Below are 576,716 nucleotides of genomic sequence, written 5' to 3' on the forward strand. Positions count from 1 at the left end.
AAAGAGATACATGTAAGGTCTGAATCTACAGGTAATCCTGTTCAGATAGGCTGGGTCTTACTGTGCCAGGACTCAGCTGAATTCTCTCTGCCTCACTTTGCTGCATATAAAATGAAAACAATGCATTTCCCTCCTAAGATAAAGGCTTGGCATGGGACTGGCAGAAAGTATGCTCAGAGCATTGCAGACACTACTTTTCTTGACGTTTAAGATAGGATCCAAGCTTTGCTGCTTCTGCGGTATTTGAACTTGGGCAAAGTATTTATATTTTAGGCATTTCAAAATGGGAGGAAATAGAACTTACCCATAGGTTGTCAGGAGGGTTGATTGAAAGCATGCACTAGACACTCTCTGTGAGGTGCCCAGCACTTGATGGGTTCCTGATGAACGTTACCAACTATACTGGATGTTAGTGTAACTTCCAGATCATTTTGGTATTAAAGTTTTTGAGCATAGAACTAACATCTGGAGATGAGTGGTACTGTTTCTTTGCTACTGTTCTACAGACTAATCTGACATAAAAATATCAGTTTAAATCTAAGCTTCAAGAGCAATTTTGGAAAATTTCATGATCGCACAACATGAAATCATGGAAGAATAATGTTATCTCAGACAAAAGACTATGAAGATTATCAAGATTTTGGCGATTTGGAAGATGTTCTTATGCTGCGAGCTGCCCAAAGACAGGATGGCTGCATCTGAGGATCTTGGCTTCTTGATGACTGGATTACTTATTCGTTTATTTATTTAACTGTAAAGTCATCTGAGGAAGAGATTTAGAGGTGATGGAGAGGAGCCGGGAATTTGAGCTAGGAATTTGTCTTAGTGAACTTTAAAAGCTAACTCTCCAAGGTTTCTGGTTTTGTGGGTATGGACTTTCCTATAGTGATTAAAGTTTAAAACCATTTTTAGAACTCTTGTCCAGTTACCCAGCCTTCACAGTTAAAATATATTTCTCTCATTGTTCTTACCTGAGACATCTGGGGAAATGAGATGGAAAAATGTACATGCCAATCACACTTGCATTTCTCTTAAAATAGGGAAGTTGAAAAATGACTTAAAAACTCTGTCACATAAATTTTATTTTTCCCATTTTTAACTCTGACAGTTTCATACATGTATATAATAAAATTTTGTTCTATAACTGCTTTAACATCTTATAATACTCCTACCCATAGCAAGGTCAATATTAGTTAATAGATATGCAAACATTGAGATATGCTTCACAATGGACCTTGTTACTGCCCTTTGAATAATGTGTCTCACGGGAATAATTGTGTCAGCATTTACTGTCTCATTTAGTGGAACATTCTGCTTATAAGTGATTTAATTTTTCCTTGCCTTTTGGTTCATTATTCTTAGCCTTAAATTATTTTTATTTTTAAACTTAAGGGCCAACTTTAAAAATAAGCCCTGTGGGACAGTGGAGAAAGGGCAGTCCAGTAATGCATATAACTTGGTATATATTACCTGGATGATGGTGTGATCAAATATCTACAGTTCATAGGTATGGAGAGGTTTGGCTACGTAGGGGAAAAGATGGCAGACAACAAGATCAGAAGGCTGGTGGTAAGGAAGATTGGAGAATAATGGTGAATGAACCATTTGAGAACCATTTGTTTTAAACAAAGGGACTATGATCACATGAGTCAGTTGACCCATCATGTTGATGTCAGTCAATTGTCAATGAAGTCATACACAACGAAGGGCCTACCACCATAGTAATGAAGATCACACACGTCTCAATAAAGAACTGATAGCTGGCGACCACCACAGGCTAATGATCAATTGAAAAATTGTTACATTGACTTTTCTTCTGCGGATTGCACCACATTTCTTCCAGTGTAGAACAAGCTTTTGTTCTTGCTGGAACAACAATCTGGATAGTTTGGAGGCCACCATGCTGCTTCTGTTAACTTAGTGGATGCCATGACTAGATGTCATCTCACCAGTGTTGCTTTTGGTCAATAAAATCTTTTTATAGAAAAATGATTAAGGCCGCTGTTCTTGGAGTTGGGTACTATATCCACAAAAACTATCATTATGAAGTGTCTGTCTTATGACAGTTTAAAGAAGAGTTAGGACTCTGAGTGGATAGAGAATTCCTTTAACATTGGAGATGTATCCTTCAGGATAAAATATGATCTCTGAACAAATAACTAACCCAAAATGCTATTTCCTCCAACTGGGTAATGAGTATAGGGAGGACATTTCTCATGGTTATATTTAATGATCAAGAAACAAAACTTTTGTATCCTGAATCCATTATTTTGGCCTCTGCTAGCTTAAAAGTCTTAGTATTCATTTGCAGAATATTCCTCCAGGGGACAAAATTGATCTGGAGCTTGAAATTACCCTGTGTTATTTTGGGACTTTCCTTTGCAGTGGACTGAGAAGTTAAAAATATTAGGATGATATTTCCCATGAATTTCTAAGACAAAGTCCAGAGGTTCCTCTGGAGTGCCTCTTAGTACTGTGTTATCTAGTGATAAAAGTTAGTGAAAGACTACAGCAACTCTGTATACGTAAGATCATGAGGCTAATTATTCAGTAGCTAAAATTTCAGTGACCTCAATAAAGATGAGATGAGATAGTGGCGGAGCACAGAGGAAACAAAGAGGAAGGAATGCCAGAGGACCCCAAGTGTAATAACAAAATTGATTTTTTTCATGTATGGATCCATAAATTTTAATACCTATAGTAGCTACTTCTAAAATTAAGATACAAAATAGATTCACCATATCTACATGCCACTTCAGCCATCAAGAATCAGAAACTTTGGGGCTGGTGAGATGGCTCAGTGGGTAAGAGCACTGATTGCTCTTCCGAAGGTCCTGGGTTCAAATCCCAACAACCGATATGGTGGCTCACAACCACCCATAATGAGATGGCTCACAATCACCCATAATGAGATCTGACATCCTCTTCTGGTGTGTCTGAAGACAGCAACAGTGTACCTTAGTAATAATAAATACATCTTTTTTAAAAAAGAAGAACAACAACAATAAGAAAAAGCCTCAAGCAGCTGTGAGAAGCTTTAACTTGTTGTTACACTTGGGATTTTCTGGCCTTGATGTTCTTCCTCCAGACTCCCTTGTGGCCAGATTCTACATTGAAAGTAAGGTAAAGAAACGTGCAGGAGACAGGGAGCAACACGCAGAAGATGCATGATCGGTCGCAGTTAAGTTCTCAGGGCCAAGAGGACCCTAGTGGCATGTGCTTCCTTTGCACTAGCAGTCACAGAGGATTGAGTGTGATAAGAAGCCCACACCAGAATTCGTACCAAAGCTGTCTGGTTGCCTGTTAGGCTTCCTTGTTTCACTCTGTTTGACAGATCCACTTTTTGTTCATTTTCTCCCTACAAAATTTTGCAAGGCCCTGTGTACCACATGGTATAATGTAATAAATATGTACTAGATTTTTCTTTACAAACCATAATGTGCAGTTAAATTTTTTCGTTTTTTTGTTTGTTTTTGTTTTATTTTATTTTATTTTGTTTTGTTTTGGTTTGGTTTTTTGAGACAGGGTTTCTCTGTGTAGCCCTGGCCGTCCTGGAACTCACTTTGTAGACCAGGCTGGCCTTGAGCTCAGAAATTCGCCTGCCTCTGCCTCCTGAGTGCTAGGATCAAAGGCGTGCGCCACCACGCCCAGCTTGTTTTATTTTTTAAACTGAGAATTGAGGATTCATCTCAAATTTATTGTTGGATAAGTTTTACAAACTACTAAATTAATTACAGTATGTATGTGATGATTCATACTAGTGATCAAAATACTAAGTGCCCTCATTGATGGTGCTGGATAAAATTTGGAAACTTTAATTAATTGCAGTGTGTCTGAAGTAGTTCATATTATTAATATAAAAATCAACTTCTCTCACTTACGGTACTCATGTCACACATTGATTCATGTCACACATATTTATTGATGCTTGTATATTAGATCTGGGAATATAGGAATTAGAGCAAACAAAATCCTGTTTTCATGGAGCTTAGAGTTCAGGTAGGAGAAGCAGTCAATAAGCAAATATGCTTTGCAAGATGGCAATAGTCCTAGGCAGAAATGGAAAGCACAGAAAGGGACATGAGGACCTATAGGAATTTTAGGGAAAATAAAAGAAAAAACAAAACAAAACAAAACAAAACAAAACAAAACAAAACAAAACAGGAAAGGACATTTGAGTAAAGACTTGCCAAGGAGCTCTGTGGGCAGAAGGAAGTGAACACTCCAGGATTTCCAGGCGAAAGGGAAGCCCCAATTCATCCTGTTAGCTGAGGAACAACCAGAAGTTCAGAGTTGCAGACACTGTAGGAAATGAAGTAGCCTTCAGAGCACTCACTCAAGCACAAAGGCACAAAACATCTGTACTGAAGATGAGCACATAGCAGAGCATGCACTTGCTTCTTTTATCTGTACTGGAGATGAGCACATAGCTAGAGCATTCACTTGCTTCTTTTATCTGTACTGGAGATGAGCACATAGCAGAGCATGCACATGCTTCTTTTATCTGTACTGGAGATGAGCACACAGCTAGAGCATGCACTTGCTTCTTTTATCTGTACTGAAGATGAGCACATAGCAGAGCATGCACATGCTTCTTTTATCTGTACTGAAGATGAGCACATAGCAGAGCATTCACATGCTTCTTTTGGTCACTGTGATGTCTATTCTTGGTTTTCAACTTATCTAAGTCTGGAATAACTAAACCTCAAAAATGGAGGGGCACACCTGTGAGGGAATTTATTTTATTTTTTTACTTAATTTGAAATAGGAAGCTCTACTCCTAATCGGATCTTTCAGGTAGGAACACAGCCCTTAAATCTGGATCTTGAGGTAGAAAGGCACCTTTTATCCAGAATGTTTGAGTTGGGAAGATCCACCTCTAATCTGGGCCATGCCTTCTTCTGGAAGCCTGTACATGAAAGAAGGAAGCCATCACGCTTTGCCTGCTTGCTCTCACCTTGCCAGCAAGTCCATTCCTCCTTTCCTGGAGCTACAGCCTGCTTCTCAGGAATTCCAGTAATACTGAAGACCAGTTGAAACATCCAGCCTTAATGACTGAAAAATTACTAGATTCTAGGGCCTTTGGTCCATAGACAGCCATTGTTGGATTAGTTAGACCACAACCTGTAAGCCATTCTATGAAATCTCCTTTCTCTCTCTGTAGAAAGATTCTTCCTAAAAGTTCTGTTACTCTAGAGAACCCTGACTAATATAATTATCAACAAGATGCAGAACTTTTGACTTAAGGACATTGGGGACATGTCTTTTTGTGGGAACTTTTAGACTGCAGGTTAGTACAGCACACGTAATGTTAGGGAAGGGATATTTACAACAAACTCTAACTCCTGATAACAGTGTAGACACTTCAGGTGCATGCGCTCATTAGATAGATTAATTTATTGCATACCAACCCTACTATGTCAAGCACTTCTAGCTCTGATTTTCAGATGAAAAAATTAAAACTGAGCTTCAGGTAATGCTCTTTCACATAGCCAGTAAGGAGGAAAGCCTCCATTTACTATAGCTTTGTCTACTTTCATGTTTGAGATAATCAGTGCTTTGTGTCAACATGACTGGACTATGGGACACCCATGGATAATCATTAGAACGTTATGTCTGGTGTTTATGAGGGTGTCTCTGAAAGAAATGAGTGATTTGACCAATAGTAAGTAGATCTGCTTACCATTTGGACAGTCAACATTTGGTCTGTCTTGTCATGAGTGGAAAGAATGTGGTGAATTTGCTGTCTTTGAGCTGAGGCATACAACTTCTCTTGCTCTCAAAAATCTGAGCTCTCAAGCTCTTGGCCCTGGGCTGAGCTCAAGTGTCCTATATCTCTAGTTGGTATAGGGCAGATCAGGGTTGTCTTACCTTCCATAATCACTTAGCCAGTTCTGACATCTTTGCATGCGTATCTCTGTGTAATATTGTTTTATCTCTCTGAAGAGTTCTAATGTATTATTCTTGAGTGTTTCCACAACCTCTCACAGTAGGTTAAACTTTCTATCCAAGAAAACAAATTTTGGGGGTGGGGGTTCGTGACCTGGAACTTGCTCTGTGGACCAGGGAACTGCCCACTACTGTCTCCTGAATGCTGGGATTAAAGTCATGCACCTCCATGTCTGGTCTGAATCCTTTGTTCTTTAACTACATATAGTTTCATTTTGATCTTTTAAAGAAGTCTAAAGAGTTCAAGAGAAATGTTTCATTGGTAAATGGGCTTAGAGAAGTAAATCAAGGAAATATTTTTTTCTCTCTCTTTTATTTATTTTTTTTGATTTAGGTTTTATTGAATTATGATGAGAAAAGATACATAATTTCAATTTATCTAAATTTATTAACATTTAAAAACATACTTTGAGTAAATAGACTTATATCATATTCTTCTTTCCCTTTTGTACCCCAGCTCCTCCAGAAGACCCCCCTTCAAAACCTGCAATCCCTTTCATTTTTTATCATATTCTTTAAAATTTTTTAAATATTGTAACAATAAAAATGAGTATTATAAAAGTTGTTTGATATAAAACAACAATCAGTTGAAGAGTCTTATGTAGATGCTTATCTACAGCAATACTGAAAATACATGTTTTTCTCAATATAAATTTTAAATAACTCCAAATATATTAACTGCATGATATTTTAAAATAATATTTCACTATTAGTTTTTTAAATGAACATAAATAGATAAAGTTTTTTTGTTTGTTTGTTTTGTTTTTAGTAGAGCTTAGAATCTTGGCTCTACCGTGGTACAAACACAAAATAAGAACAATTTTTGGACATTGGAGTTCATTGTAGTAAGGCTGAACTTCAATGTCCCTCATATCACCAAAGGATTTTACCTCCATAGTAGCTAAGCTAAGAGTTGACAGTTCTGCAGCACCAAGGAATGAATTGTACACACAATTTTTGGGTACAGATTTCCTGCTATGGTCAAAGCTATTTGACTTGAGTGATTGTCGTCATTCTCAGCCTGCAGGGAACAGGTTACATTCATTTAAGAAATGGTGTGTGTATTAAGATGGTCTATCCATGACGTCATCCATCAACTGTTTCAAAGAAAAATGGCTCTGCTTGGAGGGTGGCACAGACGTTAGGTGAGGGGAGGATTCTGATTGCTTGGCTGTGAGGATTTTGTAGGGATCATTCTTGGTATTGTACGTTCTGTGAATCTGAGCAAGCCTACAATGACATCTAGCTACTACTACAGTTTCTTATAGAATAGTTTCATTGCCTTAAAGAAATCTGAGATGCTTTTTCTATGCAGCTTCCCTTCCTGTTCATACATGGCTCCTGTGGTCTTACAATGTGCCTGGCTTTGCCTTACCCAGGATGTCATATATGAGAAACCTACTGTGTGCACTGTCTCAGGCTGGCTTCTTTCTCTTGGTTTGCATTTTGTTTTGGTCTTTCCCTTATTTTTCCACAACTCATTTCTTTATAGTGTTCCTTATTGTCCCACTGAGTGGATGCACATAGTCAATTTATCCAGTCTCCTTCTGAAGACTAGCTTGGTTACCTGCTTCCTTGGCTGTGATGATTTTGAAAAGCATTCATCTCAGAATAAGAGTAACTTATAAAGTCCTCTTCTTCAAAAGTAATACAATTTTGCCTCTGGGTGTTGTGGGACTGGCTGTGGAGTTTGCACCCAAGGTCTGCTCAGGGTACCAGCCCAGACTCAGGAATTCTTTTTTTTTTTTTTTTTTTACACTTTTTTAAAATTAGGTATTTTCCTCATTTACATTTCCAATGCTATCCCAAAAGTCCCCCATACCCTCCCACCCACCCACCCCCACTTTTTGGCCCTGGCATTCCCCTGTACTGGGGCATATAAAGTTTGCAAGTCCAATGGGCCTCTCTTTCCAGGGATGGCCGACTATCTTTAAAAATAAAACAAACCAACCAAACAGCCAAACAAACAACAAACAAATCAGGACCTTCAAAGTTAGTTTTTATTCAAGTGACCTTCTTCATAAACAAACAAACAAAACAAAAAACAGCATGGACTTCTTTGTCCCTCTTAGAAATCCCTCCAACTTGTCCAGTGACTTTGGAAATCAATCTGGTGGTTTCTCAGAAATTTGGGAATAGTTCTACCTGAAGACCCAGCTATACCACTCTGGGCATATACCCAAAAGATGCTCCACCATACCACAAGGACACTTGCTCAACTATATTTATAGCAGCTTTATGCATAGTAGCCAGAAATTAGAAACAACCCAGATGTCACTTAACTGAAGAACAGATAAAGAAAATGTGGTATATTTATACAATGGAGTACTATTCAGTTATTAAAAACAAAGACATAATGAAATTTGCAAATGGATAGAACTAGAAAATATAATCCTGTGAGATAACCCAGACCCAGAAGGGTACACATGGTATGTACTCACTTATAAGTGGATATTAGCCATAAAGTTCAGGACAACCATGCTACAGTACAGAGACTCAAAGAAGCTAAGGCCCAAGGGCAGATGCTTGAATCTCATGCAGAAGGGGAAATAAAATAGACATCAGAAGTGGATGGAGAAAGGGAACTGTGGGGGATGGGGTAGAGGAGGAGTGGGGCCAGATTTATGGAGTGGAGGTGAGGTGGGGAGAGGGCTGGGAGAGAAAAATGAAATTGTCTTTGGGACAAGCTGGAGACCTGGGATGGGGGATGTTCCTGGGAGATGATAGGGGTAACCCTAGCTGAGACTCCTAGCATTGAGGGCTATGGAGCCTGAAGTGACCACTTCCTGTAAGCCAGGCAGGACTTTGGGTGGCGGGAGGGGGACACTAAGGGACCCATAAAATCTTCAATTCAAAATTTACCCAGCCTACAAGAGGTGCAGGGATAGAGATTGAGGGCCAACCAATAACTGGCCCCAGCTTGAGACTTGCCTCATGGGAGAGAGCCAATTCCTGACACTGTTAATGATACTCTGCTATGCTTACAAACAAGCACCTAGCATAACTCTCTCCTGAAAGACTTCATCCAGGGGTAGACAGAAACAGAGGCAAAAACCCACATCCAAACATCAGGTGGAGCTTGGGAGTCTTGTGGAAGAGTGGGGGATAGAAATGAGCAAGCTGGAGGGGTCAAGGGACACCACAAGAAGACCTACAGAGTCAGCTAGCCTGGGCCAATGGGGACTCATTGAGACTGAACCACCATCTAAAGGGCATGCATGGACTGGACCTGGGTCCTTTACACATATGTAGCAGATGTGCAGCTTGGTCTTCATGTGGGACCTTAACTTCATGTGGGAGCAGGAGCTGTCTCCAACCCTGTTGCCTGTCATTGGATCTCCTTCCCCTGCTTGGAATGCCTTGTTGGGCCTCTGGGAGAGAGGATATATGCTTAGTCCTCCTTTGACTTGATATACCAGGGTACATTGGTACCCAACGGGGTGCTCCATTTTCTCTGAAAAGAAGGGAAGGGGGATATGTGGGAGGAATGTGTGAGAGTAGGACTGGGAGGATAGGGGTCAACGATCAAGATGTAAAGTGAATAAAAATAAATAAGTTAAGAAATTACAAAAGAGGAAAAAAGTAAATTTCTCTATTTTTCTGGAATCTTTATTCCTCCTTTCCTACATGTTAAATAATAACTAAATTATATGTAAAATACAAAATATGATACAGAAAAGGAGCTGAAGAACTATGATGGTTGAATGGGAATTGCCTGCATATGCTCACTTATTTTAATGTTTGGCTTCTAGTTAGTGGAAATGTTTGAGAAGGGTTAGGAGGTGTGGCCTTGTTACAGGTGTGCCATTGGGTATGGATTTTGAGCTGTCAAAAGCCCAAATCAGGCTCAGACTCAAGCTTTCTGTCTGTCTGTCTCTCTGTTGGATTGTGGATCAGATGTAAGATCTCAGCTACTGTTCCAGCACCATCCCTAGCTATAAATTGCCTTGGTTATGGTGTCTCTTCAGAGCAATAGAAAAGTAATTAAGACAAGAACCATAATATTTTTGTACACCTCAGTTTTGTTCTTATAAAACTGAATTAATGTATATTTTATGTAAAATAAACAACTGACAACAACAAATGTGGGGGAAGGGGAGCCCTAATTCACTGCTGGTGCAGCAACTATGGAAATTGGGATGAAGAATCCTCAAGAAGCTATACACAGAGCTACCATATGAGCAAATCTCCCACTCCTCAGCATATGCCTAAAGGACTTGATGTTATCCTTGATAGAATATACACTCGCTCAGCTATGTTCATTGCTCTCTATCCTCAGTTGTCAGAAAATGGAAGCAACTTAAATGTCCTTCAGCTGATAGATGGATAATGGAAATTTGTGGTATGTATACATAATTAAATAATATTTGGCTTGAAGAAGAATTATTAAATTTGCAGGTAATTTTGTGGAACTAGAAAATATTGCATTGAGTGAGGGAACTCATAAAGACAAATGTTTCTTTTTACTTGTGGGTCTTAACCTTCTACCATTAGATATGATCACATTACCTGGAGAAACTCCAGATACCTGGGAGGTAGAAAACAGATCCAGATAGGGTGGAGGCTAAAAAGAACTCTAGAGAGGAACTAACAGGACACAGGACCTAAATAAAGGGTAATGGGAAGTAACAGGGGGACCTACTGGGAAGGGGAGGAGGGAAACACAGAAGGAGGGATAAATAACTTTAGAGATATCTGAAAAAGGAATAACAAAATTATGTTTTCTCATAATTACACATTTACATGCAGATATGCATACATCATACATCCTATATATATTTTATACCATGTGTGTAGTTTAAATGAAAGAATAGCAAATCATTTATGATTACTCATAATTATATGCTTATATGCATATATGCATATACACACAATATATATGCAAGGTATTCAGAAAGGTTCAGTAGTGATACATCCTGATGTCAACATCAGGTCTTGTTGGACTGAAGACCTATTCAATAGGAGGAATAATGAAGGTTCAGGGAACATCACAGAAGAGGAGGCAAAAATATTCTAAGAGAATCTGCTGCAAGACAGTGTCTTCTATATACAGCAGGAATGCTGTACATGTCAACAATATGGCTGCCTTAGCAAAACCTGAAAAATTACAACACCTATTGATTTGCCAGTGTAAATGGGGGAACCTCACATAGCCCTACGCCTAATGAAGACTTGTAGACAATAACTTGCCCAGAGAGGGAAAATCAGTCTTCTCTAAGGACAAGCCGCCAAAAGGTTATCTGTTGAGAGAGTGTATATCTCAATAAACACATATATTTAAGCAGCACTAAATAAACCTAGCAGGTTGTATTTGTAAATTTTGTATACATAGCACTAATACAATATAAGGGGCCATGAATTTGAGGAGTGAGGGAGCGGTGGAGGTGGTGCAGGTCAGGAATTGGAGGGAAAATGATGTAAATACAATGTTTATATACAAGATTCTCATAAAATAAATAAGGGCAAAAAACTTCACATCAAAACAAAACTTAATTTGCAAACTATTGTTTTTGTTCAACTAGTAAAATGAATCCCCAAAGTCAAAAGCTTAGTTTAATCAGATGGAATAATCCAGAAAACACCCTTATTATTTTCCTCTCAATCTTTTTGGTTTTTAAAGGATGAGGCTAAACATGAAACCCAAGGGCTAAAATAGCAGCATGCAGATTATTATTAAGCTTCATCTCCTTCCTCTTTCATGATTCTTTTTTTTTTTTTTTTTTTTTTTTTTTAGCTGCTCCAAAGGCTGTATCCTAGCTTTATTTTTAAAGGGCCTGCGCCGCAGAGTCAATATAAAAACACAAAAAGTCCCGTCAGTTTAATAACAATAAAAAACCCCAAAAGTGGAAAACTGAGGGCAAGGGAAATGACCCCTAGGCAGGGGCACGGGGATCCCTGCTCATGGCACCAGGCCTGGCTGCAGGGTCCCCGGTATTGCTGTTGCTACGAGGTTGGGGGGCAGCGATTGTCCTGTGGGAGCCACGGCCATCTGAGTCAGGACCCTCACTTCTTCTGGGGTGTGCTCAGCTTCTGCATGCCCGGGATCTTGTCCAGCAGGCCAGAGATGAAGGCCTCAGTGGGTTTGTAACAGTCAACTAACAGCTCCTTGACCCTAGCAGCCCGGGTATCATCACTCTCCATGTCTAAAAGTTCATCCACATCTATCTCGAGCTCCGGGATCTCCTCCTCCTGGCAGTCGTAGAGTCGCGTGAGCTGTTCTAAAATCCACTCCTCCAGGTTGAGGCGCTTCCGTAGCTCCTTGCGGTCGTACTTGACGGTGACCTTCCCTTGCCGTCTCACCGGGCCATCGTCATCAGCGCCCCCCGGGCCTTCGCCTGCGGCCCCAGGGGGACTCTGGAAGTAGACTCGGGGCCCTGTGCTGCCACTGCCCGGCCCGGGGGCCGGGGCAGCTAACGCCGCGCCCCCCGCGGGGCCGCTGTCCGCCATGGTGGCCCCTCTTTCATGATTCTTAATGTGGAATTTTAAACCTAACTAAGATGGATTCCACACAGTAATTTCAATTATTAGGTATTTCAAAAGCATGGAAATGTACAGAGAATAACAAAGCTAACTCTCTAAGCAGTGAAACAAATCTGCCAGTGTCTGAAATCCTGCGCTGTTTCCTGCTGAGAAAACTATGGTTTTCTTTCTTTATCTATAAAATAGGGTAGGGTGACTTATATCACAGGATATTCAGGACTAAACAAAGTACTTGATCTTAGAATACTCCTAAGTATTTATTTACTAAATGTCCAGTAAATGCTAGTTATTATCATAACTGCCACCCAATACAACAAAACATTACCTTTATATTTGCTTCATACATTTTCTTTCTCCTCTATCCCTCTTTGAGCCATCTTTCATTTGAAAAATAAAATACTGGGGCTGGAGAGATGACTCAGCAATGCTCCTGCAGAGGACCTGAGTTGGGTTGATGGGTGGCCCAGAGCCAGCTTTAACTTTATCTACACAGGATTCAAAACCCACTTCTGGCTTCTGTGGGCATCTGCACACACACACAGCATGCACATATAGAGCACATAATACACATAAATAAAATAGACCTTAGAAACTAAACAAAAACTAAGAATAATATGGGAAGAGTCGAGTGCTTGGGGGAAAGCTCAGTAGGTAAAGTGCTTTCTGTGCATGCAAAAGAACCTGAATTTAGATTCACAAAATCCAGATAGAAGCTGGGCATGTTGGGATGTGTCTGGGAACTGGAAGAAGATGGAGAAGGGACAGGAAGATCCAAGGCATTTCTTGTAGAGCTGGCCAAGATGAATCCTGAGCTCTAGGTTTAGTGATAGACCTTGTCTCAAAAAACATGGTGGAGAGTGACAGAGGAACATACCCAGAGTTGACCATTAATCTTTATGTAGGCACACTCACACACACACACACACACACACACACACACACACATACACACACACACACTTGTGAGTGTGCGCATGCACGCACCCCCTGCACAAAATTAGGAGTTCAGGTGAAGCCCTCTTTATATGCCCTCCTAATTTTTCACTCCTTTTAATTAAATGAAATCTGCCCGTGTTTTAATACATAAAATATATTGATAAATAAATTTAATACATAAAATATCCTGCACATAACAATTGCTTTGCATGATTGTCTTCCTCACTGAGTGGAAAAAGTTCCCAAGTGTTTCCTGTGTCAGGTACCTTTCTTTGTAGTTGGGTAAAATGCCATAAACATGTCAAATGAGATTATGTTGAAGGTGCCTCCACCTGCAGCTGACTTCAACCCAAGTTAGTGTAACAGGGAACTGTGATCTAACTGAAGAGCATATTCTTTTAACAGCTATCTGAGATTGGCTGCCTTTCCAGCCAATCACAGGTTGTAAGCTAAATTTGGCAAATGCTGTGACCAATTACACTCGCTTTCTCTCTCTCTCTCTCTCTCTCTCTCTCTCTCTCTCTCTCTCTCTCTCTCTCCTCTCTCTCTCTCCCCTCTCTCCTCTCTCTCCTCTCTCTCCTCTCTCTCCTCTCTCTCTACACTCGCTTTCTCTCTCTCTCTCTCCTCTTTCTCTCTCTCCTCTCTCTCTCTCCTCTCTCTCCTCTCTCTTCTCTCTTCTCTCTCTCTCCTCTCTCTCTCTCTCTCTCTCTCTCTCTCTCTCTCTCTCTCTCTCTCTCTTTGAGTTTTACAGCTACACAGCATTAGTACAACTATATGCAACAGAAACCAATCAGAATATTGGCATATTATGGAAAATGGGTCATTTTGACATGATATTTATACCAATGAATTCATAGCTTATGTGTTTTTGATAAGTTATCCCTGTAAAAGGGCTGAGGATACAGTGTTTGCAATTAGGTTATTCCTCTATGTCATAGTCTCCAAATGAAGTCTCTCTGATGCTGTGAGGTGGAGCTCTCTGGTTTATGGTGCTATTTGGTTCATGAATATTTACATCCCTCAAATTCCACTAAACTTAATTTGTATAAAGAGTTTCTTTTACATATAACATTATTTGTTTCATTTTCCCTTAGTTTTAGATATTTAAGTTTCATTTACCTTTTTTTTTTTTGTTTTACAAATAACATTGATGAAGTGTTGGTCTTGACATTTTTATGTGCGCATTTGATCCCTCTCCCATGGCTGAATTGTTTGACAAAAAAAGAACACAGAGAATGCAAATGATACATAATGGCTATAATAAGACTACAATAATTATGGAGAATGTGAAAACAAATACTGTAAAAAAAAAAGAAGAAGAAAGGAAAGCAAACAGCTGTCTTGCTATTAGTTTATTAGAAAACCTCTGCCAACAGCTTTGGTTTTGTTTTAACCAGGCTTCTTCAATAAACCCACCCCAACTGCACACCCTACTCTCTCCTGCCACACCTGGAGACCAGCTACTTAAGGTGAGTCTCCAGGTTTTAAACATTGATAAAGTATCATTGCACTTCCTTAAGTCTCTTAGTATTCTCTGAAAATACAACTTTAATATCAGTATAGTTTTACCACAGGAAGGAGCATAACTTACTTAACTATCCCCCTTTTGGGGGCACTTAGGCTATTTAATTTTTAATTAAACAACAGTGAATGTAAAATCTTGCTCTCCTTAATCACTAGTTCTTAGATGGCTAGAATTAAAAATGACCAGAAAGACAGAAAGAACATGAAGTTGGGTGGGTAGTGAGGTGGGGAGGATCTGGAAGGAGTTAGGGAAGGGAAAAATATCAATATATAGTGTATGAAAAAATTAAATAAAAATTTAAAAAGCTAAAGGCGTACTCATACTTTGATAACTCTAATTAAGTTTATTCTTTGGCAATTTCAAATATGTTTATAATGTGCTGTGGTGCCTCCCACTTTTCCCTCCCTTATCTTCCTCCCATTCCTGTTTTCCCGGACAGGTCCCTTTCTACACTCAATGCTTGCTTTTTTGTTCTGTCTTGTCACCACCTGAGCATAACCAGGGACATCTGTGTGAATGTGGGTTGGTAGCTCACACATTCACCTGGTGGGCTCACTTCTGGGGACACAAGTGAACGCAATAACTGTCCCTCCTCCAGAATTCATCAGTAGTCAATAGTTCATGAAGGAGAGCTACAGTCCCCTGGGACCCATGATTTCCTGTTAACAGCCCAGTGCACTGGGCGTGGCTGATGTGAATTCAGGACTGTGAAGGCTATGTGGTACTTAGAGATAGCCTGAGGCAGCCCTCCTCTTTATCTTCCTTCTGGCTCTTATATTTGTTTGGTCTCCTCTTCCATCATGTTCCCTGACTGAGTAAAAATATTTTAGTATGCTGTCAAATTGTTTTCAAGAATATCCGTGTTCCGGAGTGCATAATCCACACGCACATTTTCTAGAATTGTTCTCATTCCGAGGTTCATATAGAAACACTTTTATAATATTTCATTCCGCTTACATAAAATTTATGTTTCAAACATTCGCTACTTGAATTCATACTTACTAACATTTTTGTGCTTAGAGGATTTAAATTTTTTGGTCATTTAATATTGCAATCTGGTTTACTTGCAAGAAGAAAAATCTATGTAGAACGTATGCCTGTAGCTGTGGTGCTGTTGATGTAGTTCTGTGACTGTTGTGTGTTACTGAAGTTCACCTCTGATGTACCCTGCACAAAAGAAAAGCAATGTATACTTAGTAACTCTAAGCTGTTTAATCCTTTAAGAGGAAATTATTAATTGAGAGTTACAAAGAATGCTATTTAGGCAAATCTGTACTTTAATCTACTTATGTTGAATAAAATGGGCTTTGTTTTAATAAAGAAAGTGTTTTTAATTCATAGACATATGGTTAATTGTTGACAAAGATAATATAAATTTGGCTCACATAAATTCTTGGTGGATTAAAGAATAAAAAAACAAACAAAGGAAATAAAAACCGAAGCGATAACAGAGCCACCTACCTGTTTGGCTACTCCTAAACTGTAAGTGGAAGAAAACCGAAAGGAAATGTATATATATTTGAGTGAACGTAGCTGCTGCAGACATATTCAGGTCCATTTATATTTAGTGTGTCAGTTGGGTCAGAGGATCCTTGAGCTCCTCCCATTGACATATCACCCTTCACTGCCTAGTGTGTGCGTGTGGGTCACATAAAATAGACCACCACTGCAGCTTTTGTACAGGATAAATGCTTTCCCAGAAGCAAAAAGGTTTGTTCGCCAAAAGCTACACATCTGTATGAAATAATACCTAAATCAGCAGGAAGTAGGTTTGGTACCACCACTTTTTTCCCATCTACTGTGAGGCAGGCACCCTTCCAAGAGCTTTGTGCACATCAACTTAATTAACCCGCATGGCGACCTCACGTGGTGGCTACTGTTATCATTTTCATTAAATAGATGAGATAACCGAGCTCAATACTACAAACCTCAGGCCTCTTTCCTCTCTGCCATTTCAGCAAACCCTAATCTTGTAGAAATTCATTCTGAGGCGTGGATCCTTATAAGAGATATCCCTAGGGTGTCGACAGGGGTCTAGAGAGGAGCGACACTCCGGAGTCTCTGGTCTCTCTGAATCCCTCAATCTTGTCACAAGGCTCCTGCGCGGTTGGCAGCGCCACCGCTCCACGCGTGCTGGGCTGGGCCTCAGCCGCAGCCCGCGCCACCTGCTCCCGGCTCCCGCGTCCCCGCCCCACGTCCCGCCCCCGCGCCGCGCCCGCGTCCCACGGTCCCTCCCTCTGGCGTGACGGGAGCTCGGGCGCCGGCTGCCCGCGCTGCGAGCGGCCGAGCTGTAAGCGTGCAGATCAGCCCAGTTGAGCTGAGCCCAGAGGAGGCAAGAGCACGGTCCTCGCTTCCCAGACTCCTCGCCGGAGTCCATTCAGTGCCGGGATGCTGCTGCTCACCCTGCGGCGGGCGAAAGGCAGGGATCGGGGGCGACCGGCCGGGGGTCCCCGCCGCGCGCTCTCGCTGCCCTGGAGCCCCGCCTGGATTTGCTGCTGGGCGCTCGCAGGCTGCCAGGCAGTTTGGGCTGGAGACTCGTCCTCCTCTGGCCGCCCGCTTCCTGCGTGCCAAGAGGTGAGCAGCACCGGGTCCCCACTTGGAGTTTGAGGCGGGGTGTGGGGTGGGGCGATCTCGGGGACCTGGGCTCAGAGTGACCATCACCTTTTTCGGGTTTGGAGGACAGGGGCGTTCGTTTTGCCCAGGGATGAAGTTGCTCGCCCCTGCTAGCTGGCTAGGAGCGGGTGTAGAGGCTTTCTGTCTTTCTGGTGGTGTATTTCTCTCCGTGCTGGTGTTTGGGGGTTTCTGAAGGACTTTGCTGCGCCCCCTTTGGAGAGCCAGGTCTCAGGACCTGGGTTTGAGAAAGAAATTTCAGGAAGGGGAGGAGACTGGGGAAGCCCTGCCCCATAGGATTTAGAAAACTAAGGCTTTATAGCTTTTGAGAGACCTAGATACTCACCCTCCCTCTCCTGATTTCTCTGCTCCCCAGTCTCCACAAATGCTTTCATCCAATTCTCAAGCTCTCAGCTTTCAAATACAGAACAGTGTGGTCTCTTGACATTCTGGCAAGACATGGATGTGAAGAAGGCAGAGAAGAAAGTACTTAGGAAAGAGGCGGGTTGGTGATGTAGAAAATTAGAATGGGCAAAGCAAATATGTTCCTTTGGGGAGGTTCTTCACCTGGTTGAAGTCCTGTAGCTGAGTACTTTACAGTTTAAGATCACTGCTGCTTTATAGCCAAGAAGGGTACATTCTGGGTGATTAGATCTTTCTCCTGCTTTTGGGAAAAACGAGACTTACTGTGCCAACAATTTCTAGAGGGTGTCACTGGAAGTTGCTTTGTGTGTTTACCTTTGCCTTTCATGCTCCAGAAAGTGCCTTCTTTTAATGAAAATCAATGAGGGGAAGGAAGTAACATTTCTGACCTACTTTGAGTGATTCTGTTGGAGAAGAGGTGAGGCACACACGCTGTTTTAAGGAAGATTGCTAGGAATCAGGGTGACAGGTTCTTTATAGGTATCCAGCAAAAATAGGTTAGCCATTAGCTTCTTTTGAGAAGAACGGCAAGATTCTGTTTCTGTGCTTGCTGGAACCACTTCGGAATGAGAGTATCCTCCTTTTAGACACCATCCATCATCCCTGGGTTTTCATCTTCTTCTCTTACAATACATGCCCCAGGGCAGCCCACAATGATGGAAAGTCAGATGGCAAGCTTGGGTGTGAATATGCAGCTGTACTGTAGCTAGTGAATCGGGGCAAAGTCTTGGCAAACAAACAGCTGTGCATAATTTCAGCTTGTGCTAGTATTGGTTCGATATGTATCCTGCCACTTGTCACCTGGGAATAAACCAGTGTATGGGGTTCTATAGAATTCAACTTTTTGGACATCCACAACTGTTGTGGCAAGATAAGCTTTATTGTCCAGTTGCCCAGACACAGTTTATAGCACACGTTTCTTTAACGAAGTGAAGTTCCAAGTTCCTTGCAACACTAATTCTTAGTAGTGAAGAATTGAAGACTATTTTTGAAGTAGAAAGGTCAAGGCCACTAGAAGAGATGCATATATATATATATATATACATATACGTATATATATGTATATATATTTATACATACATATATATATACATATATACATATATATATATATATATATATATATATATATTCATTCTCTTAACCCAAGCTGGGTTCAAACTCCTTATGTAGCTGGTGATGGGTAATGAGTTTCTTATCCTCCTGCCTCCATACCCCAGTTGCTAGGATTACAGATAGAGGTCACCACATCCAGTTTATATAGTGGTGTGGATGAAACCTAGGGCCCCTTTTATTCTAAGCAAGCACTCTACCAACTGAGCTACATCCCTATTTCTAGACTATAATCATACAGAACTGAGGCATGGGGGTGACAGAATGTACAAGAAGGCGATGCTCATCCCAATTCCAGCCTTTCATCGACTTGGTTTTAGAAATTGTATGTGATCCACGCTTTTAGATCTTAATTTTGATTTTTTTCCCTTTAAAAATGAAAGAAGATAAAATCTATAGGAGGATGCTCCTGAGTCAGCCTCTGGCTAGTTTGTTTCTAGAACCAGTAATACACAGATCTACGTATGTTCTCCCTGCAGACTGTAGGCACTGTGGGTTAGAGACTCCACTGGAAAGAGAAGAGGCCTCCCACGGGCATAAGCATAAGCTGATTGTCCATACCCAGGCTAGTCAGCTGAGCTAATTTGTATTCTTGATCATTGTTTCAATCTACCATTATTTTGAAGAGGAAAATGAGGGGGTAAATGATTCTCAGGCTTTGCGGGTAAGGACTTCCTGTTCTGGGCATGTGAGGATATAGGGGATCCATCTTGAGCTTAGCAAGTTCCTCTGAGAGATAGCTATTGGACTATGATAATAAGGAGAATAAAGCAGCCATTTCTTGTCTATTATGATGGTTTAACCACTTGTTTTCATGTCCATATTACAGAGGGACTGGTACTTGCCTCCTTAGTGCTTGGAGTCACGATGGTCTACTCAGTCCTGGGTTTTCTTAACATTAAAGGGAGTCATTGCTGAACACAAGGACAGCAGCCCTGTGAGGTTCAGAGAGATCAAGAACAGCTAAGATCCGGGCCTTTAAGGCTGAAAACTAAAGCCAGGTCTTAATAACATGAATGTTATTAAGAGGGTATGGAAAAATTTGCAGGGTACTCTAAATCTCAACCTTCTATCAACATTTTTATAAAATAAGCCATGTTGTTACAAAGACTGATTTCTTTCCTTGCTTACTTGAAAAAGGAAAGAAAAGACCATGTAGAAAATTGGCCTGGGAGGCACCTTATAATGATTGCCTGAGATGAGACAGAGGGCCCTCCAAAAATATAATTGGGCTGTGGGTAGAAGTTTCACCTTAGATTTGTGGCAAATTGGACTCTGGAGTGAGGCTCTAAGAACAGGGCTATTAGAGTTTTTGGATGATGGAGGGGAGGTGAAATGATTGCTTTTGGAAGTTCAGCTGGGGACCAAATCAGCGGGTGGAAGTGCAAGCACAAACAGGAAGGGGCAGTCTGGGAGAGGGAAATAAAAATCAAGTCCATGAGCCATAGATACAGGGCGAGGATAGGATGCGATGGATGTTCCTAAGTGGAATCTGGACACTAGACCTGTATGGTGTTATTTGGGGTTTTGTATGGGGAAGGAAACACTTTCTGGGGTTTCATGTGTTTGTTTTGCACTTGTCAACTGACTCTAATCAATAACCTATTTCAGTATTAGGACATGTAATGTAGTACAGGAAAAATTGTATCAGTGTGAGAATTGTTTATTGCTAGATTAGTGCAGCTCAATGCTAATATTTCAGGAAGAATCTAGGGGGAGACTTCAAAGGCTCAGGCTCATAGCCTAGGCCAGCACCTGTGAATTTGAGTGGGATTTTTGACTAATTGACTAATTGGACCTATTAGGACAGCCAGAGGAAAAAAGTATCCAGGCCAACAGATGACTCAGAGTTGCAATGGAGATATTAAAAGGGAGCTCGTGAGAACAGAAAAAGAACAGAACTAAGTGGATTATGTATATGTTATTTAATTTGATAATTGCAACCAGAAGATCCTTGCTTGAGTGCTCTAAAAGCTGCACAATGTGATTCTACTGGTCTCCGAATTTTTAGTGAACGATGACTTTGGCTAACAGTTTTTATTCTACCAACATTTAGTGAGTTTATATTAGTTGCAGGCACAATATCATGATAAATATTACAAAATAAATATAAAGATATATGTAAGTAAGGATCAGGCAGATATGTAAAAAAGCAGTTGTAAGTAAGAGCTTTGTTGCCAAAAGAGAGACAAATGGCCCCTGAGCCCACAGGGAGGATTGGAAAAAGCACTGCCAAAGAGGTGAAGGGGGCTTGAAAGGTGAGCAGGAATTTGCCAAGATGGTAAGAGTCAGACGTGACCTCACCATGGCTCCCTTGAGGGAAAGGCATTTCAGGTGTAGAGCACAGATAATCACCCTTAAATGCTAAAACTAACTATAATTACAAATTTCAATTAGTGACTTTTTGTATTAGAATGACTTCATAAACAGTTTTTAGCAGAAGATGGCCTAGTCGGCCATCACTGGGAAGAGAGGCCCCTTGGTCTTGCAAACTTTATATGCCCCAGTATAGGGGAATGCCAGGGCCAAGAAGCAGGAGTGGGTAGGTAGGGGAGCAGGGCGGAGGGAGGGTATAGGGAACTTTTGGGATAGCATTTGAAATGTATATAAAGAAAATATCTAATAAAAAAATTTTAAAAAGACATTAAAAAAAAAGAACAAGGATTGTGTATATTAGTAAAAAAAAAGTGGTGGGAATGTAAAGCTGTATTGTGTCATAATTGGGTACAGCTGAAATACAGTGAGCAGCAAGATGCTTAATGGGAAGTGGATCTGAGAGGCACAGGAGCCTGGTCATGAAGGGTCTTAGGTCATGCTATCATGGTCTTCATTTAATAGGCAGCCAGGAGCAAGAGAAGAATTTAAATATTTATTTGGCAGTAAGGTGGAGGCCAGATTGGAAGAGTGCGACATGGAAAGAGGTGAGACCTCCCTGGAGGGGGGCAGTAACAGTTGTGGAGAAGGAAGGCATCAGGTCAGGGGTAGCTATGGAAGTGGAAAAAACAGGTGATTATGTTCTGGTGGCTGTGCCAGGGTAAGTCTACCAGAATCACGTGGGTTGGGTTGATATTAACTAGCAGGTGAGGTAGGAGTTATAGGATAGGATAGTGATAAGCCTTCCAGGATTTGGGAAGTGCTTGACATGTCCAAGCTTATGTAACCCAGAAAACAAGTAAATGAGGCTCTGGTCAAGTGCCCTGGGGGATGTCACATTGTCACCGAAGGAGATAGGACAGCTGTGTTTTCACACAGTTATCATAATGACTCCTGCTCGTTGTGCCTCTGGAGGTGAATTTTCCACTTCAAGTTCTCATGCTCAGAACCATTTTCCATGTTTTAGGCAAATGTCAGCAAGTATTCACACCGTCAATATTTACAATGTAAAACCCAGTGTTGATAGATCTGTGAAGTGTCATGTTTTAGCACAGGATGAAAATAGCAACACTCATTGCAGATAGTGGCACACTTTCCTAGTGTGGCTTTCTTTAGCAATGTCTTAGGGCTTACATTGCTGTGAAGAAGCACCATGACCAAGGCAACTCTTATAAAGGCAAACATTAATTTGGGGCTGGCCTACAGTTTCAGAGGTTCAGTCCATTATCATCATGGTGGGAAGGACGGCAGCGTGCAGGCAGACATAGAGCAGGAGGAACTGATCTAAAGGCTGTCAGGAGGAGACTATTGTCTTTAGGTAGCCAGGAGCAAAGTCTCTTCTGCACTGGGCAGAGCTTGAGCATAGGAGCCTCTAAAGCCCACCTACACAGTGACACACTTCCTCCAACAAGGCCACACCTATTCCCAAAAGTTCTCATCTCCTAGTAGTGCCACATACTGTGGGCCAAGTGTATTCAAACCACCACAAGCAGTGTTTGGGATTCTTGCTTTTGATTGTCAGAAACCTCTCAAGGTCTGTTTGTATTTTATTTTCCATGGAATGAACCACCTATACCTATTTCTTTATTGCCTTTGTTAATATAATATTTTAGTTTTAATATGTATACATGTGTGTGTATGTGCCTGTAATACACACACACACACACACACACACACATATATATATATATATATATATATATATATATATATATATTACTTTATGGCCTCTTCTCATACTGAGCTTTATAATCTTGAGGAGCAAATCCCAAACAAGCCCACACATCAGATAATTACATTTTCTATAAGTAATGTGATGGAAAATAGCATGTACAATGAGAACATACACCGTGTTAGATAACATTTTGTCACTGTGACAAAAATACACGTGAGGGACAGGTTAGAAGAACAGACTTACTTTGGCTCGTGGTTTCAGACTATAGTTATCTGTCTCTACTGCTTTGGACCTAAGGCAAGACAAAGAAAAATGTGTGTGTGGAGGTGGATGGCAGAGGAGGCTCCTGACCTCAAGGTGGGGGGAGGGGCATGGAGTGGGGGAGAAGGGAGTGGGAAAGAGGGAGGACGCAATGGAAGGAAGGGTTTAGGAACAAAGCACCTTTCATTTATTTACTCTGAGTAGGCCCCAACTCTTGCTAGCCCATTTAGGTATGAGCTCATCAATAGACAAATCTATCAATAAGGTTAGTGCCCCTAGGATTCAGTCAGCCTTCAATATCCCCTCTTAGTGATCAAACATTCAACCCATGACTCTTGGAAGAACACTTCATATCCCAACCATAGCATAGCACTAGTCTCATAAGGGGTTAGAGGTAAGCTAAATATTATAGTAGGAGTCTGTTGGCTGATGGACCTAGGTACTGGTGACAGAACATCTCAGACACACAAAGCTTCCTGTCCTAGATCAGTTCCCAGACCTTCACTTAGCTCTTCCTGGACCACAAAGGACAATGCGCCTTTTCTCGATTCTGAGTTCTAGCTTTAGTATCTCCTTTACTTTTAGGCAGCTATAGATTTTCCCACGAGCATTGTTTGCAGGGTAAGTGAGCTGTGTTCTGTAAATAGGGCACCAATCTGAGGTGCAAGAAAGAGCTAGAATCCACCTAGAGCCCAGCATGATAAGGCCATGCTCTGACACAGGTCTGCATACCTTCCCCCAAATCATATGTCCAGAAGGGGCCATATGATTTTCTACATTGCACAAGGACAGCATACACTTTAACAAAGACTTTGAGCACACATTGCTCTCCAAGTACATAGTACACTCACCGAGGCAGGGAATTACATAATCTTACTCAGCAAACAACGATTGAAGGTATTTTTGTCGAAAGCACTTTAGGGATTATAAAAATAAGTAAGGCATAGTTCTTCTTTGGAAGCACTAATCACTGCCTTCAAAAGAGTAAGTAGCTAGCTTTGCTTTTTCAATTATATGAAGAAATTGATTTTTATGGTGCAATTAGTTATAATTGACATCTTCTTTCAGTTGTACCTGATTTAAAACAGAAATAAACACTCAGTGATCATGATATACTGGCCTTCAGTTTAAAATTTTGGGGCAAAAGAAACTATTTAATCTTTTTATTTAAAGCTTTCCTACTAAAGACTTGTTTTTTTTCCCTCTAGATCAGTGGTCCTCAGAGTGATTCTAAGACCAGCAATATTTAGCATTACCCTGGAACTTGCTAGACACACAGCATCTTGGGCCCTGGTCTCATGCACAGCAATCTCTGTTGTTGTCAGCCCTTTGGGCAAATTTAGTGCACTCTGAAGTGTAAGGGCCACTGACCTTGGAATAAAGAAGAATTTCAGTTTTTGGTCTGAAACATCGGGACAAGTTTTGTTGCAAAAAGTCCTTGACCTTATATCCTCACTGACTTCCTGCTTCATCAGGACATCTTAGAACATTATTAACTACAATGAATGGACCCTGAGATCCTCCATTTTCAGGAAGTGCCTTTGCAAACATTGCTTAGTTATATACTTACACACTAAGACTCAGGCACATGCTGGGGAAAACACAGGATGCAGAAGACAGGGCAGCACTGTCTAAAAGTTCACACCTGACAGATAAACAATATGGAAATTATTAGGTACTTGGGCTTGTTGATGCCCAAGATCGGCATTATAATAAAAACAGCTGTAATACTAAGGGGCAGGAGATGGTCAGTCTTCCCGGTTAATGTCTTCCAGTTTTTGCTACTTATCCGAGGAGATGTTTGCTCTAACTCAGAGTATCTTTTTGAATATTCAAGACAAGAAACTACTTGAAATCTGTTTGTGCCCCTGGTTGGTGCCATCTCGAACAGTCTTTGAGTGCCTGTTTGGAAATGGAGATAGTAAATCCCGCCTTATCTGCATTTGCAGGGACTCTGTAAATTTGAATGTAACGAGTGACATCAGTTATTATTCTCAAATAACTAAAGAACAGGGTTGTTGAGGGCTGGAGGAAGAATTGGAATTCACAAACTCAATTTTCTTACTGGAATATTCTATACTTCTTTTTTTCTTTTCTTTTTAAAACAATAGGAGTTTAGGGTGATCATTTTTGTCATTACAGAAATTTTACCACACTACTGGATTTTATCTTAACCCACTGTAATCCCCAGTCTTTGCTGGTACTCGAGTCTTCCTGGCTGACTCATACTGCTATGCTCATGGGTTTACTCTCTATCCTTCCATCTTTCCTGCCACTCTCATATTCTTGGTGATGCCGTCCATGATTTAGTATTTAAATTACACATCCGTGATGATAGCTGTGAAATTTATACCTTTGTTCAGCTCAGCTCCTGAATTCTTTTTTTTTAATATTTTTTATTACATATTTTCCTCAATTACATTTCCAATGCTATCCCAAAAGTCCCCCATATTCCCCCCCCCACTTCACTACCCACCCACTCCCATTTTTTGGGCCCTGGCATTTCCCTGTACTGGGGCATATACAGTTTGCGTGTCCAATGGGCCTCTCTTTCCAGTGATGGCCAACTAGGCCATCTTTTGATACATATGCAGCTAGAGTCAAGAGCTCCGGGGTACTGGTTAGTTCATAATGTTGTTCCACCTATAGGGTTGCAGATCCCTTTAGCTCATTGGGTACTTTCTCTAGCTCCTCCATTGGGGGCCCTGTGACCCATCCAATAGCTGACTGTGAGCATCCACTTCTGTGTTTGCTAGGCCCCGGCATAGTCTCACAAGAGACAGCTACATCTGGGTCCTTTCGATAAAATCTTGCTAGTGTATGCAATGGTGTCAGCGTTTGGAAGCTGATTATGGGGTGGATCCCTGGATATGGCAGTCTCTACATGGTCCATCCTTTCGTCTCAGCTCCAAACTTTGTCTCTGTAACTCCTTCCATGGGTGTTTTATTCCCAATTCTAAGGAGGGGCATAGTGTCCACAATTCAGTCTTCGTTCTTCTTGAGTTTCATGTGTTTAGCAAATTGTGTCTTATATCTTGGGTATCCTAGGTTTTGGGCTAATATCCACTTATCAGTGAGTACATATTGTGTGAGTTCCTTTGTGAATGTGTTACCTCACTCAGAATGATGCCCTCCAGGTCCAACCATTTGGCTAGGAATTTCATAAATTCATTCTTTTTAATAGCTGAGTAGTACTCCATTGTGTAAATGTACCACATTTTCTGTATCCATTCCTCTGTTGAGGGGCATTTGGGTTCTTTCCAGCTTCTGGCTATTATAAATAAGGCTGCTATGAACATAGTGGAGCATGTGTCCTTCTTACCGGTTGGGACATCTTCTGGATATATGCCCAGGAGAGGTATTGCTGAATCCTCCGGTAGTACTATGTCCAATTTTCTGAGGAACCGCCAGACTGATTTCCAGAGTGGTTGTACAAGCCTGCAATCCCACCAACAATGGAGGAGTGTTCCTCTTTCTCCACATCCTCGCCAGCATCTGCTGTCACCTGAATTTTTGATCTTAGCCATTCTGACTGGTGTGAGGTGGAATCTCAGGGTTGTTTTGATTTGCATTTCCCTGATGATTAAGGATGTTGAACATTTTTTCAGGTGCTTCTCTGCCATTCGGATTTCCTCAGGTGAGAATTCTTTGTTCAGCTCTGAGCCCCATTTTTTAATGGGGTTATTTGATTTTCTGAAGTCCACCTTCTTGAGTTCTTTATATATGTTGGATATTAGTCCCCTATCTGATTTAGGATAGGTAAAGATCCTTTCCCAATCTGTTGGTGGTCTTTTTGTCTTATTGACGGTGTCATTTGCCTTGCAGAAGCTTTGGAGTTTCATGAGGTCCCATTTGTCAATTCTCAATCTTACAGCACAAGCCATTGCTGTTCTATTCAGGAATTTCCCCCCTGTGCCCATATCTTCAAGGCTTTTCCCCACTTTCTCCTCTATAAGTTTCAGTGTCTCTGGTTTTATGTGGAGTTCCTTGGTCCACTTAGATTTGACCTTAGTACAAGGAGATAAGTATGGATCGATTCACATTCTTCTACATGATAACAACCAGTTGTGCCAGCACCATTTGTTGAAAATGCTGTCTTTCTTCCACTGGATGGTTTTAGCTCCCTTGTCGAAGATCAAGTGACCATAGGTGTGTGGGTTCATTTCTGGGTCTTCAATTCTATTCCATTGGTCTACTTGTCTGTCAGTATACCAGTACCATGCAGTTTTTATCACAATTGCTCTTTAGTACAGCTTTAGGTCAGTCATGGTGATTCCACCAGAGGTTCTTTTATCCTTGAGAAGATTTTTTGCTATCCTAGGTTTTTTGTTATTCCAGATGAATTTGAAGATTGCTTCTTCTAATTCGTTGAAGAATTGAGTTGGAATTTTGATGGGGATTGCATTGAATATGTAGATTGCTGTTGGCAAGATAGCCATTTTTACAATGTTGATCCTGCCAATCCATGAGCATGGGAGATCTTTCCATCTTCTGAGATCTTCTTTAATTTCTTTCTTCAGAGACTTGAAGTTTTTATCATACAGATCTTTTACTTTCTTAGTTAGAGTCATGCCAAGATATTTTATATTATTTGTGACTATTGAGAAGGGTGTTGTTTCCATAATTTCTTTCTCAGCCTGTTTATTCTTTGTATAGAGAAATGCCATTGACTTGTTTGAGTTAATTTTATATCCAGCTACTTCACTGAAGCTGTTCATCAGGTTTAAGAGTTCTCTGGTGGAATTTTTAGGGTCACTTATATATACTATCATATCATCTGCAAAAAGTGATATTTTGACTTCATCTTTTCCAATTTGTATCCCCTTGGTCTCCTTTTGTTGTCGAATTGCTCTGGCTAATACTTCAAGTACTATGTTGAAGAGGTAGGGAGAAAGTGGGCAGCCTTGTCTAGTCCCTGATTTTAGTGGGATTGCTTCCAGCTTCTCTCCATTTACTTTGATGTTGGCTACTGGTTTGTTGTAGATTGCTTTTATCATGTTTTGGTACAGGCCTTGAATTCCTGATCTTTCCAAGACTTTTATCATGGATGGGTGTTGGATCTTGTCAAATGCTTTTTCTGCATCTAACGAGATGATCATGTGGTTTTTGTCTTTGAGTTTGTTTATAAAATGGATTACATTGATGGATTTTTGTATATTAAACCATGCCTGCATCCCTGGAATAAAACCTACTTGGTCAGGATGGATGATTGCTTTAATGTGTTCTTGGATTCGGTTAGCGAGAATTTTATTGAGTATTTTTGCATCGATATTCATAAGAGAAATTGGTCTGAAGTTCTCTATCTTTGTTGGATCTTTCTATGGTTTAGGTATCAGAGTAATTGTGGCCTCATAAAATGAGTTGGGTAGAGTACCTTCTACTTCTATTTTGTGAAATAGTTTGTGCAGAACTGGAATTAGATCTTCTTTGAAGGTCTGATAGAACTCTGCACTAAACCCGTCTGGTCCTGGGCTTTTTTTTTGGCTGGGAGACTATTAATAACTGCTTCTATTTCTTTAGGGGATATGGGACTGTTTATATGGTCAACTTGATCCTGATTCAACTTTGGTACCTGGTATCTGTCCAGAAATTTGTCCATTTCGTCCAGGTTTTCCAGTTTTGTTGAGTATAGCCTTTTGTAGAAGGATCTGATGGTGTTTTGGATTTCTTCAGGATCTGTTGTTATGTCTCCCTTTTCATTTCTGATTTTGTTAATTAGGATTTTGTCCCTGTGCCCTCTAGTGAGTCTAGCTAAGGGTTTATCTATCTTGTTGATTTTCTCAAAGAACCAACTCCTCGTTTGGTTAATTCTTTGAATAGTTCTTCTTGTTTCCACTTGGTTGATTTCGCCCCTGAGTTTGATTATTTCCTGCCGTCTACTCCTCTTGGGTGAATTTACTTCCTTTTTTTCTAGAGCTTTTAGATGTGTTGCCAAGCAGCTAGTGTGTGCTCTATCCAGTTTCTTCTTGGAGGCACTCAGAGCTATGACTTTCCCTCTTAGAAATGCTTTCATTGTGTCCCATAGGTTTGGGTATGTTGTGGCTTCATTTTCATTAAATGCTAAAAAGTCTTTAATTTCTTTCTTTATTCCTTCCTTGACCAAGGTATCATTGAGAAGAGTGTTATTCAGTTTCCATGTGAAAGTTGGCTTTCTGTTATTTTTTTTGTTATTGAAGATCAGCCTTAGTCCATGGTGGTTTGATAGGATGCATGGGACAATTTCAATATTTTTGTATCTGTTGAGGCCTGTTTTATAACCAATTATATGGTCAATTTTGGAGAAGGTCCCGTGAGGTGCTGAGAAGAAGGTATATCCTTTTGTTTTAGGATAAAATATTCTGTAGATATCTGTTAAGTCCATTTGTTTCATAATTTCTGTTAGTTTCACTGTGTCCCTGTTTAGTTTGTTTTTTCACGGTCTGTCTATTGATGAAAGTGGTGTGTTGAAGTCTCCCACTATTACTGTGTGAGGTGCAATGTGTGCTTTGTCAGCTCCTGAATTCTAAGTGAACAATGAGTCTGTGTCTCTACTTGGCTTGATAACTCCAATGCCAGATCCCAATCAAAACTCTTTTTTTTTAAATTGGGTATTTATTTCTTTTACATTTCCAATGCTATTCCAAAAGTCCCCCACATGCTCCCCACCCCCACCTACCCACTCCCACTTCTATGCCCTGGCATTCCCCTGTACTGAGGTATATAATGTTTGTACGACCAATGGGCCTCTCTTTCCACTGATGGCCCACTAGGCCATCTTCTGATTCATATGCAGCTAGAGACACGAGCTTGAGCTGTTGTCATAACTTCCCATCAGGACTTCATAGCACAATCTAGGAATAACATTCAGGCATAAATTAATTTTTTAAAATAAAAAAGATTTCATTTTGACACTCAGAAGACTTTAGATCAAGAAATGCTATACATCCCAGGTATAAACTTTCATGTACATGCCAAGTATTGACTTATTTCTAAAATGTTATCATCTTTGTTAGAATCACCCCCAAGGGAAACATACTATTTCAATATTGTGGAAATTCAAGTACCATAAAATATTGAATTAAATATGTAACTTACTAGACCATTTAAAAGACACTCATGGCATTGACATTTGAAATATAATCATGAAAAGTGAATGCTTTGGTTATCTTTGATGGGAAAGCATACCAGTTGGTTTGCTGGTTCTGAAGTCTTCTAATAAAATTGATAGGAATTTGTGTATGCTTAGAGAAAGAAATATTGACCAAGTAACTTCTTCTGGGATGGTTTTACATCTTAATTTTCCAATCCCATTTTATCCACTCTTTCATCAAACAAAATAACAAAGTTTTTTTTCAATGTTTTATTAGCTATTTTCTTCATTTATATTTCAAATGCTATCCCAAAAGTCCCCCATACCCTCCCCCTGCCCTGCTCCCCTACCCACCCACTCCCACTTCTTGGCCCTGGCATTCCCCTGTACTGGGGCATATAAAGTTTACAAGACCAAGGGGCCTCTCTTCCCAGTGATGGCCCGACTAGGCCATCTTCTGCTACATATGCAGCTAGAGACACGAGCTCGGGGGTACTGGTTAGCTCATATTGTTGTTCCACCTATAGGGTTGCAGACCCCTTTAGCTCCTTGGGTACTTTCTCTAGCTCCTCCATTGGGGGCCCTCTGTTCCATCTTATAGATGACTGTGAGCATCCACTTTTGTATTTGCCAGGCACTGGCAATCGCCTCACAGGAGACAGCTATATCAGGGTCCTTTCAGCAAAATCTTGCTGGCATATGAAATAGTGTCTAGGTTTGGTGGCTGATTATGGGATGGATCCCCGGGTGGGATAGTCTCTGAATGGTCCATCCTTTCATCTCAACTCCAAACTTTTTCTCTGTAACTCCTTTCCTGGGTATTCTGTTCCCTATTCTAAGAAGGAATGAAGTATCCACACGTTGGTCTTCCTTCTTCTTGATTTTCTTGTGTTTTGCAAATTGTATATTGGTTATTCTAAGTTTCTGGGCTAATATCCACTTACCAGTGAGTGCATATCAAGTGACTTCTTTTGTGATTGGGATATCGTCCTCACTCAGGATGATATCCCCCAGATACATCCATTTGCCTAGGAATTTCATAAATTCATTGTTTTTAATAGCTGAATAGTACTCCATTGTGTAAATGTACCACATTTTCTGTATCCATTCCTCTGTTGAGGGACATTTGGGTTCTTTCCAGCTTCTGGCTATTATAAAAATGGCTGAATAGCAACGTTTTTAAGCTTCAAATTAAAAGAATCCTATAAACTAAAGCAAGAAAACCTTGCTTTTCTATGTTAAGCATTTTAAGGCACTCATTCAGTACCAAAACCGTGATGCTAGCCTGTAAGTCAGCTGTCCATCAAAGTTCTTGAGGAAATCATCATGAATGAGAGAGGGTTTATTTTGACTGATGATTTTACGGAATTTGGTCCATGGTCAGTGCAGCTGGGGTTGGGATATGGCATAGAACTCATAATTTCACCTCTTAGTGTTCTCCTCTTAAGCCTATTTTGTGCTGCTCAGACCATATATACAGACTGGGTAGTTTAATAACAACAGGTATTTGTTGTTATTAAAGACAGTTCCGGAAGCTGAGAAGAAGCGTAGGGGGCTCTCCAGTGAGATCCTTGTTACAGAGGCATCCCCTAGTGAATGGGAGGAGGAGGAAGAAGAAGCTTGAACCTGCCGTTTTATAAAGAGCTCACGTTTGTAACAGTGGCATAAATACTCCCATAGAGTGAAACCCTCACAACCCGTTCACCTCCCACTTTTCAGATATCCGCATGTTAGGGATTATGTTTCCCACACAGAAACGTTGCAGAAGACATTTAAATGCACACTCTGCTTTCCGCCCTGGTTCAGGCACTTTCTGGAGAGTTCTGTTTCCCAGGCTTTCTGCAGTGTTTCCTCGTCCTGGAAATGTCTCTTAGATATTCACTTGGGTTTCTTCCTCATGGCCTCCATGTTTCTATGCAATTAGTTTCTTGGTCAGGCTTTCCTGGGAGACATGTATAAAGTTAGAACCCCTTTTGTTTCTAGGTTATGGTATGTGTAAATTTACTTTGAGATAAGTAGTTTATTTTTAATTCCTTTTTTATTGGGTATTTTCTTTTTTTACATTTCAAATGTTATCCCCTTTCCTGGTTGCCCCCTCGAACCCCCCTATACCACCCCTCCCCCAGCTTCTATGAGGGTGTTCCCACACCCGTCCACCCACTCCTGCCTTCCCTCCCTGGCATTCCCCTACACTGAGGCATTGAGCCTTCAGAGGACTGAAAGCCTCTCCTCCCATTGATGCCTGACAAGGCTATATCTACTACATATGTAGCTGGAGCCATGGGTCCTTCCATGTGTACTCTTTGGTTGGTTGTCTAGTCCCTTGGAGATCTGCGGGGCAGGGGTGGGGGTTCGGTTGGTTGATATTGTTCTTCCTATGGGGTTGCAGAACCCTTTAGCTCCTCCAGTCCTTTCTCTAACTCCTCCATTGGGGACTCCATGCTTACTCTAATGGTTGGCTGTGGGCATTCACTTCTGTATTTGTCAGGCACTGGCAGAGCCTCTCAGAAGACAGCTATATCAGGCTCCTGTCACAAGCATTTCTTGGCATCAGCAACAGTGTCTGGGTTTGGTGACTGTATATGGGATGGATCCCCAGGTGAGACAGACTCTGAATGGCCTTTCCTTCAGTCTCTGCTCCACACTTTGTCTCCATATTTCCTCCTGTGAGTATTTTGTTCTCCCATCTAAGAAGGACCAAAGCATTTACACTTTGGTCTTGAGCTTCATGTGGTCTGTGTATCTTGGGTATTTTGAGCCTTTGGGCTAATATCCACATATCAGTGGGTATATACCATGTGTGTTCTTTTGTGATTGGGTTGCCTCACTATGGATGATATCCTCCAGATACATCCATTTGCCTAAGAATTTCATAAATTCATTGTTTTTAATTGCTGAGTAGTACTCCATTGTATAAATGTACCTCATTTTCTGTATCCATTCCTCTGCTGAAGGACATCTGTGATCTTTCCAGCTTCTGGCTATTAAAAATAAGGGTGCTATGAACATAGTGAAGCATGTTTCTTTGTTATATGTTAGAGCATCTTTTGGGCATATGCCCATATAAAAACTTTATAATTAGTGATATGGAATTATGTAAATTTCTAATGACCAAAGAAATATAATTTACAGTAGAAATATTAGTTTGGAAGATCAGAATATTTTTTTACAAATTTGATGATAAAAAAGTATCTTGCTGCTATGATTTATATTTTTATTTATTTATTTTAAAGGTTTATTTATTTAATGTATGTAAGAACATTGTTGCTGACTTCAGAAGAGGGCATTGGATCCTATTACAGATGGTTGTGAGCAACCATGTGGTTGCTGGGAATTGAACTTAAGATCTCTGATAGAGCAGTCAGTGCTCTTAACCACTGAGTCATCTCTCCAGCCCCATTTATATTTTTAGTTAATCAGTAATGACAGCAATATTCCTATGCCACTTATATTTTTGTATTTTGTCTCTTGTGGAACTTCTGTTTTTTGTTTTTTTCCCCATGTATGTGAATTGTTATAATAAGGAAAATATATATTACCAATATTTTTGGCCTGTCTAGATGTTTTGAGATATATAACACCTAAAGAAAGTAATTATTCCAAATACATATACATAAAGTATATGTAATTTTTCCTTTAATATTTCAGGTAAGAATAATTTTATTTCTAAAAAAAAAATCAATGGAGCATAATGTTTTACCAAATTTCCACAATAATAGAGTTGTTTATGTGTATTTTTCAGAAGAAATACTGAAACAGCTGCAAAGTGGCTAAAACACTTCAGGTTTGTATTGCCATTCAGAGTATTTTTGAAAATTTTATTTTGCTTTGTTTTTCTCTATAGGTTTTTCTGTAGCAGGGATGTCCTGGAACTCACTTTGTAGATCAGGCTGGCCTCAAATTCAGAGATCTGCCTGCCTCTGCCTCCCAAGTGCTGCTGTTAAAGGTGTGTTCCAGTGTGCCCAGCTAGGATTTTTGAAAATTTGTCAGCAATTTCCTTCTCTGCTACTTCTTTTACGGTGTTCATCCATCTGTTTATTCACTTAGTACATGAGTAGCATATAGTCCTCTCATTTTTGATGGTAGGGCAGGTGGGATAAGTGCTTTCACAGAGCCATGCACAGGGCTGAGTAAGCACCAGGAAGGGTCCACTAAGCTTGGGCTTAGAGCAGGTGATGATGTTTCAGCTGAAATTTGGGAGTACTGTATTAGATGCAGGGAGGCTAACATATCGCTGGGAAAGAAAATAGCAGGTTCTATGTAAGTTAACAATAGGCATTATAATGGCCAACATGAAAAACACATGGAGCGAATGGCAGGAGATGCTTATGCTTTGAGAAAGGCCCAGAGACTGAATGGACAGGGGGCTAGTAGCACCAAGTTAGAAAGTTTCTTCTCTCTGCAAGTGGGGGAAGCTAAAGGGGGAAATCACACTGCAGATAGGAAGATCATTTAGGGGACTTCTGCCTCTGTAGTGAGAAGATAAATATTAGACAAAACCTGAACATCTAAGAAATGACAGGATTGGAAGAAGAGAGGGAAGGGGAGAGATAAATTTACTACCTATGGAAAGGATCCCATTTTCAGGCGAGTACTAGCTCAGTTCCTCCATGTTCTATGACTCATGTTTGGTGTCTTCAGCAATGGGGTCTTACTGTCAAGGTAACTGAGAGATAATCTGTAATGTTTGAAGGTCTATGCTATAGGGACTCACTTGCCAAGAACTCCAAAGGAGGTAACCTGTACCGGGCACCAAACTTTTGTTTGATATCTTGTGGTGTCTAGTAGAGGTGTTGTTATCATAGGGTAAATCCATCCAAATTATCTATCTAATTATCTGTCTGTGTCTGTCTCCCACCCCTCTACATAATTACTCAGACACACACACATACATTTTAGGAAGCTTATATGGTAATAAGTTTTCATATGATTTCTTTTCAGAGTGTCTTCTTGTTTGATTTCTTGAGACAGGGTTCCACCCCTAGCTAAGTACCCATTGGCAGTTGGTATCTGCTAGGAGACAAGAGTCAGTTCTATTTTAAGGGTTTGGCCCTTGCAGTGAATGCCACACATCCATGACTATACATGACTATATGGGCAGCACAAACCTAACTTGACAGATTAGAGAAAAGGACATAAAGTTGTATTAAGGAAAACAGACACAAAATTGGGTGGGTGGCGAGGAGAAGATGGATCTGGGAGGAGTCAGGGAGGGAGCGAATATGGTCTAAATTCATTGTACAAAATTCACAAAGAACTAATGAAACTAAGAAAAAGGTCCCATTTTTCTAGAATCTACAGCTGAATTTCTGTCCTTTTTATAAAGAACTCACTTCTGTGCTAATAGCATGAGTCCCTTCATAGAATAGAACCCTCCGGACTCAAACATCTCCTGAGTTTTTGCTCTAGTAGATGCCATTACTGCCTTTCACTGAGACTGAATAGTAAGGAGAGAAAGGAGGAGGAGGAGGAGTTCAGCTTGTACATCCTATATTTAAAGTGCCCAAGAGATGTCCAAATGCTGTTCTCTTGAAATCTGGTTCATCTAAGGGAACAGTGCTTATAGAGTAAGGTTTTGAGTACATAAGCCATAGTTGAAATCACTGGTGTTGGTGAGATCATTGGGGTTCTGAGCACACAGCAAGAGCAGCAAATGACAAGTGCTCAGGAAAATGCTGCACCTGAAGAAGAAGCAGAAGGAGAAGGCACAGCCAACAGAGATGAATAGTATAGAAGCTATCTGGAGGTTGCTGGGGGAAGATACCACCAGATCTAGAGTATGGCGTAGATACGGCGATTCTCAATATCCAGCAAGGCACTTAGGTTGTTGTGGAATTGTGAACAAGATACAAAGGTATATGATGGATTGAAGGCATGCTAAACAGGTTCTTGATTGGTCATACAAACATACTCTAAAGTTATAATTTTAACAATTGATGCTAACTGGATGAAGATAACCAATGTAGTTGAAAAGTTAGAGTAATGAGTAAGCAAACATGACTGAGATGTAGACTGTTACGTTTGCTCTTGAAATTACATGTTTAAGCATAGGAATGGTGAAATCTTTTTTTTAAAGTTCTATTTATTTTTATGTATATGAGTACACTGTAGCTGTAGCGATGCTTGTGAGTCTTCTTGTGATTTTTGGGAATTGTATTTAGGACCTCTGCTCACTCCAGTTGGCCCTGCTCACTCAGTCCCTGTTTGCTCCAGCCCAAAGATTTATTTATTATTATACATAAGTACACTGTAGCTGTCTTCAGATGCACCAGAAGAGGGCATCAGAACTTGTTACAGGTAGTTGTGAGCCACTATGTGGTTGCTGGGATTTGAACTCAGGACCTTCAGAAGAGCAGTCAGAGCTCTTACTCACTGAGCCATCTTGCCAGCCCGATTGGTGAAATCTTAAGGTGACTTTTGTGGCCCTGTCTGTCACATGGCTGCAAAAGCAATGACTGAGCAGATCTGTCTTAGGATCTATGTGCCTGAACAGAATAACTTAGGCCATCAATTCAACTTACAGGCAATACTTAAAGGGGAGCAAAGATGTGGGTTGTGTTGGAAAGTGAATTATTTGGCAAGTTTTCCCTATGAGAACTATGCAAAGGAATCAAGGGTGATCTTCAATAACAAAATAAATAATAGAAAGCCAACATTCACGTGGAAACTGAACAACACTCTTCTCTTGGAAGATTTTACCTTTGATGAGTATGAAGTGCCCCTCCTTGTCTTTTTTGATGACTTTGGGTTGGAAGTCGATTTTATTAGATATTAGAATGGCTACTCCAGCTTGTTTCTTCATACCATTTGCTTGGAAAATTGTTACCTTTCATTCTGAGGTAGTGTCTATCTTTTTCTCTGAGACGAGTTTCCTGTAAGCAGCAAAATGTTGGGTCCTGTTTGTGTAGCCAGTCTGTTAGTCTATGTCTTTTTATTGGGGAATTGAGTCCATTGATATTAAGAGATATTAAGGAAAAGTAATTGTTGCTTCCTATTATTTTTGTTGCTAAAGTTGGCATTCTGTTCTTGTGGCTGTCTTCTTTTAGGTTTGTTGAGGGATTACCTTCTTGCTTTTTCTAGGATGTGGTTTCCGTCCTTGTATTTTTTTTTTTCTGTTATTATCCTTTGAATGGATTCGTGGAAAGATAATGTGTGAATTTGGTTTTCTCATGGAATACTTTGGTTTCTCCATCTATGGCAATTGTGAGTTTAGCTGAGTATAGTAGCCTGGGCTGGCATTTGTGTTCTCTTAGTGTCTGTATAACATCTGTCCAGGATCTTCTGGCTTTCATAGTCTCAGGTGAAAAGTCTGGTGCAGTTCTGATAAGCCTGCCTTTGTATGTTACTTGACCTTTTTCCCTTACTGCTTTTAATATTTTATCTTTATTTAGTGCATTTGTTGTTCTGATTATTATGTGTCGGGAGGAATTTCTTTTCTGGTCCAGTCTATTTGGAGTTCTGTAGGCTTCTTGTATGATCATGGGCATCTCTTTCTTTAGGCTTGGGAAGTTTTCTTCTATAACGAAATGAGAATATTTCCTATATTAGTTTTAACAGCTTATTTCCTTACCAGACAATATGCTATAGCATCCCCACATTTGAACGCATATTATTTAGTGTTTGGTATCGCTGATTGGGGACTTTTTAAACCTTGGGTTCCCTTTATTAACAATATATTTTAGCATGGTATTTGAGACAGTGTTGGTTGGCTGAGCCCTACAAGGCTGTTGAAAAATGGCATCTGTGTTGTCAGGTATCCTTTTTAACCTCTTGGGAAGGCTGTCAGAGGAAGGCAAGCAGGGCTAAACAGCAGAGTCAGAGGGGTGGCCACATGTCAAGGAAATAAGAGCAAAATACCTATATAAACAATCTCATAAATATATTTTGAGTAATCTATAATCCATTTTATTCTATTGTTTTTTGTACTATGTATTGTATAATTGGTTATGTAGTTTTTATAATCTATTTATACAATATGTGAAAGGTATGTACACACATTTATTTGATATTTTGGGGATTGTGTTTCTATTTATTTCTTCCTTTATTTTGTTGTATTTTTTGAATAGAGTATCATGCAGTCTAAACTAACCTTGAACTCCTGGCCCTCCTGCCTCCATTTCCCCAGGTTGGGATTACAGGCACTCAGCACCTTGTCATCCCTTACTTTTCTATGCTCTGCTTCTTTTTTTCTGTACCAAGGGTTCATATAGAATTTTAACTCACAATTTTATATACTACTTGATTTTCTTTCAAAGATTTATCAGCTATTCTCACTCATCTATTTTTTTCTATTCCAGCCCAGAATAAATTTAAAAGGGTTCACCATTTCTTTTGGCTTCTGTTAAATCCATTAAAAATGGCATCTTTATAGTATTGTCTTTTTTACATTTAAGGACTTTGTCTGCTTTAGCTTTTATTGAAACTAACTACTAACTAACTAACTATTCTGTATTCTTCAGTGTCTGCATTCCTACTTTTTTCTTTACAATTTTACTTCTAATTGATTTTCCCCTGATGGGTTGAAGAGCCATTTGTGTTTGGAAATTAATTATCTAGATTCTTACGGGCTGTCTTGTTAATTCTAACAGTTTGTTAGACACCCCGATTCTGTTGATAATGAGAACCACTATTGAGCATTAACCCTGTAGTGCATTGCTTCCGTTAGCCCCGATTCTCACGCACTCCATGTCTGCCTTTAGAGATGTGGACAGAGGTGCTCAATTGCAATTAGTAACTTTCATGAGATGACAAAGCCACACAGCCATAAATCTGGGACACGGCTTTCTCCAAAGTCTGCCATTTCTATGGAACCCATCACCTGCCCTCTGCCTAAACAGAACTGGTCTATGTTTGTAGTTCAGTGTGGCCGATTCTTAGAGGTTTTGTATTTTTAGTTTTCCACCTAGTAATCAACCGTTTTTAGATTGTTCCTCTTTTTCAAGGGTGATCTTTACTTCAGGCGTTTTAGAAGTCTCTAGGATGGGCACTGCTTCCAAAGAGATGCTCAACACTGAGGGCTCCATGTCCTGTTGTGTTTTCCATATACAAGCTGTGTAGGTGGCCATTGGCCCTCCTTGCTAGGTAGTTTGTCTGTGCAGACACCTTAGCCTAATTTTACCTGTTTGGGCAAGTGTCTGCCTCACAGTACCACGGATGGACTGAGGAGCTATCTATGATCAAGGTGGTAGTAGATTCTTGATTGAAAGAGTTTGGTTTTTGGAACCAAGGCTGTTTTTGGTTCACTTATGGTAAGTATCACATAAAGGTATTGACCCCAGGGCAGCTTCTGCTGTTGTTCTGGGAATGCAAGAGAGGTGAAAGGGGTTATCAGAATATGCTGTCTCAAAGCAGAAGCTAAAAATGTCTGAAAGTGGAAGTCAGAAAACATAATAAAGAAAAATATGAATAAAAGTTGATGGTTCATAATTCTGTTATCTTGTTTCACTGTTTTTGTTTCTTTCATATCCCTTTCTATTAAACTCATAGACATTACTGGCCATTATTCTAAGTGCTTTAGAGATTTTAAGTCTTTTAATGGTTAGTCCATTCATTGTTCTTATGTGCATGGTAGCATCACTGTAAAGTGCTGTCTAGATATAAGGTGCGAAAAGGTGTTTCCGTTTCTTTTATGGTGTCAAACGCAACTTAAGAGAGAAAGGGTTTGTTCTGGCTTAGAGTTAAAGGTACAGTTCTTCATGGTAGAGAGGGCAAGGCAGCAGGAGCTGACATGCTCACCATACCTGGGAAGCAGAATGAAGGGGTACATACTGTGCTCACTTCCTTTGTCCACTTATCTACCGGAGGGTCCTAGGCAGGGAACGGTGCCAGCCAGAGTGGGTGGGTGCTCCCACCTCAATTAACATAATTAAAATGATCACCTATTCATCTGCCCAGAGGCCTTTATGCCAGATGATTGTAGAATCTGTTGGATTGCCAACACTAGTAATCAGAGAATGTTAAATTATTGCATCTATTTTTCTTCACTGAAAATTATTTATGCACACTGAACTATGATTATTTGAAGTGTGCCATTTCATCAGTTCATAACATATTAAATGAGTGAAACTATCATCATGTGATAATTGTTTCCCATATTACAAAAATAATTCATATTTTTTTTCAGCCTAGCTTTTGGACCCTCTTCCCAGGCAGGTATTTGTCTGCTTTCGGTAATTACAGACTCAGTTTTCCAGAATTAAAACTGGCTGCCTTCACATTCATTAAAGACACTTTAGTAAAGCTCAAAGCACACATTGCACCTCACACAATAATAGTGGGAGACTTCAACACACCACTTTCATCAATGGACAGATCATGGAAACAGAAACTAAACAGGGACACAGTGAAACTAACAGAAGTTATGAAACAAATGGATCTGACAGATATCTACAGAACATTTTATCCTAAAACAAAAGGATATACCTTCTTCTCAGCACCTCACGGGACCTTCTCCAAAATTGACCATATAATTGGCCACAAAACAGGCCTCAACAGATACAAAAATATTGAAATTGTCCCATGTATCCTATCTGACCACCATGGCCTAAGGCTGATCTTCAATAACAACATAAATAATGGAAAGCCAACATTCACGTGGAAACTGAACAACACTCTTCTCAATGATACCTTGGTCAAGGAAGGAATAAAGAAAGAAATTAAAGATTTTTTAGAGTTTAATGAAAATGAAGCCACAACGTACCCAAACCTATGGGACACAATGAAGCATTTCTAAGAGGGAAACTCATAGCTCTGAGTGCCTCCAAGAAGAAACGGGAGAGAGCACATACTAGCAGCTTGACAACACATCTAAAAGCTCTAGAAAACAAGGAAGCAAATTCACCCAAGAGGAGTAGACGGCAGGAAATAATCAAACTCAGGGCTGAAATCAACCAAGTGGAAACAAGAAGAACTATTCAAAGAATTAACCAAACGAGGAGTTGGTTCTTTGAGAAAATCAACAAGATAGATAAACCCTTAGCTAGACTCACTAGAGGGCACAGGGACAACACCCTAATTAACAAAATCAGAAATGAAAAGGGAGACATAACAACAGATCCTGAAGAAATCCAAAACACCATCAGATCCTTCTACAAAAGGCTATACTCAACAAAACTGGAAAACCTGGATGAAATGGACAAATTTCTAGACAGATACCAGGTACCAAAGTTAAATCAGGATCAAGTTAATGATCTAAACAGTCCCATATCCCCTAAGGAAATAGAAGCAGTCATTAATAGTCTCCCAACCAAAAAAAAGCCCAGGACCAGAGGGGTTTAGTGCAGAGTTCTATCAGACCTTCAAAGAAGATCTAATTCCAGTTCTGCACAAACTATTCCACAAAATAGAAGTAGAGGGAACTCTACCCAACTCATCCTATGAAGCCAAAATTCCTCTGATACCTAAACCACAGAAAGATCCAACAAAGATAGAGAACTTCAGACCAATTTCCCTTATGAATATCGATGCAAAAATCCTCAATAAAGTTCTTGCTAACCGAATCCAAGAACACATTAAAGCAATCATCCATCCTGACCAAGTAGGTTTTATTCCAGGGATGCAGGGATGGTTTAATATATGAAAATCCATCAATGTAATCCATTATATAAACAAACTCAAAGACAAAAACCACATGATCATCTCGTTAGATGCGGAAAAAACATTTGACAAGATCCAACACCCATTCATGATAAAAGTCTTGGAAAGATCAGGAATTCAAGGCCCATACCTAACCATGATAAAAGCAATCTACAGCAAACCAGTAGCCAACATCAAAGTAAATGGTGAGAAGCTGGAAGCAATCCTACTAAAATCAGGGACTAGACAAGGCTGCCCACTTTCTCCCTACCTCTTCAACATAGTACTTGAAGTCCTAGCCAGAGCAATTCGACAACATAAGGAGATCAAGGGGATACAAATTGGAAAAGATGAAGTCAAAATATCACTTTTTGCAGATGATATGATAGAATATATAAGTGACCTTAAAAATTCCACCAGAGAACTCCTAAGCCTGATAAACAGCTTCGGTGAAGTAGCTGGATATAAAATTAACTCAAACAAGTCAATGGCCTTTCTCTACACAAAGAATAAACAGGCTGAGAAAGAAATTATGGAAACAACACCCTTCTCAATAGTCACAAATAATATAAAATATCTTGGCGTGACTCTAACTAAGGAAGTGAAAGATCTGTATGATAAAAACTTCAAGTCCCTGAAGAAAGAAATTAAAGAAGATCTCAGAAGATGGAAAGATCTCTCATGCTCATGGATTGGCAGGATCAACATTGTAAAAATAGCTATCTTGCCAAAAGCAATCTACAGATTCAATGCAATCCCCATGAAAATTCCAACTCAGTTCTTCAACGAATTAGAAAGAGCAATCTGCCAATTCATCTGGAATAACAAAAAAACCTAGTATAGCAAAAGCTCTTCTCAAGGATAAAAGAACCTCTGGTGGAATCACCATGCCTGACCTAAAGCTTTACTACAGAGCAATTGTGATAAAAACTGCGTGGTACTGGTATACTGACAGACAAGTAGACCAATGGAAAAAACCTCTCTCCTTGTACTAAGGTCAAATCTAAGTGGATCAAGGAACTCCACATAAAACCAGAGACACTGAAACTTATAGAGGAGAAAGTGGGGAAAAGTCTCGAAGATATGGGCACAGGGAAAAAATTCCTGAATAGAACAGCAATGGCTTGTGCTTTAAGATCGAGGATTGACAAATGGGACCTCATGAAACTGCAAAGCTTCTGCAAGGCAAAAGACACCGTCAATAAGACAAAAAGACCACCAACAGATTGGGAAAGGATCTTTACCTATCTTAAATCAGATAGGGGAGTAATATCCAATATATATAAAGAACTCAAGAAGGTGGACTCCAGAAAATCAAATAGCCCCCTTAAAAGGTGGGGCTCAGAGCTGAACAAAGAATTCTCACCCGAGGAATACCGAAAGGCTGAGAAACACCTGAAAAAATGTTCAACATCCTTAATCATCAGGGAAATGCAAATCAAAACAACCCTGAGATTCCACCTCACACCAGTCAGAATGGCTAAGATCAAAAATTCAGGTGACAGCAGATGCTGGCGTGGATGTGGAGAAAGAGGAACACTCCTCCATTGTTGGTGGGATTGCAGGCTTGTACAACCACTCTGGAAATCAGTCTGGCGGTTCCTCAGAAAATTGGACATAGTACTACCGGAAGATCCCGCAATACCTCTCCTGGGCATATATCCCGAAGATGCCCCAACGGGTAAGAAGGACACATGCTCCACTATGTTCATAGCAGCCTTATTTATAATAGCCAGAAGCTGGAAAGAACCCAGATATCCCTCAACAGAGGAATGGATACAAAAATGTGGTACATTTACACAATGGAGTACTACTCAGCTATTAAAAAGAATGAATTCACAAAATTCCTAGGCAAATGGTTGGACCTGGAGGGCATCATCCTGATTGAGGTAACACATTCACAAAGGAACTCAAATGAAATGTACTCACTGATAAGTGGATATTAACCCAGAAACTTAGTATAGCGAGATATAAGGTACAATATGTAAAATATATGAAACTGAAGAAGAACGAAGACCAAAATATGGACACTTTGCTCATTCTTAGAATTGGAAACAGTCACCCATGGAAGGAGTTACAGAGACAAAGTTTGGAGCTGAGACAAAAGGATGGCCCATCTAGAGACTGCCATATCCAGGGATCCATCCCATAATTAGCCTCCAAGCAATGACACCATTGCATACACTAGCAAGCCTTTGTTGCAAGGACGGTGATATAGCTGTCCCTTGTGAGACTAGGCCGGGGCCTAGCAAACACAGAAGTGGATACTCACAGTCAACTATTGGATGGATCACAGGGCCCCCAATGGAGGAGCTAGAGAAAGTATCCAAGGAGCTAAAGGGATCTGCAACCCTATAGGAGGAACAACATTATGAACTAACCAGTACCCCAGAGCTCTTGACTCTAGCTGCATATGTATCAAAAGATGGCCTAGTCAGCCATCACTGGAAAGAGAGGCCCATTGGTCAGGCAAACTTTATATGCCCCAGTACAGGGGAACGCCAGGGCCAAAAAATGGGAATGGGTGGGTAGGGGAGTGGTGGGGGGGGGACTTTTGGGATAGCATTGGAAATGTAATTGAAGAAAATACGTAAAAAATCAAAAGAAAAAATATTGTTACAAAGAAAAAAAAACTGGCTGCCTTCTTGTGCTCGGTGAAATGATTTTGAAGTTTGCTGACACTGTGGTGTGCATCATTTGTTTCTTTTCATTACTGAATGGTATTCTATAATTTGATCACATTCATTTATTATTTCATATATGTGTTTTTGGCATGCTGCAGTTCCAATTATACAACTTCACATTATTGAACTGCAATAAAATAAGCTAATCTGTGAATATTGAAAGCTAATTGTGTTTTGGCCAACTAGATTTTTTATAGTATTCAAAAGCACAGTCTCTAATGTACTAACAAACCACAGGGAAGTTGAAATTCTGAGATAATCTTGGAGTTATTTTATGATTTATCAGTGGTTAGTGCTATTCAGATAAATTTGATTTTGAAAGGCTAACTATTCCATAAGTCAATTGAATATGCCTGTTATTGGGTTTGGTACCTATCTGTCTATGATTGTTGATGTTTTTCAGAATGTGAGTCAAGTTTTTCTTTGTTTATTTCTTGCATTTGATATAATTTATGACATCAGTCCGATCTTTGCCATGGTCTTTTACCATTAGCTGTACAATTGCAGCTAGCCTTACCATTTCACTCTTTCTATGAGTTTTGCAGAAACTCTTGCATTCTATTAGTCACTTTTGTTTCCAACTTTAATGAGGCTGATCTGCTGCTCAGCCTAAAGTCGTCCACTAATTCGACATACTTAGCCTCATCACAATGTCATGAAAGTACACAAAGGTGGGCTTGACTAAGGCTTTGACTCTTTTGCCATTTCCATAGGCTGGACTATTACAGAGGTTTTCAGCATCTGCTTTAAAACAGGATTACTGTCTTCAAGCAACAACGCCTTGCATAGCCATAGTGGTGGGTTATGAATAGAGCCTAATAATTTCAACCCCCCCCTCTCTCTGTGTGTGTGTGTATGCAAGCGTGCACATGTTGGCATGCATGTACACTCGAGAGGGAGCGGGGGAAAAGGAAGAAAAGTACCAGAGGTTGATGTTGGATCTCTTCCTCAAGTATGAAGTCCAATATGATTTAACTGAAAGGGAGAAGTATCGTAGCCTTGACCTCTGCCATTGGGCCAGTAGGCTCGAAAGAAAAGGAGCTGTTACTTTGAATTAATGAATCAATGTCTTCCAGAATACAGGTGGGAATAGTAGCTCTCACGTCATTAGTTTAGAGGTTTTAAAAATTTGCTTTAGGTTCTGGTAATGGACACATAAACACTCTGGATGACAAGAGTAGATGGTGTTCAACCGAAAGGACAAATACAGGTATACGTTATTAATTAAAATTGTTTTACTCTAACTACAATAAGATGGTTAGGTTTGACTGTAATTTCTCACCTGGTGGTAAGTATTAGGAATTTGGCTGACTAACGTGTTTATATTTTTAATCCAATTGTTTATATTTCCTGTAGTCATCATATCTATCCTCCCCGAGTGATCAGATCTGTATCTTCTTAGATTCCTAGTTTTCTATAGATGGAATCAACACGTGCTTCTTTTTTTTTTTTTTTTGAGACAGGGTTTCTCTGTTTAGCCCTGGCTGTCCTGGAACTCACTCTGTATCTGTAGACCAGGCTGGCCTCCAACTCAGAAATCCGCCTGTCTCTGCCTCCCCAAATGCTGGGATTAAAGGCGTGAGCCACCACGCCCGGCAACACATGCTTCTTAAACAGTTGCTAGATCCAACCTTGTCTGTCATGTCCTAAAAGCTCCCTGAATTATAAGTCATCATGAAAAAGGACAACTGTTCTCTTTTAGGAGAAAAGGAAGAAGCAAGTATCAGTATGAAGTATGTTTTAAAGAAGCTGGTGTCAAAGCAGCAGCATGATCACACACTTCAATTGTAGACCAGTAAGTTATTTCTAGTTTAGTAATCTCGGATGATAGGACCCAGGGCCTGGGCCCCAGTTTGCAGGCCTGGTTAAGAATCAGTTGTTTCCACAGGACCAAGGGCCTCTCCTCCCACTGATGCCAGCTAAGGCAATCCTCTACTATATATGTATCTGGAGCCATGGATCCCTCCATGTGTGCTCTTTGGTTGGTGGTTTAGCCCTGGGAGCTCTGGTTGGTCAGGTTAGTTGATATTGTTGTTCTTCCTATGGGGTTGCCATCACCTTCATCTCCTTCAGTTCTTCCCCTAGCTCTTTCATTGGAGTCCATGAACTTAGTCTGATGGTTGGCTGTGAGTATCTGCATCTGCATTAGTCAGGTGTTGGCAGACCTGTCAGGGGACAGCCATACCAGGCTTCTGTCAGCAAGCACTTATTGGCATCAGCAATAGTGTCTGGGTTTAGTGTCTGCAGATGGGATGGATCCCTGTGGAGTGGTCTCTGGATGTGGAGTCTTGATGCCCCAGTGTAGGGGGATGCTAGAGTGGTGAGGCTGGAGTGGGTGGGTGGGTGGAGGAGCACCCTCATAGAGGCCAAGGGGAGGGGGATGGGATAGGGGGCTGCAGATGGGAAACTAGGAAGGGGGACAACATTTGAAATATAAATGAATAAATAAACTAATTATAAATAAGAACCAGTTGCTTAAGTTCAGCAAGGTAAAAATGTTTGCCACCAAGCCTCTCTGACACCCACATGATGGAAGGAGAGAACGGACTCCAGCAAATTGTCCCCTGATCTTCATAGGAGTACAGTGTGTGTGTGTGTGTGTGTGTGTGTGTGTGTGTCCCTTCCCCGCATAATAAATCACTTGTCTAATGTCTGTTTCAAAGTTCATTCATTTAATGCTGACTCTCTGCCAGGCCATATGGTGTTCATTCATTCTTCCAACAAATATTGATTCAACCCTCTTTTGTGTTTGTCACTGGCCTGGATACTAGGAACATAGCAGAGAATAACAACAACAGAGTTTCTGTTCTAGTGCAGTTTGGATTGAGAAACTGACAGAGGGATTGTGCTGATTCATGACAGGAGGGAGGTCTTGGTCTCAGGAAGGCACAGGAAGGTGGGGATGTCTGAGAAATCAGGGAAGGGCTTTGCATGCAGTGCCCAAGAAAAGGGAGGAAACAAGGTATGCAGGCACCTGGGAGGGAGATCCTGTGCTCAGGGAACCCTGAGAGGAAGGGCCCTATGGGTAGCACACATGTGACTTATTCCAAGGAGAGTGACTCACTGGGCTTGAGTGGTGTGGGTGAGGAGCACACAGCAGAGGTGGGGGTGGGGTGAGGGGGTGAGGACACTCATTGGGTAGATGGACTGAGGCAGATTACATTGTGCCTTAGGCATAGGGACATTTTTTTTTCCCTTTTATTCAGAGTGAAATGGAAGCCATGGTGAGCTCTTGCTGCAGAAGCTATCCAACTTTTCTGGAGAAAGACCATTTTAGCTGATATGGGCTGCTGAGGGGCATGGCTGGGAGCAGGTGAGGCAGGTTATTGCATGATCTTAATGAAGCATTATAGCAGCTTAGATAAAGCTTTTAGGATCCGACAGATAAGAAACTGCCAGATTTCATATTATTTTTTGTATATTACACTTATTTAGTCTATCTTGAAGGAAAGAATAGGCTTTACAAAGATCTGTTTGGGGGAGATATTAGCTAGAGAAAGAAGGGTTCGAAAATGAAGCATAGGGAGTGCACTGAGAGAGTTAGGAGACTGACAGGGATTGGTGACCCAGTGGCCAGCTGTAGAGTGTGCTGGAGAGCAATGGCTGAAGTGACTCAGGCATTATCAGACCCAATGAGAGGAATGCTGAGTGAGGAGCCCCTCCAGGATCTTCAGGAGTTTGGAGTCAGTGATTGAGCTGACTAGTTAACCTATGTCAACTTGGCACAACCAAGAGCCATCTAGGAAGAGGGAACCTTATTTGAGAACATAACCCCCACTCCACCATATTGACCTGTGGGCAAGCCTATGGTGCATTTTCTTGGTTAATGATTGATTTAGGAGGGCCCAGCTCACTGTATTCCTGGGTGCTATATAGAAATCAAGCTGATCCAGTAAACAGCACCCGTTCCTCCACGGCCCCTGCATCAGCTCCTGCCTCCAGGTTGCAGCCCTGCTTAGATTCTTGCCCTCACCTCCTTTGGTGATGGGCTGTGGTGTGGGAGTGTAAATGGAAACAAACTATCACATTTTGGTCATGGTGTTTTGTCACAGCAATAGAAATCCTAATGAAGGCACTGATTGAGGAGAAAGCTGAGTACAGTGGGCTTGGCGGAGCCTGGAGAGAGTAGAAAGGAGAGGGACCCTGACCCCACGCAGCAGCTCTGCAGGAGCTTTGCTACTTGGTGGCTGAGACAGTAGTGAAGGGGGAACAGCAGATAGAGTGAGTTGCAGTGACATCACAGTGATATACAGAGTATACTTCTGTGTTCCTCCCAAATGCAAGGTCTTTTTATTTTATTTTTTCTTCCTTTTTTTTCCATCAATTTATTCAGTTTACATCCTGATCACAGCCACTCCCCCCAATCTCCTCCCAGTCTGACCCTCCCACTTCCTCCCACTTCCCTCTTCCCCTTTTTCCCAGAGAAGGTAAGATCCCCCTTCCCATGGGAACCACCATCACCCCCAGGTCTTTTCCTAAGAGGAACAACTCCAGTTTTTCATTTTATTCAAGATCTCTTGTTTACGAATCTCTTAAAGTGAGCTAGACACACAATTGTGAGTATTTTAAGAGCCTTTAAAGTCAGTATGAGCCACTTCTGTTCTGTGATAGTTCCTTTCCTTTCTAGGTAAAGGTACAATGTTGTATTATTTGGCTAGTGCGGCTATAGCAGAGTGTCGTGCATGTGGCTTAATGGAAGGCTAGAAGTTTGAAGCAAGGCCTCTGCAGGATGGTTCTTCCTGAGGGCTGGAAGCAGGATCAGGGCCAGCCTCCCTTTCAGACCCCGATGGCCATTTTCCCCCCTGTAGCTTTTCAAGTCTGTTTCCTTCTATGCTCATCTCTTTGACCAGAATATAGTGGACTGAAGATCATCCTAATAGCTTCATTTTAACTTAACTAGTTCTCTGTCGTCCCCATCTTAACATAAAGCCATATCCCGAGGCACTAGGTGTTTGGACATCAGCTTTCGATTAAGCTCAGGACAGCCTTCCTCTCCCAGAAGCTCATTTCTGAAGCACTATTCCAATAACAGTTTTGAGCTTTCTGCTGAGTGATATTTAGATCTACTCACTAGCTGTTTAGTTCCAGCTTGGTTATGCTGTGTTCTATTTTGGATTTTTAAGAAGATTTTAAAATATGTTTTTATTAATAGTGTGAATGCTTTGCCTGTATGTACGTATGTACGTGCATCTCGTGTGTGCTTGGTGCCTGTGGAGGCCAGAAGATGGCATTATATTCCCTAGAAATGGAGTTATTGATGGTTATGATCTACCATGTGTGTTCTGGGAATAGAACCAGAGTCCTCTGCAAGGTATGTACTCTTAACAGCTCAGCCATCTCTTTAGCCCCTTACTTTGTATGTTTTGAAGGAGGAGATAGGTGGCTGTCCTGCTGTAAAATAAATACTCGCTGGAGTGGAAAAGAAATTTCTCTCAGAAAAGAAACATGAAATGAATTCGAGAGGTGGTATTTCAATACGATGAGCAGAAAGTCACATTTTCTAGAACTTCTCTCTCTAATATTTTACATGCATTCAAGTTTTGCCTGCATGTATGTCTGCATGAAGGTTTCAGATCCCCTGAAACTGGAGTCATAGGCAGTTAAGAGTTGCCATGTGGAGGCTGGGAATTGAACCCAAGTCCTCTAGAAGAGCAGCCAGTGCTTTTAACCACTGAGCCACCTATCCAGCTCCCCTGGGCTTCTCTTTGAATCCTACATTTAGAAAGAATTAGCAAGCTAATGGACGGAAACTTCAACTGTGGAAAGAAAAAGAAAAGTTTTCCTTCTCTGGAAAACTCTTGGGTGGAACTGTGTTTCTACCTTTGCTGCTTCTTTTTTACAAACATCTGTATGATAGCTGAGTTTAGTTTCATCTGACCTGGAAGTAAATCGCCCTTATAATGGAGACAAATTTCACTTGTGTCTTAGTCAGGGTTTCTATTCCTGGACAAAACATCATGACCAAGAGGCAAGTTGGTGAGGCAAGGGTTTATTTAGCTTACACCTCCAAACCGCTGTTCATCACTAAAGGAAGTCAGGACTGGAACTCAAGCAGGTCAGGAAGCAGGAGCTGATGCAGAGGCCATGGAGGGATGTTCTTTACTGGCTTGCTTCCCTTGCCTTACTCAGCCTGCTCTCTTATAGAACCAAGACTACCAGCCCAGAGATGGCACCACCCACAAGGGGCCCTTCCCACTTGATCACTACTTGAGAAACTGCCTCACAGCTGGATCTCATGGAGGCATTTCCTCAACTGAAGCTCCTTTCTCTGTGATAACTCCAGTTGTGTCAAGTTGACACACAAAACCAGCCAGTATAGCTTGTTATAAGATTTTTTACTGTCTTACCAAGAAAAGCATTATAGAAATTACCTCATCTTTCGATAGTCACACGTGTGGTCTACAGAGAACTTTCCTGTTGGTTTCTGGCTCTCCTGCTCTCTGCGAGAAGTAACTTCGTTCTCTACAGTGCTGGTTCTAGTTGGAATTTTGCCATTAGCCTGCATTCTCATAGCACAGTCATAATTAACAAGGGAGGGGGATACCCCAAAAGCTGTTGCCTGTATGTGAGGTATGTTCTACTAGTTGGGCTGCTTTGTCTGGCCTCAGTCAGAAGTCCCTAGCCTCTCAGAGACTTGAAGTGCCAGGAGAGGGAGATATGCCCAGGGGGTCCCCACAGCTCAGAGAAGAAGGAGAGTGGGGATGGTTGAAGGAGTGTAGGAGGGGATGAGGGGGAGGAAATAGTGAGTGGGATATAAAGTGATTAAGTAAAAAAAATAGAATTAAAAAATTAAAGGTGGCAGCACACGAGACTCATGTGGTACAACATGCGAAATGGATCTTGAGTTGTGGAATTCTTCCAATTTTTCTGCACATGTTATTTCCTTATATTTTCTAGGCTGAATATAATAACTAAAATGAATAGAATATCTGTGGTTGAAAATAGATGTAAAATAGGCTCCTCACTGTATGGCTTTTAAATTTCTAAATTACTTTCTGGCTTTGAATTGTACTCTGTACTAGCCATGGAATACATTTCTTGGGAGAGGCTTTTTTTTTTTTTTAAACTTTGTAAACTTGGCTAAATCATCAAAACTTTTATTAAATGTAATCTCTGTTTAAATGGGCAGAGAATGAATCAAGAGACCAAATGTTCTCAGAGTAATAAAGCAACAAACGTCATCTATCAGTTGGCCCCCGCAAGTGGAATGGGAATAAATCAGTTCATAATAATTGCTAACAAACTTTTGTCCTGCCACCACATCAGTGACCACGACGCAGTGACATGAATTTGGCCTCTGCATTCATAAAATCACACCTTCTAGCCTTTCCGGGCCCTTTCATTCAGAGACCCTGATAGGCAGCTTTCCCAGTGAGTGTACCCAGGGAAAGAGGACAGATGGAAGCGGATGCTGCGTAGGTCTAGACTTGTGTTTTGCTAGGCTGCTTTATTCAAGCAGATACTACAGGAGAACATCTTTGTTTTAAGGGGTTTTTTTTGGTTGTTTGTTTGTTTTAATTTGTACCAGCTGCTATTTTTTCTCTTTCCTGGCCTGGCTTGCCATAAATGACCACCTTTATTTCTAGGCACTTCCATGGAGACTTTCAGTTAAAAAGTTTTTGCCATGAATCAGACAGCATGTATGTATGTATGTATGTATGCATGTGTATATGTGAGTATGTATAGTCACCTGACTTATTGGGCTCTTATATCTACCACTCTTCTCCACCCTATCCTCCTCCAACCCTGGGAAAGAGAGTTAATGTACAGTTGACCGTCTGTGCATCAGAGTGATGGGATGTGGTAACCTATGACCTGGCGACTCTCTGTCCATTGTGTGACCCCGAGTTGCTTGCTTTTCCTTGGGCTTCATCTTTCTATTTAGAAAAGAGATTGGTTTAGTTCATCCTTGAATTCCTTGATATCTTAGCACTATTTCTCTCTGTGTCTCTAAAGAACCAGGAATTCTGCCTTGGTACTTGAATGAATGGGAGCTTTCCTTTTCATTGTGAGAATAATGGGCAGAGGATCTGGCTTGAGAGTTTCAAGGGTAAACACACCAGTAGTTGATAAAATGCAAAATGACCTTAAGAATCTGGTTTGTGACAGTTTTCTTTTTCTTTCTTTGTATATACATATCTTTTATTGAAAATCATTATTACCTTAACAAAATGCTATTCATTTTGTGTATATACATCCATATATATATATATATATGGATGTATATATATGTATATATATATATATATTTATATATATACTTATGTACACACACAGACACACACACACACACACACACACACACAGAGAGAGAGAGAGAGAGAGAGAGAGAGAGAGAGAGAGAGAGAGAGAGAGTTACCTTCTTGTAAAGTATACATTTAAAATAACCCTCCCTAATCCCAATGGTACCAAGGCTTGGAAGGTAGACTACATTCTAAGCTTAGCTGGCAATCTTCTAAACATATTTGAGATGTGGCAGAGAGGGGTACTTCTGTACTCGACAGTGAAGAGTATAAGCTATTAACTTTTTAAATAACAATTGGGAAATATCAAGAGCCGTAAAGTATAGTATATTTACGAAGAATTTTGCATCTCTTTGTGTGGTTACCTCATGGAAATGGGACGGAAGTATAAAAAAGTACATTTATTTTGGAGATATCCATAAACAGCCTCCCCACTGAATAGGCGATTGATAAGGTACAGCTCCCTCTGTTAGATGCGTATCATGGGTCATCAATGTGATGATGTAGCAGCATATTTACACGAGAGAGACATTATGAAACACCTTATGGCTACATTGGTGGGTATCCGTATGTGTACATATCTCTCTGGGGAGGTGTTCATCCGTATGTGTACATATCTCTATGGGGAGGTGCTCAGCAAAGTGGTGACTTTGGCTGATCTCTGCGTCACAAGATTAGGGAGTCTTTCCCCTTTTCACCTACTCACTTCTATCTCTAGTTTTTCTACACCAATCGTAAATGCTTTGAAATTAGTGTATAATAGTTGAAGCACGTGAGAGGAATGGACTGGAGTTAGCCAGTGCAGAGGTAAAATTTTACCAACTAGCTTTACTTTATTTCTCTGCCTTTCCCTTATTTATGGAGATAATATTAAAAATTTTACTGCCAGCCCTAATACCTGCCTTGCAAAATTGTCTTCTGATGTTAACATACTTTATATATTTGGACCCTGTAGTAATTCCTCAGGTATCGTACTAGCATTATTGTTTCTGTAGCACAAATAGCAAGACCCAGTGATGGAATAGTGTATGTACCACTTGCTGACAGAGAAAATATTCTTGTACATTTTCAACTGTGTGGAACAATGGGGTAAACCTTAAAGAGAAATGCAATACTCAGATGCTTGCTATCTCTTTTAATAGTTTTACATTTTTAAATATTTTTTGAGGTGGAGGTCACACATTATAAAACTGTTTTAAAGTGAGAAGTCCAGGGACATTTATTATACCATATTTCTACTGTTGGACAACCATCTTCTTTATCTTATTCTAAAACAATCCCATCTTTCCACCATGAAGTCTGTACTGAGCAGGCACTGTCTCTCTGTTCTCCATGGCACCTGGAACCACTGGCCTGCATTACATCTTCACGAGTGTATTGTTTCAGCTATTTTAGGGGAATCTTACAATTCATGGCCTTCTGTGCTGTGCTTTTTTGACTTGCCATGAAGTTTTGGGACTTTATGCTGAAAGGGAAGTTTCTTGGTACTGTAAGAGACTACAATTCATTTTCCACCCACCCTCTAGCATACTCTGTTTTTTTTCTTACTCTTTTTCTTCCTATCAATAATAGTGCTATGAATATGTCTTGACTTTTTTCAGATAATTTATCCTGAAACAAAGTGATTTACTTATAGAAATTTAAGACAGAAATATTACTTATCCACATTTATAGTTTGATATATAACTGTGAATAACTTTTTCTCTGAAAAAAGAGAAACTGGGAGTATATTGTCTGTTCCACTTTGTTTTTTTGTTTTTTTTTTTTTTTTTTTTTGATCTTCAGCCTCCAGAGTGCAGAGGCCTGTGGAGGCCGGGTCCTGTGGCCTTTTCAAAGGCTGCTTGCTTACTATGCATGGCTGACAAGTCTGGACCTTGTTTCCCATCTCTCCAGTTTCATGGCCTGCCAGTCTTCCGTTCATATCAGAGATGTGATGCTATTCATACTTGAGAGAGATCAGACTCTCTGGATTCTAACATGTTCCTGCCGTTTTTTTGCCTCCAGACACAAAGTGCGATGTTTTTCTTCACCGGGCTAACCTACAGGAGTGTTTTAGATTTCAGCTGGAGTGGAGTGTCCCTCCTGGGGAAGCATTCTTTACTATTCTTTCCCAGCTCCCCAAACTAGGGTAAGAACCCCTTTCTCCTTCAGTTACAGCATGCACACCAAATTCCAGGCCTTAAGAATACCGTGTTTTAATGTGTGCACCTTTTATGACTTATGCTTTAACACAACACTAGGTGCTTATTGCTTCTTGAATCAATGACTGCATGACTACGCCAAACAGAAGGCGTGCAGTATGTCAGTGTGGCTGGTGAATCTTGGTTGTCAAGTTGATATACCTGGGAAGAAGGAAACTCACTGAGGAATTGCCTTCATCCACATGGCCTGGGGGATTTCCTTGAATGTTGTTTGATTCAGGAGAGACCCATCCTGCTGCACAGCCCTGGGCAGGAGGTCCCGGGCTGAGTAAGGAAGGTCGCTGACTAAGGCAGGAAGCAGGGCTTCTCCATGCTCTCTGCTTCAGTTTCTGCCTCCAGGTTCCTGCAGGACTCAAGCTCCTGTCCTGACTTCCCAGAAGTCGACCTTCTCCTCCACAGGGTGGTTTTGCTCTGTGTTTTTATCACAGTGGCAGAAAACAAGCTAAAATAGTCACTAGCCTGTGACTCTCAGGCATGGGTTTGCCAGGGAGTTACCATCTTGTTCCTGAATACATTTTCCTCAGTAAGATCTTTTAAGTCTGTTGATTTAGGGCAAAAAGAAAGCCTGATTTCTGTTGTGTGTAATTATTTTTTTTTTCCTGGTGTCTTTTTTTTTTTTTTTCCATTTTTTATTAGGTATTTAACTCATTTACATTTCCAATGCTATACCAAAAGTCCCCCATATCCACCCACCCCCACTCCCCTGCCCACCCACTCCCCCTTTTTGGCCCTGGTATTCCCCTGTACTGGGGCATATAAAGTTTGCAAGTCCAATGGGCCTCTCTTTCCAGTGATGGCCGACTAGGCCATCCCTTGATATATATGCAGCTAGAGTCAAGAGCTCCGGGGTACTGGTTAGCTCATAATGTTGCTCCACCTATAGGGTTGCAGATCCCTTTAGCTCCTTGGCTACTTTCTCTAGCTCCTCCATTGGGAGCCCTATGATCCATCCATTAGCTGACTGTGAGCATCCACTTCTGTGTTTGCTGGGCCCCGGCATAGTCTCACAAGAGACAGCTACATCTGCGTCCTTTCAATAAAATCTTGCTAGTGTATGCAATGGTGTCAGCGTTTGGATGCTGATTATGGGGTGGATCCCTGGCTATGGCAGTCTCTACATGGTCCATCCTTTCATCTCAGCTCCAAACTCCGTCTCTGTAACTCCTTCCATGGGTGTTTTGTTCCCAAATCTAAGGAGGGGCATAGTGTCCACACTTCAGTCTTCATTCTCCTTGAGTTTCATGTGTTTAGCAAATTATATCTTATATCTTGGGTATCCTAGGTTTGGGGCTAATATCCACTTATCAGTGAATACATATTGTGTGAGTTTCTTTGTGAATGTGTTACCTCACTCAGGATGATGCCCTCCAGGTCCATCCATTTGGCTAGGAATTTCATAAATTCATTCTTTTTAATAGCTGAGTAGTACTCCATTGTGTAGATGTACCACATTTTCTGTATCCATTCCTCTGTTGAGGGGCATCTAGGTTCTTTCCAGCTTCTGGCTATTATAAATAAGGCTGCTATGAACATAGTGGAGCATGTGTCCTTCTTACCTGTTGGGGCATCTTCTGGATATATGCCCAGGAGAGGTATTGCTGGATCCTCCGGTAGTACTATGTCCAGTTTTCTGAGGAACCGCCAGACTGATTTCCAGAGTGGTTGTACAAGCCTGCACTCCCACCAACAATGGAGGAGTGTTCCTCTTTCTCCACATCCTCGCCAGCATCTGCTGTCACCTGAATTTTTGATCTTAGCCATTCTGACTGGTGTGAGGTGGAATCTCAGGGTTGTTTTGATTTGCATTTCCCTGATGATTAAGGATGTTGAACATTTTTTCAAGTGCTTCTCTGCCATTCGGTATTCCTCAGGTGAGAATTCTTTGTTCAGTTCTGAGCCCCATTTTTTAATGGGGTTATTTGATTTTCTGAAGTCCACCTTCTTGAGTTCTTTATATATGTTGGATATTAGTCCCCTATCTGATTTAGGATAGGTAAAGATCCTTTCCCAATCTGTTGGTGGTCTTTTTGTCTTATTGACGGTGTCTTTTGCCTTGCAGAAACTTTGGAGTTTCATTAGGTCCCATTTGTCGATTCTCGATCTTACAGCACAAGCCATTGCTGTTCTGTTCAGGAATTTTTCCCCTGTGCCCATATCTTCAAGGCTTTTCCCCACTTTCTCCTCTATAAGTTTCAGTGTCTCTGGTTTTATGTGAAGTTCCTTGATCCACTTAGATTTGACCTTAGTACAAGGAGATAAGTATGGATCGATTCGCATTCTTCTACACGATAACAACCAGTTGTGCCAGCACCAATTGTTGAAAATGCTGTCTTTCTTCCACTGGATGGTTTTAGCTCCCTTGTCGAAGATCAAGTGACCATAGGTGTGTGGGTTCATTTCTGGATCTTCAATTCTATTCCATTGGTCTACTTGTCTGTCTCTATACCAGTACCATGCAGTTTTTATCACAATTGCTCTGTAGTAAAGCTTTAGGTCTGGCATGGTGATTCCGCCAGAAGTTCTTTTATCCTTGAGAAGACTTTTTGCTATCCTAGGTTTTTTGTTATTCCAGACAAATTTGCAAATTGCTCCTTCCAATTCGTTGAAGAATTGAGTTGGAATTTTGATGGGGATTGCATTGAATCTGTAGATTGCTTTTGGCAAGATAGCCATTTTTACAATGTTGATCCTGCCAATCCATGAGCATGGGAGATCTTTCCATCTTCTGAGATCTTCTTTAATTTCTTTCTTCAGAGATTTGAAGTTTTTATCATACAGATCTTTCACCTCCTTAGTTAGAGTCACGCCAAGATATTTTATATTATTTGTGACTATTGAGAAGGGTGTTGTTTCCCTAATTTCTTTCTCAGCCTGTTTATTCTTTGTATAGAGAAAGGCCATTGACTTGTTTGAGTTTATTTTATATCCAGCTACTTCACCGAAGCTGTTTATCAGGTTTAGGAGTTCTCTGGTAGAATTTTTAGGGTCACTTATATATACTATCATATCATCTGCAAAAAGTGATATTTTGACTTCCTCTTTTCCAATTTGTATCCCCTTGATCTCCTTTTGTTGTCGAATTGCTCTGGCTAATACTTCAAGTACTATGTTGAAAAGGTAGGGAGAAAGTGGGCAGCCTTGTCTAGTCCCTGATTTTAGTGGGATTGCTTCCAGCTTCTCTCCATTTACTTTGATGTTGGCTACTGGTTTGCTGTAGATTGCTTTTATCATGTTTAGGTATGGGTCTTGAATTCCTGATCTTTCCAAAACTTTTATCATGAATGGGTGTTGGATCTTGTCAAATGCTTTTTCTGCATCTAACGAGATGATCATGTGGTTTTTGTCTTTGAGTTTGTTTATATAATGGATTACATTGATGGATTTTCGTATATTAAACCATCCCTGCATCCCTGGAATAAAACCTACTTGGTCAGGATGGATGATTGCTTTAATGTGTTCTTGGATTCGGTTAGCGAGAATTTTATTGAGGATTTTTGCATCGATATTCATAAGAGAAATTGGTCTGAAGTTCTCTATCTTTGTTGGATCTTTCTGTGGTTTAGGTATCAGAGTAATAGTGGCTTCATAAAATGAGTTGGGTAGAGTACCTTCTACTTCTATTTTGTGAAATAGTTTGTGCAGAATTGGAATTAGATCTTCTTTGAAGGTCTGATAGAACTCTGCACTAAACCCATCTGGTCCTGGGCTTTTTTTGGTTGGGAGACTATTAATAACTGCTTCTATTTCTTTAGGTGATATGGGACTGTTTAGATGGTCAACTTGATCCTGATTCAACTTTGGTACCTGGTATCTGTCCAGAAATTTGTCCATTTCGTCCAGGTTTTCCAGTTTTGTTGAGTATAGCCTTTTGTAGAAGGATCTGATGGTGTTTTGGATTTCTTCAGGATCTGTTGTTATGTCTCCCTTTTTATTTCTGATTTTGTTAATTAGGATTTTGTCCCTGTGCCCTTTAGTGAGTCTAGCTAAGGGTTTATCTATCTTGTTGATTTTCTCAAAGAACCAACTCCTCGTTTGGTTAATTCTTTGAATAGTTCTTCTTGTTTCCACTTGGTTGATTTCACCCCTGAGTTTGATTATTTCCTGCCGTCTACTCCTCTTGGGTGAATTTGCTTCCTTTTTTTCTAGGGCTTTTAGATGTGTTGTCAAGCTGCTAGTATGTGCTGTCTCCCGTTTCTTCTTGGAGGCACTCAGCGCTATGAGTTTCCCTCTTAGAAATGCTTTCATTGTGTTCCATAGGTTTGGGTACGTTGTGGCTTCATTTTCATTAAACTCTAAAAAGTCTTTAATTTCTTTCTTTATTCCTTCCTTGACCAAGGTATCATTGAGAAGAGTGTTATTCAGTTTCCACGTGAATGTTGGCTTTCCATTATTTATGTTGTTATTGAAGATCAGTCTTAGGCCATGGTGGTCTGATAGGATACATGGTACAATTTCAATATTTTTGTATCTATTGAGGCCTGTTTTGTGACCAATTATATGGTCAATTTTGGAGAAGGTCCCGTGAGGTGCTGAGAAGAAGGTATATCCTTTTGTTTTAGGATAAAATGTTCTGTAGATATCTGTCAGGTCCATTTGTTTCATAACTTCTGTTAGTTTCACTGTGTCCCTGTTTAGTTTCTGTTTCCACGATCTGTCCTTTGAAGAAAGTGGTGTGTTGAAGTCTCCCACTATTATTGTGTGAGGTGCAATGTATGCTTTGAGCTTTACTAAAGTGTCTCTAATGAATGTGGCTGCCCTTGCATTTGGTGCGTAGATATTCAGAATTGAGAGTTCCTCTTGGAGGATTTTACCTTTGATGAGTATGAAGTGTCCCTCCTTGTCTTTTTTGATAACTTTGGGTTGGAAGTCGATTTTATCCGATATTAAAATGGCTACTCCAGCTTGTTTCTTCAGTCCATTTGCTTGGAAAATTGTTTTCCAGCCTTTCACTCTGAGGTAGTGTCTGTCTTTTTCCCTGAGATGGGTTTCCTGTAAGCAGCAGAATGTTGGGTCCTGTTTGTGTAGCCAGTCTGTTAGTCTATGTCTTTTTATTGGGGAATTGAGTCCATTGATATTAAGAGATATTAAGGAAAAGTAATTGTTGCTCCCTTTTATTTTTGTTGTTAGAGTTGGCATTCTGTTCTTGTGGCTGTCTTCTTTTTGGTTTGTTGAATGATTACTTTCTTGGTTGTTCTAGGGCGTGATTTCCGTCCTTGTATTGCTTCTTTTCTGTTATTATCCTTTGAAGGGCTGGATTCGTGGAAAGATATTGTGTGAACTTGGTTTTGTCGTGGAATACTTTGGTTTCTCCATCTATGGTAATTGAGAGTTTGGCCGGGTATAGTAGCCTGGGCTGGCATTTGTGTTCTCTTAGTGTCTGTATAACATCTGTCCAGGCTCTTCTGGCTTTCATAGTCTCTGGTGAAAAGTCTGGTGTAATTCTGATAGGCCTTCCTTTATATGTTACTTGACCTTTCTCCCTTACTGCTTTTAATATTCTATCTTTATTTAGTGCATTTGTTGTTCTGATTATTATGTGTCGGGAGGAATTTCTTTTCTGGTCCAGTCTATTTGGAGTTCTGTATGCTTCTTGTATGATCATGGGCATCTCTTTTTTTATGTTTGGGAAGTTTTCTTCTATTATTTTGTTGAAGATATTAGCTGGCCCTTTAAGTTGAAAATCTTCATTCTCATCAATTCCTATTATCCGTAGGTTTGGTCTTCTCATTGTGTCCTGGATTACCTGGATGTTTTGAGTTAGGATCCTTTTGCATTTTGTATTTTCTTTGACTGTTGTGTCGATGTTCTCTATGGAATCTTCTGCACCTGAGATTCTCTCTTCCATTTCTTGTATTCTGTTGCTGATGCTCACATCTATGGTTCCAGATCTCTTTCCTAGTGTTTCTATCTTCAGCGTTGCCTCGCTTTGGGTTTTCTTTATTGTGTCTACTTCCCCTTTTAGTTCTAGTATGGCTTTGTTCATTTCCATCACCTGTTTGGCTGTGTTTTCCTGCTTTTCTTTAAGAGCCTGTAACTCTTTAGCAGTGCTCTCCTGTAAATCTTTAAGTGACTTATGAAAGTCCTTCTTGATGTCCTCTATCATCATCATGAGAAATGTTTTTAAATCTGGGTCTAGATTTTCGGTTGTGTTGGGGTGCCCAGGACTAGGTGGGGTGGGAGTGCTGCGTTCTGATGATGGTGAGTGGTCTTGATTTCTGTTAGTAGGATTCTTACGTTTGCCTTTCGCCATCTGGTAATCTCTGAAGCTAGCTGTTTTAGTTGTCACTGTTAAGAGCTTGTTCTTCAGGTGACTCTGTTAGCCTCTATGAGCAGACCTGGAGGGTAGCACTCTCCTTAGTTTCAGTGGGCAGAGTATTCTCTGCAGGCAAGCTCTCTTCTTGCAAGGCAGGTACCCAGATATCTGGTGTTCGAACCAGACTCCTGGCAGAAGTTGTGTTCCACTCACTAGAGGTCTTAGGATCACGTGTGGAATCCTGTGTGGGCCCTTGCGGGTGTCAGGCGACTCAGCTGGCAAGGTAGCCGGGGCTCGAGTGGAGTGGAAGGGGTTTGTGCCCTAGATCAAGCCCGGGTAGCCTGCTTCCCTATGTATGGCAGTCTCAAGTTCCACGCGATTGGATTGGGGTAGGCGCTGTGTTCCACTCACCAGAGGTCTTAGGGTCCCGTGGGGAGTCCCGTGTGGGCCCTTGCGGGTGTTGGGCAAGACTCTGCTGGCAAGGTAGCCCGGGGCTCGAGTCTCGAGTCGAGCGGAAGGGACTTGTGCCCCAGATCAGGCCCGGGTAGCCTGCTTCCCTATGTACCGCAGTCTCAAGTTCCGCGCGATTGGATTGGGGCAGGCACTGTGATCCACTCACCAGAGGTCTTAGGGTCCCGTGGGGAGTCGTGTGTGGTCCCTTGCGGGTGTTGGGCAAGACTCTCCTGTTCCACTTTGTAAGTGTTACCATGTAACAGTTTTGAACATTCCCTAACATCTGTAAGCTTTTTGTATAATTACGTTTTTCATGCACTTATAAATTTTATCATGTTTTTGCTAATAAACATGTAGTTTTAGACCCCCTATTTTATGCAATGCTGTGATGGATAATTTTATAGAGAGCACTACTTAATTATTTTCTGCAGCTAGAGTCCTAGGCATGGACTATTTTTGCCCGTGAGTTTATCTTTTTAAGGCTTTGACTCACAGCTAGATTTCCCCGTGGATATGCTATGCTGATTTATATTCTGGCCAGCAATACTTGAGGACCTGCCTGTTCTTTTGTCTGCTCATGTCCTTTGATTTCAAAATGATCATCACTTTTAACATAATGGTATTCATTTGTATTCTTAAATCTCAATTCATATAAGACATTTTTGTTAGATGTTACTGTTTCCCTTTTTTGTGTGGGAGTGTGTGCTTCATGGTCTTCAGAGAGCATTTTCTTTGTCTTAATGACCAGGAGAGATTTCGAATGATATAATGAAGATATAAGTCTTGATGGGTTTGCTATAATTACTTTTGAGCCTACTCATGTTTTCTCATTCTGGCTGTGATATTATGGTATTACAGGATTTATAAATCTTACTACCTTTTTTGTTGTTTGTTTGTTTGTTTGCTCTTTGTCATTCTTGCCTCTGTGCATGGTTCTGCAAGTGTTTCTTAGGCGACCGATGTATATGTTTGTCAACAGGAAAGAAATCTCACATTGTGCTGTTGGAAGATGGAGTTCATCTGAGTAATGACTTTGCTGTGAAGTACTTCCTTAGTGACTGAGTGGCGAACCCCCTGGGAGTTACTTGCATGGTACCTTACAATTCTCTGTGTTAGGATAAACACATATATTCCTGGAAAATAAGGGCACAATGGGGCTGATTCAGGGAGCCATGATGTGCTCTGGAGTCAGGACATAACTTGATCCTCTCTGGACTTTGCTTCCAGAGGCCAATCAATTACATGGGCTTTTCAGGGAATCAGATCTACATTCATTCAGAAAAGATTTAATTTCATTCAACATTTTCTACTAAGATTTAGAAGGGATTCTATTTTTGATAAAACCATTTTCACCCTTTGCATGCTATTTAATTAGAACACATCATTTTTAGGCATTTCCATTTTTTTGACTGTATTATACAGAATAAAATATTCCTATACGCTAGCAAAACAAGTTATGTGAATGAACCCAGCATGGGTAAGTAGCCACCTTTTTAAACTTCTCATTAAATAGCAGAATTGGGGATGGCATTTCTTGGTGTTGTTGTCTTTGTTGTTGTCGTTATTTAATTTTATTTTTATGTATTCACTTTGCATCCTGCCACTGTCTTCCTCCCACTGTCCCCCCACTTCTCTGAGTAGGTGGGCTCCCCCTGGGTATTGCCCTACAACAGCCAGTGTATGTTCTTTGGTTGGTGGTTCAGCTCTGAGGGCTCCAAGGTAACTTTTCTTGTGGTGTGGAATTAAACAGCTGCTTACTTTAGGGCACTGATGGTAATGACAACCTGCTTGTTTTCTGCTTCTGAATGATGCTTGTCTTTGTGTGAACATCATATCCGTTCACATCCCTTTTCATACATCAGTTTGTCATTCACACATTTTATGCAAATGCAGTCATAGTGTACTCCTTGTGAGCCTCTTGCCACAAGGGGAGATGCTACAACTTGAAATAATTACCCAGAATGCCATGATGGGGACATAGCAGCATAGATTGCAGTGTTCTACTGGTGACCACCTAGAATGATTTTTACTCGACAATAAATATTGCCATGGTGAAGATTTTGCTATATTTAGGTACTATTTTTAGACATTTTTGTAGATAAAGTCTTCACTATGAAATGAAGACAATTTTGAATGTTATCAGTGTCTTAGGGCAGAAATGAGCTTGTCAGAGATGTAAAGGCTTCATCTTTGTAAAGGCTGGGTATAGCTCAAATTTAATACATAAAATTAAAATATTCTCTTTGGTTTAAAGATATAATTTTTATGTGTTTCTTACTTAGTGGAGTTCTTCTTTTACTCTTTTTTTCATTCCTGAAAAACAATTTTGAGACAGTAAGGGAAGGATTTTTGTTTGCTTGCTTTCATTTTATTATTGGATATATATATATATACATATATATATATACACACATAATACACACATATATACATATATATACACACATACACACACACACACACACATATATATATATATACACACACACACACACAATAATATATATCCAATTATACACACACACACACACACACACACACACACACACACGCATATCACACAGACACACATTAACAAGAAGCTCTTGGAGTAGACTGCATTCTTCTGACCATCTCTAAGCTGTTTCTCTCTTTAAAAATTATTCGCTACCACTGCTGCATCTCTCTGTCTCTCTCTCTCTGTCTCTCTCTGTGTCTCTCTCTCTGTCTCTGTTTCTCTCTCTCTGTGTCTCTGTTTCTCTCTCTCTGTATCTCTCTGTCTCTGTCTGTCTGTCTGTCTGTCTCTGTCTCTCTCTGTCTCTCTCTCTCTCTCTCTCTCTCTCTGTCTCTGTGTATGTGCGCGCGTGTGTACCTATGTGCCATGGGCATGTAACAATGCTGGAGACCCAGTTCTTTCTCTCCTGTTACCTTGTCAGACCTGGGCATTGAACTCAGGTCCTCAGGTTCAGTGGCAAGTGCTTTCATGCTCTCAGATAGTTCCCTGGCTTCTAATCTGTTTCTTTTGATGCTTAGAGAACCTTTTCCTACAGCTGCTATTGCTTGCTGATTACCCAACTGCCAATTCTTACCTTGTGTAGCTGCTGGGTAGGATTATGGGGATAGAGAAAAGATAGGCCCCTTGTCTTGGGATTGTCACATAATCTGCTATAACAAATATTTCAACAGCCAGTTCTGTCTAAAGTATACCTTTATTTATTTTTTGATTATAGCGTCTCAACTACTCCCAGGCCCCCTCCATGTTCTATTCCCATCCCCACGTATTCCCCTCTCCATGTCTCCCCCCACACAATTAGTCAAATTAGCACTGCCTGAATCTATACAGATGCAGAGGCATCCACTGAAAGAGGGGTCATGCTCCTGAAGAGGACCAATCAATCATTTCTTATATAATTGATAGAAGCAAGTTCAATACTCTTGTAAGTGATTCCAGGGAGCCTTGAAACATTCCAGTGTACTTCATAATTTTCAGGGATGGATGATCTCATTTTTAAAGAGAGTGTAGTTTGGTGCTAAACTGTACCAATGCTCAGAACATGGACATGTAGAGCACTTTCATTTCCATACAAATCCTTGCAAAAGAATGACCTGGCTCTTTCCTTGAAAGCTAAGCAGGACTTTTCTTCCTTTTGCTTTCAGATGGCTAGGTCTCAGGTTTCCGTTTGTGGTGACTCTTTTAAGGACAGAAGAGAACACAGCACTAATTTTGGAAGGCAAAGTTATGAAGGTACACACAGTCTTGTAGAGAGTTTGTGAACAACAAATGAATTTGCCTTAATAAAATGACCTGCCAGCATAGTTCATGCTGAGATAAGTGGGACAAGTCCAATTTGAAACAAAATGTAGAAGGATCTTAGATCTTGATTACCCTCAGAAAATATTTTTTAGTTGTGTGTGATTTGAAATGGGAAGTGTTTCAGTAAAGCTTTAGTATTTCTCTGTGTGTGCCCATGCATGTGTCCCAGGTGGGCTCATGTATGTGTGGGTGCACATGTAGTTATGTGTCTTTGCATGTGCCTGTCTATAGCCAAAGGATGATGGCGGATAGCATGCCTCAGGAATAATTTTGTTTTCTTTCTTTTATTTTGTGAGAGAGTGTCTCTCCCTGGTCTGGAGCTCACCGTAGGTTACGGTGGAAGGCCATCTGTCTTAGTTAGGGTTTTACTGCTGTGAACAGACACCATGACCAAAGCAAGTCTTATAAAAACAACATTTAATTGGGGCTGGCTTACAGGTTCAGTCCATTATCATCAAGGTGGGAGCATGGCAGTATCCAGGCAGGCATGGTGCAGGAGGAGCTGAGAGTTCTATGTCTTCATCCAAAGGCTGCTAGTGGAAGACTGACTTCCAGGCAACTAGGGTGAGGATCTTATGCCCACACCCACAGTGATACACCCTTTCCAACCAGGTCACACCTATTCCAACAAGGCCACACCTTCACATGGTGCCACTCCCTGGTCCAAGGATATACAAACCATCACACCATCGATCTGCCTATGTCTCCCAAGCACCAAGAGTATAGATACTCTATTGTGACTTAAAACTCAGGCCCTCTTGCTGTATGACAGGTACTTTACTGACTGAACAATTTCCCCAGCTCCAAGATTTATAATTTCTTTAGTGAGAAATTAGAAAGCCTGTATTTGTTAAGGCAGAGTAGAGGAAAGGGCTGGGGTTAAAATTGGTGTCAGGTAACTTCTAAACCAGATAATCTAGAGAATCTATTTCTGTCTTCTAGATATTAAAATGAATCATTGCAGTTGACTCTGTACTTTACTATTTTGTGGTTGCATATATTGATAAGAGAATATTGATAGGTGTTTTTGATAAAAGGTTATGACTAAAAGGCATTTTGTGAGTAAAGCCCCAAATTTTTCTTTTGAAAATTGGGAGCTGGAGAGATGGCTCAGCAATTTAAGAGCACTGACTGCTCTTCCAGAGGTCCTGAGTTCAATTCCCTGCAATCACATAGTTGCTCACAACCATCCATAATGGGATCCAATGCCCTCTTCTGGTGTGTCTGAAGACAGCAACAGTGGATTCACATATATAAAATAAATAGATCTTAAACAACAACAACAAAAAAAGAAAATCGGATTTCCTAGTATTAAATGGTCAGTTTCAGCTAACAGAAGCCTGTCATTTCTGTGAACAGATACAAATATACCTAGCCTATGATTATTTATAGTCATAGCAATTGCTTCTTACTACACAACACTGCCTTTTTCCCTTTTTAAAAAAATCTGGAAGCTTTAATGCTATAAGTAGATAAGTTATTGTTTTATAGCAAATGGGGCACATTTAGTGTGTACAGTTCTCTAAGTTTGGACCAATGCTTGCATCATGTACTCATTATTTATTCTAATTAATTAGCACAGTCATTGCCTTTGCAAGCTTCTTCCCGTGGTAGGTGCTTTCTGAAGTGGATCTAAGAGTGTTGTTTTAGGGTTTCCTGATATAAACATACTTTTATATGGAATGATATAAACATTACAGGATTAAATGGTTCTCCAATTACATTAAAAGAAAAGCCTGAGTAATTTATTACATTAAATGGTTAGTTTTTAATCCATCAAAATCTCAAATTTAAAACACATTGCTGCTTGTTTTTGCTTCCTCCAGCAAGCTTGCTGTTATATGTTTCTGAACCTCCACACAGTTTGTGAATCACATTATTGCCATTTTACTAACGAGTGAACTAGATGAGATGTCTACATCAGTAAGCCTCAATCTAGAACATTTCTGGTTTGACCCTAACCTTCAGCTTCTTATTTCAGTTATGTCTGAATGAAATGCAGATTATTAAGCAGCCATTGGGAATTTCAGTCAGTTTAGCACTGATCCCTTTACCATAGTTAATTTTTACTGTGGCTTGTGAAGTTGTTATGATACCTGAATTTGCCAATACTACACAATTTCTCTGAGTGGAAATACAGGGGCAGCTGTCTATATTACTGTTGTGGGTTGAAGCATAATCTTGTTTAATATATGTTTCTGCCTAAATGGTTCCTATTGGATTTATAGCTGACCTTTGAACCCAAGGCCACTGCTCAAGTCACAAAGAAAAGAAATTTATCTAATACAGGCATTTCCTCTATAAGATACATCACAGCCTTCTAGAAACAGTAGACATTCTGGTTTAAATGCCAGAGTCACCACTTAGAAAGAAAGAAAGAAAGAAAGAAAGAAAGAAAGAAAGAAAGAAAGAAAGGAAGGAAGAAAGAAAGAGAAGAGGAGGAGGAGGAAGAGGAGAGAGAGAGAGAGAGAGAGAGAGAGAGAGAGAGAGAGAGAGAGAGAGAGAGAGAGAGAGAGAACAAAATGAACTTTGAACCATTAGTATTAGCACCTCTCTTGTTCTGCCCTTTTTTCAAATGGAAGCTTCTAGACATCTGACTTAACAGTCCTCTTCCCTTTCCTAACTTGAGGAATCCCATTATTGAGAAAAACCTGGGGATTTTAGAAGAACTCAGAAAACAAATTTGTCATATGATTAATAATTGCTTTGGAATATGTTTTAGAATTAGAGATGGTTTTAGTATGCACTGAGAGGGGAATTTAGAACTTTGAATAGCTAATGCATTTGCATAAATTTGTGCTTTTCTCCTGTCTATTCAGGACAGCTTTAAAACTTTATGGCCAGTTTTCTAGAGGATTTTTATAGTCATCACATTCCTTAGATTTTAGTTTGGTGCCTTGCTTGAAGGTCTGTTTGACAGTACTAATGTGTGAACTTAATCCTCTTAGAGTAGCCACATCTTTAAAACTACTTTCTGCCAAAGAACCCATTGCCAATAGGACGTTTGTTATGCTTTGTTCATGCTTGTTGAAATAGTCCTATATGTCTGGACTACATGCATTAATCCTTTGTCTTATGTGTGTTGCTCTATGGTCATCCTCGATGAGAGTGATACACATATTCTAAGCGAAAAGATATTTATTAGCTGAGGATATAAAGAAATAATTGAATAAATATTGGCTGACTGAAAGCATAGATCGACTTAGTAACCATGTGTGGCTGTTGATTACTTGAAATGTAGCTAGTACAAATGAGATGCTTTCTATATGTGATATATATACACTGTATTTAGGTGATTTAATATGGCAAACAATTGTCATTTCTTACTAATATGTTTAAGCTAAAAGAGGTTTATCTGTTTTATAATTCTAATGTATTACTAAGAAAATTAAAGTTAAATGCGCATATTGTATTGGTTGTTTCTATTTCTGTTTATGATATATAATATGTAGATCATGTGGATGTTATGATATATTAAAATGCACAGAGATTGTATTGTTTCCTTCTCTCATCTTTTTTATACTTCTATAAATATACCTATAGTATAATCCTGTTGCTTAGAATAAAAGGAAATATGAAATATGGACAATTCCTATGAACCCACTGGCATGCCCCTCATTATATATAGGTAGCTGTGGTACACTTTTATGAAAGGTGCCAAGACTCAGACTTAGTGCATTCTGGATAATATTGTGACATTTATACATCAAGGTAAAGCCATCTAACAAATTTGAAACTGAAAAAAATAGGTTGAGCCTTTGTACTACAATGTTTAAAACTTTTTCTACAATCTCTCCTCAATTTTAAGTTATCTTAGTATTTGTTGTTTTGCATAAGGACTGGATATCACTTGAGAGTTCAGCAGTCCTATGTGCTTTAGCTCAGCATGAGGGCACAGGTTTCTGTCCCCAGCTCTTAGAGGCTAGGGGTAGATTGTGAGCTTGAGGTCTGTCTGGACTAGAGCTTTGCAGCTCTGGCTACTATTTACAGAGGCTAATTCAGTCTAGGAAAGATGCTGTCTGGTGGTGTTTATTATATCATCATGACTAGCTTCAGGTACATTGTTAGTTTGTGCAGTTTTTTCCTATTTTTATTATTTAAATGCATATTATACGTCAAACACATTAATAATATTGACCAGTTTGAGGATCAAATAATACATAAAAATTTTGTTCAACTTTTATGATCCTATCCTTTCATACCCTAAAATATCATTAATGAATATTTAATACTATCCAGAACTTAGGATCCTATATCTAATGTTGAATACTAAACTGTTTCAAAACATACAATATATTCTTTGGGAGTTAAGCATAGTAAAATAGCATAAAATAATAAAAATGAATCATTAAGAAATATATTCAAAAGCCGTTATACCACCTGAAATAGTGAGAGAGTATTTAGAATTCATTATATATCTGTGTATATTGTCAAACAATCAGTTTACTTTAAAAAGATTATCAGTGTTTCTAGGAGATAAATTATTTCATCAGTAAGTATATCTTAAAAATTTCAAAATAGCAAAAACTCTTTGAAGTTACACATTAAGAATATGCTAATTTCAAGAACAGTGAGAAAAATTATCAATAATATTTCCATGATGTTTGTGGAACATGATTTTAATATTTTCAACTGTTGATATTCAACAAGCAGAATAGTTATTTTAAGATATACTTCTTTGTTATGTCTCCCTGTTCATTTCTGATTTTATTAATTTGGATACTCTCTCTGTGCCCTCTGATTAGTCTGGCTAAGGGTTTATCTATCTTGTTGATTTTCTCAAAGAACCAGCTCCTGGTTTTGTTGATTTTTTTGTATAGTTCTTTTTGTTTCTATTTGGTTTGATTATTTCCTGAAGTTTACTCCTCTTGGGTGTATTTGCTTCTTTTTGTTCTAGAGCATCCAGGTGTGCTGTCAAGCTGCTAGTGTATGCTCTTTCTGGTTTCTTTTTGGAGGCACTCAGAGCTATGAGTTTTGCCTCCTACCACTGCTTTCATTGTGTCCCATAAGTTTTGGTATGATGTGGCTTTATTTTCATTAAATTCTAGAAGCTCGCTCTCTCTCTCTCTCTCTCTCTCTCTCTCTCTCTCTCTCACCCTTCCTTCCTTTCTTCCTTCCTTCCTTGACCAAATTATCATTGAGTAGAGCATTGTTCAGCTTCCATGTGTATGTGTGCTTTCCATTGTTTTTGTTGTTATTTAAGACCAGCCTTAGCCTGTGGTGATCTGATAGGATGCATGGGATTATTTCAGTCTTCTTGTATCTGTTGAGGGCTGTTTTGTGACCAAGTGTATGGCCAGTTTTGGAGAAGGTACCATGAGGTTCTGAGAAGAAGGTATATTCTTTTGCTTTAGGATAAAATGTTCTATAAACATCTGTTATATCCATTTGGTTCATAACTTCTCTTAATTTTACTCTGTCTTTGTTTAGCTTCTGTTTCCAAGATCTGTCCAATGCTGAGAGTGGGGTGTTGAATTCTCCCACTATTATTGTGTGGGGTGCAACATGTGCTTTGCGCTTTAGTAGAGTTCCTTCTATGAATATGGGTGCCCTTGCATTTGGGGCATAGATGTTCAGAATTGAGAGTTCATCTTGGTAGGTTTTTCCTTTGACCTGTATGAAGTGTCCTTCCTTATCCTTTTTGATAACTTTTGGTTGAGAGTTGATTTTACTTGCTATTAGAATGGCCACTCCAGCTTGTTTCTTGGGACCATTTGCTTGGAAAATTGTTTTTCAACTTTTTACTCGGAGGTAGTGTCTGCCTTCGTCACTGAGGTGAGTTTCCTGTGTGCAGCAAAATGCTGGGTCCTGTTTACGTATTCAGTCTATTAGTCTATGTCTTTTTATTGGGGAATTGAGTCCATTGATATTAAAAGATATTAAAGAAAAGTGATTGTTACTTCCTGTTATTTTTGTTGTTAGAGATGGAATTATGTTTGTATGGCTATCTTCTTTTGGGTTTGTTGAAAGATTACTTTCTTGTTTTTTCTGGGGTATAGTTTCCCTTCTTGTGTTGGTGTTTTCCATCTATTATCCTTTGTAGGGCTGGATTTATGGAAAGATACTGTGAAAAATTGGTTTTATCATGGAATATCTTAGTTTCTTCATCTATTGTAATTGAGAGTTTAGATCGGTATAGTAGCCTGGGCTGGCATTTGTGTTCTCTTAGGGTCTGTATGACATTTGCCCAGGATCTTCTGGCTTTCATAGTCTATGGTGAGAAGTCTGGTGTAATTCTGGTAAGTCTACCTTTATATGTTACTTGACCTTTTTCCTTTACTGCTTTTAATATTCTTTCTTTATTTAGTGCATTTGTTGTTTTGATTATTATGTGATGGGAGGAATTTCTTTTCTGGTGAAGTCTATTTGGAAGTCTGTAGGCTTCTTGTATGTTCATGGGCACCTCTTTCTTTAGGTTAGGGAAGTTTTCTATGATATTGTTGAAGATATTTACTGGCCCTTCGAGTTGGGAATTTTTGCTCTCTTCTATACCTAATATCCTTAGGTTTGGTCTTCTCATTGTGTCCTGGATTTCTTGGATGTTTTGGGTTAGGAGCTTTTTGCTTTTAGCATTTTCTTTGACTGTTGTGCCAATGTTTTCTATGGTATCTTCTGCACCTGAGATTCTCTCTTCTATCTCTTTTATTCTGTTGGTGATGCTTACATCTATGGTTCCTGATTTCTTTTCTAGGTTTTCTATCTCTAGAATTGTCTACCTTTGTGATTTCTTTATTGTTTTTATTTCCATTTTTAGGTCTTGAATGGTTTTGTTCATTTCCTTCGCCTAATTGTGTTTTCCTGTAATTCTTCAAGGGATTTTTGTGTCTCCTTTTTAAGGGCTTCTAGTTGTTTACCTGTGTTCTCCTGTATTTCCTTAAGGGAGTTATTTATATTCTTCTTAAAGTCCTCTATCACCATCATGAGAAGTGATTTTTGAATCAAGTCTTGCTTTTTCAGTGTGATCGTGTATCCAGGATTTGCTATGGTGGATGAATTGGGTTCTGATTATGCCAAGTAATCTTGGTTTCTGTTGCTTATGTTCTTAAACTTGCCTCCCGCCATCTGATCTATCTCTAGTGCTACTTGCCCATGCTATATCTGACTGGAGCCTGTCCTTCTGTGATCCTGGTTATGTCAGAACTCCTTAGAGATCAGCTGTCTCTGTGATCCTGTGATCCTGAGATCCTGGGTGCATCAGAGCGCCTGGGAATCAAGCTGCCTCTGGGATCCTGAGATCCTGGTGTGACCAAGCTCTTGGGATCCTGGGATCCTGGGTGTGTTAGAGTGGCTGGGAGTGGAGCTTCCTCTGAGTGTTGTGGGATTGGCTTCGGAGTTAGTGCCCAATGTCTGCTCAGGGCACAGGCTCAGTGTGGAAGGAACCTGTGCCACTGGTTGGGCAGAGTTCCTGGGTGCCCGAGTCCAGCTGGTCCCAGTTACTTCCGGTGTTGGGGCAGATGTTATGTCCTCCTCTCCTCCGATCCTATGATCCGTTTGTGCAGTTGTTTTTCTGTGCTTTGTCCATGTCCTTTATCCAGTGAATGTGCTGTAGTGGAAGGTGGTCGTTAACTGCATGTGCTCTTGTAACCTTTTCTTAGAAGGCGGAAAAACACAAAGAGGAAAAAGGAAACCAAAACCATGTTTTGCCATTTTTTTTTTTTAAATTAGGCTTAGAAACTTCACTTCATTTGTGCATCATTGCTGATTCCTGCCTGTTCCCAGGAATTTAAAAGCCTGAGTAATTGTGTTGGTTAAGTAAGAAAATTTGTTTATTTTGGCATTAGTGAAAAAACCAACTATAAGTATAGGAAACTCCCTTTAAATCTTTAGTGTACAAATAGTACTCATTTTTAATGAATTACATTGATGAGTTTGGACATACATTTATATATAGTTGAGACATCATTGCCATCAAAGGACAAAATGTATCCAACATCTCCAAAAAGTTTCGTTTGTATTTGTTCTTATTGATAAGAACATTCCATCTGAGATCTATCCTCAATACATTTTATTTTTAAGGTACCAGGAGTTGAATGCAGAGACTTGTGCATATTATCAGGTGCTCTGTCACTGAGTGATATCATCACCCCATTAACATATTTTAAAGATCATAAGTCTTGCTGTTATCTTTCTGTGTATATGTTGGGGGAAGTATATGCATATACCTTAGAGTTCTGTCTAATAGATATATTTTCATGTACATTTCTTTGGTTAATGGTCTGGTACACTCTTTCATATACATTGTGGTCATTTGTATATTATCCTTGCAGATTATCTACCTACCTACCTACCTACCTACCTACCTATTTATCTACCTATCTAACATCTATCTATAGCTATTCAAGTCCTTTGCCCATTTTTGAGCTTGTTTGCATTTGTTATTGAGCTGTTGGAGTTTCTGAGTTCTGAAGGTCCTAACCACTACTTTATTTTTCAGCTAACACACAGTGAACACTCATTTCTGACCAAAGCTAAAAGTACTGTGCCATGCCTTTGTACAAACTAAAATAGAGGAGAAAGTGCTTTCTTTGTAGGTATAGTTTTCTGTAGACTATGTGGCTTACCTACTCAGTACAGTGTGGGTTGAATGATGAACCCCACTGGGCCCACTCAGGAGGGTGTATCCATGCAGTGTGCAGATTGTGTAGCAGCATAAAGATTCCCTATGTTTATGATATGCTAAATACTGTAAGGAACATCTTAAGTTGTCTAACTTAATTTTTCAAACACCTTCATTCATCTGAATATTAAATCTAAGTGCAATCACTTTGCCGGGAATGCTTATTTTATTGCTACTTGTAATTTTACATTTTAGTAGATGAGAAAACTGATTATGAGACATGTTACACGCACTGTTTTATGGATCAAGTCTGCTTTCATCTAGCACCACCTTATTTCTATAGTACTTTTATGACATGTTTTGAAGATCAGTGATAGGCATTGGCAGTTATGCACTAGGTACTTTTGGGGTTCTGACTTCATAGAGTCCAATAAAATCAATGAAAGTTTTGTGATTTGTGGTGGTTTGAATATGCTTGGCTCATGGGAAGTGACACTATTAGAAGTTGTGGCCTCATCAGAGGAGGTGTGGCCTTGTTAAAGGAAGTGTGTCACTATGGAGGTGGGGCTTTGAGGTTTCATATATATGCTCAAGTCTGGCCAGTGGAAAGAGAGCCTCCTCTCGGCTGCCTGATCAAGATGTAGAACTCTCAGCTCCGCCATCTCCAAATTTGCCTGCACACTGTCATGCTTCCCACCATGACGAAAATAAATTCAATCCCTGAAAATGTAATCCAGCCCCATCTAAATGTTTGTCTTTATAAGAGTTTCCTTGGTCATGGTGTCTCTTCACAGCCATGAAAAGCCTAGCTAAGACAGGGTTGCCATTTTTTTTGGTAGGTAACTATTTTGCCTTATGTAGACTCTTCACTGGCCCTACCTTTGTGAACTGTGACAGTAGCTGCTATGAACGTGTAGCTGGTGCAGTGATAATATGACAGTGTCACCATCAGACAAGCACTGAAGATGGCTGCAGAACAAGGCTGTTGTCTCTCCTCTGAATAGTCACCTTTCTGATGTTCCAAAACAAAACAAACCCGGAGAAATCTTTGGTGAAACTCAAAATATAAAACAACTTGATGGACCTTTATTAGCAGTGATATAGAAATGTATAATCATGTATTACTTGTGTTGTCACAAACAAATGTCAGGGGATTCTTAGTCTTTCCCTGAACAGGCTGAAATTCAGTTCTTTGTTAATTGGAACACTGCACAGAGACAGAGGCACTACTTTGGGTAGCATGTTTCCACTTCTTGTACTGGAAACTTATTGATTCCATTCATATCTGTTAAGCCATCTGGGTACCACTTGAGTTCTAGTCTCATAGGTTTCCTCCTCAAAACCTGACAAAAATATTTGTAAAAGTTGCAAACACCAAGAGTTTTACTTCCAGTTCTTTCCTTTCATAAAGAATGTGTTTATTTATAGTAACCAAAACTATTCGTGGAAGCTGGGTATCGTGGCACATGTCTGTAACCCCAGCTCTCAGATGGCTGAGGCAGGAGGGTTTCTATGAGATTGAGGCCAGTCTGACATACATAGTAAGTTCTGTGCCAGTCTGTGTGACAGAGTAAAATCCTGTCTGAAAAAAACACAGACCAGTTAAACAAGTGATGATCTGGAAGAAATGTAAGGTGGGAATTTCTTCTTAAAGTTTGACAGTAGCTCTGGGTACCTATTTCATTTCTGCACTGGAAGAAAGCAACTTTGGGGGGAATAAAATGCTTTGACATTTGGATATTTTTCTTGTTGAAATGAGTTTACCTGCAAAGAAGCTTTACTGGTGATGTTTATTAATAAGATTTTTACACACTTAAAATTTAAAGGCTGTTCTTTAAATCTTTCCTAAATTTACTGGAGGAAAAAACAAAGAAGCTAGCAAGCTGTACAAATCAACATAGAGATATGTTAATAAGGCTATATGTTCTCAGCATAGAGAAATGTTAATAACGATGAGCTGATAAATATGCTGTTTGACCCACTTAGTGCTTATTAGCTCTCTCCACAAGTGGTCTTATGATAGGACCTTTATAGATGTTTTCCTTATCTAGGGAAATCTGGACTAGCCTCTTGTCTTTTGGTGTGAAGTAGGGATTTCTCCTACGGCCAAAGCGTTCAATCATTCTGGAGATAGACGTTTGGAACTCAAAGCTCTGAAATGATCTGGCCTTTACCCGTATGGTTTCTTCTCGTGTTGTCTACCTTTAACCACAACTGTTTCCCCAATTCCTACAAATGTTCCAATTTGCTTCTCAGTGCCTTGCTTCACAGTGTTCCATCTGCAGAGCACCTCTATGCTTTTTTTCTTTAGTCAGTCTGCCCATCTACCTGTCTATCCATTTGTCTGCTTGACCCTCTGCCCCTTCTTCCCTCACTCCCTCCTTCCCTCCCTGCCTTCCTCCTTCTCTTTTGTGGGATTGACTCCAGGGCACCCTGCATGCACAAGAAGCACTTTACTAGAGTTAGATCCCTAGTCTATTTTGTTCTGTGTGATTGTAGAGGTCCAGCCCACAGATGAAATCTCTCTTTTCATGAAGGCATCATATGATCTCTCTGGCTAAGGGAAATACCCTTTTGCTTTTCCTAATAAACTTTGTGTCTTTATCTTGTTGATTATAATAATTCTCTCTGCATGCTGCTTATTCTAATTCTTGTCATATCTATGATATGATTAAAAGAAATGCCTGTGTGTTACAGTTTTTTAACCCAGGATTGCTTAATGAAAAGTAAAACCCAATTTACTTTTATTATTTTCATTAATTTAAAGTTAAGAAACTTCCCAGACACATGATTCCTATTTAACCAGCATCTACATTTAGGCAATACCAGGAGTTTGAATGATGAGAATTATAGTTATATTTCCCCAGTCCAAACACAACTTAGAAACATTGCCGGGCCTCTTTACCCTCGTCACTCTGGGATGATTCCTTGGTCCTATCTTTTTTTGTGTGTTCATGTGAACATATTTGTGAATGTGCATGTGTGTTCATGCAGGTGTAGGTAAACGTGTGCAAATCATGTGGACACCACAGAGTCAGGTGTCTTCCTTGATTGTGGTCCTCTCTACTTTTTGAGGTGGGGTATCACTGAACCTGAGCTACCGGTGGCCTGGATGGGCTGGCCATCCAATGAGCTCCTCGAAAGTCCCTGTTTGTTTTCCACCCTCAATACTGGGCTGTGATAAAGCTACTTTCCTAGCTTTTATATGGGTTCCAGGGATCTGAAATCATGTCTTTATGCTTCAGTGGGATGTACTTTATTGACTGAGCTCCCTCAGTCCCCATTCTGTCTTTCTTTATCTTACCTTTCTTAGGAGTTTGTTGTCTTTCCGAGTGCATCATAAGAAGCTTTCACCTTGTACCTGTATAGGTGACTGTTGGTCATTTCGGGTCTGCTAGGATTTTTCACCAAAATAGTATAAAATCAGTTATCAGTGTGTCTAGTGATATATTCAGACTGTATAAATATCCTTGTCTTCATTTGACTTTCACTGAATAGTTGTAGCAATCATTAGTAGTTTTCTAACCTCGCCATTCCTTCTGTTTAATCTCTTAACCTTTTGTTGAAAGCAGGTCTTCTCTATCTTCCCCTTTTGTTTGTATCATACTGTTAGATTCTCTCCTGGTTTCTTTTTCTGTTGTTGGCAATAAATACTATAACAAAAAGAAACTAAAAGGTAGAAGAGATTTTATTTTTATTTTTGTCTTAAAATTGCAGGTCCTATTTCATGATTGATGGAAGTGAGGACAGGCACTAAAGCAGGAACTGAAGTGGACCACAGAGGAATGGGGGCTGGCTCCTATGCATCTGCTCATCTGGGTTTCCTGTAGAGTATTTACACCCCTTCCTAGGGATGGTACGACCCATAGTACATACACCAGGCACTCCTGACTCAATTAGCAATTAAGCAAATGCTCTGAGGACAGACCCTACAGCTCAATAAGATCTGGGCTCAACTGAGACTCCTTCTGGTATTTCTAGTCTGTATCAAGCTAATAGTTAAAGCTAACTAGAAGTGACTCCTTGTTTAGTCATTAATGCTGACTTTTATTTTGATGCAGATATAGCCCAGGGAGTCTCACTTTGGCTGCTGTACTGTCCTTTCTGTTGCCATTCATTCTCTGAGTATTTGTTTCCTCACCACTGTGGCTGTGTAGAAGCTGCTCTGGGTTCCTTGTATTCTCTGTGCCCTGGCTCTTCAGTTAGCTTTTCCTCTAGGGTTCCTTGATTTTTTTTTTTTTTTTTTTTTGATAGAGGATGATATTTTGAAACTGAGATCTGGGATCCATACATGCTGAGTATTTGTTCTGTATACTCTGAGGTTATAATTGCAATTCGAGCTGATAACTTGTAAGCACTGGGTACATTGAGTACATTGGGTACATTCCTGTATGTTTCTTTTCGATATTTGTAACCCCATTTCTCAACAGCTAGAATCCTGGGTTCCTTTAAGTTTATTTTGCTTATATCCATGTCTTGGTTACTTTCCCACTGTCATGACAAGACACTGTGAATTATTAAGGAAAGCATTTAAGTGGGGAGCCATCTTTCCAGATGGGCAGTCCACTGTGGCAGACAGCATGGTGCTGAATTTGTAGCTGAGTAGTAGTGCATCTGATTCAAAGCCATGAGGCAGAGAGAAAGAACTGACTTGGAATGGTTTCAACTTTTGGAGCCTCAAAACCCACCCCCTAGTGGCACATTTGCTTTAAGCCACACCCCCTAATCTTTCCCAAGCATTTTAACCAACTGGAGATTAAATATTCAAATAAGAGCCTAGGGGAGCCATTGCCATTTAAACCATTACAGGCTACAACACACAATTGTTTTCAGAGTCCTTGGTTCATGTTCCTAAAAACTCTAACTCATGAAACAGAATAATATTTAAACGTTTTTGAGGTTCTATACACACAGTGAAATGCACAGATCCTAAGTAGCCAATTTGATTTTTGCCAGACATTCCTCTGTTGAAACAATATTTTCATCAGCCAGAAACTTGCCTTGTTTTCTTTCTTTGTCCCCAATGTCCTATCTAAGCCTGGAGCCAGGATGCAACTGCTGGTTTTTTAGCTTTTCTCATTTCATTGGTCCCTGACCTTTCTGGAAATGGGGTGATGTAGGTGTATGATTCCTGCACTGGCATGAGGTTTCGGAGATTCGTTCATACTGTGTGCCAACTGTGAGAGAGAAATTGCACATTTACTTAAGCCTGCCCGTGTTGACAGATACTTGTTGTCTTCCCAGTTTCAACTATGATGAATAAAATAAATGGCAATCGATATTTTCATACAGGTATTCTTTGTGAGTAGTTTGATTTGATATCTTCTAGATAAAATACTTTAAAGAGAATGGTTGAGACATTTATACCTATTTACTGAACACCCTGAAAAATGGCCAAATATGTGTTCTAAAGTGATAGACCTGTGCTTTCAATTCCATCTAAAAAAATAGGGGTGTTGGTGGGATTGCAAGCTTGTACAACCACTCTGGAAATCAGTCTGGCGGAGTACTACTCAGCTATTAAAAACAATGGTTGGACCTGGAGGGCATCATCCTGAGTGAGGTAACCCAGTCACAAAAGAACTCACATGATATGTACTCACTGATAAGTGGATATTAGCCCAGAAACTTAGGATACCCAAGATATAAGATACAATTTGCAAAACACATGAAACTCAAGAAGAACGAAAACCAAAAAAGTATGGACACTTTGCCCCTTCTTAGAATTGGGAACAAAACACCCATGGAAGGAGTTACAGAGACAAAGTTTGGAGCTGAGACAAAAGGATGGACCATCTACAGACGGCCATACCCGGGGATCCATCCCATAATCAGCCTCCAAACACTGACACCATTGCATACACCAGCAAGATTTTTCTGAAAGGACCCTGATATAGCTGTCTCTTGTGAGGCTATGCCAGGGCCTGGCAAACACAGAAGTGGATGCTCACAGTCAGCTATTGGATGGAACACAGGGCCCCCAATAGAGGAGCTAGAGAAAGTACCCAAGGAGCTAAAGGGGTCTGCAATCCTATAGGTGGAACAAGAATGTGAACTAACCAGTACCCCCCAGAGTTCCTGTCTCTAGCTGCATATGTATCAGAAGATGGCCTAGTCGGCCATCATTGGGAAGAGAGGCCCCTTGGTCTTGCAAACTTTATATGCCTCAGTACAGGGGAATGCCAGGGCCAAGAATTGGGAGTGGGTGTGTAGGGGAGTTGGGGGGGGGGCGGGAGGGTATGGGGGACTTTTGGGATAGCATTTGAAATATAAATGAGGAAAATACCTAATTAAAAAAAAATTCATATTGGGGAAATAGGCAGCCACGTTAAACTCGACAGTTGTTAACTGAAGTCTTCAGTAAGAGATGGCAGTATGGTATGATCATAGTTGAGCTAAACCTGGGTTATTTGCAGCATTTTGCTTCATTAATGTCCTGAAGTCTAAATATGGTCCAAACAGATTAAAAGATGCTGTTAGAAAAAAATAGGGGTTTTGTTGTTAACTTATCTTTTGGCCCATTTAGTTTAAGTCATTCTGTTGGATGTGTAATAGTACGCCACTGTGGTTTTAAACTGGCAATTACTTGCTTACCAAAGCGGAAAGGACTTTAAATAAAGGTCTTATTATTGTTATGATTATATGATGATCTGTGGTGTTGCGTGTACATGGCACACATGTGGGAGTCAGAGAATAACTCTGTAGAGTCAGCTCTCTCCCTCTGCCCTTACTGTCGATCTCAGGATTTGAACTCAGGCTGTTGTCAAGCTTGCATGGCCAGCAACTTTACCCACTGAATACCTGGCCCATTTTCAAATTTTTTTGTCTAAGTTGAACATGCCCCTCTCCTCCAATTAATACCCTTTGTTCCACTGCATACTTTTGCACTAAATTCATGGTATATACACATGCACAGTTTTATTTATCTACATAAAATCTAGGAAGTGTAAATTAGGGAAAGTATATTTGTCTTTCCAAGACTGGATTAATGCTCTTAATGTTATTATCTCTGTATTTGCCTTCCTGTGATGATGAAGTAGTGGACACATATGTCATTTGCATAGCTTTGTGAACTTCTGATATAGAAATTTGGTTTTATTGAGTTGTTAGCGTTCTTTAAACATGATTGTTTTGGTTAGGTTATTATTATTATTATTTTGCTGTTGTTAACTTAACACAAGCCAAGGTCATTTGGGAAGAGGAAACTTCAGTTGAAAAAGCACCTTCGAGAGAACCGGACAGCTTCTGGGACGGGCAGAAGCACAGAGCCGCTGAGGCAGCAGCCTGGGCGGGCCACAGACAACCGGCCACCATCCGGACCATAGGACAGGTGTCCGCCTGGCTTGGGAGGCGGCCTCAGCCTCAGCAGCAGCGGTCGCCATCTGGGTTCCGGGACTCCTCGGGACCTAGGAAATTAGTCTGAACAGGTTAGAGGGTGCGCCAGAGAACTGGACAGCTTCTGGGACGGGCGGAAGCACAGAGCCGCTGAGGCAGCAGCCTGGGCGGGCCGCAGACAACCGGCCACCATCCGGACCAGAGGACAGGTGTCCGCCTGGCTCGGGAGACGGCCTCAGCCTCAGGAGCAGCGGTCACCATCTTGGTTCCAGGACTCCCTGGAACTTAGGATTTTAGTCTGCACAGCTGAGAGTCTGCACCACAGAAGCTGACAGCTTCTGGGAACTGCCAAAGCAACACAGCTTCTGAGAGAGGCCCTGTTTTGGGCCTTCTTCTTCGACCAGGAGGAGGTCCAAAAACAAGATATCTGCGCACCTTCCCTGTAAGAGAGCTTGCCAGCAGAGAGTGCTCTGAGCACTGAAACTCAGAGGAGAGAATCTGTCTCCCAGGTCTGCTGAGAGATGGTAACAGAATCACCAGAAGAACAATCTCTAAACAGAGTCAACTATAACTACTAACTCCAGAGATTACCAGATGGCGAAAGGTAAACGTAGGAATCCTACTAACAGGAACCAAGACCACTCACCATCATCAGAACCCAGCACTCCCACTTCGCCCAGTCCAGGGCACCCCAACACACCCGAAAACCTAGACCTAGATTTAAAAGCATATCTCATGATGATGGTAGAGGACATCAAGAAGGACTTTAATAAATCACTTAAAGAAATACAGGAGAACACTGCTAAAGAGTTACAAGTCCTTAAAGAAAAACAGGAAAACACAATCAAACAGGTAGAAGTCCTTACAGAAAAAGAGGAAAAAACATACAAACAGGTGATGGAAATGAACAAAACCATACTAGACCTAAAAAGGGAAGTAGACACAATAAAGAAAACTCAAAGTGAGGCAACACTGGAGATAGAAACCCTAGGAAAGAAATCTGGAACCATAGATTTGAGCATCAGCAACAGAATACAAGAGATGGAAGAGAGAATCTCAGGTGCAGAAGATTCCATAGAGAACATCGGCACAACAATCAAAGAAAATGGAAAATGCAAAAAGATCCTAACTCAAAATATCCAGGAAATCCAGGACACAATGAGAAGACCAAACCTACGGATAATAGGAGTGGATGAGAATGAAGATTTTCAACTCAAAGGACCAGCAAACATCTTCAACAAAATTATTGAAGAAAACTTCCCAAATATAAAGAAAGAGATACCTATGAACATACAAGAAGCCTACAGAACTCCAAATACACTGGACCAGAAAAGAAATTCCTCCCGACACATAATAATCAGAACAACAAATGCACTAAATAAAGATAGAATACTAAAAGTGGTAAGGGAAAAAGGTCAAGTAACATACAAAGGCAAGCCTATCAGAATTACACCAGATTTTTCACCAGAGACTATGAAAGCCAGAAGAGCCTGGACAGATGTTATACAGACACTAAGAGAACACAAATTCCAGCCCAGGCTACTATACCCAGCCAAACTCTCAATTACCATAGATGGAGAAACCAAAGTATTCCACGACAAAAACAAATTCTCACATTATCTCTCCACGAATCCAGCCCTTCAAAGGATAATAACAGAAAAAAACCAATACAAGGACGGGAACCACGCCCTAGAAAAAACAAGAAGATAATCCCTCAAAAAACCTAAAAGAAGACAGCCACAAGAACAGAATGCCAACTTTAACAACAAAAATAACAGGAAGCAACAATTACTTTTCCTTAATATCTCTTAACATCAATGGTCTCAACTCCCCAATAAAAAGACATAGACTAACAAACTGGCTACACAAACAAGACCCAACATTTTGCTGTTTACAGGAGACACATCTCAGAGAAAAAGATAGACACTACCTCAGAATAAAAGGCTGGAAAACAATTTTCCAAGCAAATGGTATGAAGAAACAAGCTGGAGTAGCCATCCTAATATCTGATAAGATTGACTTCGAACCCAAAGTCATCAAAAAAGACAAGGAGGGGCACTTTGTTCTCATCAAAGGTAAAATCCTCCAAGAGGAACTCTCAATTCTGAATATCTATGTGCCAAATACAAGGGCAGCCACATTCATTAAAGAAACTTTAGTAAAGCTCAAAGCACACATTGCACCTCACACAATAATAGTGGGAGACTTCAACACACCACTTTCACCAATGGACAGATCATGGAAACAGAAACTAAACAGGGACACACTGAAACTAACAGAAGTGATGAAACAAATGGATCTGACAGATATCTACAGAACATTTTATCCTAAAACAAAAGGATATACCTTTTTCTCAGCACCTCATGGTACCTTCTCCAAAATTGACCACATAATAGGTCACAAAACAGGCCTCAACAGATTCAAAAATATTGAAATTGTCCCATGTATCCTATCAGATCACCATGCACTAAGGCTGATCTTCAATAACAAAAAAAAATAACAGAAAGCCAACACTCACGTGGAAACTGAACAACACTCTTCTCAATGATACCTTGGTCAAGGAAGGAATAAAGAAAGAAATTAAAGACTTTTTAGAGTTTAATGAAAATGAAGCCACAACGTACCCAAACCTTTAGGACACAATGAAAGCATTTCTAAGAGGGAAACTCATAGCTCTGAGTGCCTCCATGAAGAAACGGGAGAGAGCACATACTAGCAGCTTGACAACACATCTAAAAGCTCTAGAAAAAAAGGAAGCAAATTCACCCAAGAGGAGTAGACGGCAGGAAATAATCAAACTCAGGGGTGAAATCAACCAAGTGGAAACAAGAAGAACTATTCAAAGAATTAACCAAACGAGGAGTTGGTTCTTTGAGAAAATCAACAAGATAGATAAACCCTTAGCTAGACTCACTAGAGGGCACAGAGACAAAATCCTAATCAACAAAATCAGAAATGAAAAGGGAGACATAATAACAGATCCTGAAGAAATCCAAAACACCAACTGATCCTTCTACAAAAGGCTATACTCAACAAAACTGGAAAACCTGGACGAAATGGACAAATTTCTGGACAGATACCAGGTACCAAAGTTGAATCAGGATCAAGTTGACCTTCTAAACAGTCCCATATCCCCTAAAGAAATAGAAGCAGTTATAAATAGTCTCCCAGCCAAAAAAAGCCCAGGACCAGACGGGTTTAGTGCAGAGTTCTATCAGACCTTCAAAGAAGATCTAATTCCAGTTCTGCACAAACTTTTTCACAAGATAGAAGTAGAAAGTACTCTACCCAACTCATTTTATGAGGCCACTATTACTCTGATACCTAAACCACAGAAAGATCCAACAAAGATAGAGAACTTCAGACCAATTTCTCTTATGAATATCGATGCAAAAATCCTCAATAAAATTCTCGCTAACCGAATCCAAGAACACATTAAAGCAATCATCCATCCTGACCAAGTAGGTTTTATTCCAGGAATTCAGGGATGGTTTAATATACGAAAATCCATCAATGTAATCCACTATATAAACAAACTCAAAGACAAAAACCACATGATCATCTCGTTGGATGCAGAAAAAGCATTTGACAAGATCCAACACCCATTCATGATAAAAGTTCTGGAAAGATCAGGAATTCAAGGCCCATACCTAAACATGATAAAAGCAATCTACAGCAAACCAGTAGCCAACATCAAAGTAAATGGAGAGAAGCTGGAAGCAATCCCACTAAAATCAGGGACTAGACAAGGCTGCCCACTTTCTCCCTACCTTTTCAACATAGTACTTGAAGTATTAGCCAGAGCAATTCGACAACAAAAGGAGATCAAGGGGATACAAATTGGAAAGGAGGAAGTCAAAATATCACTTTTTGCAGATGATATGATAGTATATATAAGTGACCCTAAAAATTCCACCAGAGAACTCTTAAACCTGATAAACAGCTTCGGTGAAGTAGCTGGATATAAAATTAACTCAAACAAGTCAATGGCCTTTCTCTACACAAAGAATAAACAGGCTGAGAAAGAAATTATGGAAACAACACCCTTCTCAATAGTCACAAATAATATAAAATATCTCGGCGTGACTCTAACTAAGGAAGTGAAAGATCTGTATGATAAAAACTTCAAGTCTCTGAAGAAAGAAATTAAAGAAGATCTCAGAAGATGGAAAGATCTCCCATGCTCATGGATTGGCAGGATCAATATTGTAAAAATGGCTATCTTGCCAAAAGCAATCTACAGATTCAATGCAATCCCCATCAAAATTCCAACTCAATTCTTCAACGAATTAGAAGGAGCAATTTGCAAATTCATCTGGAATAACAAAAAACCTAGGATAGCAAAAACTCTTCTCAAGGATAAAAGAACCTCTGGTGGAATCACCATGCCTGACCTAAAGCTTTACTACAGAGCAATTGTGGTAAAAACTGCATGGTACTGGTATAGAGATAGACAAGTAGACCAATGGAATAGAATTGAAGACCCAGAAATGAACCCACACACCTATGGTCACTTGATCTTCGACAAGGGAGCTAAAACCATCCAGTGGAAGAAAGACAGCATTTTCAACAAATGGTGCTGGCACAACTGGTTGTTATCATGTAGAAGAATGCGAATCGATCCATACTTATCTCCTTGTACTAAGGTCAAATCTAAATGGATCAAAGAACTTCACATAAAACCAGAGACACTGAAACTTATAGAGGAGAAAGTGGGGAAAAGCCTTGAAGATATGGGCACAGGGGAAAAATTCCTGAACAGAACAGCAATGGCTTGTGCTGTAAGATCGAGAATTGACAAATGGGACCTAATGAAACTCCAAAGTTTCTGCAAGGCAAAAGACACCGTCAATAAGACAAAGAGACCACCAACAGATTGGGAAAGGATCTTTACCTATCCTAAATCAGATAGGGGACTAATATCCAACATATATAAAGAACTCAAGAAGGTGGACTTCAGAAAATCAAACAACCCCATTAAAAAATGGGGCTCAGAACTGAACAAAGAATTCTCACCTGAGGAATACCGAATGGCAGAGAAGCACCTGAAAAAATGTTCAACATCCTTAATCATCAGGGAAATGCAAATCAAAACAACCCTGAGATTCCACCTCACACCAGTCAGAATGTCTAAGATCAAAAATTCAGGTGACAGCAGATGCTGGCGAGGATGTGGAGAAAGAGGAACACTCCTCCATTGTTGGTGGGATTGCACACTTGTACAACCACTCTGGAAATCCGTCTGGCGGTTCCTCAGAAAATTGGACATAGTACTACCGGAGGATCCAGCAATACCTCTCCTGGGCATATATCCAGAAGATGCCCCAACTGGTAAGAAGGACACATGCTCCACTATGTTCATAGCAGCCTTATTTATAATAGCCAGAAGCTGGAAAGAACCCAGATGCCCCTCAACAGAGGAATGGATACAGAAAATGTGGTACATCTACACAATGGAGTACTACTCAGCTATTAAAAAGAATGAATTTATGAAATTCCTAGCCAAATGGATGGACCTGGAGGGCATCATCCTGAGTGAGGTAACACATTCACAAAGGAACTCACACAATATGTACTCACTGATAAGTGGATATTAGCCCAAAACCTAGGATACCCAAGATATAAGATACAATTTGCTAAACACATGAAACTCAAGAAAAATGAAGACTGAAGTGTGGACACTATGCCCCTCCTTAGAAGTGGGAACAAAACACCCTTGGAAGGAGTTACAGAGACAAAGTTTGGAGCTGAGATGAAAGGATGGACCATGTAGAGATTGCCTTATCCAGGGATCCACCCCGTAATCAGCATCCAAACGCTGACACCATTGCATACACTAGCAAGATTTTATCGAAAGGACCCAGATGTAGCTGTCTCTTGTGAGACTATGCCGGGGCCTAGCAAACACAGAAGTGGATGCCCACAGTCAGCTAATAGATGGATTACAGGGCTCCCAATGGAGGAGCTAGAGAAAGTACCCAAGGAGCTAAAGGGATCTGCAACCCTATAGGTGGATCAACATTATGAACTAACCAGTACCCCGGAGCTCTTGACTCTAGCTGCATATGTATCAAAAGATGGCCTAGTCGGCCATCACTGGAAAGAGAGGCCCATTGGACACACAAACTTTATATGCCCCAGAACAGGGGAACGCCAGGGCCAAAAAGGGGGAGTGGGCGGGTAGGGGAGTGGGGGTGGGTGGGTATGGGGGACTTTTGGTATAGCATTGGAAATGTAAATGAGCTAAATACCTAATAAAAAATGGAAAGAAAAAAAAAAAAAGAAAAAGCACCTTCATCAGTTTGGCTGTAGGGCAGTCTGTAGGACATTTTTTTGTTGTTGTGTTGATGATTGATGTGGCAGGGCCTCGATCATTGTGGGAGTAATGGCAAGAACATTAATAAGCATCGTTCCTGCATGGCTTCTGCTTCAGTTCCTGCCTCCAGCTTCCTACTTGAGTTTCTGTCCCAACTTTCGTTGAGAATGGATTACACCTGTTAGGTAAATAAACTTCTCTCTAAGTTGCTTTTGGTTGTGGTTTCTTATCACAGCAATAGAAATCAAACAAAGACAAGGAAGACCCAATTCTTTGATAGAAATGTGTTGCAGAATATTCTCTCCTGTTAGTTGCATCTTTCACTTTCCCTTCCTCCCCTCCCTTCCTTCCTATCTCTCATTCCCTTTCTCCCTCCCTCCTGCCCTCCTGTCTGTGGATTTTTCCTTGTTGGGATCAAATTCAGAGCTCTGCACGTAATAATGTGACTCAGAATACTACTGACTCATTTTCCAGCCTATATTCCTGTTCTGTATGATTGTATTTTTAAATAATAACATTATGATTATTGTATCCTACATCTTATCAAAGATGGTTTTACTTATGTATAAGCACTAAGGTATCCTCTTGTTTTCTTCTAAAAGTTTGTTGTCTTGGCTTCAGCACTTAGGCTTGTGGTACACCGTATTAAGTTTTACGTATGGATGCTGGTGAAGCTTATTTTCCATATGGATATTCCTCTTCTAACACACTTTGTGAACATTTTCCCATCCTCGTTGGATTTCATTGGCATCACTTTGGAAAATCAGTTGCTTATATGAGTGTGAGTTCTCAGAAATCATTTGTTCATTTATTGATTGATTTATTATTTTTGAGACAAGATACCATCAAGACCAGGTTGGCCTTGAATGGACTATGTAGTTCAGGATGTTCTTGAACTCATGGTCTTCTACCTAGCTTCCCTTGTGCTGGGATTACAGACATGTTCATTGTACCCAGCTCTGAACCATTTAAATGACCGACATGGCTTTGATTTTCATTGAGCCATTACTCTCCATTTCAAGCAGCATTCATAGAAACTTAAATTCATCTCTACCAGTGGCCCATTTGTCACAGTGCTTTGACTACCCATCTTCACAAACGCTAGGGGAAAATGGGTCATACTTTGCTGTGGGATGACATCTGTCATCAAGTTTTAGCACATGTTTAACTTGCTTTTTGGTATTTTCCTTTGCTAATATTGAAGCTAACACTGAAAGTTCCTTTAAACCATATTTGTAAAATAAGACTTCAGTAATGTAGCAAACCAGTTTTTCATTTCTTTCATGTACTATGATGCTTGGAGTGAATGTAATAAAATCAGTGGCTGAGCTTTTGTCTTCTCTATTGTTTATTCCTTTACTCCATGTTTCTGTACTTTGCTTTTTGAGATTTATTTTATTTTGTGTGTATGAACGTTTTGCCTGCATGTAAGTATGTGCGCGCTCTCTCTCCCTCTCCCTCCCCCCCTCTCCCTCCCTCCCTCCCTCCCTCCCTCCCTCCCTCCCTCTCTCCCTCCCTGTGTGTGTGTGTGTGTGTGTGTGTGTGTGTCTCCTTGGAGGTCAGAAGAGTACATCAGATAGCTTGGAACTTACAAATGGAGTAACAAATAATTGTGAGCTACCATGTGGGTACTTGTCCCTCTGAAAGAGCAACAAGTGTTTTAACTGCTGAGCCACCTCTCCAGTTCTTTGAGTTTCTATTTTAAGTTTCTTCACTATAAGCCAATAGATTGAATGGTAATTGCTATTTTAATGGTGAAAATTCTATGTGTGTACCTGTATGTACACATATGTGTATATGAGCGTTTCTGTGTGTATACGCATGTGTATATATGCATGCATATGTGTGTGCTGAAAGTTAGGTCAGCATTAGGTGTCACTTCCTCAATCTCTACCCTTTTTTTTGAGACAGAGTTTTTCTGGAGCCTAGAGCTCACTAGGGCTCACTGGCGAGTGAGCTTGGAGGTCTGCTTGTCTTTGTTCACATCCCCCCAGCGCTGGGGTTGTGGACATGTGCCACCATAACTAGCTTTTACATGAGTAATACAGACCCTAACTCAAGTGCCACAGGCACACTGCCAACGGTGCCAATTCCCTAGCCCCCAGTGACTGACTCACTGTGATTATATTTTACAAACCATTGCTAATCTTTCTGCACACAGACAGGGCTGAAATTTACCATAATGGTACCTGCACTCCAGCCCGAACAATGTGCACAGCCATATACTCCTCTACTCCAGTCAAGCATTCATAAGCTGCTATGGAGATCTCATTATTAGTAGCTCTGGGCTATTGTAAAGAGGGGTCATAGCTCTCCTGCCTGCTCATTATAGGATTCATTTTCACAAGGTTAGCAATTTCCTTTGGGGTTTAGTATTTATTATTTGGCAGAGGATATTTATTTAAAGTTGTTCTATTTTCTCTTCTCTCTCTTTCATACCTAGCAGCTTAGGCTTACTCCATTGTTAGGTGTGCCCATGGCTTTCACAGTGAGAACCCGTTATCTGTAATTAGGCGTGCAATTGATGACATGCCTCAGCAGCCATCAGTCTATGACTATGACAGCATGCAAAGGGTGATTAAATATCTCGGGCAGCTGCTGTCATCTCCAGTCCACCACTGCTGAACAAGAGGTATAGTAGATGGCAGGGCAGGTAGGCTCAAGGCTCCTAGAGAGAGCTGATTTCTGCAGCATCTTGTGTGCAACGGTCTGTCATAAAGTTTGAGGTGCTAATGCCAGGTGGCTTGCAAGGCAGCAGCATCATATTTGGATTGTGGATCTGTACTGAATGTATATGACCTTCCTTTGTAAGACAGAGGGAAAACGTACACAGTGAAGTATGTGTGTGATGTGTACAGAAGCACGGAGCCCTTTGTTTCATGCTGGAGCACAGACGTCAGACCTGTTCGCGGTTCCAGTGTCTGAAGGGAAGTCGATCTTTACCCTGCAGCTATTTTGCCTTCATTTTGGGAACAAATGCAACCTTCCTTTGTTATTCCCATCTATCCAAGAGAGAGGGGCATCTGTTGTCATATCCATTATTTATCTGTGAGAAACAGTTTAACTTAATTATCTTTTCTGCTGCTGGAGGCTGGCTTGGCTCTCTCCTTAGAAAGGATAATAGGATGCGATGCTGCAAATATGTTTTAATTAGTGAGCTTATGGTGCAGGCAGCAGCTCACTTAGCTCTTAAGATGGCTTTGTAGATGAGAATCTCTACAGCAAAAACCCCAGAAGCCTGGGAGTGTGTGCTCTGTCTTAGATCCCAGCTCACATCTCATACAGCTCAGCAAAGTGCTGGCTTTCTTAGGGTCAGCATTCCTGTGTATACACACACACACACACACACACACACACTTTATTCCAGCATAGCTCATAGTCTTGGATAATGCTGTATTTTTTTAAGAATTAATTTTTTTATTAGGTATTTTCATCATTTACATTTCCAATGATATCCAAAAAGTCCCCAATACACTCCCCCCACCCCACTCCCCTACCCACCCACTCCCACTTTTTGGCCCTGGCGTTCCCCTGTACTGAGGCATATAAAGTTTGCAAGTCCAATGGGCCTCTCTTTGCAGTGATGGCCGACTAGGCCATCTTATGATACATATGCAGCTAGAGTCAAGAGCTCTGGGGTACTGGTTAGTTCATATTGTTGTTCCACCTATATGGTTGCAGATCCCTTTAGCTCCTTGGGTACTTTCTCTAGCTCCTCCATTGGGGGCCCTGTGATCCATCCAATAGCTGACTGTGAGCATCCACTTCTGTGTTTGCCAGGCCCTGGCATAGTCTCACAAGAGACAGCTATATCTGGGTCCTTTCAGCAAAATCTTGCTAGTGTATGCAATGGTGTCAGCGTTTGGAGACTGATTATGGGATGGATCCCTGGATATGGCAGTCTTTAGATGGTCCATCCTTTCGTCACAGCTCCAAACTTTGTCTCTGTAACTCTTTCCATGGGTGTTTTCTTCCCAATTCTAAGAAGGGGCAAAGTGTCCACACTTTGGTCTTCGTTCTTCTTGAGTTTCATGCGTTTAACAAATTGTATCTTATATCTTGGGTATCCTAAGTTTTTGGGCTAATATCCACTTATCAGTGAGTACATATTGTGTGAGTTCCTTTGTGATTGTGTTACCTCACTCAGGATGATGCCCTCCAGGCTCAACCATTTGCAGAGGAATTTCATAAATTCATTCTTTTTAATAGCTGAGTAGTACTCCATTGTGTAAATGTACCACATTTTCTGTATCCATTCCTCTGTTGAGGGGCATCTGGGTTCTTTCCAGCTTCTGGCTATTATAAATAAGACTGCTATGAACATAGTGGAGGATGTGTCCTTCTTATCGGTTGGAACATCTTCTGGATATATGCCCAGGAGAGGTATTGCAGGATCCTCTGGTAGTACTATGTCCAATTTTCTGAGGAACCGCCAGACTGATTTCCAGAGTGGTTGTACAAGTGTGCAATCCCACCAACAATGGAGGAGTGTTCCTCTTTCTCCACATCCACGCCAGCATCTGCTGTCACTTGAATTTTTGATCTTAGCCATTCTGACTGGTGTGAGGTGGAATCTCAGGGTTGTTTTGATTTGCATTTCTCTGATGATTAAGGATGTTGAACATTTTTTCAGGTATAATGCTCTATTCTTAGGACCCCTAGGCCTTTATTTCCAAACAAAAATCTTTGAACTATGAGAGGCTGTGGGCTTGTATCAGCTCTGACTTTATAACTCACCATGATTATTAAGGTACGAGACATTTGTAGCCCACAACATCTGAAGCTTTAGGACCTAAGGAAGGGAGCCTCTGGCTGGTTCCACACAGGTCACTGCAGTAGAAACATTATAGATCCAGTGGGGTCCTGGCAATGCCAGTCTGCATTTGTCCATGAGAAAATGAATCCACTGTCCGTTGTTCCTTGAACTTCCCCTCTTGGTGGGATTTTGTAACCTTTGGCTTTAAAATGCCTTGACTGGTCTTAAGAAGCCCTAGGAGACTCGCTGGTCAGATGGCATCACTTTTGAGGAAAGTAAGCGCAGTCTCTGAAAGGACCGGGTCAAGGAAATTCACCTTGCTGGGAGGTGCTTATGTTGAGAAAGAACCTCAGTGTCAGCTGCTGAATCTACATGATGGTGTAGACTGTGACCAAGGGATGCTACTCCTGATTTTCCTTTACTTTGAAGATAGCTCACAGTTGAAAGCACAAAGAAATACATTTCTTCTACTATAGATTGGAGACAATACTTTGTCTTAGTACAATTAAATCCAATCTTGTTTTATAAGAGAGGGCAGAGGTGCAGAATTCCTGGCACACCTGAGGAGGAAGAAAAAATTCTCTAGGGATAGGACAGTTAGGACACCAGAAGTACCTTTGGAGGGATATCGATCATATTCCTCTTCTCAAAACCAGCCCTAAATCCAGGAGAATATCTGGCTTGTATCTGTTATGGGAGGTCTTGAAATAATTTGCTCTAACAACCTACTGCCTAGCTAGCCACTCAAGTAAGTACTCTAAGCTATGCTGGGATGAAGAGCCATCACAAAATTCTAGAAGACTTGAGATAGTGGGGACTCTAGTTTCTTTGTCTTTTGTATGCACAATGTAGAAATTGAGTGGGGAACAGGCATTGTGCCCAGAGAAGTATCTCCCAGCCAAGTGAGAAGACACAGACCTCTTAAGGAGGTAGCCTGTTTACCCTTGGCAGGCCCTAGAAAGTATCTGAATCTCCCTTCTCAGAATGTCTCATGCCTTCAGGCAGCTATGAAACCAGCATGGTTGGCCTATGGTGGCAGAAAGCATCAATAGTTAGCACTTATATATGTCACCCATGCTGATGGCAACAAAAGTCATTGATATCAAGAGAGCAGGGGGGCTATTGCTGCGCAGCCCTTTCGTTTCTCCTGGTGATCAGTGTATGTGTTTCATTCTGTCTCAGGGAACAAGTGGTAATAAGCTGAACAAGTGAATCTGTTGGAAAGGTGTCCTGACTTTGGGCTGGATTGGGATACATTTTAAGTGGGAAGTGGTTAAAAATATTAGTGGTCTGGATAGACACTGGTGCCTTGACTGAAGACGGTGAAATGTTATGAAAAATGCACCGATCTATGTGTGAAACTCTTTAGAAAAGCCTGACATAGCAGCAAATCAGCATGGACGTGGAGCTCAGGCAGATCATAGTTTATCGTATTAAGTTTAGATGTGCACAGATAATACATTCAGTTCATTTTCCATGACCTCCCTTAAGAGGTCTCCAGCCTGCTGAGTGCAAAGGGACAGGGCACTAAGTTTAGACCATCTAGGCAAACCTAGTCTCAAGTGCAACTTTAGCAGCTCGGCTTTGGGATGGGTGATCTTCTGGATGTAAGCCCATGGTGTTCTCTGCAGTGGCATGTGCACAAAATGGGATGGAACTGGGTTTAGATGAGCTCACAGTGAAAGGAAAAGAGACATCTGAATGTATGGGGTTACTTCTTGTACTATTCTGCGGCTCCTCAGAGCACCTACTTGGAATATACAACTGAAGGCTGGGGTCAGGTAACAGGGTCCCTTTTCTTTGCTGTCTGAAGGCTTTGTGGTTCCATTGGCTGGACTGGCGCCACCTTCCCCTGGCATGGAGGTAAATTTTAGAGCTATGGTTCTGAGTCCTCCCACTTTATATCCTGTGGGCAGGCTCTACCAAGGTTTTAGCCAGCTGCTGATCTCTTTCTTTATTTGTCCACAGGGCACACAATATCTAGGACTCTCACTCACAGAACAAAGGTGGGCTGGTACATTTTTCTTATTGACTTCAGTGCTGCTGTAGATTATCATAGGAGCCCCCTGATTTTAGTTGGCAGTTCTAAGCAGGAAGCTCGGTTTGATGCTTTTCTGCTTCTGGCTTTTCCTTTGTCTTGTCTAACACCATTTCTAGCTTCTCTGGGACTTTGGTTAATACAAGGAGAGCAGACATACAGAATATGTCACACAGGTGTCTGACTGCTGGCTTGTGAGCCTCTGGACTGCCTAACAGTCAGTAGAGCATCTAACAGTGAGTTTTTACTTCTGTGGGGTCCAGGTAATGGTATTCCTGGTAGGATGGTTTCTCTTGGGGCCCGCCTGCCTGCCTGCCTGCCTGCCTGCCTGCCTGCCTGCCTGCCTGCCTGCCTGCCTCCCTGCCTCCCTCCCTCCCTCCCTCCCTCCCTCCCTCCCTCCCTCTGTCCCTCCCTCCTCCTCCTCCTCCTCCTCCTCCTCCTCCTCTTCCTCCTCCTCCTTCTTCTTCTTCTTCTTGGTTTTTTGAGACAGGGTTTCCCTGCGTAGCCCTGGCTGTCCTGGAACTCACTCTGTAGACCAGGCTGGCCTTGAACTCAGAAATCTGCCTGCCTCTGCTTCCCAAGTGCTGGGATTAAAGGCATGTGCCACCTCTGTCTAGCGTATGAAACCAACATGCACCATCCTGTTTCAGTGTCTCTGTAGTTTTAGCAAAATATTTCCACTTAGAAATATAAAAGCAATTTTAGATGAAATTTGGAGAAGTAACGGAAATCCTCCTGGGCACTCAAGTCCAGCCTGGGGTAGAGCTGAGGTTTCGCTCCCCGACTCCATCATGGCTTCCCTCTTCTTTGCAGAATGCGCAGCCATTCTCCCTTTACAGGGTTTGCTGAGGTTGCGGGGAGTTTCAGCAAGACAGTTACTTTTATACTGGTCAGTGGCTTAGGTTTTTTCCCATGTGATTGAAAACACTGAAAAGATAGTGCTTTTCCTATGTTTTTAATTAGCCGAGGCAAAACTTCTGATGTGCAACTGATGGTCCGGGTTCAGCGTCTGTTTTATATTCAGTTCAATATGTGGAATGGTGTTGGCACTTGCTGAGGTTAATAGCAAAGGCAGAGTAATGAAAACAGCAGCAGCAAAAATAAACGGTTGGCTCAGAATCCTCAGCAAGTGAGTGACATTGCAGGGCTGAGCAGGGCTGAGCAGGGCTGAGCAGGTGCATGCTGTACCACTGTGCAAAGCCAGGCTGTTCTTCTCCATGCCGTCAAGCACATCTGCCAGGAATTGTATTTACATGACACTTTCATATTTACTGGGAAAGGGGTCAGGAGTTTTCATTCTTGGCAGAGAAAGCTATCCAAAGGAAGGATTTAAGCCTTTGTGCCTATGGCTTGTGGGCGGGGGTGGGGTGGGGGGGTGGGGGGCGTTTTGTAATTATGCTCCTATTAAGGATGTGATTATTATGCATATACTTTCACCATATAAATTTATGCTGTACGTGTGTGTGTGCATGCATGTGTGTGTGCATGTGTGTATGAGTGTGTATGTATGAGTGTTTAAAAAATGTTTCCTAAATGAGCAATGGTGACTATTAACCTGGACAGTCTTGCAAGGGGTCCGATGGCTTGCAGAGACGCCATCAAATGCTGCCTTTAGCTCTGTATGGTTTGGGCAGTACTTCGGCTTGCATATGGACGGTAATGGGTTTCTCTGTGAGGTTAATGTGACTCTTTTGGATGTGTTTTCCAGTTCAGGAAGCTCCATATGGCGCTGTTTTTATTCTTGCATCATCTTTACTGGGTGTTGACCTTTAGGCCTGAGATTGGTCTGCTCTGAAAACAGATGAAATATGAATGAGAATCATCTCTCTCTCGTGTGTGTGTGGCGTAGCTGAAGCTCTGTGAATTGCTCCTACTGACAGAGCTTGTTACTGCTTGGTTTTCCCTGGGCAGGTTTGTAGCTTTATTAAATATCATGGTGAAGTCTCTCCAGAGACTGTTGCGTAATCCTAACGCACAGGAGCAGAAACAAGACCCAGACTGTCTAGTGATGAGAATGAGTCTGGCTTTCTACTCCAAGCCACAATTCCAAATCATTTATTTTCTTTACTCTGTGTTTTATATACTCAATAGATCTTATAGTTGAATAGCCAAGATAGTAATAGATAAGAATGTTTTATTACTGAAACTAGTGAAAATTCAGTCTACAGGGCTTACTGATATAAACATATACTTCTCTTTTTTTTCACGATTTTCCCCCCTGTGGTTTTTGTTGCCAGGAGCTCTTCATATTTGTAGCAAAGCTGTGCACAGAACCTGATTCTGTGCACAGAAGCAGATTAACACAAGCTCTGCTTTTTAAAAAGTGCTAGAAAAATAAAAAATCCTCTAATAACCTGTGCGAATTGAGTTGGATGTACTCAGTGTTCTTGTGTGGCCTAGTGGGTGAGGCTTTCGGAACCTGAGTGTGCCTCTGCCAGCTCTTGCCTCCCTTCACGGCTGATACCTAAGGAGAATTTCTCAGACACTGTTTTATTTCTACAACTGCAAAATATGGATAGGAAGGGGGAAGAGAAGTTGTGGAGAAAAAACCAATTTGATATATATTTTTTAAAAACAATCAGACTAGTATATAAATAAATGGTTTTCATGTTTTTAGCAAACCTTGAATTCACAGAAAACTCTGTGTTAGCATTTTCCAGCATGTAGAGTTTGGGGCTTCTGCTGGTCATAAGGAATTATGGTTCTCTCTGGTTTCCTGAAGTGGGCATGGGATCACAGGATAGATGTCATTTTTTTTTACACTGAGTTTATGGAAAACAAATCAGCTTCTAAGTTAGAATTACCTTATATTATAAATGCAGAACTTCTATTAACCTTAGTAGAGTCTTACAGTGATCCTCAGTTGGTGAAGGATGCAGATTTCTCTCCAGGGGAAGAGTTGAAAATTTCTGAAGATGCTCTCAATGACATGCTCAGGATGATGTGCCTGGTAGTAGAGGTATCTGGTGAACAGAAGCAGGATGCTGCAGCCTCCACACCAGGACAGGGCGCCTGCTGAAGTACTGGGCTCAAAACCCTTGGGTTTCAATTCCACTTCCAGTGCTCTCTGAATTTCAGTTATTTCCCAAGCTGCTGTCACTCTCCCAGTTTCTCTTTCTTCTCGGTAGACGTGCAGATGGTGCTTTGTCATGCACCTTTCATTAGCCCAGCTGTGGAGATGAGTAAGCGCTAATGATTATCAAAATACCCAGTAAACTAAAAGGAAGGTCATATGTAAATTGTGTACTGGAAACACATTTGTTTCTTCATTTTTATGAAGCCAGAATACTTTCTGATTAATGAATGATCTTAAGATCGCATTTCTGTGTATTGTCAAGTACAATGTTGTGCTTCTGCAGAGACCTGGTGTTTTTGTGAAACATGTCATGGCTACTTGCAGAACACCCTCTGTTAGCCGTAATTCCAGTTTTTAACTGCCTGCTCTGCCACATCATTGTTTAATTCTTTCCATTCCAGTCAGGAGATGTAGCTGCATGCCCATCCCATGCCTTGTATTTCCTACATTAGTACATAGCTGGGAGCCTGTTCGTGTGTAGAGAGAAACTGGGGAAAAGTGTCTCTGATCACAAGAAAGAAAAATTGAAAAAAACAATTCTTGATTCTGTCCCTGGATATTGTCTTGCCTGGAGGTGGTATTTGGAGCTGCTACAAGCTCTTATTGCCAATTTAAAGATGGAGCCAACCTTCCTAAGAGAAGTGAAATCTCAGCCCCCGAGGACATGTAGAGTCATTGAGTCAGTCAATGCTGAAAAGTGTCCTTCATTGGCGACCTCATGTAATAGGACAAAATTCAATTTTCTTATTTGAACTAGTTGAATACTTTTTTTTGTTGTTACTTGTAGCCCAAGGTGTTCTAGCAGATATCTTGATAGTTAACCTGCTCACTGGGCTATGACCACTTCACTTTGGTCATAGATGGAGAGGCATGGGGGTGGTTTGTAGGACTAGAAAACTCACACTTATTTTTAGTACCAACTAAAGAGCAAGTTATCTTTTCTCACCACTATTTCCCCACTGGTTTCCAAGAAGCCAGTTTATTTAATTTATTATTTAATTTCCTTTTTGCATTGGCAGTGAAACTGGCTCCCTCACCTCTATTACCCAGCCTTTCTCCCTCTCATTCTCCTGTGACTAGGGAAGTTTCTTAGAAGTGACTTTCTTATTATGATGTATTAGGAAACTCTAACAGAAGGCAATGTTATAGACAATAGACAAGAATTGTGGCCAATCAGCTCTTAACAGGCAAATGCGTTAGTAGGGCTGCTCTTCAGGCTTGTATATATTATTCAGACTTTAACACACTGTTGAATATATAAGGTGATTGAAAAGAAACCTGTACTAATTTGATTGCTATAATTTGAAAATTTCAAAACACTTGACTAATGACATATTTATTCATCATTATACCTTCTACTTCAACAGTGTTTGCATTTGTCTTTCCAATTCTGTATTTGAAAAGAAAGAAAATACAATGTACTTTCTTCATTTCACAGATGATATCTTATTTTTAATCTATTCTTTTGCTCTTCCCTCTGTAAATAAAGTATAGGGATATGATTGATAATTGCCACAATTATTTATATTCAACATCTCTGCTGTTGGATTCAGTTGAGACAAATATATGAAAATTTCAATTTCTAAAGAGATTAAAATTTAGTTGTCCAGGGATGAAACAGGAAGCAAATCTGAGGATTCACTTCTGGCATAGACAAAAACCTCCCACTGAAATCAAGGGGACTCTGAGACTTTTAATGGATGGCATTGAAAGAAACACTGAATGGATTTGTAAAGAAGAAAATTTAGTTGCATGGTGTGTGCTCTTGACACAGTTTGTCTTGTCTGCAGGTTTGGTCCCCAGGGTGGTGGGTGGTATTAGGAGGTTGGTAACACTTTGAACAGGTGAGTCCTGGTGGGAGGCCCTTAAGTCACTTGATATATATATTACAAGTCCCTTGCCATAGTCCCTTCCCTCTTACCCCCTTCTTCTCTGAGTGGGTGGGGGCCTCCTGGATATCTCTCCACTCCCTTTCCCACTGAGGCCAGACAAAGCAGCCCAACTAGAAGACCATATCCTACATACAGGTAACAGCTTTTGGGATAGCCTCTGCTCCAGTTGTTCACATCTTCACGAAGACCAACTGCACACCTGCTATATATGTGTGGGGTCCTAGGTTTGCCCATGCATGCTCTTTGGTTAGTGATCCAGACTCTGAGAGTTCCAAGGGTCCAGGTTAGTTGACTCTGTTGGACTTTCTGTGGAGTTCCTATCTCTTTCGGGGCCACAATCCTTCCGTCTATGAATTTGGCAGGCAAGTGGATGGGACTAAAAAAGATCGTTCTGAGTGAGGTAACTCAGTCCCAAAAGAACTTTATGAAATGTACTTACTTATTAAGTACATATTAACCTTAAAATACAGGATACCCATGCTACACTCCACAGACCCAAAAAGCTAAACAAGAAGGGAGGCCCAATCAAGGAAGCTTGAATCTCACCTAGAAGTGGGAGTAAAATATTCATAGGAGGCAGACAGGGGGTCGGGGTGTGTGGGGGAACTGGGAGGGAGATGGGATGGGGAGGGGAACAGGGAAAGGTTTCAGGATCAGGTGTGGACAGGGACAGGAGAGGTGTCCATATGGACATTAGAATGAATGGAAATCTGTAACTGACAGGAGGGGGTAGGCGAGAGGCATCCCGAGGACAAGGCAGGGACCTGGTATAAGGGAGGAACCCAAGAATCAATGGGGGTGACCTTATCTGTGACTCACCGCATTGGAGATATGGAACCTGAAGAGGCCATGTCCTGTAGTCAGGCAGGAACCCCAGAGGAGCAATAGAGACACCGATCAATACATAATACTTTCAGCCCCAAATTTATCCTGTATGTAAGAAATGCAGGCATGGGGAATGTAGCAGAAAGTGAGGGAATGGCCAACCACCAGCCCATCTTGAGACCCATCCCATGAGCAAGCATCAATCCCTGGTACTATTAATAATACTCTGATATCTTGCAGACCGGAGCCTAGCATGGCTGTCCTCCGAGAGGCTCCACTGTTTATTTTCTTGATGGGAGAGTGGTAGGATCCTGGGTCCTCTTTCTCTTTCTTGCTTCCTGGCTGTCAGATGAGCAGTTTTGCTCTACTGTGTTCTCCTGTCATGATCAGCTGCCGTATCACATGAACAAAGTGGAGGGGCCCAGTGCACATGGACCAGAGCCTATGAAATCGTGAGCCCAAATAACTTCTTGGTCTTTATAAACTTGATTATTTAGACATTTGTGATAGTGTTCTAAAGATGGCAGAGAGTACATGTATAAAGAGGGGACACATCGTTCATAAAGTCAGAGGTGGATGGCCACTGGGACATTTTAGGTTGCTGGAAACATCTCTGTAGTGGGACTGTAAAGATTTCACAGAGGCTGGATTTTGTGATGGTTTGATAACAAGATTACAGAGGACTTGACTGAGGGTGAGTGGTTTGGACCCTCTTAAGTTCATGATTGCTTCTGGTAAATGAAAATGAGAGACACTAGTTCTAATTTAATGTAAACATATTAGAATTGGAGCTATATCATCACCAGGAACTACTAATTATCCCTCAAATATTGGTAAGATTTCCCTCATTTTAGTATGGTGAGGTTATACCCTCTTCTCTTTTCTGAGCTTCTGGTCTTAGTAGTTAGTATGCCTTACTGGGAAAGTTCATATTTCCAGTTCTTGAGAGCATGCCAAGTCCCTTCCAATGCTGCATTGACAATGCTCACGGCGTCCTGCAGAATCACCTTGTGATGGTTCAGTGAGCATCGACTCAAAGTCTTCATTTTATAAGACTTTATGAATGGTCACAGTGAGTCTGTCATCTTTTTGTTGTGGCATTTAAATAAAAATATGTATCTCCTTATTTGTGTGTGATGTGAGTGAGGGACACAGGTGTGCCACCGTGTGTGTTTGTGTGTGTGTGTGTGTGTGTGTGTGTGTGTGTGTGTGTGAGAGAGAGAGGGGGGGGGAGCTGTTCTTACCTTCCATTTGTGGAGGCAAGGCCTCTTAAGGTCAGTTTTGTTTTGTGTGATTGCATATTCTGGGTTAGCTGGCCCCTAGTTTCAGGGTGAGCATCCTGTTTTTGCCTCCTGCCTGACCAGGAAGGATGCTCGAGTTCCACCTATGCAGCACTGATTCTTGTTTTTATGTGGACTCAGCAATCAAAATCCAGTCTCAGGCTTTCACTGTAAGTGCATCTACCTGCAGAGTCCAGTTTAAAGGGTGAGAGCTCTCACTCACAGCTTTGTTCTTCGTATCCTTATGTCTTGATGATACTCACCAAATGCCTGGGGCTTTAGCAGCCATCTTGGACGAAGAGCAGCCTTGGAAGGTGGAAGCCAAGCGAGTTGAGACTGGGAAAGAGAAGGCCAAAGGAGCCTCACAATGTCATGGTGCCCCCACAACAGTTCTAAGCTGCCTTTTCTTGCTTCCTTTTATGGAAGACAAACTCTGGAACAAAAGAGCTGAGGCAATTTTTTCCCATTTGTCAGCAGTAACTGAGGAATTTGCTTTTATAGGCAGGAAATCTCACATGGATTTAAACTGAAATAAGGCTGTTGGCTCCTTATTGGTTTCTCCATTTGGCTGTTGATTCTCTATGCTCTGCTGTGCTGTAGGAAACAAGGAATCTTTAGGCAGTTGCTAACTTTCTGAGGAGAGTAACTGTGCTTCCAGCGTTTTGAATAATAATTCTAATAATACAATCATATTCATTACAATCATATTATTAATATTTATATTAATTTATATAGATACAATATTCATACTTATATTAATTCTTAATATATTAGCAATATATTAATATAATTAATATATTTCTTGTGTGTATGTGTATATGTGTGTGTGTGTGAGAGAGAGACAGAGAGAATCTCTTCATGTATGTATTTTTTAAAAAGATTTATTTATTTTATTTATATGAGTACACTGTAGCTGTCTTCAGACACATCAGAAGAGGCCACTGGATCCCATTACAGACGGTTGTGAGCCACCATGTGGTTGCTGAAATTTGAACTCAGGACTTCTGGAAGAGCAGTCAGTGTTCTTAACTGCTGAGCCATCTCTCCAGCACACCCCCTCCCCCTTTTTCAAGATAGTTTTTTTTTTTTTTCTGGTGGTCCAGAAAACTAGCTCTGTAGACCAGGCTGGCTTCAAACTCAAAGAGTTGCCTCTCTGCCTCTCTGCCTCTCTGCCTCTCTGCCTCTCTGCCCCTCTCTGCCCCTCTCTGCCCCTCTCTGCCCCTCTCTGCCCCTCTCTGCCCCTCTCTGCCCCTCTCTGCCCCTCTCTGCCCCTCTCTGCCCCTCTCTGCCCCTCTCTGCCCTTGCCCCTCTGTGCTGTGTTTAAGGGCATGTGCCACCACTACACTTTGAAATCTTCAGAGAGAAGATTGTTTCTTCATGGGCAACACTTACGGTACTTTTGGACCATAAATCTCAACCTTTAACTTTTCCCAAGGCTTAATAAGAATGTTTATACTTTTGAAATTTAGGGACATCTAATTTTGCTTTTTACAAATTATAAACAATTTCATTTATACTGATGATCCTTACAGTATGGTTATTTCCAAGGGACCTCATTGTCCATTGAAACTTGTGTGTTAAAGGTTTAGTGCACAGAGCCTATCAAGTAAACATTCTAGCTTCGCCACATGCAACACATTTGCTTATGCTCGTGATTTCACAGTGTACTGGCAACTGTGGCTTTCGGCAGCTGACTTACACTGTGTATCACTAGCCAGGGAAAAGATCATAATTTTAAATATAGTTTGTATTGAATACATATTGCATTTGTATTTGTCTTGAAGTCAAGAAGTGAGGCGTCATCCCGCCTGTGGCCTACATTTCATTACTTGCTCATTTCCATTTTCCTGGAGATCTTGGTTTTGAGACTAGACCTCAGTCTTGAAAGGGCATTGCACCTCAGAGCAGAGCAGAGGGGCCATGGGTGTCAGGCATCTGACTGAGATAAGGTATGGCTACAAATGATAGAAAGTTCTGGCTCCTGTGTCTTTTTCAGTGGCTTATGACTATGTGCTGGTAAGTCACATTGGCAGTGGCATGCTCGTTTTCTTTAGCTATAAGGGGCAAGGGAATGTTACTTTTGAAATGGGCTGACTATTCTAGTCTGCATTATAATTCTTCAAAAGGCTTTGAAATGCAGGAATAGCCTAGAGCCCACTGGCCTTCTCATCAAACTTACTGATGCATGACCAGCTTCAGGGTCTCCTGGATTAGGACTTAGGCAGCCAAAAGCCAGTGTAAAAGAATCCCCAAACTCCAAATATGCACATAATTTGAATGTGCATATTTTACTTCCTTCATTATAGCTAAACAGAAAGATATTTGGAGCCCAGAGCATATAGCCTACATAATTTAAAAGGGAAATTATGTCAACATTGATTAAAATTACATCTTTAAAAAAATATCTACAATCTGGCAGCTTGCAAATTATGGAGCTTACAAAAAATGATTGGGTAGCTTTATGTGTTCAGTTTATTTTAATAACACAAGAGTATTTCATTATTTATGAGAAGCCTTTGCAATTTTTACTTGTAGTTATTTATGTTTTTTTGTGAACTGTGAATTAGACTGGGTCATTTTCTACCTAAGTTGCTTAGATACATAAAATAAAAGAAATATATAAGAGAAAAAAGTGGGAGAAAGAGACTTACTTGCATTTGTTTTCTTTACATTCTAGGGTAAATGAAATGTATTTTAGCTTGCTGTCCTACATCACAAAACACGGATTGTGAGCCAGGATGTGCAGGGGAAGTCTCTGGGATAGGTTTGTTAGATTTAGGAAGTGATGGCCTGTTTTTTTGTCTTGGTTGCTTGAGTTCTCTTGGGGAAGGGACACACATACACCATATATGTAATGATAGCCTTCTAATGTTCTTTGATACTGACTTGCTTTTTAAAAAAACCAATTATTTATTTTAAGATTTATTTATTTATCTTATGTATAAATCTTAGTACACTGTAGCTGTATAAATGGTTGTGAGCCTTCATGTGGTTGTTGGGAATTGTATTTAGGGCCTCTGCTTGCTCTGGCCGGTCCCACTCACTCAGTCCCTGCTCGCTCTGACCCAAAGATTTAGGGCGCCATTGTGGGGCTTTGAGAGTTCTGAATTCCTATGGGTTGGTGAAGAGTCCATATATAATTTTTTTGAGGTTATCCTCATTGATCCATTCCATAAAGCTATCAGAAGAAATCCTGACTCCAAGTGGATCACCAAACCGTCCACAACCACAGAGATCTGCTGGACAAAAGAGCCGTGGCCTTGTGGTTCCTGCTGTGCAGCCTGGAGAAGGCACAATACTCTCCAGCTCCACCATTACAGCTAATACACGTGATATTTGTAAAATTCATGTCCAATAAACAATTAGGACAGTCTAAATAAATAAGCTGTCTTCAGGCGCACCAGAAGAGGGCGTCAAATCTCATTGTGGGTGGTTGTGAGCCACTGTGTGGTTGCTCGCATTTGAACTCAGGACCTTCGGAAGGGAAGTTAGTGCTCTTACCCACTGAGCCATCTTACCAGCCCCTGACTTGCTTTTTGATCGTTATGTTTAAACCCATAAGCTGCTGTGTGGTAGTAATGTTTATGTGGTTCATGTAGTTACAGTGGCAATACTTACACAGCAGCTACTCTAATGTAGGCACCATTTCAACTGCACTTATATGTGTGTTAACTAATTTAACTTCCACAACCTTGTGAGGCTAATGCATTGTTAATCCCTTAGAAGAGGAAAAAAGAGAACTGAGCTGCTTTGTCATACTGGATCTAATTTCAACATCCTGTCCTTATGTATGTGCGTGCATGTACAGTGTTGAGGTGAGGAGGCTCATGGCTAAGCTTGGATCATTCTCAGAGGCCTTGTATTTTGAGACACAGATTGTTAGTGACCTGGAACCCACTGAGCTGAGATGGCTGACCAGTGAGCCCTAGGGATACTCTGTGTTCACTTCTCCAGTGCTGGCATTACAAGCATGCATCAATACAGCTGACTTTTTTTTTTTTTTTTAATGAGAAATATAGAGACCAAATGTAGGTAGGTCCTCATGGTTATGCAGCAAACACTTAACTGACAGGACTATCTTACCAGTCCCTCAGTGTTCTCTCCTTTGATTAGAAGTTGATAATGAGCTGGGCATGGTGGCGCATGCCTTTAATCCCAGCACTCGGGAGGCAGAGGCAGAGGCAGGCGGATTTCTGAGTTCGAGGCCAGCCTGGTCTACAGAATGAGTTCCAGGACAGCCAGAGCTACACAGAGAAACCCTGCCTTGAAAAAAAAAAAAGTTGATAATGGTGGAGATAATAGAGTCTCCTTAGGAATTTATAGAGGAACCTTTGGGACTCTTAAGACGTAGTCTCTTCCTTCTAGTAGAATGGAGCCAGCACTGTCAGAGAGGGGGAGTGTCCATCCCAAATTCACACAATTATGCCTCAGTCTTAGCATTTGGAGATGGGGGCCTTTGATGCATAATTAGGGTGAGATAGGGCTAAAGCAGAAGGCCTCTTACATTGGCATTGGTGACCTTATGATACTATCTACTCTCTGCTGTGTGTACATTGTAGCAAAGCCACATCAAGAAATCCAAAAAAGCAAATGTCTGTAAGCCAGGAAAAGAGTAATCAGGCACCAAATGGGTAATATCTTGAATTTGGACAGCCTGTGTTCCAAACTGTGAGATATGAGTTACTGTTGTTTAAGTTGCACCACACCCTTGAGGGGATTCTGAAATCTCCTGGTGAACAGTTGCATGGTGCACCAGTGCCTTAGGTGGGACCATGCTGCAGCTAACTCTAAGTCCTGTGAGTCTTTGCAATACAAAACTTTTAAGTAAGGAATCCAAGTACTGCCAACAGGCTCAGTGTTTCCTGCTACTTCCTTTTCAGACAGACAGAATCTTCACACTCAAAGCTAAAATGCTCTGTGTCCCAGCCACCGTTTCCCAGTCATCTGTGTGGGACCATCCTCTGTGTCACAAAGCTGTCATATTATAACTACATACTGGATTAGGATAAGCACCTTAGATGCCTCCATTTCTTCGAGAAGTGAACAGCACTGTCTGTGTCCATGGCTGTGTGACTGGGTTCTGATGCTGGATAGCTCAAGTGTCTGTAAGGAGGGTCCATCTAATTATGAACTGAGAAGGGTGCTTGGGACTCTTCTGTAATGGCAGACCAGTGGATTGCATGTTGTTTTAATAAAGCCTTCCAATATTTCAGTAACAGCCTATATTTACATTTATTATCAGGTATTTGACTCATAGATGATTGTGGAAAACATCAGAAATCAAACTCTGAAGTAAATCTTTCCTGTAGCGTTTATGTTAAAACCTCTTTCCTTAAATATTTGCTTTGATTGCCCTTGTACTGAATTTTTCAGTCTGTGCTGGAAAAAGAAGCCGTGGATATTTACAGCTGTAAGCCTTGGTTGTGAACATCACTTGCATTTATATTTTTACCCATGATTAGTAAGGATTCTGATAGACCTGATGGTGTCTGAATCTAAGGTTGTAGACGTAGGCCTTAATGCTGAAATGGCTGTTGATTCTAATTTGTTTGCCTAGTTTGAGAAAAGGTCATTTTGATAAAAAATAGTTTTAGGCTTAGTATTTATTTTCGTTCTTTATGCAGATTGTCCCAAAGTTATCAGCAGAGTGATAATTTGGGGATTACTAAAGTGTAAGTGTTGTAAATCTAGGTCTTTAGTGGGTAGGAGGAGCCATACGTGTGACTAAGGATATAATATTGGAAACTTTTAGTTTTTACAAAAAATGGTTATATTGGTTTCAGATATGAGCACTTGATTATTGCTTTTAGAAGAACCTTTAGAATTTCATCTCAAAAGATTCCTACGAGTTATTTAATCCTGTAACATCACTGCTACCACAAATAATTTTGGTTGAATGGCAAAAGACACCTCTTATTTATTAACTATAAAATTAATCTTGATTGTTTAGGTGGAGGCAGTCATTAACAGGGAGGATGGCCCCATACAGATAACTGAGAAACAGTGGCTGGGACACAGAGGGTCTGTGCTTTGGGTGTGAAGGTTTTGCCCTTCTGAAAAGGAAGGAGCAGGAAAACCTGATACCTGTTTACAGTGCTTGGACTCCTTCCTTGTAAGTTGTGTATTGCAAAGACTCACAAGTCTTAGGTTAGCCGCAGCATGGCCCCACCTAAGACACTGGTGCAGCATGCGTCTGCTCACTTGGAGAGCCCAGAGCTCCCTCAGTGGATGTTCCTCATCAGGTGAAGGTGTACATTCCCCCTCCTCTAATAAGTTTGTAAGTGTTCACTAAGTGCTTATGATTATCGTAAGAAGTGTTCTGGGTTCTCAAGACAGGCACAGTTGATGGGTCATCTCAGAACCGTGTGCTTCTCTTGTCTGACTTCTGCTACCTCTTACATTTGCAGTGCTCAACGCTGCAGGCACAATCCTATGTTTGCTTTAATGATGAACCCAATAGCACCTTCCCACCCATGCCACATTTGTAGGATTTTCTCTTGATACCAGCACTATGGCTCAGGGCTGTTCAGCAACTGTGTTCCTATCTTGTAAATTTAGGGAATGGAGAAGGCAACATCCTCTGAAAGTTGTGAGACTCAAAATACAATTTCTGTGTCAACCATAATGACAAAAACATGCCAAGAGGTTTGGAAAGCAGGACTGTGTTTTGCCTAATAACAACTAATCTCAAAGGACTGCCAGAACCACACATTTTCACAAAGATTGCCACAAAAGTCTTTTCACAAAGATTGTGCTTTATGCACAAACACTTCTGTACTGATGTCTGCCTAACTGGTTAATCTTATACTGGTTAATCTTATATGTCATTTGTTGTAACTTCTGTGGCTAAAGATTGTTATGTCCCAACATTCTAGATAATACTCCTCATGTTTTCCTTTAAAGGTGTCCTCATGCCTTAGTTGTAGTTTTTATTATGGCATGCATTTTCCTATTGTGGTGCTCTGCTATTCCCAAGTTAAAACAATTATTCCTTGGGAAGTCTTTCTCTAATTACCATTAGATTAATCATTTGATGTGAACACACTTTGAACAAGGAGAAGGGACTGTTTAGTGGCTAAATTGTTCCATTTTCCTATTTTTCAAAATGGCAATTTGAGGAACAAGTAGCTTTAAAGCACTTCTCTGACATCTTTGAAGCTGTGGGCCGTTTGTTGACGTACTCTATGAGGATTAATCTTCCCTTTTCAGCCTCACTCTGCTTCCTTAGAATTGTACTTCTAGTATCCAATGATCAAGCTTTTGTCCCCAGATTTGTTTTCTGCAGATCTGGTATTATCATGCTATGAAAGAGAATTGTTTGGCAGGACTGTGATATAAATCTCATCAATAGTGTAAGGTGATGTATGGAAGAGTTACCTTCAGCAGCTGAGGGTAAATGAGGAATAATTGTTTCTGGTTGGTAGAGGAGAGGAGAGTGGGGGGAGTGGTCTCAAGAGAGTAAGCTTCCTGAGCTGAAGCTGCACAAGGAGCTCAGCAGCTGTCAGCAGCGAGGATTACTTAGGTAGAAGGATCCAAGCAGCTAGAAACACATGGTTTAATGGCACAGGGAAGGAGGCAGAGCTGGAAGCTAGTCAGAGTCAAATTATAATACATGTTTCAAAAGAAGCCATTGGAAAGAGCCCCTCATTAGCTCTGTGCAAGGACAGAAGCCAGAGTACAGTGACGTAGGGTGTAATTTCATCATGATAATGACATGACTTTAGGGAACATAGCTGGAAAAAAAGGGACATGAGCCAAGCAGAGCCATGAGCTGGCCTTGGTGCTTTGGCTAGAAGGAAATTACTTACACTGGAAGTTCTGTTTCATACAGTGTGGGCTAATGTCAGCAATCCAGGGAAGGGAGCACCAAAACTATCAGGAGCAGATGAGGATATTGTTAGCATGCATAGACCTAAAGGGACAGGGGGTGGGGGGAGTGGAGTTCTGGAATTTTGGTGGCCATGGAAGGTAAAAGGGAAATGTACTCCTTACTCCACTTTGTTACTGGTGCCTCCCTTTGGAGTTATTCAACCAGAATCCAGAAAGCAAAAAGCCACAATCCAGGGAGGTCAACTGTCTCACTCAGAACAAATGAGATTGGAGATGGATGTGTTGAATTGCTAATGCACAGGGTCAATGGATTTAATTTTTCTTTTGCTAATGGGAGAGACATTAATCATTCATTTGTTAGGGGAAAGCCAGAAAAGAGAGAAGGATTAAAGTGGCAAGGGAGAAGTATAGTAGTTTGTGGAATAATTGTGATGATAGGATATTTGAAGAACACAGAGAGATGCACATCTAGAAGCACATATAGTAGACACACAGAGGCAGAAACACATACAGAAGAGAGACCACTTGAACAACGTGTTGGTAGAAATTTCATTTTCCTGTCAATGTTAGATGTAACCTGCAAAGCTCTTCGTTGAAAAGAAAAAGTAAAGGGACTGGACTTAAACATCTAGCTTGAAACTACTGTTAACTTGAGACTTCCTTTGGTGAGAATGAGAAAGTGAGTTGATACGGGAAGATGCAGGCTCAGATCAAGGAGGGTTTACCTAAGGCAAACCTGATTATTAGAAGCCAGGAATCACACTGTGAAATACTCATTCCATGCATTAATATGCCATTATTGGGGATAAGGTGGAGACAGAATTATACACATGCTAGTTTTCCTTTTTAGCTGCCTCACCCATGCCACACATGCCGGCAGAGCTCAGGAACCTTAGCCCCAGACTGCTCACAGTACTGCCTTTCCTCTGTTACAGAGGCACCGTTTGTTATGAAACATGGCAAACTTTTACTGCTCTTTTGTAGGATGGGAGAAATAACCATTGTGTTAAGTGTACAGCAATTTTTTTGCACTGAATTAGATGCATCCACATTAATTTTACACAATTTCTTTCTTAACATCTCTGTGAAAGACCAACTGTTTGCCTTTACACGAACCATCAAGATTTTTCTAAGTTTTCTGTCTCAGTCTGCACCTTGCTAAGGAGAGAATATTCTACATCCCCTCTCCTTGCTCTTTAGAGGCACACCATAAATCATGGTGACCTGTGGTCACCTGACTGCACTGTGGAACATATTCCTATTGGCTGCAGACTGTTCCCACTGACTAACCATTTCCCGAAGTCCGATCTGGGTTTGTCCTTGCGGCATCCAGTAATTTAGCATCTGGCCATGCTTTCACAAATCCTATGGTTTGTGAATTTGAGTTCTAATATCTATATAAGTGATTTGAGTTCTAATTTATAAATATCTATATATGCTTCTTTTTTGCCCACCAGGTTGCACTTGTGATTTCTGTCCCCTGTGATTAAATCTTGTTTCTTGAGGTTATGTAGAAGTGATTGGCTGACAGTTGCTGGTTGATAGTCTTCCCAAGTGCACCACATGGATTTGTTCCAGTTCTGAAATCTGTGGTACATGCTGACCGAGTTGCAGTTTCAGCCCTTTCTGTTAGCGTTGCCTTGTGTAGCGGGGTGGCCTGTGAGTACACTAACTCTTGGGTTCTTTGCTGCATTATTGAGTCAATCTTTTTTCCCTCAGGTACTATGAGCAACACAGTGAAGATAATGGTCAATTCTCACGATTCAAGCAAGTCAACTGAAATGAAAGCAAGAGACCATAAAGTTGGCCTGTTGTTAAGCCCATTGTCCAACTGTCATGCTGTTCTGTATACATCATGACAAGGTTGTTGTTGTTGTTTTTTTAAATGTACATTGCAGAGGTATAGTTACATCTGTGCTTCACAAGTTGAATCAAATAAATCACACGAGAATCAAATCACAAAATATATGTGAAATGTGCTCACAGACTGCAGTGTCATTATTGATCAGAGTGTCACATAGTGCATAGCCAAGGATATAACAGTTGGTTGGCACACAGTCCTAAATATTGCTATATTTGTATAGGACTAGCCATTTCATGTTTGAATAGTGAGTCAGTTAGTTTAACTATTGTTACAGCCCTGTACGAGTGATAGAGATGGTTTTATAATTATATTCATTATAGATAATGACAACAGCAGCAGCAGCGACAACGAAACCCCATAAATGTGGGAGACATCAGGTGTATCAGGTAACTTTCCCCAGGTACCTGACAGTGGGAATAAGGATACTGACTCTGGTGTCAGGCACACTCTTCCATAAATCTGTATGCTTAATGTTACTGAATGGATCTTGTGGACCGTGTGAGAACACTGAAACCTTTTTCATTTGTCTCACAAAGGGAAGGCATCCTTAACTGTAAGCAGAAGACTCTGGCAAACAGTCATTATAGTTTCCTACATTCTGAAGTACACATAGCTGTGTTACCTTGTGGGAAGTGTTTGCTTAATTTTCTTATGAAGTATGGCCATGCCCTGTATTGCTTAGAAAATATGGATCATAACAAAGCTGAGAAAGGGAAGCCATCTTTATCTGTGTTTTCTTATTTATCTAGAGCAAACAGATATTACTAGCACAATAAAGGCTTGACATAGAAAACATCTAATTTTCTAAAATAAATATGCTTTGAGAAATGAAGTGCTAACTGGTTATTTTGGGTTGGCTGGATTATGATAGAGATTTAGTTTATTTGTATGTCCCCTTATTTTCCAAATTCTTCATACTGAGCAACTATTGTTTTGCAATTGAAAGGCAAACATTAAGGGTTACTTTGAAACCAACATTTCAGGAAAAGAGACAAAGCTGAGTAATTAGGGTGCTGTGGAAGAAAATAAAGCTGTTTTGACATACAACTCATGGTTTCCTTTTACATTCACTTTGAGCTTATTTATTCCTTAGGAACGAGGGCATAGGGTGCGGAGAGGAAGTATGGGGAGAGATTAGGTAGAGTGGGCTATTGCTGGCCAAACTCTGCTCTTGTGAGGTTAAGGGGAGGAGGAAGAGGAGGAGGAGGAGGAAGAGGAAGAGGAAGAGGAGGAAGAAGAGGAGGAGGAAGAGGAGGAAGAAGAGGAGGAGGAGGAGGAGGAAGAGGAGGAGGAGGAGGAGGAAGAGGAGGAGGAAGAAGAGGAGGAGGAGGAAGAGGAGGAGGAGGAAGAGGAGGAGGAGGACGCTTCTGATTATATTCTGACTTTGGGTTATAGAGTTTTAAGAGCTAGCTTTAGTTCTTGAATGTAGCAAAGTGACTGAGTGGTGATGAGAATGTGCTTTGCAGACAGACAGAAAGACAGATAGATATAGGTTCTAGTCCTAGATGCGCTGTGGATCACACCAGTACTTGGGAAACTGTTGGAATTTTTTCTCATTTCTTGATCTATAAAATCTCTGCCTCACAGAAGTGGTGAACCAGCATGGAGATTCTTTGAAGATATTAGCATTCTGCCTGGTGATTGTGAAGAGTGGGCAGCAGCTGTTCTCGTTCAGTGCTATTATACTTGGCATGGAGTCCGAGAAGTTCAGGAAGGGAGAATTGGCTTTATAGAATTCGTGTGCACCTGGTGGAGCCCTCAGTTGCAGGTGACTCCAGCTCAAAAGCATCCTACTCATTGGATAGCTCAGAGTGGGCTGAGATACGGAGCAGTCCTGAGACCTCAGGTACTAGGATACCTTGCCTCATGGGGGTAATTATAATAGTTGGTTGAAGCACTTCCTTTGAGAATTCTAATGCCCATGCTATTTTGATGGTGTTAGATGTTGGTCATGTTTTCTCTTGAGTCCAATTGTGTTTGTTCTTTGTCTTTCAGATAATTTAGGATTGTGTACTGGGCATATTAAATGCTACCTAGTGAGGCTGAATACTGTACTGTTCCTTGTAATGTTGACTTGCTTGTTTTGTTTTGTTTCTGTTCCCAGGAAGTGGACGTGGTCAGGTTCTAACCACATGTTCTATGACTTCTGTGCTGATAATTCCAGTGTCAGTCAGTTTTCAAAATGTGGGTTGTTTGTTTATTTGTGGACATGGATGGTTTGTCTGTTTTTTCCGTGTACACCCTCAGAATTTGGGTCACACGTGGTTGTTCACTTCTCTACATGTTAGCTATGCTATTTTGTCAGCAGGCTGGAAAGTGAGCCTGTGCTTTAGCTACTCTTTCTATCATTGTGAAAAGACCCTGTGGCCAAGGCAACTGATTGAAGGGTTCATTTGAGGTTTATTCTAGTTTCAGAGGGTGTGTTCATGACCATCATGGCAGAGAGCATGGTGGCAGGCAAGCATGCAGACCAAGAGCTGTAGCAGTAGTCAAGAGTTTATGACTTGATCTTCAAACTGGAAGGATGGAGAGGGAGAGGGGGGAGGGGAAAGGAGGAGGGAGAGAGAGAGGGTAGGGGAGAGTGAGGGGAGGGAGAGCAAGGGGCAAGGGGGCAGGGAGTGGGAGGGAGAGAGGGAGAAACAGAGAGAGGCTGGGAATGGTGTGAACTTTTGAAAGCTCAAAATCCATTTCCAGCGATACACCTCTTAATTCTTTCCAAACAGTTGCACTGACTGGAGACCAAGTACTGAAGCATAGGCGCCTCTGGGTCCATCCTCATCCAAATCACTAGGGCCTGGGACTTGTGTTTGTTCTGTACATAGTAGGGAGATTTCTCTCGCATATGTCTTTTCGCAGTTTTCTTTTCTCCAGTGATTCCTTTTTGCTTTCCCACTGTTCAGAGAATAGAGGGCTATAGTTCCAGCCTGCTGACTGTGGTATGATTTTACCAGACTGGATCTAAGTGTAAGGGAATGAAGGGAGGAAAACGAACAAGGCTTTGCTCCCACAGCCTGCATCCAGCATGCACAGTTCTAGTTTCTTCATCCCTTTAGACAAGATTTCTCTCTGGATCTCAGGTGTTTCCATTTCCTGGGTGGCACAGATGTCCTTCCCTAACTGGTGCTGGCCTTGGGGCCGGGTTGGAAGAGAACGAAAACAGGAAAAATGTACATGGGCATCTTATCCCACAAATACTGCTCTCTATCCCAAAAGGGCTCCTTTCCCTGATCTTCTGGCTAGGTAGGGTGGGCTTCTCTGGGGGGTTCCAGCCTGCACTGAGCTTGGATTCCAGACCTGGTCACCTTCAGCTGCTGAAAGTCAGAAAAGCCAACTCACAGTCACTTTAGTTGTTTCAAAGCTCTGACTTCCTTCGCTGCTTTTCTGTTGTTTGTTTTGTGCTCTTGTGTTAGCATTTTGGACTGAAAGTGTCCTGGGCTTCCTTCAACTGGACTGGTGACGAATTCATTATAATTGGTCAGGGAACATGTTCACTTGGCCAAGGGTTTCATTTCTGTGATTAATTGTCCAGTCAGAATTGTATGGAATCTTAAAATAAAACCCAACGTGTAATGAGATCAGGAGACACACTTATGTGAAGAAATGCAAAGGAGGTGCCAAGCACACATAATAACAAGCATTTACTAATTAGTATGATGCCTTTTAATGGATCTTTTGAGTCTTTCTCCCCCCCCCAGGAAGTGGTTTTGAGAGATACTAGATAGATTGTACTCTTCTTTAAAAACAAAAACAAAATTCCATTGACTTGGGAGATTCTGCTTGGGCTAGTAAAATGGAAAAGAACATAAATATTCCATATGTTTTTATTTAGATCACAAAATCTGCTAACATGGACATAATCTGGTTTATCATGCCAAGCTCTTCAGAGCCTTTTTATCATGTATGCTATTACCATATGAGCTCTTGATAAGTGAAGCTAAATTTCAAGTTGGTAGCACTGACAAGAATTAGCTTTGGAATTTAAATTGCATTTTTATAAATCCTTTCCATCTGAGTTCTGCCAGTGCTTGGATGAATTCAAATGTGCAGTTGTTCCTTTGGGAGCCAGACTGTGAAGTCAGCAAAACATCTTGTCCAAGCTCCTTTACTTCCTTTCCTCTTTCTTCCCATTCTATTATCCCAACATTTATCTACTTGTAGCAGAATCCTTGTAGCTGGGTGCCTGGGCACAACTTAAATTCATTGGTTTCCACAGAACTTGCTGACCTGTGTCCTATGACCTAGCCTAGCTAGATGATTTACACCCATCAGAGAAACCAATTTAAGCTGAGGCGTTAATGAATGGCAGTGCGGGGATCATTTTTCAGTAGTGTCCTTGCATCTCCTACCATGAGCAATAGGAGCAATAGGAATAGTTCATATGTTTTTCCCACACGAACTCAGGGAAAGTACATTTGAAAACACAGCATCCTATGAAAGACACTAACATCATCATATTTATTGCTCAGTAACTTGTTTCAATCTTAAGAGCTTGTTTGGAAGTTCCAGTAGGGGAGCTCAGCTCCTACTACAAAAGAGTCCTTCTCTATTAGGGAAAGTTTCTTATGTGACCAAATGCCATGCCAACCAGATCAGCTTCATCACACCTGGTAGTCAGTGGGGTGACAGATGTTGTAGCCAGATTGTCCTCATATCCCTCATTAATCTTTCAGCATGCATTTCTTTGCTCGTTTACACATACTTATTGCACACACAGACACAGGCACACAGAGGTATACATACACAGGCACACACACATGCACCCACACACAGGCAACACAGAGGCATACATACACAGGCACACATACACATGCACAGGCACACACACACAGGTACACACACATACACCCACACACAGGCACACAGAGGCATACATACACAGGCACACATACACAGGCACACACACACAGGTACACTTGCACAGGCCCTTATGCACACACACACACACACACACACACACACACAGTTTTAAAAGAGTTCAACTCATACTTTATAGCCTTAGTTTCGCACTTAAATATGTTATATTTTGTCTTTAAACATTTCTTGATATTATTGTTCTAAAATAGATTGTATAAGTTTTTATACCTGATCACCATAGTTTAGTAGCTTGTTCTCTTGTTGCTGATTAAAATTGTTTCAAAGATTGTACCATTTGAATTAGTGGTATAAAGCAAAATTTCATAGGTTTCTTTGAGCTGTATGTCTATAGGTAGAATTGCTATATCATGTGCTATATCCTAGGAAGCTTTCAGGCACCTTTTTTTGGTGGTTATTAAATAGTTCACACTTGCTCAATTTTTTTTTCCCCGAAACAAAGATGGCTTTTCCATTTTAGCCTGGTCAATGTAGAAGATTTCTGTTTACATTGTGTGTAGATAAGCTTGCAACTGAGTGTAAATAGACATAAAAAGAATTTGTGCTTTTATACACTGTTGTATAATTTCTATTTTGGCTAGTCAAAGCAACCACCCCCATAAAGTCCCACCTTCATTCAGCAATCCTTCAATAGGAAGATGGACCCTCTCACCCTCCAGGAAATTGTCTTATAAGGGATTTGGTGCATTTCTTGTCACTTTGGGGGATGTTGTCATATAATACAGATTAGCATCACCCCCCTGAAGCTGAAGAAGAGGGGCCCTGCAGAGGCTCCACTGTAGGCTGCTGCACTTAGATCTTTCTCTGTAGGGATCCCCTCTTCTGCCCTTGTAGTCTGTGTTGCCTCTCTCATGTCATGATCCTCTTAATACCATGTTTTGGAGAATGAGACTTTGGAATTACAAATTTAAGTAGCCTGATATTTGCACCATGCTCTAACTAACTGAGCTAATTGGCCTTGTTAAGCTGTGTTTGGTTCATAACCCAGATCAGCCTGCTTCTTTCTGAATGGAAACAGAGGAGGAGTGGATCTAGGGGAGAAGGGAGTTGGTGTTGGGGAACTGGGAGATTGGAGGGAGAGGAAACTGAATTGTATGAGAGATGAATTTTTATTAGATATTTTCTTTATTTAAATTTCAAATGTTATCCCCTTTCTTGGTTTCCCCTCCGAAAATCCCCTATCCCTTCCCCCCTCCCCCTGCTCACCAACCCACCCACTCCTGCTTCCTGGTCCTGGCATTCCCCTACACTGGGGCATCAAGCCTTCCAGGACCAAGGGCCTCTCTTTCCACTGATGACCTACAAGGCCATCCTCTGCTACATATGCAGCTGGAGCCATGGGTTCCTCCATGTGTGTTCTTTGGTTGGTAGTTTAGTCCCTGGGAGTTCTAGGGGTACTGGTTGGTTTATATAGTTGTTCCTCCTATGGGGCTGCAAACCCCTTCAGCTCCTTGGGTCCTTTCTCTAGCTCCTCCATTAGGGATCCTGTGCTCAGTCCAATGGTGGGCTGAGAGCATCTACCTCTGTATTTGTTAGGCACTGGCAGAGCCTCTCAGGAGACAGTTGTATCATGCTCCTGTCAGTAAGCTCTTGTTGGCATCCACAATAGTATCTGGGTTTGGTGACTGTATATGGGATGGATTCCCAGGTGGGGCAGTCTCTGGATGACCTGTCCTTCAGTCTCTGCTCCACACTTTGTCTCTGTATCTCCTCCCATGGGCATTTTGTTCCACCTTCTAAGAAGGACTGAAGTATCCACACTTTGGTAATCCTTCTTCTTGAGCTTCATGTGGTCTGTGAATTGTATCTTGGGTATTCCAAGTTAATAACCACTTATCAGTGAGTGCATGCCATGTGTGTTCTTCTGTGACTGGGTTATGTTACTCAGGATGAAAACTCAGGTGACAGCAGATGCTCGAGAGGATGTAGAGAAAGAGGAACACTCCTCCATTGCTGGTGGGATTGCAAGCTGGTACAACCACTCTAGAAATCAGTCTGGCGGTTCCCCAGAATATTAGACATAGTACTACCAGAGGATCCCGCAATACCACTCCTGGGCATATACCCAGAAGATGATCCAACTTGTAATAAGGACACATGCTCCACTATGTTTATAGCAGCCTTACTTATAATAGCCAGAAGCTGGAAAGAACCCAGATGTCCAACAACAGAGGAATGGATACAGAAAATGTGGTACATTTATACAACGGAGTACTACTCTGCTATTGAAAACAACGAATTTATAAAATGTTTAGGCAAATGGAGAGAATTTATTTAAAGAACCCAGAAATTGCCACCAAGGCCTCTATGGACGTTTCCAAGTTTCATTCTCTTGAATATAGACATTGTGGACAGGACAATTATAAGGAATATATGCACAGGCTAGTGTTGCTATTTGCAATGGTTTCTTGAGCTACGGGGTAGGAATAGAGTAGGAAGGAGCAGGGACTGAGGGACCAGCTTAGTGGTAGAACACTTAACAAGTGTGTGTGGGTTTGATCTCCAGCACAGGAAGGGAGAGAAGCAGAGAGGAAAGGACAGAAAAGACGAGGTGGAGCTCCTCAGCTTATACTCGTGTCCTTGGTCCTATTAATGACAGGAGTAGATCCTGTTACACAGCAATTTGCTCTTATATAGATTCCCATGTGCTAATGTAGGTTATAGGCAGAGAAAAAAATCTCATGCTTGAACCTGCAGGCAAGGAGTGTAAAGCAGTCTCCTGCAGTTTTAGTGCTTCATATGTAAAAACGGCTTAGAAAGAAAGTTTGGAGCCCATAGAAAATGAAGAAGAAAATGCCCACTGTGTCATGCTGAGTATGAGATTTAGCCTCAGGCCAATGGAAAATCATTTGCTGGATTTGAGCACAGGTGATATACATAATGAGACGACAGCTGTGCGTCTGAGTGTGGAGTGTGGCGGTTTGGAGAGCTGAAGCAGGGAGGCCACTTAAGCTGCTGGTGATGGTCGTCCAGGTGGCAGAAAGGGTGACTGACATGATGCAGTGGCACGGAGGATGCCCTCGCTTGCGTGCAGGACTATTGAGTGAATAATTTCTACTGGGAAAAGTATGAAAATGTTGTCAATGTTATTATCATTGATAATGCTCTTTAACTTGTAGGTAAAGTTATACTTCAGCCAATCTCAATCAAGACAAGCAGGTGTGCTGATCAACTGCACTGTGGGGAAAGCCAGTCTGGGGTGTAAGGACTCAGAAGGTACACAGAGCTGAGAGGTGGCTCTCTCTCAGGCAGGCTCTGTGGTGGTGACTTGTGGAGAAGCCACACTGATGCTGCAGTTATCTGGACTTGTCCATCAGGGAGGGGAACGTGGCCCTGTGGCGGAACACAGGTTCAGGATGATGCCTTCCCCTTCTGTTATACTATAGTCTGCATCTAACCTTCCTAGTGCTGTATCTTGCGTGGAATATCTCCTCCCTCCTTGCCTGGCTGTGGAGTGAACACTGGGGAGCCATGTTCTTACGCAGGTTTCCAGTCTGCTTTTCTGGTTTTAGGTGTATTACTCACATCTGACTCCTGTGGCATTTGATGCTCTGCATACTGAGTATCCAGCACTCTGTCCTTATACCCCAGTGTTATCTCTAGCGTTTAGACTTCCTTGCTTTGATGGAGTTAATTAAGGTTCCCTAATGCTTCTTCCACAGCATTTGTTAACACCTTTGTCTAATGTCATTTCCACAGTTTTTTTTTCTTACAGTATTTCTGTTCATTTATTCGATTGAATTCCCTTTAGAAATGTGTTTATTCTATAGGTTTGTGGGGGAATAGACACAAATAAATTAAGTTAATCAACAGCAATTAGATAGCATAGTTTAAGGGCATTTCTTAAACTAAAGTTTTATTTATTTTTATTTTATGTAAGTATCTGGTTACATTTATAGATGTTTGCCATGTGCATGCACACAGAGACCAGAAAAGGGCATCAGATCTGCTGGAATTGGAATTACAAGTGACTCTGAGCCACTATATGGGTGTTGGAGACCAAAACGGTGTCTCCTGCAAGAACAGCATACTCTTAACTGCAGAGCCATTTGCCCAGTTCTTAGGTTATAGGTTTATTTTCTTTATCGTCTACTATGAAAGTTATTCATATTATACATAATCTAGCTACCAACTTCTTGAAATTGAGCAAACCCATGGCTAGACACAGCTTAAAATAACTCTGTTAGGCTTACGTTTCCTCATGGGTGGTCTTGTTTTCAAATATTCATCTTTTGATAATTTCCCTGGTGGCACACAGTTACTGGAAATGGTTGGTTTCCCTTCATCGGGACCGGTGAAATGGAGGATAAGGCCTGTGACAGGTGAAGCATAGCTTTTGCTTCCCGTGGCTTAAGGGGAGCCTAGGTTTGTTAGGTCATTTAGGATCTTACAGTTAGTGGTTTAAGAAACAAGAGAGACTGGAATTGAGATCTCTCCCCCTCCACTGCCCAGCCTCCTCCCTAAATGGCCGAAGGAGCAAAACCATGCAAGCTGGGTCTTGCTGAGAAAGGAGCCTCATGCATTTCCCTTCACATTAAAATATGAGCCCCGTAGAACAGGTGTTTGACAATCTTGTTTCTGATTGTATCTCCCTCATCTACACAGGGCACACGTGAGATGCTCAATAAAACTGTATTGAATTAAAAGAAAAATAATTGTGTACTTAATAGAGACTTGTTTAAAAAGGCAGACATCAGAGTCAGTTTTCAAACTTGAACTTTTGAAAATACTTTCTAAAAAATGCAGTATCCACAAATGAAAAGGATGTGTCCTAAATAGATCAGATATATGTTACTTTACTTAGCAGTGGGTTTCTATGGTAACATCATGTTCCTTTTATAAAAGAAAAATCTGAAAATAAATATTTCTGAATAGTACAACTGAACTCATCTTCTTGATAGTGCAGACGAATGCAGCTCCTCTCACTGTGTGAGCACTAAGTGCTGGCCTGCCTTTAGCCTTTTTGCCTGGTCCCCTGAGGTCTGCTCACTCATCCGAGCTGGGCTTGAAGAGATACTTGAGCTGGGTACCATAGTTTCAGATTTTCTCCTTTTTACTGTCTCACCCAGGTGCTGGCTGAATACTTCCACCCAGGGGTTCTTTGGAACTAGCATCAAGCTCAGGCAACGAAGCTCCCAATGCTTTGCATAGAAATTCAGATAGTGAGCTTTATATGAAGAAAGAGTAGAGAAAATGGATTACACTCATTTCCTTTTTTCCTATCTCTTGTGTTTCTGTAAGTATTGATTTTGTTGTTGTTGTTTATTTTGTCTTGGAAGCCTGAGAATTTCCTCTGCTTGCTATCTCTCCCTGCCCCCCCCTCTATCTCTATCTCTGCAAATATAAGTATATGGTGTGTTCATACTTACCAGTGTGTGTGTGTGTGTGTGTGTGTGTGTGTGTGTGTGTATGTGAGTGAGTGTGCACTTGTGTGCTTACATCAGAGGCTGGCACCAGGGGACTTTCTTGATTGTTCTTCACTTTGTTTTACTGGGACAAGATCTCTCTGAAGTGGGAGCTTGAAAATTTGGCTAGTCTAGCTACCTAGCTTTCCCCCCAAGTCCTAGGGATCCTGTCTCATAGCTGAGTGACAGGATCCCTGTCAAGTGACAAGCCCTGGCTGTCCTGGAACTCACTCTCTAGACCAGGCTGGCCTCGAACTCAGAGATCCACCTGCCTCTGCCTCCCAATGTTTTGTTCTGGGGACAGTGTCTCCATGCTACAGTATCCTGTGGTTTGCAGACATGTGTAAGGAATGCTGGTCCTTAGGCATGCATCACCACTGCCCAGTGGTTACTGGGAATCTTAACTCTGTTCCTTATGCTGTGTGGCAAGTATCTTGAACCCTTGCCATGACCTCTTTGCTGTTTTTTGACTACGAATTATAAAGTATGGTCTCTGCATTATATTTATCCTTTATAGGTAATTCTGAAATTGCTTACAGAGACTAGACAGAGACGCCAAGAAGCAAAGTACCTCAGTGTGGCTTATTAATAGGAACAAATTTCATAGTACCCGCTATGTTCAGTCATTTGTGGTCCACCCCCTCACTTGTTAATCTGTTGTAAGCTAGTGCATTTTGCAGCATAAGGTCTGACATCCTGCTCATATACCCTGCCAAGCTAGGCACTCATGAATGAATGAGTGTTTGTACCCTTTCCTGTGAGGCCCTCTTCTCCACACTTTTTCAGCTTCTCCAGCTCATAGGAATGTTCTCTGCCTCTGAAATCATGGTTACATGGAGTCAACATTGTCTTGTCTTGTCTTGTTTTTTTCTTTTCTTTTCTTTTCTTTTCTTTTCTTTTCTTTCCTTTTCTTTTCTTTTCTTTTCTTCTTTATTTTGTGGCAAACTCAGCCAACATACTCTGTCGAATGCAGTTCTAAACATTAAAAATTCTTATCTTTCTAGAAAAGTTGGCTTCTAAAATGAAGTTATCTGAGTTCTAAGGAATGGGTGTTTGGTGGAATACTTAAGGAAAACTTGGCTTCTGTGAATTTCTTGAGCAGTGGTACAACATTGTAGCTTCTGGGAAGTTAAGGAATTTTTCACAGGCACTTCTGACCAGATAGAGTATTTACCTGCATACCGATCTACAGCACTGCAGTTGCACTTTGAACCTTTATTCACATGCATTCATGTGTGCATGTGTGTGTGTGCAAGTATATGTGCATGTGTGTGTATGTATGTATCTAGCATACTGACAAAATTATAATCTCATTGAAGAGAAAAAAATTAAATATCCCATATAGCCTTTAAGATTATAGTACTCATTTAAGAATTAAATATCGATAGTAAAAAATGTACATGTATATAATATATATGCAATATATAACATATATTAAAATGACATCGACTGTTGTATAAAGCATTATATGTAACAAGGGTTCTCAGCCTGTGACTTGTGACCCCTCTGGGGTTTGTATATTAGATAGCCTGCATATCAGATACGTACAATTCATAATCTTAGCAAAATTGCAGTTCTGAAATAACAGTGAGATAATTTTGTAGGTAGGGATCACTGCAACTTGAGGGACTGTATTAAAGGGTCACAGCATTAGGAAGGTTGGGAACTCTGATATTTAAGATATGTGTTGATGTCTGCTTGAGTTTAGATCTTAGAGTCTCTTCAAGGATCACCTGTATTAAAAGCTTGGTCACTAAGATGGTACCGTTGAAAAGTGGAACAGCCTTTAGGAAGTGGAGCTGGGAGGGTGGTTCTTAGTTATTGGAGCTATAACTTTGAAGGCAATGGTGGAGTCTTGACACTTCTTTCTCTATTGCTTCCTGCTGCTGTGGTGTGCCACCATATACTTCTACTCTGACATGTCATTTTACCCTGAAGTCCAAGACAATAGTGCCAATTGATCACAGACCCAACAGTACAATGGGCCAAAGTGAATTTTTTCCTTATCAGTCAGTAGGGATAGGCAAACGGCTCAGTGGGTAAGATATTTGTAGTGAAAGCAAGAGCACCTGGGATAAAGGGCTTACATGACTGCATATTTGATTCTTCAGCACTGGTGGAGGGAGAGAGGTGAATCCCAGTAGTTCACTGGCTAGCTAGCCTATCCAAAGGGCAAAGCCATTCAGGTTTAGTGATTGACCCTGTTTCCAATAATGAGGTAGAGAGTGAGAGAAGATGTCAGAGTATTCCAACGGCTTAAGGATGTGGATGCACATACTTGTGTGCACATATCACACACAAATAAGTTAATTACCTCACACTTCATTATGGCACTGAAGGCTGGATTCATGTGGTTTCAAAATAATGCATCCTTGTTATCAATATGTAAACATCCTTTTATATGAGATTTATTTGAAATCACATATGTAGCCTATGTGTAAACTGTAAATGTTATAACTAGTCAGAACAATGACTCCCAAAGATTACAGTGAGGAGCATGAGACTTCTTAGTGATGATTTTGTTTGGGGAGATGTGGTGGGAAGAAAATGTCCATTGAGTATATCCTGACATTTTGTGTTTTCCACGTAACATGACACAATTTGCTCTTATTTGAGGGTCTAAGCCTATATACCTTGATTTGTGACACATGGAAGGTATGTGTGTGTAGAAAGTCCCAATTTCTATGAAAGGATTATTTTCCTTTAAGTGTTCTGTGGCCAGGAATAAGTCTATGTTCTATTTTTGGAGGGTTGTTGCCTGGTTTCTGTGCAGTTGCAACGTAAGATTTCCCAGGGATCCCAGTGGGGACAGTGTCTCCATGCCACAGTATCCCGTGGTTTGCAGACATGTGTAAGGAATGCCCGTCCTTTGCATTGGAGTGGGCCTCTATTCTTGTTCCAGGTTTTAGTTTGCAGACTGGCTCATGAGCAGACACTATGACTCATATAAGCGTGGTGACAAACTATCAGGAGCTCTAAAGGGTTGGAAAAATTGTCAAGAAACTTCTCCTTGTCAGGTAAAATTATGAAAAATGTTGAAATATGCAGGCAGATTAGCAAGCACACCTTGATCAGGTTATTCAGAGGCCGGTGTCTTCCTGCTGTCATTGAAAGGTTTTATAATGCTACGTTATAAGGAACTAGCAGGAATATGAATGCATCTTCTCCCCAGAACTGAAAACACATTTGTATTTAGAATATAATTGACTGTTACCCTCTGGATATTTACCATACTTGCATAAGCAAATGCCCTTTGCTTTCTTGTTTGACTCTTGAATTCTCCTTTGACTGGTAGCAATATTTTACTGATTTTACTTGCTAGTTAGTCATGAATATTTTTCATGCATTAGTTTTGTATTTGCATGAAAATGATTTTATCTCTTTTAAAAATTGCCATTTTGCACTAGGACACTTGTTTTTATTTTTTAATATTTATATATGTTTTATTCTATGTGTACCTATGAGAGTATATATATGTGTGTGTGTGTGTATACACACACACACGCACACACACACACACACACACACACACACACATGCTACATGCCTGTCTCATGCCCATGGAGGCTGGAAGAGAATGTTGGATCTGTTAGAACTTGACTATGACTATAGACATGGTTGTGAGCTGACATGAGTGTGCTAGGAACCAAATTCTGGTCCTCTGGAAGTACACCCTATACCTAAATCTCAGAGCTATTTTCCAGTTCCCAGAAGTGCTCAGTGTGTATTAAGTGATTAGTGATATGGGGGTTTTCTATAAATCTGAACATTCATGTACTAGGATTCTCATTATTCAGTACTCTGCATAGAGTTTAGGTGGGTATATATCATATTTTCAATAATGCTACTACACCACACTATCTTTTTAAATCATTTGATGGATGTGAGGAATGGAGTCTTAAAATTGTTATGAGTTCATATGAAATGATGAATTTGAAACAAAATCCATCTGGTTTAGGCTGCAGTTGAAATCCTTGAGCATTAAGTATAGCCCTGTGCGCGAAATAGATTTGAATTTCAGTATTTTAAAGTTGTAAAGAAACACATTATAGCTTCCTGCTGGCATCCTCAGAATTTGGTGACAATGGCATTGATAGCTCTTTGGAATTGTTGTGTATCATAGAGGTGGGAGATAGGATAAAATAATCTTAGGAAAATTAATTAGCATATGACATTCATGTTTAGAGTTGAAAAACAAAACCCTGCTTTTATGTACTTAGTTCTGTTCTCATCTCACTGGCAACCTGAATCAGTCAGAGGCCTACCTATTTTATTCAAAGGCCGTGCTGCATTTGAAATTCATGTCATACTTCATAGCATCATTATTTTGCTAGGATGATAAGAAATAACTTAAATTTTACATATAGAGGCCAGGATATTCTCAGTGGGATATGGAAAAAAGAAAGTCCTCTGAATACAAATAGCTGGGAACCAGAGAAACATGAAAGTCATTATGCAAATACTTGACCAGCCTGGCCTGTCCCCACAGAGACTGCAGAGATACTTTCTCAAGTAAAGCACAAACACAGAAAAGGATTCACAGACTGTAATTCTTAGAACAGTAAATGTTGACTTCCATGGCAAAATATACACACACACATATATACACTATATATTTATATAGTATATATATATATATATATATATATATATATATATACACACACATACACTATATATGTATATGTGTGTATATATGTATATATGTATATATGTGTATATATATACATATATATATGTATATATATATATATATATATATATGCAAATTGAAACTTTGGAGCTAGAGCAGCCATAGGAGAAGGCAGTGTCACCACAAAGCAGGACTGGAGTGATCCAGACACAAGCCAAGAATGCTGACTGTCAAAGATAGGAATGGATTCCCCCACCCCACCCCCTGCTTCCTCAGGCAGTATGACCAGGTAACACTGTCACAGTGTGACAGGAGAGTCCTTTGTTCTATCTACATAAAAGTGGTAGAGAGGCAAGAAGAAAGCAGTAACTTGGGTATTGATGGCCACCCTGAGTTCCAGAGATTCACAAGACAAGTTTCTAGGTCCAGAGGCTTATAGCTCTAAGCCTTGGATGAAAGAGGCTTATGGCTTCAAGCTTTCGGAGCTGGAGACTTACTGCTCTTCGTGGTCAAGCTGAAACTTTCTGTTCTAAGTTCAGAGTACTAGCACCTACCAGCCAGGGTTGCAGTCACTTAACTCTCACTGTGCCTGAGTGTAGGCATATATCTTTTACAACCTACTTTCATAAGGGTTCAACCTCCTCTCTACCCCATGATCTACTAGTGGTAGTTGAAAAGAAAGATTATTAGGATATGAGGGAAGTAGACCTGTTTAGAAATAGTTCTTTGGGGAGATTCCAGTCTTCATTGTTCTCAGTCTAGTCCACTAGCAAACACCAAACATGAATCAGCAGCTGTAGTCCGGTCCACTTGGCAGACACCACATGTGAAATCATCAGGGGCAGTTCAATTCAGAAGAAACCGTGAGGCCCCCAATTGGTCAGAGTCTGAGGTAGTGGCAAGAAGCTGCAGGAATCTCATGAGAAGTCCTTTAGTGAGTTTCTCTCTATGAAGTGACCTCAAGCAAAGATCAGCAATTCAGTGTAAGGTGAACCAATATATGTGTCTCATCAGTGAAGGCTAATGAGGCAAAGAAAATTGAACCACTGCTTGAGCTCCTACTGTTGTGGGATATATATATATATATATATATATATATATATATATATATATATATATATATATATATATAATTTCTAAACATCATGCATCCTTTCACATGTGTCAGCTTCAGCAAAACATTCTTTTACATGTCTGCTTTAGCAAAACATTCATTCATCTGTCTGCCTGAGCAAAACATCATTATGACCTAACTGAGTCCAAAGAAACCAGAAAATGTCTACTTTACCTGACGCTTCAACCCACCAGGACCTCTAATATTCATGGCTTCCATTCCAGTCTTTGGTTCTTAGTGACTTCTTGCCTCTTGTAGACTTAGCTGCTCATGGTTTCTGACTTTTGGTTGTTTCCTGTAGTTCTCCAGGGCTCTCTGGAGCTCTTGGGTTATCTCCAAGTTATAGCTTAGAGCTATGGGTATACTGACACTTAGCTCTTTTTGACTCTGGAATTCTTCATGGTCTCCTCACTCTTCAGTATTGTTGCCTGGGATGGAAACCCCAGGGTATTGTCTGCTTCTTGAATAATTACCCAGCATTTTCTGCCCATTATAAAGACAATATGCAAAGAGGCCACTTGGGAAGAAACTTTTATTGGCCTAATACTGAATGCCAGCATATAGTGTATAGTGTATAGGAGAAAAGGCTCCCTGACAAACCCCAAAAGTATGGGAAACAGCCTTCTTACTCAGCCAGAAGAAAGGCTCCACAGAACTAGTGTTCAGCTATAATTCTACCCAGTTAAAGCCATATATAAAGTCAGACCATACAAACCTTGAATCAGGGTGATCAGTCAGAAACCTCAGATAGGTACAGCCCCCTTTGTGTCAATCATAGAGGTTTTTGCTCAATCTTTACTAGAGGTGGTTCCCAACTTTCATAGGACCATGAGTGAGAGAACATTCCAGAATAATTGTCAATGAATACTCTGAAACACTTGTAGCAGGGTCATGTGGTGCTCACTGAAGTTTGTAAAGTTGAAGTCATCAATACAAGAACACAGCTTTCAGAGGATATGAGATAGTATTTTCTGGAGGAAAGTGTGAGTGACAATGTCCTGGGAATACATATTAGGTCACACCAAGTTCCATGTTCCAATGTGTTAACAGTTTGTTGGAGCTTTTATAATATCAGAACAGAGGAAGTTATAAAACAGGGCACTTTCAAGATTTATTGCTTTAGGTAGTCAGGCTACAGCAAAGCTGAATAAATGCTGCTATAGGCTTTGAATGCTGTATCACAGCATTTTTAGCTCTTTGGTTGGCTGGAAACTTAAGAGTCTGTCCATACATTCCAAAGGATTTACGCAACGATTACCTAGGTATTGGGTCAGATACAGAGGAAGATGATATTAAGGGGGTAGAGATATCTTAAGAAAATTTGGTTCTTGAGTTGCAAGATACTCTACCTTCCCAAATCCTTGAATACTTTACCTTCCCAAATCCTTGAAGTTCCTACCAGCTTGGAGAGGTTCAGTGAAAGGTGTGGTTCTTTTCAGGAATTTTCATTCACAAATTTTCTGTGAGCAGTTGTGATTAGAGCAAGACCTCCTGAAGCGGAAGCCACAACTCCAGCTGTGCTTTCAGAGTTTTTGCTGTTGGAGTGAGGTTTCCTCATGGAGAGCTTGGAGCATTGATCCAAAGATGGGCTGCCTAGCTGGCAGCCTCCTGCTTCCGACAGCTTCCACAGGGAACAATTTGGCAGTTTTCCTTCAAGGTCTGAGTCAACAAGACAAGAAAGATTTTTCATCCACTAAAGAGAAAACTCTACCATGTTAAAGGCTGCTTTTGATATTTAGAAAGTCAACACTCTTAAGAGAACTTAGAAGTATACAACCCATGGTCAAGGCAGAACTATGTCTACCCGATGTGTCTGACTTTGGTCAGAACCATGATACTGCCTTCAGAGTTAATACCTACAGAGCTGTGGGAAAATACATGGTTGCTGTGGTGCTCTGTTCCTGTTGCCATGGAAACTACTGACATCTGGACCTGAGAAGTTCTGCTAAGCAAAAACCTGAATGTAAGGAGTTGACTTTGGAATTGTGTGATGGAGAAATTTTGAATAATAATAATAATAAAAAGCCTAGATTGTCTTAAGATTATTGGTAGAAATGGCATGTAAAATACTCTCAGTGAATGCTCAGTAAAATTACAAGTAATATAGCAGAAAATGACTGCATTGCCTTATACTATTTGTAAATTGCATAGGTAGGATATTAGGTAGGATATTGTTGTTATTAGAGATAACAACAGCAATTTTGGTGTCTTAGGATTTCTCTTGCTGTGAAGAGGCACAATGACCATGGCAACTCTTATAAAGGAGAACATGTGATTGGGACTGACCTACAGTTCATTAGCATCATGGTGGGAAGCATGGCAGCACGCAGGCAGACCTGGTGCTGGAAGAGGTAGCTGAGAGTGTTACAAATCAGTGAGCCACCAGGTCTGACGTGGGCTTCTGAAACCTCAAAGCTCACCCTCGAGTGATGGCTACACTTCCTTCGACAAAGCCACGCCTACTTCAACAAAGCAATACCTCCTAACAGTTCCGCTACCCTTTCAGACCGTTTTCCTTCAGACCACCACAGTTGGTGAGGGCTTAAAAGGAAATTAGGAACATTCTGTTGGAATTTGGGGTGGGAGACTGTCAAAAGTAGGCCTGGCTTACTCCTTATTCTTACTGCTTACAATAAAAAAAGGAAGAAGGAAGGAAGGAAGGAATAAAGAAAGAAAAAGAAAGAAAGAAACAAAGGGAGATAAATAGAGAAATTAAAAGAACTATTAGCATAGGAACTTAGAACTGGATGATTTGGGGGAATTTTTAGCACATTCAGATTGAAGCAGATTCTAGAAGAGGGGATTGGCTATTAAGAGAGAGTGAGAAAAAGCCTAGCAGCTGTGATCTTCCAGTCCCAGTTTCTCTGTGATGATGGTACTTGAGGGTTCTATTCTTGCCTGTCTTTAATATACTGTGGTAGGTATATAAGCAGTGGGGAAAGCAGACAGTTAACACTCATAACACCGACTTGTGTCAACAGCGTAAGGACAGGGATATAGCTCAGGTACAGAGTGCTTGCCTTGTAGGTATGAGGTTCCAGGCCCAGTCCCTAAGCTTAGGCTACTGAAATGAAACTTCGAATTTCTCTAATTGTCGAAATGCCCCTGTAACACTTGGTTCTTATTCCCCAGTTCAAACTTTCCATATATATATGAAGTTACCATGAGAAGAGACAAGTGGATCATTCATATATATATATATATATATATATATATATATATATATATATATATATATGAAGTCACCATGAGAAGAGACAAGTGGATCATATATATATATATATATATATATATATATATATATATATATGAAGTCACCATGAGAAGAGACAAGTGGATCTTATTTGGGCAGTTGTAATAAGTGATCTGTTTTAATATCTTGAAGGATAGCATTTTGCTGAGGTGGGTGTGAATTAAGCCTCAGAGAACGGCTTTAAAAAGTCCAGGCAGTTTAGTGGTGTTTGAATGATTGCACCTTCTGTTAAGTTTCAAGCTGAGTGAGATGAGGTCAGTGGAAATGATTGCTGGCTTGGAAGCACTTGAGTGGCAGCAGTTAACTTCCTCAAGTCATTTATTCCCTTATATCTGTCAGCTACTTAGATCCCAAGCCCCACAAAGGAGATATGGGAAGTGTGCTGTAGTGTTTCAGAAGATAGACAGTGTTGGGTGCTTTTTTCTGACCAGTCCTTCTTACCCACTCTGCTTTACATGGATCCGTTCTGGGATTAAGGAAATGCTGCTATGGGCAGGGTGGGAGAGGGATAAGACTCCAGGACAGGATGCAGTTTGGAAACAGGCCATTTGGGATGATAGAGACAACTCAGCTTACCAGTTAGAACTGGCTCTAACAAAGGCTTATTTTTGTGATTGTTTGCAGAAAGATTACCACTTTGAATATACAGAATGTGATAGCACTGGCTCCAGGTGGAGGGTCGCCATTCCGAATTCTGCAGTGGATTGCTCTGGCCTGCCTGACCCAGTGAAAGGCAAAGAATGCAGTATGTTGTGATTTTTTTTTTGATTATTTGTTTGCCTGATTAAACCATAAACTCATCATGTTAGTTTTAGATGCCATTATAATAAGCACAAGAGACCTGGCGACAGTGTATATGTAGTGTTGATATCTAGCAAAATAATAGAGCCTTTCCTGAAAATAAAAATTGGTACATTTTTCTTTATTTTGTTTGTATGCATCTATCTATGTATGCAAGGATGTGTGTAGGTTCAGGTGTGCTATAGTGTGTGTATGGAGGTCCGAGAACAACTTGGGAGACTCGGCTCTCTACTTAGACCGTGTAGCTCCTGGGGATTGAACTTGGGCTGTCAGGCTTGGCACTAGGTTCCTTTACGCCCTGGGTCTTTCTCAGGACCTTGTGTCCTTCTGTCTAAAATGCTTAATGAGACACGAGCAATATTAAAGGTTATTTCTTTAAAAAAATCTATTCTCTTATTTGAAATTATGGAGAGAAGAGGAACAGAATCTATCTCTGAGTTGTAAAACAATACTTTTTAATTGTATTAAAAACATGCATCACTTAGAATTCCTCTTAGAGATAACCTGTTGTTGGGTATGGTAGCACATTCTTTTAATCCCAGCACTTGGGAGGCAGAGGCAGGCAGATCTCTCTGAGTTAAAGGGCCAGGCCGCTCTATAGAGTGAGTTTCAGGACTACCAGGGCTACAAAGAAACCCTGTCTTAGTAAAAAACAAAATGGAGGAGAGAGAGAGAGAGAGAGAGAGAGAGAGAGAGGATAGAGGAGAGAGAGGCAGAGACAGAGAGACAGACACAGAGAGAGGCAGAGACAGAGAGACAGACACAGAGAGAGACAGAGAGAGAGACAGAGAGACACAGAGAGAGACAGACACAGAGAGAGACAGAGAGAGAGAGACAGAGAGAGAGACAGACACAGAGAGAGATAGAGACAGAGAGACAGACAGAGAGAGACAGAGAGAGAGACAGAGAGACAGAGAGAGAGACAGACACAGAGAGAGAGAGAGAGGGAGAGAGAAGAGAGGAGAGAGAGGCAGAGACAGAGAGACAGACACAGAGAGAGGCAGAGACAGAGAGACAGACACAGAGAGAGACAGAGAGAGAGACAGAGAGACAGAGAGAGACAGACACAGAGAGAGATAGAAACAGAGAGACAGACACAGAGAGAGACAGAGAGAGAGAGACAGAGAGACAGAGAGAGAGACAGACACACACACAGAGAGAGATAGAGAGAGAGACAGACACAGAGAGAGAGAGACAGAGAGAGAGAGAGATAGAGAGAGAGAACCTCTGAGTTGCTATGAAGTTTATTTCCTTTTTTGCCTGTCATCACTACCACTGCCTGCAGATCTCTTCTTGGAATGATTCCTTTTTATTAGCCATAGAAATAGTTTAATTATTTTAATATAGAATGTACCTTATAGAATGACTATGGGATTGTTTGCTAATATTACACCCATTTTCTTGTTTTCCAGCAATTATTCAGAGTTCATAATAAACACAGAGAGATGGCATCAAATCTATTTTTATTTATAAACTACCTTCCAAAACACCATTTTGTCAGTTGGAAGTTTATGCAGTGAAATAGACCAATTTTGGCCCTGGCTTCTAGAGCTGGCAGAGAAACTATTTTGATTTTTCTGTGGTCTTCCAAAAGCTTTTGTAGACAGGTTCAGTTTCCAAATGAATGCAAAGGGTAAGTAAGTTATTAAGTGGGTGGCTGACTCCTTATCCAAACAGTGTGTATGTTACTCATTGGAAAAGTTGAACATCAGCAGTAGGTATTGTGGAGACTAGTAGTAGTTTGACAGGTGAAGAAATCAGAAAAAAATAACCATTCTTTCTTGGTGACTGATTTTATATAAATGCAGAAAAAACCTGAGAGTCCCCATGGTCAGGTGATCTAACAGGAGTCAGAAGATACAGTGGGGTTGATACCGAAGTAGGTGCAGCCAGGCTGGGTCTTGGCTGTCACTGGCACACAGGACAGTCAAGATCTGTTCTTAGTGGGAGCACAATGTGCTTAAAGGCAACTGGAGCCTGGGTAACAGTGATGTAGTTGGCTTATTGCAAATTTGTTTCCTAGAAAATCTGTATTGTATTTGCCAGTCTTCTGTACTCTTGGGATTGATTTTTTTGGCTCCTGTAACCAGCCTTATTTGGAGACACTATTCTAAATGTTTACTCTGTGGATAGGAGGTGCGTTGGTGTTGGACTAGTTCTAGCTGCCCTCTTTAAAGAGGACTATAGTGGAAGATGGTACCCATGGGGATTGGTAGGCATTCCAAATCAGGGCCTCACTCTCCAGAAGTCATAATTTAGTACTTATCAGTATGCTGTGAATTGCACACATTAACCAAGGATTCCTAATGTTGTTATAAGATGGATACCTAAATAAGAATGACTTCTATTTGAAGGCTGCAGAGACCTTTTCCAGTCAATATTTTCATAACATCCATAAGTAAATTTGTGAATTTGCTTCTTCAACAAGAAAGGATTTTCTAAAACTCTAATAGTGAGGTTTCTTTTAATTATAATATACTTTGAAATGATGCTTATTTTAAAAATAGTACATGATAACTGGGACACTTTTTATATCAGCTTTTTGTCTAAAATCTGAAGTTGTCTCTGTCCCTGTATGATATATATATCATATATATTATTATATCATATATATATATATTATATATATTCCTTCTTCAGACAGCTATTGGTGTCTGGCCTTAGAATTTTGCCTTTTTCTTTGTTATGGTAAAAGGAGGTTATTTTAAAGTTCACAAGTCAATTAGTAGATCTAACTAACTTAGAAACACAGTCACATCATATTATACACATTGCTTTCATATCCCCAGTGTTGCACCTTAGATTTCTATTGTTGACCATAACCACCATTTCTTACTCTGACATCGAGACAGACATGGTGCTTAGAGCTGGATTCTGTCCTTGGTTATCTCTGGAATATTTGCATATGCATAATGACATATCTTGGGGATGGTATTCAAGTCTAAACACATAATCCATTCGTATTTCATTATATATAAATATATCTCACATACTTCATCTACAATTAGTTTTATGTAATAGTAGAAACTATTTATTACAGGAAACAACACTGTAGAATTTGGCATACACAGAAAACTCAGATTTGGAGGAATTTGAGCTTTTCGGATTAGGAGTATGTATAAGCTATAACAGTCCGTGTACTGTTTTACAGGCTTGAAGCGGGCCAGTAGCTGCCCCCAGGTCTGCATGTGGCAGATCTAAGACTCCACCGCAGATATAGTTGACTGCAGAGCCAGCCTCTCTTTACTGAGGATGTGGCCAAGGTGCTTTCGGCTCTCTTGGTACTTAGCGGTTGGCTCAGACGGAAGAAGACAGATTAAAAAGAACATGGCGACTTGAAATACGTCAAAGGGAGGTAGGCCGGTGGCTGTGCAGGATGGGACTTCCTCAGATTTAACGCTTCTGAATGTTGGCAACCCCAGATGTTGGCCTTTGTTGAAAGTACTATACGTTCTTTGAAGTATACTTACATCAATCTTTTTAAAAAGGGGACCAATAGAGGTCTTTTCTGAGGTATAATTATGGAATCAGATTTCCAGATAATTGGGTGAACTCTACTATAAACTTGTTTTTCTTTTTTCTTTTTTTGTAAAACTTTATTTTTTTATTAGATATTTTCTTTATATACATTTCAAATGCTATCCCGAAAGTTCCCTATACCTTCTCTCCTCCCTGCTCCTCTACCCACCCACTCCCACTTCTTGGCCCTGGCATCCCCCTGTACTGGGGCATATAAAGTTTGCTAGACCAAGGGGCCTCTCTTCCCAGTGATGTCTGACTAGGCCATCTTGTGCTACATATGCAGCTAGAGACACAAGCTCTGGGGGTACTGGTTAGTTCATATTGTTGTTCCACCAATAGGGTTGCAGACCCCTTCAGCTCCTTGGGTGCTTTCTCTAGCTTCTCCATTGGGGGCCCTGTGTTCCATCTTATAGATGACTGTGAGCATCCACTTCTGTATTTGCCAGGCACTGACATAGCCTCATACGAGACAGCTATAACAGGGTCCCTTCAGCAAAATCTTTCTGGCATATGCAATAGTGTCTGGGTTTGGTGGCTGATTATGGGATGGATCCCCAGGTGGGGTAGTCTCTGGATAGTCCATCCTTTCGTCTTAGCTCAAAACTTTTTCTCTGTAACTCCTTTCATGGGTATTTTGTTCCCTATTCTGAGGAGGAATGAAGTATCCACCCATTGGTCTTCCCTCTTCTTGATTTTCTTGTGTTTTTCAAATTGTATCTTGGGTGTTCTATGTTTCTGGACTAATATCCACTTATCAGTGAGTGCATATCTAATGACTTCTTTTGTGATTGGGTTACGTCACTAAGGATGATATCCTCCAGATACATCCATTTGTCCAAGAATTTCATAAATCCATTGCTTTTAATAGCTGAGTAGTACTCCATTGTGTAAATGTACCACATTTTCTGTATCCATTCTTCTGTTGAAGGACATCTGGGTTCTTTCCATAGCTCCACTATGTTCATAGCAGCCTTATTTATAATAGCCAGAAGCTGGAAACTTGTTTTTTCAAAACCATCTATAATCTAGTTGCAAATCTCCTCAAAGAGGTAAGGAGAAGTCATATTAGCTTTTGTTATGTTGAGTCCCTGGATATATGTGATTCCAGAGCTTGTATGGCTCTGGAGAGGCAGGGAGAGGCCTCTGTTAATGACACTGGTCTCTCTTGTTTGTTCTGCTGGGGAGAGCTGGTCAGTTTCCTAGTGCTGCCCTGGACACTGAGATGCCCTCATGGCTCTGCATTTCTTTGCTAGCTTCAGCACTGGGAACTTGGCTGCTTCTTCCAAGGCCCTGGTGCCAAGTCTATTATCTGTAAGTGTTTAGAATCTACTATTAGGGTCTTGCAGGTAGCATGCCTATTACCTATAGGGTCTTACAGATAGCGTGGCTATTATCTATAGGGTCTTGCAGATAGCATGCCCCCTGAACCACTGTCCTGTTCATCCCAATCTTCGAACAAGAGCCTGTACCCTCTTTAAACGCCACTGCTGGCTCACTATCCTCTTTTCTCCTTGCAGCAGAAGAGTTTCTAAAGTACTTCTTTTTTTTTAATTTATTTTTTATTATTTTATTTTATTTTTTCTATTTTATTTTTTATTAGATATTTTCTTTATGTACATTTCAAATGCTTACCCTCCCTGCCCCCCCCCCCCGCCCTGCTCCCCTACCTACCCACTCCTGCTTGGCTTGGAGTTCCTTTGTTGCTTTTAGATTGTCAAAAATGGCTGTCATCTTTGAGCAATTTCCTACTGCAATCACACACCCCAGAGAAAGGGGTCTTTTGGCTTCAAATCAAGCCTTAGAAGTGAAAGGTGAGGCCCTGGCTCTCTTGGGAGATATGACGGTGAAGAGAGTTCCTCTTTACCTTTATGCATTTCTAGAGAGGTCTAAACCACTGAAGAAGAAACAAATGCATCTGTTCCTTTTATATTCTCATGCTTTTTGGTAGAGAGGGCATACATTATTTATTGCTCACTCCTTCAAAAATTTTCTAAAACCATAATATCAAGAACAGCTTTAAATACAGGATTTTCTCCTTGAGGATAATTCTTCAAGATACTCCATTTAGAAAGCAACCACCAAACCAATTTTGTCTTGTGAACTTTCCTTAATAGTGTGCTTCAGTATTGTTGTTATATAAGTCAATCAATGATACCCAGGACATATGTAATCAAAATATACACAAATGTGTATAGAAAGATGCATTAGATAAGCAGTAAACTTGTGTGTATGGTTTACTTTTGTAATTCTCATATAGAAGCTAAGGGATTAATGTGGTTTTCATGAAATACAACTTTATATAGCTATGAATGCATACATTTACATTTTGATCTTTCAGTGATTGGTTTTAAATTAATACTTCATTACTTGGATCAATAAGTGCCATGCTCAGAATAGTTTTTAACAAGTCTTTGGGTAACAACTTTTCTCATGTTTTTTTCCCCCAAATCTTTTTTTATGACCTATATCTAATGGTTTCTGAGAAATGAGCAGTTAATAAATGTACAGCTATATTAGACAAATATTCACTTACTTGTAGAGGCAAAGGAAAAATTGTGTTTGCATGTGTGAGAAAAAACATAGAGATAGATGTATGAGCCAATACAACAGCAAGATGGAAAAACTATAAATATACTGAACATCAGAGCACCTAATTATGTAAAGCAAACATTGATAACTTTGAGATAAACACAAGCAATACAATAATAGGTGGAGAATTCTGTATTTCACTTATAGTAATGAAAGACTTCTCTAGAAGGAAGCTGCTACCAAAAAGTAGATTTGAAGAGTCCTTAGGCTAGAGGGGCTTAACAGATATTGTATCCAGTTATGTCATGATACATATTCTTCTCAGATATATGTTGAATATTCTGAAGGAATGCTCACATGCTAAATTGCAAAACATATTTTTTAAATTTTATAAATTTTATTGTAAAAATTTGTAAATAAATAAAAACTTCACACACTAAAACTAACCCGATTATTTAACTCAATTTACTTCTGTATAGTTAGGATAGGCATTTGGAATCAAATCTGTTCAAACAGTTGAAATCTTTTCAAGTATCTTTTCTAACTGTAGTGAAATGAAATCAATACCCAAAGGAAGGAAGATGTGTAAACACAGGAAACCTGGAAGGTTCTGCAGTTCAGATCAGATCCCTTGGTAGACAGAATCCAAGCAACCACCAGGTGAGGCTTTGGGTAAGAGTGTTAAGAGTCATAAAGAATCCCTGGTGGTCTGACCCTCCAGAGTGGGGACCTGGGAAGATGCAAACGACACTATGGCTGAAGGCCTCGGGGCCTCTTCATGTTCAGGATGAAGACAACTGATGAGATGGGTCACTTGGTTCAAGAGAGTGTCCTAGGCAAAGATGTTTGAACTTACTGGAAGAGGATCCACTACTATTCATTTATCCTCTGCTGCTAAGAACTGGGCTCCAAATTGTACCTTGGGACCCGTGAGTGCCAAAAATACACTATAAGGAAGGGCAGTCTTACCAATAAAGTATTAGAAAAGAGAGTATCCACATGCAAAAGAATAAAAAAGGACCTTTAAATACAACATATTCAGAGCGGATGAAGGATTTAAACTTAAGACTTGGAAATGAACTACAAGAAGAACATAGAGGAAAGAGTATGTATTCTTGGGATGAACTGGTATTATTCTGCATTTGATTCCAAAGCTCATAGGTAAACTCAAAAACATAACAAACTAAAGAACAGCACAGTGCGGGACATATTGGGTCGGAGGCAACCTACAGAATTGGAAAAAATATTTTCAAGGCTAATGGAGGGCTTATCATATCAAATAAACAGGAGATTAAAACATTCAATATCAAACAAGCACAAAAGTTAAAAATATTAGAAAATGGCCTGAATGTATATAATTATATTTCTCAAAAAGGATATAAATGGTTGACAACTATATGTGGAGTTAGTTGTCTATCATCTCTAGGATTAGAGAAATGCAGTAGAAGCCATAGAGAAAATGTTATTCATATCTTTCATGAGAGCTATTAACCAATAAAAGATAAATGCAGAAGCTATAGAGAAAAATAGACCCTTGGTAGAAAATAGGCTGTTGGTACAAATGTAAATTAATAATACTTAATTACTGTAATTAATACAGTAATTAAGGAAAGTAATATTGGGTGGTTTCTTACTCAACTATAAAGAAGGAAAATTGATGGAATTGGATAGAATCATGTTAAATAATACAACCCTTAGTAAGAGAAAATGGGGACCATGGATTTTCTCTTAGATGTGGAGCATTAAAGGGAGAAGAAGTAAGGAGCAGGCAAGTGTTAGTAGTGGGGAAATACACATGAGTATCTTATATGTTGTTATGAAAATGTCACAAAGAAACCTACTATTTTGTGTAATTAGTATACACTAATAACATTTTTAAATTCCTGAAGGCAGAATTATCATGCAATCCAGCAATCCCACTTCTGGGAACATGTCCTAAGATTTTGAAACCATTATGTCAAAGAGTACCTGACTAGTGGTGTTTATTGTGTCACTATTCATGATTGCTGATGAGTCAGCTTAATTTTTAAAACATTAATGGAAGGGCAAGCAAGACTGCTTAATCAGGAAGGACCTGTTGTTCTGTGGTCATGATGACTGGAGTTTAGATATCATCACCTACAAGACAAACCAATGTCCAGGTCCTCGTCGGGCAGAGGCATGAGGAGCTCAGCACCTAACTGAGAAAACACTAGTCCCAGATCCAGAGAGATGCCTGCTTCAAAGGAGCAAAGCAGAAACTGAAAGAGGACACCTCATGCCATTGTCTGGCCTCCATGCATGGATAAAGACATATATATATCCACACACATATGTGTACATTCATTCACACAGAAACATGTACACTTATACATGCATATATACACACATACCTCTTTTAAGAAATGAATGTGTGTGTGTGTGTGTGTGTGTGTATGTGTGTGTGTGTGATTCATGTATGTGATATACCTGTACTTGGAAGGTGAAAGTAGGAAGATCTCCTTGGATTTGGAGCCAATCTGGACTACATAAACATTCCAGAGCAGCCTAGGGTACCAAGTATTATTGTTTCAAAAAATAAATAAAACAAAAATTGATAAAGAAAATATAGACTGTGTTTTATATTTATTTATAGAATTGTATACTGTCCTCAGAAAGTTCCGAGTTATATCATTTTTAAAAGTGTGGGTGATGCTGGAAGTCATTATGCTCAGTAAATCATGAAAGACACTACAGAAGCAGAAAGACAAACACCGCACTCTCACTTACGTATGAAATTTAAACCAGCTGAAGTCACAGAAGCAGGGAGTAGAATGGGGAAGTGTTAGTAAGACACATAATGTTCCATTTAGTCAGGAGGAATAAACACCAATTATTCAGGGTAAGAGATATGTTAATTAGCTCAATTCAAATTTTACCTAGAACATGTACATCAGAACATCACTTTATGTACCATATATATGCAATTGTATTTTGCCGCCATCTATTGTCATGCTTGACTAACATAGTAAATGTTATGGGAAGTTAGTAATGCTATGATTTAAAGCATGTTGTGTAATTTCTTTGTAGTTTTCCATTGCAACATTTCTACAGTGGTGTCTTGTTAATGGCTTTTAGTGGTGTCTGATAGCCTAACCTCAGTTCTAACTCATTTGTCTCTGAGAAAAATATTCCATAATTTTGAAGAAGCATTTATTAAATGTCCCTTATGGTTACTGACAAGAAGGATAGAAAATCATGAACATTTCCGTGTTTTCAGAGATTTTCATGTCAGCCAGGGAGAAGTAAATAAAGCCACTGCAGAAAAGGTGTGAAGGGTGGGGCACCGTAGTATCCAGGATGATCTCAGCAAGGACAGAAGGTACTCAGATGGCATCAAATGCCTCACAGTGAAGCAGATGTGAGCTTCAAGCTCAGAGTCATCAATTACCAGCTGGGCAACCTTGGAAAACTATTAATCTCTCGTTGGTTCATGTGGGAAAAACACGTATCCTGATTTAGGGCTATAAAGGGATTTAAGCTCCATACATTTGGTACCAGCCACGTTAATTCACCGAGAACAACCCCCCGCCCCAAGTGGATCCTAAAGCTCTTCCTCTTGGTAACATAAAGGTGCTTGCTGGGCATAGGCACCCCCGCTGACTGCAGTGGGTCTGGGTTTTCCTGAGTCCTCTGTGAGGACTGCATGGCTAGCTTCCAAGGGAAGTGTGGGTGAGTCAGGGATTCTGGTAAATGTCCCAGTCTTCTCCTGGGTCACGCCAAGGACAATGAATGGCTTTCAACCTGAAGATACCCACGGGTTCTAAGGTTGTGAGCAAAAAAATGCAATTCATTTGTCTGGAGTCATAAATACACAGTACAGTTTAGTAGGAATGGTAGTTGAAGTACTAAAAGTAAATAATCTTTGCTGTGTGGCAGACACACATTTAAATGCTAGATGTGCATGACTTAAATTATTTAGTTATCACAGCAGCCATAAAACCATCTTCTACTGCATCTTCTGGAATGTTTTAAACAGAAGAACTGAAGTAAAGCATGGAAACACAGGTCACAGTCAGAACTAAATTTGGACACCAGACAGATGAGGACGTGGACCACTTTTATTAAAATTTATTTTGATCATATTCTTTCATATCCTCCCAACTCTTTTAAGATCTTCCCCATCTCCCTGCCCACTCAACTTCATGTTTATTCTCTCTTTCTCTCGCCCATAAAAGAAAAAAAAATGAAAAAGAAAATTTGTAAGACAAAATACCAAACAAAACTCACTGTTTTCTTCCTTTCTCCCCCGCCCCCCATCTCTCTTACCACCCCCCGCCCACACACACACATACACACCCACACACACCCCACACTCACACACACGCTCACGTGTACACATATGGAGGCCATTTTGTGTTGGCCAACCCCTGGAATGTGATTTGTCTTTATCATACCCCTCCCCTCAAGGCTCAGGGAGCTATGTGGGAAGGTAGAGGTAAACAGAGTGTACAAGTAAAGGCTGGTGGATAAAGACAAGAAAATGGCATCTTCCAGACGCAACATGACTGATAGACACATGAACTCACAGAGGTTGACAGCATGCACAAAACCTGCACAGGTTCACACCAGACAAAGTCCCAGCATTGAAAGCAGCTTTTTGTTTGTTTTTCAAGACAGGGTTTTTTTGTGTAGCCTTGGTTGTCCTTAAACTCACTTTGTAGACTAGGCTGACCTTGAACTCACAGTGATACACCTGGCTCTGCCTTCTGAGTGCTGGGATTAAAGGTGTGCACCGCCATCACCCAGTTGAAATAATCTCCTAATCCCAGGCTCCTTAACTGTGCTTTGGAACATGGCACAGTGCACAGCAGACCAGTATTCCTCCCTCCTCCAGGAGTATGTGCTTTCCCAATATCTTACTCTTGGAAAAATTGATGTATATAGGATAGCTAAAAGGGAATTTTGAAAAGATTAGATCCAAAGGCTCAGATATATTTTTGTGGGTTATTTAAGTTGGCTAAACATCTCTGTAGACTTTATTTTTATTTGTATTCATTTTCTAGAAAGAGTAGAGTCTAGCATGTAGAACATTGAGAAAGTTTATAGTAATGTCCTTATATACAGAGTTAGTTTGGCTAATTTGTGCCTAGCATTTAAATGCTTTATATGTAGTATATGTTTTCCTTACTTAACAAATATCAAAAATAGGCAGAATTTTTACCTACAAAAATTCTTCATTTAGAATTTCAGGGTTGTTTTTTGTTTGTTTTTGTTTTGCAACATAGAATAAGCTGTTGAAAGACAGCTGGAATCCTCTAATGACGCCTGGGAAGGTTCTAGAATTCTACAGGACTCTGTCACCTGAATCACTCCGGGGTTCCTAACTCACAGTCTCATAGGGTATCAGTTTTTGTTGGTAAAACACAAATACCTAATAAGACTTGTAAGAACTCATTCTGTGTGGACCAAGACAGGATCACTTTGTTCTCAGGAAGTTTGGTATAGGAATGCTGGTGTTCATTTCTAGGAGGGACCTTGAGTGTACTCAGGGTCCCATAAGTGGCAGGTGAGAGGCTGGAGTGGAAGATAGCCTTAAGAGATGAGATTAAAAAAAAACCCACAAAACTATTGAGAACAGCCAGAACCAGGCCTATGGCAACAGTAATGTGTGATGGGGGCTGTGGTTAAGGGAACTTATCTGAATAAAATGTTTCCCAAGGAAGGGAGGGAACTCAGCTCTCAAAACTGCAGTAAGGTTGGAGAGGCTCTCAGGAGGGAGAAGATGACAGGTACGTTCTCAGGACAGAAGTGCTAAGAGCTAGAGTGTTGGGGGCATAACCAGAGCTGAGAAAAAACAATTTCACAGATGTGTTGCTTTGCCTCCTTTGGTGAGTCACCAAGTACTCTACACACTTTCCTTCCTGTAACCTTTGCTATTATTGCTCTTTTTCCTCCCTCCTTCTCTTCCTCCCCTCTCCCTCCTTTTCTGTCTCTTTCTCTTCTTCTGAACCTTAGGTTATCTTGTTCTCAATGAACTGAGACTTGTCCCCTTCATGATAAAATATTGAAGTCAGTGAGAGTAGTATACATTTGTATTTTTCATTGTTTTTTAAAGATGAAAACTACCCTTGCTTACCTTAAAAAGAATGGAGTCTTTTTAGGTCTTCTGCTAATTTAATGAGGATTGTCTGTTGTTTTATACTGTTCTGTTTCCCTGGATGATCAGGCTTGTAGTTCAGGAATTCTACCGGATTTGACCATATGAGGATGTGTGTGAAGGGAGATGTACTTTGAGAATCAGCGTTCAGATAGGAGAGGCAGCACTTTCATTAAATACTCCTTAGAATGGCAGTTAAAAAGTGTGCAAGAATTGGTTTTATTAATGTACCTTTGTGGATCTCTTGACTAGCTTTCATTTTGTACAGTGAGAGGTGAAAATCTGTATTCTTAAGGCATTCCCAAATAAAAACTTAGAAATTCCAGCTTCATGAGCCACACTTTCTATAAATGGGAAGTTAGAAATCATTATTGGTAAGATTTGACTTAGAAAGTTCAGTTCTGATCATTTAGCCATTTAGCTTCTGCTTGCATGGTAATCACACACAAGGACCTTTGGGGCCATGCTAGACCTAGAATTCATGTCTTTTGACTTCCAGGGCAAGGCTTTTCCTAATGCTACCCTTTTTGTTTTAAGTGGAAGCAGTGAGTTTCTTAGTTTCAGTGTAGTAAACTCTTCTAGCATCATAGTCCCAAGTGCTTCACACTTGTGAAGCAGGAGACAGATTGTGTTGGATGGAGTCTGCTGTGAGCGTCTGTAAAGATGTTCACAGAGGTGGACAGTGCCATGCAGGTACAGATGCAAAGGCTCCTAAAATAGCCACAAGATCTCAAAAGTCCTTTAACCATCCTGATAGAAGATGATTGATTAGCTATCATGGATTCATTTTTATATGTGATCAAATCAGGCCTTAAAACCAATAACTTATAAATTATAGTGGAACACTAGTATAGCTTGTTAATGCTTTTTGTGCAAAACAAATTCTATTCACAGAATCTGGATAAGTTGTCTTCTATGATTCTCATACTGCTTTAGATTGAACATGACAGGCAATTGACAGCTCACTGCCAGCTCTCCTTAGAGGAAAATGTCTTCTTAAGATAAGTGGACTGTCATTAGTTAAAAGGGACAAGCTTTCCCTTTAAGCCAAAGGAAGCTGGCCTCCTGTGAATCAGAGGAATGGCAGGAAATCGCCTGTTTCAATGTGATGACTTGGCTTGCTTCTTATTTTTTCAGAACGAAAGAGAGAGTGAGAGCATATTTTTTTCTCCTTAGGAATTTCACAGATAAGACCTTGAAGGGAGAGTATAGAAGTACTGTCCTCATTGCTGGTTCTGAGGTCAGCGAGATGCAAGGCACTATGGGCTGAGAATGCAGTTCATTTTCTCCCAGACACCTCTTTCTCTTTTCATTTCCCTAGGAACATTATGATTACAAGCCTAGTAGACAACTAAGTATTATTATTTGATGACTATAATAAGTTGATTAAATTAGAGATAGAAGTAAGTATTCTTTCTGGTCTTGTAACTAGTCACTCTGTCCCTGCTTCAGGCCTTTATCTATTATTGTGACTATTATTAACAGTCACAAAGGTCTCCTTGTACAGGAAAAATGGTGACTATGGCTCTAACTGCATGTATTTTACTAAACAAGACGAATCAGTTGCAGGACAGTTGTTATGCAAATGCCTCTTGATTCTAGATTTAACATTTCCCCACAAATATATAATTATATATGTTTAGATATGAACTTGTCTTCACAAAGGAGATGGGCTTATGAGGAAGACCAGGATATTGTAGCAACTTTGTAAGCATAGAGACAGAATTAATCCTGTCTTCTTATTTGCTACCATATCCCTAGTGCCTAATTTGCGTCTGTCAAATGCTAAATACTAAAAAGTCCTTGCTGCTTAAATTAAGCTTATTATTGTGATACCTATAATACGATTATATATGCTCACTGTGTATTGTCAACATCTCACTAAACAAGAAAATTGAAAATTCTTTTATGGCTACTCTTACTAATGTTTATGGTGTAGAAATCATATTTTAGTAATGAATTAATTGGAATGAAAATAGCAAAAATAAATGATTTATGAATGCAGGTAATTTATGGCCATAGTCCTTTAAAACACAAGGTCTCTAGATGGAGAAAAAACTAAAACCAAGAGTGTCTGTGATAAAAAGATTAAAAATAGACTTTTATTGAAGGATATAAATCACAGAGCATAGTCAGCTTATAAACAATTCAATTGAATAACTGTTTCTTGGCACATTTTACTTGCATAATCAATGCAACATCTTGACTTTTTAATATCACAGTCTATTTTCCACAGAGACTTTAGTGTTCATAGTCTTTTACTGATTCCCCATAAGCAGACCCATGGAGAGGAAGAGGCTCCCAATGGAATGTAAGGAAATAGAAACTTGCAGGGTCAAGAAAGCTGCCGATGGCTTTGTCCTTTGGTGATGGACTAATACAGTGTTTTCCATATCTGGGTCTTTGCACATGTGTTTGAGCCCTCTCAGAGTCACTGTTACAGAAATAGATGTCTGGAAAGCAGAAGCCAAGGAAAAGAACAGTGAGTGAGTGCATGGCCTTTTGGGTAAGCACGGACTTTAGAGGGTTGAGTTAAATATTGCTCTTCCTGTTGCTGCTATGGTAAAATACTCTGAAATCCCAGACCAAGGCCACTGATATAGTGGCAACCTTGGACAAAAATGTCCCTACTTCTCTGTCTTTGTGTCAGTCTGTCTGTCTGTCTGTGTCTCTGATCTTTGTGTCTGTCACTGTCTTTGTTTCTATCTCTCCTCCATCCAACCTCCGTTCCCCTTGCCATCCCGCTTTCTGTTCTTCTAAGTGTGATTAATTAGGAAGTTCCTAGCAGATTATCCAAGTGCAGCTCTGGATGAGACTGATAATATTTCCAAAGTGAATTGAGAGAAGAGAGAAGACATCCCTAGTGTGGGTAGCATCATTCCAGAGAGGGCTACCCAGTAGCGGTTATGGTTATTGGCCACCAAGATGTGATGAAATCTGTTCTGTCATGCTCTCCCTACCATGATGGACTAAAACCTGTGGAAGTAAGCCAAAATCAATCCAAGCTTCTTTAATTTGCTAGGTATTTTGTCCAAGCAATGAAAACTAACATATTCCTTCTTCAAAAATTTCAGAGTTTGCTAATTGTCAATTTGACTCAGCTATTGCAGGATTTCACAGTTGTTGCAAAAGCTCGTTTTTAACTTTAGAAATGAACAATTAATTAAAATGAAACATAGCCAAACCATACAGTAGCTAATATCTAGAGAAATCTGCATCGCCATGCCTAATTTAATTATCCTGATAAAGAACAGATAAACAAAACAAAACAAAATAACAAAACAAAGCATGCAATCACTGAGATTGTGTGCCATAGAGTCCAATTAAAGTCTGAATGCCAAGACCAGTACTGAAAGAGAAAATGAATGATGCTTTGAGAGTATCAGAAAAGCAAATGCAATGAGGGCTAACAGAGGTAGGCATTGCTAGCTCTCAGTGTCATCTCATGAAGTTAATTACGTGTTAATCAGGATGTGTAGTTCCTCCTTGACATGTGCCTAAACAAGGATTAAAAGGAAAGACTCAATAGAAACAAGTGATTAAAAGATTTTAATCTTTTAAGATTTTCATCTTTCACTTGAGGACATTTTACTTCTCCTGTCAAGGCCATTGAACCCATTGAACTTAGACTTCATAGTGCTCTGTAGAGCTCAGGGACCATCAGCCTAATGGCAGTGTTATTATTTATAGGTTCCTGGTATGAGTAGTATCTAACAAATTATTTGTAATATATGCCAGGCACATTGAGCAATGCCCCATTTACCTATTTCCATATTTTTTGAGGCAGATATTACTCTTATCTTCCATTCTTTTTTTTTTATGAAGCAAAGGGTTTATTTAGTTAACAGTTCTTATATATATATGTATATTTATATTTATTACATATTTTCCTCAATTACATTTCCAATACTATCCCAAAAGTCCCCCATACCCTCCCCCACCCCACTCCCCTACCCACCCATTCCCATTTTTTGGCCCTGGCGTTCCCCTGTACTGGGGCATATAAAGTTTGCAAGTCCAATGGGCCTCTCTTTCCAGTGATGGCCGAGTAGGCCATTTTTTGATACATATGCAGCTAGAGACACGAGCTCCGGGGTACTGGTTAGTTCATAATGTTGTTGCACCTGTAGGGTTGCAGACCCCTTTAGCTCCTTGGGTACTTTCTCTAGCTCCTCCATTGGGGGCCCTGTGATCCATCCAATAGCTGACTGTGAGCATCCACTTCTGTGTTTCCTAGGCCCTGGCATTGTCTCACAAGAGACAGCTATATCTGGGTCCTTTCAGCAAAATCTTGCTAGTGTATGCAATGGTGTCAGCGTTTGGACGCTGATTATGGGATGGATCCCTGGAGGACCAAGTAAGCTAGAGTGAACAGTATTTGTGCTGTCTGTTGACTGGGTAGCTGGATAATCTGAGTACTTAAATATACTGTGGCTCAGTTTTCTTACTTGGCTTATGTACATAATAGCTTCTCCCTTTATGAGTTTATTGCAAATACAGTCAATACTCATGATTTATGGGTTCTGTTTTTGCATAATTTATTCATAACCCTCAAATCCATACACTTAGCACTTTCACAATAATTTACAGGCCTGATGTACTAGTTAGCTTTTTGTTAGCTTGGAACAAGCTAGGGTCATTTGGGAAGAGGAAACCTCAAATAAGGAATTGCTTCCATCAGATTGGATTATAGGCATGCCTATAGGACATTTTTTTTATTATTATTCCTGATGGATGTAGAAGAATACAACCCATTGTGGGTCGTGCCATCCCTGGGCTGGTGATCCTGGGCTCTTTAAGAACACCATGGAGAATAAGCCTGTGAACAGTGGCCCTCCACGGATTCCGCTCCAGTTCTTACCACCATGGGTCTGCATTGGTTCCTTCCCTAACTTCCCTCATGGTGAATTATAGACTGAAGTGAAATTAAACATCTTTATTAGTTGCTAATCAATTTAAAAGGTCGATTTTTTATTTCAGAATAAACTGTCTTCCAAGACAATTTTTCATGTTGCTTTGTTGTTTCTGACATTAGTTGTCATATTAGAGAACTGTTCCTAGAATCCGAGTTTACTAGAAGATTCCAACTCATTGAAACTAAAAGAAATTGCTTTCCATTTCTTTGCTGGTTGTTCTCATCTTGAAAGTAGCAGCCTGTGTGAGCACGTGTTGTATAACAGTGTGGTTATGCTCACTATTTTGTGTGGTATTTTATCTTTCTTAATCCTGTGAGGCAGCTACTATGGTAGCTATCTCAGAAAAAAAAACAAAAAACAAAACAAAACAAACAAACAAGAAAACACCCGATGGGACCATGAATACATCAGGTGTTACAAGTTTAAGAAAAGATATAACATTTTTGTTCCAAGATGGTCTACCTTCCTTGTCTTCAGGATAATTTTGATCTCTTCCTGACCTTTGCTGATACTGTTTTACTGGTTTCAGGATATTGATTTAATGTAAAAAGTTCACTGAGCAGCACTGTTAAGCTTTTCTAAAGAGAATCATTGTATTAGTTTAGTGGATGAGTAGGTGGGTGAGTGTGTGGGTTTGAGCTCTAATTCTTTAATTAGTTTTTTTTTTTTTCAAAAACAGCTTGTTTTTATTTCTGACTAAGTCCTCCACTGTATTAAAAGAGGACTGTGCCTGCCTGTGAGGCTTTGCTGCCTTCCTGGGATGGGAGATTTCTTTTCATCAGCTAATTTGGACATTTTATTTTGTTCTTATTTCTTTAATGTCCTGATTAAGGGATTAGATAGCCCCTATCCAGGCTCCAGCTCTAATCCACCCCGCACAGGGCCATGTACTTTGGGAACATTGATTTGTGTTTGTTTAATGAATAATCACTTAGCAGCAGAGCCACTGGCTTAATCCAACTCCTAAAAAGTCAGAGAACTTGGCATTAGACGTGGATGGGGTTGGTATAAATGGGTCAGGTTGCCACTGTGAGTATTGCAAAGGTGGAAGATGTTTAAGAGGATTCGGAATGGGGATAAGTTGCTCAGCTACTGTATGACCTTTTGTTTTTCTCTTCACTGAATTAGCATCTCATCTTGGCTTAGCATATGCTACCTATAACTAGGAATCCCCAAATATTGACACGTGTTTCTGTGGAGAAGCAGCACTTCCCTTCTTTAGTAGTCTCTCTATGAACCTCAGTGTACTGTGCTGCCGAGAGGGTACTGTTAGACCATGCAATATGACTTGGATGAGTGGGGTGAGTGTGCTGGGGTAATCTTTCATGAAGACTGTCATTTTCACATAAGAACTAGTGTTGTCCACATAGAGAAGGTCATTTGTCCAACATCCCTGGGAAGACAAGAGGTAGAAGAAGAGAGGATTAATAGGCATTTTGTTTTGATCAAAAGGTGAGTAGAATAAAATAGGTTGAGGCAGAATGTAGAATACAAAAAAATCAATAATGCAAACATTGGAAGAATTTATTTAGGGTCTGATGTGATCAGAGTTTTATAGAAATAATTCTGCTGACAACATGAAGGAGAGACAGTTAATGGAAGACACCAGTCATAATGGTTTTATCTTCTTCTGCTTTCCAGCTTTCTCCTGTGCTTCTGGAGAGTATCTAGAAATGAAGAACCAGGTATGCAGTAAATGTGTGGAAGGCACCTACTCCTTGGGCAGTGGCATCAAATTTGATGAATGGGATGAATTGCCGGCAGGATTTTCCAACGTTGCAACATTCATGGACACTGTGGTGGGCCCTTCTGACAGCAGGCCAGATGGCTGTAACAAGTAAGACCCCAAAGGAACCTTTGGATTTTGGAGACTTGGCAAAGGTGTAGTTGTTCTTTCTTAGAAAAGTTGAGGATAGTTTTAGTTCTGATGAAGATCTTAGATGAGCTCAGGACAAAGGGTTGTAGGGCTTTTTGGGGAAGGATTTAATAAAGGAATTCTGTATTTACATAATTTCCACACCCCTATCCTCCCTCTAATTCTACCTGTGTTCCTCCAACCCCTTTATACATGTACTCTTCTTTAATTATTATAGACATATAAATTCATATATATACATGTATATATATACATATATATACACACATACATACATACATACATACATACATACATACTTGGTGCTGAGTCCCTTTAGCATTGTTACAATGTGTATGTGTTTAGGACTGACTATTTGGGATTGGATTGTCTAATGGGGGTTCATCTTTGAGAAAGAATGGCTTTCTTTCTTTGAGCAGTCATTAATTTGTAGGAATGGGACTTTGAGAGATTTCTTTCATCCACATTATCAGGTTAACTCATGTTGCCATGGTGCAGATATTGTATAGGCAACCATATTGTTGAGACTTTATGGGTACAGCTTACCTTTTGTATACTGAAGATGCTACTGTATGGCAGATGTCTTGGTCCTCTGGCTCTTACAATCTTTTCACTTCCTCTTCAGTAATAACTGTTTACTTAAAACATGTGCACGTGTGCGTGCATGCATGCACACACACACACACACACACACACACACACACACACACACACACTTAATGAAGTTACATCACTTGGGTTATAATGCTCCCTTCCTCCAAAGAGCCATCAATAACTAATAAAAACCCAGGTACGGAAATCTGCCCTGTACATTTTACTTCTATTTTATTTTCTATTTTTGGTCAGGAGAGTCTAAGAGACCCTTCCCCATTACATACAGGCTATTACTATTGCCCTTGGTTGCCTCTCAGAACTTGAAGTTCAGATCCAATTGCTGAAGACACCACATAATGTTCGACTTAGAGGAATTGAGCTGGAACTGACCTGGAAACTTGCTCTGCTTGCTCTGCAAGGCCAAGCTTTCATAGACTCTGAAGGCGCTGTGGAAGCTGCCAGTAGAGGAAAGCAATCAGTAGTCTTACCCAGCTGTAGAACCTATGAACTACAATGACTAGCATGGCAAGACAGTCCAAGAACATCATAGTGGCACTTATATTGGCAGTAGCCAATAACTGTCTAATTGGACTCAGGCCCTGCTCAATAGAAGGGAATTCGTGCCTCATATTGTAAATGGCACTATTTAACTAGCAACTAGTAACTAGCAGTAGGAACTATTTATGTTTGAGGAGATCATGGTTCTTAGAGGAGAACCTATTATCCCCATTTTCCCAAACCAGTATAATTGCTAATTGTATGTATGTGTGTGTGTGTGTGTATTTCAGTTTTTCAAAAGACAGGGTTTCTCTGTGTAGCCCTGGCTGTCCTGGAACTCACTCTGTACACCAGGCTGGCCTGGAACTCAGAAATCCGCCTGCCTCTGCCTACCAAGTGCTAGGATTAAAGGCGTGCGCCACCACTGCTCAGCTTTCTACCTATATTTTAAATTCGTATGTTTATATCCACAGACAGTTTAGCCTCTGCCCCTCAGAGAACAACGGATTGTTGCACAAGCAGCCTCGGTTGATACAGTTCTAACACAGCCCTGCCCTAAGGCCAGGGAGCATCTCAGGAGAAGGGTTTTGGGTTGTTTTTTGTTTCTTTGTTTTGGACATTCATTACAAAGAACATAGCTAAACTTTTAATGAGAAATTAATTGGCCTCATAATATAATAAATAATGTGTGCAGAATGCAATAGAAAAATTAGTTAGAAATTTAGTCTAAAAATTATTATATTTATAATCAAACTTAGGTAGTAGGGTTTCTACTAATCTTTATTGTTTCAAGAAAAAAATAATGTTTTTTTCTTTTCTTTGAATGTTTGACCTTCATTTAGACCTTGATTATTTTCTGGGAGAGTGGGTTAAGGATCCAAGACAGAAAGGTCCTTTGCTTAACTGCTAAGCACTTAACTGCCACCGGCTTTGCATATGACCACACTGCAAGAATGCTAAATTGTCTTGGAAAAAAATAATTTATTGTATTTTTTAAAGATGTAATGTGCTCTCTTCTGCTCTGTGCATTGACTATTCAACATTTCCTGTAATGTCAATGAGTTTAAGAAAATCAAACTTGAGGTAGCAAAGTAGGTAAACTCTGGCTGCTTTCCGACAAGAACACTCCCTCCAGCACCCAAAGTCTTCATCATTATTTAGCTGAGCTAATAGATGTGTTTCTTGGCTTCTCCCTCCTCTCCTTCTTCCTGCACATAATATCCTTACATTCCTCTAGTCATCTCCTGTTCTCTCTCAGCTGAGTGGCAATGATTTATTTTCTGAGGTGTGTGCGTGTGTGTTTCTTAGTCTATGAATTTTTATTTTTAGAACAACCAAGACTGGGGAGTTTTTTTTTTTTTGTTTTGTTTTTTTTTTTTTTCCATTTTTTTATTAGGTATTTAACTCATTTACATTTCCAATGCTATACCAAAAGTCCCCCATATCCACCCACCCCCACTCCCCTGCCCACCCACTCCCCCTTTTTGGCCCTGGTATTCCCCTGTACTGGGGCATATAAAGTTTGCAAGTCCAATGGGCCTCTCTTTCCAGTGATGGCCGACTAGGCCATCTTTTGATATATATGCAGCTAGAGTCAAGAGCTCCGGGGTACTGGTTAGCTCATAATGTTGTTCCACCTATAGGGTTGCAGATCCCTTTAGCTCCTTGGCTACTTTCTCTAGCTCCTCCATTGGGAGCCCTATGATCCATCCATTAGCTGACTGTGAGCATCCACTTCTGTGTTTGCTGGGCCCCGGCATAGTCTCACAAGAGACAGCTACATCTGCGTCCTTTCAATAAAATCTTGCTAGTGTATGCAATGGTGTCAGCGTTTGGATGCTGATTATGGGGTGGATCCCTGGCTATGGCAGTCTCTACATGGTCCATCCTTTCATCTCAGCTCCAAACTCCGTCTCTGTAACTCCTTCCATGGGTGTTTTGTTCCCAAATCTAAGGAGGGGCATAGTGTCCACACTTCAGTCTTCATTCTCCTTGAGTTTCATGTGTTTAGCAAATTATATCTTATATCTTGGGTATCCTAGGTTTGGGGCTAATATCCACTTATCAGTGAATACATATTGTGTGAGTTTCTTTGTGAATGTGTTACCTCACTCAGGATGATGCCCTCCAGGTCCATCCATTTGGCTAGGAATTTCATAAATTCATTCTTTTTAATAGCTGAGTAGTACTCCATTGTGTAGATGTACCACATTTTCTGTATCCATTCCTCTGTTGAGGGGCATCTAGGTTCTTTCCAGCTTCTGGCTATTATAAATAAGGCTGCTATGAACATAGTGGAGCATGTGTCCTTCTTACCAGTTGGGGCATCTTCTGGATATATGCCCAGGAGAGGTATTGCTGGATCCTCCGGTAGTACTATGTCCAGTTTTCTGAGGAACCGCCAGACTGATTTCCAGAGTGGTTGTACAAGCCTGCACTCCCACCAACAATGGAGGAGTGTTCCTCTTTCTCCACATCCTCGCCAGCATCTGCTGTCACCTGAATTTTTGATCTTAGCCATTCTGACTGGTGTGAGGTGGAATCTCAGGGTTGTTTTGATTTGCATTTCCCTGATGATTAAGGATGTTGAACATTTTTTCAAGTGCTTCTCTGCCATTCGGTATTCCTCAGGTGAGAATTCTTTGTTCAGTTCTGAGCCCCATTTTTTAATGGGGTTATTTGATTTTCTGAAGTCCACCTTCTTGAGTTCTTTATATATGTTGGATATTAGTCCCCTATCTGATTTAGGATAGGTAAAGATCCTTTCCCAATCTGTTGGTGGTCTTTTTGTCTTATTGACGGTGTCTTTTGCCTTGCAGAAACTTTGGAGTTTCATTAGGTCCCATTTGTCGATTCTCGATCTTACAGCACAAGCCATTGCTGTTCTGTTCAGGAATTTTTCCCCTGTGCCCATATCTTCAAGGCTTTTCCCCACTTTCTCCTCTATAAGTTTCAGTGTCTCTGGTTTTATGTGAAGTTCCTTGATCCACTTAGATTTGACCTTAGTACAAGGAGATAAGTATGGATCGATTCGCATTCTTCTACACGATAACAACCAGTTGTGCCAGCACCAATTGTTGAAAATGCTGTCTTTCTTCCACTGGATGGTTTTAGCTCCCTTGTCGAAGATCAAGTGACCATAGGTGTGTGGGTTCATTTCTGGATCTTCAATTCTATTCCATTGGTCTACTTGTCTGTCTCTATACCAGTACCATGCAGTTTTTATCACAATTGCTCTGTAGTAAAGCTTTAGGTCTGGCATGGTGATTCCGCCAGAAGTTCTTTTATCCTTGAGAAGACTTTTTGCTATCCTAGGTTTTTTGTTATTCCAGACAAATTTGCAAATTGCTCCTTCCAATTCGTTGAAGAATTGAGTTGGAATTTTGATGGGGATTGCATTGAATCTGTAGATTGCTTTTGGCAAGATAGCCATTTTTACAATGTTGATCCTGCCAATCCATGAGCATGGGAGATCTTTCCATCTTCTGAGATCTTCTTTAATTTCTTTCTTCAGAGATTTGAAGTTTTTATCATACAGATCTTTCACCTCCTTAGTTAGAGTCACGCCAAGATATTTTATATTATTTGTGACTATTGAGAAGGGTGTTGTTTCCCTAATTTCTTTCTCAGCCTGTTTATTCTTTGTATAGAGAAAGGCCATTGACTTGTTTGAGTTTATTTTATATCCAGCTACTTCACCGAAGCTGTTTATCAGGTTTAGGAGTTCTCTGGTAGAATTTTTAGGGTCACTTATATATACTATCATATCATCTGCAAAAAGTGATATTTTGACTTCCTCTTTTCCAATTTGTATCCCCTTGATCTCCTTTTGTTGTCGAATTGCTCTGGCTAATACTTCAAGTACTATGTTGAAAAGCTAGGGAGAAAGTGGGCAGCCTTGTCTAGTCCCTGATTTTAGTGGGATTGCTTCCAGCTTCTCTCCATTTACTTTGATGTTGGCTACTGGTTTGCTGTAGATTGCTTTTATCATGTTTAGGTATGGGCCTTGAATTCCTGATCTTTCCAAAACTTTTATCATGAATGGGTGTTGGATCTTGTCAAATGCTTTTTCTGCATCTAACGAGATGATCATGTGGTTTTTGTCTTTGAGTTTGTTTATATAATGGATTACATTGATGGATTTTCGTATATTAAACCATCCCTGCATCCCTGGAATAAAACCTACTTGGTCAGGATGGATGATTGCTTTAATGTGTTCTTGGATTCGGTTAGCGAGAATTTTATTGAGGATTTTTGCATCGATATTCATAAGAGAAATTGGTCTGAAGTTCTCTATCTTTGTTGGATCTTTCTGTGGTTTAGGTATCAGAGTAATAGTGGCTTCATAAAATGAGTTGGGTAGAGTACCTTCTACTTCTATTTTGTGAAATAGTTTGTGCAGAATTGGAATTAGATCTTCTTTGAAGGTCTGATAGAACTCTGCACTAAACCCATCTGGTCCTGGGCTTTTTTTGGTTGGGAGACTATTAATAACTGCTTCTATTTCTTTAGGTGATATGGGACTGTTTAGATGGTCAACTTGATCCTGATTCAACTTTGGTACCTGGTATCTGTCCAGAAATTTGTCCATTTAGTCCAGGTTTTCCAGTTTTGTTGAGTATAGCCTTTTGTAGAAGGATCTGATGGTGTTTTGGATTTCTTCAGGATCTGTTGTTATGTCTCCCTTTTCATTTCTGATTTTGTTAATTAGGATTTTGTCCCTGTGCCCTTTAGTGAGTCTAGCTAAGGGTTTATCTATCTTGTTGATTTTCTCAAAGAACCAACTCCTCGTTTGGTTAATTCTTTGAATAGTTCTTCTTGTTTCCACTTGGTTGATTTCACCCCTGAGTTTGATTATTTCCTGCCGTCTACTCCTCTTGGGTGAATTTGCTTCCTTTTTTTCTAGGGCTTTTAGATGTGTTGTCAAGCTGCTAGTATGTGCTGTCTCCCGTTTCTTCTTGGAGGCACTCAGCGCTATGAGTTTCCCTCTTAGAAATGCTTTCATTGTGTCCCATAGGTTTGGGTACGTTGTGGCTTCATTTTCATTAAACTCTAAAAAGTCTTTAATTTCTTTCTTTATTCCTTCCTTGACCAAGGTATCATTGAGAAGAGTGTTATTCAGTTTCCACGTGAATGTTGGCTTTCCATTATTTATGTTGTTATTGAAGATCAGTCTTAGGCCATGGTGGTCTGATAGGATACATGGGACAATTTCAATATTTTTGTATCTATTGAGGCCTGTTTTGTGACCAATTATATGGTCAATTTTGGAGAAGGTCCCGTGAGGTGCTGAGAAGAAGGTATATCCTTTTGTTTTAGGATAAAATGTTCTGTAGATATCTGTCAGGTCCATTTGTTTCATAACTTCTGTTAGTTTCACTGTGTCCCTGTTTAGTTTCTGTTTCCACGATCTGTCCTTTGAAGAAAGTGGTGTGTTGAAGTCTCCCACTATTATTGTGTGAGGTGCAATGTATGCTTTGAGCTTTACTAAAGTGTCTCTAATGAATGTGGCTGCCCTTGCATTTGGTGCGTAGATATTCAGAATTGAGAGTTCCTCTTGGAGGATTTTACCTTTGATGAGTATGAAGTGTCCCTCCTTGTCTTTTTTGATAACTTTGGGTTGGAAGTCGATTTTATCCGATATTAAAATGGCTACTCCAGCTTGTTTCTTCAGTCCATTTGCTTGGAAAATTGTTTTCCAGCCTTTCACTCTGAGGTAGTGTCTGTCTTTTTCCCTGAGATGGGTTTCCTGTAAGCAGCAGAATGTTGGGTCCTGTTTGTGTAGCCAGTCTGTTAGTCTATGTCTTTTTATTGGGGAATTGAGTCCATTGATATTAAGAGATATTAAGGAAAAGTAATTGTTGCTCCCTTTTATTTTTGTTGTTAGAGTTGGCATTCTGTTCTTGTGGCTGTCTTCTTTTTGGTTTGTTGAATGATTACTTTCTTGGTTGTTCTAGGGCGTGATTTCCGTCCTTGTATTGCTTCTTTTCTGTTATTATCCTTTGAAGGGCTGGATTCGTGGAAAGATATTGTGTGAACTTGGTTTTGTCGTGGAATACTTTGGTTTCTCCATCTATGGTAATTGAGAGTTTGGCCGGGTATAGTAGCCTGGGCTGGCATTTGTGTTCTCTTAGTGTCTGTATAACATCTGTCCAGGCTCTTCTGGCTTTCATAGTCTCTGGTGAAAAATCTGGTGTAATTCTGATAGGCCTTCCTTTATATGTTACTTGACCTTTCTCCCTTACTGCTTTTAATATTCTATCTTTATTTAGTGCATTTGTTGTTCTGATTATTATGTGTCGGGAGGAATTTCTTTTCTGGTCCAGTCTATTTGGAGTTCTGTATGCTTCTTGTATGATCATGGGCATCTCTTTTTTTATGTTTGGGAAGTTTTCTTCTATTATTTTGTTGAAGATATTAGCTGGCCCTTTAAGTTGAAAATCTTCATTCTCATCAATTCCTATTATCCGTAGGTTTGGTCTTCTCATTGTGTCCTGGATTACCTGGATGTTTTGAGTTAGGATCCTTTTGCATTTTGTATTTTCTTTGACTGTTGTGTCGATGTTCTCTATGGAATCTTCTGCACCTGAGATTCTCTCTTCCATTTCTTGTATTCTGTTGCTGATGCTCGCATCTATGGTTCCAGATCTCTTTCCTAGGGTTTCTATCTCCAGCGTTGCCTCGCTTTGGGTTTTCTTTATTGTGTCTACTTCCCCTTTTAGTTCTAGTATGGTTTTGTTCATTTCCATCACCTGTTTGGCTGTGTTTTCCTGCTTTTCTTTAAGAGCCTGTAACTCTTTAGCAGTGCTCTCCTGTAAATCTTTAAGTGACTTATGAAAGTCCTTCTTGATGTCCTCTATCATCATCATGAGAAATGTTTTTAAATCTGGGTCTAGATTTTCGGTTGTGTTGGGGTGCCCAGGACTAGGTGGGGTGGGAGTGCTGCGTTCTGATGATGGTGAGTGGTCTTGATTTCTGTTAGTAGGATTCTTACGTTTGCCTTTCGCCATCTGGTAATCTCTGGAGCTAGCTGTTTTAGTTGTCACTGTTAAGAGCTTGTTCTTCAGGTGACTCTGTTAGCCTCTATGAGCAGACCTGGAGGGTAGCACTCTCCTTAGTTTCAGTGGGCAGAGTATTCTCTGCAGGCAAGCTCTCTTCTTGCAAGGCAGGTACCCAGATATCTGGTGTTCGAACCAGACTCCTGGCAGAAGTTGTGTTCCACTCACTAGAGGTCTTAGGATCACGTGTGGAATCCTGTGTGGGCCCTTGCGGGTGTCAGGCGACTCAGCTGGCAAGGTAGCCGGGGCTCGAGTGGAGTGGAAGGGGTTTGTGCCCCAGATCAAGTCCGGGTAGCCTGCTTCCCTATGTACCGCAGTCTCAAGTTCCACGCGATTGGATTGGGGTAGGCGCTGTGTTCCACTCACCAGAGGTCTTAGGGTCCCGTGGGGAGTCCCGTGTGGGCCCTTGCGGGTGTTGGGCAAGACTCTGCTGGCAAGGTAGCCCGGGGCTCGAGTCTCGAGTCGAGCGGAAGGGACTTGTGCCCCAGATCAGGCCCGGGTAGCCTGCTTCCCTATGTACCGCAGTCTCAAGTTCCGCGCGATTGGATTGGGGCAGGCACTGTGGTCCACTCACCAGAGGTCTTAGGGTCCCGTGGGGAGTCCCGTGTGGGCCCTTGCGGGTGTTGGGCAAGACTCTGCTGGCAAGGTAGCCCGGGGCTCGAGTCTCGACCGGAAGGGACTTGTGCCCCAGATCAGGCCCGGGTAGCCTGCTTCCCTATCGACTGGGGAGTTTTTAATGAGATTTATTTAGTTTAATTTTGCAGGCCCAAGAGCATGGTGTTGACATCTGGTAAGGGCTTCATATATCTTTAAACCATAGTCCCAATGAAGGTACAGGCTGACATGTGTGAAGAGAGAAATGTTTAGTGAGAAAAGTATTAATCCCTTCCTGAGGTCTCATCTCCCCAGACTCTACACAGCATCAAGGCTGCATTAATTACTTTTCTTGAAAAGATACTTAGAAACAACAAAAGGGAGCAAAGACTTGTTTTGCTAAGGTCATGCTGTGAAGGTTAGGGGCAGGAAAGCACAGCTGCTCAACACTAAGCAAACAGCATGCAGAACAACAGGTCAGTAACAAATAGGAATCAGGACAAGATACAGCATCCAAGAACATGCCCTAAGTGATCACGAACTACCACGGTCTCCCTTCCAGCCTTTCCTACCTGTGATACCTCTCAATGGTCTATTCAGAATTGAAATCCATTCATGAATTTTTTTTAGGTCAAAAAGCCTAATTCTTGACTAGTCTCTGATAAAGCTTGCACAGACACACCTAGAGCCACATGCTTTAGGCTTTTGATGAATAATCACATTGACAAACAAAAGTAACCATTACAGAGCCACCACCAATGTTCTGTCCTCTTAAACTGATAGTTTATTTCAATGTGGGCTTGGCAAAGCTTAGCAGCATGCATATGCCTTAGAGTAAGGCACTAGCCGCATGTGATGCGACACCAGGTTCTTTTTTTGGGGAACTTGAATAGTCACAATTTTTTTTCTAGTTCGACTAGCTTATTCATCAAGAGCAATCTACAGTAAGCAGCCCTTTTTAAGTATAGGTTCTTTAATATAATAATTTTCTGGACACAAATTTCAGTTGAATATAGTATTCTTCTGCTCCTCACCCATCTGACACTACGTTTTCTTTCTTTCTTTTTAATCATTTGGGACATAGTGATGACTTAATTACTGAGCTCAAGAAGTTTTTTTTATACGTTATGGACATGAAACTTATATGTGTATATCTATGCAATATTTACTGTACATCATATACACATATGTGTGTGTTTATAATATATCTCCTTCAAGTCTGTGGCTTTTGACTTTTTTATTGTCTGAATGATATTTGATAGTTAGAAATGTAAAATTTGAAAAAGTGTGATTTATCATGTTTTGTTTTTTGTTTTTTGTTTTTCCTTCTCTGCTTGGTGATTTGTTGTGTTAGGATATCTTGGCTAAGCCTAGGTTTTGAAGACTGCAGATTACAGTGTGGATTGTTATTTTTAGAACAGCAATGAATCTCTGCATCTTTTTTGGTACCTCTGCTAGAAAGTGTGAAGAATTCTGTGAACCCCGACACACACCAGTGTCCTGCTTGTAGCAGCCATTGATTCCAAGAAACTCAGGGGCTATAGGGGATCCAGTGTTAGCTCAGAGGATGAAAAGGCTTTGCCTTCTATCAAATGACTTCAACGATTTAAGAGGCTAACTATAGTATAGCTTTATATATTAATCTAAGTATTTAGCATTAATAGCACTTTCCCCCCATAGATCTCGTGTGTGTGTGTGTGTGTGTGTGTGTGTGTGTGTGTGAGTCTATAAGTCAAACCCAGATGTTATTTGAAAGAATAATTCTACTTGAGGCTATGAATCTTAATATTAGTGGTTTTGATAAACAAAAAACAAGATTTATACCAAATTGATCATATAGCCTTACAAAAATTTAATATGTCATATGCTATAAAATAAGCATTTTTCTATAGTTACTATACACACACGAACACACGCATACACATATAACGATATAAATACAACCTTCTGAATCCATGAATTGTTTTTGTATGTGTATGATTTCAGGGCTGACTACTCAGTAAGGGATAACCAATTAGGGGTTCATCCCCGGAGAAGCCTAGGTCTCAGAAGTAGCCAGTTGACTGTACTTTTTTGCACATGAACCTCTTCCATGTCTATTGGTGTTGTTATTGTTCTGAGGGCAATTTGAGAAGGATTAAGGAGGTGTCCATGGGAGGTGCTGGAGGGGATGACCTAGGAAGAGTTGGAAGGAGGAAAGGAAAGGGAAAAATGTCATAATCATTTTAATTAAAATAAAAAATAAATTTAGTACAAAACAAAGTTCTCAATAGTGGAGTTGAACCCTTGAATCCCAGCAAAGCTTGTGTTATCCACTTTGTTTGGCCCACGGGATCTATTCCTGATTAAATCACTTGGTTGGAGGAGTGTGGCTAGAAGAGGTTTCTGAGCTTGTACCTAATACCTTTGGTTCTGTTTCCACAGCTCTTCTTGGCTTCCTCGTGGGAACTATATAGAGTCTAACCGTGATGACTGCACTGTGTCTTTGATCTACGCTGTGCACCTGAAGAAGTCTGGCTACGTCTTCTTTGAGTACCAGTACGTGGACAACAACATCTTCTTTGAGTTCTTTGTAAGGCTTTTCATATTCTAGAATTTGATTTTTAAGGAACATTCATGTAATTATTTATACTCCTGGTTCACTCCACTTTATGCCTCCTCCTAACTTTTTGGAGGGTGTTGACTGCATCTTTCAATGTTAAAAGAAAGCCTCCTCTGATGGTACTTTGTATTCAATTTAATATTATTTTTTAACTTTTCACAGTTTTCTTGTGGAATAATGTTGGCTTACTACATTTCTGCTTATGCTTATCAGGTGGCTATTTGGCTTAGACTATATATTACAAATAATTTTTCCAACACTTATTTTCTTCATTCTTTAGCTACAAAGGTATTACTCTTCTACACATTGTGTATATAGAGGAATATCAATGTTTATGTGTTCATATGTGTATTTATATGTGGAAGAACATACATGTGTATATGAGGAGGACAGAACTTGATGGTGGGTGTTCTCCTCTATCACCCTCCACTTTACTTTTTTGAAACAGAGTGTCTCATTGTGCCTGAGCTCATGGATTGGGCTGTGCTGGCTGGCCAGCTAGCTCTGGGCATCTGCCTTTCTCTGGTCCACCAGTACTAGGTTAGAGCTATGTGCCACCACAGCTGTGTTGTACACATGGTAGGGATCTAAGCATATTCTCGTTATGGTTGTATAGCAAGTACATTACCCATTGAGTCATAATAACAGTTTCTTTTATGTTAAAATTATATTAAAGTATTTTGAATTTGCTTAAATATTTTCTTGAAAGTCAGTAAATATTTCCTGCTTACTATAATTATTTGCTTATTCATAATTATTTTAAAAATAAAATGGCTGTATGTTCTGATTCTATGAATTTTAGACTGTTGAAAGGTCTCCTTGGATATGACATATTTTGATATGTCTGTCACGAGCTTAAGTAGAATTATAGAATCTAAGATATAGTCCTATAATAGCAGACTAACTACTGAGGCTATTTAACGAATGCAAGCTGAACCTGATTTCATACAATTTATTATAACAGTGACTTTAATTCTTTTTTTTAATATTTTATTTTATTTTAATTAGGTATTTCTTCATTTATGTTTCCAATGCTATCCCAAAAGTCGCCCATGCCCTCGCCCACAACTCCCCTACGCACCCACTCCCACTTCTTGGCCCTGGCGTTCCCCTGTACTGAGGCATAGAGAGTTTGCAAGACCAAGGGGCCTCTTTTTCCACTGATGGCTGCCTAGCCATCTTCTGATACATATACAGCTAGAGACACAAGCTCCGGGGGGTACTGGTTAGTTCATATTGTTGTTCCACCTATAGGGTTGCAGATCCCTTTAGCTCCTTGGGTACTTTCTCTAGCTCCTCCATTGGGGGCCCTGTGTTCCATCCAATAGCTGACTGTGAGCATCCACTTCTGTGTTTGCTAGGCCCCGGCATAGCCTCACAAAAGACAGCTATATCAGGGTCCTTTCAGCAAAATATTGCTAGTGTGTGCAATGGTGTCAGCGTTTGGAGGTTGATTATGGGATGGATCCCCGGGTATGGCAGTCTCTAGATGATCTATCCTTTCGTCTCAACTCCAAACTTTGTCTCTGTAACTCCTTCCATGGGTGTTTTGTTCCCATTTCTAAGAAGGGGTAAAGTATCTACACTTTGGTCTTCATTCTTCTTGAGTTTCATGTGTTTTGCAAATTTTATCTTATATCTTGGGTATTCTAAGTTTCTGGGCTAATATCCACTTATCAGTGAGTACATATTGTGTGAGTTCCTTTGTGATTGGGTTACCTCACTCAGGATGATGCCCTGCATGTCCATCCATTTGGCTATGAATTTCATAAATTCATTCTTTTTAATAGCTGAGTAGTACTCCACTGTGTAAATGTACCACATTTTTCTGTATCCATTCCTCTGTTGAGGGACATCTGGGTTCTTTCCAGCTTCTGGCTATTATAAATAAGGCTGCTATGAACATAATGGAGCATGTGTCCTTCTTACTGGTTGGAACATCTTCTGGACGTATGCCCAAGAGAGGTAGTGTGGGATCCTCTGGTAGTACTATGTCCAATTTTCTGCAGAACCGCCAGACTGATTTCCAGAGTGGTTGTACAAGCCTGCAATCCCACCAACAATGGAGGAGTGTTCCTCTTTCTCCACATCCTCTCCAGCATCTGCTGTCACCTGAATTTTTGATCTTAGCCATTCTGACTGGTGTGAGGTGGAATCTCAGGGTTGTTTTTATTTGCATTTCCCTAATGATTAAGGATGCTGAACATTTTTTGATTTCTTTCTTCAGAGACTTGAAGTTCTTATCATACAGATCTTTTACTTCCTTAGTTAGAGTCACACCAAGGTATTTTATATTATTTGTGACTATTGAGAAGGGTGTTGTTTCCCTAATTTCTTTCTCAGCCCGTTTATTCTTTGTGTAGAGAAAGTCCATTGACTTGAGTTAATTTTATATCCACCTACTTCACTGAAGCTGTTTATCAGGTTTAGGATTTCTCTGGTGGAATTTTTGGGGTCACTTCTATATACTGTCGTATCATCTGCAAATAGTGATATTTTGACTTCTTCCTTTCCAATTTGTATCCCCTTGATCTGCTTTTGTTGTCAAATTGCTCTCGCTAGGACTTCAAGTACTATATTGAATAGGTAGGGAGAAAGTGAGCAGCCTTGCCTAGTCCCTGATTTTAGTGGGATTGCATCTAGCTTCTATAAATTCGTTGTTTTTAATAGCTGAGTAGTTCTCCATTGTGAAAATGTACCACATTTTCTGTATTCATTCCTCTGTTGAGGGACATCTGGGTTCTTTCCAGCTTCTGGATATTATAAATAAGGCTGCTATGAATGTAGTAGAACATGTGTACTTATTAAATATTAGAGCATCTTCTGGGTACATGTCTAGGAGTGGTATAGTTGGGTCCTTAGATATGTCGAATTTTCTGAGGAACTGACAAACTGATTTCCAGAGTGGTTGTACAAGCTTGCAATCCCACCAAAAATGGAGGAGTGTTCCTCTTTCTCCACATCCTCTCCAGCATCTGCTGTCACCTGAATTTTTGATCTTAGCGTGATCAGTATTTCTAAATCAGTAATCGTAGTTCCAATATCAAAAGTTTGATGGTAAGAAATATTTCCCATTGTACTTCCCTTTGAAGTAAAGAGGTTCAGGCTCTGGTTGTAACTCTAATTATTAGCTGTATGTTCTTGGCAGTTAGACTAAGTTTCCAGCCCTCACTGCTTCCTTCAGTGAGGTAGATTGCTTGATATGGCCTTTTGGGGGAGCTTCTAATATGGATAGCCTTTGATGGTTTAGAATGTTAAGCAACATTTAGACAGATTTGCTTTTTAAAGTGTATCTTGTTTGCAAAAAAGCTTGTGAGAATGAATGAGTATTTCTTGGGACATTTCAACAGTATTGCAGAAAATGAATAAACTCAGGATGTGTTTAGACAAGGGCCTAATTGTTGTAAATAGCAGTTCCTTTATATTTCTCAACAAGTCCCTTGAGAACAGTCAATAAAGGTGTTTTTAAGGCATGGCACTCCATTACCTCCTGTCAGTGATGCCTGTGTTCTTTGGTTTAGAGTCTGACAGGGGTGGCAAGCTCATGAATGTCCTTTCTATATCATGTTGATAGGTTGTGAATGACTGAGAAGGATCAGCCCTCCTCAGTCATCATTAATCAGTGGTGAAAGGAAATGTTTTTTTTTCTTTTTATTGGATAATTTCTTTATTTACATTCCAAATATTTTCCCTTTTCCAGGTCTTCCTTTCGGAAACCCCCTATGCCATCCACAACCTGCTTCTATGAGGGTGCTCCTCCCCCACCCCCCGCTCCCATCTTCCCACCCTGGCATTCCCCTATACTGGGGCATCGAACCTCCTCAGGCCCAAGGGCCACTCCTTCCACTGATGTCCAACAAGGCCACCCTCTGCCACATATGCAGCCATGGGTCACTCTATGTGTACTCTTTGTTTGGTGGTTTAGTCCCTGGGAGCTCCCGGGGGCTTGGTCTATTGACACTGTTGCTCCCCCCATGGGGATACAAAAGAAAAGGAAGCGTTTGAATAAGAAAGATATAGGTGGATGGAGAAAAACATACATAAGTAGTGTATAGTGTAAAGTACTGAAGTGCTAAGTTTGAGCATCAAGTGTGACTTTACCTCAGAACTACCGTTTCTTTTCAAAATATGAAGCTGAAACCTAGAGGAGTTATTGGTCCATGATTATACTTTAACTAGTTTCAAAATGAGTAATAAAATTCACTTCTCCACAGTGGCGAGGAATGTCACAATCACATGATAATCTATTGTGTGTATAAAAATGTCTTTAGCATGTATATTAGTTACTCACTAAAGGTCAGAGCCTGTAGCTTCTAGGGAATGGCTTAATGCTGGTGTCATATTGCTCATGATGGTCAGAGGAGAAACACTCCACACATTCAATTAAAGGAAATATTAATTGGATAGTTTCTTGATATTGGAATCACCAGTGGGACTGTTTTCTAGTTAATAAGTCTTTAGAAAATTCTTTTAGTGAAAACACTCTGAGCTTTGTGACAGGAAAATAAGGACGGCATCAAGAATAATTTACAAAAGAGAAAGATAGACTTGGCAGCTGATAAATACATTGGTGATATCTGACTCCACCCTGCTGCTAACTGTATTGCTATACCAGCATAATGGTCTGCCTTTTAGCTATTGAGCTCTATACCTATGCGCATACCTAAAAACGTAGTCTCCTAACCTCTAAGCATCTTTGAAGCTTACTCAGAGAGTTCAAGATGGTTTTTTATTACTTATTTATTATTATTTAATTGATTATTATTTATTCATTTATTCTGCATCCTGATCACTGCCTTCCTCCTGGTACCGCCTCGCACAGTTTCCCCCTTTCTCCTCTGAGAGGGTGGAAGCTCACAGTGCTTATCCACAACCCTAGCACATCAAGTTTCTGCAGGTTAGACACATCTTCAGGCCAGACAAGCAGCACAGGTAGGGGAATGGGATTTATACGCAGACAACAGATTTAGGGACAAGCTCTCACTCCAGTTGTTGGAAGACCTAATGAAGATGGAGCTACACATCTGCTACATATGTGGGGGGCCTAGGTCCAGCCAGTATATTTTCTGTGGTTGAAGGTTCAGTCTCTGAGAGCCCCCAAAAGTACAGGTTAGTTGACTGTTGATCTTCCTGTAGAGTTCCTATCCCCAAGTCTCCCAATCACTCTTCTGTAAGACTCCCTGAGCTTCGACCAATGTTTGGCTGTGGATCTGTTTCAGTCAGCTGCTGGGTGGAGCCCCTCAGAGCACATTTATGTGAAGCTCCTGTCTGAATGCATAACATAGTGTCAGGGGTTGGTGCTTGTCCATGGGATGGGTCTCAAATTGGGCCAGTCATTCCCATAGTCTATTCCATCTTTGTTCCTGCATTTCTTTTAGACAGGATAGATTTTGTGCTGAATATTTTGTGGGCAGGTTGGTGTTCTTATCCTTCCACTGGGGGTCCTGCCTGGCTACAAGAAGTTGCCACTGCATATTCTATAACCCCACTGCTAGGAGTGTCAGAAAAGTTATCACAAAGACTCACGGGAGTCTTCCCCTTCTCTGGTATGTCCTGGAGATGTTCCCTAATCCCCATCCTTTGCCAGCTGCCGATTTCCCACAATTGACCCTGAACCTCCCATCCTCCTCCCCATCCCCTCTCCCACCCTGTCTCCTCCCTCCCTCTGCCTCCTATAACTATTTTATTTCCCCTTCTAAGTGAGATTCAAGCATCCTCACTTGGGCCTTCCATCTTGTTTAGTTTCTTTGGGTCTGTGGAATATAATGATAGTGTGTGTATCCTGTACTTTGTGGCTGATATCCACTTATAAGAGAGTATATATTATGCATGCCATTTTGGGTCTGGGTTACTTCATTCACGATGATATTTTCTAGTTCCATCCATTTGTCTGCAAAATTGATGATATTCTTGTTTTTGATAGTTGAGTAGTGTTCCATTATGTAAATGAACCACATTTTCTTTGTCCATTCTTTGGTTGAAGGACATAGAGGTTGTTTCCAGTTTGTGGCTATAATGAATAAAGCTGCTATGATGTTCAATGTATTATCTCTAGTCATTTTAATTAGCGTGGTAAATAATTAATATTTACTCCACTACAAAAGGTTAGGACTTAGATTTTGTTTATAACCATGTAGCTACACATTTAGATTACATCCTGGGAAACAAATAACCAAAGCAGACTTTATTTGCTAATTTAAGATTTTACTGTCATCAATGACATTTGCAGATAAATGTAGCTCTCACTCCTTATCAAAGAAGTTTCTTTTTGCAGCAGATGGAGGTTAATACAGAGATCTACAACTAGTGAAAAAGGCAGAGAATAAGTTCCTGTAGGATGCTCATCCCCAGTTAACAATCCAACTCCCAGTCCTAAGTCTCCGGGAACATCGCAGAAGATGAAGCAGAAAGATCCAAGAGCCCAAATTTCAGACACCTGCTGTGACATAGTGACATCTCGACATGACGGAAAAGTTGCACCAATAGAGTCTTACCAGTGTGGTTGCCAAATAGGAACTGGCTAATGACCACACTAGCCAGCAAGGAAAGGAGGAAGCTCACAAAGCCCCACCCCTCGAGGAAAGTCTTCATGCAGTCGGTGGCTGCTGAGTAAGGCGGAGAATCAGTTTTCCCTGGGTGTAACCCCTAATAGGTCACCCTGATAGGTCACCAAATTCCAAGTATTCATCCTTAAACATGTGTACATATGAGTGACACTGTGGGCTCTGTAAGTGTTTACCTATGTATAATACATGCAAAAGAAGAGGACAGGAATCCTGGAATGGGTGGGGATGTGTGGGAGGGGCTTTAAGGGGGAGAAGGACGGGTGGAAATGATTTAAATACAGAATACTCATGTATGAAATTCTCAAAAGGAGAAGAATTTAAATAATGAAAATAGCTTTTAAGCTCCAGCTTGCATGTGAATGTGAGTTAGAACATTCGGGCAAGTTAGGCAGAGGGTTTGTAATGAGTTCCCAGTGTTGATTACTCTCACTGTCCTTACTGTCCAGGCTACAGCAGGTTACAGCAATGACGTGGGTCAGTCAGAACCACTTCCTCACATGCAGTTGTAGTGTCGTCTTCAGTGGTCTTGGCGTGTTGGAGATTGCTTACTTTGCTGTTTAAAGGGGACTCAAGGGTGTTCTTGCAGCATGTGGACGGACAGAACGAATGAAAGCTATTACCCCGCGAGCTTCACTGACCGCTTTGTTTGACTCATAGATTCAGAATGACCAGTGCCAGGAGATGGATGCCACCACAGACAAGTGGGTGAAGCTCACAGACAATGGAGAATGGGGCTCCCATTCTGTAAGTCCCTTTCTTCCCTTTCCTTTTGATACCAACCCCATTCTGCTCCTCCCTAACTATTTACAAGCATTCAATCTACGAAAATAAAACGCATAACATGGTGGGGTACTTTTGATAAGCTTCATTTAGTGAAGAAACTGCCTTTGCGGTTCATAGACTGACATTTACAATTTTGGCTTATTTTTCTGTTTCCCTTTTTCCTTAGAATGTTTCCTATCCCTTTCTCGTCTCAATGGCACTCAGCGATTTAGAAGGTTAGATAAAACTGATATAAAACATTACAAAGTTTGAGCATGCAAGTTTTCAAATACATCTGCCACATGAGATAGACTAGTTCCTCTGATCATTAGTTAGACCATGAATTAACTTGATTCCATGTTTTCTGCTTTTAGAAAGTGATTTTTCAGGTTTGTTTGCATTTTGGACCTAGCACTGGATACATCTGATTGTTACAAAATATACCCACTTTTGGAATCTCAACCTACTTTCTACACATTTGCTACCTGTTGGTAAAAGTTTTATTCTTTCTGGTCAAGCAGTATAAATTTTACTTCTGCCCCGCATGTCTCTTTCAGAGCTTGAGTCCAAGAGGCAGTGATGACATGTTTAATACAGCTTGTATTATTTGTGACACTGTCCCTTTAGAGTGAGGCGTGGTTTTAAAATGTGGCTCTGAACCAGAGCTGCATTTGTGTAGACGGTTTGTTTAGTGTCTTTGTGGCTGCTCTTTCTTTCATTTTAGAAACGAGAACAGTCTTCCTGTATCACATAAGATGAAGGCAGAAAGGGCCTAGATGGAGCCTCCAGTGTGAAACCTGAGTTCTCTTTAAATAACCAACTCTCATTCCAATCTTTGTGTTTATACAAATGCCTCATCCGTGAGTCTACACAATGTAGACTTTCAGGAGGATTTTTCACCTCTGTGCTTGAAAGCAATATTAGTATTACTTAAGGTCCATTCTCCTCACCACCCAGTGGGTGGGGCTTTGGCAGCAAATGGGCGTTCTTACCTTTATAGAAGGAACACAAGAGAACGTGCAGAATGCATTCATTCTTCTCGTCCCTGGCAGGAAGATGTAGTCAGGCAGATTTTAACATTGTGGAGCTTGAGTTTTATCATCCAGGGTATGTAGAAGAATAAAGGTATCACATGAAAAAGCAAAGACCTAACTTTGGGTTGGTCACCTGCATCAGCAAGCAATGTATTAGAAAATTCACTTGATTTGTATGTAGGAAATGTCCCAGTGGCAAAGGAATCAAATGCTAATATCCTTTAACTTCTCAAGCCAGAGTTAAATCATGCTACCCATAAAAAGTGCCTTTTCTCTTGTTCCCACCACCCTGTGGCTCACTGAATGGTTTTAAGAAGCCACGAAGCTATGGTAGGCCATTTTCTATCATTGAACAAAATACCCAGGGTTGGATATTTTCTAAATTCAAAGGGCTGATTTAATTCAGTTTTGGAGGTTTAAAGTCGTACACCTGCATCTTCCCAGCTCTGGTGATGGTGGCATCAGCATGGTGGGAGTGTGTACAAGGGGCTCATGGTGAAACAGAAAGGCATGGAAATCAGGCTTGCTCTTTAATTACAGGCATTCTTGTGGGAGCTTGCTTTGTGAGGGCAGATTAGCCACTTCTTTTTTTTTTTTTTTAATTTATTAGGTATTTTCCTCATTTACATTTCCAATGCTATCCCAAAAGTCTCCCATACCCTCCCCCCCACTCCCCTACCCACCCACTCCCACTTCTTGGCCCTGGCGTTCCCCTGTACTGGGGCATATAAAGTTTGTGTGTCCAATGGGCCTCTCTTTCCACTGATGGCCGGCTAGGCCATCTTTGGATACATATGCAGCTAGAGACACGAGCTCCGGGGTACTGGTTAATTCATAATGTTCCACCTATAGGGTTGCAGACCCCTTTAGCTCCTTGGGTACTTTCTCTAGCTCCTCCATTGGAGGCCCTGTGATCCATCCATTAGCTGACTGTGAGCATCCACTTCTGTGTAGCCACTTCTAAGGCAATGGTCTCAAATGGATTCCCACCAGTCTCTCCTCAGAAAAGTTCACTACTGCCACACTGTGGCCCAGGATTTCAGCACATGGATCTTTAGGGACCACATTATGGTGCCTGACTGCCTGCCTTCTTCCCTCCCTCCTTCCCCTGCGCCCTCTCTCTTTCCAGTTCAGAGATACACCTTAAGAATATAGCATTACTGTCAAAGTATATGCTTGTGTGCAAACTTATTTACCCTTTCTGATAAAGCCCTTCTGGTTATAAGCTACAACCTTAAAGTTTAAAACAAGTTTATCTTTTGTTTTGACTTAGCTTCCTTCTTAGTATATTAGTATGGATTGTCTCACTGTTGTATTTTTAATTTTAAATTAACTTCATTAAAGCTCAGGCTGAAATTAAGAGTATTTAAATGTGTTAATTCTATTTTTAATGGTGTTTATATAAGGAATTGAAGGAGGTTATACGGGAGTAGTTTCTAGCTGTGGTTAGAAATAGCTCGTCTGACCTAAGTGTCTTGTGTTTCTTTCTGTAGGTAATGCTGAAATCAGGCACAAATATTCTGTACTGGAGAACGACAGGCATCCTTATGGGTTCTAAGGCAGTCAAGCCCGTGCTAGTAAAGAATATCACCATCGAAGGTATTTCATAGCTCTGTGCCTCAGGACTCGCTAGTCCAATTTTATTGTTAAAATATTTGTTAGACTGTTGGGTTAACTGACCTAAGTGTTTATAATAAAGACAAATGTCAGACATAATGCATGTCTAAAGATCTTAGTTTCATGTCCACCAAATTGATTAATCAGTTTTCTCTGTCCTGCCCTCAAACTGAATTATCTAATAGCTGTAAAGCAGAAAAGACAATAAATGACAGTCTTCAGTGTTTTTTTTAAAAATAAAATGGAAGTGGACTTGTGTACAAAAGCCCATTACTCATTAGAGGTATGCATATTATGCTAGTTAATCTGATCATTACTATATACATAAGAATAATAAGAATCTGGCTGTTTCCTAAACCTCTTGTGCCTTTCTGAGCCAGATGGGTCACTTTTGGTGCAGCTGAGCTACTAATAAACCCTATCATGGCTCCTTCTCAAGTAGGCTGTGTCTAGTCAAAGCAGCAATTCTTCTTCATTAAACTTTGGTATGTTTTGCTTATCCCATATGCCTGCTCCAGAGATGTTAACTCATTAGTCATTGGGACATCTGCTGGACCAAGCTGGGATTTCCATCCAGGAGCCATTACTAGGGTCATTCCTACTTGCTCACACACCATCAATCTTTCCTTGTTCCAAGTAGATAAGGACTGTGGGCTCAAGTTACTATTGTTCTTTCTGTCTTCTCTGCAGAAGCAACAAGTAGGTGCTAATGTGCTTATTGTGCTGGGTTCTCCCCTCTAAACCCTGTTTTCCTTTCCATACAGGGGTGGCATACACCTCAGAGTGCTTTCCATGTAAGCCAGGCACTTTCAGCAACAAACCAGGCTCATTTAACTGCCAGATGTGTCCCAGAAACACCTATTCTGAGAAGGGTGCTAAAGAATGTATTAGGTGTAAGGAGGACTCCCAGTTTTCAGGTAAGGCTAATTAACACTTTTTATTCCTCTTTTCCCATGATAACTGCTGACTAGGTGCCATTTCCCATGGTTGAATGAGTATGGTAAAAAAAAAAAAACAAAAAAAACGGTGGATCAGAAAAAAAATGGTGGATCACACACCAATGGGATGACGTGAATACATGTTGAATTGAGGACAATGACAAAATGACATCCCAGTGTCCTTCTCTGCATGACTCTCTCCCTTTATGATTTTCCTTTATGCCATACTCCATTGATAAATGGTGTTTGTATCAGTCCAGCCAACTTTTTAATTTCACACAGTTTGTTACCATAAAGGCTGTAGCAATATAATTAGAAAGTTTTAGTTTGTTCTACACTTCCAGTGTTCATTGACAAAATAGGAGGAATCTAATGTCGTCTGGAAAACAGTCACCACAAAGCAAATGTATCATAGAAACATTGTTATCCTCCTTTCAGAGAGACTGAAAATACAAACCTTTATTTGCTTAAGGCGTGGCTAGCTCTACCGGAACTACGCTAGCACAGTGACTTTTTTTTTTTTTTTTTAAACATGTTTGCTTGCTTTTGTATTTTGATGTTCCTATTCTTTTATGGTCACAAAGGTCCATTTCTGAAGTGCTTTGTGTGCATATGTGTTACAGAGGAAGGAGCCAGTGAGTGTGTGGATCGCCCACCCTGCACTACCAAAGACTATTTCCAGATCCATACCCCCTGTGACGAAGAAGGGAAGGTATAATACGTAGTGTTTCACTCACCCCGTGTTTATAAGCCTCTCTTCCCGGTGTGGGCACACCGTGGTTTGTAACGTGTGTGCAGGCTGTATAGAGGAAATCCAAGAGTGTAGGTGCTGCAAACTGCCCTTGCTTTTACCTCCCAATTAGTTCTCTGGACGCTGTATGTAGCTCGTTGGTAATCTTTAGAATACTTTGGGAAAACTTCTCTGTTTCGAGGGTATTTGTTTCATAAAAACATTTTGTGTCTGTCTCCATTTTTTTTCATCTTTAAAGTAAGGTTGATATTACTCCCTATCTTGTGAAGCTTCAATGGGAAGATGTAAAATGCTCAAAGTAAGGTTTCTCGCCTTTTCTATGATGAGAACCCCATACATTATTACTATTTTTTTAAATAAATACATTCTTTCAGATTACTATTTTTAAACAAAATACATTTTTTCAGAGGTCAAATGATCCAGAAGAGGATAGTTTGAAGTATGTACTATGGCTCACAAGATAAAGATGTCTTGTAGCTTGTATTGATCTGTAAGATACTCAGATCTTATCAGAGACGCTGTCCAGGCACAGAGTGATTCGGCCATGGTAGACTACTGTGTACTTGCACTTAGAAAACACAAAGTAATTACCACATGTCCAATGTCTAACTGGGGGGTGGAGTGGGTGGGCAGAGTGCACAGATAAATTCTGCTGTTGATCCATCATTGTCTCAAAGACTCAGCCAGTACCAGGCCTGCCAATGAGAAGCTGAGGATGAGAAGGCATTGGTTCAAAGTGTCCTTCAGATATGTTTACAGCCCTAGTCAGGGCATTTAGTTTTTGGAGATATCAGCAAATATTATTTTTCCTTTCCTAATTTTGTATCTGTGAGTGGTAATCTGTACTTTTCATATTTATGTGAATATGAAACTTCCTTTTTGCCTTTAAAAACTTTGAAGGAATTTTGAGTTGAGTTAAAGTAAGTATATACTAATTTAAAGTGATTAGAAGAAATTTTTAATAAGAAATACCACTATTATTTTTAATAAGAATGTTAACTCAAGTTAACAGCATTAACTAATGAAGGGTTGTAGAGTGAGGTTGTCAGTGGCCCTACGATAATGCCATGTGAGGCTACTTTAATTTAGAACATACACATAGAGAGTTGCCGCTAAAAGTGCAATAAAAAGTATTGTGTAATACCTTTAACATAAACCTTTCTTAGCTAAACTTGCCTAACTTATTGTTAAAAGTGAATTTAATTTATTCTATGTAATCACAATTAATTCAGTATTACTGAAGAATGAATGAATGAGATCTATTAATGCATTATATCTGAACAACATGAAAATATATTAAAATCATATTTGTTACATTGCTGAGTGATTTAGTGTATCAGTGAGTATAATGCCAGTGACCAGTTTGATAATATCTGGCTGACATGGCCTAATAGAATTAAGGTCATTCATATTCAAATATAATTTAGAATACACACACACACACACATACACACACAGCACTCACTTACAAGCATGCTGAATGCATATATATATATACATGAAATGTTTTTCATATAAGTCAGAGAATCTTTCATATAAGTCAAGAATAGATTCTTGGTATAGAAGAAAATAATGTGTCCATGTTTCATAAATTCAGTTCACTCCTTTTTAAAATTATTGACTATTTTATTTATTTACATTTCAAATGTTATCTCCCTTCCTGTTTTCCCTGCAAACCCCATCCTACCCTTCTTCCCCTGCTTCTATGAGGGTGCTTACCCACATACCCAGCCACCCACTCCCGACTCACTGCCCTAGAATTCCCCTATGCTTGGGCATTGATCCTTTGCAAGACCAAGGGTCTCCCCTCCCACTGATAACAGATAAGGCAATCCTCTGCTACATATGCGGTTGGAGCCACGGGTCCCTTGATGTGTACTTTTTAGTTGGTGGTTTAGTCCCCTGGGAGCTTGGGGGTGGGGGTGGGGCAGGTCCTGATTGGTTGATAGTGTTGTTCTTAAAGACAAAGTCTCACTACATAGCTTGGGCTGGCCTAGAACTCTGTGTAGAGCATGCTGGCCTTGAGCTCACAGAGATCCACTTTTAATGTTTAACCTAAATGATCATGAATATTGTAGCTCTTCTGTAATCTTTACACTAGTCTGGTAAAACTCTGTTGAGAGGGGTTTGGTTTCATAAAACCATTTCATGTTTGCATCTCACTTTCTGCAGAATGAGCTGGTTGTTGGTGTCTCACCTGCACTGTGAGCCATCTGGTTCTAAGCATCATTAATATTAATTAGCATCTTTCCCTGTCAGCTACACTAGGAAACATATGTCTCTGTTGGAAAGACAGAGAAGCAGTTTGCCGTGTGTGGCAGGAAGGTTTGTAAGGAACATGGATCATAGAGAACTTGTACCTTGATTTCTCCATGTTAAAATGTTCACAGTGTATTTTAACTTCTAAACGTCTTCTTTGCTTACATTGGAAGAAACTGGTTATTTGGCTTCTCAGATATATTTGCATATTGTATTGTTTTCAGTCTCATCAGAATGACCCTCCTTTAATGGTGCTGTTTGCATCTCTTGGGCAAGTTGTTTAATAGCTGTAATCTGGGGCTGGGGAGATAGCTTAGTTAGTAAAGTGCTTACCTTGAAAATTGTACAGCATAAGTTCAGTCTCCAATACCCATGTAAGGAGCCTGGTGTGGCAGCATGTGTTTGTAATTCTAGGGATGGGGACATAAAGCCAGATCCCAGAATTTGCTGGCCAGCCAACAGCCTAGCCTAATTGTAGAGCTCCAGGTCAGTGAGAGACTGTATCAGGGTAAAAGCAAAACAAGGTGGATGGAATCAAAAGAATGATGCTCAAGGTTGTCATCTGGCCTATCCACGCGTGCATAACTTTAATGTGCAAACCCAGGTTTCCTTGTTTGCGAACCTGGGGACAATAGTGTCCTGAAAAGGCTGGGAAGATTCTTTTCTGACATGGAATCTTTTCTGTTCTTGTGTAGAAACAAAATTTCCCCAAATGTAGCTGCTCATACATTTCTATGAATGTGAGTCAGAAAATTAATGAACTTACTAGGATCTCAAAAAAAATTTTTTTAACTTGTTAACTTAAACTGAAGACTTAAAGTCAATGTCTCTCCTATAATTATTTGTTTAGATTCTCTGAATTTTATGCTGCCTTTCTTGAGGGGTAGTTGAGGGCATTTTATTGATATAGTATCTAATTTGATGTTTTTAGCTACTTAGGAGGAGTTAGCTGGAGTGGCCATTGTTTTATAGATGGTCAGAGAGGCGGAGCCATAAAGTAGAGCATTAAAGCATGTCATGACATGGACCATAAAATGAATATGGAAAGGGATCTATAAAAAGAAAATAATACTACTTATCATTCTAATGAGACATCCATTTTCTTAGCATCCTTCTTCATACCAGATAGTGTATCTTCCACAAGCATATTTAAGGCTTCAGTTGAGTGGCATTGAATGTCTGTTTTGTACAGTTCTTACTGACTAGAAACAGAGGTGAAGGACTGCCTGTGTTTCCTGTTCTCCAGCTGCAACAGACTTCTTGTTGCAGAAGTTGTTTTAAAGGACAAACAATACTTTCAAAAGTTTATTGGATGAAAAGAACAGTTACTGTCTCTTCTAAAAACCTCTATGTAGCTCTAATATTGGTTGTTATATTTTTGCTGGAATACTCCACCTACCAGTGTTCACATTCCAGTTTTGTTTTAGGACAACTAACCTATCTATTATTCTGCTTTTTAACTAAGAATAACTAATTTTAGCATGGCCAGCTTTTGGGGTGTAGTTGAGTTACCACATTTTTTAAATTCTGTTTTGTGTAAAGTAGGATAATGAGAAGGGCTGTGATTGAGTGCTCTCCTGGAGAGCAGAAGGGTGTATTTTTCCTGATGCTCAGAGCACATAGAGAAGGCCATAAGAGTTTCTGGAGAGAATAGTTTAGCTACAATCCTTTTTTTTTTTCTTGGTTAATTTTTTTTTATTAGCTACAATTCTTATTATTGAAAAAGACTTGGGAACTACTAATACTTATGAATCATTAGGATTGTACATAAAGTTTCATCTCTTCTTTTTGAAAAAATAATATTTTTCTTTGATGATTACTCCATGCAAAGTGTGATAAGAAAGGCTGTGGCGGGTGTCAAGGAAGGGAGCAGTGGAGCTAGCCAGTAAGCAAGCAACATATTGCTGGCTACACACGGAAGTGAGCAGACGCAGGGGCAGCATTTGTTTGCTGTTATTTTTGAGATCATAAAATAACTGCATCATTTCTCCCTTTCCTTTCCCCCTCCAAACCTCACCTCAAATACCTCTCCTCACTCATATTCGCTTGCTCGTTTTAATTCTTTGTTTGTGTAAATCACACACACACACACACACACACACACACACACACACACACACACACACACACCTGCATGGTCTGGTCTGTATATTGTTGTTCATATGCATGTGTTCAGAGGTGAGCACCTGGCAGTTGTTTACACCTTAAGGAGGGATTTGTGATAAGAAGCATGCTGTCTGTATTGTAAGGGTTCTTACTGCTTAGGTTCAAAGCTAGCGCAATGTATTGATTGTTTCCAGGGACGAGCGAGCTGGCTCACTTGGTAGAGTGCTTACCACACAAGCATGGTTGTCTAGAACTCACATTAAAAAAATGAATGTAGTACCCCACTCCTGTATTCCCGGAACTGGGGAAGTAGAGACAGGAGGACCAGTGGGACTGGCTGGCCAGCCAGTCTAGCTGAATCAATAAGCTTTAGGTCTAGTGAGAATCTGATTCCCAAAATAACCTGGAGTCACTTGAGAGATGGCTCATCTAGTAAAGTCATTTACTACGAAGCACCCTACAAGGTGCAAAGAAAAAACCATCTCCTGCAGGTCCTAGTCCCTCCCTCCTTCTCCACCTACACACACACACACACACACACACACACACACACACACACACACACACACATTTACACACTTCCTCTCTCACATTAAACGAAGTTGGGTAGCAGTTATGAAAGACATCTTCATATGTGCATGTGCATGCACACACACACACATACACACATAATGGTTATTTTCCTACCTATTTTTCTCCATATTGTATTAATGAAAGTTATCTCTTTTTCTCTCATTGTTTTCTCACTGTTTAGATTCTCTCAGCCCTCTCTTCTGTTCTCCACTGTTGATAATTCTTTAGCTTGTCAATTTAGCATCTTTGTCATAAAGATATTGCATGATTTACTTTTAGTTTTAATTTTAAAAGCTCTCTCTCTCTTTTATTTTTTTCTCAGACACAGATAATGTACAAGTGGATAGAGCCAAAAATCTGCAGGGAGGATCTCACAGATGCTATTAGGCTGCCCCCTTCTGGAGAGAAGAAGGATTGTCCTCCTTGCAACCCAGGATTCTATAACAATGGATCGTCTTCTTGCCATCCCTGCCCTCCGGGGACGTTTTCAGATGGAACAAAGGGTAGGGTGTCTATCATGAATTGCACGATCAGTAAAACATTCCTGATAGACTTGCGATCTTGTTCTCTAGTGCTTTTTTTGAAAAGTTTTTAGAAGACACATTTCTTATTTTGTCAAAATGAAGAGGTATTGAGAAATGTTGATAATGGGACTCTTAGGCCATGGTGACTTATCTGACGAGGACAGTCTTACTGGTGTTTTGTGTGTATGGCCGTCTCCTTTAACAATAATACATTTTAGTCTCTGAAAGTCAACCCTATCCTATTGGGTAACCGTGGATAACCACTCACTCACCAAGTTAAGCATAATATGAAGCACTGTACAAACAAAACCACCAAATATGTACACGTGCATCCGTACTGTATCTAGAAAAATTTTCCAGATCCATTTTGAAAAAATTGCTAAGGGAATTGGTGGTCATGTAACATCTGTCCCTCATATTTGTCTGGTAGTTTTAGTGCAGAGGTGCTTGGTTCCGAGAAAGCTGTTCAGATGCAGCCTAATGTGATTGCATATACTCACTCATCTTCTGCAGAATGCAAGTCATGTCCGGCCGGAACAGAGCCAGCACTTGGGTTTGAATATAAATGGTGGAATGTCCTCCCTGCCAACATGAAAACTTCCTGCTTCAATGTTGGGAATTCCAAGTGCGATGGAATGAACGGTGAGCTTGGATTCTACATTAACTGTTGTGGCAGCGAAGACACCACTCATTTTTAGCTTTTTAGACATACCAGACATATTTGTGAGGAACTTGGTCTTACTTGGCTGGGTGTTCATCTTCCAGCCCTTATATAAAACTCAAGCAACCAATCAGATGCCTTTCCTAAAGTAATCACAACCACAGTGCTTCTCCCCTTTCCCTGGCTCCACTTCCTTTAGTTTCAGCTTTCCATAGTCAATAGCCGTTTATAAATACCAATTAGAAAATTACAGAAACAAATACTTTACATTTTAAATGGTCAAGTGTTCTTAATAGCCAACGGAACCTCATGCCATATTCTTTTTCCTTTCAAGCCTAGGATGTGAATGACTCCTTTGTGTGGTTACATCTGCTTCCTGTCCATTAGTGACTTAGTAGCCATTTTGGTTTTTAGATTCAGTGCTCAGGTTTCACAATATCTGCGTTTAAATAACTCTCTCAATAATAACTTCAAACCACAAACACACAAAAAGAACATGCCAAAGAAAATCCATCAAGCCCTGGCTCCCTCCCTCCCTCCCTCCCTCCCTCCCTCCCTCCCTCCCTCCCTTCTACCCTTTCAGCTGAAAATGCAAAAGTTCTCAACTCAATAAAGAGCGAGCATAAATTGTACACTGAAGTTGCTAAAATCCATGGTAAGGAAAAGCTTTTAGCCATTAAGTTGTGAAGAGGGAAACATGACTTCTGTGCCAGCGTTACTCTCGCACCTCAAAATGGCAGGAATTAAATGGTGGTAAGTGCTAAGATAGGAAAGGTATAAAGTGGTAGGGCTTGGTGTATCCTCTGTGGGGTCTCAGAGCTTATTTCCCGAGGATGGATGCTGCGTGAGAGGCTGGAAGGGGACAGGCTGGTGTATTAACCTGGTGTTTTATGTAGTCACTTTTCAAGTAGATATTGAACTTCATGTTTAAAGTCACAAACACCAGAAGAGATGTCCCAAGGAGGGCGACAATACCTTAAATCATTTGGAGCAATAAGTTACTAAATTCTTTTGGTTTGGCTCAGTACTGGGTTAAGCATGGTAAAGGGTGAAAGATTTCAAATTCTGATTTTCAGTGAAGTCCCTCACTATGTTCTTAAGATGCCATTAAATCCCACTTACTGAAGCCTTGCAGCAGAGTTCTACAGGACAGTTGCTAACATTCTTTCAACTCTCCTTGTTGGTCATACTCATTTTGAAATCTGAAATGTTGCTGTTTGCCAGGCATTCTAAAGAACAAGAGTAAACAATGTAAAAAGGAGTAAACAACGGAGTCCATCCATCCCCTTGTCAGCTCACCATCATTTCCATCAGCTTACTTTTCTCCATCTTACATTTGATCCTTGTCTCTAGGTTTACATAAACAGTTTTAAAATTGCATGCTTTGAATCAGTATCTCTTTAAAACAGATTTGGGACATAGGATATGAAAGTTCACGTGAGTGTAGAGATCAATGGAAAAAAATGGAGGCTTGAAAAGTTTTGAGTCAACAGGTGAGTGAAAGACCAAGATGTGATATATATTAAATAGGAAGTGTTCTTTATTGAAGGTAGCAGAAGGAAAGGTAGACAGGACAAAGGAGGATGTGCACTTGTTTAGAAATGTTTCTTTGGAGCAAATCCAGTCTGCGCAGCTCAAGTCACATGAGTTGGCAGTGGCAGGTTGATCCACTCATAAACACCATTCGCAAATCAGCAGTGACAGGCTGATCCAGAAGGAACTACAAGACACTCCCAATCAGCTTGAGTCCACAGAAGCAGCAAGAAGCCACTGGAGCACCACCAGAAGTTTTTGGTGTGTTTCTCTGTATGAAGTCATGACAAAAGATGACTAGCAAAGAATCGCAAGGTGTACCAATACTATCTAGTGCTGTCCACTGTCCGTTGGGCTATATTTATCCTTCCCAAACATGTGCTTTTTCAAATATGGGCTCTCCCAAAACACCACATGCCCTTTTTCCAGGCTGTCTACAGAAAAACACCACGTGTCTGTTCTTAGTAAAATGTTCTCCCATGTGTCTGCTTCAGCATAAACCTCCTCTCAAAAGACAGTTTCCACTTAGACTTGAACTTTGTACAAGGAGATAAGAATGGGTCAATTTGAATTCTTCTACATGATAACCGCCAGTTGTGCCAGCATGATTTGTTGAAAACCAGAGACACTGAAATTAATAGAGGAGAAAGTGGGGAAAAGCCTCGAAGATATGGGCACAAGGGAAAAATTCCTAAACAGAACAGCAATGGCTTGTGCTGTAAGCTCAAGAATTGACAAATGGGACCTCATAAAATTGCAAAGCTTCTGTAAGGCAAAAGACATTGTCAATAAGACAAAAAGGTCACCAATAGATTGGGAAAGGATTTTTACCAATCCTAAATCTGATAGGGGACTAATATCCAATATATACAAAGAGCTCAAGAAGCTGGGCTCCAGAAATTCAAATAACCCCATTAAAAATGGGTTACAGAACTAAATAAAGAATTTTCAACTGAGGAATACCAAATGGCTGAGAAGCACCTGAAAAAATGTTTAAAACATCCTTAATCATCAGGGAAATGCAAATCAAAACAACCCTGAGATTCCACCTCACACCAGTCAGAATGGCTAAGATCAAAAACTCAGGTGACAGCAGATGCTGGCGAGGATGTGGAGAAAGAAGAACACTCCTCCATTGCTGGTGGGATTGCAAGCTTGTACAACCACTCTGGAAGTCAGTCTGGTGGTTCCTCAGAAAGTTGGACATAATACTACTGGAAGATCCAGCAATACCTCTCCTGGGCATATACCCAGAAGATGTTCCAACTGGTAATAAGAATACATGCTCCACTAAGTTCATAGCAGCCTTATTTATAATAGCCAGAAGCTGGAAAGAACCCAGATGTCCCTCAACAGAGGAATGGATACAGAAAATATGGCACATTTACACAATGGAGTACTACTCAGCTATTAAAAACAATGGATTTATGAAATGCTTGGACAAATGGATATATCTGGAGGATTTCATCCTTAGTGAGGAGGTAACCCAATCAGAAAAGAAGTCATTAGATATGCACTCACTGATAAGTGGATATTAGCTCAGAAACTTAGAATACCCAAGATAAAATTTTCAAAACACAAGAAAATCAAGAAGAGGGAAGACCAACGGATGGTTACTTCATTCCTCCTTAGAATAGGGATCAAAATAACCATGAAAGGAGTTAACAGAGACAAAGTTTTGAGCAAAGACGAAAAGATGGACTATCCAGAAACTACCCCACCCGGGGATCCATCCCACAATCACCCACCAAACCCAGACACTATTGCATATACCAGCAAGATTTTGCTGAAGGGACCCTGGTATAGCTGTCTCATATGAGGCTATGCCAGTGCCTGGCAAATACAGAGTGAATGCTCATAGTCATCTATAAGATGGATCACAGGGCCCCCAATGTAGGAGCTAGAGAAAGTACCCAAGGAGCTGAAGGGATCTGCAACCCTATAGGTGGAACAACAATATGAACTAACCAGTACCCCGGAGCACTTGACTCTAGCTGCATATGTATCAAAAGATGGCCTAGTCGGCCATCACTGGGAAGAGAGGCCCATTGGTATTGCAAACTTTATATGCCCCAGTACAGGGGAATGCCAGGGCCAAGAAGTGGGAGTGGTGGGTAGGGGAGCAGGGCTGGGGGAGGGTATAGGGAACTTTCGGGATAGCATTTGAAATATACATAAAGAAAATATCTAGTTAAAACAAAAAAAGACAGTTTCCAGAAAAACATCACATGACACAACTGAGTCTCTGAATAAACCAGAAATTTCCACTTCAGGAAACACTACAATAATTACCTTTCTATGACAGTTGTTAACCCGTATGTCTTATGATTAAATTTGAAGTCAGGATTTTAAGATCAATTAGGAAATTAAGATTGGAAAAGGAAGCATATCTACATGAAAATGATGAATCTACAGAAAGCCTCATACATGTGCGTGTTTGCTCACTAGTACAGACTATCAGGGACAAATATAGAAGACTCCAGCTCTCACACCAATGCTTGATTTACTCACTGTCAATGTATTCACAGGCCATATATTTTAAAAATCAAAGGTAAAAAAAGGTATGTGTTTTTGTGACCTGGAGCCTGTGCCATTTTGTAATTAACAACACACAACAGGGTCAAATGGAAGTGCATGGACAGCCAGCCTTCCTGAGGAGGGAGTCACCCTCTTGGCTGGAGAGTTAAAGTGCATGTCCACACTGGCTTGGATACACAGTAGAGGTGTTTTCATATTTCTCAAGTCTGAATTTGATGACATTGCATATTAGGAAAAAAGAGCCAATTTTTGTGTATTGATATTTTGCCTGTGAGAAATGAAAAAGTTGGACACAAGTTGATTGCTCATGAATGGCTTCATTGGGTATTATCCACAAAAATGCAAATGGAAATAATCTAACTTTCCAGCAATAGAATATTGATTACACGTATAAGGTAACGTGATAGAATGAAGTACTATATGTGTCTTTATTATATACAAACTATATTGAAAGGGATTTGAAAATGCCTTTCCAGAAAGTTTTTCTATTCTTCTGACTCAGTAATAATGTTTGTGGGGATCTATACCAATGAGAAAATGGTAATATGAAGAAGAAAGCTGTACACAAAGATGTTAATTTTAATATTTCTATATGAAAAACAGGAGAAAAAATTTTGAATACTAGATATATACTTAAATAAAATTAGATACTGAATACAGTGATTTGTAATGGAGAAATGTTTGTGATATCACTAAAAAAACAAAGTAAGTGAAAAAAATCTGTATTTCTTAGTCAATATAGACAAAAATTTGGTGGACTCTGCATTGGGCAGTACTGAGACATGTGAGGTAAGGCTTTCTCCTAGAAGCATAGTCACACCTACACACAGTCATTTCCTTCTGCCTTTTCTTTGGCTTTCTTTCACATGCCTTGTTATGCAGAGATTCAAAGAGGTGTTCTGAGAAATACAGCCCCAGGCTTTGCTTTCTTGGCATTTGATTGGTCTACATGGGCTGTCTTGGTCCTTGCTACCCCTGTCATATACCTATCTTCTAAACCCAAATTCTTCTCCTACTACTGATACTCTCCTTTCTTGGGGGCACAGGGATCCATATCCGTGGTTACTCACCTCTTAACATAGGAGCTGATAGCTGCTTTTCTTTGTTTTCAATCATGGGAGCCTTTAGGCAGCAGAGCTATCAACATTTCCCTAATGGATGAGTACACATTATTTTTACTATGTTTTCTTGTTGTTTACTCAACATACTAATTTTTAATAAATTATTATATTTGAAAATTGCCAAGTTGCCAACCTAGTACTGATATTAATGCCCGTGTTAGTGTTATATCTCCCAAAGTCATGGATAATGTTTGCAGATACATCAATGCTAAGGTAGTGCCCTTAGCTAATGAGCTTGCTTGATGCTATCCGTGGATACATCACCTTTATTCAATTACAGTGCTCATCTTGGCTTGTGGTACATTGATTGTTCCTGTGCCAAACTTCCTGTGCAGAAAACTATCACTTGACACTTGTTAGCATGTGTATGCCTCAGATTTCCTACTCCTCAGGGAAGGAGATCCATCTGCTCTCCCACACACACCACACTTACTGGCATTTAGTAAAAGTTAAATTGAGAAATACCAATATGGTAAACTGAAAAGAACTCCTGACCCCAAATCTTTAATAAGTAATTTGAAATTTCAGTTTTCCATTGGCTATCAGCAGAGCGGGAATTTTCCACCGTAGTGTGTCAGAATGGATAAAGACCATGTGTTTCTGTTTGAAAAGTCATGTTTCATTGAGAAAAAACTCTCACCAGTCTCCCATTAATTAACTTGTATGCAGAGTGGTACAGTTGCAATGCCTTTATTGATATCTACAAGTGTACTTGTGCATGCAGCCTATAATTAATATTTTAAAATGTGAGATTTTTCTGCATTGCTTCTAACTTTGAGCATAAATATGTATTTGGCTTTTATGTTGACTTATTTGTAACATTTTTGTCATTAATTAATGAAATTTGACTAATAAAATATCTTTTCTCATTTTCAGGTTGGGAGGTGGCTGGAGATCACATCCGGAGTGGAGCTGGAGGCTCTGACAATGACTATCTCATCTTAAACTTGCACATCCCAGGATTTAAGTAAGAGAAGCTGATTTCTTTGTATGGGAATCTTCACCTCCTAGATAGAAATAGGGAAGTAGGACTGGCTCTATGGAGTGGTTCTTGGTATCAAGTAAACAACTGACTGCCAGAGAATGGTGTATGATATCATTTGGAATGTCTATGGAATTACTCTCCGAGAACCTAAAAGTGTTAGTAGTGTGTGTTCCTTAGGAAAAGCTGAAATGTGTTAGGAGATTTACAACCCAACCTGTAACAACCGCACTGCTTTGATCTTTAACACAGAAGACTTAGTGTAAGGGGTTTGCAGGAGTGTATTTTGTTGTTTAATCTCAATTCTATTTGTAGTTAGTATGCAACACGTTCACGTGTGTCTTTGCTGTAGTCTCCTATGCTGAGGCTTCCTAGTGTGAAACTTTCCCTTCCTTCAGAAGCAGGGGGTTCAGGCATTTGATCATGATCTAGAACAAGCGTGAGGACACACAGCCTGCGAAAGGAAGGATCTACTCTTCCTCAGGGAGCTTAGTGGAAGAGAGGAGCTAGATTTTCAGTTTAATGAGTACACACATTTTAATTATTTGGAATTGCATTCAGAGTATATTATTGATATTGCAATTTTAATCTGTCATGCAGACCACCAACGTCTATGACTGGAGCCACAGGTTCGGAACTGGGAAGGATAACATTTGTGTTTGAGACTCTCTGCTCAGCTGACTGTGTTTTGTACTTCATGGTGGTGAGTGATTGAGGGGAGATTTCATAGTTATTGTTTCAAGTTGTCTTTCATGTTGGGATAAGGGATGGTTTTCTTGGCCTTCTTAGAACTTACCAAAAATATTTTAAAAATACCTAAAGAATTTACTAGGAATTGTGCAATAAGGCTCAACAAGTAGGTGTGGTTCCCAGGTGACTGGTAAAGGCCACAAAATATCAATTTTAGAAAATTATTGTGTGCTGATAAAAGCTTCCTCTAATAACTCAACTATTTAGCAATGCAAACATCATAAAGGAAGATGTATTAGCAAGGGACAGCAGAAAACAATGGGCACATAAGAGTACTGCAAAGAAAGCAAAACTTTCTATTTTAATCTAATACATTTAGACAAGAGAGTTTACTATGTTCATGTCAAATTTGCTTATTTGGTTTCTAGATGTGACTTAATTTTCAAATCCTAGCTTGAGAAATGTAGCAATTCAAATACACTGAGATCGCACGGACATTTTAAATATTTGTTGGCTGAAATTTTATCATTTTAGCTAAATGGTGACTTTATAGTTCTACTTTGGTGTGTTTTTAGTTTGTCTCTAGTGAACTTTTCGTCTTAAAGAATTTTTCTATGATGTCCCAGATGAGTGACTATTTAAACATTTTATGTGTGATTGCTGAAGTCTGACATGTAGGCAGCGAAAGGTCATAGATGATTTCCAATAGAGTCATCTTCCTCACACCCATGAGTCCTCAGTCCTCCCGGCAGGGGCTTTCTGTCTTTAGCCTATGAAGCTGTTGGAGACATTCAGTTTCCTCTCCTCTCATTTATGCTGCTGTCACGTCATCTCTATGAGTAATAATAATAGTTAACAGCAACCACATTCCTCCCCTCCCCCTTATCTTTTCCCCTCATTTTTTGTTAAAAAATTTTTTTAAATTGCATATACAAAATTGTTCCATTCTGACACCTTTTTCCTATCCTCCTGGTCTTAACAGTTATTCTGTTTCCAATGACATTTAATTTATTCTTGATAATTTCACACACATGTATATGATTATTTTGATCATATCCCAATTCCTGTTTCCACCTCTATTCTCCCCCCAGTACTTTCCCATCTCCAATTCTGTGTCCTCCTCTTTTTGAAAATCTATCTCAACTGAATCTGTTTACTGAGACAAGCTCTCGCTATTTAACCTTGTGATCCCAATGAGCCATCCTCCTGAGGGTACCACTATGCCAAGCTTACATGTTACAAATCATTGTAGAGATGTAGCTTACAGCAGAGCCTGATAGCATTCTTCTTTTTAGTCTTTAAGTGATTTGTTTTATCATAAGAGTTTTGAGTTGTCAAATTAAATCACAAATAATAATGCTTTAGATATCAAATAACACTTTACAATGTAACTCGGAACAATATTTAATGATTTTTGAAAGTGGCAAGTATGATAATTTAGTTATTTGGTAATGAAATTAATGTAATGTGTGGACATCATTTTTCCATACTGTTTCTATATTTGATTGCTTAATAATATCTTTGATCCTTCTTTCTTTATTATAGGAAGAGACAAATTTTGAGGCCATGACAGTGTATTTCCAATATGCCAAATAACTAATAAAAACAAATTATTTATCAGAAATTCTAAAGGGAAGCTTGACAAAAACTTCAGACTTAACCTTTGTTTTCATTTCAAATAAATTATACTACTGTATTGCTTATTGTACCTGTTTTCAGGTCCTGTTAATGGCAGTGTATTATTTGGGATATCTCAAGTCTGCATGATTCTTTTCCTAGATTTAGCTAAGAAAATCATAACTAAAATAGTTAATAAATGAAACTTCATAGACTTCAGATACTATCCCGAGAGTATTTAATGAGCATGGGATAGCATTCTCGTTAGCTTTCATTTGGATGAATCTGTAGTAAGTCCAATTCAGAGGGAAACTTAGGATGTCTACATAAATGGTTCTGTGAGAGTCTCAAAGAAAAATGTTCCAAATGGGAAGCCTTTTATTCAGCGAGGAGCCTAGAAGTTTTCCCTAGGGACTCTGAGAAAGTTTCCCTTCTATGCTTTCTAAGTGTGTGTCTCAAACATACAGATACATGGGATTTCTTTCACATTTTGTTGACAGTGTGTTTGTGGGAGTTTTATGAGTTGTATTTTTAGGACAGGTAGTGTGCAGCAGGAAACTGTCATGAATCCTATATACAGCTTTCTCAAATAAAAGTATATCTTTGTAATGGATATGTATTTGTATTAATAACGAGTTTGTGTTCTTTGCAAATATTTCCCTACTGTTTTAGGATATAAATAGAAAAAGCACCAATGTGGTGGAATCATGGGGAGGAACCAAAGAAAAGCAAGCTTATACGCATGTCATATTCAAGAATGCAACGTTTACATTTACATGGGCGTTCCAGAGGACAAACCAAGGTCAAGATGTAAGTCCCAACCATTTGCTTACTCGTTACCCCTGGGTATCATCTCCATTCAGAGCATAATGATGTCTTCTGTAGTCACTAAGAGTTGTACCCAGAAGCATCCTGCGCCCCATATACAGCATTATGAGATTGAAAGAGCATGTGTACTCTACACAAGTTGATATGAACTCTGTTGAGCTCATCACAAGCTATGTGCCGGTCAGCTGTGTTCTCTATATAAATAACTCATTCTGACCTGTATCCTGGAGTCCATAAATCATTCAAATGTACAATACAAACCCTTTGTAAGTGTACTATAAGCTTCATATGGGCATTATGAACTCTATCATGGAGATGTGAGATCAATGAATGAAATTTTGATTTCCCGTGTAGAGCCCCATAACCTGTATGTTAGCATTCTGTCTAAACCCCACCCCACAGTTACCTGGAAACAGCTAGGTTGGCCTGGTCAGGCCACTATAAAAGGGGCTGCACCCCTTCCTCACCCTCTTGCTCTCTTGGTCTCTTGTTTCTCTCTTGCTCTTTCTCTGTTTCCCTTCCCCCCACCTCTCTCCATGTGCTCTTGGCCAGCCTCTACTCCTCTACTTTTCTACTTTCTCTGTCTCATCTGTCTGTCTTTCTCTGCCTTTACTATCTTCTTAACTCCCCTCCCCATGCCCTGAATAAACTATTCTATACTTTACCATCATGTGGCTGGTCCCTCAGGGGGAAGGGATGCATGGGCCTGCTGAGGTACCCCCTTCCCCTATACCTCACCACACATCCATAGAATATGACCCCCTTCTCTTTACACAATGCTAACACTGTACATAGGATACTATAAATTCCATTCAGAGAACAGAGAACCTTAAAGTTCCACCATGAGATGTACACAGTATTACACTTACTATACAAGATAATATAATCCCATAGTTTTATTTCTTTTACAATGCAAAGATGATGCTCACTTGTGGTGATGTATATAAAACTGACAGTAATTTGAGTCTGTCATCTTGTTATATAGTAAATTGGTATAAAAATCACAATTTTTAATCTTTTTGAGAATACGAATGTATGAAATGGGTGGAATAACAACAGACCTCTTTTATTTTGAGTGATGAGCAAATACAGTTGTTGAAGCTTATAAGAAAATTCCATTTTGATTTTACTTAAACCTTAGTTTTTAAGTCTTTAGGAGACCGAGAAGCTTCCTAGCTTCCTTCTCCTTTATCCACCCAGTAATCTTTGCTTAAGAGTCATTAACTAGTGTGGGTTTATGTTTTTCATTATGATACTGTCTTGTTTTAGAAAGAATGCATTTGTATATGGGATGGTAGGACACAGCCAACCATTGCCTTTCTTTGATTTTCATTTTTAGCATAGACCTAATCATCTCTATATGTGTCAATATTAGCAGAGCTGGTATATATGTATATATGTATGTATTTTGGAGTGTATGTGGGGGGGGTACATACATGTGTGTGTGTGCTATTTTTTGATTGTGCTTGTGTATCTGTGAATGCGTGTCTGTATGTAGATCAGAAACAGCATTGGAAGTCATCTGATTATTCTCAACATTATTTTTTTTGAGACAGGAACTCTCAGAAAAATCTAGCAACAACTATTGTGGCTTGACTAGCAGGCTAGAGAGCCTCCGGGATATCTGCCTCTGTGCCACCCAGTGCCACATCACTGGGGTTAGAAGCCCATGGTGCCATACCCAGTTTTTATCTCATTGCTTGGGAGCTAAACTCGGGTCCTGATGCTTGTGACATAAGCACCTTGCCATTGCACCGTGTCCCTAGTCTCAGGCATGGTATTTGTTGTGTATCTCCACAGTTGTGACTTGATCAAAAGGAGAACAAGGTGGATCTTTGCTTGGAGTAGCTTCATTGCTGTGGTGGCACGTGGGGTTCATTTTTCTCTTTTCTCTTCAGATGTTCAGTGGGAAGCAAGTCCCCAGATTTTTCAAGACTTCACGTTGTTCCTTGGGGGGTTATTATTTAGTATTCAGAATATAAACATGAGGGGGTGAACACAGATGGAACTCCATTTTCTCTTTGTCTTTTCTTTTTTTTAAAGATTTATTTATTATTATACATAAGTACACTGTAGCTGTCTTCAGATGCATCAGAAGAGGCCATCAGATCTCATTATGGGTGGTTATGAGCCAACATGTGGTTGCTGGGAATTGAACTCAGGACCTTCGGAAGAGCAGTCAGTGCTCTTACTGCTGAGCCATCTTGCCAGCTCCCTCTTTGTCTTTTTATCTTGGTTCAGAAGAGCATTAAATAGTCAGATGTGACATTGTACACTAGGGTGACAAAAACCTGACCTTTGTTAATCTTATACAAAAGGAAAAAATGAGGCATGAGTCAGCATCTTGCTTGCTCCTTTGACATCTTTTTGATAGAAATTCAAACGCATTGCTTAGGAGAAGGGCTGAAGAAGGAAAGAAATGCTCAGAATGGGTCTATCAGTATCTCACAGTGTTTGAGTGATGAAAAGAGGGCCTTACCTTCCAAGATTTTCCACCCATCCAGACTTTCAGCATCAGACCGTATCATTAAGAATTATGCCTGGGTAAACCAAGGTGAGATATAAAGCTACTCTGCTATTGTCTTGGATACAGTCTGTAACTGTGCCAGTGCCAATTATGATGTGTCTGATGTCAACTGCAGCAACACATCTGGAATTCCATGGTTATAGAAAGTGGCTTCTAATGTCAAGATTTAAGGGCTTTTATTTAGAACTACTGAATGGGAGTGAAGGTAACCCACTGTTACTCAAGCTGTAGTCTGGAACACTCTGTTTATTCTGGTGGTGTCAACAAAAGCATAACTTGCTCATGCAGTTGCACTCCAAGGCAGATGCCACTCTTTCTGCTCTCTTTCTAGAACAGACGATTCATCAATGATGTGGTGAAGATTTATTCTATCACAGCCACTAATGCAGTTGATGGGGTAGCAGCGTCATGTCGTGCCTGTGCCCTGGGCTCTGAGCAGTCGGCCTCATCATGTGTACCCTGCCCCCCAGGCCACTACATTGAGAAGGAAACCAACCAGTGCAAGGAGTGTCCAGCTGACACCTACCTGTCCATCCACCAGGTCTATGGCAAGGAAGCTTGCATTCCGTGTGGGCCTGGAAGTAAAAGCACCCAGGTAAGGACGTGGCTGTCCAGTTACTCCCTCTGGGGTGGTGGAGGCAGAGGTGGTGGAGTTGCTATCGATGCTGGAAAATGCTCTGCAATTCTCATTCCTGTTTTCTCTTCTCTTACATTAATTGAGCTCTGAATTTATGCTGTGGAAATGCTGGTTACTAGTCACAAAATATGAGGGAAAATATTTAATAAGAAGTTTTTCAAAAATACTACAATTGATATCTTGTGCATTTCCAAGATAGGAGGAGCTGTCCTGTGAGCTGGGTGTAGGAGTGCCTGGGGAAGCAATACTCGTGGTGTACAGCATTTCAAGTTTGAAGCAAATCAGCAAGCCAGCAGATCAGAGTAGCTTAACGCAAATGTTTTATTGTCTGTGAAAGCAGGCCTCATGGAAAGATTTTAGTATTTCTTAAAAATAGCTTCCCATAAGGAGGTTATCTGAGAAAATATCCCTGATTAAAAAAATCTTGACTCTTCTGCACTTTTTATAGAGACATTTAGCAATTAGGAATCCTCTATCCCTGGTATAACAAAATATAACTAAGACAAAAATTACTGGAAGATTTTATAGCTAGAACTTTTGAAAACATTTTCTTCATAGTAGTTATTAACTTTCTGCATTATTGTTTGTTTCTCTGTCTTTAAATGAAGGACCACTCGCTTTGCTATAGCGACTGCTTTTTCTACCATGAAAAAGAAAACCAGACTCTGCACTATGACTTCCGCAACCTCAGCAGTGTAGGCTCGCTGATGAATGGCCCCAGCTTCACCTCCAAGGGAACGAAATACTTCCATTTCTTCAATATCAGTTTATGTGGACATGAGGTGAGTTCTGTCTGTCCGCGGTGAGATGGATCTCTATTTGTTTTACGATAACTGTGTTAAATGACCGATAACACCTGCACGGCAATCAGCAACTAATGTCAAGAATGTTTTGAAGTCTTGTCACTTCCTAGCCTGTTGACAGCTTTCTCTATCAGGATAGTCTCACCTGGTCAGATTGCCAGCCAATCTGATATCTAATCAGCTGAACTGCAAGCCTTATAGGTATGGCTTGAATACATCGAGTCCTTCCCTCCCTCTCTTTCTTCCTGAAAGTGTGAAAGGATAAAGTGGTTAAACTTGTTAATCTCACTTTTTAAAAATATAGGTAAGGCGCTATGATGTCAAGCAGCTTATTGTGTTAGTATTCTCTAGGAACAGAAAGAAATATGTACATAAATGAAGGAAGATTTATGTGAGGGACTGATGTAAATAATTGTGGTGCACGAACCCCCTATGATAGGCTCGCTGGAACTGCGCCACCTTGCTGGGATGCTACCAGTATGACTCAGCCCAAGTACAGAGGCTTTAGAATAAGAGAGGGCTGAAGACTGAGACCTGGGCCTGTCGCTTTAAGTCCCAAGGTCAGAACACCCGATGTCCTAATGTCTGTGGCAGGCTCAGGAAGAAGGCATTCTTGCTTCTGTCCCTTTGCTCTATCTGGGTTTACCCAGTTGAGTGATGCTATGATTCATATTCATAGATCTTCCCCTCCCTCAGGCAAACAACTCACATACTAGTCTCCTAGGAAGCACCCGTACAACACTCTGTGAACTCGTGTTCTGCCAGTTCTCAACTTACCTTTTCTACCTATAACATGAATTCTGGTTATATTTTTTAAAGGGGAGAAAATACCAGGAGGAATTCTGCCAAATTAAAAAAAGAGATACACAGGATCAAATGTTAATTGATAAAGTAGCCACTGCTGATAAATATGGTATTTATTTGGTGGGATGAAAGAAGTAGAACTTTTCAATGGGAGAATATTACCACTGTAGGTGCCATATTTTCATTGGTGTGTGAGGTTGTAGTTTGGAGGTGGGGCACACATGTGTGTGTGTGTGTGTGTGTGTGTGTGTGTGTGTATGAGAGAGAGAGAGAGAGAGAGAGGGAGGGAGGGAGGCAGAGAGAGGTAGAGAGAATATTCATTATATATACCATTAACAAAGTCAAAAATTAATGTGTAATGGGCAATTTTTCCTTTTCATATTTACCCCTATATATCCAATCATCATCATTATGAGATGCTATGAGAAACTTGTTAAATGAAACGAGAAAGATCTGGTTCCCACACAAGCTTTTAAATAAGATACATATGATTTTTGTTATCTGAATGTGCTGGCTAGCTTTTTGTTAACTTCATACACACTAGAATCGTTTGGGAAGGGGGTTTCTTAATTGAGGAAAATGTCTCTGTAAGATTGGTCTGTCAGGTATTTTCTTCATTAATAATTGGCTCAGGAGGTCCCAGCACAATGTGGGTGTTGCTACTTGTACACAGAAAGCAAGCTGAGCAAGCCGTGGGGAACAAGCCTGTAGCAGCGCTCCTTCATGGACTCGGAATCAGTTCCTGCTTCAGAGTAACTGACCCGCTTGAGTGACGCCCTGACATCACTGGGTGATGGACAATAAGCTTTAAGATGAAACAAACTCCTCTCCAAGTTGCTTTTTTTTTTTTTTTGAAAATTTTTATTAGATATTTTCTTTATTTACCTTTCAAATGTTATCCCCTTTCCTGGTTTCCCCTCTGAAACCCCCTATGCCATGCTCCCTCTCCCTGCTTCTATGAGGGTGCTCCTCCACCTACCTACCCAATCCTGCCTCTCTGCCCTAGCATTCCCCTACACTGGGGTATCGAGCCTCCGCAGGACCAAGGGCGTTTCTTCCCATTGATGCCAGACAAGGCCATCCTCTGCTACATATGCAGCTTGAACCATGGGTTCCTCCATGTGTACTCTTTGGTTGGTGGTTTAGTCCCTGGGAGCTCTGGGGTGTCTGGTTGGTTGATATTGTTGTTCCTCCTATGGAGCTGCAAACCCCTTCAGCCCCTTCAGTCCTTTTTCTAACTCCTCCATTGGTGGTGTATTACAGCCATAGGACCCTGTTTAAGACAAAGGACTTCTCAGGACCTGACTTTACAGGTGGTAATTCAACACACTTATTAGGTTATCATTCCACTTAATAAAGGAATGCATAATAAATACCTTGATATGAAGCAATAAATGAGATTGGTTCCATTATCTTTTGTATTTCTTAATACTATTTTTGTATACTATCTAATCTTTCTGTCTTGTTTAATGCCCTCATTCATATTCTCTCTCTCTCTCTCTCTCTTTCTCTCTCTCTCTTTTTCTCCCCATCTCTCTCTCTATGCATGTGCATGTATATGTGTGTTCTTGAGTGTGTATGTATGTGGTGTGTGGTTGTGTGTATGTGTGTGTGTATGTATGTATGTATGTATGTATGTATGTATGTATGTATGTATGTGTTTTATTTTCTTTTGGGTGAGTAGCCCAGGGTAAGCTACAACTCAATATATAGTCCAGGATAACCTCAAACTCATGTGACTATAATAGGCAGGAGCTAAGCCCAACTTTTTGTTACTGTTCTCACTTGTTTTCTTTTAGGCTTTGTCATTTTCTCTTCACACCCCCCCAGACTTTTAGCCATTTTTTATTATTTTCTTGGCCACAACAATTTAGTAAAGATCTATTTCCCCTGTTTTGTGATGAGAAAGCCTTATGGTGAGAGAAAATTTATATGTTAAAATTGCTAGTTGTATTAAAAATGAGAACTATTTATGTTTCATGTCTGTGTGTATTGACTTTAAGGTCAATAAAATAGCTTTCCAATTTTCTTTTTATATTTCTTTGTAAAAATTATAGAGCAAGCTATAGTTCTTGCAGTGTATTTAAACATTATACAAATACAACCCTCCTCTGGATGAAAAGTTAACCTCTTGTTTACTTTTATTCTTTTAAATTATTTTATAAACTGATATACCACTGTGTCCAAGAGTAGGTTACTAAGATACAGTGGTGATCAGAAGTCTAGAGTTTGGATGCCCTAGGATTCTTTAGCAATAAAGATTTTAGGCCTTCTACAACCATACTCAGACTCATGAAGGAGGAGAGAGAGAGAGAGAGAGAGAGAGAGAGAGAGAGAGAGAGAGAGAGAGAGAGAGAGAGTGAGTTAGAGTTTTCTTCCTTGGCATCCAAATCTTCACCAGCAGTCTGCTGCCTCCCCTGAATGCCTTTGAAGTGACCATTTCTTAAATGATATTTATTTCCTGGAGTTATATGGCTTCCATCTAAAACAAATGATGCTTGTACTAATAGGACCAGTGTTTTTGGCTTAGCTTAACTTCATCAACTCCCACCCTCTATTGAACATTGGAATTGCCTTGAGACTGATGCCTGGGCATTATCCCAGAACGTTTAAATGAGCATCTCTGTGGTAAGGAGATAGCACCCAGTCTGATAAAAGTCACAAGCTAATTGAGATTCATGTTAAAGACTGATTATCAGTGAACCTTTTGCTTGTGGCTTTGCTTTCCTAGGGGAGAAAGATGGCTCTCTGTACCAACAATATTTCAGACTTTACGGTAAAGGAAATGGTGACAGGGTCAGATGATTACACAAATTTGGTTGGAGCATTTGTATGCCAGTCAACTATTATTCCTTCTGAAAGTAAGGGCTTCCGGGCAGCCCTGTCGTCACAGTCTATCATTCTGGCAGATATGTTTTTAGGTAAGTCTCCTTTGGCTAATATATGTGTGTATGTGTTCATTCTCATTTTATCGTAACAATAACTTGTCATAATACTGTTGTTTACAACACACAAAGCCTGAAGTCTAATAAGCTGTCATTTTGCAAAGTAAAAATCACTATCAGCCAGTCTCAAGAGTTCTTCATTCCTGTGTGGAAATCTATGTGATAAAATGTTTTATGAGAGGCTCGCCTTCATTCGCATTCTTTAGTTGAATAGTTTAGATATAAAAATAGGCCTGGAGAGATGGCTCAAGGGTTTGTTGCCCAAGGGCTGGACCTGAGTTTGGAACCCTAGTGCCTTTGCAAAATCCGGGTGTGTGGATCAGCTTAAAATCCTAGTGCTGTTAGAGAAAGTCCCTGGGGCTTGATGGCCAGCTAGCTTAGCAGAAATGATTGATCTCTACGTCCAGTGAGACTCTGTTTCAAAGATAAGATAGAGATGGGAGATACCTCAAATCAACTCCATATGTATACACATGGCTGTATCTGTACAGATAAAAATAAAAATTCTTTATGAAAATCTAAAAAGCACGTAAGTTATAATATGGACTACTGAGTTTCACTGAGGATGCTGGTACCTTGGGTCTTGTTCCCTTTGTCTGAGGTCCTAAAGTATAGGAAAGTTTTAAAGTAACCCAGTTTCCTAGTGGTTCTTAGGAATCAAATTCATTATAACTGCTGGGAGCAGTGAAAATTTGGGGGTGTGAGACCTGATCTGAGAGTGTTGCTGTGGACTCCAAATGTACTGGGCTTCAAACTTCAGCACCAAGGTCAGCTGCCAGGTTCATGCTAATTGGCCGAGGTTTGCTGCTGCCACTGTTTTATCTAAGAGAAGGAAAATTCTGTCTTTCTGATTAAGCAAATCAGTAATTAAATAAAACTATATGAAGTATGGGCATGGGAGCACCAGGCTTGGTGAAATAAACATGTCTGTACTTAAGCTGAGCAAACATAACCTGTCTCTACTGACAAAACTCGGTGGAAGAGCACAATACTGGAATAGATTTTTGAAACATTAGAACTACAAGGAACTGTAGAAACCATCTAAACCACTGTATATATCCTACAGATTCTAGAAAAACAAAACAGAAGAACAAAACATCCTAGTGAAATGAGCTAGATTTCATGAAAGAATCTTTCTTTCTGGAGATGTTAGAAGATTTCTTACTCTTATCTGGAATGGCTCAGTTTAATATTTCTGGTGAGGGGATGGGTGAGGGGACAGTTGTCAAGGTAAAGCTATTTTGTACTCAGATGTACAGAGACTAAGTAAACCTAATCTTCCCTGCTGCTTCAGTTTGTTTTTCAATGTCATCTAGGTGTCACTGTTGACACTGCCTTGCAAAACGTTAATATCAAGGAGGATATGTTCCCAGTGTCACCGAGCCAAGTACCAGATGTTCATTTCTTTTATAAGTAAGTGAAGGTATTTTTTCTTGTGACTATATTTTAAATAAAGAGCTCATATGTCTCAATCTGTGGATTTTAGTTCTTATTCTTGGTTATAATTTCCTAGTGGCAAGAAAGAAAGATAATGTTGCTTCAGGGTGCCTAGCATGACAGCTTGTACTCAATGGACAATAAGAATGTGGGCATTAAGTAGCTTGATAAAAGTGAGAAACAGAATTTTTTGAGAATCTAATTTCACACACACACACACACACCTTGTACATACACACATACCATGAATGCACACACCATGAACACACACACCATGCACACACATCCATACACCATGCATGTATACAACACATACACACACACACACTCACACACACACACCATGTGCATGTGCTCTCTCTCTCAGGAGACTTTGGTTCATTGCCTAAGCAGTAATTACTTCTTATTCATTAACTTGCTTTTTATTCAGCCTGATGTTTTGATACAATTGACTCTTGTTTCCCTCAAAAACTTTCATTGTGATTAAAATCATAATAATTTTACTAAATGCCTTAATGATGGTCATCTTCATACAGGTGGTGAAAGTCAATATACTGAATTTGTGTCAAGTTAGAAATTAGAAACCTTTAATAATTTTCTCTTTTTGTTTGTTCATGGAGCATGGGAGCCATTCTGTACATGACCCTTGTGTCCTGGTCATCTGTATTGTATTTGGTCTTTAATCTAGTGCCTGCTTTACAACAGGTCTTCCACAGCCACCACATCTTGTATTAATGGACGATCGACTGCTGTGAAGATGAGGTGTAATCCCATGAGACCTGGTGCAGGTGTGATATCAGTCCCCAGGTATTGACTTTTCCTACAGGGCTATTCTGTCAAATTCCTTGTTGGAAGCAAAGCTGTCTGGACTATTGTGGTTAAAACATATTCTTTATGAAATAAAGCCGAATGAGCACAAAAGAAGCAGTGGGTGTACTATAGGAATATGTCAGGGCATGATTCAGATGAATAGGTGCTAGTCACTCATACTGCCTCCCAGCCTCTTACAGGACATCCCCTTTCCCCTTTCCCCTTCAGCAGCTGACTTCCTTCAAAATTACTTAGGCAATAAACAAGGAGTTGCACTGTTTGTATTTTTGTGTTTATCCTCACTGTTTATTGGTCTCCTTGGACTGGATGGGAGTATACCTGTTTCCTAGATCAACAATTAACTGTCTGGACATTGAGGCCTTGGACGAACTAATCTAACCTGTGCCACGATTCCTTTCTCTGCAAGGGAATGAGGTCTTGAAGACAATGCTTAAGTCCATTTTCAAGCCCAGGTTTTTTGAGAAATTGTAGCAGAATCATCAGGATAAATCTGACCAGTAGGACATAATGCAGAATATTCAATTGATTGAAATTGAGGTACCAGCTCTCTGTGGTCTGTATTTGATATATCCTGTTAAATTTTGCTGGAAACACCAAAATATAACTTCTAGGCTTTGAAAACTATTCATTTAAATACAGCCTGCCATTCCCACGAAGGACACCTAAGTATCTCAGTATTTTCAGGATGTTTAGTTAAGGGACCTTTTGATGATAGTGTGGTTCTATCTAAATCATTTAAATAAGAAAATTATTTAGATTTTTTGCAACCTCACTTAAAAGTGATTTAAAGCTCTCCTGTTTATGCTACAGGTGGATTAGAAAATGCTACCCTATACCTGAAACTACTGTGTATTCTAGCAACAATTGTACACAGTAATGTTGGCTTATTTTGGGAGATATAGGTACACTAGCCTCGCTTCTCACCAGCGGCTTCTCTGGTTCGCATTGCTCTAATGATTCATTATTTTTTCCCACCTATTGAAGGTGAGAGAAGAATGTGGTGAGAGAACAGAGGAATAGACATGGATAGGGAAATGGGCAAAGATGGATGCTCCTGAGCTACAGAGCATCCTTCTGTTCCCTTGCAGCTGGATTCCCCACAGCCAACTAGAGTCTACGTAAAGACGCATATGAAGATTCCAGAAACAGACACACATCTCATCACTCTGGGGATCGGCTGGGTAGTTTGAGTTGTGGTGCTCATTACATTCACTATAGTCCTCATGAGGTCCTTTTCCAGATTTTGTAATTAACCTCTCTGGGTCTGGTCTTCCAAGTCCATCTGGATGGCTTTAAAGGTTCCTTGCCAGGTCTCTGACTCAAGCAGATGGTATCCTAATGACCGGGTATGGCCTGTAGAAAATAAATCGGTTTCTACTCTGCCAGGGCGGATTTTGATTTCTCACCATAAATAAAATACAGCCTCATGGGGTTAAAGGGTGGCATCTCATGAGCAGAAGAATATAAAGTTTCTCTTTTTGACTTCCAGCTTTACCTCTAAGGGAACTTTACCGTGTTCACCAGGGTTTCTCTGGATTGCCTGAAGAAGAAACCTTAGAATATCTATTGTTAAAATTTATTTCTGAATCTCTGGGTGTTGAACACTGGAGTATTTCTAAAAATAGAAGGCAACTGAAAACCATACTAAAATCGGAGGGCTGTTTCTATTGACCTGACATACCATAGATTTTACATGCTCTACTTTCCTGAGACAGATTCTCTATTCTTTAGTACTATTGTTTACATCTTGGCCTTCTGAAATGCTGATTTAAAATGCAGTATTCATGGCAGAGTTTGGCACACAGATCTTGATAAAAATTCATTTGTAGCTGTGATAATGTGCATACAGACAACTGCTCTCGGAAGCTATACTGAGTCCCCCAGTCAAATGTTAAGACTTTCAGTTTTCTCTTGAGTGAATTTCCCATCAGGGCACAAGGGGGAGCGCAAGGATCAGCCCAAGAAAACCAGTAGCTTGCTTGTCCTCAAATAATTAGGGTTTTCACTGAAGGGCGGAATAAAGATTTCCAACTATCAGGGAAGTAATAGACAGGTTTCTTATTCTACTTTTGAGGACGACTTATTGTTGCATCTTTTTTCGAAGCTTTAAAATATCCAAGAAAAAGATGCTAACCAGACAGTTGGACTTCAGATGGTGTTGACCAAGAAGTCAGAATGAGACCTGACAGCAGTGCCACATCAGGAATTATTCTTGGCCAACCATGTGAAAATGACTTCAGGATTAGTAATAGTCAGCAGGGTCTTTGAAGCTTGGTGGTCAGGAAAACTTTCAAAAGCCCCTTCAGCTCTTAAAAAGTGAAGTCTGGACAGGGAGAAGAGATTTTCTGCTGTATTTTCTGCATGAGTGTGTACTTGAGAGGGAAGATGTTATCTGGACTTCAGTTTTATCTGTGATCAGAAACTTCAACCTTTCCGCTTGATCTGGAAAAATGCAAGTATAGAGTGCCTAATTCCAAAAAGTGTCTGGAGGAGTTGGAGTAATGTAGGTGAAAACTTTACAGTGTGGCATCTCGGGCAAACGAAATCTGACAGCCTCAGTTGTTTCTGAGGTATTTTTTATCTAATGAAGTTTGCTCCTTGGGTACAGACTAAGTTTCCTCTGCAAGGGACAGCTAATACCTCTAAATAAATCTGCATAGATAAGTTCACCCCCTGGCTTCTTAAACCTCTGTCAACTTCACAGACGGATGGACATGAAGCTGAAGGTACCGATTGTACGGGACAGTGCATACCTGAGCATTATATCTGAGAATTGCCTATTCATGGGCATGAGGCGTTTGCGTTAGTGAAAAGATTACACAAGTACCTTCTTAGAAAGCAGGCATTAAAAGGATGTGATCTGGAAGATCCGTAAGTTAAACATGTTTGCTTCACCAAGTAGGGAGCATCAAGCCTGAGATTGTATAGCTGTTGAGTACCATGCCCGGGATGGAACAACCTCCTAATAGCTCTTGTTCTTTTGGGACAAAAATGCCTTTTCATTGCGATATTTCAAGCCACGGTCCTTCCATGTCTCCTGAGTGGGGATTTGTCAAAAAGCACATTTAATAAAAAAGTAAAGTGGATTTATCCTAGGGTACATCTCAGCAGATCTGCAAGTTGTGTCTTATTTTAACTGACTTGCCTTCTTTAAGCGTTCACCATTAATGTTCATGTAAGAGCACCATTTTCATTTTTCTCTTTACTTCTCGCCAGTTTATGAATGCATTCAACTGCTTCAGTTGGTTTTTAGTCAGTATAAGATTGTTTTGTGAAATCCTCTTGCAGAATCCAAATTCATTTCATGATCATCACAGCCTCTGTGGATGTTGCATCTCACCAAAGGGATGCTTTGCAGTTCTGTCCTGATAGTGTTCAAGAGTTGCGTACTCTAGGGATTTATACCTCAGGTTCAAATTTCGTCTTTATATCAAAGTCATTAGGTTTATTGGTCTCTAATGCAGCATTTGGTTGAGACATCAAAGAGGCCTATTAATGTCAAAAGTCTATCTACTTGAAATTAAGAGTCAGAGATAGCTAAATGAGTTTTTTATCTCTTTCCTCTGATTCTTTACAGAAAGATAATAGATATCCAAATTTGAAAATCAAGATAACACAAAAGATTAAGACAAAATATGTTTCTAGAACAGAAATGTACTGACACATATAAAAGCTTTATGAACATTTGAAAATACAAAAAAAAAAAAAATCCAAAAAACAAAAACAAACAAACACACACTGTAATCAAGAAAGGGAAACCTTAGCTGGGCGGTGGTGGCACACGCCTTTAACCCCAGCACTCGGGAGGCAGAGACAGGTGGATTTCTGAGTTCGAGGCCAGCCTGGTCTACAAAGTGAGTTCCAGGACAGCCAGGGCTATAGAAAGAAAGAAAGGGAAACTTTTAATGCAGACATATTAAAATTGTACAATTCGAACATGAATAAGTCATTTTAAGAGATGGTTACAATCACATCACAAAACATTCATACAATTTTAGAATAATTTTTAAATAGAGGTAATAAAACTGAAGTTTTTTTGCCACCAAGAAAAACAATCTATAGATAAAGGAAACTAGGAAGCAAGTTCCCTAATGTGGTCTTGAATAAGTATGAACTTGTGGTAATTAATCTTAGAAGAATTCTTTTGAAAGGGGAATCCATAAAGGTGTGTTTTTAAATTCCTTGTTCTAAGAGTCACATGTAAAAATTACCCTTATGTTAAAATTCTGTTGGCTAGGTTTGAATGTTTGTGTTTCCCAAATTAATATGCTAAAATAACATTACAGTGCTAAATCCCAGCCTAGGGATATTAGAAAGCAGTAGCTTTGAGAGGTGTTTAGCTTATAGTGGTTCTGACAGCGTGAATGAAATGGGTGTTCTTATAAAGGTCCCTAAAGAGCTAGCTAGCCCTATGCCATGTGAGGTCCCTAAAGAACTAGCTAGCCCTATGCCATGTGAGGTCCCTAAAGAACTAGCTAGCCCTATGCCATGTGAGGTCCCTAAAGAGCTAGCTAGCCGTATGCCATGTGAGGTCCCTAAAGAGCTAGCTAGCCCTATGCCATGTGAGGTGTCCCAAAGAGCTAGCTAGCCCTATGCCATGTGAGGTGTCTCAAAGAGCTAGCTAGCCCTATGCCATGTGAGGTCCCTACAAGGCTAGCTAGCCCTATGCCATGTGAGGTCCCTAAGGAGGTAGTTAGCCCTATGCCATGTGAGGTGTCCCAAAGAGCTAGCTAGCCCTATGCCATGTGAGGTGTCCCAAAGAGCTAGCTAGCCCTATGCCATGTGAGGTGTCCCAAAGAGCTAGCTAGCCCTATGCCATGTGAGGTCCCTAAAGAGCTAGCTAGCCCTATGCCATGTGAGGTCCCTAAAGAGCTAGCTAGTCTTGCGCGCGCTCGACTGGCCAGGAAGAACGACGCTGCAACAGGATCCTTCTGCACACGTTTATTGGGAGAGCTTGATTGTAGAGGCGAAAAGACTTCGAGCCCAGAACTGGTGCTGCTTTTATAGGCCTAGGAGGGGCGTGTCTCACACCTGGATTGGTTATGCACTAAGCCTCATTTGCATGTTCCTCATCTGATTGGCTACTCTCTCTCAGTACCTTACAGAACCTCATTATCATACCTCATTTGCATGTCTCACATCTGATTGGTTATACTCTCAGTACCTTACAGAACCTCATTATCATGCCTGGGCCAGGCAGTGTCTTTGCAAAAAACTTTACTGCTTATGTACACATTGGTTGTTTGTCCAATCTTATGCGTGGTGGCCAGCAGTAGTCAGTGCCACTCAGCAACGGCACATGTGGCTTCCCACAAGCTAGCCCTATGCCATGTGAGGTCCCTAAGGAGGTAGTAGGCCTTTGCCATGTGAGGTCCCTAAAGAGCTAGCTAGCCCTATGCCATATGAGGATTCACTGTAAGACAGCATCATCTGTGAAACAGAGGTCAGGCCCTCGATCAGAAACACTGAGGACTAAGCCTCCTCCGCTTCTGTAAATTTAGAAAACAGGATTCTATTATTTTTCAAGTGAATGTGTTTTGCTGTAACAGACCAAATAGTGTAAGACACATTCCTGCACAATCATACTTAACCTTTAAAAATTGAGCAAGAGACCATGTTTTATGAATCCAACACTAGAGGGCCTTATCTCATTGCCCAGGATCTGCAACAGAGAGAGGCTGTTTCAGGAGATGCCAAGGCTGAGAGGAACCATAGGTCAGATGACAGCCTCTGTATCCTGGCACACTTTAGAGGGATAGTTTAATTAAAATTCTGAAATGCAGTTTATTTCAAAGAATCAAAATTGGGTACCACCCATAGTAAAAGAGTCATTGGGTTAAAAAGATTAAGGACTTTGTTCTAAACTGCATTTAATCTAAGTGTATCATTAGAAAAGTGAATTCTACCAAGGAGAAGTCCCTAATCACTGTAGTGTTTTGACACAGTGGCAGTCTTATAAATGACATGAATATCTAGATTTTTTTCCTTCAAGTTTTTGTGCTTTTGTCAGTTCCCTAGAAATTGACTTGCATTGTTAATCGTCTTCAAACTTTGCGTTGCTTTGAGCTTCCAAAGTTTGCTTTAGGACTTCAACTTTGGAAATTACAAAACTAAGGCAGGGGAAGGAGGAAAACTGTCATTTTAAAGTCCAGTTTGAATTAAAACCTGAGATATCTCCAGACGTTTTTGCAACTTTAATTATCTTTATCTTTTTGTTCATGTTTCGTTTCAAAATTTAACAGACTTGCTGTCCTCTCCATACTCCAGGATAAAAACTTTGTTCATTCCTTGGCAGGTCTCCATTCTTGGAAAGAGTGAGCTGGGGGACACAGGGCTAATTTTTGCTAAATGATCAGAAAATATGTTTACTTTAAAAATTGAAAATTGTAATTATATTGTAATACCTTTTTGATTAGGAATTTGGAGTTTTATTCAAAAGTAATTCAAAGAACTATTATAAGTTGCTTTTTTTGACCTAGAAGATGGGGAAAGGCAATGGCATCTTGTGTGGGAAGATTTTACCTATTGTAGTTATTATTTTTATAAGTCTCTGTTTATTAATTTGCACATACTATTTCTTTGATTTACAAGTGGGTGAATTAAGGCAGCTAATTCTTGTCTTTGTTTTTCCCTAAAGAACATTTTGCTATTATTTATTGTTCTGATAAAAAATACCAGGCCTCTATTACTTTATCATGTAAGAAGGACTGTTTGCTTCTGAACTGGATCTATCTCATTTACAGTGTAGTCATTTGGAAAGACGGGCTTGTTTAAAAATGAGGTCAACCAATATAAGTGTAGACTTTGTATTCATGTTTTAGGATTTTTGGAATGTGCTTAGTTAACCAAGAATTTGAAATTTTTGCTGTATCTAGAAAAATAGTTTTGGATTGTATATAGATGCAGGCGTGTGAGTGTAATGGAGCCTTTCTTAGGTCTTGGTGTGCTTGACCAAGGGAACTAGGGTGCCACATGAACAATGGCCACCAGTGTTACCCTGATCCAGTAGCTTATAATCTTGTTGTTTCATACCCAGAAGAATATGGAACAGGAACAAGGAATGAGCAGAGTGAAAAGTAGATTTATTAAGGGAAAATGAGAAAGACTTCTCAAGACTTGGAGGGTCTCTAAGGGAGTTTCTCCGTCCAGTGAGCTTTTATGGATTTTATGGCCAAAGCTGAATATCAATAGTCTTTACTGGGTTTGGTTAGAGGAGTCCACAAGACTTACGCATATTCCTTCCCTTGGCCCAACTGTGCATCAATTTTGGGGGAATAATCCTCTGTCTTGTGTCAGTAACTCACGATTTACCATAGCCTGTCTTTGCTGTCAAATAAATTTGAGTTTATTACAGTATCATTTACAGTTAAAGGGGGAGGATGAGGAAAGATGGAAGATTAGGGACAAAACAGTGCTTACCTACATATCTACCAAAGAAAACATCTATTCTATGACTTCAAAAGGAAGTGAGTTGCCTGGAAAGGAAAGGAAGATGATAGCCAAGAGCAGACTGGGAAACACTAGATAAATTGCTGGAACTGTGATGTTTGTAAGGCAACAAGAAACTTCAGCAGCAGCTTGGGAAAAGCAGTAGAGAAAGTGGAGAATCCTTTCTCCTCCTCCTCTGAGTCTATAAACAAAAAAAGAGGAAAAATAAAAGGGCCATAAGTGACATGAAGCCAGTGAGAGGAAGCCACTTAGTGGCATTGGCTGAGGCACTGCCTCTTGTGCTGAGACAAGGTGGGAACAGATCCACGGAAAAACTTAAATCTGACTGCTCTGCCAGGAAGATGAGAAAACACTACTATCTCCACACTCCAAAGCCACACCCCATCCCACACTAAGTGCAGGTTCCTCAAAGGACCATAGAACCACACACATAGTCCAGAGAAAGCTTTCTGAACTCAAACTCAGTGAAGCATACATACTCAAATTGTGGCAGGAAGGTAGTCCAAGCCTTTGGGTTAGAGCAAGAATATGCAGGTATAAAGTTAAGTGTAAACATGCTGGCCATATTAGAGCCTTAGGCATTGGAATCTATTTGGGAAAAATAATACCATATAGAACATACAAAGACAGGTCATAGACACAATGGGTGGACCTTTACTCTGAAGTGACGTTTGTCATTGCTGAAAAGAGAATTCAGCTACACAGTTTGAACTCCTATGGGATGGTAGAGACAATCAGGTCTTCAGGGCCAGAGAGTCTGTCTAGCATACATGGTAAGCTCCAAACTACTGGGTTGCTATATTTCAAAAGTAAGCTAGATAGTACCTGAGGAACAACACCTGGTGTTGTCTTCTGACATTTGTATACATGCACATAAATGTGCACCCTCATGAACCAACACAATAAATTAGTTGATAGGTTGAACAAACAGTTCATAAAAGATGAAACACAAATGGCCAATAACTATATGAAATAATGTTCAGCATTCTTAGCCATGAGGGCATTGTGTATTAAGACTACATTGCAGGCGGTGGTCGCGCACGCCTTTAATCCCAGCACTCGGGAGGCAGAGGCAGAGGCAGGTGGATTTCTGAGTTCGTGGCCAGCCTGGTTTACAAAGTGAATTCCAGGACAGCCAGGGCTACACAGAGAAACCCTGTCTTGAAAACAAACAAACAAACAAACGAACAAAAAACAAAACAAACAAACAAAAAACCCCCCAAAACCCCAAAAGACTACTTTGAAGTTATCGCTCACCACTGTTAGAATAGGTATTGCTAAGTAAATTGTGAATGCTGGCAAAGATGTATGGAGAAGGGAATCATTCATTTCCCTGTGAGTATAAATTAGCCCAGTGACGATGGAAACCAATGTGGAGCGTCTTCAAAAGAAACTAAATATAGAACTGTCATATGACTCAGCTATACCACTTCACAGTATACACCTTAGTAAATGTCAATTAACAACCACAGAGATAATTCATGTTTATTGAAACATTATGTACAGTATCCAAGGTGAAGATATCATGATGAATGTCCTCAATGGAGTTTGATTCAGCCATACAGAAAAATAGAATCAAGTTGTTTGCAGGAAAATGGGTACAATTGAAGGTCACCATTCAAAGCAAATGAGTCAGATTCAAACACAAATATTCAATATTTTCTCTTACTTCTGGACTCTAGATTCTATATAGATTTAAGTTATAAAAATTCATGACAAGAAAGGAGATGCAAGACCATCAGAGGAATGAAAAAATATTTGGGAGTGTATGAAAATGGAAGGTGAGGGGGTATGATCAAAGTGCATGGTGCTCTTGTATTGAAATGTCTTTATGTCAATATGTACATTTAATATGCCTATAAAGTTTTATGTTGAGCCTTTAAAAGGGGGCATATTTTATTTGTTTTGTTTTACTTTGTTTCTCTACTTTAGCTAATGGGTGTGCAGGAGACCCATGCTCAGCATTAGTTATAATATGAATGAAGTTAGGGAAAACCTCTAATCACATGGATTAGTTTAAAAGGACTGGAAGGTAGATAGACAAATTAAGAGACTACTCCCAGGATTTACACATCCATAAAAAGTATTGCTTGCACTAGAACTTTTCAGATAGATTCTGGTTCAGACAGAGGATATACAGCAACAACAGATTAATATAGAGTCACGCAGGATTTATTTATTCCTTAATCAAAGGAGCAAGTAGATGAAGTTGGCTCATGCATCAGAAAGCAGAAGTGCATAAAGTATCCACTTAGATTTTGCTCATGGTTGCTCTGTAATCTACCCCAGGTCTACTCTGTTTCCCATCTTCATCTTCACCCCCTTTAAGTTATTGTCAGTTCATGGGGGGGGGGGGCGACACAGGACTGTACTGGAGCACAGAATGCTCTATTAATGTAATGGTTGACTTCAGAAATGCCTGTGGTTATTTTTCCTTCTGTAAGAAACCCTGGTTCTTTTCCAAAATTATCTCCCCGAGGTACTTCTTCAACAGAAACTAGAATCTGCCTGGAATCTGAGGCTTTGGACTTTAGTTCCTCACTGTTCTCATTGCTCTGCTTTGGATGGTCCAGCAAGAGTGACTGACATGTGATTTTTTTTTTTTAATCAGTTCATCATGCAATTCTATCACCTTGGTTGGAAGTTATTTGATTTCCTTCTGTCTTACTCCTCCTAAACTCAGCTTAGATGCTATGAATTCCAAGAAACTTCCTGAGAATCTTTTCTTTTCTTTCGGTAGCTATCTGTATCTGTCTCTTAAAGTTTCAAAGAAAACAGCTTGGGGCCAGTGAGAAGGCTCAGTGGATAAAAGTGCCATGTCAGTGGCCAAACCTGATGATTTGAGTTTGATTCTTGAAACTAATATGGTAGGAGATAACTGACTCATATTAATTGTTTTTCTGATCTCCACATAAGCAGTGTAGTAGGTTCATAGATACCCCATACTTACACATACTTAAATGCACACACACACACACACACACACACACACACACACACACACACACACACTGTATAAAACAGTAGTTGTATAGAACTGTAATTCCATGCAATCCATGCAAACTATTTAATCAGTATATAAATCAGTGATTCATCAGATTCGTGACAGAAGTATATAGTCATGACCACAACGAAATTTATGTCATTTCATCATTTCCTCAGGAATTCTGAACCCTTTCATTCTCATCTCCCTGTATACTAACCCTCTTCTAAGCCCCTAAACAGCAAACCATCTGATACTTGTCCCTATTCAAGACTTTCATATGGAAAGCGTCATAAAATGTGTATTATTTCTACTGCTTTTCCCACTTAGCACAGTATTTTTAGTGTTCATCTAAATTGAGGCATATATCATTACTGCATTCCTTTATATAGTCAATTAGAAGTCCCCCGGACAATTACACTTACATATTTATTCACTGCACATTTGGGCTCTTCCCACACTGGTCATTCTGAGTAATGTTTTGCTGTGGACATTCATTACCAAACTTTGTGTGGAATACATGTTGCTTCTCTTGAGTTTCTACCTATGAGCAGACATGCCTGATTATATAGTACATTCATGTGTGGTTGTTTAAAGAATTGCAAGACTCTCTGAAAATAGAGGGTCTATTCACATTCCCACCTGCAAAGTATGAGGGTTCTCTTTTTCTTCACATCCTCCCTATACTTGGCATTATTTGTCTCTTTTACTCTAGCCATCAGGATTGTAGCAAGCATGGGGTGAGGGGTATGCTATCACTGTGGTCTCTGCTCCTTTAGGCCATTTCTGTTTTATACAAATATTTCCTCAACATTAAAACAAGACATCCGGTATGTTTTGAGAACTGCAATATTGAGAGGGCTGAATGCATTAACAAGGCTGCTGTTTCTTTAAAATTTTAGCAAGTGTCCAGCTGGCACCTGTGATGGTTGTACCTTCTACTTTCTATGGGAGAGTGCAGAAGCTTGCCCTCTGTGCACAGAACATGACTTCCATGAGATCGAGGGAGCCTGCAAGAGAGGGCTTCAGGTAAGAACTAACCTATGGAGGCACCCTGAAGAGATGTCAACTGCTGTTCCCCAGCATGTCTGTGAATTAATGAAGATTTCTTTGGATTATAAAGCTTCATGACTTAACAAAAATAATGATCAGGAAAGTACTTCAGTGTGTATCTTTAGAAATTTTAAGCATTTAATTTTAACGACTGCTTCAGTCCTATTTCCTTCCCTACTCTGTTCATTTTTCTACTTTGTGTTGACCGGGCATGCAATTCCACTATTCTGTAAGTATTTCAAATATATATCTGTATAGTTCACAGAATGTAAGTCCTTCACACATAGCTGACAGAAGCAGAAAAGCCTTCATGGCTTGTGAGAGAAGTACTCTTATCAAATTGAGATCTCAAAAGGTCTATACCAGGTTCGAAGTATGCGGTAAGCATCATATCTAGTGTTAGGCAGTAATAGAGATTTGACGTGATTCTGTGTTATCAGTAAGAGAAATGCTTTCGAATTTATCACTAAATTTATCTTAATCCTGTTAGAAAATCCTCCTTCATGCTGGAAGAAGGGACTGTTCCACTGTTCTGCCAGCTTTCTGCTCCTGGTGATACCTGACCAGGTGATAGGATCAAGCTTTCTAATGAATAGTTTTAGAGCAACTACGGACTTTCCTCAGTTACGTTTCTTTCTTTTTCAGTATCCGAGAAACTGAGTAGATAGGTTGGCATTTTGGGTATCTCTAGAATTTTAAGGTTTTGAGAAGCTGAGACTATAGCCACTAGACAATGGAGCTTTTAAACGTGTCTTTTATTCTTATACAATTGATAAAACTCTCTAGGCTTTCACGCATATCTTTTTGGTGATGTTCGTAGAATGTAGTTCAGATGAGGTCCACATGTGCTGGAGTTTATATTCACCCTAGTTTATACTTAGATGGTGGTGAGCCTAATGTGTCTCTGCATTTCCCACCTCCTCGTTCTTATAAAAATGTCACCCAATTCTAAAGTAATGTATTGATGCTCAGTTCAATAAGAATGATAATAGTTGTCATAGACTAACACCCCAGGATCACTAATAGCCCTTTCTAAGAAAATGCCACAGGGAGATATCCTTTGAAACCTGACTGAAACTTTTCCCCGTAGCAAACCACTCACCTGACTCTTGTTCATAACTAGTGGTAGAAATCTGCCTATGCACATAAGATATGAAGTAAAACACAGCTGGATCATTTTGTTAGAGTTCAGATAAAGTGACCATCACACAGCAGATAATTGAGTGATGAACCAGACATAAAATGGAATTCCCCAGTTCATTGGACTTAAGGATCATTGTAAATAACTTCTGGTCACAATGAAGGCCGAGGAATAAAAGGAAGAATACACTGAACTCTGATTTTCATATGTGCTCTGTCTCGTTTTAGCACTTTATTTTTAAAAATTGTTCACTGGTTGTCACTTGCTATTTAGGGCACATTGCTTTAGGAATTAAGTCATTTACTTTGGGAGGGTGAGAATGCTTGGTATGGGTAGTAATGACCCGAGGTAATGCCCTCCTTAGTTTGGCAAATACAAGCACTGTGCATCTTGGGTACTTAACTTTACACGAGCCATTCAAGTTGGTGAGCTGCAGTACCATGCAGGGCCATGGTGTGTGGCCAACTCCATTCAGTGACAGGTTTATTGGGATGACTGCCTTACCTGATGGATGTGTGCAAACCTTTCCAAGTAGTTGTACTAAGTAGACTGAGAGGGTATGTCAAAGTAGAATAGTTTTTATTCTACTTCTTCAGCATGTTGTGAAACATTCTGATGTGACAGAATTTTGCATTTTAATTCATTTATTCATTTTCTATATCTCTTTCCTTTCTTGCTAGATATTTTATAGTATTAAGTGAATGAGAGATTCCCTTTATAACCATAAATAGAGTTAGCAAAACTCTTTCTTCTGTATGGTAAATGGACTCAGTACCAATTCTAGCTTTTACAGTTCAATCCTAATTTCATTGCTCATCTCATTTATGGTCTCATTTATTTGTCTTAAAAGGAAATATTATATGTATGGAATGAACCTAAGTGGTGCATTAAAGGAATTTCTTTGCCCGAAAAGAAGTTGTCAACCTGCGAAACTGTTGACTTTTGGCTGAAAGTGGGAGCTGGTGTGGGCGCGTTCACAGCCGTTTTGTTGGTGGCTTTAACATGCTACTTTTGGAAAAAGAATCAAAAGTAAGTAACCTCATTAAATGATCTTATAAGAACTGGAATGTCTGTTTATACTGTGAGAATTTTAGATATAATGGTTGTATGTTATCCATTCCATCAGTGCCATGAGGCATTTCTGGTAAGGAAGGTAGGTATAGGCAAGGCATTTGAGAAAATAGAGAGAATAAAGGATTCTTATTTTGATAATTGAAAGTGGAGAGAACATTACTGACCACTGGATTAGTCATTTGTTCTAAAAATGAAACACTCTCTAAGTTACCCAGATAGGAACAGAGCGGAGATTGGAAGGTGACATAACTTCTTTCTCTGACATAATCTGACTTCTTGTTGTATCAGTTTCACTTACAAAGATGTTTTTAAACAAATAGACTAAGCAAATTGGCAAATATCAGATTTATTTATCCCAAATCTCAAAGACTCTGCTGCCAAAAGTTGAGTCCAACCCTTTTGTGCATCTGTTTCTTGGCTTGGATCATGACTTGAATCTTTGGATTCAAGTGCAATGTGGCAGATCTATGTTCTATTTTCTAGGAATAATTATAATATCTGATGTCATAACTAAAGAGAAAAAGCCCAAATGAAGCAGAGATATAGTAACAAGCAAATCATCTGCCCAATATTCTCATCTTCATGATCTGAACCTTAGAAAACGTGATAGGGAATTGATATCACATGAATACACTAAGGAAAGGAAGGAAAGGCATTCTGGCATTAAGGCTTTTCTTTGTTTTATAAATGTTCTTTTTTTTGTAAAGATTTATTTATTTATTTTATATATGTGAGAACACTGTAGCTGTACAGATGGTTGTGAGCCTCATGTGGTTGTTGGGAATCTTAGGACCTCTGCTTGCTCCTGTCAACCTCGCTCACTCTAGTCAACTCTGCTTGCTCAGTCCCTGCTAGCTCCGGCCCAAATTTACTTATTATTATACATAAGTACACTGTAGCTGTTTTCAGACACACCAGAAGAGGGCGTCATATCTCATTATGGGTGGTAGTGAGCCACCATGTGGTTGCTGGGATTTGAATTCAAGACCTTTGGAAGAGCAATCAGTGCTCTTACCTGCTGAGCCATCTCACCAGCCCCATAAATGTTCTATATAATTAGTCAGTAAGGTCATTAATGTAAGTGGTAAAATTAACTCTATTGAACTGATTCTCTGACATCTTGTGGAATATTTTTATGTATTTAGTTAATAAGTGAGAACATTTAAAGCTACAGCCACAGATGAGGCAAATATGCTGTTGGAAAAACTATGCAGGACTATCAGAACTATTTTAGAAGCTGGTATAATGTTTATAATAAATATGAATGTATTATTACTATAAATGGTTATATAACTATTTACTTCTCTATCTACCCCTGCTTAGGCTGGAATACAAATATTCTAAATTAGTAATGACGACTAACTCAAAAGAGTGTGAACTCCCAGCTGCAGACAGCTGTGCTATCATGGAAGGAGAAGATAATGAAGAGGATGTTGTATATTCCAACAAACAGTCACTACTAGGAAAACTTAAGTCTTTGGCCACAAAGGTGAGAGCTGACTTTTAACCTGGAATTACTGAGCATTTATCCATCAAGGGCCATACACCATTCATGCAGGCTCTGCCATCCAGCACGTATGTGCCTCACCAGTGTTTACTCAACGGAAGTACTCATAGAAAGTTTACCATGTTAGAATCATACCTGAATCCAGTATTTATGAGTTAATCAAGTAGAAATGACCTGTTCAGCCTCTACAAGAGTTCGTGAAGAAACCTTTCTATATTAAAATACTTCAATGCTGAGTGACTCTACAGCTATTAACAATTTTTTGTTTGTTTTTTGAGAAACATCTTAAAACTCGGGACGGGGAGAGGGTCTAGAAGGACTTGGGAGAGGAAAAGAATATGATCAAATTATATACATTTAAAAATTGACAAAGAACTACGGGCAATTTAGGAAAGCTGAGAGCAGGAGAAATAGTCTTTCCCATGGCAGAGTTTATCAGCTGCTTATTAAATACCAAACGGCCAGTGCTGAAAATGTACACATACAAGTAACACATACAGACTAAACAGGCTCTATTTATGAATGCAAATATGGATCTGTAACAACGATTAAAGAAAAAAAGATCATGGGTCTGAATGAGAGAATGATTGTACGTGAATGGGCTTGCATCAAATAAAGGACAAGGGGAAATTATGTGATTATACTATGATCTCAAAAATAAAAATTAAAAATATTGAGTTATCTTTGTATGCTGAAAGGTCAGTAGGTTCAAATAAAAGTGAAAATAAGTTAATGATTCTCTTTCTATATGATAAATATGTATGCCATTATTAATATAATAAGCAATTAACATAGCTTCTTTGGGGAATTGGAATCTAATTAGCATGTCTGAAATAAAGCATTTTAGTAAGTTTTAAGTTTTCACAAAGATCATGTACCATTTTATAACCTTTAAAACAAAGTTTGGTTAATAAAAGATCTCATATTTATCTATACCTTTGTGTTTATTTCACAATGAGATTGTCTTTCTATAGAAATATTCGATAATTGGGCAGATGTTCATGGTATCATGTTGGATGTCATCGTGTATTGGCTTTGTTGAGACAGCTATATACAAAGAGAACGTGAAACCTCAAATAGTGTTTGAAATGACATTTCTCTGACATTCTTCACAATTGAGATAGGAGATAAGAAATGCCATTTTACTCACTGAAAATAAAAATAAATAGAATGAAAAATCAGGAAGAAAGTGTATTTCAAATAATTTGCAACTAGAGGGACAAGTGACAAACGATGACATTGGCTGGGATGATGACCAAATAGTTAAAAGAGTTGCAACATAGGCATGAGGACCAGCATTCACATCCCTAGAACACGTATGGATGGCAGATGAGCGTGTTGGTCCATCTGTAATTCAGCCTCAAAGGGTGGAGATGGGATGCCCTGAGCAAGATGGGAACTGCCTAGCAAGGTGGGCTCTAGGCTTGATAGAGAGACCCTACCCCACTGAATAAGATGGAAGGGCCATCAAGATGATTTCTAATATCAACCATTGACCTTGCTATGCATGAGCAAGGCATGAGCCCATAAGCACAGGAAAAGAGAAAAAGAAAAAAGTACTTGTAGGCATGATTTAGTAACCATTTGTTTTTCATTCTCCTAGTTTAGGCCCATGAATATCAGTAATCATGTAAGAAGAAAATGAATAGATTATATTTCTATGATATGTTTTCATTATTATTTTGGGATTTTCAGGAGAGAATGATTACTATAATAATTTTATAGTGATTGTCAAAAATTAAAGTTTTGCCCTATGTGCAAGTGAACAAATGAGTCTCCTAGTTTCATGTATATTTTAAAGCAGAAAACCAAAGACAGTTTAGAATTTACAGAGATGTACTGGGCAGAGCAACAATAGCTATACCTGTTCCCAGTCCTCAGTTCTCACAGTCATGTGCAGAGGAAATGATAACACACTTTGCATTCCTAAGCTTTGAGAATACGAGTTTTGTCCCGCATGAGCAGGAAGCATGTCTGTTCTTTGTTTTTCAATGTATTGGACAGATGAGATGCCTGCCCACTGCTACAGAAGGAAACACTATTTCCAAGACAAGTGGGCATGCCTGAAATTTACTGTAGAAGGAGAAAATACTTTAACCTTAAACACTGTTTCCTATATAAACTTATTTCGTGTGTGTGTGTGTGTGTGTGTGTGTGTGTGTGTGTATTAATCATGTGATAGGCTCATACAGTTATAAAACAAAATTTTCATTTTTCATTCTTGAAAAACAGTATGAGACAAGAGTAAATCAGTTATAGAATTGCAGAAATGTAAGAACATAGAGCATCATCTCACAGTTATATCTAAACTGCTTGTCTCTATCATCTTGGCTTTTGATGAATTTTCCTTTGAGTACATTCCATTCATCATTCTGGTTGGTGTGACTACCAGAGGCTGGGATGGAACCTTGTCCATTTTCCCCATACATCATTACAATGAAGCCTGTGTCAACATTAAGCAGCAAGATGTGGCTAGTTTGCATCACTTAAGCATATGCCAATTCCGGACACACCTAGCCAAATGTAAACACATCATAAATCACTTTAGAGAAGTAAATGTCTTTCTCTTTGTCTTTGTGCTGACATTTCTACTCAGCTAGAGACCTTTCCACTGACAGAAGATTTTTCTGCCATAAGACTCAAGTGGAATAGGGACAAGAATTAACACCTCTTCCCCAGAAACAAACAAAACAAAACAAAACAACAGACATTGAGACCTAATGTATTTCCTACTTTTCTATATGGGCTCTGTGAACAATGTGTGCATCTCAACTATAATTATCATTGTAATCTAAAGTATGTTAATTGATGAAGATGATATAAAATAGGGTGTATTAGTGGTTGTAAGTGGTTGCACAGCTTTTTACCCTCCAGTGTGAATTATTGGATAATTATATTGTCTATACTAATGTACAAAGAATGAGTTAGTGTTAACTTGAATGTTCTTAGACATGGGGCCATTGACTACCTAGTCAGAGGCAGAGACAAACATATAACACCCTTACTAAATAAATAACTGCATAGGATGACTATGAATAGTAAATAGGTTATTTACTCATTTAGAAGGCTTCTCATACTTCTCTAGCAGTTGCATGATATATTTTGGAAATTACCTTAAAAATTGAAGAGTTTTTTAGTGATCATTCCTACAGGTAAAATCACCATGTTTTTAGGAGACCAGAAAGTTAACTTCTGGTTTCTACACCATGGTCTCAGTGCTCTGCTGGATGTCCTTGGAGTTCATTATTAGTAACAGTTGATTCTATAAATAGGAGCCACACCAGTCAGGAAACACAAGCTAATTGTGCCTACAAAGGAGTCTCTTTGAAGGCTAATAAAATGTAGGGGTTTCAGTCCATCCCAAATAACCACATCCCTTCGTCTAAAAGGTAGTTGGTCTGCTTAGCTGTTCTGTTTGTAACACAAAAGGGTTGGAGTTTGTAGCCTTGTGAGTGATGGCCATGGGAAGAGTGGTGTTGATTAGTATTGGGACAGGAGCTGGGACAGTGTCTCACTGCACATGATGGATTTCTCAATAAGCCTGAAAGAAATGGCCAGAAAGTTGTGAGTGGTTCATGTGACGGATATGGCAGACCAGGACATCATATAAGGTAACGGTACCGTCTGAGAGAGTCACACCTCGGCATTTTAGCCGATGTGTCTAAATGCCCATCAGCTATGTTCTGCCCCTTCATTGCCAGCGCCCTGTTTCTGTAGTTATATAGTCACTCATTTCTGTTCATCCCCACTTGCTACTGAGATTAGATTTATTCTCTAGAACATTCAAGGGCAAGAGGACCAGGGAACTTTACAAGGCTACGGAGATCCAATGTGTTTTCCACTTTCACCAACGTGGGCTATTACAGGTTGATATATCTTGCGGTATATACAGCAAGAGAATATTCTGCTCTTGATGTAGGGTCATGACAATATAAGACAAAGTTGCAGGTTGCATATTATGTTTTCTTACGTCCTGATTAATATCTATAAAGTCACTGTAAGGTGACTCTTAATGTAAAATCATACTTACCAGAATCCCGTAGGAAGGTGTATGAGAGAGGTAAAGAGATAATCAGGAGCTTTTTTTTTTTTTTTTTTGAGTTTCTGAGAATTAACTCAATCTTTGATGATACCATATACCTTCCAATGGTAGGAGTGTGGAAGGCCCATTCATAACACCATCTCAACCTACTGCTAGATGACTTTTTTGATTAAAAAATAGTGTACCATTGTCTTAAATAGTCCCCAAGTTCATAATCTTTATATAGGGCAAAACTGGTGAAGCTAGAATTAGCTTATCCGTGGTGAGGCACTATTAGTAGAAAAGAAAGAATCAAAGAGTAATGCCATCAAGTGTCTAATTAAAAAATGACCAGTCATTGCCAGAAATCCTATGCCTGACGTGCTGTGGTAACCTCTATGTCAACAATACAGGTTTGGATCCTGTGAGATGGTTTAGCAGGCAGAGGTGCTTAAGAGGTGCTTATTGCCAGTCCTAAAGGCCCCTGCTGAATCTCCAAAACCCATATGGTAAAAGAAAAGGCCTGACTCCTGGAAGTTGTTCTCTGACTTCCACACACATGCCAGGACACATGTATACACACTAAATAAATAAATATGTATCTATGTATGCACATATAATTTGCAGTCATTTACTGTGTCTATATAGGTGGGTGGGGTGATGGATCATTGTGGCCTTTGGGGCTTATACAGTTTTAAGAGAAGCCTGAGTCCCTGTGATATTTTCGTAAGGTGGGTCCTTGCTGTGGGCATCTCTCTGAATGACATGTTTGATTTATTCAGAAGCTAATATCTTTTTTTCCCCAGAGTTTATTGTCCTCTCGAAGAGTGTATAGTGTTCTAAGTATCAGTCAAAACAGATAGATCATTTGCAAAAGCTCAGGAGTCAGTTACATATATGCAAATCAGAGAGTAAACACCTGTAGTAGCCAGGGACTACTGACAGAAACCAGGGACAACAGTAAGTCAGCCTTGGCTTACACTAAAATGTTGATGAGTGAAGAATCCCACTGACCCTGTGGGTTTCTTTTGCTCTATAGAGTACAACGAAGTAAGATTTTCCTCAAAGCCTGAAGGAAGGCTTACTTTCTGCCCCCATTGACTCACTGTAAATGGGACTGTCAAAGTGGAGAGTTGTAAGGTCAGCATAGGCATGATAGTCAGTGTGAGTAGAACATAGCAACAAGCGTATAGAAGTTTTCAAAATAGCAGTATCATATCTGACTTGTATGTCACATAGATGAGAGTGTGATGCAGAAACACTGTGGAAAGGTACACTGGGGATGAGGCTCTTCTTGTCTTGCCAGAATCTGTAGTGGGCAAAATCATACACTACAGGAAATTCTTTCATAAGGTTGTTGCAAGGATTGTGATGATACACAGGGAATACACCCTATGTTTCTGGACAGTTTTTTATTCACTTTACATCCCCTTCCCACAATCCTTCCCCTATCTCCCATTCTCCTCTGAGTGGGTAAGGGTCCCCCTGGGTATCCCCCTACCCTGGCATTTCAAGTCTCTTTTGGGAGAGGCACATACTCTCCCACTGAGACCAGACAAGGCATCCCAGCTAGAAGAATATATCCCTCATACAGGCAACAGCTTTTGGGATAGCCCCCATTCTAATTGTTTGAGACCCACATGAAGACCAAGCTGCAAATCTGCTACCTATGTGTGGGAAGGTGTAGGTCCAGCCTGTGTATGTTCTTTGGTTGGTGGTTAAGTCTCTGAGAGCCCTATGAGTCCAGCTTAGTTGACTCTGTTGGACTTTCTGTGGAGTTTCTATCTCTTTCAGAGCCCACAGTCCTCCCCCCTGTTCTTTTATAAGAGTCCCCAAGCTCCATCTACTGTTTGGGAATGGGTGTCCGCATCTGTCTGAGTCAGCTGGTGGGTAGAGCCTCTCAGAGGACAGCCATAGTAGACTCCTGTCTACAAGCATAACAGAGTATCATTACTAGTGTCAGGGATTGATACTTATTCATGGGATGGGTCTTAAGTTGGACTGATTATTGGTTGGCCATTCTCAGTCTTTGTTCCATTCCCCATACCTGCATTTCTTATAGACAGGATAAATTTCGGGTTGAATTTTTTGTGGCTATGTTTTTGTCCCTATTGTTCCACTGGGATTCCTGCCTGGCTACAGGAAGTGGCTTCTTTAGGTTTCATATCCTCAATGCTTTGAGTCACAGCTATGGTCACCCCCATTAATTTTGGGGCACTTCTATGTCATGTCCTGGAAAGGCTCCCTTCATCCCCACCCCTGTCAGTTGCAGATTTCCATTCATTCTCATGGCCATCTGTCCATCCCTCCTGTTCCTTGCCAACCTGATTCTGAACCCTTCCCATTTACCCTCCTCATCCCTTTCCTACCCAGTTCTCTCCCTCAACCTGCCTCTTATGACTATTTTGTTCCCCTTTCTGAGTGAGATTCATGCTTCCTCTTTGTGCCTTTCTTGTTGTTTAGCTTCTTTGGATCTGTAGATTATAGGTTTGGTATCTTGTACCTTATGGTTAATATCCACTTATAAGTGAGTATACACCATGCATGTTCTGGACAAAGTTTTAGCATATGTTGTGTTAGCACCAGTTCAGAAGATTCTACCTTTTGATTAGCTAACATGAAAGAACATGTAGAATACTCCAATGAGGCCAGTACTCATAGTGGACACAGAGTCAAGATGGGGCTATCTGTTTACCATGACTCCTGCATGGATTCAGGCTTATAGCCTTACCTATGTAGTAATAACAATGATTCTCATCATGTCTCTGAATTTCATTGGGGTTTATCAGAAACCTTTCCAAGTAGAGGTATCTAGGAAGACCTATGCTAACACAGGTAGGATTGAACTGAAGGTGGTGAGCGTCATGAAAGGTTGTCACTTGGTGTCCAAAGGCAGAGGGGTGTGAAACCTTAGCTCACGCACTTGTTGCAAAATGGCAGGGGAGTTAGGAACCCTAGAGTAGCTTGTAGCCTTTCTTTACAGAGGATTGCTCCTGATGGGAGAATATGTCTAGAACTTATTACTTGGGGAAATTTGAGAATATGGCACAATCCTACTATGTTTGCAAATGCTAAAACAACACCAACAGTATCTTGAATGGGCACATGTTCTGTATGTTCATATTATGTTCATTTATGCTCTATCTTTTGCTTAAATCCTCTCACTGGTCCATAAAGATTAGTAACTTGGGGTTCCTACATCCAGTGCAGGCGTGTTGAAAACTTCACTGCCAGGCTTCTTGGTAGCCTCCATTGGTATGTATGCTCTTCAATTCCTCCTTGTGACAGAAAATCTCAGGTTCTCTAACAAATTATCTTCTTCCTGAGCAGCCAATGACAGGGTAGATGAGGATTAAACATGAAGACAGAAAGAATATCTGACATCAAATAGACTTTGTATTTGCTCTTATTTATAGTCAACTCAGCTGCTACACATTGCCTAACAAAACTGATATTTTCTAATCATCTAAAGTCATGCTGAATCGCAAGGTTGTTATTGCTGACATATCTGTTTTAGTTTTGGAACCTTTTGAATCACAGGCTACATCACAATTGTTTTTTGTGTGAGGCCACAGATTTTCTGTCATTTGTTGATTTAGATATAGCTTATATACTGGAGCCCCTCCTACTACCAAGAATCGATTTTAATCCAGGGTATTTTTTGCTCCATTTTCTTGCATCTATTTAATGCTTGGGTTTAATATAAAGGATGGAGGGAATTTCTAGGTGATAGTTGGCTATAACTCTCTGGATTTTATTTGGTCAACTTCTTATCATACAGTGATCTCCTTATTCCTTATAACTCCATCTGGGAGTTAAAGGAAAGTATAATCTACTCAATTCTGTGTAATATGTTCTTGTGCCAATTTGTTATCAAGAAGAATTTTCAAAGAAATCTAATGCTCTGTGATTGTTAGGAACTGCACAAAATCTTGAGGCATTTTTTTATCAGCTTTTATTTAATTGATTTTGTGTGTATGCATGCTTACTTACGTGGATGCTTGTGTGTTTTGGAGGGCGATGAAGAGGTATATGTGTGTAGAGGTCAGAGGTCATTCCTCAAAGGTCTGGTCTCAGACATCATTCTTCAGGGGCAGTCCACATTGTTCTTTTTTGACATAAGATCTCTCATTGGCCTGAAGCACACCTGTAGGTTAGGCTGACTGACAGCAAGCCCCAAAGATTTGGCTGTTTCATGTGTTGGGATCATAAGAGCCTACCACTGCATATTTTTAATACTTTGGCTTAAAGACCTAACTTATGTTTGTGTGATTACAAGGATATACTTACCAACTGAACTGTCATTAATGGTTCTGAAGTTGCCTTGTATAATCATGTTAACTCAGTTGTTTTAGCTAAAGTTTAAGAGATTAGTAGAATGCACTACTGGGCATGCCTGTGGCAATATTTTTAGACTTGATAGAATTATGAAATATTTAATGGCTAAGTTGCTTGATAGGTTGCTTGATTAGAAGGTGGGACTTCCTTAGAGGAAGCAAGTCACTTGTGCCTAGGTCTTGGGTCTTTATCCTGCTGTGGGTTCTTCTTATATTTACTTTCTGTGTTTTCTGTCTACTAGGATGTAGACTGTTCTGCCATCTTCCCCATATGATCAACTAATCCCTCCAAAACTATGAACCAAAATAATCCTTCCATTGACTTATATCTCTGAAATCATTGGCCACAGTGGCATAACGTAATTGACACAGCATGATAGACTCTAGTGTTTTGAAATCTAAGATGGCCAAGTAGTCAATGAGTCCTGCCACATCTTCAAAATTCTAATTCACCAGGCTTCAACCCATAAAATAAATGCTTTCGTCCTATCGTGATGGAGTTCAGTGTTAGTTAGTCTAGGGACTATATCTAAAACCAATGGTCTGATTAGTACCCCTTCTGCCAGAGGAGAATCAATATGAGAGTAGAGTTCAACAGCTGTTCTTTAAACCCTTGTTCTACTCCTCACTGCTGGACATGTTCCTTTTCATTATCAGGCAATAAAACATAGGACCCCTTCTGCTTTGAGGGCCTATACAACATGTTTGATGTAAGCTTTATTGAATCTGGAGAACTCATTCCTGTCAATTCATGTTAATCAGCATGTGCAACTTGAATCTTTCTGTATTTACCAAACCATGTCTCCATCATTTTTTAAACATTTTATTAGATATCTTTAATTTACATTTTAAATGTTATCCCCTTTTGTCATCTCCCCTCCGAAAACCCTCCATCCCATTCCCCCTCCCCCTGCTCACTAACCCACCCACTCCCGATTCCCTATCCTGGCATTCCCCTACACTGGGGCATAGAGCCTTCACAGGACCATGGGCCTCTCTTCTTATTGATGACCCATGAAGCCATCCTTGGCTATGTAAGCAGTTGGAGCCATAGGTCCCTCCATGTGTATTCTTTGGTTGGTAGTTTAGTCCCTGAGAGCTCTGGGGGTACTGGTAGGTTCATATAGTTGTTCCTCCTATGGGGCTGCAAATCCCTTTAGCTCCTTGGGTCCTTTTTCTATCTCCTCCATTGGGGGCCCTGTGCTCAGTCCAATGGATGGCTGTGAGCATCCATTTCTGTATTTGTAAGGCACTGGCAGAGCCTTTCAGGAGACAGTAATACCAGCAAGCGCTTGTTGGCATCCACAGTAGTGTCTGGGTTTGGCAACTGTATATGGGATGGATACCCAGGTGGGACAGTTTTTGGATGACCTTTCCTTCAGTTTCTGCTCCACACTTTTTCATTGTATCTCCTCCCATGGGTATTTGATCCCCCTTCTAAGAAGGACCAAAGTATTCACACTTTGGTCTTCTTTCTTCTTGAGCTTCATGTGGTCTATGGGTTATATCTTGGGTATTCCAAACTGCTGGGCTAATACCCACTTATCAGTGAGTTCATACCATGTGTGTTCTTTTGTGATTGGGTTACATTACTCAGGATGATATTTTCTAGTTCCATCCATTTTCCTAAGAATTTCTTGAATTCATTGTTTTTAATAGCTGAGAAGTACACCATTGTGTAAATGTACCACATTTTCTGTATCCATTCTTCTGTTGAGGGACATCTGGGTTCTTTCTAGCTTCTGGCTATTATAAATAAGGCTGCTATGAACGTAGTAGAACATGTGTACTTATTAAATACTAGAGCATCTTCTGGGTACATGTCTAGGAGTGGTATAGTTGGGTCCTTAGATATGTCGAATTTTCTGAGGAACTGACAAACTGATTTCCAGAGTGTTTGTACCAGCTTGCAATCGCACCAGCAATGGAGGAGTGTTCCTCTTTCTCCACATCCTCTCCAGCATCTGGTGTCACCTGAATTTTTGATCTTAGCCATTCTGACTGGTGTGAGGTGGAATCTCAGGGTTGTTTTGATTTGCATTTCCCTGGTGACTAAGGATGTTGAACATTTATTTCTCTAGGTGCTTCTCAGCCATTTAGTATTCCTCAGTTGAGAATTCTTTGTTTAGCTTTGTATTCCAGTTTTAAAAATAGGGTTATTTGGTTCTCTGGAGTGTAACATCTTGAGTTCTTTGTATATGTTGGATATTAGCCCTCTATCTGATGTACAGTTGCTAAAGATCTTTTCCCAATCTGTTGGTTGCCATTTTGTCCTATTGACAGTGTTCTTTGTCTTACAGAAGCTTTGCAATTTTATGAGGTCCCATTTGTTAATTCTTGATCTTAGAGCATAAGCCATTGGTATTCTGTTCAGGAAATTCTCCCCTGTGCCCATGTGCTAGAGGCTCTTCCCTACTTTCTTTTCTATTAGTTTCAGTGTCTCTGGTTTTAAGTGGAGTTCCTTGATCCACTTGGACTTGAACTTTCTACAAGGAGATAAGAATGGATCGATTTGCATTCTTCTACATGCTAACTGCCAGTTGAACCAGCACTGTTTTTGAAAATGCTGTCTTCCCCCCCCCACCCCCCACTGGATGGTTTTAGTTCCTTTGTGATCAAATGACCATAGGTGAGTAGGTTCATTTCTGGGTCCCCATCATTTTTATGTCTTCATTAGCAAAACACTGAAGAATTCTAATGGTTTTGAAATGTCATTGTGCTTTCATGCCAACATGTTGGTGTACCATGGTCTCATATTCTTTAGCAGACTTGAGTCTCCCATGTTGGAGATAAAACACAGTCTTTTATCTATAGTAGGAACAACAGCCAGAATTGTTTTTGTTTGTTCAGTCTTTACATTGTGCAGGGGGTAAAGAGCTAGAAGATGCCTGCACATACAGCACATTGTGAAGAGTAACCCCTGTCTTGGGTTAATCTGTCTTATAATCATGTGCTTTCTATTTGCTCTCAAGGGGGAGGTTCTGTTTTGAAGTTGTTGGCCTATAATCAGAATTTACTTTTGCTCTGGAAGAAGATAACATCTCTATCATCCAAGGATTTGAGTTGTATTAACATATTTGAAAAGATTATTTGGAATGAAAGATAATCCATATATTTGGCGTATAAAAGCCAAGAAAGAAGGGCATCCCATAATTTACTCGGCTTTCTCTCAACTGGGCAGTATTTTCCAAGGGAGGAAAATACTTTATATAGGTGCCAGGGGGTATTTTAAGGAAAAGTGATGCTTAAACCATATTGTAAAGAATGCCTGGAATTTTTCAGGACAAGAGTAAGTTAAAGCATCGCAAAGACTGTTAAATGTTTCCTCATATTGTAGTACCCCAACACCTTCGTCATACTAGAGCCAGAACATTGAAAGATGGGAAAAGATTCTTAGACAGCATGAGTGGGAATAAGAGGCCAACAGAGGTACTCCTCCATGAGAACGTTGAGAATATGAATTTTTAATATAACAATTCCAGTCAGTATGATCATTTTGTCCACTTTGAAAAATTTATTGTTTTCAATAATTAACTCAACATACAAAGTACTGTGATTATTTTGACATTTTCACACACATGTTATACTTTTTGTTTCCCTCCCTTTCTACCCTCCCCAATCCCTTGCTCCTTCCCATCACTCATTACTAGCCCACCCTTTTTATATCACATGGATTCCATTAGTCTATCATTCCCTCCCCCTCCCACCTTTAAACATCTACTCCTCCCATTTCATGGGCCCCTTTCTAGTTAATACCTACCCCCACCCGCCCAGATAAACGCACACAAGAGAAAACATGCAGCTTTGTCTTTCCTAAACTGGCTTATTTCACTCAATATAACAATGTAGTGTTTTATCTGCTTTTTCCTCCTACAAAGACCATAATTTTACTTTTTCTCTTGGCTGAATAAAGTCCCATAATATATATAATTACATTTTTTTATCCTTTCATATATTCATAGACATCTAAGCTGGTTCCATTTCTTCTCTTTTGTAAATAATACATTCATAAATACAAATGTAGACGTATCCTTGTAATAGGAATTAGAGTCCTTTGAATATACAGCCAGGAGAGATATAGTTGGGTCATATGGTAATTTCATACTTGAGCTTTTGAAAAACCTATCTACTAATTTCCATGAGGGCTTTACGAGTTTATATTCCTATCAGCAGTGTCTGAGGGTTCCTCTATTCTCACATTTTTTTCCAGAATTTGCTAGCGTTTGTTATCCTGATGATAGCAATTCTCACTGGGTGAAATGAAATCTCAAAGCAGTTTTAATTTGTATTTTCCTGCTTGGTAAGAATGTTGAACACATTAAAAGTATTTCTTGGATAGTTCTGTTTATTAACTTTCATCCTATTTATTAGTCTGATGATTTTTTTTTTTTGGTGTTTGATTTTTGAATTGCTTTATAGGTCCCAGGTATTCATGTAGACCTGCAAGGGACCCTGAATACCAAAATAATTCTAGGCAGAAAGACACTGATGAGATATCTGATATTAAATTATATAGTGAAGTGATAATAACAAAAACCATGTGGCACTGGCACAAAGACAAGCACGTAAAGTGATGGAATAGACAGCTTAGAAATACGCCCACACAGCGATAGTCACCTAACTTTTGACAAAAGTCACAAAACATGCATTGAAAAAGACACCCTCTTCAACAACAGGTTCTAGGAAAACCGAATATCACATGTAGAACAATGAAGCTGGATTCCCACTTCTTATCCTGCATACACAAAAATCAAAATGGAAACCATACCTTAGTATAGAACTTGAAAAATTGAAACTGCAGGATGAAAATATACGAAAATACTCTTTAAGATACTGGCAGGGCAAAGGCAAAGGCAAGGACTTTTTGCAAAGGACTCCAGTAGCAGAGAAAATAGTCTCAAGAATTAATAAATAGGATCATATTAAGTTCAAAAGCTCATACAGCAAAGGAAATTAGTACAATGGCGAAGAGACAGCCTTGTGTAGAATGGAAAAAAAAAACTTTGTCAGCTCCGTCAGAGTTTAGTTATTTATATTTTTTACACTTTAAAATGAAATTTGAACTATTGGAGAAAATGTGAGACACTTATATGAGACAAATCATTAACATACCACCTAAATTTTATTGATTGCTTTGTTACATATCTGCTCATCTTGAAATTTTTATCAGTGTCTTCATATATTTTAAGATAAGTTGTAAACTGCAATAAGCCTCACTCCTAAACATTTCAGAAATATGTTTTAAGGTTTCTTTAAGGCAGTGGTTCTCCACTTTCCTAATGCTGTGACCCTTTGATACGATTCCTTATGTTGTAGTGACCCCCAACCATTACATTATTTCATTGCTACTTCATAACTGTATTTTTGCTACTGTTATAAATTATAACATGACTAAGGTGTCATGACCCATAGGTTGAGAATAATACTTTAGGCAATGTACATTCATTGCGAGCATACACATGGTTGCCTGAATTCTGGAGAAGGTGTGTACTTCAAATTCTATGACAATCTAGCACACTAGCTTCATCCTGAAAGTGATCTCTAGTCCTTTTGCATGGAACCAGGCTTCTATCTCTCAGAGACAATCACTATAATGATCTTTTAAAGCACAGGTTAGTTTTGTATGTTTCACACAATCACATAATTCAGTGTGCCATATTTTATGCAAAATTTTCTTTTACCCTGAAGGATGTTTATGAGAGATGCATATATGCTATTTTAATCAGGAGTGGATTACTTTTTATTCATGAATGGTGCAGTGTTATACAGATACTACTTACTAATGGACACCAATGATGGTTCCAGTATTTGAAGAGAGCTACTGGGTACATCTAATCTTGTTGTATGTACATCTAATCTTGTTTTATGTACACTTAAAAAATGGATCTCTGTGATTTGAACAAGGAAAGCTCAACATTTTAAAATTTCTTTGCTTTGTCTTATATTCTGAGGGCCATGACTCACGTGGTACTTTCCTAGTGCGTCTAGATGTTTGTTAATTTGCCTTGACTTCACTCAGCAACCAAAAGAAAGCTGCAATTAAGTTTTCATGGGTTTTAAAACTTTGTTTATTCTATACTCATTTATAATTTTAGATTTTATTTTTGGTTTGGGGGACTGTGTTTACTTTATTGTGGTTTTTCATCTTAGACATTGTGGAGACACATCCTGCATGTGTACATGGCCATTCGGCGTCACAAGAACAAGAGTAGCATCTTTTAGCACATAGGAGAAGGGGTGGAGTGGAGAGGTGTAGTAGGGTGGTGAGGAAAGGCTTTAGGAGCTTGTGTAGATTGAGTCCTGTGTGGCATCCTTGTAGGCAGGATCCTGATTTGTCTAACAGGCACTAGTGTTGAGAAATCAGCATTCCCCAAATTCCACTCTCCTGTTTTGCTTCTATAATGTGGTGCTTCACTGTATTTGTTTTAGAGGCAGAGTCTCACTCTGTTGCCCTTGATCCTTCTGCCTGAGCCTCTCAAGTATTGAGTTTCAGCTGTACAGGCGTACATCACCATCCTCTACTCTCAGTTCATTTTTTGTAACTACTCATTAACAACTTGCCTGATGTGAGAGACTTGTCTCATGTCTTGTTTTGGAAATTTAGAGAGGATGACATCTACTGCCAACCACCAGGAAGCCTCACTCCATTAGTGTTCCTTCCAATCAGCTATTCAACGTCTACTCTGTCATTTTCTCCTATTACACTTAAACTTTTAGCACACTTTTGTTTTCACTTGGGGTTGATGGCTGATTTCTGTAGTTCCCTTCTTCCCTCTCTCTTTTCCTGCTTCTTTTCTCTCACCCTCTCATTTCTCCTTACTTTCCTTCGCTCTCTTTAAATTAAGAGGGGGAATTCTAGGGCTCCCATATGCTAGGTAAGTGAACCATCACTGAGCTATACTTCAACCCATATTTTCTATTATAAATAAATTAATTAATTTATTAATTTCATGTGTCATAGTGTATGTGTAGGTCAGAAGACTAATTGTAGAATTACTTTTCCTCCTTCCACTATAAGGTTTCTAGGGAGTGAGCTGTTTGCCTTGGTGCCAACTCTTCTTCTTTCCCTGATAGGGGAAATGTCACCTAACCCTAACCTAACTGACCCTAACCCTAACTCTTTCTTTTTTAAATCTTTCTATTCCTTAAGGCTTTAAGAACTTTTTATATATTTAATGAATAAAACATTCATAGATATTCAGCCTCCTATTTTTCTTTTGCTACATTAAAGACTCCTCTTTGGGTGTATTATATAAGCCAGTTTGAATTAAACATTTGATCTATTACCTTATATGACTTCTTTAACATTTTTAGTAGGAACATGCCCAAAACAATACCTAAACAATATAAATTGACTTAACTAATTTTGGCTGTTACTCTTCTTACTATCCAGACTATGTGATCAGATATGAATGTCTGCCAGTTCTGATTTGCCTACAATTAGTATGTCAAGGTCACGGATCCAAGGTCGAATGCATCCTCAGAGAGAGTTTCCTTGACTTATTTCTTTAAAAAAAAATAATCACAGCTACATCTTCTGATATCTGCTCAATCTTGTGTTTGTTTCTATTTTGGAGTTGTCTGTCTTATCACTTGGGCATCAAAATTATCCTTCAGGGCACATCCGCCTTTTGTTGTATTTTCTACCTTATTTTAAATGTAAAATTCTAATTGTAAGTGGCAGGCTCATAGGTTAAAGTCGTTTGGGGAACTTTTGGCAAGCCATATCCTAAAATGTTATTGGCATTTCAGTAAGCTGATTTTATTTTATGTTTTCCCCCTTAGGAAAAAGATGACCACTTTGAGTCTGTTCAGCTGAAATCCTCAAGATGCCCCAATATATGAAGAGACAATGCTGTAGCATTCAGGACCCCCATTAGGACTTGTCCTCACATCTGACATGGCTGTGATCTCACAAAGGAGGTGTGCCAATGAGAGGAGGAGGCAAAAATGCTGATTGCCTTATAACATGTCACATACTTTGTCAAACTACAGAAGACAGATGATGTGGGTCTCACTGAAGATGAAGCTTAACTCAGGAAGAGATTTAGCTGTATATACACATAACTGAAACCCAAGTTTAAGCCCACCAATGCACTGCTGAGCATGCCATATGATTACTGGGTAACTTTAATTCTTTATACTGTCTACATACAAAATATGTGTTGGAAGGCAGACATAAACATATGCCTTGTGTTTCCACGTATGTCTTGTTCTTGTACTTTGGGAGAAGATTTGGAAAAAAAATTAAGTTATAATTATTTTTACTTTTCTTTCTCCAAGACTTGAAAACATCTTTTTTTTTTAATTAAAATGATGAGTAATGAAAGACAAATTTTCATAGGTTATTTTCTCTTAACTTCAGAAGCCTAGGATATCAGTAATATTTTGTGAAGTTATTTAATTTTGTTATCTAAGATGATAATCCCTTTTAAAAATTCTTTCCTTGTTTGAACTAGTATGAAAAATTTAATTGTTTGAAGGAATCTCATGGGATGGGATTGGAGGTGATAAAAGCCAAGAAGAAGCCTCAACATTCCATTAATTTAGACAATCTGGCATTATCAGAAGTCAAAGGCTTAAAGCATTTGAGTGTTGTTAAAGAATAAAAGGTGTGTGCGGAGCACCTTGTTTAGTAAACCCCTGCATAGTCATGAGGAAGGAGAGATACAGCTTAACCCTAAGCACAGAAAACTCTGCTTGTTTGGGCTACAAGTGTCAGCTGGGCCATCCCTCCTCACCAGGCACCAACCAGAGCACTGCAGGTTTTTATGTTTTCTTTGCTAGAAGACTTTGAGGATTATGAATTTCTTGAAGATTTTATTTTTAAGCCAATAAGGAAGAAGTTCAATTTTTGAAATGCATATACTTGTATTCATAGTAACCACCTTCTTAGCAATGCATTGTTCTTGTTCGAAAGCAACCCAGAAACTTGTGACATTTCTCATGATGGATTACCAGTATTAGTGTGACTTGGATATTATTTTTGAAAGAAGTTTGACGGTGAACTTGATCAAGCTTGTGTAAACATTTAGACCTGGGAATTAGAGTATCTTACCCATTATTGATATAAGATGTTCTGGTTTGTTTCCAATAAACCAATAATCTTTATAGATCTTAATCCAGATATTTAAAAAGATTTTTGATTGGCTGAAGGAGGCAAAGCTTATGAGTAAGGTTTTCACCATGTGTTTTTCCTGGTGTTTCAGTGCTTGTAATATTTGATTTTGTGGGTGATGTAGTCTTTATTTTTGTGAAAAATGGGAGAAAATGAATAAATGAATAATTGTGCTTATTGGCCAGAGGGTAAACCACTAGACCTTTTTGCTACCACTAAAAGAATGGTTGAATGCATGTGTATATGTGTGTGTGCATGTACATGTGTGTATGTGAGTATGTATGTATCTACTACTAAGTATAAAAATAGGTGATGTATTATTGTTTGTCATAAGACTGAAGAGAATGTTACTTAGCATAATTTTTGCATTTAATTTCTTGAATATTCTAAATTATTTTGGCTTTGCTCACTTTTGTCCCAATGTCAGAATATTGGCATGGCTTTCCCTATCATAATCAAAATTTAACCAGGAGAGTGGAAATACACTTGAAATATCACTCAGAGGAACTGGTGCAAAGTACAGACTGGACAGAGTCAGAAAGATTCTTCTGTCACCTGTCACTCTTCTTCACCCTCTCCTGTGCTCAACATGTATGTTCCAAGCCATAGAAATAATTGGGATTTGCTCCCAGGTACTTCTTTCTCTTGTCACTGGACTGAAATCTGTGACATGTCAAAAATGCCTTAAACTTTAATGAACTCTCTGAAAATGTAGTTGATATTGAAGAACTTATTTTATTTCTAATTTTAGATATTAAATAGATTTTCATTTTGTCAGCTCAGTCCCATCTTTGGATTCCCATGGCTTGTCATTTTATTCTAAGAGATGAAGAACTATGACAGAATATTATGAGGAGAATATGCAGACCAATTTTAGCTATAAAATTGTTTAGTTTTATGTATGGCCTTTGATAAGCCCAGTGAAATGTTAAAAGCTATAACTAAATTATTCTGCCTCTATGACCTATTGACACTTACTCTCCCCATCACAACCAGTGATAGAAAAATACATTATTTATTATTTTTTCTAAAAGGCATACTTTGGAGCCTTAAATACTTCATTAAGTCAACTGTTGTGTATAACATCTCTTAGCACTGTGTCAAAACATATTTAAGTCATTTTTCTACTGGATGAGAACATGTCTTCTATGGATAAATTATATTATGCTATTTAACAATGTTGAGCAATTTGGTATATATTCACTTGATTTAAATGACTGAATTTTATTATTATTGGCCCTTTTCCTTTTTGGTTACTAATAATCATATCCTTCTTAGGATTAAACATATTTCATAGTACTTTTTGTATAGACTTTTGTCATTATTTTTCTCCCCTAAAATGATAAAATGGTTTAAGTTAGTACAGTGGAAGAATTACTTGAGAGCAGTTATTCACCATTTGGGTTCTCAGGTGTTGGGTAACAGTGGGTTTGCTTCTTTAAGTCCCATCTAGCCAAGTGTCATTGGATGTCTTTTGGTAACAGTGTTTCCCATGGCTCATGGTCATTTTTAGTGGGAGGCTGATATGTTTCTATTTTCCTCATAAAACCCAGTTGCTTGGTTAGTGTGAAATGTGCTGCTAATACTTATATTCTCATACTGATGCCTTCTGAGGATCAGACGCTGACATACAAAATAGTGTAGATTCCTAAGATGTGGTACTAGAGAGGCTTCCATGTCTATTTACTTGTGATGTAGGGTGTACCTCAGTGCTCACCCATTTACCAGGTCCAGCTTCAATATGAAACTGCAAATGTCATTTAGTTTTCCTTTAATGATTGTTGGTTCAGCAAACACCTCCAATTTTGTCGAACAAAGTATCAATTAAGACCTTGGTTAGCTGGATTTTTCTTCATTGTAATAACTCCCGAGAGTTAGTACAATAATAATAGAGAGGCTTCTATTTAAAATACCTTATGAGTTTTGGCTAATGATTGGGCAATATTTTCTCCATGTCAGATAACTGATTTTAAAATTCTATTGGCTGCTTTCCAAATAAAAAGAGGAAACCAATAAGAATTATGTAAATCCAAGCCTGCTGTTGCAGTGAAAGATGGTTAATGGCTTCACCCATGGGTGTGTGCCTTTGTCTCAAGGTGCTAGTTCAGACCTCTCTTTGTGGCTTTTCACATTTTCCCACACAGACAGGCTACTGGATTGCAAATATTCTCAATGGGGAAGCAGGTGATGCAGGTCCTAGCTGAGAGAACATGTGCACCCAAAGCCTGTAAAGACAGAGATTACCTTTCTCGGTCATTCTTTACATCTGTCTTCTGTGTTGTCCAGAAGCCGGCTTGCCTTGCAGTTTAAAAATAGGAACAGCTTTCCTTCACCATTCTAAACTTGGGTGTGCGGGAAAATCTATTAATATTTAAGCTAGAGAAGATGCAGAGTATAGTAACTGTTCAGAAACACAAGGCAAGCAGCTAGCTTGCTTCTAAAAGTTTCTTTAATGAATAGGATCTATTATTTAGCTTGGGAATTCTTAAATTTAGGGAAGTTTTGCTGAGATCAATCTATCGGCTTTACATTCTGGAAGGGTAAAATGTTGTTACTAATGTGGGGGAAAAGGCTTCCAAAACTATTTTTTAATGGCTTGCATAAAAATGATTTTATAATGCCTGTTTTCCATACATATGTTGAATGTTCATAAAAATTATTTCTAGGGATCATATGGTAGGTGGTGAAATTCTAATTAAAAACAAGACTTTGTAGCAAGGATGAAAAAAATGACAAGAGCTGCCTGTTACTATATTTTTAGTGTACTGACAGGGCATAAAATACAGAGAGTATAAAAGCCCCAGCCTTCCAAACTACAGTTGTCTCATGATTTAGACACAACCTGATTGTCGTGCTTTAAGATCCATGATCAGCTTGACTGTGAGAGGCATCAGCTGTACCTCTGAACAGCCCATCTGATATTGCCATCCTCAGACTGTCACATTCCATCAGGGGACTGAGTTTATTTTCTCTCTCATCAGCTTGCAGAGCCACTGTCCCAAGCAGACGCTCATTCCGATTCTGCTTATCAATTCACTGTGCTATTTAGTGTCTTTGAATCTGTTACTCAACCTACCCTAGCTCACTCCCTGAATTTCAGGCACTTACTTGAGTGTGAGAATTCAAGGAGCACTCAGCACCACTGTTTTCTAATTGGCTAGAGCTAGATTCCTTAGGTCGCTCATTCAAATGCATGCATAAGAAGAGCAAATCTAGCTTTCTGTTTCCTTCCAGGCCAATCTCCTTGGCCATTATGCCCCTGTTCATTCTTTTTAGATTACTAAAAATATAATTACTATGGCTTCTTTACTTCAAATACTATCTCTCATGTATTTAATTCTATACTTCACTCCTTTCTCTTTTGTTCTTGACTGCTTTTCAGATATTTTCTTGTGCATGCAAAACAAACACCAATTGATTTATATCCGCATCTCTAGTTTGTGCTTTTCAAATGCAGGAACTAGATGGACTTGATCTCATTGTCTTTCTGTTGTGGGCTACTTAGTGGCCTCTCAAAAATATGTCCATATCCTAGTCCCTGAACCCTGAGAACACTATTTTATTTTAAAATAAAAACAAAACAAACACCAAAACAAAAGAAAACAGCTACAACAAGAAACTTCAAACAAATGGCCTATTAAGAATATGGAGGTGATAAGTATCCTGGGTTATCTAGGTCACTCTGCACCTAACGACACATGAAATTTTAGGAGACAAAAGACAAGACAGACACAGTGGTGAATATGATATGGTGACTGAACAGAGTTTGAAATGATGTGGCCAGAGGCCAGGGAACTCTAACTACCAGGTGCTAGGAAAAGGATGAGATGGGCGATTTCTTTGAATCTATAAGGCAGCCTGGTCCTTCTGACTCCTTCACTGTGACAGAATAACTTTTTGTTGTTTTAAGCCACATACATTATAACATTTTTCCCCATCAACACAGGAAAAAATGTACTCTCTGCCCTGTATGTGACATAGGTTTTACAGATAGATGTATTCTCAATATTTAACCCGACATTGATAAATTATTTGTGACTAAAAGTTTGATAGAAGCAGGGAAGTATTTAGTAAGATTCTTACCCATACTATTCATGCCTTATTTTGAGTTAATAAAATATTTAAAGTTAATGACAATTCCGTGTGCTGGAACATCATTCCTAGGACTTGGGAAAGCTATGGGAAGTAAGATCGCCAGGATTTCTACTTCCCCATTCATCTATGAGGAACAAGAGCAATTTCCCAGTGGGATTATTAGATGTTTTTCAGTTTCCTCTCATCATTATGGTTGTTTTGAACATCAGAGCCATCAATCTTTTCTGGTAGGTCATAGCTCTCTATTCAGGATGTAGGGAAGCCTTTGACTTAGTTGGCAGTTCTGGGTTGTCAGACAGAACTAGTTTTAAAAAGAATATATATATATATATATATATATATATATATATATATATATATATATATATATATATATTGAGCTGGTCTTATGTTTATGGTGTCACCCCCTTGCCAATTTCTCACCCCTATGATCCGTAGAAAAGTAGAATTCCACTCACAACACTCTGCATGGCTCGAATCTGACCCAGAATATGAGTGTGAAGGAAAGCGCAGTTAGACAATTACTTCCAGCATTAACAGGAGAACGGGACTTGATATCTACATATTCAAATTACCTTGAGTGATCCAAAAGGACAAACTGTTATCCACCATGCTTGAAAACCTTGAAGGTTTTATTCTGGTTATCTTTACATTAATACAGATGCATTTTATTTTGTACTGAGAAAAACGTTCTGTTACACGCAATGTAACTTTAATATACAACGTAGAAACTCACCCTATATTAGTTACAACAAGAACCTACAAAAGACTTCATAGGAAAAAGGTTACCTAATATTGCCACTGTATTATTTTTTTGTTTTTGTTTTTTTTGTTTTGTTTTGTTTTCTTTTAGTAGACTGACCCTGTCAGACCCTGTCACCAATGCTCAGCTCTGTAAACAATGGTTATTTCCATGTCCTGGGGAGGGGCTGTTAATAGGGGCACTAAAATCAGCCTAGAAAGTTGTAGCACATCACTATATACCATACAGTCCTCAAAAATAATTTATTTTACTGTTTCTAAAAAAAAAAAAAAAAAAAAGAAGGTACTAGGGTTGTTGTTTTTGTTCTGTTTCCATATTCTGGAGCAGCATGTGAGCACTTCGTCTAACAGCCTATAAACAGAACTGAACTGCGAGTCACAATCACAGAGATGAGGTGGTGGAGTCCAGGACTTCCCTTCCGTTGCACACTGTCGGGACATATGTGCTTGCAGAGGCTGCAAAACAAAGTGGGACACAAGACTTAGTTAAGCAGGACACTTAGTTAATGTCATAAATAATCCCAGACACTGGGTTAAGATTAGGTCAAACCTCCATTTTAACATGGCTTTGGAGAATGCTTAGTGATTTATGCTATAGTAGATACACTCTGCAAATATTTCTTCTCCTTAATTTGTATCCAGGACATGACTCTATTCATGTCATTCCTCTTGGAAAGGGGATTTATTTATAAGCATAATTTTTCTGGAAGAAATCTCTGTGGGCTAAAAATTAGACTTAATAATCTATAATATGGTAAAAATACACTGAAAAAAGTGAATGGCCCTATAATTTTCTTATAGGTGATTAAGTTATTTCCTGGGTCAATAACTGTAATTAGTTTTGCACTTTGATCAGGGGTGAATGGCCCCAGGAGTCTTGTGTGAACTCTGCTGCCTCAGGAAACAGGTCTGACTTCAGTATACATGTGTTGCATGGTCTCTGTGAGGACGCTGGCAGTTGTGAATGCTGACAACTTTGGCTCCCTAACAACACTTGAAATGAAGACATTCCAAAGAGAAGGTGCTTTTGTTATGACAATGGTGCTCACACTGTCATGGTGCCTTTGTAAGATAGTAATGTATGTTCACTCTTTTCATACCACCCAGTTTTCTCAGATACATTTCTATTAACATCTTGTTACTAAAGTTTTTATATGACGTTTATTCACATAATATATTTATTTTGCCCCTGATGTCTTTTCACTGAATAGGGACATAAACAGGAGCCTTGTTCTTTATTGGCATAAAACCATATAGTCAAGAGACTAGGTTACAGTGAACTTATGTCACCTTTAATGTCTCTGCATCTATACTAACATATATTCTCATGACTGGAACTGGGTCACCAGAACAAACCTGGTTATAATGAAAGCATCTGCCTATTCCTTAAAGACATATGAGTTAATTTCCTAAAGTGTTCCTGTCTGATAGCAGACGATGTTCCCATACATTGCTTTTCGCATATTAATTTCTGTACACGCAAAGGTGTGTACAGTGAGATTGGAGCTTACGCGGCACTCTGAGGGAGCAGTCACTGGATTTAGGGCACTGACGACATCTTGTAGCAGGTCCACAGGTAGTCAAGTTGAAGTTTTTCAACTCAGTAATTTGAATATGAAAACACATTTGAAGACTATGAGCTGAAATGACTGGAGCCAGGTGATAAGCTAAAGCTTTGATAGAATTAGTGAAAGTAAAGTAAAAGAAGAGATGAGTGAAGCTCAAAACCCTGGAAGCAGAGGGAGCTCCGAGCCACTCATCTGTGCGCGTTCTAAAAGCTCTCTATCAGCTGTTTGCTTAACATCTTCATGTAGATATTTAATTGCCATTTCAAAATTGGTGTCCAAAGAACTCTTGATTTTTGTGTAGGCTTTCCTCATTTAGCATGCCTTTCCTCAGTAAATGATCTGTCTTCTAACCTAAACCAGAAGTCTAAAATTCAAAATTTACCCTGCATAGATTAATTGATTGATTGATTGATTGATTGATTGATTTTTTTTTTTTTTTGTCCCATGGCAACCTATATCATCAGGTTCTATTTGCTCTAACTTCATATTCAACTATTGCCACCTCTGCATTCCCACCTTGGGTAAGCTCTGTTAATTAAGTATGTGTGTACAGAGACTGACAGGCCTGGGAGATACTACTTCCATTTCTCCTGGTCATGTTTTCTACATGGCAACAAGACTGCAATCAGCTCTCCATACCTGTGGTTCCATAGTCACAGACTCAACCAACCATAGATTGAGAATATTCAGGGGGAAAAAGGCATCTGAGGATGTTTAGAATTTTTCTTGCCTTCCACCAATAACTCATATACAACATATACACTGTAAATGGCTGTGATAAAAAATTTAGAGATGATCTCAAGTTCACTGGAGATGTGCATAGGTTATGTAAAAGTATGTTATTTTATAAAAGACATGTACATCTGCAGGTTATTGGAGGTGGGTGTTCTGAAGCCAGTTTCCTAGATACTGAGGCACATCTGAGTTTTAAAATATTAGCCACTTACATAGACACTTCCAGTGGCTTCCCCTTGTGCTTTAACTTGAGTTTAGAAATCACAAATAGTTGGACTGTGCCTGCCTTTCTGGATTTCTCACATACCACACATATGTTTACCCGATTTGCTTTGTTTCCATATATTAAATATAATTACTATCACAATTACATTTAACAAAATTTGTGCCTTTGCTATAGCCATAGCACCTACCAGGAACATTCTCTCTGATCGTCACATAGCTCCTTTGTGACACCTACACCTGGAATATGAGCTTCTTGAAAAGATGGCCTTGTTAGGACAGGTGACTTTTCTGCATCTCATGTAGCACTGAGGTAATTATACCAGTTATTCTGGCAAAGAATAACTGAATTCTGGTTGAAGTTGAGAGGCCCAGATAGCAGGCCTGCTGTTTTCGACATTTTGACCAATTTCTTTATCTTCTCTAGGATAAAGTTTTATTATATCTTTGTAGACTTTTCAGAGATTGAAGAGGAAATGATAGATCATGGGGGTAAGTCCCAAAGGTCCGACATGCTGAAACCTTTGCTTCCGTTATCTAGTCTCAGGCCCTCTCTATACTTTTCTTGAGGCCATTTCATAAAGCTGTTCTGACGTCCCCAGCCTGCTGTAGAACGTGATGGTACTCTGTTCTCTGAAGTGCATACTTATATCAGTTTTGCCTCCTGCATTCACCAATTGGTTGAGACTGACTATACAGGGATTGCAGTGGCTACAAAGATAGGGGGCTGCATGGCTTCAAATACTCTTCTACTCTGTACTCATGGACATTACCACGGGAGTCCACAGAGCACTCTGAGTATGCCTCTGCTCTACAGGGATATTAATGGAAACACCTTCTGTGAGAATGCTTCAAACTCTGAAGAAGAAAATACAAATTCAAGATCTCCTCACAAAATCAGAACAGCTAAGAGTCTCTTACCCTCTTTCTGAAGGAACTTTCCTCTAGACCCTATGCAGTGCATTGAAGAGATCACCACATTGTAGCCTTCTGCTTTTCTTTTACTGTTTCTCTGTAGCTTTGGCCATTGCATTTTATTATTATTTTTTTTAAACCTCACTTCTTGCATATGCTGCTGAATATAGTAGGAGAATTTATTGTTTTATGAGTTTACCATCTCAATTACTTTGTGTTTCATAAATATTTTACATGTGCTCCCATATTAGCCCATCTGTTATTTCTCAGGGTAGTAAAATGTGTGCAAAAGCAAAATGTTCTCTCTCTCTCTCTCTCTCTCTCTCTCTCTCTCTCTCTCTCTCTCTCTCTCTCTCTCTCCTTCCCTCCCTCCCTCCCCCTCTCTCTGTCTCTGTCTCTGTAGATAGAGAGCTCTGTGTGTGTGTTCTTGTAATGGGCCTTGTTGCTATTGTTCTGATGAACTCATGAGGTTTTTAATGGTATGTTTAGCCCATTTTCTTAAGTGTGACTTAGCAGATATCTAGAATTGTTCTTTCTGCAAGAAACAATAAGCATGCGGGCTTCTTGTAGGTTTTCCGCAGACTTGGGCGGCTCTAGGCTACAGTGGTACTTCTTGCCACTCAAAGTGAACAGTGGAAATAGCTGGGAAAGACCTTATGTGCTCCACCCTTGATCACAAATGGACAATTTACACTCATCAAAATACACATTTTACTTCACAGATATTAGGCTACATTGATCAGAGTAGCCATGTGGCAGCTTTGTCTCCTCACATGAAATCCACTTTCCCCTTACCAGTCACTCATAGGCTGGACAGGCCTGGAGAAAACGATGACTCTTTCATGTAACTGGGCTGCTGATCAACACTGAATGGATTATTCTTAATGTCAAGTCTTTTAGTTAACTGACTTGGAGACTGGCTTTGGGAATCAAAGTCTTAACTAACTTTTTAGTGTATCATATTTGGAAGGAAATGTACTTCTCAGCAGAATAGACATCCCTGTTTGCTGCTATCCTTTTAGTTTTTCTGTTCTTAGTGATCTCAAGTAATTTTTTCTAGGATATCTGCTAGCTTATATGTTTATTAAGTAGTTATAGAATTCAGTATCTATTGACTGTATGCCTCTTTGTCCTCCTTTGTCCTTAAATATGTTTTCTTACTCATCCTTTCAATGTTACCCATCCCCTGTAAGAATTTCATCTGGTGATCATGATGTGTTGCTACACAGAAATGTTGCAGTCTTGCTGTTGTGGATTTTTCAAGGGGAAGGCAGGCTGTTAATTGTTAAGACATTGGGGGTAATTCTGGACAGAATTCTCAAAAAGTATTTACTTTTGCTGATTCAAATAGTGATCTAAAACTATTAATATCAAACAAGGTGCAAAATAAAGATGTAGTTTCCAAATGGGATTTTTGGTTCCACAAAAGCTAAGATCTCTTTATTCTGAGAAATGAGTCATGGAGAGAAAAGATAGGCTATGTTCAGTTTTTGTTACTTGTGATACATTTTAATTCTGTATGAGCTGAGATTTCACTTAATTTAAACAACCTACCTCACTCCACTGTTACCTCATGATACATACAGAGTTTTAGTAATATCCTTTCACTGTTTTCCCTCCAGAAGCATAGAAGTGGCTATCTATTCCTATCCACCTTTGAGTTGCCCAGCAATGTTTTCTTTCTCTCCCTCTCCCTCTTCCTCTTTCTTTCTCTCTCTCTCTCTCTCTCTCTCTCTCTCTCTCTCTCTCTCTCTCTCTCTCTCTCTCTTTCTTTCTTTCTTTCTTTCTTTCTTTCTTTCTTTCTTTCTCTCCCCTCCCTCCCTCCCTCCCTCCCTCCCTCCCTCCCTCCCTCCCTCCCTCCCTTCCTTCCTTCCTTTCTTCTTTCTTCCTGTCCTATCTAAGTGTGGATGAAAGCTCATTCAAGTATCAGAAGCTCACTCACTTTGAGAGAGTCCCCTAATGTGAGGAGGTATACCTAGGGATCAGAATCTGAAGTGTTAAACTTGAGAAGACTAAGCCAGACACTTGTGCTGTCTGGTGAAGCTAATCTTGTTAACTCCACATTCAAATGGTATACAGCATCTAAATATTTCATTAGTTTCCATTTCTCTCAGCCAAGTCTGAGCCACCAGCGTCTGGACAATGTAGTAGTCTCAGTCTGCTCTCTGTGTGGCTGTTCCCTCATGTAGACACAGTGGCTTGGAAGGTCAGCTCATGCCACACCTCTGAAAGTGCCTAGAGCTGTTTGGTTTCTTTTGATAGAAAGGCAAAAGTTCCTACAATGTTCTTTATCCATTTTCTTCTAGCCACAGTGGCTTTCTTGGTATGCCCTGGCCCCAACTTTGGGCTTGCTGTAACCACACCTTCAGTGTCTTTCTTTCAGATATCAGCATATCCTTATTCCTATGTTTCCTTCATGTCTTTGTGCAAAATGTTACCTAGCAAAGAAGCCACCCCAAGCCATGTTATAAACAGTGGTCACTTTTCCACCTGACATGCCGGATGGAGTTGGTCAATTCCCCCATGGAAGGCAGTGTTTGTTTGCTTGTTTGTTTTTACATTTCTCACTAACACCTGTTTCACGATGTCTTAACAATCTGGTTGTGTTCCTTCTCTGACACATTAGCATGACAGGACTGTGAGTATAGTTTATGTTTCATCATGACCACAGGTCCCAGTGCCTAGTACATTTCCCTGGTATGAGGATCCTCTCTAAGAGCTTCTGCAGTCATACCAGGTGAGGTAGAAGTTCCACACACACCTCATTGTTTCCCATGTGGAGAAATTTTTCCTGCTCTATGGTCCCACAAATATCCCCATTTAGAGATATTCCAGATAATTTCATTTATTTTTTAAATTTTATTTTTATTTTTTATATTTATTTATTTATTATTAGATATTTTCTTTATATACATTCCAAATGCTATCCCGAAAGTTCCCTCCACCCTCCCTCCAGCCTGCTCTCCTACCCACCCACTCCCACTTCTTAGCCCTGGCATTCCCCTGTACTGGGGCATATAAAGTTTGCCCTTCCCTGTGATGGCCGACTAGGCCATCTTCTGCTACATATGCAGCTAGAGACACGAGCTCTGGGGGTACTGGTTAGTTCATATTGTTGTTCCACCTAAAGGGTTGCAGACCCCTTCAGCAACTTGGGTGCTTTCTCTAGATCCTCCATTGGGGGCCCTGTGTTCCATCCAATAGCTGACTGTGAGCATCCACTTCTGTATTTGCCAGGCACTGGCATAGCCTCATATGAGACAGCAATACAGTAAAATCTTTCTGGCGTATGCAATAGTGTCTGGGTTTGGTGGCTAGATAATTTCATTTACAGTGAAAGAGAAGTAGGGAAGGTAAATTTATGAAGCAAATTGGTCTTTTGCTTGCTTTGTTCTAGGGTACTCATCTTCTAAAGCAAATTATGGACAGAGTTTGACAATAAACACAGTTTCTTTTTAAAGTTAGTATATTCACTAATTCTGAATATGTGCACTATACCTAAAGACATCTAATAACTCTGGGGCTACATAAACTGTGTTTACTTAGATAATTCTAATATAATTTTTGAACTCTTTGGTTCAGGAACTTGTTCTGTGTTGCTTCCTGTTCAAATATACAACACAGGAAGGGGGGATGTGATGTAATTTAATCCAAAACACTTGCTTTTAAAGGACCACCTACTGAGTGAAAGCTTACCTTTGACAGAAACATTCAGTTACCACCAATGATATTCTTTTATTTGTTCCCATCGAGTTATTTTTTCTGGGGACATTTTGGGTCTGCCTTCTGGACTATCTGCTTTGTCCCTGTGTCCTGTGGTGCTGTAGACATCTACAGTATGCAATGGATATGATGATTATGGTGTTGGGCTTCTGGACATGGGCTGGCTAAGGAAAGAGGATCTGTTTCCAGGACCCTAGAATAAGATGCTGCTGAGTGTGAATCTGAAAGAAAGTTTTAAACCATTCATTTTTCAGATGCTAAGATTTACATGATCAGACTAGCTTTCCTTTTTTTTTTTTTTTTTTTTCCCCAACTGAGCCAAGGTAGAAAATCCAGAGCAGCCAGGAGAGTCATCAAACATCTTTTGAGAGTTTTTGTTTGTTTTTTGTGTTTTTTTGTGTTTTTGTTTTTGTTTTCTGAGACAGGGTTTCTCTGTGTAGCCCTGGCTGTCCTGGAACTCACTCTGTAGACCAAGCTGGCCTCGAACTCAGAAATCTGCCTGCCTCTGCCTCCCAAGTGCTGAGATTAAAGGCATGTGCCACCACTGTCCGGCCTTTTGAGAGTTTTATGTATGACTTGATTTACCAAATTTCTCAAAGCATCTATGAGATGGGGAAGGCTTTGGCATACTCATTTGAATTGCAGTTATTGGCTAAATGATCATTAGTAGCTTTTGCAGCTCAAGTCTCTGTGATCATTTCTCTTATAGAACATTGTAAAGAGACTAAGCGCTGGAAAAGAGTAGTTATGAGTTGAATACAATGGCAATATTAAGCAGGAGGAAGAAGAGGCAGAAGCCTCTAGTCCTTGTAGGCTTACTTATGATCACTGCAGACAGTTCTCATCCTCTCTGAAGGAAGATGTGGAAGAGTTGCACTGAAATTCTCAGCTGCTGTGGACTTTTCAAAGGGAAGCATAGATTGACATCTATTTGAATTGGATGCACTTTGTTTATTTTGCCTGCAAGGAGATGGCTTAACTTTCTGAGAGCTCTAGGCTCCTCATGCATTCTCCAATGATCCATGTTTATAATATAATTCTGCCTGCGGTGGGGATGACCGTCAACTCACTGTGTGTTACCAATAACTTGTTGACTTGTCTGGCCAGGCTGTTACACAGTGTCATCATGAGACTTTTTGAATCTACAGTGTAAGGCATATGATACCATTATTTTTCTGGAGTTTCATTGTAGAGAAGGAATTTGTGCATTACATGGTATATTTAAGCTTATAGTTGCATTCAGATCTCAACAGTGCTGTGTGCTCTGCCCATTAGAATACTGTCAAAGACACAATCATTAGTAAACACAAATTTTTGTTCTCTTCTGCTGACTTTCTCTTGCTGCCACTCTAGAAATTTAGGCAATGTGTCTAGGAAACTGTTTAGTTAATCTCTTTATACTATTTACCTCACTTTGCAAAGTAGAAATGCTTTGTGATAAAGACGAGTGTCTATTAATGGAGCAACCCACACATTACCACAAAGACAGCTGACTTTCGGAGTAAAATTTGGACAGAAAGTCAGTCTGCACCTGGCTAGAGTTCCTCTAAGACCCAGATCTGGGCATCATTATTTACTCGAAGCCTCTTGGCTAATTGTAATGATAGTGACGTTTCTACATGTACATGATCACTCTGGGAAAGAGAACTATACACCCCCATAGGACCAAGTTTGCATACTTAATAGCTCTGTAAAACCATAGGGCACACTTCATTTCTCACCTCAATGCTGATGTATGCTGATTCTAAACCATTTGAGTGCTGTCTGTCTGACCTGTATAGCTCCCAAAGGGTTTTGCACTGTATAAACTCAAATATGTCTACTGTGTCTCCTTCAACATTATGTCCTTCCACTTACACCCCCAGTATGTTGTCTTGGTTTTTTATCTTTGGGAACCAGCTCTAAGAATCTCCTTTACTCCCAAGCAGAACAGAGTAAAGAGTGGCCTCTTTTCTTTGGAATTTCATTATATAAGGTGTTTGCTGAAGTGGGTGGGTGTAGGAGCAGCGTTGAAAAAATGAGTTTAAGATGTCAAGAGCTCTAAGTTATACTTCCCTTGGAAGGAGCAGTCCTTGCGTGGCCAGGTGACTCTGTTCTCAAAATGATTTCCATGGAGAGTTCTAGTGGGAGCCTAGGAAACAGCTGTATAAGCATGTGGCCACTGGTATCCCAGGTAATACCTGCACAGGTATGTGGCCAGTGGTATCATGGAGCAAAGCATGGGGATTGCTGCTGTCTGAATCCAGGGTCAGCGCCACTCTGAAGGTCATGAATTAAGCTCTCTCTGAGCTGCCTAATATGAGATGAAGCCAACAAGCATGCTTGCTGTTACTTTCTCAGAAACTGCCTCCTGGATTACCTCTGTTGAAAAGCTTATGTTTTCTGTTATAAGCCAGATTTTGTCTTTGTCCCAGATTATAGGAATCAGCATATCTGAGTGGAGTCAAGAAATCTCTACTTCAAATAGGTTATTTATATACAATCAATTGGGAGTCATTAACCCGTGGGTCTAATTAAAGAAGAGTTAAGTTCTATTTTTATTCTGACTTCCACTGTATATAATAAAATAGATACAAAAAAGAAGGATTTTTAGCCATAACAATATACAGAATATTTCTTGGGGGTGAGTTCCTTCAAATGCCTTTATTCATAACCCTACCTCCATGCTGACATCTGAGTTTGGCCATACTTTTCTGTGTTTATAGCAACTTTATATAAACAGATACTTTCTTGTTGATAATGACCTTAGCTTCTGAGAAGAGTCTGACCAAAGCTCCAAAGTGATGTGCTGTATCTGCCTTCCACTGTCTCAACAAAGAACAAAGGAGGAATTAATTTGGCTGTTCCTTGAAGCCACTCCAATCCCTGAAAGAGTTCAGCACTGGGGTCACTTAGGATTTGGAGAGTGTAGCATAATAAAAAGCATCCACAGATTTCTTGGGAGTTGGTTTAGTCCCTTTTAGTTGCTTTTTAAAATCTGGGCAGGTCGTGTCCTATCCTTGAATAGATACCGCACAGGCCATCATGTGTGGGTTCCCCAGCTGGCAGGTTTTGGCTGGTGCTTTCCCAGAGCATACTCTCTGAAAGCTCATGTGGGGAGTCTTCCCACCAGGGTGCTAAGCATAGGTGTGAGACTAAGATGCTGCCTCCAGATCAACTCAGTCTCCGCAGGAGCACCGCAGGAGGATGCCAAGAAAGGCATTATGAAGCAGATGAGCTGCCCACCCAAGGCCTGGCTGAATTCCCGAATCACAAAGCCAAAGGAGGTGACAAATTGTTGTTTAAAACCCTTTGGGCTATGAAACTTGTGTAGAAATAACTAAACATTAAAGACAGAAGTAGACAGCTCTGCTTCTTCTCTATTTGCTCTCAGCTATGTGAGGTGTATTTTTTATTAGATATTTTCTTCATTTACATTTCAAATGCTATCCCAAAAGTCCCCTATTCTCCCCCCCCCCCAACTCCCTTACCCACTCACTACCACTTCTTGGCCCTGGCTTTCCCCTGTACTGGGGCATATAAAGTTTGCAAGACCAAGGGGCCTCTCTTCCCAATGATGGCCGACTAGGACATCTTCTGCTACATATGCAGCTAGAGACACAAGCTCCAGGAGGTATTGATTAGTTCATATTGTTGTTCCTCCTATAGGGTTGCAGACCCCTTCAGCTCCTTGAGTCCTTTCTCTAGCTTCTCCATTGGAGGCCCTGTGTTCCATCTTATAGATGACTGTGAGCATCCACTTCTGTATTTGCTAGGCACTGGCATAGTCTCATATGAGACATCTATACCAGGGTCCCTTCAGCAAAATCTTTCTGGCATATGCAATAGTGTCTGCATTTGGTGGCTGATTATGGGATGGATCCCCAGGTGGGGCAGTCTCTGGATAGTCCATCCTTTCGTCTTAGCTCTAAATTTTGTCTCTGCAACTCCTTCCATGGATATTTTATTCCCTATTCTAGGGAGGAATGAAGTATCTACAAGTTGGTCTTCCTTCTTGATTTTGTTGTGTTTTGCAAGTTGTATCTTGGGTAGTCTAGGTTTCTGGGCTAATATCCACTTATCAGTGAGTGCATATCAAGTGACTTCTTTTGTGACTGGGTTAATGAGGTGTATTTCTTTTACTGATGGAGAAAATCCAAAATCAGCAATAGCATCACTAACAATCATCCAATGGAATAAATTATCAGTATAGCACTTATTGGAAAACAAGTGTTACATTTGTCTTTGGATGTCTGTAAAATATTGGTTACAGGATCCTCCCTGTGCCCTTCCCTACCACAGACATGAATATATGAGCAGGTCCCTTTTGTAAAATGGTGTTGTTCTGTAACTACATCCATCTCCCATACATTTTATAACATCTCCTGATTGCTTATACTTTGTGCACTGCACATAGCTGGTATGCTGCATTGTACAGTTACATGACAACAACCAGGTAGGTCTGGCTCTCTATAAAAGGGGCTGCTTGCCCCCTCCTCTCTCTCTTGCCTCTTGCTCTCTTGCTCCCCCCCTCTCCCTATTTCCTTCCCTCTCTCTCCACGTGGTCATGGCTGGCCTCTACTTCTTTCTGCCTTTCTCTGCCTCTACTACCCTCTTAACTCCCCTCCACGTGACTGAATAAACTCTATTCTATACTGTACCATCGTGTAGCTGGTCCCTCATGGGCCATCTGAGACATCCCCTTCCCCCACACCTCTACACCCCTCCACAAGACACACCTTATATTTCTTTATCTTTTTATAAACACATCATTTGGTGCTGTGACTCAGACCTAGAAACTCTGCATCCCACCTCAGCTACCACAGGAGATCCACTCTCTCTAGCCCAGAACTGGTAAGCCTTCCATCCCCCACTGGTCAGACTGACCATCTGCATGGTCCCAGGGAAGATTTCTTGAGCTCAGAGCTATTCCGGTGCTATCCTGACCCTTGTTTTAGGACTCTTTCCTTGGGTGAGATTTCCCTCCCTTTGTGACAGTTTCTTTCTCACGGCTGAGAATTCCAGGCTAGGCCTGGACAACTGCTCTCTGGCTCAGCAGCACCGGCTCTGAGCGCTAGTGCCCAGTCCCCATGTGCCTCACCTATAGTTCAGTGTTCACTGCCTTTGTCCCTATTTAATGGGATGTCTTGGTCTAAACGAATATCTCTACATTGCTGCTAAACTGGCACTTTCTCACTAATGAACTGTAACACAGACTTTCCCCTCTCCCTTCCTCAATTGCGACCTGCTGCAGCTACTGCTTCAGCTGGTTTGCCTAAGAAGCAGGTCTGGCTCTGCCCCCTGTCAGGGACCCTACTTGCTGCCCTCCTCCTTTTACTCTCAGCTCTGCATCCCTCTTGCACAGCCTGGCTGTTGCACTTGGCTCCCTCAGCCCACTAATGTTTCCACCTCCCCACCTTCCTGCACACCCGAGGGACCCCCTCCCTTTCTCCCTCTTTCCCTCTCTTTCTTGGTCCCTCTCTGTTGGGGACTTAAAAAGTAAAGGCTAGCAGTGCTGTGTGCTACAAACATATTCCTAGGATATGGAACACTCTACTTCCAGTGCTTCCTTCCCCCCTCTTCTGTCCTCCACCACTCCAACAGCTAGAAACATTGGGCAGAGACTTCTGGCTGCTAGTAGAAAATCATGCCCTACAGAGGCATAGACCCAACCTTCGATGCCTCTGCCTCAGTTGCCACTGGACCATAACATGGTTCTGCCCTGACCCACTGGCCCTGGGGCTGCTACCTGTGGGCCAGCGACTGCGGTTCAAAGCTACAGCCACCAAGCCCCACAATGCTGTGCCACCACCTCAGGTGCTGCAGCGCCTACATGGTGCTGCCCAGAAACATGCCAAGGCCCTGCCAAGCAGAACCATTGCCACCTACTGGCTGCTGTGAGATTCATAGACCTCTTCAACAGGAACTGCTGCCACCCAGCCTTTGCCATGTGGATTACACAGTCGGGCAGGCCCAAACAAACACATTTCCTGATACCAGACCTAACCACCCCCCCCCCCAAACAAGCCCTCGAACACACACATTTCAATGACCTGGTCCTTATGACTGGCTTTCTGGCTGACCTACAAGTTAGAACATCCACCCTTGGGTGACCATACCCCTCAAAAGTGGCTCTCGTACCCCTCTCCTTCCAGGTTCTTGCAGCTGTTTAAGAAATCTCTAGGCCTAGGGTAGAAATGCTTTCTGGTAAGCTAGGAGCTTACTGCATATAACCTCTAGGGGGTCTTAGTGAAGACTTAGCACCTCTAGCCTGGCTGGAATTTTTGGTTATTGAATTATTCTTGGGATATTGATACAAATAATCCAATAGGTCCCCAATGGGTACTACGGTGTCTTCGAACGTATATTATAAGGGATCTTCATACATACTGCCAGCAGTCTGGTAAATGGAAAAAGGCCCAAGGACTTACCTAACCATGCTCCCATACTCCTAGCCTGTTCTCACAGCCTGTATGCTCAGTTTGTGACATAGGCCTGAACCTGCATGGACAAACTCATTTTCTGTCACCATGATCTTATGCCACTGCTGCCAGCTTTCATATTCTGGTCCTAGCCATATGTCCCTTTGCTAATACAACAATGTACTTTTCTCTACCTACACAACCTGTCAAAGTTACTTACAGATGATGTTTCCATTAAATTCTATTCAGTTATAACCAGAGCCCTCAATCCTATCAGAAGTTTGCTAATTATCAAGTTTATGACAGACAGAATTCCTAACGTCTTTAGCAGTTTAAAACCCCATGAGGTCTCAGAAGATCTGGACACAGCTACAGGATACTGCCTGGATTGTGATATGAAAATCACTGAAAAGCTCAGTGGACAAAACCAGATACCCTGAGTCAAACGACTTGGCTAATATAAAGGTAAGTCATTTCTCATGTCATGTGTATCCATTCCATAGAGAGAAACCCTGTGTCTTCTGCACTTGAAAGCCAGACTGACTGCCCAAGTTGCCATAGAGACCACGGAGACCACAGGGAACTGTTGGCTAGAGGACTCTGTCATTTTTTAAATAACTACTAGAGTTTTGCTTATTTCTCAGACTTCTGACTACATTGACAGCTAAGGCAACAGCTAGAAAAACTTTCACAGATATAATCTGTTACTTCCTTGCCTCCCTCTTCTTGCTATGCCACTGTCCTAATATTATTTAAGTTCCTATGAATTTGTCTAACCCTAATAAAGCATTCCACTATACGATCCAACTTTTTAATTAGAAATTCTCGTTCCTTCTGCTCACAAAAGGCTCATCTTTTTTTATTAGATATTTTCTTCATTTACATTTCAAATGCTATCCCAAAAGTCCCCTATACCCTCCCCCAGCTCTGCTCCCCTACCCACTCACTCCCACTTTTTGGCCCTGGCGTTCCCCTGTACTGGGGCATATAAAGTTTGCAAGTCCAATGAGCCTCTCTTCCCAATGATGGCCGACTAGGCCATCTTCTAATACATTTGCAGCTAGAGACACGAGCTCTGGGGGGTACTGGTTAGTTCATATTATTGTTCCACCTATAGGGTTGCAGACCCCTTCAGCTCCTTGGGTACTTTCTCTAGCTCCTCCATTGGGGGCCCTGTGTTCCATCCTATAGATGACTGTGAGCATCCACTTCTGTATTTGCCAGGCACTGGCATAGCCTCACACGAGATAGCTATATCAGGGTCCTTTCATCAAGTGTCTGCGTTTGGTGGCTGATTATGGGATGGGCCCCAGGGTGGAGCAGTCTCTGGATGGTCCATCCTTTCTTCTTAGCTCAAAACTTTGTCTCTGCAACTCCTTCCATGGTTATTTTATTCCCTATTCTAGGGAGAAATGAACTATCCATGCATTGGTCTTCCTTTTTTGATTTTGTTGTGTTTTGGAAATTTTATCTTGGGTATTCTAGGTTTCTGAGCTAATATCCACTTATCAGTGAGTGCATATCAAGTGACTTCTTTTGTGATTGGGTTACCTCACTCAGGATGATATCCTCCAGGTCCATCCATTTGCCTAAGAATTTCATAAATTCATTGTTTTTAATAGCTGAGTAGTACTCCATTGTGTAAATGTACCACATTTTCTGTATCCATTCCTCTGTTGAGGGACAACAAATGCTCATCTTGACTGTTCATGTGGTTAAATCATGTTGTTATCTCTTTTATAAACTTATAAGCTTCAGAAAATCCACTCAGACCTACCTCCCATGGACCCAATAGTCTCCATCCAGAGAAGTCCGTCTGCCTAAAGCTCCCACTTGCTACCTATTCCAGAGGGTGGGATTCCTCTGGGTTTCAAGTGTACATCTAAGAAAAATTTTCTTTTTCCCAAACATACTTAATCTTATTCTCTACCTATAATAATGTGTCTCTACCTATAATAATCTTGTCAAGTCCAGGCGCTTAATACATTCAGGACAGCTCCAGAGAAGCAACCTCCAGATGCTCCAATCTCCTCTCAGACACAGACGCTTCTACTGGACCTGTTCCTTCTGACCTATTCTCAGATGGCTCCACAGGCCCTACACAGCAAGGAAACAGAAAACTCTCCTAAGACTGCATGAACGTCCCCCATACCCATTCTTCTAGGTTCCCTGGAGACACGTCACCCCAATGCCAGCATGAAGCAGCCAGATATAATGATGACCTTCCTCTTGCCCTCTCACTCCCCCTGAATAAACTCTATTCTATATCCTCTCCCCCCACACCCCCATAGATCATATCTTATACCTCTTTATCTTTTTATAAACACATCACCCTTGCCAGCTTCAGGCCACTCTAGCCATCCTATGCTAGCACCTACTTTCAGCCCTCCAACTACTCCTTCCTGGTCCCTGCTCCTGCCGCTCTAAAAACACATTCCAGATTTTACTTCAGACTTAGCTCACTCTGCCTACACTTAAACTTCTACTTCCTAAATTTTATTTATCTCTGTTTTCTTTCCATTCTGGTCTGCACCAGCTCTAAGCCAGATGTGGCAGGAGTAATGTTGGGCAGTGACTGGATTGTACACTCAGACCTGAGCAGGGGAGCTATAGCAGAGGTTGCTGTGGTGTTGGGAGTCGGAGTGAGGAGATCTCACATTCACATCTAACTATTTATCTCTTTGCTAATACATAGCTACTATATGCTTCTCTAAATAAATGTTGTTCCATTCTTGGTTTTAAGAAACATGTTCCTTGCCGGGTGGTGTTGGTGGTGGCGCATGCCTTTAATTCCAGCACTTGGGAGGCAGAGACAGGCAGATTTCTGAGTTCAAGGCCAGCATGGTTTACAAAGTTAGTTCCAGGACAGCTAGGGCTATACAGAGAAACTTTGTCTTGAAAAACCAAAAAAAAAAAAAAAAAAAAAAAAAAAAAAAAGAAAAAAGAAACATGTGCTTTGACACCATCTTTGATAAGGTGTGGGCTGAGCTATAGTTTCAGTGTCATCTTGCTTAAGGGCAGCCACATGACTGGTTACAGTGTCAGTGCCATCTAGGTTGAGAGCAGTCATGTGACTGCCAGCTCTCTCTGCTGTGGGAAGTCCCAGCTTCACTGCCTTTTTGATTGAGGGCAGCAACCCAGCCTGAGGAAAAGGTCTTCAAAGACACTTTTCAGTGGAGGTAAGGTTTTCATATGGTTTCTGTCCTGCCTTGGTAAATAGTAATTTTATTATTACTTTAAAAGTTTACAGCACTAAAAAGTTGAAGATTACTGCCTTAAAGAAATGTTTTTGCTACTGTCATTAAGTTACGATGTAATCTTGTATTTTTATAAACTATAGATTTCTATAATGATACACAGAGAAACCCTGTCTTGATAATAATAAAAAAGACTTAAAAACTATGTTGTTCCAATAATAAACAAGAGCTTTGAGCTATCTACACACCCAAGTAATTCTCAATTTTCTTAGCTACAAACTAGAACTTGTAATATCTGATATCATAAGGATAAAATAAAGTTGCAAAAATTAAGCTACATTAAACACAGAATTACAGATGAATGTATTTGTTATTTCTGCAATTTGAAATGAATATTGTATAAATTCTTCATTTTGCTAGGAAGTACTGCTTCCTTGGTTGGGATAAATGAATTATGGCAATACTATTGAAACAATGGGCTCTGGAAGTACTCTGGAGATAACTGTGATAAACACTACATTCAGTAGACATCTACCTTAAAGCACTAATTTGACCATTACTCAATAAGCTTACAGAGCAACAGGGGTCTGGTATAGCTATACTTTTCAATATTTTTGTGTAAGTGTATATTTTACAATTTCTAAGGTGAGATTTGATTGGGTAAAGGGTGCAGTATTTTTTTCAGGAATTTAATAATTTCTATCATGTGTATTAGAACATGCTACTAGGTCTGGGTTATTGAGTTCTGGTTTACACATGTCCCTTATGACTTAAAGACTATTTTAAGTTGTTCTAATCAATCTCCAAGAGCCAATAGAACTTTGAGCTATCCACAGACCCAAGGGAAACTTCTATTCAGACTAGTGTGGGTGTCATTGTTTCTTCTTGGTGAGAGCCATTAAGGACCTAGCATCAGGAGTAATCCTGCATGCTTTCTGGGAGAGGTAGCATGATGCTGCAGCTAGGTATACTGGCTGGACATCAGAAGTACTGTTGCTTAGTTCTGATTCAGGTATTTTAAAAACACATGACCCTGTTCATGGTTCTTTATCTCAAAAGTTGTGAACATTAAATAAAATGTCACACACACACACACACACACACACAAAGTATTTAGCATAATGCCCATCACAAAAAATTACTGGTTAAAGTACCCCGGAGCTCTTGACTCTAGCTGCATATATATCAAAAGATGGCCTAGTCGGCCATCACTGGAAAGAGAGGCCCATTGGACTTGCAAACTTTATATGCCCCAGTACAGGGGAATACCAGGGCCAAAAAGGGGGAGTGGGTGGTCAGGGGAGTGGGGGTGGGTGGATATGGGTGACTTTTGGTATAGCATTGGAAATGTAAATGAGTTAAATACCTAATAAAAAATGGAAAAAAAAAATTACTGGTTAAGTGATAGTGTGTGTCTGTGAATAACATTATCTTTATTGCTAGGCTTTTGTTTTTTATTGTCTGAACTGACTAGCTACAGAAATTTTGTTTAGTTGTTAGTTGTTGAGAAATAAGTGTGTTTCTCCATTTTACAGGTTTTAATTCCTTGCTGGGAAACCAGAGAATTTAGTAGAAAGTATGTGGATCCCTGAGTCACAGTGGCCTGGGGCTTTGGAGCTAAGGGTAAATCCTGCATCTCAGAACACCCGTGGGCTCCCACCCTGTCAGTCTTCTGTATACTGGGGAAAGGTTGCCCATTACATTGTTATATTCAGTACTTTGTTGGAGAAACTGGGGGCCATTAATGCCCTTGTTGCCCCATGCTGCTGAGGTATTTTCAAGTTCTCTCTGTGATTGGAGGCAAAATTTTGAAGCAGTCATTTGTCTCTGGAATTCCAAGGTCTCCCTCCCCTATGGCTCCATCCCCTTCTCTCTCACCCTCTGTAAGTGAATTTCTACTACTTTGTATCACAAATTAACTGAAAACAGTTTAAAAAGCTGTCTGCTTCAGATACCTTTGTGTTTTAGAAAACTCAAAACATGGAATCATGTGTTTTGGAACAACGGTGTTTCAGTCACTGGTCAATAGGGGAGAGAATGGAGGTCAGAGGAGAGATCCTGGAATCCTGTTCATGTAGGTCTCTCAGCTGCTTTCAGCTAGGAATTACTTGTGTCAGTGAATCAGGAAGATCTATGCGAGGTTCCTCTAACATCTCCTTGCTTGCACTTTTCATGAACATGTGCTTGACACTGAGGATTCTTTAGAGAATACCTCCCTCTAGTTATTGAGTCAAGTGAGCCAGAGGGCAACTCAGTAACACTCTTAAGGCATCCCAGGGGACTATTGCAAAAAGTTAGAAGGCTGGTCATATGGCTACACAATTTGGTCAAAAAGCTTAACTGAATTAATGGGCTGAATGTCTTTCTTCCTTTATAGACTCTACCCAGAACCAAAAGAAATGGTGAATCTTCTGCTCTGTAGCTCAGTCTGATATATATTCTAATTTAATATGCAAAATAGAACTTATCAATGGTGATCTGGGATACTTTTGGGGATAGGCAAGCTTTGTTGGGCCCTGATGTCCTGGCTACCCTAGTGGTGCTATTGACGAATGAATCTTCATAGTTCCATACTTACACTGAGAATATGTGGTCGCAGTTCCACTGACACTGAACCTGTTGAGGTGAAGTCTGTGTGTGACCACATTCTTCTGGGGTTGGAACAGGACAATGTGCACCTTGGGGGCAAACAAACAGCCCAAGACCACGAAACCACTCAAGCTAACGGAGATGCACATTGTTGTCGTCTGCACCTACAAGAGAGGTTGGCTAATGAGTGTCCAGTTATAAATTCCATCATAGAGTCAACTAAAGAGAACACTGATACAAGCCCAAGTTAGACAATCAGAATCATTCATTACTCAGTTTCTATCATAGCTAAGTTTGTGTTCTAATTATGTTGGATCGTCTGTGTTTGGGATATTCATGAAAACATTGTTTAGGATTTCAAAGCAAGCATCATTTGTGTGGGATGTTCCTGACTACTTGCCAAGACTTCTCATAGCCTTTCTTGTTTTCTTTACATTTGTATAATGATATTTATGCAGTATCCGAAATAGTAAAACATAAATATACAGTGATGAGAGGACTAGATTTTGGGTGGTTGTTGTCAATGAACTTGGCTTCCTCAGAGGTCACCTGTCCAGTTCCTTTGGTAAGTCACATGATTAGAAAGTCTGTGTTTACCTACAGCTCTCTGTTCTGTTTTGTATCAGTAGTTCCTATGGTTCTGACTTCATCTCTAAACTCATAGCAACATTTGACATCAGCAAACATTTTCTTATTTTGGCTTTCTAGACATATCCTTTGCTAGACTGGGTGATTGTTCCGGATCCCTTCTACCTGAACTTCGAGTTCTGGAGTGTCTTAGACCTCGGGTTTTTAATATCTTACCTTCGTCATTAAGTTCTCATGACTTAGATACCTGCTACATCATTTATATCCAGACATTTACTAGTACAAACCTAATCTGTATGCTTCCAAATTTACATATTCAACTGTCACTATCACACATTATGTTTAGTATTTAATAAGAATAAGGGAAGTATATATAACCCAGGCTTGATCTTCTTTCCTAATTGTCCCTGTCTGAGCAATACCAGATGTTTAAAAAACTTTGGAGTCATCTTTGATTTTTGTACCTTGAACTCACTCATCCAATCCAACAAATTCTGTGGGGATGATTCTGTGTGGGGCTCATGCTTCTACATATCTCCTAAGCAAATGCTCTACCTTTGCTCTGAATGTGCTCTTCATGGATATTCACATAGAAGATAGAGATAGAGTCTACTCCCAGTGGAAGAGGCCAACATTCCTTTGTGTGAGATGTGAGGCTCAGAGTCAGCTGTGAATGCTCACAGTCTGGCTATTGCTATTGATGTCACTCACAAAGTCTTTTTTAGCTTTTTTTCTTTTAGTTTTTTTTTTTTTTTTGTCAGCATCAATGAAACTGGTAGGATAACTTGTTATCTAATAAGTACAATAAAACCTCATAAACTGCAGTCTTTGGCAGTTTTGGCAGTAAGGATGGAGTTCTAACTGAGATATGGCTTCTTACAAAAGAAAGTATAAGGGTCTCAAGGGCCAAATATACTCCATAAAAATCAATAGCAAACATGTGGGAAAAACTATATGGCCAACCTGGTGTCCTCAAACAGTGCTCTACTTTTTGCCTATTAAATGGGTGGGTGGGTGGGTGGGGGGGTCTGGAGAGGGAACTGAATGCTGGATTATAGCAAAACAGTTGAAAGAGCAGCTATTCTAGTGCACTGATTGTTTCTGAATCTTTTTCTGGAATTGGGTAGGGTGGTTTTCTCCACAGTAGTATTCAAATCCATTTGATCCTAACAACTTCATATTAAATTTGTTCTGATCGGGTAGAAAGTTTTGCTTCCTTTTGCATAGAGTCATGATATTTGAGCCTCAATTTTCATAAGAGGGGCTTTCAGAAACCTCAAAAAGCAGATAAGTCGCCTAAACTTTGGCTGATTTCCTTGAGAAGCAAAGGGAACAGAGCCCTTGGTACTTGTGGTATTTGTGGGTTCAGGGCACTTGGTGCTTGTGGGCATAGAGCACTTGGTACATGTGGGTACTGTACTTGGTACTTGTGGGTGCAGCATATGCAGGATACTTGACAGTTGTGGGTACAGGGCATTTGGTAGATGTGGGTACAGGGTACTTGGTGGTTGTAGGTGCAGAGTACTTGGTAGTTATGGGTATAGGGCATTTGGTAGTTATGGGTACAGGGCAGTTGGTAGTTGTGAGAGCAGGGCACTTGGCAGTTTGTAGGTACAGGGCACTTGGTAGTTGTGGGTGCAGGATACTTCGTAATTGTAAGTGCACGGCACTTGGTACTTGTGACAGAAAGAAGGCTACAGGGTTCTCTCTCAAGGTTCATCCCTTAAAGGTGACTTTAAAGATGACAAAGGTTTTAGTTTTTTCAGTGGAATCTGGGTACAAATAGGAACTTTTGTCTACTTGAGTACATTCCCCAGACAGAAAAGCCCTCAGCTATGCACAGGTGGGTGAGACACCCATTAACATTTGTGCTCACACCTGACTTGCCTTACTCTTTTTCTCTCATTTATTATGTTTTATATTTTTGTCCATTTACTATATGTAGAGAATGAGTGTTTGTTCTTCGTATCATGTGTCCCCTCATCTTATTTATCTCTCCTCTTCTACTGAAACTTTAAACAAGTCACCTTCCTACTTTCATGTCTTTGTGTGTGACCCACTTGGTTTAGATTGAGTTTTCTGCTTGAACATGGGTGGAAGACTATTTGCTAGAATATGAACAACTTTCTAGTGGTTATACCATTGAAGAGAGCAACCGTCTTATCCTAGCTTCCATTAACTGTCAATAGTCCCTTGTTGGGGGGATCTTATGAGCCTCTCTTGCCCATGAGATGCAATGGTCACAGGCCCAGTCTTGTGCAGGTCATGTGCAGACAGTCACAGCTGCAGTGAGTTCATAGATGTCCTGGTTGTACCATGTCCAAAAGACAGTGCTTTGCACAGCAGTGTTCCTCACACTCTGGCTTTTATTTTCTCCCTCTCTTCCACAATAGTTTTTGAGCTGTGTGAGTGTGTGTGTGTGTGCATGTATGATATAGAAGTCCCATTTAGAAACCAGCAGTTTAAAGTTACTTATCTGCTTTGCCCAGTTGTGAGGCTGTCTTAACCATCTCCCACTGAAGAAAGCAGCCTCTGCTGAGGTTTAAATGCTACATTAAGGCATAGGAATAAAGATAAGTGTTCAGAAGGTAGGCTGATACTATGCCCAATTAGCAAAATTATAGTAATAAGTTCACTCCAGAGACCCATGATTGTCTCCCTTTGATAGTGGTAGAAATATACATTCACCAGATGCAGTATGCTGGGGAACTCAAGATGGGGGGGGGAGAAATTCTAATTTGTCTGTCATGCTGGGACCCAAATCATTCTCTTACCTAGCTTTTTTACTGGGGAAGGAGGCTTGGCCAAAGGCAAGGCATTTGTTTCAGATGTAAATTTAAGGGGACCCTGACACTCAGGAATTAAGAGAAATTATATTTTAATGCCATATTTTAAAAATCAGAAATAACATTAAAGCCAGTGATGAGCAAGCATAGTATTAATATAATAAACTAATAATTAAACTAGGAGTGATATCAGTATGAGTGTTATGCTCCTATATGTTCAGTCAAGTCAGGAAAGTTGGGCCTGTCTTGAACAGGGCATATTCAGATAACCCTGAGTCCACTTTGAATTTCTAGAAACTGGGACCTGGGGACTGGTCCTATGCAGAAGCTAACAGTACAGTTGCTGCTGGGGTTGTGAGTGGTAAAGTCCTTTGTGTCTAAATCAGTAGTCACATGTGTTCTGCCTTGTCCCCGGCACTGTAGCAGGATACTTTGGTAGACTGCAAGTAGTATGAAAGCCTTCCACACTTTTTGACAGTTTCTATCTTTCCTAACCCTCTCAAATGCTAAGACTCAGTTGTAGCTGCCACAGGCTAACCAAGTAGCTGAGCCAGTCTTCCTGTTCTTGCCTCTTTCATTCTTACAGTGCGGTACCATGACTTCATTCACCTAAAAATCTTCCACTGGTTTCCTTTTCCATAGAAAATCAAATTTAAATTTTTTGCTATATCCTATATAATTTAGCTCCTCGGTCAACCTATTACATCAAATAACTCTCATGTTTATGTATTAAACTGTAGCTGTCCATATCTTTCTATACTAACACACTTCTGCATAAAAGTATTGGTTTTTGTGGTTTCTTCTGCCTGGCTTATAGAATTCAGAAGCTTGGCTGCTTCTCATTCTATAGAAGACATTGTGTAATGGGCCCTAGTTAAATGAAGGTGACAATTATTTTTAAAAATAATTTAAGATTTTATATACATGTTTAAATTTCAACATCATCAACATGAGATAATTTGGATCATATTGTGCTTGAACCATATCAGAATTCTAGGATAACATCTGAGGTATCCACCTTCTCCTTTCACATTGTTCTACTTATTCTGGCTTCCACAGTGCAGGAGAATGTCTGTGTCTTCAGCTAGTTTTTTCTAGTTAATGCTCTAATGTATTACTATCATACAAGGGGAATAGTCAAGCTTTTAGGCACAAGAGATAAGTGCTAACATCTATAAGATCAATTGTGTATAAATTTCTTAAGTTTATTTTTGGTAACTTTCTTTGTTTTGTTGTTGTTTTTTGTTTGTTTTGTTTTGTTTTTGTTTTACTTTAAAAAGCAAGCAGCACTTCTGTGGATAAGAAGATGAGAAGTTGAAACTCAGATGTCCAGGGCAACAGAATTATCACCACAACTGGCTTTGATTCTCAATACTTTAAAGTAGGTTTACTAGGGATGATATAGTAACAACATTAAAAAAAAATCAGTTGTCCATGCTGATGCATGGGGTGGTATATATATAAGGACAAATGCTGAGGATAGGGCCTTTAAAAATATTAACAATACTTCTCCATTTTACTCTAAAACTCTGACTTTTCAAACTCTTTTATGGTTTACATATTTTGCCGTTGATTTTGCTTATCGAATCATGATACTACCTTTTAAAAAGTTTTTAAAATTTCTTATAGGTTGTTTTAAAATATCTGATTATTAAAAAATATCTGGGGGACTTGAGCCAGTGTTCCGTTCTGCCCTATGCCTCTCTGAACTGGATTTTCCTGACATGCTTACACTCCTAATAAAACTGTTGCATTTTTTAAAAAATTAAAAAATATCTGACCATTACTCTAACATTGAACTTACATTCCTACTTAGTATAGATTATTATACAGTACACAGATTTCAGACATGTAGTTGTAATAACTTGAATTAAAGACAATAGCCTTTGTAAGGCTCTGGATCCCAGGCTTTAGTTGTTTTTGTCCTTAAACATTATTTTAGTTGGTGGAAATTACACACACACACACACACACACACACACACACACACACACAACATATATAATTATACAAATAATATATATATAATACTATGTATCATATTATGTATAATTATATATATTTTCAAACATAATGGATTAAACTTATATATTGAGGTTAATCATATATATATATAACATATTGAAATATGAAAACAGTATAGAATGATAAATCAAATTCATAAATACATTTTACCTCATATAATTACCTTATTTATGGGAAAGCTCTTTTTATGTTCCCAATAATGCAATGTATTGCTATTAACAATCCTCACCATGATGTGCCATGGACACCTTTGAAGGTGTTTGTTTGTTTGTTTGTATTTTCCCTATCTAAGGTCTGGAATTTGCTGTGCTTTCCTTTTGAGATTCAGGTTTCTAGATCTTGGGCAATGTTGTAATTACTAGTAAACAGAAGATTTGTGAACAGGTATTATCTATGGATTACTTCATTTTCTGAAATCATGCTATAACAAGGAAACAGGCCTATGGAAATCTATGATCTATGAAGACTGAAAAATAGAGATAATAAAAACTAATTGCCAGATAAAAGGAAAAAGTCTTATTACTCACTGAAGACACAACAATTAGAATTATTAAAGTAAAATTAACTTATGAAAGGCTCAAAAACTTGGGAAATTATGATGGAATGATGAAATTTCCCCCATAAGAGATGGTGATTATATGGAAGTCCATAAATTTGAATTATATGTAAGACTATAAACAATTACTTAATTAAGTTACCCATACTTATACATAAAAATTCTAGCTGTTCAACAGCACACAGTTATGCACAGTGTATTTGTATATGTAACAAGGCTTAGGAAACACATAATAGATTGTATTTTAATCCATTGTAGGGAAATAATGAAGCATGAATAAAAGTTTTAGATTTATACTCATCTTGACCTAATATTGCAATGGTACTTTAGATTATAGATCCATCTCTTGTAGATATCCTCTTGTGTTCAATTTTAAGTATTCTCATTGGGGTTTTAGTGATTAAGTCTCATTCTCTTTCCTATTGCCTTTTAAATTTAATTAAGATGCTTTTTATGTGTATGTATTATGTTTTATTCCTTACTAGATTATAAACTACTTGAATGGCCCATCAGTTATAGCCATCTTCCCTTCTGTGCCTGCTGCATGGCTCTGAACAAATTAAGCGCTAATTAAGTGTCTTAAAGCAGGGTGAATTAATTTTCTCACATCACATTGAGGTTAATTATGGCATTTGTAATTATTTGACTCATCCTTGAAATGAAATAAAAGGAGTCTATCCTACCTTCCACCCAACAAAACATTGATAAATGGAAAGGAAAGTAGAAAGTCAATCTAAGGAAAAGGAAGAAAGCATCCAAAGACTTACTCTGTAGTCACTTGATGTCACATAAAATATAGGGAGGAATGCCAACCAGATGATGCAGGTGGTGTACATGGTGAAGCCTATGAACTTGGCTTCATTGAAGTTTTCAGGACACTTCCTTGTTTTGAAGGCATACACAGTGCATAGAATCACCAGAACCACGTCATAGGTCAGAGAGATCAACATGCTGGAATCTTTGACATTGCATTTTAGGATGACTGTTTCCCGCTTCTCTGGCAGGGTGTATCTTCTAGTACCTGGAGTCTCCAAGATAAGCCACACAGACACCATCACAATTTGCACCAGTATCAAACCCAGGCAGATAAAAACCTGAGAACTGGGGCTGATGAATTTTGGCCTCTGAGCGCCATTCTTGACCCCATCAAAGATGCGAGCGATGCAGTTTGTCTTGGTCAGGAGAGCTGAATAACAGATGGCAAAGGAGGTCCCAAGCCCAAGTCGGCGCAATGCACAGATGACAGGCGATGGCTTAGCAATGAAGAAGAATGTCATGCAATAGGACAGGCTAACTCCAAATAACAAGATGTAGCAGAGTTCTCGGCCTGATGCTTTGACCAAGGGTGTGTTGTTGTGCTTGATAAAAACAGTTATGACTATGCATGTACACATAAAACCCAGGCAGGCAATAGTGACTGGGCCTATTGCCCAGGCATCTTCCCACCTGATGTAATCCTCTGGAAGGTTGTAGCATCCAGATAGGTCTGCAGTGGGCCACTGGCCAGGGCCACAATCCATGCAGGTGAACTCATCAACCAGGTATTCATAGGGCTCACATGGGATGCAGATCCAGCAGCAAACATCTCCTGGCTGCATGTTTTTCATTTCATTGGGGGCACAGGGATCACTGCACTGGGAAGTGGGGACTGAGTTCCGGGACCAATGAATAGAGTCCACATCTAGATATAAAGTTTCTGCCCAGTGGCCAACTTTTAAGTAGGAATACTTTCCACCTATATGCTGGAAGTTGAACACGTTGTATCTTCCCATCCCGTCTCCGTAAGTGTCAAACTTCACAATGCTGTCTGCTCCTTTATTTGGGTTGAATGGAGCTTTGATACACAGAATGAAAGAAAAGAAAAGAACACTTGTTTAGGTGTCTCATATGTCATCAGTCAATTACTTTTGGTGTATGCTCAGCAGAACTGAAGAAACAGAAACTAGATAAAGCAAGGTTGACATAATTTACCACTTACCATCAAAAGCCACACATGAAAAGCTTCCAGAGTGCTTATGTATTCATAAATTTACTCACTTCACATTGCTGAGTGTCTAACAGGTGCCAAGTGCTAGTGATAATAATGAACACAATACAGTGCTGCCTTCAAAGGGTGTATTACATAACAGAAAAGCATTGTCAAAGACAGAGTTGTGCTCTGTGTGATGTGAAATGTTGTTTTCTTTAAAGCTTTATAACAGGTATTAGGCAGAACTTCATGTTTCATTTCATACTTATTTATGTACAACCACTAAAATTTTTACCATCTTAAGTATTTTCATGACAATATACAATTAATAGGAAGAAATTTTCTCCTTGAAATCGATTTAATATAAATGTATAATACATACATTTAAATATTTCTGATGAGTCATATAGAAAAAATTGAAATTTATTTATAGTCATTCTGTAGCTTTTGGCATATAGTGTTGTTACGTAGCTCAGGCTAGCTTCAAACTCAGCATTTCTCTCAGCATTTTGAATGCTATGGTTGCATCCATGTGCTGGTGGTGTTCTTGGCTAGATTAGCATAATAGTAGGTAGAATATTTGCAATTGGGCATTACTTTAAGTGTAGAGAGTGGGGCTCTCAGACAATGGTATGTTCTAGATCCTATCCTGCCAAGTCTTGCATGGCCACTGTGGAAGGGACATTGTGACACAGTTCTTACCCTTAGTGCATCAGGGCAAGGGCCTCCATGAGTATTGACAATTGTTAGTCAAAAGGCTTGTTTGTATAATAATCTACATACTTTCATGGTCTTCCTTCAGGGAATGCTCTTCCTGTTAAGGTTAATGACTCCATGATAATTAGAATCAGTGTGAGTCCTGAAGGTGAGGGTGTGTTCCTTAGCAAAATGGAAAATCCTGACTTTCAGGAGAGCTCTTAAGGCTGTGGGAGAGAACTCTGAAAACATGAGTTCAAAAACATAATTTCTCAACTATTCAAATATAAAGATGCAATATGAATTATACAAGGGGCTTCATGAACCCAAAAGAACAGAGGCAGCTGCACTATGAGCTACCTTGTCAGAAAAATACTAAGGAAAGAAATAAAGGGATTTAGGGAGTTGTGATTGCTGGGCAAGATTCCACCCAGCTACCTATTGTTTCTGCTTACGGAGGCAATCGGATTTCTGAGGTCAAGGACAGCCTGGAAGAGAATTAGTTTAGGTCCAAGTGTGGTGGAAATAGTGATCTCAGAGATTGGTTCCATCTAGCTAGCTTATTTCCAGTGCTTACAAAGGCAGGCAGATCTCTGTATTCAACTGCTATGTTAAAAAATGTACTAGTTATAATTTCTAAGAATCAAGGCACTAAGGTCATAGAATGCTGGTTCATGGGATAATCCATAGGGAAGCTGGAGTAAATGACTGAATTGGTATGTAAATAAAAGACTGGGCTTTGGTCTGCAAGAGAGAGTTTCCCAGAGAGAACTGCTTAGAGAGCTCTTTTAGAATTTTCCCAACATGAGAGAGAGCTGTCTTGAGCAGAGAGCCTTCTCAAACAGAGAAACCTCAAGCAAACTACAGAACCAAGAGCTATCCACAAAGCTATCTGGAGAGCAGTCTTGAGTAGAACACAGGCTATCAGCTTGTACCTATTATTTGACTTCTAGTTGTTCTTTTGCTACTCCTGAACATACTCCTCCTCAGAACCCCTCTCCAAGCTGAGGCTAAATCTTGACACTGTCTGTTTTCTATGTTTTTGGAAAATTCCAGAGAGCAGCTGCTCTGACCATCTGAACTTTTTCCTCTTTCCCAACTGTAGTTGATCATGTGTCCACTGTGACCATGAATAACTTCTAAAATGAGTTTCAATAAATTTATTAATATATCATGGTTTACATTTATTAAATGTCTCAGAAATATTACACTGAAGTAATAGAGCTACATTGAACTAAGAGGGGAAGCTGTTCTCCTTAATAGTTTTTCATTTAATTAAAATATTTACATTATTTCTTCTTTCCCTGTCCTTCCCCCCAATCTCTTTCTTGCCTTTTCTCTTTAGCCTTTGCATGCCCTTCCCCTACTTGCTTTTAAATCATGGTCCCCTTTTCTTTGATTATTATTATATTCTCTCTCTCTCCCTCTCTCTCTCTCTCTTCCTCTCTCTTTCTCTCTCTCTCTCTCACACACACACATAATCTCTCTCTTACTCACACACTCATTCACCCAATCACACATACATACATAAACACATTTATAAATATATAAACACAAACTGCTAAGTCTGTATAGTATCGCTTGTGCGTATATGATTTCAGGGCTAACCACTTGGTATTGAATATCTAATGAGGGGCTTCATGTTTAAGAAGACTAATTCTGCCTCTCTCAGGAGTCATTTGTCATTTATAGTTATTTATTTATAAGTGAGCCTATTAAGAATTCCTCCTTTCGTGTTAGCTTGTCTAATTGGTGTTGTTATTATTTGGGTCTTGTTTTGGTAGCCATATTATTTTGGTATCATGTTTCCCTCTCATATATAGCCATATTGTTTTGGTAGCCATACAGTTTTGGTATCATGAGTGTAGTTTCCCTCTCATATATAGGAGACATAATTTCATATAGTAGACTTCCTGGTCTTCTGGATCTCACAGTCTTTCTGTCCATTATTTTGTAATATTCCCTGAACCTTTGATGTGCAAGAGTTGTGTTGAGAGAAATTATACTCAGTTTACAACTTCTTATCTAGCCTGCTTAATTCCACATTGCATATAAATTGCATATAAAATTTCTAAGTAATTGTCTTCAAGATACAGCTGAAGACTGACATTCCATTTGGCATGAGGCTCAGTCAGTGACAGTGTGATCTTTATTTTTACACAATTTTTGCTAGTATGCTTTATACTTACCATTTCACACTGTTTGTGTCTACTTTTACCTTAAGAGAAAAATATCACTGTCTGTGTGGTCCATAGACATACATCATTACGGTTGATTTGCTACTCTCATGATACTTATGGGTATATGAAGAAACCAAGGGAGTAGAATAAGATATTCATAAATAGACCTATTACAGCATAATAAATCCTAAAGGAGGTATCTCAAATAAGGGAATTTATTTCCATTTATTTCCCATTGTTAGCTAACTGTTTAACTAACTGAAAAACAATGAATTTAAGTCTGTATCTCATTACTTATGCCCAGATAAATTCTGAAAGGATCAAAGCCTTGCATGTAAAAACCAAAGAAATAGAAGTTCCAGAAATAAAAAGATAACATTAATATCAGAGTGAAAAAAGTCCTTTGTAAAGGTTACTGAAAACATACATACATACACACACACACACACACACACACACACACACACACACACAAAACCAAAAACCAAGAAGACTTATGCCAAAGTCTATCAAGATTTTTAAGTTCCAAATATTAAGGCTGAGAGACAGCTCAGTTGGTATAATGTTTGCTTTGTAAGCATTATGACCCGAATTCAATACTTAGCACAGAGTGTAAAAATCTGGGCGTCCTGGTAGAGCTTGTAATCTCAGTTCTGGAGAGGTGGAAGTGGGAGGATATCAGTGATTCACTGGTCAGCCAGCTTAGCTTAGTGGGTGTGCCCCAGGTCCCAGTGAGAATATCTGTGTCTTAAATAACAAGATGGATGGTTCTTGATGAACCTTGGTTGGTCTTTGACCTCTATACACATGTATACACACACATACACGTTTCCTTATATACATACACATGCACCCCACATACGTGCACACATGCAAAGTTCCAAAACCAATACATATGAATAACACTGGAGCATAAGTGAGAAATGATACTGCAAAATTCAAATAGATATAATTTGATAGAAATAATATACTGATTTGTAATGTAAAATGGATCTTTATAGTCCATAAAAACATTCAAAAATATGAACAGTTATTTTACCACAAGGAAAATCCAATTTTCTGAAACATATGAAAATATATTCAACATTGGTCAAACTACTGAAAAAAATGCAAACATCAAAAGTAGAATAATAGTCCTTGGAAGATGTTCACAACCTAAGTGCAAAGCCCCTGTTATGTTGGACATTGGTTCTAATGCTTTGATTTAATTGGGAATCTGTGTGGTATCCAAATTGTAAAGGTCCTTGTCCCCAGTTGGGTTTTGGTCGATCAATAAAGATGCCAGCAGCCAATGCTTGGGCAAAGGGAGATGGGGTGGGAACCTTAGATTTTTGCAGCTAGGGTGAGGGAGAGAGGAACAGACAGAGAATCACCACGATGCTGTGGGATACTGATCAGATTTACAGCTGCAAAATGAAAATCATCTGAAATGTAGGTGAGAAGAAATGTGGCCTCTGAAAGAGCTCCTCAGAAGCATCTTGGGCAGCAAACACTGGGGAGCCACCAGAAGGAACAGGGCAGCAAAGATAGATCATAGATTTATTTACAGAGTGTTGAGTCAGGAGTATCCAAGGCAAAAATCTATGATAACCAGGTGGAGGATTAGAACTCCCAGCCTTGAGCTAGTCATGGCATATTAAAATTAAGTTGTGTGTGTGTGTGTGTGTGTGTGTGTGTGTGTGTGTGTGTTTCATTCATGAATCCAAAATGTTCTTGGGCAGGTGGCCAGAAGTGCACAGCCCACTGGGAGCCAAAGTAGAGTAGCTAATCTCACTACTACACTGTTATACCAGACAACAGAGAAGAATTGGAATTAAGATTTCTTTTAGCTGACATAAGAACACTTTGCCTTATATGGGTGAGCCCACTGTTACTGACACAGACCAGAAATGTTGGAGAAGGATCATCAGAGGCCCCTGGGAGGTTTCTGGGTGATAAGTACAAAAGATGAAGCTCACCACTTCACTTGGCTTTAAAGGAGATGCCAACATGGGTGGGCAATAACAACTGGAAAGAAGAGAAATGGATTCTTCTGTGGGTGTTCCCAAGAGGTAAGTGAACTCTGAATGCATTGCTTTTATACCAGTGAAATCAATTTGGACATCTAGCCTCTAGAAATGTTAGAAATAAAATTAGGTTTCTTTACATTGACAGAGTCTAGGTGTCTTGATCAGGTTAATTTTCTCTTCTAGTTAAAGAATTAAAAGGCAGGAAGAAAAATCTTGAGATCAACAGGTAGCTGCAGAGGAGAAATCTCTAACAGTGCAGCCAGCAGGCAGCATCAGTAGTTGAAAGGCATTTATGTGAGGAAACACACATGCTACAGACTCACAGAGAAAAAGACCCTCTTGCAAAGCAAAGAAATCCCATTTTTCTTTAGGCCTGAGGTCTTTAAAAACCTCTGAAGAATTTTCCTCCCCTAATTTAGGGTTGGTCAGTATGAAGAAAGATAGATTCGCCAGCAACTGTTGTGTGACATTTCCTGATCTGGCCTTGAACTTGTTGAGCCAGTTTATCAGGAGAGACACTGCTGGAGGGACAAAGGTATCTAATGACCTTTGTTTTAAGCTGCCAGCCTTTTGATAGAAGTCAGAAGGGTGTAGAAGAAGCCAACAATCTTAATTACCTAGCCGTGGTCCTTCTCCCATGTTTCTGCACACCAGACAGTCTAACTCCTAGTCTCTACAAATCACCAGTTTTTGGTGATTTGTTTCAGTTGTCATAGGAAACCAATACACACAACAAAACCATTTCTCGTTTCTAATATGCTCTACTAATAAGACCATACTCAGGCAAAAATCTCTCTTGTCCTGCTTTTATGTGTATGAGTTAGTATATCTCAAAAGGACAGCAATTGGTTCTTTTTTTTTTTTTTTAACTTATAGATGCATCCAAATTGGCTTTGCAATTTCCATTGGTAGAATGCATTCTACAGATCAGTTTGGCTATATGTTTACTGAAGGGTTAATTTAATTTGTAACAGAAATACTTGGAACTGACTCAGTCATTCATCAGTTAGGTTCATGAATAATAATAAAAATGTTACACAGATGTGAGCATAAGGACATGTATGAGGACATGCAGTATGTACATATTAGGAAAAAACCCTATGAGTTGCATTGTTTTGTGTGAAAAACAAAATGTTGGATCACCTATATTTTATGGGGTGGGGAACATACAGTGATCTGCTCCTTTTTCTTTTCTATGTGTAGAGCAACTCAAGAATAACTAAGAACAGTGGATACTTTGGCTAAGAGATGAGTGTCAAAGGTGAAAGGAATGCTTTTAGTTTACAGGTTACATTTTGAACTATGTGGGTATATTACACATTCAATTATGCTCTAGGCAATCACCTCATGAGACAGATGGAAAAGCCTTCTAAAAGAAAATGCAGAGAACAAGAGAACAAGAACTAATGTTGTTAGTGAGAGAGCCTGCTCAAGAACACACAGTAGACAGCTTCTGAGGAATGACACCTAAGGTTATTCTCTGGACTCCACATGTGTGCATCCACCCTCCACACACACACACACACACACACACACACACACACACACACTCACACACACACACACTCACACACACACCTGAAAACATACAAACCTACAAGCATACACAGGATCAGCTTTGCAAAATGACATAGCAAATAGTGCAAGTATTGAAAGATGAATATGAGAAAACTCTCCTAGTTTGGCCAAAGTGTTAGAAGGAAAGAAGGAAGTACAGTTAAGTAGTAGATCAATTTGTTTTCCAGGAAGAGAAGATGAATAGAGGAGTACACAGCTGTGGGTGGTGGACTGTGTTTGGGGAAAGTGAGGGAAGGGAAGGGTATTGTTAAGTGTGCTGTATTCACATAAATATGTGCATACTTAATTTTGATAAGAAGTTATACAACTAAATGAGATAGTTAAGGAAGACCAGCCAAAAACATTTGTAAGGTAAATAATTATGAAAACATTGCAAGTATTTAAAAAAGTTGTTGAAAATGGTGTTTTGACTAAAAAAAGATAATTGGTGGACTTTTCTGTGTATATGTATGTATATGTGTGTGTGTGTGTATTTGTATGTGTATGTATATAAATCCATGTCCTTAGTAGAAGTGGTTTCTCGATAACAATTTACATTTCCTAAATTTGTTAAACAATAAAATATGACAAATATGATTTAGTGTCTAAATTCTTTAAATATAAAAATCACCAGAGGGTCCTTCAAATGACAACTTTATAAATCCTAACAAAAAAATCCACTGTCGGAAGCACCCTGATCCTTAATTTGAAATCTACAATGCTACTTCCATAGCCTGATAAAGAGCAAAAGAGATCCTAGAAGACAAAGGAGAACCACATCTGGCTAGTATGCCTCACGTGGGGTCAGTCTTTTCCTAGCACAATAATTTCAAATACAACATTGGCCTGGGGAGTGAGGCAAATGAACTCTGCAGAATTGAAGTGACTGAGTAGCAGAAGAGCTGAAGCCCTTGTGTACTGTTTCTGTCACCTTCCGGATACAGTTAGACTTGCCTCCAGGTCAAATGACTCATTGGGGAGATACTTAAGATGAAGTGAACTGGAGCCACAATTCTCTGGCAATCAATTGCATAGTTCTTTAGTGTGGGAAAACTGGGCAGTTTGCTATTTCTCAAGTGGGTTCTCACCAGGGGAGTAAGCGCCATGCGACATGGAAAAATAAACCATGTCACCTTTCCTTGGTATTGCAACAGCATGAAAGAATCCCGAATAAACGAGGGGAGAGAATAACACATAGGAAGTTGGAATACTGTTTTTTTTTTTTTTTTCTTTTTGTTCTTTAAAGACACACTGCCTGTTCCTACACCCAATCTCCAGCTTCTTCGTCCTCTGACGTCGTTAGAGTTTCCATTGCTGTGAAGAGACACTACGGTCATGGCAACTCTTATAAAGAAAAACATTTCATTGGGACTGAGCTTACAATCTCAGAAGTTCAGTCCATTATCATCATGATGGCAAGCATGGCAGCATTCAGGCAGACATAGTGCTGGAAGAGCTGATAGTTCTACATCTTGATCTGAAGGCAGCCAAGAGGAGACTGGATAAGCATTTAAGACCTCATAGTCCCACCTCTACAGCAGCAAACTTCCTCTAACAAGGCCACACCTCCTTCAGTAAGGCCACACCTCCTAACAGTGCCACTCCTCATGGCCAAGAATTCAAACACATGAATCTATGGGCTCTACTCCTTTTCAAGCCACCACATCCTTCCTCTAATGCTGCAAAGTCAATTCTTCAATTTCAGACACTGCTCTGGCCTCAGGTCAAGATAATGGTTTTTGGAGTAGCTCGCTAACCAATTAGTACTGACCCCAGTTCCAAGTGGATTTATTTGAAAGTTTTATTATCAAGGTAACCAGCCCTCCTAGGACTCCTTTGATAGAGATGAGTCAAGTCTAATTTTTAGAAATATCACAGGACAATGGTAAGAGAAATTAAACTCATTCATTCCTGATCTCTCTCTCTCTCTCTCTCACACACACACACACACACACACACACACACACACACCACACACACACATACACACACACACACACACACACACACACACACACACACACTCCTCCAATTAAGGTAAGGTAATTAGTAATTATGGCTCTTATGAGGCCTTCAGTAAAGACAACATTGTTTGCACTGCCCAGGCTCACATTGGTAAATACTAATTAAGATTGCAAAAACTACTGACAGCAACATGGCTCTAAATTTACAACTGGATCCTCACGTAAGTGGCTGTAGACCTATCTAGTGAATTGCAGTAAAGATAAGGTTAAGAAGAAGAAAATGCCATCTCCCTCCACAGATCATGGTAGAGGTCAGAGGCGAAGAAGCCAAACTCCTTTGGCTAGAGCAGATAGACTCTGCGCAGCAAAGTTTAGAAACGTTGACTGAAACCGTGGCTGCCACGGTTCTGTTCTGAGGAGGAACAGAAATGCTGAAGCAGTTCTCAGGGTTCATCTGGGGTCCAGGGCCACGTTGCACTGGACTAAGTTTCCCATGTGGGGGATGTTCAACTAGAACCTTCACAGTGAAACTCAGCGTTTGAGGAAAGACACTGAGTGACAGGAAGTTTTGAATAGGATTCCCCCACCAGTTCTTCTAAAGAATTAGCCTGGGGAGGCTTCCGGGAAGGGGTTCGCATGCTTTCTCTCTGGCCTTCATGGTGTTGTATGAGCTCAATTCAGGAGGGAGCAATCAAACATTAGACCAAGAATGAGAATGGAGAGACAGGCATAGAGAGAAAGCAGCAGCAGGGGCCAAGCCGTGGGACCACATCCCCAGTCTGAGGGCTGTCTCAGAGATCACCTGCCTAGGATTTTGCTCATTGTAGCTCTATCAGAGTGGTCACTCACTGGTTAGGGGCCACCTTCAAGTGAGCTGATGCTACCAGCATGGTTTTTCTACCCTTTTCACCAGACTCTTGATCTCTTCATTTTGCAGACAATGACTCTTTTGCATCTGCTTTAATGGGTGCTTAGTTACAAATCCTTTCACTAAAATATAATAATAATATGAAGTATAAAATAAGTTCACTACAAGTGACTATCAATGTAACCTCCCCCCACCCCCAGCCTGAACTCAGGCTGAACAGATTTAACTGTTATCATCAGGAGATCACTGGGGGCGGAGCCTGCCACCCTATCATTCGGCCACTCTCACTGCTGCTACCTGCCGCCTAGCTGTTCCAGAGTATACACGTGGTCACCTGCAGCTGGACTCTGATTTGGCGGGAATGGGCCCCTCCCCCTTCTTTATAAGCCCGTTTTCCCGGATATTAAAATTGAGCTTTGATCAGAATCTTGACTTAGCTCCATCCTTTCTCTCGCCGCCTAGATTCCCTCTTTTCTTCCAGATTCCAAGATGCCTTCCAGGCTCGAACCCGGACATGTGAGCCGCTGGCTGGCCTCAACAATCAAGATGTCTTTGCTCCTGTTCCTAGCACTTGACTCTTCTTTTCTTTAAGGATAGCCACTATTTTAATCTTAGAGCTAAGTGTATCAGTATGCTAAACTTGCTGTAACAAAACAGCACAAAGGGTTGCTTGAAATGGCTGAGATTTAGTATTTCACAGTTGTCTGAAGCCAAGGGTTAGCAGAATCTATTTTTCCCGAGGGCTGTGTAGGGGGATCTGTTTAAACCCTCTCTTCTAGGTGGGGTAGCTTCCCTGAAATCACTGGTGCCTTTCCTATAGATCCATCACTCAGATTAGAAACAAAACAGCATGCTCCTCGTATACCTCTTTATTTGTGACCAAACTTTCCTTTCTATAAGGAAGCTAGTCATATTAGATTTGTGTCCACACTAATGAACTCAACTTAACTTGGTTATAATCTTAAGAGTCTGTTTCCAAATAAGGTCATATTCTGAGGAAGCAGAGCCATGAATTTAACATAGCTTTTGGGAAGGAAAATGTAATTCGCCCTCTAACAACCACAGGCTATTTTTGCCTGATATTGAAGCTTATTTAAATGATGATATCGTAACGTATTAGTTGGTACTGAATATCATTTTGTTAGAATTTTGTGAAATTTATTCATGCATTGATGAGAAGATATAGTTAGCTCCTGTTATTTTATTCGTCTGAGACTGAGTCTGATTACATAGCCCAAATTGGCCTCAAACTCACAATTCTGCTGGCTTAGCTGTCTGGGTGCTGGGATTTCAGATATACACCACCGTGCCTGTCTGGCTGCTTGGTTCACATTCTGTAGTGTTTTATCATTTAATGTGCTATGAATACAATCAAAGTTCATTGTATGCTTCTATGAAATTCCTAAGTTTGAGTAGATGAGTGGATGATCTGGGAGACAATAAAGGAGTAGAAAACCAAGAGAAAAAAAAGTATGATTTCCAAACAGGATGGATCGAGGGAGTTCTTGCTGAGGACAAGTAGGTCACAATCTAAATGGGGCCCTTTAGGATACAGTGGCCAGTGGGGAACTCTACCACAGCTCCCTCAACTTGGGTGAGACAACTTTTATTTGCCACTCACTGATGGTTGATATAGAAGTGCTGCTTCCTGGACACTGTTAACATGACACAATTATAAACACAGAACGCTACTATGAGCTACACGGTGCCTGTAGCAAACTTCTCCACGCAGACAACCACAGAAGCTTTTATTAAGCCACTGAGGGCTGGAGAGATGGCTCAGTATTTAGGAGCACTGTCTCTTCCTCCAGAGGACCTGGTTTGATTCTCATCACCCACATGGCAACTAATAACCACCTGTAGCTACAGTTCTAGGGAGAACACTTGGGGATAGTATTTCAGGAAGTGCGTTTTGCAGTCTCACCTATGTTGGATTTTTTTCCTTTTAAATTTGATTTTCAGGAATTTATCTTTGTATCTTCTACTATCATCTATCTATCTATCTATCTATCTATCTATCTATCTATCTATCTATCTATCTATCTATCAATCTATCATCTATCATCACCTGTCGATCTATCTGCCCATGTCATTCTGGACATGAGTAATTTACAAATGTATTTTTGGCAAATAGTTTTTGCCACTCTGTGCTTTGGCCAGCTTTGTAATTAAGAATTATCTAACAAACATAAACTCTTGGTTTTAGTTACAATTAAATTAAAAAAATATATGTTTAACTTCTAATTTTCAAATCTTGCTGACTGGCAGTTTTATCCTATGTGGAGCAGTGTGAGTGCTCATGTTTATGAACATCTAGCCCTCCAGTGCGAGGCTCTCAGGTACTGGACACATTTCAGAAGGATGCACACTACTGTGCTGCCAAAAATTTCTTTGTGCTGCCGATGTGCTCTGTACTTCATTTTAAGGAAACTGATCACAGTATTGTAAGATTGTCAGTGTGCGCTAATTTCTTCTCTGGATTCTAAGCTTCTTTAGAACAAGAAAATGATTCATTTATCTTTCTAGTCTCATTAGGTGAAATGGACATAGAATAGGTTTTCACTAATTGTTTCCCAAACTGATTATTAAACTTATTAAAATAATCTCAGGGTCTTTAAGAATTGTGTAATTTTTTGAATTATAACACAGATCAATTAAATATCAACCTGAGGGGAATCCTTGACATAGTTTTTTGTTTCAAGAATTATTTATTTGTGTGTGTGCATGTATATATACATATATGTGTGTGTGTGTGTGTATATATATATATATATATATATGCATGCATCTATCTATCTATCTATCTATCTATCTATCTATCTATCTATCTATCTATCTATCTATCTATCTTAGATAATGATGACAACTTCTAGGAATTGGTTCTGGGGAACCAGATTTGCTGGCAAGCATTTGTACCTTATAAATCCCTCGACACTTAAACATTTTGATGTACTACTTTGCAGTCTGTGTTAGAGGGTGGAAGTGTTCTTACTACTGACATCTAGCCAGGGCCTAGGGATGCTTTGAATGTCCCACAAAGTCCAGCACACACTCATTAAAAACAAGTACCCCGGAGCTCTTGACTCTAGCTGCATATGTAGCAGAAGATGATCTAGTCGGCCATCACTGGAAAGAGAGGCCCATTGGACTTGCAAACTTTATATGCCCCAGTACAGGGGAACGCCAGGGCCAAAAAGGGGGATTGGGTAGGTAGGGGAGTGTGGGGGGGTGGGTATGGGGGACTTTTGGGATAGCATTGAAAATGTAAATGAGGAAAATACCTAATTAAAAAAAAGCATAATAATGTATGTCAATAAAAAGTCACACTCAAAAAAAAAATTAAAAACAAACAAACAAACAAACAAACAAACAAACAAACAAAAACAAGTATCAGAACCGCAATACCAATACTACTAAAATTAAGAGACTTCGCTTAGGGCAACAAATGTCCTGATTTCTAGCTATATCTTGGAAATTTCAATACTTATTGTAAATAGAAAATGCCCTTGCTAAACAGACTCTTGATGGTCTTACCATCTGAACATGACTATCACATTGCTCCATTACTCCTATAGCCATCTCTGGCTTGCATGTTTCCCTCAATCTTCTTCATTGTAGTCTTTTCCTGCTTACCAACAGCTCACACGAGTGAGTTCATTACATCTTCTTCCTGCCTTCCCCACAGATCCCATTTCTCATGGTGATTCATGGAACCCACTCTTCAAGCACCGAGAAGCCACCATCACCTGAGTGTCTCTAGTTAGATCCAAGAAAAGAAGCAGACTTTTGAGTGGGAGGCATCCAGGCTTTCTGAGCTTGACGCCAACAGAGCTGTCTGATTCTAAGGAGAGACAGATTAGTGGAGTTTCTGTGGGGACTTCCCCTTCTAAGTGATATTTTTCCCCAGCACAACACTGAGCATCCAGGAGTACTACATGATATTGTAACACTCACCAATCGGGGTCAATTTTAAAAGAGAAACTGAATTAAAAAGATAAATTTAATTGGTACTCATGATTCATAGTGTGACCAAGTCATGCATTACAGCATAAATAGGAAAACAAAAAGTGGTGGAAAAGACTTTCTTTAAAGTAAACTTACATAGACATACATATTCAAGACTTTTTCAAAAGAAGCCTGACCAATACAGATGTGGATGCTTGCAGCCAACCACTGGACTAAGGACAGGGACCCCAAAGGAGGAGTTAGTGGAAGGACTGAAGGAGCCGAAGGGGTTTGCTACCCCATAGGAAGAACAACAAAATTAACCAACCAGAACACCCCCTCCCCTTGAGATCCCAAGGACTAAACCACCAACCAAAGAGTACACATGGAGGCATCCATGGCTCCAGCTGCATATGTAACAGAGAATGGCATTGCCTGGCATCAATGGGGGGGGGGTAGGCCTTTGTTCCTATGAAGGCTCGATGACCCATCATAGGGGAATGCTAGGGCAGTGAGGCAGGAGTGGGTGGGTGATCACCCTCATAGAAGCAGGGGGAGGGGATATGGGACAGGGATTTAGAGAGGGGAAACTGGGAAGGGCAATAACATTTGAAATGTAAGTAAATAAAATAACCAATAAAAAAAAGGCTTGAGCTTCCTGTTGTTCTGCCTTAGATCACTTCTCCATGTGGCAGAAGATTGATAGAAGTGCCGAAGAGGAATGTAACTGGCAGTGGACATAGGGTGGAAACTGCTGAGCAGATCCCTCTCAGAGATGCTTCAGTAAGTCAGCTTTGCAGAGTGTATGGAAATTGGTAGCAGAGCTCATGCTCTGAAGAATGCGGTGACAGTAACAAGAATGTACTTAATAAAACGAGCTTTCCTCTTCTAAAGCACACAAAACTTCTTTCTATAAAGAGCAGAGCGGCAGAAATTTTATTCAGCCTTTGAGAATGAATGTGTCAAAGATAAGTACAGCAGCTTAGCATGCAGGAACTTAAATTTCCATGGGTAAAACAAATTAATTTCTATTCTGCCCGGTGCACACATAGGCATGCTTTTGACTCTCCGTAGTATCATGTTAAGAGAGTACAAGAGAAAATAAATAACTTCTGCCAGAATACTAATCCATTGTTAAGTTGCCACATGCACCTAAGTCACAGCAGCATTGCTTAGTCTACAGTCACATAGAAGGGCTGCATTATTGAACCATAAGATTTCAAGGGACTTTGTCAGGTCCTCAATGTCTATCCACTGCTAAGAAATGCCAAACCTACACCATTCTGAAAGGGTTTCTATGTCTCTAGAAATAATCAAGTGAAAAAATAAATAATTCTTTAGAAAATTTTCTCCCTTCTTTGTGCCAGAATTTCTATTTTGAGCCTGAAGCGAGTATTGGGAAACAAACTCTGGTCTCGAATGAGAGCAGCAAGTGCCCTTAACCACTGAGCCACATCTTCTGCTCCTTCCAATGTTTGTAAGGTGGCACAGAAATAGAATATCATTGCCCCACTTTACAAAGCCTAAGCAGCCTTCTAAGTTTCTAAGCATTTAAGTGATGTCAGTAATTTGTAGTCTTCTTACCAAAAATGAAATATACTAAGGAGAAAATAGTCTGTAATCCATCAGCTGGATGGACAGAGGCACACAGCTTTCATGACTGGGGATAGGGGTTAGAGTTTTAGCATTCACGTTAAATGTGAATCTGCTTTATTATGGCATGCATACATATAAATATATATGATATATATAATATGCATATAATACTCATACAAATTTTGGGATTATCTCATATTATTTTAATTTATTTACTTTAAGGATGCTTTACATATAGTGAATTGGTATGCCCAGAGCTGTGCTGTACAAAATTACATATCCTTCTGAGTTTTACAGATCTATGTAATATGTTTTACATTACCTTTTCATTTAACAACTTTATAATCTCCAACTGTATCTAAATTGCCACCTTCTTTCACTGTGTGAAACTCTTGTCTTTCCACTGTACATTTTTGTTCAATATGTGTCTTAGTTAGGGTTTTACTTCTGTGAACAGACACCATGACCAAGGCAAGACTTATAAAAAACAACATTTAATTGGGGCTGGCTTACTGGTCCAGAGGTTCAGTTCATTATCATCAAGGTGGGAGCATGGCAGTATCCAGGCAGGCATGGCGCAGGCAGAGCTGAGAGTTCTACATCTTCATCCAAAGGCTGCTAGTAGAAGACTGACTTCCAGTCAACTAGGGTGAGGATCTTAAGCCCACACCCACAGTGACACACCTACTCTAACCAGGTCACACCCATTCCAACAAGGCCACACCTCCAAATGGTGCCACTCCCTGGCTCAAGAATATACAAACCGTCACATTATGTCATGCTTCAGCATGCTCTTTCTTTCCTATAGTACTTGCAAAATGTCCTTCCAGACCTGCAGATGCATTCCTTGCACCTTTCCTGCATGTCTTGGAATTGGAAATACCAATTCTTGTCTTTGATCTCATACATATTGCTCCTTTTCTTTGGCACTTATTGTCTTTCTCACACATACTTTTCCTGTGTAAATTTTATAATTACTCTCCTATAATCAAATATATTTTGAGCTTCTCAAGAACACAAACAAACCTTTTTTTTATATTTCAAATAAAATTTGTAACACAAGAGGCCGTGGAGACGGCTCAGCGGGTACAGGACCTGATGTGCAGGCATGTTTACTATGGTTCCCTGCTTATGCTCCCAGCACTTGGCAGGTAGAGACTGGGGACGTCCCCAGAGAAAGATAGCTTGATAGATTAATCAATTTAGTGAGTTCTGGGATGGAGAGTGATTATCAAGACAACTGATGTCAACCTTAGCTTACACATACACATATGTACACATGCACCTGTACACACACATGTGACCCCACACATGAACACAGAAACATCTATATAGAGCATGCACCATATACATGTACATAAGAAAAACAAGTGTAACACAGTGGTGGTGGGTTTAGTTAGACATGAGAAGTGTTTGGTTTGTAACATGCTATATTTTCAATATGCCTGAATTTGTGTTCTTTCATAAAATATTTAGGGAAAATATCAATTCCACTGGTTCTATTGAACACAGTCATAGCAAGAAAGTGATATAGTTTTCCTGTTCCCCACCTGGAGAAGAGACTGCTTGGTAACATATTTAAATTGCTACCCCTTCAAATGATGCATTAGGAAGAACAGGTTCTAAAAATGAGATGTAATTATCTCAAAAAATGTCAAGAGAAAAAAAGAAAAAAAAAACTTCTACTAGTTAGAAAGAAAATTATAGAGAAAGAGATTTTTAAACTTGATTTTGTTGTATAACTGAGAGAGAAAATTTGTCAAAGACGGTTGGTGATGGAGAACACAGATGAGCATGCCATATGTGGCCATCAAAACTTCTACTGGGAACCCAGGGCCCTAGGTGTAGAGTTATTTTGTCCATGTTCCTTGTCCACTGGAGCTCCTTGTGGTTTGTGGACTGTTGCATACTACTTTCTTCACAGTCTGATGCCTTTACTGAAATCTCAGGTTCACTGCTAACTGACCCCTTAACTTATTTGTGTGTTTCATGTGCACATATTGTGACCTTTACGTTTAGAGTTCTCAGTTCAGTGTCTAACATACAGAAATAGTTCTGTAACTTGACCTGACTGTTAGAGTGCCTGTCATTCACCAGAGATTCAGTAAATACATGTAAAAAGAATGAATAAATGAGGGAATGAATGAGTGAGGGACTCTGTGCCTGCATCCTAGCAACCACTGTGCTGTCACCAGTAAAATGGCTTGCATCTGTATACATGACTGTTACATGAATCATAACAGTTCTTTAGAATGTAGGATTCATTTACCTAAATTACACTGAAGCATTTACATTTCCTGACAAAACTTATTTCTTTTTGGTGAATAGAAATATTTGCTTGATCTTTGATCGTTGAGAGCATAATATTTGCAGCATTGTTCTCTTTCCCAGTTTGAGGAAATCATTTGTAACATTACAATGACTTAAGCAAAAACCTTGCCTGATTATCTCTCCTATATTTTGGAGTTACACACATGTAAGTGTGCGTGCGCATGCACAAACACACACACACACACACACACACACACACACACACACACACACACACACACACACACAGAGACAGAGAGACAGAGAGACAGAGAGATAAACAGATCAAGGACAGATGAACAGAGACATAGACACACACAGACACATGCACAGAAATACACACATGCATAGACACATAGAGAAATTTATACACACACACACACACACACACACACACACACACACACACACACACACACAGTTTAAACACTAGAGGAAGTAAAGAGATACTAGATTTTGTTTTCTGTATGTAATCTTGGCTACAGACACAAATAGAAAACCATGTATGATTTTGTCTCTTTGCACTTTTAGGATCATCCTAGCTGAAAAGTAGGCACATGGTATATCAAAGATGCTAATGACTGAAAATGCTTAGATTGGAGTTTTTTGGGTCTAAGATATACTGTCCTGTGTGTGTGTGTGTGTGTGTGTGTGTGTGTGTGTGTACGTGCACAACATGGATTTATAGTAGTAATTTTTCTTATTGTTGCAAACCATGTGAGTGGAGTGTAATAAATACGTTCTCACATATGTACAAGGACATTAAGGAAGAAATAATGACCAATATGAGACATATAGACATAAAGCAAGCGACTTCCCAAAATATCAACCAATATTTAAATTTGATATTTAAAGTTAGTATAATATGTTGATATGAAACTGATATAAAACTAATAGTTAAAGTTGATATAATTAGTACAACATTTGTGCATGCATGTCTGTATACACACACACACACACACACACACACACACACACACACACACATCATACTATATTATATTGCCACAACCTTCTGAAGTAATCTGATATATTTGAGGTTAACACTTAAGTCTTTTATCTGAAAATTGAAAAAGCACTTGTGAGTGAATTAGATGGTCTTGCATATGGCACTCAAAACATACTTCCTTCTTAGTTTGTATGAAGATCTCCCTTCCATAATCACTTTAAAAACAGCAATCCAGAGAGAACACCACTGCCTCTTCATCTCACTTCTCTTCACAAGCACCAGAGCTGAGATCTTGATGTTGTACCCGTCAGTCTGCTCTATCTCATCCACATAAGTCAGTTTCAAACAAACAAACAAACAAACAAACAAACAAACAAACAAACAAACAAACAGTATTATACTTGACTGTGGACAGCCTACTGTCTTCTTTCCCACAGCATCTGTACACTTTGTGTATGTTATAAGCTAGATACCCTCTCCACATAAAAAAAAAAAAATCAAAGTGCTCACAAAAGGAGCGGTTGTTGTTTAGAGTGTGCATGTACTAAATATTGTAAGAACCTGGTCAGAGGTTCATTTTGTGAAAGTCTGAATTTATGCTGCAAACCTGAAAGGCTTTCTCTTATAATTATGTTTCCTATGATAATTTTGGGATGGTGACAGAAAAGCCTTTGAGGGATTTAGGGACTCTCTCATAGTTGCTCCTAGAATTTGTCAAGTCCTTAAACAATTACCTTCTATTTCCCCTTTATTTTGATCTACTTTCTATATACTAGGAAAGATTTAGAAAATATTTTAATACAATAATTTTTCCCTTTTAGACCTAAGCTTTATATACCTTGTAAAAATTAAAAATAATTTACTACTAGTACTAGTACTACTACTGTATATATATTACTGTTTCTGCCTGCTGTCTGTATGCACACCATGTGCACTCAGGTACCCTCTGGAAGAAGTGGAACTGGAGTTTTAGTTAACTGTCACCTGTTGAGTGTGGGTACTGGCACCTGAACCCGGTTCTTTGTAACAGCAGCTAGTACTCTTAAGCACTTTGGAACTAGCAATGGACCACTTTGGAAGGAGGTGAAGGCAGTCTGTGATTCGGCATTCAAGGGTTTAAATATTGTATGTCTTGGATCAGGTACCCCTGAGCATTGCACTAAAGAAATTGCCGTTTTTAGACTTGTCCATTTTGTGGCTGCTAATCACAGCCATTTGGAGGTGATTTTGCCCCAGCCCTGCTGGGCAGCACAGCATTATGCTAGGCTGGTTCCCTCCATCTCTAATTGTCACTGCTAGAATGGTCAGTTTTCAATACTTTCTTGCAACAGTTTCAAAATTACCCTTGGAATACAACTTCTTTTGTCGGCTTTAGGATATATGATTGTCTTTCTTGAATGCACTGTAGAGAAACTCATTCGAAGCACAAGTAATACCACTTTTAAGGCAGCAATTGGAATCAGCATAAAGTCCTGCTTTTCAAAGCTTTGCTGGATAATGTGTGATTTTAGAAGGAAGAAATTGGGGGAAAGGTGAAAGACTAACGTTTCTTAGATCATCTGCTTCCCACACATGTGTAAAGACATACAAACAGAGACAGCTATTTCTCTCTTTTTATTTCCACCCTATGAATTCAGGGAACGGCATCAAGCATCTCCAGCTGTGATAATTGCAGTGTAAAGTGAAGTGCTCTTTCAAGTGGAGAAGTTGGAGCTGTTTGAGGCAGCTCATGGGGAATACATTTTATAAGCAGATACATCTTACAGGAAAGATGTCTGAGACAGATGCTGACGGTCACTGTATGAAGACAGGTGAGATCAAAACATTTTACCCAGTTTTGATCGGAGGTCTGAACTGTGATTTAGGACATGGGGTCCAGAAGATAAACTATGATCCATAGGATATACATGAGTACCCAGAAAACTGTGACTTTCTGGGGTCAGTCTTTCATCTCTGCTAATTGTTTTGTTATGCTTCTGGCATTTCAGGTGCTAGTGGGAACTGATCAAGACTTGGGCATCTCCTAGACACTGATACTTTTCTCATTTTGCTTTTCTTTGTTGTATGAAACCCTCACTTTATATACTTCTCTGAGTACTTCTCCACATGCCTTTCCCCCGATATGGATCTTTCCGAGTACCCATCCGTTCTTGGGTTTTACATTATCCCATTGAATTTAACTTAAGACCTTTTTTTTTTTTTTAAACAATTTAGAGATGAGGGGATTTAGTATGAATGGATTTGAGTTATGTAAGTACTAGGAAGTAAACAATTTCAGGACCCAAGCAGAGGTCTACATGAATTTAGCACTTGTGTTATTCACTACAAACAGGCTCTATCCTATTCTTGTTCTTAGATTTTTCCAGCCTAATTTATGTTTATTTTTAATACTTTCTTTGGCAGCCTCTGGGTTCATCTGCTATACTCATTATTCCACAATGATTTGGTGGTCTCAGAGATACATAATAGACATAGCATTAAATGTTTGATGAATGATCAATTAAGAATGATTGGAACTATCTTATATCCGGGGTCCCTCAGAAACCAGTCTGTGCAGGAGAGCACTCCGGTGGCAGAAGCAACATAGCTTCTGGGACAGGTTCCCTTTCAGGCCTACATCTTCAGTCAGGAGGCAGAACTGAAGCAAGATGGTACAGTGGATAAGAGCACAGGTTGCTCTCGAAGAGAACTTGGGTTTGGTTCCTAGAACCACATGCTGACTGCCAGCTCTCTATAACTGAAGTTCTAGGGGGATCTGATAGTCGCTTCTGGCCTCTTCAGGAATCAAGCATACACATGGTATGCATACATATTTTTATTTATACAATAAACCAACTAGTCTTTAAAAAAGAATGGCAAGCAGTGTTTTTTTTTTTTTTTTTTTTTTTTTTTTTTGGCAAAATCACCTTCAGGTTGTAATATAAAGGTTTCTATACATGTGCACTTTGAGGAGAAATTCATTTTTTTCTCTTGTCTTCATGAAAAGTGACAACTCACACACAGTAAAAGCAATGGTATAGCCTCTGACATGAGATACCATCTAAGCAGGCACGCAGTGTGTGTTGTGTATGTATGTGTGCTTATTGCATGGCATGGCATAGCCTCTTTCTGGGTCTAGATTGTACGTGACAGTTACTTTTGTGCTGCCAAGTAGCTTCTGAGTAAGTTTAAGACGATTGAGTGGGCTACTTCATTATGGAAAATGACTTTTGAGAGCACACTTATGGATTATTATTTTTAAATTATACTTATGTATTTTAATTCTGTAATTAAAAATAATGATCTTTTCATCAAGCCATCACCTATCATAAACCCCATAAACTAAAATAATGCACTGTCAATCGGGATTCATCCATTTGCTCACAACAGTAGCAAAACTATAATATAAAGACATACAGTGTATTCCTATTGCATGTGAGCATCATTTCCCAAGAGGCAACTCATACCTCCTACTGATACCTAATTAAAAAACAAAACAAAACACCTATGTCTGGGAGATCATGAATCCTAAGTGGGAAATCTACTGCATGTTTTTACTCATAAAACCAATTTTGTGTGTAGGTGATGGAAAAAGTCAATGCAGAGATGTATAAATGGTCCAGGAGCCAAGAATAAGTTACTATTGAGCACTCAGCTCTAAATGGAGTATCTATAGGATGTTTTCCAATGCTCAGAGAATATCTCAGAAGAGGGAGAGGGAGGGTCTTAAGAGATAGCAGACTGAGAGGAGTGCTGTCACAGTGTCTTCTGGGCTCCACATGGCCTGCACACTCAGGAAATTGCAGCAGTTGTGATTACTCATACAAGAGCTTCCCCAAACCCTGATATAGCTCTCTCTTGTGAGGCTATGTCAGTGTCTGGCAAACACAGAAGTGGATGCTCATAGTCAGCTATTGAATGGAACACAGGGCCCCCAATGGAGAAGCTAGAGAAAGTACCTGAGGAGCTAAAGGGATCTGCAACCCTATAGGTGGAACAACAATATGAACTAGCCAGTAACCCCAGAGCTCGTGTCTCTAGCTGCATATGAAGCAGAAGATGGCCTAGTTGGCCATCATTGGGAAGAGAGGCCCCTTGGTCTTGCAGACTTTATATGCCCCAGTACAGGGGAACACCAGGGCCAAGAAGTGGGAGTGGGTGGGTAGGGGAGTGGGAGGGGTATGGGGGACTTTTGGGATAGCATTTGAAATGTAAATGAGGAAAATACCTAATTAAAAATATTAAAAAAAAAAGAGCTCCCCCAAATAGGACACCATTGACATTTTATCACAATGATGTCCTCTGCCTACTAAGCAACTATGTGTGTGTGTGTGTGTGTGTGTGTGTGATATTCTTTGATGGTCTGTCCACTGTTAGATTACCTGTGATCTAGTAGACAAATAATCCCAACACATGCTCATGAAATCATCCACAATTTAACTCAGAGGGTTCAGGGGGTTTCTCTTGCTCTCTCTCTCTCTCTCTCTCTCTCTCTCTCTCTCTCTCTCTCTCTCTGTGATATACAAAAGTGTGACAGGATTTTTCCTGTCCAATCACACTAAAATATTAGTGCATCAGGAGGCGTGTGATTGGACAGGGAAAAGGGAGGCAGAGCTAAGAGTTGCAGAGACAGAGAATGTCTCAGGAGAGAGAAAAAGCCAAGATGGAGGCAGATGGGCAGGAAGAAAAACCTGAACCAGTGTGGCTTTAAATAGCCACAGTAGTTATGATATCATAAAGGTTAGAACAATTGGGATAATTTGTCTAATTTAGGTGGGCAGCTTTTATCATTATCAATTGTTTCTGAAATTATTGTATTGGCATCTTGTGAATGGAGAATTTATTGATATATAAATCTGACTTGTTAATTATAAGCTAGAGTTTTGTTTCTCTTGGATTGCTGGGTGTTGTGGTGACTGAGGGGGTGGACAGTTATTGAGTGGGGCTGGTGTGGCAATGATCGACCAAGTGAATTTGGGAGCTCTGGTCCAGAGAGACTTCAGGGGTTGAGATCACTCAGCAGGAGCCATGTGGCCTGCCTGTGCCTGGCAGTAGCGCAGGAAGCTTGCTAGTCCTTTTAAAAATTTCCGGCAACACAAAAGAACAGAATGGAGTGTGGCTCCGTGAGAGAAAAGTGTCAGTGAGAGAGGGAGCATGAGGGGTTTCCAGCAACATAAAAAGTTTCAAACAGCAATGACAGAATCCTATTTTTAACATCAGGTTGAATTAAGTGTATGGATAAATTAGAAGACTCATTTGTTCATTCAAGTTTTAGTAGACGCTTCATAAGGCTAATTTTACCATTTTTCCATTTCCTAAAACTCCCTGCAAAGCCTAAATTTATGGACTTTTAGAAGATATTCTTTTCAGTATCATAACTAATTTGCCCTTTCTACTGAGGTCTTCAACTTCCCTGCCTCTCACTGCTCCCTGTGTTGCACCCAGAACAATTTCCCCCAAACCATGCTTGCTATACCACTCTGCTCATCAAAATTCCTCAGTGCAGGCTGAGAGTGCGTCAAGTGTGTAGCACTTGTTTGTAGTGAAACCCAGGTTAGGATCCCAGGACCCCAAAAGATGAATAAAACCTTTTAGTGCATGTTTGCTATTGTGAGAACAACTTGTCAATAAACTTGGCACATTTATAATGATTTTACTTATCTCACAATGGTTTAACCATCACTCCCATTTCTGCCCTTGCCCACCATGCCACCCTTAAGCCATTCTTCTCAAGCTCTTAGATCCAGGAATAATAACTAAAACTGATTCCTGGAAAGCTCTGTCCCTGTTTGTACACATAATTCTCTTTGTCTGGGTCCTTGTCCCTTATATAATTCTTACTTACATCTCAAGGTATGTCTTACTTCTGTTGACCCTTCAATATCATAACACATGGTATTCCTTTGTATGCTCATTATTCTTGGTCTGATATATTTATTGAACATCTAATAGATGTTAGGGCTGAAAGACTGAACAATATGTTTTTGATCCTTGCCTAATACCAAATATTCTGATGAATTGTAAACAAACCAGCAGTGCTATAGAACACAAATGTAAATTGTAGCAAGTATTGAGACATAAACTAAAAACAAAGGAATTCTTCAGAGAATGACAATAGAGGTCTTGGGGAGGATTAACCATGTGATCAAACATGGCTTCTTTTTATTTTATTTTATTTTATTTTATTTTATTTTATTTTATTTTATTTTATTTTATTTTATTTGTACGAGTGCTGTTCTTCCTGTGTGTTTTTGTACCACACGTGCTGGTGCTTGAGGAGGTAGGAGTCTCCACGTGTGTGCTGGGAACTGAACCTGTGTCCTTTGCAACAACAAGTACTTTTAATCCCTGAGTCAACTCTATAGCCCCAAACATGACTTCTTTAGGGAAGCAATTTATTCAAGATGAGAAGAAGTCATCTCTTTCAAAGTTCTGAAGGAAGGAGATGCTAGTCGGAGGAAACAGGAAATATAAGCTTTAAAGTTGTGCCATGCTTGCTATGTTTGATGGAGGGAAGAAGGCCAGTGTAGTTGATGTGTCAAGAAGGAAGGGAAAGGAATGAAGGGAGACATGAGTATCAAGGAGACTGAACTAGAGTAGGCTTCATGGATTCCACTAACAGGTTTCTTTATTATTCTCTTAACAATGAAAAGTGCTCAGAGCTTATGATTGCATTTTAATTTTTACTTGCTTTATCTTATTTCTAAGTGGAGAATAAGCTTTACTAATACAAGAATGAAGATGAAGATGAATAAAGGCCTAAGATGAGAAATGCAGGTATCAAGGAGTGGTCACATTTGGGTGACTTCTTATTTTAGTTTGTAATTTTTTTAATTTATTATATACAGTGCTCTGCCTATATGTATGACTGCATACCAGAAGAGGGCATCATATATCATTATAGATGGTAATAAGCCACCATGTGGTTGCTGGGAATTGAATTCAGGATCTCTGGAAGAGAGGCCAGCACTTCCAACCCCTGAGTCATCTCTCCAGCCCTGATTTTGTCATTTCTTAAGATAGGATCTCACCATGTTTCCCAGTCTGTCCTGAGCTGACCACTCTTCTTCCATAGCCTTCCACAAGCTCTAAGATTATAGCTGTTCACTATAATGCTGAGCTAGGATTTAGCTTTCAAATTAGTACTAAGAGAGAAGACTCAAGGATGATTACAGGTCTTCATTTAAACAGATTGATAAAAATTAAATAGGAATAACAACCAGAAGAAAAATTAGGACTTTATTTTTAAACATGGAAAAAGGCAACCTTGGGAGGTGTGTGTGTGTGTGGGGGGGGCACCTTCTAGGATTTACCAGAGACCAGGGAGGTGAGAGGTGCTCAGGACTCAAAGGGAGGAACCTTAGATGAAATGCCCAAGCATGAAGAAAGAGAACTTGTAGAGTCCATCTCCAGTAGAAAGACATCAAGTGGAGGGATGGGGTTGCCATCTCACAGTCAAAAACTCTGACCCAGAATTGTTCCTGTCTAAAGGAACTGTAGGGACAAAAATGGAGAACAGACTGAGGGAAAGGAGGTTCAGTGACCAACCCAAATTGGGATACAGCTCAAGAGAACAGCACAATGGAAGCCTGAAGAAGGATGATTAGAGGTCAGAGTTCAGCCAATGGCACGTCGCTATATCACGCTATTATAGACACCTGTCTATGTTTGCATATTCTCTAGTAGATTCCAACTTTCCCGAAAGTGCAGAGCATCAATTTTCTTCCTTCAGTATGTAGGTGCAGAGCTCAACATACAGGAAGACCTTAGTACCTTTCTACTGAATGGATTAATGAACACATGAATTCCACAGCTTCAGAAGACACAACTATTCTCTGACAATGCTCAGAAAAGCCTAGAAATGTTTCCTGGTCCTTCCTGACCCCTAGCCAGATTGTGCTTTAAATTTTCCCTGTGTTAACATGGTAAACTATAAAAGGCAAGCTCATACAGCTTATCTGATGGCATTCATTTAAGAATGATGGATAGCAAGGAAGAGTTTGCCATACAGAAGGGGACTGGGAAGAATAACCGAGCTCTCTTTTCAGTTAATTTCATATTCACAAATAACTGGGAAGTGTAGCTCTGCTCTGACTCACCTCACTGAAAGTGAAAACAGATAGCTGAGTGTTTTCCCAAAGGGATCTAAAACTGAGTGTGGCATAGATGCTAATAGTGTTTTTGCTTAACTTTCAGTAATGTATCATTTTATGGCCTAATATCAATTCTAGGGAGATACATTAAAAGGGTCACATAAAATGGTTAAGGATAGCCAGAACTATACAGAAACCCTGTCTGGAAAAACACAAAACAAAACTAAACAAAACAAAACAAACAAAAAAGGTTAAGTTCCTTGGATAAAGCTATTCTGAATGCACATTGAAAAGTTTCCAGATCTGCTTGTATTTTCAAATTCAGAAAGACACCTTTTTTTTTTTTTTTAAATTTTACTCTTATACTACCACTTTCAATGTCTTTAACTCATATATTCTTACTCTTATTTTACCTACAGGAGTGTCTCAAGTTCATGTGCCTTATTTGTTTGACAAGGCCTTTGACTGTAGCCTCCCCTGGGATTACAGATGTGTGCCACTGTGTCAGATCTTCTGAACCATTTCCTCTTCTCTTTCTTGATTTTTCCTGAAGTGAGCCTTCCTTTTTCTTTCCCTGTCAGCTTAAATATGCCAGTGATTTCTACACGTATATCTAATTTGGCATGATCTCTGCAGGAGAGACCTAAATACTACTTACAGTAACTTATTTTTCTTTTCTTCTGTTTTCATGCCTGTGGTATGCATGTGTGGTGTAAGCATTGGAGGTACATGTCAAGGCCCCAGCTGATGTCAGGGATCTCTTCCATCAGTCTTTTACTGTATTCATTGAAACAGGGTCTCCCAGTGAAATTCATATTCTGCCCATTATGGGTTGTCTCTCTGGCCTGCTTGCTCTGGAAATCCTAAAGAGGGTGAGCCACCACCATTCTTCTGGACATTTTACAGGGTTCTGGGATCTGAACTCCCAACCAAGCTTGTGCAGTATGAGGCCCATTCACTGAGTCATCTTCACAGTATTCCCAGGATGTCAAATCTTGACAAAGGCATGATTTGATGTCTCTTTAACCATGACTGTACCAACAGTAACTTGATGCTTAGCAAGTTTCACGAAGTGTTTGCTGAGAGGCGATGATGGAGGTGGACACTGCTACATTTTTCTTGGTTCTGGCTCATTTAACTACTCATGTTTTGCCTTGCTGGTGTGCCCAGTTCTAAAATCTTACATTTTTTCAAATGACACTTTCTCTGTAAAACAATGTATCCTTCTTGATAGGGGTGTCATCTCCTCTAGAAAATTATGAAGCTCTATCTGGTCTTCATTAAGGCCTTTTTTTTTTTTTTTTTTTTTTTTTTTTTTTTTTTTTTTTTTTTTTTTTGACCTAACAGATATGCAGAATGCAGAGTGATGGAATAGTCCCACTTTGTGGTGAAAAACAATCTCCCTTCCTTCCTTCCTTCCTTCCTTCCTTCCTTCCTTCCTTCCTTCCTTCCTTCCTTCCTTCCTTCTCTCTCTCTCTCTCTCTCTCTCTCTCTCTCTCTCTCTCTCTCTTTCTTCAGTTTGGCATCTTTTCACTATGCTGGGTCATTTTCTTTTTTGTATGTTATTCTGAATCATGAGTTAGCAGTAGATGTAGAGTGTTCAGGAGAAGATTTTTTTCCAGGTTTGCTTGCTTGGGACAGCCCAAATTCTTGTGTGTTCTGGCTTCATTATGCACAGGTTTTTTTTTTTTTGTTTGTTTTTGTTTTTGTTTTTGTTTTTGTTTTTGTTTTTACTGTCAGAAATGACTGAATCAGATGATAAAGTTCCCCTAATGGGTAATGTCAATTCAGATGGGCACAGAAAAGGCATAACCTTTGACAGATTTCAAAGTGCTTAGTGTGCAGAAAAAAAACCCAAAGAATGGCAATATAATATTGCCTATGATGTAAACTCCTTAAAAATTTATATTTTGACGTCATGGTGGAAACTTGGCCAATCTTTCTTCCTTTTAAATAAAGGTAGGGGTTGTTTTGCTTAATAATCTATAAAGTGACATTTGGATTGGACACAGCTCAGACTCAAAAATACCAAGCAAAGATTGGCCCTAGTAAGTAATTATAGTCAAAAATTTCAAGTCATCAGGGGCCCCGATGTGATGAATGGATTCCCAGACACCACAGCTCCCTATTGGCTTGCTCTGTGAAGATGAAATTTCTATTGTATGTACACAGTTTGAGCAGCAGGTGGCGTGTTTGCGACTAACTGTTCTTTCTCTATTCCTGCCTCCTCCTTAGAAATTAAACACCAGGTTTCTGCCAGAAACTGCCCCATTCAGGGTGACATATGATGCTGTTAAAATAAAATATAAAGGTTGGAGGTGATAAGTCCTGAATTGAACATTGGTTTCAAGAAACCACCTCTAAAAGAGTCTAGAAACTAATAGTCCATAATATGATGAAAAGCCCCAGCTGACATCAAAGGAACCTCTTGCCTTCTTTTTAAAGAATTCTGTTTAATGAATAATTCAAGGAGTCCGTGAAACATTCTGGGAAACTTTTGGATGGATATCAGCCGTTCAATTCAAAATTATCCACTCTGGGAAACGGCTGGCACTGAAGGTGGCAAGCCTACTACGTAATTTACACCAGCAATCAAATTGCAATTACAAAGGAGATTAAAACATGACTTTAAAGAGCCTAACTCCACCCTCAGGACTTCTAGCTGTTTGGTAAACATGGCAAAGGAGCCTGTAATTAAAGGAAACCTGTAATTAAAATTTTCGACCCTCTTCAGCTTTGTCAGGGAGACACTCTGAAGGCTTAAAGGGGTAGGAAACAAAGCTTCCTCCTTTCTGGTGGTCTTGAGAAGGTACTTGATGCCTTCAAGAGGATCCCGTTCTTCTACTATTATCAGCTTCATCGTGTGCTGGTTGTCTTTCTTTCAAGTCTGTATTGTTCCCACTGTTCAGGAATAACTTGAAGAATTTGCAAATCCACTGCTGGAGGCTAATTACAAAAGAGATGAGTAACCCCAGGCTGTAATATCAACACAGCCAAGGACTTTACATCACAGACTTTAAGGCATGGACTTCATAAGCAGTCCATACTGTTTTGAGCATGTGCAGGAGGTTTACAGCCAACTTTTCTGATGAGTTTCAGAAAATTATCTATGCTAACAAATGGGAAGAGAGCGAAACCCAAGGCAGAGGGTTAAGCAGGATGGTGCATTGTGCAGGGGTAGCATAATCATTCTCTTTCAAGATCTCCCCTTTAGCAAGCTCCGTGAGAGTTAACTGGCAAGACATCACGGATCTCTGGAGGGTTTGAATTGCCCTGGTATTTTTATTTAATTAGATATTTTCTTTATATACATTTCAAATTTCAAATGCTATCCCGAAAGTTCCCTATACCCTCCCCCCGCCCTGCTCCCCTACCCACCCACTCACACTTCTTGGCCCTGGCATTCCCCTGTACTGGGGCATATAAAGTTTGCAATACCAAGGGGCCTCTCTTGCCAGTGATGGCTGACTAGGCCATCTTCTGCTACATATGCAGCTAGGGCTCTGGGGGTACTGGTTAGTTCATAATGTTGTTCCACCTATAGGGTTGCAGACCCCTTCAGCTCCTTGGGTGCTTTCTCTAGCTTCTCCATTAGGGGCCCTGTGTTCCATCCTATAGATGACTGTGAGCATCCACTTCTGTATTTGCCAGGCACTGGCAAAGCCTCATAGGAGACAGCTATATCAGGGTCCCTTCAGCAAAATCTTGCTGGCATATGCAATAGTGTCTGGGTTTGGTGGCTGATTATGGGATGGATCCCTGAGTGGGGTAGTCTCTGGATAGTCCATCCTTTCGTTTTAGCTCAAAACTTTTGTCTCTGTAACTCCTTTCATGGGTATTTTGTTCCATATTCTAAGGAAGAACGAAATATCCATCCATTGGTCTTCCCTCTTCTTGATTTTCTTGTGTTTTGCAAATTGTATCTTGGGTGTTCTATGTTTCTGGCTAATATCCACTTATTAGTGAGTGCATATCTAATGAGTTCTTTTGTGATTGGGTTACATCACTAAGGATGATATCCTCCAGATACATCCATTTGTCCAAGAATTTCATAAAGTCATTGTTTTTAATAGCTGAGTAGTACTCCATTGTGTAAATGTACCATATTTTCTGTATCCATTCTTCTGTTGAGGGACATCTGGGTTCTTTCCAGCTTCTGGCTATTATAAATAAGGCTGCTATGAACATAGTGGAGCATGTATTCTTATTACCAGTTGGAACTTCTTCTGGGTATATGCCCAGGAGAGGTATTGCTGGATCTTCCAGTAGTATTATGTCTAATTTTCCGAGGAACCTCCAGACTGACTTCCAGAGTGGTTGTACAAGCTTGCAATCCCACCAGCAGTGGAGGAGTGTTCCTCTTTTTCCACATCCTCGCCAGCATCTGCTGTCGCCTGAATTATTTATCTTAGCCATTTTGACTGGTGTGGGGTGGAATCTCAAGGTTGTTTTGATTTGCATTTCCCTGATTAAGGATGTTGAAATTTTTTTCAGGTGCTTCTCAGCCATTCGGTATTCCTCAGTTGAAAATTCTTTGTTTAGCTCTGTATCCCATTTTTTAACGGGGTTATTTGAATTTCTGGAGTCCTGCTTCTTGAGCTCTTTGTATATATTGGATATTAATCCCCTATCAGATTTAGGATTGGTAAAAATCCTTTCCCAATATGTTGGTGGCCTTTTTGTCTTATTGACAGTGTCTTTTGCCTTACAGAAGTTTTGCAATTTTATGAAGTCCCATTTATCAATTCTTGATCTTACAGCACAAGCCATTGCTGTTCTATTCAGGAATTTTTCCCCTGTACCCATATCTTTGAGGCTTTTCCCTACTCTCTCCTCTATAAGTTTCAGTGTCTCTGGTTTTATGTGGAGGTCTTTGATCCACTTAGACTTGAGCTTTGTATAAGGAGATAAGAATGGATCAATTTGCATTCTTCTACATGATAACCGCCAGTAGTGCCAGCACCATTTGTTGAAAATGCTGTCTTTTTTCCACTGGATGGTTTTAGCTCCCTTGTCAAAGATCAAGTGACCATAGGTGTGTGGATTCATTTCTTGGTCTTCAATTCTATTCCATTGATCTACCTGTCTGTCACTGTACCAGTACCATGCAGTTTTTATCACAATTGCTCTGTAGTACTGCTTAATGTCAGGCATGGTGATTCAACGAGATGTTCTTTTATTGTTGAGAATAGTTTTTGCTATCCTAGGTTTTTATTATTCTAGATGAATTTGCAAATTGCCCTTTCTATCTCAGTGAAGAATTGAGTTGGGATTTTGATGGGGATTACATTGAATCTGTAGATTGCTTTTGGCAGGACAGCCATTTTTACTATGTTAATCCTGCCAATCCATGAGCATGGGAGATATTTCCATCTTCTGAGATCTTCTTCAGTTTCTTTCATCAGAGACTTGAAGTTCTTATCATACATATCTTTCACTTCCTTAGTTAGAGTCACAGCAAGGTATTTTATATTATTTGTGACTATTGTGAAGGGTGTTGTTTCCCTAATTTCTTTCTCAGTGCATTTATCCTTTATGTAGAGAAAGGTCATTGATTTGTTTGTGTTAATTTTATATCCAGCTAATGCCCTGAAGCTGTTTATCAGGTTTAGGGGTTCTCTGGTGGATTTTTAGGGGGTCACTAACATATACTATCATATCATCTGCAAAAAGTGATATTTTGACTTCTTCCTTTCCAATTTGTATCCCCTTGTCCTTTTGTTGTCGAATTACTCTGGCTAGAACTTCAAGTACTATATTGAATAGATAGGGAGAGAGTGGGCAGCCTTGTCTAGTCCCTGATTTTAGTGGGATTGCTTCAAGTTTCTCTCCATTGATTTTGATGTTGGCTACTGGTTTGCTGTAGATTGCTTTTATTATGTTTAGGTATGGGCATTGATTTCCTGATCTTTCCAAGATTTTTTTTTATTATGAAGGAGTGTTGGCTTTTGTCAAATGCTTTCTCAGCATCTAACAATATGATCATATGGTTTTTGTTTTTCAGTTTGTTTATATAGTGGATTATGTTATGTATTTCCACATATTAAACCATCCCTGCATCCCTGGGATGAAGCATACTTGGTCATGATGGATGATCATTTTGATGTGTTTTTGGATTCTGTTTGCAAGTATTTTATTGAGTATTTTTGCATCGATATTCATAAGGGAAATTGGTCTAAAGTTCTCTTTCTTTGTTGGATCTTTGTGTGGTTTAGGTATCAGAGTAGTTGTGGCTTTGTAAAATGAATTGGGTAGAGTACCTTCTGTTTCCATTTTGTGGAATAGTTTGAGAAGAGTTAAACCCATCTCTGTACTAAACCCATCTGTACTAAACCCATCTGGTCCTGGGCTTTTTTTTGGTTGAGAGACTATTGATGGCTGTTTCTATTTCTTTAGGGGAAATGGGACTGTTTAGATCGTTAATCTGATCCTGATTTAACTTTGGTACCTGGTATCTGTCTAGGAAGTTGTCCATTTCATCCAGGTTTTCTAGTTTTGTTGAGTATAGCCTTTTGTAGTAGGGCCTGATGATGTTTTGGATTTTCTCAGGTTCTGTTGTTATGTCTCTTTTTTCATTTTTGATTTTGTTAATTAGGATCCTGTCCCTGTGCCCTCTTGTTAGTCTGGCTAAGGGTTTATCTATCTTGTTGATTTTCTCAAAGAACCAGCTTCTGATTTGTTGATTCTTTGAATAGTTCTTTTTGTTTCCACTTGGTTGATTTCAGCCCTGAGTTTGATTATTTCCTGCCGTCTACTCCTCTTGGGTGAATTTGCTTCCTTTAGTTCCAGAACTTCCAGGTGTCCTGTCAGGCTGCTAGTGTATGCTTTCTCTAGTTTCTTTTTGGAGGCACTCAGGACTATGAGTTTTTCTCTTAGGACTGACTTCACTGTGTCCCATAAGTTTGGGTACGTTGTGCCTTCATTTTCATTAAACTCTAAAAAGTCTTTAATTTCTTTCTCTATTCCTTCCTTGACCAAGGAATCATTGAGTAGTGTGTTGTTCAGTTTCCATGTGAATGTTGGCTTTCTATTATTTATGTTGTTATTGAAGATCAACCTTAGTCTGTGGTGATCCCATAGGATGCATGGTATAATTTCAATATTTTTGTATCTGTGGAGGCCTGTTTTGTGATCAATTATATGGTCAATTTTGGAGGAGGTGCCATGTGTTGCTGAGAAGACAGTATATCCTTTAGTTTTAGGATAAAATGTTCTGTAAATTTCTATTAAATCCATTTGTTTCATAACCTCGGTTAGTGTCCATGTGTCCCTGTTTAGTTTCTGTTTCCAAGATCTATCCACTGGTGAGAGTGGGGTGTTGAAGTCTCCCACTATTATTGTGTGAGGTGCAATGTGTGCTTTGATCTTTACTAAAGATTCTTTAATGAATGTGGCTGCCCTTGCATTTGGAGCATAGATGTTCAGAATTGAGAGCTCATCTTGGTAGATTTTACCTTTGATGAGTATGAAGTGTCCCTCTTTGTCTTTTTTGATAACTCTGGGTTGGAAGTCAATTTTATTCGAAGATAGAATGGCTACTCCAGCTTGTTTCTTTGGACTATTTGCTTGGAAAATTGTTTTCCAGCCTTTCACTCTGAGGTAGAGTCTGTCCTTTTCCCTGAGATGGGTTTCCTGTAAGCACCAAAATGTTGGGTCCTGTTTGTGTTGCCAGCTTGTTAGTCTGTCTTTTTATTTGGTTATTGAGTCCATTGATGTTAAGAGAAATTAAAGAAAAGTAATTTTTGCTTCCTGTTAGTTTTGTTGTTAAAGTTGGGATTCTGTTCTTGTGGCTGTCTTCTTTTAGATTTGTTGAAGGATTACTTTCTTGCTTTTTCTAGGGTGTAGTTTCTGTCCTTGTGTTGGTGTTTTCCCTTTATTATCCTTTGAAGGGCTGGAATCGTGGAAAGATAATGTGTGAATTTGGTTTTATCATGGAATACTTTGGTTTCTCTGTCTATGGTAATTGAGAGTTTGGCTGGGTATAGTAGCCTGGGTTGGCATTTGTGTTCTCTTAGGGTCTGCATAGCATCTGTCCAGGATCTTCTGGCTTTCATAGTCTCTGGTGAGAAGTCTGGTGTAATTCTAATAGGCCTGCCTTTATATGTTACTTGACCTTTTTCCCTTACTGGTTTTAATATTCTATCTTTACTTAGTGCATTTGTTGTTCTGATTATTATGTGTTGGGAGGAATTTCTTTTCTGGTCCAGTCTATTTGGAGTTCTGTGGGCTTCTTGTATGTTCATGGGCATCTCTTTCTTTAGGTTTGGGAGTTTTCTTCTATAATTTTGTTGAAGATATTTGCTGGCCCTTTAAGTTGAAAATCTTCATTCTCATCTACTCCTATTATCTGTAGGTTTGATCTTCTCATTGTGTCCTGGATTTCCTGGATGTTTTGATTCATGATCTTTTTGCAGTTTCCATTTTCTTTGATTGTTGTGCTCATGTTCTCTATGGAATCTTCTGCACCTGAGATTCTCTCTTCCATCTCTTGTATTCTGTTGCTGATGTTCACATCTATGGTTCCAGATTTCTTTACTATGGTTTCTATATCCAGTGTTGTCTCATTTTTTTAAAAATTGTTTTTACTTCCCTTTTTAGGTTTTGGATGGTTTTGTTCAATTCCATCACCTGTTTGGTTGTGTTTTCCTGTGATTCTTTAAGGACTTCTACCTCTGTAGCAGTGTTCTCCTGTATTTCTTTAAGTGAGTTATTAAAGTCCTTCTTTATGTCCTCTACCATCATCATGAGATATGATTTTAAATCCAAGTCTTGATTTCTGGGTGTCTTGGGATATCCAGGACTGGCTGAGTAGGGAGTGCTGGGTTCTGGTGATGATGTGTGGTCTTGGTTTCTGTTAGTAAGATTCTTACGTTTGCCTTTTCTATCTGGTAATCTCTGGAGTTAGTTGTTATAGTTGTCTCTAGTTGGAACTTGTTCCTCCTGTGATTCTGTTAGCCTCTGTCAGCAGACCTGGGTGTCTAGCTCTCTCATGAGTCTCAGTGGTCAGAATACTCTCTGCAGACAAGCTCCCCTCTTGTAGGGAAGGTGCACAGATATCTGGCATTCAGACCTGCCTCCTGGCTGAAGATGAAGGCCCAAAACTGGGCCTGTCCCAGAAGATATGTTTCCTCTGCAGTCTGGACTCTCACCTGCACAGACTGGTCTCTGAGGGACATGGGACACAAGATGGTCTCTCACCTGCTCTGATGGTAAGAGCCTTCCCAGGCAGACACCTCTCCTCTGGCGGGGAAGGTGCAGGATGTCTGGAGCCTGAAATGGGGTCTGTCTGAGAAGCTGTGTTGCTTCTGTATTCTGCTCTCTCACCTGCACAGACTAGTCTCTGAGGGATCTTGGACCCAAGATGGCTCCCTCATCTGTTCCAGCAGAGTCCTCCTGGGTGGACACCTCTCCTTTGGCAGGGAAGGTGCCTGGATGTCTGGAGCCTGAAACAGAGTCTGTCCCAGAAGCTGTGTCGCTTCTGCCTGTCCCAGAAGCTATGTCCTGCCCTGGTATTTTTAATGGCAGAATGATGTTAGCATGATGATGCAGTCAGTGATGCTACACAGACTCCTGGTTGTTACACATGTTCATATACACCTTGGTTCATATCTAGCATGCCAATGGAGCCACACACCTGAGTGGTAGAATCCACGTTCGGGGCTTAACCTACACTTCACTAATATCTTTGAATCCTACCACCCATTATGGGAACCTGACCCCAGTGAATGGTCACTTCAGTGCTAACAGTGCTTTAAAATGAGGCTGAGTAGAAATCCAGTCAATGCTCTCCTCACTCTGAGGTAATGTAAATAGCTGATTAAGTGATAGGAATATGTGGACTTAATTTTAAAGACATTTAATTTTGCTTCCATTTGAGAACTTGACTCACTTCTGAGCAGATTGAAAGATTAAGATATTTTGCACAATGCTCAAGATGTTTCATTTCTAAAGACCCATGAATCTGTAAAAGTGTTTTTAGAGACTCCAAGAAACATAATTAATTACTGAGTTAGGCCCTTTGAGACAGAAACTGTTTAAAGCCTGATACAGACCTTTTATCTCGTTAATTAGCTTTATAGAGAGAATTTTGCACATTTAACAGATGAGTATAGTTTTTATTACTTGGAGAACAATACAGTTTATTTTTATGCTGTACTTTTAAATTAGAGAGAAAAAAAGAAAAATGATTTTGGACTGGGAAATAACTCTAGAAGTCCGATAACAGTGAAGGGCACTCTGATTAGATAGCATATTTCAGCCTCAAAGGATAATGAAAATTTAAATATAATGCCCCCCCCCCCAGATGGGCCAGTACATTCAAGATAAGGGACTTGTGGAGTGTTTCAGAAGTTTCGCTGTTAGTTACATAGAGTGACTGACTCTCTTTGTGGGAATGACCTAGACACCAAAATACACAAATCCCTTTGCTCCTTGGTCTGACATGATTGACAGCAGTTTGTGCTGGCCATTCTTTCATTTGCTTGAAGTCTATGTAGTATTAAAATGAGCATATTATTCCCTTCTTGACAAAACATTTTTGCACATCATGAATTTGCTAAAAGACACCCTTGATGTTCCTCCCAGACACTGTGAGGGATTTCTCAGTGGCTACATTCTTCACAGCTTTGATGCTCACTTTCATTCTAAAGGACTCTCATGTCCTTGAACCATCTGTGGCTCAAACCAGAAGTTTTAGCAGTAACATTTTTTACAGAAAGCAGGCTTTCTATTGAACTTGTAGGTAATCCCTTTCTCAATACACGGCTAACAGGTACCATAGGTAAATATAACACCAGCCACTTACAATGTAACACTAGCTACTTACACCAAAGTCTTTCATATCTCAGTTGTACTTTCTTGTTGCCCAATGTACAACTACGTTTGCACAGTTGCCGCACACTGATCCGTGATGGGTGAGGCCACCCATACCAGTAACAGACAACTGACAGTCCAAATGTCCAAATGTCATCTCCTATATGCACTACAAAATCAGCTATGCAATGCTTTAAAAATTATCTCATGACCCGGTTTTTGTTCAGATCACATATATCTAATATGCTCATGCTAATAACACTGTTATTACTTTTAACTTAAAAAAATGGAGGATAAATAATTCTCTCAAGACTATTTCAAGCTAAAAAGCTGAAACCGTTTCAAACACAAATCCCATACTACTGGATTCAAACAGAAACGTCAGGTCCTGTGGAAATTCCAGTCAAGTCCTGTGGAAATTTCATTTCCCTATATTCTAGACAGTAGCAAGCATTCCTTGGGAACTTTGGTAGCTAGTTCCCTTCTACTACAAGGAGCCATTTTCCTTACCTCTTGCAGAAGGGGCTACAGGTGATGCTGATTAGCATATCAAAGTGCATGCTGGGCCTCATGCTCCTTCAGTTCCACAAGTACCTGTTACACATTTCAGAGTACATGCTAGCATCCTATCCCCTCTAACCTCTTCCCCTACCCTAAACTCTCTCCAGCTTAAGGACCCCCCCACCCCCAAGCTACTCAGTCTTAAAATCCTGATATTTGGACTATACTTGCCTCTCTTGCCTGCACTCTTTTGTTCTCTTCTCTCCATCTCCCTGTCTCTTTCTCTATATCTATCTCTTCACTCTATTCCTGCTTTCTCATGTCAGATCAAAACTCCTGGCCATGTTCAGTCTACTACGTTCTCTGATCTGGACTCTTCCAGATGCCTCTGGCTGTTCTTTTATATTTACAATAAAAACTGTCTCTTCAACAAAGCCATGGAGTGTTCATACTGTCAGTTTATAAAAAAACAAAGCAAAGCAACAAGCTTGAAAACTAAACTGACAAGATTATCAATCTTTACCTCCAAAGAACAAAGGTCGTTCTTTAGAAACCTGAAGCACAAGGGCCAGATGGATGTAAGGTGGGATTAAGGACATGGCTGAAGGCTGGAAAGATGTGAATCCTGCAGATAAGAGTACCACTTAACTCTTGAGTTTCTGTTCATCTGCCTTGAATGGTTCTTAACTGACACTTGTGGTGAGTGGAGACCTGGCAGAAAGCAAAATCACATACACAGAGGAGGGAGGAAGACAAATGGTTCATGGAGCAATATAGTTGCTTTTATTGCTTTTTTTAGGGCCAGACTAAAAATGGCTTAAAGGTCAAAGGGTGATTCTTTATATTAGGAATCTGAAATAAAATTGAAAAGACATAAAGCTGAATGTGTCTTCCAGCCCTTCACAGACTTTATTGTTGTCGCTTATCATGAACTTTTTACTCTGCTAATAGCGTATGAAGCAACTGGATAGCACCCTGTGTGCTGTAAACAACAATTTCTGGCACAAATGGTTTGGTGTCAGCTCCTGATCTCCCTTCCTAACTTTTTAGCTACTGTCTCTCTTGTGGTGAAATTCATAGCAACTATTCACATGTTCTGAATAGTTGTATTATAAACTCCAAACATATAGGAAAAAATGACATTCTACCTCCTGTCAATTAAAGATGATCCCACCAGGCAAGTATCAGTATTGTCTGATGAAGTTTTGATAAAGTATGTAAAATGATCTATTGGTTTAATGGTACCAAGAATAAAATGGAAAAAAAAAAACCCCAAACTATTTCATGATGACTTTTGTAAACAAAGCAATCAAAATACAACAACAGCAAAAAATACACGGGAATTTATTCCAATGAATATATTTTAGTGTGATGTGACATATGTGTGTGTATGTGTGTACATATGTGTGTGTTTGTATATGTATGTGTGTGTACATATGTGTGAGTATGTGTGCCTGTGTGTGTGTATGTGTGTGTGTTTGTAGTTGTCTTTTAAACTGAATATTTTTATCTTCAAGGAAAGACAAGAGTCCTTTAAAGACTATAATTTCATGTATACTGTAAGTGGGACTAAGGGTGTGAAATGGCGTGTTGAGGCTGTAGTAACCTCTCATCTGCCCTGTGTCTCTGTCTAATATATCTATACTTAATGTATGCTTGGATAAACATGTCTAGAATTACAGCTGCCTTGTCTGACAAACTTAGTGGGCAAAGATTAGCTTCAAGGAGACACTTTCAAACACAAAGAGAGGATGTTTTCTGTCAATACAGTATATGAAGTAGCTTCTAAATTTGAAAAGCTAAGGAAGATTACTTTGTCATTTTTGACAGAGTGGAACCAACATAGGTCACTCATAATATGCAACACATCAGATCTTTTTTGTTTGTTTGTTTGTTTATAATAGAAGCAGTAACTATTAATGAATTTCTACCTGTACCAACTTTTCATTTGGGATTTTATTCATGTCTCTCCTGAGGGAAAATTATATATTCTTGCTAAGTTTTACTGTTGATGTAATTAGGACCTTCTTCCTTTCCTACCACCTTCTCTTCCTGCTTTTCCTCTCACATTCATATGTGACTGTGCACAGTGTATGTGCATGTGTATATGTGTGTTGGTGTGTTGTGGGTGTACTGAGCCATTTCTTCAGTTCTTGCTCTCGTACACCCTCTGTGTGCATGTTTGTCTCTCTTTCTGCCCCACCCCTCTCTGTTTCTGCCCCCTTTCTGTGGTTCTGAAAATGGAATTCAAAGTCTCAATCAAGCTAGAAAAGTTTTCTGTCACTGAATTAAATTCTTATGTTTCCAAAATTTCTTTAACGATATTGAGCAGGAATTTGTAACTTCCTGACTTTTGACAAGGAGTGCTGTTAAATAAATTTAGTACAGTAAATTCCTGTGTATTTTATTTTAGTAATAAAATATCTAAGGTCATTACAAACTAAAGAGGGTAAGATTTTACCATAAGGTGAAAGGCAATGGTGCTGGTTTCGGGGACCACTGAAGTGTTCTGCATGTTTTGCTCCCACTGACTCATGTGCATTTTAAATAGATGCCCTTCAGTTCCTCTTAAGGGGCCTTGAATTCTATGGCTCCTTCCTAAATCTCCAGTTAGAATTCACATTCACTCTAACTATGTTTAAGAAGAGCAATTTGTTCAAAATTGTTACAAAATACAAAGAGAGGCCAGATGTGAAACAGTATATTCAAATCTATAGCATAAAACATGGGACTTAATAGTTCCACCACTCTTGCTTCAGCCCTTACTGTAGCTGCCTCCTGTAGAGCTGCCCAATGCAGCCATCCAGAGTATACATCTGCAGGAGAGAGGCTGTTGTTTGAGAGTGGTTTCTTCAACAACTTTTTTTGTTTCCTTTCCAGTGTTTGACAAAAGAAAGATGCTTCAATAATTGTTGAAAAAAGTGACATGTTGATCCATGGAGCTCATAGGGTTTTTGATGTTCCTGTCTTCAACAATACATTATTGTGGTGATGTACGTAGGCTAACTTGCTATTCCTGCTATGAGCAAGACTTGTAAGAGGTCAGGGCAACCTGGATATTGCTTGAAGTCATACAATTAGATTACCACTGTTCCGTTGCTGGGAGGAGAGGCATTGGCCAAGGATGACATCCTATTCTTTCAAATATCACTCAGTTATTTTACATTCTTTAGATGTGATCAACAGTTGTATGGTAGGAAGACTAAATAATGTACAGGTTTAAATTTACTTTTATTATAACTGATAATTACATGAATCTAGTTTTGAGTTGTGAGGACAAACATGGCAATTTGATATGAGAAACTCACCTGCACTTAATTATTATTGTACAGTGGACAAGGTGACTTTAGTTCTAGTTAAATACTGTGTGTGTGTGTGTGTGCAGTGGGGGTTTACCAAATCTTTTTTCCTTGGGAAATTAAAATGATTGAGAGTTCTCAATGTTTATAGAAAAAAAATGTGTATTAGGTGTCAACATTTATTTGGTCTCTTTAAGTATCTGGGTCATTTTAAGTGTGAACATATGCGTGTGTGTATTTGTGTATACTATGATCTACCACTAAGCATTATATTCAATTCCTCAGGTTTGATTATCAACATACTTTTACAGTTTGCCATATTCTAAGCCTTTGATACTGTTCTTGCTACATCGTATAGCTTGAAGCAAAAAAGAGCTTTTGCTTGAAGGTCCCACAGCTTCTAGATTGCACCACTTCTCTGATCTTACTCTCTCTACCTAGTACATCCCGAGTCCACAGCCCCAGTGGTCCTTTAAATTCTGAGGAGGCTGGTGCCCCAGGATTTGTGTAGATCGCCAGGCATATTTTTCCCATATTCCCATATGACTTGCTCCTCTATATCCTTGAGGTTTCTGCTCACATATCAAGTTGTCAGTGAGACACACTGCATAAGATAAATGTCTGCCCACATTGTACAATGAATAATTTTATTACTATCAACAAAACATCAGTGAAGTTATGAATACATCCTAAATTATTTACTACATTTATTAAAATTGAGATGATCAACATTTAAGGTTTTATCCCTCCCATTTCTTTTTGGGCTCAGAGATGTCTTTGTAAGTTCCTCACAGAGTTCTCATAGTAGTGCTGCCACAGAACTGATGGTGCCTGGATAGGTGACAAACCAAACTTCCACCAGACACGGTACTCCAGAGAGAGGTGGAGGATCACTATGTGTTTAAGGCTAGCCTGGCCTAAAGATTAGGTTCCAGTACAGTCAAGGCTATATGATGAGGTTCTGTCTCACAAAGACCCTAGAGCTTTCACAGTAGACCATTCTTTAAAAGTTTCTATTCACGAAATAGTGTATAATAAATATTTTTTTAAATAAACTTGAATTGGGGTATGTTCTAAAAAACAAATCACCACCATCTACCATCAACAATTGGAGAGAAATATTTAAACATATTAAATGAACCCAAGAAACTTTTAGTCTTGGTTGGAAACTGTAGAATTTCATATCCAATACTTTTCAATTTTTCTTCTGTTAACTTACTTTTAATTATTCACGGAATCATCTTGTGATAGAGGGAGAAAATGGGTGATAGGAAAGATAAATGTAGTCTTAAATAGCATTGAATACATGGTGATTATTTATTTGTTCTTGCAATTTACTATTGATTTTCGGAAACAATGGTAGGATATTACAAATATTGATCCTGTGCAATTGGATGCTCTTGGAGGAAGTAGCAAAGTTGTGGGAGTCTCTGAGATGAGTCCTTCCGTATAGAAGACACCATTATGACAGTTAGTGAAAGTGATAACAGATACCTTTTTAGATAATGAATATCTGAGCCATCATTTTTTATTACATGAACTGCTCTCAGTACTCTGGGCCAATTGCAGTAGGGCAGTACCCCAAATTTCGTTCCAGGTCCAAACCTATTTTTAACTTTTTTCATTAGATGCCATGGAATAGATGAATCAGATTTACTTTGGCAGCTACTCAGCTGGGCAAATTGGAGAAAGCCATTTCATTACTTTGAGCCTTAAACTCATAAAGCAAAAGAAAATAATGTCTGACAGAATTATTGTGAAAAATAACAAATAAAATACACGTAATGGCTTTTGTTAAGCCACAAGTAAGCCCTAAGTGCTAGGCCTTTTCCCATCCTTTAAGACTAGAGATTTAGGGTGAAGGTAAATAAACACTGTTTAATTGTGGACACGTGCATGATTTTATTCAAGTTGACTGAATCATATATTTCAGATTTAGTATATAAAAGCACACCAACTTACAAGTTTTGAAAAGTTAGATATATATCTGTTGAATATATATCTCTGTTGAATGACTTTTTTCCACCTGAAAAATCTTGGATTTTTTCTTCACTTTTAATAAAACCTTTGTCATATTCAGCTTTTTTTTTTTAATTTAGGAAGTCTTTTCTGACACCCATTCACTGTGATTTCTCAGTTGTATTTATCTAGTATACAACTTATACTCTTTTAAGATGCCCATGATGAACTGCTGTGGTACGTAAAAGTGGTGATTCTTTTAATAGCCATTCCACTAGTTGCTAAGCTATTTGAAGGCTAAGCTAACTTCTCTTGTGTATCGTGTGTGTTCACATATGTGTAGAAGCCTTCATCCATGAGGAGGCCAGAAGCTGACATGAGCCATCTTACACATTGAGACTGAGATCACTATCGAAGCTAGAATAGCTGCCCTCCAGGACTTATCTGCCTCTCCAGCATAGGGTACATGCTGCTCTGCCTAGCTTTTATATAGTTTCTGGGAAGGTGAATGCAGGTCCTCCTGTATTTGCATCAAGAATGTTATCCACTGAGTTATCTCCTCAGCCCACAAACGTGTTCTTTTATTTGGTAGATTATTATACAATTACATCATTTCTCTATCCTCTCTCCTCCCTTCAATCCCTCTCATATGCCCCTCCTTACTGTCTCTCAAATTCACGTCCCTTGTTTTCACTGATTCCTGTTACATGCATGTATTTCCAAATATAACCTTGATTTTCACTTGGCCCAGCCCTGATTTTGTTTAAATTAAATCCTAACAGTCCTCAGAAACATTTTACAATGACATCATGATATCAGAATGATGTGTATTATAATCCATAAATCCCCCTATCTTTTATATTATAAAAGGGCCAGCTTTATAATACTCAGGGTCCAATTCAGATTTTGTCTTATTGTGTACCAGTTTGTTTTTGTTCTAGTAAAGCATGTCATGTGTAGTAGCTGGTTACTGTAGACATAGAACATAGAATCCTGCCTCAAGAAAAATAAATAAATAATCCAGATCAATGATTCTCAAACTGTTCTCGTACACTTAGATTCAGTATACAATGAAGTTTACAATTAAACCCCAAGCAATTATCTTTTCTGAATTGGTTGACTAACTGAAGATCACTGAACTGACTTACGTTTCCATTTGTGTACGACACTTGAAAAAAAACAGTGTCATTCATTGCTTAAAGAACAAAGCACAAAGAATGGATAAGTTAATACTAAGAGCCAAATCTTAAAACACTTAATCACATCTGGCTTAGCTGGCTCATGTGTATTGAGATAACTTCAGCTGAGAGGTTAGTTTGCAAATTTAAAACCTCTTAACTGTGCAAGTAAACCTGTTTATGCTTTTTGATAGAGTTAAATATTTGGACATTCTGAGCTGTTATTACTAACTTCCAAGGACTCTGCCAAATTCCAATTTATGTTGACTCCCATAGATTGGAATAAATGAGACACAGATGGAGTGCCTAGATTGCTTCAGTCACTGAGTCAGGAATGGGAGGGAACAACTTCTGGAAAAACAATCTAACCTTTCTCCCTGGTGTCCTACCAAGTGACTAAGACTATTGTGGATGCTTGTTTCATTTCTAAAGTAAATGGGAGAAGGGTGGACAGTTATCCAGACACTTGCTGTCCTCAGGCATACTCTTCATGGTACCTTGTAAGCATCCTTTATCTTCAGAAGCTGTGCCCTCTGCTCAGCCAGTATGAGAAACATAATGGTTCTTAAGAAGCCTTGCTAAACTTAACTCTGGGAAGGACTTCCTATATTGCCTGGATCCATCACACGATAATCTAATCCCTTTAAATTCTGTATAGAAAAATCTTTCTATTTAGCAGACTACTGCTTTGGTAGGAATCTTTCTAAATTCTTTCTCTGTGTTGGTTTTCTAGTAACTTACTGAAGAAGGAGCAAAGCTTAGAGAGAGGTCCAGGAAAGTGGTCACAAACATGTTTCCAGTTTGACTGTGACAATATTTCCAAACTAGCATCTTTTAGGTTCTTGTGGCATAGGGTGTCCAAGATGCTATGTGTATCAGATGAACTGAGTTTTAAACAATATATTAGTTGCATTGACATATGCTCAAGGTATTTTCAAAATTTTAAGGTTCTTTTGTATTGTTTCTGTGGGTAAACAATGGTTTGTGTGTGTGTGTGTGTGTGTGTGTGTGTGTGTGTGTGTGTGTGGTGTGTAAGAAAGGGACAGCAGAGAACAGATCTACAGTGCACAAACAAATACATGAGCACGTTTGTGGTGCACTTTGTGAAGTTAAATTTTATTCTTGTGACCCCAGGAAGCTGGCTAAGAAGAAAGGAAAGGAAAGGAGTCCAGGATATTTGTCTTTGCACTTGGAAATGCTCCTGATCAGAAGAGCTGGGGCAGTGTCCGTGCCTTTGTGGGAACTATGCATGTGCCAGTAGAGGAAGCAAGATCAAGAGCAGTTTGCTCTTTCAGGGACTTCAAAGCCCATTCATTTGATGATGTGGCCATTACCATTTTGGCTTCCTCACTGTGTCTTGGATGGCCCTGTACTTTTCAAGAGGAAAGCCTTGCTGGGTTGGGGCCAGTTAGAATGTATTCCTTGAAGTGCAATGTCCCAGAAAATATGCCCTTCCTGGCTGTGCTCCGTGATTGTAGTTCCAACTGTGATCTTTGTTCCTACTGGATGCGTCAGATGCAGAGGCAAACAGGCAAGGAGGCTGGACTCCCATTTTTCTAGTGTGCTCCTCTTCCTAGTGTTGAGAACTGTAAACCTAAGAACCATATTAAACAGGCTCTGATTCTCTGATCTTAGCAATGTTTCCTTTTTACAGTACCAAGAGGTATTAGAAAGAAAATGTCAGAAAACAACCAAATAGATAATTATAGATTTTAAAAACCTACTTTGGCTCTTTATCCTATTTAGTCCTAGCCTCCAGTCCAACAGAACTAGGGTACTGTTCTCATCCCTAGTAAGCTAAGCCATAAGATTTGTTTATGGAGGTTAGATGTATTTTCTGAGAATAAGATGTACAGTGATTTTCCAGTCTAAAACTAAGACTCAAATCAAGACAGACCAAAAAGCTTAGGGCAGCTGTCTAAAACCATAGCTCCTAAGAATCTATCTGCCTTATGTTAGGGTTTTGAAGATTAGACAGTGGTGTGCCCTCTGTGTACAGGGAGGGGATACACCTTGTTTCCTACATCCCCAGATCTTAACATACTATCTAAGCACAGGTGGAATGAATGCGTAAATCAAGTCTCTGACAGCTTGTCCAGGCAGTATGCATTATGTGAGCTTGGATACATTTCTCTTATGTTTCGATCTTATCTTTCAGCTCTAACCATTCTGGCCTTCTGATCTCACAGCAGGGAGTGACTCTTTTGAATGACCTCTGAGATAATTTCCACTCAGCTCTGGAAGTGTCTTAGGGTACCTCTGACCAGGTACCAGATAAGTGACAGCTCTTTCATTTCCTTTTAAATTGGAGGTGTTCTAGTTACCATGTCACAGTGACAGTTGAGTTCAGGTCTGTGTGCTTTAGTAAGGGAAGATAATAATCTGATATCCTAAATTTCTGCCTTTGTCAAGTGAGGAGTAGACACAAGCTCATTTTTCAGGAAGACTTTTTGTAACTCTGATTTTATTCCAATCTATCTCCTAAGAATGGTCTCCTGGGGAGATTGTGGACACAGTGATACCGCATTTCTTTAAGAGTTTAGGACGTCTCTCTGTTTCCCTATTATGACCTTCCTGGGGTAGCTTAAGTCTTCCTTTTACCTAAGAGGCATATGAAATTTTATTCTAATTAATTTAGACTGTCACATAACATCAAAAAGAACTCTTATTTAATATTAATTTTACAATTATGGATGTAATGACTCTCTTACACAGAGATTTTTTTTAATAGTTAGAAGGTGCTTCTAGAGTTCAGTTTTTGAGAATATCTCAAATTTTGGAATTTAATGCTGATTCTAAAACTGTGCATGTTAGGAGAATTGTTAGATGAGAAAACAACCCAAAGAGCATCATCAGGGTGAGAAAAGGGAATTTAGAAAGAAAAAAATGTCTTAAAGCTCTTGGCTAATCTATGTTCCTCCAGTAGGCATTTTGTTAATATATACTGTGCACCAGAGACTGAAGATGTTTTGGATCAAAGACCTTAACTGACCAGACAGTGTTTGCAAATGTGTCAAAGCAACACAGGATCAGTGTGGTGCATTTAATCCTGACCCTTCCTCTACTCCAATGAATGACTTTGAGCAAACCATTTCCCATTGGAGGACTATCTGTCCAAAAGTGATAGATTACTTCAAGCTCTGATGGTATTTAGGGAAATAACAACTGAGGGAGATTTCATGCATTAAAGCATGAAATCACAATGCATACTTGCTAAAAACTAAATATCACAATATTATCAAGGTGATGACTACCCAATTCCTTGTTCCTGCACTAAACATCTCTACAGTACTAGTTATATGGAAATGGTACTGTATATTTAAAATGAGAGATGACAATTTTTGTTTCTTTAAAGAACTTAAATGTAAGTTGTCATTTAGTGAAACTTTATGAATGTAGTTTCCGACATTAGTAGGAGACACAATCTCATAGCAAACACTGTGTTCCTTGGGCTTTTACAATCTTTTCACCCCTTCTTTCACAATTCGCCCTGAGCCTTAGGTACAGGAGTTGAGAGTAGGACCCAGAAGGCCACAACCCTACATGAAGAATACAAACAACTAAGGAATGTTGAGAGCAGGATAAATAAATAGTCTTCCTGCAGAAGAAAGAACACAGTAATTGGGTATCCAATACCAAATGCTCAGCCTGAAACACACACACACACACACACACACACAAACAGAGAGAGAGAGAGAGAGAGAGAGAGAGAGAGAGAGAGAGAGAGAGAGAAGCTCAGAATACAGAAATGTGTGTATATATATATATAAAATAACATTTAATGGAAAAAGAGGCCATGGATTTTAAAAAGAACAAGAAACGAATATGTAGGAGAACTTGGAGAGAGGAAAGGAAAGGGAAAATGATGTTACTATATTATAATCTCAAAAATGGAAGAAAAAAATTTTCAATCTGAACATGAACATATGGTAAGAAAACATGACTTTGAGCATGTATTACTACTATATGTAGTAAATATTTACCAGGTAACATCTTGATAAGTAGCAGTGAATTAAATAGGTAACAGTTTTTGTTCTTATTGTACTTGCTCTGTGAGGATAAAACAATAAAGAATAAACATGAATGCAATGGAAGAAAATGTCTGACACAAGTTTAAAACAACCACCTAAAGGGTAAAATGTTTAACAGGTTCAAAAGAAGAGGGAACAAGGGTGGGGAGGCATGTGCTGCAGTACTAAGAGTGGGTCTCAGAGCTGATCCTGTGCCACAGGGCCCAGAGCTGACCCTGTGCCACAGCTCTCCATACCCAAATACTGCCAGGAGAGAACTGGTCTCCCAGGAGTGTCAGCATACCTGCAAGCATAGGTAAGACCACCACTTCTGCTCAAATTCCTGGCCCAAGAGGGACTGGTTCAGAGCTATCAGGACACAGGAACCAAGGAACAGAGCCTGGACAGGATCCTTCCAGTTTCCATCTGTAGCTCAGAGCTGACCCTGTGCCACAGCTCTCCATATCCAAATTCCTCCCAGAGAGAACTGGTCTCCCAGGAGTATTGACACACAGACTTGCAGGAGGAACAAGCCACAGACAGAGACGGCATGACCAGTTAACACCAGAGATAACCAGAGGGCAAGAGGCAAAGACAAGAACATAAGCAACAGAAACCAAGGCTACTTGGCATGATCAGAATCCAGTTCTCCTACCACAGTGAGCCCTGGATACCCCAACACACCAGTAAATCAAGATTCTGATTTAAAATCACATCTTATGATGATGATAGAGGATTTTAAGAGGGACATAAATAATGTCCCTTAAAGAAATACAGGAGAACACAGATAAACAGGTAGAAGGTATTAAAGAAGAAAAACAAAAATCCCTTTAAAAATTACAGAAAAACACAAACAGGTGAAAGAATTGAACAAAACCATCCAGGTTCTAAAAATGGAAATAGAAACAATAAAGAAATCACAAAGGGAGACAACCCTGGATATAGAAAACCTAGGAAAGAGATCAGGAGTCATAGATGCAAAAATCACCAACAAAATCCAAGAAATGGAAGAGAGAATCTCAGGTACAGAAGATACCATACAAAACATTGACACAACAGTGAAAGAAAATGCAAAAATGCAAAAAGCTCTTAAGCCATAACATCCAGGAAATCCAGGACACAATGATCAGACCAAACCTAAGGGTAATAGGTATAAAGAGAGAGCAAAGATTCCCAACTTAAAGGGCCAGTAAGTGTCTTTAACAAAATTATAGAAGAAAACTTCCCTAACCTAAAGAAAGCAATGCCCTTTCTCTGTGATAACTCCAGGCCTGGCTTGTGAAATTTCAGAGGGAAAATTAAAGACTCTTTTCAGGGCCATTGTTACATTGGTTGTGAAGATTCTGTGGTTCTGGTTAGCTAGGGCTGAAGAATCAGCTGTGATTAACAAGATACCAGAACTACTAAAATGAAACTTTTACATTACTGGGACTATTGATGCTGGTTAGCTGGAGCTAAGAAATTAGCGGTGATTAAGAAGAGACCAGCATCATTGAGGTGACATCTTCTGGGAAGTGTTTTCTGAAAGCACAGAGGCTGTGTTCCAGAGATAGCCAAGATTGTACCTTGTGCTGTGGCTGGACTTGGTAATGTGTAAGAGTCACCCAGGTGGTACTGGTTTTGAAGGCATGAAGGGGTCACAAAGGGCTACAAAGGGCATGGCTGGAGAAGTGACCCAAGCCCTTGGAGGAACCCAGAAGATCATGATTTGGATCCCAGACATTGGACGGTTGGAGATTGAGTTTTGCTTTTGATTGTGACTGTGCCCTAATATTTTCCTTCTTGAAGGAAGAAACTATTTTGTGGAGCCCACAGTTAAGAGATTTTTAATTATAAAAAGACTTTGGATTTTAAAAGAGATGTATATTTTAAAGAGATTAAAAATTTAAGAATATGTAAAGACTGTGGGACGTTTAAAGTTATTTAGATCTTGGGGATGAATAAGAATGTAAGGGTTGAGGCTTACTAGTGATGTGTTTGTGTGTCAAGTTGACAAGGGGTCAATTTTACTGGCTGGTTTTGTGTGTCAACTTGACACAGCTGGAGTTATCACAGAGAAAGGAACTTTAGTTGAGGAATAAAGCCCAATAAGCCCTTTCCTCCCCAACTTGCTTCTTGGTCATGATGTTTGTGCAGGAATAGAAACCCTGACTAAGACATCAGTGAAAAAGAGAGACACTATCTTACAGTAAAGGCCTGGAAAACAATTTTCCAAGCAAATTGTCCCAAGAAACAAGCTGGAGTAGCCATTCTAACATCGAATAAAATCAACTTTCAACCAAAAGTTAACAAAAAGGATAAGGAAGGACACTTCATGCTCATCAAAGGAAAATTCTATCAGGAAGAATACTCAATTCTGAACATTTGTGCTCCATACAAGGGAGAACTTTGCATTTTACCAGAGAGCTCATACAGCTGATAAACAACTTCAGCAAAGTGGCCTTTGAGTTAAAATTATCTCAAACAAAGGAGTAGCCTTCCTATACTCAAAGGGCAAAGGGGCTGAGAAAGAAATTAAGGAAATGACACCCTTCACAATAGTCACAAACAATATAAAATATCTTGGTGTGACTCTAACCAAGTAAGTGAAAGATCTGTATGACAAAAACTCCAAGTCTCTGAAGAAAGAAATTGAAGACCTCAGAAATTGAAAAGATCTCCCATGCTCATGGATTGGCAGGATTAATACAGTAAAAGTGGACATATTGCCGAAAGCAACTTGAGATTCAATGCAATCTCCATCAAAATTCCAACTCAATTCTTCATAGAATTAGAAAGAACAATTCTCAAATTCATTTGGAACAACAACAACAACATAAACAACAACCCCCCCCCAAACACATAAAGAAAAAAACACCCAGGAAAATTATTCTCAACAATAAAAGAACTTCTTGGGGGAATCACCATCCCTGACATCAAGCTGTACTGCAGAGCAATAGTGATAAAAACTGTATGGTATTGGTACAAAGACAGGCAGGAACATCAATGGAATAGAATTGAAGATCCAGAAATGAACCCACACATCTATGGTCACTTGGTCTTTGACAAAGGAGCTAAAACCATCCAGTGGAAAAAAAGACAGCATTTTTCAACAAATGGTGCTCATTCAACTGGCAGTCAACATGTAGAAGGATGAAAATTGATCTATTCTTATCTCCCTGTACAAAGCACATGTCCAAGTGGATCAAGGAACTCCACATAAAGCCAGATATACTGAATCTAATAGAAGAGAAAGTAGGGAACAGCCTTGAAGATATGGGCACAGGGAGAAAGTTCCTAAACAGAACATCAATGGCTTATGCTCTCAGATCAAGAATTGAGGATGTGACCTCATAAAATTGCAAAGCTTCTGTAAGGCAAAGAACACTGTTAATAGGAGAAAATGGCCACCAACAGATTGGGAAAAGACCTTTACCAATCCTACATCTGATAGAGGGCTAATATCCTATATATACAAAAAACTGAAGAAGTTAGACTTCAGAGAACCAAATAATTCTATTAAAAATGGGATACAGAGCTAAACAAAGAATTCTCAGCTGAGAAATACTGGATGTCTGAGAAACACCTGAAGAAATGTTCAACATCCTTAGTCATCAGGGAAATGAAAATCAAAACAACCCTGAGATTCTAACTCACAAGAGTCAGAATGGCTAAGATCAAAAACTCAGGTGACAGCAGATGCTGGAGAGGATGTGGAGAAAGAGGAACACTCCTCCATTGGTGGTGGGAATGCAAGCTGGTACAAACACTCTGGAAATCAATCTGGTGGTTCCTCAGAAAATTGGACATAGTACTAATGGTGGACCCAGCTATACCACTCCTGGGCATATACCTGGAAGATGCTTCAACATGTAATAAGGGCACATGCCCATTTTGTTCATAGCAGCCATATTTCTAATAGCCAGAAGCTGGAAACAACCTAGATGTTCCTCAATAGAGGAATGGATACAGAGAATGTGGTACATATATACAATGGAACACTACTCAGTTATTAAAAACAATGACTTCATGAAATTCATAGACAAATGGATGGAACTTGAAAATATCATCCTGAGTGAGGTAAGTCAGTCACAAAAAAAAAAAACCCACACAAGGTATGCACTCACTGATCATTGGATATTAGCCCAAAAGTTCAGAATACCCAAGATACAAATCACACACCATATGAGTGCCAAGAAGAAGGAAGACCAAAGTGCTGATGCTTCACTTTAGAAGGGGGAACAAAAGACTTACAAGAAGACATATAGAGACAAAGTGTGGAGCATAGACTGAAGGAAACTGCTCCACCTGAGGATCCTTCCCATATACGGTCGCCAAACCTGTATGCTATTGTTGATGCAGGGAAGTGCTTGCTGACAGAAACCTGATATGGCTGCCTCCTGTGCTGCTCTGCCATAGCCTGACAAGTACAGAGGTGGATGCTCACAGCCAACCATTGGATTGAGTGTGGGTTCCCAGATAGAGGAGTTGGAAAAGGGACTGAAGGAGCTGAAGGAGTTTGCAGCCCCATAGTGGGGACAATTATGTAAACTGTCCAGACTCCCTGGTGCTCCCGGTGACTGGACCAGTAACCAAAGAGTACACATGGAGGGACTCATGACTCAGGCTGCATATGTGACCTTGTTGGACATAAGTGGGAGGAGTTGTCCTTGAGCCTGAGGGTCTTCAATACCCCAGTATAGGGGAATGCTAGGGTGGGAAGAAGTGGGTGGGTGGGTGCGGGAGCACCCTCATAGAGGCAGGGGAAGAGAAGATGGAATAGGAGGTTTCTGAAAGGGAGACTTTGAAAGGGGAAAATATTTGAAATGTAAATAAAGAAAATATCCCCCAAAATAAGATAATATTTTCTATTTATCATTTCTTGAGATTGAATTTCTAGTAGCTGAAGATGATCTTGAACTCCTAACCTTCCTGATCCCAGCCTTTCAATACCAGGAATACAGGCTTATGAGATAATATTTGTTTAATATAAAACAGTCTTTGTTTCAGAGGAATCATATTTGATTAAATAAATATACCAAAGTTTGTTTATTCACTAGAACAAAACAAAACAAAACAAAACAAAACAAAACAAAACAAAACAAAACGTGGGTCTCCACATGAAAGCCACATTTACGTGAAGGCACAAAGAAAGTAGAGGAACTTACTAGCATCAGGGTATGTGGGGAAGGATTCCATGCAGACAACGTGCAGTGAAACAGAACCCTGCACACCCTTGGGTGAAGAGTTGCTGCAGAGGAGCTGGAGAGGGACACTATGAGTTACAAAGTGAGGGTAGGGAGGGGCAACTCAAGCTGGACTTACAGAGCATGGAAGGGGTGTATTATTGAACGACAATGAGTGACATGGGAAAACTTCTCAAAGGGCTTGGAGCAGATGAGACTCTTGCTCTGATTTGCTGAGAGTCTCATTTTGATTTGCTGTTTATTAGGGAATAGGTTGTGGGGGGTGTTGAGGGGTGGGCAAGAATGAACAATTTGGAGGGTACTATGAAATTAAAGCTAGAGAGATTGGTATTTGGATCCTGCAGGAAGCCACTGAGGTCATCAGTGGTAAGATAACTGAACTGATGAATTTGGAAAGTGCAGCTCGTAGGATATGTTGGACACTTGGATGAAAAGTATAGGGCGAAAACCATGACAGAATGCAGAGAAGACAGTTGGGGGAGAGGTCAGAATGCTTTAGGTGGAGGGAACTGGTCTGTTCTCAGGGTATGAAGATGAGAGTAAAATCACAGCATGTTTCAGGAACTGCACACAATCTTCATGCAGAAAAGAAAAGAAAAGAGAAGAAAAGAAGAGAAAAGAAAAGAAAAGAGAAAAGAAAAGAAAAGAAAAGAAAAAAGAAAAGAAAAGGAAAGAAGAGAAAAGGGAACTGCAGATTTGTCTAGAGAGGTTGGAAGTGGTTATATCCGTGCCAGGAGAGTTTTTGCTATTTTTGAGAACACTTCTGTTAAATCTATTTAGCAAAATGAGTTTCCAAAGGGAGTCAACTCCATAAGACTAAGCCAACCAACACAGGGGCCAGCAGCTTGGAGTGTAACAAAACACCAGGGAGTATGTGGCCAAAGTCCTATAAGAAGCATAGCTATTATAGAATTGATAGCCGTTGTCCCTTTACACAGTCTTGGATGTTCTTGGTAGAAGCAGATGACAAAAAGAGGACTTTTGAGCCCAGTTGGGCAGATGTGGCAAAGTCAGCTTAGTGTTACCTATCATGCCCACTCCATTACATCAATATGTGATTGAGAAAGCCAGATAATTTTTCAGAAAAAAATCATAAAGTACATCTGATTTTGTAATTATTAAGAAAATAAGAATTTCCCTTGGTAATTTTTCATTAAGGCATAAATACTTATAAACTTTCACCTAGTTCTGAGTTTTAGGATATATGTATATCTATGGAGCTAGGCAGATAGTTTAATCATAAAACACCTGTCATGTGATGGCCGACTAGGCCATCTTTTGATACATATGCAGCTAGAGTCAAGAGCTCCGGGGTACTGGTTAGTTCATAATGTTGTTGCACCTACAGGGTTGCAGATCTCTTTAGCTCCTTGGATACTTTCTCTAGCTCCTCCATTGGGGGCCCTGTGCTCCATCCAATAGCTGACTGTGAGCATCCACTTATGTGTTTGCTAGTCGGCCATCACTGGAAAGAGAGGCTCATTGGACATGCAAACTTTATATGCCCCAGTACAGGGGAACAAAAAATGGGAATGGGTGGGTAGGGGAGTGGGGGAGAGGGTATGGGGGACTTTTGGGATAGCATTCTAAATGTAATTGAGGAAAATACGTAATAATAAAAAATAAAAAAAATACCTGTCATGTAAGCATGAGTATGTGAGTTTGCATCTAACACACACACAATGACCAGCTGTGGTGGCGCGTATTTGTAATCACAGTGCTGAGAAGGCAGAGACACAGAGATTCATCAAGCTCATTGGCTATCCGGCCTGGTTAAATGATGAGTTCCAATTGTACTGAGAGAGTCGTCTCAAAAATAAGGTAGTGAATACTTGAAGAAGACACATAACAACAATGCACATGCATACACACACATAGCGATAAGACACACACATGCACCTGCCAACAAAAGTGTATACTTGGCACTACCGTTGTATAAACTATACACAGAAATACCACACACACAGACACACACACACAGACACACAGACACACAGACACACACACACACACACACACACACACAAACAGAGGTTCCTACAAACTCAACATGAAATTCTAGAATGTACATATATTCCTCTAGACTGAAGGACTAGATTTATATAGTTAATTCTTTATTTTTAAAAATACCTTGTTGGATAATTTCTTTATCTTGCTACCTATGCAATACAATTCTTATTTCCAAGCATATTTATTTTGTGGCTAGTCTATTTTACCCATGTCTTCTGTAGTTTAAATCTGTTTCTCTCATCTACTCTCTTCGTAAATGGAGAGGGGTGGCTAATGTCTGACTAATTGAGAAGGCCAAAGTGGCACTTTGTGGTGAGGCCTTGCACAGGCAAAGTGAATTGTAGAATCGAAACCGGTAATTGAACAAGAGAGAGGAAAAGAAGATACATTTGTTTTATTTATCTAGAGTGTGCCCTTATTTCTTCACTTTCCTCTGCTTTTTATGACCCGAGCAGCCAGACAAAGGAAAATGGTGTGGTTATCTTGCAAGAGCTCTCTGAAATCTGAGCTTCACTTGTTTTGGTTGTTTATGAATGAATTGTATGTTGTGTATATTCTCAGATTGAGGGACAAATAGAATACAAAGGATAATGTATGTGGAGAATAAGAGGAATGCTTATCTTACAGGTAGTCTTCAGGGGGGTACATACTTAAATAACTTTCTTTAAGTATTGTGTGTTTATGAAGTGAAGATATCATTTGGTACCAGCTTTAGGATCTTTATTTCTCTGGAGAAGTCAGGAGGATTTAAGAGATTCTGATATGAATGATAATTTACTAGTAACCAATCCTCCCATACCCCACTGTGTCTGCTTGTTTCTATATGCATGGATATACATAGAGGATAAGAAATGTCGAATCTTCAGTGCTTCCTGTCATCATCCTAGTGGTAAGAGGTCACATCTATCAGACGGATGAGAAGGACGCTGACCCGACTCACTTCCATTACTTTTGCCCTTTAGGGAGAATAAAGGGTAGGAAATAAACAAAACTTCCCAATGGAATATGCGTGCCTATTTTCAAGGCTGCCATCAAATGTATGGGAATTTTGGAATAGAAGCCTCTGACTGTGGGTCCTCCCTCACCACACTCAGTAATGTGGCAGTGTTTGAGTTCTGGTTGACCACCTACAAAGGGTGTGGGAGAATTCCTGCTGCTCCAGATCATATGATTTAAGCATATAAACTTCCAGTTCTTGGGTGAAGAACTGAAATTGATTGTGCAGATCAGAATCATTGCTCGATGACATAGGGGACTTTCAACAGTGTAGGCATGTAAGTACCTTGGATCACTATAGTAAATGCTTACAACCTTATGATTTGGCTTTAAGTCCTGAGAGCCATAGACTGTCACTGAGCTGATACCACATGTGAGAATGCAAACCTAAAGTCTGTGTTTTTAATGTTAATAATGCAAAATTGAATTTAGAAATATTTATGCCATATTTGGAAGTAGGTTAAGAAGAGCAGAATTCATTTTGCAGGCACTTGCATAGTTACCTTTGACCAGAATTACTCCAGTCTTCAATTTGCTTCTATTAAGGATCACAGAGAAAGTTGTGTTTTATAATATAATTTGAGAGAACCCACAACTTCTAAAACCCCAAGGGAATATTTCTGTATAAACAGAATAAATAAACCACAGTGCTTGGGAGTCACCATGGTCTGGTTGCCTTTCCTATTCTGTCCCTAATTAGGCTCTGGGAAAAGTGACTTTTTCTCACCCACTGTGACAGTTATGAGATTCTTTTGCTCAGATCCCTCACAAGGAGAGCTTAGAATTCATGTCCCTTACACAGTTGCCAATTCCGCAGCAGAAGATTAAATGCCCCTATCATATGTGTCATATCCCGCAGCTATCAAAAAAGAGAGTCAGTGTAGCATGGCCCGTTCCCGGCGGCTGCCGCAGTGGGACCCATCAAGCGAGCCTAGGGGCCTTTCAGTTTCATGTAGCGTACTAGCCAACATATTCGTCAAAAATGAACAAGACTATCAAAGAGCTATCATTGCACTATGTCTTGGGATATTTAAGATTATGAGCCCTCCTTTTGTGTGGCTCTAAACTTCTAAAGCAAGGATGTCTCTTTAGGAGCAGAAACCTTTGGCTCCTGGTTGAGTCCACTTGTTCATATTACAGAAGACAAAGGCCCACTGCTTACCTGTGAAGTTGATTTTCAGCAAATAATCTTTGTACAACTTCTTTCCATCCAGGATCTTCATTGCATCACAGAGCTTGGTGGTGTTGGGACAGAGGGTGCGTTGCATTTTGTGCAGCGCATGCGCCATGGCATACACTGCATTCACCACAAACATGATCTTGGATTCTTGTTCATAGTTGCTGCTGTCAATGGCCAGGTGCTTGTCACAAATCTGTCTGTGGTTTCTCTTGTTCTGGAGGCTGCACTGGAACTTCTGCTCCCAGAAGTCTCGGAACCAGGGGTTACGATGATTGTTGTAGGGGTTGAGGCTCTGGAAGTAGCGATCAAACTGACGAACAGGGTGGGACGCCAGCTCCAGGGTGATGGCTCCATAGGCGACGTGCTCACTGCCCTTGACAATGCTCTCCTGTGCACCCCAGCCATCGCTGGCCACCCAGGTGAAGGAAGCATTCACGCGGCTGGCTGCAGCGATCAACTCTCGTGAGTCATCACTGCGCATGAACAGGACCACAACTCGCGCGTTAGGTTTCTGCAGGAGCTCACGGATCACGCTGTCGTAGGACTTGCGGATGTTGGAGCGCCCCACCTTTTCAGCAGTGGCGATGCAGATGTTGCGTAGCCTTGCTTCCTGCTCGAAGGCCTCAATCCCTGTCTCCCCATAGTCACCTTCAGAGGCAACAGTGGACACATAGGTCCAGTTAAAGTAGCGCAAGATCTCGGCCATGGCTTTGGCCTGGTAGAAGTCAGGGGGCACGGTCCTGGCAAAATAATCATAGCGCGATTTGTCGCTGAGTTTGGCACTGGTGGAGGCGTAGCTTATCTGAGGGATCTGGAAGAGCCTCAGCAGGTTTGCCACCTGAGTGGGGAGAAAAGAGAGTCACCATTTTAAAAACGTAGAAGCAAATGACTATGTGCAAGAAATCGTTACACCATTCACATCTGTTACCAGCTTCTTTTTCGTGTAGAGGTCGGCTTTTGAGCCTTTACCAGATGATTTCCTGGGTACCATGTTTAGATATAGGGAGCAAGCAGGTCCAAAGCAGGTAGTGTTTGTTTTTGAGAAGAGCATGATGAAAAATGGGAGGCCACCACGGCTGGACCTTCTTAAGTTCTGTGCTAGACTCTAGACTAATGAAATCTGCTCAGAGGCTCTGAACGTGGTCGTTTTAAGTTCCCTGGGTCCTGCTATAGCTCAGTAGACAATGAACTACAGTGAAGCGGCCAAATTCGGTTTTCAGACAACTTGGCTGTGGTTGTATAGAAAGAGCCTGGGTGTTTAATTCTCACTTCCCCCTCTTTCGCTAAAAATGGCAGTCTCTGAAAGAGTTTAATTTGGGAACTGAGTGCCACATGGACAATCCAAATTAGACATTTATTATCTAGGTTAAGCAAAAGAAAAAAATCTACTTAAATTCTATTGAGATCATTCAATTTTTTAGGTATATAATTTGATAAACTTCTGAAATTACAGTAACTTTTTCTTTGCTTTGTTTTTTCTTAAAATTTGTAAAAGGAGAGCATGCAGATATGCTCTTTTTATGGTATTTTTGATTAAAATTCAAATAAAGAAGTATTGATGACATTGTTAAGAATGACTGAGTACTCTGACGTATTTCAAGCCTATGCTGAATAAAAAATTTTGATTTTTTTTATAAGTTAACTACAAACATTTCACTATTTTTTATTATAGGACAAAAGAGGAAGTGGTCCTAGTTTATCAAGAAGTATTGCATGAAATATTTTGAAAATATATTTTGTTACACATATCAAGATAGATTACATTCATATCTAGTAAGAAATTCGCTTTTAGCCAGGTGATCTAAGATGCCTTTAATCTCAGCACTTGGGAGGTAGAGGCAGGCATATGTCTCAGTTTGGGGCCAGCCTGGTCTACAGAATGAGTTCCAGGACAGCCAGGGTCACATACAGAGAAACCCTGTCTTGAGAATAAATAAATATAAATAAATAAACACAAATAAAATTTGTTTTTATTCTTCTTGCTTTGAAAAGTTCTGCCTTTACTGACATTAAATTACATAATCCTGTGTCAACTTTAATAAAACAAGTTGACTATTTCAGAAAACTATATGTTGGAGAAAGCTTAGGTACTTTGAAAATTTTTTTCTTTTGGCAATTGAAGTTTTGTGTTTACATAAAACATACAGAGAGAACAGCTTGAAACAGGTTGTTCTGAGCACAATGCAAGCAACATGAAGCAATGAATAGCTGACTCCCGGTTAATCCTCATTTCACGTAGCAAAGGAAACCAACAGCCTAGCTCATATACATCTACACAGCATGGTATTGGAGATCTGGCCTGGTATAAAAAACAACCCTGATATAGTCAGGGCTATCAAACATAGTTTCCACTTCGAGTAATTCTTACTTAACTTCTATAGGACAGCTGGAAAAATCTGACACATGGCACACCAAATAGTGAAAAATTAGAACCTCGAGAGAAGGCAAACGGTTGGATGAATAGGTAGAACGCAGTTCTTCTCTGCTAAGGACTGGAAACTTCCGTGCAGAATGGCTTGCACACACTGGCTGATCAGAGCACGGAAATACTTTTTCTTTACTCAGGGTAAGTGAATGGGCAGGTGGCCCTGAACCAATACTGCCATTAATCCTAGCACTGACTTCCACTGGACTTACATGGTACTATGGTAGCTGTGGTGATGCAATCTTTTTCTATAAAGAGACCTGATCCTAAAATTTCTGGATAGCACCAGAAAGGCCATTTCTTATTGCTGGAATACTTTCCTCATCCTTAAATTGGAGTCATCAGAACCTGTACTGTCTAGGGAGACATGAAAGAATACCCAGAGACATTATCTCCTGAAAGTGAAGAACCACAGCTCCTAAGCTGTTATTTTTTTTTTCCCAAAGGGGTAAGGAAGTGCTTAAGAAAACATTTTTTTCTTGTCCCTTTGACTGCTAGACTGGGCTTTAAGTTTGCTGCTTCAAAATGTCTGAGCACAACTTACAATCAAGAAAAGCTGCACAAGAGAATGAGTTAGCTCCAACATGATAGCTACATGAACATTCTCTGTGCTGGGAAGAGGTACAAGCAAGCTTCAGCCTGTTTGGAAAGGTGGTGAACTCGAATAAAAAACCGATTATTGCTGCTCTTTTTACAATAGCTATACATGCCACTGTGCATGTGTATTTAATTAAGGGAGCTACAGTTAACTCTAGGAAAAGGAAGCATAGTTGCTGTGGTAAGATACAAGGATGGAACTCTCATAAGTACAATGTCAACTGTATTGTCTGTATTGGACAGCATGGAGCAATCATATAAAGTCATGCCATTCTGAGTTACATTATAAACACATTTACAACAAATTAATGCTAGGGTAAAGTACTGAAATACTCTTAGTAGAGGGAATTGTTATACTAAACGTAGTTTCCTTAGTTATAAAGTAATCATTCTGAATTAATAAGTAGGTACCACAGAGGGCAGATTGTTAATCTCTTCTCTTTCTCCTCCTTCAATCTAGTGTGATTTCTAGAGAACAACATTCATACTTCGGTTTGTGTATTTTTATGGTTCCATTTTCTTCTTACAACATCAGTTACTATTTGTAATGATTGTGTGTGTATGTGTAAATCTACACATGCATTTTCTTTTTTTGTTATTTACAAGGGCTTTTTGAGGTAAATATTATCTTCATATCAACATGTAAAACTGAATTCTATGAACTCATGAGACCTTTTCATAGTTTTACAATTCCAAGTGTGGAAGAAAATCAAAATGCAAAACTCGACTTCCAATACCATGGTTGTCTTCTTCTGCCTTTCTCTTTACTTCTCTTGTGTGGTCATCACTTTGAGGCTTGGAATGTGGAGACACTCAGCCATGGGGAACACAAGAGAGAAACACGAAGTGTTTAGTGTATATCAGACACTATCTAGCTGATGTCAGTAGTAGTTTTCTTTGTATGTGCGTGTTCATGTGTGAATGCAAATATATGCCTGCTCCAGAATATGAGTGGAGGGACAGGAAAACCTCAGGGACACTGCTCACCCTCTGCCTTTCTACGTATGCCAGCCTTCTGGAGGTTCTTCCGTTTATACCTCATATTCTGGCATAAGAGAGCTGGAGTCTCAGACATGTGTGACCTTATGTAGCTTTGTGTGGAGTCTGAGGATCCTACTTCAGGTCTTTGTGCTTTCAAATAAGCACTTTATTCACTGAGCCAGACTTCTGAACTTATTGTAAACAGAATTTAAATTTGGGGTTGGGAGATGCCCAGGTAATTGTCTGCTAAGTTCTCTGTCTTATTTGTTTAAAATTGAGCATTTAAAAAAATTCCTGCCTTGCTAACTGGCCATATGGTTTTTTGGAGAAAGTATAAAGTAAGAAAAACTCCTACACTGGGCATCATTTTGAATGATAAAGGAAGAATCATCTAAGGATGGGAAAGTGGTGTAAAATTCAGAAGAAAGTTGCCTAGTTATGTTATTATTAGCAGAAGAGGAGGAAAGAAAACCAAGACCTAGTTATAGGTTTTAGACAGAAGCATTTTTAAAAAAAGATATGTACTTTGCATAGGTAGAGATTATTTAAGTAATACAGTTTAAGAGCAGATGAAGCACTTAAAAATGATTCATATAATATAGTCTCAGTAAGAGAGAGAAGATAACTCCCCAACCACACTGGTTAATGGAATGCACTGGAGGAACTGTGGGCTAAAGGATGCGTGAACTTGATGTACTGGGAGCATCTCTGAGCTCATTGTGAAGCTGCCTATGAACTCATTAGCACTGCAGACAGTGCAGAATGGAATGTGGGGATGGATGTGTATTTAGTTATTGTTTTTATTTGTGTTGACTTGTATTTCACCAGAAGATGTGGTTGGTAGAAACAGATCTAATGACTGGAGAAGTTGACTCCATAAACACAGAAAATAATAGCTGGTCATGGTGATAGATTCCTGTAATCATAAAACCTGGGTGAGTTAAGGCAGAAGAATGGGGAACCTGAGGCCTGTATGGTCTTCATAGAGAGATCCTGTCTTCAAAAAAGATGACAACATGACAATATTATTTCCACTTTCTTTCTTCTCAGTAAGGATGTATTCTAACATGGATATGGTGATACAAATGAAAATGATATGAAAAAATTATCTTATAGCAAATCTCTCCAGAAAGAAAGAAAAGCTCATAAAAGCATATTCGGTTTACTGCTCTCAAAGAATTCTGGAAAATGAAGATTAAATTACAGAGTCATTTTAACAAATGAATAGTGAGAAGATAAAAGTGTGAAAGGAGAAGGAAAAGGGAAAATTCAGGAAACAAAAAAGAAGAGTGGACATAAGTTAACAGGAATGGCTTTGATAATTTTCTAGCTCCTGGCTTTCCAACAGATATGGCGCAAACACTTAGGCATGAATGAAGCAGTTAGTAGGAGTCAGATGAGCTTAGTAAGAGCACATTTCACTTTCAGCATCATGAACCATTTAAAGAAGAATTGTTGTCTGGAGAACCATGGAGGATCATGACTCCAAGCAAACATTAATGATGTTACCTGGGGTCTTGCGAAAAAGGAACAGAATTGGGTACAAAACTAAATACATGCACAGCAAAAATTTAAAATATATTCAAAGCAGATTTTGCAGAGTAGGGGAGGTACAGGCTGTCTCTGTATATATCAAACTTACATCAAACTTGCTAGGTCAGCAGGCTATCTTTGAGTCAATGATCTTTCAGCCTCAGCCTGAGGAGGCCTGGATGGCTAGTAGGCATCTCCATGCCTAGTAGAGAGCAGCTTGGAAGATAGAGTCCACCTTCTGAGAAGGATAAGATTCCCTTTCTGCAAGCAAGGTGACATCTCATCAGCCGAGATGTAAGTTTCTGGGTTTAAGTTTAAATGTTTATTACTGTCTTTCTTCAGCTCATATCTGGGCAGTGATGTTGGTGAGTGAGACTTTATTATGTAGCTCCTGACATTGCTAGGAGCTATGACCTCATGGAAAGCTGACCCTCTGGTTCTTACAATCTTTCTGTCCTTTCTTTCACAAAGGGCTCTAAGCTTTAGATGTGGGAGTGTTGTGTTGATGCATCCACTGGAACCGAAGGACTCTGCATTTGATTTGTTGCTGTTTTCTGAGAAGGTCTGCTGCAGAGAGTAGCTTGATGAGGGCTGAGGACCACACTCATCTCAGGGTGTGCTTGATGAGGGCTGAGGACCACACTCATCTCAGGGTGTGCTTGATGAGGGCTGAGGACCACACTCATCTCAGGGTGTGCTTGATGAGGGCTGAGGACCACACTCATCTCAGGGTGTGCTTGATGAGGGCTGAGGACCACACTCATCTCAGGGTGTGCTTGATGAGGGCTGAGGACCACACTCATCTCAGGGTGTGCTTGATGAGGGCTGAGGACCACACTCATCTCAGGGTGTGCTTGATGAGGGCTGAGGACCACACTCATCTCAGGGTGTGCTTGATGAGGGCTGAGGACCACACTCATCTCAGGGTGTGCTTTGGAATACAGTTAGGGATGCTGCTGTTTTCATGCAGCAGTGCCTGGAGCTTCTCCTCCAAGAGCCATGACCTTACTTGCCATGAGTAGATGGCTGGGTTTTATTGAGTGGGTCTTAAGTCCAATTACGCATTTGTTGGGTAATGACAAGGTAACTCTGGCACTAACTGCACCTTTAGAGGTCATGTGCCATGATGGCCTTTGCTGTGGTGGTTTATTATCTCTTAATCTTCCCAATAATTTTGTGTGGTAGAAAAGGCCGTTATACCACTATATATATTGAAGAATTGAGGTACAATATGTTAATAGGTATTGGATGCTGGATTTGATCTTGTGAATCTGAGACCTCTCACTATACTCTATCATTCTAGATCGACTCAGTTCATTCTGCGTGCCAAGTTCATTACCAATAGTTTCCAATTCAGTGCTGCAACAAGGTAAGATACTGTGTTTGTCTACTTTTCTTTCTGAGCCTCTAAACTTGTTTATTTGAGAAGCATGAGCCATCATTCCTTGTAAGCAAACGCATTCTTTTATAGTTATCTGGCTACACTTTGTAGTAGCCTCATAAACAACTGTTTGTGGACTGACCATCTACAATAAGAAAGATCTTTCCTACAATCTACCGAGAAGTTTTTGCCTAGAGGATGACATCTTCAACCTGTAACTATCACAGCAGAAACATGTGGTAATTTCTAAGTTATTTACTAAACCTTTGGAGCAGGAAATGCGCTTCCTTCATCTCTGTTGATCTTCCCTCAATGCCTCTCAGACCTTGGGATGATTCACTATCTTTGTTAACCTAATGAAGTAACGGGTGAATGGGCAATTTTCTGCCATAGCATCTCACCTTTTCTAAGACAGAGATAGGTGTCTGTGGAAGAGGCAAACACTAGATCCACTGAACAATGTGAAACGACCATCAAATATCTCCAATTATCAATTTGTTGTGCAATGTGAGTTCTTTACTACTTGTGTTCAGTTTTTCATCAAAATGAAATGACACATAGGCAATTCATTTAGAGATTTAAGGATCCTCAATCAAGATTTTCATGCCATTTAAATCAGTTTATCCAAATTACATTTGCATGAACAGGCAAAATAAAACCAATTCTATATCAGTTGTACTTGCCATTCCACAAGTTTCATAAGGACTATATAAAGCAAATTAAGGACATTATAAAGTTTGATTAATTAAACCATACATATTTAAGTTGGCAGCCAATAAACATAAAACTAAGGCAAACATCACCAAATGAATTGTTCCTATGGTCTTCAGGCAAGGTAGGGTATCCCTTCTGACAAATGCATTGTGTACAGATATCTAACCAGTCATATCAGTTGCCCGTTTATTATTCTTGCTTTGGGAATATATAAAACTTTGTTTTTCCTATAACAAATTCTAATCATGGAAAGGTACTATTATTTAATTAAAAAACTTGTTGACATCAGGAAAATGCAGTATATATTACTGTTTCCATGTATTTATTTATGGTCTGTGTGTGTGCATGCACGCGTGCTCATGTGTATATACTGGCATGGGTGCACATGCCACGATAAGAGCATGAGGTCAGAGGACAATTTACAGAAGTTTGTTCTCCTCTTTTATGGTGTTTGATTCTGAGGACCAGACTCTAATTGTCAGGCTTGGTGGTGACAAGTCCCTCTATTCTCTGGTCCATGCATCTGGCTCATGCTAATTTTATATGCAAAGTTACTGTGGGGTGTACATTTTTTTGGTGCCTTGAATTTATCCAGGAATTAGTTTTTAACTGTAGCCTAGAAAGTCACAAATATATTAACGCTTATTTTTAATTCAAGAATGTAAAAGATTACAAGCCTAATTTATTTGGCAATTGTATTTCTTGAGAGTTTTCATCCTCAGATTATTCTAGGTGGAAGCCTTGATTTTGGTGACTCTTTGATCATGAAGAACAAAAGACTGTGAACTCTGGGAAAGACTCAGGATGTCTACCATTCTTTTTATGTTGTGAAGAAAGAGAGTGTCGATTCAAACTTGTCCGAGTTACCTGTGGCACTCATGTCAAGTCTCTCCCTGATATGTCCCTTTCACACATGAGCTTTAGCATTTCTATTTGACACAATGTCATTTTGGGAAAAAAAAAAAGAACAAAAACTGAAAAGGCCATGCACTTTTAGAGTCTGGTGTAAATAAGTACTCACGAATGTGGTTTTCCTCCATGAGAATTCTTTTTAGAATTTTTATAACATTGGCTTCTGAATCTGTGCTCATATAATAAAGGGAACAATGGCAACTGGCTTTTATGTGGACCTATGCTTAGTTACAAAATTCCAGATGGAAGGAGGCAACAGACATTTCCAAGAAAGATGCTATTTGTAGGCCTGAGCTATACACATTTGAAAAAGGAAGCTTTGCTGCTGTCTCTGGGGATCTGGAGCCTAGCATAATAATCTCGGTAGCTTTGCCTTTTGTTCTGTGCTGTTCAAAGTCCATATCTCTTTGGGGCTGTTTTCTAAGAATAAGCCTATATCTTTAATTGTTCTGTAATGCATGCAGAGCTGAATTTTTATTTAGTCCTTTTAATTAAATGCTTATATATAAGCCACTTAGGGCTGAACTTTGGACCATCTGCTAGCTCCCAGTCCAGTTACCAGGTGAAGAAGTTCCAGAATTGTGAGGCTAAGAAACCCCAGAGTTCTTCCTCTCCACACAGATCAAATTAAACTATTAGCTGTACAAAAGACCAGATTGGCTTGTATTTTAAACTAGAACTGGAGGTGGCTTGTAGTTGAGAAACTGCCTGAGGAATTCAAGCTGTTCCCATCACATGAGTTATCTGTCCATATAGGGTGCCAATCATACTGTTATTGCAAAAAGGGATTAGTCATTTTTTTTTTCTTTCGGGCACATTAGCTGCAGCACATCTGGAAACATGCTTCCCCCACCCCTTACGAGGGTAAAACACTATAAAGTAGCAAGAGTTAATTTGAATTTAGGAAGTTATGTAATATGATAATAGTAGAGTAAATGGCAGTCTGCTCAGTATAATCTGAAAAGTCACCGAGGCTTACATCGCAGGGGCTTTGAAAATATAGGAGTCAAAGATGCTTCCTGCCATTTTCTATCTTGACATAGTCCCAGTGATGATCCATGGAAATCTCAAGGAAAAGACCCTTAAGGATGTCCCCAACTGTTCTTTCTATTTCAGTTTCCCCTAAACCCATCCCACTAAGCACCTGCGGTCTGCAGTCTGGATCATCGTCTGCTTTTGCTTTCCTCCTTTAGAAGCGAGGGATTGATTAGTCATGAAGCTTATTTGGCTTCTTTTTCTCAAGGCTGATCGATGAGCCTGAAAAGATGTGCAGATTAAGAAGGAGTCTTTGAATCCTATTATTTCAGAGGACAGATATCAGAAAGCAGGCCAGGAGTTCTGCTGTGACAACGCCACTCTACACTGTAGTGTATGTCTTGTTCCCTAATCTTCATAGATCTATCTCAGGAATTACTTTCTAGTCAGACTTAACCTGTAGTTACATAATTAAAAAGGAGAAGTTATTTTATCCAGAGAATCATCGAATATGTCTTTGATTCCCCCCCTTTTTTTTTCCAAGAGTAAATTTTCAAGAGAATTCAGGAAGCTGAACTGGTTTCAGTTTCATACAGTAATAAGGGGTCTGTGGTATGTTATCAAGGGTTTATGTTGAACAGCTATACTTAAAAAGCACTCTCAGGGTACTCGACACCACAAGACACGCCAGAAGCATCCTTTAGTGCCTTAGGGGTTGATTTTTGGGAATGTCTTTTGAAGATTTAACAGTTACAAGTTAACCTAAGCTATATTTTTCTGAAGCCCCTAAAGTTACTTGTATACAATGGTACTGCAAAGATGCCATCATTTATTTAAAAAAAATCATTATACTGTTTTTGGCTGTTAATCAAAAGTAAAATTTGGGGGCGTTAAGGATTACAGCCTAATGTTTTTATAAATGGTGCCTGCTTACTTTTCAGGTCCTGCACAGGGAATTTAGGCAAGAGGGTGGTATTTGTAGTGAGTAGAGCAGCATTATTCAGGAATTTTTGGTCTATTACTTGAGCAAAGTTTTTAGCACACAGGATGCAAACTGAGTAGTGGTTCAGTACCCAGGACTGGACCAACATTTCCATCTCAGCTGCTTCTCTCTCTGACTATGTGAACTTAGGCAGCATCATATTTCTTTAGGTACCAGTTTCCTCATTGAAAAAAGGTACTGGTACTCATTCCCAGAGTTAGGAAATTTTGTAAGGATTGAATAGCAATATGTGGGAAGTACTAGTTTATTGATCAGCCTAAGGTAAAATATTTTAAAAGTGGTAAAGATGTCTATTCAAGGTATTTTTCTAAAATGAAACTTTTCCTAAAATAAACAAACATAAGTCTTCACTGTCCTCATGGGAGTTGTTCTTTCCCAGGCAATAAAGAAAAATAGGCACAGATGACATTCTGAGATACAGATACAAGGCTCAGACTGATAGAAGAACTGATCACACGTAGGTGGGATATGGCAGGTCATAATATGTAAGACTGAAGTTGAAAAGTAAGTGGGAGTTTTCCAGGGAGAGATAAGAGAGATGGGTTTTTAGGTTGGAGAGAGAAGTCACATAATGAGAACGGTGCATATTGTGTTATTCATATCAGATGGGTCACTAGTACAATAGGAACAGGAGATGGCAAAGACATGGGTGTGCCTCATAGGAACAGGAGATGGCAAAGACATGGGTGTGCCTCATAGGAACAGGAGATAGTAAAGACATGGGGGTCACAATAAGACAGCCAAATGCTTTATAGGCAGCTATGAATATTTTGATATATGTTATTTTGGATATACAAATTAAAAATTTAAATATAGCAATTATATGAAAAACAGTTTTTAAAACATCACAGTGGATGGCATCCAACTTGAAAGTCACTAGGTGGAGGCCCTCACTTGGACAGAATACTTGTTTTAATGTGGACTGAGTTCTTGAAGGCCAGGAGGCCTATAATTTCAGTAACTCTGAACTGCTTAATGGAAGTATCAAGATCAAGGTGTTAAAAAATATCTTCCCTAAAATTTATTTCAATTGGTTGATAGTAATTATTCTGAACATTCTTTAGTTTGCATCACTGGTTGGCCACCATCTTGAAAGGATGCAGGTCATAGTTATGACAGCTATTGGCAACTGAGGGAAGGCTGAAGAATTTTAACTTTCTGAGAGTGACTCAGAAAAGACTACACAAGACGTTCTTTACAGTAGAGTGAATTGCTAAGGACTGTTAAATAGTCCATGCTTGCACCTTAAACTCACTGTGTAACAATAACCTACGTTTATAATTGTGTTGTTTCAAATTTGGTATAAATGAAATATCTTAAAACTACATAGTAAACAAAGGCAGTATATGGTTAATTCACATGTCCACTTAAATGTCAATCAACCCTTGCCTTTTATAGAATAAATTCCACAAACTGTGCATCATGCATTCAAATGCCTGTTTCCTACTTTGAGAGTGTTTAGTTGCCCAGTTTGTATTCCATGGAGACTCCCTGGGAACCAGGTGACATCTACCCAAATGTTAGGCCCAATGCCTAGTTCCAGGGATGCACACCTGGCCTACTCAACTGTAGCTACTGGTGACAAGTATCTCAAAATGTTTTGCCCTTCCGACCACCTGGCAAAAAATTCTAATCTATATTTAGAACATCATTTTGGGAAGTATTGTTGCTATTGTATTTTCTTCTGTGCTGCAATTCCCAATGTTGGATATGAAGTCAAAGAGCTGGCAAGAATTAAGACTTTGTCACTAGAAACAGAGGGATTTCCATAATATGCCAGGTGGTGTTGTCAAAAATAGAGACATTATAATTTTAGTGTTTGAAGTCCTACTGATAAACAGCCTGGAGTATCAGTGTTTGCTCAGAGTTTAACTGCAGGTGTTTGGGGAACATTATGCTTAAATCCCCCAAGTCACTAATTGGAAAAACACTGTTACCTCTCGACCTACATTTCCCCCTGGATTAGGAAAAACACCTCTACTGCATTAAATCAATGCTCTCTCATCATGATAAATTGCTAAGGTTGGCACTTTCTATATTACAATACCAAACCTTGTTCTACTGGTTTATTGAAAAGGGGCAAACTTTATGGTGATGTAGAAAGGAAGCTGAGTCATTAAAACAATCATTTCCAAACTGGAGAGATGGCTCAGTGGTTAAGAGCAGACTGCCCTTCCAGAGGTCCTGAGTTCAATTCCCAGCAAACACGTGGTGACTCTTGATCATATGTAATGGGATCCAATGCCCTCTTTTGATGTGTCTGAATAAAACAACAATGTACTCACATACATGAAATAAATAAATAAATCTTAAAAAAAAAACCCCAGTAATTGCTTAGGTTTAACTAAAACTGTCAAGTGTCTTATTTCAACTAAATTACTTTGTAATCTATAGTCACAAGTCACTTGCTAATAATATCTTAGCAAAGCTAGATTCCTTGCTTTTCATCTCATAGTGTGCATGATACAGTGAGATCTATAATACAAACATGGTTCATAGCCATGGGCCATTCTTTCCTGTAAATTCACATAGTATGCATGGTGGTCTGGGTGGCAGCGTTTTGCCGCTCACTAGAGTAGTTTCCTAATAAATATAGAACAGAAGGAGAATTAATTAAGGAACAAACTAACCTTAAAGCAGACGGAAATATAGTGCATCTGCATCTTAGGTAATTACCTATGGTGAGAATTTTCTACAATAAAGCAATGTTAGCAAAAACATCTTTAATTGCTATCGTTGGTGCCTCCCTCCTTGTGATAGGGCCCTTGAACAGTGTTACCCTTTCATTTGGGAAGCTGAGCAAGAGCAATAGAAGGTCTCAGACAAGCAGCTTTGTGAGAATGCGTTGGAATGGGAAGGGTGAGAAGGGAGTCCAGTGACTCCGAGGCAACTGAGGAAGATGCTTTGGGAACTCAGACTGAGAGGAGATGATGAGCCTGTGGCACGGGAGGCAAGGGCTGCATGGATCTGAAACTTAGAGGAATTGAAACTTGGTGAGTTCTTTCAAGGAGTACCTGTTCCTCTTGGGACTGCTCCTCTTGAACGTTGTTTGCTGAAGGAAACAAACAACAACAGAAACGAACAGGTTGAGAAATGAAACCTGTGTGTGAATACTGCTAACACCTCCACTCAGATGTGAGGTGTTAAGTAAATATTAGCAGGTTGCCCTCAGGATTTTAATCACCATATCAAACGTTTTCTAGAGGGACACACTGAAAATGTAGTTGTTTCCTGCCATAAACATTCTAGTTGCAATATTGAACTCACTAAATGCAGCTATCCTTTTAGTTTTTCTACTAATGAATTAGTAAATGAAGTTTTTGTGTTGTCTTTTGCCTCCCCTGAGAGCAGAATCATACTCCATTTTGTAAGCACAGTATTACAGTGACTGGCATTTAGGATTATGTATGTGTATGTGTGTGTGTGTGTGTGTGTGTGTGTGTGTGTGTGTGTGTGTGTGTGTATGTATGTATGTATATGTGTATGTATATTTGTATATGAGTTTTGGATTGGAATCATAGCCTCGTAGTTCATTCTGCATACTCATGGGTAAGAGGTGGGCATTTTTCTGAAGTGGAAAACTAAGTGTCATGTAAGAGACAAATGAAGAAGCAGAATGATTAAATATATATATCTATATATTACATTTACATATATATGTGTATATGTATATATATGTATATATACATAAATTTATATATGTATTTGGGTGTGTACATATACATATATATGTATCTACGCTTATTCATATCCGTGTCCACATTCATATCCATATTCATATCCACATGTATTGTACCTTGGGACTGGTGCATACTATATGCCTTCTTTACCATTCAGTCATATCTGCACCCTATTTACTTATTTTCAATTTTCCTACAGGCTCTTGATGATTTGTTCAGGCTATTGTTGAAGTTATTCTGTAATCCAGTCTTGCCTTGAACTTGCAATTCCCCTGCCTCTGTCTCCAAAGAAGTAGTGGTACCACAGCTTTGTACCTTCAGGACCAGCTCTATATAACCTTTCTGCTGAGAAACCACACAGAGCCAGATGAGAGCCAGTAGTACCTAGCATGGTTCCAGTTAGCCAGTAGGTTGTAGCCTTGGACTTGTCTGTCTGAGAACCAATGGTGCATAAGCTTGCGAGAAGTTCTCAGATGAGGGCATCTTGGGGCCACTCTGTAGACAATGGGGAGAAGAGAGCTCTCATCCTGTGTCCTCATCTATCTTTTACATGACTCTCAGTTTTCACTTCAAGAAAAGGTTCACTTCTTACTCATGAGCATTCAGAATGATCTAGCATAGCGGGTAGTGGCTGTGAGCCTACTCCAAAATTCATGTAAGGATTTTCTTTCTTTAGAGGTAGTGGAGCTGGTTATCATATGTTAATTTTTATAATTTAGTGAAAATAATTTACTCACTAAACTGTGTAGCAGTGAATTAGTTAAACTGCTTTGACTCTTGGATTCGCAAATCTCTCTCTCTCTCTCTCTCTCTCTCTCTCTCTCTCTCTCTCTCTCTCTCTCTCTCTCTCTCTCACACACACACACACACACACACCAGCTAGTTTTGATGTGCCTTGACTAGCTCAGTGGCTGGGCATTTCTTATCCTCCCAGCAGCTTGCACACATTCTCCCCTCTGACTTTCCTATGTCAACTTGCTAAATCAACATTTTATCTCTGCTATCCTGAGTGGCCCCTAGGGCCATTTTCCTGAATTCTTACATGGCTGGTTTGGTTCTTTTCTGCAGCTTTTATATCTAATGCCTCTGCTTCCGTGTCATGGCCATTCTGCCTCTTTTTCCTCCTCCCCCTCTCCTTTCCCTTCCCCTCCTCTTCCTCCCTCTCTCTGTTTCTTGCCTGAGCACTCTAAAAGTCCCACCCCTTCTCCCTGCCCAGCCAATGGCTGTACAGCAATCTCTTACTCTCAATTGAAGCCAGGTGAGGGCAGACACCCTCAGGCCAGGAAGCACTGTTTTTTTGGGGGAGCCGAAATAAGACAAAGCATTCGAACCAATCACCAATCCCCAAGAAAATTGCAGAGAGCTTCTCCCCCCCCCACCCCGCCCCCTCCCCAGGGGCTGGCAACACAAAGTGAAATACATGTGATTCCTTGACAGAAATGTAAATGAACAAATTATTTAATGAATGAGAACTGAAGGCCTTAGAAGGAGCTTAGGGGTGTTTTCTTAATGAAGACAGAATTTGAGTTGAGAATGAAGAAGTAGAATTTGGTAAGACTTACTGATAGCCAAAGGACATTATATTTTAGGTATAAAATGAGAACACTGTTTTGTTTGTGAAAGACTGTATAGATACTGCCCACTAGTATATAAGGAAGCATCTTGCCAAGGAGGGCAGTAAAATAGCTATGTGTTTAAATGGAACTAAAACTTTTTCTCCTGTTCCACTCCATTCTTTTCTGCTCATTATTATTTTTGGCCTCTTTGTATTGAGTTGTCAACTGATAGCAGTCCCACATATCCTTTCGAGACAAATTCTGGCCCTTACTAGGAGCTAAGTTTTTAAAGGCTATGGAACCTAAATCTCAAATTTTCTGAGGTTACTTTAGCATTCACCAGCCAAACACTAACTGGGTCATCTTCTACCTGCCATGTTCCAGGTAAAAGATAATCCAAACAGGAGAGATTAGCCAGGGGAAGAGTGCATATTTTAACGTGTTAGAAACATTTCAAGGAAGAACATTTGACTGGGCATCTTAGACACTAACTGCAGCACATTTGAAAAGGCACTAGCATAAACACTGCTCCAAAGTAAGTGCCATAAAGACAATTGCCTCGCTTAAGGCAATCGACCTGAATTTCTTCTTGAAACACAGTATTCCCTGAAGTGAGAGGCTTGTAGGCTTATAGAGGACACCAGGGCAGTCTTTAAAATGCTTTGAAAAGGAACCTGCTCACTGGAGGGTGTGGGTAGATCCCCTAAGTATATTTGGTCATGTAAATGTATTTGGATGTTTGCATTCATTGATGACTGAATTAAGAAATCAATTTGGCTGCTTTATAAAGGGACTACCACAGAGTGGTTTGTCATCCTTAATGAGCATATTGGGAGAATAATTATCCAGGTCTTCATCGATGGTGATACAGCTTAACCCAGCAAGTTGTTAAGAATCCTGCATTAGTGTAGTTTTTACTAACACTGCCTAACAATATGTGCTAACATCGGGAAAGGGTCCTCCTTTTGCTACCTTTGGGAGAATTCCTCTCTTTTAGGGGGAGGTGAAGCTGGAGAGAAAACTCCTTTGGAAGCAATTTTGAAAATAAAGCCATCCAGGCTAAATGGCACACTGGTCAAAGTTTGAATTGGTACCATGCCCTATGAGTTCTGGTCCTGAAGGGTTAGGAGGCTGTGGGCCTTTCAGGAGGGGGGGCTGAGCTCTCAGAAGTCACCCAGAGGGACAGGCTTTTGCTTGCCCCCTGATCTTGTCTAACTCCCTCTGCGTCCGGTCTACCCTGTTGGGAAGTCTGTGTTACTTGTCCTTAGATGCATGAAATTCCCATGCATTCCTCACTGAGGTAGACCCATACCCTCTGAAACCATGATCTAAAATGCATTTTTTCTCTTATACATTGTCTCTGTCATGTGCTTCTGTCACAGCAATACAAAAGGCATCAACATAGGACCATGACATCATCTAAACAGCTGATGGAGCCACAGGAGGGAAGGTGCAGAATATCATTGTCTATGATCCATTCTTAGTAACCCGTTTTCCAGCAGAAAACTCTGGACTTTAGACAGAATGCCATGACATGGTAGTTGTGAACTAAAAATCATGTGAGCACTAAAAATTTGTGCTCATTTATTTCTGCTTGGTTTCATCCTCTTTCAGTTCAACATTTCAGAGCATATTCATGAAGTCTAAGTAAAGACTTAAGACCAATTCCTGCCATCACCACAGTTACCAGCTCCAAGATGTATGGCCATGGTAATCATGGAAGCAGAGGTGGATACACATGAAAGATACCCAGGTAACTTGTCTCTAGAAGTGTTTTCTTCTTATTGTCCAGGAGTGCTTTAAATTCTTAGAACAAATGGAGCCTGGTACTTGGTTCCCTCCTTTCTAGTTCGCCCCCTTATTCCTTTGTGAGCTCTTTGTCTCCGTATACATGAGCATTTGTCATATCTTTCTGGTCAATCTCTTCAGATGCTGGGTCTCATTCAATTTGTTTGCATGTATCTGGTTACCTATTTCCTGGTACAACTTCCATCCTGTCAGCCATCCTAGTTTCTTACCTGTGCACTCTAGTCACAGAGCCCACAGCCAGTGAATGCAATAGAAAACCAAATAATTAGATTTTGAAGAAATAGCTTCTCTCGAGAACACATACAGGAAGGATTTTTCATGTCTTTTCTTCCTTTTAAACTGGCCTGACTTCTGAAGAGTGCTTAGTATCAAAAGAACAAAGCCAAATAAAATAAATATATGTAAGGTATCTTGTTACATAGTTATAAGAAATGGTTTTGGACACATGGAGAATAAGACTTACTGCTTGGGAAAAGCAAATGTCCGCAAAGCATATATGCAATCTTTCATTGAAAGTAATACTGGATATGAGTATTTGGAAAATGTTTGACACTTTGCTGGTAAAATTGTTATTAAAGTGTGCTACATAAAGACCATTTTCTCCTTTTCAAACAAAAATTTTCACCTCTTCTGACTCAAGTATAAAAGTAATGGAAAAATTTACATGATCTGCTCCGAGATGTGCAATATTTTCTACCCTTCTAATAAAGTTAAAGGGTGTTTATGAAAAACCAATTATCCTAATTACTCATAATATGACTGTGTGCTCTGAAGAAGGAATGAAATTTGAAATAGCTCATTTAGAACAGCATAGAATTATACACGGAATTTTAAGTGCCACAAATCTGGAATATAAAAATAAGGCAATGCCAATGCAAATAGAGTCTCTTTAAGTGGGATTATGACGTATAAAGGACATATCTTATCACGTCCTTCAGTGCTTGGGGTTTGATTATAGTAATTTAGTAGGAGGCACAGTATGTGCCTCTTAGAATCATGAACTTCTATTACTTCGACATTAGTGCTTGCACAAGAAAAAAATATTGAACTTCAAGTAACACATAGAAAGCATTTGGGGTAGCTGAAAGAGCACACAAGATCGACCTCAGGTCTAGCTCTCATTCTGCCTAGAGAGGGGAGTTTTCATGAAGCCAATCTTTGGGGGAATTGGGAAAATGAGGAAATTGAGCTGGATGACTTCTTGGCCCTTTTTGAGCTCTAAAATTCTGTGGCTTTGTGAATGAGCACTGAAGGAGTTCGAGATGTGGCTTCTTTCTCTAATGAAATTATGAGAGCAGTTATCAGCCCTTAATTTGTGGGCTAAAATATCTGTCTCTGTCTCTCTCCTCCCTGTCTTTCTTTCTCTCTTCCTTGATTTCTCTGCATATACTTCACTGAGGAATTCTTTATATATTTTTTAATATCTCTGAAGAAAAGAGTAAAAAAATTATGAAAAATAGGTTTCAGAGATCCTATACCTTCTTGTCATTGATTACGTGGATGGCTCCAAATACAACTCAATTTATAAGGACCAAGATATATAACTTGGCAGCATGCATTCCGTGGGCAGGCTATTTTTCTCAGTCCTTGAATTTGAGTCCTGTGAGTTGCTTCTGCTGGTGGAATAGTAGCAGATATGATATAGCAGAGAAGTTTAGAAGGAGCTTAGGAAGTTGTAAATGCATCCTGTTGCATCTTTGATATGATTCTAGAGTCATTCTGAGAATCTCACTGATTACAGGAAGAAGAAAGGAGACACCCTGGGAAGTACCACTCACAGTTTACCTTTATTCTTCCACTCAACTGTTCTTCAGGTGGTACATTAATAAATAATTGTGTTGTGACAATAAATTTGGGGGCAGTTTGTTTTGTAGTACCCAATATACTTCAAAGTCATTTTCAGTGGTAGAATGTTTATATTAAAATATTAAATATTAAAACCAAATATTGAATATCATCCAAATCCAAATATCAACCAAATATCATCCATTGATGATACTAGGAACATCTAATTCTTTTTTCCTGCAACATAAAAGTGATACAGCTGTTTACAATAGCATTTTCCAGTCTTACCTGTATGGAAACACTGCTGTACGAACCGCCAATGACTCCTGCAATGAGTAGTGGGATGTTTTCTTGAATAGCATATGATCCATCAGGACACATATATTCAGCTTCATCCACTTTAGTCAACGATGCTCTGACAAACTCCAGTGACTGCTCTAATGCATAGGTGTCTCTTGAACATGTATCCAAAATGTGAACCCCCAGCTTCACTCCTGGAAGCAAGTAATTGTCTTTGTTGATTTCATCAATGGCAAACAACATGGCCTCCAGGCGTTGGATACCTCTGTCTTCATTGATTCGTCCACACTCTTCAGTTCCAGTGCCTTTTTCATTAATAGGAAATAAGCCCCCTAAAACAAGGTCTCCTTCTATTTTAATTTCTCTCCTCATAAAGTTGTGATCTCCTAAAGAGACTAAAAATCCCTTTGAAAACAAAGCTAACATAAGAACTTGTAGTCTTGTCAACATCTTCATGAATCCTGGTTCTGTATCTCTTGGAGATATCACTGAGTGGGTCCAATGTTTCCTGCTAGTATCCTCTCATTTCCAAGTAGGATCTTTGGTCTGTCCTTCAGATAAGGGAGGATAGGGCTAAAAGAGCCCGTCACTGAATTCCTAAAGAGATAAAAGTTATATGAACAAAAATAATTTATAAAAACAACAACAATAATATAGATGCTTCTCTGTAAGACCTTTGATGGATGCTTGAATTGATCAAACCAACTCTGCTACTGATTTTAGTTGACTTATATTTCAATCTTGACTATTATCTACCTATTAAGACTTAACCACCTTATATACACTGTGGCTTATTTCCTATTACCATTCTCATTTTAATTCTGGGTACATATCAGATGTCATTGTTGAATAATATCCCCCCTCGTTCTTACTCCTCATTTATGCACTTATATTTCCTATGTTTGAAATACCATTTAAATGATTTCCAATTTCTAGCACTGATTGCTTGTTATGTACCTTTAGCCACACATCTCTCAAAAATTTTCAGAATTGAAACATAATCAATGTCCTCTTATATCTGTATCTAAGCTCTCAAACCAGAAATTGCCCTTGAGAATTCTGTCCCCTTCATGTCCTTCAACACTCTTTCAATTAGGCATAAGAATCTTCCTGTTCAACCCCATTGAAGCCACAGCGCCCTATGTCTTCATGATGCTGGGTTCATGCCACCTGCAGCACAGCTATGGCAGTGACCTCAGTCAAACTGTTACCTGTCTCAGAGCACCCTTTTATGAACCTAGAAAAGAAACTGTTTTCTCAAGAACAAAATCTTTAAATTTATTATTGTTTATCTTGTGGTAGCAAGTATGATGGTTGCTTTTTGTATTAGACAAGTATTAGGCAGTTGGCAAGTTCTGATGTGGCCCTCACAATGAAATCCTCACTAGGACTGCAATGAGTGTGGTTCTGGGATTATACAGTGGATGATGGCTTTGGATAGGAGATTGTATACTCTCAGATAAATCAGCAAATGCTAACATGTTGAATATCTCACTGGAAGAGATATTCCAATGCACAGATTTGATTACTGTGGCCAGTCCACCAGACTGTAAGCCTTTCCTTGATGTCCCATTTAGAAACTGCTTCTTTCTTTCATTCTGAGCTGGTACTCTGAGCAGACATTGGGTGCTAGCTCTGTACCCAGTCCCACAACACCCAGAGGCAGCTCAACTCACAGGAGCTCTAACACACCTAGCATCATGGAATCATAGGTAAGGAGGCCACAACATCGGCCCCAACACCAGGAAGTAACTGGGACCAGCGGAATCCAAGGACACAGGAACCCAGCCCTGCCAGGGGCATGGGTTACTTTCACGATGAGCCAATACCCTTGGACACTAAGCTCTGCACCCAGTACCACAATACCCAGAGGAATCTTGACTCTGTGACACTCTAACATGCTCAGGATCACAGGATCACAGGATCTCAGGAGCTTGGAAGTACCAGGATTTCAGTATTCCAGAATCACACGATCATAGAAATAGCTGTATTCTGAGGAGATCTGACCAGGATCATAGGAACCAGGATCATAGGAAGGACAGGCTCCAGTCAGATATAGTGAGAGCAGGTAGCACTAGAGATAACCAGATGGCAAGAGGCAAACATAAAAACATAAGCAACAGAAATCAAGCTTACTAGGCATCATCAGAAGCCAGTTCTCCCACCATAGGAAGTCCTAGAAACAACATCACACCAGATAAGCAAGATACAGATCTAAAATCACTTTTCATAATGATGATAGAGGACTTTAAGATGGACATAAATAACTCCCTTAAAATATACAGGAGGACACAGGGAAACAGCTAGAAGTTTCCCTTAAGAGGAAACACAAAAATCCCTAAAAGAATTACAGGAAAACACAAGCAAATAGGTGAAGGTATTGAACAAAACCAACCAGGATCTTAAAATGGAAATAGAAACAATACAGAAATCACGAAGGCAGATGAACTTGGAGACAGAAAACCTAGGAAAAAGATCAGGAGTCATAGATGCAAGCATCACCCACAGAATACAAGATATAGAAGAGAGAATCTCAGGTGCAAAAGATACCTTAGAAAACATTGACATGTTGGCTCCAGGACTCCGCAGAAAGATGTCTGCACAGACGAGAGTCTGGACCACAGAAGCTAACAGCTTCTGGGACAGGCGAGAGCCACAGAGCTTCTGAGGCAGCGCCATTTTTGGGCTTCAGACATCTGGCCACCTTCCTGGCCAGAGGTCAGGTGTCTGCCCGGCCCTGGAGACCCTAGCCTCAGGATCCACGGGAGCCATTTTGGTTCTGGAACTCCGCAGAAAATAGTCTGCACAGGTGAGGGTGTGGACTACTGAAATTAACAGCTTCTGGGACAGGCCAAAGCAACACAGCTTCTGGGAAAGGTTCTGTTTTGGCCCTTCATCTTCGGCCAGGAGGAGGTCCAAACGTCAGATAACTGTGCACCTTCTCTGTAAGAGGTGAGCTTGCCTGCAGAGACTGCTCTGACCACTGAAACTAAGAGGAGAGAACTAGTCTCCCAGGTCCGCTGATAGAGGGTAACAGAATCACCAGAGGAACAATCTCTAAACAGATACAACTATAACAACTAACTCCAGGGATTACCAGATGGCGAAAGGTAAATGTAAGAATCTTACAAACAGAAACCAAGACCACTCACCATCATCAGAAACCAGCACTCCCACTTCGCCCAGTCCAGGGCACCCCAACACACCCGAAAAGCTAGACCCGGATTTAAAAGCATATCTCATGATGATGGTAGAGGACATTGAGAAGGACTTTAATAACTCACTTAAAGAAATACAGGAGAACACTGCTAAAGAGTTACAAGTCCTTAAAGAAAACCAGGAAAACACAACCAAACAGGTAGAAGTCCTTAAAGAAAAATAGGAAAACACATCCAAACAGGTGATGGAAATGAACAAAACCATACTAGACCTAAAAAGGGAAGTAGACACAATAAAGAAAACCCAAAGTGAGGCAACGCTGGAGATAGAAACCCTAGGAAAGAAATCTGGAACCATAGACGTGAGCATCAGCAACAGAATACAAGAAATGGAAGAGAGAATCTCAGGTGCAGAAGATTCCATAGAGAACATCGGCACAACAATCAAAGAAAATGGAAAATGCAAAAAGATCCTAACTCAAAACATCCAGGAAATCCAGGACACAATGAGAAGACCAAAGCTAAGGTTAATAGATATAGAAGAGAGTGAAGATTCCCAACTTAAAGGGCTAGTAAATGTATTCAACAAAATTATAGAAGAAAACTTCCCTAATGTAAAGAAAGAGATGCCCATGGACATACAAGAAGCCTAGAGAAATCCAAATAGACTGGACCAGGAAAGAAATTCCTCCTATCACATAATGATCAAAACACCAAATGCAGAAAACAAAGAAAGAATATTAAAAGCAGTAAGGGAAAAAGGTCAAGTAACATATAAAGGCAGGCCTATCAGAATTACACCAGATTTTTCATCAGAGACTATGAAAGATAGAAGATCCTGGGTAGATATCATACAGACCCTAAAATAACATAAATGCCAGCCCAAGCTACTATATTCACCAAAATTCTCAATTGCCATAGATGGAGTAAACAAGATATTTCATGACAAAACCACATTTACACAATCTCTTTCCACAAATCCAGCCCTACAAAGGATAATAGATGGAAAATACAACACAAGGAGGGAAACTACATCCTAGAAAAAGCAAGAAAGTAATCTTTCAACAAGCCCAAAAGAAGATAGCCACACAATCACAATTCCATCTCTAACAAGAAAAGTAACAGGAAGCAACACTCAGTTTTCCTTAATATCTCTTCTTATCAGTGGACCCAATTCCCTAGTAAAAAGACATAGACTAACAGACTGGATAAGTAAACCGTACCCAGAATTTTGCTGCATACAGGAAACATACCTCAGTCACAAAGACAGATACTACCTCAGAGTAAAAGTCTGGAAAAAAGTTATCCAAGCATATGGTACCAAGAAGCAAGCTGGAGTTGCCATTCTAATATCAAATAAAATCAACTTTATAACCTTTGGCATCATCAGAACCCATTTCACCATAATACCAGAAAGGCAAGATACAGATCTAAAATCACTTCTCATGATGATGACAGAGGACATTAAGAAGGACATAAATAACTCCCTTAGAAATACAGGAAAACACAGATACTACCTCAGAGTAAAAGGCTAGAAAAAAAATTCAAGCAAATAGTCCCAAGAAACAAGCTGGAGTTGCTATTCTAATATTGAATAAATCAACTTTGTAACCTTTTGGCATCATCAGAACCCAGTTCTCCCAGCATAACATGTCCATAACCAAAAGTTATAAAGAAAAGATAAGGAAGGACACTTCATACTCATCAAAGGAAAAATATACCAAGATGAACTCTCAATTCTGAACATCTATGCTCCAAATGCACAGGTACCATCACTCATTAAAGAAACTTTACTAAAGCTCAAAGCACACACTGTACCTCACACAGTAATAGTGGAAGACTTCAACACCCCACTCTCAGCAATGGACAGATCATGGAAATAGAAAATAAACAGACACACAGTGAAACTTTCAGAAGTTATGAACCAAATGGATTTAACAGATACTTACAGAACATTTCATCCTAAAACAAAAGAATATACCTTCTTCTCAGCACCTCATGGTACCTTCTCCAAAACTGACCACATAATTGGTCACAAAACAGGCCTCAACAGATACAAGAAGACTGAAATAATCCATGCATCCTATCAGATCACCACAGACTAAATCTTGTCTTCAATACCAACAAAAACAACAGAAAGCCCACATACACATGGAAGCTGAACAATGCTCTACTCAATGATAACTTGGTCAAGGAAGAAATAAAGAAATTAAAGAATTTTTAGAATTTAATGAAAATGAAGGCATATCATACCCAAACAATGAAAGCAGTGCTAAGAGGAAAACTCATAGCTCTGAGTGCCTCCAAATAGAAACTGAAGAGAGCATACACTACCAACTCGACAGCACACCTGGAAGCTCTAGAGCAAACAGAAGTAAATACACCCAAAAGGAGTAGACGGCAGGAAATAATCAAACTCAGAGCTAAAATTAACCAAGTAAAAACAAAGAAAACTATACAAAGAATCAACAAACCCAGGAGCTGGTTCTTTGAGAAAGTCAACAAGGTAGATAAACCCTTAGCCGGACTAACTAAAGGGCCCAGAGCCAGTATCCAAATTAACAAAATCAGAAATGAAAAGGGAGACATAACAACGGAAACTTAGGAAATTAAAAAAATCATCAGATCCTACTACAAAAGTCTATACTCAACAAAATTGGAAAATGTGTGTGTAATGGACAATTTTCTAGCCAGAGACCAGGTGCCAAAGTTAAATCAGGATCTGATAGATTATCTAAACAGTCCCATAATCCCTAAAGAAATAGAAGCAGTCATTAAAAGTCTCCCAGCCAGCTGTGCAGTAGTGGCACACACCTTTAGCTGCTGAAAAATCATTTACCAAAATTCAACAGCCCTTCATGGTAAAAGTCTTGGATAGATCAGGAATTCAAGGTCCATACCTAAACATACTAAAAGCAAAATACAGCAAACTAATTGCCAACATCAAACTAAATGGAGAGAAACTTGAAGCAATCCCACTAAAATCAGGGACTAGACAACAAGGCTGCCCACTCTCTCCCTATCTATTCAATATAGTACTTGAAATTTTAGCTAGAGCAAGTAGACAACAAAAGGAGGCAAGGAGATATGAATTGGAAAAAGAAGGAGTTAAAGTATCACTATTTGCAGAGGATATGATGGTACACTTAAGTGACCCCAAACATTCTACCAGAGAACTCCTAAACCTGATAAACAACTTCAGAGTGGTTGGATATACAATTAACTGAAATCAGTAGCCTTCCTATACTCAAAGGATAAACAGGCTGAGAAAGAAACTAGGGAAATGATACCCTTCACAGTAGTCACAAATAACATTACATACCTTGGTGTGATAACCAAGCAACTGAAAGATTTGTATGAGAAGAACTTCAAGTCTCTGAAGAAACAAATCGAAGAAGATCTCAGAAGATGGAAAGATCGCCAATGCTCATGGATTGGCAGGATTAATATAGTAAAAAAGGCCATCTTGTCAAAAGCAATCTATAGAGTCAATGCAATCCCCATCAAAATTCCAACTCAATTCTTCATAGACTTAGAGCAATTTGCAAATTTATCTGGAATAACAAAGAATCCAGAATATCAAAAACTATTTTCAGTGATAAAAGAACTTCTGGGGAAATCAGCATCCCTGACCTCAAGCTGTACTTCAGAGCAATAGTGATAAAAAAAACCAAAACAAAACAAAAAAAAAACAAAACAACAAACAAAAAACCATATGGTATTGGTACAGAGACAGGTAGGAAGATCAATGGACTAGAATTAAAGACCCAGAAATGAACCCACATGCCTATGGTCACTTGATCTTTGATAGAGGAGCTAAAACCATCCAGTGGAAAAAAGACAGCATTTTCAACAAATGGTGCTGGTTCAACTGGAGGTCAGCATGTAGAAGAATGCAAATTGACCTATTCTTGTTTCCTTGTACAAAGCTCAAGTCCAGTTGGATAAAGGACCTAGACATAAAACCAAATATACTGGAACTTATAGAGGAGAAATTGGGGGAAAGTCTCGAAGATATGGGCACCGTGGAAAATTTCCTGAAGAGGACATCAATGGCTTATGCTCTAAGATCAAGAATTGACAAATGGGACCTCATAAAATTGCAAAGCTTTGATAAGGCAAAGAATACTGCTAATAGGACAAAATGGCAACCAACAGATTGAGAAAAGATCTTTCCCAATCCTACATCTGATAGAGGGCTAATATCTCATATATACAAAGAACTCAAAATTTTAGATTCCAGAGAATCAAATAACCCTATTAAAAATGGGGTACAGCGCTAAACAAAGAAATTTCAACTGAGGAATATCAAATGGCCAAGAACCACCTATAGAAATGTTCAACATCTTTAGTCATCAGGGAAATGCAAATCAAAACAATCCTGTGATTCTACCTCACACTATTCAGAATGGCTAAGATCAAAAGCTCATGTGACAAAAGATACTGACAAGGATGTCCGGAAAGAGGAACACTCCTCCATTGTTGGTGGGATTGCAAGCTGGGACAAACACTCTGGAAATCAATCTGGTCGTTCCTCAGAAAATTGGTTATAGTATTACCTGAGGACCTAGCTATACCACTCCTGGGCATATACCCAAAATATCCTCTAACATATAACAAGAACACATGCTACACTATGTTCATAGCAGCCTTATTTATAATAGCCAGGACCTGGAAAGAACCCAGATGTCCTTCAGCAGAGGAATGGATACAGTAAATGTGGTAAATTATACACTGGAGAACTTCTCAGCTATTAAAAACAATGAATTCATGAAATTCTTAGGTAAATGGATCGAACTAGAAAATATCATCCTGAGTGAGGTAACCCAATCACAAAAGAATACACATGGTATGCATTCACTGATAAGTGGATATTAGCCCATATGCTCAGAATACCCAAGATACAATTGACAGACCACATGAAGCTTATGAAGAAGGAAGACCAAAGTATGGATACTTCTGTCTTTCTTAGAAAGGGGAATAAAATACTTGTGGGAACAAATACAGAGACAAAGTGTGGAGCAGAGACAGAAGGAAAGACCATCCAGAGACTGCCCCACCTGGAGATCCATACCATATACAGTCACCAAACACAGACACTATTATTGATGTCAAGAAGTACTTGCTGAAAGCAGCCTGATGTAGTTGTCTCCTGAGAGGCTCTGGCAGAGCCTGACAAATACAGAGGTGGATACTCTAAGCCAACCATTGGTCTGACCATAGGGTTCACAATGGAGGAGTTAGAGAAATAACTGAAGGAGCTGAAGGGGCTTGCAACCATAGGAAGGACAACAATATCAACTAAGCAGACCCCCACCCCCACCCCAGAGCTCACAGGGACTAAGCCACCAACCAAGGAGTACACATAGAGGGACCTATGGCTCCAGATGCACAAGTAGCAGAGGATGGCTTTGTCACGCATTAATGCAAGAAGAGCCCCTTGGTCCTGTGAACTTCGATGGATGTCCCAGTGTAGGGTAATGCCAGGGTGGGGAGGTGGGAATGGATGGGTGGGTGGTGGAACACCCTCATAGAAGCAGCGGAAGAGGAGATGGTTTAAGGAGTTTCTTGGGGGTGGTACGAAAGGGAATAACATTTGAAGTATAAATAAAGAAAATAAATATACAATTAAAAAAAAAGAAACTGACTTCTTTATTTGAGTGTTTCAAAGTGCTCTGTGATCTCCTCCCTGACAGCTTATCTTTAAAAAAAATTTTATTAGATATTTTCTTCATTTACATTTCCAATGCTATCCCAAAGTCCCCTATTACCCCCCTCCCTGCTCCCCTACCCACCCACTCCCACCTCTTGGCCCTGGTGTTCCTCTGTACTGGGGCATATACAGTTTGCAAGACTAAGGGGCCTCTCTTCCCAATGATGGCCGACTAGGCCATCTTCTGCTACATATTCAGCTAGAGACACGAGCTCTGGGGGTACTGGTTAGATCATATTGTTGTTCCACCTATAGGGTTGCAGACCCCTTCAGCTCCTTGGGTACTTTCTCTAGCTCCCCCATTGGGGACTCTGTGTTTCATCCAATAGATGACTGTGAGAATCTACTTCTGTATTTGCCAGGCACTGGCAAAGCCTCACAGGAGACAGCTATATCAGGGTCTTTTCAGCAAAATCTTGCTGGCGTAAGCAACAGTGTCAGTCAGAATGGCTAGGATCAAAAATTCAGGTGACAGCAGATGTTGGCGAGGATGTGGAGAAAGAGGAACACTCCTCCATTGTTGGTGGGATTGCAAGCTGGTACAACCACTCTGGAAATCAGTCTGGCGGTTCCTCAGAAAACTGGACATAGTACTATCGCTAGATCCAGCAATACCTCTCCTGGGCAAATACCCAGAAGATATTCCAACTGGTAATAAGGACACATGCTCCACTATGTTCATAGCAGCCCTATTTATAATAGTCAGAAGCTGGAAAGAATCCAGATGTCTTTCAACAGAGGAACGGATACATAAAATGTGGTACATTTACACAATGGAGTACTACTCAGCAATTAAAAACAATGAATTTATGAAATTCTTGGGCAAATGGATGTATCTGGAGGATATTATCCTGAGTGAGGTAACACAATCACAAAAGAAGTCACTTGCTATGCACTCACTGATAAGTGGATATTAGCCCAGAAACCTAGAATACCCAAGATACAACTTCCAACACACACAAAAAAAAATTCAAGAAGGAAGACCAATTTGTGATTACTTCATTCCTCCCTAGAATAGGGAACAAAATATCCATGGAAGGAGTTGCAGAGACAAAGTTTTGACCTAAGATGAAAGGATAGACCATCCAGAGACTGCCCCACCCAGGGGTCCATCCCATAATCAGCCACCAAACGCAGACACTATTGCCTACAGCTTATCTTATATGGTGACTTTGTTCCATTTCTGCTTTTAAACCTTCAGCTTCAGAAATATTGGACTACATGTATTTTAGGGTATGCAGAGATGTGTGTGACCATCTCTTGCTTCTGTTCATACTCTTACTTCCCCAGGTATGCTCTTGTTTTTTTTTTTCTCTTCAAATATTTATGATATGAAGACTCCATAGATATCACAGAAACATCAGGAACATTGTAAATACTTTTTGTTTGTTTGCCTTTTCTTTTTCTTTTTGTATTTCCCTTCACAGTTAAATCCCCAAAATTCTGCGTGATATTCCTGTTACAATTTTTTCAATAAATATTTGCTACTGCTGTTATTTATATTTCTTTCCTTATGTGTTTCTTGGTAATGAATGATATGATGCAGCCTTTAGTATTATTAATGTATCAAGAAAAAATATTCAAATTCAATATGGGTTTAGTCCAGTAATTGCCTCAACATTTCTGACATTTTGACCTTCTCGTGATAGCAGTGCCCTTTAGAGCTCAGCTTCTGCGTGTTTTCACCACTTGGGCAAAGGATGAATTGTTTACTTGAGACATGTAATCATCTGAGTTTTGTAAATTCATTAATTTAAGCTTGACTCCTTGAGATGGCTGCAGCCACTGAGATGCTTAAGGTTAACCTACGAGCCTCTTTGTGCAACCTGCCACAGGGTACCAGAAATTCTTGAAACAATGTTTTTTTTTTTTTTTTTTTTTTTAAAGTTGATAAGAGAGAGCCATTTTTTATAGTGGTTACACATCAATTTTCGAGTTCCTTTGATCTTGTGTACAATTCTCTTTGAAGTATAGGTACCGTCACCAGCAGGCAAAAGCCCGATCATTATCACTAATAATGAAGATACAGGAAGTACTCTATAAAATCACAGTTTTATTTGCCTAATCAGAGAGAATAATTAATTCAAAGAAGGCTTACTGTATGTCTTTCAAAACTACTGACATTTTTTTGAGTGCAAAGGGGGTTTGACACTGATTCCTAAAAAAAGAATGATGACCTTATAATCTGCAGGGAACTTAACTGCCTGCTGAGAAAGTACTCTGAGAAAAACAGCACCTCAGGGGAAACATCATGTTACTCTAAAAGTGATGGCATATCAAGGCATGACTGCTCCACAGGTAGTATATGTGTGTGTGTGTGTGTGTGTGTGTGTGTGTGTGCAAGCACATGTATGTAAACGTGTGTAAGCACATGCGTGCAAGCATGTGTATGAAATCATATGTGTAAACATGTGTAGGTAAGCATGTTGCTTAAGCATGTGTGTTCAAGCATGTATGTAAACATGTGTAGGTAAGCATGTGTGTAAGCATGTATGTTCAAGCATGTATATGTAAGCATGTGTGTAAGCATATGTATGTAAGTATGTGTGTGCAAACAAGCACATGCCCCTGTGTATGTGTGTGCACAAGTGTGTGAAAGCATGTTTATGCAAACAAGCTCGTGTCTCTCTGTGTGTGTGTGTGTTATTTATGTGTTTCTAGAACTTAATATGCTGCCTAGACTCTAGAAGATAATCAATGGATGTTTTTTGAAGAGTTAAATACACTATACTCTTAACTAACAGTGTAGCAAATAGGTATTGAAACAGGGAAATGCATGGTTTTAATCTAATTGTCTAATTACCCAGGTGCTTTTCCCCTTTTGCATACTTCAGTGGTAAGACTGCATATAACTGGTATGAAATAAGAAAATGGATAAGTCTGAATGGGTTGAAGATCTTTAGTTTGAAAATCTGAAGTGCTACAATATCTGTAACTTGAGGCAAAACAGAGAGCAAATGAAAATTGTACATCTAAGAACATATAATGCCTACAGCCCAAACACAGGAATATTTCACCTCAAGAATGAATGTAATGTATATGTGAAACACAAGTGTGCTTCCTATTTAGATTTGAGTTATAAGGTATTTCATTATAAATCTGTAAATATTCTAAGATTTCTGCAGTAATCTGAAATCTAAAATACTTCTGGCCCTGAGCATTTTGGACAAGGCATACCAAGCACATATAAACAAGAGAAGATGCTTTCTTTAGATTTGAAAGTGGCAACTGAGTTAGGTTCCTATGAAACTATCAAACAGAACTACATTTACTCCTAGGATTCTAGGTCAGGGGAATACTAAGTAGAAAATATTCATATTATCTTATTTCAAAAATTTCAGAGATTCATTGACTCAGATAAAATATTTATTGAATATTTACTCTATCTATATTAGAAATATTATTTAATTATTAACTAAATAATGTTATCTTGGTTATCAAGTAGCATTCTTGATGCTTAGAAGTATGTTTGTACTGGTAATAAGAACACACGCTCTACTATGTTCATAGCAGCCTTATTTATAATAGCCAGAAGGTGGAAAGAACGCAGATGTCTTTCAATAGAGGAATGGATACAGAAAATGTGGTACATTTACACAAGGGAGTACTACTCAGCAATTAAAAACAATGAAATTCCTAGGCAAATGGATGGATCTGGGGGGTATCATCCTGAATGAGGTAACCCAATCACAAAAGAAGTAATTAGATATGCACTCACTGATAAGTGGATATTAGCCCAGAAACTTAGAATACCCAAGATACAATTGGCAAAACACATGAAACTGAAAAAGAAAGAAGATCAAAGTGTGGACACTTCGCCCCTTCTTAGAATTGGGAACAAAACACCCATGGAAGGAGTTACAGAGACAAAGTTTGGAGCTGAGATGAAAAGATGGACCATCCAGAGACTGCCCCACCTGAGGATCTATTCCATAATCAGCCTCCAAACGCTGACACCATTGCATACACTAGCAAGATTTTGCTGAAAGGACCCAGATAGAGCTGTCTCTTGTGAGACTATGCCCGGGCCTACCAAACACAGAAGTGGATGCTCACAGTCCATCTATAAGATGAATCAAAGGACCTCAATGGAGGGGGTTAGAGAAAGTACCCAAGGAGCTGAAGAGGTCTGCAACCCTATAGGTGGAACAACATTTTGAACTAACCAGTACCCCCGGAGCTCGTTTCTCTAGCTGCATATGTATCAGAAGATGGCCTAGTCAGCCATCATTGGGAAGAGAGGCCTCTTGGTTGTGCAGACTTTATATGCCTCAGTACAGGGGAATGCCAGGGCCAACAAGTAGGAGTGGGTGGGTAGGGGAGCAGGGAGGGGGGGTATAGGGGACTTTCGGGATAGCATTTGAAATGTAAATGAAGAAAATACCTAATAAAATTGGAAAAATGAATAAATACATAAGAAAACAAACAGAAGTATGTTTGTGTGTCATGAGTAACAGAAAAGTTATCTTCGTCGTTGCCGTGTGTCTTTATCATTTTAACACATTTTGGAGATAAGCAATTTTGAGTTTCCTTTAGTATGTGCATTGTTACTAAGTACTTGACTCAAAGGACAACCCATTTATGCTGTATACAATATGTAAATTAAATAATAGATATTCAGAGTACCAACACAAGCTGACTAATAATCTCATAGAAGGATGACATAGGCATCTTCAGGTACTATTGAATGTAGTCTAACACAATTATAATTAAACAATCAATTAGAGGAATGGTAAAATACACCATCTTTGTATTTTCTTATTTACCTTCTCCGTATGTATAATGATTAGGGCTGTAGACCTATGCATAATTTAGAAAAACTTAGCATTACATAAAATAAAGCCCTAAAAGTAGAAGCAGAGAGGAAATTAAAATTTTACATTGAAAAATAGATAACATGCTTAATTCTATGCAAATGTTTATCTCTGTGTGACGGTGTATTGGATTATGGGAAAGTCAGCAAGCACTTTTCAGTTTCTAGTTATTATAAATCAGAGATCAGTTCAGTTCCTAGACAAACAGGTTCCCCGCTCAGCCACATTCATATGCAGCTGGAGGACTGCAGTTCTACTAAGTTCTCCATTCAAGAATGATGAGCAATGTGTCAACTACAAACAAGCATGTGTAGGCCTCTCTGTAGGCAACCTGCTCAGTAATGTTTTATTAATCACTGCATTAATGGAATCTCAGAGGTTTGCTATGAATATAACTCCTGCAATATGTGGGCAGAAAACATTTCTGTCCTCTGAGCATGCTAATATGTATTTTCCTTTCTCTCCTGACTTTGCTTGAGATGATGGTGTGGGAACTGGAACCACCTTGACTCAATGAATAAGTACTTTATCCAGAAGGAGAGGAGGGTTATCTGGGAGGTGTAATGCTCAAAACCATGTTCACTTTTTCCCAGAAATAAACCCCTAAGTTTACTGATAGATTTCATAGAATGCTTAAATCCCATCTGCCCAACGAGCCAGAAAACATATTAAGGTTAGCCTAGATTGTAATTTTTCAGATTCTAGATTTATAGGCACCAAAAACAGAGCTCATGTTCTTAGGTTTCCACTTTGAAAAAATAGAATAAAGAGACGCTACAGCATATGAGCACTTAAGTACCAGAGAATATAATAATAACATGACTGCACTTCCTCACTCCTGCTGAGGTAAGGAAGAAGACAAAGAGTGTAATGTCCCAGAGGTCTTTGAGAAGCTTTTATGGTTTGCATATGAACTGTTCCCCATAGACTCATTATGAGGTGCTTAGCTGTCTGAGAAGAGGCAGATGATCTGTTGGGAAGTGGTTGGATCTTGGAGGTTCTGAACTAATCAATAGATAAATGCTTTGATGAATTCCTAATATGATGACATAACTAGAGGTGGTGAAAAGCAGAAGGCAGGATCTGATGGCAGAAATCAGATGGGTCACTTCTTTTGAAGGATGTCTTGCCCTTCTTGTCTGTCCCTCTCTTAATATACTGTTTGCTGTTAGGTAATCCACTAAGCCATTAAGCCCAGGATGCTTTCTCCCCCAGCATACATGGGTACAGAGACCAGTGACCATGAATTGAAACTTAGAGACTCTGAACAAAAGTAATTCTTCCTGCCTTAGCTGTTTCGCTTGAGTGTTTTGTTAAAGCATCTAAAAGTGAAAACAGAAGTAATTACAAATATCTGGCTATTTAAAACCAGGTTTTGAGGGAGTCTAAACTGTCTCCCTTTGTTGTCTACTACAGTTGTAAGGATTCTCTCATTTGGATGAGTTCCTGTATGTGCTTTACTAGGTTATTCTTGAGGATTTTATATTGTTTTGTTTCATTCGGCCAGTTTATTTCTTTATTTTGTTTTTTGGCATTTGTATATGTAGGCATGTGTGAAGGTGTATATGTGAAGGCATGAAGTTGAAGGCCATTGTCTTCCTCCTTTCCTCTCCTCTCTATTTACTAAGGCAGAAGCTCTCACTTAGCTATGTCTGTCTAGTCTAGTTATTCAGTGTCTCAGGGATGTTGGCCTTTACATGGAGACCCAGCTTTTATATGGGTTCTGGGAATCTGAATTCTAGTTCTCACTCAAGTGCTTTATTCATGGAACTATCTCTCTAGGGCTAAATTATTTCAAGTTAGAAGTTGTTCTCTTCCCACTAAAATCAGGGACTAGACAAGGCTGTCTACTCTCGCCCTACCTATTCAACATTGTACTTGAAGTCCTAGCCAGAGCAATTAGACAACAAAAGGAGATCAAGGGAATACAAATTGGAAAGGAAGAAGTCAAAATATCACTTTTTGCAGATGATATGATAGTATATATAAGTGACCCTAAAAATTCCACCAGAGAACTCCTAAGCCTGATAAACAGCTTCATTGAAGTAGCTGGATATAAAATTAACTCAAACAAGTCAATGGCATTTCTGTACACAAAGGATAAACAGGCTGAGAAAGAAATTAGGGAAACAACACACTTCTCAATAGTCACAAATAATATAAAATACCTTGGTGTGACTCTAAGGATGTGAAAGACCTGTATGATAAGAACTTCATGTCTCTGAAGAAAGAAATTAAAGAAGATCTCAGAAGATGGAAAGATCTCCCATGCTCATGGATTGGCAGGATCAACATTGTAAAAATGGCTATCTTGCCAAAAGCAATCTACAGATTCAATGCAATCCCCATCAAAATTCCAACTCAATTCTTCAACGAATTAGAAAGGGCAATCTGCAAATTCATCTGGAATAACAAAAAACCGAGGATAGCAAAAACTCTTCTCAAGGATAAAATAACCTCTGGTGGAATCACCATGCCGGACCTAAAACTGTACTACAGAGCAATTGTGATCAAAACTGCATGGTACTGGTATAGTGACAGACAAATAGACCAATGGAACAGAATTGAAGTCCCAGAGATGAACCCACACACCTATGGTCACTTGATCTTTGACAAGGGAGCTAAAACCATCCAGTGGAAAAAAGACAGCATTTTCAACAAATGGTGCTGGCACAACTGGCGGTTATCATGTAGAAGAATGCGAATTGATCCATTTCTATCTCCTTGTACTAAGGTCAAATCTAAGTGGATTAAGGAACTCCACATAAAACCAGAGACACTGAAACTTATAGAGGGGAAAATAGGGAAAAGACTCGAAGATATGGGTACAGGGGAAAAATTCCTGAATAGAACAGCAATGGCTTGTGCTGTAAGATCAAGAATCAATAAATGGGACCTCATAAAATTGCAAAGCTTCTACAAAGCAAAAGACACTGTCAATAAGACAAAAAGGCCACCAACAGATTGGGAAAGGATCTTTACCTATCCCAAATCAGATAGGGGACTAATATCCAACATATATAAAGAACTCAAGAAGGTGGACTCCAGAAAATCAAATAACCCCATTAAAAAATGGGGCTCAGAACTGAACAAAAAATTCTCACCTGAGGAATACCGAATGGCAGAGAAGCACCTGAAAAAATGTTCAACATCCTTAATCATCAGGGAAATGCAAATCAAAACAACACTGAGATTCCACTTCACTCCAGTCAGAATGGCAAAGATCAAAAACTCAGGTGACAGCAGATGCTGGCGAGGATGTGGAGAAAGAGGAACACTCCTCCATTGTTGGTGGGATTGCAAGCTTATACAACCACTCTGGAAATCAGTCTGGCGGTTCCTCAGAAAATTGGACATAGTACTACCGGAGGATCCCGCAATACCTCTCCTGGGCATATATCCAGAAGATGTCCCAACCTGTAAGAAGAACACATGCTCCACTATGTTCATAGCAGCCTTGTTTATAATAGCCAGAAGCTGGAAAGAACCCAGATGCCCCTCAACAGAGGAATGGGTACAGAAAATGTACATTTACACATTGGAATACTACTCAGCTATTAAAAAGAATGAATTTATGAAATTCCTAGGCAAATGGATGGACCTGGAGGGTATCATCCTGAGTGAAGTAACCCAATCACAAAGGAACTCGCACAGTATGTACTCACTGATAAGTGGATATTAGCCCAGAAACTTAGGATACCCAAGATATAAGATACAACTTGCCAAACGCATGAAATTCAAGAAGAACGAAGACCAAAGTGTGGACACTTTGCCCCTTCTTAGAAATGGGAACAAAACACCCATAGAAGGAGTTACAGAGACAAAATTTGGAGCTGTGACGAAAGGATGGACCATCTAGTGATTGCCATATGCAGGGATCCATCCCATAATCAGCTTCCAAATGCTGACACCATTGCATACACTAGCAAGATTTCGCTGAAAGAACCCAGATATAGCTCTCTCTTGTGAGACTATGCCGGGGCCTAGCAAACACAGAAGTGGATGATCACAGTCAGCTATTGGATGGGTCACACGGCCCCCAATGGAGGAGCTAGAAAGTACCCAAGAAGCTAAAGGGATCTGCAACCCTATACGTGGAACAACATTATGAACTAACCAGTACCCCGGAGCTCTTGACTCTAGTTGCATATGTATCAAAAGATGGCCTAGTCGGCCATCACTGCAAAGAGAGGCCCATTGGACTTGCAAACTTTATATGCCCCAGTACAGGGGAACCCCAGGGCCAAAAAGGGGGAGTGGGTGGGTAGGGGATTGGGGGGGTGGGTATGGGGGACCTTTGGGATAGCAATGAAAATGTAAATGAGGAAAATACCTAATTAAAAAAAAAAGAAGTTGTTCTCTTTCCCCATTAGACTGTAAACAACTGTCTATCATTCAAGGACAATGTATTGGATACCCTTGTACATTTTATAATGTTTCAACACAGTTATAAGCATGTTGGCTAAATAAAGTTTAAATAGCACGTATGTGTTTCAGAGACACAGGTCAGGAGATCTGAAGAATTCTTGGATTCCATTCAGAGGCTGAAGAAGATGAATCAAAAGTTTGGATTTAACTAGAGAACTTTTCCTCAGATAGCTCTGATCTGACCACTTTTAATGTTAAACTGTTGTTTAATGTTTAGATGACATATCTATTATTAGATCTGGAAAAGTGAGAACATTTGAAGAAACCAGAAAAGAACCTACATCACTCCTCTGACAGACATTAGGAGAAGTATACCTGAGACGCTGAAGATCAAGGTGGAGCTCCAGAGCTTAAGGCTGTGCATTAGGATGTGTAGCTGGGGCCCACTCCTATTTCTTCAAAATTTTTGAGGTTAAGGCTGTTTGAAAACCCACAATGATTATAACGATTTAAATCACCAAAGCTTATGTTGAATAGTGTGATTGATTTAGGAGAGCTTCTCCAATGATCCTGACTCATTTGTACCAAAGTCAAAAGAATCTGAGAACCCCAAGTGAGTGAAGTTGATATTGATGATTTTAGAAGGAAAAAAGCCCACTTCTCTTTTTAAGCTTATACTGGGATAGAGGGAAACCTTTTGGTGACTTGTGTTCTAGGTCCAGTGTTCATGCTCAACAAACTGTAGTTTCTTTTAGTTTTGGTGGGTCTTAGGAAGACAAAATCAAAGTTTACAAGGAATACAAGGAGTCAGGAGTAACTCCAAGAGATGTTTTGAATTACACACACACACACACACACACACACACACAAACCCCATATGGGGATAGGGGAAGGCATATATACACAGATGGAGAAAGAAGATAGAAGAGGAGAGAGAGAGAGAGAGAGAGAGAGAGAGAGAGAGAGAGAGAGAGAGAGAGAGAGAGAGAGAGAGATGCTGACTTAGAATATCAGTGTCTGACTTGTTTTTGACCATGTCATAATGACTCATATAAGGCTTGTCTTCCTGCTGAAAATAACTACACAATTAAAAGCTGAATTAAGTAACATATGGCCTTTAAGAGGAGGAGGTACAATAGGAAACCTGACTGCTCCTTTGGACTTGGTATGGGGCACTCACTTTCCTCCATGCAGTTGTGACAATTTTACTGAAGTGAAAAGACAGATTGGAGTTCTGTGATGGGTTGCAGTTTTCAGGGACTAGGAATGCATGAAGATGGAGGAGTGCAGGAGCTTGCCATGAAGGAAAGAGTGGATTTTTCAGACTTGAGAAGCACATGCTGACATCAGCGGTCATGTACAGCCATTGCTGTATATCTTTAAGGGTTTGGACCTCAGATTCCTTGAAGATAACAAAGTCCTCAGGTATAAATTATTATTTCTTGGGGAAGGGAGAATGGAAGATTAGAAATGGCAAAATAGTTGTTAAAGAAGATGAAAATATCCATTCTACAAAGAGAAAGGAAATGAAAGTTAATCGAATAAAGTCTCAGTTTTAATCAGAAAATATTAAGTGGTCCTCTGGAACACAGTTTCAAAATTTGGAGATTGAGGAAATAATAGCTGATGGCTGATAACCACATATATATGGCATATATATAGCTTGTTGTTATATAAAGCTTTATTAGCTGAAACAATTGGCTTTTTCTTTGTAGTTTGACAACCTAGGATTCCTTTTCCATTTTTCGGGAAACTATATCATAATTTTCTAAAAGATCACTCACATGTTCTAAAGGAGAGGCGAATCCATTCTTGATTTTCCAGGTCACTTATGAACAGATAATTGACCTGCATCAAATGTCCTGATAATAGTAATTGGGATGAGCCCATGGCCAAATCTTTGCCAGCTAGGCTAGTTCACCAAAAGCAAAGAACCTGTAGGAGAAAGGAGAAGCCTGTCTTTCTACCAGAGTGCCTGAGAGGGATGGTGAGAAGCCAGAGCAGCTGGCAGTCAACTTAACCACCATGATATATAAGCCTGTTTGAGAAAAAAATCCAGAGTAATGCAGGGCCAAGATACGTGAAAAAATAAGACAAATATTAGGATGTATGCTGGTAATCCAGGTTGAATTTTTTAATTATCAGAGACAATGACTTCTTTTTTTAAACTTCTCACATTGATGTAATTCATACCAAGCCACATTAAAAGACTTATAAATAGTATCTGTGATGGTTGGAATGACAATGGCCCTCACAGCTCATATGTTTGAATACTTGGTTTCTCCACTATTGGAACTGTTTGGGAAGGATTAAAAGGTATGGCTTTGTTGGAGTAGGTGAGTCACTGGAGGTAGGCTCCGAAGTTTCAAAAGCCCAGGGTAGGCTCAGTCCCACCGCCACCCTGACCCTGGCTCTGCCTGTTGATTCTGGATCAGGATGTAGCTCTCAGCCAGTTCTCTAGCACCATCTCTGCCTGCTTGCCTGTCTGATGCCCTGCTCCCTGTAATTGATGATATTTGAATAACCCTCTGAAACAGGAAGCTGGCCCCCCAGTTAAATGTTTTCTTTAATAAGTTGCCTTGGTCAAGAAGTCTCTTCACAGCAATAGAACAACAACTAAAACAGCTTCTCTCTGACTTCCATCTCTACTGGATATGGAAAGATTGGTTTAGGTATGGCATGGTACATCTAGTGTCCCAACATTTGGATGATGAAGTAGGAGGATCACAAGCTTGAGGCTAGCCTGGGCTACATGGAAGGCCTTGTCTCAAAAACCAAAAACCAACCCTAGAGGATAGTAAATACTATTGAGTACCTACCATGTGCTTAAACTAAGACCAATGTTCTTCATAGATTGTTTTATTCATTCCCACAACTTTCTCCCTATCTCTTTCTTTGTAAACATGTTGGTTCTATCCTCAGACTCAGCCTAGGTTTCATGATACTTCCATTTCATTCTCCTTTTTGTGCAGAGCATTTTCTGAAAAAGTTACTATCCCAAAGTTATCTCTCCTATAGGCTATGGTTTGACATTTTAATAGTCCCCTTAATACAAGTAAAACCACCTACCAATCTTTGAATATGGTTTTCTCCTTCCCAAATTCACATGGAGGTTTAATTCTCAGTGCTGCACTGTTAGAAGATAGTTTCTGAGAGAAGTATGGGACTTTGGAAGAAAGCCCTCACAAAAAGACTTTTGCTAGTTTGCTTCTACAGACTATGTTAGTTGTAGGAGAGAGTACTACAAAGTGACTTCCAATTTTCTAATTTGTCTTTTACTTTTCCTACACAAGTTCCCACTTGCTTTTCTGCCTTAAACTGAAGCAAGCCATTACCCTCACCAGATTTGGCTGTCTGGTCTTAGATTATCTAGAATCTAGGAACTATAACAAAGAGCCAAAATGAACCCCTTTCTCATTATTTACTCAGCCTCCGGTGTTCTGCTATCCAACAGAAAATGAGTTAACAAATGATATGATATATTAAGGAATTAGTTTTTAATAAATAAATGCAAACTAATTGGTTACCCTCTTAGGAATGATTAGTTTTGTAAATAGACCAGAAACATTGGCCCTGGGAAAAGGGAAATGTTTTTAATGATGAAATTTTCGGTACCCTAGTACCATGAGGAGTCAGGTGACATTCTTCAAGTCCTTTTACGTATAAGTTAGCGTATGTATTCATGTATATAAGCCAATTTGAATACATCAAACAGTATATGATTTTAGGCTTAATACTATCCTGGCACCATCAAATATGCAACAAAATGCCATTGGTCAAGTATCTCTATAAATAATAGAGCACTTTGGATCATTCCATATGAACTTAAAATAATAAAAAAAACTGTTAATTTTTTAAATGGAAAACCATTATTATGTTGTAGGCTACTGACACAGTGTACCCGTATCCTCAAATCTGTGTTTAGTGGCATTGTATAACTTAAAATTGACGGTACTGGGAACTCTGTAGGCTTGCTTTGAGCTCACAGAAATCCATCTGATTCTGCCTCCATAGTGCTGGGATTGAAGGCAAGTGCCACCAGTGCCCAGATACATTTGCAATTTTAATGAGTATTTTTAAAGAAAAAAGAAGGTTTTAAAATATAACAGTGGGTCCCTTCCGTTCGGCGCCAGCACCGATACACCTTGGGCACGGAGTCTGCGGACACCCCCAAGGTCCCTACAGGACACTCCACGGGATCTTAGGACCTCTAGTGAGTGGAACACAACTTCTGCCAGGAGGCAAGTTCAAACACCAGATATCTGAGCAACTTCCCTGCAAGAGGAGAGCTTGCCTTCAGAGAGTACTCTGGCCACTGAAACTCAGGAGAGAGATAGTCTCCAAGGTCTGCTGATAGAGGCTAACATAATCACCTAAGGAACAAGCTCTAACCAGAGACAAGTAACAACTAACTCCAGAGATTACCAGATGGTGAAAGGGAAATGTAAGAATCTTACTAACAGAAACCAAGACTACTCACCATCATCAGAACACAGCACTCCCACCCCACCCAGTCCTGGGCACCCCAACACACCCGAAAAGATAGACCCGGATTTAAAAGCATATCTCATGATGATGGTAGAGGACATCAAGAAGAACTTTAATAACTCACTTAAAGAAATACAGGAGAACACTGCTAACAGGTAGAAGACATTAAAGAGGAAGCACAAAAATCCCTTAAAGAATTGCAGGAAAAGACGACCAAACAGGTGATGGAATTGAATAAAACAATACTAGACCTAAAAAGAGAAGTAGACACAATAAAGAAAACCCAAAGTGAGGCAACACTGGAGATAGAAACCCTAGGAAAGAAATCTGGAACCATAGATGTGAGCATCAGCAACAGAAGACAAGAGATGGAAGAGAGAATCTCAGGTGCAGAAGATTCCATAGAGAACATCGGCACAACAATCAAAGAAAATACAAAATGCAAAAAGATCCTAACTCAAAACATCCAGCAAATCCAGGACACAATGAGAAGACCAAACCTACGGATAATAGGAGTAGATGAGAATGAAGATTTTCAACTCAAAGGACCAGCAAATATCTTCAACAAAATTATAGAAGAAAACTTCCCAAACCTAAAGAAAGACATGCCCATGAACATACAAGAAGCATACAGAACTCCAAATAGACTGGACCAGAAAAGAAACTCCTCCTGACACATAATAATCAGAACAACAAATGCACTAAGTAAAGATAGAATATTAAAAGCAGTAAAGGAAAAGGGTCAAGTAACATATAAAGGCAAGCCTATCAGAATTACACCAGACTTTTAACCAGAGACTATGAAAGCCAGGAGATCCTGGACAGATGTTATACAGACACTAAGAGAACACAAATGCCAGCCCAGGCTACTATACCCAGGCAAACTCTCAATTACCAAAGATGGAGAAACCAAAGTATTTCACAACAAAACCAAATTCACACATTATCTTTCCATGAATCCAGCCCTTCAAAGGATAATAACAGAAAAAAAAAACCAATACAAGGACAGAAAACACACCCTAGAAAAAGCAAGAGAGTAATCTTTCAACTAACCAAAAGGAAGACAGCCACAAGAACAGAATGCCAACTCTAACAACAAAAATAATAGGAAGCAACAATTACTTTTCCTTAATATCTCTTAATATCAGTGGATTCAATTCCCCAATAAAATGACATTGATTAACAGACTGGCTCCACAAACAGGACCCAACATTTTGCTCCTTACAGGAAACCCATCTCAGGGAAAAAGACAGACACTACCTCAGAGTGAAAGGCTGGAAAACAATTTTCCAAGCAAATGGACTGAAGAAACAAGCTGGAGTAGCCATTTTAATATCGGATAAAATCGACTTCCAACCCAAAGTTATCAAAAAAGACAAGGAGGGACACTTCATACTCATCAAAGGTAAAATCCTCCAAGAGGAACTCTCAATTCTGAATATCTACGCACCAAATGCAAGGGCAGCCACATTCATTAAAGAAACTTTAGTAAAGCTCAAAGCACACATTGCACCTCACACAATAATTATGGGAGACTTGAACACCCCACTTTTATCAATGGACAGATTGTGGAAAGAGAAACTAAACAGGGACACAGTAAAACTAACAGAAGTTATGAAACAAATGAACTTAACCGATACCTACAGAACATTTTATGCTAAAACAAAAGGATATTCCTTCTTCTCAGCACCTCATGGTACTTTCTCCAAAATTGACCATATAATTTGTCACAAAACAGGCCTCAACATATACAAAAATATTGAAATTGTCCCATGCATCCTATCAGATCACCACGGACTAAGGCTGATCTTCAATAACAACATAAATAATGGAAAGTCAACATTCACGTGGAAACTGAACAACACTCTTCTCAATGATACTTTGGTCAAGGAAGGAATAAAGAAAGAAATTGAAAACTTTTTAGAATTTAATGAAAATGAAGCCACAACATACCCAAACTTATGGGACACAATGAAAGCATTTCTAAGAGGAAAACTCATAACTCTGAGTGCCTCCAAAAAGAAACTAGAGAGAGCACACACTAGCAGCTTGACAACACACCTAAAAGCTCTAAAAAAAAGGAAGCAAATTCACCCAAGAGGAGTAGACAGCAAGAAATAATCAAACTCAGGGGCGAAATCAACCAAATGGAAACAAGAAGAACTATTCAAAGAATCAACCAAACAAGGAGCTGGTTCTTTGAGAAAGTCAACAAGATAGACAAACCCTTAGCCAGACTCACTACAGGGCACAGGAACAGCATCCTAATTAACAAAATCAGAAAGGAAAAGGAGACATAACAACAGATCCTGAAGAAATCCAAAACACCATCAGATCCTGGAAAAACTGGACAAAATGGACAAATTTCTAGACAGATACCAGATACAAAAGTTAAATCAGGATCAAGTTAACAATCTAAACAGTCCCATGCCCCTAAAGAAATAGAAGCAGTCATTAATAGTCTCACAACCAAAAAAAGCCCAGGACCAGATGGGTTTAGTGCAGAGTTCTATCAGACCTTCAAAGAAGATCTAATTCCAATTCTTCACAAACTATTCCACAAAATAGAAGTAGAAAGTACTCTACCCAACTCATTCTATGAAGCCACAATTACTCTGATACCTAAACCACAGAAAGATCCAACAAAGATAGAGAACTTCAGACCAATTTCCCTTATGAATATAGGTGCAAAAATACTCAATAAAATTCTTGCTAACCGAATCCAAGAACACATTAAAACAATCATCCATCCTGACCAAGTAGGTTTTATTCCAGGGATGCAGGAATGGTTTAATATACGAAAATCCATCAATGTAATCCATTATATAAACAAACTCGAATACAAAAACCACATGATCATCTCCTTAGACGCAGCAAAATCATTTGAAAAAATCCAACACCCATTCATGATAAAAATCTTGGAAAGATCAGGAATTCAAGGCCTATACATAAATATGATAAAAGCAATCTACAGCAAATCAGTAGCCAAAATCAAAGTAAATGGTGAGAAGCTGGAAGCAATCCCACTAAAATCAGGGACTAGACAGGGCTGCCCACTTTCTCTCTACCTATTCAACATTGTACTTGAAGTCTTAGCCAGAGCAATTCAACAACAAAAGGAGATCAAGGGGATACAAATTGGAAAGGAAGAAGTCAAAATATCACTTTTTGCAGATGATATGATAGTATACATAAGTGACCCTAAAAATTCCACCAGAGAACTCCTAAACCTGATAATGAGCTTCAGTGAAGTAGCTGGATATAAAATTAACTCAAACAAGCCAATGGCCTTCCTCTACACAAAGAATAACCAGGCTGAGAAAGAAATTAGGGAAACAACACCCATCTCCATAGTCACAAATAATATAAAATACCTTTGCCTGACTCTAACTAAGGAAGTGAAAGATCTGTATGATTAGAACTTCAAGTGTCTGAAGAAAGAAATTAAAGATATTAGAAGATGGAAAGACCTCCCATGCTCATGGATTGGCAGGATCAACATTGTAAAAATGGCTATCTTGCCAAAAGCAATCTACAGATTCAATGCAATCCCCATCAAAATTCCAACTCAATTCTTCAACGAATTAGAAAGGGCAATCTGTAAATTCATCTGGAATAACAAAAAACCTAGGATAGCAAAAACTCTTCTCAAGGATAAAAGAACCTCTGGTGGAATCACCATGCCTGACCTAAAGCTGTACTACAGTGAAATTGTGTTAAAAATGGCATGGTACTGGTATAGCGACAGACAAGTAGACCAATGGAATAGAATTGAAGACCCAGAAATGAACCCACACACTTATGGTCACTTGATCTTTGACAAGGGAGCTAAAACCATCCAGTGGAAAAAAGACAGCATTTTCAACAAATGGTGCTGGCACAACTGGTGGTTATCACATAGAAGAATGCGAATTGATCCATTCCTATCTCCTTGTACTAAGGTCAAATCTACCTGGATCAAGGAACTTCACATAAAACCAGAGACACTGAAACTTATAGAGGAGAAAGTGGGGAAAAGCCTCGAAGATATGGGCACAGGGGAAAAACACTTGAACAGAACAGCAATGGCTTGTGCTGTAAGATCAAGAATTGACAAATGGGACCTCATAAAACTGCAAAGCTTCTCTAAGGGTGGGTGGATATGGGGGACTTTTGTATAGCATTGGAAATGTAAATGAGCTAAATACCTAATAAAAAATGCGAAAAAAAAGACACTGTCAATAAGACCAAAAGGCCACCAGCAGATTGGGAAAGGATCTTAACCTATCCTAAATCAGATAGGGGACGAATATCCAATATATATAAAGAACTCAAGAAGGTAGACTCCAGAAAATCAAATAACCCCATTAAAAAATGGGGCTCAGAGCTAAACAAAGAATTCTTACCTGAGGAATACTGAATGGCTGAGAAGCACCTGAAAAAATGTTCAGCATCCTTAATCATCAGGGAAATGCAAATCAAAACAACCCTGAGATTCCATCTCACACCAGTCAGAATGTCTAAGATCAAAAATTCAGGTGACAGCAGATGCTGGCGAGGATGTGGAGAAAGAGGAACACTCTTCCATTGTTGGTGGGATTGCAAGCTGGTACAACCACTCTGGAAATCAGTCTGGCGGTTCCTCAGAAAACTGGACATAGTACTACTGGAGGATCCCCCAATACCTCTCCTGGGCATATATCCAGAAGATTTTCCAACTGGTAAGAAAGACACATGCTCCACTATGTTCATTGCAGCCTTATTTGTAATAGCCAGAAGCTGGAAAGAACCCAGATGTCTCTCAACAGAGGAATGGATACAAAAATGTGGTTCATTTACACAATGGAGTACTACTCAGCTATTAAAAAGAATGAATTTATGAAATTCCTAGGAAAATGTTTGGATCTGGAGGGCATCATCCTTAGTGATGTAACCCAATCACAAAAGAACTCAAATGATATGTTCTCACTGATAAGTGGATATTAGCCCAGAAACTTAGGATACCCAAGATATAAGATACAATTTGTGAAACACATGAAACTCAAGAAGAACAAAGACCAAAGTGTGGACACTTTGCCCCTTCTTAGAATTGGGAACAAAACACCCATGGAAGGAGTTACAGAGACAAAGTTTGGAGCTGAGACAAAAGGATGGACCATCTAGAGACTGCCATATCCAGGGATACATCCCATAATCAGCCCCCAAATGCTGACACCATTGCATACACTAGCAAGATTTTGCTGAAAGGACCCTGATATAGCTGTCTCTTGTGAGACTATGCTGGGGCCTAGCAAACACAGAAGTGGATGCTCACAGTCAGCTATTGGATGGATCACAGGGCCCCCAATGGAGGAGCTAGAGAAAGTACCCAAGGAGCTAAAGGGAACTGCAACCCTATAGGTGGAACAACATTATGAACTAACCAGTACCCCGGAGCTCTTGACTCTAGCTGCATATGTATCAAAAGATGGCCTAGTTGGCTATCACTGAAAAGAGAGGCCCATTGACCATGCAAACTTTATATGCCCCAGTACAGGGGAAAGCCAGAGCCAAAAAGGGGGAGTGGGTGGGTAAGAGATTGGTGAGGAGGGTATGGGGGACTTTTGGGATAGCATTGGAAATGTAAATGAGGAAAATACCTAATAAAAAAGAGAGGCCCATTGGACTTGCCAACTTTAGATTCCCCAGCAAGGGGGAACACCAGGGCCAAATAGGGGGAGTGGGTGGGTAGGGGATTGGGGTGGGTGGGTATGGGGGACCTTTGGGATAGCATTGAAAATGTAAACGAGGAAAATACCTAATAAAAAAAGAAAAAAAAAGAAAAATCTCACTGAAATTAAAAAATTTTATGTAGAAAGGATTCAATTTTGTAAAAATGTGTGATTTGTATGTATGTCTCACTTAAGTTTAGTTTGCAAATGCTGCCTAAGGTTATTCAGAAGAGAGCTTCAATTAGGGATTAGACTAATAAGAATGGCTTATGGGTATGTGTATGGGGAAATGGACTTGATTATTGATTTACATAGGGAGGTCCAACACTGTGAGTGGTACCCTTCCTTGGTCAGGTGGTCCTGAGCTGTATAAGCAGGCTAGCTAAACAATAACCCAGTGAGCAAGCCAGCAAGTAGTCGTCCACTATGACAGTGTTTCTTAGTCTGTTTTGGAGACCCCTTTGTAGTTACATATCAAATATCCTGCATATCATATATTTATATTGTGATTTGTAACAGCAAAATGACAGTTACAAAATAGCAGTGAAATCATTTTATGCTTGGGGGCACTATATCATGAGGGGTAACAGGATTAGAGAGGTTGAAAACAACTGCTCTATGCTTTCTGTTTCAAGTTCTGGATGGATTCTTGCTCTGTAATCTTTAAATACAGATGGACTGTAACCTAAAAGAGTAAGCCAAATACAAGCTTTCTTCCCATAACTTGCTTTTGGTCAGAGTGTTTAACACAGAAGCAGAATGAAAACCAGAACATTGTATGTGACCTTTCTTTTTTCAGAACTAAGATAGAATATCCAATTTTTCATAATGCGAGATGTGTAACTAAATATTTATGTCTAGTTTATGACATCATATGGCCACCTTTACTTGCCTTAATTCAACAGGTATATGAAAGGAAAATTACAATATCACTCTACTTAATATGGTTATGTTAAGATTAAATGAGACAGTATGTAACACCGTAATAGCTGCTAGCTTCTATTAAAATTGTGGCAATAGGAATAATTTGTCGAGTAATTCCACATAGCCACCACAGTTCAAAGCCATTGTATTTTCAGGACTAGAAAACTTTAGCCTTTATTTCTTCTATGAAGAGAACCATCTAATGATAATTTCCCAGCATCCTGCTTGGATGAATGATGGAACGCAGGACCTAAGTTCCAGAGCATCCAATAAATTATGGACTGTTCAATATTTATGGGAATTAAGTATCATAAAATGCCAGAATAACTTGGAAATGAAACCACCTCCACTGAAAGAGGCGAATGATCACAACTTGATTCAGTCATCCCTTTAGGAAGTGTTCTCTTCCCTACTTGCTGTGAGTTTGAATGAGAAATGTCTATACACTCATTGACTGAACACTCGTTTTTGTCTCCAGTTGAAGGCACAGTTTTGTAAAGTTATGGAACCATTAGGAGGTGGACTCCTGTTGGAAGAAATGTGTCACAGGGCTTGGCTTTGTGGTTTTATAAGTCTACCTTCACTTCTTGTTTTCCTTTCTCTTTCTTGTGTGGAGATGAAATGTGAAGAGCCAGTTTCCTAATTACAGTCCACTCTCACTCTCCTGTTGCCATGCCTCCCTTGCCAGAATGAACTCCATCCCTTTTACAACTGTACATCAGAGTAAGCCCTTCTCTTAAGTTTTTTTCGGATTTATTTTTGGTCAGACTATTTTATCACTGTAACATAAAGTGACCAATACACCACTCCTCTGATTTGTCTCTTGTAGCAAGCATTTTTTCGGGGGGTGGGGGGAGGAATCATTCTGGATAAAGATCTTAATCAATTTTTACTCTATGAATAGAACATTACTAAAGATAACTTAATTTCCAAGTTATGTTGTTAGAAGTCTTAGCCATTGTCCTAGTTAGGTTTTTGCCAACTAGGCATTTGGAAAGAAGAAACTTCAATGGAAGAAATATCTCTCTCTACCTACTCCCCACCCGCAGACTGGCCTATAGGGAAATTAGTAGTACATTCTTTTTAATCAATGATTAATGTGAATGGATCTAGCCCATGGGGGTGGTGCCACCCTGCACAGGTGGTCCTGAACTCTGTAAGAAAGCAGGCTGAGCAAACCATGTAGCCATGAGCAAGTCAATAACTAGTGTTCCTTCCTGGCTTCTGCTTTAGTTCCTGCTTCTAGGTTCCTGCAATGAGTTTCTGTCCTGACTGTCTTTACTGATGGAGCATGGCCTAAGAGTTGTAAAATGAAACAAACTCTTCCCATGTTGTTTTGGTCACAGTGCTTTATCACAGCAGTGGTAACCCTATAGAAGATAGTTACAGAAGGTCACTGCTATCAACAATGATTAACCTCAAATTCCATGCCAAACACCATTTGTGTACCAGGCTAGGTTCTGTTCTGCCTTCTTACTCAGTACATGACTGCCTTTAAGAAAGAACTTACCCCTTCCATGCTAGCACACATATAAGGGCAGGAAGCTCCCAACATTCCCTTTTTCATTTCTAACTCAGCATCTTTTATTTTTCAAGTCTGTATATGTTAATTCAGCTGACTACCTTATGGAATGAGTAAAACCCATGTCACTTGATTTGTTCAAGTTGTATGATGTTAGAGAAAAGATATGTCAAGTGTGTGGTTACAGTATATATTACAGAAACATGTTTCTGGTTATAAAGTGAATTGTGGTATGCTGTTGCATGTCTCCCTCCCCCTTGAGATAGTCAGGCCAGTTGGACACCAAGCTGGACTGGAGGGAGGGATGCCTAGACAGGCGGTGGCAGCTGAAGTGCAGTAACTGGGTCATGCTCAGGCTATGAACAACATTGGAGAAGTGGTTTGTTTATGGGGGGTGGGCGTTATGTCCCTGGGAAGTGGCTATGGTCTCTGGGGAAAGGTTTGTGTGGTCCTGTACCATTGGCCAGGCAGGGGTGTTAGAACATGCTTCATTTACATACTCAGGGGTTGTAGGGTCCAGAGGAGGTCAAACAAGGAGTGAAAACTGTCAGAGTATTAAATTCCTGCTGGGGTTGATGCTGGAGGAGGTGCCTTTGTGGCTCCAGATTGGGAGCAGGGAGGTAGCCAACTCCTGCTGTCTTCATGTTTGAGGTGTCCCTGGTTGAAGCTCCCTCAACCCATTTTTTTAGTAACCCTGGGCCATTACGGTCCCACAGTGGTATAAGATACCTGGCATGTTTTTCTCAAACCACTTATCATGGCTGATTCTATGAGTTGTAGCAAATTTATACAGGTCAATATCTTTCATTGTGATAGAAAATGCATTTCCATGCATGCAACAGGTATGCTATAAATGCTTTTGATGAAATACATGGATATTATAATTTTTTCTTTTATCCTTTACAATAAATGTTAGCTTTCTTATTGTCATTGTTGAATAAAAAATGTCACATCCTTTTGATCTCATAGGAATTAATTTTATTTTTCTTTTCAAGCTTTCAGTTGTAAATAGGCAGGTGTACTATTTTATGGGAACATATTTACTACTTGATCAATGAGGCCAGTCATTCCATGGTTGAATTAGTCTGTCCAACTCCCAGTTCGTTGACTTTGATTTTAAAACTTGCTCCTTTGAGAAGGGTGTCATCACACCCCATGGAAGTCCAAAAGATGGATGCGGAAATACAATGTGCTTGGAACCTTCAGCGGCTTGTGCATCTCCAGTGTTTCTGTGTTTAGACATTTTTATGTTGACTTCACTTACACTTCTTACTCCCAGTGTTATAGTCAGAAGAGTACACACACTAAATCTTAGCTCTAGAAGAGCTCTCCTACACCATAACACTTGGGTGTGATCCCGCATAGGAAGAGGACCTCTGACCATGAATCTGTTGCTGCATCTGGCATTCATTAGTCTTCTCATCAAGGCCATATTTAGTTCTTAACTCATCAACTTGTCCAGATGTTTTCTTAACTTGTGCTTAGCATAAAACATTTACATTACTGTTTAACATACATATAGGGTAATAACCTTGAGAAATTTCCAAAGCCCTGGCCTGCAATTTCTGTGAAATTGTAGGTGATATGTTCCCATGCTGGGAATTGTACAAGCATCTACCTCTATAGCAGCCAAGGGACCCATTTCACAGTGAAAGGGCTCTAGTTTTATAGGCCCTATAATGGGGTATTCAAGTTGTCACCCAAAAAATGGTATTTTATATGCTACCTAGAGGAGAAGGGACTATGAGGTGAAAGACAGACATTATATAAAAATAAAACTTTTTCTTCATTATGTTGAAAAACTGTGATAGTAGGAATTTGAAAATGTGAAATGTCAGTTTTTATTTTTATTTTTTTCAAATAGGCAAGGACAGTACAAATCTTTCTTTTCTAGACTATTATGGATGCTGGTTGGATTTTGCATGGACCCCATGTCAGTGTACTTTGTGCTCCGTCTAAACAGGTTCTTAAATGCTCACAGCAGCCACTCCTCTGGAATGTGTCATTATTCCTTATGGAGGTTTGACATCTATGGTATCAGAACAATGACACTACCTGCAAAACAGGTGAGCCAAAGGAGAACCATTCTGCTAGTCAGTGACCAGTAGGGTAGCACTCCCAATTCCTATGGGATACTTCACGGCATCCCCAGTATTGTACTAGTTCCCTGTCTGTTTCTTCAAGCAGATGCTATTCCTTTTACCACCACTGAACTTGTGTTCCTCTCTTAGAAATCTGTGTATTGATAGGTTATACAGTGCTTTGGTCAGAAGCTGCAGACATCACCCTGCCTGCTCTTTGGTTCGATAGATTTTCATATAAAGAATCTAAGTCCCTTGGAAAGAGATTTACTCAAAATTCCTATTTCAAGGTCTTGTTTTCAACTTATTTATGGTCCCTTGCCATGAACAAAGATTCAGTCTGCACGTGGCACATATCTGAGAACATGTGTGAGGGTAACACACTGTGCTCTGCTCTTCCAATATATGTTCTGATCTCAGCCAGGGACCTGTTCCTTTCCTCCAAATGATTTGGAATCCTTGCCCACACTTTCCTCTTCCATTAGACAGTCTTCTCCCTTCCTGAGGGCACAGTTACTTAAAGAAGGAATCAGGGGCACTGGTGAGGATAAGCCACAACAGAAGGAAGCATCCCATTGTTTAATCACAGGGACTGAGCCTGCCAGCTGGAGGAACATAAAGCTTGTATTGGCCACACGCTATGTTTGGGGGGAACAATGGCCAAAAACAGGGAAAGGTTGAAACAAAAGAAGCCCAAAATAGGTGGAGCAACAGGCTGCCTTGTGCCAGGTGAGGGACAAAAAAAGCATGCTTTCTTGTGGAAGTCACCTACTTCACTGTACTGAGCTTATGAGAAAGGATAATTTAACCACAGAGAGACAGGACAACACTACAGAGGACAGCTTCAGAACACTCCTAACTGCTCCCCGCAGGAGCATTAGCTCCAGGCTGTGCTGTTTAGTGGGGTGTGAAATCACAATTAACAGAGCAAGGGGTTTGTAAGTGAGCTGAAGCTGCTTCAAATTACATCCTGCTATTAGCCGCGTTTAGAACAACAGCACAGAACAACTCTGTGTTTACTGGACTGTGATATGTTCATGAAGAAATCATTAATAAAAACAGTGGACTCTCTTTACACTCGCTGGGTTGGTATTTCAGATCTTAACTATTTGTGATGCCTAGCAGCACGAGAGTAAGAAGCAAGCACATTAAGTTAAAATGGCAACCAGCACGGATGGTAGTGAAGTATTTCTGAGAGTCCTTCTGGGTCATGTGTATGTGTTTGTTTTATGTATATGACTAAATATATATCCATATCTAATTGTGGTTATGGTAAAATGTATAGTTGAGTTCTTGAATGCAGTTTATGATAAAAGACTTTAATACCTATGATGTATTCACACTCAGAGAATATGCTCAGCCTACAAGGAAAACAAACTGTAGCTTTTCTGGAGACATAAAGATATTAAACATTGCAATTTTTTATGTATCGTTCTTTTTCATGGAATGAAATGAATGTATTGAAAATACGACTTAAAATGTAGAGGATAAATTCTCTGTCAAATTTTCCTTAACATAATATCTTTAAAATCCCTTTTTCAAAAAACAAAACAAAACACCTGAGGTATTAGAACATCTACTATCATTTTTGTCCTGGTGAATGTTTGTGAGGGTCTAGGAGCTATAAGGAAGAGCCTGTTTTACAGATAAAACATTGTTTTGTTGACTCTGCTGAAACCTACTTATGATGTGGCTGGAAGCTAACTTTTCACCCCATGAGTCAAAGTCCTTCAACTTACTTTTTTTTCCCCTCAGGATAATTGGGTTTGTAGTGGATTTGTGGACACTTGTATGGGAAAGAGAACTTATAAAAATGGTTCTTTCTACTCATAAACCCTATCTGAGGGCCTGGGATTCTGGATGGCCTTGATTACATTGCTGACACTTTCTTGTCACAGCTAGGACTGTACTCAAGTTTATGACTCTAAAAATCACCTAATCCTCTCTGATTCTCCCCTCTCCGTTGTGTAGATCCCTGGGATGGGACTCAGCTTGTCAGCTTGGTAGCAAGTGTCTTTTCCTACTGAGCGATGTCAACCCTTAATCCCCTTTAAACATGCTGTCTTTACTAAAAGGTGTCAATTGTCTTCACTATAGATGACTTCAAAATACCAGTGCATACTTGCTATGAGAATCTGAAATATTAGGGACATGGATCCGTCTACTTTGTGCCGAGCCAAAGTTGTGTGATGTTTGCCAAATACATTATACAAAGAAGCTTTTCCCAAATGATCTGCTTTACTTAAGAATCGCTAAAAATACCACTGGATCTCTGTCAAGCGCTCCTTCTGAGTAAAGTGTTGTATGTCTTTGAAATCAGCTCTCCTGAATCTTAATACTAACAAATGCACCAATTCTGAAATTCTAAGATATTCTCAAACTTGTACAAATTTTACAATATATTTTAAGTTCATTATTGACAGATATTGTTGGAGTTCTAGCATTGCATTAGCTTAATTCTCTTCTTCTCAAACCTAGCCTAACCTGTACTGAAGTTCATTTTAATATATGTTTGGTTTTTTTCCCATTGGTGGAGATATATTTGTCCCATTTATCTCTTCTTCACTGCCTGTAACCTTTCTTCTTGGATAGAACACAAATTAGATAGTCACAAAAACAAGGACTAGAAAGCCAGATTAAGAAGTTAGAAAAATATGTAGAAGAATTCAATACTGTGTTGTATATGAGTGTGTGTTGTAAATGAGTGTATGTGTGTGTATGTGCACATGGGGGTGAATGCATGCTTGTGCATGGGTATGTGGAAGCCAGAGGTTAATATCCCATGTTTTTCTGTACAGCCCCCTCACTTATTCTTTGAGATAAGGTCTCTTCTTGAAACCAGAACTTGCCAATTTAGAAAGACTAGCTGAGCTGGCCAGGGAGCTCCAGAAATGCTCCCGGCTAGTATCCAACTTTTTATGTAGGTGTTGGCGTTGCAGTTCAGTGAGATCTTGTCTCAAGGCAGGAAGGCAGAGAAGGAGAGTAATAGAGGAAGCCCCACAAAGTGGTTTCTACTCATGTATATACATGCACTCCAGGTTAAAGTGTATAGACCACACACACACACACACACACACACACACACCCCAATGTGACACCAATGTCACATGTACTGGTTGGTGCATTTAAATGCCAAGTATTGAAGATGCTGAGAATGAAAATTCAGTCCTTGCCGTCAGGGACTTATGTGTGGATAGGTACTAAACCTTCAAACTTATACAGAATAAGCATCCCCATTTTAAATTAGTTTATAAAACTACAGAATTCGGATCCAGCAATACCTCTCCTGGGCATATATCCAGAAGATGCCCCAACTGGTAAGAAGGACACATGCTCCACTATGTTCATAGCAGCCTTATTTATAATAGCCAGAAGCTGGAAAGAACCCAGATGCCCCTCAACAGAGGAATGGATACAGAAAATGTGGTACATCTACACAATGGAGTACTACTCAGCTATTAAAAAGAATGAATTTATGAAATTCCTAGGCAAATGGATGGACCTGGAGGGCATCATCCTGAGTGAGGTAACACATTCACAAAGGAACTCACACAATATGTACTCACTGATAAGTGGATATTAGCCCCAATCCTAGGATACCCAAGATATAAGATACAATTTGCTAAACACATGAAACTCAAGAAGAATGAAGACTGAAGTGTGGACACTATGCCCCTCCTTAGAATTGGGAACAAAACACTCATGGAAGGAGTTACAGAGACAAAGTTTGGAGCTGAGATGAAAGGATGGACCATGTAGAGACTGCCATATCCAGGGATCCACCCCATAATCAGCATCCAAACGCTGACACCATTGCATACACTAGCAAGATTTTATTGAAAGGACCCAGATGTAGCTGTCTCTTGTGAGACTATGCCGGGGCCTAGCAAACACAGAAGTGGATGCTCACAGTCAGCTAATGGATGGGTCACAGGGCTCCCAATGGAGGAGCTAGAGAAATTACCCAAGGAGCTAAAGGGATCTGCAACCCTATAGGTGGAACAACATTATGAACTAACCAGTACCCCGGAGCTCTTGACTCTAGCTGCATATGTATCAAAAGATGGCCTAGTCGACCATCACTGGAAAGAGAGGCCCATTGGACACACAAACTTTATATGCCCCAGTACAGGGGAACGCCAGGGCCAAAAAGGGGGAGTGGGTGGGTAGGGGAGTGGGGGGGAAGGTATGGGGGACTTTTGGTATAGCATTGGAAATGTAAATGAGGTAAATACCTAATAAAAAATGGAAAAAAAAAAAGAAGTAAACCAGGAAAGGATAAACTGGAAACTAAGAACAGGGAGGAAACACAGGACATGTGGAAAAGTCAGGATCTCAGTGAATGTACTTGTTTATAAAAGTTTCATCTTGCTTTATGTAATTTAATACAGGACTAAGTAAAAGCAAAAAAGAATTGCATATTGACAACAAGAAATAATGAACCAAATGACCTTAGGATCAGTGAGATGCTGGTGGCACAACTACATTGAGAAATAAATGACATAAATTTGAATTTAATATTTTACTTGTATATTTAAAATGTATTAAAAGGGAACTGCAAGAAAAAAAAACTACAGAATTCTTTTAGAAAATCAGAAGTGCAGATCTTCTTTAGAAAAATGTCTTCTAGCCATCTATTGTAGAAAGAATGGCTGAGAAGTTTTCCATTTTAATAGTGATATGTATTAGATTCCATATTAAACATTCTCACTTCACAGGCCATATTTCTCAGTCTTCTGACCTCTGTGGAACAGTTCTGAGGAGATCTTCATACTGTACTGCAGCAGAAAGCTTAACAGGAACAGGTCACAGTGAGCCCTGGTTTTAAGGTGTCTGCAAGGACCGGGCGAACATTTCCATTTATATTTATTTTGTATTTCTTATTCCTTACTCACTTGTTTTGCTGTTGTTACCTAAGTACACAGGCTTAAACAGAGCATGGTGCTTCAAACTGGACTTCTCTTCTCTAATGTGGGCCAGTGCTGATATAAAAAGAAGTTTCTCTGTATCCTTTGGTCAATGCCACATTCCACCCAGCAGCAGGCTAAGAATAATTAGATAAAGCATACCTCCTACTGCCCTCAGGGACTTTGGGCACATGTGCCAAGTCAAATAGAGTTTATCTTAGTCAAGCTTCGCCTCCCCTCAGCTGTGGCCAAATGCCCAGACATTTTGCTGCTATTTAACAAAGCGAATTGGAGAAGGAATTGACCCACATGCCAGCACTATAGGAACTATGAGGTAGAAAGGAAATTTCCATAAGGTGAAATATGCAAATGAGAAAGTCTAGTTTTCTTTTTTATTATAAATCAACCACTTATCACACTGGACCATAAAATACCAAGTTAACCATGGTACCCAAATGTGAAGGTAAAGAGAACCAACTTAGGCAGTTGTCTGGGAGTCCAGGAGCGAGGCTGCTTCTGTTGGCCAGTCTTCTGTGTGTTTTCAACTTGTGCTTTTTGCAAGGGACATTCTGGGTAGAAGAGACTCTATCTCTGTACATCTGGAGTTCCAGGGAAGTCCTTAGTTGCCTGTTCAGTTCCTTGCACATCTGCCCCCATGTCAGGGTGTTGCTGTGTAACTTGCATGGAAGGAAATTGATTCTTGCTTCTGAAATGGTGCTGCTCCCTTCACAGAAGAATGAACATTACAGAGATGGGAGCAGGATGTTGCCAGCTTCCGTGATGCTGTAGTAGAAACCCAGTGCATGAGCCAGCTAGGGAAACGTACTATTCCTACTTCAGAGCCTTACATTGTGGACAATGTTTCCTCTTGATGGGGCTCAGAAGTGAGTTCTTTACATTTTCCATTGTAGGATAAAATCAACACTGATGTGTTTTGCAATTTTTCTTCAGGGCCCTAGAAACTCCAAGAAAGTCACAAATCTTACAGCCAGCCATTGCAGCAGGCAAAAGTTTCTGGCACCGAGTGGTTGCTACTATGACACTTCAATGGTGGCTTAGTAATCATAGTATAGTGCTTACATCCACCCTAGCCACACAAATCCCCAAGGCAAGGAAAGAAGAGGTTGTAGGCATTGCTATGATTGGCATTGCTCAGAACCAGGTGAAGGGTTATCTTCTGGACAAGTAGAAGAGCTAGATTAGAGAGGCAATGTTGGCAGCTTGCTGTCATGTTTTGAACAAGCCTGAGTCTCAATTTCTCATCTGTAAGATAAGGCTGATAATAGCCACCCAAGGGTATTATTTATCAATCTAAATTAGATGATACCTGTGAACACGCTTCCTAAATGATAAAAGACCTAATTATCACTGTCTGATAAATCTCCCTTCATGAGGAATTATTTGCAGCAGCAGTTTGAGTCAAACTTGATAGATTTTGAGGAGAAGATAAACATTTCCCTCTAACCAGCGGAGACCCTAGTCCCCAGCCTCTCATTTGGCCAGCAACATTCCATTCCTTATCACCAAGAACCCTTTATCATGATAGACATTCCAGCACAAATGTCCCCCTACAACTCCCTCCCTCCCCCTCTCTCTTCATCTCTGCCTCCCCTCCTTTCTTCCAATTTCCTCTTTTCATCCCTCCCTTCCTTCTCCTTCTTCCCTTCCTTCCTCTCTTGCTTTCTCATCTTTCCTTATCTCTCTTTCACCATCTTTCTTTCCTTCCTCCTTCCCTCCCTTTTTCCCTCCCTTTTCCCTCTCTCCCTTCTTTTTTCCTTTCTTCCTCCAGTTCTCCTTCCCTCCCTCCCTCCCCCCATATTACCCTCTCTCCATTACTCCCTTTCCTCCTCTTCCTCTATTTCTCCCTCTTTCTCCCCCGCCCTCTTTCCTTTTCTTCTTTCCATGCTCTCTCTTTTCTTATTAAGGACATTTTAGCTTTTTCCTAGGTGCAGGAAGATGCAGGCAAGTATTTAAGGCTAAATTAGAAGATGTAGACACAACAGCTTCAAGAGAGAACTATGATGAGATTTTATGGTAAGTATTCTCCTATATAAAGGGAAAAGGTAAAGTCCACAATAGTTTTATGAATACTTTTAAATTTAATTTTATTTCTTTTGACTCCTAGGATGGTTTGTGTGCCTAAACCCCTTAGGTCCGAGTTCCTGTGTGTAGCTGTGGAGATGAAAGCACTGGACTTTTCTATTTCTTCCCAAAAATTTTTGAAGCACAGAATTTTATTTGAATTTTTCTATCACATTCATTTTCTATTACTGAAATTTAAAACTGTCAAAAATGAACTTCTGTATTATTAATTGACTGTCAAGAAGCATTCTATGTGGTAGAGTCCCGCCCTCCCCAACACTTACACTTTAAAGGGACCATATAACATGACATGGCCAAAAGAAGTTTCACTTTATAAGGATATTTAAATGTAGGCAACGTATTTAATATTTTTGAACTCAAGGCTCAGCATCTGTAAAATGTAACTAAAAAAATGTCCATCTCTAATTTTCTTCAGATGTTGAAGGAAAACACTGCATTCAAGAATACAGTAGCTATATCAAGACACTGCCATTCTCCCTTTAAAGTTAACAGCTATGGTCACCAGGAGAATTACACTTCATTTCTTTGGGCCTATTAGATGTTTTCATTAAAGTGCTTTGCAAAGGTCACATTTAAACACTTCACATTTTTCTTTAGGAGACAGAGTTGAGTAAGAATTCTTGGCTTAAAGACATCACTGCTCAAAACCCATCCCTGAACACATCTAAACTCTGCAGTCTGATTTTCAAGTTTTTCTGTCACTTTGTATGCTGTACAGATCTTACAATACCAGCTATTCTATCTCAATTATTTTCCATCTCATTTATTTCCAGGACAGAATACCATTTTCCTCCCCTCTTGATCTCCCAGTTCATCACTGCTTCATTTTCACAGGAAGTGAATGTGCAGTCTATAATCATAAGTTGTAACTCAGATCTCAAGAAATCCACTTAAGAAAGACACATCCTTTCCTTCCCCCTGAACACAGACGGACTTTTCTGACTTCTTCATGGATAAAGAGAAATGTCATAGCTGAGAGTGACCCAGTGACACACAATTCTAAAACATGATGAGGTTCCTATCCCTGCTTGTACTTCTTTTTAGGAATGTTCATCTTTAGAAATCAAGTGCCTGGGATAAAGCCACAGAGTCACAAAGAGAGACACATGTAAGAGTGGCACATTTCAGCTGACTTCCGCACTCCACTGTTAGTTCTATGTGAAGATAAATCTCTCGCTAATTCTGGTCTATAGCCTCAGATGATAGTAAGCCAGGAATTAGGTGCTTTATCCCAAATCTCTCTGAATCTCAGGTTCACCAGAAAAGTGGGAGTGTCCTTCTACTCCTCAATTTGAACCCCTAAGCTAAGAGGTGGTATAACCAGCACAACCAGACAATAGTCCTTCCTATTTACAGATGTGGTTAGGGTTATTTTTTTAAGTGTGTGTTTGTATACTCACATCTGTGCATACGTGCATGCATGCATGAATGTGTATGATGTATTTTGTATTCACATGGGTGTATGCACGTGCACACAAAGGTGTGTGTGTGTGTGTGTGTGTGTGTGTGTGTGTGTGTGTGTGTGTGTGTTCATGTGGAAGCCAGAAGTTGCCTCAGGTGTCATCCTTAGTTGCTGGGCTTCTCAAAAATTCCTGAACTCCATGGTCTGGCTAGACATCTGGCCAATGAACTCTGTATCCTCTCTATGCCCAGCACTGTAGATGTGTGCCACCATACCTGGTGACATCTGAGCTTAAGTTCTTATGCTTGCTTAGTGGGTCATTTACTAAGCTACCTCCCAGCTCTTGTGTAAGTTTCTTCCTTCCTATCTTCCTTCCTTCCTTCCTTCCTTCCTTCCTTCCTTCCTTCCTTCCTTCCTTCCTTCCTTCCTTCTTCCCTCCCTCCCTCCCTCCCTCCCTTTCTTTCTCTCCTTCTTTCTCTCTTTGAGTGAAAAATAATCTCTCTCTACCCATTACATGGATATTAATACTAGAAATATAACATGCAAAAGAAATAGTCCCATTAGTGACCATCTAAGCCAGCAATTTACAATAATTTCATAGCTGATTTAAAAAAATAAATTAGCTATCCTGGGGCATATTTCTTGAGATTCCTAATGGGAAGGTCTGGATTATACCCTGAAATTCACTTAAAAGCTTTCCAGTGTGTCCCATCCAAAGCCACCAATGTGGTTTGCTCTTTATCATTAGAGGAACAGAAACCAGAAGTAGGCTTGCTTTAGGCATAGAAGGTAATCAGCAGACCTGAAACTGAACTCCACTGCCTACCATCCACTGGCTCTTCTTCTAAGACACCTTTTATTTAGGCAACTTAGCAATGTTCCCTGTACTTAGAAAATGCTGCAACACATATGCCTATCTTCTCTAACACAGACTCTGTTTTGCCAAGTGAATGAGATGTTTGCACGCTTCCAGAGAGTCTGGGTGCAAAGGGCCCAGGAGAATATTGTGTGAGGTGGAATCCTAGTGGCATGGGATAACTGTTAACACTGCCTGAATGGCAGTACACATGTACCCACATGTTCCTGTCTTTGTCTTTTTGCAAGGTTGGATTAGACAAGAAGCACACAAGCTGAGCAGTCTGTCCTTAGCTGGCATGCTATATAACATGCCACGTGAATGATGATGTAGTGAAAAGTAATTCTCATCACTCTGGAAGGAAAGTGACAGATATCAATGGCAAAATCTAGATGGAATGAAGTTGGTGAGTAAGAAAACCTTGTGATGGTTCTGTTCCTATGTTGATGAGCTGTCAAGCACTTATTAGATTGATTTTTGAAATGGCTCAAGGATTCATGGGAATTACCTCAGCCCACATCTGGCATAATAAGAATTTTAAATATTCAGTGCTTTCAGGAAACTTCTGGGATTCATTTGATTTGAAGGGGTATATACGTTCCCTCAAAGTTTGATTTCAAATTAACAAAGAGATTAGTAGTTTTATACTGATTAGGTCTTCTTTCACAGTTCCTTTTGATAACTTAGCTTATAGTTTGAAGATTGTTATTTTGTTAAAAATTCTTACCTTCGGATCTGTCTTGTTGGAGGCCTTTGAACCAAGAATGTATTACTGTGTGATATTTTGTCATCTTATTTTACTTTTTCAGTTGTGCCTGGAATGAGTTATTTTAAAGACAGCTTACATTTATTTGTTCTTTATTAAACTGGAAGATGTGCCATGGAATGATGAGCAGATTTTAGTAATTACCATTCTTATTTCTTTTCATTTAGAATTTTAAAAACATTTTCTGAATGTTCTCATTTCTACTTGCTCTGCTGTAGTTTTTTGTTTTGTAATTTAATATTTATTGGCTTTTCTTTCTCATCTGTAGATTTCATCATTTACATTTTGCTTGATTAAATTTGATCATGCCTTTGGCATTTTGTTGAGGCTTGTGTGTTTTGACTTAATATTTTTAAATGTTTACAGTTGTGTTAGGCATATCTTATTAATACAAATAGCTCCTAGTGAGGTAGACAGTATTAGTTATTCTCATGTTAGAAACAAGGAAATTGAAAAAGGAAATGAGAATATGCAAACTGGACTGAAACTAGTAAAAGGCTTAAACATTTTACCTTGCACTTGGGTAACAAATCTATTATGCCCTCCTCTAGGTGTATGTGTGGCTAAGTTTTTATTTCAAATTTTCCAAAGCTTGTCTTAAGTTAATTATTCACAAGATCAAAATCACCCAGGTTGCTAGAGGCCTTCCCTAAGGTTCTCAGGCAGGAAACCTGGGGTGGTATTCAGACATATATTCTTTAGTAAATTTTGAACTTAGGTGGATGGTGCTGATCTGCAATCATTCTTTGAGAGCCACTGGTTTGTCTCATTTCCTTCAGGTAAATGAAGCCCTTCCTTCCTATCTATTTCCACCTGAATACAAGAAGGTTATGCGTAGCATCAATAAGCTAAGGAGTTATTCTCCTGATGCTCTCTAGGTAGTTTCTTTGAATTATGAATCTCTGATGATTTCCCTTTAAGCTTTCCAGCATATAATGTGGTGATAGTCTAATGCCTATTGTTTAACTGTAGCCCTTAGCTAAAAAGGCTACATGCCCCATGCTTTCAGAGACAAGAGATTATTGATTTTCATTCACATTTGTGATCAGCTCCAGTAATCAGTTCCCAATAACTTCAAGAGGAAATCTATGATACTAATAGTTCAGACTGTATACACTGCCTTGTAGGATTAGCAACACCCTAGCTCATTCATTCTGTCACTTACAGCAGATGCTTATGAATACCATGGGTCTGATTTTAATAGTAAGTGACAGTCGCCCATATTTGTAGGGGGTGGTTCTGACACTTTCATTTAACCAGGAGTCTGTGTTTACTGACATTGAAGTTCCTTGGCCTCAATTGGTTTCTGATAGATCAATAAAATTGCCAGTAGCCAAGGGCTGAGCATGGGCTAGGACAATGAGAGTTGTGTGGGGTAGGATGAAGGGAGAATTGGGAGACTGGGAGAGAGAAAAGGGGACACAATAGCTGAGGAGATAAGCCAACCATCCAAGTTTTTGGGGAAGTGGGCTCTGGCTAGTTCTGCAGCAGCTGCTGGGGTAGCAGGGTAAGATTTAGGAGTGCCCAGTCATTGAGATAGCTAAGACATTTTTTCTCTCTCTCTTTTTTTAAAAGTAGGTATTTTCTTCATTTACATTTCAAATGCTATTCCAAAAGTCCCCCATACCCTCCCTGCCACTCCCCTACCCACCCACTCTCACATCTTGGCCATGGCGTTCCCCTGTACTGAGGCATATAAAATTTGCAAGACCAAGGGGTCTCTCTTCCCAATGATGGCCAACTAGGCCATCTTCTGATACATATGCAGCTAGAGACATGAGCTCCGGGGGTACTGGTTAGTTCTTATTGTTGTTCCACCTATAGGGTTGCAGACCCCTTTGGCTCCTTGTGTACTTTCTCTAACTCCTCCATTGGGGGCCCTGTGATCCATCCAATAGCTGACTGTGAGCATCCACTTCTGTGTTTGCTAGGCCCCGGCATAGCCTCACAAGAGACAGCTATATCTGGGTCCTTTCAGCAAAATCTTGCTGGGTCCTTTTAGCAAAATCTTACTAGTGTATGCAATGGTGTCAGTGTTTGGAGGCTGATTATGGGATGGATCCCCGGGTGCAGCAGTTTCTAGATTGTCCATCCTTTTGTCTCAGCTCCAAACTTTGTCTCTGTAACTCTTTCCATGAGTGTTTTGTTCCCAATTCTAAGAAGGGGCAAAGTGTTCATACTTTGGTTTTTGTTCTTCTTGAGTTTCATGTGCTTTGCAAATTGTATCTTGGGTATTCTAAGTTTCTGGGCTCATATCCTCTTATCAGTGAGTACATATCATGTGAGTTCTTTTGTGATTGGGTTACCTCACTCAGGATGATTCCTGAATAGAACAGCAATGGCTTGTGCTGTAAGATTGACAATCGACAAATGGGACCGCATAAAATTGCAAAGCTTCTGTACGGCAAAAGACACTGTCAATAAGACAAAAAGTCCACCAACAGATTGGGAAAGGATCTTTACCTATCCTAAATCAGATAGGGGTCTAATATCCAATATATATAAAGAACTCAAGAAGGGGACTCCAGAAAAATAAAATAACCCCATTAAAAATGGGGCTCAGAGCTAAACAAAGAATTCTCACCTGAGGAATACTGAATGGCTGAGAAGCACCTGAAAAAATGTTCAGCATCCTTAATCATCAGGGAAATGCAAATCAAAACAACCCTGAGATTCCACCTCACACCAGTAAGAATGGCTAAGATCAAAAATTCAGGTGACAGCAGATGCTGGCGAGGATGTGGAGAAAGAGGAACATTCCTCCATTGTTGGTGGGATTGCAAGCTGGTACAACCACTCTGGAAATCAGTCTGGCGGTTCCTCAGAAAACTGTACATAGTACTATTGGAGGATCCCGCAATACCTCTCCTGGGCATATATCCAGAAGATGTTCTAACTGGTAATAAGGACACATGCTCCACTATGTTCATAGCAGCCTTATTTATAATAGCCAGAAGCTGGAAAGAACCCATATGTCCCTCAACAGAGGAATGGATACAGAAAATGTGGTACATTTATACAATGGAGTACTACTCAGCTATTAAAAAGAATGAATTTATGAAATTCCTAGGCAAATGGATAGCCAAGACATTTTAAGATAACTAGTATGTATGTGTTTTCTATTCACAGGTTGGAGATAGCTCCTGGGTGTGTGTGCGCGTGTGACCAGCCAGGAACACAAAATGAGTAGTTAAAACTCCTGCTACAAATATTTATTTTTGTGTTTTAGTTCTTTGGTCATTCTCTCTGTCGACAGTTTTATCAGCATTGGATGTTTCCTGAGTTCATTTGGTAGAACTTTGAGTAGGTACCAGTTAAATGGCTTAAGACAGATATGAAAGGATATATAGGTAAAAGGAATTTTCAGAGTTTCAGTAGATGGTGAATGTGTAGCAAGAGCAACAGGGTATAAGACAGTCAAAGATGCTTCTGTCTCTAGGAAATAATGTTGCTCTCCCAGTCACCTTCTGACAAATATGAGCTCAGGAGCTGGTAATACTATTTAAACTGTAGCTTTATTTTCTACTAATGCTGAGAAAATGCTGTGCATAATTTATTGAATCACCCAATTAATACTTTCATTTAATTTCTTATTGTATTATGAGTTTTTCTTCTCATGAATTAAACTTTTCACTACACCTCAATTGATATATGCTGTACAGGGAGACAAGGTTTAGAGTAAAAACTTTTCTGATTTTTTTTTGAATGAAACTCATGAAGGATATGGCTTTCAGACTGATTTAACTGCCCTTTCACTTTATTCATTGATCAAATGGAATAGAGAGCTTCTCTTTTTACAGGATGTTATGCTGTTTAAGTAAAGTTAAATAAGATAATGTAATAAGGAGCAAACTATCTGGCTCTGCATTTGATTGTTTCCTGTTGGTTCATGGGGAATATAAATAAAGAAATGGCTCCCTTTGCTCGCATCCTTCTCGTCTTTCGTTCAACCATAGCCACTAACTGCATCACTATTTTGCTGCTTACAGAATATTCCCAGCACAATAAAACTTCTAAATCCAGGAGATGTTTTAATGGCTGATCTGACAAGGGAGCATCTAAATGAGGAGGGGAGAGTTCACCACAGACGTCACACAGAACTAATTGGGGCGTGCTGAAATCCTAATGTGAGTCTTTACCCTTCTAGCCTGCCAACTTATAGATTGGTAGACAGGCTGTTTCATTAGAGATTTGCCATTATATCTCATCCCCTCGTTTCCTGAAGCTTCTCTATAGAACTTATCTATTTTTACCTTATGGCCTCTGCCTGCAGAGAATGTTTGAACTCATATTAACTGCTAACAAATTTCTGGAGGCCTATGTATCTTTCTGACAGATGTGTCAGAAAGAATTTTTATTGGATTCTTCTTGGGTGTATTTTTTTGATGATGAACAAAGCAACCTGGTTTAAAGTCTGAAGCTCGTGTTGAGAAAGCAGGTATTTAATTGGATCAATAACAATGACTACAAATGGAACATATCGTTTCGTGATTGGGATTGTTGATATGTTTTGTTCACAGGGTCATTGATGGTTTGTAAGAAATGTAAAAGATGTGTATTATTATTTCAGTTCTACAAAGGAAGTGGTCTGTATTCAGAATGGTCCACTACATGTCAGCACCAGGACAGTATGAGATTTTTAGACTTTTCAGAGCTCCGATGCCTAGCCTTTTGTATTCTTGAATCAGTTTAATTTTTCAAGGTCATATTTATCATCCAGAAAACAAACTCTCAAAGTGTTTTGAATGTTGAGTATGATAATTTCTGCACATGACATATAGGCATTGAAAAATAATCTTTATATATTTAAATAGTCTTTAGAAAAGTCACAATCATGACTCAAATAATTTCTTCAAAATCGTGTATGTTCTTCATCTCAAGCCCAAGGTGCTGCTTTCTTGCTGAATTAAAATCTTACCTAGTAGTTTGATTTGTCTATGAAAGACTCATAGAAATGATCTCATTTTACAAGTAGTTAGATGGTTTTTTTGTTTTTGTTTTTTTGTTTGTTTGTTTGTTTGTTTTGTGACAGGGTTTCTCTGTATGGCTCTGGCTGTCCTAGAACTCACTCTGTAGACCAGGCTTAACTTGAACTCAGAAATCTACCTGCCTCTGCCTCCCAAGTGCTGGGATTAAAGGGCTATGTGCCACCACTGCCCATCTGTTAGATGGTTTAATTCATTGTAGAACCTAGTTTAGTTATAGTAACTTAGGACTTCTGAAATGGCAGGAATACCTGTGTGTTGGGGATTTGGTCTAACATTTGCATTATGTTATTTGGGTTCTCAAAATTGTATGAGAATCCGTAAATAAGACACTGAGGGTCCCTGACACCAGTTGATTCTGATTGGTAAATAAAGTTTCTAGAGGCCAGTGGCTTGGCAGAGAGACAGAAGTGAGACTTTATGTTTCATGGGAAAGGGACCGAGGGAGAAAGGATAACTGCCATGCCAATAAAGCAGAAAGATCAGGCCTGAGCAGTGCCAACATGTAAGAGCTGGGGATCATGGCCCAGGAGGGCTGCAGGCCTGAGACCAGGGCAGCCAGCATGGAGTATAGGTTTTAGTAAGTAATAAATGAGGAATATTGGAGAGGAGCGTATGCTAGACACGTGGAGGTTTGGAAGTGGTCCAGCCATTGAACTGTTTAGGGCATATTAAAATATAAAGCTCTGTGTGTGTCTTTCATTTGGGAATCTAGAACATTGGGATAGTTGTCAAGCAACTCCCACTGCCACCACCACTGCTGCCACCAGTGCAGTTTGAGTAGCTTTAATCTCTTACTGAAACACCTGTATTTTTCTGATGACCCTATTTAGAGAAGTTCACTAGATAATGCATTGAATTAAAACACACACACACACACACACACACACACACACACACACACACACACACACACGCACATCTGCACACACACATACATACACACTTAAAACTTGTACTTTCAGTGTACAAAAAGGAAGAAAACAGGTATGTAAGAGTTGTACCATGCTACATAGCCACCAAATCAACCCTTAACTTTCCCAGTAGTCCTTTACGATTATATTATTATCTATCCACTTTTAAACTGTGAATGTTGGTTCAGTCCCCCAGGCATTATTGATGCTCCACCTGTGCTGGTACATTCCTGTCCGCTTCTCCTGGGAAGAATGAGAAGAGACCCATGTGCACTATTTCCAGAGTTTAAACTAAGCCCTTGTTTCATAGACTGGAAAACGGGTTCTCTAGAGTGTAAGCTCTCAGCCTCCACCGCCCAAACCCTTATCGCTTCTCCCATGGAGAATCTTTCTATTTTTAATGCTTTCAGACTTAGTTTTACTTCATAGCATTGTGGTTTCCAATTGGATTTGGAAGCCAAAAGCTTTGGAGTCCACAGAATTCATTTTGCCAGTCTATTCCTCTTGCCAAGTTTGGTGCTGAGTGTCATTCAGCTACTACTCTTCTGTGAAATGATCACCACTCAGGATGGTCCTCCATCTGTCTTCCAAAGGCACTTCTTTTCTCCTCTCCAGCTATCATATACTCTACTGGCTGTGACCAGTGGAAAGCTGAGTTGTTTTAAGCCTTACTTTTCTCAAAAGTAAGGACTTTTGCAAATATGAAATTAGGTAGCCCTTGGGATCTTGCCTAGTAATGTTAAAAATATTAGCTGTTATTTTTGTTTCTGTTCTTACTAGTCCCATTAGTCCTATGTCATATATCTGAATTAAAATCTTCTGCTTGAATCACCTTGAACTGACCACATTCTTTAAAGATTAATGAGTGTTTCTGCAGTCAGGATAATTTTTCTAGCCTTCAATATGATCTGTTATAGATGCGTTATTTGATATAGCTGTAGCATAAATTTGTCTTATGCTCCAAGCAACATACACCAGCTGATATGAGCCTCCCTACCCCCCTCATATACAGACAGCAGAGGATTGCCCGGTCTGGGTTTATTCAGAGAAGATGCACCTAACCCTCAAGAGACCGGAGGCTCCAAGGAGTTTTGAGATCTGGTGGGGTCAGGGATGGGGGTGGGGACATCCTCGTGGCGGGGAAGAGGTATGGGATGTGGAACAGTCAGAGGGTCAATCAGGAGGGAAATAAAATATGGAGTTTAAAACAAACAAACAAACAAACAAACAAATAAGTAAAAGATTAAAAAAATTGTTCTATGCTTTGAGGACTTGGCATTTCTGCTCTTAGGAAACTTTTCACATTGCTTTAAAGATTTTTTTCCCTCTTCACTTGTAGGTTTTTTATAGCCAGAAATATCATTGTTTGCATCCTTGTGCCTCATAATATATCTCACATGTACCATCAATTACTCATATTTAGGGTACTGGATTGCCTATATAGAGTATTAGATATAGTTTTTAAAAATTGAATTCTTCATCACTTTTCTATTAGAAAAAGTTCTAACAGTTTTTAGTTAGTTAATAGATTTTGTTATTAGAATATTGATTGAGTACTATTAGTTTTATGTTGCCTACCTAGTATAAAGGATGTCTTTTAGTTTGGGAGGGGCAAAGTAAGACGTGTAGAATAAATGGAACATGACGTTTGTATTAGTGTAGGGCACTATAGTAAATAATAAGGAATATGGAACTTGGCAGAAACTCCCAAATTTATCTGCAGAAACTTGTAGTAGTCTACTTTGATTGATTATTGTGGATAAAAATGTGAAATTTACTAGTTCTAAGTTGTAGGAGATCCTTAGGGGAAAAATCTGATGTCTTACATATTGTTTGGTAGCTTCTGGAGAGATTTCCCCGTATTAGTATAATTAGTATGGGTTCTTTAAAGCCAAGGTGTGTGTTGGTGTGCTAGTATACATATGTGAAGACATTTATGAATATATCAGCTTGCCCAGTCACTACAGTCAGGGAACTCTTAAGAATCAGATTTGAGCTCAGGAGTGATTGAATTGTGCTACTGATCATATGAAGTAGAATATGTATAATTTAATTAATAATCCTCACATACAAAAAGCAAAGTAATTTGATGCTTGACTTTTATTTATGATTGTAGAGAACAAAGATGAAAAATGACTCCCAGAATTCAAACCCAGATGACAAAAAGTGGAACTGCAAATAAAAGGAGACAACTAGGAGTAGGAGCTTTCTTTGAACTCAGGATCAGAATCTGACAAGTTGGTATTTAACTATAAGTATCCAATAAGTAGCAGTAGATGCAAGCTGCAGATCTACATAGGGTGGCAATGGAATCAAACACACGCAAATAATAACTGAACTCAGCATAGAGTCTGGTAGTCATGGGAAGAAGTGGAAGGATATCGAGACTTGTGGGTCATCCTTTCTCAGTAAAGCCCATAACAGTTTTTAAATAACTTTATACTATGCTTACACAATATCTTTATTTGTTTAATGCTAGATTATTAAAGAAAGATATCCAGTATTTTGATCAAAGTAAGAAAATAAATAAATATTATTAAACATTTTTGTGAGTTTTTAAAAAAGCTTAGCTTTTCTGTAACAAGCAAATACTTTGCTCAGCTATTATTGGAGGTGTATAAATATATCATATACATCCATATAAAATTACCATTTTCTTTTAATTATATGTTATATTGGTTAAAAGCAATGTTTTATATTGGTTAAAAGCAATATTCAAGTCGCAAATACATTGTCTTACTGCAAGTGAAAAGAGTCATTAACCCTTTAGAAACCTTAGATTTTTTTTTTTCCTTATCACAGCAAAGTGTTTGGGATCAGAAGCATAAAACAACACTTCATTACTTCATTCAGGAACATGTTTCTGGCATTAATGGGATCGTGCCATTTCTGTGCTCGCCAATAGACAGCACAAAGAGATTCTCTAGTGTGTAAATGAATCTTTTGTTCACCAGATGTAATTTTCATCTCTGAGGATTACTGCTGGATAAACTCATCCTTTCCAGCTCATTCAGAACGCTGGCTGGCCTAACTCAGCTGTTCTGGCTCAAACTCTTCTCCAAACTCACTGATTCAATCTGGCGTTCCTCAGCTTCTCACTGAATTGCTCCGCTTAGCTTCAAACTAACTCTGGCAATTTGTTCTAAACTTCTGGCTCCTTTTCATTCCCTGACTTCTGTCTTCACCTTCAAACTGTCTCTGTAAAACTGTCCCAGTAAAACTCCCTACACCACCTGGCTACTCTGTACCACTCTCCTAAGTCACCTCTTTCCTGTGCTGGTCTCTTGAGAGTTGGGTGTATTCTATCTCTGACTCATTCTGTACAATCTTTCCCTGATCCATCACTTTGTCTGTCCCTCAATTAGATGGTACTTTCAAACATGGCTGCTTCCTTCTACAAACTAATTTTATTTTCCTTGTTTAGGATTAACGGTGTGTACTAAAGACAAGTCTGTAGTACGGTCAGAGCCATTAAAGGTATGCCACTTCAGCCAGATCACTCAGAACTTTGAATGTGATCCCTTGCCAGAGCAATCATGTTCCTGGATTAAAATTTCTGTACACTAGAGAAGTACAGCTGTTCAACATGAGAAATAAATAGTACCAGAGGCACTTTTTATATGCTAGGTTCTGATGTTCAAGAATATTGGATTAAACACACTCAGCTCACCCCATCCTCCCAGTATTCTCAAGCAGAAAAATCTATTACAATTGGTCTGCAGATAGCAGAAGATGAGGCAATCACTTTGGGGAGACAACAGAGCTAGAAATGAAATAGGCAACCCTGCATAGGAGTTAAGAGTTCATGTTTTGTCTGCTACATTGCAAAATTTCTGAGAGCCATTTTTCTTTTTATCTCTCTCTCTCTTCCTCCTCCTCCTCCTCCTCCTTTTTTCTTATTCTTTTCTGTTTGGTTTTTGAGAGTACTCTGTGTAGCTCAGGCTCTCTTGGAACCCTGTAGGTAGACCAGGCTGACGCCAAACTCAGAGATCCACATGTTGCTGGATTAAAAACATTCACCACTAGACTTAGCTCCACCAAATTCTTTAACTGAAATGATCCCACAACAAGAAGCTGAACAGAAATAATTGAAGGTGAATACATCTGGATTAAGCCTATAAAGGTAGAGGCAGAACCAGAGTATACAAACAAATGTGAACTTTTTTTGCAGTTAAATCAACTACAGCAACTGTAAAATTCTTGTCTTAGACAATATATATATATGTGTGTGTGTGTGTGTGTGTGTGTGTGTGTGTGTACATATATGTATATATATTCTATGTATGCATGTATGTGTGTATATTATATATGTTTGCTGAATATATATGTATATATTCAGCAAAACTTTCCCTGAATTTGAGGAACCAAGTGCCTTTGGATGGCAAGAATTAACACAAACCTTGTGGCAATGATTGCACATCTCTGCCACTGCATTTCACATTAGGAGGCTTGAACTTAATTGTGGTTACCTCACCATTTTCATTGCTTGCTCATTAGGTAAATGATAATATCTTAAGCAGCAGAACAGATGTGGGCTTGGATGCTTTGCTTCGTGTATAGCAGATGAAGGACAGACAGTAAGCAAAAGGAGAGAGTCCCATTTGAGTACTCAAAACTGGCAAGAGAAGCAGAATCCTTGAGAGGAAGGAAGGAGAGATGTAAAGGGTCGTTGCTTCCATAGTGGGCCACCATTCTGAAACCAGAGCTTTGGAAATCTTGATATGTCATAACCGATTTGCCTAGTTTGTGTCATCAGTTTACTCAGTGACTTCATTGCCAGTTGGTGATGGGAGCGAGACTCTGAGTATTATCTATCTAGTTTCCCAAATTCTCAAAACAGCCAAACTCATATAAACTTTCAAGAAGTAGAAACAGAAAGAATAGTTCAAAGATGCTTCCTTGTCATTAACGTTTCATCTATAGTGCTTGAGAAATGCTTCCTCCTTACTGGCCTGTTCGGTTTGCAGGACTGGAGGGACTGTTAGTGCACGTTACTTTCGCTTACATTTCTGTTGCTCTTAGTTCTAACTTTTTAAAAGAGTGTAGGTGTTTTTTTTATGTGCCACTTTTACATTATCTACTATAAGAAACAGATTAAACAATATGTATAGATCAAGATCTAGGAAGGGAAATATCACAAAATATATCTAGAAGGTAGGTGGAAGAATACTCAACAGAAAAAAATTTTAATTTTGAGTCCTCATATATAATTTTATATATTATCTGTGTAGACTCTGTACCATTGTAAGAATACTACATTTGCTATTCTAAATATTATTCATCTTGATTTTTAGGTTATGGACTGACATACTTTTTCCATCAGGGACAGGGGTGTGGTGCAAATCACCACCCTTAACTGGTGAATAAGAGTGGAAAGTACCAGTTAAAACATAGGTTTTGTAATCTGGTATCATGCTTTTGTACATAGCAAGTCAAGAACAACGGAGATGTTGGCACTAGAGAAAGTCTCAATGACTTGTAAGAGTCAGGGGACAGCCAGTGAATGAAGCAGATGGAGCACATACTAACACAGAGAGGGTTAGGGCTAAAGCTATTGCTAAGGATCAGACCACATTAAATTTTGTATGTCTTCACAAAAAACTTGCTTTTCTACTAATAAAGAGTCTAGCTAGTTTGAACGGCATTTCCCTAGAGAGAGTACTTACCTTACTCTAATCTGTACTATATCTTAACATATATATTACATTTCTCACTGTGTCTTGGTATAATTTTAATTAATTTTGTTGGATTTCCTCTCAGATCTATGCTTCCCTGTCTCAATTCTACCTTTAACTTCAAAATTGTCTGTTTCAGTTTTGATCCATATTTCAAGTGCTGGGACCTTTCTGACCCATGACTATGACTCTTATGTCAAGGATAATGATGGTTTCTATTACAACAAGCAATAGAGAAGTGATATTAATTCACACTAGATTGCTGGGTTAGGTGCATGAAGATATAGAACATGAGAGCAAGAATGTGCATGCAATTATAGCTAGTGACCAAAGTGGCTATGAATTTGAAGGAATGCATATGGGAAAGTTTGGAGGTATGAAGCAGAAGGGAGAAATTATGTAATTACATTATAATGTCAAAATGAAACAGAATAAAAAATTAAAATGGGAGTTTAGCAATCTTTTTTTAAATGTATGTTTGGAAGGTAAATTATGTTCAAGGAAAGTAGAAAGTAGGAGTTGCACAGTTTATTTTATATTTGGGGGAGTCATGGTAATAACCTATAAAATAACCAACAGGGAATGAAGAACAAAAAGTTATTGATAGTGAATTAAGTTCAGAAAAGAATTTAAAGAGAAAGGAAGATGTGTGATGTTGCAAAGAATAACATTGAATTCATGCAACACCCTTGATTATCAAGTCTGCACCATGGAGCACAATGTAATGCTAATCTAAAGGCTGAGGACGGTCAGTGATCGTATCTTTGCCATCAAGGAGCTGGAAACAGCAGTCTCCTGTTTGCTGTCAGTCTGTCTTCAGCCTCGGGAGCAAGAATGGTTTTGTTATTTGCAAAAGCATTATCATGGTGAGAAAGGACCATTACTGAAGGAAATTATTTATATTCCTAAATAGAAGTAAACAGTTGCCTGTCTATGAATGTACTCTGCCATTCCTTCTGGGATAGAAACTACTAAAATGCCTCATAGACCAAAGACTAGACATAGATGAAATAATAGATCATTAAATAGTGCCGTTAGCAGACTTAAGTCTGATAGAGACTTCGTTTAGCAAGATTGGTGGCTGTGTTTATAATGCTAAAATTTTGATAGGTTCTGTGAGTTCATATTTGTCTCTAAACTCTTACCTTAAAGAGTAATATCTATTGTGAAGGGATTACAACTTTCATCACATAATTAGACCATGAGCATACTCAGTGCTAAGCACAACTCTAGCTAAAACTACTCCCTTGAGAGCAAGTAACTAAACCAGTTGCTCTTTCTTTTCAACTCTGACATGTGAAAACCAGAACAAAAGGTCCTCACCAGCTGTGAAATCAGTCAACATTCTAGCTTCCAGGACTGACTGAAATAAACTTCAGTTGTTTAAGCTGTATCTATTGTCACTTGTCACAGCAGCTCAAGGTAGACCACTCTAACAATTTATATAAGAAGATGAGAAATAGTTACACTTTGTCTGGTCTTACTGACTGTATCTTCCAAAGAGGGCTGTTGTATCCTATGTGAGACTCTTCTATCGCCTCATTGATAGTGAGTCATTTTCTACCTTTGACTCTGGGAAAGCTTGGTTTTGCCAATCAAAAGTGGTAGAAATGATGCTGTGTGTCCTGTGAGGCTGGTTCCTGGGAGAATGATCCTCTCACTGGCTTCCTATTACAGTTAAGCAGGAGTGAGAGGTACCATGTCAAAAGGTTGATGGCCTTTGAGGGTGCTATACTCTTCCTAAACATCTAGCTCAGACCTGATGGCATCCTAGATAGTAGCTGGCTTATACCACTAAGATTGGGGTGATAGGTTGTGCAGTGATGGCACATGGACTATTTGTCAGGAACTGTGATTAAGCTTGCTTTCTCTCTTTCTTTCTTTCTTTCTTTCTTTCTTTCTTTCTTTCTTTCTTTCTTTCTTTCTTTCTTTCTTTCTCTCTCTCTCTCTCTCTCTCTCTCTCTCTCTCTCTCTCTCTCTCTTTCTTTCTTTCTTTCTTTCTTTCTGCTCATTAAGTGTTTTATTGACTAATCCATTATGTATTTTTCTTTTTTTAAATAAATAAATATTCTTCTATTTTTGTTAGGTATTTTCTTCACTTACATTTCAAATGCTATCCCGGAAGTCCCCTATACCCTCCCTCCACCCTGCTCCCCAACCCACCCACTCCCACTTTCTCATATACCACTTCACTGATTCATTCAATTAACTCTTCAAGATACGTCTTTTTGTCTCAGTATTCCAAATAAGAAAATCAAGACAGAGAGAAGTTAAGAAGCCCAAAGTTTTAGCCATTAAGTGGAAGTACAAGGAATCATATTAAGATTCAGCTAAACCGAATGCCTGTGATATTTGTGACCAATAATAAGTGTTTCCAGTCCACTGAGGTGAGACATCTGGTAAAGCCAATATTCAGACTTCTCCTTAATTTCAGTGAAACATGTTAAACCAAAATCAAATTAATTTTAAGAGGAGTTTGGTATTTTTTATATCATCTACTATTATACACAGTGAACTGAATTCCATACCTAATACTGGAGTGATTTAGTATGGTAATTTTGAAGGAGCATAGCATTTGTGTTGGCTAACTGGGTACTAAATTAATTGGTGATTTTTTTGTTTTATTTTGTTTTTGTAGAGGTTCTAATCCTTACCACTTAAAAATATAGCTTACAAGTTAACAATACTGATGCCAGCTATGAATCTATAAATGTATGTGTGTGTGTGGTTTTCTTTTTTTTGTTTTTTGTTTTTTTTTTTTTTTGCCATCCATGCTCACTAAATCAGACTTTGCATTTTAAACAACATCCCCAGGTATTTCAGGAACATTTAAATTTAAGGAACTCGGATATAGCTGATTTTGAAGCCCATTTAGGAAAAAGTCCCTAACAACAAGGTACTCTATTTGTCACTTAATTCTCCTATGTGCCATTTTGATTATGCCCAAAGTATTCCCAGGAAAATGATTTTGGAGCGTGGAATTTTGTCTGTAAGTAGGTTCTTTTGGAGTCTGTAGGCAATATGAGCTCTGAAACCCAGTGCTTCATCTGTGGTAATGAAAGGTAAATTCCATTAGTTGCTTGCCTAGAAAATTATCTCCTAAATCTTTCCCAGACATTCCTATAGAGCAATCCCTCAAGAGTTAAACAGTTTTATATATAGGGTTTGTAAAGGAAATCAACAGCCAGCCTGGTGATTTATTTTCAAGGATGGTAGAAGAGATCTGTGAAATCTATTCATTTATATGTCTTCTTGGCAGTTGATGTAGACACAGAAAGTGTCGCTGACATGGGAGTGAGTTTTTTATAAATTGTATATCCAATTGAGTGGAATAATGTACTCCGCTTCTACTATAAAAAATGCATTTCCTTTATAATTTGGTACCTTTATAACTAACACACTTACAAGGTGATGGTCTATGATTATCAGCACATTACATTTGAACTCAATTTGTTATCTATGCACACTGTCTTACAATAAATATCAATCAAGGAGGAGTACAACAGAATAGCTCAGTATAAATCATGTGAATTTACATGGACAGAGATCTATTGCTCAAGGTGAAGGTTGTAGCTGTGGGAGCAATATCAGCATATCAGAGTTACCTGCTTAACGATGATGTGTAATCACCTTTGTCAACTGTCTCAAGTCAAACAATGGTCTACAAAATTGCCCTCATGGCCTCAGCCACTCAATAGTTTGCTAATATAAACTATTACAATGAGATGCAAATAGAGTTTAAGTGTCCTTTAGTGAATGAGCAATTCTTACTCTTCAGTTATCCTGCCTTGGTACCGCTTTCTTATTTTCTTTTGATGCTAGCTATAGAAAAAGGATGTGTATTTATGCCCATTTTTTTCCTGTCAGAAAAAATGAGGCTCATTCAGTCACTAATCTATGCATAACACTCCTCAAGTACTAGAATGCCATCTCTCCTTAACTTTTCTTCTCTAGACTAATGGATTCTAATTTCTTCTATCCTTTCTCACAGGTATCATTTTCTGTGTTCTTAGTCACCATTATGGCCATCATTGGAACCATATTTCACATGCAGTTTCATTTTTTTATAGATAAAAATCTATAGGAGATGTTACATCTCCTATGGTTCTCCCCATAAGTAGAATAATAGAATGATCACTCTCTTGAGAACCATTCAACAAACATAATTTCTATATCATCTGACATTTTGTTGTCATTTAAAGAGGTTATTTGTACCAGGTGGAAAATCAAATTTTGTGGAGTGAATAGCATTACTGGTTATATCATTTGGGGCTATTAAGTCTGAGCTAGGAATGGCCAACTCCAGGTATTTTTTTTTTTTGAAATGGAAGAGCAATAATGTATTGAACAAAGAAAAGAAATTTGGTCCTATAATTAATAAGCTCTCTTTCCTTAGAACCATCACAGTGGGACTACCAGAAAGCATTGTCCATGTAGGCTACATAGCATAGTGCCCTGGCAGCTCATACCCATGACAGTTTGTTCATGAGCCATTGTACTGATGTTACAGATAAACTGAGGTCTGCTTAGAAACCAGCGCTTAGGAGCAGGGACAGAAACCTGGCCATCTTTATAACCTTATATACAATTCTTCCTTCAAAGGTATCATTGGTATATAATTCAGTGATAGAGCACTGGCTTATCATACATGCAGCCCTGGGCTTGATCCTCAGACACACACACACACACACACACACACACACACACACACACACACACACAAACTAAGAGACAGAGAAAGAGACAGAGAGAGACAGAGAGAGACTTAGAAGGGGGAAGCACACAGAGGCACATTATATGAACCTTTTAAAAATAATAGAACTGATACAATGAATCATGTTAAAGGGTAGCAGGCGTAGCAGCAGAAGGGGAAAACTAGGAATATGTGAAGGTTGTGCTTTGTTTCATTTTAATTTTCATTGTTTTGCAATACACTTCCCCTCCCACCCCCCGCCAGGTGTCAAGTTGTCCACAAGGAGGAAACTTGACTTACTGAGTAAGAAATACACTCCTATCTTTGCTCTGCTATGAATCAACGTTTCTCCTGCTATCCTCCATATTTTCCAGTGATGTTCCTTCTCCAAGGGGCTCAATCATCTCATACTGCCAAGTGGCAGGTCCGGCTTCCTCTGGGTCTCACCAACTGGAGGTGTTCAATCTAAAGCTTGCTTGCCATGTGCATCCAGCTATTCAATTTAGTTTAAGCTGCCTCTATTCTTGACAAGGTATCAAGCACACTTTGATAAAGATCATATGGAGATGATAATCCAAACCAGAATATGGTAGAGAACATCTACCACCTTTAAGCCTACTGGCAGGAATTCCTTTCATGTATTTCTGTGTAGCATAGTGTTGTATTCACATCCAAGAAACTACATATTTTTCATGCTTAATTTTAGATTTAATTCAGCAGCCTAAATTTCAGATCCAAATTACAAAATTAGAGTTCCAGGAAAAAAAAAAAACACATGACCTAGCATGCACTGAGCTTCTCTTAAACAAGAGAACATTTTATCTAGAAGCATTAGATATTATTCGATCAGATTCCTTTTTAAAGGCATGTGCCACTATGCTAGGCTTTATTTGTTGATATATATATGTATTGGTATTTTGTTTTTATGTATGTCTGTGTATCACATACATGCCTACTCAGAACAGAAAAGAACATGAGTCCCCCAGTATTGGAGTTACTGACAAATGTTTTTTGTCCTGTGGGTACTGGGAAGTGAACCTAGGTCCTCTGAAAGGATAGCAAGTGTTCTTAATCAAAGAACCATCTTCCCAGCTTCACAGACTTTTTTTTTTTAACTTGTGACAGGATGGAAAAGTGGTAGAGATTTCTAAGGTTTTTAGAGGTCAAATGGATGCCTCATAGATTTTTTTCTTACTTGATTTTTCATCTAAGAAGCCATGAGGAAGAAATTAAAAACTCATCAGCAAATCAGCATGAAGGCTGGGATGCTGGACGTTGTCATCTGTTTAATACCGTGCCCCAAGCAACTGCTTCCAAACTCTTCTTCTGCTCAGCAGAATTACTTGCTGCTGATTGGGTTCTCTATAATGAGAATTCTTGAGGAGATAGATGTCTATACAGCCAGTGAGCAAGCAAGCTTATACCTGGGTGTGTGCACCTAACCCTCAAGAGACTGGAGGCCCCAGCGAGTTTAGATGTCTGGTGGGATGGGGGTGAGAGGTGGGAGGTGGGGACATCCTTGTGGAGACAGGGGTGGGGTGGGATGGGTGGGGAGGAGGTATGGGATGTGGAACAGTTGGAGGGTGGACTGGGAGGGGAATACAATCTCGAGTGTAAAATAAACAAACAAACAAACAAATAAATAAATATTTAAAAAATAAAACAATAAAAAATAAACTGGGTGTGTCTCAGTGACCTAGACAGTTGAGTTGAAGACTATTACCTTCTCTTGACACCTTAGCTAGGCAAACATGTTGCCAAGCTACCTATATCAGCTCATTTTCTCTTTCCTTCACTTCGTCTTTTATTTCTATTATAGCACTCAAAGGAATTTGCTTGTTTCTTGATTGCCCGATTTCCCCCAACCACAGTATGAACTGCAAGCAACTGCTCATTTACTTTCTCTCTAGTATTTGGAAGTTGGCATGCAATACAATAAATGATATAAACATTAAATGAACAAATGAATGAGTGAACACTTTTATACAAAAGTCTAAGGTGTGATATTGTGTAAGTTTTGAACACTTGTGGTATTTAAAGTATGGTGTACCATGCCACTTTATACTCAGCATGTTACAACACTTGATCTGGGGTGGATCTCCGTGGCAGAATGCTGATTGAGAAGTTCTAGGTAAAAATAGTGTGGGCTAGATGAAGAGTTCAAATAGAGCTACTGAGTTTCATTAGCTGTGCTTGCTGGCATATCCAAGACAACCAGATAAATGGCCTGTGTAACTTTCTCTTACTTCCTGGTGTGTAAAGTGCATTTAGATGTACTTAGTGCTTTCAGTTTCAAGTATGATTTTATTTATGCGTATAATCTGCATTCTATTTCCCATGTACCTTCTGATATCTAAAGCTGTTTTTATCAACTACTCAAGGGTCCTGTCTTAATGCTGCCTCATTGGTATGTCAGTTCAATGTGCTCTAGTTACAAAGTGCACTAGACACTGTTTCTTCTTACCTATATTTATCTTCCCATAGCCTTATTTTAGTGTCCTGCCAGCTGTTTATTGAAGCCATCCTGCAGTTATGTTAATATTCCCCATTTTCATTAATCATCTACTTTCAGTTACCATAATCCAATTTATTTCCAAAATAGTCTTTGAGTTTTCTTCTTTTTCTGTTCTTATTACCACCATTTTAGCCCATGCAACCATCATCTTCCATTTGGTCTATTGCAAAACTGATATCTTTTCCTACTGTTATTCTATCTTAATCTGTATCTATGCTATATTCCTGGGACCTGGTAACGTCTTTCCAGATCTGACTCTTGTAGACTTTTCTCAAGTCACAGGCTTTCACCTTTGGAACTGTGCTGTTAAAACAAAACAACATAAAACAAAACAAAGCAAAACAAACAAAAGAAAAAATCTAGATTTAGAGCAAGGCATTTGTTAACATACTCCAGGAACCATGCTTTAGCCTTAGCCTTTGAGATATTTGACTTGTTCAGATATTGTCTTCCTCCTCCCCCCCCCTCCTCATTTTCCTCCTCTTCTTCCTCCTCCCTATTTCCCCATAACCTCCCTCCTCCTCATACCTGAGTAATTTGTTCAATAATTGTCTTCTTTTAAACTGAAGCTTCTACCTTTCTTCACATCGTAAATACACTATGCCATATTGAAAGGAAGCATGATTCCCTTCCTTTCCATAGTCTATTTGGTTTCTGGATTGGAAAACATTATATTTCTTTAGAACTTGAGATCTAAATCCATCTGAATCTACTATGTTGCAATGTAATTTGTATGAGCATGTTTTCCATGCAGCCTTTATCAAGTTGCATGGTATTTTGGCCATTGTCAGTTTGAAAGCAGATCCACATGTTACTACCTTCATATGCCTTTATGATGTCAGCAATATCAGCAATGCACAGAATCTTTTGTTTGAAGAGATTTCCAAGAGAAGCAAGATAATTGTGGACTATACTTTTCAGTTCAGCTTTGTAATTTTCTAGGGCACCGAGGGATCATGAGAGACCATGTTTTAGACAAGTAACTAGAGAGCCTAATTAGTCTTTATTGACCCTCAAGAAGCTAGTCTTCTTTTATAAGTTTTTATCATTTTAAGTAAAGTGAAAATGATAAGTCATCCTGTAATCCAACACTTTGGAGGTCAAGGAATGAGAATACCCTCAGTTTGAGTCTAGACTGAGTATTGTAACTCTGGACTACAGCTTGAGTCCATGTCTCAAATTTAAAAATAAAAAAAGTCTAAGCTGGGCGTGGTGGCGCATGCCTTTAATCCCAGCACTCGGGAGACAGAGGCAGGTGGATTTCTGAGTTCGAGGTCAGCCTGGTCTACAAAGTGAGTTCCAGGACAGCCAGGGCTACACAGAGAAACCCTGTCTTGAAAAACAAAAACAAAACCAAACAAACAAAAAACTCTGATATGTCATGAAAAAACAAAAAAGTCCTTTATGATCTTTTTCTTTCTCCTTTTCTCTTCCTGTCTGTAACACATACACACATCATACAAAGGGACAGATTATGAGGGATGCATTTGTTTTCCAATATCTATCTATCTATCTATCTATCTATCTATCTATCTATCTATCTATCTATCTATCTATCTAGGTTTTTGGAGATATGATTCAACTGTGTAGACCAAGTTGGCCTAAAACTCAGAAAGATCTGCCTGCCTCTGCTGGGATTAAAGGCATGTACTACCATCACCCAGCCTCAGTGTTTATTTAATTGACCAGGTCTTTTCACTGAAATCTTAGGTAGTGTTTAGTTAACATAAATTGTTATATGTAATTCATGCATGCATAAGCCTGCTTGCTTTACAACACTAAAATAGAAACCAGGCTTTAAATATGTCTTAAGGTCAGGTGGACTGACACATATAAATGGTAACAAATTTCCATTTTAATAAAAGCTTGCTAATAAAGCACATTTAAAGCTTAAAATATGATACTCAGCAATGAAGGTATTAATTTTTCTTATAAAACACTATTCACTTGTAGGATTTTGACTGTTTTAGGAACCCATGAGAATTAAGAGGCCTCTTGCAAATGAATACACATCAGTAAAAATGCCTGAAGTAAGAATTTTTTTTTTAAAGCTGAGCCTATGTTTTCTACTTAAAATCAGCCAGAGTGAAGACAGTATGTGCAGTGTTTTACAATGGCTTTTTGATGTGTTCTTCCTGTTCTGAATATTCCCTTTGTGCTTTTGAAATCAATAACGCTGCAGATGTTTACCTGTTCTTTAATATTTCAAAAGCCCTTTCCTCCATGCCTATCTTCTGCTAACTAGAGTTTAGTAAGCCTTGACAAAATTTGTCTGCCAGGTCTTTAAGTCATACCTCAGATTCTCCACTGTTCCTATTTGCTTTCCAGGAGGCAAGCATTTAGTAATGGCTTAACGAGAGGCCAAGAACTATATTAATCTTAGGCACTTTGAGTTTTTAAATTATTGGTATCACTTTATCCACACAATAAAAGCCTCAAAATGCGTCAGATAGTTCTATAAATTTATGTCAGTAATATGAAGCAGCATTTGCCTTTGCAAAGAGAAGTTGATGAGGAGAAGTAGTCTGTCATTATGATGGAATTGAGTGTCAGCCACTTGGCTGCTTATTATTCTGTATTTTGTCTTTATTTATCAGGTTGTAGATAACAAATACCATTCTGAGTTTAAATAAAAGTCAATGCTCACATATACTTCAATGGAAGTAAGAGGGAACAGATTGGTGTAGTTCACTGTGGGGATATGACATTTAAAAGCAATCAACTTTATTTCTTTGACAATGACATCTCTTTTGGATCAAAATCAAATTGAGCAAGTTGACTCATGGAGTTAGCATAGGCCAGCACTAAGAGATGGAGGCATAAGCTAAGCAAGTGATTTGTTTTGTAATAAGTCCACTAGTTAATATTTTTGTTCTATACTTGCTATGTATTTGAACATGCACTGATCCATTTAATCTTCATTAGCATCTTTTGACATACATAGGAGGCAGGAAGTATTAAATAACTAGTCAGAGAGCATATAGCTAATAAATCAAGGAGCCAGACCTTATACTTAAATATAATTTAGTTCAATTTCAGATTTCTCTGTTCTGGTACCTAATTACACTAGAAGTACCAGTCTGCAATCTATAGAGCTGTAAGACACTGATCATATCAACTGTGATGGTGATACTATGTGAAACAAAATATTTATTGAATTTTTTGTCCCCAAAAGTTAACTGGGGATTGTTATTCTAATGCTAAGGTAGGCTTATATTTGCCTACATACATATTCACTCCTTGCTGGCTGTAGCTGCCTCTGAACATCATTTAGATATACTTAGATAAGGGTATCAGAAAAATTTAGAGTTCTGGAGCTAAAAAAGACTGGAGTTCAAATAAAACTTTTTCTCTGACTAGGTATCTCATCTCTCGGTATTTTTCAGTCTGACTTTTTTTAACATTATCTAAGTAAAGAGTGTTTTTGAGTATTAAGTGAAGTAACTTATGTAATAATATATTTAGGAATTCAACTGCTCTATAAATATCCCTTACATCATCCACTCCTTTTTCTGTATCTTTGTTCCTATCTCTATTTTCTGTTCTTTACTCTCTCTTTCTTACACTCTGCCATTGAACTTATCTTTTCTTTACATCTTTCTATAATCAAAGAAGTTCGAGTTTATGAGCTCAAGTTCTGACCTCCACCTCGACTTTAAATTTCTTACATTGAGAAAAATGATAGCATATATATCCACTTAACCCAGTTCCAAAAATGACACCTGCAGTTAGATGTAAAGAAGTACAACACTTGAACCAAAGTTGTAACAATGAAAAGTGCCAAGTAACTGGTAACTACTATGATTTATTAATTTGGATTAATAGAAAAATGCAGTGGTCACTATTCTCATATATATTCTTTTCATTATAAGCTCTCTAGCCCATCTTTCTCTTTCAGGCCTTGCCTGTTTAAATGCCATTGAGAATAACAGATGACAAATTTCTCTTTGTATTCTATCTCAATGTGTTTTGACCTTTTAGAGTAAACCCAGAATCTTGGAATTAAGTTCTAGATTTATTAGAATTATTTTTATTTGTCATGACTCAGTAGATTCAATCTAGAAGGTCACCCACATGAATTTTCATTGGAACATCTCTTGATTTGACTGCAATACATCCATTCGTCATGTAAAAACTTGTTAGACATTAGTCTTCTGTCAATACATGTTAATTTCTGAGAATATATGACCTGGAAATGAGTTTGAAATAAACCTAAGGTCTAGCAAGGGAGATAGACAAATTAAGCATCATTTAGTTCTAATAGTAAACAGCAGTGAAAGGGAACAGAGGGTTCTAGAGCTCAAGTAACAAACATGCCTATCTATGAGTCACTAAATGGTAAAGTTGAGTTAGTAAATGGTAGAGTTGAATGCAAACCTAATTTCTCTAGGGTTGAAGTCCATCTTTCAAGTATTTTTCACTCTTTTATGAGTTAGCCAAAGATTTTGGTTCATATACAATGCAACCAAGGTAATTAAGACATAGTAACTTGGTGTTTGTTGCTTTAGTAACAGCTGTTTCCAATTATATTTTGTCATGACTGTTACCTCTCCTATATCTTAATGATAGGCAAGTGTAGAATGATATGAAGTGTTGAAAAGGAAGTCCATTAGAGCCCATCTGTTTAACTGAATTATTTCTGATCCCTGTATCAGAATCTTTACAGAGTGAAACATCAAGGTGATGTGTCTAAATCCGGGGGGAGGGGGGTGGCAATAGGTAGAAGAAAAAACTTATTTTCTACCTATTTTCAAGATTTCTTTCTAGAATTCAAGGATTATTGAGGAATGGGGTGGGGGGGATGGGGTGGAGCAGCAGAAAGATTGTAATAACCAGAGGTTATATTGAAATAGTGTCTTTTGGACATTACAGGACCAATGTACTCTTGAACTTACAGACACTGTGTTTGCCTGCATATGGCCTGTACAAGATTAAGTCAATATTCTAGAACACAAGGAAGAGGGGCTCAGGCGCCCCTACCCCTACATGAGGAGCTACTGACAATTGATGGCTTCTGGGGAGTAAGACTTAGTTTTCTTTAAGGATATGGTCAAAAGATCAAGGACAACAAATGATGCTGAGGATATATAGAGAAAAGATTCTCCTGCATTCATTTTTTGGGGTAGGGGGAGGTAGGAGTCATTAGGGAAATGAGTATGGAAGTCTCTAAAACAATTAAAAATGGAGTTATTATGTGACCTAACTGTGCCACTGAGCTCATACTCCAAAGACACTATATCTACCAGAGACATACTTGCACATACAATATTACTATTGCCATATTCCCAATTGCAAGGAAATGGAACCAGTTTTGATGTTCCTAAACAAATGGATACATGGATAATGAAAATGTGATACATAAATGAAATGGAAGGTTGTTCATGAATGAAGAAAGTTGAAAGTTCCAAGGAAGCACGTCTTTCTGGGAAAAACATACTAATCAAGGTAAATGAGGTCCCCAAAGGACAAATATTACATGTTCTCTTATATTTGGATGCTACTTTTCATGGTGTGTGTGTGTGTGTGTGTGTGTGTGTGTGTGTGTATGAGAGAGAGAGAGAACGTGAAAGGATATAGGCAAGAAAGAAAACCAACAAAAATTAATTCTATTTCAAAGTTTCATAATGCATTTTATACTTCATACTGTAATTAAAAGCAAAATAAACAAATAAATATATAAATAAATAAACAAATAAATAAACGTGAGAAAGGACTAATAAGCACAATTTAAAAGGTCCAGATAAAAAACAATTAGATTTTTTTATTTTTTAGAGTTAAACAGTCGTGGAAGAACATAATTTCCAAGCTATACTTTGAAGGGAGAGACCTCAAGCTTTCTGCTTGAAGGTCTAAGCTGATATTGACTGAAGAAACACAAAACTAAGCCAATTCTATATTAACATATCCAATATGTCTTCAATAATCATATGGGATGCTAGAGAACAAGAACTGAGTTTCTAGATTCAGGATTCAGTTATGATCATGGTATCTATATCCCAGTGGATCTGGTCTTTTTAGGATATTGATGTGAAGAGAAAATGATTATGTGATTATGACAGGTCCTTTGGCAGTGCGAAATATCCCAAATTAAATATAATTGAGTTAGAGGGATAAAGTGTCCAGAAACTAAAGAGATCCAGTCTCTCTCTCTCTCTCTCTTTCTCTCTCTCTCTCTCTCTCTCTCTCTCTTTCTCTCTCTCTCTTTCTGTCTCTCTCTCTGTCTCTCTCTGAAAGTTGATAAAGATAGATTAATGGGCATCTTATGTGTTACTTCATATTCCTTGCATGTCTAAATCAAAACAAGAGTTGAAGATGGCACTGGTTATTATTTAATGCTATGCTAATTTTCATGAGTGCAATGGTAATATTAGGAATGAAAAAGAAATTACACAAAGCTTACTCTTTTCAAAATTTGTATGATTTGGTAGGGATGTCCATAGAATATTTAACATGCTAACAAATGATTTAATACTTAAATTGTTTCTAAAAAAAAAAACCCTCAAATATTGTGGCCCAAGAATATACATTCATTCAGATTTTGCTTTGCAAATATGTCCATTGTTAAACATCCACAAGAGTATATTGTATGCAATTGAAGAACATAAGTACTTGTTGAGAACTACTGTGTGAATTATATTCTATTGTATTTTCCATGTTATTAATAAGGAAAGGGACCTGAAAAAGTGATTGTTCGAAAATCGAAGAAAAAAATAAAAAAAAAAGAAAAAAAAAGAAAAAAAAGTGATTGTATTAGGCTCCACTGCTTCTAAATGATGGGCAAGGTATAAAATTTCTGTGGCAAAATATAAAAGTAGGTTAATAGATTAAACAATTGTGGGGTGGTGATCTGTGCACAGATATCCTGGTCCCCAGTCAAGCTTAGGCTTTGAACCCTGGAGACCTGGCAGGTGACTTCCACCTGCAAGGAACCACAGGTGCTCCTCCATGCCCCTTAGATTCCTGGCTCCTGTTGAAGGTACAGCCTCCCACAGCCCCCACAGAGAGGTGTGTGGCCATCAGTCATGTAAGAGCATTACCAATCCCTCCCACATGCAAATAAGGTTTCCCCAAGCTCTCAGACCAAGCCAATGAGAAGTACTTGTTCTCAGACCCTTACCCACTTCAAAACTGTATATAAGAATCCTATCTGGAAGGCTTACAGCATAGTCTGAGAGCCTCTGTCCTAAGAGCTGTAACACTTGGGAAGAGGGCTGCTCCCCTGAAACACAGCTTGAAGCTCTGCTGCACTCCTCACTGGCTAGGTGGTCTTTCATCAGCCTTGCCCAACCCTACTCAGTGCAGGGTGGCATGGAGTAACCGAGATGGCATGGTAGAGACAGAAGTGGAGCCAACTGCAGTAGCAGAAGAGGCAGAAATGACTCTTGTTCTCGGCCTGGCCAGACATCTTCATGGAAAGCCTCTTGTACAGGCCAACAAAGAATGGGGTCAAACAACCTCTGCTGGAGGTCTAGAGTCCATACCTCTTTCTGAAATCTTACTTACTTCGTACCTTCTTTTTTCTTACTTGTTTAAATCTGTAAAATGTAGGTAATATAATCTATCATGTGAGCTGTTGTTGTATGTCCCTGGCACACAGTATTTCTTTAAAATCATGCTATATAATACTAATACTACTAATGGTAAATAATTCAATTCTATTGTTGAACTTTAGCCACTGGGATTTGCTGTTTTCCACACATTCTAAGAAAATATACTTAGAGGTGAATCAAGGATTGTAGAAGTTATTTATTTTTTTCTATTCTGTTATAAATTAAAAATAGTTGTAGTCCCTTCTCCTCATTTTTTTTTGGGGGGGGGAAGAAAATACATACAGAGTATTGGCCTATGTAAAAGTTCAATCAAATAATTTAAAAAGCATTTCATTATATGTTATAGTTAATTTACCTACATTTTCTTCTTTGTTTTTATTTTAAAGGATTTTTCTGGACTACTGAATTTCTTAGTAAATATGAACATAAAAATGTAAAATCCGAATGTGAAATTCCAATACAATTCCAATACAATTATCCATTTATATTTGAGTATTCAAATAACAATTTGAAGAATAGTATTAACCGCCAGAGAATTTGGAGTTTAGAGCTTCAACTAAGGTGTTAGGAGGCCTACTACCCAGTTTACTTGACACTGGAAGCTACAAGAGTAAGTGAGCAGATGGTATTAACTACATTTTTAACCAGTTCATTTGTGTTGTGAAATATAAAAGGATTAAAGGTTTACACATTCAATGATAAAAAACGTTGCATCACAAGTGATCTCATGGTTATTATACAATTCTGAGTAAGTGGACATACCCAAAGTTTGCGTCCAGTGGAAGAAAATAATCATTTAAACTTAAATTTGTTTTGTTTTGTTTTCACTTTCCAGAGATCTGTATTCTCAATAATTTTCATCCCTCTTTGGGGACCCATCATTTCAAAAACACTCTCCTGATGACCCTAAAAAGATTCACAAAGAAGCATTCTAGAATCCTCTAAATGGGTACACAGTGCTGCTCAGCAGTTTAGATAAGATTCTTTAAAGCACAGCTTAGGGAAATAGTGGCTGAATACAATGCTCTGTAAATACACGATTAGCAATGCACATGCATGCAAATACAAATACAATACAATATAGTGCAAAAACCAACAGAGTCTAAGAAAGAATGATTTTGTTAACCAAACCCACATGTAACTTTCAGAGACAAGGCAGCAATCCTGGCAGTAAGACTATGAGGTGAGTTGTTCATGGCATCTAGAAACCTTAGGACCAGTGACTTTTCTAGGCGGTCGCATTTTGCTGTCACAGGGTAGTGAGTGACTGGTAACTCTAAGTGTATGTGGGGACAAGAGATTAAACTCACAAACATTAATTCATTTTCTAGGGGGTGTAATGAAAAACAAAATCTCTGAAGTGAAAAAACAAACAAACAAAAAAACCCCCAACCCAACCCAACCCAACCCAAAATAACAACAACAACACAAACCCAAAAGTAAAACTGAAAAAATAATGTGGGTAAAAGCTTTAATACCCGGAACCAGAGATTTAGGATTGCCACATCTGAGGTCTCTTTCATCATCTGTTACCAGGATGTGGTTAGAGCAGCCTTACACCTTTGTAGAGAAGATACAACATGCTAAGGCAGGAAAAGCCAATAACAGGTGCTGTACTGGCTAGTTTTGTGTCAACTTGACACAGCTGGAGTTATCACAGAGAAAGGAGCTTCAGTTGAGGAAATGCCTCCAACTGTAAGACATTTTCTCAATTAGTGATCAAGGAGGAAAGGCCCCTTGTGGGTGGGACCATCTCTGGGCTGGTAGTCTTGGTTCTATAAGAGAGCAGGCTGAGCAAGAAAGAAAATAATCATTTAAACTTAAATTTTTAAAATTTTAGGATACTGTGAAATACTGATTCCATTTCTTAAAAGCAAGTTACGCTATAATGTTGGTTCTTCAGAAAAATTATCTTTATTTTTTGTCTTTGCCATTAAAGCCAACAAGGGAAAAGGTTGTGTTCTCAAAGTGAGCTACAGAGATTTTAGCTTTCATGTGCTCTCCATATCTCCACCTTGTTTTAGGATATCTATTCCTTTCAGTTACAGACATTTGTGGCAAAACTCAGATGTGCCATCACTTTTGTATGTGCATCCCTGCATCTTCAGAAATATTGACCCTTTCATGTACTAATAAGACATCATTTTAAGATCCCACTTGAACCTTTGAGAAAAATTGGGAATTAGGCTGTCGGCTGTGACTTGCTTTGAGAGAATCTGAGGTGTCTGTTGGAGACAGACAGGGGAGCTGGTTCTGTTTGGTTCACCAGTGGGGCATCCCTTTTGGATGGTGATAGGATAGATTATTTGTTTGTTTGTTATTGTCTTGTTTTTATCTGAGGCTGAGGGCATGTTGAAATTAATGGGGCATACAAAGCTGGTAATAGGAAGACTGGGCAGGTAGGTCAGAGAATAAAATTCATCAGGCTGAGGCTCAGAAGCAGCTTTTGTGATCATCCAAGATCTAATGAGTTAGAAGGATGGCTTTCAGAGGGCTGAGACAGGAGGATTATGGAGTTGAATCTACCTTGGGCTATGCAGCAAGCTCACAGCAAGCAGGATGATATAATGAGATTTTTGTTCCTAAATAAATAAATCACAAAAGCAAACAAAAACAATAACAATATGCTTTAAAAACGAAGATGGGATACATTTGACTGGGGAAGCTGGCTACTGAATTGCATCAGGGTAGAGCTAGGAAGTCACTGGACTGTAACAAGGCAGAGGTTAGAGTAACTGGAAAACTGTAGGACATACAGTATAGATGGGATACAAACTTATGAATTGTGAATGTAGCACCTAGCTCAACTGGACTTGAACTACAGTACTGGGAAATCTGAGATTGGGGCTACTCTGACTGTAAATGAAAGGTGAGAATTTGTTTGATAGAGGTTATGACTGAGATGTCAAACTCAAGTTACTGCCATACATTTTTTAAGATTAAAAAAAATGAAGGAATGGTTTTCTTGTGTGTGTGTGTGTGTGTGTGTGTGTGTGTGTGTGTGTGTGTATGTACCACTTAGCTATTTGTCAAGGTATTCCATTGCCTTTTTGCATCCATGGAGATACGTTAATCTATGTCTTTCTACTCTAAAGGTATTCTCCGGCTCCACCGTGTCCAGCCTCCGTTAAGTTCTGCTCAAGAGACCTCCCTAACGATGCATATTGAGGAGCTGAGTCCTTATTATTTTGAAACAAACTGCTTCTGAGTAATTCTTCAGTTCTGTTCTATTAGTGGACTCGGTAGGCTCTTGCATATCACTAAGGGGAAATGTGTTTAAGTCCCGCTCGGGTCGGATTAGTTGATGTGGGATCCCTCTGATCCCCTGCCAGATGTCTATTCCCAGCTGGCGAAGATGCCCGCCTTCTTTTCAGTGCTTGCTGCTAATGCAGAACTTCCTGCCAGCAGGAGCTGGTTCCTTCAGCAATGAGGGCAGCATGCCCTCAATCAGCATTTAGATTCTTGTGTGAAGATATTCATGGGTGAAACTCCCCACTGCTCTTCATCTGCCTTCTGTTTTTGGAATTTCCCAGACATATCCTGAACTGTTAGGGTTTTGTGTGTGGTCACTGTAGGGTGAGGGTGGGATTGCTGACACAAATCAGAGAGACCGCTGAGCATAGATCCTGAACGCTTATAGACCTTGTTCCCATAGATTGTTCAAGTGTCAAGAAGGGGCTTACAGTGCTTGGCATGTGGCCCAGAAGATTGAATTAGAAAATGGCCCATGGGATGAGTGTTTTCCCTCCTGGAAAAGCACACAGTGCCGTGCTAGGAAGTGTGAGCTCCTGAGCCAGACAGCCTGAGTGAATTGTAATCTCAGCCACCACATTGGTTAGGGTAAGGGATAGAGCCTCCTGGATGCAGTAGGCTAATTACACCTTCTCTATGCATTTTGTATTCCTTGCTTTTAATGTAAGGATAATGACAGCAACTTTTTCACAGGGTTCTTGTGCAAATTAACAATGCTCAAAACAATGTTTGGCACTTGCTAAACATACAATTTCCTTCTTCTCTTCTTTTCTTCCCTAGCCTCCCACCCTTTATCTTTCTTCCTTCTTCTGTAACCCAAGTCTTTTTATTCTAGTCTTCTACTGCTAAGCTTTATCACCACCTCTATATAATTCATTAATAAGTAAACTAGTTGCATATAATCTAGGCTCAGTAAAATGAAAACACTTATTATTAGAGGTACTTAAGAGTCCTGTTTGAATTTTCAACCACTTACTAGCAGCTTACCATGATCCAAATACTATACTAATCACAGTAAACAAATATGTAATTTTTCCATTGTAGACATAGCTCCAAACTGGTTTACTTTGCTCCTTTGCTTTCCATAGCACCCTTGATTGATGATTGAGTACATATGTGCCATGAAAACCATCATCCACATATCTTATGAAGCAAGATGATGCTATATAATTTGATCAAGGTTCCATAGCCAAGAGCAGGACCAGAGTTTGAAATCAGAGAACGGTTTCAATGTTTGTGCTCTCATTTATAATAAACATTGCCTCTCATGATACTCTCCTTAATTCATCACTGTGATATTATGAGAAGATAATTATTGTTATGCTTATTATATAGATGATTGAACTAAACTTTTAGAGAAGTTACACACATTGCCTGTGGCATCACTGCAAAAGAAGCAGTAGATAGTTTCATTTAAACCAATCTTCTAAAAATGTGAAATAAAATGAAGATAAATTGGGGCAATCTGATATGTGAATATAGCGAAGGTGGAAGTGGGCAGGGAGAGAGACAACATATCTGTTATGAGGGATATTATGGAATACTCAAGATATAGAGTAGGTGGGGATGCTTGCGGATTTTCCAGAGAAGTATGTTTATAAAACCTTATCAAGAAATATTCTGTTTTTAGTCTTGCTATAGCACTAATTCTGTCTTCTAGGGAAGTACATTTCCTCAAAGAAGACTTAAAAAAGCAACAGAGATATGTTCGAAGTTAGAATCAGTGAAAAAAATTCTGAGTGCAAAATTGTATAACAACTTCTAAGTAAAAATATTCAGCCATATGGACAAGTCTTTAGAAGGAAATACAAAGCATGAAGCTACTTGCTTTGTTAGCAGAGCAACCTTGTGAATTATAAAACTATTTCCTTTTAATAATACTGATATCTGAAAGTTAAAGAATATAATTATTAAAGTCAACCCATGTGTTAATTGGCTTATGATCAAGATCATGGGTCTAGTGTACTTGTGTGACCTCTAATTAATCTGCCATTTAACTATAGAGTACATTGTCAGTAGTTCATACATGGCCAGGTGAGGCATGCACTTCCTCAGCACTATCTTCCTATGTGTCCCTTCTACTTCATTCATGACCTTTCTTTTTGCTCATCTGCAAACTGATACTGCATATAGAGTCTTTCCTTTTTGGCCTATACCAGATAGTGCTCATCTTTTCCCTGAGTCTTCCTTGTGAATTAAACCCCAAAGAGTGCCTTCACTTTCAATAATAAAAGAATATCACACAATATTTGGATAGTAGAATTGTCAAAACACAAAAAGACTAGTGTTTCAGTGAGTTTACTATAAGCCACCTCTTTATGTAATTTTCATTTATCCTTGGAGGTAAACAGCGACACTGATGCACTGGTTGCAGTATAGATCTGTATAAACAAAGGCTCACTTCTGTCATTCTTGGTAGACAAGCTTTAGATGCCCTGGGAAGATTTAGAGTGCATTTGTGTGATTGCCCTTACCTTTTGTGGAATTATCTTCAAGTTTACATTTTAATAAACCATCAACAATACCTTGTCTTACGATACTTAAAAAATAGTTTATAGTCCCAGGGTTTTAGAGACAAGATTTTTAAAAAGAGGCAGTTAAGATCCATGAGTTTACATATGTGTTCTGCAAATGTGTTGGTGCAATATTATTATAAAACCCAAGCAACCCAACCAAATATTTTTTGTTTATTTTAGGTTCTGGTTTTATTTGAAATAAATGAATGATTTCAGAATGATGGATGTAAAATAAAGGGAAAGATAAGGATTTTGTTTTTATCACCAGACTTGATAAGTACTCACTCATTTTCAAGAGTATATGTGTCCTTGTTCACTGCTCAGTGTACAGAGACCTAGACCATCTGCCATTTTAGTCTTAGCTTCTCTTTCAACAAAGTGCCTGTAATACCTGTTTGATTTTCCAATCACTTATCCATTGTGAAGATTCTGTCTCAAAGATGGAAACCAGAGATGACTCTCACTTCTCCAAAGAGGGAACCTACATTATGGTGTCAATCGACCAGCACTTCACTTCTCTGAGATGTAATGAAAGTCATTCCCACTTTAATGGGAAAATAAATGGTCCAAAGATTGAAAAATAAATGACATTGAAAGAAATAGGCAAGACAATTTAAAAGAAAGAAGGAAGGAGGAAGGCAAAGGGAAGCTGTTGGGAATGTCCAATTGTAGTACTTTGTGATATTCATTGATATCTCAGAGTCAACTACCAGATTCTATGGTCAAATAAAAATGAACAGTATTATATTAATGAAGATCTTTTATTAAATGTATCTTTTTTGATTTCATAAATATATTTTGTCTGTAGGAGAGTGAACTAACTCTACCCCTAGAAAACATGCCAATGACAGTTTAGCCTAACAAATATTCAATATTTGTTCTCAAGACAGAAGAAATTGTCTCACAGTTAACATTGATTGACTTATTTTCTATATTTTTACATACTTGAGGTTTCTCTAAATCCAAGCCTTTGAGAATCCAGTGAAAAGGAAACTGTATTAATGGATGTTTGATACTCTCTGAACTACATGAGGAAAGTTAATCTCAGAAGGAATTTCAAAGGAATAGTAGAAAAGAATGTTAATTTCCATGTGAATATATTCACAGGTCTCGGCTTTTCAGATTTTCAAGGTGTAAGAATTAATTATCAGTTTGAAAAAACAAAGATTATTCATGGTAAGAGCTATAGCAACCACAATCCCCTAGGGGTAAAATTCATGAAATTAATATTGAGTTGATTAAAGTTGAATAAAAAAACAATGAGGGTTTTTGGTATATTGCAAATTTTCAGATATCTGATGTTGCTTTTTGTCAGAATTGTGAGGAGTATTTAAAACCACCATGTACATTGGATCTTAGAAGAGAGGGTGTGAAATGTTCTGGTTCCTAATAAAAATGCATCAGAATAGAGGGTTTATTTCACCACCCAATGTTACATTTAAGGAGCCATTCAGGTTATAATCAAACAATATTTCTGCTGTTGTTCTTGATTATCATGGATACATTTCTGTGAATTCATTACAGTGATATTTATATAGTTTACTCCAAAGTGATCAGATATAAATTCATGATAAAAATTTGCTTTTCTTATTAATTTGTATCACTAAAATGATTCTTGGTTTAAAAATATATTCTGGCACCTGTGAGGAAATGAGCAATCTTCTAGCACTTTTTATTTACTTATAGTCTGAAAACACTTGGCTGTGTTGTCTAATGAAGCTTCTATGTAAATTCTTAGCAGAGAGTAAGAAAATACACAAAAATCCACAAGCAATATTTGAGCTAACTACAAAAATGATGACTTAAGACCAATGATAAGGGAGAGAGTAATAGGATTAAATAACTTTGTAAATAGAGACATGCAATGTCTTAAGTGAGATTATTATATTTTCATATTCATATTTGTTCATGTTTGTTTTGTGCAGGTCATTTAATAAGTCTAAAAATTTTCTTTCATCTTAAATATAATTGAGCATATATATATATATATATATATATATATATATATTGTCTTTTATGCTAGGTTGTGTCTAGAAAGGGTCTCTTTAAAAGATACAAAAGCATTTTCCTGTATCATTTGTCTGCTTCAGTTAAAAAGAACTGATGAAGTTATGTGTTTCTGTGAAATACATTCAATGGAACTGTGATTTTTTGACATGCTGTCAACTTGCAGTGTATTTCCTGATGAATCGTTCCACTTGGCTGAGCCTCAGTGTAGTCAAAGGCAGAAGGGATGAAGAAATGAATGCACATTCCTAGAGAACGAAGTGAAAATTTGCCTCCCCATCTTCTTCTGGCAATTGTAATATAGAAAGATGAGCATTACATAATCTCCAAATAACATTTCAGCACAAGTGTGAAGCAGGCAGAAGGTCTCACTCTTCCCAAGCAAAGAGTCTCTAAACCCATCACCTAAACTTCAAGGGGCCAGTGTTTTTCAGTTTCAAATTAAAGTTTGAGGAAGATTGCTCAGAATAGAAGATATTTGAGAAAAGATCAGGTGCATAAAAAAACAGGATGCAAGACATTCAGAAACAATCATGCTAGTAATAATGTAGTATGATCACTGAGCTAAGGAAACACAATTGATTAAATGCATAATGCTGTTTTTTCTGCCAGAGGCAGTCTTTTGAACTTAGTGATATAGTCATATTAAGTATGGATACATTCTTCAGAATTTTCTTGTTTTTAAAATTTTTTATTTTATTTTATTTTAATTAGGTATTTTCTTCATTTACATTTCCAATGCTATCCCAAAAGTTCCCCATACCCTCCCGCCCTACTCCCCTACCCACCCACTCCCACTTCTTGGCCCTGGCGTTCCCCTGAACTGAGGCATATAAAGTTTGCAAGACCAATGGGCCTCTCTTTCCACTAATGGTTGACTAGGCCATCTTCTGACACATATGCAGCTAGAGACACGAGCTCCAGTGGGTACTGGTTAGTTCATATTGTTGTTCCACCTATAGGGTTGCAGACCCCTTTACCTCCTTGGGTACTTTCTTTAGCTCCTCTATTGGGGGCCCTGGAATCCATCCAATAGCTGACTGTGAGCATCCACTTCTGTGGATGATAGTGATATAGTCATATTAAATATGGATGCATTCTTCAGAATTTTCATCACCCTTAAATGTAAGCTACTTCTAGGACATTGCCATGGTTAGTCTTGTGGTGAACTTGAAACAAACTCAAGTTCCTTTATAAGAAGGAATCTCAGTTGAGAAACTGCCTCTATCAGATTGGGCTGTAGACATGTCTGCGGGACATCTTTTTTCCCTTCTAATTGATATGAGAGGTCTCAGTCTACTCTGTGTGGTAACACTCTTGGGTAGATGGTTCTGGCCTGTGTAAGAAAGTAAGCTATGTATCAGGCAGGGGGAAAGTCAGTATGCACTATCCCTTCCTGCTTCTAGATTCCTGCCTTGAGTTAATGGCTGACTTTCATTCATAGATGAACTATGGCCTTGAAGTATATGAGGAAAGAATCCTGGTTTCCCAAGTAGTTTTTAGCTTTATTCCTTATTAAAGCAATGGAAAAGCAAGCTAGAGCAGATATTGGTTTCTAATCTTCCTTTTCTTTCTATCGTATTTCTCTGCTTCTTTACATGAGATTGAATTTCTAGAATGTTATCTCAGGCCATGCATGGTGATACTGACCTCTAATCGTGGTTCTTAGGAGCTGAGGTAGAAAAAAAATAGTGTAAGGCCATCATGAGCTACAGAGTGAGTTCAAGAGCAGCCTGACATGTTAGTGAGATTCAAAATGTTAAAAAAAAAAAAAAAGATTTGGGGCGCAGCTTAGTAAGTGGATTACTTGCCCAGCATGTTCAATTTCCTCCGTGGCTAAATAGATAAATAAACAGGAGAACATTTCCAGACGTTCTCAGGATATGCTGAAACCGCATGAATATTTCTCAGTGTCACTTTTCTATTGCATAGCTTCTCCCACAAATTTGAATGCATATTGTATTAAAAGAATTTGCTATCAAAAACATGAAAATTTGGGGAGCTGGCCTTAGGATTTGTTCTTTAGTCTAAAAATAGGTTTAATTCCAAAACTTAGGTCACTTTTTGCAAAGCCATTGACATGGGAAATGTTCAGATTCCAAAAATATATTAAGACCTTTATCTGAGAAAAATGAAAACCATGTTTCTCTCACTGTGAGAGAAACCACAGGTGACCAATACTGTTTGTTCCCAAAACGTGAAAACAAACTTCTCTCTCCAGGATGATTTGTTTAATGAGAGAAAGTTTATACAGCTTGTGGGAGTTCATCTTTCAGGACTGGAAATGGGCTGTCGGCCTCTTTTATGTCTATTTTGCCTTCCTTTCCTCCTTTGATATAACCCTAATATTCCTCATCTTTGTTGCTTTTGACATATAGAATCATAGAACTGACCCTGGCATTGTATCATTAACCTCTGTTTAAACAGAGAAACATTATCAGTGATAAATCTTTAAAATATCCATGTATTTTCCAGGGCTAAATATTATGGTTAAAAGAACAACAACAAAAAATATGCAGAAGAAAAGGAAGAAAGGGGAGTAAGCAGAAAATAGAACCTCTTGCTCCTTTGCCTATATTCTACTTACAGTGTAGAGAGGATTGAATTTTGTGTTGAAAATGCATAAAGAGGATGATAATTAAATCTTTTAGGGGATGCAAAGCTGAGATTTACAATATGAGTCATACACCCGAAATGCAATTTTAGAAAGTTAGATTCTTGAAAATGTGTTAACTTTGTTTTCCCATATATGCAAATAGACCTGAAAAGCTTACATGTTGGGGTGTCTAGCAATAATTTAAGCTACTTAAGAAAGCCCAACTTAAGACTACATTCATTCTGGAACCTTGCTTATTCTGTCCTCCAAACAGTGGGAGGCAGAGGGTACAGCAAGGGGTGGAGAGATACAGACATCACTAGCCATACAGCAAGGGATGGAGGGTTGTAGACATCACTAGCCAATCCCATCGACCTAATGATCCACAGGGCAATAATGTACCAGTCAAGGAAGGATGCAAAGAACTGAGAGACTCCCCCCAAAAGACAGTGATTTGTCTTTTTCTATTTTACAGTCAATGCTGCATGGCTTACAGTTAGCTGTGCCCAGATCAACTTCATGATTGCTTCCTTAATAGAATAAGAACAGCAAAAGAGGCTTCTTGGAGAAACATAGCTATAGTACCATCGCTGTAAGTACTCCTGGCTCTGTCATCTTGAACAACACACTAAATCTCTCTTACATTATCATTGTCACTTTTTTTTTTAGTGGGATGAAGTGGGAAATGACTCTCTCATACTTATAAATATTGCTATAAGGTCCACTGTGACAATAATTTTTATTGAGAAGTTGGTAAGAGAACATAGGCCTTTTTTTTTTTTAGATGGGGCCTCATATTAATAACAGATGACCCTTTTGCTCCATTTCACAGGTGCTGGGATCACAGATATAAATTATTAGGTTTGGCAAGATCACTATAAATTTTATCTAAAATTGATAATTTTTTTAGCTCAGGAAAGCCTTAGTCAGCATTTTAGCCTATACTTATTAAAAATAAATGGCTGGGCTTGCAAATTGAATAACATTTTCAGATACATAGTTTGTTGTTTTGTTCTCAAATTTTATGTTCCTCAAATTGCAATGTCACCAAGTTTGAGTGGCTATGGTTAGGTATTATAAGTTAAATGTAATCAAACATCCACGATAAAAAAAAAAAAAAAAAAAGTTGGGCAAATTGTGAGTGACCCAAAGGGAGTTAAAACAAAAGAATCACATCATATTGAAAAATAAAAGAGAAGAAATTTTAGGAGTAAGACATAATACAACTAACCCTGAACTGCCTTAACTTTCAAGATGAAACATAGGAGCCACCAAGGCTTTTCAGTGCTGTCTTCTCTGCCAGTAGGAATTTGTCTCAGGGTCAAAGTTTTGAAGTCCCTGAATTCATTCCTTTGGATCAGTTTTCATTTGCAGTAAAGATTTTTTAACCCAATGGATTAGCAATTTTTGGCTATTATAATGTTTATTAATTATTACATGTGGCATTACAAAATAATAACATTGAAATGTTTTTAAAAATGCACATTGTCTTTTAACTTTTACTTTCTTTGGTTTTATGCTATGGTTCCAGTTATGAAAAACAGAGTTAATTGAAATCTATATTTCCAACTTAATTCTGGATAATAGATTTTTAACAGTTTGAATTGCTTTTGGAGTACTGAAAAGTCAAAAGTGTGAAAATCTAAATTGAAATAAATTTATATTGGAACAATTAAGTTCACTTAATCTCAGGTTGAAATCTATCTCAACAAATAGAAAATAAATTAAGAGTGATAATTTTAGAACCCATTGTATATTTTTGAAGTCATGGATGCTAGAGTATCAATGTTTAGCATTTCTAGGCACCAGGAAGAATATATTACAGCAGAAACAAAATGTGAAGTTACACAACCACATGACATTTTTGTAGAAATGCCAATTATTTCGTGCAAAACATCAGGCAAAGGATCCAGCATTGGATGGTGCTCCACTTTTTAGCTGGCATAATCACATCCTGTGTCAAGATATTGACACACAAATAACTGTCTGGCTTCACTAAAGAGTGTATGGCAATTTTTATCAGGCTGAGAAAAGCAAACATGCTTTCCAAGGAAGGACCAAGGCTGCTAATTAAACCACAGTACAAATTAAACTGGAAAATTAAAGTCATGGTCAGTAGTAGGGCACGGGTGGAAAGCTTCTCCAAGAATTTTAAAAGTAAGATTGTGAGTTCTAGTTTTCCTCAATTAAAGATCAGAGAAGAAATCTCTCAGAGAACACACATTGCCAAGAACCAAAGGACTCCTGGAAAGCCATCAGAAATATGCTTCTTAATGAATTCCCCTCGTTTAACCGACTCTTTTAGTTCTGATTTCATGCCTTTCAGATAGTTTTCTAATTATAAATGGGCTTCCTGTTTAGGCCTATGTAAAAAGCAGCATTCAGGCTTTCTATGCCGACTTAGCTAAAGACATTTCTGTTTGTGTTGCAAATCAATGAAATGATATCCTGACATTTTACATCAGTTTCTTGAGGATGTTCAAGAAGCCCCCTGACAGATCTGCTTTCAATGTGTTGGAAATATCTCTGGGCCAACATTCTGACACTGTAAATTTGCTATATTCATGACATGCATGCCTTTAAGCCTAGCGTGCTTTATCTTGCTCCCTACCTTCTAAATGACCCATCAATCAGAGAGCTTTGCAGAGCAGACATTCTCTGCGGCATTAACAAAACTTACAAGACAATATGGGTACAGAATATGCTTTTCCTGTTGTTCAGTACCATGATGATATTAAAGAATGACATTAGTAGTATATAGTTACCCTTGGGAAGTGAACACAGACTCTTCATCTCATGCCATGGGGCTTTGCTCTACTATTATAACATTTGCTCTCAGCTAAACTCTTTCTAAGTCATTTTATTAATTCTTGTATACACTGGATGTACATTCCAATGGTTATATATTTTAGCCTGTGATCAGAGCTAAAATTTATATTTATGCCAAAACAACTTACTGTTATTGAATAAGTAAGGCATGTTAGGAATTTTGAAAACAAAGGGATATTAAAAAAGAATATAAATTCTTTGTAATAGTAATACCTGTATCTACATTGTACTTCATGCTTTGTAAAACCTGATTGTTTCTTTTGATTAGTTTTATATTTAATACCTCCTGTCAATATGTCTTGTTATTCTGTGGTAGATACACTTAAGTTAGGGAGAATACTGGGGCTTTAAAGATGATCATTAAATGGGCCAGCAAGATAGCTCTACAGATAAAAGATATTTCTTGCACAAGCCTGGTCCAGGTGTGGTCCATGGAGTCCATGTGAAGGAAGGAGATAATTGGGTTCACATAGGTGCCCTCTATCTTTGACATGCATACGTGGAATGTACTCTGCCTCCAGCACACACATAAGCATGTATGTACACATGAGCACACACACACACACACACACACACACACACACAGAGAGAGAGAGAGAGAGAGAGAGAGAGAGAGAGAGAGAGAGAGAGAGAAAGGTATAGTTATAAAACCATGAGAACAAACAGCTTAGTTACACATAGAGTCAGGAGGTTCAGTGTGAATTTACAAGGGACTAGCCAAAAGAAAACTTAAACACTCAGACTAACGGATCTTTCACTGAACTTCCTATGTAAGCTCAAGTGTTACATTTCCTGAATCAAATGGGAGATTTCTTCCTGTTAAGATAGCCTCCTGATTTGAATGGATTTTCCTTCCTGAATCATCTCTCTTAATTAATAAGAAAGTCAAGGTTCAAAGGTTCTCCTCTTCGGATGTGCAAGGATTTTTCTCCTAAACTTACCTTTATGGTTAAACTTTCATTTTTGACTTGACATCTCTGACCTGTGTCCATGATTGAAGGCCTTCTGCGGCTCTTGGAACTAGCTAGAGGTCCTGCTTTGGGGGATGGCATCAACTTGCTCATAAAATGGAACAGCTTTCTAACAAGAGACATGTGTGAGCTTTAAGTCAAGATATGAGTTCAAATGGGGAAGATGGAATCTTATGAGTAGACTTGTCTGAGTGCACTCAGATGGGGCAACCATGGGTCTGTGTTCCCTTCAGAAGTGTTCTGGCCCTATGGGGAACTAGTCTTATTTCTGTTTCAATCAGATAATTACACTTCAACAGACATTTGTAATCTCTTCCAGTTCTTCAAAAGATGGGCTCGAAGACTGTACATTTGTGCAGCAGTCTTTGCGGTATTAAAAAAAGAAGAAGATGTTTTGAATAAAGAGCTGCCATTCCGCGGAGAAGGGCTGTGGGGTGAGAGTTTCCTCATAAGCTTCTCTGCAGGGGATTTTACAGGACCTGAACTGTTGGCAATAGTGCTGTGTAGGAACGATTTTATTCTATCTTAGGAAGGTTCACAAGGGCTTGGCTCCAAAAGATGTGGCCGCTGAGTCCTTGGTGGAGCCCATTGCATGAAATCTCTCAAGAAATCACAATGTTTACTACTTTTGAAAATGGATAAAAATGGTGCTTTGACTAAACCACTTATTTATTTATTTATTTATTTATTTATTTATTTATTTATTTATTATTTAAAATATAAATATATATTAAATAAATAATATATAAATATATTAAATAAATATATTATTTATTATATTTTAGCCACTGAATAAACATAAATTTAGCTCGAATATTTGTAAGATTAGTAGATGTCTCTAAACATCCTTAAACTCAAAGTTTTTTATCCACAAAGTGGAGATAATACCACTTACCCTCGGAGTTTTCATGATTACTGAGAAATTATAGGCAGGTAAAGACACAGCTGCAACCCTCAGTTCCCAAATCTATGAATCTGAGAAGGGAATTTTCTCCCATAAGGGCAGCATTGTGACTATTGTGACTCAGGGAGTAAATTATTACTTCTTAGGAATGAACGCACTTCAAAAATGATTTTGATGTTTTTGTAGGTGAGAAATAGTCTAAAGTCTGCTTATGACTTCTGAATTATATACATAAAAGTCTGAAATAGGGTTTGGTTATTTTATTAGTTATTTTCCGTTAAAATTAATTTTTAACTTAAGCTTTTACGAAAATTGGTTTTTATGGAAAAGATGTTCTAGGTCTTTTCCAATTTGTCCTGACCTCCCTTATCATAGGATATTTCTGTCTTACAAATCAGGTGTGAACTCCTGTCGTTCACTCTTTCTAAATGTTGATTTTACTTTGTTGTCTTAAACATTTTATTCTCTTTATAATTACTTTCTTGCCTATACTTAATTTTATACTAATATTGCAGTACTTTTCTATATTGAAGATGTTTCTAATCTTTCTTTCTCCCATGTGTATGTATCCATCTATCTCTCTCTCTTCTGAGAAGGGACATATTTATTTGGGTTTTCAAATTCGAATTAGATAAAAAAAATTCTCTGTAATCCAGTCATTTAAAAGTCTTCTTCCTTTAAGAAATGTGTAAGAGCTAGGCATAGCACCCTCATTCTTTCCACAGCACTGGTATCTGAGGTCCCAGGAAAAGAGATGGATAGAAACAGGACCTAGGAGACTAGCAGTGAAGATGATGAGCCTTGGTTTTATACAACTCAACTCTGAACTCTGTAGTTGTGTCATCTGTAAGATGTGTTTAATGAGACCCACTCACAGGCTCAGCTGGCTTATAGTATAATGACCAAGTGCAAAGATTCACAGTGCTTGGAGCCTTGCAAGAGCTCTGTGTATACCAACTGTATTCATGCCAATTGTGTTCAAGCCATTATTACTGTAGGCAAGCCACAGCAAAGGATGCACTTCGGTTATATAAAGCGTGTATAAGCTGCTCTGCACTATTAGCAGCATAACAATGGCTTTACAAGGTATCAGTTTCCCATGGTCACTGTAAGAAGTTAGCACAAATTTGGTGAAAACAAAAACAAAAACAAAAACAAAAACAAAAACAAAAACCCAACCAACCAAACAAAACCAGATAGGAAAAATGGGTCCAGGGCTAAAATCTGTCAGTTGGGCTATGTTTTCATTCTGAGGGCTCTGGGGTGGAGGTAGATTGTGTCTTTCTTCTTCCAGATTGGGGACATTTCTGTTAATCTGCAGTGGGTGTCCCCATCACTCAGCTTTGCTGTCATGTGGCATTTTTTCTCCCACCTCTGACCTTTTTGCAGTCCTGTCATGTGTACTACATTGAGGCCACCTCCACAATCCAGAGTAATGCCTACTTTTGAATCATAGCTACACTCCCTTTGGTCTCAAACCACTCACAGGTTTTGGGGATTAGGAAATGGGCATCTTTTGGGGGCAAGGGCACCAAGGGTGTTCTTACTCAGCTTTCCACAGACAAGCTTGAATCTTAGGTGGAAAGGAAGAAGAAATGTTTAGAAGGAAATTGAAGGATAGGTAGTAAAGTGCTGTTTTAAAAATGACATGTATCTCTTTGCAATTTATGTGTCTGTGTGTGTGTGTCTCAATGAGTATATGGTGGTGGTCAAGGAATAGGTTGTGGGAGCTGATTTCTTCCTCTGATCATGTATTTTTTGGGTACTTAACTTAGGTAATCAGGCTTGGTAGCAGCTACCTTGACTCACTCAGCAACCCTGATGTCCCAGTAACTTGCTTTGAATAGGAACACTAGCTGACAATAAATGATTGGTTAGTCTGGTTTGAATGGAAGCAAAATGAACTACTCCAACATTCAAGAGTGAAAGGCAAAGTCATAAGTATTTGTCTAGAGGATAAATCTTTTTAAAAATATGAAACCTTTTGCCTATTTTAAGTATCATTCTTTCATTTAAGAATTTCACAGTTGCTTGGTGCATTGCAAAAAATTACAAGTTGAAAAGTCAATGTCCAAATAGAGACTGCCACAGATTTAGATAAGGTTTGCTCTGAGGGTAGAGAACTGTGTGTGTGTATTATATATGTATGTATATATGTGTGTGTATATATATATATATATATATCTTATATGTATGAGCAGGTTTGTGCATGCAGTTATGACCATGTGTATGGTGCTCTGAAAATTTGAATTAAAGTCTTTGTATTTGCACTGCAAACACTTTACCCATTGAGCCATCTTCATGGCTTAGGAACCATTTTATTTTTTTTTTTACAATCAGTAAGTTGTTGGTAAAATATCCATATCATCTTCTTCAGTCTTGTCTATGATTACCTGAGGTGTTCTGACCCTAACTTTTTGATTGAAGAAAGCAAAATTTAGAACTCTTAAGTATTGGTGTTTTCCCTTTATTATCCTTCAAAGGGCTGGATTCATAGAAAGATACCATCTATGGTAATTGAGAGTTTTGCTGGGTATAGTAGCCTGGGCTGGCATTTGTGTTCTCTTAGGGTCTGTATACAGGGATCCATCCCATATACAACCATAAACCCAGACACTATTGCATATGTCAGAAAGATTTTGCTGAAAGGACCCTGATATAGCTCTCTCTTGTGAGGCTATGCCAGTGCCTGGCAAATACAGAAGTGGATGCTCACAGTCATCTATTGGATGAAACACAGGGCCCCTAATGAAGGAGCTAGAGAAAGTACACAAGAAGCTAAAAGGGTCTGCAACCCTATAGGAGGAACAACAATATGAACTAACCAGTGCCCCCTCTCCAACAGAGCTGTGTCTCTAGTTACATATGTAGCAGAGGATGGCCTAGTTGGCCATCAATGGGAGGAGAGGCCCTTGGTCTTGGGAAGATCATTTGCCCCAGTACAGGGGAATGCCAGAACCAGGAAGCAGGAGTGGGTGGGTTGGGGAGCAGGGCAGTAGGGAGGGAATAGGAGACTTTGGGGATATCATTTGAAATGTAAATGAAGAAAATATCTAATAAAAAAAGAAAAAAAAGTCTTAAGTAACTGGCCTAAAGCTTCACAATATATTAATAGTTTGTGATATAATCTATATTATATCTGATGCCAAATTAAGCTTTTGTTAGCATAGAATCTTATAAAATAGACCTGTGTCTACCTGTTGTAAGTTTAATTGCTAAGTAATTAAGAGCAGTACTGGGATCTACATCTCTGACATGTTGAATGTCCTTCTATAAATTATATTTTGTTCATTATAATTTCAGGATCTTACCTACTTGCAATAGTTCTACAGTGTAATACTACTCTTTTATATTGTTTTTAATAGTAAAAGCAATTTATCTATCACATGGGAAGTGTTCTTGAGTACCTTTTTTATCCTTTCCAGTTTAATATGTTATCATATAAGTATACTAATATCAAAATAATTATATTATATGAACAATATATAATATATTGTATATATTAGTATATATTATAAATATATAGTATAGTATATTGTAAATACATTCAAACTAAACTGAAAGAAAAGATTTCTCTTTGAGTCATTAAAGTTTAATTTTTTGAAATGAAAGAATCTTCACATTTATCAGATCTCCCATTTATGAGCATTGTTTGACAATCTTGCATCTATTAATACAAAAAAGGGAATTGATATTTTCCAGGACTGCTTCTTTATTCTTATTTTATTGCAAGTTTATTGTCTTTTTTCCCCACAGTTCAAGAAAAAAACAAATAAAATCTTGAATTGCAGTGAAGAAGGTTTAAGTAAGCCAGAGAAGTAACTGAAGGACATTTCTGGATGCCTCTACTTTAGGTGCCTTGTCCAGGACTCAAGCAAATGAATGCTTTTAAGGACTTGATGAGCACTGATACAAACCACAACTGCAAATGCTCTCTGATTGCAGTAATTAACATTGTAGTCATGAAAGAGAACTCTTGATCTTCCCTCATTATCCAACACAAATGCTCTGAAAGAATTACCATGAAAGTAGCCCATGAATATCAGAGGGAGGGGAGACTCCAGTTATTTCTCATTCAGCATATAGAAGACCAACCATTGTGCATCATCAAGAGGCAAGCACTGACTCGGGATTAGACATTTTACCCAGGAATGCAACAGAACCTGAAAAATAACCTTTCATTAAATAAAACAGGTATTTTAAAGAAACATAGTAGATGACTGCTTAGTTCTTCTTTATGAGCTTTTAAGAGTTTGTTGTTCCCTGTTTATGACACTGCCAAGAAAAGTTGAAATGATGCTCTCCTTTTTTGTTTGTTTACCCTTGTGACTCTTTAAGGATAATTTTTGTTCCTAATTTCTGAGTGAGCTTTTAGTTAGTTAGTATCAGAGATAATTGCCATTCTTAGTACAAACATCTAGGTGAAGGACATAACTCTGGTATAAATCCAAGTTGAATTAACATGGATTGCTCCTGCACAGTCCATATTTGCTTAATCAGTGTTGCAATCACTCAGGTGTCTAAAAATACCCATAATATAGGAGTGATTTATGAACTTCAGCTAGAATCACTTAGATAAGACAGAGGAATTATTATAAAAGGGCAATTACCTTTCATTTCTGTATAATGACTTGAAGATGGGCAATGTGGTTATGAAACAACATCCTCTGCAGATTCAAAGCCTACTGTGTTCAAAGGACCCGTGGTTCCTCTTTTACTGTTTGGTACTCTTGAATCCAGCATAATATTTTAATAAAGGATAGGTGTTCAATAAATACTTGTAGCAGGTCTAGTGAGATGATCAGTAGATATAGATACTTGCTGCTCAATGGTCTGAGATCAATTCTGAGGACCCACATGATGAAAAGAGAGAATCAACTCTTATAAGCTGTCCCCAACCTAACACACACACGCACACGTACACACAGACACAAACAAACACACACAGAGATGCAAACACAGGAAAACACACACAGACACACACACACACAACACAGAAACTCCTCTACACCACTCCTCCTACAAAAGAAAGACTTTATCCCAAAAGCTCAGAATATCCATGATACAACTAACAGACCATATGAAGCTCAAGAAGAAGAAAGACCAAAGTGTGTATGCTTCAGTCCTACTTAGAAGAGGGAACAAAATAATCTCAGGAGATAGAGGGAGGGAAGGACCTGGGAGGGAGAGAAGAGGAAGATGGAAAAAGGGAGGCAGGATCAGGTGTGGAAGAAGGGGGTGGGGGGAGAAGTACAGAGAGTCAGGAAATTGAACTGAGGAGTGTAGCAATGGGGGATGGGGAGCTGGGGGTAGCCACTAGAAAGTCCTAGATGCCAGGTGCCTTAGTCAGGGTTTCTATTCCTGCACAAACATCATGACCAAGAAGCAAATTGGGGAGGAAAGGGTTTATTTGGCTTACATTTCCACACTGCTGTTCATCACCAAGGAAGTCAGGACTGGAACTCAAGCAGGTCAGGAAGCAGGAGCTGATGCAGAGGCCATGGAGGGATGTTCTTTACTGGCTTGTTTCCCCTGGCTTGCTCAGCCTGCTCTCTTATAGAACCAAGACTACCAGCCCAGAGATGGTCCCACCCACAAGGGACCTTTCCCCCTTGATCACTAATTGAGGAAATGCCTTACAGTTGGATCTCATGGAGGCATTTCCTCAACTGAAGCTCCCTTTTCTGTGATAACTCCAGCTGTGTCAAATTGACACAAAACTAGCCAGTACACCAGGGAAGCAAGAGGTTCCCAGTACCCAACAGGGATGACATTAGCTGAAATACCCAACAAAGGGAAGATAGAATCTATAGAGATTATAGCCAGTGGTTAGGCCCAGCCCCTAATTGAGGGATGGGGCCACCTACCCATCTCAAAAATATTAACCCAAAATTGCTCCTGTTTAAAGGAAATGCAGGGACAAAGAGTGGAGCAGAGATTGAAAGAAAGGCCATTCAGAGACTATCACATCTAAGGATCCATCCTATCTGAAAATACTAAACCCAGACACTATTGCTGATGCCAAGAAGTGCTTGCTGACAGGAGCCTGGTATAGCTGTCCTCTGAGAGTCTCTGCCAGAACCTGACTAATACAGATGTGGATGCTCACGGCCAACCATTGGACTGATCATGCGGATCCCAATGAAAGAGTTAGGGGAAGGAGTGAAGGAGCTGCAGGGTTTGCAACCTCATAGGAAGAACAACAATTTCAACCAATCTGATACCCAGGGACTAAACCACCAACCAAAGGGTACACACGGAGGGACCCATGGCTCCAGCTGCATATATTTCAGAGGATGGCCTTGTTGAGCATCATTGGGAGAGTAGGTCCTTAGTCCTGTGGAGGCTCAATGCCCCAGCATAGGGGAATGCTAGGGCATTGAAGCAGGAGTGGGTAGGTAGATGGGGGAGCACCCTCATAGAAGGTTGGGGGGGATGGGATAGGAGATTTGTGGAGGGGAAACCAGGAAGCGGGACAACATTTGAGTAAATAAATAAATAAACCAATAAAAAAGGACAGAAATGTAAATTTAAAAAATAAATATCTCTTGAAATGAAGTGATAATGAATTCTCTAACAGTATTTAGCTTTCCTCAAAACTTCCTTCTTTCTAAGGTCATTTATTGACTACCTATAGGGTAAGCTATAAAATCCTTTCTGGATTATTATTAACTGTAGTTATGAGGGACTTGGGGGATTTCCAGTGTGATTGCATATTAGCCTCAAACAATGCTCTTTTTTAACATCATGCCTCAAATTCTGATAGCGAACCCTTCTGAGTTCATTTTGAAAACAGACCTGTTTCATGTAGATCTTAGGATTCAGTCACATTTTTGTAAGATGTCCCTTGGCTGGCACTGTTGACATTGGTGACGAGCATCTTGTGTGTTTCTTATTCCAATCAACTGCTTTCACCAAGTTTTACCTCACCCTAGTCAATATATCTGCATTATGTTCTAAGAAGTACTGCTTCATTTTCCTGCTGCATTTTAGAGTTTTACCATCTTCCTATGTGTGAGCCTATTTTCTGCTCTTTTTGTATGGCAGGAGGTAGGGGGGAGCAGAGATGATCAGTATGAAGTTAAAGAGTTTCAAACCACTTCATGCCACAAGGAAGGCTCTGACACTTAATAGTTGCATTCAGGAATCTTGCTAGTCTCCTTACATGAAAATAAATGTTTGCATTACTCATCTATAAGGGTTTTGATAGTGATTAAAGTATATCTACTTTATACAGGGAATGGGCTGAGTATGACACTTCATGCAGAAGAGCTTTTTCCTAGTGTGTGCTCCCTCCCCTCATCATCTTAGTCTATGCCCATCAGCTCTAACACATACCATCTCACCTGCTGAGAACTGCTCTTGTTTTCTGCTCTTCTCTGATGAATCTGTCCAGTCTGAAGGTGCTGAAATATTGTGCCATAGTTTTTCATGCTCCTGTAATAAAGTCTCTCTCTGTTCTCACAGCCATGCCAGATACGTTGCTAATGTTGCTTTTTGAAATATTTTAAGAAAAATATGTTAGTTTTGACATTTAGCACCTTAATTATTAATTTAAAGGTATTTGTATGCACCTGTTATGTACAGATATAGACCACTGTTGAAAGCAGAGAGCTGGTAAAATAAATTTACTCAAGTTGTCCTTCTACCTCCACACTTAAACACTTGTGTATACATATCAATTAAGAAAATAAAATGTAAGAGGACCTTTACATATATAACCCTCATACCCTAATAGAGATGTTTAGTAATTGTCAGTTTTGCTATCTCCTCAGAATTGAAACAGTCCCTTCTAAAGTGTAAAGGGAAGCTCTGATGATTTACAAAACTGGTGAAACCCACAGGCTCAGGAAGCTTGTGAAGATTCACAAGGCCATTGCTAAGAGTTCTATAAGCCATAAACAAATGCTGTGGAGAGGAGAATCTCTGGGCTGCTTACAAGGTACATAAGGAGCTCCAACTTTTATGAGCTGTCACCCTGTTGGAGTAGGTTTTCCTGTTATTCGGGTACTTATGAGTTTCCATGCTCTAGTATATAACCTTTTACTCATATGCTAGTAGATAACCCTAAAATCTATGTTTTCACTAATCTAGACTTGGGTGAAATTGCTCTTTGCTCTGTTGTTGGTGTAATGTTTGGAAGTTTGCTCACATCTCCCAGGAACTATCATGGCACAGTTATGAACATTGGAGACATAAAAAGGAAATGCTTTTATGTCATATATTGTAATATTTCTATGAATGAATTACAATAAGATAGAGACTTGACAGATGCATGTCCGTGTGTGCACCCAAGCCGACTCCTGAGTGATGTGAGAACAGAAATCACCATTGAGTCTGGAGGAAGAGTAATGCAGAGTCTGAAAGAGATGTATGGACAAAACATCACTGTGATGTTATAATGACTCAGGAAGAGAAGAGGAAGAGAGCTAGTGAGGTCCTTAATCCAGACTAGGAGGACTATGGTCTGTGACAAGAAAGCTGCATGACTCTAAGAGGAAAAGTTTGAAAACAATAAGATTCTTATTGATGCTCATCAAAGAAAATAATCAGGCTAAAATGTGGCTGCATGTGCCATTCCCTGTCCTGCTAGATCACTGTATGATTGGTCCTTCCAACGCTAATTTGATTTCCTAGGGTTCATGCTGTAGTATGACACTCATTTTACTTTTGATTGGGACCCAGACAATGAAATTACATTATTACCTTGCATTTTTATTGAAATTAAAGTAATTTCATATGACAAAAAGATAGACATAAGAAGCCAGAAGTTACAGTTTTATTGCCCTTTCAACGTTGACCAGTTTTGTCTTAACTCAGCAAGCATGTATTCCCTGTGTCTCTGGTTATATTTGGAACTAGAATTTGAGTCTTCCTGTTTCTCTCAATGAGCATTTAAAAATCGTTTTTTTTAATGTGCTCTATAGTCATAGTTTTAGATGCTTTGGGGGCAATCATCTATCTGAACATCTTAAGCAATATCACTTTGGCAATTGTGATGATTAATTAGGTTGTCAGCCTGTTAGTATCTGCAGTTATTTAGGCTATAAGCTTCCAGGTATATCTGTAAGGCTTCTACACTGGGTTATTTGGGATGAGAAGATCTACCCTAAATGTGGGTAGCACCGTTCCATGCACTGTGGTCTCAGACCAAGTAAAGAGGTGAGAGTGAGCTGAGCTCTGGCATTGATCTCTCTCTACACCCTGTGAATGAAAGCCATGTCTAGCTGCTACTGCTGTGCTTCCCCTCCTGTGAAGGGCTGTGCTTTAAACTGAGTACCAGAAGCAACGCTTCCTGAAACTGCTTTTCCCCCCAGTATTTTGTCATAGAAAATAAAAAGTAACCATTACAGCCATAGAGTGGAGATGGAAAGTGTGCATGCTTGTGGGAGACGGTGCTAAAGAAAGACAGATGGATAGGAGGGTTTGCAGGGATGGAGGATTTTCTTTCTTTTCTTTTCTTTTCTTTTCTTTTCTTTTCTTTTCTTTTCTTTTCTTTTCTTTTCTTTGACAGTCAGGGGAGGTTGTCTTGTTGGTGCTGGTGAGACCTGGCTGAGTTTTACATTTGAATCAGAAGTAGGAACAAGATTTAACAAATGGATTGCTGTAGAGGGTAACACAGAGAAATCTCAGACGTGTGTGGGTGACAGGAAAGTCCTGGCAGAAGAACAGGAACTTTGGAGAAAGTTAAGAGAATTTTTTTTTCATTTTCTATTTTTTTCTTTCCTTTTTTTTTTTTTAAACATTAGGCGTATTCTATGCATCTTTGGCAAATTTCTTTGAAGATATCCATGTCTTCATAATAACCAAGAAAATCTTAGGTTAACATACGTTTGTTTTTATATGCCCTGTCTTTTTAGGTATACAGACATACCAAAAAGTGCTTAATTGAAGCACTTAAGTACATGAGTCTATGGGGGCCACACCCTTTCAAACTCCCACCTGCTTAAGATTATATACATACAGCATTAGCAGAAACTACCTTCAGGGGTTTAAAAATCACCACAAGCTTATAGGAAACAATGTTTCCTTTTGTTACTAAGGAATGAAGAAACCCCATCTAAATATGTGCTGAGGGTTGTTCTGCTCAGCTCTTTGCATTTATATAGCTGCTGTGGCCTTCCTATCCTCTAGGAGACTAAACTAGCAGTGCTATTATTGCCAGTCTCCATCCTTATCGTTTTATCCTCTCTGTGGGTTGTAAGGTGGCTTCAGGGTCAGGTCAGGCTTAACATACTTTCCCCATTGGAAACCAAAGTTTTCTGTCTTTTACATCCAAGCTGATTACATACTTGTGGAAAAAAATTTTTTAAGTGTTCTGGCCCTCCCTCCCCCAATTATCTGACATGTACAAATTAGGGCCTCTAGGTTTTCTCTAAACTTTCTTATTCTTAAATTTATAATTCATGAGTAAAATTTTGTCTTGATATGTCCACAATGTGACTTTGGATTCCCTCTGTATAATTCAGTCCTTACGTCTCATTCAGGCTACCTCACACCTGGCTAGTACTCCCTTAACCAGGTGGGTTTTCCATAACCTAGTGGGCTCAAGTTTGTTTTTCTCTCTTTTCCTGCTTTTTTAAACCTAAGATTAAATTTTAAGACATCAGAGCCTAGAAAGTACTAACTTACAAATTTTCCCTTAAATTCTGAACTCTTTGAAAATACATAAGACAAAAAAAAAAGACAAAGAAAAAGTAGAAGTAACATGTCTGCATTATTGTATATATTTGCATATGTACACACATATGTATATAGTATACATTATATTAATGTGTGAGTACATATATAATAAATACTATGAAGTTCTGGGGCATAATAATACTCTATAAATGTTAGATTCACCTGGTTAATAATGTGATTCTTATATAACAGACAGTGATGATTGGTTGATGACTTCTTTCATGGTTATAGATTTATGTAGTCATTAGATTAGTTAAGTTTTGTTTTATAAAATTAAAACTTATGCCATTAAATGTTTAGGATTATGACTTTATTATATATGTGACTTTATGTATAAAGATTTAAAATTTTATTATTTTAAAGTATACATCTTTAAAATTGGTGATTTTCATTTAAATTGTAGTTTGTTCAATATTAACACAGATATGTAATTTTTATTTTGGTTATATTTATAATTAGATCTATATCTGTTCTTTAACTTTAACATAACTTTTATTTCACATAACCTTTAAACTACCATTACATGTGCTCCAATTGTTTCTTTTATAAATAGCATATAGCTGCAGTTGCTTTTTATTTCCACCTTGACAAATTCTATATTTTCAATAAAATATATTTACTTTCTCCATGGATGTTTTCTAGCTTCACAGAGGTAAAATTGGCAGGCAAAAGCTGTTCACATTCAAAATATAATGTGATATATATATATATATATATATATATATATATATATATATTTGCCTATATTGAAACATATTAAATTTTAGATGAAGAGTTGGATCCATTGATAATAAATATTACTGGTTTATTATATATAAGTGTATCTTTTTGTGATTATTCTTCATCTTGTTTCCATTGTTTAGATTTTTTTTAAAAGATTTATTTATTATTACATGTAAGTACACTGTGTATACGGATGGTTGTGAGCCACCATGTGGTTGCTGGGATTTGAACTCTGGACCTTCGGAAGAGCAGTCGGGTGCTCTTACCCACTGAGCCATCTCACCAGCCCCCATTGTTTAGATTTTATTTCTCCTCTTTTGGTTTTACTTTCTGAATATTCTCCCAGATTTCATTCCATTTAAAAGCGCTCCTGAAATTTTATTTTCACTTTCTCAATTCTTTCTTTGTAGTCACATTATTGGTTGTAATATCTTCTTGCCACTCGCTGAACATACAGAACAATCATGTTCGTTCATTGATCTCCCCAATTCTTTGTGCTAACCTTGCATTATGGCTCAGTTACACAGACATTATATAAATCTCACATATTTTGTTTTAGTAGTCAATCTGCATTCAGTTATATGTCTAAAAGCTACATGTCCCTTGACTTTTCTATCTCCTGAAATGTTGTGTCCCTGTGAAGCTGTTTTACTGTAGATTTCAGGAATGCTTTGACAGTCTCTGTCTCCATATGGAGGTCTGTCTGAAAAAAAAAATACTGCTTAGCTGTTGTTTTACTGAAAGTATCTATTTGCCTTCCTTGGCCTGAGAAATACGTTTTCTTCCCATAGAATTCTCTGCAAGTGGTTATTATTCTCTGGGTGCTTTGTGTGTCTGTTCATTCTTTTCCCGTCTCCACATTTATGTTTGAAAACTCAGTTGTCAACTTAGCTTTTCTTTTCTCTGATGATAATGAGGACCCTAGGTACATTTGTTCAGACCCAGTTCAGGGCCTTGAACATGGCAGATGTAAATGCTCTGCTATTGAGCTACACCTACCCAGAGACTCTCCGAGCATTCTTCTTCATTTTTAGTGGTGTTAGTATAGAATGTCTCAGTGTAGTGTTGGTCATAACATTGTAGTATTTGAAGTTGTTTTCAAATCTTAAATCGTTAAACATTTTTCATCATTTTAGGAAACACTCTGGGACATATTTTTAAAATATTTATATTATATCCTATTTCTCCTTTACTTTTAGTACTCTGGTTACATGTATTTAGACCTTTGCATCAAATCCTAATTTTTCCCCATTCCTTCCCTCTTTATTTCTTTGGTGTCAACCTGGGTACTTTTACTGACATTCTTTTAACTAATCAGATTTTCTATTCTGATGGCTAATATGTGATTAAAGTATTCTACTAAATTACTTAAAATTCTTTTTAAATTAAAATAGTATAATTATATTTCCCTTTCCATTCCTTCTTTCAATCGTTCCTATTGAGCCCCTACCCTTGCTGTCTCTCTAACTCATGGTCTTCATTTCTTTAATTGTTTATACTAAATATATTCATTCTTAAGTTTATAAATATGACTCACTGAGTTTGAAAAATGTTATATGTCTGTGATTTCAGGGCTTACCATTTAATTGTCAATCTCATTTATTTTTTTATAACTTCAACTAAAAAATGTCAGCTTGGTACTTTTATGGAATCTATCAGAATTTCCCATTATTCTACTTAGTTGAATATATTAATTGTCACCATTAAAAACCCTCATATTGCAATTTTGATATTTTGATGTCTGAAATAGTTTGTTGTCTGTTTCTACTTTTTAAGTTCAGTTTTAGTTTAACTTGCAAGCTTGGAAAGAGTACAAACTATGAACACATTCAGTCAGGTGTGAGAGTTTTTTTGTACCATTCAGGCATGGAGGCATCAACTTTCTTGATGTCTCTTAGTTGGTTGCTTTTAGCTCATCCTATCATTGAGCCACATCAAGTCTTATTCGCTCTTACTCTTAAGGGGACGCTTTATGGGGTTCTAAACTCAAACTGGTAGCATTTACTGCTGCAAGTTTTGAGGGGCTCAAGCATAAGTTTTCATTATCCAGTACTAAATCTCTCTACAAAACCATTTTATTTTTCTCCTGCTCTCTGCTTTCAGTTGGAATTTCTCTCATTTTAACCCGTGAACCACTTTCAGACAAATTGGAACTTTGTGTTAAGGATTCTTGTTCTGGCTTCCTTCCTTCTTCGTTTTCGTCCTTTAACTTGTAACCATGAATTGTGACCTGTGTGTCTGGGGAAGCAAAGGCTCTTCCTTCTACTCAAGTTGCCCCTGCACCTACACAAGGCAAATCATAGTGAGCCTTGATAACAGAGAACTTGAAACAAGCAGAGAACTGGAAAGGAGCGCAAACCTTCACTTTACAACTGACCTTAGCTATTCTTCAGAGAATTAACACAGTTTTTCTATATTTTGACTACAATTTTGAATGCTGAGAGTGTGAACGTTCTCCTGCTATAACTGGCCTGTCTGTTGTTGAAGTCGGATGGCTGTTATCTTTCACACAAGTTCGGCCTGTACTACTTGCCAGGCCTGCTCTCATTTGTTAATTTGCATCACTCCATTTAATCCCACAACTGTCTTCGAAACAGTTTCTTTTGGCAGATGTGAAAACTGAGGCTTAGAAAAGATAACAAGAAGCAAATCTAGTGATTCTTGTTTAGCCACATGACATGGAGAAGACAAAGGCTATTTTAACAATGTGTTGTATTTTAAGCAAATGACACAGGCAGTGGAGAGGGAAAGAAGGTGAGACTTGGTCTTATCTTTATAGGACATCTGGGGTACAGAGCTAAGCAAAGAATTCTCACCTGAGGAATACCGAATGGCTAAGAAGCACCTGAAAAATGTTCAACATCCTTAATCATCAGGGAAATGCAAATCAAAACAACCTTGAGATTCCACCTCACACCAGTCAGAATGGCTAAGATCAAATATTCAGGTGACAGCAGATGCTGGCAAGGATGTGGAGAAAGAGGAACACTCCTCCATTGCTGGTGGGATTGCAGGCTTGTACAACCACTCTGGAAATCAGTCTGGCGGTTCCTCAGAAAATTGGACATAGTACTACCGGAGGATCCAGCAATACCTCTCCTGGGCATGTATCCAGAAGATGTCCCAACTGGTAATAAAGACACATGCTCCACTATGTTCATAGCAGCCTTATTTATAATAGCCGGAAGCTGGAAAGAACCCAGATGTCCCTCAACAGAGGAATGGATACAGAAAATGTGGTATGTTTACACAATTGAGTACTACTCAGCTATTAAAAATAATGAATTTATGAAATTCTTGGACAAATGGATGTATCTGGAGGATATCATCCTTAGTGAGGTAACCCAATCACAAATGAAGTCATTAGATATGCACTCACTAATAAGTGGATATTAGCCCAGAAACTTAGAATACCCAAGATACAATTTGCAAAACAGAAGAAAATCAAGAAGAGGGAAGGCCAATGGGTGGATACTTTGTTCCTCCTTAGAATAGGGGAAAAAATACCCATGAAAGGAGTTGCCGAGACAGGGTTTGGAGCAAAGATGAAAGGATGGACCATCCAGAGACTACCCCACTCGGGGATCCATCCCATAATCAGCCACCAAACCCAGACACTTTTGCATATGCCGGCAAGATTGTGCTGAAGGGACCCTGGTATACCTGTCTCATATGAGGCCATGCCAGTGCCTGGTAAGTGCAGAAGTGGATGCTCACAGTCATCTATAAGATGGAACACAGGGCCCCCAATGGAGAAGCTAGAGATAGCACCCAAGGAGCTGAGGGGGTCTGCAACCCTACAGGTGGAAGGAACAACAATATGATCTAACCAGTACCCCGGGAGCTTGTGTCTCTAGCTGCATATGTAGCAGAAGATGGCCTAGTCGGCCATCATTGGGAAGAGAAGCCCCTTGGTATTGCAAACTTTATATGCCCCAGTACAGGGGAATGCCAGGGCCAAGAAGTGGGAGTGGGTGGGTAGGGGAGCATGGCGGGGGAGGGTATAGGGAACTTTTGGGATAGCATTTGAAATGTATAAAAGAAAATACCTAATAATAATAATGATAATAATAGTAATAATAAAAAGACTTGTTTTGGGTTTCTCCTTATCTCCACAGGTGGAAATTGATCCCCAAGTTCTGGTCTATAGTGACATGGAACAATTATAAGGAAGCTGTGTATTTATTATTTTTCCCTAAGGCTAACATTTTGAGGAAGTTATGTATGTTATACTAACTCTTTTGTTTCCTCTAGTTGACGATTGAAGAAAAGTTCAGATAATTCAATACATAAGACATTTTCTATTTTATTTTACAGATTTCCCTAATTAAGTCTAAAAGACATGCTACAAATATAAGCAAACTGAGATACCGAGATGGATTAAATTATGAAAAACATATGATAGCAACACACTTAAAAAAATCATTTTCTACTTTCTGAACCTCACATTGTTTCTCTGTGGAAATGGGGTTGGCATCACCATTTAAAGTATGAGAAAACAGAGATGCAGAGTGTAATGAATTATACAAAGGTCACGAAGCCAGGAACTAGCAAAGGTAGGATTTATAGGGTAGCACATTCAGGTCTTTCTGCTATAGAAAGACTAACATTCTGTGAAATGTTGTTTAACTTGAATTCTTGAAGGATAGGGCTACTGTTAGTTCATTCACTAAGTTAAGCACCATCATATTTTCCACTTTAATACTAGTTAACCTTTTGCTCGAAAGTGTCAGTCCATTCCTTGGAAACTCCTGAAAATGAAGGACAAAATGTGATTATATCTAGGAATTTTGAAGAAAGAATGGGAAACTCTGAGTATGAAATAATATTAGCTGTGTAAAACTAAAACTCCAAGAATCATAAAGTATTCTGAAGGCTGTGATAAAATCAAACTGTCTTCTGATTGTTTATTTATTCATTCGTTCATTTTATCTAGAGAATCATTGTCCTGCAGTGTTCTTTAAAGATAGCCCACTATTACTATTAAAATCATCTAAATAATGTATTCAGCAGTTTTATAAGCATGATCATGTTTAACATTCACAATGTTCTTTATACAGTACATTATTATTCCTATTTAGCTGAAGAAACTTTGATTTAGAGGGCTTTACTAATCTTTGTATTGTCAGATATATAAAGGGTGTGCAAATGAGTGAGGTGGGCTGCCCAGGACTGTCTAACTGCTAGGACAAGGCAACACTGTAATGGGTTGTTGGTCCAGAAAGTGGAGGAAGGAGTGCCAGGCTCTGTAAGAGTAGCCTAGAGTTAGGGACTACAATAAGCTTTACAATCTGGTAGGAAAGATAAGAAAACAAACATAAATCTAATAGTAAAAAAAAAAGGTTGCAGCACATATCGAAATTGAGATGGAGTATTTAGATCTTCAAAGGGAGAGATTATGTCCAGCTGTGATAATTAAAGTTCTGGGGCAGGGAGGAAGGAAAGAACTTAAGGTTGCTGTGTAAGCTACAAACTGTGCTCACATTTTCACACAACAACTGCAGCGGTCTTATTTTTCTGCTTGAAATGGAAATGGCTGTTCTCTGCTCCAAGCTCCTATGTAAAGGCATCTGTCACTTCTCATCTCATGCTATGATTAAATATGCCATGCTTTCTCAGTGACCAACTTGCAAACACAGGCTCTTACTTGACAGGGGATTCCTATGTAAAAATGTTGCCTACAACACAATAGTTGTGTCTGAATGGCTCCTCTCCTTTGATAGCTCTTACATTATCTTTCTGTCTCTTCATTCTTTCTTGTCTCCTCACAATTGACAATGACATCCTAGGCCTCCATCACACCAGCATGTGGGAAATCTATAGGAGCATTTTCTAGATTCATGATCAATGGGCGAGTTCCCATCCCACTGTAGGCGGTGCCTGCCCTGGGCAGGTGGTCCTGATTTGTATAAGAAAGCAAATGGAAGTTACTATGGGAGCAAGTAATTGAAAAACATCCCCACATTCCTTCAAGGTCTCTGCTTCTGCTTCAGCCTTAAGGTTCCTGCCTGACTTTCCACAGTGATGGACTGTGAGCCCTTTCCTCCTCAAATAAACAAATCATTTTCTCCTCAGGTTGTCTTTGGACATGGTTCTTATTACAGCAACAGAAAGCAAACTAAGACAATTGCTTGAGATTTGTTTGTTTTCACTCTCTTGGATCTGCAGTGCCTATAGGATAATAGCTAAACCCTCTAGTTTAGAAAATAAAGACAAGCTCTCTCATTTTACCATTTGATGTTGGCCTGTTTCAAACCAACACTATATCCATACAGAATTGTGTTCCTCTGTCCTTTGACATACCAACTCTTCACCTCATTTGGAATATCAATTTTCTTCCTTTATTTGGCCAACATAACCTTCAATAGTAAGTTTTAACCCCCATTCTAAAATTTCCATTGCATTTTTTCTGCTTGGGATTATGTATCTTTCTTATTTTCTGGGATGATGCTTGGAATTTATGTCACTATCACTGTTCTTACTAAACTCGATCTTTTATATTCTTAGTTATCTGTCATTTCTAATTCTCATTTTTTCTCTGAATGGACAGCTCGTTCTCTAATGGTTTTCAAGGGCTCAACAGTGGCTGAATGAATGGATGAATAACACTTGACAAGCAACTGAAGAGTCTCAGAATAAAGAGCTCACTCCTAGAAAGTTGATCTTGGTTTAGTCTGAAGGCACACTGTTTTATAATCGTCTATGGTGACATGGCTTTTATTTCCTAAATCTTTAACACAATTTCATCAAATTTTTTTCATAATACAACACCACTCATGTAATCCAAAGCATCGTCTAAACTGCAGGGGAAGGGCAGTGTGAACTAACTGGAGTTTTATGCTTATCACTTTCTCCATAATTCCTTTTCTTTTGTTGGATACACAGACTTGGATCATTACAAATGGTGGGTTGAGTATGGTGATGACAGCCACTGAAAAAGATGTGCTAATATATGTATCAAATTATGACAGGCACAATATTTTGCTCCTGTAATATTTTGTGACACCCGATACTGTTCTCTTGATGTTTTTCACTTTATTTGTGATCATCTGTGATAGACAAAATGCAAAAATAACTGGATTACACTGTTTATGATTTGTATACAATGTGTCTACCTGATAGTGTTACTCTCTGTTTTGATAATGTATAACTTAAAAGTGAGAGCTGTTTAAATACTGTTTGGCTATTTTAAAATCCAGTATATAAAAACACTGGACTCCCAAGCTAGCATCAATAAGTGCAGAATTATGGGCTCGACACCTCTGGGAATAAGCTTCAGGCAGCATCTCTGCTGTGTCTTCTTGTTTGCTTTCTTAGTACCTGTGATTTTTCACTTCTGATGCAGGGCTGCAAGTTACACACCACCTACTCATCACAGAAACTCCCTCCTTCTGGAAAGTAACCTGGATTTCTACTTTTAAGTGGGTTGTTATTTCTTTGAAATGCAGGGCTAGTTCAACACTTAGTTATTCTTTTTCAGTGTTTCTGTAGTGCTTTAAATATGAGGCAAAGTGTAGGATTGAAGGCAGAAAATGCACAGGTAACATATTATTCTAGCATGGAAAATGTGCCAGGGACATTGTATTTCCTTAAGCATATCTCAGACATTGGGCCATTACTCCATTTGCTCTGGCTTGCCACCTGCTATTGTCATTATCCCCTACCCCACATCACTCTTGGTTACCAAAAACTATGCTAAATTAAAAATGAACCCATTGATAAATAATGTAGATACACTGAGAAAAAGAGTATATTCATTCTTTATTCATGGTAGGATACATTAATGTCTAATTCTTCCTATTTCTGTTCATGTGACATAGTAGAGGAAAGGTCTAGAGAAAAAAGGAAATGTAAATGAAATTCCAAGTCTTTTAATCTTAGAAAATAGTGAGATATTAGAGTTAATATAGCTAGATCAGTTCTCTAGGCCAGTATGGTGAGACCACTGATATTCTGAATTGTCATTCTCCTAAATTTTGCAGATAAACTTTCCATACTCTTAGAGCTTCTTTGTTAGCTCTATTTGGAAATTTTGGGAGAAGAAAAATCACACTGTTTCCTCCTCCCCTCTCCCCACTCTCTTTCTCTCGCCCTCTCATTCTCCTATTCTCTTTGCTCTTTTCTCTCTCTCTCTCTTTCCTCCCTGCTCTCTCTCTCTCTCTCTCTCTCTCTCTCTCTCTCTCTCTCTCTCTCTGTAAACCCTAATAGAACATTATATTAATTTGATGCATTAAGGTTTAGCTTAACACCACGTCATATTGTGCATTTAGACTGTGAGTTGGGAACAATATAATTGCCTATTAAATACTTGCATAACATCCAACAAGATGCCCACATGGACAGGAAAAATTACATCAGACCCCATCCATAGATGGAGAGCTACAAGTAACCAATGCCAGCTGCCAGAGAGAGAATAGGATTTCAGAATGAACCCCTGACAAGTTCTCTAATCCTTATTGGGCAGCTCTTAATGCATGTACATAAGAGCAACACTGAATGGAATTAGTAGATTTGATCTGTATGTTTACAACTGTTGTGATTAAAGAAACATTTTGAATTTAAGAGGTAGGGGGAAGGCACAGGAGAGGTTTGAGTGTAAAGGGTTTGGAATGTAATATGTAATATGATGTAAATAAAATACTCCTATAAAATTTGTCAATAAGGAGGAGGAAAAGGAAAAGAAAGAAGAGGGAGAAAAAGAAGAATAGGAAGAGAAGGAGATGCTGACTGGAAAGAGATCCTAGTAAAGGATAGGGCTCCTCATTGTCTCTTGACCTGGCGAGGAAATGGATCATTATACATAAACAGACAAGATGTCATATCGGAACTGTGAAGGATCAAAAGAAAGGATCTGTGAAATTGTGTTTGCTATTGGTTCCTTAGGTGTAGCTAAGGTCCACCGAGATAGCTCAGCATGTGAAGGCCTTTACTGCGATGTGTGATGACCTCCATTCAACTCCAGTACCACACGGCAGAATGTCTTCTTATCTCTATATGTGGGGCCAGGAATGGTGAGCGTCGATACAAATATACAAACACATGGATACCAAATCAAGAAATAAAATCATAATAACATATGATGTATAGCTAATTTCTCAGAGCACAGGAAACCGAAAAGGCCAATGTCAGAAAACAGGCCAGTCCTATGAATCTAGTACTTTGGGCTTCTCATTTTCATAGTTCTTGTGGTCATTGTTATCATTCTTCTGCAATTGTTTTGTAGCTGTTGATGTATTAAAGTCTTTCACCTGTCTAAATTCCATTACAAGATACTGAGGAAAGTATTTTGCCAAGTATTATTTATTGTGGAAGGCACTATCTGACTTGGACTGCCCAAATGGACAAATACAGACACCTGGAAACACAAAGTAAAGAATGAAAGTTTAGAGTAAAAAAGATCTTAGAATGATAAGACAATGTCATTAGTTGTCTTACTCTCAATGTGTCCTTTAACACTGAATCACAGAGACTTGGTTTTATATTAAAGTGGGTTATTTTGTTGAAAAGTATTCTTTACAACTTTCCCATGATTTTTGTGCCTTAACTCTACTCCATCCTTTTGGAGATACTGTAAATAAAGGCAGTAGCTAAAATAGACAAGACAAAATATGTTATTGCAGTTAAGATAGCTCTCTGAAATATTTTCCTTCAAAATGGTCATGCTCTACATGGTCGTTTGAATAATGAATGTCCCCTATAGACTCATAGGTTTGATCGGTTGCTTCTCAATTAATAGCACTGTTTGGGAAAGTTGTGGAATCTTTTGGAGGAAGTACAAATACATAACCAGTGGGGGTGAGCACTGAGATGTTATAGTCTGGCTGCAGTTTTCTATGTATCCTTCATCTGTGTAGATGAAGATGTGATTAGCAGCCAGCTTTCCATTGCCATGGGCTGTTGCCATATCTTCCCACCCACAATTGTCTCTACCCACCTGTAACTGCTAAAACAAACCTTTTCTTTCTTATCTTGTTTTTGGAAGATATTCTATTATAGCCATATTTCCATACTTCTGCTTTATTAACTAATACAGCTTTCTTAGTCATCTGCATGTTCTGTGGTTTCCATGTACTGTGTGATCATGATTGCTCATATCCAGAATTGTGTCTGCCCTTCAAAACGTGGCATGGAGAATTGCTTATAAAGCTCCACCAGGGGGATGGAGATCTCATGACCACGAGGAGATCATGGCCAATACATTCCTTCTTTTATACACTGGATTTCTATTGGTGAAACTCAAGACTATATTTTTATTCTTTTCCCTTCAGTGTGAATATAATTTCCAAATTCTTCTGTGGGCAAATTAAAGAAAAAAAGTCCACAATGAACACATTTTGCTTCAAATACATGTTTAGAGTAAATAAACTAGAGATAAATTTGTCTGTTAGCTGATCCAGCTACAAAAATAATGCTTCCTCCTAGATATGTTTGTCTCCCATTGCAACATAATTCAGAACAGTAATTAGATCTAAGGTAGGCTTTACAAGGATAAAGTATACACCATGGACAAAAGGAATCGGGGGGTGGGGGAATCTCAGTTTTACAGTGTAAGATTAGAGAGGGAAGTGGTGGAGACAAAAAACGGAAAAGGAAATGGATGTTTGGTGCTATCACACTGTGTTGCACACAGTAAGGAGATTGCTTTCAGGATGTTAAATTTGAGCTTTTTGCTATGTTAAATTTTACTTGTCCATTCAGGTGAGGTAGATGAAGATAATGAGAGCATCTCTTCATATTTAGATCCTCTAGATAACTTGGTGTGATTACCCAAAGTAAACTTTGCCTACATTCAACTTAAAGATTATTAAAGTTTGTACATGGACCATGAGAAAACTATCAATGTAGTTCTGTTATATTTGTTAAACATTTCTAAAGTAGTTTAGTCATTTATATCTAATGAGACAGTTTTATATGTTTTATAATATAATTATTTTACCTGGGATCTTTTAGAACCTATACTCATTCATTTAAGTATGTTTCCTTCACAAGTTGATAGTATCTCTAGATATGATATCTCTGCCACTTAGGTATTATTACTCTGATTATTGATAACATGATCAGAGAACAGATTAAAGACTCATACCATATTATTACAAAGAATAAGATGAATAAAGAGTCTCATGTCATAGTATGATACTAACCATTCACGTAACAATTGATATATACTTAAAGCTACAAATTCAAGTAGTTCATGATGAGATTTTTTAAAGTTATGTGAAATAAAGACATAATATTCCATATCACAGAATTTCAGAATTAGAAAAGAACTAAGAAACCACGGACAATGCACTTCTCACCTTTATTGATCTACTATCTACTAACTATCACGAGGCAGAGATGCCTTATACTGAAATGCTGACACAAGAGCTCCACATCACCTTCTGAAGGTCACAATCTCCTTAGAGACTCATTCTAGAAACAGAGTTAAGATTAGTGGGTAACACTTTGCAGAAATCATTTTATGCCCTTGTTGTAAAAACAAATATTTGTTGATGTTCAGAATTTTATTTTGAGTCAGGTTCTCATGTAGACCTCCAATTTGCTATATTGCCAATACTGGCCTTGCACTCCTGATCTTTCTGATTCTGCCTTCCCTGTCCTGAGATTATAGGTCCACTCCATCGCTTAGTCTGGTTTATAACTGCTATGATTTCTCAGAGATTATGTCTGAAATGTTTTACTTAAACCAGAAAGCCCCTACTAGACATTAAAATATAAGATGCCTGCCCTTGGAGATATGAAATCCTGAGACAAGTTCTTCCTTACCACATTCTTAGACACCCTAAAATTGCCCTTATACAATACCCTAGATTGGCCATGTGCCATCTTTCTTAAGCAATGTTAGCATGACCTTTTTTTGTTGTTGTTGTTGTTTAAAAACTGTGTTTAGCCTATCCTTTTATTCTTATTTTAAACACAAGTTAAACATTTCTTTTCGTCTATACTTAGCATTATTCATAAGCCTGAGTTATTGCTTCTGCAGTTTTGATACCCTAGAAAACTTTGCAGCATTCTTGTATTCCATTCATATTCGTGTGCTCTTTCTTCTATCCAGTGTACATGACCTTTACAATGCAGTTTTGTCACTTATAACAGAATATTTAGTGAAAAAAACCTTTAAAACCAGAAGACAGCTTAAACAATAAAACAAAAATTACCCATAACTCACAATTTGAAGTAAAAATATTCATATTTTAATATATTTCATTGCTATGGCTAGGCCCTTTAAAATTAGGACCAGTTTTTGGATGCTAATGGTTTTGCACTTAATGTCCATGGTCTGGTACAATCAAGAGTGGGTTAGAGGTCATATGAGACTAAGAATCATGCTGAAAGTCTTGGTGAATGTTGTCACAAAGAATTAAATGCAACACTGGCACCAAACTTGTAATGATGATGTTTAACATCTCTACTAGTATCTACTAGCCTCAGTTTTACAAACTTTTCACTCACAGATAAAATGCTGGTTAAATACACATTGCTCTGTCATTACTTCATCACTTTCCTATATATATCGACAGGTCTAGTAGCAAAGTTTTATTTCCATGCTTCATCTAAGCAAATATGCCTACATTACTGAAATCTCCCATGGCATTTCTAGATCTCTCATTTTATGCTTACCCAGATAAACTTGCTAAAATCATATCTATGAACTTCTTCATACTTATCCATTGTAATCTTATCCATTTAACTTTTATAAAATCTATTTTTAATTTGCATGTGTAGTTATTTGTTATATCGTTAAAGTGTACTGTTTGTTCCATTATTTTTTTCTGCTTTTGCAGGTTGATTGGAATATGTATTTCTTTCATTATCCCCTTTTCTTCATACTGGTAGTATTCAATATGTTATATCTATTTTGCAAAGTATTTAATTTTAAGTTTTATTTGGGAGCATGTTTCTCTATTTTCCAGATTTTAATCTAAAATCTTTTTGATCAGATAAGCAAGTCTTCCAGCAGATATTTTTTTTCCAGGTTGTTCTGAGATGTACTTTATCTCTTGCCAGAAGCTGCATCAGATCTTTGGTAATCTTTACAGAATTTCTTGGCTTGGAGTCATATAAACATATTGATGAAATTCTTGTAGCTTCTACTGAGAGCTTTAGCTTGGAGAAAAAAGTGCCTTAAGCTTAAGAGTTGTTTTTTTGTTTTTGTTTCTGCTTTCTACTTAAGGAATGATAACATATGAGATGTAGTCATAGTCTTCTTATATTCTAGACATTATTTATTGCTTTGTCTTAGCACTTGCTTCTAATATCTTTGCCAATTTTGAAGGAATTAATGGAATAAAGTATATTTTTTAGTTAAAGGGAATTTAACTCTAATTTTTATTAAAAGCCATACTAATTATTTTTGATAATTTTCTTTCTTAGTCATGTTTCAGTGAGAAAAATATCTTGGAAAAATTAAAAAATCTCATGACTTCTTTAATAAGGATAGTGTTTGTTTGTTTTTCTTTGAATTTAAGTCTCTATTAAGAAAATGGAGAAACCAAAGAACTGGATTTGATATAAATGCTATTCTATTCACATGTACATACTTAGGATAATGGTTTTGGATGATGGAGTATAATTTACACTATCATTTCTAGCTTTATCTATAAGCCACTGAGTCAAGTGTTACTTTAGCTGTAGAGCTGGATGACTGTGTTTGGGTATTTGCTAGAACTATTCATAGACTATTAACTTTCCTTGTATGTGGATTTGACTTTGTTTCTCAGCCTGCAGTTGTCTGAATTGTTAACTCCTGACTGCCTTGAGGTTTTCAGCTTAGGCAGATACTATATCCTGAAAGTAGGTATATAGTGTACTCCTTAGCAACTTAGAGCTGAGTATAACTGTCCTTGGATGGCATGCTATGAAGTGTGTCCTAGATTGAAAATTCTATTTGAATCGAGTGATATTTTTCCAGATAGGACTAAAAACTATCAGATCATCTTGATCATACTCTTGGTTCCTTAAGAAAACCTGAAGATAAAGGATATCATGGTTTCACAATTAAACTTTGAGACTCTAGCAACTGTCTACTGAAACAACAACTAACTACAAAGGAATAAAAATTAAGTAATATATTTCCTTCAATGAACCTATAGGTTTTTTTGTATAAATAGAAACAAGGTATTGCAATAAAAATAATAATGTGATGTTTTGAATAAAAATGGCTCCTACTGGCTTGTATATTTGATTGCTTAGTTACCTGGGAGTGGCACTATTTGAGGATTAGTGGGTGTGGCTTTGTTGGAGGAAGTATGTTACTAGGGATGGGCTTTGAGGTTTCAGGAGCCCATCAACCATTAAAGCTTAGCCTCTCTCTCTCTCTCTCTCTCTCTCTCTCTCTCTCTCTCTCTTTCTTGCTCTCTCCCTATGGATCAGGTTGCAACTCTGAGATACTTCTCTAGCACCAAATCTGTTTGACTCTATGCTCCCTACTATGATGATAATTTACCAGTCTCCTTAAACTGTAAGCAACTGTAAGCAGTTAAATTCTTTCTTTTCTAAGAGTTGCTTTGGTAATGGCAACTTCTTCAAAGCAATAGAACAGTGACTAAGACAAATGATAAGGCATGTTAGGAAGGTGAGAAGTCCTATGGAGAAGTCCTGTGGGAAACATTTCTCAGCCAGTGGCTTATGCCTGATACTTAACATGTAAATTCAGTTTAGTAGGGGTAAAATATAGTCTGAGCAATGAGAATAGTTAAGCCTATGTGGAGTTGAAAGATTAGACCTACTAACAAGTAGAAGTGGGGAATGAAAAAGTAAAACGTAAAAACAAAATTGTAGGCCTTTAGGCCAACTCAATGCTCGAAGGTATGCTAATCATAAAACAGATAGCGACATTCCTCCACCCACCCGCTTCATGGGTTCAAAGAGTGTTCATTCAAAGAAAGTCACCCTGACCATTACCAGAACCTGCAATGCAAATGTGCTATTGTTAGGGGCTCTTAGAAACTGTCTTGAGAGTTAACAATTACCAGGTATTCCTTGTGACACTTGTGACTTTGTATTTCCTTGTGACTCTTAACTGGTATCTTTGGTATTTTTTTTCCAACAACACCCTCCCCACTTCCTTGAGTTGTGGTTTCTTCCTTTAAATACCCCCTTATCCAGCTACTCAGGGCGCCGCGGTCCTCTACCCCTGTGTGGTGTATGACCGTGGGCCCGAGAGCCCTCTTGAATAAAAATCCTCTTGCAGTTTGCAGCAAGACCGTTTCTTGTGGGTGATTTTGGGGTGTCGCCTCTCCTGAGTCAGAACGTGGGGCAGTCCTCATGTTGTGGGGGAGTCCTCACGTTGTGGGGCTTTCAGAGTGAGTAACCAGTAATTCACTGTTCTCAGATTGTGTAGAAAAGAGTAACAGGGCTGTAGCCAGAGGCTGACTTAGAAGTAGATTCTAATTTTCTTTCCTATGATATGGTGTAAATTTAGTGATACACTTCTAACAAAGTATAAAATAAACACAATGAAGACAACTTTTGCAACTAGCTAATGAAGGTAATTGAGGCTTCCTGCTTGTCTTGTTTTCACAGGTCACAGGAGCGTTTTTTTTTCCTCGACAGCCACATGTTAACTCATCTGTGCCTCTCAAGTTATCTCTACTTAACATCCAGCCTACAGCTTGAGTAAAATCTCTGGAGTGCAGGAGCCAAAACTCTTCAGTGAAACCTGATCTTCAGGTACTATGTGAGATAATAAATCCTTGTTGCACTAAATAGCTACAGTTTGTTATACAATAGATAACACACTGACTTTTGAGGAAACAGAACTTTAGTGTAGACAAGGAAGTTAGGAGACTATTGCAGTTTATTAAGTGAGAACTAACAAAGGTATAATTTAGGGCAGGTAAAGATAGGTAGGAAGAAGATATATATAACATAGTAAGAGTTAAAATTCTCTGGATTTAGAAAGTGCTAGATGTGGAATAGGAAAAGAATCAAGATTTATTATGGTTATATTTCTTACCTGAAATCTCAGTGGAATAGTGTTGAGACATTGAGAGGGAACATCCTTTTGGAGTATAAACTTAGTATTGGACACTGAGTTTGAAATCTTTTTGAGTTATCTATTCCAGAAAAGATATATCAATCTATATTATTATTATTATTACTATTATTATTTTTTGGGGGAAACAAATTGAGAGTGGCCTTATGAGTGTCAGGGAAGTACTCTGCCCTCGAGTAATATTTTCAGTCTTTTTGAGGCTAAGAGAGTTTCAAACAGCGACAAAATGGAGTAAGTGTTTAGAAAGGCTTAATTCATAGATGCATTTAGAATGATAGGATAGGAAAGACTTAGGGAATTGGTCAAGCAGGGACCCTAATACAATACACCATAAGTTTGGTGATAAAATTACAAGTGGAAAAGAGGAATGTATTTAAGATGTCGTTTGGGAAAGTAAATAACTTCATCTTTCCCAGGTTTCTAAGAGCTTATTACCAGATAGTTGCCATGATGGTCATGAGCCTGCATATGTAGGCCTGAGCCTACAGTCTTATTCAGCCCATTTCTTCCTCTACTTCTCTCTGGGACAAGGGGTTAAGAGCCAGTTTGTGCTCTGAATTCCTAGCTCTCATTATAGTACATGGCTTCTCCACGCTACCTGACATGTATGCTATGGGAAGTAAATCATATGATGTGAAACATCCTGACACCACTAAAAAGGTTTTTTAAAAATAATACCTTTCCTGTGTTCTTGGAATTGATTCAAGATGACTCTGTGGTCTCCAGAGGTTAAAGCCTCTCTGAATAGTCACTCTGCTCCATCTTCCTTTCAGAGCCTGTTTCCCTCCTTACCTGTTCTTATTTCCACTTTTATGAAGTTCCTCTCCAGCCATAAAAGGGCCCTGTTAAAAACAAGGGAGTCATAGAAGGTACTTATGGAGGGGCTGAGGAATTTGAGGGACTGCAGCCCATTTAATGGAATTGCTTTAATAGAAATTTGGCAACATGAATTTGGAGTTAAGAGGAAATGCATGCTAGCATTTCTCTGGGAAAGAGTTGGTAGTGGTAGGAGCAGCAGGGGTGGGGTTCTAGACTATTCTAAGATCCTTGTCCAAATGAAGTTATGAAATCATTTGACTATGGTGAAAGCTACGCATGTCCTTGACAAAAAGTATAGGTCAATAAACCAAGTTAAAAAAAAAAACAACAACAACTTAGGTTTGTTCAATACATCAAAATGAGAGAAAGCTAATGAAAAAGAAATGTGTAAAACATTAAACAAACAAAATTAAGATAAACACACAGGACTGGGAAACCTACTGGACAATGAGTGTGTTTTAAAAGATGCTTTTAAGTGTCCAGACTTACAGAGCTGGATAACATTTAAAAATATGAAAATAATAGAGAAATTAGATTTGGTGATTATCAATCATATTTGGTTTGAGAAGTTATTAATAGCTCAAGTCTAGAGAGTCAGAGAGGACTCCAATGAGAAATGCTCCCTCTTTTGGGATAATAAGAGAGCGTCTTGTCTCTTCTCTTTATCCAGCTGTATCCAGGATTTCTTCCACAGGCATGAGTAACTAAGCCATAATGTAATGTTAATATTTGGTCATTTGTAAACGTCATGTTGAAGGAATATCTAAGAAAAAGGTTAGGCTCTCAAGAAACAGACTTCCTCTCAGATCTATAAATCACTTCCTGATGATCAGCTATGTGACAAGGAAGCCACGCAGTTTGCTCTTGGGTGAGTAGACAGATATCCTGTGCATGAATGAATCCATTTCTCAGTGACAGTTGCTCTTTCAGCATGAGGGCAGTCAGCCACACATTTCTGTTTTCTGATCATATTTTGAGGATAAATTTATATTAATCTACTAGCACTATTCTTTCTCCACACTCTGTCCTCTTCCTTTTTTTCTTCTTCCTCCTTCTCTCCTTCTCCAAGCTTTCCTGCTTTTTAAAGAAAGGGTCATTAGAAAGTGTGAGAATTGCTCAAGGATTATATGAAGTTGTGGCAGCTAAACTGAATGCCTCATTAGCATGTGAGAGAAAAGCCCAAACAACACTATCAAAGGGTGTTAAACCAAACCAATGGGCCATGGAGGTGGTGCTTAGAATTAATTTAAATCCAGTTGAATCCAACTTTAAAGGCAACATGAATGAAAGAATTATTCCCCTAATACTTATTTAATAGCCTGCACACAAGTGTGAAGTGCACATTCTCATGTCAATACAAACCGGATTGATTGCCTAAATTTGTTTCTAAGTGGTCACCCATATAATAAAAACAAACTACAAAATATTTTGATATTTCAAGTACCTTTTTAAAAAAATGTTGTTGGTGGTTAAAGAGATCTGGAGGAAACACAGCGAACTCAGGAGAATAGCTAAAGCAGAGTTATTGTAGGTTACCCATAGGATGAAAATTGAAATACTCAATACACACAAGATAGGTAACAGATGAGAGGATAAAGAAATCTCAAGAGCCTTTAATTTGTATTCATAAACTCATAAATTCAGTAAAAGTTTCCTACAAAACAGGGTCAACCCCATTGGATGTGGCATGGGGGATGAGTGGGGCGAGAAGCTATGACTAAAACACAAACACAAAAACAAGAAAGCAAAGACAAAATAGTGGGGGTGGGAGAGTACGCTGATTAGCTACCCCAATTTCTTTTCAAGCCAACAGTTTGGCTCCCTCCAGTGTCTGCTTAAAGAGCCTGTTGTTCATTGACTGAGTGAAAGTGCTTCACAGACTTGGGTTCAGTAGGGTGGGTTTTGAGAGTGAAGTCTTTGTTAGAGCTTGCAACCTGAAAGAAATACTACTTGGTATTTACAGGCTGCATGTCTCTGTGCTCCAACTGGTATCTCTGAAGAAGAGACCATATGAGAAGCCAGGGAAAAATCCTCAAAAGTTTTCTGGAAGTAGGGTAGGAGTGAGTAAACTGGAAACTGTGGTTAGATTACAGGAGAAATTGCTGACTCAAGGCCTGAGCATGAGACAGGTTGTTTCTCCTCCCCTCCCCTCCCCTCCCCTCCCCTCCCCTCCCCTCCCCTCCCTTCCTCTCCCCTCCCCTCCCCTCCCCTCCCCTCCCCTCCCCTCTCCTCTCCTCTCCTCTCCTCTCCTCTCCTCTCCTCTCCTCTCTCTTTTCTCTTCTTTTCCTGGTTATTTTATTTATTTATGTTTCTAATATTATCCCCCTTCCCAGTCCCCCCCCCCACCACAAGTCCCCTTCCCCTCCTCCCTCTCCCTGCCTCTATGAGGGTACTCTACCACCCACATTTTACCTCTGACATGCATCCCTACTTCATGAAAGACCTTTCTCAGAGCAGACTAATGCCATTTGAATGCTGGCTCTCATCAAGAGTTCCTGAAGTATTATCCCATGTCTCTACCAAAGCTTGATCATGTAGAGTAATAATGTAACCAGAGTTAAATCTCTGGTTAATGCTTATTGAAATATTTTATCTCTATTTGACAAAAATAAACATAAGACAGGTAGCAGGCTAATGAAAATCCTATAGGCCAAGCTGAGATTGTTGTTGTTATATGCTCTGGTATGTCTTAAAAAAAGGCAAAATAATAAACACGCAATATTGCCTATGTTAAGCCACAGGTATTCCCCCTTACTGTGCTGCAGGCACCTAGTTGAATCATCTACTATTTTTTGCCCTTAATTCTGTAACAATCTGGGGCAATCAGGCAGATCTACGATTTAGGTCAGATGTGCAAGCATGGCAGTTAGTTCCATGGCATAGGTGGAACATCATTCATTTTACAAAATAATTTTGAGGGATTTTGACATTTTCAATAGAGATGATCTACAAGCCTTTGATTTGATAAGTTGCTTCCTGCTGCCTTCTTCCCGTCAGAGGCACTGAGCTTGAAAATGAGATCAAACTTCCGGAAAAAATATGCTTTATATAAATGTTCCCACTCATATTATTTCATAGTCTCCTATGACAACCTTAGCGTCAAAGATTTATTCTGGGTACTTAAGTTATACAACAAAATATCTGATGTGGATTTTGGCAAGAAATTCACTAACTGAAGAACTTGCCAGGAGAAGGTAGAAATGGGCATAAGGGTGCTCAGCTGGGCCTGGATCCCCCAATCAGCCTTCCAGTCTACCTGATAAAATAAACATTAAGCACAGCAGTTTCCCAGTCTACCTTTTGAGTATTATGTCTTTTGTAAACAAGTCGAATTTTCTTTTCTTACTCATGAAAAGGACCACAGCTGGTTTGAACAGCACAGTTGACTTGGAGAGAAAAGAAATGTTAGCACTTGAAGAGCTAACTGTTGCATGTGAATGAAAACGAAAACCCCATCTGGTTCCAAAGAAGCAACTGTGGTCCAGGTGACCCCTGGAAAGGGGCATCCATGTCCTAATGCAAAGTCTTTCACTTAACAAACATGAGATGACATTAAAGATAATCCACAACCATCTGTAACTGAACATATTAAGACTATAAGGATTTTTAGTTTTTGTAGGGTTAAGCACAATAAGGCAGACAGAGATGGTGCTTAGCGGAGTCATATTTTGGCTGTAGATGGCAAAATGATCTCTTGAAATACTTTTCATTTACCTCAAGGGCCAAGGAATCTCCTAGAGAAAAAAGAACCTAATCAGATCAGATTTTTCATGGTGTTGGAGGCAAGATTCTTTTCTTTCTCTAAAAAATGGGTTATTAAGTCCCCAAATTTCACCCTAGCTTCTTTTGCATATTAAGTGAAGCTGAAAAACCTCTCAGGGATTATTTGACTTTCAGTATCTCATCCTTTTGTTAAAATACATTTCAACTTGTTCCTGTAATTAACATTAACATCAAGTTCTTATTTCTAACTTCAAGACTCCAAGAAACTAAGATTACAATATAATGTAGATTAAAATGATTAGAGGGTAAGAGTATTCATAAAATGTGAATGACAGAAAATATGTCTACCAGCCCACATTGCCATGTAGACATAAAATTTGTTCCTAAGATTTTGCCGAATATAAGCAAACGTCTGACACTTTGAGTTAACATTTAAAAATATGCATCAGTTTTGTAATCTCTGCAGTGCAGAAGTTATTAAAGTTACAGCATTCAGCATGAAGACACCCAGAAAAGTCTCTGCATTGTTTTGCTTTTCCATGCCAAGAAATAATTAATATGAAATTCTCATTTCCATAATTTTCAGATCACACATGTAGTTTTCACAAGCACAAAAATACATGAGATGATATACAAAGAAGAGTGGACAATTCACAGTATAACCTCAAATTCTGTAAGGATAAGTAGAAAGCATTGAGTGAAGGGGCATTTAATTAACATCCATATGTATTATAAAAAGAGGGGTAAATTGATATGGCTGATTGGAAGATATTGTTGTGGTTAGCACATAGGCAAATATAGCTGTGAACACTATATGTGGAGATTCTTTTTAGCCTTAGTAGGTTGCCTTAGTTAAAATTTAATGAAGACCTACCAAGTGCCAAACCCTACTGGGCACTTTTATAGCTGTTACTTTCCATGATCTGAGCAAAATTGTGAGGAAGAATAGAGAAACCTTTTACATCTTCTAAGATGCTCTACCTTGTAAGAGGTTGCTATGGGATTCATAGCATGTTTTTTCTAGTGCTAAGTATGGTACTCACCTACTTCACCATGTTTCTCAAACGCATTGTTTGGCAATAGTAGAAGCAAATAGAACTAAAGCACAATATATTTCCTCACATATTAGGTAAAGTTTGACTAATGACAAATGCCTTCTTCTAAGCATACTTTCACAGTTACCACAAATCAATAGTAATGCCTGACGGAAAACCTTCATGTTCTAGAACTTCAATTAGCTTTAGCCGATCATCCCAGACAACTGCAACAAAAGAAGCAAGAAAACTTCAAATTTGTAGTGAAATTGCTTGCTGTTGTATAAATGAAGGTACCTAGACTTTCCCAAGAGCATGCTGTTACCGCTCCTCTGTTATAGAAGGTTAAAGTCAGATTGAAATTGATGCGATGCATGGCTTTGGTTTACTAGCACAGTGTGTTAAGAGAAGATGAGTATGCATTTGAATCTTGTAGTTGTATTGGTGAATCACCCCCTTGGGCTTCTCAGCCAAATGTAACCTTCATCTGTTTACACCAGAGTTGTGCAGGCTGTACTGGGTAGAGAGGATTTTGTCATTTCTTTTGGATGAGCCTCACATAGCTTTTGAATGCACTCTTTGTTCCCAAATCCCTAGGATACAATGGATATTCATCAACAATGAGTTGTTTCTTTTTAGAGTGTCAAAAACAATTGTGATAAGCAATGTTTAGAATCTGATCTGCACTTCTAATACATAAGTGGTTTTGAGCTCTCTTTTTAAAAGAGGGTTTTAGTGCTGAAGTGCTTGATCAATTCATTTCTAGGTCATAAACAACTCTGCAAGAGTCAAGATAACATGTACTACCCATACTCCACACACCAATACCTTTCTTCTATCGATTAATAAAACTTTTTCATGAAACTATCCACTTGCCAACTCTTCCCTACATATGATTTTCTGTACTCTGTACAATCACTTAAATCCATTTGTATCTATTCTGACTCCTAAACCCACTTCATTTTCCACATTCTTATGAATATTGCATCATTATTTTAAATAAATGAATGAATAATCCTCTTCCTTTTCCAGGCTCTTAAATGATAATCTCATTGCTTTTAGTATAAAGCACATACATTGCTGTCCACTTTTCTGGTCCAGTCTCTTTTCCATTCACAAGGTATATGATCTATAATCCTGTCTATCCCTTTCTTTGAATACAACTTGATTTCTTCCCCTTTAGATGGAGTCAATTCTTACATATTTAGTTATAGTGTATGTGTGTGTGTGTGTGTGTGTGTGTGATACACATGCATGCTCATGTGTGGATAGAGGCCAGAGGTCCACATCTCATGCCTTTCCTACTTGTCTTCCACTTTATTATGAATCAAGCAGGAGCCCACTAATTCAGCTAGATTGCTCATCATTGAGCTTCAGGGTTCTGCTTTGCCATCGAGTCTCAGGAATTACAGATGTGAGCTTATGTGTCCAACTTTTTAAGTGGTTGCTAAGGACTTGAACACAGATGCTTATAGTTGTCAAGCAAGCAGTTTACGGAGTATGACACCTCCCAAGTCTTCAGTTCTCATTTTTTATGGAAGCCCATTTTCTGTGGCATTAAACTCTCCTAGTATTACATATCTTTCTCTCCCTTTTGACATGTATTACACTTGTGACTGTATATTCTTTGAGATACTTGATGAATCACTATCTTTTCCTCTAGGCAAAAAGCTTTACACAGTCAGAGTGTTATATAGCTTACCATTATTCTAAAGTTAAGACACTATAAACAACTTCTTATAAAAATCTTTTGATTTTTACCTTAACTTTTCATGTGGTCCCAGTACTATTTGTTCAATCTCATCTTCAGGAAACCATATCACATATAATTCAGTCAAATTTAAGAAATATTTATGGACTTTCCTTTGATCTGCATTTCCCTCTAGATATTGTATTTATTTGCCAACCTTTGAAAAATTACTCAAAGGAGGAACAGTTGTCCCTGATTCCTGAAGTCCAACCTTCTCATCAGCCTTCTAGTTAGTTTTCTAATACCCTACCCTGTGTAACTGCCAGTGACTTTTGTGAACACCTGATCCCATCAAAATTCTCATGTATTAACCCTAGTAACCTATTAACAAACTATTAACCATCATTTTTCTTATGGAAATGTTCTTTGCTTTGTTTACATGATACTTATCAATTTAGGCTTGTCTAGTTAGTGACTACTAGTTATTAATGTTTAATGAGTGCCTGGCAAGTGTAATACCTTATTATATTTATTACCATCTTCAATGTAAGTGACATTGTGAAGCACATAATACATTAAGATTAAAACATATGTCTTCTTTTAAAATTTATATGAAGTCTAGTCTCAGGTTCTTTATATTTCCTTGTTTATATTTCTACAGCAAGTTAACTTGTTCATAAAGTAGTCAGCTATGACATAATTAGTGGCCTATCATTCAATTTGAAATTGCTAATTAAAGGTTATTGTTAAATAACAAATTTATTGATCCTATTAGCTATAGTTCTGGCTCCTCTGCTGGCTTATTACATTTTATGCAAGAATTATAATAGTGAATGAGTTTACTAGCTAATGGTGATTTCTAACTTTACTTGACTTACTAATTGCTTCATGTTTTTGATGCCATTACAAATATATCTTTTAATTTTCAGAAAAACATTGACAAGCAAATTATTTTTTACTATGAAAATTTTGGTAAATACCTTTCATGTTTTCCAGTAGTAGCATTTGTATACAATTTTTAAAGGTCAATTCAAATACCTTATTTTCAGAACAATACGTTTTTCTAATCTCAAAGAAAGAGCATGAAAAACAATTATTCTGATTCTAGAGGTTGATGAGTATCATCTGAATTATATTGTGCTTATAATTACCAGGTGAGACCTAGACATATCATATTTCCTATGAATTTTTCTCAAGTAGTCTGTGAACTATTTGAGGTCATTCTTTATATTGCGAGCACAAACTACAAGTCTGATACACAGATGTGAACAAACATTTCTGGAAAAAACAGGTAGATGTGCCAAAGTATACTAAATTAATCAGAAGGATTTTACATATAATAATATAATGACTATTCCCAGGGCTCCTTTTGTGGTCACCATCTGCCAGTAATGTGGAACCCTCGGGTCTCCCTGCATTCATGATTTCAGGGAACCGTGAAGTCCATTCCTATGTAGATGTTTCTCATTTTTTGTCTGAAATAGTAGGTAAAAGACTACAGTGGAATTTACACTTCTTTTCTAATCTGAGAATGTATAGTTTTAAAATTGGCAAAAGTGGCCTCTGATGGAAGGGATTTTGTTGCTGCTGTCTTTTGTCATTCTATCCTGTTTACAACAGAGCCTAGCTTGACATATAAACTCAGTTTAACCCTGTGGAATTGGAGAACAATAGAAACAAGTAGAACAAAATGGCATGCCCACACATGGCATAGCCTTATTTGGTTAAATCGGGATTCTATGCTTTTACTATAAAAATAAGTAGCATTGTTGAAATTTACCAGCAAACACTCACATTTACCCTTTGCTGTAGCTGCATAGCCCAGTTAATTCTCAAATAGGGATACAATTCATACTAAGTGCGTGTATAACCGAATCAATGAAGGCATATGTGCCACAGCCTTGAATGCTTTCCTTGATGAGCGAGTTATGACTATCATTAAGCCTTTGATGTCAATAAGGATTGTTGGAACTGTTTAAAACCAAATTATCACCATAAAGTCTCTAAAACATTCTACCTCCTCTCTTTCTTTCCTTCTCTCTTCATCTCTCTCCCTCCTCTCCTTCTCTTTTGTTGGAAGATTATTTAGTTTCTTTTCCCTGTTTGTTTTGGGAATTGTGGGTTTCCAGTGAGCACATGTCATGTCAAGCACTAACTCTAGATACTAGGTATATATTACAAATAAGCAAAAATACTCAGACTGTGACAAATCTTCTCCTTGGATACTCAGAAAAGCCAAGTTTAGCTAAACTACACAATTAATTCATGATCCCTTCTGAATGGAGAGAAAGTGCTGTTTTAAGGTTTTCTGTTCTCCTCTTAGGGACTTATGGTCAGATTCAAGAAGAGGAATTACTATTCTCTCAAAGTTGCATCTCTTGATTTGTATTCCTGTAATCACATCCTCAGAATTTCTTTCTTTTTGACTTGTAAACTCAGTTTAATAAATCAATTCCGGTTTAGCTACATGTAAATATACCTGTTGGGATAGATGGACAGAATAGTGACCAATGCAGGCAGATTGCTTTTCTTGCCAATACTTCATCTGTGCATCAATTCTACTTTTCTTTTCCCTTACCTAATATGGAAATACATTTCTAATTGCTTTACATTCTTTCATTTCCCCCAGGAAAATATAGAAGGCATTTTTTTGGAATAAGAAACTGTTTTATAACAAACAAGCAAGCGAACAAGCAAGCAAGCAAGCAAAAGAACATTATTTTCATACAGGTGGAGCTCAAAAGAAAATCATAAGTAAAGATAAAGACATAAGGCATTAAAAATTGTTTGTTTAGGTCACCTAACTACCAAGCTACTGAAATGAGAGGACTTTTGATATCAAATTAAAACATACACAGTTAAATATGTTCTCAATAACACTAGCACACTGATCAATTAACTAATTCTTTAGGCTCATAAGAATAGTAGGTTTTTAGTTATTGTTCATTGTCAATCACAGATTAAGATCATTATACTAACTCTTTGGCTATTTTACACTAGATACCTTCGTATAAGGGATGGTATAGTCAGGTGGTCTAATTCCCAAGCTCTGGCTCCAAGTGGTAGGTCTATTAGCATGTGCTTTAGATTCTGCTTCTATAAAATGGACATACTGATAACATCAACATCAGTGGGACTAATTAAGAGGATTAAATCTGTCTGTATAGTTAAAATAAAGCGGGAGTGCCTAGAAACACACATACTTTAAGGACTTGATGAAAGTTATTGTCTATACTATCTTTCCCATGGTTCTAAGAACACTGTACAAAATATGTATGTGAAAGCACTCATTTCACTTGGAGAACTATTGAGACAGAGTTGGAACTAAGTGGAACACTTTGGGGTGTTATTTGTTGGCATTGGTAAAAATTGGTGTTGTGAAATGTGATTTATGAATCCATTTCTATGAAAATATATGAAATGTACTTTTGTCCTAAAAAAAATCTAAGGAGGAGGAAATTTGCCTGGAATCAGACAATATTTTGGAAAGTTTACTCAGCTTCTCAGTTTTTATGCTTGTTTTTCTTTGTCTCTCATTCTTCATACCTCAGTGTTTCAGTGAAGTGGACAGATAGAATGTCTGCAGAGTTGCACTTGGAATCTAAAGAAACATCCCTGACTGTTATTAGTTACCTGAATCGTTGGATCGAATTAGATTTTATATTTATATCCAGCAATTACTCTTTTCCCTGTGCAATGGCTACTGATTCAGACCTGGGATGCTGCATTCTATCTTTTTCTACTGACAAAGTTTACTAATAGGAATTGTTTAGCTAAGAGAAATATCAAAATCCAATAGCACAATTTTAAAGTTGAGTAAAATGAGCCGCAAAATGATTTAATTAACCATTACTCTGTTTATTCAGTAAATATGTATTGATCTTCTACTATGTAGAACATCCTCTTCTGGGTAATAGATATGCAGCTGTGATTAAGCAGCTACATCTACAGTGGTGTGATAAACAATTATGGTCAAATGTGGAGAAAGCGATGCAGGGAGATCGAAGTGTGCAAGCCAGGAAGAACTAAGCTTAGGAGGTTATGATGCTGTGGGCAGGCTGATGGAGAAGAAGCATAGTGATGCCAGTTGCTGTGGTTTGAATGCAACAAGAAGGGTGAAGGCTAAAGGGCCAGACATCAAGACACACAGGTGAATAATGTGAATATCTCAAGAGTAATGAAAACTCTTTGGAGAGTCTTAAGCAGGAAGTGATATCTGGACTTGTATTTTTAGGAGGATGTTTTTCTTTTGCTTACTTTTTTTTTTTTTTTTTTTTTTTTTGCCACAGCCCAATAGTTGGTGATAAGATTCTCATATGCCCATAAGTGGCTTTTTTCAAGCCCCGAGGAAAGACAATGGTGACTGTCTCTGGATAAATCTTATCAAGTCATAGATTTACAGAACACGTTGGTTTTATTCCTCTGTCTTGTTTGTAGATTTACATGGTTATGTCTGTCCTGCTTTGTGAGACTGGGTCTCCCATATAGCTCAGGCTAGCTCCAAACTCACAATTCTACCTCTGAGTTTAAGTGCTGATGTTACGCCTGTATATGCAGCTGCTGTTGGCCTTCATCTTACACACGACTTTTTTGACATAGTTTTTGAAGGATGGTGTTTTTAACACGACCCCCTTTCTTTATTAAGCAAGGGACTTGATATAGCATGCTCTTTTCTCTGGTTGACAAGGAGGATGATTAGCTTAATTGTTTTGGCTGGCGTTTCTCACCCAACAGCTAATTCCTACCTACGAGGCACTATTCATCTTTGTGTCTATTAGATTCATTTCATACTTCCTATTCCCATTGCCACTGCCCTAGTTTGGGCCATCATTACCTCTCACCTGGAGTGTTGCCATAACTTGCCAGCTCATCTCCCTGCCTCCCAAACCTTTATTTTCTCATATTTATCTTCATAGTGTGCTTTCAGATTTCGTTGCTCAAGTGAATTTAGAGGGTTCTCTCTGCCTACAGAAGAGATCGTACCCATTATTCCTTTTTCTGTGAGAGTTTTACCATCTACACTGACCTTTCCCATGCTCTATTCCTTAACAGAAATAACATCATACAAGGAAATCCCTGGCTTTGGTCACCTTTCCATAGGCTCAGAGTAGATCCTTCTTTAAGATCTGAACAAGTTTTCAGGATTTGATATATACAATCAAAATTTCTATGATGTTACAAAGAAGTATCATGATCCTCTTTTCCTCATAGCTTAGATCCTAAACTTTCCAATCTTCATAGTTACATTTGCATATGTTGCTTTTCTCCTGTGAGATTTTATGTTCGTTGGACGTACTGATGTATTCTTTTCTCCGACCTCAATATACTACCTAATGCCTTGAAAGTAGAAGACACTTAAAGATTTACTTCCTTGGATTGATGTCACTCTTTCATGACATTTTAAAATATTCATATGAAGTTATTTTGTTTGAGATTCAAAATGCCTTTAGGAAAATAGTATAATTTGTGGATTGAAATTAAAAATGTAACAATTCTTATTTTTAAAGTACAACATATGAAGGGCAGAACACACATTAATATTTTATCATGGAATGTGCATACTGATTAAATTTAAAAATTAAAATAGAATTTATTCACTCATGAAATATTTATTAAATATTGCAATATGTTCCATTTATTATTATAGATTTACTTATAGAAAGGATACGAGCTCGATCTGCCTTCTTGTAGATCATTCTGATCAGAAAGATAAAGCCATCTTAAGTTTCTAGTCTCTGATTTGTATAAGCCTCATCAGAGCAATCTCCATGTAAAATGTCTTTAAAAGTGATAAGCAGTTATAATTTTGTATTAAATTTTTAAAAGTTTTTTTTTATTTTATATGTATGAGAGTTTTCTTGCTTTTATGTATATGTGTGCCTAGTCACTTAGAGGTCAGAAGAGGGCATCAAAGCACCTGGAACCAAAGTTATGGATGGTTGTAAGCTACCATGTGGGTGCTGGGAACCAACCTCTGGTCCAGAGCAAAAGCAACAGTTGATCTTAGCTGGTGACTCATCTATCTAGCCCCATTTGTTATTTTCTTAAAGATATAAAACAAGAGCTTTAAGGCAGAGTAGAGGGTGTGGAGTCCTGTGGGGGAAAAAAAATGGGTGCATACCCTTGTTGCGTAATGAATGAAGTGGGAGACTCTCACAGTGAACCCCATGATCTGTATACCACACAAGCGTTAATAGTAAGGATTGTAATGGTGTGTTTTTGTAATAATGCATGTAGTATTTTTACTTTAGTATGTAGCACTAAATGCATTTGGTCAACAAGCATTTGCTGCAAAACTAGTACCTCCTCACTGCAAAGTCGAACACCGTAAATATCTAAGGAAGTAAATGAAATGTCTCACATTGTGTCCTAAAGAAGGCCGCATTAGGAAGGGCTTCTGAGGATGAAAGAACACAGGATAATGCCTTTCCAGTGTGGGCAATACAGAGAAGATATGAAGCACCAGCTACACAGATGCTATAGCAGAAGATCAGGAAGGAAGAGATGTTCACGTGTGGGCTAGGTCCTCAAGCTTAGGAGTTTTCCAGAAATAGTATGTGAGTATTTTCTGTGGGTTGAATGTTGAATGCAAGTGAAAGGAACTCAGCCTGTAAGCAAGACCTGGATGAACAATAGGGCACCAAGAGTGGGAACTAGGTGACCTGGACCACTGAAGGAGAAAGAGCTGAGGAGCTGTGCTTAGACGAAAGAAAATGGTGCCTGGGGGACTCAGGTGCTGAACCTTCAGCAGTGAGAAGGAATCCCTATTAGGAATGTGTGCTCACACATACCCTGAGACTTTATCTTAAAAATCTAGGGTCACAGGACTTGGAAAGACTGACAAGTAAGGTCTCCCATGCTCACCTTCCCATACTACCTTCCATTCTTAACTTTGCAGAAGTTAGAACTGGAGTCAGTAACAACAACAAAGAAACATTGATCATAATCCGTGGGAACACAAAAGCTTTCTGTTCCAGATGTTAATGCAAAACATGACAGCTCCCTTTGTCATGATCAAATATACCTGTAGTGTTCAAAGTTCCAATTGTCATATTTGTCTAAGCATACTATGTTTTTTAAATAAAGACTGGTTAGTAGCTACAATTTCTCATTATTTTTATGCACAAGCATATTTTACTGAATAAACCTTAAATAAACCTTAAATAAGGAGTAAGAATAAAAAATAAACTTATTATTCTACCTATAATCTATTCCAGACAAAACAGAAGTTACTATTCAGGCCTACATAAGACTGCATAGATGCTTTAGATAAAACTTTTATAAGACAGATGAAAATATCATAGGCTTTGATGATTATGAAATTAGATTTAACTATAGGTTTGCAGAAAAGAGGAATAAAACACATCAAAAGACCACATTGATAAACAGGAGCTATCTTGGGTGAATAGGAAAAGCAGATGTTGGTGTTGAGGAAGATGTCTAGGAATTTATATTTAAGTGATGAGTTTCCATTGAGTTCTTTGAAAGCCAATTATTTACCAAGATTTTCCCCTGGGAGTGTGCTTCAGAGGACTGAACCGGATGCCTCACAAATACTAGGCAGGAATTCTGTATCACTAAGTGTGTTGGTCTGAATGAAAATGGCCCCCATAGGCTCACAGGCAGGTGTGGCCTCGTTGGAGTCTGAAACTATGAGGAAAAGAAATGGTTTGGGGTGGTGATAGTTTTTGGCTTTAGATACATAAAGCCTGGTATATAGGGAAATTCCTGTAGAATCACCTCCACCAAGTGGCTCTGTGACCAACAAAAGGTCAAAAAAGCCAGGCTCTGCGGGAGCCTCAGTGTGACTTTTTACAGGTAAACCTTGTGATGTGTGAGATTCTTGGACTTTAAAAATGTCTGAAAGCGTGGGTTCTGGGATTTACTTCTCTTTCCGTTGTGAATTTGACTGAAGGCAAAGTTGGGAAGACTTCCTGGGAACAGAACCTGGAGGCCCAGTCTGAGCCCCCCCGCACCCACTGCTGCCCATCCACCATTCTCTCTTCAGTGTTTTTCCCATGTGATTCTGAGCCCTGCTTAGGAAACTATCTTTGTGAGGTCTGCCAACCTCAGCTAAGCAACCATTCACTTGAACACAGTAGAAGCTGCGTGGAAAATGGAAGTTGCCAAATGGAGTTCACCCGACTCCTGTTGCCCTGCAAATCTTGAGGGAAGTGGAGAATTGGGACAGAACAATGCTTTCTCATGCCCTTTAGATTATAAAAATATAGCCATAAAGACAACTTCAGTCTGAAGAGGATATAAACAAATCAGGTTTCTGATCTTCAAAAAACAGAAATGATGTTTTTGCTAATTAATTAATTTAAAGTGTCAGCAGCTTTTTAAAAGAAATTCACTCAATATTATAGTAAAAATTGCAGAGCAAATAAAGGGAGACGTTTTCTAATATGAAGGCTATAAAATAGATGATACCTTGTGTTTATTTATTTTATAGGAATTTAATACAGCTAACAGAATAAATACCTTTGCAATGAAAGTAGACTTCTAGAAAGTCAGCCTGCTCATATAACTCATAGAAACTGCTTTATTAGTTGAGGTTAATTAATTAATACTCAGCTGTGGAGTTCAGACAACTGGTTAATCCAATTATAGTGGAAGGATATGGTAAATAATTTGGTACAAGCAGTTCACAGAATGTTCTCTGTAGGACCATCAGTCCATGGTAAATTGATTTGTACTGATTATTTGAGTACCTCCAAAATGTTAGTATCTACAGATGAAGTCCTTGGGAGATATATTTGATGAAGTCTGTACAATACCAGGTTTCTTGTTGACAGGACAAGTGTTCTAGTAAGCACAGGTGATGGAGTTCTCTCTCTCACCATCTCGTGTGTAGATTGGTGTGTAGATTGAAAAGAAGGTATTCACCAAATCTGCTGCTAACTTGACCTTAGATACCTCAATGTCCAGAATTGTTTGCCACTATAGTATTTTGTTATAGTCTCCTGAGCAGTGGAATTGAGAAATGTTTTCCAAATTTGCATTTTTTCTCGTGAATTATCTGAAGCTTAGTCAATATGTAGCTTCTTTACTTCTAGTTCCAACAGCATTTGTTCTCACTACTCTAGGCTACGTCTAGCCAATAACCTTCATTTTAAAGAGATTCTGATGTTGGCTTTTGTGGTCTGCTACGTGCTGTGTGTGTCAGAGGTGATTGTCTATGTAACAGGCAGAAACTGGGGCTGGCATTCTCTCTCCTCCTCCTGAAACATTCCAACCTCTTCCATCTGAGGTGACCAAGGTTTTCTCTCCACACCACACAGCAAGGTCATAAGTTAAGATCTTAGAAGAAACAGGGGAAGGGGGAGTGCTGTATGTCACTTAACCTTTTTCTCCAAGAGGATTCATTTGTTCAAGTGATGATCTACCTCATCTCAAATTAGTAAATTCTGAGAGTTTCATGAACCAAGGCAGATGTCAGAAGAGATAGTTTGAAAAAGTAGGGCTATAAATATTTCTCAAATATATTTTCCCAAAGGGCAGGCCTTGGTCATTAGATAAATGTGTCTGAGTCTTACATTATGACTGTTTGTCAGTGTTGAAGTGAGGTATGGGGTGCCCATCACAGTCCCTGGGCTTGACAGAAATCACTGGAATTAAGGAATCAGCAAATGGAGGGTCTCTGCTTTTTCAGAAAAAAAAAAGATGTTTGAAAATAGAAACAGGTAATTATATTCCTCAGATCTCATTTTCTCCTTGAGGCAGATACAATTCCAACTGTTTCTGACCTTGTACTGCCATCTCTCAAATTGGCATGCATTTTGGCATATTTTTTGAAAGCAGTTTCTACTATGTTGTATTCACTAACACATGGCGTATTGAAACTGCTAAGTAAAATAGAAAATATTGCTAATAATCTATCTGCTATGTATTATTAACAATCGAAGGAAACAGCTCCCACCAGATGGAGGGACAGATCTGGGATTTCTATTATTTTCTTTCAAGTTTACAAGAACATTGTAACACAATTCACATTTGGAGAAAGATCTTTGAATAAGACTTATCTCATACTTCGGGTCTTGAGCACTGTGACAACAGGTATAAGCTTATGAAAACAAGACAACTTGTCTATGAGAAAGCACCCAGGTCACAGAATCTGAGATGGGAGCTTTTATATGGCAGTCCTACAGACTGAGCAGGCCACAGTATTTCTCTTATTCTTAGTGTGTTTAAAAGTGAGAATCTCTATGCCTTTTTAGTTGCAGGCTGCTGGATATATTATGGACAAATGCTCCAGTATATAAAAATACTGAGACTACATAAAGACAAAGTTACTATTCCAGCTGGGCAGAGACATTTCAAAGTTTTACTAGTCTACAGAACCTTTTTCAGCTTGTTTACCTAGTGGGAAATAATTAAATTGTAAGAGAAGAGACACAGGAACATTTAGACTTACCAAGCAAAAAAAAGCTGTTCCTTCAGAGTCTGTATTCTTGTGACTGTATTTATTTTTGAGAGATTGTGATGTTCTTTGAAGTCAGCTCCAGAAAATTTATTTCTTTCACATTTTCAGAGCTTCTATTTATTTCTCAGGTTGTTAACAAATTTATCATCTTTCTATAATGTTCTTATTCTCTGATTTTCTTTAGACATATTTAATTATAAATAATGTTTCAGACTATTTCTTCCACGATATTTCCTTGTTTTTAGGAAGGGTTCTGTTTAAGGGTAGATGATGTTTTGGCCTGTAGGGCCTTTTCTGGGTCCCACTCATTGCTCTTTGTTTTTTGTTCTTGGGAAACATGCCCCTTCATTTGAATCTCAAGAAAGATTTGTTGAATGAAAGCAAACATGGCAAGAAAACATTAAACTGAGTGGCTATAGAGTTTTCATTATAATTGACAAAGTTTGCCTTGGGGTTAAAAATAAGTTTTGATTTTTGTTTAGTACTTGCTCTTAGGCAAGTGACTGGATCATCACTTCTTTTGTCAAATGGGCTCACAAGTGTGCTCCTGACTCATTGAATTCTTGTAACAATAAAGCAGATGGTCCTTGCTATGTTATAGCCACAGGACAACTGGTTAATAATGATCTACTATTAGAACATATCAGTAGTTTTGTCTTTCTACAGAATCTAGCACAGTACTTCTATAGAGCCTGTGTGTATGTGTGTGTGTGTGTGTGTGTGTGTGTGTGTGTGTGTGTGTGTATGAGAGAGGTCAAGACAGAGACAGAGAGACAGAGAGAGAAAGATGCCAAGACAGAGAGACAAAGAATGTCTGTGCACAGGCATGTCTTATATCCAAATGAACATGTTAAATAAAGGAGGCCAGTTTTTAGCTTGCATGATAATTTTGATAACTCCTTTTTACTTTTTCTCTGTGTGCTTGTATGCATGTGTGATTGTGACTATGTGTGCACATGTACATGCTGGTGTGAATTTCTCTCTCTCTCTCTTTCTTTCTTTCTGTGTGTGTGTGTGTACATGCATACATGTATAAAGGCCAGAGATCTCTGTCTGGCCTTCCTTAAGTTTTTTCAGCCTTATTTTTTTTGAAACAGGCTGTCACTGAACACTTACTTGCTAACACTGACTGGTCAGTAAGTGCAAGGGATCATCCTACCTCGCCCTTCTCAGCTTGGGATAACAGGTGCACGCTGTCATGTCTGCTGCTATGTGAGTCCTGGGAGTGGAACTCAGGTCCTCATGCTTAAGCAGCAAGTGATTTTATGGACCAATTATCTTCTTAGCTCTGTAGTGTTTTCTAATGGAGAATTACAAATTAAATTTTTTTGAATAGTTTTAACTTTTCATATGCTTGCAAAGTTTCTGGATGTATTTTGTCACTCTGTGTCCTCACTATATACCCCAAATCTTATTTTGTTCGGGAGCTAATAAATATCTTCCCATCAGTTGTTTTGCTAAGAGCTGACTTTTCTGGTTTTATTGTTTTTCTTGAGAGCTTCAACAGAAATGACTCCACATCCTGTAAAACTCAACACTGGTCTCGAAATTGTTATCGTGTTAGAATGTCTATGTTGTTATGTATTGGCTGTAAGTTTTTGAAAACTGCACATCTAGATTTTGAAAATTGCTATATGTTTGATTAGTGTCTATGTTTGTCCAAGTGATTTTTGGTAGAAAGAGCAGTGCACTCTGACTAGAAAATAAAAGTGCACTCTAACAAACTAAACCGGAGAACCTCTTATGCTTTCTGTGGAGCTATCATCTACATATGTGGCTTTGTTCTGAAACATGATATCTTGGTGTAGAGTTTGTATAGACTTTATATGGATTTTTTCTAAGTGGATCTGTGTGTGTGTTTTAAAGTACTGTGTGTACTTTTCAAGTTCTGAAGCAGGACTGCTAATCTGATAGGAAGAGAGAGTCTATGTAGAGCATCACTTCTTAGAATGCTTCTCTGGTTCCAAGGTGAAATCGCAAATATATTAATGGCCTACTTTTCCTCTACCAAGAAAATTGATTTTCCCTTTGTTTCTAAGGAAAATCATTCTGAGGATACTCAGCACTGTGTGATGAATGCACTATAAAAACACTTTAGGACCTCAGATGGGAGAAGACTGACTTAACATTTGTTTGCTCCATGCAGCCCAACTCAATTCCCATAAAAACAGTTAGTTTTGTAATGGCCCCTCTCCCTTTAGTTTCCTAAATCCACACAGATGTTTTTTGTGAATAGTCTAATGCCCAACAAGGTATAAAGACAGCTGAGCACCTGCTTTTGGCTCTTTCTAGATTTGCCAAGTGTACCTTGGAAGGTAGTTCCTAGTCATTTGCTCCTAGACTGTCTAGTAAAAGCTTGCATTTCAGTGCCTGGCATAGGGAGAAACAATTGAGTGGGAGACTGAGGCTACCAAGATATTTGCTAAAGAATCTTAAGGAAGCCTACACATGGTTGTGTTGCAGCCAGATTTTAAGTGAACAAAATAAAAGCCTGCTTTTCCCCCTTGTGGTTATTTCAGGCTTCTTATTTTAAAAGTAACCTTCACATATGGTTCTTCCATATAAGCCTAAATATATTTTGTGTTGGTATATGCATGATGGGAGCTTACTTTTCATGATACAGAACATTGAATAATGTGTTCTTAATTCTGGCTTTTTCAGTTTGTATCAGTATGAAGTGGCCACTGAAAACTCTCACAAAACTACTGCTCCATGTTTACACACAGCTAACTAACTTACACTTTTACATTCTTAGCACATTCTATTAATTAAGGAAATCACTTTCATGTCAGCAGTGGGATTTACATGACAACAGCTTTTGGGGCTCATTGGAGCATCAGACCAGCATGTCACAAAAGTCCCTTGTAGTGTGGGTGGTGACAGGGCTCTATTGGCAACAAATTTGCAATGAAAATATCTCATAAATGTGCAGCCACCCAGAACATTGCATAGAAAGTATCTTCTGGATAGTCACATAGGCCACTAATGTCAAGGAAGACAATTTCCCATCTCTTACATGAACCAGATAAATTATTAGGACGTATAGCCACACACAAACACATAAATGTCCTAAAACATATACTGTTGAGGCAAGAGGTGGATATAGAACTGGCACCCACGTGTTTTCTTGTGTTATTATGTATTTTACATGACCTGTATAAATGTTGGATGAGGATCTTAAATCATACAAGAGGATGGAATAGCCCAGAGGAGTAAATGATAAGGAGTTAGCAATAAGATAAATTAGAGTCATGAAATAAGCTGAATTAAAAAATTCTTAATAGAGAGAACCATTACACTACATAATAGTTTTTCAAAAACTCTGGAAGAAGTCATCACATGACCTGTTAAGAAATACACTGGACTAATGCACTCCAAAATACAGTAATGCTGTAGGGACCCAGGCAGCATCAGAGATGGCAGGAGGAGGATGACTAATGGTTTGTGTGGTCTCCGTTGTTACTATGATTGTACTCATTTTGTGTGCTTAGGCTGGATAAATAATCTTTTCTCATTTTACTCTGCTTCTTGAAAGCAATTTCAGCAAATCTGTCTAATGTAGATTGGATACATTTAGCACAGTTTCCAAAGAATGAACAATCAACTCAGCATAAAACAGCAAAGAGAGAGCACTGTGTGTGAACAGCAGACCCTTGAGGAACTGGTCTGAAGAAGAAGACTATCACCCTGCACCTCTGGCCGTATTCTATACTGAAGAAGTTCCCTCCTCTTTTTAATCAAAAAATGAGATATTTTTCCCCTTTTTGAGTGGGTTCTTGAGATAATGTTGAGTACAGAAAACAAATCAAAATACTTCATTCTTAGGCTGATAGGCCACACCTTGCTAGGTACTCGCCAAACCCTGCAAAGAGCCAGGGCTCATTTTGTGATTTATGTTTACAAGAATGGACATGAAGTAGGGATCACTAATTTGAAAATGAATTTCAAGCTCAAAAAGATGAGCATATTCCTGAGAAAGTTGTATGCTATTATTGCTATGTATCTTACAAAACTGGATAATCCAAGACTAACTGTGTTTCTGATTGATTACCTGTCATGAGGCAGAGAAGAGAAACAGATGACCTTTGGATGGTCTGGATCTTTCATTCAACACAGATATTAGTTATAACTTAGAAAAAAAGATCAGTCATTTTGGTGCTATCTTTGCATTTCAACTTAACCAGTTTAATTCCAATGGCATGAAATAACAGAAGTGTTGCTAATGTTAGGCAATCTTGAAATAAGTAATAAGATTCACATTTCCTCCACATACACATACTGTCACTTTGAAGATACAACCATCATCCAAACATGTTTTCTTGATTACTGATGACATGTAACTGAGAAGCCCTATGCACGTTAAGTAGTGAAGCAGCCTTTTCCTTTGTGCACTGAGAAACTTTTTCTTTTTAATATATTAAGCTTCACATTTTATAAAAAAGATATAGTGCACAGAAGTACATGTTTTCACCATTTTGGAGTGTGAGTGGGGTTGGATTTAAGAATACAAAGTTTTCTTCTCATATTGTTTTAGTCCCAGGAATGCAGATACAGTTTTCTTTGTTTCATGTGTGCTAGAATACATTTCAGAATTTTTTCCTGTGCTATTTTGTATCATAAGCACCAAAAGTATCACTTAGCATGTAACTCAGGAGAGCCCATGGCATGTCCACTGTAACTCAGGAGAGCCCAAGGCATGTCCAGTCCACTCAACATATCTCTGTGGGCAGCCAGAACCCAAAGGTGTGGACAACCCAAACCTACAGGTGTGGGAAACCCTTGTAACTGTAAGTCACTGCTATTGCAAAGTGAAAAATGCTACTTTATTAAGGTTTGCTACACTTTAACTTTCAGATTCTCAAATTATATTGGGCTGATTTTAGGGGGGAAAAGACAAATAGCAGTGCAGAATACTAACAGCTAATCAGAGTTCCCTCAACATCTTTGGTAGGATTGTTATTCACAGGCATCTAGTCTAATGGGAATCTGGATATTTTGGTTAATGCTGATACCCAATATTTATATATACAACAGAGTTCAAGTAGCAACCTCAAACTGCGATCAGATAAATCAAAGCCAATTTAGATATGAAGACAGTTAAATGAATATTTCCAAAGGGATGGATGTTAACCCCACCTCTAACCCCAACAAAGTTGCTAAACAAGCAGTCCTGGGGGCCAGGAACAAAGAAATTTAAGCAACCAACTGCTGAGGTGCTTAACACTAAAACTCATAAAAATCATAACTTGCTTTGTACTACTGTGTGATTACATTGGGCATGTATATATTCAATGTATCTATAACATACCTATTACTGTTCAAACAGGAGTAGAACTATTTTATAAGTAAATTAGTTGAATTGGTGACCATACATTTTGAGAGAGGTGGAGTTTTGTCTTCAGAATTTGCAGCACTCTAAGATATTTTGAAAGCATCTGTTCACTCCCTTAAACCAGCTCTCTGAATGTATTATACCTTTAAGAGACCCTTAAATGTTTCTTACCTCATAGAGGAACTAGAAGGAAATCCAAGTGAAATTCCGAAAGAATCAGCTTATTGGCTATATAACCTAGTCTATTTTTGGACCACGGATCTCCCGCCCTCTCCGAGTTATCTCACTGCCAGATAAGAAAATGGAACAGGATCAATGGGTAGATATGCTTTGAGTCTGGTTCTTGAATTTCTTTTTTGGCTCAAGTCAAAAAGAGCAAAGGGCAGCGAGTTAGGGCTAATTTCCAAGCACGTTTGCTGGTGGGTGAACCTCTGTCTGCCCCTGGCTGCGGAGCTTATCCTGGCAGCACCAGGGGGTCCTGCTGACCGCTATCCTCCTGCCTGACAACCTCCACACCCACATGCAGCTACCAGTGTGTGAGCCACACATCACAGGGTTCCTGTGCACAAAGCCTTATAAAACCCCCAAGCGCAAAGCTGGATGGAGGCGGTTGGAGAATGAGACCTGTCTCTCTAATTAGTCCCTCTACCTCTCCTTCTCTGGCTGCAGATCTATGCTCTGAAATTGGCCCCTTCTTGAAGGGACAGTAGCGCGCGCACACACAAACTCACTCTCTCACTCACACCCACATTGCTCCTATGACCCACGTTTTCCACCCCCTGGCAGATAGATATGTAGGGACTGGTCCGTGCTCTGCCTCAACTTTCCTCGCTTTGCCTGCCCCACGCGGCACCCGAGCTCCTGCGCCCTGGCTGGGCACCCTCCAGAGGGGCAGGTCCCCTTCTGGGCTGCTTACCTCGCACGGTCAACTCCTGGCAGGAACTGAAGCTGACCGCGGTGGTAGCGGCAGCGGTGAGCCTGCACCCAAGCTCTGGCTCATGGTTGGTCCTCTTCATCCGACACAAAAGAGGGAGCTTGCTGCCTTTGTCCTTTCTAAATCCAAGGGAGAACTTATTTTGCCCCTGAAATGGCCAACTTGTGCGCGAAGCTTCCTGTCACAGTGCCCCCTGCCCCCGCCCCCGCCCGGCTGCGCGCTGGACCACTGCCCGGTGGCCCAGCATCCAGGCCTCCGAGTCAAGGAGGAGTGGGAAAAGGGAGGGCTAGAGGAGAAGAGCAGGAGGAGGTTGGGAAGAAGGGGACCCAGTGGTCTTCAGCAGAAGGGAGGGGAGCTTTAGAGCCCAGGCGCCCTCCTCCTCTTTGCAGCCAAACCCACTTCCTGGGCTCACAAGCAACTTTCCTTCACCTTGGCCAGGCAGAAACAGTCGCATCTAACTGGGACTCAGGCAGAGAGGCACGGACCTTCTGACATCCTCTCCTCCTCATTCTTCTCCTTTCCTTTCTCCTCCTTTCCCTTCCCCCTTCTTCCCTCCGTTTATAGGGGTGTAGCTGCAGAGTCTTCAGTGAGCTACTGTACCTAGACCCAAAGGTTACAATACAGAAAGCCTGGCGGGGTTGAGAGCTTCTCTGCCCCAAGGTTTGCAGTCCTTAGGCAATGCATACAAAGGTTGGTGAATTTCGGAGCAGTGGCGTGAAGGGGCGTGGGGAGGTAGAGTGGGAGGTGGCTCCAACTTTGAAGCTCTGCTAAGGCTCACGGCACGCGGGTGGGCAGGGACCTACAGTCATTCCTAGTAAGAACTCTCCTGTGGTCCCTATGTAAAAGGCTGACTACTCTTGGAGGAGACGGCGAAAGAGGGAGCAGTGTGAGCGAGTGAACCCAGGAGGCCGATACGCAGCTTTGCCCCACACGCGGTTCAACTGCACATTGCGAACCCCTGGGGAGGCTTGTGCAGCACAATCTCTGGGTCAGCAGGGAGGGAGACGCTCCTGTTTCCTAGCAACGCTCATCAATCTTCTCGGGATAGCTCCCTCTGAAGGAATTCGATTGGATAGCCCCTTGAGAGAAGCCACGCCCCTTCAAGAATGCTGGGCTGCTGCTTTTTCGCATTCTCCCAAATTTCTTAGGTGGAAAAAGATTCTAGGGAAGTGCTTAGATAGTCTCTTCTTTCTTATCCTCCGGTGCAACCACACTGACCCCTTGGAGCTAACCTTTTCCAGTTTCACATTAATCTTTCTCTAGTCCTACTTTTTTGTTAAGAGGGTCTTCACAGAACCTTTTCTTTCTTTTTAAAATTAAATAAATAAATGCCTCAAATCGGTGACGTAGGCACAAAGAAAAAAAAAAAAGAAAAAAAAAGAAAAACAGCACACGGAAATAGCTTCAATAGACCGGGAGCTAGAGATAGCTTCCTAAAGGAAAAACCCCAGCTTATCATTCTGTGACTAGAAATGCGTTGTGCTCAGTTTCAAAACTGAAATTTCATTAATTTTTCCATCCTGGTGTAGTAACTTTATATTAACCCAGGACTGAGTTATACGAAGCTAGACTCAATGAAACAGAAGGCTTTAAATGCTAAATCCTTTAATATTTCATGCTAAGTTGTTTAGCAACTATTTTCTCTCATAGCTCAGCCAGAACACGTAAACTACAGAAATGCTTTACCGCTGGTGCTTTTAGAAGAATGTTGATATTTAAAGGACACACGTGCTTAGATAGCTCATTGTGCATGCCACTAAAATTTGGGATATATTAAAAAACAAAATGCTGGTGTACAGTGAAATGTTTGCAATGCCCATATTTTAACATTTTAATAGAATTGCCAGAAAGAAAGGAAAAGTAATTTCCCCTTTTTGTTTCATTATAATTAGTTAACATGCGCTATTCACCCACAAACCTACTAGAAACTCCTGAGACAACTTTTAACCATTTCTGCTCAATAGACTCATGACCATCAAGGATATAGGACATGAACAATGGAGACGATAAATATGTGCATATTGTTAGGAAACCATACTGGCCCTTTAGGAATGTTCCAGAAGTTATCACCATGCATTTGTAAGACATTATCATAATCAGTTGAAATTAAGAGTAGAAGAGATCCCATGCTTTCATCTCATTAAAAAAAGAAAAGTCTGTTGTGCTTGCAAAAAGGAAGTGCTGATGTCTGGGCTGACTTGCATCTCTGCAGCCTCTTTGTAGGCTGCATATCACACTGGGGCTTACAATGAACAGAGGTTGACATAGTGAGGCAAACTAGCAATCTGGTATCAATTTTGGTTCTATGGGACAGGTCCCCATCATTCTAAACCCAGGGGAAAAAAGGAAAAGAGAAGTGAAGATGAGACTGACATTTGTTGATCACATTATTTGAATTTCAATTCTTAGTTTTTCATCTTTCTTAACTGATTTGCTTCTAACACTGTACTTAAAAAATACTTCATCTGGGTTCTACAATCTATAAATCAGGAGAAATGTCTCCTTTCTCAGAATTATGTCAAAATTTGCTCTTTCTAATAGTCTATAAATACTAATTATTACTATTAGTCTCTGGTTTGCAGTTAACCAATGACATTAGGATTGGTTAGCATATAGAACACTTGATTGAAAACGAAATAGTCTTGAAATTTAATGCTTAACAATTTAAAAAGATGGCTGGCTACAATATAGCTCTGCCTTTCTGTTTATAAGTGAGTGTGTGCATTTTGAGAGTTAAAACCCCCCAGGGATAAAGCTGAACAATAACTCCTGACTAGAAGACATGGCGATTAAGAAGTACATTTTTATTTTCCCCCATTCTCCTCAAGTATTCTACTGGGCTTCATTTTAAATCAATTATTATCCACCCTTAAGTACTTCTGCTGAAGCATTTTCATATTTAGCATGTAAGCTATTCTCTCTAGGTTATATTCTTTACTAAGTTGTTTAAACTTTACTAATTTATGAGCATTTCTTTGGGTGATTAGTTATGTTTAAGAATTTATTCCTATGACTCTTGACAGTTAATGAGCTGCCTTCTTGTATATTTTTTATTTAAACATGGTACATTAAGTATGCCATCTTTACCAGCAATACCGAAAGTGGGTGACCTATGATTTTTAATTACAGACTTTCCTCTTGTCCTTTTCTGTTACTAGCATTTCTCCATGCCAAATCCCAACGAACTCAACAATTTTATTGTGATTTCTCTGGCCAGTCAGGGATGTATAGTTTTGATCATGTGTGGTGATAAGGTATCCAGTTCATACTGCACAATTCTAGTTTGTGTCTGTCAGTCAGTTGTATTTCTCATTGTCATATTGGTTCTCAAAATGATCAGGTTTGGTTTGTCAAATGGCTGTCTGATCCTCCTGACCACTTGCCTCAGCATTCATTCATTTGTTTCATCTGGTCTGTGACTCTCACCTTTATTTGTAGAACACTTTTTACATAAGATAATACTGACAGAACAGTTCTGTGAATATCTAATCTACATCTCTATCTCTATCTATTTATCAATCGATCGATCGATCTATCATGTATTTATATGTCATCATTTATCTATCACTCACAATCTATCATCTATCTATTATTATTATCTATCATCTATCTATCACTTATCCATCATCTATCTACCTGTCAATCACAATCTGGCGATTTATCTATCTACCTATCATCATTATTATCTATCATCTATCTATAATCTACCATTTATCATCATTATCTATCTATATCTGTCTATCAATGACTATCTACCATCTATCATCATTATTATCTATCATCTATCAACTGTTTCTATCATCTATCACTTATCTATTTATCTATCATCTATCTTTCTATCATCATTATTATCTATCAACTATCTATCTATCACCTATCATTTATTTATCTATTATCTATCATTTACTTATCATCACCTACCTGTTGTCTATCATCATCATCTATCATCTCTATCTATCTATCTATCTATCTATCTATCTATCTATCTATCTATCTATCTATCTATCTATCTCTATCCACCCACACAAAAATGTCCTGTATTTACTCATAGACAACACTTATTTATTTTTCACTCTCTTCAAAGTGTCCCTATTACTTGGATCACCTATGAATTTTAAGTTTAATTATCATCACACAATTTAAAAATGAAAATATTCTAATTTTGAGCACAACTACAAAGCAAAGGGGTGTCAAGTTTCCATATTCCTGAGTGAGAGTTATCAGGTGCCTTGTGCTGAAGGGAACATCCTTAATCCTCTGGAAAAGAATAAAAACCTGGAAAGGGGGAGAGGTAGGAAATAGTAGTTGAGAGTTTTTAGGACCATTCTAAATATGTAGGCCCAAAGTTCAATAGTAGGTTCTATTATACAGGAAATCATTTGTTGTGTTTCTCTAGAATTAGGGGTACATCAGACTGCTTTTTATTTCACTACAGAGGAATGTAAAATGATGCATTGAGCTTCATCTCTCACTGAGCTGAAGTAAGAGAAGGTGGTATTATGTGATAGATTTCCTGAGCACTATATGTTGGAGATTCTTTTTCCTATTCCTCCCAGAAGACCATGGTGGGAAGTCTGTGGGTCCCTCTAGACAGTCTGTGCAGGGTACAGGGCTGTTGGTTTTAAAGCCTTCTAGGTTATTCTGTGCTTAAAGGTGCCAGTCTGAGGACTGAAAGGGTTGTTTTCTGAGGTTCAGCTTCTTTTGTGAGAATACCTCAGCCTGCTGGGAGGACTCCAGTTTGCACTTCACTAGTCTGGAGGAGGTCTCTTTTAAAAATTCATATGAAGGACTATAGGAGATTCCTGCCAGTGAAGTGGGTAGGGTAGTAAGTGTCCAGTCATGAATGGTTCACCAAGAACCAGGTCAGATTCTGCAGTGAGATTCCTATTGCTGGAGAATCTTCAAAGGACTGATAATTGGCACCAGGAAACTCAGTCATGAACACCTGCCGAGCTGAGGGAACAGCAGTGCTAGATCAGTTCTGGACAAAGAGGACTTTTCTCAGCCCTTCCACACTTTGTACCTCTGACCTCTTCATCTCAGGGGCATCAAAAGTTCTGACTGTTGATTGAGGGAGGGAGCATCTAGAAACTGGATGAACACTAAGAAAAGCCTGTTGGACCCTACTGCAGGCATCCTTGTTCTGTCTTTTGGAACTGATGGAGCAGAAAGTCTTGAATTCCCACAGGTATTGATGCTGGGTCTTACTCTGCCTTAAGTATTATCCCATCTAAATCTCAGCCAGTCCCCTACATAATAAGATGAAGGAAGGAAGTTTTATCTGGAACACTCTGAAGGTCAAAGTGTTATCTTTGCAATGTAGTCAAGGAGATAAGAACAAGTCTACAGAGTGAGTTCCAAGACAGCCAAGACTACACAGAGAAACCCTGTCTTGGGGAAAAAAACAAAAAACAAAACAAGCAGAGACTCAGTGATGAGAAAGCAAAAAAGGTGTTTTTGTGGAGCTTTATGAGACTCGAATTTCAGGCTTATAGTGGCATGTGTGTGTATGTGTGTGTGTAGGTTCAAGGACAACTATGAGTGTCAGTGCTTGCTTCCCACCTTGTTTGAGATACTCTCCTGTTTTTTTGCTGCTTCCTATCTTGCGCTGGCTGGTCCCAAGCTTCTAGGATTTCTCTTGTTTCTATCTAGCATCCTGCTGTAGGAACACTGCACTGAGATTACAGATGTTGACTACTGTGCCTAGCTTCATCTGTGTTCAAACTTAGATCCTCAGGCACGTTGTCTACCAAGCAAATTATGTTTCATTTAATTCCTTAATTCTCACAAAGAAGGAAAGCTATCGTTGGATATTTAATGTGTTTTTTGATTTCTTTTTGTCTTAAATATTGTGTGGTAACAACTAAAATGTAGTAAGATACAAACTTAAATTTTTAAATATTATAATACTTTGTGTTAAGGAGGTCTTATTTGAAACTTTGTTATCTTACTCATGTGTGTGTGTGTGTGTGTGTGGTCTGTGTTTGTGTGTGTGGTCTGTTTCTGTGTGTGTGTTTGAATATACGTGGACATATATTTGTGGGCATGTGAATGTAAGAAGTTGACATTGAGTATCTCCTCTGATTTTTGTCTACCTTATAGATTGAGAGAGTATCTTACTTTAAGTGAAAGCTTGATGCTTCACCTATAGTTAGCCAGTTTATTCTGTGGAACCTTGAGCATGAGGGATGAGATCATGGGCTGGCCACCATTCCCACCCAGAGGTTATGTGAACACTGGGGGTCCAAACTCCTCACATATACTAGGCCAGTGCTTTACCCACTCACCTATTTTCACATTTTTATTTTTGATCATCAACAAAATAAACATTAATAAAACCAACCCATTTTTTTGTACCACTAATCATGAGTAATTGAAAAGCTTGTTATTTACACACAAAGTGGGTGCTTTATGTTGAAGCGATTTATAGCTACCGTATTACCTCTTAATTCTCTCTTGCTTATGGGGATATATTTACAAGTTTGCATTTGTATACAAATATGTATATGTATATGTATATATATATGTGTGTATATATATATATGTATATACATACACACATACATACATATGTGGGTGCATGTGTGTCTGTGTGTGTGTGTGTGTGTGTGTGTGTGTGATGACAAGGAGAGAAAACTACATCGACAGGGATAGATAATGAGTTAATGGGTAAACTTTCAGAAATGGATATAGCACCTTTCTTACATGTTATGGCTGAGCAAATTAAGTCGAAACATAGCATGAGCTCCTGAGGAGGAAGATGGATGGGAAGAGTTTAAATTCGTTAATATGCTTGCTTCATCAGACTGTAAACGTCATGAGGGGTGGAAGTACTGGAGCCATTAACTTGTCTTAGGGTGCTTTGAACCTGCTTGGCATGGTGCACATCTTAGCAGACAGCTGACAAAGAGGGAAAAAAACCTTTTTAATGGTTTTTGTCTCAGATAATAAAAATAGGTTTTCTTAATCTGCAAACTATTTTTATTTGTAAGTTTATCTACATAATTCTTTTATCGTGAGAGTGAAGTGTTAGGATCTGGAAAAACTTGTAGGCATTGTAAATGAGGTAAAATCTGCCCCAGGCATTGTTTGAGGGAGTTAATTCATACAAATAGTGTATATAGGATCACTGATATTAATAAAGGCCTGTGACTTCAGTTTAAATAAAAGATGATAGTAAGTGCTTCAGGAAAATGTCGGACAGAAAAGCATGTCAGCTAGGTTTGTTTACCCATCTATAAATTTATTCTCAGATATTTGGCATGGATCTTCACTGTGTATTTTAGATATAAAATGCTGATGTTATTTATGTTGGACTTATGTTGGTTTATTCTTTCTTGACAATTCAGATCTGTTTTTCACACCTGGAAGTAACAGTATTCTGCCTGTCATTACTAATTGGCTTTTCATTTCATAACAAAGTTTGATAGTTTATTCTTATCCATGTAATGAAGTACTACTCCTTGGAAATGATGATAAACCACTCAGTACCAAGTATCCATAATCCGAAGAAAACAGGTGAGATATCTAAATTTTGAGGATATTTCTTATGGTAACAGTGAGAAGTATAAACAATCTGTTAAAACAATGTAACATATGAAGTTCTTTAAGAGGCATTGCTATTTAGTAGATATAGAAACTATGCATTTCCAAAGATGAAATGTGTGACGAGTCCACTACTTCATGACCACAGTAGGTCAAGACTAAGCTTTTAAAACACACATGCAAGAAGAAATTAAGTCGGCCAGCTAGACATGCGTTCTGGCTGCTAGTAACACGTAGCCTCCCTAGTCACAACGGAATAAAAGAGTGCTCCTCTGGTGTTTTTTGATATGTGATGATTATGGAGATGGCAGCACTTGGGGCTGCTTCAGTGGCTCAGTGTTGTCTTGGTCAGCATCCCTGTCTATTCCATCATGTTGCAGTACGGATGCTCCAGCTCCAGCTATCACATCAGAGAGCAGTCATAAGCACGATGAGCTACATTTGCCCTTTTATCACGAATGTGTGTTTTTTCTCATAACCATACACCGTAGAAGGAATGTTTATCTCACTGGCCACTTGCCCCCAAATGCAAATTAGGTTGGATATACTGTAATTAGCTTACTAGCTTCCTTAGTGTAAAGCCTTAAAATAGAAGGTAAATGAGATTGGTCTGGGGCTAGCTAGCCAGTAATGTCTGGCTGGGGAAATAATCCCAACACTTCTCTCTTCTTATATCTTTAATATACAGGAGACAGCTTTCTGGGTTATAAATAAAGTTTTGATATCTGAAGCACGAGTTTACCCTGGAAGTTCGGTTTTGGGGGATGTATTCAGTAATAGTTCCTGAGCACATCGTCTACGCCAGTCAATGTGCTATATCCTGGGTGAGCATGACAGATAGGTGTACTAATGGTGTTCCTGTGACTGTGAGCATCAAGCCAGAGAATGCTCTGTAAATGTAAGATCTTGCTTTTAGGAATTATTTAACCATAGTCTTTAGACGATGATTAATATAACTTACTGATATTTTATTTCTAACCTCATTGAAGTTTACCTGTGTTTAATAAAATATATATATATTTCAAGGCAGGGCTTCTCTGTATAGCCCTGGCTGTCCTGGAACTCACTCTGTAGACCAGGCTGACCTTGAACTCAGAAATCTACCTGCCTCTGCCTCCCAAGTACTAGGATTAAAGGCATGTGCCACCATTACCCAGCAAAATAAGTATATACAATTTTATTCTTGTTAATTAATGAATATTGTTTTATTATCTGGGAAATTTACTGTATCTTTTGGGGGGAATTTTATCACCAGGAAAAGTATTTAAAGCCCTTAATAATAAATAGTACTCATTCCTGGTCCAGTGCAAGGGCTTCTTAGTAAAGATCATGGCTGGAAACAGCACAGGAGTGACAATGGTGCGCACTATGCTCTCTAGCATTTCTAAGCCAGAATTTAATAAAATGAATTTAACATTTCAGGGAAGTGGTTTTCTTTTTCAGGCAAAAGCAAAACATATTTGGTTTGAATTATGTTAGCAATTGAAAAAAAAAACACATGAATTAGGTAATTGCTTCTGTTCTCTGTGGACCAGAGAGCAGAGAACCACTACTCTGTTGGTAGTGGAGTCAGTGACCCAGGGCATGACTCTTCAGTTAGATGCAGTGCCACATTAGCAGTAACCTGTGACAACTCTGTTACTTCCCCAGAATTAACATGCAGGCTGCTAAAATCCAATTGTCTCACACCAAAAGAGAAGACATGCAGTAAATGTTTATTTCTGTTATGTGGCAGTCGCAGATCTTTTCTTTGCTGATTCATTAGTTCTCTTAAGACATAATTATTATTGTAAAAATGCTGTCTACTTGTGCTCTTCTTTGTTAGAATGATTAAATAGCTATGTGACAGTGGTACTGCACCTTTCTGCCTTCAGTTTGTAAGGGTAGGGAGAAGAGCAAGTTGTTTTCTACAGCTATTTATTTTGCCCCTGAATTTTCTCCTCCAGTGTTTAGTGATCACACAGATATCTAAGAATGCTGAGTAAGATCACCCAGTGGCTCACAGAGAAGCCAGCCAGCTCACTGCTCCTCAAACTCTTTCCTACATAGATCCCATGACAGACAATTCCAGCCATGACCTTGGCAAACCTGTCATCAGTCACTTCAGAAGTGGATATTGGAATAAAAGCTGAGAAAAACTTAGTTCTAGGAGCACCCTGCTATCTCTGTCACTTTTGTGGATGGTAAAACATCAGGCAAGGGAAGCCATTCAATGGCCTTATCATTTTTTAATGACTTTATTAGATAACTGGAGAAAACTGGTTATTTCTTCCATTATTTTTCCAGTTACAGAAATAGCTGGAACAAATATGTGGAGTCCATGAAGTCTTTCTCAGAGTCCCCTCCCTGTACACTGTAAATATATTTCTCTGAATAGCAACTTTTAGATTTAAACATGTTTTTTTCTTCTACATTTTACCTTATTTTTTGAATTAAAAAATTATAAATTTAAAATTACAAATTTTAAATACAATTTACTACTTTAAGATTGTGGAGGCAATACACAGTAAAACCAGTCCTTCACTCCCATGACATAATGTTTACCCAGCTTGCGTTCTAGTATCCTCTTCTGCCATTTATTTTTGCCTGGACACTGAATATAGGATGTATTAAATCTCATTGCAGACTATTCTGTTCTAATGTCTATTTTACCTTTAGTTGTTTTTTATAGATGACCCCCTGTTCCTGTCATAATTCTGATGAGTGATTCTTGTTCCCAAACCTTAATATTTAGTAGTGTTGTCAGGTAAAAGTGTTATCAAATAAGCCTATCACGAATAAGGGTGTACCCAGGTAACAGATGCCTCTCCAAGGCAATTTTAACTTTAAGGAATAATCATTACTGCAAGTTCCAGCTGTGTTGAAAGCCAATAGAATTGTGAACCCATCAGTATAATGACTGATAGACATAAAGGTGATATATGTATCCTTTGCAGAGCTTTAAATATTTGATTAATAGTCATAATTTTCTTCTCATCCCATGATCCAATCAATGGAGTGATAGATCCTAGGGCAATGTTAGAAAACTTCCATTGGATGAGTAATTGACAACCAACTTCTTTTTTTTTTTTAATTTTTCCTACATTTTTTATTAGATATTTTCTTCATTTACATTTCAAATGCTATCCCAAAAGTCCCCTATACCCTCCCCTGCCCTACTTCCCTACTGACTCACTCCTACTTCTTGGCCCTGGCGTTCCCCTGTACTGGGGCATATAAAGTTTGCTAGACCAAAGGGCCTCTCTTCCCAGTGATGGCCGACTAGGCCATCTTCTGCTACATATGCACCTAGAGACACAAACTCTGGGGGTACTGGTTAGTTCATATTGTTGTTCTACCTATAGAGCTGCAGACCCCTTCATCTCTTGGGTACTTTCTCTAGCTTCTCCATTGGGGGCCCTGTGTTCCATCCAATAGCTGACTGTGAGCATCCACTTCTGTATTTGCCAGGCACTGACAAAGCCTCACAGGAGACAGCTATATCAGGGTCCCTTCAGGAAAATCTTACTGGCATATGCAATAGTGTCTGAGCTTGGTGGCTGATTATGGGATGGAATCCCCAGGTGGGACAGTCTCTGGATGGTCTATCCTTTCGTCTTAGCTCCAAACTTTGTCTCTGCAACTCCTTCCATGGATATTTTATTCCCTATTCTAGGGAGGAATGAAGTATCCACGCGTTGATCTTTCTTCTTGATTTTCTTGTGTTTTGAAAATTGTATCTTGGGTATTCTAGGTTTCTGGGCTAATATCCACTTATCAGTGAGTGCATATCAAGTGACTTCTTTTGTGATTCGGTTACCTCACTCAGGATGATATCCTCTAGATACATCCATTTGCCCAAGAATTTCATAAATTCATTGTTTTTAATGGAGTACCACTCCATTGTGTAAATGTACCACATTTTCTGTATCCATTCCTCTGTTGAAGGACATCTGGGTTCTTTCCAGCTTCTGGCTATTATAAATAGGGCTGCCATGAACATAGTGGAGCATGTGTCATTATTACCAGTTGGAACATCTTCTGGGTATATGCCCAGGAGAGGTATTGCAGGATCCTCCAGTAGTACTATGTCCAGTTTTCTGAGGAACTGCCAGACTGATTTCCAGAGTGGTTGTACCAGCTTGCAATCCCACTAGCAATGGAGGAGTGTTCCTCTTTCTCCACATCCTAGCCAGCATCTGCTGTCCCCTGAATTTTTGATCCTAGCCATTCTGATTGGTATGAGGTGGAATCTCAAGGTTGTTTTGATTTGCATTTGCCTGTTTGACAACCAACTTCTTGATTAGATCAACACAAGGGTGATAGAGACATAAGAAGTTTAAAGTGTAAAATTTGGAGTGAGATTATCTATGTATTAGAGACGATATATACATATGTCAGAGCTGACAAAATTTTGGATAGGAAACAATTTCCAAATTCCTTTGCTAAATCAACAACTGTACTTCATGTAAACTGCTCTGTTATTCTGTGACCCAGCCCAATGGATCAGCTACTATCTGGCTTCTTGTTCATGTGTAAAGGGAACCAAGGCCCCGTATTGCCACTTAAATGCTGTGTGCAAGAAAAGATATGCATAGATTCTGTGCACAATTTAATGGTGGAATGAATACCAGCACTCACAGGGGGCTAGAGATGCAATTCTGTCCTATGCCTAGAAGGCAGAAAGATCCAGAAATAACTTCAATAAACCTTTGACAGCCACAGTGGCAAAAGACTATTTTGTCGTGTGTGGAGCTGTTTTTGTGCTTTCTCCTGTGATTAAAAAAAAAAAAAGTGTTTCTATTTTTGAGCAAGTCCTAAGGGTCATGCACTTTATTACTGATTTATATACATTGTCGTATTAATTCATATCGAAAGACCCTTGGAGTATGGTATTATTATTTTTATATAACGGTGAAGAGACAGAATATGTAAGGTTAAGTGGTTTGCCCATATAGTAAATAGTGTGACTATGATTAGCACTTGGATCTGTCTGACTGGAGATGATGTCTTTAAGAGTGACATTGCATTGCATTTATGTAGTGCCTCTGTGTTTTTCAGGATCAATTATTTGCTTCTGAAGGTCGTTTCCCTGTATACCCGAATGTCCTTTTCTCCATGATGCTGTGAATGTGTGACTTTCCATACAAAGTGGTAAAGGAGCAAACTGGTTGTGCTACTGAGTCTCAACTAAAATAACCAAGCTCATGGAAAATTGCCATTTATCGTTCCAGTAACTAGTGAAAGCTGATTAAACTTATGAGGTCACACAGACAATTATGTTCTTATTGTAAGGCCAAGTTCTAGATTCTGTTTCCACTGATTATATTAAAGACTTGTTCAGTGTTTTAAAATTGGTGATAATTCCAAACTGATTACCAAATTTAATCCTTCTCTTAAAGTTAAAATTTCCATTTTGTAAAATAGTTTCTTATTTTCAATTAAGTATTGCTACATTTTTTATAATTTTTCCTTTTATGAAGTATAGATATTTTCCTTCATATTAAAGATTTTAAAGATATTTTTTATATCTTTGTGTTTTTTAAAAAGTGAAATTCAACATTGATTTTTGGTTGAGTGGGAGAAACATTTGTTTTCTTTATTTGCATCTAAAACATCAAGACTTTAAGTAGGACCTTGCCTGACTTCCCCTGACAAAGGATGTGGAGTCAGATCTCACACAACTCGCATAACACAGAATGAACAGCATATGATCCACTTGCTTTCTTCTTTGCTTCATATTTCTTCTCTCTGACTAAATATGTATTTGTGATTTCTTAAAGTCCCCATTTAACTGACAAGTAAGGTTCACTTGTTTCCTAGAGGTACAAGAAATAATAACACAACACACCTTTCACACTGTGTTTTTAGATGGAACATGGTACTCTGTTTTGTTCTGTCATTAACATACAGAGCTGTTATGCCTACAACAACAACATACACTTGGCCTGACTTTGGGGCTATTCTATCTATGAGTTTAATCCATAAAGCCAGCCAACTTCCTCAGTAATAATGATGCCACCCCTAGTTGACTCATTTGATGAATTTCTAATTGGTTTGAACTTCAACATGGGATAGCAATAATCCCCTAGTGTGGAGATCTTTAGATCATTGGACTACCATCCTGACAAGTGTGCAGTTGAAATGGAAGAAGGGGGGCATGGATCTCAGGATACTTTGTTGAAGAAAGACCCTATAGATGCAAAAGTGTATCTTTGAATTGGATTCTACCACACAGGAGTAAAGGTGGGAGCCATGCTTCTGTTTTGTGCCTTTGCTAGGTGGTAACTTTTTATAGCATGCCATATGGGTACTTCAGTTTTTTTTTTCAATTTTAGTGTTTTGTTTTTTTTTTTCCTCATACATCCTAGGTAGGTGGCATTGGGCCTCAAGCTTTTGTAAATTGGCCAGGTGGGATTTTGACTTTGATGGGTCACTGGAGCATATTAACAATATCCTAAAAAAGTGACAGTATATTCTGGCAAGGCTGCGAACACCCGTGCCTTAGACAAACTCTAGTTGTATAGGTCACCTCATCGTCATTCCTGGATATAGTTGCTGTTGGGTGAGACAATGAGAAAAAGACCTTGACAGTTCCTTGGTACAGGCTGATCTGCTATTTCATGGAAAGCTGCTTAGACTAGTCCTTTTAGAGGATGGGAGGAATAGTGGTGTTTGCAGATTTTAAGTGAGAAGGCAATGGGATGTCACATGTTCTAGAGAACACTGGTGAGGCTCTGGCTTTTCACCGCATCAGGCCTGTGTGGGCAATGCCAGCCCAGTTGTACCCCATTCTGTTAGTTTTTATTGCTTTGTCACCTGATTTTAAGATCAGGGGAGTGATTTATGAAGCAGTGCACTTTGATGATCTCAAGTTGGTTTGAAATTTGTTGCGATTGCCCTTTACCTGCTAATTCTGATTCTCGGCACCCAAATTACGAATGGTCCAGTGTTGTATGATAAGATTTTATGGATGAGGAATGAAAATATATACAGGCCCTTTTGATGATCAGTACAATCTATCTTCTTGGAATGAGATGAAAAGATACAGATCACAGTTAAATTGTTGCTGACAACAACTTAGAAGGTCTGCCTTAGTTGCTAGAATGGCATAAAGGATGACTGAGATGTGGAGAATTCTGACAGGCACAACAGTGGATATCAGAGCATTACAGAGAAATCTGACAGGCACAACAATGGATATCAGAGCAGTACGGAGAAGTCTGACAGGCACAACAGTGGATATCAGAGCAGTAAGGAGAAACTGCTGAGAAGGTCCAGGCTCTGAGCAAGTATGGAGAACATTTTTTTCAAAGTTGTATAAAGGCAATCCCTGACAATAAAATTTGACTAAATAGACCTGGAAAATTGGGGTGATGCTGTCTAAAATATATTTTTACAATAAGCAACTTTCTCCAGCTCACTTAGCAATCTTTATTTTGTTTTTAACTGATCATAGTAATTTAATTTAAGTGGCTGGAGACAACTTGATTTCTAGAGTTTAAAAGCAAACCTCCTTCTACTTTTCTTTTAAGTTGTTTGTAACAATTATATTTTGTTCTGTTTTTCCTCTACCTTATTCCAAGAAGAATGACTAGCCTGTTTATCTTGTTAGCATCTGGCTATTAACAAATGAGCGCATTGAAAACCAGGAAGCTATGAAGAAGAGTGCAAAAATTAAAATTAGCAGTAGGTAATATATAAATATGTATATATTTTCTTGAGAAATTAATTATTCTTGTATTCTTAAGACACCATAAAGTAAGACAGAATGAATATTTCTTTGAATACAGGTCTTCCGTAGATTGGGATTATATAGTAAATAAAGATGGGCAATAGATATTGGATAGACCTTGACTCATTAACCATGTGCCTTTTATAGTGAAGGCTCCAAAACATAAAATCTGTGGTATAATACATAAACAAGCTTCACAGTTAGAAAAACACAGAGAGAACAAGCATAAATCAGTAAACAGTATGAGCCCTTGCATTAAGGAGAGAGAAAGAAGACAAAATAAATAAAATAAAATGAAACAGTTCCTAGCATTCCTTAAAATAGTCAAGGTTGCCCAATCCAATAAAAAGCTGAGCAGTTCTCACATCCAAGTGCTAAGATGCATGGCTTCTAGATGTGAATGTACTATCTTGACTTGGAGAAAAAACAGGATGCAAGCAAAAAAGCAACAGACAACTGAACAAACCTCACTGTATTAGTTATAGACAGTGTATTAATTTTGTCTAATTGATTGTGAAAACTGACAGTGATGTTAGCTGCAGACAACAGGGGAGGCCCAGTGGGTGCCTTGAGAATGGAAAAAGAAAGCATCTGCATTGGCTGAGTTTATTACAACTTGATGATCACCACGAAAACAAATGCGTCCTAAATGAACCTGAGGATGGGATGTCTTAATCGCATGACTTTTCTTCCCTGATAAAAGCATTTGGTGTTACTACCATGGTGGAAGAATTGAACTTAATGCACATTTTAGATTCTGGGCATGGCTTGAATTCTAACTTGCATTTGGTAAGGATGACACCAATACTATCTATGCCTACTCTCCTCATGTATTCTCTTCAGATCCTGCTATGATATTTGGCATTATTAAGCACTGAGTTTAGAACTATAATTTTGCTTGTGATAAATACCAGTAATGATTTGTTTTGGGAGTTCATGTCATATTAACTCTTTAGTTTCTAAAAAAGATAACTCGTGAGAGACTCAGTGATAAAGTATTAAGTTTTGAGACAACAAAAGAATCACCAAGACAAGCTGCTGAAGGCAGTCACTCCCTAGCATGCAGAATCTACTCAGCTACCACTGAGAACATATTTGTATTTCCAGTTTGTAGTTAGAGAATCCTGTTATTTAACCATAAATGGACTTTCTGATAAGAACTATTGAACATGGTTGGCTGGATATCAATTTGGCTAGAGAGCAGAAAACTGTATTTTCTTCAAAAACATTTTGTCAAGACACATTTAATATCTAAAATCTATTATCTTCCATTATTGTACAGAACAATATATGATGAGAGTAGGTGGCTACTTTGAATCCATGGTGAAAATCAATTTTGAAAGTGTAACTGGAGTTTCATGAAGAGCTTCAGTCATCCCATCATTTGATTGACTCTTCCGTTTGCCCATCCATTGAGCTATGCATCCTTCCTCGGCCTTACACTTCCCAAACAAATGAAAATCTTACTTCAGGCTTTGATTGACAGTGTGCAGGCAATAAATATTTGAATGATTGAGCAAACAAATGAGTTCTGTGATAAAAATGCCAGTCATCATGTGCATTTATAAAAATATGTAAGTATAATATATAAGGTTGATCATGCCCTTTCACATTTACTTGGTGAATGTCTAATATTCTGTAAAATGTGCAGATGATATTTGAAAGATATGTGGAATATTAGGATGATTGACAGCATTTTTTTTCTTAAACAAGGAAACTTCCCACCACACAGAACTATCAGAAACCATGCTTCTCATTTCTTTGCTCAAGTTTGAATTTTCTTTTTAATTTTTTGATGTATGTGGAGTACTAAATTGAAGCGAGAGGCTTTTGGGCTGGTAGTAATTTACCTTCCTTAGAGTGCTTAGTGGTGGCATAATTGATTTTGTTGCCATTGATTAAAAGTCACATTAACTTTAAAACTGTCATCTGAGCCCAGAGATAACATTTTCATAATGACTTTTAATAAACATGGAAGAAGTGATTTCATTGCATTCATAAATTTGATGAATGACATTTTTCCAGGACCAAAATAAATGAGCTGCTCATTTGCACGTGTGATTACTCTCTTACAGGCACATTCTGTAGTACAAGTTTTTGGAGGGGAGGGTGAGAAATAAATAAACCAGATATAGGTTTGGAAAAACTCTAAAAATTGATACTATTAGAAGTTATAGAAAGCTAGTCATTTTTTCATGGATAGCAAAGAAAAGATAGGGAACATTTTTATTCACTCCAACTTACTTTGCCTGAAGATTTTATCTATAGAAATCTTTTCACTAGGCATTGCTACCTTCAGTGTCATGTCAGAATTTAGCCACTTTGATCACCACAATTGGTCTCCCCATTTCTGCTTCTGCCCACATTAAGGTAATGCCAATCAAATTGCCCCTTAGATCACATCATGTCATTTTTCTTTGCTCAGATCTTTGAATATTTCTTTTTTTGTTGAAGTTAAACCCAGAATCTTAATTGGCCAATGTGATTGCAAGGCACATACAACTTGTTTTTACCTTTTCAGTCACTACTCTTCACAGTATTCCAAAATAGTGCCCTCTCACAATCCATTTGATCTGTCTCAGCCCCTCAGGCAGGCTCAATCTCGAGCATACAGTGTTTCTAGATATGCACAAATACACATAGAATTTATTTACTTCTCTGTTGATTGTTTTGCTTTCCACAGAAATTGTGCCCAGGAGAGAGAGTTCATTGCACACTGCCATATCCAAGAATGAAGAATAGTAATTGATACGTAGTACATATTTGATGTTTATTGATTAAGTGAATATGTTTGTTACATACTTTTGACTCTATGCCCAAGCATAGATGCAAAAGAATTTAACTCATAAATTAAATACTTAGTTAAGATTTTTATATTAGTTTAAACTTTTAAAAGAACTCCCTGCTTCTGAGCAAGTTAGGATGCCCAGGAATCAATAAATCCTGCGCAAGCTTCTTAAGAGTAGAATTCTTGTTATTAGTCAATGAGGTTTAGAAAATGTGTGTAGATTTTGGAGAACTAAAAGCAAGAAACAGCAGATTCCCCAAGGGAAAATATTGAGGTCATTATCTCATGCTTCTTGGAGAAATTTAGAATCCATCTCTTCGTAAGATTTATATTTTCAACTCATCTTGAAACAGATGGACAAGCAAAGGTAAGAAAAATAGCTTGAAAAAGTTATTTATTATATGTGTGAGTGTATGTGTCATATGTGTATATTTCATGCCCATGGATCCATAAGAGATTATTAGTTCCTCTAGAACTGAAGTTATAGAGAGCTGCAAGCCACTATGTGGGTTATGGGAACCTGACCCTGGTTGTCTGAAAGAGAAACAAATTCTCCTAACCTCTGAGCCATCTCTTCAGCCACAAGAATAATTTTTCTTTAAAACACTGGTATTCCATAGGATTATGTACTTGACACATTAAATTTTCGTAGATATTCATTGAATAAAAATTGACTCTACTCTTGATCTGGAGGAAAATGAGGTCAGTGCTGACTGAAGGCCTGGGAGGAAGTCTAATTACATACTAAACAACTCATAGTAGACACTATTGAGCAGAATGGTAAAGACTAGGAGTCAGGTGAAGTAAGAACTCTAGCTTCAATATGTAGCCCAAGGTTATCAGTGAACATTAGAGCCATGTCAGTAATGGCAATTGGGGTGGTGGTGGTGGTAAAGTGGAAATTCCTGGTTTCGCTGGCGATTCAGCTGTTTCATGTGATGTTCTTCTAGAAGCTGTCTTATGAGAGGATGTTTGTACTGAGAACAGATACATGGTGTTTTTCTGAAAACTCTCTGGTGAAATGCATGTGACGTCTTGCTGGAGCAGCACTCGAGAGGACATGAGATGTTTGCAAAGAGTATAAATATAGCCACGGGACACTCTGGCATTGATTCATCTTGCTGGCCTTCGTTGGGCTTCACTGAAAGTGGCCTTTGCTGACAACACTCTGGCATTGGTTTGCCTTGGTTTCTTCACTGATCTTTGCATGACCTGACTTCATAGAGAGAAATGCACCAAAGAACTTCTTGAGGTGTTCTGGCTGCTTCTTGCTGTGTCAGGGGACTCACGTCAACTCTTTGGCTGAGATTTGTAGTTTCTTCTGGATCGAGCCACCTCTTCTCACTAGAGTGGACTGCACTGCTGACAATGAAGATCGGAATCACCTCAAAAAACTTCTTCTAAACAGGTCCATGTTCCCCTTGTCCTATTAGTCATCTTCCTCTCCTACTTGTTGATCAATGGGCTAAAAGGGAGGTTGAAGCAATTAAAAACCCTTATTAAAGTAGGTTTTAAAAAATATAAGCCTGGTGGGGGTGTCACGTGAAAACCTATCAGTGGAAGGAATGGCTTCATTGTGCAGCTGGAGAAGGGACACAGCTCAAAAGGAAAATCCCACTAACATCTGTATGGGAGCTATTCACAAGCATATGAAAATATGAATTCTGTAAACTGAACTTTACAAATGAAAAATAGCCAGTAGAGTATCAAGAGCTTGAAGATTTAATTTATTCTTCCTTATTATCCTGCAGATTTAACTCTTTATATACATATAGTGTCCAGGAAGAAAGAAGTTAAATTGTAGGCAACAAGTATCTATGGAGACTGACTATGTGCTAGGCACTGTGTTCCTATAGAGCACTCCTAGTTTTAAGAAAACTTCTTTATTTATTTTTCTGTTTTAGTCAGTGTTCTATTACTGTGAACAGACACCATTATCATAGCAGTTCTTATAAAAAAAGTATTTAATTGGGGTTGTTTACAGTTTAAGAGTTTTAGTCCATTCCATCATAGCAGGAGGCATGGCAGCATGAAGGCAGAAATGGTGCTAGAGAAATAGCTGAGAGCTCTACATCAGGATCTATAGGTAGCAGGAAGAAAGCAAACCAAGGAGTCTAGCTTGGTCTTCTGAAACCCAGTCTAGTGACCTACTTCCTCCAACAAGGCCATACTTATAAATTCTTTCAAATACCGACACTCCCTGGTGACCAAACATTCAAATCTCTGAACTTGTGGGGGTCATTCTCATTCAAACCACCACACTCTATCCACTTTAAAAAGGCTCAAACTATTTATCAGCTCCAATAACTGTCAAAATCAAATGTGTTTATAATGATAGCGTCTTTTTTTTGTGTACGTGTGTGTGTGTAGGTACACGTGTGTGCACCTGCATATACATAAGGAGGCCAGAGGCAGGTGTCTAGTATCTTTCAATCTTTTGGTTGTTTGTGGTGCATCTCTGTGTGCATGCACATGTGTTCATTTTTGCATGTGTGTGAGCACATGTGTGTATCTGTACATATGTATACAAAGCTAATGTCTGGCAATCCTGCAGTGTTTTGTAGCCCAATTTAGAGCTTGGCAATAGAGCTTGTCCTGCTAAGGAGCTTGCTCTGGGGATCCCGGGTTTCTGCATTACTTGTGGGACACTAATCCCACCTGGTATTTACTTGAATTCTGGGATCAGAAAACTTTTCTTTGGGTGCAAAAATGCTTTAACCACTGGTTTGATTTGTTTGTTTGTTTGTTTGTTTGTTTTTTAAAAGTAGGGTTTTTTACTTAATGTGGCGCTCCCTGATTCAGCTAGACTGGATTTCTCCTCTTAATCCTAGAATTATCTTTGCAATTGAGTTTTCTTTGTGCCCTTATCCTAGTATCAATGTTGTTCTGCTCTGTTTGCCTGAGTACAATTTTATATTGTGATCTAGATTTTATTAAGGGCTGAGCCAGAACCCTTTATCTGTACTTCATTGAATTTCTCTTGTCTCAGTGTCTGGTGTCTCATTAGGCATTGTTGTTGTTCATTTATGAGTGTACAGATAAGTGTGACTTCTGCTTTCAGGTACACGTGAACAAAGCCACTTAAACCACTTTATACAGCCATTACAAAATGAGCTCAGTGACATTGTGAGAGATTATTTGTCTCATTGGGTTTTGACAGGGTTTTTTTTTTTTTCTTCTTAATTATGTTTTCGTACAGATTCTTTGCATATATATTATGGCTTATAGTTTTATGGTTTTAGGGGATTCCTATGCATAAGAACATGAATGTCTCTGCACCTACTCGGACATCTCTCTACATGTGCATCTATCTTTATGTGCATCTATCTTCATGTGCCTCTCTCTTCGTGTGCACCTATCTACATGTGTATATACATGGGCTTCTCATGCTTTTTCTTTGGCTCCTTTTTTTTTCTGTTTGTTTGTTTTGTTCTATATAAGTTTGTCCGTGTTTTATTTTAACTTATTTTATTTTTATTTCTTTACATGTTTGTTTTTTAGCGAGAGGCAGAAAGGGTGTGGGAAGGTATACATGGGAATCTAGGAAGAATCAGAGGAGAGAAAAATATGAGCAGAGCATATAATAGGAAAAATCTATTTTCAATAAAACAAAGAAAATATTGATTCATATTTTAAAAGAATATTTGGTTTTAAATTTATGATTTAATGTAATTTTTGAGGGCTAGAGTATTTGTCATTTCTAACCTTGTCTTGAACAAAAGATGACTTTTAAAAAGAATTAGCTGAAACTAATTTAGAGCTTGAGACATTGATTGGTGGCCAAGGAGTGGGGAGACACAGGTCAAAAATACTTTTCTTTGAATTATGGTTTGTTTGTATTACTTTAAAAAAATCAAAGACAGCAATTACTGTGGATTAATTTTTGAGATCATTTAATTAAGATTAAAACAAATTGTATAGTCAGTGATATTATATGACATTGTGGTTTCTTTTCAATAAATAATTATAAAGATAAGCTAAGGTATTAATATTCTATCATCTTGAACTTTCCCAATGGACACTATCCGGGGTGTTGATCTTTTAGATTATTGTTTTTCTTGTAGCTAACATCTTTTGCTTCAATATGAGGGTTGAAAATAGCAATACAGTCCTAATGTGCAAATAAGTAAAACTACACTTTATTTTCTACCTTAGTATGATTTATACACACACACAAACACTCAAACACACACACACACACACACACACACACACACACACACACACACCCATGCAAATATGCAAACGTTTTTAACTTTAATTATCCTGGATAGTTTTTTTATCTTATTTATTTTAGTTATTTATTTTAATGTATGCAAGTGTTCCACCAGCATACATACTTGCATGTCAGAAGAGAGCATCTGATCTCAGTATATGTGGTTGTGAGGCACCATGTGGTTGCTGAGAATTGAACTCAGAACCTCTGGAAGAGAAGACAGTGTTCTTAACCACTGAGCCATTTCTCCAGCCTCCACTAGTTTTTAATGTCAACTAGACACAAGTTCAAGTCGTCTGAGAAGATAGAACTTCAGTTATAAAACTACCTCTTTAAGATAGTGTTGTAGGCAAGCCTGCAAGGCATTCTCTCAATTAGTGATTGATATGAGCCCAGCTTATTGTGAGCGGTGCTACCTCTTGGATGGTGGCCCTAGGTTCTATAAGAAAGCATGTTGAGCAAATCCTTAAGGAGCACTCCTATATAGCTTCTGCAACAGCTTCTGCCATGTTCCTGCCCTGACATTCTTCAGTGAAAAACTAGAATGTGGAAGTCTAAGTAAAATGAACTCTATGCTCCCCAAGTTGCTTTTGGCTACAGTGTTTCATGACAACAATAGAAATCCTAACTAAGACTGTGTTCTTTGCCTTAAAAAACAACAGGTGTGTTATCATCCAAAGATATGCAAAATTTCAGATCCTGGTATTTTAATTATTTTTTTCTAATAATTTTAAATGATATTTTAATCCAAAGGCAGTAAACTAGACAATGAACATTAATTTCATTTCTAAAGAGTGATTTTAAAAATGATTGTGCCCACTGAAATTCTCAGATTATCCCTGGGGAGAAAAGTGTTATGGGGAGAATGCATTTTCAAAGGCTGGGAGAGGATGTTCTTAAGCGGTTAACTGCTTGTGGCTTTGAAGTGCGGTGGAGTGTCTTTCCCATAATTGGTACATGAGCAGTTTTAAAAAGGTTCTCTTCTCATCACTGGGACCAGATGCTCTGATGCCGATTTCACAGGGAACAGGTTATTGACTTTAAACCATCTGCTTCCCGGCTCTTTGTTTCTATGGGCCTGTGAGTTTCTGGAATTTCTGCTCAGAACAGCTAGCAAACATGTTTCACATAAAGTTTCGATAAGTGATTTCAAGCATATATGCTGTATTTAAATCTTATCATGGGAAATATTTAAAAACAATTAAAAATACTTCATAAAATAGTTTTCAGAATTAAGCAGGGCACTGATTCCTGTGTTGAAGTCCAGTAATGTCTGTGCCTCACACCGAGTGCTATAGAATGAGACCCCTTTGTTGTTATTGCCCATTCTTTTAATAGATCTTTTCCTAGAGAAAATATCTTTAATATTTAAAATATATTTTTAAACTAACATTTCATTACTTGTACCTTTCCCTTCCTCTGTCCCACCCATCAGTCCCCCAGTCTCTCTCTGTCTGTCTATGTCTCTGTCTCTGTCTCTGTCTCTGTCTCTCTCTGTCTCTCTCTGTCTCTCTCTGTCTCTGTCTCTGTCTCTGTCTCTGTCTCTGTCTCTGTCTCTCTCTCTCTCTCTCTCTCTCTCTCTCTCTCTCACACACACACACAGTCTGCTGACTTTGTCTTTGCTGTTTATGTGTAGTTGATTTCAAGACTGACCACTTTGTATTGGATAGTCAAGGAGAGACTCACCCCTGTGAGAGTCTATTGTCCTTCCTCTCAGCAGTGAAATTCCTTTGTCTAAAGGTGGAGGGGCCCTATGAGATTTTCTTCTTTTTATTTACATCTCTATCATCACTGTTCATGTCACATTTAGGCAGCCTTTCTCAGAGACTGTCTCACAGCCCATCCTGGTCCTCTGGCTCTTACTCTTTTCTGCTCCCCTTTCCATCCTTTCCCTGGGCCTTAGGTGAAGGACTTGTGTTTAGATGTGTCTGTTGGAGCTGGCTTCCTACAATCCATTAATCTCTTCATAGTGACCAGCTGTAGTTTTATAATTATTTATTGAGGAGGCTTTTGGTGTCTTGGAAGGTTTTACTGCTGCTTCTTGATTTTTCGAACTGTAGAGATTGGCTTGGTTCCATCCTGCTGTAATAGGACAGGATTTAACATACGTATGCTATTCTATATTAGATGACTTTGCAACCAACTTATCTATATTATCCTTTCACAGTTCCTTCAATAGCAAAATTTCTAATTATAGGACATAAAGAACATCCGAGGGCTACATATGTAATGTACTGGTAGAGTGTTTTCCTATTGGACACAAAGACATGAGTTCTGTCCATGGAATCATCAAAACCAAATGTAGAACATCATAATATGGAATTTTTCTACTGCAATCAATATCTTTTTAATCTATACTTCTTGCAATAAGACTGCTAAGACTCTTGTCTTTTGGACCACTTCTTTCTCCATTCCTATTCCTCACCTTATTTTTATATTGTCAAAAGCAGCTAACATTCAGATTCTGTATATATTTTTTCCTTTTCCAATTTTTTATTAGGTATTTTCTTCATTTACATTTCAAATGCTATCCTGAAAGTCCCCTATACCCTCCCCTACCCACCCACTCCCCTACCCACCCACTCCCACTTCTTGGCCCTGGTGTTCCCCTGTACTGGGGCCTATAAAGTTTACAAGACCAAGGGGCCTCTCTTCCCAATGATGGCTGACTAGGCCATCTTCTGCTACATATGCAGCTAGAGACACAAGCTCTGGGGATATTGGTTAGTTCATATTGTTGTTCCACCTATAGGGTTGCAGACCCCTTCAGCTCCTTGGGAGCTTTCTCTAGCTCCTCCATTGGGGTCCCTGTGTTCCATCCAATAGATGACTGTGAGCATCCACTTCTGCCAGGCACTGGCATAGCCTCACAAGAGACAGCTATATCAGGGTCCCTTCAGCAAAATCTTGCTGGCATATGCAATAGTGTCTGCGCTTGGTGGCTGATTATGGAATGGATCCCCGGGTGGGGCATTCTCTGGATGGTCCATCCTTTTGTCTCAGCTCCAAATTTTGTCTCTGCAACTCTTTTCATGGGTATTTTGTTCCCTATTCTAAGGAGGAATGAAGTATCCACCCGTTGTTCTTCCCTCTTCTTGATTTTCTTGTGTTTTGCAAATTGTATCTTGGGTGTCTATTAATTTCTTAAGTGGCAATATAGAACATTGTACTGGTTCCAAGGAATGATTAAGAAGATTTTAAAATAAAAGGTCAAAGTATGCCTCCCTGGTAAAAGTTTCTCACTTCAAACTTGTGTGATCACTTTCTTACTTCAGTAACATGTATTGTTTTTCTAATGTTATGAACACCAGTGTGAGTGACACTCCCAGATGAATAACGGTTACATTTTTCCATTTTCCATGCCATAAATATGCAGTGTCCCCATCAATAGGACCTTTGTTGTCTGTTTTGTGAATGGTAACCATTAGTATTTGCAATAGCCTATAGTGTTTGGAGGGTCTGTTTAGTCAACAACACAAATATGTAACCCATTCCTGATACTGAGGGTTGGTTTTATTTGACAGCATGTAATATGTATCTAAGATGTGGTTGCCCCCATATGGTAACTCTATATTCTTTTTAAAAAAACTAATTAATTTTTTACACTTCATATTTTATTCCCCCCCCATCCACCCCAAACCTACTCCACACCCCCTGTCTCCACATGGATGTCCCCACCCCCACCCTACCTGACCTTTAAACTCCTTGGGGCTTCCAGTCTCTTGAGAGTTAAGTGCATCATCTCTGAATGAACATAGACCCAGCATTCCTCTACTGTGTGTGTGTGTGTTTGTGGCCTCATATCATCTGGTGTATGCCGCCTGTTTGGTGGCCCAGTGTTTGAGAGGTCCAGTGTTGGGGGTCCAGATTAATTGAGACTGCTGGTCCTCCTACAGAATCATCCTTCTCCTCAGCTTCTTTCAGCCTTTCCCTAATTCAACAACAGGGTCAGCTGCTTCTGTCCATTGGTTGGGTGCAAATATCTGCATTTGACTCTCTCAGCTGCTTGTTGGGTCTTTTGGAGGGCAGTCATGATAGGTCCCTTTTTGTGAGTGCTCCATAGCCTCAGAAATAGTGTCAGGTCTTGGGTCCTCCCCTTGAGCTGGATCCCACTTAGGGCCTGTCGCTGGACCTTCTTTTCCTCACCCTCCTCTCCACTTCCATCCCTGTAATTCTTTCAGACAGGGACAATTATGGGTCATAGTTGTGACTGTTGGATAGCAACCCCATCCCCCACTTGATGTGGATGGGGGTGAGGGTGGGGGTACAGGGAGGCAGGAGTTGAGTGGAGAGGGGAACCCAATCTGGTATTGGGTGAAGGAAAAGGACTGAAGCTCTGAGTGTCAGCAGAGAGAATTGAAACAGGCAACCTTAGGAAATTGGAGGTTGGAGGGACCCTCCAGAATGCACCAGAGACCTGAGAGTTGAGAGACTCTCAGGATTCAAGGGAGGGACCTTAGATGAAATGTCCAACAGTAGGGAGAGGTAACTTGTAGACCCCACTTCTGTATTCTTTTAGAATATGAACATATTTTAAGAAGCTTCTACTGCAGAGGGTTTTCATATGGCTTTTCAAAGGGCTGATAGTGTTGGCTATCTGTGCCCATCTTCTATCTTCTACTCTGTTATCCCTCTTCATACCCTCTTTAATCCTTCTCTTCCCATTTTGCCTTTATCCTTTTATAAAAATTCAAGAAGGTGGACTCCAGAAAATCAAATAACCCCATTAAAAAATGGGGCTCAGAGCTAAACAAAGAATTCTTACCTTAGGAATACCGAATGACTGAGAAGCACCTGAAAAAATGTTCAGCATCCTTAATCATCAGGGAAATGCAAATCAAAACAACCCTGAGATTCCACCTCACACAAGTCAGAATGGCTAAAATAAAAAATTCAGGTGACAGCAGATGCTGGCACGGCTGTGGAGAAAGACGGAAACTCCTCCATTGTTGGTGGGATTGCAAGCTTGTACAATCACTCTGGAAATCAGTCTGGCAGTTCCTCAGAAAATTGGACATAGTACTACCCGAGGATTCCGCAATACCTCTCTTGGGCATATATCCAGAAGATGTTCCAACTGGTAAGAAGGACACATGCTCCACTATGGTCATTGCAGCCTTATTTATAATAGCCAGAAGCTGGAAAGAACCCAGATGCCCCCCAACAGAGGAATGGATACAGAAATGTGGTACATTTACACAATGGAGTACTACTCAGCTATTTAAAAGAATGAATTTATGAAATTTCTAGGCAAATGGATGGACCTGGAGGGCATCATCCTGAGTGAGGTAACCCAATCACAAAAGAACTCACATGATATGTATTCACTGATAAGTGGATATTAACCCAGAAACTTAATATAGCGAGATATAAGGTACAATATGTAAATCATATGAAACTGAAGAAGAACGAAGACCAAAGTGTGGACACTTTGCTCATTCTTAGAATTGGAAACAATCACCCATGGAAGGAGTTACAGAGACAAAGTTTGGAGCTGAGACAAAAGGATGGTCCATCTAGAGACTGCCATATCCAGGGATCCATCCCATAATTAGCCTCCAAGCGATGACACCATTGCATACACTAGCAAGATTTTGCTGAAAGGACCCTGATATAGCTGTCTCTTGTGAGACTATGCCGGGGCCTAGCAAACAGAAGTGGATGCTCACAGTCAGCTATTGGTTGGATCACAGGGCCCCCAATGGAGGAGCTAGAGAAAGTACCCAAGGAGCTGGGGGGATTTGCAACCCTATAGGTGGAACAACAATATGAACTAACCAGTACCTCCCAGAGGTCATGTTTCTAGCTTCATATGTATCAGAAGATGGCCTAGTTGGCCATCAGTGGAAAAGAGGCCCATTGGTCATGCAAACTTTATATGCCTCAGTACAGGGGAATGCCAGGACCAAGAAATGAGAGTGGGTGGCATATGGTGTGGGGGACTTTTGGGATAGCATTGAGAATGTAAATGAAATAAATACCTAAAAAAAAAAAAAAAAGGAAAGAAAATAGAGCCCCCACCCCCAACCAAACCAAAACAGAACAAAACAAAACAAACCAAAAAAACCAAAAAAACTATGTCCTATATTGTCTTCCTCAGAAGATCTCCTTCCCCTGTTCTCTCACTAGTTAGGCAAACCTCTGTTTAAATGAAACAAACAAATCTAAAACATAAGCTAACATCCATTTATAAAGAAAACAAACAGTTTGTATTTCTGGGTCTGAGTTACCCCATTCAGTATAATTGTTTCTAGCACCACCCTTTTACCTGCAAATTTCATAATTCTATTTTCCTTAACAGCGGAATAATATTCTGTTGTGTAAATGTATCACATTTTCATTATCTGAGCACATGTTGATGAATATCTAGGCTGTTTCCAATCTCTGGCAGTTATGAATAGAACAACAATGAATATGGATGAGCAGTATCCCTCTGGTAAGGTATAAGTCCTTTGGGCACATGCCCATGAGTGGTAGAGCTGGATCATGTGGTAGAACTACTTTCAGCTTTTTGTGAACCTCCACACTGATTTCCATAATGACTGAATAATGGTATTCGTTGGTTCCATTATCTTATTTCTTTAGAGTAATTGTTTTTAGAATAAGGAAACCAATGTTACAAAGCTAAACTCAGTGAAAATAAAATTAGAAGTAAGAATGAGTCTTATTTATGAGAAAGCCTCAGGAAAATCTTTATATAGACTTGCAGACACTTGACGTAGATTCCTAGTCTGATAGCTTAATTTCAATTGCATCCAAAATTCTAGGTTAAAATTTCAACTCTGTCATACATTTTGTTACTGTTATTAGAACTTATATGGGGCTATGTTATACATCTTTTAAAAAATATTTGCTAGGTTTAATTATTTTCAAGAATTTTCTTTTGTTAACTACACTTAAATTGGTTTATATACTTAACACCATTGCTGCAATTCAGTATTATCAAAAGTGTATTTATTGTATTATTTTATTTTATAAACCTTATATGATTGTTATATATGCAACCATATGGCTGCTCAGAATTCTTCATTTTGAGGTGTAGTACTTGTTAAAGTGTGTGTTTTTTACTTCAGTCTCCAAGCTACTGGAATAATGACTCAGACTCAAAATATATTTAGACATACCTAGGCCATATAGCTAGGTTTGTTCCCTGAGTAGCTAATAAATTATAATAACCCATTTATAATAATCTATATCCTGACACGTGGCTGGTTAACTCTGCTCAGGTACCATGCATCTGTCCTCCTCACACCTGGCTATATCCCAGAATACTCTCAGTCTCCTGGATATCCCAGTGTGTATTCTATCCTTTTTTTTTTTTTATAGGTCATAGTTTTTTTTTTTAATTGACAGGTGATGCATTCATATAATACACAAGATAACCTTTCTATAAGAACTCCTCTTGGTCTTTTTCACAGGGAGAATTATAAAAGTAATGAATTTTCTCAGCTTTCTTTTGAATCTAGGAATCCATTGCTTCTTTACTTCTGAAGGAACACTTTTATACTGGTAGTATTCTTCATGGGTAATGATTTTCCATGAATATTTTGAGCATATCTAGCCCAAGATTTCTGGGAAAAAAGCCAGTATTTGCTTTATTGACACTATCTTGTATATGATAAATCTGCTCTTTCATTTTAGTCAAAGTATCTAGTCCTGGTCTTCGACACTGTGTGTGTATGTTGGTATGCATTGTTTTGAGTTCTTATGAGGGGTCTTCTGTGCTTCTTCACTCTTTAACCATAACTTGAGGGGTCAGTCACTATTTCTTACATATACATATACATATACATATACATATACATATACATATACATATACATATACATATACATACACATACACATACACATACACATACACATACACATACACATACACATACACATACACATACACATACACATACACATACATATACATATCATATACACATAAACTCACCCATAAATACACATGGACTCATATAGATGTAAACACTGTCATTGCTGAATGTGTTTCTATATATGGGGTGTTGGAAACTTTTCAATTAATTTCTGAGTTTCTCATAAAAGGTATTGGTCTGTGCTATGCACACTCCAGTGTAGTCTGCTTGACAGGCCGAGAAGCCTGGAAGCACTCACGAGGCAAAGAGTTTCAGAGAAACTCACCTCCTGGAACCTTGGTGTTCTCATAACCTGTATACTCATACCCTATCCCCGCGTTAGTCTGGTGTATAGATCCACGTGCTCTCTTTTAGTATTATTTTATTATACGTGCCTTTAAAGATTGAATTCTGACATAGCTAAGCCTTTACCAGTGTTCCAACATCCTAGAAAATCCTTGAAGCTGACAAACTTGGAATTCAGTAGGAATTCAATAGAAGTTTATCTATTCAGTAACATTCAAATTTATTTCTAGTAGAGACAGTGAAACTAATTAGGCATTACAAAGAACCGAGCCAGAGTAGCTCAGGGCTGGTCTGCAGAGTGTTTACTTGAGACAGTAGCCAGCCTTACCCAGAAAAGGTAATAAACAATGGCCTAGCTAATAGGTGAGTTTACCATGAAAGTTAGGGAATCCCCCTGAGACAGGTTTCTTCACTAGGCCCAAAGAAACAGCATAAATCAGGCATTTTCTAAGAACCCCTGGTGGTGGGCTTAACAATAGACTAACATTACACCTGGTTCCCTTCTTAGTGGCAGAGGCCTGGTCCCCGCCTTCTTTTAATGTATACATTCCTTATGTTTTGTGTCACTGTAACTCGGTGGTTTCTTGTTATTCTTCTGTATAAAAAGTTTTGATGCTCGACTTAACAATTACATCCAGATTCTACACAATCTCCTGTGTTGCATCTGTCTGTCATTAATTCGACGACTCCTTGTCCACCTGCAACTAGAGACCCGTTCTACGCAGACAAGGGACCAAGAAGGTCTGTGGCAGGTCTGCAAATTGTTGCTAAACTAGTGTACATTTAAGGAGTCAGAAAATGCAGGGCTGCTTTCTCTACCCTCTGGATCACGTGAAAAACACATTTTTTCAATTATAATGTAAATACCGTTGACTTCATTAGGAAGTATCATTTTCTTTCTGTGCTGTGTCTCATGAGGGCAGTGATTCATTTTTTTGAAGCTCATCTTTTTGTGGATTTCTTGTTTACTTGCCTTGTTATTTGTATTTCATCTCAAATACTTGCCCCCATATCTTGAGATTCTTTTCTAGTTAAGGAAGTTAAGAGTGAGTGAATAATGAGCTTTGGGCAGGTGGAAAAGATGTGTTAAAGGTAAGTTTTGCTTTATAATGCATGTAGTTTTTTTGTGGAAATCCTTAGCACTTAATATAGGGAGAGTCATTTGGGAATGTGATACAGGCACACACCCCCTTGATTGATAAATGTCCATCCAACTTTTCCATTCATCTAGGTGATTGATACAGTATACTCAGGTTAAGGCTTTAGTAAAAATAAAGTTCATGTAGGACATGGTTTCTGGTGTAAGAAAGCAAGCATATTCTACCATGTAAAGACTTGAGATTTAGACATAACCCATCAGACTTGCTCCCAGGCAAGGAGCAGGGCCCACTCTCCTGAGTAATAGCTCTCCCATGCTCATGACACTGTGGGCAGGTTTCCTGTCTGCTACAGTAAGCTCTCTCACACTTGTGTGTGTGTGTACATTTTATTTTTGGGTGTTGGTTGTGATATAAATAGTTTGGAAAATGAGAAGAACTGGGGTGCATGATGTGAAACTCACAAAGAATCAACAAAAATTAGAACAAAAATTGTTCACTCAATTCTGTGCTTAAAGCGACATTTCTATGTCTTTGCAATCTTAGAATATGCTACAAGTGTTATCTTAGGCAGAGGTATAGATGCTATCAAAACTAGGCTTTGGTGAAATTGAGTCTAGCATAATATTTAAACCAGAAAATGTATAATATAATTTCTAAAATATGAGATTTCCAAAAACAAGCTTCTAGATTAAATACTTGCCACAATTCATTGAGTAAGTTGATAATTAACCATGTTGCAAAGTTATTCTAAATGAAAAATTATATCTGTAATAGGCTGCCTAAGCATAAATAAAATTTATTTTATTTACTATGGAGCATCTTGGCATTTAAAACTCATTATTAATTCATAAGAATTATAGCACTGCCTGTGTATAATTTATTTGAATTATTGGTTTTTAGATGGAAGAGTCTGTATGTCCTTAAACTGACCTATATATTTTAAGCATTCAGTAAAAGATTGCAATCGTTAAGGATTCACTGAGGTTTTATTTTGTTTGGTTGTATTTCAGAGAGATTTTAAGTGAAGAAATAATATCCAAATGTTCTCATTAATGCAAGGTGTGAGGTTCCCTGGAAAGAAATGCAATTATACCCTAGAGGCGACCAGATTTTTAAGACTTAAGTTTGCCACTTAAGCTGTTTTAGCTACTTTGTTCTGCTTATTTTAGATTGCATTCACACAGAGATGCCATCTGTATTCTATACCAGGCTCTAAATATTTAACAACGATTTTAATGTATTACTTAAAATGAAAGGTGGTGTTTCTGTACAGATTTAGCTCATTGTTGTGTTAGTCTTTTTTGATGACCTGAAATTTAGAAAAAAATTTTAAAGAAACATCTGGAGTTGGGAAAATGGCTCATACTTGTTATCCTAGCAGGTAGATACAGGGGAGTGGCAAAATTGAAACCTAATGGAATACATAGGGACTCTATCTCTCTAAAGAATCTGTCCCTATCTACACCTGTGTGTTATAGGATCCAAGGCTGTAACAATAAAATATAAGATAATTCTCTTTGTATATGTCTTAGCATAAACACAGACTGTTATGCTCGGCGCTGGATAGATGTTTCAGGGGATAAGAGGATTGCTGCTCTTTCATAGGAACCATGGTCAGTACCCAGCATCCAAGCCATACAGCTCGCAATTATCTATCAGTCCAGAAGTTCAAGCACACTGTCCTGGTGTCTGTGGACCCTACACTCATGTGTCACACAAGCATACATCCACATGCAGGTTTAATAACAAAACAAACCTTAAAAATGTTGATGCTTCATGAACTGTGTATTAGTAGTAAGAGGGAAAAAGTTAAAGCATATCCAAAACAGTTCAAACTCCTTTAGGGCAACTTATATAAATTAAATGTAAAATAATGAATTTGCCTATGAAAATGTGCTATGTGTAAACAAAACTTTTTTGCTACTTCTTCTTTCAGTTACCCAAGGAAAAAGTTTACTGAGCTCCTAAATTCTAGTTTTCTGTCTTCTACAGTGTGCAGCAATGAGACCCACCTTGCAGCCAGCACAGGTATCTCTGGATAAAAGATAGATGCTCCGCGGGCTTTATGGCTGTGCCTCATGCACATGGCTAGAAGTTTTCTTTGCCTTGTACTTGTAGTATGCATGGGTAGCTTTTAAGATAGGTTTGTCAGTTCTGTGAAAATACAGAATTCTTTATGAATTTGGATGTCATCCTTGCACAGGGGCAATGTCATCTTTGAATCATTTCAATTTTAGTTTATGTGCTACAGAAGGAAGACACACTGCTATTTCTCTCTCCCCCTCCTTCTCCCTCTCCCTCTCCCTCTCCCTCTCCCTCTCCCTCTCCTCCCTCTCCTCCCTCTCCTCCCTCTCCCTCTCCCTCTCTCCCTCTCTCCCTCTCTCCCTCTCTCCCTCTCCCTCTCCCTCCCTCTCTCCCTCTCCCTCCCTCTCTCCCTCTCCCTCCCTCTCTCCCTCTCCCTCTCCCTCTCCCTCTCCCTCTCCCTCTCCCTCTCCCTCTCCCTCTCCCTCTCCCTCCCATTTCCTTTTTCTTTTCTTTTTCTTTTTTTTCAAGACAAGGTTTCTCTGTGTAGCCTAGGCTGTCCTGGAACTCACTCTGTAGACCAGGCTGGCCTCGAACTCAGAAATCTGCTTGCCTCTGCCTCCCGAGTGCTGGGATTAAAGGCTTGTGCCATCACTGCCCGGCTTCACTGCTATTTCTTAGTGTTTTCAATGTTCTTAATGTTTTTAATGTTTTTTTTTATGGGAAATAGTTAACATAATTTTATACTTTAGGATTTTTTTGGACTTATGCAAACATAGCTATTCTTGCTATAAAAGTAGCTTGATAATGCTATATAACTTTATAATTTTTATTAAATATATCTCAAACAACTTTTCATAATTTTGCTTACTTATGTTTTAACTTTTCAGAGTTTTATCAGAAAACCTTACACATGCTATATACTGTATATAATATAGCATACTATATGTAATATAATTCATGTAATAAATATAAAATTTTTATAGTGGAAATAGGATATGTTGTGACTTATATTACAACTTATATTAGTATCGTGTTATGAGAACTACAATTAAAACACAGAACTCAGTTTACTGAATAGTTCTGTCATTTTAGCTTTAGGCGTTTGTCTCCTGAATTTTGTTTTTAGCAACATCCTCAGGTAGCAATTGAATTGCTTTTAATCATTGTAGACTGCTTTGCTCTTTATAAAGGTTTAGTCAGTGAAAATAAGCAGTTTGTGATCCCTTCTATTTCTTTTTTTTAAACCCAGCTAACCAAATTAAGATAGTTTTATTTTTTATTGGTCTGATATTTATACTTATTTATGGGATATAGTGTGAAATTTTATATAGTGGTCAAATAAAATACCAAGTAGTCCTCAAATATAATTTTATACACTAGAAATTACTTATTTGGAAATGAAAAAAATTAATCACTGATGTACGTACTGATGTTAAGTTTCTTTTTAGTATTATGTTCATGTATTGCTACAGCACTTTTAAAAATCTATTCTCACAGTGTCACATATTTCCTTACTTTCAGTTTGTGACACTTGGAGATGTAGTAGAAAGAAGCATTTTTTTCTGGAAAGTGGATGGACATGTGCTTAGATTTCTTTGAATAAGTATCAGACATAAGTGTTATGTTTGAGTCCCATTGCAGGTGAATGTGAAAATATCACAGCAGCTGCCAACTCTACTTCATTCATATCTTTGCTCATTTGGGGCATTTTAATGTGTGCATAGTAGTATATAATTTTGGTCTTAGTTAAAGTTCCCTATCTACTTATGAAGTCAAGCAGATTTTTCATGTACTTACTCGTTCCTCAAATACCACACCCCCAAAATAAACAAGCATTGTAGCATCAGCTTTTATTTTCAGCCTAAATGTTTGGTGGGGACCTTAGTACTGAGTAAAGTAGGTCTTTGCAATACATGAACATACAATTTATTACCAAACTTCATTTGTTTATGTTTTCTCCTTTTGCCCACAATATTTTGTAATATTCAATCATAGGATTTCCATTTATTTGTTAGGTTATTCACTAATATTTCATAGTTTTGATGATATGTTACTAATATTTGCTTTTAAATTACAATGTTTAATACATTTGTTTATATGAGTATGTGCATGTTACATACATGGCATTGCTACATGTTACAGCACATGTGTTGAGAAACTGGACAAAATTTAAAGTTGGTTCTCTCCTCCCACCATGTGATTCATAGAGATTGAGCCCATGTCACCAATCATAGTGGCTAACATTCTTACTCAATGACCTATCTATCTTGCTGGCCTGATGTTGCTAGTGTTTAAATTTCTGACTTGCTCTGGTTATCATATAAAAATAAACTTCATTTTTATTTATCTAGCCAACCACACTGCTTTGTTTGACTACATTTTATTCACAGACTATAGGATTTTCTATGTAAATAATCAGCCCTTTGCCAGTTTGGGCAGCTTTCCTTTATAGCACTATGTCTGACCTGGATCATATTTTCTTATATCATGCAAAAGCTACACAGCAGAATATTACTCAGCTATTAAAAAGCAGGCAAATGGATGGAACTTGAGAATATCATCCTGAATGAGGTAACCCAGTTCCAAAAGGACATTAATGGTATGTACTCACTTATAAGTGGATATTAGCCATAAAATACATGATACCATGTTACACTCCACAGACCCAAAGAGGCTAAACAAGAAAGAAGGTACAAGCAAGGATGCTTGATTTTAACTTAAAAGGGGGAAGAAAAAAGTCTTAAGAGGTAGATGGAGGGACCGAACTGGGAGAGATTCGGGATGGAAAGGGGAATGGAGGTGGGGGTTCAGGATCTGGTATGGGGAGGGACAGGAGAGATGGCCATATGACCATGAGTATTAGTGAAAATCTGCAACTGACAGGATGAAGAAAGGGGCTATCTCTAAGATGTGACAGGGACCTGGGAAAGGGAGATAACCAAGAATCAATGGAGGTGACCTTAGCTTTGACTCATAGCACTGGGGAGGTGGAACCTGAAGAGATCACTTCATGTAGCCAGGTAGGAATCTCAGTGGAGAGGTAAGGACCAAGCCTCCCACAAAACTTTTACCCTAAATTATCCTGTCTACAAGAACTACAGAATCAGGGGAAGGAGTGGAGACTGAGGGAATGGCCAACCAATAACCAGCCCAACTTGAGACTCATCTCATGGGCAAGCACCAATCCCTCTGTTCTTCTTGCAGGCAGGACTTTAGCATGGCTGTCTTCTGAGAGGCTCCACCCACCAACTGATTCAGAGATATGCACCCACAGCCAAACAATGGATGGAGCTTTGGAACTCTTATGGAATAATAGGAGGAAGGATTGCAGGTCCCAGATCAGGATATGAACTTCCCAGGAAGAATGATTGAGTTAATTAATCTGGACTCTTGGGGCTCTCAGAGTCTGAACCACCAACCAAAGAACATACACCTGCTGAACCTAGGCCTCTTGGCATGTATGTAGCAGATATGAAGCTTTTAATTTTTTTTACAATGACTGAAAGGGGGTGGTGGCTATCCCAACCTCTATGTGGGATATGTTCTTCTAGCTGGGCTGCCTTGTCTGAACTCAGTGGGAGAGGAAGCACCTAGCTTCGCAGACACTTGATGTGCCAGGGTCAGGGATGATACCCATGGCGGGGGCGGGGGGTCCCCACTGGCTCAGAGGAGAAGGGGAGGGGGAATAATCATGGCAGTGGGTGATATGGAAGGGGCAATGAGTGGAATGTAAAGTGAGTAAGCAAAAATAAAAAATAAAATAGGTATTTTATAGGTAAAGGCTACCAGCAGTAAGCTTTATCTTTTGATCATTCTCTTAGAGAGGAAGTTTATTCCTGACAATTAGCATGACATAAACAATACTTTAAAAAACATATTTCCAGGTTGAGGAGGTCTCTTTTACTTCTAGCACACAGAATTTATTTTCAGGATAGTTTCTAAGTCTTTCCCCAAAGCTTTATCTGTAATTATTGAGATTATTACGTGAATTTTTTCTTTAAATATGTTAGTATGGCAAACCACATATTGATAGTTTCTAAATGAGCCCAACTCTTCATTCCTTTATTTCACTGTGAAAATTGGATTTTAGTGTATGTTTTAAAATTCTACATATGTGTACTGTTTTCATGTCATTTCCTCTTCCTTTCTTCTCCCTCAAACTTCTCCAAGACAATTCTCAGTATTAGTTTTTTTTTTCTGTTACTTCTGTATTACCATGTTAAATGCTTCAGATAGCAACACAAGGGAGCAATTTGTTTTGGCTCTCAGTTTTGTAGGTCTCAGCTCACAGTTGTACCTGTGTCAAGGCAGTATTCCCAAGTATGTGACAGAGCTAAAACTGCTTACTTCATGAACAAATTATATATGAGATAAAAGGAAACAGGGACCGTTCTTCCACAGATCTAAAGCAAGCTATCAATTACCTGGAGGCTTATACTAGGTGTCAGGGACCGTTCTTCCACAGATCTAAAGCAAGCTATCAATTACCCGGAGGCTTATACTAGGTGTCAGCTCTTAAAGTTTCTGTCATGTCTGGGGGAAGATGTAGATATAGCTCTCAAATTTGAAAAGGAAATAAATTTGTTTAGAAAGAATGGGTCAGTACCTACCAAGAAACAAGCTTTTCCTATATGGACCTTGAGTAATACTTAAGGTCTGTATATTTACTATATATTGCTCTGGCCAACATACCCAATGCAACACCATAAAGGAGAAAGATTTATTTTTGCTCATTTCTTCAGAGAGTCCAGCCTATGGTTGCTTGGTCTTATGCACTTGGTTAGAACATCATAGTTGCTACATCATATAATAGGAAATGTTCTTCTCCTCAGTGGGCAGGAAGCAGAGGTTCACAGAGGACCGGATCAAGAACATATATGCCAAAGGACTCTTCTCACAGTGCTCTGCTTCCTTTAGTTAACTTCTATCTCTTCAGAAAATAGTAATACCTGCAGCCAATTCCCCCAACACATGAGCCAGTTTCAGATCACTTCATATGTAAACTGTAACAAGATCCAAATGAAATCATGTTATGAAAATCCTTTGTTTATTTCTGGGTTAGTTTCCAATGACTTGTTATTTTCCTCATTAAGGATTCAAATGTTTCTATCCATTGGTTGGGTGCAAATATCTGCATCTGACTCATTCAGCTGCTTGTTGGGTCTTTTGTAGGGCAGTAATGATAGGTTCCTTTTTGTGAGTGCTCCATAGCCTCAATAATAGTGTCAGGCCTTGGGACCTCCCTTTGAGCTGGGTCTCACTTTGGGCCTGTCACTAGACCATCTTGTCTTCTGGCTTCTCTCTATTTCCATCCCTGCAGTTCTTTCAGACAGGAACAATTATGGGTCAAAGTTTTGGCAGTGGGATGCCAACCCCACCCCATCCCTCACATGTTGTCCTGTCTTTCTGCTGCAGGTGGGCTCTACAGGTTCACTTGCCCCAATGTAGGGCATTTCATCTAAGGTTCCTCTCATTGAATCCTGAGATTCTCTCACCTTCCAGGTCTCTGGTACATTCTGAAGGGTCCCCCAACCTCCTACCTCCCGAGGTTACATGTTTCCATTCTTTCTGCTGGCCCTCAGGGATTTAAGTCCTTTTCCCCTACCCAATACCCAACCATGTTCCCCTCTCTGCTCCCATCCGCTTTCCATCCAAGGTCCTTCCCTCCCCCTTGTGGTTTCTTTCTTCTCCCTCCCAAGTAGGTCTGAGGCATCCTCACTTGGGCTCTTCAGTTTGTTGACATTTTTGAGTTCTGTGGGCTGTATCTTGGGTATTCAGCAAATTTTTTTTCTTTTGGCTAATATCCACTTATTAGTGAGTACATACCATGCATGTCCTTTTGGGTCTGAGTTACCCCACTCCTGATGCTGCTGACCCCTGTGGTTGAATTAGGGGAAAGCTAGAAGAAGCTGAGGAGGAAGGCAACCCTGTAGGAGGATCAGCAGTCTCAATTAACCTAGTCCCCAGAGATCTCTCAGACACTGGAACACCAACCAGGCAGCATACCCCAGATGACATGAGGCTCCAACATATATGCAGCAGAGAACTGCTGGGTCTGGATTTAATCAGAGAAGATGCACCTAACTCTCAAGAGACTGGAGGCCCCAGGGAGTTTAGAGGCCTGGTGTGGTAGGGGTGGGGGTTGGGACATCCTTGTGGAAACAGGTGGGTGGGAGGAGTCATAGGATGTGGAGCAGCAGTCAGAGAGTGGACAAGGAGGGAAATAAAATCTGGAGTTTAAAATGAATAAATAAGTAAATAAATAAGATTTTTCTTTCATATATTTTCTTATTTTTTAATGTTGTTTTAGGTGGAATAGATTTGTCCATTGCTATTTTTTGTTAGCTGAAAGCAAAAATATTTCCCTCTTTCAAGATTTTAAAAATGTATTGCTGTAGTACTTATGTAAAAATCTTAACTAAACATTGAATAAAGAACATTACTTTTAAGCTAATTGTTAGTAGATGAATAAAAATTTATATAGTTATATTTCAAAATGGTAGGATGGAATTTTCTCATTTTTAAAATTTTGTATTTTTTGAGATTATAATATAATTACATAATTTTTTCCTTTCCTTCCTTCCCTCTAAATCCTTCTGTGAACCTTATCCTCTTGCTCTCTGTCTTAGTTAGGGTTTTACTGCTATGAGCAGACACCATAATCAAGACAACTCTCATAAGGAGAACACGTAATGGGAGCTGGCTTATAGCTTCAGAGGTTCAGTCCATTATCATCAAGGTAGGAACATGGCAACATCCAGGCAGGCATGGTACAGAAGGAGCTGAGAGTTCTACATCTTCATCTGAAGGCTGATAGCAGAATACCTGCTTCTAGGTAGCTAGGTTTTAAAGCCAACACCTACAATGACATACCTACTTCAACAAGGCCACATCTTCAAATAGTGCCACTCCCTGGGTCAAGTATATACAAACCATCACACTCTACTTTAAATGTTGTTACTTTCACACATACACCACACACAAACACATACACATACACAAACACACACACACACACACACACACGCACACATTTAGAAATTATTAAGGTAATATTTTAACACTTTTCTCAAAATTCTGAAGAAATATTACAAGGTATAAGTGTTATTTATGGAATTGGTTTAAAATTTATTCACATAATATGTTTGATTGAGCTCTAGTTATTGGGTAGCAAGAACACAAATGGTATTTGTTGAAAATGATATACAATATGTAAATTACATTGAGTAGAATCTTTATTTTATGTTTTACATTAAATCCAAGATCTTCAATAATTTCTTTTTAAAATTTAACTAGAACAAACATAAGATTCATTCTAAACCAAACCAAACCAAACCACAATCATGGGCATGACAGTGTCAGTCTCAAATCTGTGTATAAATTATTATAATAATTGGAAGTACTCTTCCATCACCAGATGTTGATATGTACTCACTGCAAATAATAAGCCAGATTTATTCTATGTGTGCAAGTAGGGCTTTATTTACCTAAAATTATTATTTTTCTAATTGTCAGGAGATTTTATGGTGTAGGTAAAAGTCTATATTTTTGCGGTTCTTAAATTTTTGTATGAGGGCATTGTAGACGTCTTGATTTTCATATGTATTGATATTATGAGATAATAACTTTGATTCAGAATTCTTATTGATAAATTTAGAATTAAGCAGTAAGTGGTGTTATTTGGCTTAAAGTGTGTCTTTTTCCTAGAGAATCCCTGAACATATCAAGAAGATGAGCACTGAGGAGAAGCGAGGCTCCCATGAACCACTTTATGATAAAAATGGTCCCCAATCCCATGTTGCATCATTAAGTGCTATTAGCAGTATTTTATCATCATTGTTGTATATGAACTTTGTATTGAATTCTTCCACGAGTGGTTTTAATTCTATCTTAAAAGTTCAGGACATTCCTAGTATATAAAATACAACTTGTATTTGTCTGCTGTCGCCTTTATGATGCATGGTTCTGATAGCTATTGCCATACCTTTAAAAGTCATAAGCACTGCATGCTTTCTATGACTATTGTCCCATAAACTGTGAATAGACAGTTTTCATCTATGTTTACCCGTCTCTGCCTTTTCTCTTCCTCTTTCACTGGCTAGGAATGCTACGCTATGCCTGACAGAAGTGTCGAGACCAGGAAAACTCCTGTCTAGACTGGAGAAGCATTATTTTTAATGAGCAAAATATAAACAACCTGTTATTTAGTAATAAAACATACACAATAGAACAGGATTCAATTATTAAATTTTCTCTTTTAGAATATATTTCTAGAGCTAAAAATATGGGGAAAGCTTTTGTATATGATACAAGCACCTTAAACACACATAGTTTTACCTGGACAGTAAAAGGAAACATATGTCATGTTTTCATGGTGGTATTTTTTTCCATTTGTGCTTCATTTTGCTTGTCCATTAATTCTGTTCTGAATTTGTAATTGTACAAAAGTTCTGTGATGTTTACTTAAGAAAGAATTGTCAAAGACAACAGGATATGTTGGCTATATCATAGAATGGAAAAACAAGAGGTTCTAGTAACCTTTGAGGCCTGGCAAGTCTTTAGGGAGCCCCATGTCTATCTTGCCTGAAGGACCAATGATAGGATCATTTAATTGGTGCTTCCAACCAACCTACTCCCGGCTTAATGAGCTATGGCAACTGGAGAGACATTAAGCTGTGAAATACACTGAAGCCACACAATGTGATCATAAATAAAGTAAAAAAAAATAAAAAGCCAATTATAATCGGAAGTGTCATTAAATTTTACAACACTAATGAAAAGGATGGTTTATACCCTTGCAGGTGATAGATTCTGTTTTCTACATGTGTTATGATACTTTTTGCTGGAGAACTAGCAACTGGCAATTGTTAACTTGGTGAGCAGATATGAATTATTTTGGCTTGAGGCAAGTTGACCTGCCAGAGAAATGATAATGAACAGAAGAGTGTGCTTCACACAACACTTCATTTTCTATTTTTATCCATGCACATGCACGATACCTTAAGAAGTAATGTGCTCATGTGCATTTTTGTAGTCATGCAGTATTATGAAAAATTGGAATTTAGTTTCTATGACAAGAAGGTAATTGTTAGCTCTCTTATTTTGGGTGAAATAAAATCTGGAAAATGATTCACACTTGCAGGAGAATTGTCAAGATGCTTATCTTAATATACTTTGATACTTTATATTTTCTCATGTTACTTAGTATTTAATAGCTGTTAGCAGGATGAGGTATGATCCAATTTTCTACTTAAGTAATGATACTACTTCTTTCATATTAGGAACAAATTAGAAACATTTATATTAAACAGAAAGAGAATTTATAGGACAACGTAAATATGATAAACATGTGACCACACACACACACACACACACACACACACACACACACGGCATTGTATTATACCATAGCAGACGTTAACCAATTTTTTTTTTTTGATCTTTCAAGATTTTATTTCAGTGACCAAAAGACTGCAGTTAACAGAATTTATGACTAACATCAGGCATGCACCTCTTCCTGAAACTGTTGTTAGCTTTGAACTGACCTAAATCATTATCAGTTCTTTAGGCACATCTGTGAATATTTTGTGTCCTTATATACAAAGTAAGTTAACTTCTTCCTGTGGCTGTCTGGTAGTAAAAATAATTCTTATGAGCTAGACTTCTTTTTTACTAAATCCCTCTGGATTCCCTGGCTTCCTGGTCTACCTTGAGACTATGTTTTCAATTTGATATGTAAGTAAATCACAGTATAGGGAAGAGAGACAAGCTAAGAAGCTGAGTTGTATGAGAACTCCATGGAACCCTTTCAGTTTCTACAGTCAAATTTGAAAGAAAGCTCACAGTTAAATACTGTCAGGGTATTTTCTCACTGATAATTTTTCTGACACAAAATCTCCCTAAAAAATCAGAAATGAACCCATACAAATAAAGATCTACCCAATGTGTTGCCACTATCAAATAATAGAAAGAAGTTGCACTACCAAATTTATATAAAGCAGTTAAGGGTCCTTGAGAAAGCATGGTCCCATGCACAGTAATATATGCATCTCATACTTTGATTTATCTGTCAATTATTTTCACATGATTAGCTTTCAAAACACAACCAAATGACTCTCAACTCCCATACATAAAAATTGAACTTTGTTTATTCTCAAGTGATAAGATGTCCCAAGAAGATAAAGAAAACTGGGAGTTAATTGCCCCCTCCCCATAGCCATTTCTTCAACCGTCTCATCAAAAGCTTTTTATTTCTTGAACTATTCCCAAAGAGGTAATGCTGAAATCATTCAGAAAGGCTTTCTGTGAAGATAGGTTTGGACTTCTGGGTGTGTTCCAGTCGATTTAAGATGAATTGGCTTGTATCAATGAAGTGCTCAAAGCAGTTCACAAAATAGGCCTCAGCTAGACTGTCCAATTTTGTCCTAGGCTTATCCATGCACTTCTCTCAGCAAAGTTCCATCATCTATTGCACCAGTTGTTGGAAGCACTACTTCTTAGTGTCCACTTTGATGAAATGCTACAACTGAGGGTCTGAGGTGCTCAAACCCAAGCTGGAAGAGGAAGAGGAATCTATCCTGGTTCGACCATGTGGGCCAAAGCAAACACAGAATCAACTCACTGACCTTCAAGTGTCTGGGTAGTGGATTCGGAACAATCTTTTTAAAAACACATTTTCAATGAATGTATAGCATTCCTTGTAGGAAAAGTGTCTCCTCTCCTCCAGTAGACAAGTAATTGTTGATATATTCTTTTTCCCAGAATGACTTAGTATCATTAAGCTAATATACTTTAAAAACATATTTGTAAGATTTAAGTATTTATACTATGAAGTAGTTGTGTCATTTAAATGTCAACATTTTAATTGTCTGCTAGAAGGTTTAAATGTCATTGTAAGCTATTTCTCAGAGTTCTATAGAATTTCCTACAGGTGAACACCTGTGAAGTTCACTCAGCGTTTATGTTTCTTCTGAGATATATTTGTGGGCAGTTAGTGTGTAAATAAAACATGATAATCACAACTATAAAATTACCATATGGGAAATCCCCTGGCCCTATTGAGTATTAGTTTCTAAAATGTGGATAATTTTTCTGGTGTTTTGGATTAGATCCATTATCAAGTTTGAATTAGGTAATTTTATGTGAACATCTTTTACAGATGCTATGAAGAGGTCAGAGATGAAGGTGTTTTACTTTGGAGGTAAAGCCAGTAGGTACAGACAAATTTCATTTTCCTTTAGATAATGCAGTTGTTAAGGGTAGACATACTGAAGTCTCCCTGAGTAGATAATAATCTGCTCAATGTTCTGTATGTATTGATATTTTCAGTAAAGTCATGGTGTTTGCAAACTATATATCAGTCAACAAGGAGTCAGAAAATATTTAGTCTAAAATTGCATTGTACAATCTTATTTGTGAGGGGAAATCTAGAATGGCATACACATTCACAAATATGAATTTTACTATTAAGATAATTGTTTTAAAGGAAGAGTAATTATGCATGAGTAGTAATAGTGAACAATCCACACTGACATTTAGGCTTGGATCTGGAATTTCCTCCAAAGTTTCCTATATTAAAGGTGTTGTCTCCAGCCACAGCACTTTAGGGACATTAGGAAGCCTTCTCGCTCTTGAGGGCTCACTTGGCAGGGTATTCTGACACCCAGTCCTTTATGCCTTCTTAATTTTTGCTTCCTGGTCATGACATGAAGAGTTTTGTTCTGCCAAGACCTCTTCTCTTGTTCTGTCACAAGTGCAAAAGAACGGGGCAACCATCTTAGACTGAAACCTTGAAGACAGTGAGCAAATCTGAATCTGTTTTCCTGGTGAGCTGACTGTTTCAAATGCCTGTGACATGACTAGAAATCCAACAAGGCAGGCTCTTGGGATGCATTTATTATAGGACTAATTTGAGTACTCTCAGCTTTTAGGCAAGGGAGACCAGTCTTTCTCTCTCAGCTATTTGACCACCCAGCCAGAGTTAACCTAGGAGATCATGTGAAAGCCATCAATATAAAAAGTAACCACAAAGAATACTGTCTGTAAAAGGTGACGGATGGTAATATTATGGTCTAAAATGAAATTGCTCAAACACATCATATGCTTATTTCCCTTTCATTTTTAAAGCCATTAGGTGCTGGTGATATGCTTCCGGGCTACAGCTGAGGAAATTTCTCTTGCCTCATTTATCTCAGGAATTTCAGGTTATTGGAAAACAATATCCAAAAACCATTCTTTCTAGATTTTGGTATACACTAGTGAGTGAAATAACTCATAAATACCTGGCACTAATATACACAGATGAAAGATCAGACAAAATACTTTATGTAAGAGAAATTAATAATTAACTAAGCCTCACTGATTATCAGTCATGAACAGTGGCCATCATTGGTCATTTTTCGAAAGGGTTTTAGGAAACATTATGGTCCTTAGTTTGGAATAAGAGATTTTTACATGTAGTTCAATGTGATGAGAAATATCAACAGAAAATTTTATTTGATGCTAGGCATTCTTTGAGAAAAAGCATGGATTATGGATATAATTAAACAGGAACACCTGGTAGATACTGCTGAATGTAGCAATGCTATTTTAAATTGTAACGACCATGCCAAATATTACTGTTGATTCTTTGGGTCAGTCACATATTACATTTTAGTCTTTTACTCAAAACACAGATTACAACAAATATACTCACCAGTAATGAGTACAAAAGTGTTACATGAGTGTGTCACCATAATTACATTTATATTCTTGATAATCATCCTGACTGCAGTTCATTGCTAAAGCAGCTTTGTGTTCTTACGATTATGAATTTGGTGTATGCGAGGAATGACTAGCTCTTGTTAAGGCAATCTCTTTAGCAACCTAACAAAGAGGCAGACAATAAGCTAGGTGCTCAAGGATTATGGCTCAGTTAATTTGGTGAGATGGTTGTGAATGAAATCTAACACTTCCTCTATTTAGTCTTGTGTCTTTACAAGCAGATATGCTCCAGTATGGCCAGCGACAGAAGTTAGTTACTATGCCACAAATTTTCAAAATACTGCTCCCAATGTGAATACACACCTTTATACACATTCATAGACTTGGACTTTGGGGGCTGACGGGGAAGAAATTTTTATATTCTCAAATTATCAAACCCTTTTTACATATCTATGCATATTATAATCTTGGTTTTATCACACATTTACTATGTGGAGTTATTAGAAATCTAATTCTCTCTGAAATAAAAGGAGTTTTAATATAATAGATCAATATATAAGGAAATATCAATACAATTGATAATGGATCTATTCAATGTTAGACACACACAAGCTTCTTTAAACTATAGAATAATTTTGTTGATTGGATAGATTTTGTTGATCCCCTTTTATGATGAAAAATATCATAAGATTTAATAGTATGTAGTTAATGTTCTTACCATTTACCAACACTCACAATCTTCCTCTTGATTACTATTCAAGGGCTTGTTGCTTATAGCAGCTTAATGCTCACATAATAGTCTTTCTGGTTAAATTTTGTCATTTTCATAATTTTAGAATTTGCTCTTTGCCATGAATAGCAAGCAGACAAGGATTAGTCTCATAGTTCTTTACAGTTCTTTACCTTCAGACTTTCTGAACTTTCCTAGTATGTGTTTATTGGTCCTCATAGCAAGTGCTATGTACAATAAAATTGGCTAAATTCTAGACTTCAGGTGAAGTCCTTGAAAATACTTTTTAAGTGACAAGTGTAAGAAACCAGAAAGCAACTGAAAGATAAAATTATAATTTACTAAAACCAGAATTACAGTAGTGTCCTGTTGAGATTTCACGATCGATAATTTATTTTTCAAGGAAGTATTTAACAACTTTTTTAAGTTCCTGAAGGATAAAAGGGTTAAATTGATAATGTTATTAGTACTATTTATAATTTATAATTAGTTAATAGGAGTTATGATTAATGGCAATCTATAGAGGTATGAGGGGAATTTTAATGCTTTGTTTTGAGCTTACAAAATAGTTTCATTTGAAATGGTCTGTCTTTATTTAATTTAATGTGCAACTAGATGGCCACAAAGACGAACTATACACACAGACATTGTTATGCATCCCCACCAGTACAACACAAAGTGCAATAATTTATTCTTGGGTCTTTCTTTTCTGGACATGAAGTGTGATGTTCACCATGAGTAAAATTAAAAAAAAAAAACACCAAGATTTAGGTACATTATAAAATTAGTAAGTTTTGTTCTCCAAACCGTGAGCGCTTTATTTGATGATTAATTAAATAGCTTACAATATCATGAGTAAGTAACGGAAAAATAAATCTTCTTTAACATTTTTATGCTTAGCCCAGCGCTGGTGGCGCACACCTTTAGCCCCAGCACTTGGGAGGCAGAGGCAGGCAGATTTCTGAGTTCAAGGTTAGCCTGGTCTACAGAGTGAGTTCCAGGACAGCCAGGGCTACACAGAGAAACCCTGTCTCAAAAAAACCAAAAACCAAACCAACCAACCAAACAAACAAAAATCAACAACCAAAAAGAAATATACCATAAATAAGCTATCTATCTATCTATCTATCTATCTATCTATCTATCTATCTATCTATCTTTTAGCATACACTCATGAAATTTGTGGTATTATTCCTTTTTCTGAGACACAAGGGAGAAGAGAGATCCATCTATTTCTCTATGGTGGGCTTTAGTCTGAGCTTGTATATTCCTGAAAACCTTAAATAGCCTGAGTATAAATTTCTGAGTGTAGGAATGGAGCCTTATGCAAAAGACAGATTTGTAAAAGACCTTCTGATGTAATACTATCATTTGTGAACTTTTTCAATGTAGAGGTACTGTCTATAATCTGTGAGTGGACGTTTTCAGAAATGACTGGATTATTGGGACAATTAGTCATCCTGTTGTATTGTTTCAGCCTTGTCCTTGTTCCTCTTGGGGCTTTGCTCATTCTGGAAGCTTGTTTTTCACATGACACTGATATATTCATACAATATGGATGCATTATAAATATGAAGTCTATATAAAGTCTTGACAACATGATATAAAGATCTAAAAATTCACAAAAATAAATTGTCTTGCTCTCTGTTTTTGATTTCTATAAGGAATTAAGTTATAAAGGTTATTTCTTCATGAAGTTACAAAAGAAACTGTCATAAAGGACAAGTTCAATTTTAAAATGTTTTTTTGTAGTATATTTGAAATTTAAGACCATGAAACCGTCACTTGTAAAGCAGCCCCATTTTATCTGCCTCTGTCCTGTTGCTAGGATGAAGGTGGCCAGAAATCATGACTGTCAGTAATAAGTGTACAAAGTAGGAATTAGTATTAATGTTGTAAGAACTGAAAAAATCATTGGAAGACCTGGAATGCCTCCTTAACATTTTGCTTGTTGCCCAGTCTGGTCTCCACCATCAATGTAGCTAAGAGTGACCTTGAAATTTGTATACTTTTCCCTCTTCTTCTCAGAGTCATGGATGTGTGCACTGCTGAGGTTTGACCCAGGACTTCAGTCATTTTAAGCTGTTGGATTCACTGTAAAAATATAAACTCAGAGAATTTGCAAATGGCTAAGGACCTATTTAACTAGAAGTTCCTACATGCTAAATTTATTTGTGGAAGGTAATTAATTGGCAACATTCCAACTGATTTCAGATAAAAATATTCCTTCAAATGGTCTGTTCTTCTCTGTTCTGACTCTAAGTCACTTAATTATTTTGGCATTATAAATTTTAAATGATAAAAAGTTTATAGTTTGGTATTCTAGATGTTTTAATTCTGTGACTGATGTTCTCCAAAACTAGAGGTTACCAGACAATGTTGAGGCAAATCTGTGCCACAATTTATCTTTCTATAATTTACGAGATGAGCTAAGAATAGTTTTCACATGTTCAAGTGACAAAACAATCAAAATGATAATGTATATAATTTAAATTTCAGCATGCACAGGAACATCACATTCCACTCATGAGGATTCTCTTTTTGTTGCTTTCATGCTATAAAATGCAAGATTGATTAATTTCAGTGCAGTTCATGCGATCTTCAAAATGTTTGTTCTAGTGCTTTACTGTGACAGTGGCTGCTTCTTGCTGTGGTTTATTGTGTGCAATCTGCGGTGAGTGTTCAGAAAGGACTCCTTATCTTCATCTCCTAGAAATGGGACTGCAAATTGATAGTACAACATCTTTAAGGTAAAAATAGTTGAAGGCATAAATAGGGATTATAAACAGACATAGATGGTCAAAGTGGCCTTATCTTTAGTGTTCTGAATTCTTTTTAGCTCTGTGATGTCCTGACTGAATTAAACACTACGAGGAAACAATTTCTGAAAACATTACAAGTATACAAATTTATAGTGTGAATTTAAAATGATGAGTCTTCTCCAATGTAGCATTGGATTACTAATATTAGGCACTTCCATAAAACATCACACGTGAAAACTCTTTTTTCTACCATATAGAAGTGTTGTCGCTAAAGCTCATTGTTGTATTGAGTGAGGACTGAATACCAAGGCAGACAAGCTGTCAGGCTCCTCATTCTGAAAACAACTTGATACTTAAACATAAGGCCAGATCACCTGAGCGAGGCAGCACGTGGGTCAAACTCAAAATCTTTTCATCTCTGTCTCTATTCCTGTATTATTTGATGCTATTGTGTCTTTGGAGAAAATGTAAATAGCCCTCAACATATAAAATCTCAGAGAATTGACTCACGATTTCCAAAGAATCTAAAAATGCTCAACCTGTTTCCATGTAGAATCTTGGGGTAGATGAAGAGCTGTCCTCAGCTGTCCTTTGGTCTTCACTGATACTGTCCACCTTGTCTTAGAATTTGTTGGCCTTTCCTCTGGGGCCTGCAAGGCTAGTCACTGAAAAGGAAATAGAAGACAGTATGAGTCACAGAAAGTGTTTGTCTGACAGACACACGTGAAAAGAATAGGGCACGGGCAAGGCACTTTGCTACTTTGAAAAAAAATATCATTGAAAAGAAAAAAAATATCATAGTGCTTTGCCTGCCCTCTAAGTAGAAGAAGATTTGATACTGATCTAATCAATTGCAGATAGAAAAATACACATGGAATCATTATGTAGATCTTGCTTATGTAACCTAATCAATGATATTTCATGGGCTTAGCTTGTTTGTCATAAGTAGAAGCCTCCTGTGGCAAACATCCCAGTCTTCTGATACTTGCAATCTCTCTGCCCCATCCTCTGTCCTTAGGTGCAGGAGTTGTACTATAGATGTGCCAAGTAGAGCTGGCCATTCCATAATTCGTTGTTCTCTCTGCATTTCTGACAAGTTGCAGGTTTCTGTAATAGTATTCATCTGCACCAGAAGGAAGTTTCTTTGAAGTGAGTTGAGAGATACACTTATGCGTATGTATAAGGATCTATATTGATAAAGTAGTTAGAAATTAAAATGATTTAGGAAAGTGGCAGTAGCCAAAGCAAAGATTTCAAAAATATCTAGCAATAAAATGAAAACCTTATGAATCAAAAAGCATGTAACATATACAGCCAATACTCATAGGATAACCTGTCTTGAAAACACATTTATCAGCAAACAGGAACATTAGTATGTTAACCATTAAAGTTAAATGCAGCATAAAAACTAATTTTACATTTATGAAACGCTTTAAACATTGTGTTGCTAGTTTTATGTCAAGTTGAGAGAAGCTAGGGTCATCAGAAAGGAGGGAATCTCAATTGAGAGAATGCCTCCCCAATATCTAGACGTAGGGCATTTTCTTAATTAGTAATGAATGGAGAAGTGTCAAGCCCACTGTGGGTGGTGCTACTCTGGGCTGGTAGTCTTATGTTCTATGAGAAAGCAGGCTGAGAAAGCCATGGCAACAAGCCACTAATCAGCATTCCTTCAGGACCTCGGCATCAGCTCCTCCCTCCAGGTCCCTGCCCTGTTTGAGTTCCTTTCCAACTTTTTTCAGTGATGAATGGTGATGTGAGAGGGGAAGTCAAACAAACCCTTTCCTCTCCAAGTTGCTTTGGTCATGGTGTTTCATCACAGCAATGGTAATAACCATTTTTTTTTCTTTTTTCTTTTTTCTTTTTTCTTTTCTTTTCTATGTTGGCCCTGGTTCCTAAATAATGACACAAAAGCATACTTATTTATGAGTTAATGCCTAGGCCTTAAGTTAGGCTTGTCCCTTAACTAGCTCTTAACACAATTAACCTGTTTTTATTATACTATGTCTTCCACACAGCTGGTTCAACTTCCCCCGAGTCTGGTAGCAATTCCTCCCATGCCTGACTAAATTTCATAGTTCCCCTCTCTCTGATGGATGTTTCACCTTCTAATTCTGCCTTACTTTATTGGCCCTCAAATTTATATTGACTGGTAATGCTTTTACACTGTGCACAAGATATTATCTCTACATCTCCCCATTTTAGTCCAATAAAAGGCTTTCTCTGACATCAATACAGTATATACAATAAGAACAATTATCAAAACTATCAGGTAAGTATTACATTCACAATGTCCAGTCCATTTATATTTGACAACCTTGGATAAAATACTCGCCTATCTAATCTATCTTGATGAGTTCAAATTTCTGTACCAAAATCATTACCATAACTAGCACTACCAACCTAAAAATAACTTCCTAGACCTTAAAACATTTTCTTAAATACTAAACCACTTAAAGTTAAGAGTGAGACTATAACTATCTAGTGTTTAACCCCATCGGATATTTCAGAAGGATGAATATCACCTGAGTAAAAAGGAAATACAGAGGAAGCAGCTTCCAGAACTACAGAAATGGCAGTGCTTGCTGGCTCCCTGGACACTCTCCCAAGGTTCCTCTGTAATGTTGGAGCATCCATCATTGGCCTTCTGGCCCAGAATATCTGACAGACTTTTTGTGAAGTAGGAATTATGAAGTAGGAAATTTGCCTAGCTTGTCAAACTTCCCTGCATTCCAATTGTTCTATTTGGACAGCATCCTGTCAGCAGTTGAGGTACGGGGTGTGTGTGTGTGTGTGTGTGTGTGTGTGTGTGTGTGTGTGTGTGTGTGGTGGCTTTGCTGTATTTGAAGCAAACTCCATAAGGAGGTTCTTAGATGCTCAACATCTTTTTTGAAGTCGAATAGGGGTGCTGCCAGGAGTGGACATGTCTCACAGTCATGAAATGTTAGTAAGGCATCTTTAAATGTTACATTTTGTAGATCTCTGAGGATTTTGGTGACCATCTATCTATCTGTAGTATATCCGAATAGGCAAATGTTGCTTGATTCTAGCTATCTACTATCTGTTTAACTTTGAAAACATTTACAGGTTGCTAAATAAAGCTTATTTTTGTAATTAATTAAACTTGTACTGAACATGACCACAAATTTGACTGATTGCCTACTAACTTGCATTTCTAAATTATCCCGAACAGTTTGCAATAGCAGCTTTCAAGGACTAAAACCTCACATTGCATTTTAAAATGAGTTGCATAGGTACAATACTTTTAACAAGAGTTGAAACATATATAAAGTATGTTGTAGCAAAATATAATCTTAATTTTATATCAATATAGAAATCTATACTAAATGTGAAATATATGGCTTGTTGTTGCTTTTTAGTCTAAAAGTAGATTCAATAATCTGTCCTTTTATCCTAACTCATTTATACTATTTTATATCTGACACAAGGCTGGTTACCTCTTCTTAGTTTCATACATTAGACTACCTCAGAGTTCAGGTGAGTCCTCCATGTCTGACTAAATCCCAGAGTCTCTCTCTCTCTCTCTCTCTCTCTCTCTCTCTCTCTCTCTCTCTCTCTCTCTCTCTCTCTGCCAGATTTCCCACTTTCTAATCCTGCTTCAGTCATTGGGCATTAGATTTTATATTGATATGTGATGGTTTTACACAGTCCACAAGAGATTATCCCTACAGATAGCAGCTATAACTGGGACAAATACGATATGTTCTTTAAGAAGATTGTGCAAATATGAAGATGAAGAGATAGCAGAAGTAAGGACATTTGAATGTTGAATTTTACAAAATAGATACTATGTCTTACTAAACTGACAGTATCTATCATGTGCTATGGTAGAGATACATACATCTTTTTGTCTTACACTTTGAATATAGTTTTCTGTCCATGGAAACATTTTTGTCATCACATTGTTTATTTTATTATTTAAAATATTTATTTTAAATCAAATAATCTGATTTTCATCCTTAATTAATAATTTTGAAAAAATAAAACCCTTGAAATTTAGGAATCATTATAGCAAAAGGACACACTTCTGTTTATTATTCAACACATAAGAGTCAACCTTTTTTTCTTCAAAAGGATTATGTAATTGTTTAAAAGTGAACTGTACCCAAAGACGCTTTGTAATCAAGAAGCTGGCTAGACTCCTTCTGCTTTGTTTTGATAATAAGTTGCAAGGAATTGCTGATCTAATATTATAACTGAACCCTGTGTGCCAAGAGCTTATGAGTTGCATAGATGGGCTCAAGGACTTACAGTTCCACATCCAGAGAACTAGAATCTTATAGCTCCAGGTCTGAGAGGAAAGAGACTGGAGATGTTAGGTGTTGAGTTTGACAGCTCAAGGTTTGATTGCCACTGGCTATGTCCTCATTAGCTAGTATAATCCTTCACTTTTCTCAGTAGAAGGTATTTACAGCACAAAAGCCTTGTGTGTTGGGATCCAGGGCTCTTAACAATAGTATGGCTTTGCCCCATCTACTGTGAGAAAAAAGACCATTCCCAGCAATCAAACTAATGACTTTCCAGAAAATGTGGAGATCACTGTGAAGGGTCTCACAGTCAAAATGAAGAACCCCATGGGGAATTCTGCAGAGGGATTTCAATCTTTCCTTATAAGGAGCTGTGTCTCCTTGGAAAGAAAAAGAAGAGGCCCTGGGTTGACAAATGGTGGGATAACAGAAAGTAACTGGTCAGAACCATCTGCAGTCACGTTCAGAACATGATCAAGGGTGTTACACTAAGCTTCTGTTACAAGATGAGGTCTATGTATGATCACTTCATCAACGTCTTTATTCAGAGCAAAGGGTCTTTGGTTGAAATCTGAAATATTTTGGATGAAAAATATGTCTGTAGGGTTCAAATGAGGACAGGTTGCTTGTCCTGTCTCTCAAGCCCAGAGGGATGAATTAATGCTTGAAGGAAATGATATTGAACTTGTTTCAGATTCAGTGGCTGTGATTCACTGAGCCACAACAGTTAAAATGAGGGTAAGAAAGTTTTGGATGCTTTCAACATAATCTTGCTGGCATAGCCCCCAATGGAGGAGCTCGAGAAAGTACCCAAGGAGCTGAAGGGGTCTGCAACCCTATAGGTGGAACAACATTATGAACTAACCAGTACCCCCAGAGCTCATGTCTCTAGCTGCATATGTAGCAGAAGATGGCCTAGTCGGCCATCAGTGGGAACATAGGCGCCTTGGTATTGCAAACTTTATCTGCCTCAGTACAGGGCAATGCCAGGGCCAAGAAGTCGGAGTGGGTAGGAGAGCAGGGTCGGGGGAGGGTATAGGGGACTTTCAGGGTAGCATTTGAAATGTAAATGAAGAAAATATCTAATAAAAAATTAAAAAAAGAAAGTTTTGGATGGCATATATGTGTCTGAAAAAAGAACCATGCAGAAGGCTGACAAGTCAGATCTAAGTTACCCCAGCTTCAGAAACCAGATCTGAAGTACATTCCAAGTACAATGTGGTCTCTTTAGGGTCAATAAAAGACTTACATATTGAAAATAAATAAACAAACACATAAGCAAACACACATAGCTAGTGTGACATCTCTGGTGCCTCAGTGGTCATAAGAGCTTCTGACTGATGTTTAGCTGCTATTTGTCCTTGATGTCCTTTGGCCCTCAGGTCCTGGTAGCTCATTGCTACTTTTTCAATGACTGGAGCTCATAGCTTTATTACCTACACTTTCTGCCCCTTGGTTGTACCCTGCAACCCTCTAGTAAGCCACTTGACAAAGCTGAGTGCTATCAATGCTATTGTCATTACTATATGGTGGCAGTTTCAACTCCACAGTTTTTTTTTTCTTTTTGCATTAACTCTGATCTAGTGATAAAAAACAAAACAAAGCAAAAACCAAAACCAACCAACCAAAAAAAAAATCCATAACACTAAACCAAACCAAACCAAACCAAACCAAACCAAACCAAACCAAACCAAACTAAACTAAACCAAAAATCCAGAAAACCAAGCTAAGGTAACCAAAGACCATACACAAAACTTCCATTAGGCAGAACATTGTTACACAAGGAGTCAGCACAGCAGTGGGTATCTACCAGCTTACTTGAACATGAGCTGAACAAGCTTGCTCATATACCCAGGGGCCTTAGAAAGTGCTTGCCCAAATCACAGCATAATCGTTAATATAATTCAGTGATTGTGTTTGCAACAATAATAGGCCTTTTGCTGGACTAAGGGAGTAGGGTAGAGGGTAACTCACCTCCTGGTTGGGCAGAAATAGGTGCCAGTTAGTTAAGGCTCTCTTTGGCTTGTCTCCCAACAGTACTGCTTTTTCAGGCAGAGTGTAGAAGGTCAAGAGCAGAGTGTGCTTTCAGCTGTGGTTGTAGTGGTCCTTTGAATCTTCTTGAGTGCCTCAGAGTGCTTGCAAAGTGTGCCAAACACCTGGTCTGTGATCAGAACACTCCAGCTGGTTATTGGTTAAAGGGCTCCTTTGCTAACAGTCCCCTCATTCAAAGCAGCCAGGCAAAAGAGAAGAGCCTATCAAACAGTCCACTCTTGGTAGCTTTAATCATTCACAGTCAGCACTAAAATGGCATTTCTAATAAAAGCTCAATGTAGAGCTATCAAATTACTAATAGCTATAATACGTTACAGTCATTATAAAGCATGCAATAGTGCTTAACACCTTGTTGCTTATATTTGAACTATTATGGCTTTTTTATTTTTACTAAATTCACTCATTACATGTATAGATAATATTTTTGAAAGCTGTAAATGAAATATTTCTCAATTTCCTAAAGAAGATAATTTAATTGTGATTAAATTAACATAATTATGTAGTTATAGAGTTTTTAACCATTCATTATTTTTAGAAGATATTCTTTGAATTCTGAATGAAAGCTATTAATCTTACAATTATTACCAAGAATTACACTGATAGTGGGACATAATGCAAAATGAAAATAAAAGTAGGGTACCCGGAGGACAGATAAACAGGGGTTTGGCAAACAGGAGGGAGAGATGTGTGAGTGGGTTGGGAATCAATCGAAGCTATGAATATATTGAAAAACCAAAGGAAACTTGATAATGGCAAGCTAATTGAAAAGCAAAACAAGCAATTAAAAATATGTAAATTCATCTATATCAAGTTCAGTAAGAATAAGTGTATTTTTATTCTATATATCCAGTATATTATTATTTGATTTTCATACTAGCTTTATAACACCTATTTCATTACTGTAGGTCTCAGTAGATCCAGGAGTTATAGTCTTGGCTCAGTATTGCTCATAAATGGCAGATCCTGTGATCTACTATAATAACCTCTGAGCTAGTCACTATGTTAAAGCCCCATCTTCATATAGTGTCAGCACAAGGAAAACAGTATTTCCCCAAACGTCCTCCTATTGGGTCGCCCTTCTCCTCAGCTTCTCTCAGCCTACTCTAATTCAACAACAGGGCTCAGCTGCTTCTGTTCATTAATTGGGTGCAAATATCTAAATCTGACTCCTTCAGCTGCTTGCTGGGTCTTCCGTTGTGCAGTCATGCTAGGTTCCTTTTTGTGAGTACTCCATAGCCTCAGTAATAGTGTCAGGCCTTAGGACCTCACCTTGATCTGGATTCCACTTTGGGCCTTTTACTGGACCTTCTTTTCCGAAGGCTTCTCTCTATTTCCATCCCTGTAATTCTTTCAGACAGGACCAATTATGGATTAGAGTTGTGACTGTGGGATGGCCCCCCCCTCCCTCATTTGATGCCCTGTCTTCCTGCTGGAGGTGGGTTCTATAAGTTCCCTCTCCCAACTGTCAGGCATTTCATCTAAGACCCCTCCCTTTGAGCCCGGAAAGTCTCTCACACCCCATGTCTCTGGTGCACTCTGGAGGGTTCCCCCAAGGTTGCCTGTTTCCATTCTATCGGCTGGCCCTCAGGGCTTCAGTCCTTTTTCCTCACCCAATACCAGATCAGGTTCCCCTCTCTCCTCCACTCACCCCCCACCATCCACTTTCATTTCCAGGTCCCTCCCCACATGTGATTGCTTTCTTCTCCCTCCCATGTGGGACTGAGGTGTCCTTACTTGACCACTTCAGCTTGTTTTACCTTTATGAGTTCTGTGGACTGAATCTTGGGTATTCTGTACTTTTTTTTTTTTTTTTTTTTTTTTTTTTTTTTTTGCTAACATCCACTTATTAGTAAGTACATACCATGCATGTCCATTTGGGTCTGAGTTACCTCACTCAGGATGGTATTTTCTAGTTCCATCCAATTGCCTCCAAAACTCAGGATGTCCTTGTTCTTAATAGCTGAGTAGTATTCCATTGTGTAAATGAACCAGATTTTCTGAATCCATTCTTTTGTCGTGGGACATCTGGGTTGTTTCCAGCTTCTGGCTATCACAAATAAGGCCCCCATAAACATAGTGGAACATATGCCCCTGTGGCATGGTGGGCCATCTTTTCGGTATATTCCCAAGAGTGGTATATCTGCGTCTTCATGAAGATCTATTTCCAATTTTCTGAGGAACCTCCAGATTAATTTCCAGAGTGGTTGTAACAGTTTGCAATCCCACCAGCAATAGAGGAGTGTTCCTCTTTCTCGGCATCCTCTCCAACATGTATTGTCACCTGAGGTTTTGATCTTAGCCATTCTGATTGGTGTAAGGTGGAATCCTGGGGTTGTCTTGATTTGCATTTCTCTGATCACTAAGGACTTTGAACATTTCTTTAGGTGCTTCTCAGCTATTCAAGATTCCTCTGTTGTAAAATCTTGGTTTAGTTCTATACACCATTTTTTTGATTGAGTTGCTTGGTTTTTTTGGTGAATAACTTCTTGAGTTCTATATATTTTGGATATTTGCCCTCTATTAGGTGTGGGGTTAGTGAAGATATTTTCCCAATCTGTAGGTTGCCGATTTATCTTACTGACTATGACCTTTGCCTTACAGAAGCTTTCCAGTTTCTTGAGGTCCCGACAGACATGTTGATCAATGGAATAGAATTGAAGATCCAGAAATAAAACCACACCCTTATGGACATTTGACCTTTGACAAAGAAGCCAAAAGTATATAATGGAAAACAAGAAAGCATCTTCAATAAATGACGCTGGTCTAACAGGCTGTAGGTATGTAGAAAAAAGTGAAAACAGACCCATATTTGTCACCTTGGTCTTAGCTCAAGTCCAAGTGGATCAAGAACCTCAACATAAAACCAGATGCACTGAATCTAATAGAAGAGAAAGTGGGAAAGAACCTTGAACTCATTGGCACAGGGGGAAATTTTCTAAACAGAACTCCAATTGCTCATGCTCTAATATCAAGAATTGATGTTTATTTTTGATAAAGTTTTGAAAATTATAATTATATGTGGCAAGAAATCATCTAGAAAATTTAATCCAGAACACATCTGTGTAACTTAAGAGAAAAATTACAAGTATATTGTATAGAAAACCTTTCCCCCTTTTCTATTTACTTACAAGTATGCTTTGGGTAAAACATTTATTTTGAAATAATGTTCTTCACTTTTTTGCTTTCCTCACCATGTAATGTTATCCTTGGTGTTATAATTTATACTAGGGAAAGGCTTAGATATTACCAATTAAATTCTATTTTAGCAATGTCCAATTAAAATTTTATATTTTCAGTATTATTCAGAAGTAACCAGGTACAATGAGAATAAAAGACATATGTTATTGACATTTTATTCTCATAAATATGTAGAAGAGGGCTTCACCAATTATAAGGTTTTCAAAGTGTGTGTGACCAATGAGAATGCAGAGATTCTACAACTATTTGCTGTTGCCATCAGCAGTCTTTGCTACATGGACCCCAGAGGCCTTATTAGTATGTGTACTTGAGCTCTACTGTATTCCTTGCTACTTTCACATATTCTAGAAGTAGTTTGTGTACTCATAGATAATATCTAAATCTGTAACTATATCCATATATGTAATTATATTTATATTGTATCATATATCTATCACTATCTCTATCTCTCTATCTATATCTAGAATCCATCTATACCATCTATTTGCAGAGTGAAAACATCACCCGACTTTGGAGAAATAATAGGTAGGAATGAGTGGGGTAAGATATATTATGCTCATACAGTTTCCAAAAGCTGAAGTAGTAACATTTAGAATAAAAATACTACTAAAGATAATACAACTACTATCAATAGAAAGACTCCATTTTAAAAATAATGATAAAAATAACAATACTAATAAAACCTATTATATTTGTAAGACATGCTATAAACCATGTTGTATGTTAAGTTTTTTCATATATATTATTTTTCTTTATAGTTATAAAACTCCCATGTATTCTGTAAAAAAGAATTGTCTATAGCTAAGTAATTTGCCTAAGGTCACACAATGGTTAAATATTTGAGATACATTTTATATCTATAATTTCTCACTTTCAAATAGTAAATCTCTTCATTTCTTAACCGTTGCATTGTACCTGTTGTTGGCAAAGATATGTTATCATTACAAGATACGTTATTTCTTTTTCTAAAATGTAATTATGGTATCCCCTATTTTGTTATGTATTTCAATTATTGAAAAACATGAAATACATAAGTTAAATACAAAAGAAAGAAAAAATATGGCAAGTCATGTGCAAACTGTTCAAATTATCCCTAGTGAGCCCTTCTCTTTCTGCAGTATAACATGCTTCCGAAGTCAAAGAGAAGATTACTTCTCATCTCTTCAAACTTTAATTTATTGCATGTATCATTAGATTAAAAGGCTTATATTCTTGGAGTTTCAATGCTATCTGTTCTACTATTGATTACATGTAAGTTATCATAATGCTTGTCATTTAAGAAAGTAATTGCTGTTACTATTGCTAGTGGGAAATAACAAGTTAGAGTTATGCAGAAGCAATGTTATAGCCCAACAGAGTGGGAAGAAGACAAGCAAACTAGGAAAGGATAATCAATTTTCTGTATCAAAGGATGAATAGTATTATATAGATAAGAACTTCCTATTAGCATGCTGCAAGTGAAAAGACTCACTTGGTAAGTTTTGCTACCTACTAATGCTAAAGTACTTTCAGCATTAGAACTTGTACCACAAAATAATTTTGCTCAGTTAATTTCCATAAAAGTAATTAAATTGTATCTCAGCCTAGTGATACAAACCCTGCAATAAATGGAAATAGATTTCCATGAAGATTTAATCCAATACAACATGGAACTAGAATCTCTGACAGGGTATATGCCAGTAAAGTACATGCAATTAATCATGTTTGAAAAACAAACCAAAAACTTAGTGGAGAAAATTTTCTGTATCTTAATAGTTACTAAATTATAATAATATTATTGAAAATAGATATATTATGTATATTATATATGTACTCATACTATATATATATATACACACACATATATGAAATATCTTTTATTAGAGCAATTTTAGACTCAGAAAAATTGCATGGAAGTTACAAAGATTACTCATACAGTCCTGGCTACCACATGGATACATTTTAATATCATTACATAGTATTATCAACATCCCTTAAAAGGTTGGGACAATAATGAAATGCATCAATTTAGAGTCCATAGAGTCACTTGCAAATGTTCATTGCAATGAGTCATTGGTCTGATTTGAGGCCTCTGACTTCTGCCACATTTTCAATACTGGGTCCTCACAGGGACTCCTTTTAGATATCCTGTTATTACCCCATGTTATGGAGATCTTATAGCTTTAGTTCTGCAAGACTAACCCCGTCACCCACTCCAGTAGTTCATAGTTGAGGTAGATGTTAGGTTGGGCCAACACAAAGTCCTGAATCTGGGCCTAAGTGATAGCTGAATTGGTTTGCCTGTCTGCTCTCCTGTACTTTCACCATCAGGACCAGCTCGATTGTGCTGCCCAGAGAGATAGCAGCCACTCTCCTGAGTGCTGTACTAGGTGATGGGCAGGGCTAGCTTTCCTGCTCTTAGGGCCAGCTCATATGCTGCCCAGCTAAGGGTCAGGGCCAGATCTGCTCAGCCCTTCTACAACTACATGGGCCCAGGTAGAAATCTATACCAGGGTGTTCTCTCAATACCACACAGTCAGCAGGGCTACCAGGAGATCTGATGCAGTCAGAGTAGCAGGTAGGAAAGCTGCCCAAATAGCCACAGCAGCTGGGATCTCCCCACCCCAGGTGCCCAGTGGATACAGGACTCTTCCCTTTCCATAAAAGACATTTTCCTTCTTGCCTGCACCTGCTTTGGGGCAGATCAGCCTGTATTCCACCCCACCCCCACCCCCAAACACTGCACAGTCTGCAGGGCTCCCAGGAGATTTATCACAGCCAGGGCAACAGTCTGCAAGTCTCCCAGGAGACTGGCTGCAGTTAGGGCCACAGATCACCCAGAAGATCTGCAGCAACCCAGGGACACAGGAGGCAGGCTCCACACCCAGGCCAGCTAACTCCAGAGATAAGCAGATGCTGAGAGACAAACACAATTCATAAGCAACAGAAGCCAATATACTTTGACACAACTCTCCCACCACAGCAAGCCATGAATACCCCAGTATACCTGAAATGCATGATGCAGACCTAAAAATCACATCTTACAAAGATAATAGAGATCTCTAAGGAGGATATAAATAACTCACTTAAAGAAATACAGGAAAACACAATTAAACATGTAGAAGTTTTAAAAAGGAAACAAATAAATCCTTCAAAGAAATACAGTAAAACACTATCAAACAAGTGAAGGAATTGAACAAAGTGGTCTAAGACCTATAAATGGAAGTAGAAACAACAAATAATGTAGTGGTAACTTTAGATACATAGCCTTGTGCTCCCAGAGGATTGCATTTCTCCAGCCACCCACCCAGCAGCTCCCTGGATCCACAAATGAAAGACACAAACACATTAGCTTATTTTAAATATGCCATCTAGCTCAATGGCTGCACAGATCTAATCCTCTGCCTGCTACCCCAGGCCCAACTGGGGAAGTGGCCAGTGACATCTTCCCACTGTCTCCTCCTCCCTCCTGCATCCTCACCCTCACAAATCTAATGTTCCTGCCTCTTCTTTCTTTGCCCAACCATTGGCACTGGCGTCTTTATAGACTGATCAAACACAAATTGGGGACAAGGATTTTCAGTGTCTGGACATGCAGATTTCCAATTAGGAAACCAAATTAATTCAAAGCATTGGAATCAATTCCAACAAAAGAAATAAAAAATAGAGGCAACATTGGAAAACCTAGGAAAGAGGGCAGGAGCTACAAATGTAAGCATCACCAACAGAATACAAGAGACAGAAGAGAGACTCTCGAGTGTAGAAGACACCATAGAAGATACTGGCACAATGGTCAAAGAAAATACAAAGCATTAAAACCTCCTAATTCAAAACATCCAGGAAATCCAACACACAATGAAAAGACCAAAACTAAGAATAACAGAATAGATGAGACCAAAGAGTCCCAGCTCAAAGGGCCAGAAAACATCAACAGAATCATAGAAGAAAACTTCCCCAATATAAAGAAAGAGATGGCCATAAATATACAAGAAACCTACAGAACACTAAATATATTGGACCACAAAAGAAAATTCTTCAGTCATATAATAATTCAAACACTAAATGCACAGAAAAAAGAAAATATTAAAAGCTGTAGGGGAAAAAGGCCAAGTAACATATAAAGGCAGACCTATCAGAATTACACCAGACTTCTCAACAGAGACACTAAAAGCCAAAAGAGCCTGGACAGATGTCATACAGACCCTAAGAAAACACAAAAACCAGCCCAGTCTACTATACCCACCAAAAGTCTCAATTATCATAGACTGAGAAATGAAAATATTCCACGACAACACCAAATTTAAACAATATATACCTACTAATCTAACCCTACAGAGAATTCTAGAAGGAAAATTTCAACACAAGTAGAGTATCTACACTGAAGGAAAAACAAGAATTTAATCATCATACAACAAACCCAAATAGAGAGAATCACACACACACACATAATTCTACCTCCAATAACAAACATAACAGGAACTAACAACCATATGTCTTTAATATCTCTCAACATCAACAACGTTAATTCCCTAATGAAAAGACATAAGCTAACAGACTTAGGCATTTTGCAGGACCCAGTATTTTGCTGCATTCAAGAAACATACCTTAAAGACAAAGATAGATAATACCTCACAGTAAAAGGCTGGAAAAAAATTTCAAAGCAAATGGTTCCAAGAAATAAGCAGGAGTTGGCATTCTAATATCCAATAAAATAGATTTTCAACAAAATTATCAAAAGAGATGGGGAAGGACAGTTCAAATTCATCAAAGGAAACATCCACCAAGATGAACTCTCAATTCTGAACATCTATGCCCCAAATGCTAGGGCACCCGCATTCATAAAAGAAACTTTACTAAAGCTCAGAAACACACTGAACCTCACACAATAATAGTGGGAGACTTCAGCATTCCACTGTCAACAATGGATAGATAGGTCATTGAAACAGAAATTAAACAGAGACAGAGTGAAGCTAATAGGAAGTCATGAACCAAATGGATTTAACAAGTATATGCAGACCATTTCATCCTAAAAGAAAGAAAATACATGCTTCTCAGCACCTCACAGTACCTTCTCCAAATAATTGGTCACAAAACATGCCTCAACAGATCCAAGAAGATTGGAATAATTCCATGTATCCAATCAGATAACCACACACTAACACTAGACTTCAAAAACAACAAAAACAACAGAAAGCCCACATACCCGTGGAAACAGAACAACTCTCTACTCAATAATAACTTACTCAGGGGGCCATCTGTACCTGAGAGCTAAGGCTGTTCCACAGCCTGCTGTGCAGAGGTCTTGGCAGGAGAGAGCTGTTCTCCCAGGAGTGCTTTCACTCCCAGGCTCAGATGACTGGACCTGTGAAGAACATAGGGCACAGGAAGAGTGGGACTGTACAGGATCATTCTGGTTGCCACCTGCAACCAGAGCCTGGGCTGTTCCACAGCCCTCTGTACACAAGTTCCACCAGGAGAGAGCTGGTCTCCCAGGAGTGCTGACACAGGTTTACAGGACCACAGGAGGGACAAGCTCCAACCAATGACAGCAAGACCAACTAATACCAGAGATAGCCAGATGGTGAAAGGCAAGTTCAAGAACCTTACTAACAGAAACCAAGGCTAAATGGCATGAACAGAACCCAGTTCTCCCACCACAGCAAGTCCTGGATACTCCAACACCCCGGAAAAGCAAGATTTAGATTTAAAATCACAACTCATGATGCAGAAGGACATAAATAGCTTGCTTAAAGAAATACAGGAGAACACAAGTAAACAGGTAGAAGCCCTTAAAGAGGAAACACAAAAATCCCTTAAAGAATTACAGAAAAACAACCAAACAGGTGAAGTAATTGAACAAAACCATCCAGGATCTAAAAATGGAAGTAGAGACAATAAAGAAATCACAAAGGGAGACAACTCTGGAGATAGAAATCCTAGGAGAGAGATAAGGAGTAATAGATGCAAACATCACCAACAGAATACAAGAAATACAAGAGAGAATCTCGGGTACAGAAGATACAATAGAAACATTGACATAACAGCCAAAGAAAATGAAAAATGCAAAAAGCTCCTAACATGAAACATTCAGGAAATGCACAACACAATGAGAAGACCAAACCTAAGGATAATAGGTGCTGAAGAGAGTGAAGATTCCCAACTTAAAGGACCAGTAACCATCTTCAACAAAATTATAGAAGTAAACTTTTCTAACCTAAAGAAAGAGATGCAAATGAACATACAAGGAGCCTACAAAACACCAAATAGATTGGACCAGAAAAGAAATTCCTGCCATCATTTAATAATCAAAACACTAAATGCATTAAACAAAGAAAGAATATTAAAAGCAATAAAGGAAAACGGTCAAGTAACATATAAAGACAGACCAATCAGAATTATACCATACTTCTCACCAGAGACTATAAAAGCCAGAAGATCCTGGGAAGATATCATACAGACCCTAAGAGAACACAAATGCCAGCCCAGGCTACTATACTCAACAAAACTCTCAATTAAGGTAGATGGAGAAACCAAGATATTCCATGACAAAACCAAATTTACATATTATCTTTCCACAAATCCAACCCTACAAAGGATAATAGATGGAAAACACCAACACAAGGAGGGAAACTACAGCCTAGAAAAAGCAACAAAATAATCTTCTCTTAACAAGCCCAAAAGAAGATAGCCACAATGAAAGCAGTTGTAAGAGAAAAACTCATAGCTCTGAGTGCCTCCAAAAAGAAACTAGAGAGAGCTCACACTAGCAGCTTGACAGCACATGTGAAAGCTCTAGAACAGAAAGAAGCAAATACACCCAAGAGGAGTAGACAGCAGGAAATAATCAAACTCGGGGCTGAAATCAACGAAGTAGAACCAAAAAGAACTACACAAAGAATCAACCCAACCAGGAGCTGGTTCTTTGAGAAAATCAACAAAATAGATAAACCCTTAGCCAGACTAACCAGAGGGCACAGGGACAGTATCTAAATTAACAAAATCAGAAATGAAAAAGGAGACATAACAACAAAACCTGAGGAAACCCAAAACATCATCAGATCCTACAACAAAAGCCTATACTCAACAAAACTGGAAAACCTCGATGAAATGGACAATTTTCTAGACAGATACCAGGTACCAAAGTTAAATTGGGATCGGATAAATGATCTGAACAATCCCACAACCCCTAAAGAAATAGAAGCAGTCATCAATATTCTCCCAAACAAAAATAGCCCAGGACCAGATGGGTTTAGTGTAGAGTTCTATCAGACCTTCAAAGAAGACCCAATACCAATACTCTTCAAACTATTCCACAAAATAGAAACAGAAGGAATACTACCCAATTCGTTCTATGAAGCTACAATTATTCTGATATGTAAACCACACAATGACCCAACAAAGAAAGAGAACTTCAGACCAATTTCCCTTATGAATATCGATGCAATAACTATTCTCAACAATAAAAGAACTTCTGGTAAAATCATCTCTGACCTCGTGTTGTACTACAGAGCAGTATGATTAAAAAAAAAAAAAAAACAACGCATGGTATTAGTACAGTGACAGGCAGGTAGATCAGTGGAATAGAATTGAAGACTCAGAAATGAACCCACACAGCCACAAAGGAGCTAAAACCATTCAGTGGAAAAAAGACAGCATTTTCAACAAATGGTCCTTGTTCACCTGGTGGTTAGCATGTAGAAGAATGCAAATTGATCCATTCTTATCTCTTTGAACAAAGCTCAAGTCCAAGTGGATCAAGGACCTCCACATAAAACCAGATACACTGAATCTAATAGAAGAGAAAGTGGGGAAGAGCTTCAAACTCATTGGCCAGGGGTGTTTTTGTAGGGGTGAATTTCCTAAACAGAACTCCAATGGCTTAGGCTCTATGATCAAGAACTGCTAAATGAAACCTCATAAAACAAAAGCTTTTCTGTTAGGCAAAGGACATAGTCAATAGGACAAGTTGATGATATACAGATTGGGAACAACTCTTCACTTAATCTTACATCTGATAGAGGGCTAATATCCAAAATATATAAAGAACTCAAGAAGTTAACCTCCAAAAAAACCCAAACAACCCAATTAAAAAATGGATTATAGAAGTAAACAAAGAATTCACAATAGAGGAATCTTGAATGGCCGAAAAGCAGCTAAAGAAATGTTCAAATTTCTTAGTGATCAGGGAAATGTAAATCAAAATGATCCTGAGATTCCACTTTATACCCATCAGAATGTTTTTGACATTTCACAGTAACAGTTATCTTACAGAAGACAGTCACTGAATTATATGTTTTAAAGTTATGTTAATAATTGTTTTTATTGAATGTTTTTAACAAAGAGAAACACACAAATCTCTCTTATTTTTAGTGTGATTAATGCTAATTATAGCTTTGCTTTGGTTTGTCTTCTCCTTTTCTATTACTGAATAATATAAAACAAGCTAGTTATAATTGCACATTGAATAAAATTATATGGCTCTGGTAAAAGTAATTTAAACACAGTCCATATTTTTAGAAAACATTTAACATGAGTATTTGGAAATATTTATGTTAACTTGATCAGTAGTTTTCAGTCAGAAGAAGTTCTGAAATATTATTATGCATTGCTTGGGAATAGTCCATTTTCCACATATAAAGTAAAAGAACCCTGAGAACAATTAAAATATCCAAAGATAAAGCATTGGTAATTAAAAATGAAACACTACATTAACACAGTGTCTTAATAAAGGCACTCTGTTTCATACCTTGATTATTTTATTAGCATGTTATAGTAGTATATAATTATGGAGTTCATTTTGATATTTTAATACCTGTACTGATCATACTTAACTATGTATATTCACCCTTGATCTTCCAAGTCCAGAAACCTTACCAATTCTTAGAATAACTCTATAGGTTTTGGTTTTCTTTTTAAGTTTGCACATATAATGAGCACAGTTGATAGTTGTCTTTCTGTACTTGCTATTTCCTTTTACATGATGCTATCCACGTCTATCATTGTGTCACAGAGGACAGCATTTTTCTTCATAGTTGAATAATATTCCATTGCATATATATACAACAGTTTCTTTCTCCATCTTTAAATTGTTGGGTACCTGGATGATTTCCTAACTTGTGAAAAGTGGCACAATAAAGTTGGCTCAGCAGTTATTTTCTTTATATGTTGATTTCAATTTTTTGCATATATATTTGGGTAGAATACCTTGATTAGATGATAGCTATAGATTTTGTTATTTGAGAAATTTCCATTTTGATTTTAGTACTGATGAAATTACATTCCCACTTATGTTGTATAAAAATCATTTGCCAATATTGTTTTCTAATACATATTCTAATTACTATCAAATGGGTTTCATTTTCTTAATTTAGTTTTATTTACATTTTCCTAATGGCTAAAGATATTGAGAATTTTCGAGGGGTGTGTGTGTGATATTTGTATGTCTTCTCTAACATATGCTTAATTATACCTGGCAAATGGGCACAACAGGTAAAGTTGCTTACTGTCTTATCTGACAACTTGAGTTTGAGTTCTTGGACTCACACAGAATGAGAAAATTGATTTTTACATGTTGTTGTCTGATTGCACATGTATATGCATGGATATACACATATATGTACACACATATACATGTATATAGATATATGTACATACACAAACACAGATGCACACACATAATTAAAATAATGTAATAAAAATTTAAAACATTTAGAATATACATTGTTTAAGGTACATCAGTTATTCTGTTTTTTTTTCTGTATTCTTATATACTTTGGATATAACCCTCAGTTAGACAAAGGATTTTTTTTTGATTATTGACTATTCACCTTGCTTCTTGTTTCTATTTTTATTCATAAGCTTTTTACTTTGATGTAATCTTATTAGTATTTTTTGCTTTTGTTTCCTGTCCCTTTTGGTTATTTTCAGATCGTTGCCTCTACCAATATTACAAAGTGTTACCTTTAGTTTATCCTGACAGTTTCAGAGTCCCAGCTTTGATACCAATGCCCTTGATTCACTTTGAGCACTTTTGGCACAAGCATAGAGTCATGGGTCAAGTTTCATTCTTCTGCCCATACATATCCAGTTCTCCTTGTTCAGTGTGTTAAAGATGCTGTCCTTTTTCCATCACCTTTTTCTTTTCATCTTCTTTTTGAGATATAATCACATTGTTTCTCCATTTTCTTTCCTCCCTCCAAAGCCTCCTACATATCCTTTTTTCTTTCTTGAATTCATGCATTTAATACATGAGCAGGACAGGCATTTTTAAAATATTTATCTTACTAGTCAGTGAGCATGTGAAAGGGTAGGGGTTGCTTTTTATTTTCTGGTATCTATCCAGTTTCCTCCTTCAGTGTCTTTCTTATGTTTTCATTTTGAAAGTCCTTTATTTCCCTGGCTAAATATAATCCTAATACATTTGCAGGTATCATAAATGCATTGGTTCCCTGGCTGTTTTCTATTGGTTTGTGATTATTATATAGGAAGGCTATGCTTGTATTTTAACTTTGTATCCTGTTCCTTTACTGAAGGTATTTATCATCTGTAGGAGTTTTCTTGTGGAGTCTTTTGAATGAATATAAGTATACCATGTGTAAATAATACCTTGGACTTTTCCTTTTCTATTTGTCCAATTTATTCTCTGCTCTTGGAATACAGGCAGCAAAGCCTCAACATAAAATATGTCATGTGTAACAAGCCCACTGCCTTCATCATGTTAAACAGAGAAAAACCTTGAAGCAGTTTCAGTAACATGAGGAAACAGACAGGGATGTCTATCTCACCACTCTTGCTGGGCATAATGCTCCAGTTTTTAGCTAGAGCAAACAGAAGCTAAAGATTTCTGAATGTCCATGTTTTATCCCTTTATGTTATCAGATTTATGCATTCTATTCATCTTTTGGTTGAATCTGTAGATTATTTGTGTACCACATAATTTCACAGGCAAACAAGGAATATTTGCATATTTCCTTTCATATTCATGCCTTTCTTATTCTTACTTTGACTAAAACTATTAAAATGTATTTATTAAGAAAACTGACAATAGACAACTTTCTATTCTTATTGGTTTTAGTGAAAATGCTTCTAGTCTTTTACATTCAGTACTGCATACAATTTCCCTTTATTAGATCTAGCCTTTATGATATCGAGGTATGATTATTCTATATTTGTTTGCTCAAGAAATTTATTGTAAAGAGATATGGAAATTTTGTAAATGCTTTTTGCTGCATCCATTGAAATGATAACATTACTTGTATTTTTCTTGTTTATGGACTTGTGTGTGTGTGTGCCTTTGTTACATTTTTTCTAATAGAATAATTTTAGCATTGTAGATACATTTACTTAGACTCCTTACCGTTTAATAATTCTGGATGTTAATTCTTCATTAAAAGTCTGATAAAATAGCAGTGATGCCATCTTACCAAGAGTATCCCTTGTTGGGAAACTTTGTGTTGCGGATTCACTTTATCTATTTGTTTGTTTATTATTATATTGTTTAAAAATTTTAATTTTGAGATTATAATATATTTACAACACTTCTCTGTTTTCTTTCTTCTCTCCAAAATCTTCTGCATACCCCTTCTTACTCTCTTCGTTCAATTTTGATGGATATATGTCTTTTTAACTGCCCCCCCCCCCAAGTTCTAGATTTTTCTAGTATTTTGGCATATTGCTGTTCAATATAATCTCAGTTGGTCCTTTGTATTTCTGTGGTATCAAGTGTAATAACTTCTTTGGAATTTATAATTTTAATTATTTGATTTCAACTTTTTGTATAGTTTTAGGTTTGTCAATTTTTGTTTTTAATGATCCTGTCTCTGTTTCACTATAATTTTGTTAGATGCTAGGTCTATTTCATTTATCTTTTCTCTAACTTTTACTGCTCTTTCATTCTTAAAGCTTTTATTTGGTTTATTATTCATTCTCTAAGTTCCTTAGACAGGTCATTAGATTTATAAATGTAAATATTTCAAGTGATTGATGGAAACAGCCAGTGCTTATTTTTTTTGTTTTGTTTTTGCTTTGTGTGTGTGTGTGTGTGTGTGTGTGTGTGTGTGTGTGTGTGTGATACTATTAGTTTAATTGTGTTGTGCTTTTTTTCTTTTAATATTTTTAATTTTATGTTTTTATTTTTAATTGGATATTTTTTAATTTACATTTCTTTTTTATTGGGTAGTTATTTCATTTACATTTCCAATGCTATCCCAAAAGTCCCCCACATGCTTCCCCACCCACTCCCCCACCCACCCACTCCCACTTCTTGGCCCTCTTGTTCCCCTGTACTGAGGCATATAAAGTTTGCACGACTAATGGGCCTCTCTTTCCACCGATGGCCGACTAGGCCATTTTTCGATTCATATGCAGCTAGAGACACGAGCTCCAGGGGGGTACTGGTTAGTTCATATTGTTGTTCCACCTATAGGATTGCATTTCTTTCCCTTCCCTTCCCTTCCCTTCCCTTCCCTTCCCTTCCCTTCCCTTCCCTTCCCTTCCCTTCCCTTCCCTTCCCTTCCCTTCCCTTCCTTTCCCTTTCCTTCCCTTCCTTCTTTCCTTCCTTCCTTCCTTCCTTCCTTCCTTCCTTCCTTCCTTCCTTCTTTCTTTCTTTCTTTCTTTCTTTTTCTTTCTTTCTTTTTTTGAATACCACATTCAGGTTTTATTTATTTAGCTTTGACAACACTCATGGACAGGATACCAGTCCTGAACTTAAAGGGCCAGCAAATATCTTCAACAAAATTATTGAAGAAAACTTCTCTAACCTAAAGAAAGAGATGCCCATGAACATACAAGAAGCCTACAGAACTCCAAATAGACTGGACCAGAAAAGAAATTCCTCTTGACATATAATAATCAGAACAACAAATGCACTAAATAAAGATAGAATATTAAAAGCAGTAAGGGAAAAAGGTCAAGTAACATATAAAGGCAGGCCTATTAGAATTACACCAGACTTCTCACCAGAGACTATGAAAGGAAGAAGATCCTGGATACAGACCCTAAGAGAACACAAATGCCAGCCCAGGCTACTATACCTAGCAAAATTCTCAATTATTTACATTTCAATTGTTATCCCCTTTCTCGGTTTCCCCTCTGCGACTCCCCTATTATGTTCCCCATTATGCAGCTTCTATGAGGGTACTCCCCAATCTACCTACCCACTTCTGCCTCACTGCCCTATCATTTATCTACAGGAGGGCATCGCATATTCACAGGACCAAGGACCTTCCCTCCCATTGATGCTGGATAAGGCCCCTTCAGCTCCTTCAGTCCTTGCCCCAACTCCTCCTTTAGGGTCCTTATGTTCAGTCTGATGGTTGGCTGTGAGTATCCACATCTGTATTGGTTAGGATCTGGCAGATCATCTCAGGAGATAGCTGTATCAGGCTCCTGTCAGCAAGCACTTCTCTGCATCTGCAATAGTGTCTGCATTTGGTGTCTGCATGTGGGATGGATCCCCTGGTTGGGACATGTACTCACTGATAAGTTTATACTAGGTAAAGAGTGTGGAGTGCCCACGATACATCTCAGGGACCACATGAAGCTCAAGAGAAAGACCAAAGAGTGAATGCTTCAGTCCTACTTAGAAGGGGAAACAAAATAATCAAGGGAAATAGAGGGTGGACTTGGGAGCAAGAGAAGAGGAGGAGGGGAAATGGGGTAAAGAATCAGGTATTGGAGGAGATGGAGGAGATGTAGAGTGTCAAGAAAATGAACAGAGGTGTGTAGCAATGGGGTATGGGAACTGGGGCTAGCAAGCAGAAAGTTATAGATGCCAGGTAAGAGCCCCCTGGTACCCCACGGAGATGACATTAGCTGAAATACCCCACAAAAGGGAGGGAGAACCTATAGAGATTACATCCAGAGGTTAGGCAAGGTCCCCAGTTGAGGAATGGGGCCATCTACCCATCTTCAAAATTTTAATCCAGAAATGCTCCTGTCTAAAGGAAATACAGGGACAAAGAGTGGAGCAGAGACTGAAGGAAAGGTCTTCCTGAGACTGTCTTGTGCTTTTAAAAAATCGTTTTACATAATATTTAAATTTATTTTGCTTTACTTCAAATTTATGCTATTTAGTTTCTACCTGTTTGTAGAGTTTATACAGCGATTGCAGTTGACTTTGAGTTTCAATTCATTATGATCAGATATGAGGCAAGAATTTCCTTCAATCATTTAGAATTTATAAAACATACATTCTTATACTTATCTTTTCTCCATTTCTTTTGAGACAGTATCTCATTAGGTAGCCCTGGCTGTTCAGGAATTCACCATGACAATCAAGTTAGTCTCAAACTCAGCGATTCCCTTTCCTTTGTTCAAGGGCTGGGGCTAAAGGGGTATGCTGCCACATTCAGATTGTTTTGAAATAACCCATATATTACAAAAAGTATATTTAAATATATATAAAAGTATATTTAAATTATATATTCATACACACACATGCACACATGATTTTAGAGCATTTACCTTTTGTGTAATATACTGTCTATTGTAAAGTTCCTTGTCTTTTTATGAAGGGAAAATTATGTGTGCTTTGGAAAAGAATGTGTATTCTATAGCTATTGAACCACAGACTCAGCAGTTCTCTAAGTTAATTCATCTATAGCATAGTTTGACTGAAATGTTTTTCTTTGGTAGTTTTTCTGCTCTGGATAGTTTACCAGTTGATGAGTTAGGTATTGACATTGTGTGTGAACAGTGTACTTCTTCTCTTAGGATTAACACTGTTTGTTTAATAAAACCAGGTATTCTAATATTAGATTCACCTATGACCACAATAATTATTTTTTTCTTACTGATCTCTTTATTATTGCACAATGACCTTAAGGCCAATTTTCAGTTTTTGCTTTAAAATTTAGTGTTTTTCTATGTATGATTAGCTATTTCTTATGCTCATTGATTCCATATGATATATACCTTTTTATTATTTTAATTCTATCTTTGTGTATTTTACTGTTGAAGTGAGTTTTTTTTTAAACCATTTTATCAACTCTTTGTGAGTTTCACAATATCCACCCCAACCTCATTAGTCTTCCTGTCCTTCAGTATCTGTCATCTACCCTTGCAACCTCCCCCTCAAAAGAAAACAAAAATAAAGTAAAATAAAAAGACATCTTACCATGGAAGCTTTAGTGTGTCATGGTGTGTCAGAGTACACTCTTGTACCCAAACAGCTTTTCGATTTTTTTTGTTTTAAAATTCTTTTATTTTTATTTATTTACATCTCAAATGTTGCCTCCTTCCTGTCCCTCCTGCAGAGCTCTTTCCTCCCATATCCCTTCTCTTTGTCTCAGAGAGGCAAGTTACCGCCCCCCCCCCCCCCCCCCAGTATCTCCCTACCCTGGGGCATCAAGTCTCTACAGGATTAGGTGTATCCTCTCCCACTGAAGCCAGAAAAGGCAGTCCTCTGCTATAAGTGCCTGGGGCCTCAGCTGTGCCCGTGTATGCTCTTTGGTTGGTGACTCAGTCTCTGGGAGCTTCTAGGGGTCCCAGTTAGTTGACACTGTTGGTCTTTCTATGGGGTTGTCATCCTCTTCAGTTCCTTTAATCCTTTCCCAAACTCTTCTAAAGGGGTTGCCAACCTCAGTCCAGTGCTTGATTGTAAGTATCTGCATCTGTCTCAGTTGGCTGCTGGTATAGCCTCTCAGAGGACAGGCATGCTAGACTCCTGTCTGCAAGCACAACTTAGCATCACTAATAGTGTCAGGGATTGGTGCCTGCCTATGGGTTGCATCTCAAGTTGGGCTGGTCACCGGTTGGCCATTCCTTCAGTCTCTCCTCCATTTTCTTTTCCTTGCACATCATTTAGACAGGAGCAATTTTGGGTCAGAAGTTTTGTAGGTGGGTTGATGTCTCCATCTCTCTACTGGGGGTCCTGTTTGACTATTGGGGGTGGTCTCTTCAGGTTCTATCTCTTCACTGTTAGGAATTTAGGCTAAGGTCACCCATATTAAATCCTGGAAGCCTCCCCATCCCTTTTCTAGAGGTTCCTCCATATCCCATCCTCAATAGCTGCATATTTCCATTCATTCTCTTGGCCCTCTGAGCTTCTCTTCTGTCTATCCCATGATCTGATCCTGAACCCTCTCTTTCCCTCCCGCCTCACTTCTCATACCCAGGTTCCTTCTTCCCTCTGCCTGCCATGATTATTTTGTTCCCCCTTTAAGTGAGATTATGCATCCTCCCTTGGGTTTTTCTTCTTCTTTGACTTCTTAGAGTCTGTGGGGTGTATCATGAGCACTTTGTACTTTTGACTAATAACTATTTATCAGTGAGTACATACTATGTATGTCATTTTGGGTCTGGGTTACCTCACTCAGGATGATATTTTCTAGTTCTATCCATTTGCCTGCAAAAATTCATGATGTCCTTGTTTTTAGTAGTTGAATAGTATTCCATTGTAAATTAACCACATTTTCTGTATCCATTCTTCAGTTGGGGACTTCTGAGTTGTTTCTAGTTTCTGGCTATAAGGGTTGCTATGAACTTGTGAGATGGTAGAGCATCTTTTGGTATATTTTCAAGAGCAGTATAGCTCAGAAAATTGAAAATAGTTCTATTATATATTGATTCTTATTTTCTGTCTGAGTATGTGAGCAAATTGACAGGGCCAGTAAAGAAAATCCTCCCACCTTACCCAAGCAGCTTTACTGTTGAATGTCCATTGCAGTAAGTCATTATTCTAGTTTGAGTCTGGTTCTACTGAATCCTCACTGAGACAATTGCATTAAAAACAGAAGAGAAAGTGGGATACAACAGTGTGGCCAATGTTACAGTGGAAGTGATAGCCCTTATCAGATGACCATAGTTTCCTTGGATACTGGTAACACTCACTCTATTATGAGATGTACTGGCTTCCTCAGTGATGGCAAGTGGACAGACTGAAGCACTTCTTCAAACTGGCTGTGGTGTTTTTCCAGATATTACATAAACAGAGGCAGAAATTGATGCACAGCATCTGTGGAAATCAAAAACAGTCCTTTCATAATACATAGATTAGATGTGGTGGTGCCCAGTGATGTGCGTGCATAGGCTTGGTGCCATCACAAATTGTATTGTTCCTTTCTGCACCTACTGTGAGTATATTTATTTAAGAGTGGACTGTTCAGCTCATAGAGGCCAAATGTGCATGTCAGTGTTATGATGACTGGAATTTCCCCCCAAAGACTTTCAGTTAAAATGTCACTGAAGCAAGAGATCATAATATGGTAGCACTTTACATAGTTTTCTCTGGATATGTTTAAAGTACAAAAAAAAAAAAAAAATCCAACCAACCAAAACAGCCAGCCAACCAACCAACCAACCAATCAATCAACCAACCAACCAACCAACAAACCAACCAAACAAACAAAAAACCCAAGGCAATTATTAGAACCAAGACATTGTCCAGTGCTGTCTCATCATGCTTCTGTATGTAGACTTATAATTTGAGTCATGGACTTCTTTTACTGTGCTACAACAGAGAGCTTTGTGTTGTGCTTTACAGAGGGACTGGGTGAACTTCACACATGAGTGCCTTCAGTGCTGGCATCAGCAGAAATCCACAGATGAATATGCAAATCTCAGAGGACTCACCATGACCTCTGGATTCTTTCCAATAATGTCACCCATGCTGCCCAGGAGTTAACAACTGCTCTGTAATGAAAGTATGCAGTGAGCTTGAGTCAGATCACTATACTTCACCAAGTTCATTAACAAGGCAGCTTCCTATTGAATCAGTGCCATGAAGACCCCTAGAAAATGCTAAATTTCTAGACTATAATGCATGGAGATAATACACAGTTTCCTTTCTGATGCAATCATAATTTAGATTTTTGGCTACTCATCTTGGTAGGCTAAAAGCCCATTATGTTTTGAAAATTTCTGCTAGCTATCATTCTCAGTGGCCATTGTAGTGGGGTGTGCTGTCATTCACTCTTTCATGCACAACACAGCAGAAGGCACACTTCCCTGCACCAGTTTCACAGCTGGGACAAGTGGCAGAATATAATATTTCTCTCTGTTGTTGTTCCATTTTTTTTCCCATGCAGGTTTTCAGTGTTCTGATATTACCACCCTCCTCAAATGAAGCTAGGCACTTGTTGCTTTAGTGCTTTGTGGAAAGACAGCCAAGCCATGGCTGTCTTCTTTAACCAATCTTTTTTTTTTTTTTTTTGGAATGCTCTTTTATTTTTTAATTAGGTATTTTCTTCATTTACATTTCAAATGCTATCCCAAAAGTCCCCCATACCTTCCTCTCCACTCCCCTTCTTTAACCAATCTTAATCTCTGTTTTTTACTTATAATTGTAGACAGAGGCCAATGGGCACAATATATTAGAAAGTGAGAGAGATGAATATCATACAGTCTATATGAACTATTTCATAGATAATTACCTTGTGTAGAAAAATACTGAGGGGTATGCATCAACATGCCAACAGTGATTACTTTGGATGGTAAATTAAAAAGTATTTTTCCATTTCTAATTTTTCAGTAACTATATATTTCTTGTAAATAAGACGATACACTACTAAAAAAGTATTTACAGGAAGACATTTGAAAGCCCCTCCCACTTTAACTCACCCTTCTGGCATTGCTTTCTTTACAATTTATATTGTTGCTGTTTTTAATTTCCTAAAAAATATCCACAATATCTTGAAATTATGATACAATGCCAAAACAGTACAGGAACCATTTTTAAAAAAGGAATAGCTTTGAATAAATGAAGATGATGAAAGGGGGATAGATCTGGTAGGATCTTTGTAGGTCGAACTGAGTCCAAGCCTTTCATGAGCAAATGTATGGATACTGAGCTTATAGCTGTACCACTTCTGATACAGTGTTGGAAAGCTTAGAATATTTTGTAGGGAAAGATGTTTTTCTTTTTAAAAATATGTGTAAAAATGGTTCATTTTTGTGGAGTACCATAGGTATTTTGATTTGCATACACACTGAAAAATTTTTATGTTGGAGTAAGAATATATATGTATGTATATATTCTCAAATGTATACTATTTCTTTGGGATAAAAAACATAGTCCTTTCTTGTAGCTTTCTGAATGTACAGTACATTACTGATATTTATACTAATCCTGACAAGATGGTTTTATGCTAAAGGAAAATCAAAAGTTAGAAATCTGAACAATAGGCATATTTTTAAGAATCCTTAACTAAGTTAATTGCTTTCTATTAAGCACATAATTAACTTATTGTCCACTCAATATTGAGAGCTGAGTTACTACTTCAGGGAATGCACATAATACATATCAACCTACACGCCATGCTATGGAGATGCTTCCAAAATGTGTGTGAAATATTCATACAGTGCCATTACTTATATTCCTGTTTGATTGACCTGGAGTTCTCAGAAAAGATAAAGGCATCAATAACCATCTAATTAGACATATCAGAACCTTGTGAATGAACCCCTCAGTAAAAATTAAGCCCAAATGAGTCATATTTTCATTGGCTTTGTTGGGAATTTGTATTTTAATATGTACCTGCATCACGTGTTCTGATGAAGAGCCTGGGTGGTTGAGACAGAAATGCACCTTCTCTTATCCAAGAAGTATGCAGTAAGTGGTGGAGGGTACACCATAGGTGGGGTTTTGCTATGCTTTGCTTTGACTATGCCCATGTTATGACTGTGTCTTTATCCTCCATAGGATTTAATATGTTATTTATTTTATAATTGTATTGCATTTTAACTGTCACTTGCCAGGAAATTTATTTTATAGCTAGCCTAAACTGAGTCACTCTCTTCTGAGCTGACTGAGTTTGAGCTGTCCATATCTGAGCATTATGCATTTGGCAACTAAAAGCTTTGAACGTTATAAATATAGTTTCAAGAGTAGAGTACCATCAGGCAATTGGCTTTGCATCATAAGCATTTCCTTGTACGGTCTTTTGGAATAAAATCTGTATCTTAGTAAACTTGCTTTGTGAGCTCCTCAAAAGTCAGGAAACGTTGTGTATCTTTTCTGAGTCCAGTGTCTATTTGATAATAGTGTAAAGATGAGAAAACACCGTCAGCTTTGTTATTAAGGGAATATAAGTGTAATTTAACATTCCAAATTATGTGATTTCAATATAATTGAAATATAGCAGCCAAAGATCAATCCATTAAATACATTTATATTTTCTTGGGAATGTATTGAACCTAGAGTTTTTGTTAATGTAGCACTGATCCATGAGTCTTTCTGCCTGTCTCTCCCCCCACCTGCCCTCTCTGTGTGAGTGTGTTTGTGTGTGTGTGTGCGTGTATGTGTGTGTGTGTGAAGTGCATGCATATGTGACAGTAAGCAAAGAGAGGGAGCATGAATTATCAATGAGGAAGAGAAGCAGAACAAAGAGATGAGGAGTCACAACTCTCTGATTCTTTTTATGATTCTTTTTGATGGAGCTTAAATTTGTAGGTTATGCTTTGAGATACAGCTGGGGGCTTGTTTCTGCCCTCTCAGAAATTATAGTTTGTGACTTCCCCTTTCCAGTCAGTGTTTCCTAAACTCCATGTGACAGGAATTGTAAAGAATAATGGAGTCAGCAATGACTATTTATTTAGTGCCTCTGAGGTGCTGAGAGCCGAAGCAGAGAAAATTAACAGCTGTAGATGCTTCAGCTCTGAGGCTGGCTCGGAAGTAGAGGTTGTCGATATGTGTTCCCAAAGGGATAGTTACAGCACTTTACATTGTCTTAGAAAAGAAAAATATGTCACCAGCCTGTTAGAACATCTTTACTATATACTGTATTATTTTGAAATTATTTATATCAAAGCATAATTTTTGTATTGTATAACTCATTCTTCTAAGTGTGCAGATTGATGAAGTTGATACGCCAATAGTCATGTTGTCTGTACAATCAAGACATAAGACAGTTTTGCTCCAATCAGCATCTTGACCCATTTTTCAATAGTCCTTCCTCCCCAGAGCCAGCACTAGGCCTTAATTAAGCCCCCTTCTCTTTTGTCACTCCTTTTCATTTCTATCTCCTCCTTTCCTCTTTCCCCTCCCCTTCATCCATTTTCTCCCTTTGCTTTGTGGCACCAGACACTGAATCCAGGATCTCATTAGTATCCTATATCTCAAAGTCAAGGTCTTATCCTGTATTTCACGTAACCAAACTATACGTTGTTCAATATTTGGAGACAAACTTCATTCAGTTGGTAAAATGTACTTGTTATCGATCCATGCTACTAAATGCAGTGAAAATTCAATTAGGGGTCAGTGAAATGGCTCAGCAGATAAAGGTGCTATTGATAGTTGGTGGTTTCTGGGAGAGGAACTCAGTTTTCTTTTTTTTTTTTCCCATTTTTTATTAGGTATTTAGCTCATTTACATTTCCAATGCTATACCAAAAGTCCCCCATACCCACCCACCCCCACTCCCCTACCCACCCACTCTCCGTTTTTGGCCCTGGCGTTCCCCTGTATTGGGGCATATAAAGTTTGCAAGTCCAATGGGCCTCTCTTTCCAGTGATGGCCGACTAGGCCATCTTTTGATACATATGCAGCTAGAGTCAAGAGCTCCGGGGTACTGGTTAGTTCATAATGTTGTTCCACCTATAGGGTTGCAGATCCCTTTAGCTCCTTGGCTACTTTCTCTAGCTCCTCCATTGGGAGCCCTGTGATCCATCCATTAGCTGACTGTGAGCATCCACTTCTGTGTTTGCTAGGCCCCGGCATAGTCTCACAAGAGACAGCTACATCAGGGTCCTTTCAATACAATCTTGCTAGTGTATGCAATGGTGTCAGCGTTTGGATGCTGATTATGGGGTGGATCCCTGGATATGGCAGTCTCTACATGGTCCATCCTTTCATCTCAGCTCCAAACTTTGTCTCTGTAACTCCTTCCATGGGTGTTTTGTTCCCACTTCTAAGGAGGGGCAGAGTGTCCACACTTCAGTCTTCATTCTTCTTGAGTTTCATGTGTTTAGCAAATTGTATCTTATATCTTGGGTATCCTAGGTTTTGGGCTAATATCCACTTATCAGTGAGTACATATTGTGTGAGTTCCTTTGTGAATGTGTTACCTCACACAGGATGATGCCCTCCAGGGCCATCCATTTGGCTAGGAATTTCATAAATTCATTCTTTTTAATAGCTGAGTAGTACTCCATTGTGTAGATGTACCACATTTTCTGTATCCATTCCTCTGTTGAGGGGCATCTGGGTTCTTTCCAGCTTCTGGCTATTATAAATAAGGCTGCTATGAACATAGTGGAGCATGTGTCCTTCTTACCAGTTGGGGCATCTTCTGGATATATGCCCAGGAGAGGTATTGCTGGATCCTCCGGTAGTACTATGTCCAATTTTCTGAGGAACCGCCAGAGTGATTTCCAGAGTGGTTGTACAAGCCTGCAATCCCACCAACAATGGAGGAGTGTTCCTCTTTCTCCACATCCACGCCAGCATCTGCTGTCACCTGAATTTTTGATCTTAGCCATTCTGACTGGTGTGAGGTGGAATCTCAGGGTTGTTTTGATTTGCATTTCCCTGATGATTAAGGATGTTGAACATTTTTTCAGGTGCTTCTCTGCCATTCGGTATTCCTCAGATGAGAATTCTTTGTTCAGTTCTGAGCCCCATTTTTTAATGGGGTTGTTCGATTTTCTGAAGTCCACCTTCTTGAGTTCTTTATATATGTTGGATATTAGTCCCCTATCTGATTTAGGATAGGTAAAGATCCTTTCCCAATCTGTTGGTGGTCTTTTTGTCTTATTGACGATGTCTTTTGCCTTGCAGAAACTTTGGAGTTTCATTAGGTCCCATTTGTCAATTCTCGATCTTACAGCACAAGCCATTGCTGTTCTGTTCAGGAATTTTTCCCCTGTGCCCATATCTTCACGGCTTTTCCCCACTTTCTCCTCTATAAGTTTCAGTGTCTCTGGTTTTACGTGAAGTTCCTTGATCCACTTAGATTTGACCTTAGTACAAGGAGATAAGTATGGATCAATTCGCATTCTTCTACAGGATAACAACCAGTTGTGCCAGCACCAATGCACAAATGCTGTCTTTCTTCCACTGGATGGTTTTAGCTCCCTTGTCGAAGATCAAGCGACCATAGGTGTGTGGGTTCATTTCTGGGTCTTCAATTCTATTCCATTGGTCTACTTGTCTGTCTCTATACCAGTACCATGCAGTTTTTATCACAATTGCTCTGTAGTAAAGCTTTAGGTCAGGCATGGTGATTCCACCAGAGGTTCCTTTATCCTTGAGAAGAGTTTTTGCTATCCTAGGTTTTTTGTTATTCCAGATGAATTTGCAAATTGCTCCTTCTAATTCGTTGAAGAATTGAGTTGGAATTTTGATGGGGATTGCATTGAATCTGTATATTGCTTTTGGCAAGATAGCCATTTTTACAATGTTGATCCTGCCAATCCATGAGCATGGAAGATCTTTCCATCTTCTGAGATCTTCTTTAATTTCTTTCTTCAGAGATTTGAAGTTTTTATCATACAGATCTTTCACTTCCTTAGTTAGAGTCACGCCAAGATATTTTATATTATTTGTGACTATTGAGAAGGGTGTTGTTTCCCTAATTTCTTTCTCAGCCTGTTTATTCTTTGTATAGAGAAAGGCCATTGACTTGTTTGAGTTCATTTGGAACTCAGTTTTCTTAAAGGGTGTGGCTTCTGGTAGGTCAATCATAGCCCAGTGGATGGCCCCAACCTATATGTATATGTGTACTGAAAATTGAACTCAGTGTGTTATTAAAAAATACTGGGGAAAATGATGTTTTAAGGAAATAGGAGGGCAGGTAGTTGATTAGGGAAGTGTTAGGGATAAAAGTGATGGTGATATGATCAAAATGTATTGTATGCCTGAATAAATTCTCAAAAAATTAATGAAAATGTTATGTTTTAATATTTTGTTACCATCACCATGATTATTATTATTGAGTATATGCTGTAAGACAAGGACATGTGCCCCATGACTGCATGCATGGAGGTCAGAGCACAGTTCTGTGTAGTCTGTTCTCTCCATTTTCCTTTATGTGGGTACTAGGGATTGAACTCAGATTGTCAGGCATTGCATCAACTGCTTTTATCTGCTGAAGAACTTACTAGTACTCCTCACCCAGAGTTCATTTTCCAGCATAACATAACAATACTCCATTATGCTATTATGGTTTGTTTACAGCTTTCTATTTGAAAGAATTTTGGGTTGTTTCCAGGTTATGGTGATTATAAATACAGTCAGTATAAATGTTTAAGTAAAATTGTGTGTATGTGTGTTTGTAGTGTGTGTTTACATATTGCGTGCAGTATGTGTGCAGTGTATGTGTGTGCATGTATGTTTGTGTTTGCTGTGTGCATGTGTGTGTAGTATGTACATGTATGTACTGTGTATGTGTAGTATGTGTGTGTATGAAGTTCTTATTTCTCTTGGAAAATATGTAAGTGATTAAAGAGTTATTTTTAGTTTTATGGCAAAATATGATAAAATTTACAAAATTTTATTTCCAAGTTGGGAATGCACTATAGATAATGATAAATCCACATCCTTGTCAGAAACTTTCCATCACTTTTTAAAATTTGAGCAATTTTTTGCTGTATAGTAAATAGTAGTAATAGTACTACTTATTTCTATTTAATTTTCATTTTTCTAATTAATAATACCATGCTCATTGTGTAATTACATGCTGTCTATCATATTTGTATATATTACTTTGCATTGTTTTTACCCACTGGATTTACTTCCAATCTATCTTTGCCATCTCCTTGTCTTTCACAAATTCTCCAGGCATATTTAAATGTTAATATAGTCTGAGTCATCTCTTTTAAATTTTTTTATGTCATTAATAAAAAAATGGTGTTTTTAGATTTAAATTCTCTGTAATTTCTTTTAATTTGCAATGTATATTATATTTAAAAATTAAAAATATAGATTATGCATAAAGGCTTATTTATTGTTATAGTTTTAATTTTCTTACTTATTTTAGGTTGTTTTTGAATTATTGAAAACCCCTTTCTCAGCTTTGTATGGCAGGATCACACACATCTGTGACTATACCTATATATAATATGATTCAGAACCATTTATTGAAATAATTTTATAAAACTACACTATATAAAAATACTTTATTGTGCACATATATGTGGGGATGGCACATGGAACATGTAAGGGAGATATGGGAGGATGTAGGGAACATGTGTGTGGCATATGTGTGTGGGGGACACGTGTGGTGTAGGTACTAATAAGAAATAGCACACATGTGTAGGTCAGATGACATCTTGCAGGAGTTGTAATATGAGTCTTGATATAATTGAACTTAGATCTCAGGTTCAGCAGCAAAAACCTTTACCTAAACACTGAGTCACCTTGCTTGCCCACTGATCTCCTGATTCTCCTGTTGCCAGCTTGTAAGCAACAAAACTTTAGGTGTGTGCCATCACACCAGGATTTTGTTTAGGTTTATTCCTAGGTATTTTAGTTATTATGAATGGTGCATATTACTGATATTTTCTGTATATGATTGTTATTAGTACATAGACATGTCATGGATTTTACATGCTGATCTTGTCTCCTGCTCTTCTATAAAATATATCCATAAAGTTTAAGAATTTGTGATGTCTGCCTTTATAGCTGCAAGTATATTCTTATGGATCTTCTTTCTGTTTCTTTTGGTTGATCTGTCTAAGTGTCTGTCATTCTTATAAATATTTTCAAAGGATTATGTTTTTGTTTGTCATATTCTTTTAGATTCTATTGCAATAATTTCATCTCTAATTTTTATTATATTTTATCTTTCAATGACTTTTGGCTTGGTTTGTTCTTGCTCTTCATAGACTTCAAAATGTATCATAGGTTATTTACTTCGGATCCCTTAAATTTGTTAAGTTGGCTATCTTAGGTGTAAATTCTATTATAAAAATTGAATTTGATGTGTTAGGTTCTGATATACTTGCTTCATTCATTTTCATGTTTTAAAATGTAGTTCTTGATTTTAAGTGGTTGATTAACCATTATGAAGTATACTGTTAGCCTGAAAGTGGTATCACATGACTTTAACCCCAGCAGTAGAGAGGGAGAGGCAGGTAAATCTGTGAATTGGAGGTTATGTTGGTCTACAGAGCGAGTTCCAGTAGAGCCAAGACCACAGAGAGAAACTCTGCCTCAAAACCTCAAAAGGCATGAATAAAAAAAAAAGAAAACCAAAGTATATTGTTTATTATCTATAATTTTATAATTTCTGGTGTATCATATGATTTGTTTCTATTTTGGTTCTTTGTGACCTTAAATGATTCAAATTATTTGTTTTCAGTTGTATTTTCTGAGACTTACTTCGTGACACATGCATATTCTGGTTTGTGGATAGGACATTCTGTTTATGTATATTCAACCTATGGTGTAGTGAAACAAAGTTCTTTTGTTGATTTTTATCTTGTGAGTGTATGACACATCTATGGCAAGAGGAGCTATGTAGATCACCTGACTTTTGTAGTATGGTCCATATTCTCCTCTATTTCATGGAATGTTTGTTTTACGTAGTAGACTAGTATCTTCTCCTCCTCCTCCTGCTCCTCCTCCTGCTCCTCCTCCTCCTCCTGCTCCTCCTCCTCCTGCTCCTCCTCCTCCTCCTGCTCCTCCTCCTCCTCCTGCTCCTCCTCCTCCTCCTGCTCCTCCTCCTCCTCCTGCTCCTCCTGCTCCTGCTCCTCCTCCTCCTCCTTCTCTTCCTCCTCCTCCTCCTCCTCCTCCTCCTCCTCCTCCTCCTCCTCCTCCTCCTCCTCCTCCTCCTCCTCCTCCTCCTCCTTCTTCTTCTTCTTCTTCTTCTTCTTCTTCTTCTTCTTCTTCTTCTTCTTCTTCTTCTTCTCCTTCTCCTCCTTTTCTCCTTCTCCTTCCTCCTCCTCCCTTCTCTTTCCTCCTCCTCCAACTCCTCTTCCTCCTCCTCCTCCTCTTCCTCCTCCTCCTCCTTCTTCTTTTTCTTCCTTGGGTTTTTTAAAGACAGGATTTTTCTATGTAGCCCTGGCTGTCCTGGAACTCACTCTGTAGACCAGGCTGACCTCGAACTCAGAAATCCACCTGCCTCTGCCTTCCAAGTGCTGGGATTAAAGACATGTTCCACCACTGCCCAGCTCGTATTATCTTCTTGATGTGTTATTCACTTCATCAGCACACACTGGCTCTCTTGCCTTTTCTAATTTTATATCACCATTTACTCGTAAGTTTTAAGTAGAGCTACTCTTGCTGGTTTCTGGATTCCATTTGATTAGATCATCATTCATCAGCTTCTTGTGTGTAGCTATCCAGGTGTGTTTCTTACACTCAGCAATTATCTGCATCTTGTCTTTAATCTAATTAGCCATTGTGTGTTTTTTACTTGAGAAATTTACATTCAGGGTTATGATTAGAAATATTAATGAATGCTTGCCATTTTGTTGTCTTTAATGGTTATTGCATTCTTAGCTCTCATTTAACTTTTCTATTCTTGCAGCATCTATTCCTCCTTTACTTTTGTAGTTGTAATTATCTTCTTTTTATCGACTCCCTCTTGTCATAGATTTCTATTGCTATGATAATATAGTCTGACTTAGAAACCCCGAAGAGAAAAAAAAATATTTGGCTTACACTCCTATGTCACAGTCCATCACTGAGGTAAGTTATAGGGGGAACTCAAGAGGAAGCCATGAAATCTTCATAACTACTTACTGACTTACTGATACTCATTTAACTTTCTAAGGCAGTCCATGCCCTCTGCTAGGGATGCTACCATCCACAATAGACTGGACCATTCAAAATTAACCATTAATCTAGTCAGACTCTTACAGACATGGCCAGAGTCCAGTATCATCACTCAGTTCTTCATTGAGGCTCACTATTTGCAAGTGAGTCTAAGTGGGTCAAGTTGATAGTAAAATCTAGCAAGGACATCATCTTCTTTGTATTATGTTCACTTAAGGAGAATCTGAAATTTTAAGATATTTGTGTGTTTATCTTGTTTTTCTTGGAATGTATATATATTTGCTTTGGTTCTGAAAGATAACTTTGCTGGAAATAGCACTCTAAGTTGGCAGACATTTCTGACAAGACCTGAAATAACTTATTTCATGCTTTTCTTGCTTTTAGAGCTTTGGTTAATAAATCTTACTGTTGTTCTAATGGGTTTGGGTTTAGAAGTAAGCTGATATTTCTCTCTTACAGCTTTCTATGTTTTTCTGTTATATATTCTTGGTATTTTAACTATAATAAGGCACCAGTGAAGATTTTCTTAGTGGGACAATACGTTATGTCTATTTGGAGTTCAAAAGAACTAGAATAAAAAGAGGACAAAACCTTTCTAAAAAATTTGGATGATTGCTAATATTTCCTAGTAAAATTGTTAAGAGAATATTAGTTATATTCAGTTATATACTGAAGCAATAGGATGTTTGTCTTCTAACTACATATTCTATTAATATAATTCTATTTATTTTTAAAATATTTTATTTACTTAAAATATAATTACATAAATCACCCCTTATTTTCCTTCTTTCAATTCTTCCTATGCTTCCCTATTCTGCTATCTCTTAAATTAATGGTCCTACATCCTTTAATTATTATTGCTGCACAGACAGATACATATGAATACTTATATAAATACAACCCATTGATTTAATTTAGTGTTGCTTACATAAATATGTTTTAAGTATCAACTATTTGGCATTAAATAATTAGTAATTACTTAGGGGTTAGTCCCTGGAGAAAACCATATCTTCTTCTTTTTGTAGTCGTTAACTACCTGAAGATCTTCATCTTTAGCTGAGGCCCCAAGAGATTCCCCTACCCATTTGGGTAAAGCAACTGGTGTTGTCATTGTTTGGGTTTTATTTCAGCAATTATATTGTTGAGATTTCGTGAGTGTAGCTTCCCTGTCATATCTAGGAGACATGATGTTACACCTGACATCTTTGTCCTTTGTTCTTACACTTTTTGCCCATTCCTCTGTCATATTTCCTAAAATATAAGTGTAAAGATTGTGCTTCTTAAAGAATATCTGAATATTCTAGACTATGTGCTTTGTCTTCAAGCCCCAAACTGTTTCTTCTGCTGGGTTTTGTCTCTTCTGTAGGTAATTACATTTCTATTAGAATTATTGATCATCTTACTTCCAAGCTTGGTTGCTTCTTTTTAAAAATATTGACTTCTTTATTGAACATCATTTGTGCATCATATTACTGTTCATAGTTTATTTAGATATTTTAACATTTCTTGAGACTCGATGGTCTAAAAAGAAACCATTGTTTGAGGTTTATTAAAATTGTTTGTATTTACTCTTTGAAAACTTCACATTTGTATACAATGTTTCTTGATCATATCCATTCCTAGTCCCCCACTATACCTAGAATCCTCCACTAAGTTTTCCACAGACTGGATAATTTTCTGTTTATTTTATCCCACTGAATCCAATTAGTGCTGCTCATATGTATGTACATCAATAATGGGGTATCCACTGGGCATGTTTGAGTGACAACATTTCTAAATAAAAACTGACTCTTCCTCCGCTGGGAGCCATAACTGTTAATATCTCTTTAATTAGAGATAGGAACTCCTCCCTGATCCATGTTGGGATTATACCCCTCTTAATCCCTTCTTAATAGTTTTGGTTTTATTCAGGAATTGTTCCCCTTTACCCATATCTTCGAGGGTTTTCTCTACTTTCTCCTCTATAAGTTTCAGTATCTCTGGTTTTATGTGGAGTTCCTTAATCCACTTAGATTTGACCTTAGTACAAGGAGATAGGAATGGATCAATTCACAATCTTCTACATGATAACTGCCAGTTGTGCCAGCACCATTTATTGAAAATGCTGCCTTTTTTCCACTGGATGGTTTTTGCTCCCTTGTCAACGATCAAGTGACGATAGGTGCTTGGGTTCATTTTTGGGTCGTCAATTCTATTCCATTGGTCTACTTGTCTGTCGCTATACCAGTATCATGCAGTTTTTATCACAATTGCTCTGTAGTACAGCTTTAGGTCAGTCCTGGTGATTCTACCAGAGGTTCTTAATTTCTGAATAGAACAGCAATGGCTTGTACTGTAAGATTGAGAATCGACAAATGGGATCTCATAAAATTGCAAAGCTTTTGCAAGGCAAAAGACACCGTCAATAAGACAAAGAGGCCACCAACAGATTGGGAAAGGATCTTTACCTATCCTAAATCAGATAGGGGACTAATATCTAGTATCTAGTATCTAATGTCTTTATATCTTTATATATAAAGAACTCAAGTTGGTTCCGGGACTCAGCAGAACTTAGGAAATTAGTCTGAACAGGTTAGAGGGTGCGCCAGAGAACCGGACAGCTTCTGGGACGGGCAGAAGCACAGAGCCGCTGAGGCAGCACCCTTGGCAGGCCGCAGACAGCCGGCCACCATCCGGACCAGAGGACAGGTGTACGCCTGGCTTGGGAGGCGGCCTCAGCCTCAGGAGCAGCGGTCGCCATCTTGGTTCCAGGACTCCCTGGAACTTAGGAATTTAGTATGCACAGGTGAGAGTCTGCACCACAGAAGCTGACAGCTTCTGGGAACTGCCAAAGCAACACAGCTTCTGAGATAGGCCCTGTTTTGGGCCTTCTTCTTCGACCAGGAGGAGGTCCAAAAACAAGATATCTGTGCACCTTCCCTGTAAGAGAGCTTGCCAGCAGAGAGTGCTCTGAGCACTGAAACTCAGAGGAGAAAATCTGTCTCCCAGGTCTGCTGAGAGACGGTAACAGAATCACCAGAAGAACAATCTCTAAACAGAGTCAACTATAACTACTAACTCCAGAGATTACCAGATGGTGAAAGGTAAACGTAGGAATCCTACTAACAGGAACCAAGACCACTCACCATCATCAGAACCCAGCACTCCCACTTCGCCCAGTCCAGGGCACCCCAACACACCCAAAAACCTAGACCTAGATTTAAAAGCATATCTCATGATGATGGTAGAGGACATCAAGAAGGACTTTAATAAATCACTTAAAGAAATACAGGAGAACACTGCTAAAGAGTTACAAGTCCTTAAAGAAAAACAGGAAAACAAAATCAAACATGTAGAAGTCCTTACAGAAAAAGAGGAAAAAACATACAAACAGGTGATGGAAATGAACAAAACCATACTAGACCTAAAAAGGGAAGTAGAAACAATAAAGAAAACTCAAAGTGAGGCAACACTGGAGATAGAAACCCTAGGAAAGAAATCTGGAACCATAGATTTGAGCATCAGCAACAGAATACAAGAGATGGAAGAGAGAATCTCAGGTGCAGAAGATTCCATAGAGAACATCGGCACAACAATCAAAGAAAATGGAAAATGCAAAAAGATCCTAACTCAGAATATCCAGGAAATCCAGGACACAATGAGAAGACCAAACCTACACATAATAGGAGTGGATGAGAATGAAGATTTTCAACTCAAAGGACCAGCAAACATCTTCAACAAAATTATTGAAGAAAACTTCCCAAATATAAAGAAAGAGATACCTATGAACATACAAGAAGCCTACAGAACTCCAAATAGACTGGACCAGAAAAGAAATTCCTCCCGACACATAATAATCAGAACAACAAATGCACTAAATAAAGATAGAATACTAAAAGCAGTAAGGGAAAAAGGTCAAGTAACATACAAAGGCAAGCCTATCAGAATTACACCAGATTTTTCACCAGAGACTATGAAAGCCAGAAGAGCCTGGACAGATGTTATACAGACACTAAGAGAACACAAATTCCAGCCCAGGCTACTATACCCAGCCAAACTCTCAATTACCATAGATGGAGAAACCAAAGTATTCCACAACAAAACCAAATTCACACATTATCTCTCCACGAATCCAGCCCTTCAAAGGTTAATAACAGAAAAAAACCAATAGAAGAATGGGAACAATGCCCTAGAAAAAACAAGAAGGTAATCCCTCAACAAACCTAAAAGAAGACAGCCACAAGAACAGAATGCCAACTTTAATAACAAAAATAACAGGAAGCAACAATTACTTTTCCTTAATATCTCTTAACATCAATGGTCTCAACTCCCCAATAAAAAGACATAGACTAACAAACTGGCTACACAAACAAGACACAACATTTTACTGTTTACAGGAGACACATCTCAGAGTAAAAGATAGACACTACCTCAGAATAAAAGGCTGGAAAACAATTTTCCAAGCAAATGGTATGAAGAAACAAGCTGGAGTAGCCATCCTAATATCTGATAAGATTGACTTCCAACCCAAAGTCATCAAAAAAGACAAGGAGGGGCACTTCGTTCTCATCAAAGTTAAAATCCTCCAAGAGGAACTCTCAATTCTGAATATCTATGCTCCAAATACAAGGGCAGCCACATTCATTAAAGAAACTTTAGTAAAGCTCAAAGCACACATTGCACCTCACACAATAATAGTGGGAGACTTCAACACACCACTTTCACCAATGGACAGATCATGGAAACAGAAACTAAACAGGGACACACTGAAACTAACAGAAGTGATGAAACAAATGGATCTGACAGATATCTACAGAACATTTTATCCTAAAACAAAAGGATATACCTTCTTCTCAGCACCTCATGGTACCTTCTCCAAAATTGACCACATAATAGATCACAAAACAGGCCTCAACAGATTCAAAAATATTGAAATTGTCCCATGTATCCTATCAGATCACCATGCACTAAGGCTGATCTTCAATAACAAAAAAAATAACAGAAAGCCAACACTCACGTGGAAACTGAACAACACTCTTCTCAATGATACCTTGGTCAAGGAAGGAATAAAGAAAGAAATTAAAGACTTTTTAGAGTTTAATGAAAATGAAGCCACAACGTACCAAAACCTTTGGGACACAATGAAAGTATTTCTAAGAGGGAAACTCATAGCTCTGAGTGCCTCCATGAAGAAACGGGAGAGAGCACATACTAGCAGCTTGACAACACATCTAAAAGCTCTAGAAAAAAAGGAAGCAAATTCACCCAAGAGGAGTAGACAGCAGGAAATAATCAAACTCAGGGGTGAAATCAACCAAGTGGAAACAAGAAGAACTATTCAAAGAATTAACCAAACGAGGAGTTGGTTCTTTGAGAAAATCAACAAGATAGATAAACCCTTAGCTAGACTCACTAGAGGGCACAGAGACAAAATCCTAATTAACAAAATCAGAACTGAAAAGGGAGACATAACAACAGATCCTGAAGAAATCCAAAACACCATCAGATCCTTCTACAAAAGGCTATACTCAACAAAACTGGAAAACCTGGACGAAATGGACAAATTTCTGGACAGATACCAGGTACCAAAGTTGAATCAGGATCAAGTTGACCTTCTAAACAGTCCCATATCCCCTAAAGAAATAGAAGCAGTTATAAATAGTCTCCCAGCCAAAAAAAGCCCAGGACCAGACGGGTTTAGTGCAGAGTTCTATCAGACCTTCAAAGAAGATCTAATTCCAGTTCTGCACAAACTTTTTCACAAGATAGAAGTAGAAAGTACTCTACCCAACTCATTTTATGAAGCCACTATTACTCTGATACCTAAACCACAGAAAGATCCAACAAAGATAGAGAACTTCAGACCAATTTCTCTTATGAATATCGATGCAAAAATCCTCAATAAAATTCTCGCTAACCGAATCCAAGAACACATTAAAGCAATCATCCATCCTGACCAAGTAGGTTTTATTCCAGGGATGCAGGGATGGTTTAATATACAGAAATCCATCAATGTAATCCACTATATAAACAAACTCAAAGACAAAAACCACATGATCATCTCGTTAGATGCAGAAAAAGCATTTGACAAGATCCAACACCCATTCATGATAAAAGTTCTGGAAAGATCAGGAATTCAATGCCCATACCTAAACATGATAAAAGCAATCTACAGCAAACCAGGAGCCAACATCAAAGTAAATGGAGAGAAGCTGGAAGCAATCCCACTAAAATCAGGGACTAGACAAGGCTGCCCACTTTCTCCCTACCTTTTCAACATAGTACTTTAAGTATTAGCCAGAGCAATTCGACAACAAAAGGGGATCAAGGGGATACAAATTGGAAAGGAGGAAGTCAAAATATCACGTTTTGCAGATGATATGATAGTATATATAAGTGACCCTAAAAATTCCACCAGAGAACTCCTAAACCTGATAAACAGCTTCGGTGAAGTAGCTGGATATAAAATTAACTCAAACAAGTCAATGGCCTTTCTCTACACAAAGAATAAACAGGCTGAGAAAGAAATTAGGGAAACAACACCCTTCTCAATAGTCACAAATAATATTAAATATCTCGGAGTGACTTTAACTAAGGAAGTGAAAGATCTGTATGATAAAAACTTCAAGTCTCTGAAGAAAGAAATTAAAGAAGATCTCAGAAGATGGAAAGATCTCCCATGCTCATGGATTGGCAGGATCAACATTGTAAAAATGGCTATCTTGCCAAAAGCAATCTACAGATTCAATGCAATCCCCATCAAAATTCCAACTCAATTCTTCAACGAATTAGAAGGAGCAATTTGCAAATTCATCTGGAATAACAAAAAACCTAGGATAGCAAAAACTCTTCTCAAGGATAAAAGAACCTCTGGTGGAATCACCATGCCTGACCTAAAGCTTTACTACAGAGCAATTGTGGTAAAAACTGCATGGTACTGGTATAGAGACAGACAAGTAGACCAATGGAATAGAATTGAAGACCCAGAAATGAACCCACACACCTATGGTCACTTGATCTTCGACAAGGGAGCTAAAACCATCCAGTGGAAGAAAGACAGCATTTTCAACAATTGGTGCTTGCACAACTGGTTGTTATCATGTAGAAGAATGCGAATCGATCCATACTTATCTCCTTGTACTAAGGTCAAATCTAAATGGATCAAAGAACTTCACATAAAACCAGAGACACTGAAACTTATAGAGGAGAAAGTGGGGAAAAGCCTTGAAGATATGGGCACAGGGGAAAAATTCCTGAACAGAACAGCAATGGCTTGTGCTGTAAGATCAAGAATTGACAAATGGGACCTAATGAAACTCCAAAGTTTCTGCAAGGCAAAAGACACCGTCAATAAGACAAAGAGACCACCAACAGATTGGGAAAGGATCTTTACCTATCCTAAATCAGATAGGGGACTAATATCCAACATATATAAAGAACTCAAGAAGGTGGACTTCAGAAAATTAAATAACCACATTAAAAAATGGGGCTCAGAACTGAACAAAGAATTCTCACCTGAGGAATACCGAATGGCAGAGAAGCACCTGAAAAAATGTTCAACATCCTTAATCATCAGGGAAATGCAAATCAAAACAACCCTGAGATTCCACCTCACACCAGTCAGAATGGCTAAGATCAAAAATTCAGGTGACAGCAGATGCTGGCAAGGATGTGGAGAAAGAGGAACACTCCTCCATTGTTGGTGGGATTGCAGGCTTGTACAACCACTCTGGAAATCAGTCTGGCGGTTCCTCAGAAAATTGGACATAGTACTACCGGAGGATCCAGCCATACCTCTCCTGGGCATATATCCAGAAGATGCCCCAACTGGTAAGAAGGACACATGCTCCACTATGTTCATAGCAGCCTTATTTATAATAGCCAGAAGCTGGAAAGAACCCAGATGCCCCTCAACAGAGGAATGGATACAGAAAATGTGGTACATCTACACAATGGAGTACTACTCAGCTATTAAAAAGAATGAATTTATGAAATTCCTAGCCAAATGGATGGACCTGGAGGGCACCTGAGTGAGGTAACACATTCACAAAGGAACTCACAAAATATGTACTCACTGATAAGTGGATATTAGCCCAAAACCTAGGATACCCAAGATATAAGATACAATTTCCTCAACACATGAAACTCAAGAAAAATGAAGACTGAAGTGTGGACACTATACCCCTCCTTAGAAGTGGGAACAAAACACCCTTGGAAGGAGTTACAGAGACAAAGTTTGGAGCTGAGATGAAGGGATGGACCATGTAGAGACTGCCATATCCAGGGATCCACCCCATAATCAGCATCCAAACGCTGACACCATTGCATACACTAGCAAGATTGTATTGAAAGGACCCAGATGTAGCTGTCTCTTGTGAGACTATGCCGGGGCCTAGCAAACACAGAAGTGGATGCCCACAGTCAGCTAATGGATGGATCACAGGGCTCCCAATGGAGGAGCTAGAGAAAGTACCCAAGGAGCTAAAGGGATCTGCAACCCTATAGGTGGATCAACATTATGAACTAACCAGTACCCCGGAGCTCTTGACTCTAGCTGCATATGTATCAAAGGATGGCCTAGTCGGCCATCACCGGAAAGAGAGGCCCATTGGACACCCAAACTTTATATGCCCCAGAACAGGGGAACGCCAGGGCCAAAAAGGGGGAGTGGGCGGGTAGGGGAGTGGGGGTGGGTGGGTATGGGGGACTTTTGGTATAGCATTGGAAATGTAAATGAGCTAAATACCCAATAAAAAATGGAAAGAAAAAAAAAAAGAACTCAAGAAGATGGACTCCGGAAAATCAAATAACCCCATTAAAAAATGGGGCTCAGAGCTAAACAAAGAATTCTCACCTGAGGAATACCGAATGGCTGAGAAGCACATGAAAAAATGTTCAACATCCTTAATCATCAGGGAAATGCAAATCAAAACAACCCTGAGATTCCACCTCACACCAGTCAGAATGGCTAAGATCAAAAATTCAGGTGACAGCAGATGCTGGCGAGGATGTGGAGAAAGAGGAACACTCCTCCATTTTTGGTGGGATTGCACGCTTGTACAACCACTCTGTAAATCATTCTAGCAGTTCCTCAGAAAATTGGATATAGTACTACCCAAGGATCCTGCAATACCTCTCCTGGGCATATATCCAGAAGATGTTCCAACCTGTAAGAAGGACAAATGCTCCACTATGTTCATAGCAGCCTTATTTATAATAGCCAGAACCTGGAAAGAACACAGATGCCCCTCAACAGAGGAATGGATACAGAAAATGTGGTACATTTACACAATAGAGTACTACTCAGCTATTAAAAAGAATGAATTTGTGAAATTCCTAGGCAAATGGATGGACCTGGAGGGCATCATCCTGAGTGAGGTAACCCAATCACAAAAGTACTCGCACAATATGTACTCACTAATAAGTGGATATTAGCCCAGAAATGTAGAATACCCAAGATATAAGATACAATTTGCTAAACACATGAAACTAAAGAAGAACAAAGACCAAAGTGTGGACACTTTGCCCCTTCTTAGAATTGGGAACAAAACACCCATGGAAGGAGTTATAGAGACAAAGTTTGGAGCTGAGATGAAAGGATTGACCATCTAGAGACTGCCATATCCGGGGATCCATCCCATAATCAGCTTCCAAACGCTGACACCATTGCATACACTAGTAAGATTTTGCTAAAAGGACCCAGATATGGCTGTCTCTTTGAGACTATGCTGGGGCCTGGCAAACATAGAAGTGGATGCTCACAGTCAGCTATTGGATGGATCACAGGGCCCTCAATGGAGGAGCTAGAGAAAGCACCCAAGGAGCTGAAGGGATCTGCAATCCTATAGGTGTGTCTTAGTCAGGGTTTCTATTCCTGCACAAACATCATGACCAAGAAGCAAGTTGGGGAGGAAAGGGTTTATTCGGCTTACACTTCCATGCTGCTGTTCATCACCAAAGGAAGTCAGGACTGGAACTCAAGCAGGTCAGGAAGCAGGAGCTGATGCAGAGGCCATGGAAGGATGTTCTTTACTGGCTTGCCTCACCTGGCTTGCTCAGCCTGCTCTCTTATAGAACCCAAGACTACCAACCCAGAGATGGTCCCACCCACAAGGGGCCTTTCCCCCTTGATCACTAATTGAGAAAATGCCTTAAGAGTTGGATCTCATGGAGGCATTTCCTCAACTGAAGCTCCTTTCTCTGTGATAACTCCAGCTGTGTCAAGTTGACACAAAACTAGCCAGTACAAGGTGGAATAACAATATGAACTAACCAATGCCCCACGGAGCTCATGTCTCTAGCTGCATATGAATCAGAAGATGGCCTAGTCGGCCATCAGTGGAAAGAGAGGCCCATTGGTCGTGCAAACTTTATATGCCTCAGTACAGGGGAACGCCAGGGCCAAGAAGTGGGAGTGGGTGGGGGAGCGTGTGGGGGACTTTTGGGATAGCATTGGAAATATAAATGAAATAAATCCCCAATAAAAAATAGTTTTGGTTTAAGGTTTATTTTGCCCCACCTAGAAGAAAAGTATTTCTCCTACTCTCAATATTTTTTAGTTGTCTTTACATCTTTGTGTATCATGGAAACCTCCAGAGATTCCTCTTCCATCTCTACTACCCATGTTAATATGTCTATTGTTGTTCTTGTTCATATTTTCTTGGGAAGTCATGTTCATGAGACCTTATGGGTATAGCATCTGACAGTAGTAGGAAATACAATCTTTCAGAAAGCACCTTACTCCTTTTAATCCCTTTTCTCTTACATCTTTACAATGGTTTTTCTTTCCGATAGTCTCTGATCTTTAGGTGCCGGAGCTGTAATCTAAATGTGTCTGTTGGGACCGCCTTCTACATCTTTTCAGTTTGATTGGTTGTGACTTGTCTAGAAGTGAACTTAGGTGTGTCCTTTCAGACACATACCCTTCTAAATCACTTTCTGTGCTATTTTTTATTCTAAGGCATGCAAATGTATTAGAATGTGCTACTGGCTTCTGATTTATGATAATAATTCTTGTTCTAGTTTCATCTTTATTGCCATGGCAAAACATGCAGACCAAAAGCTACACAGGGGAAAAAAGAGTTTATGTGGTGTATAATTCCAGCTGATAGCGTAATATCCAAAATGAATTCAAGACCACCCAGTACCTTCTGCCTTCAAAAAGGACTTTCCAAACTGTACTAGCAGGCCAAGTGCAGAGCCAGATAAGAAGGCTGGCTGACTAAACAAATGTAAAAACATAGTTTTAGTGGTCAAAATGATTAAGCCTGCAGCTGCCAAAATAATATTGGCCATTCTTAGAGGAATAGCCATAACAAAAATAACAGTTCTCAGAAGAATTCTCTTACCCCCAACCCACACTGAATTCTGAAAAAAAGCCACAAACTGCCCTGGCTTTGTTGATAGCTGTGATGTTAATAGCTGTGACATTAATAGCTGACCCATAAGTTCAAAATGTATTATTGCTTTGCTGACCAAATCACAATAACCCACCGTGAGGGCAAGCACAGTGAGTAGAGGTAGTCACTATGCAAACCAAGCAATGCCTGAAAAGGTTACTTGCTACACCAATGAAAATAAGCCAGCTACCCTGTTGCCCATTTCAGCTTGCCCCTTACAAAGGTATAAAGAGTGTGTTATTTCTTTGTTCTGGGTCTCTCCTCTGCCCTGCAAGCTGAGAGGGCGGTCCCCAACATGTTGTATCAAAAAAAAAAAAAATCCTTTTGTGGTTTGTAGCAATGGTGATCTCTATGGTCTTTGTGAGTGAGGGTCTTTTGACAAACTCCAACAATAGACCATCATTTTCTGAAAATCAAGCATTAGTTATGTCACAATCATAGTTAGCTCAGAGAGAATAAATCTATACTTGTTTGCTTGATCTTTTCACTTAGATATGTCAGGGCCCAGCACAGGAAATGGTGTTTCTTGTGTTGGACTTGGTCTTCCTATATCAATTAACAATTAAGACATTCTTCCACAGACATGACTAAAAACCAACCTAATTTACATATTTATTCAACTCAGATTCTCTTTCGTAGTGATTCTTTGTTGGGTCAAATGACAATTCAAACTAACCAGCACAATCTTTTTTATTTTAAATTATTTTTCTAGAAATCTATAGAATGTTGTCTATCTTCTAAATCTATTATGGAGGGTAGGAAACTGAATAAGATTGTCCAATATTTATCTCCTCACTTAGACACCAATCTGAGCAGCTATTTATGTATTTACCTGCTTTCACGAGAGCCAAGGAAGTCTTATAAGAGATATTTCTCTCTCATAGTTCAGATTTTTTCATAGTTTAGAAACTGGATATTAACATTATTTAATAACATTTACACAATAAAAAAGAAGATTATTTTAATGCTTAATGCTGTTAACTTGAGTCAATCTAGAGTCCTCAGTGAAGGGACTATTAATGAAGTATTATCTAGAGTAAATTTGCATCTGGATATGTATATGTGACATTAAGTTTATTGCCTTATTTGAGGTAGAAGACCTGCCCACTGTAGACAGTATTAGTCTCTAGGCAGGGCATTAGAAACTGTGTAAATGTAGGCAAAGCAAGCTAAGCAAAAACTCCTGTGCAGTAATTCACTCCTCTTCACTGTTGATCATGGTTGTTATAAATTTGGCTGCTTCAAGTTCAAGTCTACTTGGTTTCCTAGCAATGATGAACTGCAACTTGGATCTGTGAGTCAAATAAACTTTTTCCCCCTTAAGTTGCTTTGTCAATGTATTTTAAAAAGAAAGATGGATTAAAGTCCAAAAGAAAGACCAACAGAGTTAACTAACCTGGACCTTTGGAGCTCTCAGAGTCTGAACCAACAATCAAAGAACACACACAGGCTGGACCTAGGCCTTCCCTATGTAGCAGATGTGCAGCTTGGTCTTCATTGGGGTCCTGAACAACTGGATTTGGGCTGTCCCCAAAGCTGTTGCCTGTATGTGGGATATGTTCATCTAGCTGGACTGCCTTGTCTAACCTCATTGGGATAAGAAGTTCCTAGCCTCGAAGAAACTTGAAGTGCCAAGGAGTGGAGATAGCTAGGGGGACCCCATCCACTCAGAGTAGAAGGGAACGAGGATGGTAGAAGTATTGTGGGAGGGGTGACTGGGAGGTATACAATGAGATACAAAGTGAATAATTAAAAAAATTAAATTATAAAAAGAAAAAAAATTATATGCATAACTAGTATGCATTGAAACAGTTAGAGAATGTTCCAATAAATCTGCAGCATTAAAATAAAAAAAAATATTTGTATCAAAAGATGGCCTAGTCGGCCATCACTGCAAAGAGAGGCCCATTGGACTTGCAAACTTTATATGTCCCAGTACAGGGGAACGCCAGGGCCATAAAGGGGGAGTGGGTGGGTAAGGGATTGTGGGGGTGGGTATGGGGGACTTTTGGGATAGCATTGGAAATGTAAATGAGGAAAATACCTAATAAAAAAATAAAAAATATTTTCCCTAAGCGATATTTAATTACAGAGAGGCAGTGTTATTAATATTACCACTTGGAGAAGGTCTTTGGAAATATAAGTGACTTTGATTCCAAACTCCATTAGTAGCAGTTTATCAGAGTTAAGACTAGGAGGAGAGTGTGCTGTGAGATATGATTAATATGTATCATGGTTGCCAGGTTTAGTGGCACAAACCCTTAATCCCAGCACTTGGG

General features: G+C 39.0%; 2 protein-coding genes, 2 non-coding genes and 2 pseudogenes across 12 annotated transcripts; 2 read left to right on the plus strand and 4 right to left on the minus strand.

Annotated features, from left to right (window-relative positions):
- On the minus strand, positions 11,680-12,403 carry Gm7332 (predicted gene 7332; annotated as a pseudogene).
- Elapor2 (endosome-lysosome associated apoptosis and autophagy regulator family member 2) lies at positions 17,107-235,671 on the plus strand. Of its 9 annotated transcripts, XM_030254371.1 has the most exons (23): positions 17,107-17,464; positions 131,286-131,406; positions 134,614-134,817; positions 150,189-150,384; positions 161,592-161,739; positions 168,993-169,079; positions 171,625-171,730; positions 172,513-172,665; positions 173,310-173,398; positions 178,698-178,878; positions 179,413-179,541; positions 185,629-185,719; positions 186,335-186,437; positions 188,714-188,851; positions 191,728-191,991; positions 192,642-192,815; positions 196,372-196,561; positions 197,902-197,998; positions 198,728-198,829; positions 210,188-210,314; positions 212,330-212,508; positions 213,877-214,042; positions 230,204-232,835. In XM_030254371.1, the coding sequence occupies exons 4-23, from the start codon at positions 150,221-150,223 to the stop codon at positions 230,261-230,263; spliced, it is 2,748 nt and encodes a 915-aa protein (XP_030110231.1). In that variant the 5' UTR covers positions 17,107-17,464; positions 131,286-131,406; positions 134,614-134,817; positions 150,189-150,220; the 3' UTR covers positions 230,264-232,835. The 9 variants fall into 9 exon arrangements, 7 of the variants coding, with proteins under 7 accessions (XP_030110231.1, XP_030110232.1, NP_766294.2 ...); NR_153371.1 differs by lacking the exon at positions 134,614-134,817 and having other exon boundaries at positions 17,126-17,464; positions 191,733-191,991; positions 230,204-235,671; NM_172706.4 differs by lacking the exon at positions 134,614-134,817 and having other exon boundaries at positions 17,126-17,464; positions 230,204-235,671.
- Positions 126,712-126,787, plus strand: Mir879 (microRNA 879). Its single transcript, NR_030537.1, has one exon. It is a non-coding gene; the product is annotated as a microRNA 879 (primary transcript).
- A 572-nt stretch (positions 235,672-236,243) lies between the features above and the next one.
- Grm3 (glutamate receptor, metabotropic 3) lies at positions 236,244-476,360 on the minus strand. Its single transcript, NM_181850.2, has 6 exons — positions 476,138-476,360; positions 340,584-341,192; positions 320,927-321,782; positions 262,466-263,532; positions 255,733-255,907; positions 236,244-236,849 (listed from the first exon to the last, which is right to left on the minus strand). The coding sequence occupies exons 2-6, from the start codon at positions 341,049-341,051 to the stop codon at positions 236,776-236,778; spliced, it is 2,640 nt and encodes an 879-aa protein (NP_862898.1). The 5' UTR covers positions 341,052-341,192; positions 476,138-476,360; the 3' UTR covers positions 236,244-236,775.
- A 33,486-nt stretch (positions 476,361-509,846) lies between these two features.
- Gm23312 lies at positions 509,847-509,950 on the minus strand. The gene has a single exon (XR_003956053.1). It is a non-coding gene; the product is annotated as a U6 spliceosomal RNA (small nuclear RNA).
- A 10,048-nt stretch (positions 509,951-519,998) lies between these two features.
- Positions 519,999-522,490, minus strand: Gm35139 (annotated as a pseudogene).
- Between the last annotated feature and the right edge of the window lie 54,226 nt (positions 522,491-576,716).

This window comes from Mus musculus, chromosome 5 (genome assembly GCF_000001635.26).
Source record: "Mus musculus strain C57BL/6J chromosome 5, GRCm38.p6 C57BL/6J".
Lineage (NCBI taxonomy): Eukaryota > Metazoa > Chordata > Mammalia > Rodentia > Muridae > Mus > Mus musculus.

Excerpts from the sequence above, each read along its gene's own strand:
- Grm3 (NM_181850.2), bottom strand. The coding sequence starts at position 341,051 with ATGAAGATGTTGACAAGACTACAAGTTCTTATGTTAGCTTTGTTTTCA. Across the intron at positions 321,783-340,583 it reads ACAGCAGTGTTTCCATACAG|GTGGCAAACCTGCTGAGGCT; the intron begins GTAAGACTGGAA and ends CTCCCCACTCAG. Across the intron at positions 236,850-255,732 it reads TGCGACCACATATTCTCAGT|CCTCTGCAAGCACATATGTC; the intron begins GTAAGTATGGAA and ends TTTGTTTTGCAG.
- Elapor2 (NM_172706.4), top strand. The coding sequence starts at position 17,279 with ATGCTGCTGCTCACCCTGCGGCGGGCGAAAGGCAGGGATCGGGGGCGA. Across the intron at positions 172,666-173,309 it reads GGAGGACTCCCAGTTTTCAG|AGGAAGGAGCCAGTGAGTGT; the intron begins GTAAGGCTAATT and ends TATGTGTTACAG. Across the intron at positions 188,852-191,727 it reads GGACAAACCAAGGTCAAGAT|AACAGACGATTCATCAATGA; the intron begins GTAAGTCCCAAC and ends CTCTCTTTCTAG.